Here is a 576716-nt window from a genome sequence, read left to right as displayed (position 1 = left end):
TGTACCTTGGTCTTCCTAGTATTTCCCTTTGATCGGTTTTCTCTTCTGTCATTAATTGCCGAGTTGGACATTCTATCTAAGCTTGGTGATCCAAGGCTGTTGTTGTTAAATTTCGTATTTTGCGTTCTCTCTGCTACATTCCCGACCCACGTGCTTTCTGTTCCGCATATGGCTCCTGGTTGTATAACTTGTTCCTGGAGGTCTCTAGATGGGGTGCTAATTAGTTCCGGTTCCTGACGGTCTCTAATTGGGGAAATATTTGTAGAGATAGTGTCATAAGAGACTAGGTTGTCTTCTAGCTGACTCTGGCATTGTAAAGGCCTAGTATCTCTTAATTGCGTAAATTGATCAGGTTCCTGATGGACTCTAGTAGTTGTGCTAATTATAGTGGTGTTGTTAGGTGGGCTATGGTTGTCTTCTATCCGACTCTGGTGTAGTAATGGATTCGTGTTCTCTATATTTCTTTTTAAGAATGTGAAAATGTTGTCGAACTTTTCCAGTTCGTTGTTGGAAGCTTGGATCATCACTATACCATTCTTGAAGATAGTTATGCAGAGGTCCGCTCTGAATTTAGGTGATGCTCTGGTCAAAAATGTTGTACCATGTGGGATGTTAGTTGTGGATTTTATATAGAGCATCTTTGTAATGGCATCGCGCCATTTCGCCCTTCTTCTGGTGAAGAATATCATATCTTTCGCGGTGACTCCTTTATCCGTGAAAAAGGAAGGGTCAGAGATCAATGTGTCAGGGTTTTTCCTCATGAGGTTATGCTTGAATTTCTTGGCTGCATTCTTTGAAAGATGGGTTGGGTATTTTATGGTATAGGCGTTCCTACTTATTGGTTCCAGGTAGTTGACGTTCATTTTTGTGCTGTGCCTTTGAGTGAAGTAATTCGGGGTTCCCAAGGCCTACACGCTCCGGAGATAACCCACTCACTCTCAAGAACTGTTGGCACGGAAACTGTAAAAGGCAAAGAACAAGTTTATTAAGACCCCATGGGGTGGTGGTACACTCAAACAGCACCCTTCGGTAATGCAAGAGGTATCACACCGAACATCGGTGTGACCCCGTTTATATACAGTTTGGGGCAATAAAAAGATAGGCGGCACAAGTTAAAACACATTTTTAGGGACATATATGGTCATGTTTTGGAATACTGCCAGCTCATTGGAGGGGGCACAACTCCGCTGGTTAGTTTGGTGCACATTCCTGAAGGTTTACGGGTCAGTGGGGACTGCGCATCCGTGGCTTGACCAGTACTAAAAATAGCCTGTTGCTGGGCAGACAAGAGTGGTCAGTGGAACGGACAACGGACTAAAGGGCACGCCGGCCACGAGGCCGCTCATGGTCTAAGATGGCCGCCACAACATTCAAAATGGCGTTATCGTATATAGCCAAGTTAAGGAGGACAACGTGTAGGTTCAGCTAATTGCTAATGCGGCCGGGCCAATTACGACAGACGACCCTTTTAGCGTTTAGCTGAATCTACCTCATAATGAACATAATCAGGATGTTCGTCCTCGATGTCTATTAACATAATTTGTGTCACCTCTTTGTGCAGCATCATTTTGTCATGGGCAAGAGCTCGCCTTGATGGTAAACAAGCTGATAAACACATCGAACATAAGGCTGGGCCACATTGAATACATAGGCATATAAAAAACATTGCTCCCACAAGTATACAAAGAATTGTCAACAGTTTCCAGCCCCAAGTTGCAATCATAGACCAGAACCATCCCGAAAGTGTCCAAGTTCCATTGTCCGGGTGTATTTCAGCAGCTATTTTATGAAGCTTGGAAATAGCATCATACACAGATGGAGAATTGTCCGGAACATATACGCAACAGCTGCTTCCGATAATTCTACATGCCCCCCCACGATCAGCCAAAACAACGTCCAATACCATTCGATTTTGGAGGGTGACAATTCTGGAAATCTGTAGTTCCTCGGTAATATTCCCCAGAGCAATAGCAGTGTCATTCGCAACAGCCTCGACAACACGTGTCAGTCGTCTGATTTTCCGGCTGTTCAGTGCGGCCCCCACAAAGGAGAATAGTCCCAGATTAAAATCCACATACTGTTGTAATGCAGTGTCCGTTTGGTCAATGTCCTCCAGGGCAACAGTTCGTTTAACCCTATTCAAAACGAAATCATGATACAATGTATAATCGTTGTGGTACATCGGGGGAGCAATGAATACAGGGGGTAACACAAACGATACGTAGCACGTGCCCAACCACCCCACTGGAAGCTGATGGTATCCCTTCGTTCCACAAATAAAATATGTATTTCGTGATGCAACAAATGAAATGCCATTCGGGCTATCAAACGTGAGAGTAATGTTACATTCGCTTTTTCCCACTGCAATCGAGCCCTTATTTCTGATACATAAATCGGCTTTTGTAGCAATGACATTTATGACATGAGCACTAGATACATTAACGTTCCGCTGATTGCTGTATACACGTGGGGCAGATACATTGTCAGGCCTATACTCCCCCCATTCGAAACGAGTACCCTCAGCCCGGGGAAACCCATCCTTGTCATGGGAACATACCCTATTCAAACGGAAAAGCACCCCCCCTTTAGTTGGCCATCTCAGAGTAAAAAGGAGGGTGTACCAGGCGTTGCATGACCCATTATGTGAAAACGGGAGTGGAATAAGTGGGGTGCCCCCTCTCTTCTGGTGCCCAGGCAATTCGAGGTATTGGTCATATTATGTGTGTGGTGAAGGATCTGAATGAAGCTGTTATTTAAGTACGTTTGGCGATGGCGCTCTTCATGGAAAGGCAGTGTAAAATGAAAATGTTCAGACGGTGCCGGGGTAGTCGGCAGCAAATGTTCACGTACAGGCACCACAAGTTCGACTACCCAGGCTATAACAGCTATCACCACAATAGTCAAAACAAAGAGAAAGGCACCCAATATTTTCTTATCACGAGATGCCGTTGATGCCATAGTTCAAGAATGTTCGTGCAAAGTCTCAGATGGCACAAATTGTCATAAATTATTCACAAAGTCTCAGATACACGTACGTGTATACCTAAAAAATGAAAAATGCGGTGCTGAACTCCGAGGTAGCCGTTGTTTTCTTCTCCGGGCCAAGACGGGTGTCGCTACTCTGGCAGAACTGATCCCCCCCCCTTGGAATTCCCGGTTTCCGTTTCACAAACCTGGAGCGGTAACCAACCAGTCATTAAAAAAAGGAACAAAAAACCTTCTTATCGTGGACGCAAGTCGTAGCGCTCTCTTCCGGTAGCAGATTGGTCCGGGAAGGCTCCCTCCACTTCGGCCAACGTCACAGCTGGGCTCTTCTCTTTCTCCAAGATCTCCTTATAATCAGTCAACACAGCAGGAGTCACCAGATCCGGAGAGACACGGCGACAATGTGTCGAATGCACCCACCGCTTCCTGTTTGTCACTCGTACTGCGGTACGGGTCGCAAGGAGGACCTGCTCGGGGCCCTTCCACCTGGGCTCTAGACTGCTTGCTCTCTCAAACGAGCGGACCATTACATGGTCACCAGGACGAAGATCATGGCCCTCTCCAGTAGAGTTGTCAGGGAGCGCTTCTCGAACCTGTTGATGAATAGAGAGCAAATCATTTGTTAATCGTGCCAAATAATCATTCATCATAACACAAGGCACATCATGTATTAATCGCGGCTTGGGCACCCCCCAGATATTCATAGGGCGGCCAAACACCACCTCATAGGGCGTAAGGCCAGTTCGTGAGTGGGGTACTGATCTAAGAGATAATAGCGCTAGCGGCAAAGCATCTGGCCACTTCAACGATGTAGACGCCACAATTTTGGCCAGCTTAAGCTTCAGCGTGGCATTGTACCGCTCGACCAAACCTGCTGACTGAGGGTGGAATACAGCGTGGAACTTCTGCTGAATCCCTAACCCCTTCAGTACGTATTCCACAATCTTTCCAACAAAATGGGGCCCATTATCGCTCCACAAAAATTTGCAAACTCCAATGAGAGGAAAGAATTCCTTAAGCAACACCTTAGCCGTTGTCAAAGCCGTATTGTCTTTCGTGGGGTAGGCCTCAACCTATTTGCTAAAAGCACATACCACCACTAGGACGTACTTCAGGTTATTGCAGCGCTCAAGTTGGATGTAATCCATTTGAAGCACCTCAAACGGTGCAGAAGGTGGAACGAACCCTCCTTTCGGAGTATGAGTCCCCTTTCCAGGATTGTGTTGCAAACATACCAGGCAGGTCTGCACTACTCTCTTTGCAGTATTAGCAATCTCGGGATGTTCCCAAACTCGTGTTAAAAGCCGAGTGATTGCAAGAGCTCCGACATGAGCCAGTCCATGTGTCATCTGGACCATCGCCTGTAAGTAAGCCGCAGGCAATTTCCACTTCTCCATGTCTTTGCTTCTCCAACAACCCTCGTCATCTAGTACCCCATCTGCTGCCCAAGCCGCAAGTTCAGATTCTGTGGCTGATTTTTGAATATCCCGTATTTCTGCTCTAGCATCACTCCATCGCTCAGCCTGTGATTGTACCACGTACATGGGGGAGCTAGTTCGGGACATAGCCGTTTGCCTTGCTATGCTGTCTGCAAAGGCATTTCCTTGACCCACTTTATCCGTAATATTTTTATGGGCACTGCACTTCACTATCGCTACTTTCTTAGGGCAAAGCAACGCATTTAGGAGATCACGCACTAGCTCTCCGTGCATAATGTGCTCTCCGTGTGATGTCAGAAACCCGCGTTCCCTCCAAAGCAGCCCGAAGTCATGGGCCACTCCAAAGGCATACCGGCTGTCCGTGTATATGTTCACACATAATCCGGCACTCAATTCGCAGGCTCTTGTTAAAGCTATCAGCTCTGCTGCCTGAGCCGATTTTTGTGGTATCCTAGCTGTTTCTACCACTGTCTTAAGCGTCGTGATCGCATATGCTGCGGAAGTCGTACCATCTGGCAGCCTTAAACACGATCCGTCAACCCACAGTTCCCCATCCACATCTGGAAGTGGCACATCCTGTAAATCGACACGACCCTTTGTCTGTTCCTCGGTCAGGAAAACACAGTCATGATGTTTTTCTTCCTGACCCTCCTCGGCCGGATAGGGCAATAAAGTGGCGGGGTTCAAAGTAGCGCATCTTTTCAGTGTAATATGTGGCGCTAAGAGTGTTAGCTCATATCCTGTTAGCCGTGCACTCGTAAGGTATTGAGTCTTTGTTTGGTTTAACAGGGCATCTACTGCGTGAGGGACTAACACCAACAATTTGTTTGATAACACTATGCCCTCACTCTGCCGTATGGCTACTGCTGTTGCTGCTACCGCTCGAAAACACCCAGGCAACCCTCGTGCTACAGGATCCAAAATGGCAGAGAAGTATGCACATGGTCTCTGCTTATCCCCGTGTAATTGCACTAACACTGACAACGCGCACCCATCATTCTCGTGCACGTACAATGTGAAAAGTTTCGTGTAGTCTGGTGTACCTAACACGGGTGCGGAACAAAGGGCCTGCCTCAACTGCTCAAAAGCTTTCTGACATTCATCTGTCCACTCAAGAGGCATCGGTGTAGCTTTGGACAGTAATGCTAGCAAGGGTTTTATGATATGTGAAAAACCCATGATCCATTGTCTACAAAAGGACGTTAACCCTATGAAGGCACGCACATCTCTCTGCGTGCGGGGGACTGGTGTGTCTAAAATTGCTTGAATTCGATCAGATGTTAATGCACGCCCCTCCTTAGACAACAGATGACCGAGGTAGGTCACCTGGGGTCTGCAATATTGGAGCTTTTTCTTGGAAACCTTGTGATTGTGCTGTGCCAAAAAGGAAAGCAACGCAAGCGTACTCTGTTCACATTGCGCATAGGAGTCAGCGGCAAGCAAAAGGTCATCCACGTACTGGATGAGCGCAATGCCAGACTGCAATTTAAAGGAATCTAGTTGCCGTTTCAATGCCTGGCTGTAGATGCTAGGGCTTTCAGTATATCCTTGGGGAACACGACAAAATCTATACGATTTATTATTGAGTGTAAAACCAAACAGGAATCTGCTATCAGGGTGAACAGGGATGGAAAAGAACGCATTCTTTAAGTCAATAACGCTAAAGGTGGTGGCCGTCGGTGGAACCAGGGTAAGCAAGGTCGTAATATCAGACACCACCGGGTATTGGGGAATGACAATTTTGTTTATCTCACGCAAATCAATAATAAATCGATAGATCTTGCCATCTGAGTCTCTCTTAAGAATCGGTAGAATAGGGCTGTTACAAACATTATAAGGGACCTCCTCCACCACCCCTGCAGAAATCAAATCCTGAACAATATGTGTCAATGCAATTTCACCTTCTCTCGAAATCTTATACTGTGGCACTCGTGGTAGAGGGGCCCCCTCCTTAACAGTAATGTGTATTGGTGGAATACGCATCTCTCCCACATCCGTATCTGAGGTCGCCCACAACGTGTGCGGTAGAGAGGCCAAAGCAGGGATGTCTAGAATGGCATAAAATCTGTCAGGGTCAGGGTAATTGTCATTCAGAATAACCCGCACTCTCTCTGGAGCGCAACGTATTGTCGCTCGAAAATATTTAAGCAAATCAATGCCCAGGATATTGTCTGGGGTATGGGGAGATAACAAAAATTGGCCAAAACTAAAGTATTTGTCAATGCATAGTGCAAGGGGCTTGGACAATGGGCTGGGGGAGGGTGTGCCATCAAACCCTACACACGTAATCATTTCGCCAGACAGGGGAGCCCTCGGAACCAAGTTTTTCGACAGAGCGCTACGAGTAGCCCCTGTGTCGACTAGAAATTGATCAGTAGAACCCAAAATACCCGCTGTTACATATGGACCTTGCTGATCTACCGGCACTTCAACTGATTCCTTACCCCATCCTACGCAATCCTATGCATGCACATAATCCTGGTGTTCCACATTCTCTCCTTCCGAAATCTGATATTGATTCCGTCTATCAAACGTATTCCGTTCGTCCTGGCCACGGCCCCTCTCCTCAACCTGTCTACGATCACCTCCGCCACCTCTCGTTCCCGTATAACCTCCTCTTGACCTTCCACTTCCTCGACCACGCTGACTACGCTGTTCACGAAGTACCGGACAATCTTCGGCCCAATGCCCGAACTCCTTACAATAAGCACACTGATCCTCCGCAATGTCCGTACGACCATACGATGCGTTTCCTCCACCTCGTCTACCTCTATCATTCCCTCTACCCTGTGTTCCCCGAACCTGCGCCAACATCACCTTCGTTTTCAATTCCTTCGCCTTTTTCTCTACACTTTCTTTAGCCTCCACTTCCTGCCGCTCATAATACTGAGCCATAGTTAACAAGGACGCAGGGGTCGCCGTGGCCCAGGAACTCTCACTCGACTTCAATCGCTTTGCAATCTCCGGTAGGAGATTAGCTACATACTTATCTACAAACAAATGCCGACCCGTATCGTCAGTTAAAGATTGACCACTGTAATCATGAAACGCCTCCTCGAAGCGTGTAAAGAAATCTGAGACCGTTTCATCGGGTTTCTGCTTGCACGACGTTAACATAGTCCAATCAATCTTTTTGGAGGGAACGAGCGTTTTTAATTTATTCAAGATAGCTGCCGGAAGGTCTAGAATTAACTGACAAGGCTTACATGCTGGTTCTCTATCCAAATCTGCAGCATTTATGTCTTTCCATGTCCCCCCCAATATCGTTTCATCATTATTTTTACGAATTTGCCTCCACATATCAGGTGGTAAAATTAGTCCAAAAAACAAATCTATATCCACAAGAGTCATCACACAAGACGATATAGCCCCCTCCACCCCCTCATAAAATGCCGCCGGATTCTTCCGAAGATCAGGTAAAGAATTTTTCAATGCCATGACATCTGCTCTATTCCATGGCGTGTATACCCAATTATACACAAAATACCCTTTCGCATCCTTCGACAATTTATCATCATCCGTACCTTCCCCTTTTGGTGGAACATACAAAGGCGCGGCTTCACGCATAGGCATAACATGCAACGCAGAACTCTTATCTGAACCACGGAGAGAACACTCCTTAGCCCGCCCGTTATTCTCCGAATCGGACTCCTTTTGCCTCCGTTTCCGTTCCTCCCGCAATTGGGTTGTCTCATCCCGCAGCTTGATCAATTGCTTGAACAGGTCGTCAACATCTGAAAGATCAAAATCACCTTTAGCTAAATTCTCACGATACACTGACAACACTTTAGGCTCTAGCGTATCAGAAAGTTCACGATATGCGTTTACAACTTCATCCGCCAGACTGGACAGAAAATACATTAATTCAAGATCCGACCACCCTTTCTTTTCTGTTAACAACTGCTCCTGAGTAACACAATGCTTATTCACTTTACGAGCCCAACTGCGTAAATGAGCGGACCTCTCCGCAGTAAACCTGAGAGCCGATACCCCCTTCTGGCTCAACTGATCCTGTCCATCATCCTCGGAATCCGCAGCCGGAGCCGTCGGCGAAACGTACGGAGGCGGTGACCGATCTAACAAAGAAAAATCATCCATTTCATTATTAAGGACAGGATAAAGTGGTCGGCGAATAGGAAATTGACCAGTCGTTTGCAATTTACGTTCCAGTTCCTCCCTTTCTTTCTTCTCCTGAGCCTCCTTTTCCTCAAGCTGTATAGCCTTATCCCGAGCAGCCTTGCGCTGCTCTTTGTCCGCCAAGGCAACCTCACGCTTCATTCGCTCACGCGCCGCTTTCTCCCACATTCGCACGCAATCAAACATATTTTGTCTAGACCTGCGTTGAAACAGACATTGCTCTACAAATTGTATTTTACTCAAATCATAGGACCCGTGAAGAGGCCACTGCAATTCAGGATCGGCCTTAGTGTATTTATGCCATAATTTACTGTACATAATAGGGGGAAGGCCAAATTTTATGTACATCTCCCTATTTGGTGTTCCCTCTGGGGGAGCCGGCTGTGATTCCGCTAACCTAATTGAGGTACCTTCTCCAAGACAACACATTCCTCGGAGTGTGCTAAAAACAGGCATGTTCAAAAAGTATCACGAAAACGTGACACCGGACAAAATGGCACTTACAGTTCTTCGCACGGTTGTGCCGCTCAAAGGAAAAAAACAAAGTTAGAGAAACATCTCTACATGCCTGCCTATGTGAAGTGCACTACACATATAAGTTCAAAGATCACAAATTCACAATGTTAGCTAACTCAAATCGAAGGACGTAGATCGTAGGACTTCGGCAAGCGTCCGAGGACTACCTTACCGATCACAAAGCACAGATTTTCAGTAAGCGTCCGAAGACTACCTTACCGAACACAAACCATAGGACCTCAGTAAGCGTCCGAAGACTACCTTACCGATCACAAAGCTTACCCAAATTCCCAAATGTCCAGATTCCAATTGCCAAGGTCTTGTAAGCCAAATCAGCTAAACGGCACTTTCTCAGCGATGCAGACACTTCGAAAACTCAGTCGGAGACCGGCGCCACCTGGAAGGTCAGATCGGAAGGAAAGGAAAAAACACTGTGGCAGCCAAGACTCGGGTCACTCGTGGCAGCGCGCGCCCATGGCGGGTTTCCAAGCCTTCGTCACGACCTCTCCTTCGGGCATCCGAGTCGCCGATGAGTCCCTTCGTGGTCGCCAATTGAAGTAATTCGGGGTTCCCAAGGCCTACACGCTCCGGAGATAACCCACTCACTCTCAAGAACTGTTGGCACGGAAATTGTAAAAGGCAAAGAACACGTTTATTAAGACCCCATGGGGTGGTGGTACACTCAAACAGCACCCTTCGGTAATGCAAGAGGTATCACACCGAACATCGGTGTGACCCCGTTTATATACAGTTTGGGGCAATAAAAAGATAGGCGGCACAAGTTAAAACACATTTTTAGGGACATATATGGTCATGTTTTGGAATACTGCCAGCTCATTGGAGGGGGCACAACTCCGCTGGTCAGTTTGGTGCACATTCCTGAAGGTTTACGGGTCAGTGGGGACTGCGCATGCGTGGCTTGACCAGTACTAAAAATAGCCTGTTGCTGGGCAGACAAGAGTGGTCAGTGGAACGGACAACGGACTAAAGGGCACGCCGGCCACGAGGCCGCTCATGGTCTAAGATGGCCGCCACAACATTCAAAATGGCGTTATCGTATTTAGCCAAGTTAAGGAGGACAACGTGTAGGTTCAGCTAATTGCTAATGCGGCCGGGCCAATTACGACATGAGTACTAAAATTAGTTGCCCTCTTCCAGGTAGTATAAATAATCTTTTAGCATAAGTGACTAAGGGCCAGATGTAGGTGTCAAAATACCGGTCGTAATTGGCCGAAAATACCGATTTTCGGCCGTTTCCGACCGGTATTTTGACATTGGTATGTAGGGGCACTGAAAACATACAGATTCAGTAATGTTACCGAATCGGTAATTTTACCAAATCGGTAAAATTACCAATTCTTTAAAATTACAGAATCGGTAAATTTTACCGATTCGGTAAATTTACCGATCGGTAAAATTACCGAATCTGTATTTTCCTATGTAGGTAGCACTTCTAACAGTGCTACAGGGCCTTTAGAATTCATTATTTACCATGTAATACAATTGCATGGTAAATAACAAATTCTTGAGTACATGCGCATCTGTGCATGTACACCTGTGCCATGTGGCACACAGACATGCCCTAAGGGCATGTCTGTGTGCCACATGGCGCACAAGCCAGTTACAGGGGTGCAAAAGGGTGTCAAAGTGACACCCGGTCCCCCTTTGCAATTCGGTATTTTTACCGATTCGGTAAATACCAAATCGGTATTTGCTATTGAATCCTATGGGCTTCAAGGCCCATAGGATTCAATAGCAAATACCGATTCGGTATTTGCCGAATCGGTAAATACCGAATCTTACCGATTCGGTATTTTTACCGAATTTTTTACGTACATAGCAATTACCGAATAGTGAATACCGAATCGGTAAAATTCGGTATTTACCATTCGGTAATTTGCTATTACCTACATCTGGGCCCAAATTACAATTATATCTGGTAGTATAATACTCTCTTTAGCATACGTAACTAAATTCTCGTTTCTATATTAGTTCCTCTTCCAGGTAATTTCTTTTGGTGGGGGAATACATACTCTCTCCGATATAAGTAACTATATATTAAATTACTAGGCTTTTATAATATTTGTGTTATCTTTTTAAGATGTCCGCCGTGCTAGTTATCTCTCTTTGGGCTGATGTATTTCTGTCTTTCTAAAGTTTATACTTGTCCTCTTTCACTTGCCATAGTTTGTTTATGTTTTGAGTTAAGCTCCTTTCTCCATGTCTACTATTTAGCACTCCTCTGTCAAATGCTCCTGTTATTTTCCTCCATTTTGGGGTTCATTTTCTATTGTATTTGTAGGCAATTGGTCATACTAGGCAGCAGGAGCTACCATCGATTTTACAAATTCAAGCGTCTTTTTGCGGCTGCCATTTTAAGGTCAGGCACGCCAATTCGTGGGTTCCACTTCACTCTTCGAACTTTGATAGCTCAGTGATCCTCTTAGAATTTAGGTATAACAATTACTATTATTTGTTCTTCTTGGTCAGTGCATGGCATGCTCGAGCTGGGAGCTGGGAGAGCGGGGGCATCACAGATCTGGTTTTGTGCTGGGACTGCAGGGTCATCTCAGATCTTGACAGCAATAATTCCACACACTTGTTGGGGAGGATAAGGTCATAGCAACAGAAAATGAATTACATTTCAAGGCTGGTAAAGGAATCTGAGGATATATTCTTACTCAGCTTGACACAGACCCATGACTATTGGCAAATCAAAGCAGATTTTCATGGGCGCCATCAACTGGATTGATCATCAAGAACATCCTCCTCCTACACGTGGTAAATGATTACGCTGCTGTGTCCTTCACCTTCAGTACTATTTCTTGTAGTAGTAGCCAATGTCAAATTCCACGCAACTAGTAGTTATACTTTCAATACTTTAGCATTTGTTAGGCTACATTATGGCACTGTTCTTGTGTACTGTCACATGCTATAGTATCTATCGTACCGTTCTAATGCTCTGCTCAGGCCAATCAAGGTTTCATTTTCTTTTTTTTCATATGCTGCTACTGCCACTGTGTACCACCACTAGTACCACCGCAATGATGCCATTTCATCCGCCCAGGATTGCCAACCTTAATCGCCATTTGCCATGCAGCCAGCCCTGTGCCTAGCCCTATTTTCAAACACGAATTACAGGTAAGATAAGCGTTTGGGAGGAGGAACAGTAATGGAGTAGTAGGAGAGACGAGAGACTGACGGTAGTACTAGTAAAGTCCTAGAACAATTGAATTCACTAACTCTGTGAGAGGCACTTAGTTTTGTAAACATTTGGGCGATTACTTAGACAATTTGAATCAAGAAGCCACTTAAGTTTCAGGAAAATAAACTTACAGTTAAACCCCCCCCCCCAGTCTCAACTGCAGTAAAAACACGTATGCTATGTTTAAGTTGAAAGTAATAATTATTTATATCCCTAACAAAAATAAGCTATCCCACAAGACCCGCCCCCCCCCCTCCCTAACCCCATAGAATGTCGGTGAAATAAAAAGTCCCCAAAGTCCAAAAAACACAACTCCCAATTCCCACCCCCCAAAAGTCTTTAAAAAAGGGGCAAGGGACAGTCTCTCCTCCTCTAATGCCGCCGGCGGTGTACTTTTTTGGTCAGGTGGTCATGCTCCTTGTGGAGGTTCTTGAGCAGTGTTTTCATTCTCTTCTGCTCCTGCTCAAGGTAGGACACCCTGAAGGTTAGGCGGTGCATGCGTGCCTTTGAAGTGCTGTGAGGGGCAGCTGATTTTTTGGCTGCTTTGCAGTGGCGGGTGGCTGCGGTACACGGCTTCGTACCTCTGGAGGCTTGCGCTGACTGGCTGAACCAGGGAGCGCGGAGGAGGATGCAGCTGTCGCGGTGGATGTTGTGGACGACTGCGTTTCCTCCTCCTCCTGGGCCACCAGCTGCCGATATTCAGCAACAGTCGCCTTCAGCTTCCTTTGCCGGGCCCGTCTAGCCAGCTCCTTCCGTGTCAGGAGCATCTATATGAAGAAAGAAAGACATAGTCTGTAACCAATGCTCTTTAAGATTAACACAAAATAATTCAGCAGAAAGTTGTGTCACAGTAGAACTATGCTCATTATGCTGCAGACATGCAGCTCAAGAGGGCCACCTCGTAGGAGCTGCTATAGTGAGCTCTTGGGTTGGGGATAACAAAAGAGGTTAAAATCCCTGGTAAACCCTCCAGCTATCATCATCATCCAAATACTGAGCAACTGAGGTCGAAATCGAATCAGTCTGAAAAGTGAAAAACTTTTTCACCATGGATTTTCTCCAAAACACTTTCATCCGATATTAGACCTTCCCAGCAATGCCCCCAGACCCATCAACCCAGGCAAAAACAAGTGTAACACCCCCAAACAGCCAAAAATGCAAACCAGGAAAAAGTGACAGAAAAATGTAGGCCTCATTCCCAAATCACTCCAAGCGCGGTCTGCAGCTAGGCCCTAACTCCCCTTCCCCAACATGGATTTTCTTCAAACCACTTGCAACCAAAACTAGGCATGCCCAGCATTGCTTCAATACCCCCCAACCCCGTCCAAAGATCAGGAACCCCCCCAAACAGGCCCCCGAAAACACGAAAGTGAGCAAAAAGTCTGAAAAGTGAAAACTTTTTCACCATGGATTTTCTCCAAAACACTTTTATCCGATATTAGACCTTCCCAGCAATGCCCCCAGACCCGTCAACCCAGGCAAAAACAAGTGTAACACCCCCAAACAGCCCAAAAAAAAAACTGAAAAACTGACACTTAGAAAAATTTAGACCTCATTCCCAACTCACTCCAAGCACGCTCTGCAGCTAGGCCCTAACTCCCCTTCTCGAACATGGATTTTCTTCAACCCACTTGCAATCAAAACTATCCATACCCAGCATTGCTCCAAGACCCCCCAAGATACCCCAAACAACAGGAACTCCCCAAACATGCCCCCGAAAACACAAAAGTGAGCGAAAAGTCTGAAAAGGGAAAAACATTTTCACTATGGATTTTCTTCAAAACACTTTTATCCGATATTAGACCTTCCCAGAAATGCCCCCAGACCCGTCAACCCAGGCGAAATCAAGTGTAACACCCCCAAACAGCCAAAAAGCAAAACCGGAAAAAGTGACAGAAACATTTAGGCCTCATTCCCAAATCACTCCAAGCGCGCTCTGCAGCTAGGCCCTAACTCCCCTTCCGCAACATGGATTTTCTTCAAACCACTTGCAATCAAAACTATCCATACCCAGCATTGCTCCAAGACCCCCCAAACAGCAGGAACCCCCAAACAGGCCCCCGAAAACACAAAAGTGAGCAAAAAGTCTGAAAAGTGAAAAACTTTTTCACCATGGATTTTCTCCAAAACACTTTTATCCGATATTAGACCTTCCCAGCAATGCCCCCAGACCCATCAACCCAGGCGAAAACAAGTGTAACACCCCCAAACAGCCAAAAAGCAAACCCGGAAAAAGTGACAGAAAAATGTAGGCCTCATTCCCAAATCACTCCAAGCGCGGTCTGCAGCTAGGCCCTAACTCCCCTTCCCCAACATGGATTTTCTTCAAACCACTTGCAACCAAAACTAGGCATGCCCAGCATTGCTCCAAGACCCCCCAACCCCCCCAAACATCAGGAACCCCCCCAAACAGGCCCCCGAAATCACAAAAGTGAGCGAAAAGTCTGAAAAGTGAAAAACTTTTTCACCATGGATTTTCTCCAAAACACTTTTATCCGATATTAGACCTTCCCAGCAATGCCCCCAGACCCATCAACCCAGGCAAAAACAAGTGTAACACCCCCAAGCAGCCAAAAAGCAAAACCGGAAAAAGTGACAGAAAAATGTAGGCCTCATTCCCAAATCACTCCAAGCGCGGTCTGCAGCCAGGCCCTAACTCCCCTTCCCCAACATGGATTTTCTTCAAACCACTTGCAACCAAAACTAGGGATCCTCAGCATTGCTCCAAATCCCCCCAACCTCCCCAAACACCAGGAACCCCCCCCAAACAGGCCCCCGAAAACACGAAAGTGAGCGCAAAGTCTGAAAAGTGAAAAACTTTTTCACCATGGATTTTCTCCAAAACACTTTTGTCCGATATTACACCTTCCCAGCAATGCCCCCAGACCCGTCAACCCAGGCAAAAACAAGTGTAACACCCCCAAACAGCCAAAAAGCAAAACCTGAAAAACTGGCACTTAGAAATATTTAGGCCTCATTCCCAAATCACTCCAAGCGCGCTCTGCAGCTAGACCCTAACTCCCCTTCCCCAAAATGGATTTTCTTCAAACTACTTGCAATCAAAACTATCCATACCCAGCATTGCTCCAAGACCCCCCAAGCCCCCCCAAACACCAGGAACCCTCCCAAACAGGCCCCCGACAACACAAAAGTGAGTGAAAAGTCTGAAAAGTGAAAAACTTTTTCACCATGGATTTTCTCCAAAACACTTTTCTCCGGTATTAGACTTTCCCAGCATTGCCCCCAGACCCCTGAACCCACCGCAAAAAGAGTAGAACACCACCAAACAGGCAAAAAGTAAAAATGCAAAAACTCACACTTAGAAAATTTCGGGCCTACCTGGAATTCAGTCCAAATGCGCTCTGCGGCTAGGCCCTAACTCCCCTTTTCCACCATGGATTTTCTGAAAAAGAAATGCAATCAACATTAGACTGTGCCAGCAGTGCTCACAGACCCCAAAACCCACCCCTAAAAACCTAGAAGCCCCCCAAACAGCACCCGAAAGACAGGCAAGTGAGCAAAAACGGAAAAACTTTTTCACCATGGATTTTCTCCAAACCACTTGCGTCTGATATTAGACCTTCCCAGCAATGCCCCCAGACCCATCAACCCACCCACAAAAATGTAGAACACCCCCAAACAGGCAAAAAGCAAAACCGGAAAAAGTGACACTTAGAAAAATGTAGGCCTAGTTCCCAAATCAATCCATGCACGCTTTGCAGCTATGCCCTAACTCCCCTTTCCCACCATGGATTTTCTTCAAACCACTTGCAACCAAAATTAGACCTTCCCACGAGTGCTCCCAGACTCCTCGACCCTGTCACAAAAATCTAAAAGACCCCCAAACAGAAACCCAATAACATGCTATACTGCTACTTTGCTGAGGCCTGCCGTTCAACCTCTAGGAGGCTGTGATTGTTTTCTGTTTTTTTCACCCTTGCAGCATATCTAATTGTATGCGGCAAGCAACATAGGCCCAATTTTACATGAACTGCTGTCTGGACTCTGCATGGCATAACAACACTACACTGGCTCGACCACTCCACCACAACTAGACAAACATGTAGTTCTGCTTCTGCTGTAGTAGTTGTTGTTGACTGGCTTACCTGTTTGCCACTCACAAATTGGACATACTTCTTCCGTAAACTGACGATGATGAGCCATCCATCCCAGCGAGTGACTGTAAAGAAAAAATATTTATTATTTAACTTGGTATATTGGCAAACAGTGAGTCCAAGGACATTTAACATATTGGAAAATGCAACGTGGAGGGCCCTACAGCTGAAGTACAATTTCAATTAAACAAGGTAAAAAAAAAGCATAGTAGACTTTAGTTACTTTAAGTGTGTAAAAGATTACATAATAACAGAAGAGATTAATTTCATGCACAACAAACAAACAGCAATTGCTTGCTTGCATCAGAGCCAGACAGCCATTGATGTCCACTGCCTGCCATCTTCTCATTATTCATTCATTACTTGTTCCACTTTTTGTCCGCATCTTCTTCTGGAAGTGAAGTCCCACAGGGCAGCCTCTCCTGTCAATTTCAGATGTAACTGTGTCAGTCATAATTAATGTGGACTGACTCATTCATTCCAGTCCCACTTGAGGTGACTCATCTACGAATACAAAGTTCTTTATTCATTGTGCGTAATCCAGCCATCTGCTTTGAGGGAAATGGATAGGAGTCTGGAGGAGGAGAATAGAGGAGCATGACTGAGTTCTTGTGCAGACTGCGGCACCTTCAAATCAATAAGGAAAAAGTAAAGACAGTTCTGCTGATGGGCTTGTTGTTGTAATTAGGTTATTAAAGTTTTGTCGTGGTAAAAGTTGCAAAACAAAGAAAGACACACAGGAATAAAAGTGAATAAGGACGAAAAAGAAAGTAAGTCATTTTCAGGGCTCGTGTCAGAGAAGTAGAGCTGGTCCTCCAACTTTGTGAATTGAGACAGGAGTAGGTCAGGTAACAGAGAAGAACTTCTGTCATCTAAGTCGGTGTCCTCTTCTTCCTGCGGGCATTCACGTATTTTGTAATATGGTGGTATGAAGTGCTGATTCATCTTGATCATTGTTAACCTCTCCACATTTTTGGCCTAGAGGCGGCTCCTTTTTAAAGTTACAATGCCACCACCAGCACTGAAAACACGTTCAGAAGACACGCTTGCGAGTGGGCAAGACAAGTAATTTATAGCCAGGTTGGTGATCAGTGGCCATAGAGTCCATTTCCTATACCAATACGCCAATGGGTTCAGATTAACAAAGACCTCTGTTGGGTCATCCAGATAGGCCTGCAACATCGACTCAAGGTTCTCCAGGGTTGCTCCACTTTGCGTACCTTGTTGTGTGGCCTTTGCATATCTGGAACGAGCAAACCCTTGCTGAGTTAGCCAATCCGCTTCCGACAGTATCGTGGCTGGACCTGGTGCAGGTGAGGGTGATGATACGGTTGCTGGTGTCGTTAACGGCTATGAGGGAAAATGACTCCCTTCGGTCACATATTCAGAAGTGGACCTTGACGCCGGATGGCCTGCTGATTCAGTACTACTCAAGCCACTTGCTTCAATTTCCTGCCGCTCTCTTTCGAACCGAGTGGCTGACACAGCTAGCCAATGTTTGTACTTTGTAACATCTGCTTCATCAAAAGGAATGAATGCTTTGCTGGCCACTGCCTTTTTGTACTGTGGATGCAGAATAGTGACACAAATTTAATGTTGTTCTCTATGTATCTTTTGAAGCCTTTCATTGTCAACTAGGCAGCTTAATAAGATCTCCGCCAACTTATATGCGTCTTGCTTCGCAGTATCATCTTTGAACGTTGAACACACCGACTTCAGTTGGTGCTCTAGCATGCGCAACAATGGGATAGCTTTGCCCAAAGTACAGTCCTCCCTGCTGACTTCACGCGTGAAGACATCAAAAGGACGAAGCATGTCTGTCAGGCTTTTAACTAGGTTCCAGTCCTCCACCTCTAGCCTCATGTCTTTATTATTATTCAAACCGAGTTCATAGACATGCTGACTGATTACCATCCACTGCTCAGACAGACGCTCAAGCATGTAGAAGGTTGAGTTCCAACGTGTTACCACCTCTTGCATGAGTCCTTTGACTGGCAGTCTACGTTTATGTTGCATGCGCCTCAGCGCCTTCCGGGCCTTAAAAGAATGGCTGAAATGTGTGCAGATTCTACGGCAGATGGCCAGTAACTTGCTGACTGTATCTTCTTTTTTCAAGAAATCTTGCACAACCAGGTTTATACAGTGCGCCAAACACGTCACGTGAAGTGTGGCTCAATGGTTAGAGCGGCAGACCCTGATGCATAGGTCTAGCCCGGGACCAGGGTTCAATTCCCCCCCTCGGCGGGTCTTGGGCTCAAAATTCCACGGACCTGATAATTCTCGCCTCAGTGCCTATTCCAATCATGGAGTCCCACTCTGCAACTCTGGGCAATAGCTTGCTTAATCTCCACAACGGCCCCCACAACGCAAAGGATGCCTGGCCTCCACCTTGGGGGTGCCCAGGAGTGGACACTTCACAGGGAAAAGCCAGGATGGGTTCCACAGCGGTATTCGTACAAGCGCCTTGAGACCCTTGCGGGTGAGTAGTACGCTATACAAGTATCAATTTACATTTTACACTCTGAAATATTCACCCTGCTGCATGGCCTTAACTACATTGGCACCATTATCCGTGGAAACATAACCAATCATGCGCTTTCTTGGAGACAGCCATTGAAAGACCTTTTTGTTAAACTCATCCAAAATGTTTACTGCAGTATGAGATTTCTCCATGGCAAACATGGCTACTGTTGCATGTTTCCGAGTAGCTTGAAAAATGTTGTCCTGGTCAACACCTGCGCTTATCTTTGCTCTAACCCCTGCAAAAGAGACCCAGTGTGCAGTGATGCACATGTAATCAAGGGCTTGGTAACTGGTCCACATGTCTGTTGTCAGGTGTATAGTGTGAACAGCACTCTTCTGCAAAGCTGCCCCAATCACCTCCAGCACATCTTGATGTAGTGCTGGAACCGCAACTCTGGCAAAATAGGACCGGCTAGGAACCTTCCATTTAGGGCAGACTGTTGTCACAAATTCTAGAAAACCCACCCCTTCCACGAAAGAAAAAGGGAGAAGGTCCAGCGCTAGCATTTTAGCCAGCTTTACATTATACTGATGCGCCGTTGGGTGGTTGCGTTCAAATGGCGCATCCGAACAAAGCATGCTTCTAATGGTGTGTTGGTGCATTTTATGGGATGGTGATGATGATGGCTTCAACTCAGTCAGGCTCATTGGTTTACTTTTTCGCATTGGTGTCTCTCCCAGCCTCTTAGTGTGCCTCACAAATGTTGCAGGGGTAGAGGGTGTGCTGCTGCCAGGGGTACTGGGTGTACCTGAAAAAATGTCTGTCGCTTCTTCAGCCCCCCCCTTGCACGATAGGCCCCTCGGCATCATCATCAGATGCAATATCAGCGGATACATTAGGATTTGTTTTACTTTTGGCTGACTCCTTGATGTTCTTTATGTGCGGCTCCCAAATGAAAGGATGGTGTTTTGAGAGATGACCTCTCTGGCCTACGGTGCCATAGTTGGTACAAAGCTTACCACGACTAACACACATCTTACAAATGGAACAAATGGCCATGTTTCATGCTTTTGGCTAACACTAAAGAAGTCCCAAACTGGGGACTGGAAATGTCTGCTGGTGGTGGCGGTGCAACTTTCACTTTCAATACCAGATGAAGTGGAGGATTGGCGTTGATGTAATTTACTGTGTTGTGCACTCATTACAGCACCACTACTTGAGGTAATGGAGGTCGTGCTGGATAGAGGTCCATGCCAGACCTTCTGACGAGAAAATATGGAAGCTGTAGGTGGTGTTGGTGTACTAGTTAACTGCGTTGGTGGTGGTACCAGTTCCACGCCACCCACATCCCATTCAGCAGCATTTCAGGAAAGGGTAAAAATGTCTGTTTGCTGCATGCCCGCTGTGGCTGGAGTCACGTCTGTGATCACTGGCTCGTCGTCAGATTGTTCAGCAGAATACACCACTTGTTGTTTGTCGTCCTCACCCATAATTAAAAGCTTTGCGGGAACCTTCCTTTTAGACTTAGCTACCTTTGTCGGCTCATGGCGTCCCTCACTCTCAGACTCAGAATGCAATGTTGTTTGTGCTGGGGTCCAATCAACATCAAGGTCATCAGAAAGATGGGGGCTTGAAGAAGAACTTGTAGTATCTCTCCTTGATATTTTTCTTGCTGGGGATCTGGAAGACAATGAATCATCAGGAGGAGCGGCTTCCTCAGATGATACCTCGGCTTGAATGTCGATTTCCTGATGTGCCCCTACTTCTGGAGGAACAAGCATTGTGGGCACTTGTGCTGCTCCATGCATCTCTAGTTGCACCTCTCCATGCAACTCTCCTTGCGCCTCTCCATGCAACTCTCCTTGCGCCTCTCCTTGCGCCTCTCCTTGCACCTCTCCTTGCGCCTCTAGTTGCGCCTCTCCTTGCGCCTCTCCTTGCGCCTCTCCTTGTGCCTCTCCTTGCACATGTACTTGGGCTTCTACTTGCTGCACCTGTGGTTGTTGTTGCGGCTGTGTTTGTTGAACACTCGTCAAATGAGTTACAACCTGTGTTGATTGGATGCTACTTTCTTGCGATGAGCCAACATCACTGGTCGATGGTGATTGAACAAGTAAAGTGGCTGCCTCTGCAGCACTCATGGACTTGGACCAAACTTGGCGTGGTGGTGGCACTGAGCCCAATAAAGCAGAGGTGCTGCTCCCAGCTTGGTCCCCGGCAGACCCCGCTGCTGCTGCAGGCGTAGTTTTTTTTCCCGAAAAAATGTGGCGGTCGGCACACCAGTTTCCTTGGTAAGTGGCGCCACTTGCTTCTTCTGCTCCTTGTTACTGGCAAATTTCTTGCTAGAGAAGCTACGGGTAACTTTTTTTGGGGCGATCTTCTTCAGATGTCAGAACAGCAGGCCGCAGTTGCACGAGTTGCAGAGTTGTCTGTGGCCACACGTGACGTTGTGCTGCACACACCACAGCAGGACTTCTTCCTGGCACTGATGATGAACGATGAGGCTGATTCATCTTTGTGCACCTAAAAGCAAATCAAGCCAGAGGAACATCAGTTAAATAAATGTTGCATGTGTTGCGCTTCAATTAATAGTTTGCAAGTAGGCATTTATTAATACACACCCCCAAAATGGAAAGAAAAAAAATTAAAATTGCTAATTTATTTCTAATAAAAAAAGGATTTTTACATTAATTGAAGAGAGACCACGCAGAGAGGGTTGTTTCATGCACCACTGTGTACCCCTGGGCATAATGGATGAAAGCATAGCAGACTGGGTGCAGCCCTATGGCACAAAGCACACTGCCTGGCTTCAAAATGGCCCCTAGACCACCACCCACATGGCCAGGCCCTGGACCAGGCCTCAAAATGGCCCCAACCCACATGGCCAGGCCCCAACAACACCCCAAAAAGTCGAAAAAAACACACAAAAATCACCACAATCCAATGCCATCCATGCCCTTAATGATGTTTGCATTCAAGACACCCCACAGAAACACTTGGTCCATGCACCACTGAGTACCCCTGGGCATAATGGATGAAAGCATGGCAGACTGGGTGCAGGCCTATGGCACAAAGCACACTGCCTGGCTTCAAAATGGCCCCTAGACCACCACACACATGGCCAGGCCCTGGACCAGGCCTCAAAATGGCCCCCACCCACATGGCCAGGCCTCAATAACCCCCACCAAGAGTCGAAAAAACCACATAAATCACCACAATCCAATGCCACCCTTGCCCTCAATGATGTTTAAATTCAAGACACCACACAGAAAGACTTGGTCCATGCACCACTGAGTACCCCTGGGCATAACGGGTGAAAGCAAGGCAAACTGGGTGCAGGCCTGAGCACACTGCCTGGCTTCAAAATGGACCCTTCACCCCCAGCAGCATGGCCAGGCCCTGCCAGGACCAGGCCTCAAAATGGCACCCACCCACATGGGCAGGCCCCAACAACACCCCCAAAAGTCGATAAACACACAGAAATCACTACAATCCAATGCCATCCATGCCCTCAATGATGTTTAAATTCAAGAGACCCCACAGAAAGACTTGGTCCATGCACCACTGAGTACCCCTGGGCATAATGGTTGAAAGCAAGGCAAACTGGGTGCAGGCCTGAACACACAGCCTGGCTTCAAAATGGACCCTTCACCCCCAGCAACATGGCCAGGCCTCAAAATGGCCCCCACCCATATGGCCAGGCCCCAACAACACCCCCAAAAGTCGAAAAACACACAGAAATCACCACAATCCAATGCCATATATGCCCTCAATGATAATTAAATTCAAGAGACCCCACAGAAAGACTCGGTCCATGCACCACTGAGTATCCCTGGGCAAAATGGATGAAAAAAAGGCAGACTGGGTGCAGGCCTATGGCACAAAGCACACTGCCTGGCTTCAAAATGGCCACTAGACCCCCACCCACATGGCCAGGCCCTGGACCAGGCCTCAAAATGGCCCCAACCACATGGCCAGGCCCTGGGCAAGGCCCCAACAACACCCAAAAAATCAAAATACACACAAAAATTATCCCAATCCAATGCCATCCATGCCCTAAATGATGTTGAAATTCAACAAAACAGTTGTATCATGCACCCATAACTAACCCTGGTCCTACTGGATACTGTGGCTACCCACAATATATTTTATTTTAAAGTTGTGAAAAAGTTTCAAAATTGTAGTTGCAGCAACTGCAGTGCCCCAAACAAACAACACCAACTTACTTGTGAAATTTATAATCCAAAAGTGATCCAAAGTCCAAAAAGTCCTCAAATCCAAATATCTAGCAGCAGCCACAAAAAGTAATGCTTCCAGCTCCAGATCCAAATGAAAAGTGAGCAGGACAGGGACAAAGCACTGGGAGGAGCCTGCTGGACAGGAACAGGAAGTTGGAGACTGTGGGGCACTTCCTTCCTCCCACTCCCCAAAAATGGACTCCTTGCACAAAAAAGTGCAGACAAATGTCAATCTGAAGAGTTATTCTGATAAAAATCATCATTTTCAGAAGGTTTATTCTGCCTGCTGGTGGATTTCTTGTGCAGAATTGCAATTTTTGCAATTTCACGAACGCGAGATGGTTGCTGACCGCTGCATCTGCATGTTCGCAATAACACGAGCCCCCGCAGCCCCCGCGTTGCTGGGGGACCTGCGCTCCAGGGGGCCCCGCCCGGGCCCATAACATGTTGCCGCACAGTATTAGGCTCAGACAAAATGGTGCGCAGTGCGGGCCCCGGCCGGGGTCCCTGCGAGGCTGCGAGTATTTGAAATGGTGCAGGGGCCCCGGCTGGGGCCCCTGTGAGTCTTTGAAATGGTGCGGGTGCAGGCAGTCTTTGAAATGGTGCGGGGGCTCCGGCCGGGGCCCCGTCCCTGCCTGGGAGTCTTCGAAATGGTGCAGGGCCCCGACCGGGGCCCGACTCCTGAGTCTTCCAAAAGGTGCGGGGGGCCACGGCCGGGGCCCAGTGAGAGTCAAGTTTGAAATGGGGGTGGGGGGCGGCCGGGGCCCGTCACCAGAACAATTGCATGGTTACAATTTGCAGATTCTTCAGCAGATGGTAATTTGCGGCAAATGCAGAAAATGCAGTAACTTCAAAATTGCATAATCCCAGTGTCCCTGCTCATAGCTAGGCTTGCACCTGAGACCCCCTGCCTCCTCCGAGGAGAAGCCTACCGTGGAACTAATCTCGGCTCCTCCTACACATGGCTACATTGTGTATTTTGGGAAATCTCTGTATAAAGTACCCTTTGCTATTTTTTCGATTTATGTGCATCTTCTGTATCATGGCTTTCTTATAATGCGTCTGTTCCTCACATGGTTTGTTTTGTTTCTTTTGAATGAGCTTTACTTTTTAGTGTACCACTGTTTTCTGCATTGCTGCTATTTGTAAAGCGGGTTGTTGTGCTCCCATTCCGCTTTACATCAAATTCGAGCTCACTAATAAAAGTCAATATGCTGATCTTCACTACAAAAAAAAAACTACAAAAAACAGCACATATCCCTGTTCACGGTCCAGGAGGATAGGCAGCAGGGGCCAGGGAGTGGTTCAGGCCGAGGTGGGGGGGGAGGGGACCGTCGTCGACTGTTGAGGTAGCGCCTGTTTCACTGCCGCTGTGCTTCCTCTGCTCTCATTGTGTGTTTCCTTAGTTTCCTGCTTGTCTTTATGAGCGCTTGTGGTTTACCATCTCTGCTGCATACATGGCTGTAAATCTTCATTTAGGACAGTGGTGCCCTGTATTTGCTGATAAGCAAAGAGCATGCTTATTACAGACACACCACTAAATTGCCAGGCTTTGGCCTGCCTGCTGTCTACATGCATCTCTTAACCTCTCCTTTTCTTCGTAATATGTTCGAACGTATCAATAGACTTTACTCCCCACTCTACAACGTGACATGACACGTTTATTATCACATGACAATTTGTCATTGCTAGATGGTCGTTCCTTTAACAGGTTTAGGTCCTTACCCTGTTGACTCTTTCATGTGAAGGGGCGTGACCTCAGCAGCTTGTGGAGGCTCTGGAGTTGTTCACTGCTCTGAGGGATACTGCCTGAATTACAGTCCGGGGTCAGGTAGACATCATCAGATGTATATAACACAGTGCAGTTGAGCTTTTGTTTAAAAGATGTTCTGACCCAAAGGAGTGGCTGGTGAAGTAGGACTTAGTAGGAAAGTCTGCTTATCAATGTTGAAGCAAGGGTGATAGATACGGGGTCAGACATTTGGTGAAGAATAGACTGGCCAGAAGTACAGACTGCACCTGTGACAAGTCCAAGAGAAGTAATAATGGGAATTCAAACATTTTCAGAGTAGAGTGGCCTGTGCCTGTGTGAATAAGGTAGTAGGTGTGTATACCATATATCATGCAAGTGACATAGGGACCTTTCTGATCTAGAGTAATCGGGGTATTCAGGGCATAGTCAGCACCTTCCCAAATGACCACAGACAAAACTGACCTCCCGCACCCTGGGCTGCTACTCTGCTCCTCTGCACCTCCTGTTGCTCCTCACTGCTCTTCTTCTGTCCTTTCCACTCTTTGTTTCCCCTGATGGAGACCCCTCACTGTCTTCCCATTACACTCTGCTGCATATTCTGCAAAAGGCACTAGTTGTGAATCAGTATTCTTTTTCTCTCTTGTATAGCCACACCGTGATTAACAACAGTCCCTAACTCGGCTAGTTTCTCAGTTTGCTATCCAATTTTGTCGTCAATTGACTTCTCAATTTTTGGTAACAATTTCTGTACAAAGGCAGCACCTAGAGTTTCTTGATCCATTTCGGTTGGACTGGCAATATCTGAATACTTTTCAAACACATCCTTAAGACTCTCTAGAGAATATGCTGCCAATTCACCCTTATTTTGTTTGCTTTTTTAAATATTGGTCCAACCAGTTTTCACTGGATGCACATCTACCACTGCATTCAACAACACAACTTTTGCTGTACTCAGGGCTCCATTGTTCCTCGGGGCCTATCTCGGACAAGCTGGCTTTTCAACCAATCGGTCTCTCACTTCACTAGGTGCCACTAAATGCAACAATTAAATTACATCAGCCCAGTTCATTCTATACACCTCAAACCTACTCAGCCAATCCTCACGGAACAGGGTAGGGTTTTCTATGATGTTGGGGAACTGTTTTTTCATGCTTATTTGGTAAGAAGGAGTCCACAAGACATGAAGGGCTACTCCCAGGAGCAGGTTCCACCTTCTCTCTGGAAATATTGTCTCCTAGCCAGTCAGTCTGCCGTACTTTTGAGACTATTTAAGGTAATAGTGAGGATGACTTATAGGGATATCTCTGCCGAGTTGGGTAGGAACACACTCTCTGTCTAGAGTTCTCCACAGTGATGGAGTCAGTCTTGTTTAACCATCTGCGCGCTTCTGCCTGGGGGTCTACTGTCAGTCACTTGCACCACAGCGTTAGTTTGCAAGTTACCTCTGTGTGCTCCATCTGCTGGTGATCGTGCAGGTGCTCCTCTATCTTCAGGGGCAGCTGAGGCTGCACACTATTGGCCGGCATTTGGAAAACATTCAATAAATCCTCCATGTGTGGTTTTAATATATTAGCATTGTTCTGTAGCATGACTAGAGCCAGAAGGTTACAGGGCACTTTACAAGCCCCCACGTTACAGTGGCACTGGGATGTAGCCTGTGATCAATAAAGTGGCACTAGCAATGACACTGATATGTAACTGGTGATCAATAAAGTGGTATTAGCAATGTCACTGGGATGTTGCCGGTGATCAATAAAGCGGCATTAACAATGGTACTGGGATGTAACCGGTGATCAATAAAGTGGGCAAGAGCAATGGCACTGGGATGTAACCGGTGATCAATAAAGTGGGTATTAGCAATGCACTGGGATGTAACCAGTGATCAATAAAGTGGGTTTTATCGATGGCGCTGGGATGTAACCGATGACCAATAAAGTGGGTATTAGTAAAAGCACTGAGATGTAACCAGTTATCAATAAGTAGTATTAGCAATGGCACTGGGATATGACCGTTGATCAATAAAGTGGGCATTAGCAATGGAACTGGGATGTAACCGGTTATCAATAAAGTGCCTTAGCAATGGCACTGGGATGTTGCCGGTGATCAATATAGCAGCATTAACAATGGCACTGGGATGTAACCGGTGATCAATAAAGTGGGCAAGAGCAATGGCACTGGGATGTAACTGGTGATCAATAACGTGGGTATGAGGAATGCACTGGGATGTAACTAAGCATGGGCGGAAAATTCGTTCCGCTCGCGGATTTTGCGGATTTTTGGTAAATTCGCAATCCGCGAACGCTCGCGAATTTACCGAAAATCCGCAAATTCGCACGCGGCGGATTTTTTTTCTTGGTGATACAATTTTGCGGCGCGCGGCGTTCACTTACCGTCATTCAGCGTTTGCCGAGTTGTTTTTCTCGATATTTTGCGGGTGCATCGCCATTTTGGATCTTGCTGCGAGATCCCGCGGGAGTTATTCGACCGCGATTACATCATCGCGCTTGCCACCTTGCACAGCGAGAGTTTGTTAACGTGAGTACGCTGTGATCACGTATCGCAAGAGTTCACAATCGGGAATCCGTACATGCGGCGGGCAGCAACAATCTTGCACTCGCGAAAATATAAAATTTGCAATTCTGCACAAGAAATCCACCAGTAAGCAGCATAAACCTTCTGAAATTGATGATTTTTATCAGAATAACTCCTCAAGTTGACATTTGCCTGCACTTTTTTTTGCAAGGAGTCCATTTTCTAGGGGGGGGAGGAAGGAAGTGCCCCACAGTCTCCAACTTCCTGTTCCTGTCCAGCAGGCTCCTCCCAGTGCTTTCTTCATGTGCTGGTCACTTTCATTCGGATTCTTTACCTGGAAGGATTACTTTTTGTGGATGCTGCTGGATATTTGGATTTGAGGCCTTTTTGACTTTCTTTGGATCACTTTTGGATTAGAAATTTCACAAGTAAGTTTGTTTGGGGCATTACAGTTGCTGCAACTACAATTTTGTAATTTTCGATTTTTGGGCTGTTGTTGGGGCCTTTTGCCCAGGGGTACTCAGTGGTGGGTGGACTGAGTCTTTCTGTGGGGTCTCTTTAATAAAAACATAATGGAGGGCCTGGATGGCTTGGGATTGTGCTGATTTTTCTGTGATTTTCGTTTTTTTGGGCTGTTGTTGTTGTGGCCTTTTCACCAGGGGTAGTGAGTGGTGCATGTGCCTAGTCTTTCTGTGGGGTGTCTTGAATTTAAACTTAATGGATGGCATGGGATTGTGCTGATTTTTCTGTGTTTTTCGATTTTTTGGGGTGTTCATGGGGACAGGCCATGTGGGTGGGGGCCATTTTGAGTGCTGCTACAGGCCCTGGCCATGTGCTGGGAGGGAGGGGCCATTTTGAATGCAAGCAGTGTTCTTAGGTCTGCAACCATTTTGCCTAGCTTTCAACCTTTATGCCCAGGGGTAGTGAGTGGCGCATAGGCCTATTATTTCTGTGGGGTGTCTTGAATTTAAACATCATGGAGGGCTTGGGATTGTGCTGATTTTTCTGTGATTTTCGTTTTTTTGGGCTATTGTTGTGGCCTTTTCACCAGGGGTAGTGAGTGGTGCATGTGCCTAGTCTTTCTGTGGGGTGTCTTGAATTTAAACATCATGGATGGCATGGGATTGTGCTGATTTTTCTGTGTTTTTCGATTTTTTGGGGTGTTCATGGGGACAGGCCATGTGGGTGGAGGCCATTTTGAGTGCTGCTACAGGCCCTGGCCATGTGCTGGGAGTGAGGGGGCCATTTTGAATGCAAGCAGTGTTCTTAGGTCTGCAACCATTTTGCCTAGCTTTCAACCTTTATGCCCAGGGGTAGTGAGTGGTGCATAGGCCTAGTCTTTATGTGGGGTGTCTTGAATTTAAACATCATGGAGTGCTTGGGATTGTGCTGATTTTTCTGTGATTTTCGATTTTTTGGGGTGTTCATGGGGACAGGCCATGTGGGTGGAGGCCATTTTGAGTGCTGCTACAAGCCATGTGCTGGGAGGGAGGGGGCCATTTTGAATGCAAGCAGTGTTCTTAGGTCAGCAACCATTTTGCCTAGCTTTCAACCTTTATGCCCAGGGGTAGAGAGTGGTGCATAGGCCTAGTCTTTCTGTGGGGTGTCTTGAATTTAAACATCATGGAGGGCTTGGGATTGCGCTGATTTTTCTGTGATTTTCGTTTTTTTGGGCTGTTGTTGTGGCCTTTTCACCAGGGGTAGTGAGTGGTGCATGTGCCTAGTCTTTCTGTGGGGTGTCTTGAATTTAAACATCATGGATGGCATGGGATTGTGCTGATTTTTCTGTGTTTTTCTATTTTTTTGGGGTGTATAACTGAACTGATGTTCCTCTGTCTTCCATTGCTTTTAGGTGCACAAGACTCAAGAGGACCACCAGTGCCTGGAAGAAGTCCTGCAGCAGTGTGTGTGTGCAGCATAACGTCACGCGATGTCACGTCTGGCCACAGACAACTGCAACTCGTGCAACTACGGCCTGCTGTTCTGACCTGCTCTGAAGAAGATGGCCCCCAAAAAAGTTCCCCGTAGCTCCTCTAGCAAGAAAGTTGCCAGTAAGGAGCAGAAGAAGCAAGCTACCAAGGAGACTGGTGTGCCGCCCGCCACATTTTTTGGGAGTAAAAAAAAAGTACGCCTGCAGCAGCAGCGGGATCTGCTGGGGACCAAGCTGGGAGCAGCACCCCCGCTCCATTGGGCTCAGTGCCACCACCACCACCACGCCAACTTAAGTCCAAGCCCTTGAGTGCTGCATATGCAGCCAGTGTACTTCTTCAATCACCATCGACCAGTGATGTTGGCTCATCGCAAGAAAGTAGCAGCAATATCCCTCAATCAACACAGGTTGTTGTAACTCATCTGACGAGTGTTGAACAACCACAGCCGCAACAACAACCACAGGTGCAAGTACAAGCCCAAGTACATGTGGAAGGAGAGGCAGCGCAAGGAGATGCGCAAGCAGAGGTGCATGGAGGGTCACAAGTGCCCACAATAGTTGTTCCTCCCGAAGTAGGGGCACATCAGGAAATCGACAATCAAGCCGAGGTATCATTTGAGGAAGCCACTCCTCCTGATGATCATTCATTGTCTTCCACATCCCTAGCAAGGAAAAGATCAAGGGTGGTGTCTACATCTTCTGCAAGCCCACCTCCTTCTGATGATATGGATGAAAATTGGGAACCACCACGGCCGTCTGAGAGTGAGGCACACCATGATCTGACAAAGGTAGTTAAGCGTAAAAGGAAGGTCGTCGAAAAACTCATAGTTATGGAGTGTGATGAGGCTCAACAAGAAGTGGCGGATACTGCTGCTGATGAAGGCTCTCACGACGACGACCCAGTCATCATATTTATTTATTTATTTATTTATTTAATGCCATTTGTAGAGCGCGTACAATTACCCTTGGGCGTCTAGGCGCTGAAAGTGCATTGATGTCTCACCAAGATCAGGAAGTGCGGAGCTGTGACTTACTGATTGAATAACCATGTTTTCAGTTTTTTTCTGAACTGAAGAAGTGTGGAACTTGTTTTTATATGGTTAGGTAGGGTGTTCCAAAGTCTGGGGGCCGCAATTGTGAAGCGGCGATCACCCCAGGAAACTGTTCGGCTGCGTTGAACCACTAGTTGGTTGAGAGAGGTGGATCTGAGCGTTCTCGGTGGGTTATAGGGAATCAGCTGCTTTTTAAGGAAACGTGGTCCTTGATCCTGTAATGATTTGTATACCGTACACAAGGCTTTAAATTTGACCCTGTTATGGATGGACAGCCAATGGTAGTTTTTGAGCGTGTCCGAAATGGGTGGAAATTTGGGTTTTTTTGATAGTACGCGAGCGGCAGCGTTCTGCACGGTCTGTAGTTTTTGGGTAACTCTGCTCTGAGCATTGAGCAGCAGACCGTTGCAGTAATCTAGCGATGTCAAAACTAGAGTGGTGATTAATGTTTTAGCTGCTGAGTCTGGTAGATAAGGTGTAATTTTTCTTACCATTCTGAGCTTGAAGTGGGCATTGGCTGCCACCTTGTTTGCATGGGCCATGAAGTTAAGCTGGTCATCGAAAGTAACACCTAGGTTTCTGACTTTGACCGTGGGGCAGGGAGGTGTGCCTAGGGCCGATGGCCACCAGGTTGCCGACCAGACTGGGGAGAGATTACCAAAGATGACCACCTCCGTTTTATCGGAATTAAGCTTCAGGCAATTCCTTGCCATCCACTCGCCGATAGCAATCATCCCACCTTGGAATCTCTCTGCCACCCTCTGACCATCACCCTTTATAGCCAGCACCAGCTGCGTGTCGTCGGCGTATGAGGTTAGGCTCATCCCGTGTGCTTTGATGACACTAGCAAGGTCCGACACATATATATTAAATAGTGTCGGACTTAGGGATGAGCCTTGAGGTACCCCACACGGTAACGACAGGTCAGCCGACTGGAAGGGGCCCAGTGTAACCGCCTGGGTTCTGTTGGCCAGAAAGGAGGCAAGTAGGTCCCTAGCGGTGAGCTGAATGCCCATCCTCTCGACACGGTCGACCAAGATCTTATGGTCAACCGTGTCGTAGGCAGCTGACAAGTCCAGGAGAACTAGTAAAGCAGTTCCTCCTTGATCTCGAATGACTCTTATATCATCAGCTGCCTTGATGAGAGCGGTTTCCGTGCCATGGTGTTTGCGGAAACCGAACTGCGTATCATCCAGCAGATTATTGTTTTCTATATAAGCTGATATCTGCTGGTTCATAGCCTTTTCTATAACCTTTGCTAGGAAAGGGAGACTTGCTATAGGGCGGTAGTTTTTTAATTCACCTTTATCTAACCCAAGTTTTTTGAGCAGAGGTTTGATCAATGTATTTTTGAGTGAATCAGGGTAAGATCCAGATGCCAGAATTGTCTTACAGACGGTGGTGATAATGGGGATAACTGTGTCTGGCACAGTAGCAAGTACGAAAGTTGGCCATGGGTCCAAAGCTGAGCCTGCTTTAATCGTTTTTACTATGCTCTTGACTTGGTCAGTAGTGAGGGGGCTGAAACAGGTCATGTTACTTTTGGGAGTAGTCATGGGGGTGATAGGACTACTACTGGCCTGGTCTAGATTGAAGGCTTGATAGATATTGTTGACCTTTGCAAAAAAGAAATCTGATAGGGCATCACATAGTGTTTGCGATGGGGGTGGGTTAAGATCCGGGGCATTTCCAGCAAGGGTTTTGGCAATGTGATATAACTGTTTGCTAGAGTTTTTAGCAGTTTCTATATGGCGTGTGAAATAGTCTTTTTTTGCTGCTATTATCATAGCTTTGTACGTAGCCAGGGCTTTCTTATATTTTTCCTTATTTTCACTATCATAGGTTCTTCGCCAGTGTCTTTCCCTATTCCTGGTTAATTGTTTTTGGGTTTTTAATTCTGTCGTGTACCACTGCGCTTTAGGCATATTTCTATTTTTTGATATTGATTTGGTGGGTGCCAGCTGAGTCGTGGCTTCGCCCAACCACTTTTGGAATTGGTTGGTTGCGGTCGTGGGATCGTTGGATAGTTCTGGGGTTGTGGTATTGAGAAGCAACGTTAAGTCATTAGGGTTGATGTCCTTCCAAGCTTTGAACGTATCCTTTTTCCCGGGGGCCACTTTTTTTCTCTGCGAACCTTTGATAGTGAGTCTGCTAAAGATAACTGAGTGGTCCGTCCAAGTCATAGGGAGAACTGAGATAATACTCAGTCCTTCCACATTTGTAAAAATTCCATCCAGCGTGTGGCCGGCCTGATGGGTGGGAGTCGTGACCAGTTGTCTGAGGCCCATGGTGTCTAGGTCTGATACGAGTGTTAAGGTATCCCTATCACTGAGAAGCTCTAGATGAAAATTGAAGTCTCCCATTATCATAGTAGAGTCTTCTGTAGCTATGGACTCAGTGATGTTGCTAAGATTTGCAAGGAACGCGGATCTGGTCCCAGGGGGTCTGTAAATCAGTGTTCCCTTAAAAGTATAAGTGGGGGACAGATTTATATCAAAATGCATGGCTTCACATGAGTTAATAGGAATTGGCGAGCACCGGACTTTAAAGTTGTCTCTCGCTATGATGGCTATCCCACCTCCTTTTCCTATAGGCCTGTCCTGCCGATAGGCACTATAACCTGGAGGGACTGCCGTGACATAGTCAGGAGCAGACGCCTCATCTGACCATGTCTCTGGGATATAAAGCACATCTAGATTGAAATCAGTAATGAGATCAGCTATATCCTGGCAGTGTTTGCTCAAGGAGCGCGTGTTAATAAGTGCCATGGAGACGTGTGTGTCAGCCTCTGTAGCTAAGGGTTTGGCGTCCAAAGTAGGGTTGATAAGCACGGACGGAATATTACAGTGTGAGCACTGTGTATGTGATGCCGGCTGCTTGAGGGAAACATCGAGTTTGGTACACAACGAGGCGTAAGGTGGGCAGATCGCCAAGAGTGCGTTACGGGAATAAGAGATGCGAGGGGCAGGGGTTGTGGCCCTGGGCCCGGTCCCGGCGCGGACGGGCGCAGACGGGCTCGCCTTTGGCGCGCCTTCGGCGCGCCGCCGGCGGGCCCGCTGCGCCCGCCCGCTGCGCGGACGGGCGATAGTGTTGTTTTTATTCATGCCCTGGGCGGGGCGGGAGGAGGGTGGGAGGGGCTCAGAGCTCTCGGCCAGCCTTCCCAATGGAAGATGGCGGCCAAGTTAAGTGCAAAGCTTCCCTGCGCCTGGATACAGCGGCGCTGAAGAAGGGAAGTTCGATCCTTGGCGAAATAATCTCGCCTCAGAAAGACAGTACTATTAAAACGCACCTGTTAAAATATATACAAGGAGTAAAAAACAATTCTTGTCTCAATCGTTTATAGCGAGTTTAAATTATAACAGAGGTGCAAGGGAGCACAATCAGACCTCCGGCTTCCGCCTCAGAGGGAAACAACAGCAATTACAGGCGATTGCTAGAGACGCCTTTTAAATACCCTGGGAGGGTGGGAGGGGCTCAGAGCTCTCGGCCAGCCTTCCCAATGGAAGATGGCGGCCAAGTTAAGTGCAAAGCTTCCCTGCGCCTGGATACAGCGGCGCTGAAGAAGGGAAGTTCGATCCTTGGCGAAATAATCTCGCCTCAGAAAGACAGTACTATTAAAAACGCACCTGTTAAAATATATACAAGGAGTAAAAAACAATTCTTGTCTCAATCGTTTATAGCGAGTTTAAATTATAACAGGTCACTGCAGCCCCAGCGGGCATGCAGCAAACAGACATTTTGACCCTAGCCCGAGAAGCTGCTGAGCGTGATGATGATGCCGACGAGGAGGCAATGGAAACACAACAATCATTGGAGTTAACTAGTACACCAACACGTACCGCTTCCATATTTCTTCCTTGCCAGAAAGGACCTCCATCCACCTCGACCTCAATTAGTGGTGGTGAAAGTGCACAACGTACTAAAGTTCGGCAATCCACATCCTCCACTTCATCTGGCATTAGCAGCATGACCCCCATCACCAGTATCGCCGCCTCCTCCGGTCCCCACAGACAATTCAAGTCCCCAGCTTGGGACTTCTTTAGTGTTTGCCCAAAAAGGGAAAACTTCGCCATTTGTACCATTTGTATGGTTGCAGTTAGTTGTGGTAAGTTTGGTACCAACTATGGTACCGGAGGCCAGAGAGGTCATCTTAGGAGACAGCACACTGTCCAATGGTTTGCGCACCTACAGGCGATCAAGGAAGCCCGAATTGCACCTCAAGAAAACGTTGATGACAATTCATCTGATGATGACGAGGAGGAAGAAGACGTGTCAAACACTTCACTTACACCCAGTACCCCTGTCAGCAGCACACCCCATGTGAGTCACACTAAGAGTGTGGGAGAGAGTGAGACACCAATGCGAAAAAGTTCACCAGCGAGCGTAACTGGGTCAAAGAAGTCATCATTATCATCATTCCGTAAATGCTTGGTCCAGGGCAACATTAGAACCATGTTTTGTTCAGACGCGCCATATGAACGCAACCACCCACTGATGCGTCTGTATAACACTAAGCTGGCTAAAATGCTAGCTCTGGACCTTCTCCCTTTTTCTTTTGTAGAAGGGGTTGGTTTTCTAGAATTAGTGGCAGCGCTCTGCCCTAAATGGAAGGTTCCTAGCCGGTTCTATTTTGCCAGAGTTGCTGTTCCAGCACTACATGAAGATGTGCTGGAGGTGATTGGGGCAGCTTTGCAGAAGAGTGCTGTTCACACTATACATCTGACAACAGACATGTGGATCAGTGGCGCAGGCGCTGATTACATGTGCATCACTGCACACTGGGTCTCTTTTTCAGGGGTTAAATCAAAGCTAAACGCAGGTGTTGACCCGGACCAAGTTTTTAAAGCTGCTCGGAAACATGCAACACTAGCCATGTTTGGCTTGGAGAAACGTCACACAGCACAAAACATTTTGGATGAGTTTAACACAAAGGCCTTTCACTGGCTGTCCCCCAAAAAACGCCAGATAAGTTATGTTTCCACAGATAATGGCGCCAATGTAGTTAAGGCCATGAATCTGGGTCACTATTTCAGAGTGCCGTGTTTGGCGCACTGTATAAACCTGGTTATTAAAAAATTCTTGAGTGATGAAGACAATCCAGCGTACGAGGTAGTGGACACCAGCCGAAAAATGTGCAAGCATTTCAGCCATTCTTTTAAGGCCCGGAAGCATCTGAGGAGCCTGCTACATGAACGTCGAATGCCAGTGAAAGCACTCATCCAGGAGGTGGCAACACGTTGGAACTCCACCTTCTACATGCTTGAGCGTCTATATGAGCAGTATACGGTACTCGATCACTATTTCTTAAAACAAGGTACAGCTCAGAAGGACCTGAGGATGGGTGCGGCGCAATGGGACATAGTTAAAAGTCTGACAGACATGCTTCGTTCTTTTGAGGTCTTCACGCGTGCAGTCAGCAAGGAGGACTGTAATTTGGGAAAAGCTATCCCATTGTTGTGCAAGCTGGAGCACCAACTGAAGACGGTGTCGTCTGTGTTTCAAAAAGATGAAAAAAACCAAGACCCTTTTATTTTGGCGGAGCAATTATTAGAGCGCCTACGTGGTGATGAACGTCTTAAAATGATCCACTCAGAACAGCATTACATTTGTGCTACTATTCTGGATCCACGCTACAAAAAGGCGCTGGCAGTCCAAGCATTCTTTCCTTTTGCTGATGAAGATGTTAAAAAGTACAAACGTTGGCTAGCCTTGTCAGCCAAGAGGTTTGAAAGAGAACGGCAGGATATTGAAGGAAAAGGCAGTACATCAGCATCAGCAGGCCATCCCCAGTCAAAAGAATCCACTTCTGTACCTGTGGCTGTGGCACAAGTGACCTCTCAGCCGTTAAAGACACCGGCAACCGGATCATCTGCACCAGACACAACAGCAACATTGGATGCTGAAGAGGATTGGCTAATTTGGATTGGGTATGGTTCTCAAAAGGTCCCAGCAAAAAGTAAGCAAAGTGGAGGAACCTCTGAGGACCTTGAGTCAATGGTGCAGGACTATCTGAATGACTCAACAGAGGTCCATGTTCATGCTAACCCATTGGCGTATTGGCATGGGAAAAAAGAATTGTGGCCACAGCTCTCCAACCTGGCTATAAACTACTTGTCTTGCCCACTCGCAAGCCTGTCTTCTGAATGTGTTTTCAGTGCTGCTGGTGGCATTGTAACTCCCAAATGGAGCCGCCTCTCACCCAAAAATGTGGAGAGGTTAACAATGATCAAGATGAATCAGCACCTCATACCACCAGATTACAAAGTACGAGAAAGCACGCCGCATGAAGACGAGGAGGACAGCAACGTAGATGAGGGCATTTCTTCTCTGTTCGGTGACACTGACCTCACCCTGCCTCATTTCGCAGAGTATGATGACGAACTCTTATTCTTATTCCGTGACACCGAGCCCTGAAAATGAGACAATGAATCAATAACTTTCTTTTTCGTCCTTATTCACTTTTATTCCTGTGTGTCTGTCTTTCTTTGTTTTGCACAGTTAAATTAATTCAAACTTTAATCACCTAATCACAAAAACAAGCCCATCAGCAGAACTGTCTTCACTTGTTTGCTTATTGATTTGAAGGTGCCGCAGTCTGCATTCCTCAGGTTCACAAGTTCAGAAGAACATGATCCTCTATCCTCCTCCTCCAGACTCCTATTTCCCTCAAAGCAGAGAGCTGGATTACGCCCAATGAAGAAAGACTCAGCACTTGTGGGGGTGTTCTACTTCTTTGCGGGTGAGTTGACGGCTCTTAGGACATTGCTGGGAAGCTCTAATACCGGATAAAAGTGGTTTGGACCAAATCGGAGGCGGAAATTTTTGGGTGTTTTTGCTGACTTGCTTGCCTTTCAGGTGCTCTTTGGGGGGGTTCCGGGTGTTTGTGGGTGAGTTTCGGGGTCTGGGAGCACTGCTGGGACAGTCTAATCTTGATTGCATTTGCTTTTCAGGAAATCCGTGGTGGAAAACGGGAGTTATGGCCTAGCTGCACAGCGCGTTTGGACCGAAGGCCGAGAAATATTGTAAGTATGAGATTTTCCTTTTTGGCTGTTTGGGGGTGTTGTGCTTTTTGGCGGGTGGGTCTTGGGGCATTCCTGGGAAGGTCTAATACCGGATAGAAGTGGTTTGGACAAAATCCATGCAGAATTTTTTTTGGCTATTTCTGACATTTTGCTCTATGTAGCATTTTCGGGGGCCTGTTTGGGGGGGTTCCTGGTGTTTGTGGGTGGGTTTCGGGGTCTGGGAGCACTGCTGGCTATGGATACTTTACTTTGCAAGAGGTTTGAAGCAAATCCATGGTGGCAGAGGGGAGTTAGGGCCTAGCTGCAGAGCGCGCGCGGAGTGAAAATGACTAAGTCCCCATTTTTGTACTTTTGCTTTTTGGCTGTTTGGGGGTCTTCTACTAGTTTTCTCCTGGGCTGACGGCTCTGGGGCCATTGCTGGGAAGCTCTAATACCGGATAAAAGTGGTTTGGACCAAATCGGAGGCAGAACTTTTTTGGTGTTTTTGCTGACTTGCTGGCCTTTCAGGTGCTCTTTGGGGGTGTTCCGGGTGTTTGTGGGTGAGTTTCGGGGTCTGGGAGCACTGATGGGACAGTCTAATCTTGATTGCATTTGCTTTTCAGGAAATCTGTGGAGGAAAACGGGAGTTATGGCCTAGCTGCACAGCGCGTTTGGACCGAAGGCCGAGAAATATTGGAAGTATGAGATTTTCCTTTTTGGCTGTTTGGGGGTGTTGTGCTTTTTGGCGGGTGGGTTGGCGGGTCTTGGGGCATTTCTGGGAAGGTCTAATACCGGATAGAAGTGGTTTGGACAAAATCCATGCAGAATTTTTTTGGGCTATTTCTGTTATTTTGCTCTATGTAGCGTTTTCGGGGGCCTGTTTGGGGGGTTCCTGGTGTTTGTGGGTGGGTTTCGGGATCTGGGAGCACTGCTGGCTATGGATACTTTACTTTGCAAGAGGTTTGAAGCAAATCCAGGGTGGCAGAGGGGAGTTAGGGCCTAGCTGCAGAGCGCGCGCGGAGTGATTTTGGAAATTTGCAAGAAAATGACTAAGTCCCCATTTTTGTACTTTTGCTTTTTGGCTGTTTGGGGGTCTTCTACTAGTTTTCTCCTGGGTTGACGGCTCTGGGGCCATTGCTGGGAAGCTCTAATACCGGATAAAAGTGGTTTGGACCAAATCGGAGGCGGAAATTTATTGGTGTTTTTGCTGACTTGCTTGCCTTTCAGGTGCTCTTTGGGGGGGTCCGGGTGTTTGTGGGTGAGTTTCGGGGTCTGGGAGAATTGCTGGGACAGTCTAATCTTGATTGCATTTGCTTTTCAGAAAATCCGTGGTGGAAAACGGGAGTTATGGCCTAGCTGCACAGCGCGTTTGGACCGAAGGCCGAGAAATATTGTAAGTATGAGATTTTCCTTTTTGGCTGTTTGGGGGTGTTGTGCTTTTTGGCGGGTGGGTCGGCGGGCCTTGGGGCATTGCTGGGAAGGTCTAATACCGGATAGAAGTGGTTTGGACAAAATCCATGCAGAATTTATTTTGGCTATTTCTGACATTTTGCTCTATGTAGCGTTCTCGGGGGCCTGTTTGGGGGGGTTCCTGGTGTTTGTGGGTGGGTTTCAGGGTCTGGGAGCACTGCTGGCTATGGATACTTTACTTTGCAAGAGGTTTGAAGCAAATCCAGGGTGGCAGAGGGGAGTTAGGGCCTAGCTGCAGAGCGCGCGTGGAGTGATTTTGGAAATTTGCAAGAAAATGACTAAGTCCCCATTTTTGTACTTTTGCTTTTTGGCTGTTTGGGGGTCTTCTACTAGTCTTCTCCTGGGTTGACGGCTCTAGGGCCATTGCTGGGAAGCTCTAATACCGGATAAAAGTGGTTTGGACCAAATCGGAGGCGGGAATTTATTGGTGTTTTTGCTGACTTGCTTGCCTTTCAGGTGCTCTTTGGGGGGGTTCTGGGTGTTTGTGGGTGAGTTTCGGGGTCTGGGAGAACTGCTGGTACAGTCTAATCTTGATTGCATTTGCTTTTCAGGAAATCCGTGGTGGAAATCGGGAGTTATGGCCTAGCTGCACAGTGCGTTTGGACCGAAGGCCGAGAAATATTGTAAGTATGAGATTTTCCTTTTTGGCAGTTTGGGGGTGTTGTGCTTTTTGGCGGGTGGGTTGGCGGGTCTTGGGGCATTCCTGGGAAGGTCTAATACCGGATAGAAGTGGTTTGGACAAAATCCATGCAGAATTTATTTTGGCTATTTCTGACATTTTGCTCTATGTAGCGTTTTCGGGGGCCTGTTTGGGGGGGTTCCTGGTGTTTTTGGGTGGGTTTCAGGGTCTGGGAGCACTGCTGGCTATGGATACTTTACTTTGCAAGAGGTTTGAAGCAAATCCATGGTGGCAGAGGGGAGGTAGGGCCTAGCTGCAGAGCGCGCGCGGAGCGATTTTGGAAATTTGCAAGAAAATGACTAAGTCCCCATTTTTGTACTTTTGCTTTTTGGCTGTTTGGGGGTCTTCTACTAGTTTTCTCCTGGGTTGACGCCTCTGGGGCCATTGCTGGGAAGCTCTAATACCGGATAAAAGTGGTTTGGACCAAATCAGAGGCGGACATTTTTTGGTGTTTTTGCTGACTTGCTTGCCTTTCAGGTGCTCTTTGGGGGGGTTCCGGGTGTTTGTGGGTGAGTTTCGGGGTCTGGGAGCACTGCTGGGACAGTCTAATCTTGATTGCATTTGCTTTTCAGGAAATCCGTGGTGGAAAACGGGAGTTATGGCCTAGCTGCACAGCGCGTTTGGACCGAAGGCTGAGAAATATTGTAAGTATGAGATTTTCCTTTTTGGCTGTTTGGGGGTGTTGTGCTTTTTGGCGGGTGGGTTGGCGGGTCTTGGGGCATTCCTGGGAAGGTCTAATACCAGATAGAAGTGGTTGGGACAAAATCCATAAGGAAAAGCCTTTTGGCACTTTTTGTAACTTAGGGTTCATTAGGGTTAGCCTGTCAGAGCTCCAAGCATACCTGATATGTAATCGCCTTGACTTGTACTTGCGCGGGAGCAGAGATGATTAGGCTCAGGAACTAGATGCCAGTACCCGAATCCCAAGAGACGATGCCGGCAGGTCTATAAGAACCTCCCTACATCATCCTCCGGGAAGGGGGTGTGGATAAAATAACAAACAGAGAAGAGACTGGTCCGGAAAGTTTCCTCAGACTACTTCCTTCAGGGTGTCTGCGTATTGGAAACCTGTAAGAGGAGCACACCATTAGTTTTTCCTTCCTACGCTACTCTGACTCTAATGTTCTCGGGTTTAATCTTAACTCACTTAATATTTTCCCGGACCTTGCTTCTCTTCTATGAAATGTGGTTTTTCTCATCTAGTTAGTCGTTGCTGCAGGGAAGACAAGGGCGAATGGGTTAGTTCCTTACACATGCTATTCTATGGTCACCCCTGATACTGCCTCGTTCTAGACATACTTACTTGACTAATTACTCGAGGACGCTGCTTCGGGGGTTCTGTAAAGTTGTACTGAATTGGGAAAATGTGGAACAGGACTTTACTCATAGATAGTCTTTACACTCGCAACGACTCAAGGAGGAAGGTTCTGGCAATCCTTATTTTCCGACTTTTTTGCACAAAGTTCAGGAAATGGTTTCTCTTTTCCCTTGCCATTCAATGTTCTAGGAAAAAAGACTTTTCGTTCCTCCTTTCGCTCAAGGTTCAAATAAAGGTTTCTCGATTCTCTTTTACTCAGTGTTCAAGAAAGATCTTTGTCGTTTCTCCTTTCACTCAATGTTCAAGAAAGGGTTTCTCGTTTCTCTTGGTCACATGGAATTTTAGAAGTTCGGATTATACACTTGACAATGTTAACTACGACACTTTGAATATCTTCAGTTTGGCCAAACACTAGTTATACGACACTTAGCTTTCTGTTGTTGACTGACTCTCTTGTTCGCTGAAATCTTCTTCTCCACAGGAATCCACCTTGCTCAGGATACACTTCGACGATTCTTCGGAGATTCACTTGCCGCTGGAAACTTGGACTTGGGAAAGGGCTGTTATTACGCGTTTGAATTAGTACGCCGTAATAACGTTTCCTCAACACTCGCGCTAATCGCAAATGGAGTACTACAACCAGGATACTTTAAACTAAGGATTAGAGGAATTCACCAGAGTACGCACACAGGTTCTTCTTCGCTAACGGTTCAGGTGAAGTGCGTAGTTTCTAGAACTTGCGTCCCGCTCATACTCTCCGCACCAAAACGAGGCTTAAACGACTAGAGCGTCAACCTCACAGCACCACGGCACCGCGGCAGCCATTTTGTCTCTCCAGAGTCGGACCCTCTCCGACCATGATAACTCTGTGTATCTTCGGGCTTCGCTTTGGGTCGAGGTTGAACCACACACCAGCGTATCCACATGACGGGTTCTGACATAGCCCTAGCAGCAGGATTGCATGTGTTTCGGGGTGTTCTAGATTTTTGCAACTGAGTTCTGGGGTCTTACAGCACTCGTGAGAATGTGTAATTTTGGTTGCAAGTCATTTGAAGAAAATCCATGGTGGGAAAGGGTGCATTTGGCATAGTTAAATAAAGCCTTTGCCACTATTCTTAACTTAGGGCTCGTTAGGGTTAGCAGTATTTTTATTGCATGTGTTTGGGTGGGGGCGTTTTCGAGTCTTGGAGCGATGTGGATACTTTTGCTTGCTTGCAAGTGGTTTGAATACAATCCACGGTGGGTAAGGGGGTATTTGGGCCTACTTTTACTTTCAAAGTACGTTTTGTCACCAGTTTTCTGCTAGGCCTCGTTTTTTGAGATCTGATTGGGGGTCTTCTACATTTTTCCGACTGGCTTTAGTAAGGGTCTGGGTGGGAGCACTGCTGGGAAGGTCAAATTTTGTTCTAAAACACAGTTTACAGTACACCTAGCTTGAGGGGAAAGATCCTCTAAATTAATTTGCCCATACTTATTTATCCTTCAAAAGGTGACTCAGACAGAGTACGCACTTTCAAAAATATTGTACTGTCTATTAGGAAAATCAAAGTGTGAATTTTTGCACTACACAGCGTACATACCTTATATTTATTTATCAGTGGTGTTGTAATATATCACTTCCTGTTTTTCGTTCAATAATTACAGGCCGGGTTTCAGTCTGTGCAATGGGGAAAAAAGGATGGAGTCAGGCTTCACATTAGCGAGCCGCAATTCAGCATCCGCCAGGCAGGCAGTGGACAGGGTGTCTTCTGGTCATCAACATTGATGGACGAAGCGTCAGCTGGAATGGAGGAGTGCTGCTAATAAGAGGAATTGTTTGCTGCATGCAACTTACTTACCAAATTCAACAGGACAACTACAACAACATACAGATACAGTATCCATTGTTTTCTTCTATGAGTGTGACTGCATTTCTTGGATCTCTCTCTGCTTCTAAATTGATCCCTACAGCCATTCTATAGGTTTTACTTCGGCTATTTTTTAAACCTAATTTAATGTAAGAAGTGTTTCTCTGAGTGCAGAGATAGGCAAGTGAAAACGCTGCAGCCCTGTACTGTCGCATTCTAGTACTACTTACTTTTCAGTAACAATGCATGCAGTAGTGCATGCACTTCCTTTAGGTCACTTAAAAGATTTATGGTTAGCTTTGTACCCAAAGATTTCTTTATCTTCAATTATTGTTTGTCCATGCTGTGCTTTTTTTTTCTTCTCTCAACAAAACCTACCCAAAAAGAAACCTCCATTCCCATCCATTTTCCAAACCCTAACCCTCTTCCCCCGGGCTGTGTGGTTTTGATTGATGTGTGACTAAATGACATCAATAATTCCACACACTTGCTGGGGAGGATAAGGTCATAGCAACAGGCTGGTGAAGGAATCCGAGGATATATTCTAGACTTACTCAGCTTCAGTACTATTTCTTGTAGTAGTAGCCAATGTCAAAGAAACTCAACGCATTACTAGTTATACTTTCAATACTTTACCATTTGTTAGGCTACATTGTGGCGCTGTTCTAGTGTACTGTCACCTGCTATATTCTCTATCGTACCGTTGTAATGCTACAGTAAGGACAAACCAGGTTTCATTTTCTTTTTTTCCATAGGCATGCAACTGCCACTGTGTCACACCACTAGTACCACCGCAATGAGGACATTTCATCCGCCTAGGATTGCCAACCTTAATCGCCATTTCCCGTGGAGCCAGCCCTGGGCCTAGCCCTACTTTCAAACACAAATTACAGGTAAGATAAGAGTTTGGTGGGAGGTAGTATAATGGAGTATTAGGGGAGACGAGAGATTGACGGTAGTACTACTAAAGTCCTAGGACTCTTCAGGAAAACAAACTTACTGTTAAACCCCCACCCACCAGCCTCAAAAGCAGTAAAAAACAGGTATGGTCAGATAATGTTTCAAAAAGTATATTTTTATAGCCCTAACAAAATAATCTCCCGTAAGACCCTCCCTAACCCCAACGATTGTCCTTCAAAAGTCCAAAAAAATAACCCAACTCCCAATTCCCATCCCCCAAAAGTCTCTAAAAAAGGGGCAAGGGACACTAAGGCAGGGTGCTGTTGACTTTAGCGGCCAGGGCATCATACTCCTTGTGGAGGGTGGCATGGTCGAAGTGGAGGCCCTCCACCAAGTTCTTATAGTTATGGACCTCCTTCTCCAGGTACGACACTCTGAGGTTTAAGCGGCGCTGGCGTGCCTTACAACTCCTGTGGGGGGCAGCTGCTGTCTTTGCTGCTCGGCGGTGGCGGTTGGCTTTGGTAGCCCGGCTCCGTACCGCTGGAGCACTGCGCTGGCTGGCAGCCCGTAGGGGCACGGAGGAGGATGCAGCTGTCCCAGTGGATGTTGTGCCGGTAGACTGCGTGTCCTCCTCCTCCAGGGCCACCAGCCGCCGATATTCAGCGACAGTGGCATCCAGCCTCCGTTGCCGGGCCATTCGAGCCTGCTCCCTCCTTGATGGTCTGTTTGATTTGGAAGGAGCAACTATATGAAGAAAGAAAGACATAGTCTGTAACCAATGCTCCTTAAGATTAACACAAAATGATTGAGCAGAAAGTTGTGTCACAGTACAAGTAGCAAATTGAAAGCACAGTACATAACTATTGAGGACAGTACCTATCCAACCTCCCACTTCTTCATCCTTGCTCTAACATTAGTGGGAGTTTAAGGAACAAATTCTACGAGCACTATGGACTTCCATTACAGTCGACTATGACAGTACACCAGTCTTATTCTTCTTCTTCTCTCTTGTTTCTGAAAATTGGTACGTTATCTTATGCAAGCCGGCATAATGCCAGCGCAGTGAACTTGCACCTGAGAAAAACAGACGCACACCATGATGAGTGAGACAGAGTTGCGTTACTGTACCGGTCCAGTACATGCAGGTGGTGAAGCTCTTACTTTTCTATTACGGGTGGCACTGAGAATACTCTGTTAAAAGGGCTACTGCTTAATAAATTTAGCTTTCACCCTACAGTGCAAATGAGTACTAGAAAAGGAAAATGAAGAAGCTAAATAATCTGATTATCTATCACTTCACATGGGATGTATTTGATGACATATGGGATGACTTTAGGTGCTTTGCTTATTATTGAGTGAACAGTGATACACCCACAAATGAATGACGTACTACCACTAAACTAAAGTTATTAGGAGAGGTAGGGAGTGTCCACCGTAATAACCGGATATATGCTGTGCTTGCAGTTGCAATACAAACTACTGCTACTATTCATGGTAGTATTTGGACAAAATTGCAACTTCTTTTCCTTGCCTTTCCTACACTGGAACGGACGTGCGGGTGCGGTGTTACATGCTCTTCAAAGTAACACTTAGTTCATCCACTGACCGTCTACTCTCTCTAGATACACATATGCTATCTAAGAGTCAGATAGTACCATGATCCAGGCATCCATCCATTCAAAGTATATGCACACATACAGTTTCTGTTTCACCCACCCAGGCTGTTCTCCTTCCACCCATCCTTGCTTCATCATTCACCCAGCCATGCACCATATACCATATTCTTTCCTTCCCAGCCACCTCGGGGACCAAGCAAACACATATCATTCTTCTTTGCCAGTCATCATTACATTTCTCGTCCTTCCACACTTACTTACACCCTTCTTTCGCTTTTCGTTCATCCCATCCATCAAGTTCATCTGATTGGGATTCTTCTCGCCAAAAACTTCACAGCTAAGTCGAAGTACATTTAGAGGAGGCTACTACCTGGTTGATTTATATTACACCCGTGCAGAAAGCACACTCTTCAGTCTTCAATCTCAATAAGTAAGGAATATATAGCTTACCTCTGCCCGCCACCACCGTGGTAACCCTCACAGGCATGTCCGACACTTGCACTGCCTCCTCCCCAGAGTTGTTCCCCTCGTCCAATACCAGCACCTCCGCGCTGGCCCCGCCTCCAGATGTTCCACCTACAAAGTACATTTAAGAATGTTAGAATACACCACTCACTACTATATAATATTTGGTCTAGGAGGAAGAAAGAAATGTGAAAAAAACAGAATACAATGTAATAATTTGTGACTGTCTACTCTAAAGTAAAAATGTCCCTTTTTCCAGGGAAGGCTGTTGTCTTGCTGCACCTTTTTCGCACAACTGATGAATGCTTGCTTTTTATTTTTAACACACACCACTTTTTCTCCTAATAGACAGAAGCTTGACTTCTAAGAACACGAGCAGGATCAAGTTCAAACCAGGTGAGAGCTCGGCTCGACCACAAGAAATGTGTCCAATTAATCGTCAGTACTAAGCACTTTTCCATTTTCAGTTAAACGTTTACTTTTATGACAAACTTGATTTTAATAATGGGTTTACTTTTAATAAAGCTTTTAAACTTAAATAGACTCTGTGGTTTTTGATCCTCCAGACTAGAGTGGATGAGCTAAAGGTTTTGGAATTTTTGCAAGCATGAGTCCGTGCCTCTGTTATCATTGGGGATCAATCATCGGTGACTTTGGGAGCTAAATGACTCTGCCACACTATCTAGTCAGTAAGGAGATTGGGGGTTCAACTACAAAGTCTGTTATCACTGAGGTATGTGGAAAGTCTAACAGCACCTATTATAATTGATAAGCTAAGCAATGCATTATTTAGTGTCCATAGTTCTGTTTGTGCAGATTTGTCCCTGCAACAGTAGTTGAATGGATTGTCCTACTATCCAAACCAAAAGTAAAGTAGTATCTTATTCTTTCTTGGTGGTCATTCACCTTTTTATTGTTGGCAATTGTCAAAGCATAAACATTTAGAAGACTTGAAAAGACATTATGGACAATCCCAGAGGACTGCACTCAGTGCACAGAGCTATTGCTGACTAGAATGGGAGTCCAATGGAATTGCCAAATGTGCAATCTTACTTAGCTACACAGACAGACTAATAAGAATAATCTAGTAATACCACAGGGAGTCATAGTCGAGGCAGGATAAGAATTTAGATCCAGTCTACAAGAAGATCAAAGACGATTTAGAAAAAATCGAATGAGGAACGCTAGGAAAAAATAAGTACTCTATATTAAAATTAAAAATTACTGGGGCCAGCAAAGGAGCCCTCGCCTGACCGATCCTGGCCTGCATCCTGAACAGCACCCTCCTCCTCCTCCTCCTCCTGTGTCCTCTTGCCCCTGGGGGGAGCTGATGTACAACATGAAAGAAAGAAAGACCAGAAAACATGGATGATATTTGTCAACCAAATCAAACATTTCAAAAGAACAATAACAAAATATTTTGGCGAAATAGCAAATAGACAACTATTCCACTGGATATATTGACCGATCTCATGTGGTCTACTACGTTATTAGTATTGCTTGATTTACGGACCGTCGAATTGGAAACTTCTTATGTAACTCACTAAACAAAGTAATAAAAAGGTTTGCCTAGGATTGGCAGGCAGCAGTCCGCAGCACGCGAAGTGACAGACAAAGTCCATCGTGATTGCAGATCAGCGACAACACTAAAGTTTCCTACTACATTAACCAGTCATTAAAATACTCAAACTATCAATCCACCACCACTATTTCTTCTTATCGCCATGTGTATAAGGAAGGACTGGACTTGAGTCTGTAGGGGCTGATTTAGAAGCCCCTTGCGGCTCTTTTGCTCCATTGTTGCGTGACTTTTGTGACGCAGCGGTAGAACAAAAGAGGCGCAATGGTGCGGCGTATATTAACAACGTGACGCATATGGGAGAAGCATCCCGTTGTAAAGCCCTGCGCCATCAGGGGGCGTTCCGGCGCAAGGGAGGGTGTTCTGCGCAGGAACGCATCCTAAAAGTGGCTGAGGGAAATCTACAAGATTTCAATCACTCACTTTAACGACAATGATGCGTGACTCAAACCCTGCGCCTGCTTGACGCAGACGTACGTCTTCACGCAGCATTGGGGAGATAGGGCACCCAAGAGCATTGATGGAGCTGCGCCATCGTTGCGACGCAACTCCAGCAATGCGCCGCCTTTACGGCACAGATGGGTAACGCTTTGGTGACGTTTTGGGCCCATGGTGCGCCGCATTGTAAATACGGCGCACCATGGGTGATGGTGGCGTGACGCACAATTACTGGCGCATCCCTGCTACTTTGCAGGGATGCGCCGGTAATTAAAAATCTGAACCTTAGTGTCTAGCATTACGCAGTTCTTTAAACTACACTCATACTTAATTTCACAGGCCAATGGAATGAACACAAAATCGAAAACAAATAAGCATAGTAGCAACACTACTGAGAAGGAGAGCAGTGCACCTGAAATGCACAGAAGATTTTGAAATATAATTTACCTACAATGTAATGAGCAGCATTATTGCTCTTGGTAAAAAACAAAAATTTGCAATATAATATAACACACAGAGCAGGAGAAAACAGAGTAGTAAAGAAATAGCTACTACTACTCACCAAGCCCGGGGATCTCAAGGCCAAGCAGGTCGAGCAGATCACGTTCACGGTCCAGGACATCCGTCCAGCAGTGGGTGGCCTGGTTGTAGGTGCGCCGGACCCGAGAGTGTTGGTACATGGCCCGGCACACCTTCTCCCACCGCTTCCGGCGCTCCCGGATCCCGTACCCGCCGCTACCGATCCTGCCGCCTGCCATGATGGTCCTGGGGAGGCGGCGCTGAACATAAAAAATTAGTGCGGCCACCTCCTCCGGGCTGAAGATCTCCCGGGGTACGACCTTCTCCCCCCTCAAACGCCCGCACGGGAGCTTAGCACGGGGTGCGGGACCCTTCCCCTTCTCGGGATGCTTCCCGGCTCCCTTCACCATGGTCTGGGCAGAAAGGAAGCTAAATAATAAAGAAAATAGAATAGGGAAGAGAAGAAAAGTAAAGAGTTGAAAAAAGTAGTTTAAAATTAACCAAAAGTAGCAGAAAACACAAAAATATAGAGCAAGAAAAATAGAGAGATAGATAATAAGTAAAATAGATAAAAAAAAACTTCAAACAAGCAAAGGATGGCAGAGATACAGAGAGGATACCAACAGCATGCCCAGAACCATAGCAATGAATGAGAAACAAGATGGCCGCGCCCGTTCACGACCGCGCGGGTAAGTTCGCGCAAGATTTTCCTCGCGAACACCCGCGAAATTGTACTAGCGAGCCGCACACTTTGCGAGATTACACTTCGTGCCCGGAAACGGAAATACGTCATGCAAACAAGATGGCCGCGCCCTTGAACGACCGCGGGGGTAACTTCGCGCCTTGCGCTACAAGCGGCTCGCTAAAACGCACAAAACCTTGCGAACTGACTCGCCGCAAAAAAAAAATCGCATATTCGCACGAATTCACGGCTTCCGAATCCGATCTCGCGCAAGTTCGAGCCCCGCGAATCCAGCAAAATTGCAGAAAAACGAGTTTTGCAAAACTGAAAGCACTCAGCAGGTGCAAGAGTTCAAACTCATCATTAGTAACCATTCCCTGTAGTGCTTCCTGACTGGGGCCCCTCCAGGGTTCAGTTGCTTGTTCCAACAATTGTATGACCCTGCTCTGACCCGCACAGCAGGCTCATAGAATAGCTACAAGTAGGCCACAAAGGTCCTGGAAAAAAAAATTGCACTGCAACAGAAAGCAAATTACTGATAAGGAAGCAGGTGCCAGACCTGGAATTTTAAAACAGTGACACATTAATAAACTAACCCCAAATTAATTCATGTCAGTTGAAGCAGGGCAGGTGTGCTTGCTTTTCCCCCCCATAATCTACAGTGATGATGAACCAGAGGTTGGCATTGAAGTAACAGAGGGTGGCATGGGTGAAACAGAGGGTGGCAGTGGTGAAACAGAGGGTGCTGGGAACCTGTGATGATGAACCAGACGTAGAAACAACATAGTCGCTACCGTTGCGAGCCGACAAGTAAGTTCGCAATTGCGAACTGGTACAAAACCCTCGCGAACTGGCAGAAATCCTTGCGAACACTATAACAACAAAAAAATCTGCAAATTCGCGAGAATTCGCGGATTTTGCGGATTGCGAGTTCGCAAATACGCAAATTCGCGAACGCCAGATTCGCAAAATTCGCCCATGCTTAGATGTAACCAGCTACCAATAAAGTGGGTTTTATCGATGGCACTGGGATGTAACCGGTGAGCAATGAAGTGGTTATTAGTAAAAGCACTGGGATGCAACCAGTTATCAATAAGTAGGTATTAGCAATGGCACTGGGATATGACCCTGCATCTATAAAGTGGGTATTAGCAATGGCACTGGGATGCAACCGGTGAATAATATAGTGGCATTATCAATGGAACTGGGATGTAACCGGTTATCAATAAAGTGGCATTAGCAATGGCACTGATATGTAACTGGTGATCAATAAAGTGGCATTAGCAATGGCACTGGGATGTAACCGGTGATCAATAAAGTGGTATTAGCAATGGCACTGGGATGTAACCAGTGATCAATAAAGTGGCATTAACAATGGCACTGGGATGTAACCGGTGATCAATAAAGTGGGCAATAGCAATGGCACTGGTATGTAACCAGTGATCAATAAAGTGGGTATTAGCAATGCACTGGGATATAATCAGTGATCAATAAAGTGGGTTTTATCGATGGCACTGGGATGTAACCAGTGACCAATAAAGTGGATATTAGCAAAAGCACTGAGATGTAACCATTTATCAATAGGTAGGTATTAGCAATGGCACTTTCATATGACCGATGATCAATAAAGTGGGTATTAGCAATGGCACTGGGATGTAACAGGTAATCAATAAAGTGGCATTATCAATGGAACTGGGATGTAACCGGTTATCAATAAAGTTACTTAGCAATGGCACTGGGATGTAACCGGTGATCAATAAAGTGGCATTAGCAATAGCACTGGGATGCAGCAGGTGATCAATAAAGTGGCATTAGCAATGGTACTGGGATGTAACTGGTGATCAATAACTTGGGTATTAGCATTGGTACTGGGATGTAACTGGTGATCAATAAAATGGGTATTATCAATGGTACTGGGATGTAACTGGTGATCAATAACGTGGGTATTAGCAATGGCACTGGGATGTAACCAGTGATCAATAAAGTGGCACTAGCAATGACACTGATATGTAACTGGTGATCAATAAAGTGGTATTAGCAATGTCACTGGGATGTAACCGGTGATCAATAAAGTGGCATTATCAATGGAACTGGGATGTAACCGGTTATCAATAAAGTTACTTAGCAATGGCACTGGGATGTAACCGGTGATCAATAAAGTGGCATTAGCAATAGCACTGGGATGCAGCAGGTGATCAATAAAGTGGCATTAGCAATGGTACTGGGATGTAACTGGTGATCAATAACTTGGGTATTAGCATTGGTACTGGGATGTAACTGGTGATCAATAAAATGGGTATTATCAATGGTACTGGGATGTAACTGGTGATCAATAACGTGGGTATTAGCAATGGCACTGGGATGTAACCAGTGATCAATAAAGTGGCACTAGCAATGACACTGATATGTAACTGGTGATCAATAAAGTGGTATTAGCAATGTCACTGGGATGTAACCGGTGATCAATAAAGTGGCATTAACAATGGCACTGGGATGTAACCGGTGATCAATAAAGTGGGCAATAGCAATGGCAGTGGGATGTAACCGGTGATCAATAAAGTGGGTATTAGCAATGCACTGGGATGTAACCAGTGATCAATAAAGTGGGTTTTATCGATGGCACTGGGATGTAATCGGTGACCAATAAAGTGGGTATTACTAAAAGCACTGATATGTAACCAGTTATCAATAAGTACGTATTAGCAATGGCATTGGGATGTAACGGGTGATCAATGTAGTGGGTTGTAGCAGTGGCACTGGGATGTAACGGGTGATCAATAACGTGGGTATTAGCAATGGCACTGGGATGTAACCAGTGATCAATAAAGTGGGTATTAGCAATGACACTGATATGTAACTGGTGATCAATAAAGTGGTATTAGCAATGTCACTGGGATGTAACCGGTGATCAATAAAGTGGCATTAACAATGGCACTGGGATGTAACCGGTGATCAATAAAGTGAGCAATAGCAATGGCAGTGGGATGTAACTGGTGATCAATAAAGTGGGTATTAGCAATGCACTGGGATGTAACCAGTGATCAATAAAGTGGGTTTTATCGATGGCACTGGGATGTAATCGGTGACCAATAAAGTGGGTATTAGTAAAAGCACTGATATGTAACCAGTTATCAATAAGTAGTATTAGCAATGGCACTGGGATATGACCGTTGATCAATAAAGTGGGTATTAGCAATGGCACTGGGATGTAATCAGTGATCAATAAAGTGGGTATTAGCAATGGCACTGGGATGCAACAGGTGAATAATAAAGCGGGTATTAGCAATGGCACTGAAATGTATCCGGTGATCAATAAAGTCGGTATTAGCAATGGCACTGGATGTAATCGGTGATCAATATAGTGGGTATTAGCAATGGAACTAGGATGTCACCGGTCATCAATAAAGTGCCTTAGCAATGGCACTGGGATGTAACCGGTGATCAATAAAGTGGCATTAGCAATGGCACTGGGATGCAACCGGTGAATAATATAGTGGCATTATCAATGGAACTGGGATGTAACCGGTTATCAATAAAGTGGCATTAGCAATGGCACTGATATGTAACTGGTGATCAATAAAGTGGCATTAGCAATGGCACTGGGATGTAACCGGTGATCAATAAAGTGGTATTAGCAATGGCACTGGGATGTAACCAGTGATCAATAAAGTGGGTATTAGCAATGCACTGGGATGTAATCAGTGATCAATAAAGTGGGTTTTATCCATGGCACTGGGATGTAACCGGTGACCAATAAAGTGGATATTAGCAAAAGCACTGAGATGTAACCAGTTATCAATAAGTAGGTATTAGCAATGGCACTTTCATATGACCGATGATCAATAAAGTTGTATTAGCAATGGCACTGGGATGTAACCGGTAATTAATAAAGTGGCATTATCAAAGGAACTGGGATGTAACCGGTTATCAATAAAGTTCCTTAGCAATGGTACTGGGATGTAACCGGTGATCAATAAAGTGGCATTAGCAATAGCACTGGGATGTAGCCGTCGATCAATAAAGTGGCATTAGCAATGGTACTGGGATGTAACTGGTGATCAATAACTTGGGTATTAGCATTGGTACTGGGATGTAACTGGTGATCAATAAAATGGGTATTAGCAATGGTACTGGGATGTAACTGGTGATCAATAACGTGGGTATTAGCAATGGCACTGGGATGTAACCAGTGATCAATAAAGTGGCACTAGCAATGACACTGATATGTAACTGGTGATCAATAAAGTGGTATTAGCAATGTCACTGGGATGTAACCGGTGATCAATAAAGTGGCATTAACAATGGCACTGGGATGTAACCGGTGATCAATAAAGTGGGCAATAGCAATGGCAGTGGGATGTAACCGGTGATCAATAAAGTGGGTATTAGCAATGCACTGGGATGTAACCAGTGATCAATAAAGTGGGTTTTATCGATGGCACTGGGATGTAATCGGTGACCAATAAAGTGGGTATTACTAAAAGCACTGATATGTAACCAGTTATCAATAAGTAGTATTAGCAATGGCACTGGGATATGACCGTTGATCAATAAAGTGGGTATTAGCAATGGCACTGGGATGCAACCGGTGAATATTAAAGTGGGTATTAGCAATGGCACTGAAATGTATCCGGTGATCAATAAAGTCGGTATTAGCAATGGCACTGGATGTAATCGGTGATCAATTTAGTGGGTATTAGCAATGGAACTAGAATGTCACCGGTTATCAATAAAGTGCCTTAGCAATGGCACTGGGATGTAACCGGTGATCAATAAAGTGGCATTAGCAATGGCACTGGGAGCAAGATGGAGGCAGCGTAAGCCTGTGTGTGCGGCCGCCACTCCACGCTGGTCACCGAACTCTCAGGTGATCGGCTACCTGACCTGCGGATCCGTGATGCTGGGTTCCCAGGCTCGGACGCATCGAGCTTACAGATGACGGAGATTGCTTCGGGACTCGCCCGGAGCCACGGGACCATTAAAGTGGCATTAGCAATGGAACTGGGATGTAACTGGTGATCAATAATGTGGGTTTTACCAACGGCACTGGGATGTAACCGGTGATCAATAAAGTGGCATTAACAATGGCACTGGGATGTAACCGGTGATCACTGAAGTGTGTATTAGCAATGGCACTGATATGTAACTGGTGATCAATAAAGTGGTATTAGCAATGGCACTGGGATGTAACTGGTGATCTATAAAGTGGGTATTAGCAATGCACAGGGATGTAACCGGTGACCAATGAAGTGGGTATTAGTAAAAGCACTGAGATGTAACTAGTTATCAATAAGTAGTATTAGCAATGGCACTGGGATGTAACCAGTAATCAATAAAGTGGGTATTAGCAATGGCACTGGGATGCAACCGGTGAAAAATAAAGTGGGTATTAGCAATGTCACTGAAATGTATCCGGTGATCAATAAAGTCTGTATTAGCAATGGCACCGGGATGTAACTGTTGATCAATAAAGTGCCATTAGCAACGGCACTTGATGTAATCGGTGATCAATATAGTGGGTAATAGCAACGGAACTGGGATGTAACTGGTTATCAAGAAAGTGTCTTAGCAATGGCACTGGGATGTAACTGGTGATCAATAAAGTGGCATTAGCAATGGCACTGGGATGCAACTGGTTATCAATAAAGTGGGTATTAGCAATGGCACAGGGATGTAGCCTGTGATCAATAAAGTGGCATTAGCAATGGCACTGGGATGTTACCGGTGATCAATAAAGTGGGTAAGAGCAATTTCACTGGGATGTAACCGGTGATCAATAAAGTGGGCAAGAGCAATGGCACTGGGATGTAACCGGTGATCAATAAAGTGGCATTAGCAGTGGCACTGGGATGTAGCCTGTGATCAATAAAGTGGCATTAGCAATGGCACAGGAATGTAAACAGTGATCAATAAACTGGGTTTTATCGATGGCACTGGGGTGCAACCGGTGAATATTAAATTGGGTATTAGCAATGGCACTGGGATATAACTGGTTAATAATAAAGTGGGTATTAGCAATGGCACTGGTATGTAACCGGTGATCAATAAAGTGGCATTAACAATGGCACTGGGATGTAACCGGTGATCAATAAAGTGGGTATTAGCAATGCACTGGGATGTAACCAGCGATCAATAAAGTGGGTTTTATGGATGGCACTGGGATGTAACCGGTGAACAATAAAGTGGTTATTAAAAAAAGCACTGAGATGTAACCAGTTATCAATAAGTAGGTATTAGCAATGGCACTGAGATATGACCCTGCATCAATAAAGTGGGTATTAGCAATGGCACTGGGATGTAACCGGTGATCAATAAAGTGGCATTAACAATGGCACTGGGATGTAACCGGTGGTCAATAAAGTGGTCAATAGCAATGGCACTGGGATGTAACCGGTGATCACTTAAGTGGGTTTTATCGATGGCGCTGGGATGTAACCGGTGACCAATAAAGTGGGTATTAGTAAAAGCACTGAGATGTAACCAGTTATCAATAAGTAGTATTAGCAATGGCACTGGGATATGACCGTTGATCAATAAAGTGGGTATTAGCAATGGAACTGGGATGTAACCGGTTATCAATAAAGTGCCTTAGCAATGGCACTGGGATGTTGCCGGTGATCAATATAGCGGCATTAACAATGGCACTGGGATGTAACCGGTGATCAATAAAGTGGGCAAGAGCAATGGCACTGGGATGTAACCGGTGATCAATAAAGAGGGTATGAGCAATGCACTGGGATGTAACCAGCTACCAATAAAGTGGGTTTTGTCGATGGCACTGGGATGTAACCGGTGAACAATAAAGTGGTTATTAGTAAAAGCACTGGGATGTAACCAGTTATCAATAAGTAGGCATTAGCAATGGCACTGGGATATGACCCTGCATCTATAAAGTGGGTATTAGCAATGGCACTGGGATGCAACCGGTGAATAATATAGTGGCATTATCAATGGAACTGGGATGTAACCGGTTAGCAATAAAGTGGCATTAGCAATGGCACTGATATGTAACTGGTGATCAGTAAAGTGGCATTAGCAATGGCACTGGGATGTAACTGGTGATCAATAAAGTGGTATTAGCAATGGCACTGGGATGTAACCAGTGATCAATAAAGTGGCATTAACAATGGCACTGGGATGTAACCGGTGATCAATAAAGTGGGCAATAGCAATGGCACTGGGATGTAACCAGTGATCAATAAAGTGGGTATTAGCAATGCACTGGGATGTAATCAGTGATCAATAAAGTGGGTTTTATCGATGGCACTGGGATGTAACCGGTGACCAATAAAGTGGATATTAGCAAAAGCAATGAGATGTAACCAGTTATCAATAAGTAGGTATTAGCAATGGCACTTTCATATGACCGATGATCAATAAATTGGGTATTAGCAATGGCACTGGGATGTAACCGGTAATCAATAAAGTGGCATTATCAATGGAACTGGGATGTAACCGGTTATCAATAAAGTTCCTTAGCAATGGCACTGGGATGTAACCGGTGATCAATAAAGTGGCATTAGCAATAGCACTGGGATGTAGCCGGTGATCAATAAAGTGGCATTAGCAATGGTACTGGGATGTAACTGGTGATCAATAACTTGGGTATTAGCGTTGGTACTGGGATGTAACTGGTGATCAATAAAATGGGTATTAGCAATGGCACTGGGATGTAACCAGTGATCAATAAAGTGGGTATTAGCAATGACACTGATATGTAACTGGTGATCAATAAAGTGGTATTAGCAATGTCACTGGGATGTAACCTGTGATCAATAAAGTGGCATTAACAATGGCACTGGGATGTAACCGGTGATCAATAAAGTGGGCAATAGCAATGGCAGTGGGATGTAACCGGTGATCAATAAAGTGGGTATTAGCAATGCACTGGGATGTAACCAGTAATCAATAAAGTGGGTTTTATCGATGGCACTGGGATGTAATCGGTGACCAATAAAGTGGGTATTAGCAATGGCACTGATATGTAACCAGTTATCAATAAGTAGTATTAGCAATGGCACTGGGATATGACCGTTGATCAATAAAGTGAGTATTAGCAATGGCACTGGGATGTAACCAGTGATCAATAAAGTGGGTATTAGCAATGGCACTGGGATGCAACCGGTGAATAATAAAGTGGGTATTAGCAATGGCACTGAAATGTATCCGGTGATCAATAAAGTCGGTATTAGCAATGGCACTGGATGTAATCGGTGATCAATATAGTGGGTATTAGCAATGGAACTAGGATGTCACCGGTTATCAATAAAGTGCCTTAGCAATGGCACTGGGATGTAACCGGTGATCGATAAAGTGGCATTAGCAATGGAACTGGGATGTAACTGGTGATCAATATTGTGGGTTTTAGCAACGGCACTGGGATGTAACCGGTGATCAATAAAGTGGCATTAGCAACGGCACTGATATGTAACTGGTGATCAATAAAGTGGTATTAGCAATGCCACTGGGATGTAACCGGTGATCAATTAAGTGGCATTAACAATGGCACTGGGATGTAACAGGTGATCAATAAAGTGGGCAAAAGCAATGGCACTGGGATGTAACCGTTGATCAATAAAGTGGGTATTAGCAATGCACTGGGATGTAACCAGTGATCAATAACGTGGCGTTAACAATGGCACTGGGATGTAACCGGTGATCAATAAAGTGGGCAATAGCAATGGCACTGGGATGTAACCGGTGATCAATAAAGTGGGGATCAGCAATGTACTGGGATGTAATCAGTAATCAATAAAGTGGGTTTTATCGATGGCACTGGGATGTAACCGGTGACCAATAAAGTGGGTATTAGCAAAAGCACTGATATTTAACCAGTTATCAATAAGTAGGTATTAGCAGTGTCACTGGGATATGACAGATGATCAATAAAATGGGTATTAGCAATGGCACTGGGATGTAACCGGTGATCAATAAAGTGGCATTAGCAATGGTACTGGGATGTAACTGGTGATCACTAAAGTGCCTTAGGAATGGCACTGGGATGTAACCAGTGATCAATAAAGTGGCATTAGCAATAGCACTGGGATGTAGATGCTGATCAATAAAGTGGCATTAGCAATGGTACTGGGATGTAGCTGGTGATCAATAACGTGGGTATTAGCAATGGCACTGGGATGTAACCAGTGATCAAAAAAGTGGTATTAGCAATGGCACTGATATGTAACTGGTGATCAATAAAGTGGTATTAGCAATGGCACTGGGATGTAACCAGTGATCAATAAAGTGGGTATTAGCAATGCACTGGGATGTAACCGGTGACCAATGAAGTGGGTATTAGTAAAAACACTGAGATGTAACCAGTTATCAATAAGTAGTATTAGAAATGGCACTGGGATAGAACAAGTGATCAATAAAGTCGGTATTAGCAATGGCACCGGGATGTAACTGTTGATCAATAAAGTGCCATTAGCAATGGCACTGGATGTAATCGGTGATCAATATAGTGGGTAATAGGAACGGAACTGGGATGTAACCGGTTATCAATAAAGTGCCTTAGCAATGGCACTGGGATGTAACCGGTGATCAATAAAGTGGGATTAGCAATGGCACTGGGATGTAGCCTGTGATCAATAAAGTGGCATTAGCAATGGCACAGGAATGTAACCAGGGATCAATAATGTGGGTTTTATCGATGGCACTGGGATACAACCGGTGAATAATAAAGTGGGTATTAGCAATGGCACTGGTATGTAACCGGTGATCAATAAAGTGGCATTAACAATGGCACTGGGATGTAACCGGTGATCAATAAAGTGGGTATTAGCAATGCACTGGGATGTAACCAGCGATCTATAAAGTGGGTTTTATCGATGGCACTGGGATGTAACCAGTGAACTATAAAGTGGTTATTAGTAAAAGCACTGAGATGTAACCAGTTATCAATAAGTAGGTATTAGCAATGGCACTGGGATATGACCCTGCATCAATAAAGTGGGTATTAGCAATGGCACTGGGATGTAACCAGTGATCAATAAAGTCGGTATTAGCAATGGCACTGAAATGTTCCGGTGATCAATAAAGTCAGTATTAGCAAAGGCACCTTGATGTAACTGTTGATCAATAAAGTGCCATTAGCAATGGAACTGGATGTAATCGGTCATCAATATAGCGGGTATTAGCAATGGAACTGGGATGTAAGCGGTATCAATAAAGTGGCATTAGCAATAGCACTGATATGCAACTGGTGATCAATAAAGTGGTATTAGCAATGGCACTGGGATGTAACCGGTGATCAATAAAGTGGCATTAACAATGGCACTGGGATGTAACCGGTGATCAATAAAGTGTGCAAAAGTAATGGCACTGGGATGTTACTGGTGATCAATAAAGTGGGTATTAGCAATGCACTGGGATGTAACCAGTGATCAATAAAGTGGCATTAACAATGGCACTGGAATGTAACCGCTGATCATTAAAGTGGGCAATAGCAATGGCACTGGGATGTAACCGGTGATCAATAAAGTGGGGATTAGCAATGTACTGGGATGTAATCAGTGATCAATAAAGTGGGTTTTATTGATGGCACTGGGATGTAACCGGTGACCAATAAAGTGGGTATTAGCAAAAGCACTGAGATGCATCCAGTTATCAATAAGTAGGTATTAGCAGTGGCACTGGGATATGACCGATGATCGATAAAGTGGGTATTAGCAATGGCACTGGGATGTAACCGGTGATCAATAAAGTGGCATTATCAATGGAACTGGGAAGTAACCGGTTATCAATAAAGTGCCTTAGCAATGGCACTGGTATGTAACCAGTGATCAATAAAGTGGCATTAGCAATAGCACTGGTATGTAGCCAGTAATCAATAAAGTGGCATTAGCAATGGTACTCGGATGTAGCTGGTGATCGATAACTTGGGTATTTGTAATGGTACTGGGATGTAACTGTTGATCAATAACGTGGGTATTAGCAATGGTACTGGGATGTAACTGGTGATTAATAACGTGGGTATTAGCAATGGCACTGGGATGTAACCAGTTATCAATAAAGTGGTATTAGCAATGGCACTGATATGTAACTGGTGATCAATAAAGTGGTATTAGCAATGGCACTGGGATGTAACCGTTGATCAATAAAGTTTGTGATAGCAATGTACTAGGATGTAACCGGTGACCAATGAAGTGGGTATTAGTAAAAGCACAGAGATGTAACCAGTTATCAATAAGTAGTATTAGCAATGGCACTGAGTTGTAACCAGTGATCAATAAAGTGGGTATTAGCAACGGCACTGGGATGCAAATGGTGAATATTAAAGTGGGTATTAGCAATGGCACTGAAATGTATCCGGTGATCAATAAAGTCGGTATTAGCAATGGCACCGGAATGTAACTGTTGATCAATAAAGTGCCATTAGCAATGGCACTGGATGTAATCGGTTATCAATATAGTGGGTAATAGGAACGGAACTGGGATGTAACCGGTTATCAATAAAGTGCCTTAGCAATGGCACTGGGATGTAACCGGTTAATAATAAAGTGGGTATTAGCAATGGCACTGGGATGTAACCGGTGATCAATAAAGTGGCATTAACAATGGCACTGGGATGTAACCGGTGATCACTGAAGTGTGTATTAGCAATGGCACTGATATGTAACTGGTGATCAATAAAGTGGTATTAGCAATGGCACTGGGATGTAACCGGTGATCAATAAAGTGGGTATTAGCAATGCACAGGGATGTAATCGGTGACCAATGAAGTGGGTATTAGTAAAAGCACTGAGATGTAACCAGTTATCAATTTAGCAATGGCACTGGGATCTAACCAGTGATCAATAAAGTGGGTATTAGAAATGGCACTGGGATGCAACCGGTGAATAATATAGTGGCATTAGCAATGGCACTGGGATGTAACCGGTGATCAATAAAGTGGGCAATAGCAATTGCAGGATGTAACCGGTTATCAATAAAGTGGGTATTAGCAATGCACTGGGATGTAACCAGTGATCAATAAAGTGGGTTTTATCAATGGCACTGGGATGTAACCGGTGACCAATGAAGTGGGTATTAGTGAAAGCACTGAGATGTAACCAATTATCAATAAGTAGTATTAGCAATGGCACTGGGATATGACCGTTGATCAATAAAGTGGGTATTAGCAATGGCACTGGGATGTCACCAGTGATCAATAAAGTTGGTATTAGCAATGGCACTGGGATGTAACCAGTGATAAATAAAGTGGGTATTAGCAATGGCACTGAAATGTATCCAGTGATCAATAAAGTCGGTATTAGCAATGGCACCGGGATGTAACTGTTGATCAATAAAGTGCCATTAGCAATGGCACTGGATGTAATCGGTGATCAATATAGTGGGTAATAACAATGGAACTGGGATGTAACCGGTTATCAATAAAGTGCCTTAGCAATGGCACTGGGATGCAACCGGTAATCAATAAAGTGGCATTAGCAATGGCACTGGGATGTAGCCTGTGATCAATAAAGTGGCATTAGCAATGGCACTGGGATGTAACTTGTGATCAATAACGTGGGAATTAGCAATGGCACTGGGATGTAACCGGTGATCAATAAAGTGGTATTAGGAATGGCACTGGGATGTAACTGGTGATCACTGAAGTGTGTATTAGCAATGGCACTGATATGTAACTGGTGATCAATAAAGTGGTATTAGCAATGGCACTGGGATGTAACCGGTGATCAATAAAGTGGGTATTAGCAATGCACAGGGATGTAACCGGTGACCAATGAAGTGTGTATTAGCAATGGCACTGATATGTAACTGGTGATCAATAAAGTGGTATTAGCAATGGCACTGGGATGTAACCGGTGATCAATAAAGTGGGTATTAGCAATGCACAGGGATGTAACCGGTGACCAATGAAGTGGGTATTAGTAATAGCACTGAGATGTAACCAGTTATCAATTTAGCAATGGCACTGGGATCTAACCAGTGATCAATAAAGTGGGTATTAGAAATGGCACTGGGATGCAACCGGTGAATAATATATTGGCATTAGCAATGGCACTGGGATGTAACCGGTGATCAATAAAGTGGGCAATAGCAATTGCAGGATGTAACCGGTGATCAATAAAGTGGGTATTAGCAATGCACTGGGATGTAACCAGTGATCAATAAAGTGGGTTTTATCAATGGCACTGGGATGTAACCGGTGACCAATGAAGTGGGTATTAGTAAAAGCACTGAGATGTAACCAATTATCAATAAGTAGTATTAGCAATGGCACTGGGATATGGCCGTTGATCAATAAAGTGGGTATTAGCAATGGCACTGGGATGTAACCAGTGATCAATAAAGTTGGTATTAGCAATGGCACTGGGATGTAACCAGTGATAAATAAAGTGGGTATTAGCAATGGCACTGAAATGTATCCAGTGATCAATAAAGTCGGTATTAGCAATGGCACCGGGATGTAACTGTTGATCAATAAAGTGCCATTAGCAATGGCACTGGATGTAATCGGTGATCAATATAGTGGGTAATAACAACGGAACTGGGATGTAACCGGTTATCAATAAAGTGCCTTAGCAATGGCACTGGGATGCAACCGGTAATCAATAAAGTGGCATTAGCAATGGCACTGGGATGTAGCCTGTGATCAATAAAGTGGCATTAGCAATGGCACTGGGATGTAACTTGTGATCAATAACGTGGGAATTAGCAATGGCACTGGGATGTAACCGGTGATCAATAAAGTGGTATTAACAATGGCACTGGGATGTAACCGGTGATCCATAAAGTGGGCAATAGCAATGGCACTGGGATGTAACCAGTGATCAATAAAGTGGCTATTAGCAATGCACTGGGATGTAACCAGTGATCAATAAAGTGGGTTTTATCGATGGCACTGGGATGTAACCGGTGACCAATAAAGTGGTATTAGTAAAAGCACTGAGATGTAACCAGTTATCAATATTTAGGTATTAGCAATGGCACTGGGATATGAGCGTTGATCAATAAAGTGGGTATTAGCAATGGCACTGAAATGTATCCGGTGATCCATGAAGTCAGTATTAGCAAAGGCACCGGTATGTAACTGTTGATCAATAAAGTGCCATTAGCAATGGCACTGGATGTAATCGGTGATCAATATAGTGGGTATTAGCAATGGAACTGGGATGTAACCGGTTATCAATAAAGTGCCTTAGCAATGGCACTGGGATGTAACCGGTGATCAATAAAGTGGCATTAAAAATGGCACTGGGATGTAGACGGTGATCAATAAAGTGGCATTAGCAATGGTACTGGGATGTAACCAGTGATAAATAAAGTGGGTATTAGCAATGCACTGGGATGTAACCAGTGATCAATGAAGTGGGTTTTATCGATGGCACTGGGATGTAACCGGTGACCAATAAAGTCGCATTAACAATGGCACTGGGATGTAGCCGGTGATCAATAAAGTGGCATTAGCAATGGTGCTGGGATGTAACAAGTGATCAATAAAGGGGCATTAGCAATGGCACTAGGATGTAACCGGTGATCAATAAAGGGGAATTAACAATGCCACTGGGATGTAACCAGTGATCAATAAAGTGGGCAATAGCAATGGCACTGGGATGTAACCAGTGATCAAAAAAGTGGGTATTAGCAATGCACTGGGATGTAACCAGTGATCAATAAAGTGGGTGTTATCGATGGCACTGGGATGTAACCGGTGACCAATAAAGTGGGTATTAGCAAAAGCACTGATATGTAACCAGTTATCAATAAGTACATATTAGCAATGGCACTGGGATATGACCGTTGATCAATAAAGTGGGTATTAGCAATGGTACTGGGATGTAACTGGTGAACAATAACGTGGGTATTAGCAATGGCACTGGGATGTCATCTCGGCCCACCTGAAAGACCTGCACTAGCTCCCCGTCAACAAGAGGATCACGTTCAGACTCCTCACCCACGCACACAAGGCTCTCCACGACAAGGGCCCGAAGTACCTCAACAGCCGCCTCACATTCTATACACCCACCCGCCAGCTCCGATCCGCCAGCCTCGCCCTTGCCTCCATCCCATGAATTCGCAAATCCACCATCGGAGGAAGATCCTTCTCCTACCTGGCAGCCAAGTCATGGAACTCCCTCCCCACTTACCTACGGCTGACCCTGGACCATCTCTCCTTCAGGAAACAACTCAAGACCTGGCTGTTTGAGCAGTAGCGTCCCCCCCCCAGCGCCTCGAGACCCTTACGGGTGAGTAGCGCGCTATACAAATTCTGTTGATTGATTGATTGATTGATTGGTGCAGGCCTATCTGGATGACCCAACAGAGGTCTGTCATAATGAGAACCCATTGGCATATTGGTATATGAAAAGGTCTGGATGGCGACTGATCACCAACCTGGCTCTAAATTATTTGTCTTGCCCACTCGCAAGTGTGTCTTCTGAACGTGTTTTCAGTGCTGCAGGTGCCATTGTAACTTCAAAAAGGACCGGCCTTTTGCCCAAAAATGTGGAAAGGTTAACAATAATCAAGATGAATCAGCACTTCATACCACCCGATTACAAAATATGTGAATGCATGCAGGAAGAAGAGGACATCGACTTAGGTGACGCCAACGGAAGTTCTTCTCTGTCACCAGACCTACTCCCGTCTCAATTCATAGACTTTGAGGACGAGCTCTACTTCCCTGACACCAAGGCCTGAAAATTATTACCTTTTTTTCGGTACTTATTCACTTTTATTCCTGTGTGTCTTTCTTTGTTTTGCAACTTTTACCACAACAAAACTCTAATCACCTAATCACAACAAGTCCATCATCAGCACTGTCTTCATCTTATTTCCCTTATTGACTTGAAGGTGCTGCAGTCTGCATTCCTGATGTTCACAAGTCCACAACTCAATCATGCTCCTCTATCCTCCTCCTCCAGACTCCCCCTATCCATTTCCCTCAAGGCAGATGGATGGATTATGGAGAAAAAATAAACTTTGTCTTCGTAGACGAGTCCCCTCAAGTGGGACTGAAATAACTGACTGACTACATGCTTGCTGATTGTTGACAGACTTACTCCTGAAATTTACAGGAGAGGCTGCCCTGAGGGCCCTCACTTTCCGAAGAAGATGTGGACAAAAAGTAGAACAGGTAATGAATAATGAGAAGATGGCATGCAGTGGACAGTAATGGCTGTCTGTCTCTGTTGAAACCAATTGCTGTTTGTTTTTTCTGAACAGCGCAATTTGCCATGTTTTGAATATACCAGTATTGCAGGTTTTTAGGGGTTTCTTTAGGGGTGTTCTAGATTTGCGGTGCTGGGTTGTGGGGTCTGGAAGCACTACTGGCACAGTCTAATTTTGATTGCATTTTCAGGAAATCCATGGTGGAAAAGGGGAGTTATGGCCTAGCTGCAGAGCGCGCTTGCAGTGATGGTCATGCTCCTTGCGGAGGTTCTTGAGCAGGATTCTCAGTTTCTTCTGCTCCTGCTCAAGGTAGGACACCCTGAGGGTTAGGCGGTGCACGCGTGGCTTGCATTTGCCGTGGGGGGCAGCTGATTTTTTGGCTGCTTGGCGGTGGCGGGTGGCTGCGGTACCACTGCTCCGTACCGCTGGAGGCCTGCGGTGACTGGCTGACCCAGGGAGCGCGGAGGAGTATGCAGCTGTCCCTGTGGATGTTGTGGTGGTCTGCGACTGCTCCTGGGCCACCAGCCGCCGATATTCGGCAACAGTCGCCTCCAGTTTCCGTTGCCGGGCCCGTCTAGCCAGCTCCTTCCGTGACAGTTTGGAAGGAGCATCTATATGAAGAAAGAAAAACATAGTCTGTAACCAATGCTCTTTAAGATTAACACAAAATAATTCAGCAGAAAGTTGAGTCACAGTAGAACTAGCAACTTGCAAGCACAGTACATAACATTTGTGGCCTGTATCTATCTAACCATCCACTTCTTCAGCCTTGCTCTAACATTAATGGAAGTTTCAGGAATCAATTCTATGAGCACTATGGACTCACTACATTAGAGTCGACTATGACAGTACACCAGTCTTATTCTTCTTCTTCTCTCTTGTTTGGCGAAATTGGTACATAAACTTCTGGAATCCGGCATAATGCCAGCGCAGTCAACTTGCACCCGAGAAAAACAGACGCACGCCATGATAACACGGGCTTGGGTTACCGTACCAGTCCAGTACATACAGGTGGTGAAGCTCTTACTTTTCTATTACGGGTGGCACTGAGAATACTCTGTTGCAAGGGCTACTGCTTAATTAATTTAACTTTCACCCTACAGTGCCAATGACTACTAGAAAAGGAAAATGAAGACGATAAATAATATGATTATCTATCCCTTCACAGGATATGTATTTGATTACATATGGAATGACTTTAGGTGCTTTATTTTTTATTGCGTGAACACTGATAGGCCACACGTGAATGACAGAGTTGTACTAAAATTATTAACAGGGGTAGTGAGTGGCCCCCGTAATCACCGGATATATGCTTTACTTTCAATACAAAGTACTGCTACTATTCATGGTAGTATTCGGAAATATTACAACTTCTTTTCCTTGCCTTTCCTACACTGGAACGGACGTGCGGGTGCGGTGTTACATGCTCTTCAAAGTAACACTTAGTTCATCCAGTGACCGTCTACTCTCTCTACATACAGATATGCTATCTATGAGTCAGATAGTACCATGATCCAGGCATCCATCCATTCAAAGTAAATGTCAATCATTCTTCTTAATGTCTCAAGTGGCAAACCTTACTTTTTCTCACGGGAAAACAACATTTTTATTTTATTTTGGAAACCGCAAGCCATGCATCCGTGCCTGTATCTGCTACAGTTTTTGGCACAACTGATGAATGCTTGCTTTTTAACATGCACCATTTTTCTCATAACAGACAGAAGCTTCCCTTCTAAGAACAAGAGCAACATCAGATCATCATCACTAGGACGGAGTCAGCAACGATTCAGCACCACAAAGACGATTTGAAGTTATAACCAGGTGAGGGCTCGCCCACAATTAATGTGTGAAATCACTAAGCACTTTTCCATTTTCAATCCACCGTTTATGTTGTATGATGAACTTGATTTTAATAAATGTTTTTACTTTTAATAAAGCTTTAAAACTTACATAGACTCTGTGGTTTTTAGTCATGAGTGAGTGAGCGAAAGTGTTAGCAATTTGCAAGCATGAGTCTGTGGCTCTGACAGTTCTGGACTCTGACTCCGTAGTCTTATGTCTTGGGTTGGATATTCATCATTGGGGATCAATCATCGATGAATTAGGGAGCTAAATGACTCTGTCACACTAGCTAGTCAGTAAGGAGATTGGGGGTTCAAATTTTGTTATGACTGAGGTATGTGGAAAGTCTAACTGCGCCTATTATAATTGATAAACAATGCACTATTTAGTGTCCATAGTTCTGTTTGTGCAGAATTGTCCCTGCAACAATAGTAGTATGGATTGTCCTCCTATCCAATCAAAAAGTAAACTAGTATATTATTCATTCTTGGTGGTCATTGACAGTTTCTTGTTGGGAATTGTCAAAGCATAAACATTTAGAAAACATCAAAAGACATTATAGACAACCCAGAGGACTCACTCAGTGCATAGAGCTATTGATGAATAGGATGGGAGTTTCGTTAAACACCTTTTGCCAACTGTGCAAGCTTAGTTAGCTACACAGACCGACTAATAATAATAATCTAGTAGTACCACAGGGAGTCATAGTAGAGGCAGGATAAGAATTTAGAAACAGTTTACAAGAAGATCAAAGATGATGTAGGAAAAATCGAATGAGGAACGTTAGTATAAAATAGGTACTCTAAAAGGTAGGGAAGTATAATTATTAATATTAACATGAAAACTTACTGGGGCCAGCAGAGGAGCCCTAGCCGGACCGATCCTGGCCTTCCTGGTCCTCGTCCGCCTGCGCCGCTACCTCCTCCTCCTCTGTCCTCTTGCCCCTGGGGGGAGCTGATGTACAACATGAAAGAAAGACCCAAACATGGATGATTGTTGTCAACCAAATCAAACATTTCAAACGAACAATAACAAATTATTTCGGGGAAATAGCACATAGACAACAATTGCACTACATTTATTGACATATCTGGTGTGGTCTACTAGGATATTAGTATTGCTGGATTCGGGGACCGTCGACTTGGAAAGTTATGTAACTCACTAAACCAACTACAAAAAGGTTCGACTGGGACTGGCAGGAAGCACTCCGCAGCACGCGAAGTGATAGACAAAGTCCATCGTGATTGCAGACCAGTGAGAACACTAAAAAGTAAGTTTCCTACTACATAACCAGTCATTAAAATACTCAAACTATCAATCCACCACCACTCTTATTAGTGGCAGGTGTACAAAGGAAGGACTGGACTTGAGTCTCTAGGGGCAGATTTACAAGTCCCTTGCGGCTCTTTTGCTCCGTTGTTGCGTGACTTTTGTGACGCAGCGGCAGTGCAAAAGAGGCGCCATGGTGCGGGGTATATTAGCAATGTGACGCATCTGGGAGATGCAGCACGTTGTAAAACCCTGCGCCATCAGGGGGCATTCCGGCGCAAGTGACAGCGTTCCTGCGCAGGAACGCATCCTAAAAGTGGCTGAGTGAAATCTACAAGATTTCACTCAGTCACTTTTAGGCCAATGCTGCGTCACTCTAAACCCTGCGGCTGCTTGAAGCAGACGTACGGCTTGACGCAGCATTGGGGAGATAGGGCACCCAAGAGCATTGCTGGAGCTGCGTCGTGGTTATGACGCAACTCCAGCAATACGCTGACTTTAGGGCACAGATGCGTGACACTTCTGTGTCGTTTTTGCCCCCTGGTGCGCCGCATTGTAAATGCGGCGCACCATGGGTGGTGGAGGCATTGCGCACAATTACTGGTGCATCCCTGCTAATTTTCAGGGATGCGCCAGTAATTGTAAATCTGCCCCTTGGTGTCTAGCATTACGCAGTTCTGTAAAGTACACTCCTACATAATTACTCAGGCCAATGAAATGAACACAAAAAATCAAAAACAAATAAGCATAGTAGCACCGCCACTGAGCAGGAGAGCAGTGCACCTGAAATGCAATCAGAGAACATTTTGAAACATAATTTACCTACAATGTAATCGGCAGCATTATTGCTCTTCGGAAACAAAAAGAAATTTGCAATATGATAACACATAGAGCAGGAGAAAACAGAGTAGTAGTTAAATAGCTACTACTACTCACCAAGCCCGGAGATCTCGACGCCTAGCAGGTCGAGCAGGTAGCGTTCACGGTCCAGGAGGTCGGACCACCGGTGCGTGGCCTGGTTGTAGGTGCTCCGGACCCGAGAGTGTTGATACATGGCCCGGCACACCTTCTCCCACCGCTTCCGATGCTCCCGAAGCCCGTATTCGCCAGTGACCCTGCCGCCTGCCGCGATGGTCCTGGGGAGCGGCGCTGGACATAAAAAACCAAAGCGGCCACCTCCTCCGCGCTAAAGATCTCCCGGTCTGTGGCGTTCTCCCCCCGCAATCGCCCACATGGGAGCCGGGTACGGGGTGCGGGACCCTTCCCCTTCTCCTTCCCGGCTCCCTTTGCCATGGTCCTGTACAGCAGGAAGGAAAAAAAAAGGAAAGAATAAGGAAAAAGTAAAGTAAACATTTTTTTTAAAAAAAAAGTAGCTTTAAAAGTAACAAAAAGTTGAAAAAAACACAAAATATAGATCTAGAAAAAAAGAGGGATAGATATAGAGTAGAAAAGATAAATGCACAGAACCATAACAATGAATAAAAAACAAGATGGCCGCGCCCATTGAGGACCGCGTGGGTAAGTTCGCGCGATATTTCCCTTGCGAACACGTAATCGCGCGCCACATACGACGCAAGCATGCAACTAGCGGCCGGAAACGGAAACACGTCATGCAAACAAGATGGCCGCGCCCATACACAACCGCATGGGCAACCTCGGGGTCGGTGCGCTGCAAGCGGTCCGCGAATAAGCAAACAAACGCGCGAACACGCAAAAAAAAGAAATCCGCAAATTTGCACGAATTCGTGGATTGCAAGTTCGATTTCGCACGAATTCGCGCCCAGCGAATCTCGCGAAATGGCAGAAAAACGAATTTGGGAAAACTGAAAGCACTTAGCAGGAGCAAAAGTTCAAGCTAAGTTGTAACCATTCCCTGTAGTGCTTCCTGAGGGGCCCCTCCAGAGTTCAGTTGCCTACTTGCAACTATTCTCTGACCCTGCTCTGACCCTCAAAGCAGGGTCAGAGAATAGTTACAAGTATGGCACAATACTCCTGTAAAAAAAATTAAACTGCAACAGGAAGCACTTACAGCTAAGGAAGCAGGTGCCAGACTTGAAGCTCAAATTCAGTGACACATTAACCAGCCCCAAATTAATTCATCTCAGTTGAGGCTGGGAAGGTGTGCTTTCCCCCCATAATCTACAGTGGTGAACCAGAGGATGCTGTGATGAACCAGAGGGTAGCAGTGATGAACCAGAGGGGGACAGTGATGATCTAGAGGGTGGCAGTGGCAAACCAGAGGGTGGCAGTGCTGAACCAGAGGGTGGCAGGGATGAACCAGAGGGTGGCAGTGATGAACCAGAGGGTAGCAGTGATGAACCAGAGGGGGACAGTGATGATCTAGAGGGTGGCAGTGGCAAACCAGAGGGTGGCAGTGATGAACCAGAGGGTGACAGTGGTGAATCAGAGGGTGCTGTGATGAACCAGAGGGTGGCAGTGGTGAGTGCTGAACCAGAGGGTGGCAGCAGGGGTGAACCAGAGGGTGCTGTGATGAACCAGAGGGTGGCATTGGTGAGTGCTGAACCTGAGGGTGGCAGGGGTGAACCAGAGGGTCTCATTGGTGAACCAGAGGGTGTCAGTGGTGAACCAGAGGGTGGCAATGATGAACCAGAGGGTGGCAGCGGTGTACACGAGGGTGGCAGTGATGAACCAGAGGGTGCCACTGGTGAACCAGAGGGTGCTGTGATGAACCAGAGGGTGGCAGTGGTGGGTGCTGAACCAGAGGGTGGCAGCAGGGGTGAACCAGAGGGTGCTGTGATGAACCAGAGGGTGTCAGTGGTAAACCAGAGGGTGGCAGTGATGAACCAGAGGGTGGCACTGGTGAACCAGAGGGTGGCAGTGATGTGTGATGTGATGTGATGTGACGTAGCATTTTTATAGCGCACTACCACTCCAGGGAGCATCTTGGCGCTGAGACTCCTAATATTACCAGCAGATAACCACAACTGGACTGATCATGTTTTTAAAGAGGATCCAGAGGGTGGCAGTGGCAAACCAGAGGGTGGCAGTGATGAACCAGAGGGTGACAGTGGTGAACCAGAGGGTGCTGTGATGAACCAAAGGATGGCAGTGGTGAGTGCTGAACCAGAGAGTGGCAGCAGGGGTGAACCAGAGGGTGCTGTGATTAACCAGAGGGTGGCAGTGGTGAGTGCTGAACCTGAGGGTGGCAGGGGTGAACCAGAGGGTGGCAGTGATGAACCAGAGGGTGGCAGTGGTGAACCAGAGGGTGTCAGTGGTGAACCAGAGGGTGGCAGTGATGACCCAGAGGGTGGCAGTGGTGAACCAGAGGGTGCTGTGATGAACCAGAGGGTGGCAGTAATGAACCAGAGGGTGGCAGTGATGATCCTGAGGGTGGCAGTGGCGAACTAGAGGGTGGCAGTAATGAACCAGAGGGTGGCAGTGATGAACCAGAGGGTGGCAGTGGTGAACCAGAGGGTGCTGTGCCCCTACACAACCGCATGGGTAACTTTGCCGTGCAAGCGGCTTGCGAACACTCATAAAGCCCCGTGAACACGCAAAAATCCCCGCGAACACGCAAAAAAACAAAAATACGCAAATTCGCACGAATTCGCGAATTATGCGAATCGCGAATTTGCTTTCGCACGAATTCGCAAACCGCGATTTCGCAGATTTCGCCCATACTTACTAAAATGCTAGCGCTGGACCTTCTCCCTTTTTCTTTCGTGGAAGGGGTGGGTTTTCTAGAATTTGTGGCAACAGTCTGCCCTAAATGGAAGGTTCCAAGGTGGTGCTATTTTGCCCGAGTTGCAGTTCCAGCACTACATGAAGATGTGCTCGAGTTGATTGGGGCAGCTTTGCAGAAGACTGTTGTTCACACTATCCACCTGACAACAGAAATGTGGACCAGTTGCCAAGCCCTTGAATTCATGTGCATCACTGCACACTGGGTCTCTTTTGCGGGGGTTGCAGAGAAGGGACGTGCAGATGTTGACCATGACACAGTTTTTCAAGCTACTCGGAAATATGCAGCAGTAGCCATGTTTGCCATGGAGAAATCTCATACTACAGAAAACATTTTGAATGAGTTCAAAGTAAGGTCTTTAAATGGCTGCATCCAAGAAAGTGCATGATTGGTTATGTTTCCACGGATAATGGTGGTAATATAGTTAAGGCGATGCAGGAAGGTGAATATTTCAGAGTGCCATGTTTAGCGCACTGTATAAACCTTGTTGTGCAAGATTTCTTGAAAAAAGAAAAGACAGTCAGCAACTTACTGACCGCCTGCCGTAGAATCTGCACACATCTCAGCCATTCTTTTAAGGCCCGGAAGAAGCTGAGGAGCATGCAATGTAAATGCATGTTAGCATGTAAAGATAGAGTTACTTGTTGTTTTACCAAAAGTATGTAAGGAACAAAGTTATAAAGCGTTTCACTGAGTTTTTGTTCAACTCTGCGGAATCCAGCGAAGTGGCACTCCACCAACTATGTCCACCCTTACTCATAAGTTAAGCCTGCCTGCTCGGTTCCAGGCTACCAGTTCAAGTATTCCATTAATTCATCTGTTACATATATATCATCAACGTAGGACAAGGCCTCCTCATCAGAATTTGAAAGTAACTCCATTACTGTGGCAGAAAACAGCCCAGGGCTATTCTTATACCCTTGGAGCTATCAACAGAATTTCCTCTGTGTGTCTAGTGCTGACTATGCTGTCAAATATCTTCTTTCTGGTGCTATATTTTGGCAGAAAAATCAGTTTGAAATATCTAGTGTTGTTTTGCATTTTGTCAGTGCAATGTTGTTCATTAGTGCGGCACTGTGTACATTTTGATCTGCGAATACGCGAGATGTGTTTAGATGTCTGTAATCCAATACTAGATGGTATGAATTGTCTGTTTTCATTATGGGAAAAAAGGGATTATTCATTGATGAGGTGCAATTTTCTATTACACCTTGGTATTCAAGTTGTTCTAGGATTGCGCTAACTTGTTTCTTAGCTTTATGTTTAATTGGATATTGTCTTTGGGGTTGAGGAGTTGTCCTCAATTGGATTTCGTGATGGGGTGACTCATCATCCCATCACACCCGATTGTGGTATAATGCTGGAGTTTGAACTAAAGCCTGCTTCTTGGCGAAACAATGTTTCAATGATTCTGGAGGTTGGAAAAGGCCTGTAATATTACTGTTTCCCCCATTTGGCATTCCATTATGAACTCAGGCGGCCAGTCTTTTTCAGCCAAAATAATATCATGACCGTACATCAAGTTCTCCCAAAAGAGAGCCTTGATATTTCTAGGTATGCCCCCTCCAACTGGAGTGTAATTTCGTATAAACGATGGGGAACACTTACCCTAGTATCTGGTGTTTCCACCATGATATGCTCACTCAGCATTACTGCCAGCCAGATAATCCATCAGGTTCTGGTGAGCTATTGTGACTTCTGCTGCGCTGTCCAGCATTGTCACTGCCCACTCCCCATTCAGAAGCAGAGTCCTCAGTATTCTGGGCATGCCTGATTTTAATTTGGGCTAGCTTCTTCTTTTTGAATTGAGGTTTAAGAGTCTTTGATTTTTCTTCTTTATTAATGATATAATCAGAGGACTGTTATCCCTTCTTCGGATTCACATGCTCTTCCAATCTGCGCTTGGACCATGCACCTCTCTCCAAACGAGGATCAAATGACTCAAAAAAGGAACGAGAGGAACATGTATCAGCATCCTGATACCTCCCAGGCTTTCTAATGTTAATCACGGTTTCTGAGATTATATATTTTTTCAGTGGCTTCCTGCTGGGGAGATCTACCCTGTGATCTTGTCTTGTCTTTATTCTTTTGTTTATTAACCGATTTCTTCTTTGTCGAAGAATCAGGTGCTTGCTTATAATTATCCTTTTCAGAATTACGATTAAGTTGTGGTTTCCCATGTCTGTCAACGAAATTATCTTTATCTAGTCTAGCATAAGATTCTTCAATCATGTTTGGTAATTCTGGCTCCTGCTGTGCAGGAGTAAAATCCCTCAAGGGTTGGTGTATGGCCAATGCTGCTGCCTCCCTTTTTTTGTTGCTCAACATAATGGTAGACACTGCTGTAAAATTGCCCATCAGTTTCATCCAGGGCTGGTGCTACCCTGTACTCAATCTGAAGCTGCTTAAGTACCTCAGGTAAAACAGCTAGGGAAGGGGTACCATGTGTTCTGGTATAATTGGCAGCGAAGACTCTACCTTAAGTTAGACATCTTCCACCGGGGGAGCCATTTCCATCGGCAAGCAAATAGTCAGTATTCTGTGGTTTTCCTGTGTGCCCGTATGGGGAAACACTGCCTCAAGCTGACTTGTTTTTTGTGCTATCAAGAACGGAATTTGCTCCAGACTGGTGGAAATCTTTCCTATAATGGCATTCAGTGTTTGTTGGGCTAATACCAGTAGTAGCCAACTGTGGTTGTGTGGATTGAGTAGTCCATGCAGGATTAACTGTCAGTGTTCACATTATGAAGTGTGTGAAATTTCTGTATATTTTTACCAAACCTTTTTATAGTGTGCGCATCTCTGCTGCAGATAAATAAACTGTATCAGGATGTGGTGTGCATTCAACATAGACTGGTCATGTCTCTCCCTCTTTACTGAGCAGACCATGTCTCACATTTTCTGTTGTCTGTGGGAGGTCCACTTTAAACCAATTAATATGTTCTTGGTAATAAAGAGGAATCTCTATGTCCTCATTTGGAGTGTCTTCCTCCGGTGCTTCATCCTCAATGTAGGTATGAAATAATACTGTTTGAGCATTTGCAACCAGGAATTTAACCCAGGAATAGAACACCTCTGTCCTACATGCTTTGTGTGCCTCAACCACAAAGGTTACGTCTCCACCTGTAGCCGGGAGACCAACATTTTATAGTTTGACAGTAACCGCATGACAACAGTTCTCTGTGATGTTTAGTGTATGGGGACCTTCATCTCTAGACATAATTGAACAAACAAATTGCTGAGAGGGTTAACACAATGAGGAAAATGTTATCCTTCAAGCTTGAACAACCTACAGCCAATACATAGGGTCTACTTACTCAGCCCAGGCGGATTTCCCTGCCACCACAGACGTCTCCGGATTGGAGGTGAGTAGGAGTCTCTGAGAAGGCATGATTGAACTACGCATGCAAACCATAAAATAAAAACCCAACCACGGTTGGCGGCATCATGTCATGTAGTTTACACTAATCCGTAGGATCTGTGCATGTCTGGACAACATAAACTTTGGGTGAGGTGCTTAGACTGATGCCATCCACCCCGTGGTATATCTTGGCCTAGAGACCATCTAGCTCACAGTGTCACCATAAGCCCACCCAATAAGAGAATGGTTTATGGCAACCACTTGAACATGACAACCCCGCCCCTTACGATCGTGGTAACATATCCAGAACCCTTTCACTCAGTCACTCATGCACTCTTGTTCTCAAAGAAATATACAGAGAATACACAATGGGATTTTCTTCAATATATTCATTTAACTAATGTTATTCATGCATGTGCTGCGATAATAGTCAGAAGCAGATGAAAGTGATTACAAACGCCAAAATAGCAAATAGCAGGAATAGTTCCACCATGGTACTAAGAACGATATACATACATATATGCAGGCCTATACAACAATATATTTATTTATTTATTTATTAATGATATTTATAGAGCGCGTGCAATTACCCGTGGGCGTCTCGGCGCTAAAATGCATTGTTGTCTCACCATGATCAGGAAGTATGGAGATGTGAATTACTGATTGAACAGCCACGTTTTCAGTTTTTTTCTAAACTGAAGAAGTGAAGGGCATGTTTTTATGTGACTTGGAAGGGTGTTCCAAAGTCTAGGGGCCGCAATTGAGAAGCGGCGATCACCCCAGGAAGCTGTTCGACTACGTTGAACCACTAGTTGGTTGAGTGAGGTGGATCGGAGGGTTCTCGATGGGTTGTAGGGAATCAGTTGATTTTAAAGGAAACGAGGTCCTTGATCCTGTAGTGTCTTGTAGACTGTGCATAAAGCTTTGAATTTTACCCTGTTGTGGATGGACAACCAGTGGTAGTTTTTCAAGGTATCTGAGATAGGTGCAAATTTGTTTTTTTTTGACAGTACGCGAGCGGCCGCATTCTGCACAGTCTGTAGTTTTTTAGTAACTCTGCTCTGAGCATTGAGCAGCAGACCGTTGCAATAATCTAGTGATGTCAAAACTAGAGTGGTGACTAACGTTTTGGCTGCTGAATGTGATAGATACGGTATAATTTTCCTAAGCTTGAAATGGGCGTTGGCTGCCACCTTATTTGCATGGGCCATGAAATTAAGCTGGTCATCAAAAGTAACACCTAGGTTTCTAACTTTGACCGTGGGGGAGGGAGGTGTACCTAAGGCCGATGGCCACCAAGCTGCAGACCAGACTGGTGAGAGATTACCAAAGATAACCACCTCCGTTTTATCGGAATTAAGCTTCAGGCAATTCCTTGCCATCCACTCGCCGATAGTGATCATCCCGGTTTTGAATCTCTCTGCTACCCTCTGTCCATCACCCTTTATTGCCAGCACCAGCTGGGTGTCGTCAGCGTATGAGGTTAGGCTCATCCCATGTGCTTTGATGACACTAGCAAGGTCCGACACGTATATATTAAATAATGTCGGACTTAGGGATGAGCCTTGGGGAACCCCACACGGTAACGACAGATCAGCCGACTGGAAGGGGCCCAGTGTAACCGCCTGGGTTCTATTGGCCAGAACGGAGGCAAGTAAGTCCCTGGCAGTGAGCTGAATGCCCATCCTCTCGACACGGTCGACCAAGATCTTGTGGTCAACCGTGTCGAAAGCTGCTGAGAGATCCAAGAGAACTAATAAAGCAGTTCCTCCTTGATCGCGGATGACTCTTATGTCATCAGCTGCTTTTATGAGAGCGGTTTCTGTGCCATGATTTTTGCGGAAACCGAACTGCGTATCATCCAGCAAATTGTGTTTTTCTATGTAGGCTGATAGCTGCTGGTTCATAGCCTTTTCTAGAACCTTGGCTAAGAAGGGGAGGCTCGCTATAGGACGATAGTTTTTTAATTTGCCTTTATCTGAGCCCGGCTTTTTGAGCAGGGGTTTAATCAACGTATTTTTTAATGAATCAGGGTAAATTCCAGATGTCAAAACTGTATTACAGACAGCGGTAATGATGGGGATAACTGTGTCTGGTACAGTAGCGAGCACGGAAGTCGGGCATGGGTCCAGAGCTGAGCCAGCTTTAATCGATTTAACTATGCTCTTGATTTGGTCAGTGGTGAGGGGGCTAAAACAGGTCATGGAGCTTTTGGGAATAGTCGTGGGGGTTATAGCACTACTGCTGGTCTGGTCTGAGCTGAAGGCTTGATAGATGTCATTAACCTTTGCAAAAAAGAACTCCGATAAGGCATCACATAGAGCTTGTGAAGGGGGAGGATTAAGGACCCTAATATAGGACTTAGGCATACTCCTGTTGTGTGATCCCTATCCTACCAGCGTCTAAGGTGTGTGTGTGTATAGCCTAGAATACCCCCAAAGGATGATCCAACCCCATTCCCTGGCAGGACAGAATGTACGACCCCATCATGGTCATGAACTGGACACCCCTCACTGCTTGGTGAGGCATCAGCCTGCAGGGACCTCTCAATGCCAGCAGAAGTGTCTCCTCTGGCTAACCCTCAGAAATGCCTATTTATTTATAATAAAAAGCATCCTTGCAATGTATATACAAATTGGCATTACTATGGGCTTGCAGATAGCCCTGTCACCCGTGGATGAAGATAGAATGACATTGTACAGCGAGTACAAAGCCCTTGTACTCGGTGTTCGAGGCATCATGATGATGTTTTGCAAAGTGAAATGTGCAAGCAAAGCAGTTTCAGAGAAATCCAACATTGTCAAGAACGCAAATGCAAAAGGTTAAAATGTTATTGTGCAGAAGAAGGCGACATAGGAAAATGTGCAGTGTTGCTACATGGGCCTAGCTCAGGCACATAACAGGACATTTGTTGTTCCCTGCAGATTCCAGAACATTCCATTAGATAAATATGAGGAAAATTAGTTTTTTAAGTCAAAGTTTGAGGTTTGCAAGGGATTGTGGGTAAAGGAAACTAGTGAGAACCATGAAAGTCACCCCATCCTGGATTCCAAAGGGTGTCTAGATTTAGAAAATGTCAAGGCTTGCTAGTTTTCCCTACATTCCGGATGAGCTAGGGCCCAAAATCCACAGCTACAAAGTTTGTAATAAAATATTCAGTTTTGAGTAGAAACTGTGATGTATCCATGTTGCGTTTTAGACCGTTTCCTGTCATGGAAACTAGGTCTAGTCACACGGGTGAGGTACCATTTTTATCAGAAAACCTAGGGAAATGCTGGGTGGAAGGTAATTTTTGTATCCCCATAGATTCCAGAACTTTCCATCACAGTAATGTGAGAAAAATGTGATTTTTAAGGCAAAGTAGTTGTGTGCAAAGGATTCTGGGTAAAACAACCTAGTGACTATAAGGCAGGTCACCCCATTCTGGATTCCCCAGGTGTCCAGTTTTCAAACATGTACAAGTTTGCTAGGTTTTCCAAGGTACCAGCTGAGCTATGGTCCAAAATCCACAGCTGAATACTATGCAAAAATATGGGTCCCATTTTGAGTGAAAAAATGTGATGTATTCATTTTACGTATTGGGATGATTCGTGTCACATGCACTAGGTCTACACACACCAGTGAGTTGACATTTGTATCAGAAGACTTACAGTAAAGCTGCGTTGTTGTGGCTCCCCGCAGATTTCAGAACTTTCTATTACAGAAATGTGAGAAATATGTGTTTTAGTCAGCTATTGGCTCTGGGTACCTCGAGTTATTGGAAAATCTACAAATCCTATATACATCCCCTCAACCAGAACAGTCTAATAGATGTAATGGGATATTGCTTTTGTGAATCAGCCATTGACTATTTTTTTCTACACATTTAAAATATTGTTTTTATTTCAACACTTAGTCAGTTTGGGAAAAAGTTGAAGGATATACACAAACTACCCCTCGCTGAATTTAGAATTTTCTGTAGTTAACAGAAATGTATAGTGATTGGGATCCATTATGGGTTTAACACCCGTTTTCACCAAAAACTAGAATGAGGTTGAAAGCACAAAAAAAGGAAAACTGGGCTATGTCCCAGTAAAATGCCAAAACTGTGGTAATAAGATTGGTTTTTGGATTCAAGTCAGCCTGTTCCTGAAAGGTGGTAAGATGGTGATTTTAATGCCACACAACTTTTGTAGAGGCCGTTTGGAAGAGAAAAAACAGACTTTCTTCTGCAGCGCTTTCTTATCATTTTACCCACCAAAAAACTAAAAGTTGCTTTATTTTGGCTAATTTCTTGATCCCCTCCAGAGGAATCCACAAACCCTGCATACCTGTAGAATCCCCAGGTTGTTGGCAAAAAAGGATGCCAATTTGGCATAGAGAGCCTATGTGGAAAAAGTTATGGAGGCCTAAGTGTGAAATGTTTTGAAAAGCCAAAAAAAGGCTTAGCACAGGGGGGGAATCCTAGCAGCGAAAGGGTTAATGAATGTGATGACAAGACACCAGCACAGGAGAGAAAACGAAGGCACTGGCAAGCACTTAATAAATGGAAATTCATGTTGCTCAGGCCTGGGTAAATGTTAAGCTAACTTGCATCAAAACGGTTTCCAAACAAGTACAGTTAGCATCAATAAACAAAGTGAAACATCTCAGATATATTTGTGGCGGTTACTTAATGAATGAAGCCACCTTCAGTTGCTAAATTAATACAATGCACATGGATTAATATTATTAGCATATAACGTGCACATAACACACAAATGCATAAGGCACTAAAATTACGATGGACCAATTGGTTATTAGTCCGTCAAATAAACAGACTAAATACACAAATTGCATCAACCTTACGAGATAAACTAGAAAAAAAATCCACATCAGCATATTGATATTACAGGGCATTAGGGAGTCATGGTGTCACAGTGAAGTAAATAAGGATTACTTTAGGCTACTTTCTAAATTTTGCTTGTGAGTTTTAACTTCATTTAGAAATGTTATCACCTTCTCTTCATCTCTGCTGACGGTAAACAAATACATCTGTGTATCGTCAGCAGAGATAAGAGAAGCTGAAAGCAAAGGAGATATCTCCAATGGATGGAGTGTAGAAAGAACAAGAGATTATACCCAAGGAACTTCAACCGGCAAGGGGGGAGACTTTGAGAGTGACGAATATCATAGGACAGAGTAAAGTACAGAAAAAACATAAAATAATTATCATTATACGGGGAAGGAGGAAAAGCAAAAGGAATCAAAGATCATAAAATAGAGATCCCCCTACAGCATTAGTAGACTCCTAGCAAGATGCCAATAATACTATCAAAACTGGCCATATGACTCGGAAATATATAAAATGTTCTTCAGAGTGGCAAATTGAATACTCCTTCAGCCTAATATGATACATCAAAGATGATCATTATTTTTACAATGACCTGAGAAACAGACTCAAACAAGGTTCACTCAAGTAGCAATCCACACTAGTAGTCACCCCATACCGGATTTTCCTTGGTTCTAGTTTTCAAAAATATACAGGTTTGCTAAGTTTCCCTAGTTACCAGCCGAGCTAGTACTTAAAGTCCAAAGCTACATACTGCAAAAAATGGGTCAGTTTTGAGTGGAAAAATTTGATGTAGCCCTGTTGCATTTTGGTGCCTTTCCTGTTGCCGGTAATAGCTCCACACACACAAGGGAGGTACCATCTCCTTATCCTACGTCACCGACAGGCCCTTGGAAACTGACCCCCCTCAAACCATTGCACACGCACCCTCCCCCGAAACTCAGCCACATACTCAAACAACCCACAGCCCAAACATTTCTCTGTCCTCGCCCTTGGAGCCAAGATGCAAAACACCTCCACCTAACCCCTTGACCAGAAGCAACAATGACCTGACTCCTCTCGTCCAATCTATCCCCACTACTAACCCCAATGATGCCACTCAGTCTCACAACTGTCTACTCTCTCCTTCCACTAACTCTAGTCATACACTACCTCAGATGAAGGCATTATGCCCTTGCAGCGCACTTCGCCAATTACTGACCCGAATGGAGCAGAAAATAGACTCCCTAGCGGCAGATATCCTACACCTTCAACAAGACCTCGCCTACCAGATTAAACCACGTTGCTCTCACAATCAAGGTTGCCCCTCAACCTCATCCATGACCCTGCCTGGTACACCTTGGCCCACCAACCCTTTGAGGAAGCAGGCTCATCGACCAAGCCGGACTCTCTGCCCTATCTCAGCACGAGAAGCCATAACAAGGCCCCTCTTGCTATCCCTGTTTTAGTGAGCACAAACAGAATCCCTAGACCTTCCATCTTGCCAAGACCCCCTGCTCTATACACGTCTATACATACAGGACACACCAACACTGAGGCCTCCCGTACACTAGCATGCATGCTCCTCAACTGCAGATCAGCAGTTCAACACGCCACAGACATTGCTGAAGTTTTACTTGCGGGGAAATAGACATCGCAATCCTCACAGAATCATGGCTCAAGGACCATTCTACCCCCATCCTTGACCTTCTCACCCCCCCAAGGCTACAACATCATCAGACACGACAGACAAATCAAAAGGGGTGGCGGCCTAGCTATTATTTACAAAGAAGGAATACAACTTACCAGATTAAAATCCACAGAATACCAAACTCTGGAGTACCTAGGTGTGGAACTTACGATCAAAGGCACCACACCCATCAAATTTCACACCATCTATCATCCTCCCGGTGAACGTGTCATCCTCACTGAAGAGCTTACTGACATAATATCTCACTTCTCCCTAACAGACACAGAAGATGTGTTCCTGGGTGACTTCATTAGTCACTGGAAGAACCCAGAAGACACCACTACACAGGTCCTGTCCACCCTCCTTCTAATAAACAACCTCAAACAACTTTGCAATAGACCAACATACATCAAAGGAGCTACACTGGATACGATCATCACCAAAAATGAGCTGATCTCTCTAAGATCGATTTCTCCCATTGACTGGTCCGATCACCACCTCATATTGTTTAATATTGTCTCACAGGTTAGAAACCAGTCTATGTGTCCCGCCAAACCTAAGCACTGGACCAGGAACTTCAAAGGAGTCCCCATAACCGACCTAGAATCCAGAATGCAGGCCCAGCTACTACCCCAGCATTCCAATATAACAGCTGATGACCTCACAGCCCACTTTAATTCCACAATGACAGAAGTGTTAGATCAAGTAGCTCCTCTCAAACAAAAAAAATTGTGATCTACCAAATCGAAATCCTGGTTCAATGTTGATCTAAATAACGAAAGGAAACAACTCAGACAATCGGAAAGGACTTGGAGGCTAAACCCTTCGACTCTCCACCTAGCGCAACTTAGGTCTACCCAGCTGGCATATAAGAAACACATCTTTAGAGGAAAGGCCTTGTTCTTTCGCACCCAACTAGACCAGGCAAAGAATAGAACTAGAGAATTCTTCAAAATTGTAAAAAGCCAAATGAAAGTCACACCGCCACAAGAAATAATTGCCACCAAGGATCGATGCGAAGAAATTGCCAGCTTCTTCACAGATAAAGTCGCAAAAATTGAGCAATGCTTCATCCAAACCCCTAAGCCTGCCTCCCCCGCAACCGGCCCCCTTTTAACCCCTCCTGACCAAACAGACCAAAATCCTACCACAGACAACCAGCCCTGCTTCCAACAGAAGAATGGCGCTAATTGGTCAAACTTCAAACTCATGTCAGAAATTGAAATCTTCAATATAATTGCCAGCTTAAAGCCATCTTCCCACACTTTGGACTCCCTCCCATCCTCAATAGTAAAAAATCTCAACCACATCATTACCCCTTTCTGGACAAAAATCATTAACTCATCTCTCTCATCAGGTTGTGTCTCCCAGACTCCCTACAACTAGGGCAAATCACCCCCATACTCAAGAGACCAGGGGCCGACCCCAACAAGCTCAACAACCTCGGACCTATCTCCAACCTTCCGTTCCTAGCTAAAACATTAGAGAAATGGGTTCTTCAACAACTCAACAAACATATGGATGACTTCAGCCTGCTGGACACCTTTCAATCGGGTTTCAGTAAAGGTTTTAGCACCGAAACAGCGATGCTCAATATCTCAGATGATATCCACAGAGCCTTAAATGAAGGTGAAGCCTACCTCCTCATCCTTATTGACTTATCAGCGGCATTCGACACAATAAACCATACAGCTTTCTTCCTTCAGCACCGTTCGCAACAAATTAACATCAACTCCTGCCTCTCTGCACCATCACGTGTCAAACTTGGAGTCCCCCAAGGATCGATTCTCTCATCATCCCTCTTCAATCTGTTCATGGAACCCCTTGCAATTATTCTGAAGCAAGCAGGGGTTCAATACCACCTCTACGCCGATGACACCCAAATATACCACAAAATCAAATCACCTAAGGATATCCTACACCTCAATACCACGCTTACCAAGATCCAATCCTGGTTTAACACAAACCATTTAAAGCTGAATCCTGACAAAACGGAATTAATACTGTTCTCTCCGAAAAGAACCACCGACCTATCCAAGCCTGGCTCAAAAATCTTAATTATCTAAACTGCTCCTTTGTCCTACCGGATTCAGTAAAATCTCCAGGCATTACCCTGGATAAGAACCTGTCAATGAAAGACCACATCAAGATCTCTGCAAAAGGTGCGCTGTACTCTCTAAAACACCTCAAGAAAATTAAACCTTTCATTCCCCAAGATGATCTTAATGAAATGAAATGAAATATCGTACTTGTATAGCGCACTGCTACCCCAGCTGTGGTGTCCTGGCGCTGTGCTCATACCGCTGTGGAACCCTTCCTGGCTTTTCCCTGTGAGATGTCCACTCCTGGGCACCCCCAAGGTGAAGCCAGGCATCCCAGCGCTGTGGGGGCCATTGTGGAGATTAAGCAAGCTATTGCCCAGAGTTGCAGCGTGGGACCCATGATTAGATTAGGCACCGAGGCGAGAATTATCAGGTCCGAGGAAATTTAAGCCCAAGACCGCCGAGGCGGGAATTTATCCCTGGTCCCAGGCCAGACCTCTGCATCAGGGTCTGCCTCTCTAACCATTGATTCAACAACAAGGGGTGGTGATGGACAGAGTTTCTGAATTAAGCAGAATACTCTCACCCAGTCAAGAGATAAGGGCTTGATCCAACACCGTTTTTTAGCTCACTGCACCATCCCAGCTCAGAACCTGGCTATATGCAAATTAGTTTGTTCCTGTCCCAGTGCATGATGGGAACAGGGCAAACCAAACTACCAAGCCAATTCTTTCACTGGGAAGGAAACAAGCTTCCGGGGACCGGTTTCTGGCATTACAGCCGTCTTCGGCCCGGCTTGCTTGAATCCTGATGGTGCAATGAGCAAGGGACTCACGTCTGAGTATACCCTTCCACGCTTATGATGGACAAAATAATTAAACAACAAGGGGTGGTGATGGACAGAGTTTCTGAATTAAGCAGAATACTCTCACCCAGTCAAGAGATAAGGGCTTGATCCAACACCGTTTTTTAGCTCACTGCACCATCCCAGCTCAGAACCTGGCTATATGCAAATTAGTGTGTTCCTGTCCCAGTGCATGATGTGAACAGGGCAAACCAAACTACCAAGCCAATTCTTTCACTGGGAAGGAAACAAGCTTCCGGGGACCGGTTTCTGGCATTACAGCCGTCTTCGTCCCGGCTTGCTTGAATCCTGATGGTGCAATGAGCAAGGGACTCACGTCTGAGTATACCCTTCCACGCTTATGGTGGACAAAATAATTAAACAACAAGGGGTGGTGATGGACAGAGTTTCTGAATTAAGCAGAATACTCTCACCCAGTCAAGAGATAAGGGCTTGATCCAACACCGTTTTTTAGCTCACTGGACCATCCCAGCTCAGAACCTGGCTATAGGCAAATTAGTCTGTTCCTGTCCCAGTGCATGATGGGAACAGGGCAAACCAAACTACCAAGCCAATTCTTTCACTGGGAAGGAAACAAGCTTCCGGGGACCGGTTTCTGGCATTACAGCCGTCTTCGGCCCGGCTTGCTTGAATCCTGATGGTGCAATGAGCAAGGGACTCACGTCTGATTATACCCTTCCACGCTTATGGTGGACAAAATAATTAAACAACAAGGGGTGGTGATGGACAGAGTGATGGATTTGGGCCCAGATCTTTGGACTGGGATGAATGTGTGACATTGATCCACATTCGGTCCATCACCTGTTTTGTTTGCAATTTCGCCCTAAGTGCGCTGGGCATGCTCAGACGTGGGTCCCAGGCACTCCACACCACTGGAGTCAAGCTAGCCGGGCTGATGAGAGGTGTTACCTCGAAACCGGTCCGGTCCTCGGATGCTTGATTCCGTTCTGGGAAGGACATGGCTTTTGTAGTTCGGACTGGACTGGTCCCATGGGGCACAGGGTCAGAGCTGATTTGCATATCGCCATTGTCTAACCCAGGGTGGTGTGGAGTGCAAAGAAAAATGATGGATTTGGGCCCAGATCTTTGGACTGGGATGAATGTGTGACATTGATCCACATTCGGTCCATCACCTGTTTTGTTTGCAATTTCGCCCTAAGTGCGCTGGGGATGCTCAGACGTGGGTCCCAGGCACTCCACACCACTGGAGTCAAGCTAGCCGGGCTGATGAGAGGTGTTACCTCAAAACCGGTCCGGTTCTCGGATGCTTGATTCCGTTCTGGGAAGGACATGGCTTTTGTAGTTCGGACTGGACTGTTCCCATGGTGCACAGGGTCAGAGCTGATTTGCATATCGCCATTGTCTAACCCAGGGTGGTGTGGAGTGCAAAAAAACGATGGATTAGGGCCCAGATCTTTGGACTGGGATGAATGTGTGATATTGATCCACATTCGGTCCATCACCTGTTTTGTTTGCAATTTCGCCCTAAGTGCGCTGGGGATGCTCAGACGTGGGTCCCAGGGCACTCCACACCACTGGAGTCAAGCTAGCCGGGCTGATGATAGGTGTTACCTCGAAACCGGTCCGGTCCTTGGATGCTTGATTCCGTTCTGGGAAGGACATGGCTTTTGTAGTTCGGACTGGACTGTTCCCATGGGGCACAGGGTCAGAACTGATTTGCATATCGCCATTGTCTAACCCAGGGTGGTGTGGAGTGCAAAAAAACGATGGATTTGGGCCCAGATCTTTGGACTGGGATGAATGTGTGACATTGATCCACATTCGGTCCATCACCTGTTTTGTTTGCAATTTCGCCCTAAGTGCGCTGGGGATGCTCAGACGTGGGTCCCAGGCACTCCACACCACTGGAGTCAAGCTAGCCGGGCTGATGAGAGGTGTTACCTCGAAACCGGTCCGGTCCTCGGATGCTTGATTCCGTTCTGGGAAGGACATGGCTTTTGTAGTTCGGACTGGACTGTTCCCATGGGGCACAGGGTCAGAGCTGATTTGCATATCGCCATTGTCTAACCCAGGGTGGTGTGGAGTGCAAAAAAACGATGGATTTGGGCCCAGATCTTTGGACTGGGATGAATGTGTGACATTGATCCACATTCGGTCCATCACCTGTTTTGTTTGCAATTTCGGCCTAAGTGCGCTGGGGATGCTCAGACGTGGGTCCCAGGCACTCCACACCACTGGAGTCAAGCTAGCCGGGCTGATGAGAGGTGTTACCTCGAAACCGGTCCGGTCCTCGGATGCTTGATTCCGTTCTAGGAAGGCCATGGCTTTTGTAGTTCGGACTGGACTGTTCCCATGGGGCACAGGGTCAGAGCTGATTTGCATATCGCCATTGTCTAACCCAGGGTGGTGTGGAGTGCAAAAAAACGATGGATTTGGGCCCAGATCTTTGGACTGGGATGAATGTGTGACATTGATCCACATTCGGTCCATCACCTGTTTTGTTTGCAATTTCGCCCTAAGTGCGCTGGGGATGCTCAGACGTGGGTCCCAGGCACTCCACACCACTGGAATCAAGCTAGCCGGGCTGATGAGAGGTGTTACCTCGAAACCGGTCCGGTCCTCGGATGCTTGATTCCGTTCTGGGAAGGACATGGCTTTTGTAGTTCGGACTGGACTGTTCCCATGGGGCACAGGGTCAGAGCTGATTTGCATATCGCCATTGTCTAACCCAGGGTGGTGTGGAGTGCAAAAAAACGATGGATTTGGGCCCAGATCTTTGGACTGAGATGAATGTGTGACATTGATCCACATTCGGTCCATCACCTGTTTTGTTTGCAATTTCGCCCTAAGTGCGCTGGGGATGCTCGGACGTGGGTCCCAGGCACCTCACACCACTGGAGTCAAGCTAGCCGGGCTGATGAGAGGTGTTACCTCGAAACCGGTCCGGTCCCCGGATGCTTGATTCCGTTCTAGGAAGGACATGGCTTTTGTAGTTCGGACTGGACTGTTCCCATGGGGCACAGAGTCAGAGCTGATTTGCATATCGCCATTGTCTAACCCAGGGTGGTGTGGAGTGCAAAAAAACGATGGATTTGGGCCCAGATCTTTGGACTGGGATGAATGTGTGACATTGATCCACATTCGGTCCATCACCTGTTTTGTTTGCAATTTCGCCCTAAGTGCGCTGGGGATGCTCAGACGTGGGTCCCAGGCACTCCACACCACTGGAGTCAAGTTAGCCGGGCTGATGAGAGGTGTTACCTCGAAACCGGTCCGGTCCTCGGATGCTTGATTCCGTTCTGGGAAGGACATGGCTTTTGTAGTTCGGACTGGACTGTTCCCATGGGGCAAAGGGTCAGAGCTGATTTGCATATCGCCATTGTCTAACCCAGGGTGGTGTGGAGTGCAAAAAAACAATGGATTTGGGCCCAGATCTTTGGACTGGGATGAATGTGTGACATTGATCCACATTCGGTCCATCACCTGTTTTGTTTGCAATTTCGCCCTAAGTGCGCTGGGGATGCTCAGACGTGGGTCCCAGGCACTCCACACCACTGGAGTCAAGCTAGCCGGGCTGATGAGAGGTGTTACCTCGAAACCGGTCCGGTCCCCGGATGCTTGATTCCGTTCTGGGAAGGACATGGCTTTTGTAGTTCGGACTGGACTGTTCCCATGGGGCACAGGGTCAGAGCTGATTTGCATATCGCCATTGTCTAACCCAGGGTGGTGTGGAGTGCAAAAAAACGATGGATTTGGGCCCAGATCTTTGGACTGGGATGAATGTGTGACATTGATCCACATTCGGTCCATCACCTGTTTTGTTTGCAATCTCTAACCATTGAGCCACACTTCTCCACAATTGAACAATCCCTAGTCCTTTCTAAACTAGACTACGGGAACGCCATCCTTACAGGTGTACCAAAAGCTCACCTTGCCCCACTAATGTCAGTCCTTAATATGGCAGCTTATCTCATAACTGGTGGAAAAAGATTTGAACACATCACACCTACCCTCAAATCTCTCAGCTGGCTCCCCATGGAAGGCAGATGTATTTACAAACTGGCCTGCATCACTCACAAGGCCCTTCACACCCAATCCCCCAATTACCTGAACAACAAACTGGTTAAAGCAGGAAAATCAAGAACCCTGAGAAGCATCAACTCACTTCTTCTCATCCCCCCGAAACTGAAAAGAAAAGCGACCCAGTGCCGATCCTTCTCTGGCAAAGTTCCCAGGATATGGAACACACTCCCCACTGACCTCAGATGCAACCCCTCATTCCCTTGTTTCAAAAAGGACCTGAAACTACTGCTCCTCAACCAACACTTCCCGGACCAAGTCAACCAACCTTGACATCAATAGACTAATGGTCTCCCCTCTCACTCTGACTTTTTCTAGGAGGGGGGGGTCATCTGACTGTTTCATCCACCTGCGTTCTTCACTCCCCCAATGTATATTTAAGTGTGATGTATTAGTTTATATATTTTATGATTCCCCATGGTCTACGATGTAATGTAACTTCTTCCTCTCTTGTAAAGCGCTCTGATACCCCCGGGTCTAGCTAGCGCTATATAAAACTTTATAAATAAAACTTTATAAATAAATATAAATAAAAAATAAATTTTATCGGGAGACTTAGGAGACTATAGAAACAAATTTTTGTACCACCTTTTGACATTTTACTTAGAGACAGTCCATTTTTCCTATTTTGTGTCTTTCAACCTCCTTCCAGTTTGTGGTGGAAATGGGTGTTAAACTCATAATGGATCTGAAAGAATATACATTTTTGTAAACTAGAGGAAATTTTAAATTCAGCAAGGGGTCATTTGTGTAGTTCCTTCAATTTTTTTCAAAAAAACTAAAACTAAAACTTTAGCGCGCTCACTAGGATTTCTTACCGTTTAGCAGAGCTTTGCATGGGGCGCGACTACGCAAATGCAGCCCACCCCTAGTAAATGGTAATATAACTGGCTCTTTAAAAATCCCAAGAGGCAGCAGGTAGGGTCGCTCTCTATCTCCCCTGCTGTTTGACCTGTATATTGGGCCATTTGCCGAGCGGTGAAGGGAGGATCGAAACATTCGGCCATTTAAGCATGAGGGGTGGGAGAAGAAGGTGGCCCTTTATGCTGATGATAGCTTGGTTCTCTCCTCGGCTCTCTCTACTGCCTTTCCGGCGGTATACAACTGTTACCACGCATTTTTTACCACGCAATACCATAACCACGCATCTTTTACAACGCAAATACTTTTACCACGCACACATTTACAACGCATACTCTTACAACGCATGTACTTTTACAACGCATGTACTTTTACAACGCATTTTGAATGTATTTTATTTGTTATTAGTATTGTTTTTATTTCTTTTTAGAGTACTTTTTAGAGTATTTAATTTAGTTTAATTATAGTTTAATATTTCAGTTAATAGAGTTAAATATAATATCTAGTATAAGTTATGCAAAGTAATATTTTTCAAAGTAATTAAATTATTATTTTTTAGAGTATTAAAAATTAGTAAAAAATAACTATAGTTTATTTTGAAATATTTGAGATTTTTGAGTTTATTAGAATATTTAGCATAAGTATTTTTTTTGTAACAGTGACACATTATGTATTAATTAAAGGTATGCAAAGTAATATTTTTTTGAAAAAAATATATGACTATCTATGTATTCTTATTATGTATTTGATTTACTTCATTAGTTTTACTTCTTTTTATTTAAAATGTATATACTTTGAAAAGTATGTTTTAATAAATGAATACATGTAATAAAAAATATCTCTTAACATAAGGAATGCTAAGTAATATTTTTTAAAAATTATAAGAGTATCTATATATAGTTATTTAATATTTGTATTAATTTTTACATTTATTTATAAAGCAAATAAATCTTTTTATGAACTATTTAAATTTTAATTTAATAACAATAATTATTTAATTTCAAAAATGTATAAAAAATATTATTTATAACATATAAATTTAATATGATTACAAAAAGTATTTAAAAAAATATGATTTCAGAAATTACATTATAGAGTGTTTCGGTTCCCACGGTTTTACATTGATTTCTAAGGGTAAAATTGTACTTCATTTATTTTCATGCTATTGGAAATGCGTTCCGCGATACAGTAAATGAATGAAGAAAAGAAGAAGAAAGAAAAAGAAAAGAAGGGAGATGAAACAAGAAAACAGGTAAGGAGACAAAGTAATTAATATATAAAATATACATTTAAAAAAAAAATAACGAATAAATAAATGTACACAATAAAGAGTTGAAATAATTTTATTTACAATGTGACAAATTAAAAAAATATCATTGAAAAAAAGAAGGTATTTTTATAGATTTATTACATATTTTTACCCGTTTTATTACATTTTTTTATAATATTAAAATAAATAAAGTAATACTTAAATAATTTACAAAAAAGTAGTCCTTTTTTCATCGTTGCAGCAAACTATGACGTCATGACGTAAACGTGAGCGTAAGTGGCCATTTTGAAGATCATCGTAGGAGGAAGCAGCTGGAAGCTGATCTGTGTCCAGGTAGGAAACTTTTTTAAACTTTAATTAATAGAAAAATTCTTTAAAAGGTATATGTTTATTGTAAGGAAAGTATAAGAAGAGGTTGCTCTAAAAGTAAATGATTAAAAGTACGTAGAAATGCATGTCGCTACTCGTATATCTCGAATATGCCTTTGTCGGGTATGTGGGGAAAAAAGATCGATAAGTTAAAATCGTAAATAAAATGTTGTCTTTTAATACAAATAAGTACTTTATGTTTATGTATAATGAAATTTCTGTGAAAGTTTTGGTTAAAAATGCATTTTTGAATGTATCGAAAGATTTAAGAAAAGAAATGATTGAAAAGTATGTGGTTAGTAAATTGTTGAAAAAAGCTTATTAGGAAATGAACGATTGATTTTTCAGTGTATTTTTTGCAAATGGATTGTGTTTTTTACATTGATTGATTATTTGAAAAAAATAGAAAGTGATTACGTAGGTTGTTTGGAATTAGTCGGTTTTTCTGATTTTAGGTTACAAAAGATATATGTTTGCTGATTATTTTGGATATATTTTTGTTTGTACCTGGAAGAGCTTAGATTGGAAATTGGAATTTTTGATGAAAAATATTTGTATACTATATTGTTAATAAAATAGGAAGTATTGGCAAAAACCATTTATTGAATAACCAAGAATATTATTGAATTTAGAAACAGGAAAAGTAAAGAGCAGAAGACTTTAACAATTTTTCAAAAATGCATGTTTAAATCTTTCAATATTTAGAAAATAAGTTTGGAAAAATGTTTTGTTTTTTAAGTGTAGTGGAAAAAATTATATTGGATAAATATGGCAAATTATAATGATTAGCAAAGAGTCATATAAATAGTTGTATCATGGAAAAAAGGTAAGCAGACCCGATTTTTTTTTAGGATAAATTTGAATTTTGAAAAATAATTGCCAATTTAATTTTAGCGAAGATGTAAATTTTGAGCGAAGCAGAAAAGTAATGGGAAGTTGCAATTTAAAAAGAAAGAATGTTAGCAAGATTTTCGAGGTAATCTAGAGCCACAAACAACGTAAACTGTTGTATTAGTGCCAATAGTCGCTCTGACATTTCTTTTGTTTTTTGAGTAATTCGTGAGTTTAGACTACCTGTTAAAGTTTGAGAAATTCTCATTTCCTGAAAACTTTGCTCCTTCTTCAAAGTTTCCAAAAAAGAGTAGAAATTAGGGTGGTGTTTTCCAATTACATGGTTGAAGGAGTTATGCCATCCCTCTATGGCATTATTTGTTTTAGCCTTTCCCTGTAAGCAACTCGAATAACAGTTCCACCACTCCACATGGAAACGTGGCTTCCTCCTGCGACCCGATCTGCTTAGGTGTCCAATCCATGTGTCTTCCATATAATTTAGAATGGGTGCCAATTTTTCCTCATTTGTAATGTAATAATCAGATTCTGTAATGGCAGTGTAGTATTCGTCTACACTTTCGGGAGGGACAAAACAAAGAGCAGTTAATTTTTTTAATTCAACTTGTAGTTTGCTGTTTGATGAATATTCTGTAACTAGGGGTGTTTTTTGGAGATTACGCCAAAATGCCTGGGAAAAATGGAAAAAACACCCCTGAATTTGAGTATCCGTGTACGTTTTGTTGATTACATTGATCATGCTCAATTCAAAATCCATAATTATTTTCCTAGGGCTTTGGTTCGTTTTTGATTTAATAACAGACAAAAATTCTGTGTATGTTGCAGAAGTTTTATCAGGCAGCAAACTATATACTAGGGGGATTACACTATTATTAATTTTAGCATGTATAGTATAAATTTGGGTGAATGGATGAGGTGTGCTTTTAAATGTCCCATCCATCATCCAAATGTCACTACTTTCAAGTTTTACAAGGTTGCGGGGTGTACTAAAAATTAAAATACGTTTCTGAGGGTTTTCATTATCATGCAGAAGGAAAGGTTCATCAGAATAAGAAATTGTAAGTTCGTGAGGTATAACTATGTCAGAAAAGGTATGCGGTGTATTAGTTTGTGTATTACTTGTCTGCTTTTGACGTTGAATAATTCTTCTCAAATTATGGATGGTAGGCATATTACTAGCTATATGAGTAGGGACATGTTGAGCAACCTCTCTTAAAATGGATCCTGTAGAATCATTGGAGGTGCTTGCAATTACTTTCATTTCGTTAACTGTTTCTCTTACATCAACCTCCATTGCAGAGGCAGAGTGGTTATGGTCAGTTGTTCTTACAATAATATCATCAACCGTAACCGCTCTGCCGCTGCAACGGGTTGAAAAGTAATTCACGCACCTCCAATGATTCCTAGATAAACTTATTCTTTCCTTACAATAAATGTAACCTTCATGATTCAGTAGTCGGTTTCCCTTTCTGGACTTAATATATTTCGCACTTGGATGAGTATACATGTTCTAAAGGGAAAAAAAATAGGAAATTTAGTTACTTTATTGTGTTTTAAAAAATGTTGTTTTAAAAAAGAAACAGTTCACTTAATGCAGCACTTTTCAGGAGTTGGAATAGTAAGTAATAACCCAAAACTATCCAACAATTTCCCTAATGCAGCACTTTTCTGAACTAGGAATAGTAATTAATACCCCTACACTATCCAGCACTTTGTCTACTGCAGCACTTACCCGGATTCTGAATAGTAAGTAATACCTCTACACTATCCAGCACTTTCCCTACCGCAGCACTTACCTGGAGTTGGAATAGTAAGTAATACCCCTACACTATCCAGCACTTTCCCTACTGCAGCACTTTTCTGGAGTTGGAATAGTAAGTAATAACACTAAACTATCCAGCACTTTCCCTACTGCAGCACTTACAAGGAGTTGGAATAGTAAGTAATAACCCTAAATTATCCAGCACTCTCCCTACTGCAGCACTTTTTAGGACTTGGAATAGTAATTAATACCCCTACACTATCCTGCACTTTCCCTTCTGCAGCACTTACCTGGACTTGGAATAGTAATTAATACCCCTACACTATCCAGCACTTTCCCTTCGGCAGCACTTACCCGGATTTGAAATAGTAAGTAATAACCCTAAACTATCCAGCACTTTCCCTACTGCAGCATTCTTTAGGACTTGGAATAGTAATTAATACCCGTACACTATCCAGCACTTTCCCTTCTCCAGCACTTACCCGGATTTGGAATAGTAAGTATTAATCCTAAATTATCCAGCACTTTCCCTACTGCAGCTCTTTTTAGGACTTGAAATAGTATTTAATACCCCTACACTATCCTGCACTTTCCCTACTGCAGCACTTACCCGGAGTTGAAATGGTAAGTAATACCCCTACACTATCCTGCACTTTCCCTACTGCAGCACTTATCTGGAGGTGGATTAGTAAGTAAAACCCCTATACTATCCAGCACTTTCCCTACTGCAACACTTACCTGGAGTTGGAATAGTAAGTAATACTCCTACACTATCCTGCACTTTCTCTTTAACAGCACTTTTCAGGATTTAGAATAGTAATTAATACCTCTACACTATCCTGCACTTTCCCTACTGCTGCACTTACTTCGAGTTGGAATGTCTTTCATGTGTCATGGTATATATTTACCTTATAGATTGCTGCTGGTATTTGTGGTCTAATGTTGGTAGCTTGTTTTTCTGTTTGATGGTTTCTTTAGATGTAGAATATTTCTTTCATGAAATATTTTTTTGTATTTCTAAAAAAGAGAAAAATAATTGTCAATGTTTCTTATGATTTTTGTTTGGTGTGAATACATTTTATGATTGTAAATTCTACACTGAAAACATATTTGTCAATGAGTGTGAAAAGAGAATTGACATGTTTACACTATCCAGCACTTTCCCTACTGCAGCACTTTTCTGGAGTTGGAATAGTAAGAAATAACCCTAAACTATCCAGCACTTTCCCTACTGCAGCACTTTTCCGCAGTTGGAATAGTAAGTAATACCCCTACACTATCCAGCACTTTCCCTACTGCAGCACTTACCCGGAGTTGGAATAGTAAGTAATACCCCTAAACTATCCTGCACTTTCTCTACTGCAGCACTTACAAGGAGTTGGAATAGTAAGTAATACACCTACACTATCCAGCAATTTCCCTACTGCAGCACTTTTCTTGAGCTGGAATAGTAAGTAATAACACTAAACTATCCAGCACTTTCTCTACTGCAGCACTTATCTGGAGTTGGAATAGTAAGTAATACCCCTACACTATCCAGCACTTTTCTAACAGCAGCACTTTCAAGGAGTTGGAATAGTAATTAATACCCCTACACTATCCAGCACTTTCCCTACTGCAGTACTTACCTGGAGTTGGAATAGTAAGTAATACCCCTACACTATCCAGCACTTTCTCTATTGCAGCACTTACAAGGATTTGGAATAGTAAGTAATATCCCTACACTATCCAGCACTATCCCTACTGCAGCACTTTTCTGGACTTGGAATAGTAATTATTTCCCCTACACTATCCTGCACTTTCTGTACTGCAGCACTTACCCGGAGGTGGAATAGTAAGTAATACCTCTACACTATCCAGCACTTTCCCTACTGCTGCACTTACCTGGAGTTGGATTGTCTTTCATGTGTCATGGTATTTATTTACCTTATAGATTGCTGCTGGTATTTGTGATCTAATGTTGATTGCTTGTTTTTCTGTTTTAAGGTTTCTTTAGATGTAGAATATTTCTTTCACGAATTATTGTTTTGTATTTCTAAAAAAGAGAAAAATAATTGCTAATGTTTCTTATGCTTTTTCTTTGGTGTGAATACATTTTATGAATGAAAATTTTATACTGAAAACATATTTGTTAAAGAGTGTGAAAAGAGAATTGACATGTTTACACTATCCAGCACTTTCCCTACTTCATCACTTACTCAGAGTTGGCATAGTAAGTTATATCTGTACATTATCTAGCACTTTGTCTACTGCACCACTTACCCAGAGTTGGAATAGTAAGTAATACTCCTACACTATCCAGCACTTTCCCTACTGCAGCACTTTTCTTGATCTGGAATAGTAAGTAATAACCCTAAACTATCCAGCACTTTTCCAACAGCAGCACTTACAAGGAGTTGGAATAGTAAGTAATACCCCTACACTATCTAGCACTTTCCCTACTGCAACACTTACCTGGAGTTGGAATAGTATGTAATACCCCTACACTATCCAGCACTTTCTCTACTGCAACACTTACAAGGATTTGGAATAGTAAGTAATATCCCTACACTATCCAGCACTATCCCTACTGCAGCACTTTTCTGAACTAGGAATAGTAATTAATACCCGTACACTATCCAGCACTTTGTCTACTGCAGCACTTACCCGGATTCTGAATATTAATTAATACCTCTACACTATCCAGCAGTTTCCCTACTGCTGCACTTACCCAGAGTTGGAATAGTAAGTAATACTCCTACACTATCCTGCACTTTCTCTACAGCAGCACTTACCCGGAGTTGGAATAGTAAGTAATAACCGAAAACTATCCAGCACTTTCTCTACTGCAGCACTTTTCCAGAGTTGGAATAGTAAGTAATACCCTTACACTATCCAGCACTTTGTCTACTGCAGCACTTATCCGGATTCTGAATAGTAAGTAATACCTCTACACTATCCAGCACTTTCCCTACTGCAGCACTTACCTGGAGTTGGAATAGTAAGTAATACCTCTACACTATCCAGCACTTTCCCTACTGCAGCACTTTTCTTGAGCTGGAATAGTAAGTAATAACCCTAAACTATCCAGCACTTTCTCTACTGCAACACTTATCTGGAGTTGGAATAGTAAGTAATACGAATAGTAGTAAGTAAGTTGATCAGGACTGCATACATCTGCTGGCTCGGGGGGGACTGCTGATTCCACCTAAGAGCACAAGAGCGCGGCAGCGCGACTCCAATGCTTACGCTTTAAACTATGGTCTGCTGAATACGCGCTCTTTGCAGGGCCATAAGTTGGAGGTCTTTTCATTATTGGAAGACGGGGAGCTAGATGCCCTTGCGCTTACCGAAATATGGTTGGAGGATTGTTCGGCGCCGGACTTAGTGGCGGCCCTACCAGATAATTATCTGGCTCTCCATTTCAATAGGGAGGGAGCTAAGAAAGGAGGGGGAGTAGCTCTTCTCTATCAGGCACGTCTTCGCGCCGAAAGGTTTCTATCCGAAACCCTGGGGGGAGCAAAGGTTATGGGGGTAAAGCTCAGGCGGGGGGCGGTATGTGTGGTGTTTTTGGTGGTATACCGACCGCCGTGGGCTTCGCCAGAATTCCCGGTTCTTTTCACTAGATTGGTTCAGGATCTGCGCTCGAGATATGACAAAATGATTGTGGTCGGGGACTTCAACTACCATTGGGAAAAATCCCCTAAAGAGGGGCAAGCACTACAGATTGAGGAGGCAATTTCCTCCTTGGATTTTACTCAACAGGTGAAGGGACCGGCACACGAGAAGGGACATGTGCTTGATTTAGTCTGGACCACTATGCCAGTCCAGGGCTCTACAGAGTCAAGTCAAGTCAAGTCAGAGAATTTATATAGCGCACTACATACCCAGAGGGTCTCAAGGCGCTTAGGGAGGGGAGGAGGGTTACTTGTCAAATATCCACGTTTTAAGTTGCTTTCTGAATGCTAGGTGGTTTTGGGTGAGGCGAAGGTAAGTGGGGAGAGAGTTCCATGTTTTAGCAGCCAGGTATGAGAAGGATCTGCCTCCCATGGTGGTCTTGTTGATGCGAGGTACAGTGGCGAGTGCTTGGCTGGAAGAACGTAGTTGGCGGGAGGGGGTGTAGAAGGACAGTCGTGAGTTGAGGCATTCTGGTCCGATGTCGTAGAGTGATTTGTGTGCGTGGGTTAGCAGTCGGAAAGTGATCCCCTTATTGACGGGTAGCCAGTGGAGGTCTTTCAGGTGACCAGAGATGTGTTCGTTGCGCGGGATGTTTAATATGATCCTGGCTGAGGCGTTTTGGATTCGTTGGAGTTTCTTCTGGAGTTTAGCGGTAGTGCCTGCGTAGAGGGTGTTTCCGTAGTCCAGTCGGCTCGTGACCAGAGCATGGGTGACTGTTTTTCTGGTTTCGGTGGGGATCCAGCGAAATGTTTTTTTGAGCATGCGAAGAATGTTGAAGCAGGATGAGGATACGGCGCTGACTTGTCTGTTCATTGAGAGTGAAGAATCCAGGATAACGCCTAGGTTCCGTGCGTGGTCTGTCGGGATGGGTGCTTTTCCAAGGGCTTCCGGCCACCAAGAGTCGTCCCATGCAGAGGGGGATGTGCCTAAGATGAGGACTTCTGTTTTATCTGAGTTCAGTTTCAGACGGCTGTGTTTCATCCATTCGGCAACTTCTTTCATTCCTTCGTGTAGGTTAGTTTTGGCGGAGCTGGGGTCATTGGTGAGAGAAAGGATCAGTTGAGTGTCATCCGCGTAAGAGATGATGTTGAGGTTGTGTTGGCGGGCGATGGCCGCGAGGGGGCTCATGTATACGTTGAAGAGGGTGGGACTGAGTGAAGATCCTTGTGGTACGCCACAGATGACTTCAGTGGCCTCGGACTTGAATGGTGGAAGGCGGACTCTCTGGGTTCTTCCGGTGAGGAACGAGGTGATCCATTCAAGTGCTTTTCCTTGTATTCCGATGTTTCTGAGACGATGTAAAAGGGTGCTGTGGCAGACTGTGTCGAAGGCTGCAGAGAGGTCGAGGAGGATGAGGGCGACTGTGTCTCCATTGTCCAGTAGAGTTCGAATGTCGTCTGTTGCTGCGATGAGGGCGGTCTCAGTGCCGTGTTTTGCTCGGAAGCCAGATTGTGAGGAGTCGAGGGATTTGTTGGCTTCGAGGAAAGCGGCGAGCTGGTTGTTGACAGCTTTCTCGATTACTTTGGCCGGGAATGGAAGGAACGAAATGGGGCGGTAATTTTTGAGTTCGGTGGGGTCCGCTGTGGGTTTTTTCAGAAGGGCGGTGAGTTCAGCGTGTTTCCAGCTTTCCGGGAAGGTGGCGGAGTTGAAGGAGCAGTTGATGACGTCTCGGAGGTGCGGTGCTATGACGGAGTCTGCTTTGTTGAAGATGTGGTGAGGACATGGGTCTGTGGGGGATCCTGAGTGGATGGAGTTCATCAGGCGGATGGTGTCCTCAGTGGAGATTGGGTTCCAGTTGTTAAGGGTGTTTGAGGGGGGTGAAGGTCCAGCAGATGGTTGGGTGGGTTGGTCTCCGGGTTGGTTGTCGAAGCTGTTGTGGATGTCTGCAATTTTGTTGTGGAAGAATGAGGCTAGGGAGTCGCAGAGGGCTTGAGAGGGGGTGATGTCGTTGGAGTTGGCCGAGGGATTGGTAAATTCCTTGACGATGTTGAAAAGTTCCTTGCTGTTGTGGGCGTTGTTGTCAAGTCGATGCTTGAATGCTGTTTTCTTGGCCTTTCGGACTTGTTGGTGGTGTGTGCGGGTGGCGTTTTTGAAGGCGTCCTTGGTGCTAGTGGTTGGGTCTTTTTTCCAGGCCTTTTCAAGGGAGCGGCAGAGTTTCTTGGACTTCTTAAGATCATCGCTGAACCATGAGGCCTTCTTGCTGCCAGGTTTGCTTTGACGTTTTTTCAGTGGTGCTAAGGTGTCGGCGGTGTTGGATAACCATAGGGTGAAGTTGGCGGCGGCTTGGTCTGGGTTGGAAGAGTGGGCTGGGGTGTTTAGAAGGAGCGATGAGGAGATCTGGTCGATGGTGATTTTGTTCCAGTTTCTTTGCAGAGTTGGTTGGAGGTGGTTGATGGGTTTTGGCTTGTTGTCGGTGAAGTGAACGCAGCTGTGATCAGTCCAGAGGAGATCCGTAGTGTGGCTGAAGGAGACATGATTGCTGGAGGTGAAGATGGGGTCGAGTGTGTGACCTGCGATGTGGGTGGGGGAAGTGACCAGTTGTTTAAGTCCGAGGTTGGCGAGGTTGTCCAAGAGGGTGGTGGAGTTGCGGTCGTTGATCTTTTCAAGGTGAAAGTTGAGGTCTCCCAGAAGGATGTAGTCTTTGGAGGGGAGCGTGTGTGGAGTGATGAAGTCTGTGATGTCTTCACTGAATTTTGCGCGGGGTCCTGGTGGTCTGTAGAGGAGGGTGCCTCTGAGTGTGGTCTTGGGGTCGATGTGGATCTGGAAGTGAAGGTGTTCGGAGTTGGCGAGGTTGGCGTCAGAGCTGGTTGAGATGCGGATTGATTTTTTATGGACGATAGCGATTCCTCCTCCTGTGTGGCCGGTACGGTCCTTGCGTGTGATCTTATAATCTTCAGGGATGGCAATGGTGATGTCTGGGGCGGAGGAAGCGTTCATCCATGTTTCTGTTAGGAAGGCGACGTCTGGAGAGATGTTGTCTAGTAGATTCCATAGGTCGATGGCGTGCCTGTGGACCGATCGGGTGTAGAGAAGGATGCATTGTAGGTGATTGGGGTCGGGAATCTGTGGTGTGGTCGTAGCGGAGATGTTGTCGGTGCCGATGAATTTGCAGGAGTAGCAAGAGAAAGGTCCATGGGTGTGTCCAGGAGCGGCTTGGACGCAGTTGGGGGCGCGACCGGGGTTAAGGGCTAGGAGGGTGGCGGCATCGTAGGTAATGCGGGAGGGCTGGGCAGTGCGAGGGGCAGGGGGTCTGGCGCTGGGCGCGGTCCAGGCGCGGACGGGCGTAGACGGGCTTACCTTTGGCGCACCTTCGGCGTGTACGTAGCGCGTGGACGCTGCGCGTGGGACCATCTGACATTAATGGACAGAGGAGGGGGCGGAGCGTGGGAGGGTGAGCTGGGAGGCGTTAGCGAAGGGGGATGGACGGTCTGCAGGCACAACAAAATGGTGGGCTTACAATCAAACAACAGGACGCTATGCGAGGGCAAGCTAAATACAAATGCAAGGTTTAAAAGTAGCAGCGCTATACATACAGGTCAGCAACAATTAATAACAAGCCTGAAAGGGACAGCTGCAGTTACAGCGCAATGAACGTAGGATACAATTACTGTAATTGACTACGCAAATGCGGAGCGCTACGCAGGGAGCTGGGAGCTTGTCAGGAATGACTGAAAATGGCTAAATTAAAGAAAATGCAATTCGATATTCAGCGCTACGATACCACAGTGGCGCTTGAAGAGTGGGAGGTGGGCAGGAGCAACCGCTTCACGAGGAGTTCAGCTGGTCACAGGGGCTCCTCAGCAGAGTGGTTTCTAGTCCTTCGTGGGTGGGAGGGTGAGCTGGGAGGCGTTAGCGAAGGGGGAGGGACGGTCTGCAGGCACAACAAAATGGTGGGCTTACAATCAAACAACAGGACGCTATGCGAGGGCAAGCTAAATACAAATGCAAGGTTTAAAAGTAGCAGCGCTATACATACAGGTCAGCAACAATTAATAACAAGCCTGAAAGGGACAGCTGCAGTTACAGCGCAATGAACGTAGGATACAATTACTGTAATTGACTACGCAAATGCGGAGCGCTACGCAGGGAGCTGGGCGCTTGTCAGGAATGACTGAAAATGGCTAAATTAAAGAAAATGCAATTCGATATTCAGCGCTACGATACCACAGTGGCGCTTGAAGAGTGGGAGGTGGGCAGGAGCAACCGCTTCACGAGGAGTTCAGCTGGTCTTGCCTTGCGCCTGGTCTGACCACTCTTTAATAAAGGGCAGAATTTTATTGAATGGCCATTTGTCCAAGCCTGGGGAAGGTTGGAAAATGGCCCGGAAGTGGAGAAACCTTGATGGGGAGAAAATGGTGCATCTCCTGGAACAGTCTCCTTCAGTAAAGGAGCAGGATGCTAATATTGATGCTCTTTGTGGACACCTTCAGCATAAACTGGGGAGAGCCATTGATGTGGTGGCACCCCTTCGTAGGGTGAAGAAGGTGGAGAGAGGAGCTGGGGCCCCTTGGTACAATGACTCCTTACGGGATATGAAACGTGGGGTGAGGAGGAAGGAACGAGCATGGCGGAAAGAGTATGACGCCACTGCCAAGAAAGAATACATTTCATCCTTAGCGACTTACAAACTAGCCATCCAAACTAGGAAGGCTGCTTTCTTTGAGGAAAGAATAGTTGCAGCTAGAAATCCACAGAAGGAAATCTTTCGGGTCCTGGCGGAGCTCAGGATAAACAAAGAGCAAAGCACTGAGTTCATCCAGGAGGACTGCCAGAGGTTCCAGGACTTCTTTGTGAATAAGATCTCCGATATTCTGGGAGATATTGCTGCAACTACACCCCTCGACTGTCCTTGTCCACCTGACCATACTGCCCCGCTGGACACTATACCGTTAGTTGAGTTCTCCCCTATTTCAAAACAGGAACTATTTACGATCACGGACCGAGTCAAATCCGGTTCCCTGGTGGATCCTTGCCCTCCTGATGTGTTCAAGCTGGCATTGCCAGGCATTGAGGAAGAAGTTTTGCATCTGCTGAATACTTCCCTTCACACAGGACAGGTCCCTCTAGCTTTTAAAGAGGCTTGCCTGATTCCTCTACTAAAAAAACCCGGATCGGACACGAAGTGTTTGAAGAACTTCCGACCCATCTCCCAGTTGCCTTTTCTGGCTAAGGTGATTGAGCAGCATGTGTTGGCATTGCTCTCAGGACATCTAGAGAGCAACAACCTGCTGGAGTCCAATCAGGCAGGGTTCCGTGCTAATCATAGCACGGAATTAGTCATGCTATCAATCCTGGATGAATTGAGGAGTCGGGCTGATATAAAAACACTGAGCGCCCTGGTACTACTAGATCTCTCCGCGGCCTTTGATACCGTGTGTCATGAACAACTTTTGTCGCGGTTGAGGTCTTTTGGTATCAGGAGTACAGCACATGCATGGCTTACATCATTCCTGCAGGGCAGGACACAAAGAGTACAGTTGGGGGATTTACTTTCCACCTCTGCTCCCATCACTTGCGGGGTTCCACAGGGCTCTGCCCTGTCACCCCTACTCTTTAATATCTACTTGCAGCCATTAATTGCACTCCTGAATAGGATGGACTGCCTAGTATATAACTACGCCAATGATACCCAGATAATCATCCGGCTGGATGATGGCCCGGGAGCGTCCACCAGGCTGCAGGACATACTCAAAGCCACGGTTAATTGGATGTTCGAGAACTCCTTAAAAATCAACCCGGACAAGACGGAAGTGTTGCCCATTTCCATCACGGGCAACCCCTGGAGCGAGAAATTCTGGCCTGTGGAGCTGGGTGTGCCACCGGAACCGGCGACTGCAGTCAAAAGTCTGGGCCTGTACGTGGATGATAAACTCTCCATGAAAAAACAAGTCACCACGGTACTGGGTACCTGTATAGGCCTGATGCGACAACTGAGGAAGATCTCTGCATTACTCTCATTTTCCACCTTGAGACACGTGGTCTCAGCCACAATCCTGGCTAGGCTGGACTACGGAAACTCCCTGTATATAGGTCTACCCCAGCGGCTGCTGGATAAGCTACAGGGGGTTAGGAATGATGCAGCCAGGCTGATCTATAAGAAACCCAGGACTGCCCACTCTTCCCCTCTGATGCGGGAGCTACATTGGCTCCCGATTCGCCAGAGGGCTGTATTTAAAGGATTGTGTATCGTACATAAGGCGCTGTATGGTAATGCACCAAGATACTTGAAATCCCGCCTATCCCCATATACACCGAGCAGGACTTTGCGCTCGTCGGACGCTACCCTCTTGTCCCAATCCCGTTTCAAACTGGCCACGGTGGGGGGACGTGCTTTTTCCAATACACTCCCAGCTTTGTGGAACAAACTGGCCCCAGAATTAAGGAAGGAATGCAATCTGTTATCCTTTCGAAAAAAGTTAAAAACTGTACTGTTCAAGCAAGCATGGAGCAGCCTCTAGGCGCACTGCTAAGATCAAGTAAATGCCAAACCCCACTACGTAATCTGGACAAACAGCGTTTAGAGACCCCGGTGGTTATAACGCGCTATATAAGTTAAATAAATAAATAAATAAATAATACCCCTACACTATCCAGCACTTTTCCAACAGCAGCACTTACAAGGAGTTGGAATAGTAAGTAATACCCCTACACTATCTAGCACTTTCCCTACTGCAGCACTTACCTGGAGTTGGAATAGTATGTAATACCCCTACACTATCCAGCACTTTCTCTACTGCAGCACTTACAAGGATTTGGAATAGTAAGTAATACCCCTACACTATCCAGCACTTTCCCTACTACAGCACTTTCCTGGAGAGGGAATAGTAAGTTAATACCCTTACACTATCCAGCACTTTCCCTACTAAAGCACTTACCCGGGTTCGGAATAGAAAGTAATACCTCTACACTATCCAGCACTTTCCCTACTGCTGCATTTACCTGGAGTTGGAATGTCTTTCATGTCTCCTCGTATTTATTTACCTTATAGATTGCTGCTGGTATTTGTGGTCTAATATTGATAGGTTCTTTTTCTGTTTGATGGTTTCTTTAGATGTAGAATATTTCTTTCACAAAATATTGTTTTGTATTTCTAAAAAAGAGAAAAATAATTGTTAATGTTTCTTATTCTTTTGGTGTGGTGTAAAAACATTTTATGAATGAAAATTTTACACTGAAAACATATTTGTGAATGAGTGTGAAAAGAGAATTGACATGTTTACACTATCCAGTATTTTCCCTACTGCAGCACTTACTGAGAGTTGGAATAGTAAGTAATACACCTACACTATCCAGCACTTTCCCTACTGCAGCACTTACCTGGACTTGGAATAGAAAGTAATAAATCTAAACTATCCAGCACTTTTCCTATTGCAGCACTTACCTGGAGTTGGAATAGTAATTAATACCCCTACACTATCCAATACTTTCCTTACTGCAGCACTTACCTGGAGTTGGAATACTAAGTAATACCCCTACACTATCCAGCACTATCCCTACTGCAGCACTTACAAGGAGTTGGTATAGTAAGTAATACCCCTACACTATCCAGCACTTTCTTTACTGTAGCACTTTTTTGGACTTGCAATAGTAATTAATACCCCTACACTACCCACCACTTTCGTTACTGCAGCATTTTTCTAGGTTTGGAATAGTAAGTCATATTTAACAATATCCAACTTTTATTGTATTGTACCTTTAAGAATGAACCTTTGATTTCCGATTTTCTTTTTCTTGGCTGGACTTTCTTTCTTCGATTTTAAAGCTGTAATTGAGTTTCAAATAGATGGAAATAAATAATGTAATTTTTAACTATGTAGCTTTTAAGTATTTTCTGTTGTAGATTTTGAACAGATTATTCTATTTATTTATGTGAAAATAAATGAGAATGAAAATATTTTTCACTATTTTTGAGTAAATATTTCCTACATTTATTACATGGCTATATTTGAAAAATTAGACTAGTACATTATTTTGTTGTCATTAGCATATTGCAATGTTTTTAAAATATATATACTAATACCTTTATGGAGATGGCGTTTAAAATCTCGAACTGGGTTACTTTAAGTATTTATTCTTAAGTGATGTTTCCTGATGAAATAGGAAAAAATATGTGTATTAATTTAATTATTTTCGTCTGGTATGTTTTGAATTCTTGTATATAAAGTCTCAAATGTACCTTCAAATTATTGAAGTAGTGTTGGCAGTTTCTTGATATTCAATTTTATGGATATACGTATTTTGCATCAAAGTTTGCTGCTGGTAGACTTTTTAAAACAAATATTTAGAGATGTAATATCAAGGTATTTATCATTAATAATTTATTTTCATTTCATTTAAATAATCCTATTCTTAAATTGCAATATCGTGCTTTACTAAATGTCAGATTATCTTGAAATGTAAAAATGTATCTTTAATTCTAATATGTTTTTTGATAAAAATATTTATTTTCGAAATATATTATATATATTTTTAATTAATTATTAAAGAATTAGTTTAATATGTTGTTAAATATTTAAGCTACTTACTTGTAAACCGTAAAATAATTATCAGGAGTTTGGATTTTGGTTTTCAAATGGTGAAAAGGTCGGAGAGTCAGGTTGAGCGTCTGGTCACTTTGGTAGTTAAGGATCAACTGATGTTAAAATGGTGTCAGTCTCCTATTTATAAGTTTGGGATACTGCTTCAGTTTTTTTTAAGAAAGATAGCGTTTGTATGTACATTTTATGTATGTTTAAATTCTGTGAAAACTTATATTTTAAAACTTAGTTTGAAGTTATGAAAAAAGCGTTTATCGTGCCGTTTTGGCATCCATTTTGTAAGTAGTGTTGTGGTATTATTTGATAGAAATAGTAGTAGGACTATCCTAGGACTATCCTATGTTTGACTGATTGAAAATGGCGATTGTTTCACAGTACGTTTCGTTAAGAATTCGATGGCTTTAAATTATTTAATACAGTTATTTCGATATATGTGTAGTATGTTTTTTTATTGTGGATTCGTTGTGTAATTAATAAGGTCGATTTTTTTAAAAATATGAGTCTTTTTTTTAATACTCGAGTATTAATTTTAATACTCGAGTATTAATTTTAGAAAAAGGTCGGATATTTGGATTTTATGTTGTAGTTTTATTTAAATTTTTTAATACACTTCCCCACCCAATACCCCTATTTTCCCTGCATCCCGTCCCAGGTTTTATTGTACAAAAAAAAAATATATATATATATTTTGCGTTGTAATGGTATGCGTGGTAAATGTTTTCGTTGTAATAGTATTTTTCTATTTCTTGTGCTATATTGCGTTGTGATAGTACTCGTAATAACATGCGTTGTAGTAGTTATTGCGTGGTAAAAAATGCATTGTAAAAGTATGCGTTGTAATATTATGCGTGGTAACGTCATATATCCCTTTCCGGCATTTATAGAGCTTGCGCAGGATTTTGGTCAGATATCTGGATATGAGATCAACGCAGAGAAGACCGAGGTCATGGCATGGAACTTCGGGGTGAGCCAACTTCAGACCAAGTGTGACATGAGGTACCTTGGGGTCAGAATAGTTCAGAAAATGTATAAGATCTCGGAGACCAAACTGGCCAATGTAGCAATGGAGAGTCAGAAGTTCATGAAGTCCTGGGTTCACCTCCCTTTTTTCATCTTTGGTAGGATAAGTCTGTTCAAGATGGTGGTACTCCCTAAAATAACCTTCCTTTTAATACTTTCCCACTACACTTTGATACATTGCTTATAGTTAAGCTTCAGCAGACCATTAATTCATTCATATGAGCTTATAGGGGGACCAGGCTTGCCTGGAAAAAGCTGAGATGTAGAAGGGAGAAGGGAGATCTTTTGTTAACTGGACCTTTCAGTTATCCCATTCAAGGATGCTTTTAAAAAATCCGGAAAGTGAGGGAGTTGGTGCAATGTTTTCGGCAATGTTAAGGGGTTCTAGTTTGTCTCAAGAGAGCTTCTTGTTTAAATTTGGAAAACCTAAATTCTTCAAGAATATCAAGATAAAGGTCCTAGAGGAAATGGCAAGAACATGGGCTGATATCAAACCGTTGATCGGTCTCAACTATTTCTCGAATCTGGCCTCCCTCTGGGACTCTCCCGGTGCACTGGAGTGCCTAAAGGACAGACTAGCACTTCCACTCAGGGCGGCTGAGTTGAAGGTGTGGGGGGACTTGGCTCAAGAGGCCATTGTAACAAAACATGTCGGAAGGGGGTTTATTTAAATTTAAATACATCCAATTGCAGAGTTGGGCCCAAAATTGGAAAATGCCCATTGGCATAGGTAACACCTTAGAGAAACAGCTGTGGTTTGACCTACAGGGAAAAAGGAGGTCTCCACTTTGTACTGGAGCATCGAGGAGTTAATTGACAGGGATTTTAAATTGCCCAAGAAATGTGGGGCGATGCCTAGCAAATGAACCTTGGGAACACCTGTGGCAAACATCCTTTTGTATTTTGTTTGCCACTGTAAAACCAGCATGCCTGAGAAGGAATCATCTTTTTATGGTTCATAGAGCCTAGTTAACACCATGTAGGCTGTCAAAGATGACGGACGACCCCCCAATCAGCTGTAAGAAATGTGGCTTGGAGAGAGTCTCGGACATACACATGTTTGTGTGTGGAGTGCCCAGCTATTGCGGAATTCTGGGAAAAAGTAGGTAAAACCACCTCAGATATTCTAGGCCTTCAAATTCAAATGAATCTGACCTTGATCATGTTCGGATTAGCTAGTGAAGTTACAGGCTCGGCCTTTCCTTTTCTACGCTGTACTGTTGGCCAGGAGGTAAATATGTAAAGATGGGTGGAATGTGCACCTCCTACGCATGCTGAGTGGTTGTCCCCGGTATCCTCAGCATCTAAGTTGGACCTGAGTCGCACCCAGAGTAGGAGAAAGAAAGCTGTAAGGGACTCTCTTTTGAAATGGTCAAATGCTGAGTCTGGTGAGACTGGATGACACTCTTTACTTAAAATCATGGTTCCTATGATGATGCCTCTTTGGTTCTCTCCTGACCGCCTTGGGCACCCCCGCTTTCCCCATTGCCAACATCAACAGTCGCCTGGGTAACCTGCACCATATGGGAGTGTGACCGCGCCCCTTTCCTTTGGGTCAGTGTAGTTTCTCGTCTACTGAGGTACTGGGAGGCAGAGGTGTCTTCAAGCCCGTTCCCCTTTACACCAGCCTATGTTTCTCCAATAACCAGTAACAGTACGGGAGGCTAGCATGCTCACTGTGGTCTGAGGCGAATGAGGAATAAAAAATAAAAAAATGAAAAAATAAAATAGAGAGCACCCTATAGCATTAGTAGACTCCTAGTAAGATGCCCATAATACAATCAAAACTGGCCATATGACTCAGAAATATATAAAACATTCTTCATAGCGGCCAATTGAATACTCCATGAGCTGAATATGATACATCAAAGATGATCATTTTTACAATGTCCTGAGAAACAGACTCAAACAAGGTCCACTCAAGTAGCAAGCCACACTAGTCACCCCATACTGTATTTGCCTAGGTTCTAGTTTTCAAAAATGTTCAGGTTTGCTAAGTTTCCCTAGGTACCGGCTGAGCTTGAACTCAAAATGCAAAGCTACAGACTGCAAAAAATGGGTCAGTTTTGAGAGGAAAAATGTGATGTAGCCATGGTGCGTTTGGGGACATTTCCTGTTGCAGGCACTGGGTCTATCCACACTTATTTATATATTAAAACGGTTAGGTAATTGTATTAACCCTCTTACCGACAGCCCATACCTGGATGATGTGTTTCCAAATGCAGTGGAAGTTGTACATTTGTATTTAAACAAATTGTATGTGTAAATTCATGATGCAGCTTTTATGGTTTTATGAGAATCCGAAATAAAGAATTTGAATAGGATAATAAGACACCTGCAGAGGAGAGAAAAAAGGCACTGGCAAGATATTGAATACAATTAAATTCATATTGTTCAGGCCTGGTTAAACATTAAGCTAACTTGTGTCAAAATGGATTCCAAACAAATAGACTTCTGGCTAATTTCTAAATTTTGAATATGCGACTTTACCTTTTTTAGAAAAGTTATCAGCTTCTCTTCATCTCTGTGCCGACGATAAACAAATACATCTGTGTATCGTCAGCAGAGATAAGAGAAGCTGAAAGCAAAGGAGATATCTCCAAAGAAACGAGTGTAGAAAGAAAAAGAACAAGAATTTAAACCCAAGGAACTTAAACTGGCAAGGAGGTAGAGTTTGAGAGTGAAAAACATCACGGGATAGACTAAGGTACATAAGAAATATAAAAAGAATTAGTATAATGCAGAAAGGAGCAAAAGGAATAACAGAGAATAAAATAGAGAGCACCCTATAGCATTAGTAGACTCCTGGAAAGATGCTCATAATACTATCAAAACTGGCCATATGACTCAGAAATATATAAAACATTCTTCATAGCGGCCAATTGAATACTCCTTGAGCCGAATATGAGACATCAAAGATGAGCATTTTTTACAATGAGCTGAGAAACAGACACAAACAAGGTCCACTCAAGTAGCAAGCCACACTAGTCACCCCAAACTGGATTTTCCTAGGTTTAATGCAGCACACATAGAAACAGCAAAAACGAGCAGAAAAAAAGCAGTACTCCTCTTTTCATCATGTTAAAACCAAATTTTCCCTTGTCTTAATTTTGGGGCTACCACATAAATATTCCACCCTTGTAAATATAGGGCAGTGTCAAAATCAATGGGTGTTGCGGCGGAACACCCAGTGCAACACCCATTGCCGCTTCTTTCACGCTAAGTATATAGTGAAAACGTGCCTTATTTACAAGGCGGGGTTAAGCCACATTAAATGGCTTCACACAGCCTTGTAAATAAGGCAAAGCCCCTATCGACAAAGAAACTTTGTAAAAAGTGACGTTCCTGTGGCAATAGGGACTTGTAAATATGCCCCTTAGTTTCTTTGAAAAAAATTGAAGGTACTACACAAATTACCCTATTGCTGAATTTAAAATGTCCTCTAGTTTAGAGAAATGTATAGTTTTTTGGGTTCCATTATGGGTTTAACACCCATTTCCACCACAAACTGGAAGGAGGTTGAAAGACAAAAAATAGGGAAAATGGACTGTCTCTCAGTAAAATGTCAAAACTGTGGTACAAAAGTTTGTTTTTGGAGTCAAGTCTGCCTCATTCTTAAAGCTGGTAAGACGGTGATTTTAGTACCACACAACCTTTGTTCATGCCATTTGCAGGAGAAAAAACGGACACTTTTTTCTGCAGCGCTTTTTTACCATTTTACCCCAAAAAAAATGTTTTGCTTATTTAGGCTTATTTCTCAGTCCCCTCCAGAGGAATCTACAAACCCTGCTAACCTGTAGAATCCCCAGGATGTTGGCCAAAAAGGACACCAATTCTGCATGGATAGCCTGAGTGAAAAAAAGTTCCGCAGGCCTAAGCGTGAACAATCCTAAAAAGCCAAATTAAGGCTCAGCACTGAGGGGGAGGGGGGAAGGCTGAGCAGCAAAACGGTTAATGAATGGGATAATAAGACACCTGTAGAGAAGAGAGAAAAAAAGGCACTAGCAAGATATTTAATACAATTAAATTCATATTACTGAGGCCTGGTTAAACATTAAGCTAACTTGTATCAAAATGGATTCCAATAAAATACAATTAACATCAATAAACAAAGTGATACATTTTAGATATATATGTGGCTCTCACTTAAGAAAAATGAAGCCACCTAATGTTGATAAATTAATATATGGATTAATATTATTAGTGTATAATATGTATATAACGCACAAGTGCATAAGGCACTAAAATTACTCTGGACCAATTTGTAGTTTGTCTGTCTAAGAAACACACTGAATACACAATTTGCATCAACCTCACTAGATAAACTAGTAAAAAATCATCCACATCAACATGTTGATATTAGAGGACTTTAAGGTGTCATTTTGCTCGCAGTTAGGTAAATGAGGATTACTTCAGGCTAATTTCTAAATTTTGAATGTGAGACTTTACCTTTTTTAGAAAAGTTATCAGCTTCTCTTCATCTCTGTACTGACGATACACAAATACATCTTTGTATCGTCAGCAGAGATAAGAGAAGCTGAAGGCAAAGGAGATATCTCCAAAGGATCGAGTGTAGAAAGAAAAAGAACAAGAAGTTAAACCCAATGAACTTAAACTGGCAAGGAGGTAGAGTTTGAGAGTAAAAAACATCATGGGATAGACTAAGGTATATAAGAAACATAAAAATAATTAGTATATTGTGGGGAAGAACGAAAAGCAAAGGAATAACAGATATTAAAATAGAGAGCACCCTTCTGTGGTAAATAAAGTTTACCTATGCGGAATTTCTATGCGGTAAAGTTCAATAAGAATAACTCAATCAGAAAAAAGAGGCAGAGTCCGTGGCATCTGAGTTTCTAAGGGTTTTATTCCATAAAATGGAATTGGTTCGAACCAGGTATCGTGTTCCATCACCACGAGGGTTCAGGAAGGGATAGACAATGCTTTATTAACAGAGTACAATATATATAGTAAATGCATATAATGGTGATGGATACAGAAGGCGTAACAGCTGAAAAGAAACGAGATAAGAACACATGTGCGTAACAGAAGGCGTGCACGAGGGCGTACACGGAGGTGTGTGCTAGAAACGTCACAGAAAAGTGTAACAGGTGGGTGGATCCATAGAAGAATCCTGCAGTGTCAGCAGAAATATTGGCAGAGATGCGCGCGCAGCAGCATGACGTGTGATTGACGTGGAACTGGAGGGTGAAGGGGACTTGACATTTAGCTCCAAAAAAGGAGACAGAAGTCTGGCGTGTCAGAACAACCTAAACCCAAATCATATCTGATATCTTGTGTTTGAGGAACTGTATTATCTAGAAGGAAAGGTCTCTCGGGCAGAGGCTATTCTATACTGACTGCTAGTGCGTGCATATGTGACTACGTGTCTACGTGTAATGCGAGGGGGCCATGGGCCTACCATGGTAACGGGAGCAATGAATTACTTGCACGGAGACAGAAAGGCCGGGCCCTTTGCTCTGCAGCTGGGGAGGTGTTTACCTAAATCTCTAGACAGGAATGTATTTTCGAGGAGCGGAGCAGATAACTTGAAGGCTGAACTGTCTTGGCAGGCAAGCAGGCCGAGCCGGGCACCGCTCGCCGCACAGGGAGTAAGGCAAGGGTCATGGATGCAGATCCAGGCTGCAGCTTTCAGAGGCAGAAGGCAGAAGGGGCTCGATGGCAGAAATCAGGGCCTAGCTCGCCAGAGCCAGGAAAACGTGAAAGTGCACCATGTAAAGACGGTGGCACGGAATACTTAGGAGCTGAATAATCGATCCATTCATGGTGGATCTGAAAGAGGACATGTTAACGTTGGACACAAATGTATTTGCGTCTTCATAGCTGGTTGTGGAGGGAACATACATGTACTTGAAGCACGTACATGGAGCCGTTGGGGTCTGCGTTAGGGGACACAATTGACCATAAAAATTCATATTACCTCATTCCCTCCTTGTCCCCTACGGACCCTTCATGATATATCAATTCTCATTAATCCATCAATCTGTTCATATAACATCATTTGTTCTTCCTTTTTCAGGCGGGATTTAGAACGTGGACTTGAATGGGGAATACATGATGTGGCACACAAGCCGCAAATCGCTGGCCCACATTGCAGACATAGACAACAACTGAATACTATGAGAAGGGCTATTCCTAGGAAGGATAGGACTTTCCATCCCCAGGCTGATAACACGCTCCAGAGCCAACCGGACCAAGTCCAGGTGCCTGGATTCTGGTGTATCTGACTTGCAATCTTGTGGAGACGGGTTATGGCTTTATATACTGATGGTGCGTTTTCTGGAATGAAAACACAGCAACTCGATCCGATGACTCTACAAGCTCCGCCCCTATCGGCCAGGATGACGTCAAGAACAAGACGATTTTGAAGAACAACAAGTCTCATAGCAGACTGTTCCTCTGTTAAGTTGCCTAGGGCGGAAGTAGTTTCATTCACTACTGCTTCAAGGGTTCTGGTCAATTTACGTATCAGTTTACTATTAAAGACAGTACCTAAATAGGGAAAGAAACCTTTATTAAAGTCTGTGTATTGCTCCCATGCTGTTTCAGTATAATCGACAATCGGGAGATCGCTCTTGAATCTACTGTGTACTAGATGGGAGTCCCTATGATAATCAGGGGGGGCTAGGAAAACGGGTGGCAGAAGGAATGCAATGTAACAAGTACCATCCCAATCTAGAGGTAAGCGTATATATGCTGTGTGACCACAAATGAAATAGGAATGACGGGAAGCTTTGAATGTAGATTTGCCTTTATCACTGAATTCGATCACAGTAGTACACTTACTATGACCTAGGTGTACTGAACCATTCTTTCTGACACATAATTCACCTTTGACTGGTAATACTGACATAACGGGTAAGTCTGGTTTTGTATCGGACTGGACGTTCAGAATCATGAGGTTAAGTGTAAAATTACCTAATCCATATACTTCGTTTTCTAGATCGGTCCCTGTCCTTTGGGGAAGACCCTCCTTGTCAAGGAAACATACTTTATGCAAAACTGTGTTCAGATTTCCCCATACCCAATTGCCTTGGTAAACTATGGAATCAGAATCTAAAGAATTTATTAAACTAAACCATGCACCACAGGAACCATTGTGTGTGAACGGATACGGAAAGAGGGGCAGAACTCCCTTGTACTTCTGATAGGGAGGGAGTCGGCCACATATCCAACAATTGGTAGCGTTGCTGGTCTGATGGGAATGATGTAACATACTGATAAAGGTATTATTGCGCAGCGCAAGTCGGTAAGATAACTCGTACGGGGGTAATTCACTGAAAGTGTGCTCGACAGTGTCATTTGAAGAAGAATGTGCACGTGTGAAAATAGGAAAGTATATGTGTAGCAATATACTTGCAGCAATAATCATAAGACTCAGAAAAAACATAATCAATAATGTCACAATGCAGTGACTACGGAGAGATTTACAATATTCACGTTTCTTGAGCTGTTTCTGTCTATCTCTCTCTCTATTGGGGTCTAGCTGGTACATGTCAGGAACTTGTCTAACCGATTCACCTAGGGGAGGACTTAAACAATTAAACTGTCTGACTTGCTAGACCTCAACTTCATGCGAAATTCTTGAGAAGGAGTTTTCTCTACCAGGGGGAGTTTAGTATCAGTCTCTGGAAGGGGGCAGGGCTGGGAATCTGGCTTTGGCGGCAGTCCATAATGTCTTTTTACATGACTCGAGTGGAGCCAGCCCTTACGGCCCTCCACCTTGATTGCTGTCCTTGTGGTTAGTAAAACAAGCTTCGGCTCCTGCCAGCGGGGCTCCAGCGGACTTCTCCTGTCGAAGTTCCTGATATATACCAGATCCCCAGGGACGATCTCGTGTGGCTTCACCTCGGTGTTGTCGGGAAAGGCTGCAGCGACCTGTGAACGACATGATTGTAGTGCAGACATCAAGGAAGCAAGGTAATCTGTCAGCATATTACAGTCAACATCTGTAATTTTACGAGGCAGAGGCGTCCCCCACATATTCGGTGGCCTGCCAAAGACCACCTCGTACGGGGATAGCCCTGTTCGAGAGTGTGCTATCATTCTCATGTAAAAGAGTGCAACTGGTAAAGCTACTATCCAGTCAACGCCTTTCTCTCTACATATCTTGGCGAGACGTATTTTCAGGGTCTGATTATGTCTCTCTACGAGACCTGCTGCTTCGGGATGTCGGACACAGTGGAACTTCCACTGATAACCTAGCAGGAGTGATACCTGCTTCATAAGCTCGGACGAGAATGGCTGACCATTATCTGAGTACACGACACGAGGCAAACCATACCTGGGGAAAAATTCACGTACCAGCTGCTTGGCAGTGGTCGGAGCAGTGTAATCTGGGACTGGATATGCTTCTGTCCAACGGGAAAGTGCACATACAACTACGAGGACATATTTGAATCCTCGACAACGTTCCATCTGGATATAATCCATCTGGAGGACTTCAAAAGGGTGATCGGGAGGATGAAATCCACCTTGCTCTACGGGAATGCCTTTACCTGGATTGAACTGACAACAGATCATGCAAGTACGCACTTTCTGTTTTGCTGCTGCTCGTAAATGTTTATTGAACCAAAGGTTTTGAATACTGTCTAACATGGCCTTTTCTCCTAAATGTGCAGGACTATGTACTGTGTTAATGATAACTTGAACCATAGAGTCGGGGAGAAACCATGTGGATTTTCCCTTCGTCATCCATCCCTGTTCTGTCTGGATCCCTCCTAGTTCAGTCCATCTCTTGATTTCGTCTGGTGTAGCATGTGTCTGTATGTCAATTACATCTAGGGCGGGATCCTTAACTGTCATGCAATGTGTTGGTGTCGGAACTATTGTCTTTGTCAAGTCAGTTGTGTGAGTCTGAGTCTGAGCTGTATACTTGGCTGTTCGGTCTGCCAGGTCGTTACCCTGGGAAATGGTATCTGTAACCTTCGTATGTGCTTTGCATTTCATGATAGCTATGGCTGTAGGCAAATGTATTGCTTCTAACAAAGCTTGAATGAGGGGACCGTGCTGGATCTTGGCACCGTGAGAAGTTAAAAAACCTCTTTCTTGCCAGAGGACTCCGAAGTCGTGTACAACTACGAAGGCATAACGGGAATCTGTGTATATGTTAACTTTCTTATTCTTGGCTCGAATACAGGCTTGAGTCAGAGCGATGAGCTCTGCTGCTTGGGCTGACAGGGTGTCAATACGATGTTTTTCTATGACTTCAGTTTCTGTCGTTACTGCATATGCGGCCACTAACTCTCCTGTACTTGTTCTCATACATGAACCATCCACATAAAGTGTCAGGTCTGGATCTGGTAATGCGGTGTCTGTCAAGTCTTGTCTGGGTTTCGTCGTAATGGTAATGACTTCAACACAATCATGTGCCAAAGGGTCTGTCTCACTTAGTGGCAAAAGTGTAGCTGGATTCAATGTATTGCAACGTCTGATTTCTATGTGTGGCTGGAACAATGTCAATTCATAACCTGTCAGTCGTGCTATAGTCAAGTGCTGAGTCTGTGTACGGTTTAAAAGAACCTCCACGGAATGTGGAACTTGTACTGTCAATTGATGTCCTAACACTATGGAATCGCTTTGTCTAATTGCTAGAGCTGTCGCTGCTACTGATTTCAAGCACACAGGCAGAGCCTGGGCTACTGGATCTAATGTACTAGAAAAATAAGCACACGGTTTGTGTGAACCTGCTTGATCCTGGGTGAGTACTGACAATGCAGTACCTTCGCGTTCTGTGACAAAGAGTGTAAAAGGTTTGCTGTAACATGGCGTTGCTAAAACTGGTGCTTGACATAAGGCTTTCTTTAAGTCGTCAAAAGCATGTGTATGTTCCTGAGTCCAAGGGAGGACAGTCGATGTCGCTGCCTCCTGAGTTGTCAACTGTATGAGTGGCTTGGCTAGAAATGCATACTGAGGGATCCATTGTCTGCAGTAAGAAGTGAGGCCTATAAAGGCCCGTACCTCCTTTTGTGTCTTGGGTTGTGACATATTTACAATTAACTGGATACGGTCAAGTGTTAGCTGTCTCCCCCTCTTGGACAGCAAGTGCCCAAAGTACACCACTTGCTGGGCACAGAATTGCAGCTTCGAAGGAGACACCTTGTGTCCCTTGTCAGCCAAGAAATACAAAACTGTCAGTGATGCTTGTTCACATTCTGGTTCACTTCGGGCGGTGATCAATAGATCATCGACATACTGAAGTAGGGCAGTGTTAGCAGGCATGTGAATACTGTCAAGTTGTCTTTTCAATGCTTGGCTATAGATGCTGGGGCTTTCTGTGAATCCTTGAGGTGCGCGTGCAAATTTGAAGCTACGGCCATTTAAACAGAATCCGAAAAGGTATTGGCTTTCCGGATCAATAGGGACGCTAAAGAAGGCGTTCTTCAGATCAATTACAGTAAAGAACGTTGCTTCGGAATCAATAGCTGTCAATACGGACGAAATATCTGGGACCACGGGATATTGTGGTACAATGCATTTATTCAATTCTCGTAAATCGATCACTAATCGATAAACTGGAGGTGCATTTGGATCAGTGCGTTTAAGAATCGGAATGATAGGGGAATTACATAGATTTGAGTCGGTTTCTACAACCACTCCTTGTGCAATGAGCTCGTCAATGATTTTCAGTAAAGCCACTACAGCATCTGGAGGTAACTTGTATTGTCGGATTCGTGGCAAAACAACACCTTGCTTGAGTGTAACTCGATATGGTGTAATATGCATACAACCTACATCAGTGGGGCCTTGTGCCCATAAATGTGCAGGAACATTCTGTAATCTAGGATCAATATCTCTCAACACATAGTGACCCTTAAAGTCACGCAGAAACAGTCTTACTCCTTCCGGAGAACAGCAAATTACAGCTCCTAGAGCTTTCAGTGTCTTGATACCTAACAAGTTTTCTGGACATGATTTCGTGAGCAACAAATCTGTAGTACGTGACAATAGACCTACTGCAAGGGGAACTGGCTGTGATACTTCGTTAACAATAGGTTTTCCTGAAAATCCAAGGGAAACATTCTGTGAGCCTGAGAGGGGTGCCCCTGGAACCTCGTCGTGACTGATTGTCGTTCTGCTTGCCCCTGTGTCAATCAAAAACTTTCTATCTTTCCCTAATACCTGACTATGTACATAAGGACCCTCTTGATCTACAGGAACCTCAATAAGAGGCAAGCCAACCTCCCTCTCTAGGCTGTTTCATGTGTATCGCTGATAATCGGGATAATCAGTTTGTGCATATTGGTACATCTGCTGCGTTGCATGTTGCGTTGCAGCAATCGGTTGTGGCTGTGGGACCGCTACGGTCTGTACTGTCTGATGTGGAGCATGCATAGGCTGTACATTCTGTGGAACATGTTGTTGGGCCTGGTCCTGTCTAGGTTGACGCGGTCTCTCTTTAGTTTTACCTGGGGATATATTATGTTTCAAAACTGCACAATCGTTTACATAGTGACCTGGCTGTTTACAATAGTTGCATGTCCCTTTAACAGGAGCTGCTGAATTATTGGACTGTATCATGCCCTTTTTCTGACCGTCAGCTGGAACTGACTGAGCAACTAGCATTTTCATTTTCGTGTCTTTCATACGTCTTTGTTCGTGATCATGTTCTTCTCTAATTCTGTTCTGGTTGTACTGTAACATTTGCAACATTTGGGAAGGCGTGTTTGCTTGCCATGTGCTCTCGACTTTCAGTACACGATTCTTAACTTGGGGCAGGGAATTCTCGACCAATTTAGATACAAAAAGGTGTGGGTATGACTCTCTACTTGCTTTCAGGCCACTATTAATAATAAAACATTTCTCAAATCGGGAATAAAAATCACTAGTGTCTTCATCAGGTTTCTGTTTGCAGGCTGAGATTGCATCCCAGTCCTCCTTTTTAGTTGCTAACAAACGTGGTAAAACCTGTACTAACAATCCTGGTAATGCTTTAGTTTTATCCCCAAGACCCAACCCTGTGGTTCGAGCAGTTTCTTCATTTTCTAATGCAGCCCAATCAATCTTTGTGTCTCCCACCTCCCATTCTTTTTCTTTGAGTTTCTCGTAAATACCGGCAGGCAATAACACTTTCAGTATTTTCATAATGTCGGGATAGGTGTAATCTCCCATGAGTAACATGTCTTTTATTTCACGGTGGAAACCTGCAGGGTCTTTATCATGACTGGGCACTATTTTCTTCATTTCCAATAATTCCATTTTAGTTATAGGCGTGTATACATACACACGTGTAAGGGTGTTATCATCATTCCTGACTGGATGTACTTCTCGCAAAGGATTCTGTCTGTCTATGTAAAACATTTTCCTTTCTGGGGGTGGAGCTGAAACAAACTGTGGATTCAGGAAAGCACTATATCTGTGCCGATGTTCCAAAATTACTTTAATTAAATCGGTACCTAGGCCTCTCCATTTATTCATGAGTAACTCTATTAGTACATCTTGTAGGGGACCTGGATCAGAATGTTGGCTTTTATACAACGTAAGGAGGTGTTGTATCATGTACATACCAGCTAGTCGCTGTTCGTCTGGGGAAAGATTCAAAAAGGTTTGCGCTACTGCGTCATCATTATATTTATCGGAATTGTCAGCCCATTGTACTGCTGACCTGGCTAATTCTTGTTCATCCATGGAATTGAGTACATGGTACCCCATTCGTTCTTGAAGTATTTTATCGGTAGCCTGAAATAGATGTTCAGGACTCCTCGGGTTTGACATAGCAGAGTGAAAAAGTCTCTTGCTTTCCGGGCGTAACGTTTTATTAAAGGGTCTACCCTTTCCTACATATGCTATTGTTCTTGTATGTTCTGGCTCCTCCTCCTCTGAGGATTCATTCTTGTCAGCATCTTCTTCACTTACAACTTTCTGTCTTTCATGAAATACTGTTATTTCCTTACGGATTTTTCTGTACATGTGCTCTATACTTTTCTGTCTATCATGTTTTCCGTCTGCAATATTCTGACCCCATGTAGTTAGTACCTCCATCTCGTCTTTATTTACACCAGGCTGGTCTCGTTCTCTTATGAAACAGTTTATGAGGAATCTTAATATTAAACCTTGAGTGTCTACTTTCTGGTGTGCCATGGCCTCGTGAATACATTCCTGACCCTCCCCAGTCTGAACAAAATGATATATCCTGTCTAGATAGTCTGCCATTCCTGGAAATAGAACTAAAAAGTTTGCAGCACATCTTATACGTATTGAGGCTAGTATCATGCAACCGTCTTGGCCTGGTATTGGATCATATCTACAGTCTGTAAGATATTCTTTAAGTTTTTCAGTTGTGACCGCTTTCGGAGTACGTTGCATTGCTAATTCTCTGACAGTTAATCGCTGTACTGGTGGCGGAGTACGGTAACCTCCTGTAGCACCTCCTGTACTGGAGGCCTGAGCATGAACTGGCTGTAGGGTCGGTACTTGCTGTAACTGCGTTGGGGCCTGGACCGCGCCAGGCCCAAAAGGATTACCGGGGGGAATAACAGGTAAGGATGCAGGAAGCGGACCGGGAGGGGTAAGCTGTTGCGGACCTGGGGGCTGATCATCAGGGGGCGGGTTACCATCAGCAGGTGGTACACGGGCATGTACATTGGTGTATGCGGGGGCTACATCGTCTAAATAGGAAGAAAGGAAAATCTCTGCTGCGGTCTTGTGACGTAATTTAGTCGGAACCAATGGAGGGGGCAGATTTTTCGGTGTTTCCGGGGTCGCCTTGGGCAAGCCCTCGGCCAGGACCGGATACAATCCTGTCATAATAGCATTACTACGTCTATCGTGTTATTCCATTCTAACTCGTTCTCCTTCTTCTAGTAGTTCCTTTTCTTTAGCTTTTTCAGAATCCTCTCTACTTTTCTCTGCTTTTCTGAGTGCTTTCTCTGTGCGTCTGTGTGATTCTTTACGCCATAGCTCAATGGCATCTTTCTGTGACTGTCTGGCTTTCTTTTTCCATAATGCTTCTTCTACTCTCATGATGCACTCGGCATCCCATGTCCCTGTAACGGGCCATCTCTGATTCTCTGCTAAATCCTTAGTGTAATCCACACACAAGTCGAGATATAATACGGCATCTAGGCCGTGCTTGTGGTACATGAAATAGCCGGGAGTGTCCCTGGGTGGGATGGGAACAGCTTCCTCGAGTATCCCTTTTCTAGTTCCTATCTGTCTTAATTTAGAGAATAACGGCATTCTGAACCTTGATACTTGATACTTGATACTTACTCGGACTTGAACACAACTAATACAGTAAACACAGTAATGAAGATCAAACAATCACTCATACCACGACATTAAAACACATTAAAACATTTCGGAACGGACAATAACTTGATAACTTGATACTTGATATACTGCTAAACAGTACAGATACACTGCTAAACAGTGCAGACCGGGTCTGCGTACCCAAACCCGTCTTGACCGGACACAAATTAATGCACCCGTCTAGATGCGTCCCCAGCAACGGTACTCACCGGGAAGCACGGAACGGAAGGCCTCGGAAACTCGACACTGGACTGGACCGGACTCGACTCGACTCGACTCGTGACGTAGGTACTTCGGAACTGGTGGGCCTCTGAACACCTCGGACCTTGCTCTCTCGGCTGGGCTCTGGTCGGGATCCTCCGCACTCCTCACCGCCTCGTCTGGGTGTCGATCGCAGCCTCAGTCACCTCCGTTGGCCTGAGGGAGATACAGGAAATCCTGCGGGTACGCGTAAACGTCCGTCACGGCTGTGGCAGGGGGCTAGGCCTGCAACGCACCGCCCGCGCGTAAGGTGGGGGAGGGGTCCCTATTCGGGCGCCAAATTAAGTGGTAAATAAAGTTTACCTATGCGGAATTTCTATGCGGTAAAGTTCAATAAGAATAACTCAATCAGAAATAAGAGGCAGAGTCCGTGGCATCTGAGTTTCTAAGGGTTTTATTCCATAAAATGGAATTGGTTCGAACCAGGTATCGTGTTCCATCACCACGAGGGTTCAGGAAGGGATAGACAATGCTTTATTAACAGAGTACAATATATATAGTAAATGCATATAATGGTGATGGATACAGAAGGCGTAACAGCTGAAAAGAAACGAGATAAGAACACATGTGCGTAACAGAAGGCGTGCACGAGGGCGTACACGGAGGTGTGTGCTAGAAACGTCACAGAAAAGTGTAACAGGTGGGTGGATCCATAGAAGAATCCTGCAGTGTCAGCAGAAATATTGGCAGAGATGCGCGCGCAGCAGCATGACGTGTGATTGACGTGGAACTGGAGGGTGAAGGGGACTTGACATTTAGCTCCAAAAGAGGAGACAGAAGTCTGGCGTGTCAGAACAACCTAAACCCAAATCATATCTGATATCTTGTGTTTGAGGAACTGTATTATGTAGAAGGAAAGGTCTCTCGGGCAGAGGCTATTCTATACTGACTGCTAGTCCGTGCATATGTGACTACGTGTCTACGTGTAATGCGAGGGGGCCATGGGCCTACCATGGTAACAGGAGCAATGAATTACTTGCACGGAGACAGAAAGGCCGGGCCCTTTGCTCTGCAGCTGGGGAGGTGTTTACCTAAATCTCTAGACAGGAATGTATTTTCGAGGAGCGGAGCAGATAACTTGAAGGCTGAACTGTCTTGGCAGGCAAGCAGGCCGAGCCGGGCACCGCTCGCCGCACAGGGAGTAAGGCAAGGGTCATGGATGCAGATCCAGGCTGCAGCTTTCAGAGGCAGAAGGCAGAAGGGGCTCGATGGCAGAAATCAGGGCCTAGCTCGCCAGAGCCAGGAAAACGTGAAAGTGCACCATGTAAAGACAGTGGCACGGCATACTTAGGAACTGAATAATCGATCCATTCATGGTGGATCTGAAAGAGGACATGTTAACGTTGGAAGCAAATGTATTTGCGTCTTCATAGCTGGTTGTGGAGGGAACATACATGTACTTGAAGCACGTACACGGAGCCGTTGGGGTCTACGTTAGGGGACACAATTGACCATAAAAATTCATATTACCTCACTTCAGCATTAGTAGACTCCTAGAAAGATGCCCATAATACTATCAAAACTGGCCATATGACTCAGAAATATATAAAACATTCTTCATAGTGGCCAATTTAAGTACGCCTTGAGCCAAATATGATACACCAAAGATGATCATTTTTACAATGTCCTGAGAAACATTGCAAACAAGGTCCACTCAAGTAGCAAGCCACACTAGTCACCCCATACTGGATTTTCCTTGGTTCTAGTTTTCAGAAATGTACAGGTTTGCTAAGTTTCCCTTCGCACCCACTGAGCTAGGACTCAAAATGCTATTCAATATCCCCCCCAATCTTTCTAAAAATGCTTCTAAAACCTTCAAACACAACCTTCTCAGAAACAACCCCAAAACACGGTTCCTGGAGCCCTCCATCAACGCTAAGAAAGGTGTAATAATCAATGACCATATTTTCTTCACTAGAAAAATGTCCAAATGGCGAACTGCCTTCTCCAAGTTATTAACCATCCATGACAAGAAAAATATTACCTACGTAACCAGGATTAAGACACCTGCACGAAACCTTAGAGCCAACCTAAATATAACTTCCGACAAAAATGGCACTGTTCTTATTCAAGCAGCCAACCAGGACCTAGGATTATTCGAAAAATACTTTCCCACGCTAAAAACCCTCACCAACACCTCACCCAATGTCCCTCAGGACCTAACCATTCCCTCTACCATTATTTCTCCAGATTCTTACCGACCCTCACCCTCGAAAAAATTAATAACAACTCACCTCCATTAGAAGTCTCTGCACAGAACCTCTATGTTTCATACGTCTTTATTTGAATATTTCATCATAAAAGACAACCTTAAAAACCGTAAACACAATCATCATCCTTAAACACATCATACCCTGGTGATAAAGGTTAAAAGCCATTCTGGCATTACATGAAATACTTGAGCATAAAACTAGATGATTACATAGCAATTCATATCACTCCAAAACCACAGAAGAAAACAGTAAATAAAAATGTGTGTAGTTTTGGTGGCAGACAAGAGCATATATAACATCGGAGTTAATAACTAATATTTAACCTCTGTCTATGTTCTTAGTTCTAATAATCCATGACCAGCCCAGAAATGTTGCTACTGCGATTACCACAGGTTCCGTTGTATCAACCCTCATAATCCGCAGAGCCTCCAGCCCCACCCGCGTTCCCATGTTTTTGCAAATTGGTTTAAGCCTATTAATCCGGGGGGCTAAGTATGCTGGGCATGCAAAGAATAAATGACCAAATGACTCCTTCTGGTCCTTACACCAGGGGCAGAACTCATTCTCCTGACCTTTCCATTTTTTTGTGAACGTTCTTACTGGAAGCGACCCAACCCTAAACTGGTGATAGAGCTTTCTATCCCCACTCTTAGTGATGATATTCCAGTATTCTTCTAGCGATGGTTCGAGTTTATGTTCCAGGAACCTACCAGATAAAGATGAAGTATTTATCTGGTCAATATGGTGTTGCCTTATGGTAGACCAGTATAAAGCTTTAAATACCTTTTTAGAGGGAAAAACATTATGAACTGGGTCAGTCCACAGATGGCTCAGACCCTATGTTCTCTAAATGCATTCTTACTTTTTTGAACCAGAGAATATTCCCCAAGCCCAACACTGGTCTGACATCCATAATTTCGTTAGCTAAAAGTGCCAGTTCAGGAGTGGACCAAATTCTCCACCACAGGGCCACTGGTTTAAAGCGTGCCACATCATCGATTGCATGACAGCCTATATCCAGTAACAAAGGCTTCAAGGTGCTGGAATGAGGAAGGCCTACTAGTTTTCTTAAAATTTTTATTTTGGATTCTCACGATTGGCGATAGATCCGCAAAAGCCCAGAGGCCCGCACCGTACAAGATCGCTGAACTGATCTTGGCATTATACATTTTCAACGCAGGACCTATCCTTTTCGTAAGTGAGGTTCTCTGTTCTTTAATTAGACACCCTGTTAACTGTGCAAACTTAAGGGAAAGAATGTCAAGCTGGGGTTTCCAGCTGAGCCTATTTTCTAACACAACCCCTAAGTATGTCATGACTTTTACCTGTTCCAAATTGGAATCATTCATAGTAACATGACCAAACAGAGGTTTATTTTTTTGTTAAAACCATAAATTTTGTTTTGGTAACATTGACCTGGAGGTCATTAATTTGACAAAATTCCTCAAATTTGTTTAGGGCAGTTTGAAGACCCTTCTGGGTTTATGATAATATCAGCGTGTCATCCGCAAAGATAAGTAGCGGAAACTTAGTGCCGCCTAGGGCAGGTGCATCTGTTGGAAATCCTGCAAAGTACTGCACGACCCTGTTAATGAACAACAAAAACAGGGTCGGTGCAAGTACACACCCTTGGTGTACACCACGGGACACCGGGAATCTCTCCGTAACCTTCCCTTGTTTGCCCCATCTAACCTGTGCAAAGTTTGCTTCATATAGCCTCATTACCATTTCAAGTAGTTCATGTGGCATCCCCATAGTTCCTAATGCTTCCCATAACTTTGCTCTTGGAACTAAATCGAAAGCAGACTTTAGGTCAACGAAGGCTGCATAGATGGTACCTCCACCCAGAGTAACAACCTTCCAATAAATTAATAGAAACCTAAAGACCTGTTCAATCGTGCTAACACAAGCTCTAAAACATGCTTGTAATGGGGATAAAACTTCCTCTGATTACATCCAAATTTGGATATTAGCTAGCACCATCCTAGCAACAATTGTTTGGATAGCGTCTATTAAGCTAATAGGGCGGTAGTTCCCCGGGACAGAACAATCCCCCTTTTTGAATATGGGCAAGATCTCAGCTCCATGCCAAGAATCCTTGATGGATGCCCCCTTTGCAATGGCGTTAGCTAAAAAGGTAATATATGGTACCCAATTGGTCAAATCATATTTGAAAAGGTCTGCCGGAATGCAGTCCATTCCTGGTGCTTTTCCGCCTTGGGCTTTCCTTAGGGCATCCTCTACATCTTTCCTGACAAACACTAAGGGTTGACAGGGAGTCAAAGGCCTTGGTAAAAAGTGCAGGATCAGTATATGTTAATACTTCCAGTCCCCTAAACTGAGACTCGAAGTGATCGACACAATGCTCCACAGACACGTGGTTTGCTGGTACTTGTTGTTCAGCTTTATTTCGCCATTTGACTATATAACAGAACTTAGTCAGGTTTTTCAGACTACTAGCCTCATATAACTCCTGCCAGTGCTGCTCATCCCAATCCTTTTTGGCCTGCCTTTGGATTTTACGATAGGCAAGCCTTGCCATCCTGATGCCCTTGGAGTTTCGTGCCTTTATAGCTGACACCAAGGAACCAGAGGCAACCCGGCAAGATTTATTGTACCATGAATTTCCTGGGGTTTTAGATTGTGGCTTCGTGGGAATGCCACTTTTGGAGAAGTACAATTTTAACTCCCTAAATAGCTGTTCAAGGAGAGCGGTTGACTTCTCAATGATTTCTTCCTGATTGGACAGTGCCTGAAGCGCTCCCAACGTACAGGAAACCTCATGGGAGATCTACTCTAGGGTTAAGGGGTCATCAACTACCCTAGCCCATCGGACCCTGCGCATATCATTAGAAAGCAGAGCTTCCGCGGTGGCTATCTCCGTAGCTTTTTCCCTCTTTGGGCCACCTCCAATATTTAAGCTCATTATAAGCGGGTTGTGGTCACTCTCTGGATGAGCAGAAATTATCATATCCTCAAGAGAGAACTAATACTCCACCTTTATGAGAATATAATCAATACGGCTTGAGTTGGTGCTGTTGTCAAATGTTACCCTTCCAGTTTTGTCCGAATTTGAACGCCCATTTACTGCCCGCAAACCCCACTCAAGGCAGAAGCCCAACCACTGAAGGGCAGCATCTGTCCACTTCTTTAGAGGATTTAAATTGAGGTGGGGGATGTTCCATAGGGCGTCTTCCTCTGCAAAGATATCATCCCCCTCAATCTTTAAGGGCTCGAATGTGCAATTAAAGTCCCCTGCCAAGATCACATATCTATCCAGCCCAACAGAATTAAAAAGAGAGTCCAGCTCGTTTGTAATTCCCGAGCTCCGACCTCCCGGCTGGCCTCTAACATAGATATTAACAATAAGAAGCTCCGATTGATTTGGCCGTATCAGCTTTAAAGCAAGTATATCAGGGCTTTCCACCATTACTTCAATAGATCGATAATTAAGAGACTGCCTAACCCAAATGGTTAGGCCTCCAGAAGGTCTACCTTTTTTCCCTCCTATCGCTGGCTTATAAAAGTTTAAAAACCCATTGCAGTGGATAGGGTCTACTGCCCAGCTCTCCTGAAAAATCAGGATATCGTGAGCTTCCACGAAATCAAACCACTCTACTGAGGAAAATGAAATTTTACATGATTTATATGTCCCCTACGTATACCCCCACGTTTAGTGTATGTGCATGTCACCTATGCATTTTCCCTTAGTGGCCTGAATAACGAGGCCTCTGCATTTACGTCCTGCATTAGGATGTCAGTTACCAAGTCTTTCATGAAAGAAATGTTAACTCTGCAATGAGGCCCATGGTCCATGTGTTTTGCATTGTGCACGTTTAATAAATATCACGAAGAAACCTTTTGTGGCTCAGTTGAGCCAGGACCCGAATTAAGGTTTTTCATGGCTCCTGACACTCTGAGAGTTACAGCTACGTATCCCTGACCTCTCGCATACTCTTGGCTCAGCCGAGAGGCCCCGCACATGGTGCCAAGACAGTATTTTGCAAAAACAGTTATCTGCTTGTTATGCAGAATCACGTTCCTGCCTGGCAAAGAAAGTAAACAGAACCCATCTGCAGAGATAAAACCCAGCCTTTCTGTCTCAGTTTAAGTGATTTACAGAGCTCACATCCATAGAAAGCCCAAAGCCCTCCCGTAATGCACGAAGAAATATATGCCCACACTGGCTCTTGGTGATGAGTGACCTTATGCTCCAGATAAAACATCTCCGGACCTAAGATATCAGATATTACTAGATGTACAAGTCGTCCTGACACTGAAGGCTTCTCTACTAGACCGAAAGTCAGCTCCCCCCAGTCACACGTCAATTACACGTCATGACCAAGTTGCACACAAGTAGGGCAAAGTTCCAGCTGGCCATGCCACCCCCCTCCATGTATCCACCCACCTATGACTCACCTATGACTCCTCAAGTGTACGCCCTCATGTACGCCCACATGCTCTTATCTCTTTCTCTTGCTCCGCCTGGAGTCCTCCTCCTTTTTCTCTATGTAAGAGATTAATGTATAAATATTGTACTCTGTGAATAAACTTCAGATGACGACCCTTCCTGAACCTTAGTGGTGATGGAACCCGATTCTCCCTTAATTGCAGTTATTGAAATAAAGCCCTTTTGAATCGGACACCACGGACTCTGCCTCTCATTTAATGCATGAACTTTTGTTTAAGTATAGAAATTATGACAGGGTAATATTTTATTTACCACAGTACTATAGAGATTTTGCTCATTAACCCTGCAATGTTCCAGGAAACAATTTTGAGCAGATTGTATTTATCCATTTTGTTAGGCTGGTTTTGTACACTGACCATCGATTTAATCCCAATTTCCCCACTAACCGCAATTTGGGCCCCACTAACTGGGGACCTTATTGGCAACCCATCTTGTCTCAGTCCATCAGTCCCTCCTACCATTTTCTTCTCAAGATTAGTCACATAAGAATACGCTGGGATTACCCTGGGGGGAAGGCAACCACCCTACCCACTCCCTGGGCAATCTCTGTTAGAATTCCGCTCTCCGCTCTCCCTAATGGGAGTGTTCTGTACCTATCGAGCCAGTGAGTGACCTTATTCTTCAGTTCCCTATGAGATTCCAATTTTCCTTCACCAATCCCAGGAACTCTTGCCAAGATTACCATGTAAGGTACAGACTCTGGCGGAAGGTTAATACGAGGCAACCGCTGTTTGTCACCCTCAATGCCCTGTTGGGATCTCCCATGAGTCCGCCTCTCTCCTGTCTGAGCGTGTGATACATTCTGGCTTCTAGCCTCCTTACCCACCCCTTTATCACCCTCCCTTACACTACCTCGAGGTTCGAACTGTTCGGGGTGCTTCTCGGCGCAGGGAATAGTATTTTGATTTTTAGCCCTCCCAATTAATTCTGGCTCAGGGTCCTTACCAAGGGTCCTAGACCCCGAGGCCTGGCAATCTGGGACCTTAGGGAGGGAACTCTCTATACCTTTCACAACCTTATCCATCATACTAGAATTTGCTAATACTCACTTTTCGAGTTTCTCCAATTTTGCGTTCATTAATTTGGTTCTCTCCAATAGGGGTAGCATCACAGGTTTTTCCATTTCCACTAGGAACCCCTCCTTATCTGACAGGCATGGGCGAATTTTGCGAATTTGCAATTTGCGAATTTGCGAATTTGCGATCCGCAAAAGCCGCGAATTTGCGGATTCGCAGATTTTGCGGATTTAGTGGGTAATGGCCGGGTGGGAAAACAGTACACATCGCTAGTGTGAGGGGCAGGGCCAAACGGGCGAGGCTTATATGCGAGTTCACATGCCTCTTGTGTGCATAAAAGGACAGGCACGGATCAGAGAAGCTCGTGGTCACAGGAACTGCACAGGGATTGAGCTTGTGAAAGTCAATATGCAAGGGCCTCCATCAAGCATCATAGCTATTTTCCGACGATAGATATGGGGAGAGCGCACACCTACCCAGCCTCGACAAAACACACATTTTTGGGGGTGCTGATTAACTTTGCCATCACACCAAAGAGCGCCGTGGTCCCTCGAGTGACCTGTCCATCAAGTGGGTAAAGGGCGCGAAGACGGTGCACACCACTAGTGTGCGGGGAGGGGCCAAACGGACGGGGCTTATATGCGAGTCCACATGCCTCTTGTGTGTATAAAAGGACAGGCATGGAGCAGAGAAGCTCGTGGTCACAGGAACTGCACAGGGATTGAGCTTGTGAAAGTCAATATGCAAGGGCCTCCATCAAGCATCATAGCTATTTTCTGACGACAGATATGGGGAGAGTGCACACCTACCCAGCCTCGACAAAACACACATTTTTGGGGGTGCTGATTAACTTTGCCATCACACCAAAGAGCGCCGGAGTCCCTCGAGTGACCTGTCCATCAAGTGGGTAAAGGGCGCGAAGACGGTGCACACCACTAGTGTGCGGGGAGGGACCAAACGGACGGGGCTTATATGCGAGTCCACATGCCTCTTGTGTGTATAAAAGGACAGGCACGGAGCAGAGAAGCTCGTGGTCACAGGAACTGCACAGGGATTGAGCTTGTGAAAGTCAATATGCAAGGGCCTCCATCAAGCATCATAGCTATTTTCCGACGATAGATATGGGGAGAGCGCACACCTACCCAGCCTCGACAAAGCACACATTTTTGGGGGTGCTGATTAACTTTGCCATTACACCAAAGAGCGCACGGATCAGAGAAGCTCGTGGTTTCAGGAACTGCACAGGGATTGAGCTCGTGAAAGTCAATTATGCAAAGGCCTCCCTCCATCAAGCATCAAAACTAATTTTCGAAGATAGATATGGGGAGTCACACATCATCCTGCAACTATTTTAGGATGGCGCCGGCAAGCTGCCAGCGCCATCCTAAAATAGTTACTAAATTAGCTTCATCAGGGCACTAATAGATAAAATAAAGCAGGTGCTCGAGCACCTGCTTTATTTTATCTATTAGTGCTTCCTGTTGAAGCTAACTTGGTAACTATTTTAGGATGGCGCTGGCAGCTTGCCGGCGCCATCCTAAAATAGTCAAAAGTTCAACAAGCTTGAACTGTTGCCCCCCAAATCCGCCGCTCGCGGATCTCGCGGATTTTCAGTAAATTCGCGGGAGTTCGCGGATCGCGGATTTACCGAAAATCCGCGAAATCCGCGAGCGGAACGGATTTTCCGCTCATCCCTAATTGACATTTCAATTTAGTGTAGGGTACTAGTAGCTAGGGCAGGGAGGTGGTTATCAACTAATGGGACGGGGTTTGCTCTAACTGTTTTTGCCACTTTCGCTGAAATACCCTTTTGGGGGCCCCCTCCTCTCTTTCTTTTCCCTGCTAACTGCTTAGCAGTAGAGTCTTTACTAAGTAGTATTTCAGGAGTTGGGTTCGTGCTGGGGAGGCTGTGTTGAAATGGTGATATGGAATCCCTTCGCCTAGCTCCACTAGAAGTAAGACTGCCAGTGGTTGCATTTAATGGGGAGCCTGACACTAAGTCATCAGATCCTACCAACAATAGATTGGGTCTCGGGTTCGGAACTCCTGGAAGTTCATTAGATCTTATTTGTTCCGGAGTAACCACAGTACCAATAGTACCCAGTGACGAGCGCTTCCCTGAAAGAAGGACTAAAGACAGACGTTTCTCTGTTAAGGCAAACTCTTTTTCCAGAACCACAGCAGCCCTGGTGATAAACTGGTCAATCGTCCCAGTAACTAAACCCCCTGTAGTTGAAAGAGTTACTTTTCGTCCTTTCCCAGAGCATAACGCCATTTAGATAGATGCTCTGGCGACCCCTGCTAAAATACCAGTGAGGGACACAAAATATTTAAACAAGATTTTGAACAATAACATAAAAAGTCTCACGACCCAGATCCAAAGTTTTAGGGGGGTGGCCCAGCCCGGCCTCAATCGGCCTTGGACGGCCCCAGATGGTCCCGCCCTGGTCCCGGGCTTCTCCGGGCGGGCACCCGCGCACATACTGTGCAGCGGGAGTCAAAGTTAGATAAATACCGTCGGGCAGGGGGCGGGAAGAGGACCACAGCTGAACGGTGTAGCCGAGCTGCTGGTCCTCGCAGTCCCAACCCGTCGGGCCTCTCAGCACGGCAAAAATCCAATCCGAAGGTGAACGAGCCCAATAAAATGTTTATCAGTTCCAGGAAGGCTGAATGTTTAAAAGCAACCTCTGCGAGCGGCACCCCTACACAGAACCATCACTAGAAGTAACAACAATGCCCCATCCTTCATGCCCAATCTCTGACAATCCTCAGTCCCACATACTACTGTGAGATGCTCCGTCTGTGAGAAGTTGGCCTGGTATATGATGCTCACTAGTTCTAGTGATCACCTTGTACCATGCCAAGCAACCCTTATGATGATTGGTTGTAAGTCAACCTTATAGACCAGCTATCCTAGTAGCGTGGACAAAGCAGTCTTAGGCTAAACTCTGTAAAGGCATGTGAAGCACGCTGTTTTACCATACACAATCCCTTTGAATACCAGATGAAAGGACACCACACAGATATATATTGAAAATATATATATATTTATTACTACAAGTATCCCCTATACTCTTTATGAGCACAGAAGCACAAGCGTTAAAACAAAACACAGTTTAAATACACAAAAGATGCACAATATGGATGAGTCCTAGGGGCCACCTAAACCATATACTAAAATAGTGGTATAAGAACCACCTAGCTGAAAGGAAATAGGCCTAGGGCCTGAGGAATCGCTGGAGCTGTTCGGGACTAACAGTGATGAAGTCGGGAAAGGCCCGCGGGACTCGGGTGCAGTGCGGAAAGTGCACGCATATACCAATGTTAAGTCAATGGTGCGTAAAAGTTACAAAGTTAGTTATTACGGAACCTTCCGAGAGACCTAGAGGGATGAAACTTTAGACACGGACACTCGAGGTGTGTACCAGTGTGGAAACACTGGCGTTGCTGAGTTACCTCACCCACAGGAAGCGGGTGCATAGGGTCGAAGTAGTATCGGGTTTCGTCACGCAGGTCGATGGTACTTGGAGCTGAAGATGCTGCAGGCGGCTCGATGTGAAGAGTTCCGGTGGATCCAAGGATGGATCTGAAGTGGTAAAGACCTGAAAGCAGAGGGGACAATGTTCAGAGTCACTAGCCAGTGACTACCGTGGAACCAGGATGGAACCAGGCGATGTTGGTGCAAACAGGCGATGAGGTGTAGCTTCTCTCTGCAGCCACGTGGACACGAAAAGGTTGAGGACGTCCAGGCGTCGGTCACGAGCTGACCCACAAAGGCTCTAGCTGATGGCGGTGTCGGCAACTTGATCGGAGCAAACAGGCCTTGGCTAATGCAAGCCACGCAGGAATCAAAAAAGGCTTATCATTCGGACCAGCAAGGTCAGAGCGGGTGCTCCCTTTTACAGGAGCGAGGGCAAGTCTGGTGCAACCAGACCCGCAGTGTAGATTGTAGGTTTCGTTGCCAAGATGGCCACTGACCACGTGGCAATTGGCCGGGGTGGCACGATGCAAAAGGCCCCCACGCTGATCGTGAAGATGCTGGGGGTATGATCTTCGGTGCAAGGGCTGCTCGGTTGTGGGGCTTCTTAAACCAAAAAGCACAGCATCGAGGGTGCCTCAGGTGCTGCGCAGTCAGCTTCTCGGGGGTCTTTTGAGAGGTCCGTTCCCACGTCTCTCGGTGTCTCCACGGGTCCCTTCTTAGCAGGGACTGTGGATCAGGCTGTGCGAAGTCTGGGAGTCTGGGTCTCGTCAGGCTCTGGGCTCCGGCTCCGGCGGGAGGCAGCGGCAAAGCAGACGTCGAGTTGCTGGATGGTGCCTGTGTTCACAGGTTGGCCACTCCTAGGCCACAAGGGAGATGCTCTTCAGTCTTCTGTGCAGCAGAATGTCAAAGTCCAGTCGTCTTCTTAGTTTCAAGTTGATTCAGGATGATCTGAGGTGCTATGGCACTGCTCCCACTCTTATTCACAATCTGAGGGGTGGATCACCTGCTAGGTCCCTCCTCTGGGTGGGACCAGGAAGGGGGGTGGTTACACCCCCTTTCCTTTGTCCAGCTCCTCGCCAGGCCTGGGTCTGGAAAGTCCCAGGACCGGTTTGGACTGGCTTATGCACGAGGACACCTTGTGTGCCCCGGGCATGTCTGATTCTATTCAGCCCTGTCCTACCCAATACACAAAATCCTGTCTGGGGTGGTGCTTGTAGGAAGGTGGATATCCGACTATGGTTACCCCCAAACTTTTTGCCTGGTGTTTAGCTGGTTTTTGACTTAGTTGGCCTGGGATCCAGCTATTCAGGGCCCCAGGCTGATTGCTCTCTCCTTAAAATGGACTCCATGTACCTTAGGTGCATAACACAATTGGAATTGGTTCACCTTATAGGCCCCTGTAACAGTGTACCATAGGTACCCAGGGCATAGGTGTAGCCAAGGCCTACCAGGGGCTGCAGCATGTATTGTGCCACCCCTGGCCTGGCCTCCATATTTGACACAACTGGCTGATCACTCAGCTGGGGTAAGTCGGTGTAACCACCTCTTACTTAGGTACAGTATGTCTGTGCCTAACCCTAAACTGGACACATATGTTCCTATCAGCCACTCCTATGGAAGGCCTCATCAATCCTGGAGGCAGAGTGCTTGGAAATATGTGAGATGGTGCTCTAGCATGAGCTGAGCCTGTCTGCAGCTGTCGGGAACAACTCCCTAAGCTGTTCCGGGATATTGCCATACCATATACTCTTAAGTGCATTATAATCCTCGCGGTTATTTGCTATCTTTGGTTTGGCTTTATCAAAACATGTCGAGTAAGGTGTCATACGAATTGGAATACTATCCCCTCGCCAATTCTGGCGACGGGGATAGCATTCCACCCTTCTAGAGGGACACGACATGTGTGTAGCCTTAACCCCGGTTAAAGTTAAACAGAGCCTCAGCATCACAAAATGGATGCTGCCACCACAGACACGAGTCTGGCCTCCTGCTGCTGACCGAAACTCGGCAGATGGTGGCCTGGACAAAGGGTTTCCTGCCTTGGGAGGTGCGAGCACCACCCCAGACAGGATTTTTTGTATTGGGTAGGACAGGGCTGAATAGAATCAGACATGCCCGGGGCACACAAGGTGTCCCCGTGCATAGGCCAGTCCAAACCGGTCCTGGGACTTTCCAGACCCAGGCCTGGCGCGGAACTGGACAAAGGAAGGGGGTGTAACCGCCCCCCTTCCTGGTTCCTCCCAGAGGAGAGACCTAGTAGGTGATCCACCCCTCAGATTGGGAATAAGAGTGGGAGCAGTGCCATTGCACAGCAGATCATCCTGAATCAACTTTACACGAAGAAGAAGACTGGACTTCGACATTCTGCTGCACAGAAGACTGAAGAGAATCTCCCTTGTGGCCTAGGAGTGGCCACCCTGTGAACACAGGTACCAACCAGCAACTCGACGTCTGCTTTGCCGCCGCCTCCCGCCGGAGCCCGAGTGCAGAGCCTGACAAGACCCAGCTTCTCAGATTTCTCACAGCCCGATCCACAGTCCCTGCAAAGAAGGGACCCGTGGAGGCACTGAGAGACGTGGGAGCGGACATCTTGAAAGACCCCCGAGACGCTGACTGCGCAACACCCGAGGCACCCTCGACTCTGTGCTTTGGGGTTTAAGACGCCCCACAACCGAGCAACATTTGCACCAAAGATCAGCCCTCCAGCATCTCCACAATCTGCGTGGGGCCCTTTTGCTCTGTGCCACTCGACTCGCCATCCCGGCCGCTTGTCACATGATCAGCGGCCATCTTGGTGACGAAACCTACAATTTACACTATGGGTCTGGTTGCTCCAGACCTGCCCTCGCTCCTGTAGAAAGGAGTACCCGCTCTGAACTTGATGGTCCGAGTAATAAGCCGTTTTTACTTTCCCCGTGGCTTGCATTAGCCAAGGCTTGTTCGCTTCAATCGAGTTGTCGACACCGCCATCAGCTAGAGCCTTTGAGGGACAGCTCGTGATCGACTCCTGGACGTCCTTGACCTCTTCGTGTCCACGTGGCTGCAGAGAGAAGCAACACCTCATCACCTGTTTGCACCCGACTTTGCCTGGTTCCAATCTGGTTCCACGGTGGTCACTGGTCAGTGACTTTGAACATTGTCCCCACTGCTTGCAGGTCTTCACCACTTCAGATCCACCCTTGGATCCACCGGACACTTCTCCTTCACATCGCCTGCAGCATCTTCAGCTTCAAGCGCCAAGAACCTGCGTGTCAAAACCCGACGCCACTTCGACCCTGTGCACCCACTTCCTGTGGGTGAGGTAACATTGCAAAGCCGGTGTCCCTACACTGGTACACACCTCTAGGGTCTGTGTCTTAAGTTTTGTTCCTCTAGGTTCAGCGGAATTGCCCTTAAACTAACTTTGTACTTTTTACGCACCATAGACTTTGCATTGGAAAGTGCGTGCACTTTGAACACTGCACCCGAGTCCCGTGGGCCTTTCCCGACTTAGTCATTGCCAGTCTCGAATAGCTCCAGCGATTCCCAAGGCCTTAGGCCTGTTCCCTTTCGTATTGGTATCTCTTATACCACTTTCTTAGTATATGGTTTAGGTGGCCCCTAGGGCTCATCCATATTGTGCAACTTTTGTGTATTTTAAACTGTCTTGTGATTTAACGCTTGTGCTTCTGTGCTCATAAAGAGTCCAGGGGATTTTATAGTTAATAAATCAATATATATTTTCAATATATATCTGTGTGGTGTCCCTTTCATTTGGTATTCAAGGGGGTTGTGTATGGTATAACAGCTGGCTTCACATGCCTTTCAGAGTTTAGCCTAAGACTGCTTTGTCCACGTTACCACTAGGATAACTGGTCTACAAGGTTGAATTACAACCATCATCATAAGGGTTGCTTGGCATGGTACAAAGTGATCACTAAGAATTAGTGAGCATTATATACCAGGCCAACTTTTCACAGTGCTCGCACCTCCCAAGGCAGGAAACCCTTTGTCCAAGCCTCCCTCGCTGGAAGGACTCCCAGCAGCAGGAGGTCAGACTTGTGTCTGTGGTGGCAGCATCCATTTTGTGATGCTGAGGCTCTGGGTAACTTTAACCGGGGTTAAGGCTATGTACATGTCGTGTCCCTCTAGAAGGGTGGAATGCTATCCCCGTTGACAGAACTGTCGAGGGGATAGTATTCCAAATCGTATGACACCTTACTCGCCATGTTTTGATAAAGCCAAACCAAAGTTAGCAAATAACCGCGAGGATTATAATGCACTTAAGAGTATATGGTATGGCAATATCCCGGAACAGCTAAGGGAATGGTTCCCGACAGCTGCAGATAGGCTCAGCTCATGCTACAGCACCATATCACATATTTCCCAGCACTCTGCCTCCAGGATTGATGAGGCCTTCCATAGGAGTGGCTAATAGGAACATATGTGTCCAGTTTAGGTTAGGTATAGATATACTACACCTAAGCAAGAGATGATTACACCAACTTGCCCCAGCTGAGTGATCAGCCAGTTGTGTCAAATATGGAGGCCAGGACAGGGGTGGCACAATACATGCTGCAGCCCCTGGTAGGCCTTGGATACACCTATGCCCTGGGTACCTGGGGTACACTGTTACGGGGCCAATAAGGTGAACCAGTTCCAATTGTGTATGTACCTACGGTACATGGAGTCCATTTTAAGGAGAGAGCAATTAGCCTGGGACCCTGAATAGCAGGATCCCAGGCCAACTATGTCAAAAACCAGCTAAACACCAGGCAAAAAGTTTGGGGGTAACCATAGTCAGATATCCACCTTCCTACAACTACTACCACCGCTAACACCATATCCCCCGCCCCACTCCACAACCCTTCCACGACCGCCCGAGATATTCACCACAACAAGTCTATCCTAGTGAATTGTTTAAAAAGCCCCCATACAGAGCACTCCCCATTCATTTTATACTATATCTTCCCCAACCACTCTTACCTACCACATTGCCGTCACAGGCAGCTAACCCCCAGCAATATTTTCCTCAGCCCCAGCCCTCTTGGCATGCCAAACCAGCCTCCCCCTCTTACCAATCTGAACTAGACTCTCTCAAAACACAGACGAAACTTAAAACCTGGAACCTATAAAACGTTATCATAGAAATCAGAAACATCTTACAACTTGCAGAAAACTCCCAATCTCAATTCAATCATATTCAAAACTCTCTAGCTGCAGCCAACAACATGATAAACACTATCCCACAGTCCTTGATGAATAGACTCTTACGTACACGCAATCACCCCAACTATCGATCGTACTTAGAAATCCCAAACCTTACTTAGTCTCTATGAAACCCGTACTTACCACATCCCAGACATGGAAGAATTCCCTATTGTCCCAGTTCCCATCAACCCATACAGATCTTCCTTACTGAATCACAGAACCATAAACCAGAATAACCTCCAAACTATTACCCCTACCTCCAAAATTCTTCAAACCTTCTCCAGAGAATGACTCAAACCAGATCTCCTGTCTCCTACTAAACTGCAGCTCAGCCATAAAACACGCCTCCGACATTGCCGATCTCATTTTGAACCTGAAAAGGGATGTAACCTTCCTCATGGAAACTTGGCTCACAGAACCATCCTCGCCATGCCCAGACCTTCTAGTCCCTCCTAACTGCAATATCATAAGGCTAGACAGAAATCACAAAAATGGCGGAGGCATCGCCTGCATGCATCGATACAACATCACTATCTCGAAGTTCCATTCCGAACCCTTGGATTCTTGTGAATACCTCGGGATCCACTTAAAATCCTCAGATAACAACTCCCACAAACTACATATACTCTACCATCACCCGGGTAAGAACGCTGTTTTCACAGACCAACTCATGGAAATCATTACAACTAACTCGACCAATGACATATTCCTTGGTGACTTTAATCTCCACTGTGAAGACCCCCTGGACAAGCAGGTCAACGTTATCAAAATCGTCCTAACAGACCAGTCCCTGATCCAAGCCTTCTCAAATTCAGCTCACTCCAAAGGTGCTACTCTTGACCGGATCATTACCAAAGAAAAAACGATTGAAGCTATTTCGATCACCCCTTGTGATTGTTCAGACCATCACATTATTTCCTTCCAAATTCACTTCGCAAGAAATAAAACTTATTTGCAACTACCCTAGCCTTAATATTGGATAAGAGATAAGAAAAAACTAAACTGGAACATCCTTGCTAGTCATTGTAAGAAAGTTCTCACTACTCCTAATAATATGTCAGACGTCAATGACTTTACTGCTCACTACAATTCCACGATGACCAAAGTCTTTGACCTTGTAGCTTCACCAAAACTCAAAAGAATACTGGACAAAAACCCATGGTTCAATGGAGCCCTGAATGAAGAGAGACGTAAACTAATATTGACTGAACATAAATGTAGACAACATCCTTCCCCCCTCCAACTCAAACTACTTAGGAAATCTAGAACATCCTACAACAAAAATATTCTACAATCAGAAAAAGACTTCTTCAGATCAGAACTAGACAATGACAAAAACAGAACGAAGAAACTCTTCAAAATACTAAAACAGCAATCCAACATATTGGCTAAAACTGGTCTCCTTACTTCGAATTCACAGTTCAGTCGTGAAGAATTTTCTTCATTTTTCACAGCAAAAACCAACTCTCTCCAACTTGAACTTAGGGGTCGATTACGATGGCGGACGGAAGGACGTCCGCCGGCCTTGAGTGCACAGAAAATGCCTTTTTTCCGTCCGCCAGCCACTGACAGTCCGTCCTCCAAATTAGGATGGGAAGCACTGCCAAATTTCAGTACGCCGGGGAAGAACAAGCACAACACACCCGACCCCGGGGTGGACGTAACCAATCCCGAAAGACCGCCGTACGGAATGACGTCTTGACCGTCCTCGAGATTACGAATGCAGAAAAGACACAGCAAATCGCAGCGGAAAAACCACCAGCCTGAACACGGCGGAAACACCTCAGCGGAGAATCAAATCATTGTACAGATACCCACCACAGGCAGCTCGCCGTCATGGACCCAGCTCTGAACGCATTTCCGATCCTCTTCGTGCTCCACCACCAACAAGTCATGGAAGTTCGCCGACGACGACGCAGGACGGCCAACTCACCAATCGCTGTCTGAAGGGGAGTACCTGCCTGAGCCGTGACGTGGGGAGGGGGAGGTGCATGTTGTGGAAACAGCATTTACGGTAGCACCAATATATCAACAATGCTAAGAGACAACCAGTAATGACACAGAGAAACCACCACACAGGAGTAACTAGCTTTATTAAACAAAATAGGGATATACTCCTAGAGTAGCCAGAAGCACAGGCACTGGATAGGACAGAGCAGGTACATCTGATGCAGCATGAGAGGGGCACAGGACATTAACATTCCATGGCATCAAACAGGTACATCTGAGGCAGCACATGAGAGGGGCACAGAGCATCAACAGTCCATGGTACAGAACAGAGCAGGTCCATCTGAGGCAGCACACGCGAGGGGCACAGAGCATCAACAGTCCATGGTACAGAACAGAGCAGGTCCATCTGAGGCAGCACATCAGAGGGGCACAGAGCATCAACAGTCCATGGTACAGAACAGGTACATCTGAGGCAGCACATGATAGGGGCTGAATGCATCAACAGTCCATGGTACAGAACAGGTACATCTGAGGCAGCACATGAGAGGGGCACAGAGCATCAACAGTCCATGGTACAGAACAGAGCAGGTCCATCTGAGGCAGCACACGCGAGGGGCACAGAGCATCAACAGTCCATGGTACTGAACAGGTACATCTGAGGCAGCACATGAGAGGGGCACAGAGCATCAACAGTCCATGGTACAGACCAGGTACATCTGAGGCAGCACATGAGAGGGGCACAGAGCATCAACAGTCCATGGTATAGAACAGAGCAGGTCCATCTGAGGCAGCACACGCGAGGGGCACATAGCATCAACAGTCCATGGTACAGAACAGGTACATCTGAGGCAGCACACGAGAGGGGCACAGAGCATCAACAGTCCACGGTACAGAACAGGTACTTCTGCGGCAGCACATGAGAGGGGCACAGAGCATCAACAGTCCATTGTACAGAACAGAGCAGGTCCATCTGAGGCAGCACATGCGAGGGGCACAGAGCATCAACAGTCCATGGTACAGAACAGAGCAGGTACATCTGAGGCAGCACCTGAGAGGGGCACAGAGCATCAACAGTCCATGGTACAGAACAGAGCAGGTCCATCTGAGGCAGCACACAAGAGGGGCACAGAGCATCAACAGTCCATGGTACAGAACAGGTACATCTGAGGCAGCACATGAGAGGGGCACAGAGCATCAACAGTCCATGGTACAGAACAGGTACATCTGAGGCAGCACATGAGAGGGGCATAGAGCATCAATAGTCCATGGTACAGAACAGGTACATCTGAGGCAGCACATGAGAGGGGCACAGAGCATCAACAATCCATGGTACAGAACAGGTCCATCTGAGGTAGCACACGAGAGGGGCACAGAGCATCAACAGTCCATGGTACAGAACAGGAACATCTGAGGCAGCACATGGGAGGGGTACAGAGCATCAACAGGCCATGGTACACAACAGAGCAGGTCCATCTGAGGCAGCACACGAGAGGGGCACAGAGCATCAACAGTCCACAGTACAGAACAGAGCAGGTTCATCTGAGGCAGCACATGAGAGGGGCACAGAGCATCAACAGACCATGGTACAGAACAGGTACATCTGAGGCAGCACAGGAGAGGGGCACAGAGCATCAACAGTCCATGGTACAGACCAGGTACATCTGAGGCAGCACAGGAGAGGGACACAGAGCATCAACAGTCCATGGTACAGAACAGGTACATCTGAGGCAGCACACGCGAGGGGCACAGAGCATCAACAGTCCATGGTACAGAACAGAGCAGGTACATCTGAGGCAGCACATGAGAGTCGCACAGAGCATCAACAGGCCAAGGTACAGAGCAGGTACATCTGAGGCAGCACAAGGACGTGTGTCCTGCACAACATCCCATGGACAAGAACAATGCAAGGGTGGTCACAATGTACATTCCAGACACCAACTACAATCACATATCAGTGAAGTGAACTGCACCTCACAGCACAGAACCAGGTGGACTGTGTGACCTAGGAGCTCCGGACACAGTGGCAGGACCTGATACAGGATTGGATGAGATATCCACAGTACTACTGACTGACACATGAGCCATATACCCAGACACACTGGCAGCACCTGATACAGGAGTGTGAGACACAGCCACAGATCTACTGACTGACACATGAGCCATAGACCCAGACACACTGGCAGCACCAGATACAGGAGTGTGAGACACAGCCACTGATCTACTGACTGACACATGAGCCATAGACCTATACACACTGCCAGGACATGTCCCTGTACAGTGTTCAACAAATAACATTCCAGCATCTGATACATGAGAGTGGCGGACACACACAGTGCCAGTACCTGAAACAGGAGAGGGCACAACTGGCACAGTGCTACTACATGAGGCATGACAGCGAACAACAGACACAGTGCCACTATCTGACACATGAGAGTGAAATGCAGCTGACCCACTAGGACCACTGAAATGATGAGCCACGGGGCTGTATGGGCCCGGAGTATGGCACAACAGCAGCAGTTGTCGGAGTTCTCAGCAGCAGCAAGTGGAGGTGATGGGTGCAGGCCGCAGTGGCTGGAAGCAGTGGATGTTTGCTGCTAAAATCCACACATATATAGGGCCCAGAGCTGATATCAGTGGCACACGTCTGCACCAACTGGTTTTCCCGGACAACCTCATTCAAAATTGTCCAATGACTGGCCCTGCTGTGGCGGTGTACGGCTTCCGCTACTTTTGAAATCGCTTACGCGTCCTGCGTAACCTGTTCCCATTGAATACATGTGCACGGGCCATCACGGGTACACACCGTCAACCGCATGTGCGCGCTACCGTGACGGTGCATCATTTGAAAAACATCACTCACTGGCGTCGCAATGGCAGTGCATGCATTCCGCGGGGCGGGGCGGGGCGGGGCAGGCAAACACATACATTTGAATGTGCAAGTGGAAGTGGCAGTTGGTACCACCTTACAGACACATTGATGCACCCACCGTAGACCGCCTGGTGCGGGCGGTCACCTACCGCGGGGTGTGGGTGGTGGGTGACCGCCCTGTGTATCGATGGTGGGCTGGCATGGATGGCCATGTCCGGTCAGCCACCGCCCGCACCAGGCGGTGGCTGACCGGACAAGGCCTTCCATGCCAGCCCACCATCGATACACAGGGCAGTCACCCATCGCCCGCACCCCACGGTAGGTGACCACCCGCACCAGGTGGTGGCTGACCGGACATGGGCATCCATGCCAGCCCACCATCGATACACAGGGCAGTCACCTACTGCCCGCACCCCACGGTAGGTGACTGCCCGCACCAGGCGGTGGCTGACCGGACATGGCCATCCATGTCAGCCCACCATCGATACACAGGGTGATCACCCACTGCCCGCACCCGTGGTAGGTGACCGCCTGCACCAGGCGGTGGCTGACCAGACATGGCCATCCATGCCAGCCCACCATCGATACACAGGGCGGTCACCCACTGCCCCACCCCGCAGTAGGTGACCGCCCCCACCAGGCGGTGGTTGACGGGACCTGGCCATCCATGCCAGCCCACCATCGATACACAGGGCGGTCACCGACCGCCCGCACCCCGTGGTAGGTGACCGCCCGCACCTGGCGGTCTACGGTGTGTGCATCAATGTGTCTGTAGGAGGGGGTACCAACTGCCACTTCCACTTGCACATTCAAATGTTTTTGTTTGCCTGCCCCGCCTCCGCGGAATGCTTGCACCGCCATTGCAACGCCAGTGAGTGATGTTTTTTAAATGATGCACTGTCGCGGTACCGTGCACATGCGGTTTCCAGGGTGTGACCGTGATGGACCTTGAGAATGCAGCAGATGTAACGCACAATTGCATTACCATGTTTGCACACAGGATGTTGTTTGTCGGTGTGCATTGTGTGTGTAGTTGGCTCTAGTGGCTCATATCCATGTGACGTCACACATTCAATCAGTGTCTGCAAATCGTATCATTTGGATTGTGTTGTTCAAGATGTGATAGTATGGCACAGTTGTGCGGTGTTGGAATATTGACATCTGCTACCATCTACTCCCACACAGGAGGGCTCCAAATGTGCATCTTCCATACAATGTGTTGAGGACATGGATGCAGAGGAGGTGATCCGCAAATTCCGCCTTGACCGCCGGACATTGCTGGAACTTGTAGCAAAATTGGAACAACATCTGCAGCCACGCAGGACATATCCCAGAACTATTACACCCACTGCAAAGGTGATGGCAGAACTTCACTTCTTCGCAACAGGCTCGTTCCAGTACACAATTGGTCATGTCGGGGGATGTCCCAATCCATGTTCAGCATGGTGCTGCGTGATGTGCTGAACGCCATGATGCGTTACAGGGATGATTACAAACATTTCCCACGACCGTAAGAGCTGGCTGCTGTGAAAGGGGACTTCTATGCCCACGTAGTGGGGGCCATTGATGGCACACATATTGGTCTGATTCCACCCCAGGATCGTGAACCCATATATCGCAATCGGAAGCACTTCCATTCACTCAATGTGCAAGTGGTGTGCCAGGCTGACAACATCATCTCCCATGTGTGTGCCAGGTTTCCCGGGTCCGCACATGACTCCCACATCCTGCGGAGCAGCATTGTCCCCCAACTGATGGCTAATCTACGTCAAGAACGTGCGTGGCTTGTAGGTGAGTGTGCTGTGCTGACTACTGTGTTGTATGTGTGCCATGCTGTTCACGACAGTCCTGGTGATAATGTTTTTTCTGTCACCACCCTACCTAGGCGACTGCGTACCCGAACCAACCGTGGCTGCTGAGACCCTTACGGAATCCTACTACCCAAGGTGAAATGCGCTATAATGAGGCACATGGGAGGACACGTCGTGTGATTGAACGTACATTTGGACTGCTGAAGTCCAGTTTTAGATGCCTGGATAAGACCAGAGGGGCCCTGCCATACTCACCAGGCAAAGTATGCAAAATAGTGATTGCCTGCTGCATGCTCCACAACCTGGCCTTGCGCAAGAATATTGTACTGATCTTGGACCCTGAAGAACAACAGGTTGCTCCACATCCCATCCCACCCATGTCCAGTGATGAGGATAGTGGCGAGGAAGAAGGTGTCAGCTCATTGATCACTACTTTCCATGAAGGTGAGTGAGTGCCTCTTGTGCTGCTGTCCAATGCGTGACGTATGTCTGCTGGAGATGGTTGGATGTGGTTTGTGATTGCTGCCTGTCATGGCATGTTTGCAAATGTGTGTGGGACATGGTTTACCAGCATTGAACCCTGATGTGTGTCCTGTGATCCACTAACTTTGTGATGCATGTGGTTTGTGGGCTGTTGCTGTACGTTGATTTGTGATGGTTGTGGATCTGTTTCATGACCTGTGCTTCTTGTTCTCTGATTGTGCCTAGGGTCACTCACACCGATCTAGGAATGAAACCAACACTGATCCCGGCACATGCTGATCACATCAACTGAGACATACCTGTGTATAAACATGGAGATCACACAGCCTTGAGTCTTTTAGTGCATTTTATTTACATGGTGCTGATTAGTGTTTGTGCATAATCCAAAAAAGGTAGGGGGGAAAGTGAGTCGAAGGTCATGGCAGATGAAAACAACGTGGGGACACCACATTTGGTGGTGTCCACCTAGTCCAACAGACCTGTGCCAATGCATGGCAATGTGGGACACGATAGTTAGCAGGGTAAAGGCCAGGGTGAAGGTAGGGTGGAGTCATTAGTTTGCTGGCCCATCAGGTCCACCATTTGGCCCATACGAGCATCCATGGACCTCAACAGCTGGCGGGTCTGTTCAGAGTCCTGGTGTGCCCTATCCGCCGTAGCCTGCGTCCGGTCATAGCAGGCGTCCACCCTGGCGATGGCTGCAAGGGTCTCAGTGCAGGATGGGCTGGCTCTTGTCTCCGGACTCCCCTTGCACCTCCACTCCTGGTTGTGTGCTGTGGCCTCACCGTTGTCTCTCCACGTCCACTCTCCCTGATGGTCTGAGAAGTAGAGGGCCCATCATCGTCCGATGGCTCATGGAGGGTGTCACTGACAGGAGTGGTGGTGCTGGTGGTGGTGGTGGTGGTGCTGGTGGTGGTGGCGGTAGCTGCACAGCTCACAATGGGAGTTGTTGCTGGAGTTACAGTGGCCAAGGTGGTGGAGGCATGGATGGGCTGGGAGCCAGATGTCCCTGGCAGTGTGCTGGGCCCAGCATTGTCCTCTGCACCTGAGCTGTCCTGAGATTCCCCTCTTGAGGGACTTGCCTGTGAGGGGGGCGACTGGTGCTGGCGGGTGCTGGTTTCGCCAGTCAAGTTGCAATCACCTGAGGGACAAGAATGTAGGAATCAATGCTGTGGACATGACAGGTTTGTAGTTGTTACATTACATCTATGAAGCAAATCAGTTCATGGTTGTTGGTGTCATCATATTAGTGTTGTACACTGTAGTGGACACTTCGTTGGTGTGGAGGTGGGTGGACAATACTTGGATGTGTATAGTCCTGTCCTGCTATTGGATGGTGCCACTGTGAAGATGCCTACCTACCTGTGAGTTTGGAGGGGAAGATGCACTGGTCACCAAATGGTGCATGGACTCCATATTGCTCTGGGATGAGACATGTGGGACTGGTGGGAGTTGTAGTGTTGGACCCACCCACCCCCTACCTGGAGACATGTGGGACTGGTGGGAGTTTAGTGCTGGACCCACCCACCCCAAACCCCCCCTCCCTGGAGACATGTGGGACTGGTGGGAGTTGTAGTGCTGGACCCACCCACCCCCTCCCTGGAGACAAGTGGGACTGGTGGGAGTTGTAGTGTTGGACCCACCCACCCCAAACCCCCTCTCCCTGGAGGCATGTGGGACTGGTGGGAGTTGTAGTGCTGGACCCACCCCAACCCCCCCCTCCCTGGAGACATGTGGGACTGGTGGGAGTTGTAGTGCTGGACCCACCCACCCCCTCCCTGGAGACAAGTGGGACTGGTGGGAGTTGTAGTGTTGGACCCACCCACCCCAAACCCCCTCTCCCTGGAGGCATGTGGGACTGGTGGGAGTTGTAGTGCTGGACCCACCCACCCCAAACCCCCCTCCCTGGAGACATATGGAACTGGTGGGAGTTGTAGTGCTGGACCCACCCACCCCAAACCCCCCCTCCCTGGAGAGATGTGGGACTGGTGGGAGTTGTAGTGCTGGACCTACCCACCCCCTCCCTGGAGACATGTGGGACTGGTGGGAGTTGTAGTGCTGGATCCACCCCAACCCCCCCTCCCTGGAGACATGTGGGACAGGAGGGAGTTGTAGTGCTGGACCCACCCACCCCAAACCCCCCCCTCCCTGGAGAGATGTGGGACTGGTGGGAGTTGTAGTGCTGGACCTACCCACCCCCTCCCTGGAGACATGTGGGACTGGTGGGAGTTGTAGTGCTGGATCCACCCCAACCCCCCCCCCCTCCCTGGAGACATGTGGGACAGGAGGGAGTTGTAGTGCTGGACCCACCCACCCCCTCCCTGGAGACATGTGGGACTGGTGGGAGTTGTAGTGCTGGACCCATCCACCCCCTCCCTGGAGACATGTGGGACTGGTGGGAGTTGTAGTGCTGGACCCACCCACCCCCTCCCTGGAGACATGTTGGACTGATGGGAGTTGTAGTGTTCGCTGCTTGACCACATGCAAGCCTGAGGACTTATGAGGCTTCAAATGTGTTTGGTCATGGTGGGTGCATTTGTGCCCTGGCCTTCACATTTGTGTGACTGTGTGGTCCACATGCATGGATTGTGGCCTGGGAGATGTCTTTTGGCAGTTGAGCATGGCAGACAATTACAGTGTGATAGTGGTCATTGGTTTGTACTTACCAGCCTCCAGTCCCTCTTCGATTCCTTCCAGGCTCTCTGGGTGCAGTATGCCGAGCACCTACTCCTCCCATTAGGCGTATGGTATGGGTTCCGGGGGAGTGCCGCCTCCAGTGTGGTGTGCCCACAGGTGGTTCTTCGCCCTGATGCCCTTCACCCTTGCCTTGAGGTCGTGCCACCGCCTCTGGATCTCGTGTTTGGTGCGTGGCATGGCCCCTGATGCATTCACTCTGCTAACTATCCTGTCCCACATGGTGTTTTTGGTTGCAATGGTCTGCTCGACTAGGGTACCGAACAAATGTTGTTCCACACGGATGATTTCATCCACCATGACCTTCAACTCACTCTCTGTGAATTTGGGATTTTTCTTGGGTGCCATGGTGTGTGATGTGCAAGGTGTGGGTGGTGTGGGGTGTGCAGGTATGTGGTATGTGAGGATGGTGTTGTGGGGGTTGGTGTGGTGGGTGTGTTGTTGTGGAGGTTGTATGTGTGTTTGTGTTTCTCTGTTGTTTCTGGTGCTCTGTCTCTATGTTGATGCTGTGCTGATATGCATTGGATTGTGGTGATGGGAGGGATTCCTTTTATGCTCTGTGTGATGGTTGTGTAACGATGGTTTGTGGCAGTCAGTTGTTCCGTGGGTGTGGTTGCTTGGGTGCACTTGTTTGTGCTGGGGGTGTGTCATTGGAGCGTCTAGTTGTTGGAGGTGGGTGTTCCAGGTGGGTGAATGTCTTTTTTTTTTGTTCACTATTTACTTCCGTCCGCCATTTTTATGTTGGTTTGACGGCAAGGGTGATGTTCGTTTGGTCCTTCCGCAGCCAAGCTCCGTTTGTCGATGCTTTGTTTCCGCAGCGGTCGTGGAAGGTGGTGAGTTCCGTTTGGATGGCGGGGTGATCCTAATCGTGCGTACGGACACTCCGCAGGTGTTGTGGTGGTTGGGACTGTTTCTGCGGCCTTTGCGTCTGCGGCGGATGCAGTTTATGTAGTTCCGACCGCTGGCTGCGGACTTTGTGGTGATCCGTCCACCGCAGTCGGTGTGTGTTGCCATAAATATCCTAATCGCACAAGCGGTTTCTCCGCAGTGCGATCGGGAGCAATTTTTTCCGCGACCATGGCGGACGGTACCCGTTTCCGCCCGCCATCATAATGACCCCCTTAGTGTGGCAGAAATTAACTCAGCTTCCCTATTGATTGCCCAAGGTAAATATCCTAATCAACCTGTTCTACCTTTGCCTAAAAATAATTTTCACTGGCCCACCTTCAAACTCTACGATCCCAGTGACATCACTAAAACATTTGCTACTATCAAAACCCAATAAACACTTTAATAACCCTGTCCCCTCAAACTGCATACCCCACATCCATCACATCATCTCCCCTCTCTGGACCAAAATCATAACTGCCTCGCTAGTGCAAGGTCACATCCCAGGCTGCCTAAAAATTGGATGTCACCCCTAGCCTAAACAAAACGACAGCAAATGCCTCTGAAATGCCTCTGACCCTAATAACTTCAAACGCCAAAGTCCTGGAAAAATGTGTTCAGCAACAACTGAAATAACACAACATGGACTTCAAACTAGAAAACGACTGCCAATCGGGCGGATCACTGACTAAATATCAAGGGACAAAATATAGACTACCCAAAATATAGATTCCAAAATATCGACAGACAAAATATCGAATTCCTATCTACAAACAGGTAAGTACCAAAATATCGAACCCAAAATATCGTTTAAATATATATACTTTGTAAAAATATTGAATTTCTTAAAAATAATGTAAAAGTAAAAAAATATTAAAAATAAATAGCTGAAATATACTTAAAAATACTTAAATTACCTTAAAATTATTAAATAATACATTTAACTTATAAAAAAAACATACAATCATATATGTTAAAACATATACATATATTACCATAATATTAATAAAAAATACACACTATTATTACCGTAGGATAGCGGGAGTGTAAAAATTACTATTCCCACTCCTGGAAGTGCAACAGTAGGGAAAGCGTTGGATAGCGTAGGGGTAAAAATTACTATTCCCACCCCAGTGAGTGCAACAGTAGGGAAAGCGTTGGATAGCGTAGGGGTAAAAATTAATATTCCCACTCCAGAGAGTGCAACAGTAGGGAAAGCGTTGGATAGCATAGGGGTAAAAATTACTATTCCCACTCCAGAAAGTGCAACGGTAGGGAAAGCGTTGGGTAGCGTAGTAGTAAAAATTACTATTCCCACTCCATGAGAGTGCCACAGTAGGGAAAGCGTTTGATAGCGTATGGGTAAAAATTACTATTCCCACTCCAGAGAGTGCAACAGTAGAGAAAGCGTTGGATAGCGTAGGGGTAAAAATTACTATTCCCACTCCAGTGAGTGCAACAGTAAGGAAAGCGTTGGATAGCGTAGGGGTAAAAATTACTATTCCCACTCCAGAGAGTGCAACAGTAGGGAAGGGGTAGGATAGCGTAGGGGTAAAAATTACTATTCCCACTCCAGAGAGTGCAACAGTAGGGAAAGCGTTGGATAGCGTAGGGGTAAAAATTACTACTCCCACTCCAGAGAGTGCAACAGTAGGGAAAGCGTTGGATAGCGTAGGGGTAAAAATTACTATTCCCACTCCAGAGAGTGCAACAGTAGGGAATACGTTGGATAGCGTAGGGGTAAAAATTACTATTCCCACTCCAGGGAGTGCAACAGTAGGGAAAGCGGTGGACAGCATAGGGGTAAATTGTACTATTCCCACTCTACTGAAAATAAATTCATATAATTCACATAACTATCAATTAATCAATTAATCAAAATTAATTACCGATTAAGAATTAATTAATTACGAATTAAAAATGAATTAACCATTTATGCAAAATAAATACCAATAAATCGACAAAATTTGAAGAAAACCGACGGAAAGCTCCAGAACAGACATTGGGAACTGCGGAGCCATATTTAAACAGTTGCGATGAACATCATCACATTAACCGCACGACAATAGCACAAAGGATACATACGTGCACTGAAGCCACAGAGGGCTGGTACACTGCTGACGAGATCATAGCCATCATCGGAAAGGGAAAAAGAAATGGAGCGCCGGGCCCGAATGGCATCCCACAAATTGCCTTTAAGGATTCACCAGACCTTTGGGCACAACATCTCGAAGAGCTCTTTACAGACGTTCAAAGGTATAATCGCATCCCAGAAAGCTGGAAAGGCTCTATCATCACCCCAATACACAAAGGAGGAGACAGGGCAAACCCTTTAAATTACCGCCTAATAACACTCCAGGACATCGAAGCCAAATACTTTGCCTCTCTCCTTTTAAAAGATCTGGTAAATTGGGCAGACGATAAAGCAATAATTCCAATAAATCAAACTGGCTTTAGAGCTGGTATCGGAACTACGTCTAATATACTAACAATAACAATGATAGCGGAAAAATGCCAGCGCTCGAAGCAGGACCTGAATCTCTGTTTTATCGACCTGAAGGCGGCCTTCGATAGCGTTGACCGCAAGCTATTATGGGCGAAGCTGAAAGCCTGGGCCATTCCCGAGAAAGTACTGAGGGGGCTACTCCTATTCTACACAGATACTTGGACACAAATCAAGTTAGGGGATGGATCACATCTATCAAGAAAAGTATACACATCGATTGGCTTAAAACAGGGCTGCGTCTTAGCACCACAGCTTTTTAATCTATTCATATCAGACCTGTCAGGAACTTTAAACATTTGTAATGCGCATGCACCAAAACTTGGCAACCGTCATCTTACCCATCTGGCTTATGCTGATGACATCGTTCTTTTGAGCCAAACAAAAGTGGGCCTGTCCAGGTTACTGTCAGTAACATCACAATTTCTGAAGGCAAATAACCTTACTCTGAATTTATCTAAGACAAAAACTATGTCAATAACCAATCATCGTACTGTGAAACTTAACATATCATTTGAGGGAAAATCACTTGAAAGAGTCACAGACTATAAATACTTAGGATACTATCTCGATGACAAGCTCACCCTGAACGCCCAAAAAAACTATATGAAGCAGAGAGCCGGAGCACTAATTTTTGCACTTAGCTCATTGGCAAAAAAGCTGCAAGGCCCCTCACTGAAACCTCTACTAACAGTAATGGCAACCAAAGTACTTCCAACACTATCCTACGCAAGCATAGCTATACAGGGCAAGGATGATATTACTTTAAACAGCCTTACTGCAAAAATCTACAAGAAGGTCTTGCAACTTCCACGCTCATCTTCTCCTGCCCAGACGCGTTTAGAATTTGGCCTGATGAACGAGACACTCGGAAGACTCTACACAAGTATTAAAGTATGGTATAGAATTAAATTGAACTCTACAAATAACACCTTGGACAGCTTGTTATGGCAGGAATTACAAAATCAACAAAATTCTGCCGCAAACAAATATCTGACAGGCGCTTTGGAGCAAACATGCATGGTAACCTTGTGGGAAAAAAATCTACCATTCACGTCCTTTAAACAGGTCCTTAAAAAAGCGGCCAAATTCCATTCATTAATCACGGATAAAGCCATCTTTGCAGCCCGATCCCACGCTTGGACCGTGATTAACAGCTATAACAATCTCATCCCGGCTACCTACCTTGCATCAACATACTCTGTGTTTATAAAAAAAAGGCTGATGGCAGTGAGATTCGGTAATCCACCAACTGTGGCTGATGGACCTGTCTGGAAACGCTCAGAAGCAAATACCTGCCGACTATGTGGCACTATAAAAGAAGATATAATCCACATTATATGCCACTGCAAATCACTGACCCAGGAGCGAACACTTTTTCTAAAGAACATTTTTAAGGCCAAAGGTCTACGCACCTGTAGATCTGCAATTATTGGCGCCTTAGACTCAACCGACCCAATAATTAATTGCAAATTTATAAAATTCTTGATAGCCTTTGAAAAGCGGCTGAAAGCTCTTGATATTTTAAAATAAGATGCTCAGTTTTATTAACTATTTTAAAGACAAACAATTGGACACAGCTCCTACCAGCATCATTTTAACTTTTGCAATTTAAACTGTACGATGCAGAAATTTAATTGATTTCACTGTAATGTTAAAATGTCTTCCATGTTTATTTTTGTTATGGTTTTAATTAACTAAACAATAAAGTTTTTACCACTTTTTACCAATACCAATAAATAAATTAACATATTTAATTAATTATAATTAAATTACTTCCCAACCTATTCCCCTAAAAACCCACAACACGCTACAGAAAATAAATTAATATTATTCACATAATTATCAATTAATCAATTAATAAAAATTAATTATCAATTAAGAATTAATTAATTACCAATTAAAAATTAATTAACAATTTATTCAAAATAAATACCAATAAATAACTGTATATATTTATTTAGTTATAATTAAATTACTTCCCACCCTATTCCCCTATAAACCCACAACCCGCTACAGAAAATAAACTAATATTATTCAAATAATTATCAATGAATACAAATTAATTATCAATTAAGAATTAATTAATTACCAATTGAAAATTAATTAACAATGTATTCAAAATAAATACCAATACATTAATTAACATATTTAATTAATTATGATCAAATTACTTCCCACCCTATTCCCCTACAAACTCACAACCCACTACAGAATTAAATTACGCAAAAATTAAATAACATAAAATTAATTACTTCAAATAAATTACAAAAAATATACACTTTTCACACATATACTAACATACAAAACAAAATTCGATATTATTAAAAATTCAATATTTTTAATAACCTATATTATGTACTTCAATATTTTGACTTTCTATATTTTCAAAATCGATATTACATTACTTACCTTAAAAACGATATTTTTGATGTCTATATTCTGTCCTTTCGATATTTTGTCCTTTCTATATTTTGGAATCAATATTTTGACCATTTACCAATCGGGCTTCAGACACAGGCGTAACACAGAAACAGCTATTCTGCATATAGTTAATGATGCCCTCCTTGCTCTGGACCGTAATGAAACACGTCTACTAGTCTAGCTCGACCTCTCATCAGCCTTCGACACGGTCAATCATGACAAGATTCTAAGAAGACTGGAAAATAGGATGGGCTTTTCCGGCACAGTCCTTCAATGGTTCAAATCTTTTCTGGAAACAGAACGCAAGCGTTCATGGTGAAAAAAAATCTCTCTGCCGCTTCTCCCAATCTACTAGGAATACCTCAAGGCTCAACCTTATCCCCAGCGTTATTCAACGTTTACGTAGAACCACTAACTGATCTACTACAGCAGGCGAACATCTCCTATCACATGTACGCAGACAACACTCAACTCTACATCAAGATAATGTCCATTGAAGAGATAAAGATAATGAATCAAGCTCTTGAAAAGACCGTCAACTGGCTAATCACCAACTTCCTTAAGCTAAACACGCAAAAGCCGAAATGTCACCTAATCTCTCCTCCTAAAAACTCTCTGAAGATAAAGGAATGGACCAAGATGATCATAGCCCTAAATTGCACGCTGATTCTGGTGGACTCGGCCAAATTGCTGGGAATTACACTGGATAAAAACCATAACATGCAAACACACATCAACCTGTTGGCTAAAAATGCCAGTTTTCACTTCAGCTATCTCAGAAAAATTAAACCATTCATCGAGAGCCCTGACCTCAAAATGGCAGTTCAAGCTTTAGTCATATCGAGGTTGGAATACAGTTGTACTACTCTCTCGGGCTTCCAAAAATCTCATCAGCCCCTCTAAAAGTCTGTCTCAATGCAGCAGCAAGACTCTTACCAGGATCTAGGAAATTTGACCATATATCTCCACATCTCAAGGCGCTCAACTGGCTACCCTACGAAGCCAGAATCCACCTGAAGATGACTGCATTACTCATAAAGCTCTCCACCACAACATATTCCTCCCTTAACTCTGCACATGCCTCACCATTTGGTGACCTACTAGCACACCAGCATTTTCAAGGACTTACAAGGCACGGTACCCGTACACTTCCTCAAATTTGTTTCCAAATTCCTCCATATTGACATCTATGCCTCTCTGACTTATTAGAATGCTAACTTGCTCCTACTGCCTTGTATAAACCATCTCTATCACCGTTTCTGCTACCTGTGTCGAGTACCTTGTATCGAGAATCATCAAGCTTCCACAGGAGCCGATGCTTAATCCTCTATTCCCAAACTAAGATACCAAGATCATATAGATCCTATAGAGCTAAGAGGGGGGAAAGGGGAGTGGGATGAAAAGAGAAAAACGCCACGTCTTGCTTCACTGGACAGTCTGCTGGTATTCTCGTATTTAGCAACTAGTTTTATTCTTACTCTGCTTCTTGCCTAAACTTTTAAAAATGTGTTGATATGCTCTCGGATCTTGTTGGCAAAAGTTGTATTCTTACTCTGATTTTGTAAAGCGCTCTGATACCCGATTCTGGGTCTTGTTTGAGCTACAGAAAATTCTAAAATAAATAAATAATAAAAAATTCATAGGTATCCTTGATACCTGTTTTTTCACTTTTATATTTTACCATATGAATTGCTCTATACTCAGAACACAATGAAAAACCATTGCAAGGTGCAGCTCATAAATGAACTCAGGGTACCTCGAGTTCTTGGAAAGCCCACAAACCCTATATATATCTCCACAACCAGAGTGGTCTAGCTGATGTAATGGGATATTGGTTTTGTCTATCGGCCATCATGACCAGAGGTTACAAATGAAAATGTTGACCCAAATGAATATTTTTTTATGTACAACAGAATGCCACAGCATGGTGTTATGCAAAACTTGCTAACGCCATGCCCCACCATTCTGAAAATGCAGGTATGTACGGTATTTACAAAGATATGGTGATCCCCTGCGTTTCCTCTCGCGCTGGCTCTAAATTAAGCTGCCTTGTGCCAACGCAGGCCCTGTTGCACTATAGTGCAGGGGTGCCTGCATTGCGGTGAATGATTGTTTATGAGCAGGAAGGTGTCCCTTCCTGCACATAAACAATCACTAATGGTGTTTTCTAACTCCTTTGTTTGCTGCTTTGTGCAGCACATATAGAAGTTGCAAATCGTCATTGTTTTTAATGATCGGTTATGAGCAGGAAGGGACACCTTACTGCACATAAACAACCATTAATGGCGTTTTGCTGTTTCTATATGTGCTGCACAATGCAGCACACATAGAAACAGCAAAAAGCGAGGAGAAGTAAAGTTTATCTTCTCTTTTCGTCATTTTAAGACCAGGTTTTCCCTTGTCTTAATTTTGGGGCTAACATATATTTACGCCAATATAGGGCAGCGTCAAAATCAATGTGTGTTGCTACGGAACACCCATTGCCCACCCCTTTCATGCTAAGCATAGAGTGAAAAGGTGCCTTATTTACAAGGCGGGGTTAAGCCACATTAAATGGCTTAACGCCGCCTTGTAAATAAGGCAAAGCCCTTATCGCCACAGAAACGTTGTAAAAAGTGATGTTCCTGTGGCAATAGGGGCTTGTGAATATGCCCCTTAGTTTCTATGAAAAAATTGAAGGAACTACACAAATGACCTCTTGCTGAATCTAAAATTTCCTCTAGTTTACAAAAATGTGTAGTGTTTGGGATCCATCATGGGTTTAACACCCAATTCCACCACAAACTGTTAGCAGGTTTGAAAAAATGGACTGGCTCTCAGTAAAATGTCAAAACTGAGGTAAAATAGTTTGTTTTTGGATTCAAGTCTGCCTCATCCTCAAAGCTGGTAAGATGGTGATTTTAGAAGCACCCAACTTTGGTTCACGCCATTTGCAAGAGAAAAAAAACACTTTTTTCTGCAGCGCTTTTTTACCATTTCTTCCCCCAAAAAATGTTTTGCTCTATTTCGGCTTATTTCTCGGTCCCCTCCAGAGGAATCTACAAACCCTGCTAATCTTTAGAATCCCCAGGATGTTGACAAAAAAGGAGCCGATTTGGCACGGATAGCCTGTGTGAAAAGAAGTTATGGAGGCCTAAGCTTGAAGTATCCTAAAAAGACAAATTAAGGCTCAGCACTGAGGGGGAGGAGGGAAGGCCTAGCAGCAAAACGGTTAATGAATGGAATAATAAGACACCTGCAGAGGAGAGAAAAAAAGGCACTGGCAAGATATTTAATCCATTTAAACTCATATTACTCAGGCCTGGTTAAACATTAAGCTAAGTTGTATCACAATGGATTCCAAACAAGTGCAATTAGCATCAATAAACAAAGAGATACATTTCAGATATATATGTGGCCCTTACTTAAGATAAATGAAGCCACCTAATGTTGATAAATTTATACATGGATTAATATTATTAGTGTATAATATGTATATAATGCACAAGTGCATAAGGCACTTTAATTAAGCCGGACAAATTTGTAGTTTGTCTGTCTAAGAAATACACTGAATACACAATTTGCATCAACCTCACTAGATAAACTAGTAAAAAAATCATCCACGTCAACATGTTGATATTAGACGACTTTAAGGTGTCATTGTGTTCGCAGTTAAGTAAATGAGGATAACTTTAGGCTAATTTCTAAATTTTGAATGTGAGATTTTACCTAATTTAGAAAAGTTATCAGCTTTTCTTTATCTCTGTGCTGACGATACACAAATACATCTGTGCATCGTCAGCAGAGATAAGAGAAGCTGATAGCAAAGGAAATATATCCAATGAATCGAGTGTAGAAAGAAAAATAACAAGAAGATAAACCCAAGGAACTTGGGGCCATATTATCAAGAAAGTGCAATACATTAACACCGCTTTTATCGGAAGGAAACTGCCGCTAAGGCGACAAAAATGGGCTTTATAATAATATGCCCTTGTGAATTCCCATATTCCCTTGTGAATTCCCATAGAAGCCCAGGTTCTAGTGTTAACCTGGGCTTCTATGGGAATTCACAAGGGTATATTATCAAGCCTATTATCGCAGCTTTAGTGGCAGTTTGCTGATGATAAAAGCGTCGATAATGCATCTCCCTTTCTTGATAATATGGCCCTTAAACTGGCAAGGAGGTACACTTTGATAGTGAAAAACATTATGGGATAGACTAAAGTACATAAGAAACATAAAAATAATTAGTATAATGCGGGGAAGTAGGAAAAGCAAAAGGAATAACAGATAATAAAATAGAGAGCACCCTACAACGTTAGTAGACTCCTGGAAAGATGCCCATAATACTATCAAACCTGTCCATATGACTCAGAAATATATAAAACATTCTTCATTTTTTTTATTTTATTTTTTTTATTGAAGTTCTTGGGGTCATTGAAACAAAACATGCCAACATAAACTGCAGGATATAGACACATGACAGGATTTACAAATACTTTTTGAGCTTAAAACTATTGTCCTAATTTAATCAAAATAAAATCTCCAAGTTTTATCAAACTTTCTCACCCCTCTTATTTGTTGTGCATATAGTAATTCACTCTTTCTAACTCTCTTCATCTTTTGAAGCCATTCCGGGAACAAGGGAACCTGTGTTGAATGCCGATTCTGTAATATCAATGATCTTGCCACTGCCATTGCTATATATATACTTTTTACAAGATGGTCTACTAATTCAAGGTCAGGATCAAAGCCATACAATATTAATTTAACATTGTATTTGATCGTAATCTTAAAATAAGTTTGAAGATAGAAAAACACCTCATTCCAAAATAGCTTAATTTTACAACAGTGTGCAATTATATGAGACCAATTGGCAGGAGCGGCTTGCAAACATCTTAAACAGTTAGCTGAAGTATTAATATGCATTTTGGAGATAACAACGGAGTACGATGTAATAACCATTTACTAAAAAATAACATTCTACATCAATTTGCACCTCTCAATATACAAAAATTTAATTTATTGATAGTCTTCCAGGTGTTGATGGATAATAGATCGTTGTCTTGTTCCTGACATTTTTTAATTACTTTTATGCTCAAGTCTTCAGCCCTGCTCTGTGCTAAGCACCGTTTCCATTCCCCGGGTTTTCTAGCTCTTATAGTCAAGAAAAGATCGTTCCATGGCTGAGTAGGGGGGCTAATGTATCTTGGGTCCAATTGCGTCAAGGTTTTATAAATCAAACTATAAGAACTTATTAACAAAAAAATTTCCGGGATTAACCGTGCTATCTCTCTCTGAGATATCCATGTTCCATCCCTTAAAAAATCTGATAATATATTGAACCCAGCGCGTTCCCAATTCCAAATTATTTCTAATCCCATTTTAATCCCTGTTAGGGCGAAAACATTCATTAAAGGGGTTGTTAAATTAATCTGGGGGAGATAATATCTTTTAAACATGGCGTCCGGCCTTTAAAAAAACCAGTTCATGATCTTATATCGAACAAGTTTAGGTGATTTGGGTACCTGACAGGGGGAGGGAATTTGAGCCTCATTACTGATTCGATCAAAAAAAAATTACTAAATAAATCCTGCCTATGAAATCTATTTTTAAATCTCTATAAATATTTTGCAAAGTATGCATTGAAGTAGTCTTTAAGATTTGGTAGCGAGAGACCGTCCTGATCTGCATAAAGTGTACCTATTAAGTTACGAGGAGTTTTTTTACGCCACACAAAACCTGAAAACAACAATTCTACTTTTCAGAAAAAAATGCGGGGCAAAAAGCAGGGAATGGTGGAAAATAGTAAAATTAAAAAGTGGAAGTACGGACATTTTAATCAGTGCAACTCGGCCTAAGATGGATAATGGCAGTGGGTTCCACCTAGCAAACATAGAGCGCACTTTCTGAAGAAGAGGGTCAAAGTTAAGTATATATATAAATCTAGTACTGAGGCAGAGAACAGGACCCTCAAATATCGTTTGAGCCTTGAATTAATACAACCGCTTGAATCTGGATGCAATTCTGGCTCTCCGCCCCCACAGACCAAAATTTCAGTCTTTTTTTTATTAATACGATATCCCCCTAAGGCCTCATATTCTTCAAAAATCTGTAAAGCATAAGTTTGAAATTGCAGATCTGGTTTAATTAATAACATAATGTCATCAGCGTATAATTTGATTTTGGCCATAGAAATAATGGGGGGGGGCAACATTTGCACAATTCCGAATAGCGATGGCTAGTGGCTCAATAAAAAAAGCAAAAAGAATAGGAGACAGAGGGCATCCCTGCCGCGTGCCTCGTTTAACTAAAACTGAACCCACCATAACAGAATTAATGATCACATTGGCTTTGGCGCCGGTGTATAAATTCTGAATTAAATTAATAATTTGTCGCAGTATTCTAAAGTGCTCTAAAATAATAAACAGTGTTGCCCAAACCACCAAATCAAAAGCTTTTTCTGCATCTAATAATAAAATTAAAGCAGAAACCCCTCATGTAGCAAAATAATCTAACGCCTCAGTCAAATAATGTGTGTTTGTAATTAATTGGAGACCCGCAATAAAACCGCCTTGGTCCGGATGAATTAAATCAGCAGCAATAGTATTGAAATGAATTGACAGTAATTTTGTAGTGATTTTGTAATCTGAGTTTAATAATGTGATAGGTCTGTACGAATTGGGATCTTTTTATTCATTCCCCTTCTTCAGAAAGCTCACCACCATACCTTCACGAAAAGACTCTGGAACTTGCCCACCATCGAGCATAGAATTTAACAATTGCAAAAATAAATCAGAAAAAGAACTGAAAAAATCCTTAAAAAATTCAGCTGGGAGCCCGTCCGGGCCACAGGCCTTGCCATTTGGAAGGTCTTTAACTACCAACTCCAATTCTTCCTTAGAGAATGGACTAATCATTGTCTCTTGATCTATTTGTGAGAGAAAAGGCATTGGATATCTACCCAAAAAATTGGATAGCTTTTGATGATCTATAACGTGATGTTTGCTATAGATTTTTTGATAGTGAGACAGCATAATGGAGCCAACTTCCCCTGGCTGTGACATCTCGCTATGTGTGATAGGGCATTTTAAAGAACGGATCTGATTTGCAGCTGCATGCTATTTAACCTGCCAGGCTAAGAATTTACCAGTAAACTTAAATTCCTCATAGATTTTTTGAGATTGTCTGCGAAAAATGTCTTCACTTTGTGCGAATAGATTAGAGCTAAATTCTCGTTTAGATTCATTTAATTGCTTTTGGATAATACTAGAGGGATTAGATTGCCTTTGCAAAGTTGGAGCCTGAATTTTTTGTTGTAATAAATTCCTAGATTCCCTGGCGGCCGACCAATCAGCTGCATCCTTACTTATCACTGTACCTCGAATAAAGGCTTTCAAAGAGTTCCAAATATTATGAAGAGGAGTTGTACCAGAATTACGAGCTATAAAATCTGTAATCTCCAGTTTAGGTGAAGTGACCCAGTTTTCATTCTGTAATTGTGTCTTATTAAATATCCATTTCTTAGGAACTCTCATCTCTTCTCCCAATTTGAACTCAATGACTAAGATCGCATGATCCGAAAAACCATTGTGGAAAACCTGCTGATAAGAAAAATCTAACTGCCTTGAGGCTAAAAAAAAATCGATTCGGGAGGAGGACTTAAACCTACCCGACCAGCAGGTGAAGTGTTTTTTTTGTGGATTTTGTAGACGTCAAGGGTCACACAGATCAAGTATTTTCATATTATTAGAGATTCATCTTCGAGATTTAGTTTTAAGTTGTTTTTTTGAGGACGTAGTAGAATCTAATTTTGTATTCATAAGAATATTGAGATCCCCACCGATGATGATATCCCCTCCCACCATTAACAATGATTGAAACAAATCCTCATAGGGCTGAGGGTTATCGTCCACTGGAGCATAGAAGCAAACAAAGGTAATCGGCCTATGTCTATTCTTCGCTAGACATGTAGCCCAACACCACCTGCCTGAGCCACCTTCTTCCGATTGTATAATTTCAGCCTTCAAATTCTTATTTATGAAGAGTGCCACCCCCTATTGGGACATTGTAGAGGACGAAAACCCCCGGAATGAGGCCCATATCTTAAACATTAAACACTCATCCATTTTGGCTGCAGAAATATGGGTCTCTTGTAGCATTATTACCGCAGGATTTTCAGTTTTGATCCATGACTCAATTGCTCGCATTGTGTTCCTATTATTTAGACCGTTAACATTCAAAGAAATTATTTTAAGGCCCTTACTAAAAGACATTTGAAAATATAATCATTCAAGACACACATTTCAACCATTATACACAGATTCTGTCCGAGCAGTTTTTCTCTTACTACTAATATATAATAACAAAAGCCTTCAATTCTACAAGGAAACACACCGCCACCAATGACTTCAATGTTTTTTTCTTTTTCCACCCCCACCACCCGTGTCTCCCACCCCACCCTCCTACTCCTTACCCCATGGCCCTTCTCTACTCCTTTTACTCCCCCCCACGCTGGCCACAAGGTCCTAACCCCTAACATAGAGGTTCCTGGTTATTGCACCCCTTTACCCTCTGTGTCCTCCCCTTAACCCCTCCCCTCCTCTATTCACAAGCACTTGTAAGATCTATTCGTAATTTCCTAGGAAAGAAAAAAGCCCAGATTAATCAAAAGAAAAAAAAGGCAAACAGAGCGAGAATAAGATAATTTCAAAAAACAAGTAAGTCTTTCCGAACGGAAATATAGTAACCAGATAAAGGTAAGTCGAATCATTAGGGTCTTCCTAATCTTGTGAGATTCGGTTAAGTAGATCCTGTGCTTTATTCACATCTGACAACATATAAAATTATGTGCCCTTAGCCAGAACTTTAAGTTTAGATTGTTGGGCAATCATGGCTTGGGCCCCTTTGGCCTTGAATAGGTGCAACATTTTAACAAACTCCTTCCTCCTCCGGGCTGCAGCAGCAGACATATCTGAAAAGATTCGGCATTTCGTAGTGGCATTAGCAGCAAATTATCTTTGTTTAAAGGCTTTAGACAGAATTGTCTCTTTAAGTCGAACATCGGAAAAGTTAAGCAAAATAGTCCGGAGAAGTGTGGAGTTAAGGAACGGCTGAGCTGGGACCCGATGAGCTCGGGTGATCGTTAAGTCCCCTTTAAACTCATGAATTACTTCATGCCGAAGAAAAGAGGTTACCCAATGCATCATGTCAGACCCCTCAATTTTTTCCGGGACTCCTACAATTCTAAGATTTGATCTTCAATTATAGTTTTCCAAATCATCCTGTTTAGTCTCTAGCAGCCTGATTCATCAATCATATTTGCGCTCGCAAAGGCCCAGATTCTGAGAATCTGGCCCTTTGCGAGTGCAATTTTTGCATTTGGGATTCATCATCCCAAATGCAAAAATCGCTATTTAGAAACTCGCAAATTTGCGAGGAATAGCATTTAAGGAATCTCTATTAGAGATTCCTTAAATGCTATTCTTGAAACATTTTAAAATTGCGAATTTGCAAATTTCAGCCGCTATTTACCGCGAGGTCAAACCTCGTGGTAAATAGCGAAAACTTAGAAAAATGCTTTTAAAAGCATTTTTCTAAGTTGCATGTTACACACACACATGTCCTTAGGACATGTGTGTGCGCAACACCTGTTGAAATGTGTATTTAAGGGGTGCTACAGGGTGTCCTTTGGACCCCCTGGCACCCTTCAAATCGCTATCTTATTTGCGATTAGCAAATTGCTAATCGCAAATAAGGAATACTCCTCATTCATTCCTATGGGCCTTTTGGCCCATAGGAATGAATGGGGAGTTATTCCTTATTTGCGATTAACAATTTGCTAATCGCAAATAAGGAATCTGTAGGAATCACATTTAATTTTGCGATTCCTACATGAATCCCGTTTTGCGAGTCTGTAATAGCGATTCCTTATGAATCGCTATTTCAGACTCGCAAAACGGGTCTTTCATGAATCTGGCCGTAGTTCTTTTGATGTTTTAGAAATGATTTGGACCTCTTTCTTGACTTCAACCATTTGGTCTTCCAGACCCGAAATTCTAGTCTCTGCCTCTTGTACAAGGGCAGGAAAAGAGGACACAGAATCCTCAATTTTATCCAAGCGTTGATGAATAGCTGCGAGCTCGGCTCTTTGAAATTACTTCATTTCTCTCACCTCGTCCAAAATCAGATTTAACATATCTTTAACAGATATCTGAAATTCCCCAGTCGTCTCAGTGTCCATCGCTAAAATTGGACTATGTAGATCGATGGCATCCAAAGATCCGAGATCAACTTGTGAATCTGTTGGATTTACTGGAACGTCTGTTTCTTTCACCAAAGATATTATGCTTTTGTCGTGAGAAGGTAAGAGAAAGTAGATTGCCCACACTGATCACACTGATCTGCCGATATAGCCTTCGAATTGTCCATAGCCCCCTCAGATGCCACTTGCACTTGCACAAAATTATTTCCTAAATTAGGCTGTATAAGCATCACAGGCAAGTCCATCCTCATCCCCAGAGCTCTCAGAGATATCATCAGGGTTCTCCTCCTTGCCTATCTCCATACCTGCCCGTCTAGCTGCGTCTGCCTCCGCTTGCTGACGACGTATTCTCGCCTTAGTACATGCAGTTAGTAGTTTCCCCATCGTGTAACTATTTGAAATCATAGTCCTAAAGAGGCCCCAAAAAATGCAGTCCACAATCGAAGTATGGCAATAACCGGCAATTTCCAGCGAAAAAATAACGTGTCCAATGCAAACTCACCAAGGAGTGTTTAGGCGATTTCAGGTTTTTGGAGACAGGCACTTGAGAGCCCCAGCCAGGAAAAAGTCCTCCAGCTACAAAGCACCAGACCCTCAGACAGTATCCGCACCTACCGAGCTTGCTGCAAGGAATCCTACAGCTTGAAGTCCCTCCCGCTCTGCGACCGCTGCCAGCTGTCCAAGGGCTGCGCCGGCAGGGAGGGACTCACACCGAAGCAGTGAAGCAGCGAGGACCAAAGCAGGCGACAAAAGGCAAAGCACGCAGCAATCGATCCAGATCCAGACCAATCAAAAAGAACTCACCAATGGGTGTTTAACGCATTTAAAGTTGTCAGACGAGAGGCTTTTGGAGGCTTGGAAACACGTAGTTAAAGAGCCCTGCGGGAATCAGTCATCTCACAAGCGCACGGGAATCTCCAGCTGCAGATACCGGGCATCATAAAACATTCTTCATAGTGGTCAACTGAATACTCCTTGAGCCAAATATGATACATCAAAGATGATCATTTTTACAATGACCTGAGAAACAGACACAAACAAGGTCCACTCAAGTAGCAAGACACACTAGTCACCCCATATTGTATTTTCCTAGGTTCTAGTTTTTAAAAATGTACAGGTTTGCTTAGTTTCTTTAGGTACCCGCTGAGCTAGGACTCAAAATGCAAAGAAACACACTGCAAAAAATGGGTACGTTTTGAGTGGAAAAATTTGATGTAGCCATGTTGCGTTTTGGGACATTTCCTGTTGTAGGCACTGGGTCTACCGACACAAGTGAGGTACCATTTGTATCAGAAGACTTAAGGGACTGCTGGGTGGAAGGTAGTCTGTGCCCCCCACAGGTTCCAGAACTTTGCATTACAATAATGTAAGTTAAATGTGTTTTGCAGTCAAAGTTTGACGTTTGTAAGGGATTCTGGGTAAAACAAACTAGTGAGAACCACGCAAGTCAACCCATTCTGGATTCCTCCAGGTTCTAATGTTCAAAATTGTACAGTCTTTCCAGGTCTCCCTAGGTGTTGTCTGAGCTAGGGCCCAAAATCCACAGCTAGGCACTTTGCAAAAGAAGGTATGGTTTCAGTGAAAACATTTGATGTCTTCATGTTGCGTTTTAGTGCCTTTCCTGTTGCGGGTAGTAGCTCAACACACAGAAGGGAGGTACCATTTTTATCAGGACACTTAGGAGGATATAGAATAGGAGAACAGGTGTTATACCTATACTTTTTCTGTGTGTTTCTGCCTTCTGAATGTAGCCAGTGTGTAAGAAAGAAGACATTTTGAGAAATGACCTCTACTGACATGCTAGTATGGAACCCATAAATTGGGAGATGTGGAAATAAACACTGCCCTTAAACTCCATAACTTGTGCCCATTTTGGAAATGCTCAGCGAGAGGGGCATCTTCTCCAACCACTCTTACCTACCACACTGCCGTCACAGGCAGCGTACCCCTCAGCAATACTTTCCCCAGCCTCAGCCCTCTCGGGACGCCAAACCGGCCTTTCCCCTCTTACCAATCTGAACTAGACTCTCCCAAAACACAGACGAAACTTAAAACCTGGAACCTATAAAACGTTATCATAGAAATCAGAAACATCTTACAACTTGTAGAAAACTCCCTATCTAAATTCAATCATATTCAAAACTCTCTAGCTGCAGCCAACAACATGATAAACACTATCCCACAGTCATCGATGAATAGACTCTTACGTACACGCAATCACTCCAACTATCTAACGGACTTGGAAATCCAAACCTTACTAAGTCTCTATGAAACCCCTACTTACCCCATCCCAGATAAGGAAGAATTCCCTATTGTTCCAGTCCCCATCAACCCATACAGATCTTCCTTACCAAATCACAGAACCATAAGCCTGAATTACTTCCAAACTATTACCCCTACCTCCAAAATGCACAAACCTTCTCTGGAGAATGACTCAAACCAGATCTCCTGTCTCCTACTAAACTGCCGCTCACCTGTATACATCGATCTGACATCACTATCTTGAAGTTCCACTTAATATCCTCAGATAGCAACTCCCACAAACTACATATACTCTACCATCACCCTGGAAATCATTATAACTAACTCGACCCCTCGTTCCAATGACATATTCCTTGTTGACTTCAATCTCCACTGGGAAGACCCCCTGGACAAGCAGGTCAACGTCATCAAAATCTTCCTAACAGACCAGTCCCTGATCCAAGCCATCTCAAAGCCCACTCACTCCAAAGGTGCTACTCTTGACCGGATCATTGACAAAGAAAAAACTATTGAAGCTATCTCGATCACCCCTTGTGAATGGTCAGACCATCACAATATCTCCTTCCAAATTCACTCCGCCAGAAAGAAAACTCATTCGCAACTACCCAAGCCTAAACATTGGATAAGAGATACGAAAAACCCCAACTGGAACATCCTTGCTAGTCATTGTGAGAAAGTTCTCACTCCTCCTAATAATATGTCAGACATCAATGACCTTACTGCTCACTAGAATTCCACGATGACCAAAGTCTTTGACCTTGTAGCTTCACCAAAACTCAAAAGAATACCGGACAAAAACTTATGGTTTATCGGAGCCCTGAATGAAGAGAGACATAAACTAATATTGACTGAAAGTAAATGGAGACAACATCCCTCCCCCCTCCAACTCAAACTATTTAGGAAATCTAGAAACTTCTACAACAAAAATACTCTACAATCAAAAAGACTTCTTCAGATCAGAACTAGACAATGCCAAAAACAGACCAAAGAATCTCTTCGAAATACTACAACAACAATCCAACATATTGGCTAAAACCGCTCTCCTAACTTCGAATTCACAGTTCAGTAGTGAAGAATTTTCTTAATTTTTCACAGCAAAAACTAACTCCTTCCAACTTGAACTTAGTTCAGCAGCAATTAACTCCGCTTTCTTATTGATTGCCCAAGTTAAATATTCTAATCAACCTGTTCTACCTTTGCTTAAAAATAATTCTCACTGGTCCACCTTAAAACTCTATGATCCCAGTGACATCACTAAAACCTTACCAACTATCAAACCCAATAACCACTTTAATAAGTACTTTGTGAAGTAGTGTGGCTCACTGGTTAGAGGCGGCAGACCCGAGAGCAGAGGACGGCCCGGGACCAGGGTTCGATTCCTGGCGCGGCAGGTTTCTGGACCAGGGTCAGCGGACTCGATAATTCTCTCGCCTCGGTGCCCACTCTGATCAGCGATCACACTCGGCAACTCTGGGCATTAGCTTGCCTCATCTTCACTAACGGCCCCACCAGACCGCCGGGGATGGCTGGTCTCACCCTGGAGATACCCATTACGGGACCATCTCTCAGGGAAGCCAGGAAGGGTTTCGCAGCGGTCGAAGCGCCTTGGGACCCTACGGGTAAGTAGTGCGCTATATAAATGCCTATACATACATACATACATACAATAACCCTGTCCCCTCAAACTGCCTACCCCGCATCCACCACATCGTCTCCCCCTCTGGACCAAAATCATTAACGCCTCACTAGTGCAAGGTCACATCCCAGGCTAGCTAAAAATTGGATAAGTCACCCATTTCCTAAAAAAACTAACAGCAAACCACTCCAACACTAATAACTTCCGACCTATTACCAACATTCCCATGCTAGCAAAAGTCCTGGAAAAATGTGTTCAGCAACAACTGAACCAACACATCATGGACTTCAAACTACTGAACGACTGCCAATCGGGCTTCAGACCCGGGCATAACACAGAAACAGCGATTCTGCATATAGTTAATGATGCCCTCCTTGCTTTGGACCGTAATGAAACATGTTTACTAATCCTGCTCGACCTCTCATCAGCCACGGTCAATCATGACAAAATTCTAGGAAGACTGGAAAATAGGATGGGCTTTTCCGATACAGTCCTTCAATGGTTCAAATCTTTTCTGGAAACAGAACGCAAGCGTTCGTAGTGAACAAAATTCTCTATGCCACTTCTGCCAATCTACTAGGAATACCTCAAGGCTCAACCTTATCCCCAGCTTTATTCAACCTTTACGTAGAACCACTAACTGATCTACTACAGCAGGCGAACATCTCTTATCACATGTATGCGGACGACACTCAACTCTACATCAAGATCATGTCCATTGAAGAGATAAAGATAATGAATCAAGCTTTTGAAAAGACCGTCAACTGGCAAACGACCAACTTCCTCAAACTAAAAGTGCAAAAAACTGAATTTCTCTTAATCTCTCCTCCTAATAACTCTCTGAAGATAAAGAAATGGACCAAGATGGACATGGCTCTAAATTGCACGCTGATTCTGGTGGACTCTGCGAAATTGCTGGGAATTACAGTGGATAAAAACTTTAACATGCAAACACACATCAACCTGTTGGCTAAAAATGCCCGTTTTCACCTCAGCTATCTCAGAAAAATTTAACAATTCATCGAGAGCCCTGACCTCAAAATGGCAGATCAAGCTTTAGTCATATCGAGGTTGGAATACGGTTGTACTACTCTCTCTGGGCTCCCCAAAACCTCAACAGCCCCTCTAAAAGTGTGTCTCATACAGCAGCAAGACTCTTGACAGGATCTTGGAAATTCAACCATATATCTCCACACCTCAAGGTGCTCAACTGGCTAACCTAGGAAGCCAGAATCCACCTTAAGATGGCCTGCATTACTCATAAAGCTCTTACCCACAACACCCCAGAACCTTTCCCAGAAACTCACTTTATCTGGAGGAAACAGGCACTCTAGGAGCTCAGATAACCTACTCTTGAAACTCTCTCATTTCAGTAAGAAAAAAACGCCCGACAGAGCGTTCTCTGGAGCGGCACCAAGAATTTGGAAATCTCTACCTCCGTGCATCAGAAAAATCTTGTCTACACCTTTATTCAAAAGGGAAGCAAAATCCTTCCTGATGAGCCAATTCCCCCCTCAACTCTGCACGTGCCTCACCATTTGGTGCCCTACTAGCACACCAGCCTTTTCTTGGACTTACAAGGCACGGCACCCATACACTTCCTCAAACTTGTTTCCAAATTCCTCCATATTGGACATCTACGGCTCTCTGACTTATTCGTATGCTAACTTGCTCCTCCTGCTATGTATAGACCATCTCTATCACCGTTTCTGCTCCCTGCCGAAACTTGTTAAAAATGTCTAGATACTATATCTGCTATGTTCAGCAACTAGTTTTATTCTTACTCTGCTTCTTGCCTAAACTTTAAAAAATGTTTTCAAATGCTCTCGGATTTTGTTGGCAAAAGTTGTATTCTTACTCTGATTTTGTAAAGCGCTCTGATACCCGATTCTGGGTCTTTTTCGCGCTGCAGAAAACTAAAAAATAAATGAATAATAAATACTACATAGGTATCCTTGATACCTGTTTTTTCACTTTTATATTTTACCATATGAATTGCTCTATACTCCGCACACAATGAAAAACCATTGCAAGGTGCAGCTCCGTTATGGACTCTGGGTACCTCGAGTTCTTGGAAAGCCAACAGACCCTAAATATCTCCACAACCAGAGTGGTCTAGCTGAAGTAATGGGATATTGGTTTTGTAAATGGGCCATCATGACAAGAGGTTACAAATGAAAACGTTGTCACAAATGAATATTTATATTTTTTATTTCAACCCTTAGGGGCATATGTACAACAGAATGACACAGCATGGTATTAAGCAAAACTTGCTAACGCCAGGCGCCACCATTCTGAAAATGCAGGTATGCACCGTATTTACAAGGATATGGTGAACCCCTGCGTTTCCTCTTGCGCTGGTGCTAAATTAAGCTGCCTAGTGCTAATGTAGGCACCGTTGCACCTTAAGTGCAGGGGTGCCTGCTTTGGGGTGAATGATTGTTTATTTGCAGTAAGGTGTCCCTTCCTGCACATAAACAATCACAAATGATGTTTTCTAACTCCTTTCTGTGCTGCATGGTGCAGCACATATAGAAGTTTCAAATCTTCATATTTTTTAATGATTGTTTATGTGCAGGAAGGGACACCTTACTGCACATAAACAATAATTCATGGTGTTTTATATGTTCTGCACATTGCAGCACACATAGAAACAGCAAAAAACAAGTAGAAATAAAGCATTTCTCCTCTTTTAGTCAAGTTAAGACCAGGTTTTCCCTTGTCTTAATTTTGGGGTTACCACATATTTACGCCATCTTTGTAAATATAGGGCAGCGTCAAAATCAATGGGTGTTGCGGCAGAACACCCACCGCAACACTTATTGCCCACGCAGGTTGGGATCCAAATATGTAAAAAAGATACCTCACCACTGACATCCTTGTCCTTGCGCTGCTTACCAGCTAAAAGGATATTACCTTATTAAGAAGTACTCTACCACACTGCCCTCCCCATACTTGGATTGAATTACCCGCAAAATAGATTATCCTCCTTACTCCCATATACTCCCCTTTTGAGGGAGTTTCATCAGTGCATTATACGTCGTTGGACTTGGTGTTGGTGCCCAACTACACTTATATCAATGGGAGAAACGTGGCCTCTCTAATTGCATGTCCCCAAGGAATTTGAAAGTGGTATATCCGACAAGGTCCTGAGGAAGGTGGTTGCCCAACAGCTTTTAACCCACCGAAACGCGCGTCGGCCTAGTGCGGAGTCTCATGCATTGCATTGGGGACTCTTCTTTACCGTGTACAGATATAGTATGATTGTTGTTGTGAGACTGGAAGAAGTGGTATGACTGGAAGTATATATGGTTGTGTTTGAGTTTAACCAGGGGTATGTGGTGAGATATGTTTTCTTATGTAAATATTGAAATAATCATGATTAAAAAAGAAATATACCAATGATTGTTTGTACTATGAGATTGCATCTTTTATCTATGTGCTTGAAAAGCATAATATGACAAAAGAGAAAAAAATAATTTTGGTAAGAATTTAATGAAATATTTTGATAAACTATATAAAAAAGACTTTGAGGTGACCTTTTCTTGTCACTGGTGTACTTTCTGAAATAGATTAGAAAAGTATGTGAACAACGTCGCACAGTAAATGTATGATGGTCTATGAGGGAAATATTGTTACTGTTGTTGCGGCAGAACACCCACCACAACACTTATTGCCCACCCCTGTCACACTAAGTATAGAGTGAAAAGGTGCCTAATTTACAAGGCCGAGTTAAGCCACATTAAATGGCTTAACACCGCTTTGTAAATAAGGCAAAGGCCCTATCGCCACAGAAAAATCGTAAAAAGTGACTTCCTGTGGCAATAGGGGCTTGTAAATATGCCCCTTAGTGTCTTTGAAAAAAAATTAAGGAACTACACAAATGACCCCTTGCTGAATTTAAAATTTCCTCTAGTTTAGAGAAATGTGTAGTTTTTGGGATCCATTATGGGGTTAACACACATTTCCACCACAAACTGAAAGGAGGTTGAAAGACAAAAAATAGGGAAAGTGGACTCTCTCTCAGTAAAATGTCAAAACTGTGGTACAAAAGTTTGTTTTTGGATTCAAGCCTGCCTCATCCTGAAAGCTGGTAAGATGGTGATTTTAGTACCACACAACCTTGGTTCATGCCATTTGCAAGAGAAAAAAAAACCACTTTTTTCTGCAGCACTTTGTTTATCATTTTACCCCCAACACAATGTTTTGCTTTATTTCAGCTTATTTCTCAGTCCCCTTCAGAGGAATCTACAAACCCAGCTAACCTGTAGAATCCCGAGGATGTTGGCAAAAAGGACGCCAATTCGGCATGGATAGCCTGAGTGAAAAAAAGTTATGGAGGCCTAAGCGTGAACTATCCTGAAGAGCCAAATTAAGGCTCAGCACTGAGGGGAAGGAGGGAAGGCATAGCAGCAAAACGGTTAATTAATGGGATAATAAGACACCTGCAGAGGAGAGAAAAAAAGCATTGGCAAGATATTTAATACAATTACATATATAATAATCAGGCCTGGTTAAACATTAAGCTAACTTGAATCAAAATGGATTTCAAACAAGTACAATTAGCATCAATAAACAAAGTGATACATTTCAGATATATATGTGGCCCATACTTAAGATAAATGAAGCCACCTAATGTTGATAAATTAATACATGAATTAATATTATTAGTGTGTAATATGTATATAACACACATAAGGCACAAAAATTACTCTGGACCAATTTGTAGTTTGTCTGTCTAAGAAACACATTGAATATGGACCATATATGAATGGTGGAGAAGTGTGGCTCAGGGGTTAGAGGCGGCAGACCCAGAAGCTGAGATCGGTCCTGGACCAGGGTTCAATTCCCTGCCTCGGCGGGTCTTGGGCTAAAAATTCCATGGACTCGATAATTCTCGCTCCGGTGCCTTCTCGACTCATGGGTTCACACTCTGCGACTCTGGGCAATAGCTTGCTTAATCTCCACAACAGCCCCTTGCGGCGGGATGCCTGACTTTCACCTTGTGGATACCCGCTGGGGCTATCACACAGGGGAATATCAGGACGGGTTCCCTAAGCAAGTGCCGGGACACCCACTGCGGCTAGCTGTGCGCTATATAAGCTCAACTACATTTACATTTACAATACAACATTTGCATCAACCTCACTAGATAAACTAGTAAAAAATCATCCACGTCAACATGTTGATATTAGAGGGCTTTAAGGGGTAATTGTGTTCGCAGTTAAGTAAATGAGGATTACTTCAGGCTAATTTCTAAATTATGAATGTGAGACTTTACCTTTTTTAGAAAAGTTATCAGCTTCTCTTCATCTCTGTACTGACGATACACAAATACATCTGTGTATCATCAACAGAGATAAGAGAAGCTGAAAGCAAAGGAGATATCTCCAATAAATCGAGTGTAGAAAGAGAATGAACAAGAAGTTAAACCCAAGGAACTTAAACTGGCAAGAAGGTAGACTTTGAGAGTGAAAAACATCATGGGATAGACTAAGGTACATAAGAAACATAAAAATAATTAGTATAATGCGGGGAGGGAGGAAAAGCAAAAGGAATAACAGATAAAAAAATAGAGAGCATCCTACAACGTTAGTAGACTGTTAGAAAGATGCCCATAATAATATCAAAACTGGCCATATGACTCAGAAATATATAAAACATTCTTCCTAGTTGCCAATTGAATACTCCTTGAGCCGAATATGATACACCAAAGATGATAATTTTTACAATGTCCTGAGAAACAGACACAAACAAGATTCACTCAAGTAGCAAGCCACACTAGTCACCCCAAACTGGATTTTCCTAGGTTCTAGTTTAAAAAACAGGTTTACTAAGTTTCCCTAGGTACCAGCTGAGCTTGGACTCAAAATGCAAAGAAACACACTGCGAAAAATGGGTCCGTTTTGAGTGGAAAAAATGTGATGTAGCCATGGTGCGTTTTGGGACATTTCCCGTTGCAGGCACTGGGTCTAACCACACAAGTGAGGTACGTTTTGTATCAGAAGACTTAAGGGACTGCTGGGTGGAAGGTAGTCTGTGCCCCCCACTGGTTCCAGAACTTTCTATTACAATAATGTGTTAAATGTGTATTTTAGTCAAAGTTTGACGTTTGTAAGGGATTTTGGGCAGAATAAACTGATGAAAGCCACGCAAATCAATCTATTCTGGATTCCTCCAGGTGTCTAATGTTCAATATTGTACTGTTTTTCCAGGTTTCCCTAGGTGTCGGCTGAGCTAGGGCCCGAAATCCTCAGCTAGGCACTTTGTAAAAGAAGGTATGGTTTTAAGGTAAAAATGTGATGTGTTTCTCTCCTCTGCAGGTGTCTTATTATTCCATTCATTAACCATGTTGCTCCTAGACCTTCCCTCCTCCCCCTCAGTGACAATACAAACACTCATCTCCAGTCAACTGAACTGGGTTTAATCCATCACCGTTCTTTAGCTCACTCCGCCACCCCAGTTCAGACATGGCCATATGCAAATCAGTCTGACCCTGTGCCTCATGGGAACAGTCCAGCCCGAACTGCCAAGCCATGTCTTCCCTGGACAGGAATCAAGCTTCCCAGGACCGGTTTCGGATTCATAATCCTCATCAGCCAGGCTATCTTGAATCCAGTGACCAAATGAGCAAGGGACTCACGTCTGAGCATACCCTGCCAACTTAGGGCGGACAAAGCGAAAAAAAAGGGTATGATGGACGGAGCGTTTGAGCAAATCAAACACTCACCCCCAGTCAACTGATCTGGGTTTAATCCATCACCATTCTTTAGCTCACTCAGCCACCCCAGTTCAGACATGGCCATATGCAAATCAGTCTGACCCTGTGTCTCATGGGAACAGTCCAGCCCGAACTGCCAAGCCATGTCTTCCCTGGACCGGAAACAAGCATCCTGGGACTGGTTTCGGATTCATAATCATCATCAGCCAGGCTATCTTGAATCCAGTGGCCAAGTAAGCAAGGGACTCACGTCTGAGCATACCCTGCCAACTTAGGGCGAACAAAGCGAAACAAAAGGGGATGATGGACGGAGTGTTTGAGCAAATCAAACACTCACCCCCAGTCAACTGATCTGGGTTTAATCCATCACCATTCTTTAGCTCACTCAGCCACCCCAGTTCAGACATGGCCATATGCAAATCAGTCTGATCTTGTGCCTCATGGGATCAGTCCAGCCCGAACTGCCAAGCCATGTCTTCCCTGGACCGGAAACAAACAGTGCTTTTTTACCATTTTACCCCCCAAAAAATGTTTTGCTCTATTTCGGCTTATTTCCCAGTCCACTCCAGAGGAATCTACAATTCCTGCTAACCTGTAGAATCCCCAGGATGTTGGCAAAAAAGGACGCCAATTTGGCATGAGAAGCCTATGTGAAAAAACGTTACGCAGAACTAAGCGAGAACTATCCTGAAAAGACAAATTAAGGCTCAGCACTGAGGGGGAGGAGGGAAGGTCTAGCAGCAACATGGTAAAATAATATTGTTAGTGTATAATATGTATATAACGCAAAAGTGCATAAGGTAGTAAAATTATGCTGGACCAATTTGTAGTTAGTCTGTCTAAGAAATACACTGAATGCACAATTTGCATCAACCTTACTAGTTAACTAGTAAAAAATCATGCACATCAACATGTTGATATTAGAGGGCTTTAAGGTGTCATGATGTTCGCAGTTAAGTAAATGAGGACTACTTCTGGCTAATTTCTAAATTTTGAATTTGAGATTTTGCCTAATTTAGGAAAGTTATCAGCTTTTCTTTATCTCTGTGCTGATGATACACAAGAGGAGCTGAAAGCAGAGGGGATGTCTCTAAATAGATCGAGTGTAGAAAGAAAAAAAACAAGAAGAAAAACCCAAGGAACTTGGGGCCATATTATCAAGAAAGGGCAATACATTATCGCCGCTTTTATCATCAGGAAACTGCCGCTAAAGTGGTGATAATGGGCTTGATAATATGCCCTTGTAAATTCCCATAGAAGCCCAGGTTCTAGTGTTAACTTGGGATTCTATGGGAATTCACAAGGGCATATTATCAAGCCCATTATCACCACTTTAGCAGCAGTTTCCCGATGATGAAAGCGGCGATAATGCATCGCACTTTCTTGATAATATGGCCCTTAAACTCGCAAGGAGGTAGACTTTGATAGTGAAAAACATTATGGGATAGACTAGCCACCTGATTCATGAAGTAAAATTGCGCCAGCAATCGCTGCGAAAATGCAATTGCGGGCGCAATTTCCGTAATCGGCATTCAACATCAAAAATGCGAACTCGCAAACACATAATAGCGAATTCGCTATTATATTCGCAGAATCCCGGTAGGAGAGCATTAGCGAATCGGAAAATGCGACAAACCACGGATTCTGCGAAATAAATAGCGATTTCGCTATACAATCGCAATCGGTATTCAAGAAAAATCGCTAATAGCGAAAAACCCAAAAATCGCAGTTAGCGCCGCGCAAATTAAGGACAACTTAAAGCAGGTGGTAACCATAAAAGCCATGCAAAAATTACATTTAAAAAACCGTTGGCCAATCACCAACAGGTTCAGGCCTGACCAATCACACATAAGGACAATCATCATCAGCAGCATAAGGAGTTCCACAATGCCAGGAATGTACATGGTGGTGAGGCGTCAAAGGCTACAGCGATTAGCACGGAGGAGACGCAGGATCCTGGACAGGATTTTCCGCCAGCGGGTCACCTTGCTGGGCTAAACCAGAGAGCAGATATATGCAAAATACAGGCTGAATGGGGAAATGATAATGCAGCTAATACAGGACCTTGACCCCCTGATGCAGCACCCAACAAGCCGTACCAATGCGGTGCCTACACATGTGCAGGTATTGTGTAGCCTGCACCTCCTGGCCTCCAGGAGTTTCCAGGGGATAGTAGCGGCTGCTGGGGGGATATCCCAGCCCACCATGTCACGCTGCCTCCACACTTTTGTTGACACCATGCTCACCCAGCTACACCGTCACATCAAATTCCCCGCCAGCCAACAGGAATTGGACATGACCAAGCTACAATTCTACAATGTAGCCCATTTTCCACATGTACTCGGATGCATAGACTGTACCCACGTTGCCATCTGCCCACCAGCTGCCACGGAGTATATGTTCCGCAATAGAAAGTCCTACCACTCCCTCAACATCCAGATGGTCTGCAATGCTAAGACATACATCACTGACATTGTCGCACAGTACCCAGGGAGTAGCCATGACTCCTTCATATTCCGGCACAGCGGCCTCCACACACGACTGGTCAGGGGAGAGTTTGGAGAAGGACACCTACTTGGTAAGTACACTTTGTCGACAATGTCACATTGCTAAGAAGTAACAGCGCAGCACAAGCAATCACCATCTGCTCCTCTCATTCAGGTGACAGTGGCTACGCCCTCCGTGAATACCTCCTGACCCCATACCTCAACCCTGCTACACCCCAGCAACGGCGCTACAATATTGCACACATACAGACAAGGAATTGCATAGAAAGGACATTTGGCCTGCTCAAGAGCAGGTTCCGCATACTGCACAAGACAGGTGGGGCCATGTATTACAGACCTGCAGTGTGCTGCCGCATTGTGGCTGTCTGCGCAATACTACATAACATAGCAACAAAGCGCCGGATACCTGTTGACATCTCTGGCAGTGAATCCGAAGGGGACAACCGGCCACCTGCACATGCGCGCCATGCACGCGGGGAGAACCCAGCTGAAGGACACAGACGTCGCAACCACATCACAGTGAACAGTTTCTAGTGCACCCTCTTGCCTCACCCCACAAATCAATAATGCATGCTAAATGTAATAATGACACAACGCTAATGTGTGTAGCAAAATAAATGTATTTGTTTAAATCACAAAAAAGGTACCAGTTCAACTATCTTCCACTAACAGTATTACAGCATACTGCAGTGTCAAAGGACAGGGCAGGCTTAAAGTCAGCCTGTGCCTGTTATTGTCTAATGTACTCAAGTGCGCCTCCTGCGTGTTCCGCCCAAGCGCCTCTGAGGCGCATCGTCTTCCGGGGCTTCTGGACCTGGCGTGGGCCTGGTGCTGCGGCTGAGTGGCGGGATTTGTGAGGCAGAGTGGCTGCTGATGCTGGATGCCCCCTCACTAACATCATCACCCCCAACAGTGGCAGGTATGGCAGGAGGGTGTAGTGCCGTAACCGCCGTGGTCAGGTGCTCCAGGACCCTGGTCATGTCCTCACAGCACTGGACAAGTTGGTGCTGCTGTGATAGTGACCGCCGCGACAACTGTGAAGTTAAATTGGCAGCAACATAATTTGACCTGCTGTAGGAGGCCAGCCGGCTCATGAGCTGATGGTGGCGGCGGCGTGCTGCACTGCGCTGTGTGGTCATCGCAGCAGTGTTGGCCTCCATGGCTGCAGTCATGCGGGCCATTCCCTCACCCACACCTGCCATGGCTGCAGTCATGTTGTCCATGCGGTCCCCCATACCTGCCATGGCCGCCGTCATGCGGTCCATGCAGTCAGCGACTCCGGCCACATTGCACCCAATCTTGTGGAGCTGGAGCTGAATGGCACCTTGCTGCCGTGCCTGGCGCTGATGGATTCTCAACATGCGTCTTTCGACGCTCATACGCGCCAGCCCCTGTCCATTGCCCCTCCTGCTTGCTGCAGTGGTGTGCTGGCGAGACCTGCCACGCCTGCTCTGCTGGCCTGACACTGTGGCTGGCCGCTGTGTCGCAACTGTCGCGGGCCCAGATGTTGTAGCAACAGCTGCTGGTGGTGTCACAGCAGGCGTTGCTGGTGTGGCAGGGACTGGAGGCACACTAGTCGCTGGCCTGGCTGCGGCTCTAGGTGGTGCGGCAGTTGCAGGGGGCACAATAGTCCCTGGACTGGCTGCGGCTCTAGGTGGTGCGCCAGTTGCAGGGGGCACAATAGTCGCTGGACTGGCTGCGGCTCTAGGTATTGCGCCAGTTGCAGGGGGCACAATAGTCGCTGGCCTGGCTGCGGCTGTAGGTGGTGCACCAGTCGCAGGGGGAACACTGCTGGTGGACCTGGCTGCTGGTGTTGTTGCAGCGGCAGGGGCTGGTGCCTGGGTTGGTGGTGGCACCTCCTACTCCTGGACCTCCTCATCAATTTGCAGCCTTTCACTGTCACTGCTTTCAGCGCCACCTGTGAGGGTAAGTGGATGATCATTAGTTGCATGTATCTGGCAGACGTGCAGTTGCTACATGCATGCTGGGTGACATTCCCAGAATGGCTGTGGCTTTGCGTACTTTGGAACCTGTCTGGCTGCATTGTGGTACTACTACATTGTGGCCACACTACATCTCCCACAATGCTTCAGGGCATTCCCTGATGTGCAACAATGGCATGACTATGGGACATTAGGGGAGCCTATTTGGGCATGGACATTCATAGGGGACAGGGTCGCAGTCGCATGCCACTTACCTTGGGTGTCTTGGGTGGTGCGGGATGAGTCGAGACGTGTGAAGCCAATGCACGCCTCCCTCTCAAGGGTGTCCTCCACCTGGTCCTCCATGGCTGTGTTGGGAGGGACTGTAGGTCCGCCACCTCCAGTGCCCGACGATTCTCCAAGGCGCTCCACCACCTTCTCTTTGGCACGACCTCGGAGGTCGTACCATCGTTTTTTCAGCTCCTCTAGTGACCTATCGGCCACTCCCACGGAGTTGACAGTGGAGGCAATCCCCTGCCAGATCCTCCGTTTTTCTTGCTCCGGGACCATCCTGGAGTCTTTACCAAAGAGTTTGTCGTGGTTGGCCACCACCCCTTCAATCAAATGTTTGAGCTCCTGCTCAGAAAATTTGAGCTTCCTTTTCCGCCCTGTGGTGTTGCTGGGGCCAGGAACAGGTTCCTCTGACATGGCAGCAATGTAGTAGATGTGTACAAATCACCAGAATAGCAGCAGCTCTCCCACTTGCTCCCTCAAGGTCTGCCTCACTGTGGTGAATGGGGGTGGGAACTGGCTGCTTCCTGGTTGTGATGTCATCACTGTGCTCAAAATGCGACTTCCCGATGTCGCGATTTTACGATCTCATATAGCGATATCGCAAATAGCCGGAAATAGCGATTTTTCTGCGATTATCGGTAATCGCAAACAGAATTTGCGCCCGCGTGCGAATCGCATTTTTTTATCGCTAATCTTCATGAATTCAGATTTGCGATTTCTCAATAGCGATTCGCATTTTTTCGCTATTACAGAATCGCAAATCCCGTTTTTCATGAATCAGGCGGTTAGGTACATAAGAAACATAAAAATAATTAGTATAATGCGGGGAAGGAGGAAAAGCAAAGAAATAACAGATAATCAAATAGAGAGCACCCTGCAACGATAGTAGACTCCTAGTAAGGTGCCCATAATACTATCAGAACTGGACATATGACTCAGAAATATATAAAACATTCTTCTCTAGTGGCCAAATGAATACTCCTTGAGCCGAATATGGTACATAAAAGATGATCATTTTTACAATGACCTGAGAAACAGACACAAAACACTGCAAAAAATGGGTGAGTTTTGAGTGGAAAAATTTGATGTAGCCATGTTGAGTTTTGGGACATTTCCTGTTGCAGGCACTGGGTCTACCCACACAAGTGAGGTACCTTTTGTATCAGAAGACTTAAGGGACTACTGGGTGGATGGTAGTCTGTGCCCCCCACAGGTTCCAGAACTTTGCATTACAATAATGTAAGTTAAATGTGTTTTACAATCAAAGTTTGACGTTTGTAAGGGATTCTGGGTTAAACAAACTAGTGACAACCACGCAAATCAATCCATTCTGGATTCCTCCAGGTGTCTAATGCTCAAAATTGTAACGTTTTTCCAGGTCTCCCTAGGTGTTGGCTGAGTTAGGGGCCAAAATCTACAACTAGGCACTTTGCAAAAGAAGGTATGGTTTCAGGGAAAACATTTGATGTCTTCATGTTGCGTTTTGGTGCCTTTCCAGTTGCGGGTAGTAGCTCGACACACACAAGGGAGGTACCATTTTTATCAGGAGACTTAGGGGAATATAGAATATGAGAACAGGTGTTATTACCTATACTTTTTCTGTGTGTTTCTGCCTTCTGAATGTAGCCAGTGTGTAAGAAAAAAGACATTTTGAGAAATGCCCTCTACTGACATGCTAGTATGGAACCCATAAATTGGGAGATGTGCAAATAACCACTGCCCCTAAACTCCATAACTTGTGTCCATTTCGGAAATGCTCAGCGAGAGGGGCACCGCTGCTGCCAAGATCCACAGACACCGGGAGAACAGACTGCCTCGCTTATAGAGTGTTTTCAAATACAGGAGGGGCGCGTGGAGGATGTGGATGATTGCTTGGACCTGCGGCGAGCCCCCTTGCTCCTTTCGCAGTCTTGAGCGGTCTTCACGGCCGCGCACTCTGTCGCTGTGCCTGGAGGGCTCTCTGCACTGCTGCTGAGTATCCGCTCTTGATCCTGCACAGCTGCCGAGTCGGGAGATTGCGTTGGCTCCTTCGGACATTCAGCAACAGTATAAGCTCTCCAGACTGGAGCCACTGCAGCTACGAGGAGCTCTCTCAAGCACGTAACAACAATACATTAAAAAAATGGAAGGGTCTCTCAAGTGACAACAAATACAAAACAGGAGACTCGATTCCCTCCTAGTGGGTTGCCTACAAACAGGCAGCCATTCCATGGCTTGGGTTATTTTTCTCCTTTTTCCCAGGACACAGGAGCCCAAATCCCACTACAGTAAAAAGTAACAAAGGACTTCTTCTTTGTGCCTACAAAGGCTTGCAATACCTCCATCAGCCACAATGTGTAAAAACAGCAGCCATCTTGTAAATGCTCTGCCTTTCTACCTCTTCTGCCAACTTAGACTAAATAAACTCTCTGTGCAGCCCCCATCTCAATCGTCTCCTCTAATTTATCACCAAACATATTCCCTCCCCACTGGTCTGCTCTACTCCCTCTCTTCTCCCCTGGAAACACTTCACCCCAGCGACTCCTCAAAAGGAGTAAGAACCGGTCCTTCCACCTAGATCAAGCAATTTCACATTATGGCTGGACCACACATTATACCTGCAGGAAACAACGCATATGCTATTCAATACCCCCCAATCTTTCTAAAAATGCTTTAAAACCCTTAAAAAACAGCCTTCACAGAAATAACTAAAGAAAACACAGTTCCTGGACCCCTCCATCAACACTAAGAAACATGTAATAATCAATGACCATATTTTCTTCACTAGAAAAATGGCCAAATGGTGAACTGCCTTCTCCAAGTTATTAACCATCCATGACAAGAAAAATATTCCCTACGGAACCAGGATTATTATGACACCTGCACAAAACCTTAGAGCCAACCTAAATATAACTTCCTACAAAAATGGAACTGTTCTTATTCAAGCAGCCAACAAGGACCTAGGATTATTCCGAAAAATACTTTCCCATCCTAAAAACCCTCACCAACACCTCACCCAATGTCCCCCAGGACCCAACCATTACCTCTACCCATATTTTTCTAGATTCTTACCAATGCTCACCTTCACCTAGATCCCTCGAAAGAATTAATAACAACTCACCTTCATTAGAAGTCTCTGTACGAACACCCCTACACAGAACCATCACTAGAAGTAACAACAACGCTCCGCCCTTAACACCCCATCTCTTACCATCCTCAGTCACACATCCTACCACCACAGCTATCACCATATCCCCCTCCCCACTCCACAACACTTCCACGACCGCCGGAGATTTGATCACTACAACTCTATCCTAGCAAATTGTAAAAATCCCCCATACTGAGCACCCCCATTAATTTTATACTACATCTTCTCCAACCACTCTTACCTACCACACTGCCATCACAGGCAGCAAACCCCACAGCAATACTTTCCCCAGCCCTCTCAGAATGCCAAACCAGCCTTCCCCCTCTTACTAATCTGAACTAGACTCTCTCAAAACACAGACAAACCGGAACGTACAAAATGTTATCATAGAAATCAGAAACATCTTACAACTTACAGAAAACTCCCTATCTAAATTCAATCATATTCAAAACTCTCTAGCTGCAGCCAACAACATGATAAACAATATCCCACAGTCATTGATGAATAAACTCTTACGTACACAAAATCACCCCAACTATCTAACGGACTTGGAAATCCAAACCTTACTAAGTCTCTATGAAACCCCTACTTACCCCATCCCAGATATGGAAGAATTCCCTATTGTCCCAAACCCCATCAACCCATACAGATCTTCCTTACCGAATCACAGAACCATGAACCCGAATAACCTCCAAACTATTACCCCTCCCTCCAAAATGCACAAACCTTCTCTAGAGAATGACAAAAACCAGATCTCCTGTCTCCTACTAAACTGCCGCTCAGCCCAAAAACACGCCTCTGACTTTGTCGACCTCATTTTAAATCAGAAAATGGAGGTAACCTTCCTCATGGAAACCTGGCTCACAGAATCCTGCTCGCCATGCGTAGACCTTCTAGTCCCTCCTAACTGCAATATCATAAGTCTAGACAGAAATCCCAAAATAGGCGGAGGCATCGCCTGCATACATCGATCCGACATCACTATCTCGAAGTTCCATTTCGAACCCTTGGAGTCTTGTGAATAACTCGGGATCCACTATAAATCCTCAGATAACAACTCCCACAAACTACATACACTCCACTATTCCTTGGTGACTTCAATCTCCACTGGGAAGACCCCCTGGACAAGCAGGTCAACGTTATCAAAATCTTCCTAACAGACCATTCCCTGATCCAAGCCATCTCAAAGACCACTCACTCCAAAGGTGCTACTCTTGACATGATCATTGCCAAAGAAAAAACAATTGAAGCTATCTCGATCACCCCTTGTGAATGTTCAGACCATCACAATATTTCTTTCCAAATTCACTCCGCCAGAAAGAAAACTCATTCACAACTACCCAAGCGTAAATATTGGATAAGAGATAAGAAAAACCTCAACTGGAACATCCTTGCTAGTCATTGTGAGAAAGTTCTCACCCCTCCTAATAATATGTCACACTTCAATGACCTTACTGCTCACTAGAATTCCACGATGACCAAAGTCTTTGACCTTGTAGCTTCACCAAAACTCAAAAGAATACCGGACAAAAACCCATGGTTCATCGGAGCCCTGAATGAAGAGAGACATAAACTAATATTGACTGAAAGTAAATGGAGACAACATCCCTCCTCTTCCAACTTAAACTACTTAGGAAATCTAGAAACTCCTACAACAAAAATATTCTACATTCAAAAAAAGACTTCTTCAGATCAGAACTAGACAATGCCAAAACAGACCGAAGAAACTCTTTGAAACAACAATCCAACCTATTGGCTAAAACCGCTCTCCTAACTTAGAATTCACAGTTCAGTAGTGAAGAATGTTCTTAATTTTTCACAGCAAAAACCAACTCCCTCCAACTCGAACTTAGTTCGGCAGCAATTAACTCAGCTTCCTTATTGATCGCTCACGTTGAATACCCTAATCAACCTGTTCTACCTTTGCTTCAAAATAATTCTCACTGGTCCACCTTCAAACTCTACGATCCAAGTGACATCACTAAAACCTTAGCAACTATCAAACCCGATAACCACTTTAATAACCCTGTCCCCTCAAACTGCCTACCCCACATCCACCACATCATCTCCCCCCTCTGGACCAAAATCATTAACGCCTCACTAGTGCAAGGTCACATCCCAGGCTGCCTAAAAATTAGATAAGTCACCCATATCCTAAAAAAACAACATCAAACCGCTCCAACACTAATAACTACCGACCTATTACCAACATTCCCATGCTAGCCAAAGTCCTGGAAAAATGTGTTCATCAACAACTGAACCAACACATCATGGACTTCAAGCTACTGATCGACTGCCAATCGGGCTTCAGACCAGGACATAACACAGAAATTGTGATTCTTAATATAGTCGATGATGCCCTCATTGCTCTGGACCGTAATGAAACCTGTCTACTAGTCCTGCTCGACCTCTCATCAGCCACGGTCAATCATGAAAAAATTCCAAGAATTCTGGAAAATAGGATGGGCTTTTCCGACACAGTCCTTCAATGGTTCAAATCTTTTCTGGAAACAGAACGCAGGAGTTCATGGTGAACAAAATTCTCTCTGCCACTTCTGCCAATCTACTAGGAGTACCTCAAGGCTCAACCTTATCCCCAGCGTTATCCAACCTTTACATAAAACCACTAACTGATCTACTACAGCAGGCGAACATCTTCTATCACATGTATGCGGACGACACTGAACTCTACATCAAGATCATGTCCATTGAAGAGATTAAGATAATGAATCAAGCTTTTGAAAAGACCGTCAACTGGCAAACGACCAACTTCCTCAAACTAAACAGGCAAAAAACTGAGGGGCATATTACCAAGGGGGGCAATAGACAATTACCGCCGATTTATCGGCCAGTTTTGGCCGCTAAGCGGCGATAATTCTATCACCCCATTAGCAAGCTGTCACTAACTTATGTTAACGACAGCTTTTAGGCGATAGCGAGCGGTTTGGGGCCCGCTTTCCATGTCAGCGATGTTTATGCAAAATGGGCTTACCCAACCCGTTAGCGACTGAAAGCAGTCGATAACATCGCTATCGCCTATTAACAAGGCAGGCATAGCATTGGAAATATTCACGCTAAGCGCGAAAATCTCCAAAAACTAACGCCTTCTCAGACCAGTTCTTAGCCATGTTATCCAATGGGAGGTGGATAACATGGCTAAGAACATTTTGTTGCTAATGCGTGAATATCGCTGTATTCTCAGCGATATTCACGCTATCGTCGGAAAATTTATCGCTTTGGAGATAAACCTTGCTAATAGCAAGTTATCTCAGCAATAATTTCCGGCGATGCTTAGCGATAAAACATTCGTTGCTAAGCCTAGTTAGCGATAAATATCGCTAATCGTTGGTAATATGCCCCTGAATTTCTCTTAATCTCTCCTCCTAAAAACTCTCTGAAGATAAAGGAATGGACCAAGATGATCATGGCCCTAAATTGCACGCTGAGTCTGGTGGACACCGCCAAATTACTGGGAATTACACTGGATAAAAACCTTAACATGCAAACACACATCAACCTGTTGGCTAAAATGCCCATTTTCACCTCAGCTATCTCAGAAAAATGAAACCATTCATTGAGAGCCCTGACCTCAAACCGGCAGATCAAGCTTTAGTCATATCGAGGTTGGAATACGGTTGTACTATTCTCTCTGGGCTCCCCAAAACCTCAACAGCCCCTCTAAAAGTGTGTCTCAATGCAGCAGCAAGACTCTTAACAGGATCTTGAAATTTGACCATATATCTCCACACCTCAAGGCACTCAACTGGCTACCCTACGAAGCCAGAATCCACCTGAAGATGGCCTGCATTACTCATAAAGCTCTCCCCCACAACACCCCAGAACCTTTCCCAGAAACTCACTTTATCTGGAGGAAATAGACAGTCTAGGAGCTCAGACAACCTACTCTTGAAACTCTCTCGTTTCAGTAGGAAAAAACATCCGACAGAGCGTTCTCTGGAGCGGCACCAAGAATTTGGAAATCTCTACCTCCGTGCATCAGAAAAATCTTGTCTGCACCTATATTCAAAAGGGAAGCAAAATCCTTCCTGATGAGCAAATTCCTCCCTCAACTCTGCACATGCCTCACCATTTGGTGCCCTACTAGCACACCAGCCTTTTCACGGACTTACAAGGCACGGTACCCGTACACTTCCTCAAACTTGTTTCCAAATTCCTCCATATTGGACATCTACACCTCTTTGACTTATTCGTATGCTAACTTGCTCCTCCTGCTATGTATAGACCATCTCTATCACCGTTTCTGCTCCCTGCCGAAACTTGTTAAAAATGTCTAGATACTATATCTGCTATGTTCAGCAACTAGTTTTATTCTTACTCTGCTTCTTGCCTACACTTTTAAAAATGTTTTGATATGCTCTTGGATCTTGTTGGCAAAAGTTGTATTCTTACTCTGATTTTGTAAGCGCTCTGATACCCGATTCTGGGTCTTGTTCGCGCTACAGAAAACTCAAAAATAAATAAATAATAAATAATACATAGGTATTCTTGATACCTGTTTTTCACTTTTATATTTTACCATATGAATTGCTCTATACTCAGTACACAATGAAAAACCATTGCAAGGTGCAGCTCCGTTATGGACTCTGGGTACCTCGAGTTTTTGGAAAGCCCGCACAGCCTACATATCTCCACAACCAGAATGGTCTAGCTAAAGTAATAGGATATTGGTTTTTGTAAATCGGCCATCATGACAAGAGGTTACAAATGAAAACGTTCTCACAAATGAATATTTATTTATTTATTTATTTCAACACTTAGGGGCGTATGTACAACAGAATGACCCAGCATGGTGATAAGCAAAATTTGCTAATGCAGGGATGCACCGTATTTACAAATATGTGGTGTATCCCTGCGTTTCCTCTTGCGCTGGTGCTAAATTAAGCTGCCTAGTGCCAACGCAGGCACCCTTGCACCTCAATTGCAAGGGAGCCTGCATAGCGGTGAATGATTGTTTATGTGCAGGAAGGTGTCCCTTCCTGCACATAAACAATCACAAATGGTGATTTCTAACTCCTTTCTGTGCTGCATTGTGCAGCACATATAGAAGTTGCAAATCGTCATATTTTTTAATGATTGTTTATGAGCAGGAAGTGACACCTTACTTCACATAAACAATCATTCATGGCGTTTTATATGTGCTGCACAACGCGGCGCACATAGAAACAGCAAAAACAAAGAGAAGTAAAGCATTTCTCCTCGTTTCGTCATGTTAAGACCAGGTTTTCCCTTGTCTTAATTTTGCGGCTACTGCATGTTTACGCCACCCTTGTAAATATAGAGCAGCGTCAAAATCAATAGGTGTTGCGGCACACACCCACTACAACACTTATTGCCCACCCCTTTAACGCTTAGAGTGAAAAGGTGCCAAATTTACAAGGCGGAGTTAAGCCACATTAATTGGCTTAACGCCACTTTGTAAATAAGGCAAAGCCCCAATCGCCACAGAAAAGTCGTAAAAAGTGACTTCCTGTGGCAATAGGTGCTTGTGAATATGCCCCTTCGTTTCTTTGAAAAAAATTGAAGGTACTACATAAATGAACCCTTCCTGAATTTCGAATTTTCTCTAGTTTACAAAAATGAATAGTTTTTGGGATCCATTATAGGGTTAACACGCATTTTCACCAGAAACTGGACGGAGGTTGAAAGACAAAAAATAGGAAAAATGGACTGTCTCTCAGTAAAATGTCAAAACTGTGGTTAAAGTCAAGTCTGCCTCATTCTCAAAGCTGGTAAGATGGTGATTTTAGTAAAGCACAACTTTGGTTCACACCATTTGCAGGAGAAAAAACGGACACTTTTTTCTGCAGCGCTTTTTTACCATTTTACCCCCAAAAAAATGTTTTGCTTATTTAGGCTTATTTCTCAGTCCCCTCCAGAGGAATCTACAAACCCAGCTAACCTGTAGAATCCCCAGGATGTTGGCAAAAAAGGAGCCAATTTGGAATGGATAGCCTGAGTGAAAAAAAGTTCCGCAGGCCTAAGCGTGAACATTCCTAAAAAGCCAAATTAAGGCTCAGCACTGAGGGGGAGGGGGGAAGGCTGAGCAGCAAAACGGTTAATGAATGGGATAATAAGACACCTGCAGAGAAGAGAGAAAAAAAGGCACTAGCAAGATATTTAATACAATTAAATTCATATTACTCAGGCCTGGTTAAACATTAAGCTAACATGCATCAAAATGGATTCCAAACAAGTGCAATTAGCATCAATAAACAAAGTGATACATTTCAGATATATATGTGGCCCTTACTTAAGATAAATGAAGCCACCTAATGTTGATAAATTAATACATGGATTAATATTGTTAGTGTATATTATGTATATAACACACAAATGCATAAGGCACTAAAATTACGCTGGACCAATTTGTAGTTAGTCTGTCTAAGAAATACACTGAATACACAATTTGCATCAACCTTACTAGATAACTAGTAAAAAATCATCCACATCCACATTTTGATATTAGAGGGCTTTAAGGAGTCATACTGTTAGCAGTTAAGTAAATGAGGATTACTTCAGGCTAATTTCTAAATTTTAAATATGAGACTTTACCTTTTTTAGAAAAGTTATCAGCTTCTCTTCATCTCTGTGCTGACGATACACAAATACATCTGTGCATCGTCAGCAGAGATAAGAGAAGCTGACAGCAACGGAGATATCTCCAATGGAACAACTGTAGAAAGAAAAAGAACAAGAAGTTAAACCCAAGAAACTTAAACTGGCAAGGAGGTAGAGTTTGAGAGTGAAAAACATCACGGGATAGACTAAGGTACATAAGAAATATTAAAATAATTAGTATAATGCGGGAAGGAGGAAAAGCAAAGGAATAAAAGATAATAAAATAGAGAGCACCCTACCGCATAAGTAGACTCCTAGTAAGGTGCCCATAATGCAATCAAAACTGGCCATATGACTCAGAAATATATAAAACATTCTTCAAAGTAACCAATTGAATACTCCTTGAGCCGAATATGAGACATCAAAGATGATCATTTTTACAATGAACTGAGAAACAGACACAAACAAGGTTCACTCAAGTAGCAAGACACACTAGTCACCCTATCCTAGATTCCACTAGATGTTGAGTTTTCAACAATGTACAAGTTTGCCAGGTTTCCCTAGGTGCCGGCTGAGAAAGGGCCCAAAATTCACAGCAACAAACGGGTCTGTTTTGAGTGGAAAAATATGCATGCTGCATGTTAGGCTGCTTCCTGTTACAAGCACTAGGTCGGCCCATACAATTGAGGTGCCATTTGTATCAGAAGACTTGGGGCACTGCTGTGCGGAAGGTACTTTGTGGCTACCCGCAGATTGCAGAACTTTCCATTGAAGAAATCTGAGAGAAGTATGGTTTTTTGTCAAAGTTTGAGGTTTTCAAGGGATGCTGGCTATAACAACCCTCCTGCCAAATCATCGGACCCAAACCAAGCAGCCACTAACCTCACACAATGGATCACCCACAGCGCTGATGAATTAGCACCCCTGAAAAACCATCAAATCAAGCAAGGTATCAAAAAAGCCCCCTGCTTCAATGATGATCTTAAGAAATCCAAGAAGATCTGTTGCACCCTCGAGAAAGCCTGCCGAATAAAACCCAACCACTGACAGTCTGGCCACCTTCAAGAACGCCACCCGCAAACACCACCAGCTGATCCGATCCACCAAGAAATCAGCATTCAAGGATCGACTCGACAACAATGCCCACAACAGCAAGGAACTATTCAACATCGTCAAAGAGTTTACCAACCCCACCGCCGGCACCAATGACCTCACTCCCTCCCAAGACCTCTGGGACTCTCTAGCCTCGTTCTTCCACAACAAAATCGCTGACATACATAACAGCTTTGGAGACCAGTCCATCCCACCCACCTCCGAACTTAAACACCCCTCCAACAACCTTTGCGCCTGGAACCCAATCACCACTGAAGACACCATCCGCCTGATGAACTCCATCCACTCCGGATCGCCAACCGACCCTTGTCCCCACCACATTTTCAACAAAGCAGACTCCATTATCGCACCCCATCTCCAAGACGTCATCAACTGCTCCTTCAACTCTGCTACCTTCCCGGAAAGCTGAAAACATGCCGAACTCAGCGCCCTCCTGAAGAAACCCACAGCAGACCCAACGGAACTTAAGAACTACCGCCCCATTTCGCTACTCCCATTCCCTGCCAAAATCATTGATAAAGCCGTCAACAATCAGCTTGCCGCCTTCCTGGAATCCAACAAATCCCTCGACCCTTCACAATCCGGCTTCCGAGCCAAACACAGCACCGAGACCGCCCTCATCACAGCAACAGATGACATTCGAACTCTACTGGACAACGGAGAAACAGCTGCCCTCATCCTACTTGACCTCTCCGCAGCCTTCGACACAGTCTGCCATAGCACCCTTATACAACGCCTCAGCAACGTCGGAATACAAGGAAAAGCTGGACTGGATCATCTTGTTCCTCGCCCGAAGAACATAGAGAGTCCGCCTCCCCCCTTTTAGATCAGAGGCCACCGAAGTCATCTGCGGCGTACCACAAGGATCATCACTCAGTCCCAACGTATACATGAGTCCCCTCGCATCCATCGCGCGCCAACACAACCTCAACATCATCTCCTACGCTGACGACACACAGCTGATCTTCTCCCTCACCAAAGACCCAAACACCGCCAAAACCAACCTACACGAAGGGATGAAAGAAGTAGCCGAGTGGATGAAGAACAGCCGTTTAAAACTGAACTCGGACAAAACGGAAGTCCTCATCTTAGGATCATCCCCCTCCACCTGGGACGATACATGGTGGCCACCGGCCCTGGAAACCGCACCCATACCAACGGACCACACACGTAACCTGGGCTTCATCCTGGACTCCTCCCTCTCGATGACCAGACAAGTCAACGCCGTCTCATCATCATGCTTCAACATCCTACGTATGCTCAAAAAAATCTTCCGTTGGATCCCCACCGAAACAAGAAAGACGGTCACCCATGCACTGGTCACAAGCCGACTGAACTACGGAAAAACCCTTTACGCCGGAACCACAACCAAACTAAAGAAAAAAGTCCAACGCATCCAAAACGCCTCAGCCAGACTCATCCTAGACATCCCCGCCAAGCTCACATTTCCGGTCACCTGAAAGACCTCCACTGGCTCCCCGTCAACAAGAGAATAACGTTCCGTCTCCTCACCCACGCACACAAAGCCCTCTACGACCTAGGACCCGAATACCTCAACACGCCAACTACGTTTGTCCAATCAAGCCCTTGCCGCAATTCCACGCATCCAAAAATCCACCATGGGGGGAAGATCCTTCTCCTACTTAGCGGCCAAAACCTGGAATTCTCTCCCCACCCACCTCTGCCTTACACAGAACCACCTCTCCTTCAGAAAACACCTAAAAACTTGGATATTCGATAAATAAAATACCCCCCCTCCCTCAAGCGCCTTGAGACCCTCTGGGTGAGTAGTGCGCTATACAAATTTTAAACTTGACTTGACTTGACTATCCAGGATTTCCCCAGGTGCCTAATTTTCAAAACATTTACAGGTTCGCTAAGTTTCCTAGTTGCCAAAGGTTTCCTTGACACCTATTTGTCATTCTTTATATTTTACCATAAAATATGTTCTATACCCAGTACACAATGCAAAACCATTGCAAGGAGCAGCTCAGTTACTTGCTCTGGGTACCTCTAGTTATTGGCAAACTCACAAAGCATATATATATATCACAGCAACCAGAAACGGTCAAACAGATTTAATGGTATATTGCTTTTGTAAATCAGCCATTGTAACAAGAAATTACAAATGAAATTGTTGTAACAATGACTGTTCCTCCTACTAATTTAGACCAGACTCTTAATGAAAGATCAAATACGTGTCCGCAGTGATTTTTTCTTTGATTATCTTCTTTTATTTCAAGTTGCATAAAAAATCATTAAAGATTAGCAGAGACAGCCGACGCGTTTCGTCCAATCAAATGTCCTTCTTCAGGGCTGTGGATTTCACAAAGATATACACACATATATAAATATACACCAATTGGCACAGACAAATACTATTTGAAATAAACAACAACAATAAAAAAAATTACAACCATTAAGACAGGGACACTATGTACAGGTACCAAAGGAAATTTACCAAATATATACAAAGACATTGGATCAAACTGACATTTACATTTACATCAAACACACTGCACCTAAGTCAAGAGTGTGCATGGTTTAACAAACACTACAATTAAAAAATATCTATATTAAGCTGAGCTAGTATTTACATTGATTTCCCGCCTTCCTTTGTCAAGAGAATATAACATTTAACAAACACTACAATTAAAAGTATCTAAGTATACAACAGTTATTTACAACAAGGGGGAGAGGGATGGTATTTAAATATGAGCTTGTCTTAATATTTAAGTTCTAAACTAATTGTGGTATATTTAGAAGTTTATTAATTGTAGTGTTTGTAAAATCACTTACCGTGGCTTAACGCTGCCTTGTAAATAAGGCCCCCTTGCACGCTATGCTTAGCGTGAAAGGGTGGGCAGTGAGTGTTGTGGTGGGAGTTCCACAGCAACACCCATTGATTTTGATGCTGCCCCCTATGTACAAGGGCAGCATACATAGGAGGCAGTGCCAAAATTAAGATCAGGTAAAACCCGGTCTTAAGTTGGTCCTTCCTCTACATAAACAATCTTTAAAAAAATGCCTTTTTGTGACTTTCATGTGTGCTGCCTTAAGCAGCACACATGAAAGTGACAAAATGGCATTTCAGGATTGTTTATGTGCAGGAAGGGACACCTTCTTACACATAAACAATCCCCCCCTACACGCAGACACCCTTGCACTATGGTGCAAGTGTGCCTGCGTTGGCGCTACACTGCTAAGCGTAGTGCCATTGCAGGGGGAAACGCAAGGCTGCACCATATTGTTGCAAATATGGTGCAGCCTTGTGTTTCAGAAGTAAGGCTGTCGCAGGGATTCTGCTCCTACACAGAAATGTGCATAGAGATTTGGAACCTCAGTGAATTAGGGTGTGCCAAAACTCACCTTAGTATCCAAAATCCCCTACCAGACTAGCAATTAGTGTCTCATTGGTTCTTCCATACTCACAATGATTAGACAACCCAGAACATGAACTTAGTACACCTCATATAACGTGGAACACATGAACACTCTTTCGTTATACTAACAAACCAGTCCAGAATGAGGAGTAAATGAAGACACGTGCAAGTTTGAAATATTTATTTCTAATGCCCTGTTCTCAGGCACAGTATCTTAGCTAATACAAGCAAACATATTATAAGCAACAAGGTTATCAGCATAGTTACTATTCCATAAAATACAAAGGGTGAAAGCATGTTAAAATGCTAAAGGGAAGAAGTCTAAATAACACCTCAGTCTTACCCTCCCTTGCTAGTATATTATATTATATCTACAGAAGGTCTCTTTGGGTTTTAGAATGGCGGCCCCATACATCTGGTATTAGTAGAAAGGGATCACATCATCTTCTACACCAACTCTCTGCATGTGAATATTCATCAAGTGTGTTTGCATTCTCTGCGCAGTGCATTATTAAACGCGCCAAAAGCCAGAGTTGGCCACAGCTGCCTATGTGTTATGTCTAGGACGTGCGCTGATCAGACCGAACAACAACCACTGTGTTGAAATAACCTTGAAGGCCTCGGCACTCACTGTTCAGACTTAGCTTACCAAGCAATGCTGATACTATAGGAAAACATATTATTCTCGTGTGAAGCAAAATATTCTACTAGGCTCAAAGCATTAATAACAATATGAAGCAGCAGAAAGGTAAAATGGCGTTTAAACTTCCAGTAAGCTCATGCTAACTTAACACAGTGTGAAGGCAAAGCCAAACTCCATGAAACCCTCCGTTGATCCGAGCACGGATAAGATAAGATAAGGGGCAAATTTAGAAATGCAGAGTTCAAGAACAGTAGTCCGAACACAAGTCTCCAATTTGTTCCTGGAAGGATAGAGATAAATAACTGAGAAGAAAAAATCTCAGAGTTTGTCATCAGTTCAATTGTTAAAAAATAAAAAATAAATGTAGCCTTCGGACATAGTAAAATCAATAGGTCTGGGCCCCAAATAAAATTTGATGAAAAAATTATAAAAAATATCCGATGTCCAATAACTGGCGTTGGTCATGGAAGAGAGGCAGAAGATGTATCTCATCCTAATAAGGAATATGCAAAATTTGCAGCAACGGCCTTCAACAGGAAGTCACTGTTCTCATCTGAAAATAATTTGGCCATCCAATTCAACAAAGGGAAATAACATACAAGTGCGGGTGTTAGCCACGTGAAGGACGAATGTTTCACGAGCAGATGTGAGGGCAACTTCCTTTTGGGACAATGTAGTTCTTATGCGACTCATCTTGTTGAACTCTGCTTTCATGGTAGGAAGGAATCTTGGGCCAGATGGAAACATCAAGTCTCCCATGCGGAGGAGGATACATTACATTTTTACAGCAAACCACCCTTTCACTGACGGTAACGACATAATCAATTCCCGCTACTAACCCACAACAATCTTCATTATTTAAAAGTAAATAACTCCCGCTTGCCAGTAATGTGAATGTGGGTACGATAGCAGGCACAGGTGTACCTTTCAAAATACAAGCTAAATTCGGCTCGTTCTGATTACAGGAGCCGTGTAATGGGATATGTCTACGCATCAACAAGTGATCCGGTGTTTCAGTACAATCCTCACCATTCAAATAAACTTCCTTTCCCTCCCTAAGGCATCTATAGGTAAATGGAAGCGACCAAGCTTCATGGAGATAAGCACTACCAAGAGTCTCATATCTACCAATGGCAAAGTACTTCATACACCCCTCGAACTTGAATGGAGGAAACAGGAGAGTTATTAACCCATGGATGAGCCACGTTGCAGTATTGGCTTCTGCCACAGAAAATGGTAAAGGTTCCAACCTCTCAATGTGTAACATAGAAAAAGATGCATCTTTCATTGAAAGTAAACTCTGCTTGTCAGTCAAATTAAACGGGACAAACAAGGATGACGTATTCATGCAATGCCAGGGCACTTTTCCTGCCTTTAGGGTCTGCAGTGTCCATGCAAACTGCATAATGGAACGCAATTGACTTTGACCATGGTACAAAACAGGCACTTCATCCTGCACAATATCAACAACAGATGACACAATATTATCTAACGTGTAAATGCGGGAATAAAGCGTGTTGATGCTATTGTCTACAACTGCTAGCACCTTTTCTAAATTGGCTTGATCTATAGCTCTAATGCGGGTAGCCGCCTCAATCTGGGACGTTTTCCAAACTTTGTTGTACATAGCATATATCCATCTTTTAGATCTGCCATTAGCCGGCCCTTAATAAAATCATTCAGATCAACTTCGTCAGTCAGTTTAGACAAATGCAGTTTAACTGATGCCAAGGTAGAATGTTTGAGCTAATTCTGACACAATTTGCCTACAGAATAGGTAGTCACAGAATGGCCACTCTCAAAACGGGAATCCACCCTGACCTGTGTAAAGCCATGAGCCAAACCCAGAAAACGATGCTGGCAAGAGTCAGCACTTCTGTGCCAGAGCAGCCAGCCTTTTGGATCCAAACTGGATATGTTAAAGGAAGAATTTAGCAACAGAGTTTGTAACTCTCTGACCGAAAATTTAGTGGCATTATTCCAACAGGAATATTCTTCTAATTCATAAAAAGACGGAGCATTTAATTTTTTAGTGGTAGCCAATCCAAAGCAAGTTGTCTGTGAAATTGTAGAATTCAAAAACAACATATGGTTCGGGATGAGGCATGCACGGTGCAAAGCCTCAGTGCCTTGCACTTGCCAGCTTTTAGAACCCCTAACAGATTTAAGGTCAATGGTATCCTTCCACAACTCGTAGCCCCCAACAGCCAATTGGTCTAGAAAGGACTTCGAATACAGTAATATAGTATTGGTAAGTCTAACTTTGGATATTGACTTTTCAGGCATTTTAAAATAAAATGCATTTGAATTTGACTGATTAAAATCGGTAAAGTGAACCTTTTCAAAAAGGAAGCAGAACTGCCTTGTATAGGAGCTGGACAATGTTCCCATTGCGTATAATTGACAGTGTTCCTCCTGATATTAGCTTTATGGAGGTATTGATTGCCAAAATGTTGGTAACAATACAAATCATCGTAATTAGCAGATTCTAAATACAAATCTTCAGCATCAAAGACAGCATAATATTTCAAATCAGAAAACAAGGCTACTACGGCCTGAACATCCCAATCATCAGAACGTATATTTTGTTTAATTTGATTTGATTTGATTTGATTTGATTTGGACTTGTAGAGCGCATGGCTGCCCTGGAGCGTCCCAGCGCTAATCCTAATCTGAACCTGGTGAACTCAAGCAAAGCAAGGTTAGAGGGTGGTAGGGAACAAAAAGGTTTTAAGTGCTCTTCTGAATTTCAAGTGATCCGGTTCCATTCGGAGTTCTCTAGGGAGAGCATTCCATTTGTTTGACACATTCAGAGAGAACCGTCGGCCTCCTGTTCGTGCTTTCCTCACTCGTGGGACAATGGCCAGATTTTCTCCATCCGAGCGAAGGGCCCTGGTCGACTTGTAAGGTCGGATCAAACCTCTCAAGGCTGGAGGGCCTTTACCTTGCAGGGTCTTATGTGCAATACAAAGAGACTTGAAAGAGACCCGCTCTTGGATGGGGAGCCAGTGCAGGGCATTCAGCAATGGTTTGGCTGAGGCCCGTCTCGGCGCCCCCATCAGCAACCTGGCTGCGGCATTCTGAGCTCGCTGAAGAGTCTTGATGGTAGCAAGAGGGGCTGCGAGGAAAAGGGAGTTACCATAATCCAGTTTGGACAAGATCAAGCCCTGGATTAACAGCTTTCTAGATTGAAACGGAAGGAGAGGGAGTACCTTCCGGGCTGCCCGGAGCAAGCCGAAGCAGCCTCCAACCACTTTCTGCGCATGGGTCTTGAAGGTCAGTTGGGGTTCGAACCAAATCCCGAGGCTTTTTATTTGCTGCTTAGGGGGGGGAAGATCTCCCATACAGGCAGGCCACATCTCAGGGGGCAGAGAGGTGAATTGGTTGCCTAGGAGCATGATCTCCGTCTTAGATCCATTTAGTTTAAGTTTTGAACTGGACATCCAGGAGGAAATGGCTGTAAGACAATCTGGGAGATCAACCGAGCTGCCCTCATGTTGCGACAGCGAGATGACAAGCTGCGTGTCGTCAGCATAACTTATAGCTTTAACCCCGAATGGGGCTATCACCTTCTCCAGCGGGGCCATGTAGACATTAAACAGTGTGGGGCTGAGGGAGGAGCCCTGCGGCACCCCACACTGAAGAGGGAAGGGCTCTGACATGGACCCATTTTCCCAGATCCTGAAGGATCTCTCCTCCAAGTAGGACTGCAACCATTTGAGGGCTGATCCTGAAATGCCCAGCAAGGCCAGGCGTTGGGCCAGGACAGCATGATCCACAGTATCGAATGCAGCACTCAGATCCAGGAGGATCAGAGCTACTGATCCCCCTGAATCCAAGATGCATCTTACCTCTTCAGTCACCGCCAAAAGGGCGGTGTCTGTGCCCTGACCCGGACAAAAACCAGTCTGAGAGTCACTGAGGAGATGGTTAACCTCTAGGTACTCGGAGATCTGCTTATTCACCACTTTTTCGGCCACTTTGCTTAGTCCAGGTAGAAGCGAGATCGGGCGGAAGTTGGCCAGATCGGAGGTGTCTAGTCCTGGTTTCTTTAAAAGTGTTTTGACTCTGGCCTGTTTCCAGCTCGGGGGCACTATGCCCGAAGATAGCGACGAGTTGAGTAACTCCGTGGCTACCGGGGCAATGATGTTTAAAGTTTGTTTAAGAATGTGCATCGGGACTGGGTCTGAGGGAGAGCCGCTTTTAATAGTGGAAAAGATATTACAAAAATCTTCTTTGGATATGGGGCTGAAAGCCTCTAGTTGGGGACAGGTAGGGTCAGGGGGAGGGATCTCGACAAGTTCAGTGATGGAGGTTTGAGGGAGGCTATCTAGGATTTTCCGAATTTTGGTGTCGAAAAATTCTGCTAACTGATTGCATCTCAGTACTGGGTCATTCTGGACCAAAGGGGGGTCTGGGACTTTAAAAAGCATGTTCACAATTTTGAATGTTTCTCTGGAGGAATTAGAAGAGAGACGAATTTTTTCTTCAAAAAAGGCTGCTTTAGATTTTTGTCGTCCTAGTTTGTAGAGTTTAAGGGCAGCTTTGTATGCGGTTTTGTGAATAGGTGCCCAGTCTTTGCGCCAGGCACGCTCGGCTCTTTTGCACTCTTTCCTGAGTTCTCTTAGTTCAGGCGAGAACCAGGGAGATTTGAACGTATTGCTCTTTTTTGTACAGAGTTTAAGAGGCAGAACCGAATCCAAGGAATTAGTGAGCCAGTCTCGAAAATTTATGTCTGCCTGAAGAACATCGGATTCTGTGGGGGGAGCAGATTTTTCGAGAGCAGTTGACAAATTGTCTACTGACAGCCTTGGCCATGGCCTTTGAAGCGTACGGGAACAAGGGATCTTGATTCCTCCTTGATGGAGTTCCCATGAAAAAGGAACTAGGAAGTGGTCTGACCATAATATGGGCAAGGGTGGTTTGGCTTTAATCTGGGGGATGTTAGAAAAAATCGGGTCTAACAGGTGACCTTTATTATGGGTGGCTTCCTTATTTGTCAGTTCAAGATCAAAGGAGCTAAGGTTAGTAATCAGTTCAGCCCCAGAGTTATCCTTGGGATCGTCGAAGTGTATATTCAAGTCGCCCAGGATCAAAAAATTCGGGGCCTGAGAGGCAGCTGATAGGGAGATTTCTAACAGGGAGTCAGGGAAGTGTTTTAGACTCCCCGGGGGTCTATAGATGAGAAGACCTGACAGGGAGTGGGTGGGTGAGAGCTGAATGTTAAAACTAGCACTTTCTGCATCTAAAATTCCACCCTCCTTCAATCTACAGGTCAGAGACTCCCGATGGATTATGGCAAGTCCCCCCCCATACCTTTGTCTCTGTTCAGACATTGGATATTGAAACCGCTGGGGAGCGCCGATACAATATCGAAGTCTGAGTGAGGGGATAACCATGTCTCCGTCAAGAAGAGTAGGTCGAGCTTACTGTCTTCTAACAGCAGGTGGATCTCGACCGCATGCTTCGGAAGCGATCTGCAGTTCAGCAGAGCCATCTGCAGAGTTCTACCCAACTGCTTACCGATTGACTCCCCACTGTGAGGGGCCGGACAGACAGGGCATCGGCAAAAGGGAGGGCTAGAACCCACCCAGTGCGGGCATCCAGAATTGCCCATGAGTTGAATTGACAGTAGATCCTCCTTAGAGTACCTTATGGGTCCAGGGGGAAACACGAGCATAGTGGCTGGCCCTAGGCCCGGTCTGGCCCGGACGGGCCCAGACGGGCTTGCCTCTGGCGCGCCTCCGGCGCGCCATCGGCGCGCCCGCTGCGCCCGCCCGCTGCGCGGACGGAAGTCAGGCTTCATAAGTAACGCCCGGGCTGTGATTCGCCCGAGCGCTAGAGCGCTGACCGCGTTCTTTCAGTTGCAAATGGCGGCCAAAGTCGTCGCCCTTTGCAAAACCGTTATTCAACCGAGAGGACCCTAAAATCGTCCCCCGGTTTGTGCAAATAGCAAACTGGAAGCGCCCAGCTGTAACAAACAGCAGGAAAGCGTCACACAATTGAGCAGGTAAATTACGGAGCTAACACAATTTTACATTAAAAGGCAATAATATTTAAAAGGGTGAAAACAGAATAAAACAGAATAAAGTGCCTAGCTCCCGGCTTCCGCCTCAGGAGCGCTAGAGTTCACAGGTGCAAAATAGCAAGGAGAGTGGCAGACAGCCTGCTGCTCTTATACGCCTGGGCTGTGATTCGCCCGAGCGCTAGAGCGCTGACCGCGTTCTTTCAGTTGCAAATGGCGGCCAAAGTCGTCGCCCTTTGCAAAACCGTTATTCAACCGAGAGGACCCTAAAATCGTCCCCCGGTTTGTGCAAATAGCAAACTGGAAGCGCCCAGCTGTAACAAACAGCAGGAAAGCGTCACACAATTGAGCAGGTAAATTACGGAGCTAACACAATTTTACATTAAAAGGCAATAATATTTAAAAGGGTAAAAACAGAATAAAACAGAATAAAGTGCCTAGCTCCCGGCTTCCGCCTCAGGAGTGCTAGAGTTCACAGGTGCAAAATAGCAAGGAGAGTGGCAGACAGCCTGCTGCTCTTATACGCCCGGGCTGTGATTCGCCCGAGCGCTAGAGCGCTGACCGCGTTCTTTCAGTTGCAAATGGCGGCCAAAGTCGTCGCCCTTTGCAATCCCCCATAGAAACTCGAAGCACATTAGGGACATTTATAACCTCAGTGGGCCCATGGATTTGAAATCGAACAGCATCCCATACAATCCCGTCTAAGATAGGCCAAGCAGTGATATTAACAAAGGCCAAGTCTCTCTTCAATCTGTGTGATGAGGAATGGGGAGCCAATGTTCCATTGATATGTCCGATGCATGTTCTCTCCTTGACACAGTGTCCATTCACGAGTCGGAAAAAATACACTACAAAGCCAATTGACATAAAAAGGTAAATTGAAAAAAGCACCAGCCAAATGTAGGTCCAAGGGGGAATCAAAAAATGTTTTTTAAACAGTCTTGCCAAAACAGAAATTTTTGAATGTTTCTTTGATGTGTGTGAATCAGTGTCAAATGAAAATCTGGATTCTGTAGCCAAGGGAGTTTGCAAATCAGGCATCGATAAGTCAGTTGGGTAAGTGTAGTCTGTTTCATCAAGTTGAGTACCAGGCAGTGTACTCAATAAAGGACTTGAAATGGCAGGCATCTTGAGGGCAACATCAGGCACGGGATTGGAAGCCAGGGCCAAAACAGAATTTCTCAAAATCGAAGGACATGAGACTGCCGGTGTCATACTAAGAAGAATCGGCCATGCTGTGTATCTTGACATTGTCAATGGAGATGTACCTGTCTTCCTTACGACCTGGAAGTGGTGGTAAAATGACTGTTCTAGTGCCCTTCACACCAAGCACTGAAACCAGAGCTCGATAAGAGGGACCAAATTCATTCTTGTTTTCGATCTTCTCTCGAACCAGTTCTCCAACCTAGAGTAGCCAGCCAACTACCGGGATCTGCAACGCATCATCCGAAGTGGAGGGCAAATGTTCCTTTGCAAGACTGTCTCTCGTCTCTTGTAGATTCTGTAAAACATTGCAATGTTCATCTACAACAAAGGAGGCAGCAACAGCCGCATGGTCTAGACCATCAAGGTCCGGTACAAACATCTTGATACTAAAGAGCATCTCGTATGGGTCCACCCACCCAGAGACCTTCTAGGGAGATTATTAAGAGCATGCTGCATGCTATTGAGGTGGGCCAGCCAGTTCCTGCCAGTGCCTATAACTCTAGCTGTCAAAGACTGCTTTAAATCTCGGTTCATTCGTTCCACAACACTATTACCCTCAGGTCTGTATTGAGACGAAAACTTGACTTGGACCCCCAACGGAGTCATGGCATCCTTATATGCCTTAGAGGTGAAAGCCAGACCCTGATCCGAATGGAAGGTACCACAGGCAAAAATACTTACAAAGACATGCAAGTCTCTTATGACAGTTCGTGAATCAGCGCTGCGGTGCGGCCACACCCACACAAAGCGTGTGCATGAATCAACTGCTACTAAGATGTACTTACGCAGTATCAGAAGAAGAAGGACCGCAGTGATCTAAATAAACACAACCAAGTGGTTTATTAGAAATGTACAACTATGTCTGGGGCGGACGCGTAGCATTCGAAGGCTTAATCTGCTGACAAATGTCACATTGAAGGACATAATCACGCGTCTGTTTGTACAGCCCCCGCCACCAGAAACATTGTTGTAACTGAGCTACAGTAGCCGAAACGCCCGCATGCGCAGACGCAACACACTCGTGGGCTGCTGTAATCAGTGTGGGCCTTCGGTCCGCGTTGGAAGTTAACCTCTCACCAACGTCAGCTATTTTCACATAAGGAACTTTATCAGGACTTAAGTGGTATGAATACTTCAAAGGGAATCCCTTAGGATATTTACTTTCCTTCTCAGCTGCAGCAACAGCTGCCAAGATATCATCATCGATCTTACTTTTGGAACGTGTAACTGCTGCAACCAAATATGTCGATACTGCTGATTTTGCAGCCTCATGTGCCAAAGAATTGACAACAGCGTGAACTCCCACGCACTGATGACCGAGAGTATGAATTACAAACACGAGTGGCAACTGCTCTTTAAGCTCAGCCACTCGGACCCAGATCATTTTATGTTTTATTGTGCTAACCTTGGAATCACGAAAATCATTCTGAATCCAAAAGAACAGGTTTTCGTTGTAAGACTGGACACAGTAGTAAGAATCACTCACAATAAGAGTTGTCACACTAGGATCAGCGTACTCCAATGCAAGCATCAGAGCACGAAGCTCTGCTAATTGTGCGGTGCAGTCCCCTAAAGTCTGCGTGTGCACGACTCTGGACTTGAACTCATCATTCACCATGGCACCTGCCACAATCACGCAAGCGGAAACGTGTGCGTGTTTAGACCCATGCGCAACCTGCGCTGATCCATCAGTGTATATGATAAAATGGAAATCCTCCAAAGGCCGCATAGCCAGAGGAGTAGGATGAACAAATTCATACTGCAAAAAATTCTACGACTGTAAGGAGGCATCAAAAATAAACGTAGCATCCGGAGACGTCAATGATGCTGGCCATTGTATCCACCGTGGGTGCAAAGATTTAGAATTTGGTACACTGGAATTCGTCACCGCCTTAGTGCAGGATACAGGGTAACAACCAACATGCGTTTTCCCTGTGACAGTGCACGCGCCTTCAGAATCGCCATTTGCACTGCTGTCAAAACTTTTTCCAGAGAGGAAAACCGCATTTCAGCCGAAGTGTACAAGTGTGACTAGTAAGCAATAGGTACTGTGTCTCCTTTGTTAAAAGTAAGGTACGTGAAACCCACCACCCCAGGGATGATTCTTATCACCAGGTTGGTGTGGTTATCACGAGTCAGTAAGAATTTAGATTCTAGAAGATCAGCCTGCAAAGATTGCAAAATGGCTGAATGTTCTGGCAGCCAGCAAGATTTGGTAAAAGTAGGTTGTATCAAAGCATACAAAGGCTTGATACGCGGGCATATTCGGGAATATAAGTACGCCCGAAATTAAAAAATCCCAGCAAGGACTGTAATTTTTTCAGAGTTGTAGGAGCGCGCAATTGTGCGCATTTCTCCAAGAAGTGGGGAGGCAATCCTCGACCTTCATTGTTTAGGTCATAGCCCAGAAACAACACTGTGTATTCTGCAATGTGAGACTTTGCAAAGTTAAATTTATAACCAAAGTCCGCAAAGTTACAAATGATGCTGTTAACGTGACACAGATACGCCCAAAGCTCATCGTCTGTGAGATAATTTGTCATCCACATACGAACACGCATCCGTGTCTACTCTCTCCAAGAGAGAGACAATACGGGCAGCAAACACGCCTGGACTATTCTTATAGCCCATCGCTAGGCGTTTAAATTGGCGCTGTTGCCGCCACAGGTAAAACTGGTCCATTGGGAACTTAGACCATCCAAATTGTGGGCAAAAAAAACTTTGGAAATGTCAAGTGTGGTTTTAAACCGTTTTAGCACAAGACCATCCACAAGAGCAGAGCCGTGGTTATTCTGTACTGCACTGGTACGGCACTGCGAGTTCAAATGCTGGTAATCTAATACCAAACGGTACGAGCCGTCTGGCTTGGTCACAGTAAAAAGAGGGTTATTCATCGGTGACACACAAGTTTCAATAGCACCCTGATATTCCAATTGTTCAAGGATTTCCGCAACGGAAGCCTTAGCTTCATGTCAGATGGGATATTAAGGTTGAGGCTGGGGCATAGACCGTAAAGAAATCTCGTGGTGTGGGGAAAATTTGTCCCAACCACAATGTGTACGGTATAGAGCCGGCGCAAGGGCCTTAGCCCACTCTTCTGCAAAATTCAGCGCATGCTCCTTCGAGACTGTGTGCGTGAAACTAGGGAGGGTTATCTCCTCCCCTCTCGGAGCTGCAAGAACAAAAGGTGGGCGTCAGTCAGCCTTCTCTAACAAAATGTCATAGGTAGTTGTAAGATTTTCCCAAAATACCCTTTTTATGGTACGTTGTATGTCACCTTCAATTAAAAGGACTATTTCATAAAGTCTATCAGGGGGAGCTAGTCTAGTATCAGCTGTCTGCACAACAACGTATTGATCAGTCATTGTCACCTTCAGTAGTCGACGCAGGGCTTCTCGCACTATGGTAATCTCCATCGCGCTGTCCAACAATATCAGCGCCCATGTCTGATTCCGAAGCTGCGATCTCACTATCTGTGGCATATCTCTCTGTTAAAGCTGCAATTTTATTTTTCTGAAACTAGGGTCTTTTCGGTGTCGAATCGTCCTGCTTGCCTTTACTGTCTTCGGGCGGGGCTGGTCGCGTCCCTGCTGGCCACACCGACCTCTGCCGCCTCCTCCACCACCGGTCGATGAGGCCGATGAATCCTGAAAAGAATGAGGAGAGCGTTGTTCAGAAACCTGAAAACGATCAGGTGATAAACACGTTCTGTAGGCGCAGGCACTGGTGATGCAGGACGTGACTCCTGCTGCTGCTGTTGTTTTTTTACCGTGTTTTTTTTTCCGGCCAATTTTGCTTTTTAGCCTTGGGCTGTTTGTCTGTTTCTGACTTCGGCCTTTGGGGTTGCTTTTTCTACTTAACAGAGAATGGCTTGACACCTAAACTATTGCGGCCCACGGTCTTATAAGCCGCCATAATAATTCTTGGCAACTGTCGGGGTTTATCGGCATCGGTAACCGCCAGCAAAGCATCAGACACCTGAAAGCTTACCGCATCTCCCTTGACATTAGCAAGTACGAGATCAGACACTACGTCAAAACTGCAGCATAAACGCATACCCAATTCAACCGCTGCCTCAGATCCGTGTTCATCTTGAACATGTTTAATGACCGTTGGAAGGACAGTCATTGACGGAATGCCGAAGCACCTCGTATACACTGTCGCAAAAATCTTACCCCCAAGACTCACAGTCATCAGCCTCTGCTTCCAACTGGTCAAACTTCTTGGCAAGTCAGAAAGGAAAGTCATCCTAATTCTGGGGACGCTTGCCCATTACTGCGTTTACCATCACAGGACTAAGCTTCATTCTGCCCAGTCCGGTCGGAAGCGCCGCAGCACCCGGGGCCCCGCCCGGGAGGTTGCGGGTAATGTACTGTACTAACGACCTAATAACGCTAATAGCGACTCTATGTAGTCATCTTATATCTGCAAGGGGACACGCTCCTGCTGGAGGATGCGGTGTAAATCCAGCCAAAACAGGCCAAGTAGCGCCTGGAATGGACGGAGGACCTAATCTCGGAGTCAATAAAGTGTGGGGTAGGGCGCCAATAAACCAAACTCAGTGCTGTCAAGCATTAATCGGAACTTCCTGTGTCCGATACGGAACGTATTCCTGTGGCACGGCAGTAGGAGTGTACGTGTCAAACACATTAGTATTCGCGTTCACAGCTGGGAAGGTCACCCATGAGTAGAAAATCTCACAACGGTAAGCTACTTCCGCACTCACAACCATGATAACAGCCATGCCATCCACGGGGACGTTATAAGTCTGCAAATGATTGCGCACCGCAATGCGACTATGCTGCGGAATGTCAACGCCAGCCATAATGACACAGAAAGTAAGTGGTACAAAGAAAATCTAAGTAACACAACTGGGTAGTAATTCACGGAAACCGTTTCAAAAGATTCAAGCTTGAAAAGACCTGTGTAACTATAGGTAGGTTTGTCCGACACCACTGTCTTCCGGAAACAATAGTGAAGGGTATTAAGGACTGATATAAGCACTAATCAAGTGTCATGTAATAAGACCACCAATGATTGGGCGCCATGTCGCAGGGATTCTGCTCCTACACAGAACTGTGCATAGAGACTTGGAACCTCAGTGAATTAGGGTGTGCCAAAACTCACCTTAGTATCCAAAATCCCCTACCAGACTAGCAATCAGTGTCTCATTAGTTCTTCCTTACTCCAATGATTAGACAACCCAGAACATGAACTTAGTACACCTCAGGGAACGTGGAACACATGAACACTCTTTCGTTATACTAACAAACCAGTCCAGAACGAGGAGTAAATGAAGACATGTGCAAGTTTGAAATATTTATTTCTAATGCCGCATTCTCAGGCGCAGTATCTTAGCTAATACAGGCAAACATATTATAAGCAACAAGGTTATCAGCATAGTTACTATTCCATAAAATACAAAGAATGAAAATATGTTAAAATGCTAAAGGGAAGAAGTCTAAATAACACCTCAGTCTTACCCTCCCATGCTAGTATATTATATTATATCTACAGAAGGTCCTCTTTGGGTTTTAGAAGGGCGGCCCCATACCTCTGGTATTAGTAGAAAGGGATCACATCATCTTCTACACCAACTCTCTGCATGTGAATATTCATCAAGTGTGTTTGCATTCTCTGCGCAGTGCATTATTAAACGCGCCAAAAGCCAGAGTTGGCCACAGCTGCCTATGTGTTATGTCTAGGACGTGCGCTGATCAGACCGAACAACAACCACTGTGTTGAAATAACCTTGAAGGCCTCGGCACTCACTGTTCAGACATAAAGTTACCAAACAAAGCTGATCCTATAGGAAAACATATTATTCTCATGTGAAGCAAAATATTCTACTAGGCTCAAAGCATTAATAACAATATGTGCTGTGTGCAGAAGCAGCAGAAAGGTAAAATGGCGTTTAAACCTCTAATAAGCTCATACTAACTTAACACAGTGTGAAGGCAAAGCCTAACTCCATGACAAGGCATTGAGCCATGACGGCTAACGCCTCTCTCTGCAACTTCCTTGTACATATCCCCCTTGCTTTGAGGCAATCTAGACCCTCTATTTCTCCTACTTTGTTTATTTCTACTGTGGCACTCATGCTCTCTGTCAGTTCTCTACAAGTTTAGCTGAGACACCTCACTTTATTTCTGTCGCACTTGGGGCATATTTACAACAGAATGGAAAAGCATGGAGTTAAGCAACCATTGCCAATGCTACGCTTCTCCATTCTGTAAATGCAGGGATGCACAGTATTCACAAGAATGCGGCGCACCCCTGCATTTCCCCTAGTGCTGGTGCTGAGTTCAGCTGCCTAGCACCAACGCAGATATTCTTGCATTATAGTGCAAGGGTGTCTGTATTGGAGGAAATGATTGTTTATGTACCGGAAGGTCCCTCTTCCGGCACATAAAAAATCACTCATGGCATTTTGAAACTTCTGTGCGTGCTGCTTAATGCAGCACACATAGAAGTTGCAAAAAGGCAATTTCTTTTATTGTTTTTGTGCAGGAAGGGTCACCTTCCTGCACATACATAATCAATGGCAATTTGCTGTTTCAATGTGCGCTGCACAACGCAGCACACATGAAAAAAGCAAAAATGAGGAGAAAGAGAGCATTTCTCCTCGTTGAGCCAGGGTAAGACCGGGTTTTCCTTGGTCTTAATTTTGTCTCTGCCTCCTAATTAGTCCACCCTTTTAAATAGGGGGCAGTGTCTAAATCAATGGGTTGTGAGGTGAGTACAGCGTGAAAGGGTGCCTTATTTGCGCTGCCTTGTAAAGAAGGCGAAGCCCCAATCGCCATCACACCGTAAAGAACTGCCCCTGTTATATGCGTTGTTACTTAGAGCCTGTGAGCACTAAGGGGCATATTATAAAGACATATATAATTATCGCCGCTTTAGCAGCAGAAAACAGCAGCTAAAGCGGCGACAATGGGCTTGATAATATGCTCTATGGAATTCCAATTGAAGCTCATGTTAGATGTACATTCTTTCTTTAAGCTGGAGCCCTGGAGACAGAGCTCTGTTGTAAACATGGCAGTGCATTCTTTCTTGAAGCGGCAGCACTCAAGATCAGTGTGCGTGGTTTACAGAGCTCTGTTGTACACAGAGCTGTACATTCTTTCTTTAGGCTGCAGCTTTGGAGACCAGTGCTCGTGGTTTACAGAGCTGTGTTGTAAACAGGGCTGTAAATGTTTCTCTTATCTTGCCACATTTGCTGTGCATTCAAAGACCAAGGTCTGTTTCGGCTGCAGCTGCTTCTTCCTCCCTCCTGCTTTGGAAATGCTCAACTTGGCGTCACTGTCCCTGCCTTCCTATGGCTGCTGCTGCCTTCTGTCTCAGAGCTCAACAAGCATTGGCAATGCAATAGGTCTAGCATTTGCAAGAGTTTGAGCTATTGGCATTGTAAATGACAAAACCTTTTATTTATGTGTTTTGAAAACCTGCCAATGGTGCGTAAACATGCATTTGCACTTATAGTTGTTGCTTACAAGAAGCAAGGCTGGCAGAAACTGCCCCTCTTTTACTGCCAGCCTTGCTTCTCATAAGCAAGGACTATAAGTACAAAGTGTGTGTTTACACTCCGCTTGCAGGTTTTCAAAACACACAAATAAAAGGCATTGTCATTTACAATGCCAATAGCTCAAACTCTCGCAAATGCGAGACCTATTGCATTACAAATGCTTGTTTCTCTATTTCCAGCACCTTCCCATGCACAAATATCTCTTTTTTCCTCTCTCCCTCTATGCCTCTCTTGGTCTCTCCCACCTACCTCCCTCTTATGCATCAAGTATTTCTAAAAAGTTCTCTCCACCAACGCCTCGGCTGTAACACGACATGCACCCTTGCGTGTCCGAGTCTGCTCTTCTCCCCAGGTGCACCCGACTACCAGGAGCTCTTCACCAATGCCTCTGCTGAACCCTTGTGCGTTCAAGACTCACTTCTCAGGTTGGTGCACACGAGGACCCGGCGCTCTTCACCAGCGCCTCCGCTGCACCACAACACACACCCTGCGCGTCCCAGTATCACCTCTTCTCCCAGTGCACACGACCACCAGGCACTCTTCAGCGTGGCCTCCATTACACCATGACAAGCACACTGCGCATCCGAGACTCGATTTACTTCTGTGTGCCCACGATCACCAGGCACAACCTCCGAGGGTCTCTACCTGCAGAAGCATGCCCACACCGCGTTGCTTGGGACTTCTCCGGAAACTTTTATGTTCCTCCCAGTGTCACCTTTTTCCCTTTGATACTGGGGGTCTGGATCCTTAATCACTCAGCTGGAGATGGGTCAATTGTTTTATAGCAGCAGCCCAGGCCTCTTCATCTCTTGGTGCCTCTCCTCCCCCTGCTCCAGATGCAGAGCAGCCTGGTGCCGTCTCAACCCCTCCCTGTGGTCAAGACCTCTCCCAGCTCTCAGATCCAGACAAACAATCCACATTCAACAGAGGCACACAGAAATACTTAAAGCACAAAACTCAGCCACTTTCTAAAAGAGTGGCTTCTGAAGACAAAGTGTCAAAACCACCTTTGTAGTAAAATGTGTTATGACACTGTGAGTTCAGACATACCAAATTTCACCTCTCGATGTTAATATTATGGGAAACTAGGCTAACAAACACAATACCCAGCCTCCACCATTCTGTCCTATTCTGTCCTATTGGCAGGATGGCCTTTCACCAGTGAAAAAGAAAATGGAGTGTTTTCACTGTCAGGAAATAGTACAAACCTCAGTACTTGTCCTGCCTTTTACCTACACTGCACCCTGCCACAGGAGTTACCCTGGTCCTACCACAGGGGTGTGTCATTTGTATGCAAAAGGGAATGTAAGGCCTGACAGGTGGTTGCACTTATCAGGACAACATGCTAACTTAGCACAATGCGTACAGGCCCTACACTGAAGGCCTGAATTCCCTTCTCTGTGCACCTTTGCATTACTAACCCTGTTACACACAATGCACATTACTAGGGACTTTACTAGTAAGGCAAGCGTACCAATCATGGCCAACCAATTACCATTACAACTTGAACAGGGAACACTTGTACTTTGACACTGATCAGCAGGGGCAAAGTACCCACAGCACCTAAATTGGCTACTCTATGTCAGGAAAACCGTCCAGGGGAAAAGCAAAAGGTTTCAGAGAACTTTGGCCAAATGGCCAAGTCCTTCAATGTGTGAATAATTACTAACATTCACACAGTGCCTAGGCTAATGACTAAACATTTGTCATTAGGAAGTTTATTTTGTTTTTCCTTTATTAAACCAGCGTGGGATCCAATATTCAAATTGGTGGACTTTCCCTTGCGTAAAACATGTCATTACATATTGACAATACGTCAGGATTGTGCAGGAAAAATACAAACAAACATAACAAAAACATAAAAATACGTAATAAATCACCCGGAGTTAGAATATCGTCAGTGTGTGCCTTAGTATAGGGGTTCAACCATGTGCAGTAACCAGATAACTAGGTTATTCCTATACGGGTGCACACATAGAGTAGCCCAACTATGGGCGTGGTGGTAATCTATTAATCGTGGTAATCATGACAAAAAGTAGCCAAAAGCGCGTAATCGCTCCCGGTACAGAGCGCAATATAGACTTGTGGACTTACCCCTAGAAAAGTAGGTCTGAGCTGACTCGGGCGTGTAACGGAGCACTTCGTTGCTCTACACTGTAACAGAATTGAATACGCCGAGTGTAGGATCATTAACTGTATCGGCCATCTTGGTAGTGGATATTATTGGTATCTCCAAAATGGACAGAGCTTATGTACGGCAAAGTACGTGTACGCCGGAATTCGTTAATAAATTGTAGTAAGCTAAATTATAAGTTGCTCCTGAAGACATGGTCATGTGGAAAACCAGATGTTTGGCTTGCAAAGACAGCATGGTGATTGCATCTGTGCAGATCTAGAACTAGGACCTGCTAACAATGCAGCTGTTCTCAGCCTCAACGGAGCTAAGTATTCTTTTGTCAGAAAATGACCAGAAATGGCTGATATAATTACGTATTAGGGCCACTCGTTCCACCCCTTGTGTTTAGTCTATTCACCTTGCTCAGAAGTGTGTGGATTGTGTGTAGGTGAGACAGGTGGCATAGTAATATGAGCAAGCATGTGATGTGTGTGGTATGCGTGCAATTCCAAATCTGGTGTTTATTAAGCTAAGGCAGTGGTACTGCAATTATTGCATATGAGGACATCATAACAAGGACAGGACCCATCACAGATATATATTTGATAGTTATCCTGGTTGGTTCAACTCCGCCCATGGTATATCATAATTTAGACCCCTGGTAAGTGTAGAAAGTTTAAAGGCCCAGTTTTGTTCTTTCCTAAACAAGGCCTCTTTTGATTTTTGGGGGTGGGCTTCCAGTATGGTCCAGTGTAGGTCATTGGTAGTATGATTGTGTTCGGAAAAGTGAGCACACATTTTTGTGTTCGTCTTCTTGCATCTTATATTGCTCCTATCCTCGGTGATGCTGGTTTTTACAGGACGGGTAGTCATGCCTACATATTGAAGCTGACATGAGCATGTGATCAAATTAGATTCGGGTGTGAAGGTGGTTACACATGTAATATGCTCAGTTTTGGTCTTTGGGTGTGTTTCAAGTTGTGCTTCTCTATTGGCATTGCGGGCTCTCTTCTGAGCAGGTTTTATTTGGTAACTGGGTATTGCTGTTTAACCAAATGGTTGGTTAATTCGGATGTAAAATCCTCCAAATTGCTACAGTCGTGTCTAATCTGCAGGAACTGTCCATAGGAGAGGTTTTCCCGGAGGTCTTTTGGATGGAAGCTGCTGAATAGAAGGGAACTGTGACTGTCTGTACGTTTCTTAAAAGTTTTGGTCTCCAATCTGTTGGAGTTACGACTGATTATTAGATCCAGGAATGGTAGTTCTTGGTATTGTCAGATGTATTGGCCATGAACCGGAGATAGGGATTCAAGTCACTGACCCAGGAGACAAAGGTGGGTATGAGATCTAGGCCACCTTTCCTTAACACCAGTACATCGTCAATGTAGCGACATAGGTGATGCTGTCCTTATAAGGGTTGGTATTGTTCAGCACGTGTTTCGCCTCGAGGCGGCCTGATATATTTCGAAACAGAGGCTGCCCGGACCGGCAGCCCCAGATGAGCTGAGCCACCGGCCCGAGCTCGCAGTGCCCATTGACGGAGTTCTGGCTCAAGTCCCAAGTCGCTGAAGGAGGAGAGGAGCACGGGGTCGCGCCCCCCCCCCCCCCAGGTAATGTGGATCAACACCTGGGGTGGGGTGTGGGCTCGGAGGGACAATCCCTCGGCCTCTCGCTTCTGTAAGCAGCTAGAGCCTTTTGCTTCAGTTCGGATATAGGCCCATGCTGGCCCAAGGAGGGGCATTACTGTGGCCGGAGTGAGTAGCGGAACCTTTGTGTCATCATTGATCTGTGTTGGGGGCAACGGTTAACAAAGTACCTAAGCGGTCATATTCTACATTGCATTATTGCTGCTGATGAACTATCGACCTGTCGTATGACGCCTGACATTATTGAACTAGATGGTTGGTGCGCTACGCACTGCGTTATTATCCTATTGCAGAGTACATGATTGCAGCGTGACGCATTGCTTTATTTCCCTCATTGCACAAGGCATGCTGGTAGAGACACGCATTGCATTATTCTTCATTGCACTGTACATGATTGCCGCATGTCGCATTGTTTTATTTCTTCACTGCAGGGCATGCCGGTTGTGATACACATTGCATAATTCCTTTTATTTCAAAGTATATAACTGTGATGCTACGCATTGCATTATTTCTCTGTTGCACAGTACAGGAACCTATTGTTACGCATTGCAGTATTTCTTTCATTTTGCAACATGAGTGATTTTAGCAAAACGACGAGACTAACCTTTTGGAAAAGGTTAGAAGTCAGCTTACCTGTTGGTTAGAACCGGTGGTTGGAACCTACCAATCCACCGGAAGTAATACTACCCATTATTGTATGTTGGTTTTAGTATTGTGTGGTCATATCGTATATCTTTCTATATAAAGTTTATATTCGTTTCATGAAACTCGTGTGGAGTCCATTCGTGGTGTCATCATTGGGCTGCTGTGAGTGTGGTTGCACGTACTGTACACTTGTGCCTTGTAGATAGGCCTGGCTGCTTGTGCAAAGCTACTAAGGGGGTGAGCAGGGCTATCTCAGACAGGGTTGTATGATGATACAACACATAATTTTACAACGCATGTGTCAAGGACCTCAATGCTCTTCGGGATCCGGGCGATGCTCAAAGGGTCCACCTCCAGACCTCCCCAAGCTTGGTTCAATCAAGCACCCAAAGCTTAGAGGCGGGCTAGCGAGGGAAAATGTAAATGGCCGGGATGGTGCGGCCTGGGAGGTGCCAATCTGGAAAACAAAGGAGAACCCGTTATAAGTACTCTAGGACACCTCTCTATCCTTAGTATTCTTTTACTTCCGTTTACCCGTACCTTGCTCCCGTCACCTGACGCTCTCCTCCTGCGTGAAGCCCCTGAGAGTCTCCTACAAAAACACAAGCATAACATTACTCCCCGTATATCTCCTGTCAAGTGCCTCTCAGTCCTTAGATCCCTTCCTTGTACCTACCAGTAACACACACCACGAAGGCACTATGGAAACCATAAGGTAGCGCCCTAATCAAGTCCTCTTGGCAAACAATCGATATAGCACCACACCCATTCTTCTGTTAAGTCACAGAAGCGAGGACAAGTATCCCAGGGTATAGCACCAGAGCCCGGAAATGAAGATAAAACTAGGAAAAAGAAATCAAGGAGGCTCCTAGGAGAGCTGAGCATAATCGCCTACCGCCAACACCTCCGGAGTCAACAGCGTGCTGGGCTCCTCTGGAGGTAGAGAGCAGACTCCTCTTTAGACACCGAAACACTCCTCCTCGGGACAACTCCCCCACAACGATTCCTCCCAGAGTACGGGATGAAAGCTGGCGTCGGTGTCTTCGCGACTAATTCAGCAAAGCCCCACAGCGCCACTTAAGCGTATCAGCCAACGCGCTTCTCAGATCTCGAAGCCCGTTCAGAAGGTGGCTATGTCTTCGCGAATAGCAAACAATGCGAAGCATCACAGCACACCGGAAGCAAGTCCGCCAACTCGCTCCTCCTCAACGGCAGTATCGGATTCCGACCCCGAAAAGGGTCACAGCAAACAGAAGTCTGTGTCTTCGCGATTAACTCAGCGAAGCACCACGGTTCCTACAAAACTAACGGGCAGCCGCTCCGTTATCGAATCCAGGATACACAAAATCCAATACAACCCGACCTCCGGGTTCAGAGTGAATATATAGTTCCCGCCTCCATGCCGCCAAGACTTCTGGGACATGTAGTACCAACACTAGGCAGGCGCAGTTAACCGGGTTTCAGAACCTGACAGCATGCCTTTACAACTCATTTTTCACATCGCAACATCCTTTACTACATTTTAAGAAACTACCTTTACAACGCATTCCATTACATCGCATACTACCTTTACAATCTATACCAATACTTTGCATTTATGGTAAGTAATGTATAGTATAGGGGTAAAAATTACTATTCTAACTCCAGGGGGTGCAACAGTAGGGGAAAAAGTTGGATGGTGTAAGGGTATTATGCGTTGTAATGATATGCATTGTAATGGTATGCAATGTAATGACTGCGTTGTAATGACATGCATTGTAATGGTATGTGTTGTAGTGTCATGCAATGTAATGGTTGCGTTGTAATGGCATGCGATGTAAGGGATGTTGCGATGTGATGACTGCGTTGTAACCGTAGTGCGATGTAAAAGTTGCGTTGTGATGGTTGTTTACCCTCAGACAGTGTCCTTACTTAGCCTAATGTTGAAACGAGGGGGCCGAGTCTCGCACGTGGTTACAGCGGTGCGGGAAGGACCTCCGCATCCAACACACTGCCTTAGCATTTGGCATTGCACGCACACCACGCACATCACGTGCTTGCTGATATTATTATGCCACCTGTCTCACCTACACACAATCCTCCCACTCCTAAGCAGGGCGAATAGATTAAATACAAGGGGTGGAAAAAGTGGCCCTAATATGTAATTATACCAGCCATTTCTGGTCATTTTCTGACCTAAGAATACTTAGCTCCATTGAGGCTGAGAACAGATGCGTTAATAGCATGTCCTAGTTCTAGATCTGCACAGGTGCAATCACTATGCTGTCTTTGCAAGCCAAACATCTGGTTTTCCACATAAGCATGTCTTCAGGAGCAACTTATAATTTAGCTTACTAATATATTTTAACGAGTCCTGGCGTGCGTCGCTGTATATAAGCTCTGTCCATTTTGGAGGTATCAATATTATCCTTTTACCAAGATGGCTGAAGCAGTTAATGGTCTAGTACCATCATGCACGAGCGTCAGAACAAGTAACACTATATAAACCATGTCCCCTGAAGTATTCCTTACGGGGACTAGAGCCAGGGTTGGATCAGAGCTAGTTGCCGTGACACCCTTTGTGAGTATACCTGTTTTTTCCGGACAAGCCCCTTGACCGCAATCAACTTTACTGGTAAGAAATACGCTGCACCACTAGTAATGATCATACGCTCTGCGTATTCAATTCTGTTACAGGGCAGAGCAACAAAGTGCTCTGTCACACGCCCCCGTCAGCTCAGACCTACTTTTCTAGGAATGAGTCCATAAGTCTATATTGCGCTCTGTACCGGGGTGCAATTACGCGCTTTTTGCTACTTTTGTTATGATTACCATGATGAATGGATTACCACCATGCCCATAGTTGGGCTACTCTATTACCCTCATTTATGAGCCCTTGCGTCACTTTTACGCCTCTGGTGCGTCACTTTTTGTGACGCACCAGTGGCGTAAAAAATGAGCCTTGTTGCGTCATATTTACAAAGTGACACATCTAGGTAGATGCGTCACTTTGTAAACCCCTGCGCCACATTATACCTGCGCCAGGTATAATGTATGCAAGGGGGGGCGTTTTGACGCAAGGAAGTGTCGTAGAAGTGACGCAGTGAAATCTCATCGATTTCACTGCGTCACTTTTAGGACACCGTTGCCTCAAAATCCTGCGCCTGCCTCACAGCAGGCGTAAGACTGACGCAGGCCCTTTCACATGGGGCTTTCCCCATGTGAAAGGATGCATTGCTGGAGTTGCGTCACTTTTGTGACACACTCCAGCAATGCGTCACTTTTGCGCTTACAGATACGTCAGAAATACTGACGTATCTGTAACTCCTTGCGACATGATGCGTCATACATTAAATATGACGCATCAGGAATGTCGCAGGGAATGCGCACTGAGAAGTGACGCATCGCTGCTTTCACGCAGCGATGAGTCATTTCTCATAAATGAGGCCCTATGTGTGTACCCATATAGGAATAACCTAGTTATCTGGTTACTGCACATGTTTTAACTCCTATACTAAGGCACACACTGACGATATTCTAACTCTGGGTGAGTTATTACATAATTGTATGTTTTTGTTACATTTGTTTGTATGTTTCCTGCACAATCCCGACGAATTGCCACTATGTAGTGGCATGTTTTACCCAAGGGAAAGTCCACCAATTTGAGTATGGACCTCCGCACTATGGTGACACCAACGACCCATAGCACCCGTGCGGTCAAATCATACTGGATCCGACACTGGTATAATAAAGGACAAACAAAATAAACTTCCTAATAACGAATGTTTAGTCATTTGCATAGGCATTGTGCGAATGTTAGTAATTATTCATGCGTCATAGGCACTTTGATAACTAGACACTTGCTGTCTTGCTCACCTTGGCGAAACACACTCCCAATCGCTCAGAATGCAATTACATCATTATGACCTTTGTATAAGAATCTCCTTAACTAGATCTACGGTTGTTCTTATTTTTATTTCCTTTTACCCTCCCTTGTTTTACAGGTCTCAGATTAATGGGCCAAATTGGACCCGGTTTCCCAACTGCAAAGCTGGTGACCATCACATCACACGAATCTTCGACCCAGCATTGCGGAAGTGCTAGAGTATAATAATGAATTCCTCAAATATGGACCTGATGAATTGCCACCAGACCCGTCAGGGGCTACTACTGGCATGAAGCATGTCTACCATATGCACCATACAAGCCCTGTAGGATCATTACATCCAGCCTGGGCTAACAACTTTTAGTTAGGCTAGTGCCCCCTAGGAATAAAAGTATCAGAAAGGGTTGCTCTAGACCTATTTTAATCTTCACACTCACTGCACTATCCAGCCTACACACCCGTACTCACAATATGGCCTCATCAACAAAAGATCTCTACCAAAGAGCCCCTTTGTGGGTGCCCTTCGGGCATTGCAGTACCGGCCCGACGAGGAGCAGGCCCAATGATGAAGCATGACATCCTTCGGGGTGTGTGAGGGCACTTTTTTAGAAAGACCTGAACCTTCCCTCGCTTCTAGGAACTGCATACCCCCCTTTTTCTAATATATTGCTTAGAAGTCTGTATGCAGGACATGTTAAAAAGCCCCTGGTTCCTCTTGTTTAAAAAAAACTGTTATCTTGACTCTGAGCATCTCTCCATCTCACACAAACTGCAGCAGCAACAAGATTGTATCTGATCATTAGCACCTCCCTCCCTCCTCTACTGTGTGCAGTGTGTCCAGCTGCATCAGCACTTTCTAGGCCATTTTCTGTGTCTGTATTAGGTACAAACCACCTATCTTCATGCTCTTCACTTCAGAGAGTCCTGTGGGTTTGTTGAGGATCAAATGGCGTCAACCAGTGCCCAGAGGAGGGGTGAACCTGCGCCCACAGGTAATTCTGATCCAGTCTGTCAAGGCCGTCCTTCGAGAAGGTATTGTGATACAGTATGATGGGGTCAGCTTCCAGCTAGAGGTGGTTATCATACCATCTGGCAGGAAATACTTCTTAGAGCGGTAACCCTTACATAGTATGACACAGGAACACAGCATCTAGAGGGTCACACTTGCCACAGCGGTAATGCTTAAACGGTATGACACAGCCACGCTGCACCTAGAGGGTCCCACTTCCTACAGCAGTAATACTTGCACAGTATGACACAGCCACACTTCACCTAGAGGGTCACACTTCCTAGAGCGGTAATCCTTGCACAGTCTGACACAGCAACGCGGCATCTAGAAGGTCACACTTGCCACAGCGGTAATCTTTGCACAGTATGACACAGGCACGCTGCACCTAGAAGGTCACACTTCCTACAGCGGTAATCCGTACAGAGTATGACACAGTATTGTTCCACCTAGAGGGTCACACTTGCCACAGCGGTAATCCTTAAACAGTATGACACAGCCAGCTGCACCTAGAGGGTCACACTTCCTACAGCAGTAATACTTGCACAGTATGACATAGCCACACTTCACCTAGAGGGTCACACTTCCTAGAGCAGTAATCCTTGCACAGTATGACACAGCCACGCTGCACCTAGAGGGTCACACTTCCTACAGCGGTAATACTTGCACAGTATGACACAGACACGCTGCGCCTAGAGGGTGACACCTCTCACAGCAGTAATACTTGCACAGCATGACACAGACACGCTGCACCTAGAGGGTCACACTTCCGAGAGCGGTAATCTGTACAGAGTATGACACAGTAACAGACTGGCATGGCCAACCTTCCTGCCAAGGTAATCCTCACACAGTGCAAGAGAATTATTCGGCACCTAGGGGTAGTACCCCACTGCCTGGCAGGGGACACTTCCAATGCGGGTAATCATTCTAGAGTATGAGAGAGACTCACGCTGTACCTAGGAGTAATTATCATACAGCCTTGTAGGATTACACTTCCCTAAGCGGTAATGCTCATGCAGTACGAGAGACACACACGCTGCACCTAGGGGTAATTATCATATGGTCTGGCAGGGGCACACTTTCACCGGCAGTCGTCCTTACACAGAATGAGAGAGTCACGCTACACTTAGGGGTATTGAGCTTACTCTCTGGCAGGGGCACACTTTCACCGGCAGTCGTCCTTACACAGAATGAGAGAGTCACACTGCACTTATGGGTATTGAGCTTACTGTCTGACGGGGTCACACTTCTTACTGTGGTAATCCTTACACAGAATGAGAGAGTCACACTGCACTTAGGGGTATTGAGCTTACTCTCTGGCAGAGCCACACTTTCACCGGCGGTCGTCCTTACACAGTATCAGAGAGTCATAGTGCACTTAGGGGTATTGAGCTTACTGTCTGGCAGGGTCATACTTCTTACGGTGGTAATCCTTACACAGAAAGAGAGAGTCAGGCAGCACCAGTGGGTAAATATCACATGGTCTGATATGGCCACACACCCTACTTTAGCAATCCTTAAACAATATGAGAGAGTCGCATTGCATCTTGGAGTAAATATCATAGTACCTGGCAGGACCACACCTTTCTATTGCTGTAATCCTTATAGAGTATGAGAGAGCCGTGCAGCAACTATGGGTATTTATCATATGGACTGGCAGGGCCACACTTCCTATGGCAGTAATCATTCTAGAGTATGAGAGAGAGCCACGCTGCACCTAGGAGTAATTATCATACAGCCTTGTAGGATTACACTTCCCTAGGTGGTAATGTTTATGCAGTATGAGAGACACACATGCTGCACCTAGGGGTAATTATCATTTGGTCTGATAGGGTCACACCTTCACCGGCGGGAATCCTTGCACAGAATGAGAGAGTCAGGCAGAAGCTGGATGAAATTATCATATGGTCTGATAAGTCCACACGTCCTATTGTAGTAGTCAGTACACAATATGAGAGAGTCACACTACACCTTGGAGTAAATATCATCCGACCTGGTAGGGCCACACCTTCCTATCGCAGTAATCCTTACACAGTATGAGAGGGTCATGCTGCACCTAGACGGCCACAGTTCCTACGGCGGTAATCCTTACACACTACGAGATGGTCATGCTGCACCTAGACGGTCACACTTCCTATGATGGTAATCCCTACCCACTACGAGAGGGTCATGCTGCACCTAGACGGCCACATTTCCTATGGTGGTAATCCTTACACACTATGAGAGGGTCATTCTTATAGTCACTGTCCAGTGTTGCCACACCCTCAGAGTCACTGACGGGGCTTGACTCTTGCTTATAGTCATTGTCCAGTGTTACCACGAGCTGAGAGTCAATGACTGGGCTCGGTATACACTTATAGTCGCTGTCCAGTGTTGCCACATGCTGTGTGTTACTGATGGGGCTTGGTACCAGGTGCGGTTGGTACAGGTAAGACCAGTCGGGCTTGAGAGTCACAAACAAGGGGAAAATCAAATTAAAAAATAAATAAAACCACTTACCTTGTGCTCGCCTCATTGCCGAGCAAGGTAAGTGGTTTTCTTTTTTTTTAAATTTAATTTTCCCTATTCTGACGTCTGTCGAGTCCTCTCTGCCCCACTCCACCCGTGCTTCTCCCCAGTGCCCCACAGCCCCACCGGTCTTACCTGCACAGTCCGCTTGGTACGCACGCTTATAGTCACTGTCCAGTGCTACCCCATGCAAAGAGTCACTGATAGGACTTGACTCATGCTTATAGTCACTGTCCAGTGTTTCCACACGCTAAGAGTCACTGACGGGACTTGACTCATGCTTATAGTCACTGTCCAGTGTTGCCACACCCTGAGAGTCACTGACGGGACTTGACTCATGCTTATAGTCACTGTCCAGTGTTTCCACACGCTAAGAGTCACTGACGGGACTTGACTCATGCTTATAGTCACTGTCCAGTGTTGCCACACCCTGGGAGTCACTGACGGGACTTGACTCATGCTTATAGTCACTCTCCAGTGTTGCCACACCCTGAGAGTCACTGACGGGACTTGACTCATGCTTATAGTCTCTGTCCAGTGTTGCCACACCCTGAGAGTCACTGACGGGGCTTGACTCATGCTTATAGTCACTGTCCAGTGTTGCCACACCCTGAGAGTCACTGACGGGACTTGACTCATGCTTATAGTCACTGTCCAGTGTTGCCACACCCTGAGAGTCACTGACGGGACTTGACTCATGCTTATAGTCACTGTCCAGTGTTGCCACATGCTGAGTGTTACTGATGGGGCTTGGTACCAGGCGCGGTTGGTACAGGTAAGACAAAAGGGGCTTGAGAGTCACAAACAACGGAATAGGGAAATTTAAATTAAAAAATAAATAAACCACTTACCTTCCACTCACCTCAGTGATGCGGCAAGCGCAAGCTTAGTGTTTTTTTAATGACATTTTTCCTATTCTGTCCGTCGACTTTCCCCTGCCTGCTGCGCCCGTGCCCTACCCCTGCGCCTCACCGGTCCTACCTGCACTGGCCATACTTGCTTGGTACACACACTTATAGTCACTGTCTGGTGTTACCGCCTGCTCAGTGTCTTTGACTGGGCTTGAATGATGCTTATAGTCACTGTCCAGTGTTGCCACACAATGAGAGTCACTGACTGGGCTCGACTCATGCTTATAGTCGCTAGCTGGGCTCGGTATACCTGGTTATACCAAGCTGAAGCCTTTCTTGCATGCCCGGAGTTCGCCACCCAACAGCCATGTTTGTATGTATGTATGTATTGCGATTTATATAGCGCACGTATCACCCGAAGGCATCAAGGCGCTTGCTTAGGGAACCCGTCCTGGTATTCCCCTGTGAGATACCCCAGCAGGGTATCCGCAAGGTGAAAGTCAGGCATCCCGCCGCGAGGGGCCGTTGTGGATATTAAGCAAGCTATTGCCCAGAGTCGCAGAGTGTGAACTCGTGAATCGAGTAGGCACCGGAGCGAGAATTGTCGAGTCCATGGACTCAAGAGCCCGCCGAGCCGGGAATTGAACCCTGGTTGCGGGCTGACCTCTCTGCAATCATATATTAACTATTAGTAAAAAGAAACTCATAGTTTGTGAATATCAAAAAAATAGTACACTTAGATAATAGTATAAGATTATCTTTGTGATTCAGGCCCTAAGAGCTTGGAACAAATAGTCAGTGTCTCTCTTTGACAAACACTTTATTTATTTATTTATTTATTTTATTTACAGGTTTGTATCGCGCTGGCTTCGACTCCCAAAGGAGTATCTCCGCGCCTTTGGCTCCTACCACATAGGTTTAGGGGAAGAACTATATGTGCAGCTATTCTAGTCTAGTGTTGGAATAAGAAGGTCTTCAACATCTTTCTAAAAGGGAAGTGTTCTGCACATAACCTGAGAGATATAGGGAGACTATTCCAAAGGGAGGGTCCTGCTACAGAAAGAGCTTTAGCTCCAAGTCTGGCCTTCTTTGCTCTAGGTACACACAGAAGGCCTTGTTCACTTGACCTGAGAGTCCGGGAGGGTATGTAAGGGATGAATTTGGTGGCCAGGTATGCAGGGCCCATCCCGTTAATGATTTTATGTATGGTACAACATACTTTAAACTTGGCCCTCTGTTTGACAGATAACCAATGTAACTTTGTCAGCAGAGGTTTGGAAGGCGTACGTGGAGGAGCGTTCAGAACCAAGCGGGCAGCCGTGTTCTGGACCAACTGAAGTCTTTTTGTGACTCCCTCGTTGACAGACAGGAGCAGGCCATTGCAATAGTCCAATTGACTTAGGACTAGCGCCTGTACCAGTGTCTTCCTGGCTGTGTCTGGTAGTAAGGGTAAGATTTTACGCAGCATGCCAATCACATGGAAGCAGGCTCCCACCACCTGGTTGCCATGTTGTTTGAGAGTAAGTTCTTGATCTAGTCTGACTCCCAAGTTCTTAACTATTAGTTTGGGTTTAGGTACTGGTCCAAGGTCTTGTGGCCACCAGTCTGGAGTCCAAAGTAGTTTTGCCTCACCAAACAACATGACTTCTGTCTTCCCAACATTGCATTGCAAGTAATTGGAAGACATCCAGCGGGCTACTGCTTTCATGCCCTGGGAGAAGGAGTTCCTCACCTCGGGGGTAAAGATCTTAAAGGGGAAGAGGAGTTGCGTATCATCCGCGTAAGATATCGGGATGAATCCGTAAGTTCTCATGATGTTAGCCAGGGGTGCCACATATATGTTAAAAAGCGTGGGGCTCAAGCATGAGCCCTGTGGCACCCCCTTGGAGATTTCAACTTCCTCTGACCGATACGTACCCATGGTTACTTGCTGGGTGCGGTTTGCTAGAAAACTCCTTAACCACGCCAGAGCTTCGTGCTTCAGGCCGATGTTGGCCAGTCTAGCATTAAGGATGGAATGAGATACGGTGTCAAACGCCGCAGACAGATCCAACAGCACCAGGATAGCGGAGAGGCCCCTATCCTGGTACATGTGAAGATCGTCTGCGACTGACATCAAGGCGGTCTCGGTACTGTGTCGAGGCCTGAAACCCGACTGTGATTGGTCCAGCACTCCTGCGGATTCAATGTACTCGGACAAGTTTCTGTTTACGTATTTTTCAGTAATTTTGCCCAGAAACGGGAGCAGAGATATGGGTCTGAGGTTGGCTAGCTCATTCCAGGGAATTGCTGTGTTTTTCCTGAGCGGTTTGACTAGAGCCTTCTTCCATCTTTTCGGGACCTGTCCTGTGCTCAGCGAAAGGTTAATCAACCTCTGGATAGTAGGACCCAGATCCGTTGCCAGAATGGGTATAATCGGTGCAGGGACAATGTCCATCGGGCAGCCACTCTTTATCTGGGAGATGAGTGCTAGTACTTCCTCAATCTGAATAGGAGGAAATACAGAGAGGGAATGCATGACCGGAGGTTGTAATTCTGTATTTAAAGTAGGGTCATTAACATTCCTACTAGTTTGATTGGAGTGTATGATCATTAAAGGTTACTCATGGCGCACACAAGGAGGGTCGAACCTGTCAGGCTGAGGGCCTCATTTACAAGATTTTGCCGTAAGGCAGTGACGCAAGCCTTCTTGCTGTGCTGTCCCACGGCAAAAGAAAAAGGCAGGAATGCATAGTATCTATTAGCCACTGTGCATTGTTGTCCTTTTGATCTGCACTGGTGCACATTGGGCTGCCATGCACCAACGCAGGCACCATCACAGGGATGATTGTTTTTGTACAGGAAAGGACAACTTCCTGCACAAAAACAATCATGAGAGGCTTATCCCACTTTGGATGTGTGCTGTAGAATGCAGCAAATATATAGAAAAGGGAAAAACAAACGCAAATAAAGGTATTTCTTCTTGATGCGCCTCCCTTACGGCTCCCAGGAGAGACCTCGGCTTTTGACGCATTCTCAGGTTTACGAGATCTCATGAATCTGGGAGTGTGTCACATATCATGGATGTTACATGGGAACAGACACAGTAACACCCATGGCACGCCGCCCTCTCTCAGGGTGATGCAACGCAGCGACATGCGCTGCGTCGCCTCAGTCCATATCTACAAGGCCATATAATACCACACAGGGTGGGCTTATGTGGTCTTGGAGATATGGCCCTTAGTCTGCACCGCAAGACCCTCACTGAGAGTGACGTTCCCGCAGCACAGGGGCCTTGGAAATGAGGCCCAGAGTCTCTGACCAGCCCCGGGAAGCCAAACACTTGATATATCACATATTAAGAGTCCCTGGCCGGCCCTGGGAGCGGACATACACCAGATATAGCACATACTGAGAGTCCCTGCCTAGCACTGGGTGCGGACATGCACCAGATATAGCACACACTGAGAGTCCCTCAAAACCATCAAAAAATATAACAAGCATTAGCAAAGACAAAAGGCCAGGCTTGCATTAGAGCCCCTACTTAAACATTAAAGAAAAGTCTACAATTATGGGGGAAAAACAAAAAGCCTGATGATGTATACAATAAATCAGAGAGAGAATTCAGCGCACCACAGGATGTAAAATAGTCCTTTATGCATGGTGCCAGAACCCTATTCCGAGGGCAACGGGGAAAGCATGAGTTACTGACCGCACCATGCTGGGTGAGGCCTTTAACACCTGATATCCAGGACGCGGAGTACTCTGGGCTCTGAGTAACTGAGCTAAGTACCACTTCAACACTTGACTCTCAGTCAGGGTCGGCTCTAGGGGGTGCGACTCGTGCCGCTGCACCGGGTTTTGACTTCAGGGGCGCCGTGTTTGCAGGTATATTATAGTTTTAAAGGGACCTGCTGCAGCGTTTCTTGCTTCCAGCAATTTCCAGACAGCAATAAAAATGTCAAGATAACTCCAGTGATTAATGTTCTTCGTGGAGTCGGATTGGAGGTTTGTCTAATGGGAGTTTTGACTCATCATAATGTAGCGCAGAGGGTTAATATGCCTGCTGCAAAGAACGTGTATCATGAAGATCACAAAGTATATATAATGTAACTAGGTCACTGCTTTTGTCAGATAGATCCTTTTGTTACTAGCAGTGTATATGTTAAAATCCTGAAAAGTGAGCGAACAATTGTCATCAAAGAGCTGCATGCAAACTGCACGGTAGAGATTAGAGCGTTATGACTTTTCCCCCAGGCTTTCAATTATTATAATGTTTCAAAAAGGGTTCATTTTGGCAAAAAAAACCAAAAAAAAAGATTCTTATTACTAAATATAAACCCCACCCATGGTGGAAGGTTTTAAATTCTCAGGGCCTCATTTATGAGGTTTTGCCGTTGGGCAGCGCCGCAGGCCTTGTTGCAGCGCTTCCCTACGGCAAAAGAAAAGGGCAGGAATGCGCCGTATCCATAAGATACGGCGCATTCCTGTCCTTTTACTGTGCGCCGGGGCACAATGGGCTGCCTGCGCCAGCGCAGGGTATACACCTGTTACAACGCATTTGTTACTCCGCACTAACATTACAACGCGACTTTTACAACGCATACCATTACAACGCATTGCGCTGGGGGGGCGCTCTAGGATAGGGAATAAGTATAATTTACTATCCAACACCTTCCCTAGGGTCCACGGGGACTGGAGTTAGAATAGTAAATTATACTTACCACTATCCAGCACCTCAAAGCGCTATGCGTTGTAATGGTATGCGTTGTAATGGTCGCGTTGTAATAGTAGGTAGTTGTAACGGTATGCGTTGTAACATGGTACATCCCCAGCGCAGACACCTTTGCACCATGGTGCAAGGGTGCCGGCCTTGCAGGGATGATTATATTTGTACCGGAAGGGAAACCTTTCTGTACAATAATTCTCACAAAGGGCTTTTCCTCTTTCTATGTGTGCTGCAGAATTTACCACACATACAAAAAGGAAAAAAGAGGAGAAATAAAGATATTTCTCCCTGTTGCGCCTCCCCTCTGCCTACCCTTGGGAGGCGTAAGCTTTTGGCACTGCCTCAGATTCACGATTTCTCGTAAATCTGGGGCAGTGTCAAAAGGCCTTGAATGTTACTGGGAACGCCCCCAGCAACACCCATTGCAGCCCCTTTAACGCAGAACACTGCGTTAAAGGGGCTGATATTTATCAGGCAGCATTGAGCCAAAAAAAGTGGCTTAGTGCTGCCTGATGAATATCATGCAGGCTTCTGCGCCACGGAACGTCACAAAACGTGACATCCCGATGGCGCAAGGAGCCTAGTAAATGAGGCCCTGAGTTTGTGCTTCTCCAGACCAAGGGGCAGATCTACAAGAAAGTGCTGCAGCGTGGCACCGCAAGCTCTTTGGCTGCGCCACGCTGCAGCACTTTCAGAGCACAGAAATGCAACATATTTACAGGAATATGTCACATTCCTGTGCTCTCCCCTGTGCTGGCGCACAAACAGATGCCAAGCGCTGGCACAGGCACACTTGCATCATGGTGCAAGGATGCCTGCGCCATGGGCAGATTGTTTTGTGCAGGAAGGGGCACCAAACAATCACCAAAGGCGTTTTCCTCTTTCAATGCATGCCGTAGAATGCAGGACGCATTGAAAGAGGGAAAGCGAGAAATGAAAACATTTCTCCTTGTTGCGTCTCGCTACGCCACCTCTAGGGTGGTGTAGCATACAGACGCATCTCCAGATTTACAATTACTCGTAAATCTTGAGATGTGTCTTGTTCCATGGGTGTTGCATGGAAACACCCACAGCAACACCCATGGAACGCCCTTTCAATGCACAGTGCTGCGTGTGAAGGGACCGTATATACAAGGAGGGGAAAAGGTCACACAGCCTGGCTTTTCCTGTCCTTGTAAATATGGAGGAGCCCCCTGTGCCACCAGTACGTGCCACCAGTACGTCACAAAAAGTGACATACTGGTGGCGCTGGGGACTTGCTAATATGCCCCCAAGTACTTTTAAACTCTACTATCTATCAGTATGGATGACGTGTGTATTGTAAGAAGGTTCCGCAGGCATGCAGGTTCTTCAGTAGATCTTTATTAACATATAAGTAATAGCAGTACAGCAACAACACGATAGTACGTCCTCCGTCCTCCCTTCCAGTAACTGACTCCCCAGCATTCGCCCTTGCATACATTCCACGCATTCCACACGAGCACATGCACACACGCGCATACAGACACACACACGCACACAACACGAGACACACACGCGCGCAACACCAACACGATACCACACACCCTCCTCCTCAGAGAATCTAAGCACCCACACAGAATCAACCTAATCTATAATCAGCAAACCGGGCAGGCAACTTCCTTACTCTATCACTACGTCGGAGACACCCATCATCAACGCCGGAATGAGAAGAAGCAGGCCTAACATCACCAACGTCCTCAACACCATCACCAGGATCACAATCAGTACTACAACTACCAGTACCACCACTGTTTGCATCACCAGATAACTCCAAATCTTTTGCAAAACCAAAATCATCACCCAGAAAATAACCACTACAAGATCCACGATCATGATGTGCACCAGCCACACCACCCCTCTCATTACAAAAACTCAATTGACGAAAATTCCATCTTTTACCATCTTCTAATTCAACAGCACTACCAAAAACCTTAACCACTTTTAAAGGTTTGGACCATACACTTTCACCCTTCAACACTTTCCTGGGGTTCTTCACCCTGACCAACTGACCAATCCGTACTAAAGGCCAAGCTGGTTTATTACCATGGTACCGCTGGTTGCGATCTTGATATTTCTTAACCTCGGTTCTGATTTCTTTATCAATATTTCCAGTGTCGCATTGCATTTTATCATTCCTTTTCCTCAACCACCAAGGCACCAACCCAGAGAAGGGTTTCCTGCCCCTCAAGATCTCGAAGGGCGTTCTCCCTGTAGCTGAATGGGGGGTAACACGATAAGCAGTCAGTCTTTCTTGCAAGGCTTTCCTCCAAGGCAACCCTGCACTTAAAGCCAACTCAATTGCTTCCTTGACCACTCTGTTGAAGCGTTCAACTTGGCCGTTGCCTTCTGGGTGATATAATGAAGATCTAACATGTTTGATACCCATCACATGTAAAAATTCTTCCATCTTCTGTGACACAAATTGGGGACCATTGTCAGAAACTAATATTTCAGGAACACCCTCTCTAGAAAATACGTCCTCTAAAAACTCAATAACCACATCCGATGACATCCCACTTACCATCCTTACCTCGGGCCATTTAGAATAATAATCCACTAGTACAATGGCATAACATTCCGTAGATGATAAAGCAGAAAATGGCCCCATAAAATCAATAGCTACTTTTTGCCACGGATACTCAGGTAATTCAACCATGGTTAATGGTACATGTAATGGTTAAACTACTTTATCGCTAGTACAACAGACCTTGCAATCTCTTACTAGTCGGTCCACCATAGAATCTAACCCTGGCCACCAAAACCACTCCTTGACCCTTCTCTTCGAACTAGACATACCACCATGTCCTAAGTGGCTTCTCTCAGCAATAACTTTTCTTAAGCCCACAGGGGGAACGATCCTGTCGCCCCTTAGGATAATATCATTGACTATACACAATTCATCTTTAATTTTGGAAAATGCAACACATTCACCACGTAAACTGGACTCCCTTGGCCAACCCTCAACGATAAAACGTTTAATCTCCTTCAGGACTATGTCTTTCTCCATCTCATTCATCCATGATGTCTCCGAGATACCGCTAATGGCACCCTGCATCCCAACAAGAAATACATCCTTAGTGGTGAATGCTACTTCACAATCAGTATTGGTTATAACCTCCTTGGAATCCGCATTGGGTAATCTGGATAATCCATCAGCAACTACATTATCTTTACCCGGGATATACTCTATGCTAAAATTAAACATCTGCAACTTTGAAGCTAATCGAGCTAACCTTGGGGTTAAGTTTTTTCCTCCCTCAGGTCTTAAAATATTCACCAATGGTTTGTGATCCGTACAAATTCTAAATTTCCTCCCCCAGACATACATTCGAAATCTTTCAGCTGCCCATGAAGCCGCCAATAATTCTTTCTCAATCACGGAATAGTTCCGCTCCGCTTGGGTCAAGGTGCGTGAAGCATATGCCACTACCCATTTTTCAGATTTAACTCGCTGAGAAAATACAGCACCAATTCCATAACCAGATGCATCCACAGACAATACACATTCAGCCGTTGGCACAAAGGGTTTCAGACAAGGAGTGGTAACTATCTCCTTCTTCACTTCCTCAAAACATGTCTTTTGTTGCTCACCCCATGTAAATACTGCACCTCTTTTTAATAACAATCTCAAAGGTTCAACCTTTGAGGCATAGTTTTCAATAAAACGTGAATAAAACTCAGTGAGTCCAAGAAATGACATCAATTTCTCTTTGCTATTGGGCTCCGGAACAGCTAAGATAGCATCAACATGACTGATTTTAGGTCGGATCCCATCTTTAGATATCACATGTCCTAAATATTCAACTTCAGATTTTCCAAAAACACATTTCTCATCTTTTATGGTCAAACCACTCTTTCTCAACGCATCCAGAACCTCAAATAAACTTTTATTGTGACATTCTTTGTCTTTCCCATATATTAAAATGTCATCTTGAAAGACCTTGGCATTTTCAATGCCTTGTAAAACTCTGCACATTTCCCTTTGGAAGACAGCCGAAGCACTGGCGAGACCAAATGGCATTCGTTTGTATCTGAACATTCCTTCTGTAGTTATGAAGGCAGTGCAATGTCTAGAATCATCATCTAATACAATCTGATGGTACGCGCTGGTTAAGTCAATCTTGGAAAACCAAGATGAGCCACCAACAGATGATGTAAGCTCCTGCAAATTAGGAAGAGGGAATGTGTCCACCCAAATAGCTTCATTTAAACATCTTAGGTCTACACACAGTCGTAAATCGCCATTGGATTTAAGCGAAATCACGACTGGCGAAACCCAATCTGAACTTTCCACAGGTTCAACAATGCCATCGCTACATAGTTTCTTAAGTATCTCACCTAATTTTTCCCTATAACTGATGGGAACATGCCTCCTACACCTTGTAGTCCTCTGGCTTAGGTAACATTCATATACACTGATTGGCACACATATGATTGACTGTCTCTGTGTAATGTGTGTTTGATGTACAGTGCTCTGACACCCTACACTGGTAGGAGTGGCGCTAAAAACCTTATTAAATGTATCCGAGCGAGAGAGTGGTTATGGAGACTAGAGAGGCAATGTTAAAGGGTGATAGTCGGGGAATCCGTGGCATATATGGTCATTCAGGGGTGCCAACAAACAGGATTGCACAAGGCGCCACCAGTGCTAAAGCCGGCCCTGCTCTCAGGGATAGAGTGGGTCGAGCAGTCCAAGGGGCGGAGGTAAGTGGACTCAAAATTCATCAAGTAACCCGAATAAAGGATTTTCTTGTCAAATACTCGTTTTTATGTAAAAGGATGATTTATCTATAAACACAACGTACAATACAACACACTATGAATAATATAGACACTCTTCTTAAGGTAGGCGTGCTGCAGTTACCTGGTTCAGCTTCAAGTTCAACTTCCCCTTCTAAGGATGGTGGTTATTCCCCATTCAAGTATAGCCATCTCCACGCGCAGCCTCGATAGAGGTCTTCAAAGTTCTACAATGGCTTCGGCAGAAAGTAATATGTCCACGCGCCGGAGTACGTAAGTCAAAGCAATTGACTTACGTACTCCGTGGGGGCAGCAATTAAGAGCCCGCCGGGGGCCCCTGTAAGGCCCAGCAAGGAACTCCAGGCTGCGGGTGAAGCAACAGACTTCCGAAGCGCTACTCCGGTCCCCCAGGAAGGCTCTTTCTCCACACGGAGGCATCTCTTGGTGCTTCCAGACTCAGGCGCTCCCAGACTAAGGCGCTCCCAGACTAAGGCGCTCCCAGACTCAGGTAATCCCAGGCTCAAGTGCTCCCAGACTCATGTGCTCCCGGACTCAGGCGCTCCCAGACTCAGGTGCTCCCAGACTCAGGTTCTCCCAGGCTCACGTGCTGCCGGACTCAGGTGCTCCCAGACTCAGGCGCTCCCAGACTCAGGCGCTCCCAGACTCAGGGGCTCCCAGACTCAGGTGCTCCCAGACTCAGGCGCTCCCAGACTCAGGGGCTCCAAGATTCAGGTGCTCCCAGACTCAGATTGATTTGATTTGAGTTATCCATTTCTAAAGCGCACGAATGCCCGGAGGCGTCTTGGCGCTATGATTTGTCCATTGTCCTGAGCAGGTCTGTGGTTAGCGCAATTTATACACCGAATAGCCATGTTTTAATTTTCTTTCTAAATATTTCCAATGTTGGGCTGTTTTTTATATCCAGTGGTAGTAGATTCCAGGTCCGTGCTGCGTGAACTAGGAAACTTCTTCCTCCCCAGTTTGATCGCTTAAACTTGGGTATCGCTATCAGATTTTGTTGTCCAGATCTGAGTAGCCTAGAAGGTTGGTAATGTTTTAGGTGCATTTTCAGGAAGTGTGGTCCTTTACCCTGCAATGCCTTGTATGTCAGGCATAATGACTTAAACTTGACTCTTTTAGCCACTGGAAGCGATCCCAGACTCAGGCGCTCCCATACTCAGGTGCTCCCAGACCCAGGCAATCCCAGATTTAGGCAAATAAAATGTCACTCCACCTCACCTATAACTGTGCAGTTACAGCTGCAGGATGTCCAAGAGCAACAACCCCCGTCCTACGTCACACCACCCGTCCTGGCATACAGGGGGTCATAGCAGCACATACAGGGAAACGACCCTCTTCCTCGACCACACCACCCATCCTGGCATACAGGGGGTAATCACAGCACCTTCAGGGCAGTGACCCTCTTCCTGGGTCACATCACCCATCCTGGAATACAGGGGTCATCACAGCACATACAGGGTAACGACCCCCTTCCTGGACCACACCACCCATCCTGGCATACAGGGGGTCATCGCAGCACATACAGGGCAATGACCCTCTTCTTGGAACATACCACACGTCCTGGCATACAGGGGGTCATCGCAGCACGTACAGAGCAACGACCCTCTTCTTGGACCACACCACCCGTCCTGGCATACAGGGGGTCATCGCAGCACATACAGGGCAACGACCCTCTTCTTGGACCACACCACCTGCTCTGGCATACAGGGGGTCATTGCAGCACATACAGGGTAACGACCCTCTTCCTGGACCCACCACCCGTCCTGGCATACAGGGGGTCATCACAGCACATATAGGGCAACGACCCTCTTCTTGGACCACACTACCCATCGTGGCATACAGGGTGTCATCGCAGCACATACAGGGCAACAACCCTCTTCTTGGACCACACCACCTGTCCTGGCAAGGTGTCATCGCAGCACATATAGGGCAATGATTGCCTTCTTGGACCATACCACCCTTCCTGGCATATAGGGGGTCATCGCAGCACATACAGGGCAGGCAGCAACCCTCTTCCTGGACCACACCACCCGTCCTGGCATACAGGGGGTAATCGTAGCACCTACAGGGCAGGCAGCGACCCTCTTCCTGGACCACACCACCCGTCCTGGCATACAGGGGGTCATCGTAGCACCTACAGAGCATGCAGCGACCCTCTTCCTGGACCACACCACCCGTCCTGCCATACAGGGGGTCATTGCAGCACATACAGGGCAAATACCCTCTTCCTGGACCATACCACCTGTCCTGGCATACAGGGGGTCATCACGGCACATACAGGGCAACGACCCTCTTCTTGGACCACACCACCTGTCCTGGCATACAGGGGGTCATCTCAGCACATACAGGGCAAAGACCCTCAGTCTTCAGCTCAATCCCCTCCTGGCATAGGGAGATCACTGGCAGCACAGATGAGGCAACGGCCCTCTTTGGGTAACAGCGTTGCAAAGGGCAGCACCCTTCTCATCACAATGTGGGACCAGAGCGGAAACCCTTACTCTTTGCAGCCGTCACCTCAGGGTGTCCTGGCACCAAGAAATGCGACATAATGCAGCACAAGCTGCTGTGTTGCATTACATTTCTTTACCAAGCAATGCAAGGCTTCGGAAACCGCCCTTTGTGCGGCTTTGTAAATATTACTGAAGCCTTTGCGTTGTTCTTGCATCACTTTGCAGCACAAGGGCGATGCAAAGGCTTGATAAATATGGGCCTTGGTGTCTTTGTCTTGATGTTTTTGCTCCAGTGGTTGCCCGCTCTGAATTGTTCAGTCCTGCCTTTGAAGCTCTTTCTGCGAGGCAGCCTTGGAGGGAAGGAAGGGGGTTGATTGCTTGTTAGACAAGCAGATAGAATAAAATGACTCAATACTGATGAAGCAGACTCCCTGGAGCCAGGTCAGAAGGAGGTTGCTGCATGCATGATCAATGCAGACATCTCCGTGCACCCTTTGAAGGTCGGTGCCCTGGGCGTGGGCCCAGCTCTCCCATGCCAAAAGCCGGTCCCATCGGTCATGATCCCCGGGGTCTATTGCGTGTTTAATGAGTGCGGATGATAAACCTCTCGGACCTGGAGCCCCATCAAGCCTGCTGTTTTATGACCTCATTAACCTTGTTGCGGGTGGTCCACTAGACCAAACCATTGGTTGTGGATGGGGATACTTTGACTCTTCATTTAGCGCTGGGATAGATGCCCCATTGGTTGGCGACACATTATTGCCCTGATGAAGGAAGTGGCGCTGGTCAGGAAATAATTGAATGTCCAAGACCTCTTGTCATTTCTTGAACTAGCGATTTTATGAAGTTCAACCCATTGCTTATCCTCCGCCCCTTCTTTGGTGACACAAACCGTCTTCTTCTACCATTCTCTTATTTCTGAAAAATATTCAGGATGACCAGGTCAGCTCCTATGATGGTTTTCATTGCTCTCTTGATCTCTCAGTGCTTTGAAGTACCCATCAGAGCCCTCCCCACACCCTGTGTAGCCAGAAATGACCCGCTTTGCTGTTTGAGTAAAACCTGAACCCTGCGCTTCATCACACCTGCCCAGACTGATGGAGAGGTTAGAATAAGAGGTAACATCAAAGGCTGATGAAGAGTTCAGAATAAGAGGTGTCATCACAGGCTGAAAAGGTCAGAATAAGAGGTATCATCACAGACTGAAGAGGTCAGAATAAGAGGTATCATCACAGGCTGATGGAGAGGTCAGAATAAGAGGTATCATCACAGGCTGAAAAGGTCAGAATAAGAGGTATCATCACAGACTGAAGAGGTCAGAATAAGCGGTATCATCACAGACTGAAGAGGTCAGAATAAGCGGTATCATCACAGGCTGAAGAGGTCAGAATAAGAGGTATCATCACAGACTGAAGAGGTCAGAATAAGCGGTATCATCACAGACTGAAGAGGTCAGAATAAGAGGTATCATCACAGACTGAAGAGGTCAGAATAAGAGGTATCATCACAGGCTGAAGAGGTCAGAATAAGAGGTATCATCACAGGCTGAAGAGGTCAGAATAAGAGGTATCATCACAGACTGAAGAGGTCAGAATAAGCGGTATCATCACAGGCTGAAGAGGTCAGAATAAGCGGTATCATCACAGGCTGAAGAGGTCAGAATAAGCGGTATCATCACAGGCTTATGAAGAGGTCAGAATTTTTTATTTTTATTTTATGTAGTTTGTAGAGCGCGCAGCTACCCCCGAAGGGGTGTCCCGGCGCTAAAATTCAGGGGTTGCCAAGGGAGAGGGGGAGTGAGAAAGGGAAAGTGGATAGACTAGAGTCCGGAGAAGAGCCAGGTTTTAAGTTTGGCTCGGAAGATAGTTTCGGAGGGACAGAACCTCAGCTCGAGCGGAAGGGAGTTCCACAGTCTGGCAGCAATGACACTGAAACCTCTGCCACCGGTTCTAGAAAGTCTGAACCGGGGAGAGATCAGGAGGCGGAGGTCATTGGATCTCAGGGATCTGGTGGAGCAGGATATTGAGACCCGTTTTTTCAAATAGGGAGGTCCGTAGTTGTTTACGGCTCGGTAAGTAAGAGTGAGGACCTTAAATTGAATACGGCTAGCCACTGGGAGCCAATGGAGTTCTCTCCGGTAGGCAGAGATGGATTGACGGTACGGGATATTACCGATCAGTCTGGCTGCAGCATTCTGGACAATCTGCAGCCGGCCTATCAGGTACTGGGGAGCCCCAGCATAGAGACTATTAGCATAGTCCAAGTGGGACGTGATGAGAGCCTGGGTCACAGTGCGACGGGAGTCCAGGGGGAGATAGGGTAGAATTTTTTTTATCATGCGTAGTTTCATAAAGCAAGCGGAAGTAACTTTATTAATCTGGGTTTTGCATGACAAGGAATCATCAAATTGGAAACCAAGATTCCGCGCCGATTGGACAGGGGACGGGGCAGGATCAAGCGCAGTGGGCCACCACCAAGCAGAGGGGATGGGGGTTTTCTGATTGAAAAACAGAACCTCAGTTTTATCTGCATTCAGTCTGAGGTGGTTCGCAGTCATCCAGCCACTGATGTTATTGAGGCATTGGCGGAACTTGAGGAATGCGGAGTCCGAGTGGTCCCTGAAGGAAAACACCAGCTGTGTGTCGTCAGCGTAAGAGACCACCCTCACTCCGTAGGACTCCACAACGTCAGCCAAGGGGGCCAGGTAGACATTGAAGAACAGGGGGCTGAGGGCGGAGCCCTGCGGCACCCCACATGATAGAGGTTTTTTCTCTGACCTAAAAGGGCGTAGCAGTACCCTTTGACTTCTGTGTGAGAGGAAGGACTCGATCCAGCCGAGGGCAGTGCCACCAATGCCAATCTGCTTTAGTCGATCGAGGAGGATGGGGTGAGAGACCGTGTCGAATGCTGCGGACAGGTCGAGGAGAACCAGCATGGCCTCCTCGCCCCTGTCCACGCATTCTCGGATGGTTTCAGAAACTTCCAGCAGGGCCGTCTCCGTGCTGAATCCGGCTCTGAAACCGGACTGGGAACCGTGTAGCAGAGAGTGATCTTCCAAGTATTCCGTAAGTTGGAGCTGTACGGCTTTTTCCAGGACCTTGGCGGGTTTGGGAAGGAGGGAAATAGGACGGTAGTTAGTAAAGACAGCGGGGTCTGCGTCGGCCTTTTTCAGAATGGGGATCACCAGAGCCTCCTTCCAGGTGGTAGGGAAGAAGCCATGGTGAAGGGAGGCATTCCAGACGGAGAGGAAAGGGCAGGCAAGTGAAGGTGCCAGTTCTCCCATGATTTTCGCGGGAACAGGATCAGAGGGGGCACCCGATTTACAGCAAGTGAGTAATCTGATGGCCTCGTCCTGGTTGAGTTTGTTGAATGAGTGGAAGGACGGAGACTCTGGGGGACTGGTGAAGGAAGACTGTGTGACCAGCTCGGTGGGGAAGGAGACACAGAGTTTATTGATTTTTTCCAGAAAAAAATCTGAGAGTCCCTCACAGAGATCCTGACTAGCGGTGTTCTGGGGGGCCCTGGCCGGAGGGTTAATAAAGTCTTTAACGATGCTGAAGAGCGTTTTCGAAGAATTTTTAGCTTTATTAATTTGAGCGGCAAAGTGGTCTTTCATCGCGCTTTTTTTAAGTTTAAGGAATTGTTTTAGGGCCGTTTTATAGAGGTGTTTGGCTTCAAGATCGTAGTTAATTCTCCACTTGCGTTCAAGAGCCTTACATCTGCTTTTCTCCTCCCGCAGGGGAGTGGAGAACCAGGGAGCAGAGGGTCGCGACCTAGAGGAGGAGATGGTTACCTGGGGGGCAATAGAATCAATTGCTTTTAGGAGAGTGGAGTTCAACCTAGAAACATTTTCATCGATGTCCGGGGAGAGGTGCTCCGACTGAAAGTGGAATATAGGGTCTAGGGTAGCGCAAGTAACCTTATGCCACTTTCTTCCCAGCTCCTTCCTAGGGGCCATTGGGACAGATTTGCGTCCCAAGGTGAGAGAGAATGGGATGAGGTAGTGGTCAGTCCAGGTAAGAGGGAGAGGCTGAAGGACAGTGATGAGTGAAGAATTAGCGAAAACAAGGTCCAGCGTGTGGCCTGCCACATGAGTGGGACCTACAACAAGTTGTTTGAGATTGAGGCTCTCCATAGTATCTACCAGGTTGGTAGCCTTAGTACATAGCGGGTTGTCTATGTGGAGATTAAAGTCGCCCAGGACAATAAAGTTTTGGTGTTTAATCGATAGGTCAGCCACTAGGTGAACCAGGGCAGTGAGGGAGGGGGCGGTGACGGGGGGGGGATAATAGACTAATATGCAGGTCAAGATAACTGACGCAGAGTCAGAGACAGAGAAGTACATGGCTTCGATTGTGCCTATGTCAGCAAGTTTAGTAAAAGTCAGCTGGAAAGAGGATTTAAATATGATGGCTAGACCACCTCCAGACTTACCTCCAGCCCGATTCAGGCATTTGATGTCATAGCCTGGGGGGATAGCCAGGTAGATATCCGGCGAGGAAGAGTCAGTGATCCAGGACTCGGTTAGAAAGAGCAAATCCCATTCGTCAGATGAGATGGACATCCAGATGTCATTGGCATGGCAGGGAAGAGATCGACAATTAACCAACCCTGCTCGCAGGGTGTAGTGATTGGAGGATGATAGTTGTGGAGGGGGGCAGGGGGAGAGGCGAGGTTGGCAGGGCGGGAGGGAAAAGTTGCATTGTGAGCAGTGGTAAGAAGCGGATTCCAGGTGATTGGGTATGCAGCGAAGGCTGTTCGGGCATAGGCACGTATTGAGTGAGTGAAGTTGGGCAGTAGTCCAGCGGATGCGGGCAGGGCTGGTGGGTAAGGCAGGGGGACTGGCCCTGGGCCCGGTCCAGGCCCGGACGGGCCCAGACGGGCTTGCCTTTGGCGCGCCTTCGGCGCGCTGACGGCGCGCCCGCTGCGCCCGTCCGCTGCGCTTCCTGGCGAGACACATCTTTTATGTCCGTGTGAGAGGGAGCATGGGGGGTGTGGCCAGCTGAGGTGGGCGTGTCCGCCGTGGCGCCTCGCCCTCAGTGATGGCGACAGGTAGCGTTCGTTGCAGCGCTAGGAGCGCTGTTTAAGGTGCACAGGGAAGTGTAGTTAAAAGCAGAGTATTACACAGCAAAGTTTTTAAAAGAAATAGGTTCACTCCCGGCTTCCGCCTCAGGAGACTCCCGAATTAAAGTGACGCGCTTTTCCAGCTGCGCGCACTTTATAGTGTCAGGGGGGGGCGTGGCCAGCTGAGGTGGGCGTGTCCGCCGTGGCGCCTCGCCCTCAGTGATGGCGACAGGTAGCGTTCGTTGCAGCGCTAGGAGCGCTGTTTAGGTGCACAGGGAAGTGTAGTTAAAAGCAGAGTATTACACAGCAAAGTTTTTAAAAGAAATAGGTTCACTCCCGGCTTCCGCCTCAGGAGACTCCCGAATTAAAGTGACGCGCTTTTCCAGCTGCGCGCACTTTATAGTGTCAGGGGGGGCGTGGCCAGCTGAGGTGGGCGTGTCCGCCGTGGCGCCTCGCCCTCAGTGATGGCGACAGGTAGCGTTCGTTGCAGCGCTAGGAGCGCTGTTTAGGTGCACAGGGAAGTGTAGTTAAAAGCAGAGTATTACACAGCAAAGTTTTTAAAAGAAATAGGTTCACTCCCGGCTTCCGCCTCAGGAGACTCCCGAATTAAAGTGACGCGCTTTTCCAGCTGCGCGCACTTTATAGTGTCAGGGGGGGGCGTGGCCAGCTGAGGTGGGCGTGTCCGCCGTGGCGCCTCGCCCTCAGTGATGGCGACAGGTAGCGTTCGTTGCAGCGCTAGGAGCGCTGTTTAGGTGCACAGGGAAGTGTAGTTAAAAGCAGAGTATTACACAGCAAAGTTTTTAAAAGAAATAGGTTCACTCCCGGCTTCCGCCTCAGGAGACTCCCGAATTAAAGTGACGCGCTTTTCCAGCTGCGCGCACTTTATAGTGTCAGGGGGGGGCGTGGCCAGCTGAGGTGGGCGTGTCCGCCGTGGCGCCTCGCCCTCAGTGATGGCGACAGGTAGCGTTCGTTGCAGCGCTAGGAGCGCTGTTTAGGTGCACAGGGAAGTGTAGTTAAAAGCAGAGTATTACACAGCAAAGTTTTTAAAAGAAATAGGTTCACTCCCGGCTTCCGCCTCAGGAGACTCCCGAATTAAAGTGACGCGCTTTTCCAGCTGCGCGCACTTTATAGTGTCAGGGGGGGGCGTGGCCAGCTGAGGTGGGCGTGTCCGCCGTGGCGCCTCGCCCTCAGTGATGGCGACAGGTAGCGTTCGTTGCAGCGCTAGGAGCGCTGTTTAGGAGCACAGGGAAGTGTAGTTAAAAGCAGAATATTACACAGCAAAGTTTTTAAAAGAAATAGGTTCACTCCCGGCTTCCGCCTCAGGAGACTCCCGAATTAAAGTGACGCGCTTTTCCAGCTGCGCGCACTTTATAGTGTCAGGGGGGGGCGTGGCCAGCTGAGGTGGGCGTGTCCGCCGTGGCGCCTCGCCCTCAGTGATGGCGACAGGTAGCGTTCGTTGCAGCGCTAGGAGCGCTGTTTAGGTGCACAGGGAAGTGTAGTTAAAAGCAGAGTATTACACAGCAAAGTTTTTAAAAGAAATAGGTTCACTCCCGGCTTCCGCCTCAGGAGACTCCCGAATTAAAGTGACGCGCTTTTCCAGCTGCGCGCACTTTATAGTGTCAGGGGGGGGCGTGGCCAGCTGAGGTGGGCGTGTCCGCCGTGGCGCCTCGCCCTCAGTGATGGCGACAGGTAGCGTTCGTTGCAGCGCTAGGAGCGCTGTTTAGGTGCACAGGGAAGTGTAGTTAAAAGCAGAGTATTACACAGCAAAGTTTTTAAAAGAAATAGGTTCACTCCCGGCTTCCGCCTCAGGAGACTCCCGAATTAAAGTGACGCGCTTTTCCAGCTGCGCGCACTTTATAGTGTCAGGGGGGGGCGTGGCCAGCTGAGGTGGGCGTGTCCGCCGTGGCGCCTCGCCCTCAGTGATGGCGACAGGTAGCGTTCGTTGCAGCGCTAGGAGCACACAGACTGAAGAGGTCAGAATAAGCGGTATCATCACAGGCTTATGAAGAGGTCAGAATAAGAGGTATCATCACAGGCTGAAAAGGTCAGAATAAGAGGTATCATCACAGGCTTATGAAGAGGTCAGAATAAGAGGTATCATCACAGGCTGAAGAGGTCAGAATAAGAGGTATCATCACAGGCTGAAGAGGTCAGAATAAGTGGTATCATCACAGGCTGATGGAGAGGTCAGAATAAGTCGTATCATCACAGGCTGAAGAGGTAAGAATAAGTGGTATCATCACAGGCTGAAGGAGAGGTTAGAAGAGGTATCATTTCTGGCTGGTGGAGAGGTATCATCACAGGCTGAGGGAGAGGTCAGAATAAGAGGTATCATCACAGGCTGATGAAGAGGTCAGAATAAGAGGTATCATCACAGGCTGATGAAGAGGTCAGAATAAGCGATATCATCACAGGCTGATGGAGAGGTCAGAATAAGAGGTATCATCAACGGCTGAAGGTGAGGTCAGAATAAGAGGTATCGTCACACGCTGAAGAGGTCAGAATAAGACGTATAAATACAGGCTGAAGAGGTCAGAATAAGAGGTATCATCACAGGCTGAAGAGGTCAGAATAAGAGGTTTCATCACAGGCTGATGAAGATGTCGGAATAAGAGGTATCATCACAGGCTGATGGAGAGGTCAGAGTAAGCGGTATCATCACAGGCTAAAGAGGTCAGAATAAGAGGTTTTATCAAAGGCTGATGGAGAGGTCTGAATAAGAGGTATCATCACAGGCTGATGGAAAGGTCAGAATAAGAGGTTTCATCACAGGCTGATGGAGAGGTCAGAATAAGAGGTATCATCACAGGCTGCTGAAGAGGTCAGAATAAGAGGTATCATCACAGGCTGAGGGACAGGTCAGAATAAGAGGAATCATCACAGGCTGATGAAGAGGTCGGAATAAGAGGTATCATCACAGGCTGATGGAGAGGTCAGAATAAGAGGTATCATCACAGGCTGATGAAGAGGTCAGAATAAGCGATATCATCTTAGGCTGATGGAGAGGTCAGAATAGGAGGTTTCATCACTGTCACGTGCACTCAACGCCTCCTTGAACTGCGTACTTTTGGTGGATGGAACCTATTGAGTCAAGTTACTTGGTATTTCCTATTCAAATTAAGATGCCCCTTAACTCTTTCCAGCCAGGAACATCCTTCAAAAGCACAGAACCGGGGAATCTCCCCACGAATACGCCAGAAACACCCAATTGTAGCATTTGAGGATGGTGATCATTCCGTAACCTCAAACTTATGATGAAGCTTCTTAAAAAGTTAAAGCACTGTGCAGATGGAAGACTGTGATCAAACTCTGCAATCCCTGTGCGGACAGTAGGGGTGATTCTCAGAGGACAATCGGCGGGGAAATGACCATTTAAGGCGTGTAGACCCATGACACAGGGAACATTTAAACATTGGGTGCCTCCTTCCTTAGATGTTAACGCCGGCAATGGTGCATTTGTGTTAATACCACGTTGACCATCTTGGGGCCCCAAATACGTCTCTGCGGCGACCTTGATACAAAGTTGGAGCTGAAATCCTCAAAGAAGAAAATACGCCTCTGGATATTGACTTCATCCTAATTTATTGTATCAATTCATTTTGCAGGAGCAGAATCCTTAAATGCATAACGCTGGTCAGTGCACGTTAATCAGAATAAGCATCCTACATGGTAAACTCTTTTCTTCATCAGATTAATATTTAACACCTGGAGTAAAGTTCACTCTATATTCAAATGTGTTGACAAAATGAATCTGTTTAGCTGATAAATAAATGAATAATCTCCCTGGTGACCTTGCCTTCTTTGGTGACTTTGCCGCTGGATATAAGTGAACCGTACAACCTGGTGAAAGAAAAACTTCTAAACGCCGGGACCAGATTTACTGATACTTGGCGCCAGGCATGTGTTCTATTTTTTACTTTTGTAACACAAACCCAACCCCAAGGGGTAAATTCACAAGAACGTGTGATAGCCAGTGCTTAATTTGAAAAATATGAAGTCCAGGTGCTCAAATATTGGTGGGAGGCCACACCCACTTTCACCTGGCTCCACCCACTTCCCCCACTGGCGCCACCCACTCTCTATTGCCTCCGCCCACATCCTCAACTGGCGCTGATGAAAGGCAGATGTAATACCCGATCTGAATTTCATCAAGGGAGCCGTCCTCCAAGTAAGGTTTTGATAGGAGGTTCCCCGCCCTGTGAACATTTTTAAAAAGATCAAATTAAAAGTGCATTTAAAGCACAATTTGGGAATGAATTAGCTAAAATGAGTAGTCCATTGAAAAGGGACATGTTAAACATTCCAGTGCTCTATGTGCCGATTTAGGGAAAGGACAATACTCACGTGCATTATAATGCCTCGCCCTGCATAATGGTGGCAAGATATAGTGGTGGCCAGTGTTCGGATATCAGCATCACTGTCAAATTGAGCTAGCCACATGCTGTATAATGGTGGCCATCATTGAGACACTGAGGGCATCCTTGAACTGATGATGCCACCCTGATTACCGTTTGTAATATATGTTGGGCATCCATAGTATTAATGGTGTCAAGACCTGACACAAAGGTGGCGTCCACGCAATGGTACCCACTATTGGCCTATTGTGTTGTCCTGGGCATTATGGTGGCCATCTCTGGCATTTGTTGGTAATACCTATGCTTGTCGGAAACAATGTGTCCTGTGGGGGAGTAGTACATATGCGTACTCAATTAAATTGCATGCAATTTGGAAGTCGAATATACATATTTACCAACAAGAAAACTGTACTTTATGGCACAGTTGTGTTTCTCAGACAATACAAAAAATGTGTTTGGAGGAAGTGTGTGTGTGTGTACATTTAAAGCCATCCACCTGAGCTGGGGAGACTTAGATCTGGTGTTACTTCATTGATTTAAACCCACTCAACAGAGAAGTACTAGAAACATAGGGGCATATTACCAAGCAATAGCGATAATTATCGCTATTGCTTGGTTAGAGACAAAAATTTACCGCCGAGCTGCAGCGATTTTTATCGCACATAAACCTTGGTATTACCAAGGTTTATCGCAAATGCGATAAAAATCGGCCGCAATGCATGAATATTGCTGAAACGTAAGCGATATTCATGCATTACTGAGCTAATGCTCTTAGCCATGTTATCCACCTCCCATTGGATAACATGGCTAAGAACTGCTCAGGGCAGGTGTTAGGTTTTGGAGATATTCGCGCTTAGCGCGAATATCTCCAAAAGTTGGTAATAGGAGATAGCGATGTTAGCGACTGTTTCCAGTCGCTAACATCTTGGCACGCCCACTTTGCATGTCTTTAGTGATAAATATCACTGACATGCAAAGCGGGGCCCAAGATGGTCGCTATCTCCTACTAGCTGTCACTAACTGGTGTTAGCGACAGCTAGGTAATAGGGAGATAATTTTATCTCCGTTTTCTTGGCTTTTAAAGCCAAAAAAGCGGAGATAAACCCCCTTGATAATATGCCCCATAATCCTTTCTACACACTATCCAAGACAGGCTGGAGCTACAGGTCAGGTAGTTATCCTCATAGGAACAGTAGATATCGTATCTACTTGAACCCAAAACAAAACAAGGGAAGACAACACATGTCTTCACACTGCCCTCACACACTTTGCAGTGTCATGCTTCATCCTTGGGCCACATCATACATCCAGGTGCAGACCAACACTCTGGACCGAGCGCAATGAAGAAGGAACGAAGAACAGTGGTGAGGGTAGACAAAGAAGGGAAAACGCGATTCAACACTCACAAGACACACACAACGTGAAACAACTTAAGACAAAAAAATGGATGCCACAGAGCACTTGCTGCTGGGACAGGTATTAGTTTTGTTTTTGTTTTTGTAAAGGGAATGCACAGATTCAAACATACTCTATGCAAGAGTTGTAAAGCGTCCTCCAGCACGGACTTACACAACTTTAACGAACAAACAATGAAGATTGTCTACTGTGTCCCCGTTTTCATTGGAGAGCGCAGTATCTTTTTTACCCCGAGCTGCGAAGCTAACAAATAGTTCTGATGCGCAGCGTAATTCCCGTTCTCGTGGTAAACGTCAACCGAGCTGTTTTCAGGATGAGGGTCCCCTGCGAGCTGGGTTGGGGGTATGGGCTGAAGAGAGGCGCGTTTTACTAACGTCAGCATTGTGTAACTGTTCACCGTGGGCATTTAAACAACCCCCACTACAATGGCTCTAACCCCATCGCAAAATAAAGTATGTTTTGGCCATTCATTTGCAGTGTTTTGTGTACCTAAGAAGCACATCCAAGAGGGGCTCCTGCACCAGCAGGAACCGCCGTCTATGCACAGGAAGGCTGCACAGGCCCGAGCGTCTCTGCTGCCCTGGTGCCACTGCACACACAGGGCAAAGCACAGGAAGGCTGCACAGGCCCGAGCGTCCCTGCTGGCCTGGTGCCACTGCACACACAGGGCAAAGCACAGGAAGGCTGCACATGCCCGAGCGTCACTGCTGGCCTGGTGCCACTGCACACACAGGGCAAAGCACAGGAAGGCTGCACAGGCCCGAGCGTCACTGCTGGCCGGGTGCCACTGCACACACAGGGCAAAGCACAGGAAGGCTGCACAGGCCCGAGCGTCTCTGCTGGCCTGGTGCCACTGCACACACAGGGAAAAGCACAGGAAGGCTGCACATGCCCGAGCGTCACTGCTGGCCTGGTGGCACAGCACACACAGGGCAAAGCACAGGAAGGCTGCACAGGCCCGAGCGTCTCTGCTGGCCTGGTGCCACTGCACACACAGGGCAAAGCACAGGAAGGCTGCACAGGCTCGAGCGTCTCTGCTGGCCTGGTGCCACTGCACACACAGGGCAAAGCACAGGAAGGCTGCACAGGCCCGAGCGTCACTGCTGGCCTGGTGCCACTGCACACACAGGGCAAAGCACAGGAAGGCTGCACAGGCCCGAGCGTCTCTGCTGACCTGATGCCACTGCACACACAGGGCAAAGCACAGGAAGGCTGCACAGGCCCGAGTGTCTCTGCTGGCCTGGTGCCACTGCACACACAGGGCAAAGCACAGGAAGGCTGCACAGGCCCGAGCGTCACTGCTGGCCTGGTGCCACTGCACACACAGGGCAAAGCACAGGAAGGGTGCACAGGCCCGAGCGTCTCTGCTGGCCTGGTGCCACTGCACACACAGGGCAAAACACAGGATGGGATGATGATTTACAGAAAGATTATCACACCTTCTTTATCCCGCTGGTGCTTTGTCTTTGATGGATTTCATTTCTTTTGAGCAGTGGCAGCATGTACGTCAGAGTCAGACACTCTATAGTAGACAGAAAGGGGTTAAAATAATTCAAGCAAGGGCAAACCAGAATGTGCATTGGATAGTTTCCCAAAGTAACACAAAGCTGTACAATGCGCTGCTTCACGGTATAGTCCGGCAAGGGGGTGTTCCATTGGTGGAGTATGGGCGTTCACATGGGTTTTGATGAAAATCCCCCTCACAAACCTTAGTAGTCAGTGATTTCGGATAAAACCCTGAACGCAGGTGCAACGAGAAGTGTTGTAATTTCTCCTCATTTTTCTATTTTGCCTGCATGCATGGCAAATTGCACGTCACATTTACAAAGCATCTAACATTTTAAAGGGTAGTTTTTGTACCACAAGGTCCCTTTCTAGTACAAAAACAATTCCTTACAAATGGCATAACAGGATAACAGCGCCATATGTTAGTTAATATGGAGCTGTTCTGCTGTCTCCCTGTCAGGCAACATAGCACAGAAACGTTAGTTGCTGCCCCTGCGTTGTGTTACTTTTGAGAAAATCTTGGCTAGGTGGCCTATTTTTAGAGTTTGGTGAATATATCACAAATGTGGTAGATATTCCGTCCTTTATTACATATGGGATAAAGTACCCCTTGCCGTATAGCATAATGATATTGCAAGTCACTGAGGGGTTTCCATGACCATATAGAGTTATGAGGCTGAATGCCAAGTCCCTTTATAAGGTTATTGAACTCTGAGGTGGTTTACAATATCTTTACCATGTATGACAGGGGGTACTTTATACCTTATAATGCATGGACACATGTTCGCCTTTTCCGCACATCACTTAAATCCTTGGTGCTTAGCTTTTTCATATGAAAGCGAGAGCATTTTTGCAAACATTAATAATAAAAAAAACACTCTCATGCAAAATTAAACACATCAAGAAAGCTGTTAGATATTTTTTGCAAAAAAGATATGTTAGAAATGGATCCCTGGCTGGCCAGGGCTTGCGCCAAAGTCAGTCAGAGACCACCACTCCTAAGTCAGGGCAAGGGAGTTACACGCCAAGATAACCCCTGCTCACCCTCTAGGTAACGCGGCGCGAGCAGCAAGGCTAAACTTGGAGGCGATGTGAGTTAAGTATTTGCGCACGCACCCCAGCAACAACACCCAAGACCCACCACAAAGGAAACTCCACACAAGGTTATATATAAAAATAGCCTTTGTATTACACCAAAACAAATTAGATAAAAACACACACTTTACAATTAAGCATGGGCGGAAAATCCGTTTCGCTCGCGGATTTTGCGGATTTTCGGTAAATTCGCAATCCGCGAGATTCGCGAATCTCCCGCAAAATCCGCAAATCCGCGAGCAGCAGATTTTATGGCTTGCTCGCACTGTTCGCGTGAGTTCGCGGCTTCCCAGTACAAGTTCGCGCCCCGTGAATAAGCGCTAAATTGCAGAAATACGATCTTAGCAAAACTGAAACTACTTACCAGGTTCAAAAGTTCAGGCTCATCATTAGTAGCCATTTCCTGTAGTGCTTCCTGAGGGGCCCCTCCAGAGTTCAGTTGCCTACTTGCAACTATTATGTGACCCTGCTCTGAACCTCAGAATAGTTACACATATGCCACAAAGGTCCTGAATTACAGCTAAGGGAGACAAGCAGGAGCCAGGCTGGAAGTTCAAATCCATTAATCAGCCCCTAATTCATTATTGTCAGTTGGGGCAGGGCAGGTGTTGTAACTAATTCTGCAACAATGAAAGCACTTAGCAAGTGCAAAAGATCACTAATCAGGAAGCACTAAGGAAGCAGGTGCCAGCTAAAAAAATATTCTGTGACACATTAATCAGCCCCAAATTAATTCAGGTCACTTGAGGCAGGGAAGGTGTGCTTTGCTTTGCCACAATAATGTAGACTGACTGGACAACCAGAGGGTGCTGTGATGAAACAGAGGGTGGCATGGGTGGGCCAAAGGTGGCATGAGTAGTCAGAGAGTGGCAGTGGTGACAGAGAGTGGCAGTGATGAAGAAGAGTGTCCCAAACAGGCTGGACACGTAGAAACAACAAGTTCGCAAAACTTGCGACCCGACAGGTAAGTTCGCGTTTGCGAAATTGTACAAAACCCTCGCGAACTGGCAGAAACCCGCGCGAACACAAAAAAAAAAAAAACGCAAATTCGCGAGAATTTGCGGATTTTGCGAATTGCGAGTTTGCAAATCCGCAAAATTCGCGAACGCGAGATTTGCAAAATTCGCCCATGCTTATTTACAATGTGCCAACAGGCACGGGCAGAATTTACAAGGGATATGTACAAGACAGTGCCACATGGACCACTGTCAGGAATCAGCACTTTTAGAACTTAGAATACAATACTTGTAGGCCTAGAACTTAGAACATAGAGCCTAACGGACAGTACCTTCCGTCCTGGTCGCAGGGATAATGCGAGTGACCTCCTTAGTAAACTTGAGCGGGCGGCCGGCTAGCTACAAGCGTTTCTCTGGGGCGACCAATGTGTGCGGCTCAAAAGAGGAGGGGAAGGCAGGATGCGGACGACCCAGGGGGAGCAGCGCTGCTCGAGGCTTGGACGGGCTGCCGTGCACGAGCTGCCGAGGGGAGTGAGCGAGGCACGCTTCAGCGAGGCCCCAGGAGCTCAGGGAGATCAGACAAGTCCCAGCAATTTGTCAGGGAAGGCACAATAGAGTCCACTGGTCCTGGGACTCTGGTCAGGGGGCGAGCTCAGTATCAAGCCCTTGGAATATCACTTAGAACATAACGGAAAATCACTGTAGCACAAAACAAGTAACTACTGGTAATCATGTAAGTACCACCTACGCAATCCTAACCACCTTAGGAACAGGTCACGCAGGGAACCAGGACCTCACTAGCACCACCTGTACTAGCAGGAACAACCACCTAAGTATCACCATACAAGTAGGGGCATAGGCACATTACACATGATGCATCATTATACATTCAGCGGTGTAGGGGGGGAAAACACATGATGCAGAACCTACGTTCAGCAGTGTAAGGAACAAGGCACATGATGCATCTACAAAACATTCAGAGGTGCAGCAAAGAACACTTCGCATAATCACATTAACACAGAACTTACATCAAAAGTCCAGGGTCCAGGTTGCGCCACTGCGCCAAAACCTAAATGTAGCAGCTGCCCACTACTTGCTGGGCAGCTGAGGGACAGAACAGGGGGCCTAAACGCTGCAGCTGGCACTAAGTGCTGCGCAGCTGGGGAAAGGCCAGGGATAAAGACGGAGTGCGCCTCACTCCTAAAGTCCAGAGTACATGTCCCTAAAAGAGAAAGACCTAAACGGTGCAGCTGCCCACTACTTGCTGGGCAGCTGAAGGACAGAACAGGGGGCCTAAACGCTGCAGCTGCCACTAAGTGCTGCGCAGCTGGGGAAAGGCCAGGGATGAAGGAGTGCGTCTCACTCCTAAGTTCAAAGTACATGTCCCTAGAAAGGCAAAACCTAAAATGGTGCAGCTGCCCACTAATTGCTGGGCAGCTGGAAAACAAATCTGCGACAGGGGCTCTCACTAGCCCCTCTGGAAGCAAAACTGCGCAATAGGTTGGAGCCCTCTGGCTCTGAAAACAAATATGCCCCGGGTTGGAGCCATCTAGGCTCAAGAAACACTACTGCCCAGCGTGGGGGAGCCCTCTGGCTCCTGTAAGAAATCAATGTCCCCATCGTTGGAGTCACGTGGCTCAAAATACATAATTACCCCCGGGAGCCTCGGGCTCTAAAATAAAATGCCCCCGGGACGTTGGAGTCCCCCCTCCGGGGACACGTGAACAACTGGGCACTGGGGAGCCTCTCAGGGCTGGTCCAACAATGGAGGGGGTAGGCGGAGTCCCTCTCGGGGGACTCGGCATCACTTGAGGCCCCACGGGCCTCTCAGCACAACAAGTGACTCACTCTGGAGGGGAGGGGCGGGCACCGGCAATGTGCCCCGGCGCCCCTCCTCTCCTGTAATGCACTCACCGGGTCTGGCGGTGCTCGGCGACGGCTCTCTCTCCGGGGCGGCGGGGCTCTCCTTTGGACACGGAGCCCCGCCTGCCCCTTCCGCCGCTTCTCTCCTTGCTTTCCGGGGCGGCCCCGGGGCTCTCCCTCACTCCTGGGAGCCCCGGGCCGCAGGGATTTGGCCGGCTTTCTTCCTCCTTTTTCCTCCCTCCCCGCGTCAGGCACTGTAGTGCCTGGCTTCCTGTTTTGCGGCACTCGGGCCGCGACGGTGAAAACTGGGGGCATAAACGAGGGGTGGGCACCCTCAAAGTCTAAAATAAATATAAAAGCGAGGTGGCACTCGTAAAATAAGTAAATAAACGGGGTGGCACCCGTTAGGCACCCGTTATTAAAAATATAAGAGTGCACACGAAGCACTTGGGCAGACAAAGGGCAGGAGCGCTTCCCTCAGAGGGAAAACGACAGCGGTCTGCCCAGGACTAGAAATCAAGAGCTCACAAGGCGATAGGGGCAACCCCAGCCCTGGGGCAAGGGCACAGGCACAGCAGAAGGTCCTGGGCATCAGGAGGAGCATGCAGGGCCCAGGGGCCAGCGCACAGGGCAGGAGACAGCCCCCATGGCGGTCCCTCCTGGGCCCCACCAGCAGCAGCCCCCTCCTATCAGGATCCTGGAAGAGAACAACATCTGTGGGGACTCAGCCCCATTTTTATACACCACATTCCTTTGTTCCGGCACAGGGTGAGGGGAGAAACCAGTCGCAGCTGGTTGGTGAGCACTCTTGATGTGCTCAATCACCCTTTTCATTGACTGGCAGGGCTAGGGTCATCAGTCGCACCACAGGAGGTGGAGCCAGCATTGTCTGGGGAAAACCCAGCCTCATTCAGGACACAGGTGCACTCCTCCCCAGCCATCAGCATGCTAATCTCCCACTCACCACCGGGCAGGCACATCCAGCCTTCCTGGAGCCAGGCTCACCAGCCAGCTCCAGCCAATCACACGCCAGGCATATTTTACACTAATATGCCAACTCCTAGAAGTGGCATTTCCCCACTAGACACATACACGCCGCACATACCATTGCGCAGCATTCACTCTCACGAGTTCGCACATACCAAATTTGAGCATGCATGCCTCACGCATCAGGAACTACCAGGGACACAGACATTCCCATGCATTCCTATGAGAGGGCAGGCCAATCTCACTCCACGCACTCAGGGAGCGCACGCACTTTACACTGCGCCACAGTGTCAAAGTGCGCAAAGACCAGAAATCACTATAATTATTTATTAACACCAGGCAAAAAGTTCAGGGGTGAACCTGCCAGAAGGGCCAAGTCCAACAAGATATTATAATTAGTTTAATACATGTTATTTTAAAAAAAATGGAGCAGTAGGGATCTCTGACACAGAAAACAATATTGTTGACTAAATAGTTGTGTCAAAAATATAGTTTATTACCATATTGTGCTGCTATACTTTAATATAAAATATCTTTTACATTATATTGTTTTTTTAAATAAAAGTAGGTAGTTATAGTTAGGACCTAGGGGCATATTTACAATAAAGTGGCCAAGAATGCTGACAACATGCTTTGTCACTTTGAAACACAGGGCTGCACCATATTTACTAGATTATGGTGCAGCTCTGTGTTTCCTCCACCCCTGGCGCTAACTTCAGCTGGCTAGCGCCAATGCAGGCGCCCTTGCACCATAGTGCAAGGGTTCCTATGTTGAGGGAAGATTGTTTATGTGCAGGAAGGTCCCTGCCATTTTGTAACTTCTCTGTGTGCTGCTTAATGCAACACACATAGAAATAGCAAAACAGCATTTTTTTAGATGATTGTTAATGTGAAGAAAGGGGGACCATCCTGCACATAAACAATCAAAGGAGCTAAAACAGCTAAAACGAGTACAAATAAAGCATTTCTCATTATTTCGGTTATTTAAGACCAGGCTTTCCCTGATCTCATTTTTGGCGCTGCCTCTTATTTACGCCACCCTTGTAAATAGGGGGTAGTGTCAAAATCAATGTGCCAGCGACCTGATATCTGTGCCAGCGACCTGAATTCTGCCCTGCTAGCTGTGCCAGCGACCTGCATTGTGCCTGGTATTGTTGCCTGCAATGATTTCAATTGTGCCAGCTATTTGTGCCTGCGACCGCATTCTGTTTTTCCCTTGATTGTGCCAGTGATTGTTTTTTGTGCCCACGACCTCCTCTGTGCCAGTGATCTCGCCCAGCATTGTTGTTGTTCCCTTAACCCGTCCACGCCGCTGCTCCCCCGTGGCCCCACCCCCGCTCCCTCCAGCTCCTACTGGCCCTACCCACTCGCCACCCCGCTCCCGCCTCCCAGCTGCTCCTCCCTCCCACAAACAAACTTTAGGCTGATAACACGAGACAAGGAGCTGTGACCATCCTGACTCCGGTCAGAACTGGTCGCTCCACTCGCAGCTCGCCCCAGCCATTTGTGCCAGCGACCTGCACCCTGACCTGCTTTCTGTGCCAGCGACCTGATATCTGTGCCAGCGACCTGCATTCTGCCCTGCTATCTGTGCCAGCGACCTGCATTGTGCCTGGTATCGTTGCCTGCATTGATTTCAATTGTGCCAGCTATTTGTGCCTGCGACCGCATTCGGTTTTTCCCTTGATTTTGCCAGTGATTGTTTTTTGTGCCCACGACCTCCTCTGTGCCAGTGATCTTGCCCAGCATTGTTGTTGTTCCCTTAACCCGTCCACACCGCTGCTCCCCCGCGGCCCCACCCCTGCTCCCTCCAGCTCCTACTGACCCTACCCACTCGCCACCCCGCTCCCGCCTCCCAGCTGCTCCTCCCTCCCACAAACAAACTTTAGGCTGATAACGCGAGACAAGGAGCTGTGACCATCCTGACTCCGGTCAGAACTGGTCGCTCCACTCGCAGCTCGCCCCTGCCATCTGTGCCAGCGACCTGCACCCTGCACCCTGACCTGCTTTCTGTGCCAGCGACCTGATATCTGTGCCAGCGACCTGCATTCTGCCCTGCTATCTGTGCCAGCGACCTGCATTGTGCCTGGTATCGTTGCCTGCATTGATTTCAATTGTGCCAGCTATTTGTGCCTGCGACCGCATTCTGTTTTTCCCTTGATTGTGCCAGTTATTGTTTTTTGTGCCCACGACCCTCTCTGTGCCAGTGATCTCGCCCAGCATTGTTGTTGTTCCCTTAACCCGTCCACACCGCTGCACCCCCGCGGCCCCACCCACACTCCCTCCAGCTCCTACTGACCTTATCCACTCGCCACCCCGCTCCCGCCTCCCAGCTGCTCCTCCCTCGCTCTGCCCCCTCCACTATCCACTTAAGTCAGTGCAACATACGCGCAGCGTTCACGCACAGCGGGCGCGCCCTATGCGCGCCGAAGGCGCCCCAAAGGTAAGCCCGTCTGCACCCGTCCGTGCCTGGACCGCACCCAGCGCCAGACCACCTGCCCCCCAAAATCCACTCCACCCGCCTAACGTACGACGCCGTAACCCTCTCTGCACTCAATACCGGCCGTCTGCCCGACTGTCACCAAGCCGCCCCAGGACGCACCCATGGACCCTTCACCTGCCAATCCTGCAAGTTCGATTGCTTTAAGACCCACTCTATAGCCACAAATGCCAAACAGAGATCCGACAACAACCACCTGAAGTGCATCCTGCTCAACACCCGTTCGATCCACAGACACACCATTGAATTATGGAACCTACTTGACAACACCACGCCGGACATCGCCTTTCTAACAGAAACCTGAATGAACGCCTCATCAGCGCCCGACATCGCCATAGACATCCCGGACGGCTAAAAGATCATCCGAAAGGACCGCATCAACCAGACAGGAGGAGGCATCGCCATTGTCCACAAGAAAACCATCCACATCACGACCAGCTCCGACGACACCCTCACAGACGCCGAACACCTCCACTTCCAGATACACACATACCCCAAAACCACACTTAGAGGCACCCTCATCTACAGACCACCAGGACCCTGCACACAATTCTGCGAAGACATAACTGACTTCATCAGACCAGGCCCCCTCCCCTCCAAGGACTACATTCTCCTAGGGGACCTCAACTTCCACCTGGAAAAGAACAACAACAATACCATCACCCTTCTGGACAACCTCTCCAATCTCGGACTCAAACAACTGGTGAATACCCCCACCCACTACGCCGGGCACACGCTCGACCCGATCTTCTCCTCCAGCAAGCGCGTCTCCTTCAATCACGCCACAGGACTCCACTGGACGGACCACAGCTGCGTACATTTCAACTTCAGAAAGACCACGACCCACCACCACCCACAACAAGTCCCCCGCAGAAACTGGAACAAACTCACCACCGACCAGCTCACCACAGCGCTAAGCCAAAGCCCTCTCGCCAAATCATCTGACCCAAATCAAGCAGCCATCAATCTCGCACAATGGATCACCCACTGCGCCGACGAATTAGCTCCCCTGATAAAGCAACACAACAAGCCAGGTAGCAAAAAAGCCTCTTGGTTCAATGACGACCTCAAGAACTCCAATAAGAACTGCCGCACCCTTGAGAAAGCCTGGCGAAGAAACCCAACCACAGACAAGGAGGCCACCCGCAAACCCCACCAGCTGATACGATCCACCAAGAAATCAGCATTCAAGGAGTGACTCGACAACAACGCCCACAACAGCAAGGAACTCTTCAACATCGTCAAAGAGCTTACCAATCCCAGCGCCGACACCAACGACATCACTCCCTCTCAAGGCCTCTGCGACTCTCTAGCCTCATTCTTCCACAGTAAAATCGCTGACATACACAACAGCTTCGGCGACCACTCCACCCCCCCTACCACTGAACTGAAGCCCCCCACCGCCACCCTTGACGCCTGGAACCCGATCAGCACCGAAGACACCATCCGCTTGATGAACTCCATTCTAAGCATGGGCGAATTTTGCGAATCTCGCGTTCGCGAATTTTGCGGATTTGCGAACTTGCAATCCGCAAAATCCGCGAATTCTCGCGAATTTGCGGATTTTTTTTTGTTTGTGTTCCCGCGGGTTTCTGCCAGTTCGCGAGGGTTTTGTACAATTTCGCAAACGCGAACTTACCTGTCGGGTCGCAAGTTTTGCGAACTTGTTGTTTCTACGTGTCCAGCCTGTTTGGGACACTCTTCTTCATCACTGCCACTCTCTGTCACCACTGCCACTCTCTGACTACTCATACCACCCTCTGGCTCACCCATGCCACCCTCTGTTTCATCACAGCACCCTCTGGTGTACATTATTGTGGCAAAGCAAAGCACACCTTCCCTGCCTCAAGTGACCTGAATTAATTTGGGGCTGATTAATGTGTCACAGAATATTTTTTTAGCTGGCACCTGCTTCCTTAGTGCTTCCTGATTAGTGATCTTTTGCACTTGCTAAGTGCTTTCATTGTTGCAAAATTAGTTACAACACCTGCCCTGCCCCACCTGACAATAGTGAATTAGGGGCTGATTAATGTGTCACTGGATTTGAACTTCCAGCCTGGCTCCTGCTTGTCTGCCTTAGCTGTAATTCAGGACCTTTGTGTAACTATTCTGAGGGTCAGAGCAGGGTCACATAATAGTTGCAAGTAGGCAACTGAACTCTGGAGGGGCCCCTCAGGAAGCACTACAGGAAATGGCTACTAATGATGAGCTTGAACTTTTGAACCTGGTAAGTAGTTTCAGTTTTGCTAAGATCGTATTTCTGCAATTTAGCGCTTATTCGCGGGGCGCGAAGTTGAACTGGGAAGCCGCGAACTCACGCGAACAGTGCGAGCAAGCCATAAAATCCGCTGCTCGCGGATTTGCGGATTTTGCGGGAAATTCGCGAATCTCGCGGATTGCGAATTTACCAAAAATCCGCAAAATCCGTGAGCGTAACGGATTTTCCGCCCATGCTTACTCCATTCACTCCGGATCACCAACCGACCCATGCCCCCACCACATCTTCAACAAGGCCGACTTCATCATCGCACGTCACCTCCGGAATATCATCAACTGCTCCCTCAACACCGCTACCTTCCCAGAAAGCTAGAAACATGCCAAACTCAGTGCCCTCCTGAAGAAACCTACAGCAGACCCCACTGAACTTAAGAACTACCGCCCCATCTCGCTCCTCCCTTTCCCTGCCAAAGTCATAGAGAAGGCCGTCAACAATCAGCTCGCCGCCTTCCTCGAGTCCAACGGCTCCCTCAACCCCTCACAGTCCGGTTTCCGAGCCAAACACAGAACCGAGACCTCCCTTATCGCAGCAACAGACGACATCCGATCACTGCTCAACAATGGGGAAACAGTTGCCCTCATCCTCCTGGACCTCTCCACAGCGTTTGACACGGTTTATGTCATGACACTGTGTTTCCCAAGCCCATGGTAAGCTTAGAACACCCTTCCAGGAAACCCACCCCTGTCCCGTGCACCCAGCACTCCTGTACCTAGAAAGGAAAGAAGGGATTAGTAAGTCAAAGAAACTGTAAAGTATAATGATGGTTGTCTTATTAAAACTGAAGCTCTCATATTTCATGATCGGTTCTGAAACTGTTATGTAGCCCTTATGTTTCATGATCGGTTTAGAACTGTCTAAGTAGAACTGTCTAAATAGTATTCTGTGTTGGCAATTGAAAAAGAAAGAGACGCGCTTTTAAAATGAACACGCATCTTTTTGGTGCAAGGAAAAAAAGACGCGCTTTTAAATCTACACGCATCTTTTTGGTGCGCAGTAAAGAATGATGCATGCTCCGTTCTCGGAGCGCTCGGCGGATTTGGGCGTGGCACGCAACCGATCTCCGACGTCCCAAGGTGTGGCTAGGCTATAAAAGCCACACCCAGGGTTCCAGAAGGCGCTTGGTCTTCGGAGCATCCTGGAAGCAACACCTGCCTCGGAAGAGCTCGCGTACTTCGTCAAGGCCCAGGGACTGAGTCAGCCATCTGCTATTTATCATCGGACAGCCCAGAAACTAAAGCTAAGTACAATTTCTCGTCAAGGCGCCCAACGCTAGCATCTTCAAGACTTTTTGGACATTTTGTAAAAAGATACTTGATGGATATTTCTGATTAACCCTTGTAAACCGAGTCAAAGACTAAATCAGACATGAGTGATTTTAATGTTTGAAATATTTGCAATGTTTTTACTTTGATGTATGGAAAGTGTTTAGTCTTCACAGAATTTTCTGAAGTTTCAGCCGGGATAACAAAAGCTTTAGTAGTGAAATGAAACTACTAAACCTTAATGGAGAAGTCGTGATAAAACCTACAAGCTGGGAAAAGAAGTGAGTAGGATTAATTCAAGGTTGTTTTACAGGGAAAGAGAGTTTTAAAGAAAAGTGCAAATAAGAGTGTTGTTTCTTCCATAGAATCTTTAAAACAAGTCTGGGGGCGGACAAGTCAACCACCTTCAACTGAAAACATCTCAACCCTTGAGCACACATCACGACGACGACTTCCTGGACGCGAAGACCTATCAAGTAGTTCGCAGGTAGGAGACTGCTTTCGAAAAGTCTAGAAAAGAGTTAGAGAAGTGGGATAGGAGGTTAGAATAAATAGGACATCTGTTTAAAACAACTCTCTGGTATATTTTCAGGTCGACTACTAATCAACAAGTAGCGTCAGATCCGGCCTCTCTCCCTGACTGCTACCCAACATCCTAGTGTATTGTTAAGGATCACTGGCTGAAAAGGTAGGGTTTTGGGGGATTGGTTCATAGCGTCTCTGCAAAACCGACCAAGCACCTTACAGGTAAGGCTGGAGCTCAGCTCAGGTAAGAGTGATTGATCATATCTGACAGAAGACCAAGCCCACGGTGAAGTTTTGCCCAGGCGCTATGGATGAATCCCACCAATTCACGTTGCAGGATTTAGCTGCAGTACTATTAGAAATGAGGGCAGACAACGCAGAATTAAGGAAGGATTTAACTGCAGTTCAGAATAGGTTACAAGCACCGAGTCCTCAGACCTGGACTTTTACTTCAGATAAAAAATCTTTTTTAAAACCACCAACCTTTCAACCCACTATGCATACGCTGTATAGTGGAGATACTACATCTGCTACGTCAGGTAGTCCTCAAATTCAGGTGGTTACTCCTGTGTCAGTACCTTTAGCACCACCCGAGAGGTTTTATGGGGATAGCAACAAGTTCACTATCTTTTTAAACCAGTGTCAATTGCATTTTGTGGCGAAACCTACAGCATTTCCCGATGACTCCTCTAAAGTGGCATTTATCTTGTCATATCTGGGTGGAGATGCTGCCTTATGGTCTGTACCCTATGTAGAAAGGAATGACCCCATGTTAACTGATTTTAGGAGATTCAAAAGGGCAATGAAGAAATTGTTTGCCAAACATGTATTTGTGCAATCTGCGGATCATGAGTTGCTAAACTTAAGGCAAGGGTCTTCAGATCTTCTGCATTATATTTCAATCTTTAACCGGCTGGTTATTGAAGCAGAGTGGCCTGAGGAGAAACGTGTATCACTGTTTTATCGTGGTTTGCGCGATGATCTAAAAGATATGGTAACACAAATTTTAGATCCACCTACAGATTGTGAGGAGTTCATAGATCTGGTTGTAAAATTAAATCACAGGATTTCAGAAAGAAAGGGTGAGAGGGGGAAATCAGATTTTAGAATGATGGTCTTCAAAGAAAAAGGGAATGTAAGAACCGAATCTTCTCCTTCTAAACTCGATCCAGTAGAGCCAATGCAAATAGGCACGATTAGAGGACCCCTCACTAAAGATGAGAGAGAGAAGCGCCGAAAACTGAACCAGTGTATGTACTGTGGGAAAACCGGGCATTTCATAAAAGATTGTCCAACACGTCCTGTAAGGCCTAAAACCAGGAATTCAGAAGTTGCTACTGTGCAACAGTCGGAAAACTAGCTCTCTCGGTAGATACAGAGGTCGATCTATCGAGTCCATCCATCACTTTGGCCTCCTTAACTCCAACTGCTTCTCATTGCCACCTCAGTATGCGTATTCTTCTTCAGTCTCAACTGAATAAAGAACGATCCTGGTCCATAGATGCCTTAATTGATTCCGGGGCAACTGGAAATTTTATTGACACAAAATTATTTCAGAAGTTAGGTCTAGAACAAATAGTCAAGGACTCACCAGAAGTAGTCAGGGCAGTGGACGGAAAGGAACTCACTTCAGGCTTATACAGTACCATACCGAGATTCTAAAAATGACTTGTGCAGAGAAACACATAGAAGAAATAACTTTCGACATAATTGATGCTCCTCAATTTGGTTTGATTTTGGGGATTCCCTGGTTAGTTTTACACAACCCATATATAGATTGGACAAACAGGAGTATTTTATTTAAATCTGATTACTGTCATGCTAAGTGTTTCAAACAATTCCCAGGTTCAGAATTGTTAATCCAAGGATATGACTTTCCTAAAAAATCCAAAAGTGTTCTAGTGGTTGAAGGGGTCCCAGAAGAATATCAGGATTTGGTGGATGTTTTTGACAAAAAAAAGGCAGAAACTTTACCTCCGCACAGAGACTTTGATTGTCAGATAGATCTAGTCCCCGGGGCTTCCTTGCCCTGTAGTCGAATTTACGCTTTAACTGAGAAAGAAAACGAACACCTACGCAATTATCTGGATGAATACTTGGCCAATGGGTTTATCCGACATTCTAAGTCTCCGGTCTCTTCTCCTCTCTTCTTTATCCCGAAGAAGGGAGGAGAATTGCGAACCTGCATCGACTATCGTGCCGTTAACAATGTTACAGTTAAGAATCGATATCCCTTACCTTTGATTCCGACTTTACTCGATCAGATCAAAGATGCCACCATTTATACTAAACTGGATCTACGAGGAGCATACCATTTGGTGCGAGTTCGAGAGGGCGACGAATGGAAAACGGCCTTCAGAACTAAATTCGGTTTATATGAATACCAGGTAATGCCCTTCGGACTCTGCAATGCTCCAGCAGCGTTCCAGTTTTTTATAAATGAGGTCTTGAGAGATTTTTGGGATATTTGTTGTATTGTATACATTGATGACATCCTAATTTACTCAAAAAACCATTCTGAGCATGTAAAGCAAGTACGAGCCATTCTTCAACAGCTTTTACAAAATTCCTTGTTTGTCAAACTTGAAAAAAGTTTGTTCCATGTGACCACAGTGGACTTCCTGGGGTACATTCTTAGTCCGGCTGGAATTGAAATGGACCCAAAAAAGGTTACTGCAATAATCGAATGGCCCAGTCCCTCTTCTGTAAAGCAGATACAGAGTTTTCTAGGTTTTGCGAATTTTTATAGGCGTTTTATTAAGGACTTTTCCCTAAAAGTTACGCCTATCACAAAATTGCTACGCAAGAATACAAAATTTGAATGGACCTCAGAAAGTGAACAAGCTTTTCAGGATTTAAAAGAACAGTTTGTGACAGCCCCAGTTCTAAAACATCCTGACCCCTCCCAGCCATTTATAGTAGAAGCTGATGCTTCACAATTTGCAATAGGAGGGATCCTGTCTCAGAGAAGTACAAAGACTGGGCAGTTACACCCCATTGCATATTATTCCAGAAAACTAACCCCTCCTGAACAGAACTATGCAATTGCAGACCGAGAACTATTGGCCATAAAAGCTGTGTTCAAAGAATGGCGACACTACTTGCTAGGGGCTCGACATCCAGTAACCATATACACAGATCACAGGAACCTACAAACACTTAGATCCGCTAAAGCTTTGACTACTCGCCAGCTACGTTGGACATTGTTTTTTAATGATTATGATTTCATCATAACTTATCGACCAGGTAAAGACAATAACAAGGCTGATGCCTTGTCTAGAATAGGTTTAAGTGATGATCTAAACATACAGAAAGAAAAGTTACATCCAATAATTTCTGAGGATAGGTTTCTGATTGGTCTTGTCAACTCTGATGTTCTGCCTGACATTGAGAAAGCTTTACAAACACATACTAAAGAAGAATGGAATAAGCTTTACCCTTTGTTGCAATGGAAAAATAATATGCTATTTATGAATGACCAAGTGTTTGTTCCCAATGAAATATTACAGGAAAAAGTAATGCAGAATTATCATGATTCTATGTTGACAATCCACCCAGGGGTTACTAAGATGTATCAGCTCATAAAAAGACACCTTTGGTGGCAGAACATGTTAATGGACGTTCAGAGATATGTGCAAACATGCGCAGTTTGTAGTAGGAACAAAGCAGTTCATAAATCTCCATCTGGATTACTTATGCCTTTGCCAGTTCCTCCCCAGCCTTAGCATACTGTGTCTTTAGATTTCATTGTAGAATTGCCTCGCACCACTTCCGGGTTTACCACCATTCTCACAGTAGTAGATCACTTCTCTAGATATGCTCATTTCATCCCATTAAAGAGGCTTCCTACTGCTTGGGAATTAGCACACATTTTTGTCACACATATTGTAAGGTTACATGGAATTCCATCTGTGGTGTTATCAGATAGAGGTTCACAGTTTGTGTCACATTTTTGGCAAGGCCTGGGGAAATCTCTGAAAATGGAAATACGCATGTCATCCAGTTACCATCCGCAAACTGATGGTCTAACTGAACGCACAAATCAGACAGTGGAACAGTTCCTGCGGTGTTTACTAACCACTCATGATCAAGAATGGTCAGATATCATTTGGGCCGCTGAATTCGCTTATAACAACTCAAACCATTCTTCAACCGGTATGTCACCCTTTTTCTGTGCTCATGGTTTCCACCCAAAAGATATGCTAGGCATAGATAGAAAGGTCTCTGATACACCAGCAGTCACTGATTTTGTAGATAATCTGGTTTCTATCCAACAAGAAGCTCAGCAGCAACTGGTACATGCAAAAGAAGTTCAGAAGAAATTTGCTGATAAACATCGGACTAAACAGCCCGAATATTCAGTGGGTGACGATGTATGGTTAGCCACAAAGAATCTAAGACTAAAAGATCATAAGACATTTCGTCCTCGATTCATTGGTCCTTTCCCAATAGAAAAAATTGTCAATCCAGTTAGTATGAAGTTGAAACTACCTAGTTCATATCGTATCCATCCAGTCTTTCATGTTTCATTACTGAAACCTTATGATCCTGACACTCGAAAACTTGTTCATCCTCCTGCAATTGAGGTAGAGGGTGATTTGGAATACGAGGTAAAAGCAGTTTTAGACTCCAAAAGGAGAAAAGGCAAATTGTATTACTTGGTGGACTGGAAGGGCTATGGTCCTGAAGATCGCTCTTGGGAGCCCTTAGAGAACTTAAAAAACTCTCCCAAAATCTTGAAAACATTTCATAATCGATTCCCAGACAAACCAAAGCCAATTCCAATGGTTTTAGGGGGGATTCTACGGGGAGGGTACTGTCATGACACTGTGTTTCCCAAGCCCATGGTAAGCTTAGAACACCCTTCCAGGAAACCCACCCCTGTCCCGTGCACCCAGCACTCCTGTACCTAGAAAGGAAAGAAGGGATTAGTAAGTCAAAGAAACTGTAAAGTATAATGATGGTTGTCTTATTAAAACTGAAGCTCTCATATTTCATGATCGGTTCTGAAACTGTTATGTAGCCCTTATGTTTCATGATCGGTTTAGAACTGTCTAAGTAGAACTGTCTAAATAGTATTCTGTGTTGGCAATTGAAAAAGAAAGAGACGCGCTTTTAAAATGAACACGCATCTTTTTGGTGCAAGGAAAAAAAGACGCGCTTTTAAATCTACACGCATCTTTTTGGTGCGCAGTAAAGAATGATGCATGCTCCGTTCTCGGAGCGCTCGGCGGATTTGGGCGTGGCACGCAACCGATCTCCGACGTCCCAAGGTGTGGCTAGGCTATAAAAGCCACACCCAGGGTTCCAGAAGGCGCTTGGTCTTCGGAGCATCCTGGAAGCAACACCTGCCTCGGAAGAGCTCGCGTACTTCGTCAAGGCCCAGGGACTGAGTCAGCCATCTGCTATTTATCATCGGACAGCCCAGAAACTAAAGCTAAGTACAATTTCTCGTCAAGGCGCCCAACGCTAGCATCTTCAAGACTTTTTGGACATTTTGTAAAAAGATACTTGATGGATATTTCTGATTAACCCTTGTAAACCGAGTCAAAGACTAATTCAGACATGAGTGATTTTAATGTTTGAAATATTTGCAATGTTTTTACTTTGATGTATGGAAAGTGTTTAGTCTTCACAGAATTTTCTGAAGTTTCAGCCGGGATAACAAAAGCTTTAGTAGTGAACTGAAACTACTAAACCTTAATGGAGAAGTCGTGATAAAACCTACAAGCTGGGAAAAGAAGTGAGTAGGATTAATTCAAGGTTGTTTTACAGGGAAAGAGAGTTTTAAAGAAAAGTGCAAATAAGAGTGTTGTTTCTTCCATAGAATCTTTAAAACAAGTCTGGGGGCGGACAAGTCAACCACCTTCAACTGAAAACATCTCAACCCTTGAGCACACATCACGACGACGACTTCCTGGACGCGAAGACCTATCAAGTAGTTCGCAGGTAGGAGACTGCTTTCGAAAAGTCTAGAAAAGAGTTAGAGAAGTGGGATAGGAGGTTAGAATAAATAGGACATCTGTTTAAAACAACTCTCTGGTATATTTTCAGGTCGACTACTAATCAACAAGTAGCGTCAGATCCGGCCTCTCTCCCTGACTGCTACCCAACATCCTAGTGTATTGTTAAGGATCACTGGCTGAAAAGGTAGGGTTTTGGGGGATTGGTTCATAGCGTCTCTGCAAAACCGACCAAGCACCTTACAGGTAAGGCTGGAGCTCAGCTCAGGTAAGAGTGCTTGATCATATCTGACAGTTTATCATAGCACCCTTGTACAACACCTCAACAACATCGGAATACAAGGAAAAGCATTGGATTGGATAATATCGTTCCTCCCCGTAAGAACCCAGAGAGTCCGCCTTCCCCCTTTCAGATAAGAGGCCACCGAAGTAATCTGCGGCGTTCCCCAAGGCTCCTCGCTCAGCCCCACTCTCTTCAACGTCTACATGAGCCCCCTTGCATCCATCGCAGGCCAACACAACCTCAACATCATCTCCTACGCTGACGACACACAGTTGATCCTCTCCCTCAACAAAGACCCAAACACCGCCAAAACCAACCTACGCGAAGGGATGAAAGACGTAGCCGAATGGATGAAGAACAGCCGCTTAAAACTAAATTTGGACAAGACGGAAGTCCTCATCCTCGGATCTTCACCCTCCGCTTGGGACGACTCATGGTGGCCACCAGCCCTAGGCAGCTCACCCAAACCAACGGACCATGCTCGCAACCTGGGATTCATTCTAGACTCCTCCCTCTCGATGACCAAACAAGTCAACCCCATCTCATCATCATGCTTTAACATCCTACGCATGCTCAGAAAGATTTTCCGATGGATCCCCACCGAAACAAGAAAGACGGTCACTCAAGCACTTGTCACAAGCCGACTAGACTACGGAAACACCCTATACGCTGGAACCACAGCCAAAGTACAGAAAAAAACTCCAACGCATTTAGAACGGCTCCGCCGACTCATCCTAGACATACCTCGCCATAACTACATTTCCGGTCACCTGAGAGGCCTTCATTGGCTCCCCTCCAACAAGAGAATAACGTTCCGTCTTCTCACCCACGCACACAAAGCCCTCTACGACCTAGGACCCAAATACCTCAACACGCGCCTGTCCTTATACACCCCCACCCGCCAACTACGATCGTCCAATCAAGCCCTCGCCACGATTCCACGCATCCGTAAAACCACCATGGGAGGAAGATCTTTCTCCTACCTGGCGGCCAAAACCAGGAACTCTCTCCCCACCCACCTTCTCCTTACACAGAACCACCTCTCCTTCAGAAAACAACTCAAAACTTGGCTATTTGATAAGTAACAACCCCCCCCCCCCCCTCAAGCGCCTTGAGACCCTCCGGGTGAGTAGTGCGCTATACAAATTTTAACTTGACTTGACTTGACTTGGCGAGTGTGGCGGGCACATCATAATGTGCACGGCGGGACCCCCGCACATATCACGGGAGGTCCTGTTTCCCGCAAGGATGGCGAGCGGACAAAGCGAACATAGCTACTCCTGAGGCGGAAGCCGGGAGATGACAAACGCACTTTTTTAAAAACTTATTTCTTGTGTCACTGATTGATTTAAAACTGCATTTTAACCTGCGCACTCACCCTTCAGGCATCTCCTCCTGGGTTGAAGTACGCTAAACAGCGAACCTTTCGCTGCAACGAGGCCGCCAGTAAAGTCAATTCTGCCGCCATTACCGGCGAGGAATCAGAGGCCACGCCCACTTGCAGGCCACGCCCACCCGCCCGAGTATATAAACGCTGCCGACAGCGCTTCTAGTCACAACATAGCTACTCCTGAGGCGGAAGCCGGGAGATGACAAACGCACTTTTTTAAAAACTTATTTCTTGTGTCACTGATTGATTTAAAACTGCATTTTAACCTGCGCACTCACCCTTCAGGCATCTCCTCCTGGGTTGAAGTACGCTAAACAGCGAACCTTTCGCTGCAACGAGGCCGCCAGTAAAGTCAATTCTGCCGCCATTACCGGCGAGGAATCAGAGGCCACGCCCACTTGCAGGCCACGCCCAACCTCCCCCTCTACCTCCCTTAAGGATGTGCATTCATCGGACGCGCAGCGGACGGGCGCAGCGGGCGCGCCGTTTGGGCGCCGAAGGCGCGCCTAAGGCAAGTCCGTCTTCGCCCGTCCTCGCCAAGTCATCGCCTCTCGCCACCCCCCCTGGCTCGCCCAGACCTTGTCAACGCATACGCTATGACGGTAAGGAACTCCTACTTCTGAACCCCTACCAAAAATGCCCTAACACCACTGGCATCCTAGGTCTTACGCATTTACAATGCACCCACTGCCACTTCTCCACCGACGCACCCACCAGGGTACGGTGTGACCTCCCTAATACTACAATATCGCCACTGAGGATATTCCAACTCAACTGCAGATCCCTCGTTAAACACCACTCGGAGGTAAACACGCTCCTTCAGGAAGAAAACCCCGACGTACTATTTCTATGCGAAACATGGCTCCAAGATAGCCTGACCACCATCCCCAATCTATCACTCCCAGAGGAGTTTAATCTGGTCACCATCAACCGTGATTCTCGCGGTGGCGGCATTGCCATCATTTATAAAAAACAACTGACCTGCTCCTTTGTTAAGGAACCTCTCCAAGACTGTGAATGCGCCCAATTTAAAATTAGTGTGACCCCCCAATTTACGCTATCTGGCCTATACATCTATCGCCCTCCAGGCCAGGCCACAAAATTCATTAACGCCCTTCTTGAAACGGCGACAACGCTCACCACTAAGTTCGCCAACCTCACTATCCTAGGTGACCTGAACTTACACTTTGATGCGACAGGCGACAATACCATCATTAATCTTCTTGCTGACCTCTCGGCTCTGCAACTCAATTCCCTCGTCCACACCTCTACCCATATTGCTGGACACACCCTAGATCCGATCTTTTCTAACATACCAGAGGCAGCTGTAGAAACCCCCATCCCTCTGGGATGGACGGACCACCACCTAGTTAAAATGAGTGTCCCGGCACCCCAACGTCAAAGCAAAACTGAATCCTTTCAGAGTCTAAAAAGACCGTGGCACAAACTTTCCCTACCTGCCTTACACGAAACCCTTGGTGAGTTCCAACACGAAGCCAACCAAGATATAGACTCGACCTATTCTTCATTCACCAACTGGATCAGTAACGGCCTCGACACTCTCATCCCGGCCAGACCGACGAAAGGACGCAATACACCCTCCAACCCATGGTTCGACGACACCCTTAGGACTATGCGCAAGGAGTGTAAAAAGGCCGAGCGCATATGGAGGAAGCAATATGATAACCAGGACAAGGCTGTGTATTTATCCAAGCTCAAGACCTATCATAAAGCTATTAGATCTGCCCGTGCTTCCTTCTATTCCAACAAAATTAACTCCAATACAAACCCATCCAAAATCATTTTTAAACTAGTGAAAGAGCTCCAAAGCCCTAGGGCGCCCCCCCCCAAAATTTCCTCCCACGAGCAATGTGAACAGCTTGCAACCTATTTCATCGAAAAAGTTCAGAAAATTTATGCAACTTTTCCACAGACTGTTCCTCTCAAGGAAGTACCCCTGACCAGGACCCCTAACATCTTACCTCTGTCCCAAATCCCTGCCATCACCGTTGCAGACCTGACCAAACTTGGCAAGAAAGTGAAGTCTGGCTCTCCAGCTGATCCCATGAGCCCTTCTCATTTCATGTCTTCGATGGACTTCCTTTCATCCCCCATGCTGAACATCCTCAACCTCTCCTTCTCCACAGGACTCGTACCCATCGCTTGGAAACAAGCATGGGTATCACCGATAATTAAAAAACCTACCCTTGACCCCACCAAACCAGAAAACTTTCGGCCTATATCCCTTCTCCCATGGATGTCCAAAATTACCGAAACCCATGTAAACGAGTCTCTTTCTAAACACCTGGACAGCCACGGAATCCTGGACCCTTCCCAAAATGGCTTCCGTCCAGGCCATAGTACGGAGTCTGCCCTACTAGCCACCACGGAGCATCTCCGGATGATTTTGGATGCCGGTCATAGTGCGGCGCTGATCCTCCTCGATCTCAGCGCAGCCTTTGACACGGTTTCCCACGACATCCTGCTGAAACGTCTGGAGACGACCGGTGTGACTGGCCTCGCACTTGCATGGTTCCGATCCTTTCTCAAGGATAGATCCTTCAAGGTGTCAGCCCCCCCTTACCTCTCTAAACCTCACCCCATCGCTCAGGGGGTCCCCCAGGGTTCAGCGCTGAGCCCCTCCCTCTTTAACCTATACGTCCAGCCACTCACGGACGTGGCTAGAGAATGGGGGCTCACGCTTGTATCTTACGCGGACGACACCCAGCTGGTTGTCACCCTCTCGGAAAGCCCATCCCTCGTGGCATCCAACTTCAAAGAGGGTATGTCTGCGGTGGCTCGCTGGATGACGGACAACTACCTCCAACTCAACGCCGTAAAAACCGAGGTGCTCCTCCTGGGCCGCAACACCAGCCTCTGGAACGAGCACTGGTGGCCGTCATCCTTAGGCGACACCCCACTCCCTAAAAACTGTGTGAAAAATCTGGGAGTCTGGGTCGATGCCAACCTTAGTTTCCAGTCCCACACTAAAAAGGTGGCAGCCACTTGCATAGGCCTTTTAAGAAACCTCCGGCCCATACTTGGGCTCTTCGATGCCAAGGCTCGCCAGCTCATCATCCAGGCCACCATTTTATCACGCCTGGACTACGCTAATGTTCTCCTGCTGGGAGCTAATAAAGCGGAAACAGCCAGGTTCCAACGCATTCAAAATGCGGCAGCCAGAACGCTGGTTGGCCTCCCACGGAGGTGCTCAGCCAGAGCCACCATCCGTAAGCTCCACTGGCTACCGGTGGACCATAGAATCCAATTCAAGGCCTTAGTCATGATCTTTAAGATCGTGAAAATGGGAAGCCCCCCGTTGCTTCGAAGCCTTGTCCAACCTTACGCTCCTGGTCGTGCTCTCCGCTCTGCCAACCAACTCCTTCTGTCAATCCCTAGGTTTCGTCTCTGCCGAACTGGAGGCCGCTCGTTTGGTGTCCTCGGCCCCAAACTGTGGAACGATCTCCCCCTCAGCATTCGCACTATCGACTCCCTCCCTGTTTTCCGTAAAGCAATCAAGACTCACCTCTTCCCCGCCGCCTAGTTTTCCCCCCCCCTCAGATCAGTTTGCCTGTTCTTAGCGCCGGGACACCCCTTTGCCGGGGTAGCTGATGCGCTTCACCAAATCTAGACATAGACATAGACATAGACATGAAGCCCAAAATGTTCAAAACTAGTTTGCCACTCACTTCAACTGCTGTTTTGAAAATTTTGGGGTGGGAGGGATCTAAAGGTCCCAAAACACATTTTCCCCATGCAGTTTCTCAAATGACATTTACACATGACGACAGCCAGAACCGTTGAACTGAATATCACCAAATTTGGCAGAAAGCTAGATCTTAGTGCAGAAAGATCTCTTTTTGTAATTTGGTGTAAATCCATTCAGTAGTGTTGGAGTTATTAAAGAAATCCTGGTATTTTCTCACTCTCGTTTTGAGAATGCCTCACACTGACCTGAGCAATGGTTGTCTTTTTTCATCAAAGAGACATTGATATTTGTTTTTTAGCTTTGTGACAAGCTTTAATATTTCATCAACATCAAAAGGTCTGTTCGATAGTACCTCTGAATAAAGTTTGAAGTAAGGAAAGTAATATATATATATATATATATATATATATATATATATATATATATATATATATATATATATATCTTCCGAAAGATTCAGGAGTCTACAGCTTGTTACTGCATGCTAAATCTAGGAGAAATACTTTCCTAGCTTGGGTACTACTGGATATTCAGACTAAAGACTCAACCTCACATTATTTTATTCTTTTTTTCAATATCATTGAACTGGATCTTGCACAAAACAGTAACATTCAACTTACTTGATCACTCATGCTTTCATATCCAAACTCAAACACATCATTCATCTATCACACAGTGAGAATGTAATGTCAACTTCAGTCAACAAATATTCCTCAACCACTATGGCAGACACCGAGAATCGTCCATCATCAGCAATGGATATTATAATTAAGAATTGTTAGACATTAAAAATTCAACTTCTGTGGTAAATAATGGAGTATCTGCTACAACCATGCAAGTACAATCTTTAAAGGGAGAATTTAACAATTTCAATCGCACATGCAAATAATTGATGAGGGCCTCACTGAAGTTAAAACACGCCTTGATAAAACTCCCAATCACAGTCAAGATATCTGGTATCTTCAACAAAAAAACTATCGATCTAGAAGACCACAGTAGAAGGGACAATGTCAGTAATATTGGTCTTCCTGAACATTTGGAAAAAGAAGACATCATACAATTTTTATTTAACGTACTCCCACATTGATGAATATTACCTTCTTCTCTCCTCAACTTGAATTACAATGTGCTCACCAAGTATGCTCAAGAAACTCTACTCGCACTACTCAACCTCATCACATCGTGGCTTGCTGCATACACCTTCAATATGCACAACAAATTATCACAGACGCACAGAAACATGGACCATACACATATGACAAAGTGCAAATTATATTTACTGCGGATTTTACAGCTCTCACTAACCTCAAGAAGAAATACTTCTTAGCACTCCATCTTAGACTGAAGAAAAGATATGTTAAATATGGACTCCTGGATATGGACTCTGAAAACTGGCAACCATGATTATAACTTACCAGGGAAAAAACAAGCAATATTTTGACCAACACCTACTAGAATAATTTCTAAATGAACTAGATAACAATGAATCTGATATGGAACATAAGGCTTCTTCTTCATCATCTGCACGTGACCTAAACAATACTTTTACCCCAGACGATCAACCTCACTGACCTTGTCAGTGTGATAGAGCGCGCAGGTCACCCGGCCAACAATTATTACCATCAGCACACTTGGGCCCATATTTTTTATTTACTATAGTTAGTTAATCGGGTAATCTACACTCTACTACCAGCAATTCAGTTTTCTTTGATTTACGTCCAATGTACCTGACTTACCAATCCGCGTCACAGGTACCTAAGATCACAATGGATCAAGGAGCTAGCTGTGAAATAAGTAGACAACACAAATACCATATGCAATTGAATAATGTTTGTACTTTTATAATAACCACAGACTCAGGACATTTTTAACACCTTTATCTAATCATCATCATCATCAAGTGACGTGAGCCAAAGATTTACACAGATCAAACTATCTATAACGAGAATTATAAATATTGTATAGCTATGAGGGTAAGAATCATTTAGAAATCGGAAATCAAAGGGGGGGAAAATTAAGGAACATGCTATTTTAGATCAACAGATCTTTCACAAGTTCTCTAAAGGCGGGTAGAGAAAGGGAACATACTAATCAAAGCAGACTTTCGAAATCACTAACGGTTCAAAGGAAATGAAACTTATGCAATTTTATTTATCCAGATGTGCTTATACTCTATAGGGAGGGTAAGATTGGAACAAACTATATATGCAAAATGATTTAGCATTTGACTAAAGGTAGGAAAAAATGGAACATGCTAATAGACAAAATACATGAAAAATCTTTTATAGAACAGGAAAAATCATATACAAGTATGCTTTATTCAAAAGATTAGGAGAGAAAGTTTAGATAAAACGAACACCCACATGGATTTATATTTACCTAGGATAGGGTGAAGACTAACCCTGGCCACGGGTCAGCTTGGAAAAGACGGGAAAGGACTCTCAAGGACTTAGGTTGCCAGTAGGCGAGCAGGTACAGCTCATGGACAGTCAGGACAGGATAACCCCAGGATTTGGATCAGGACCGGGTCATCAAGGGTACGACCAACACCTGCAGCTTTGGTTGCAACGCCTGCGCTACTCCCTCTCTGCAAGCATCTGCCAATAACCCCGATTGGGTTCTCGAATCTCCCAGCAAAGTGCTTCGCCAGCACTTAAGGTTCCCCAAAACCCCGACTGGGTCTGTGGAAAAATACGGACAGAGTGCTCCGCAGCTCTCTGTATCAGTCACCTATAGAGTTTGTTGGGTCAGTGACAGGTCAGCTATTCGGACAAGTAGGACAATTTCTCTAGCTAAACCTAGGCTAGTTATACTGTTTTTCGGGTCAGTGTACCACCCATCAATGTTGCAAGTGTAAGAATTCTCAAATTTTCTTGGACAAGGGAAAGGTTAAGTCATCACACCACCTGAATTTTAGACTTTCTCAGGCTTAATATTCATTTTCGTACCCACCCCTTACATTCTGGTTTCCCATGACACAAAAATCTACCGCGAACAATAGAGTATACATTAGTAAATACAATTGTAACAGTTTTAGGTACAAGTCAGCTTCGTCTTGCTGGGTTACAGGTCGATTCCCAGGAACGTCTTGACTTTGGCTGCCAGCTGGCTGAGTTCCACTGCAGCATGGGTTCTTTTCCCTCATCACATGACAAGTACCATACGGGCTCTTTAAGATGGAGTAACAAGCGCCTCCCAGGCCCAAAGAATACGATACATGAAAAGCAAGCGGAAACAATTTAGAAATACAGAAAAAATGCTTACACTGTACACCATGAATGGCTGTACTACACCCCTTACTTTATAATAACTATAGCATTAGGATAAGTGCAGAACAAACAGCTTTGCAAAAGCGGTAATGCAAGCTCGGAGCATATGAGAAAACAAAGCAGCCATCTTTAGCTGTATTGCGCATGAGAAACAAGTTCCCACCAAAACTGCGAGTGCGTCACATCACATGGTTATGACCGACGCATGCGCAGACTAAAAACCCGCGAAGCAGCGGCCATTTTAGAGGCAAGCGTATTATGTTTTAGTAAACACATAAGCAAGCTTCACTGGGACACCCCGTGTAGTGTAAAATGTACAAGATTAGTAACACAAACAGATTGATTTAGTCTATTACGGTTATTTGAGGTTCTTGATACAAGCAATCGCTTAACGTGCGAATACTTGCTCCATCAAGTGTGCATTGCCCTCCCCGTCGTGCAGCTCCACTTGTTAGCTCTCTGTGCTCCAGGTTCAGTGTTCGAGGCCCTCCTCCACCCACAGGATCCTGCCTGCACCTCATCCCTGGTGGCCTAGTGGGGAGCCTGTCTCTTGTTTCTGTGCTGCTGTTTCTGTTTTGTTGTTTTCCTTTATAGCCTTTTCTCTCTTTTTATTTGCTGTTTCTTTTTTCTGTTCTCTTTTATTTTCTGTTCTGTTTTTATTCTCAGTTCTTTCTCATAGCCTTATTTCTCTCTGGTATTTTTGCTCTGGTTCACTTTTTTCCCCTTTTCCTTCTCTGTGTGCCCCTTCCCTCCCTCACTGCTGCTCACTGCCTGCGGCCCGTCCCCTTCCAGCACTGATTCCCGCCTCCTGCACCCTTGCTGATCAACCCCCAGGAATCCCAAACACCACTTAATGGTGACTGCTGCAAGGCCATGCAGCAGGTGCACCACCAAAGGCAAGCTTATCTTCAACTGTCTGTGTCTGGACCGCACTCAGCGCCGCAGACCCTGGTCCTCACGCCTCCCAGTGCTTTGATGTCAGCACTTTCCACGCACTCAGCACTGGACATTCCATCGCCTGCTACCTCGAAGGACACCCAAGGACCATTCTCCTGCAACAACTGCACCTTCTCCTGACTCGGGCAAACTAGACCCAGCACCCGTATGGCACACAAAAAGAGGACCCGACCACCTCAGTTGCATCCTACTCAACACAGGCTCCGCAACAGAAATGCCATGGAGATTTGAGACCTGCTCGACTCCAACTCCCCCAACATCACCTTTTTAACAAAAAACTGGATGAACCCCATCCCATCCCTGAACATCTCAACTGCCATTCCTGATGGCTACAAAATCATCCACAAGGGCCGCTTCAACCCAATCGCCGGGAGGAAGCATCGCTATCGTACACAAAAACACCATCCACCTCATAACTAGCTCAGATGACCCCCATCAACATGGAACATGCTCACTTCCAGATTCAGACCAACCCAAATGCCACCCTCTGCGGCCCCCTCATCTACAGACCTTCCGGACCCTCCCCCCACTTCAGCCAAATCCATAGCTGACTTTATTGCTCACCACACTCCCACCTCTACGGACAACGTCCTCCTCAGTGACCTTAATTTCCATCTGGACAACCTCGATGACCACAACACATCTTTCCTACTTGAGACCTTTGCCACCATCAGACTGAAACAACTCACTCAGTAGGACACATGCTTGATCCCATCTTGTCCGCAGCCTATCACATCTACACCTCTGAACTACATTGGACAGACCACCACTGCATTCACTTCTCCTTCAGCAAACATACCAAACACCACTGCGCCGACCTCCATCCATTCAGAAACAGGAACAAAATCTCTGAAGACCAACTTGCCACCTCCCTCAGCAAAGTCCAATGAACACGAACATCAATGCTTCAGCACACAACCCCGCCGTTGGATCTCCGACTGTGCCAAAACTCTGGCTCCCCATTAGAAAACCCGTCCATCAAGCAGCACCCCTGGAAATGCAGTTGGTTCTCCCCCACACCCTAAGAGCCCAAGTGCACCTGCAGATGGCTTGAAAGAAAATGGAGGAGCAGCAAGACCGCAGCAGACCATGCAGCCCTCATGCAGGCCTCAAGACCGCTGTCACCACACACCGCCAACTTATCAGAACCACCAAGAACACATCAATGCCAATGCACACAACATCAAATAACTCTTCACCGTGAGCCAAAGCCTGCACGGACACTACAGACATACCCCTTACCAAGATCTCCCCAACAACCACACCACCTTTATCCACCATAAGATCTTAGATTTCTATGCCAGATTTGGAATCCTGGACTCACCCACCCCAACCACAACCACTGCACCTGAATGTTTCAGATCCTAGTCATTACTGCTCAACTGGACCACCCTCACCGTTGACGACACCCTAAGGATCATGAAAACCATACACTCTGGGGCCCCTTCAGACCCATGCCCCCACCACATTTTCAACTGAGCAGGCGCTGCCTTCACCCCCGGGCTCTGCTGCACCATCAACTGCTCCATTGAATCTGCCACCTTCCCCAAAGACTGCAGACATGTAGAGATCGACTCCCTGCTGAAGAAACCCTCGGCCGACCCGACGGACCTCTATAACTACAGACCCATCTCTGTTCCCTTTCCCAGCCAAAGTCACCAAAAGGCAATCAACTCCCAACTCACAGAATTCATCGAAATAAACCACACCCTGGACCCCTCCCAATCTGGCTTCAGGAGCAATCACAGCACCGAGACTGCACTCCTCGCTGCAACTGACGACATCCGCACACTCCTTGACCGCAGCCTTCATCCTCCTGGACCTTTCTGGCGCCTTCAACACCATTTCCTACCACACCCTCTGCACATGACAAAACAGCGCCGGCATCCGCAACAAAGAGCTAGAATGGATCCACTACTTGCTCATCGGCCGAACCCAGAGAGTCAGACTCCCACTGTTCTTCTCAAATCCTACAGAGATAAGCTTCAGATACCCTTGGGCTCCTCCCTGAGCCCCATCCTTTGCAACACCTACATGGCTCCGCTTGCAGGCTTTGTCAAAACCACAGACTCAACATTGTCTCCTAGGCCAACGACCCACAGCTGATTCCCTCACCGATGAACCTACAGCTGCTAAGAGCAACTTTCACAACAGGATGAAGCCTGTAGCTGCCTGGATGAAGGAGGGCTGCCTCAAACTCAACTCCAACAAAACTGAAGTCCTCATTCTCATCTCCACCCCCTCCTTTTGGGACGACTCCTCGTGGCCAGCAGCTCTCAGACACCCCACACCCACCAACCACGCACGTAGCCTCAGCATCATCCTCGACTCCTCGCTGTCTGTGAACTGCAATATCCATGCTGCATCATCCTCTTGCTTTCACATGCTCTACCTCCTCAGAAAGATCTTCAAATAAACTCCCAATGAGTCTAGAAGAACGGTCTCACAGTTGCTCGCCAGCAACAAGCGGAAGTACGGCAACTAACTCTATGCCAACATGACCTAAAAACTCCGAAAGAAATTGCAGCGCATTCAGAACGCCTCTGCCAGACTTATCCTGAACACTTCCTGCCAAAGCCACATATCCGGCCACTTGCAAGACCTCCACTGGCTTCGAATCAACAAAAGAATCAGTTCACTGACAAAATATCGACCCTCAAAATATCTCCATACTAAAATATTGTGACCACAAAATTGTCACCCTATACTTGGGGGGAAAATACTGATGTCATTAATATAGTTGTATTAAATATCGATTTTAAAATATATCTAAATTAAAATAATACATGAATAATAAATGTTAAATATATTAAATAGTAACATTAATTTAAAGGAGTTAAAAAATATTTAATATGTAACTTAACAAATATAGAAATAAACTTAATTTTAAAAAGTTCAACACAGATTTAATAGTATATATAATAATTGATGTATACATTCACAGATATCTACTTATAAAAGTTGTTAAACTAATAATTTTAATTTATATTATAATTTAAAAATAATAAAAAACCTATATATATATATATATATTCAGCTCGAGTCCCTGCAGTTTTCCAGAGTATCCCAGAGTACCCCTTGGTAACTTTCAGGAAATCAAGATCCCTGAAAGACATGTTAGTCCAAAGTCATCTAAAGAAAATTGAAAGGAAAACCAATACCTTGACAGATCTAAAGGGCTTCCACCCATGTCATCATTGCAAAGCCTGTGCACACAGTAAGAGGGTAAAAACCTATGAGATTCCGAACACTGGGATACTGAAAACAATCAATAAATACCTCACATGCAATACATCATACGCAGTATACTGTCTCAAATGCCCGTGTAGACTTATGTACATCGGGAGCACCATTAAACCCCTGAAATTGAGAATTTTAGAACACTTGAGAGCAATCGACAAGAATGACCAGTCATATCCTGTTGCCCGACACTTCCAGCAAAAACACTCAAGCAACAGACACCAATTACAATATTTCGGGTTAGATCATATACCGGAAAATCCCAGGGGTGGTGACAGACTGCATAGTTTGAGGAGATTAGAATCTCGATACATTATTGACTTAATGACCAAACACCCAAATGGTTTAAATGCGGGAGAGGAATTAGCTTCCCATATAGGCCAGTAAAAAGTAGTTGTTACTGTGAAATGCATAATCTATGAAGAACCAAGAAATGTCAATTAATTCGCTTTTGCGTATGAATGTAGCAGAACACTAAAAGCGATAAAAACTAACATGAGACACATTATACCTAGTTGTGTGCCAGGAAGCAATAATAATGTCGTGTGGAGAATAAGAACTTGTATAGTCTGTAAAGGAAAATTAGATGTCAACTGTAATTTCATGCATTAGTATTTTGTTTTCGTTTAAACTTTGCTCTTTTGTAGAACTTCCACAGTGTGAATTTTGAAATTATGAAATGATATTGATAATTATGGTCTGGTAATGGGACGGAACAAAAAATGAATCAAGGGTGACTTGCCGATCCACGGCGAAATGTTTTTTAATCGTCACTTGTTGTGCTTGGGTACAATGGTTTGTAATTTACCGACAAAGTGATTTAATAGTGTGATATGATGCCACTTCAATATGGCTGATGGGCTGCCAGTAAAATGCAATCACTATGCCAATACACGGCGAGATATTGTGAAACACAAAAATGAATTTTGCGCAACCACTGTTTTATTTAAATCACGAATGTCAATAATATGCTTGAAATCTATGCCAGCACTTACTGGGGCTTAATGAAGCAGGATAGCCCTTACATTGTACACCAACTCACTATGTGTCGTACACTGTCAACAACTTCCAATATGGTGTAATGATATGTAGTCCCTTGTTTGTTTCGCCCACTGATCACGAGTGAACGCTGTTAAAAACATGGCGCCCGCCATCAATGTTTGTAACATTGAGGAAGGCGGAGCGCCGAAACGCGTCTGTTGCAAACGTAAAATAAACTAACCGAAAACGACCCCCGGAGTGCGTGGTTTCTTTCCTTTGTGGAAGTTGGTGGAAACCGTGAGCTGAATATATATATATATATATATATATATATATATATATATATATATATATATATATATATATATATATATATATATATATATATATTACCTACTGGCGGTCGCCAGTAGGTAGTTATAGTTAGGATTTTTTTCAATGCAAAATCTCAAAATTCTATTGTGAATAACTTTTGCGCCGGTTGACGAATCTGCCTGAAAATTTCCTCAAATTTGCCTCGCGAAGCTCCGGTCCTTCCTTGAAAGTTTGGGGGGGATTCACCAAGCGGGGGCCGAGATAAAAGGGGGTTCCCAAAACGTGTTTTCCCCATGTTAATTTCCATAGGGCGGTCGACCTCACTTTTAGCACGAACGGCCGAATGGATTTCCACCAAACTTGGCAAAATTGTAGGGACTGGTACCCCGATGTGCCTTTGCTATGTCTCAAGATATATGCTCCATTGGTTTTTACGAAAATTAACTTTGAAAAAATATATATTGGGCTACATTGGGCTATATATATGTTAGAGCCTAAATGTAGCTCAATGTAGCCCAATGTAGCCCAAAGATGGCCACCAGAGACAAAAAAAAAACAAATGTAGCCCAAATATCAGCCCAAATAGAGCCAGTGTTCTAAAGAATATTGCTTTTATAAGTATGGTACATAGGGCCCCATTAGGATGGCGGGCGGATTGCCCCGGCTGGCGGTAGCCACCGCCAGCCTGGCGGGGGAAATCCGCCCGCCATCCTTCCCTGTATTCCCCCCCGCCATATTAGAATGCCTTTCCGTGGCGGCAATGCCGCCACGGAAAGGCATGCGGTGTTCACTCTGGGGGCCCCCTGTGGGCCCCCAGAGTGAAGGCCAAAGGGGGGGGGGCACATGGGGGGTACCTGTGGTACCCCCCTGCATTTACATAATCAAAGCGGTAGGCACCGCGCTGTGCCTGCCGCTTTGATTATGTAAATGATGCACAGCATTTTTAGTATTGTGGCGGGCGGAGCACAGAGCTCCGCCCGCCACAATACTAAAAATACAGGATGTGCCCGCCACAGTGGCGGGCACATCCTAATGCTGCGTGCGGGACCCCCGCCCTTAGGGCGGGCGGTCCCGATTTCCGATAGGATGGCGGGCGGGCAAAGCCCGCCCGCCAACCTAATGGGGCCCTCAATGTCTTGCTTTCCAGAGAGATTACCGGTGCGCGGACCCAGAGCAGCCCAAATTTAAAAAAAATAAATAAATAAATAAAAAAAATATTATTATAAAAAAATAATACTAATTAATACTCACACAAAACAGCAAATTAAAAAAAATCGTAGGTTACAAACTCGATATAGAAAGGAATTAGCTTTTAAAAAACCTATGAAATTCACTGAAAAAACCATAGGGTAATCTGTAATCTGTAATCTGTAATCTGTGTAATCGCCATTGCTGTTGTTTATTTACACTGCCTCAGTTTCGTTTTCTACCCCGACCACCATCTTGCGCTATCGTTTCCCTTGGCCCGCCTCCCAGCCGCCCCTCCCACCTACGAACATATAGCTCACCTCGCCTCACCTTCCGCTGTGACCGTCTGGACTTCTGCCTATACGGTCGCTCCCTCGCATCCTATCTCCGCTCAGAGTGCCTTCCCTGAAGCGCTTGAGCCACTCTCCAGTCCTGCACCTCCAGAAGCGCTTGACCCTGCTACCAGCGCATGGTATCGTAGCGCGCTACATTAATATCATTCTGTCACTCATTGTTGTCAGCTTTCATAGCGCGTCACTGTAGCGCCGCACCTCATCTGTTGCTCATAGTGCGATTGCCCCAAAACACTGTTTGAGCCTGCTTTTGTGCCTGTAATCTGTGTAATCGCCATTGCTGTTGTTTATTTACACTGCCTCAGTTTCGTTTTCTACCCCGACCACCATCTTGCGCTATCGTTTCCCTTGGCCCGCCTCCCAGCCGCCCCTCCCACCCACGAACATATAGCTCACCTCGCCTCACCTTCCGCTGTGACCGTCTGGACTTCTGCCTATACGGTCGCTCCCTCGCTTCCTACCTCCGCTCAGAGTGCCTTCCCTGAAGCGCTTGAGCCACTCTCCAGTCCTGCACCTCCAGAAGCGCTTGACCCTGCTACCAGCGCATGGTATCGTAGCGCGCTGCATTAATATCATTCTGTCACTCATTGTTGTAAGCTTTCATAGCGCGTCACTGTAGCGCCGCACCTCATCTGTTGCTCATAGCGCGATTGCCCCAAAACACTGTTTGAGCCTGCTTTTGTGCCTGTAATCTGTGTAATCGCCATTGCTGTTGTTTATTTACACTGCCTCAGTTTCGTTTTCTACCCCGACCACCATCTTGCGCTATCGTTTCCCTTGGCCTGCCTCCCAGCCGCCCCTCCCACGCTCCGCCCCCTCCACCATCCATTTATGGCCAATGCCCCCACGCGCAGCGTCCACGCGCTACGGACACGCCGAAGGTGCGCCAAAGGTAAGCCCGTCTACGCCCGTCCGCTCCTGGACTGCGCCCAGCGCCAGACCCCCTGCCCCTCGCGCTACCCAGCCCCCCGCATTACCTACGATGCCGCCACCCTCCTAGCCCTTAACCCCGGTCGCGCCCCCACCTGCGTCCAAGCCGCCCCTGGACAGACCCATGGACCTTTCTCCTGCTACTCCTGCAAATTCAGCGGCACCGGCAACACCTCCGCTACGACCACTCCACTGACTCCCGACCCCAACCACCTACAATGCATCCTTCTCAACACCCGTTCGGTCCACAGGCACGCCATTGACCTATGGAATCTACTAGACACCATTTCTCCAGACATCGCCTTCCTAACGGAAACATGGATGAATGCTTCCTCCGCACCAGACATCACCATTGCCATCCCTGAAGACTATAAGATCACTCGCAAAGACCGTACCAGCCACACAGGAGGAGGAATCGCTATCGTCCATAAGAAATCAATCCGCATCTCAACCAGCTCAGACGCCATCCTCGCCAACTCCGAACACCTTCACTTCCAGATCCACATCGACCCCAAAACCACACTCAGAGGCACCCTCCTCTACAGACCACCAGGACCCCGCGCAAAATTCAGTGAAGACATCACGGACTTCGTCACTCCACACGCGCTCCCCTCCAAAGAATACATCCTTCTGGGAGACCTCAACTTTCACCTTGAAAAGATCAACGACCGCAACACCACCACCCTCCTGGACAACCTCGCCAACCACGGACTTAAACAATTGGTCACTTCCCCCACCCACATCGCAGGTCACACACTCGACCCCATCTTCACCTCCAGCAATCATGTCTCCTTCAGCCACACTACGGATCTCCTCTGGACTGACCACAGCTGCGTTCACTTCACCTACAACAAGCCCAAACCCACCAACCACCCCCAACCAACTCTGCAAAGAAACTGGAACAAAATCACCACCGACCAGATCTCCTCATCGCTCCTTCTAAACACCCCAGCCCACTCCTCGGACCCAAACCTAGCGGCCGCCAACTTCACCCTATGGCTATCCAACACCGCCGACACCTTAGCACCACTGAAAAAACGTCAAAGCAAACCTGGCAACAAGAAGGCCTCAAGGTTCAACGATGATCTTAAGAAGTCCAATAAACTCTGCCGCACCCTTGAAAAAGCTTGGAAAAAAGACCCAACCACCAGCACCAAGGACCCCCTCAAAAACGCCACCCGCACTCACCACCAACTAATCCGAAAGGCCAAGAAAACAGCATTTAAGGATCGACTTGACAACAACGCCCACAACAGCAAGGAACTTTTCAACATCGTCAAGGAGTTTTCCAATCCCTCGGCCAACTCCAACGACATCACCCCCTCTCAAGCCCTCTGCGACTCCCTAGCCTCATTCTTCCACAACAAGATTGCAGACATCCACAACAGCTTCGACAACCAACCCGGAGCCCAACCCACCCAACCACATGCTGAACACTCTTCCCCCGCGAACACCCTTAACGACTGGAACCCAATCTCCACTGAGGACACCATCCGCCTGATGAACTCCATCCACTCAGGATCCCCCACAGACCCTTGTCCTCACCACATCTTCAACAAAGCAGACTCCGTCATAGCACCGCACCTCCGAGACGTTATCAACTGCTCCTTCAACTCCGCCACCTTTCCGGAAAACTGGAAACATGCTGAACTCACCACCCTTCTGAAAAAACCCACAGCGGACCCCACCGAACTCAAAAATTACCGCCCCATCTCGCTCCTTCCATTCCCGGCCAAAGTCATCGAGAAAGCTGTCAACAACCAGCTCGCCGCCTTCCTCGAAGCCAACAAATCCCTCGACTCCTCACAGTCTGGCTTCCGAGCTAAACACAGCACTGAGACCGCCCTCATCGCAGCAACAGACGATATTCGAACTCTACTGGACAATGGAGACACAGTCGCCCTCATCCTCCTCGACCTCTCTGCAGCCTTCGACACAGTTTGCCACAGTACCCTTTTACAACGCCTCAATAACATCGGAATACAAGGAAAAGCACTTGAATGGATCACCTCGTTCCTCACCGGAAGAACCCAGAGAGTCCGCCTTCCACCATTCTTAGTCCGAGGCCACCGAAGTCATCTGTGGCGTACCACAAAGATCCTCTCTCGGCCCCACCCTCTTCAACGTATACATGAGCCCCCTCGCGACCATCGCCCGCCAACACAACCTCAACATCATCTCTTACGCAGATGACACTCAACTGATCCTCTCTCTCACCAAGGACCCCAGCACCGCCAAAACTAACCTACACGAAGGAATGAAAGAAGTTGCTGAATGGATGAAACACAGCCGTCTGAAACTGAACTCAGATAAAACAGAAGTCCTCATCCTAGGCACATCCCCCTCCGCAAGGGACGACTCTTGGTGGCCGGAAGCCCTTGGAAAAGCACCCATCCAGACAGACCATGCACGGAACCTAGGCGTTATCCTGGATTCTTCACTTTCAATGAACAGACAAGTCAGCACCGTATCCTCATCCTGCTTCAACATTCTTCGCATGCTCAAAAAAACATTTCGCTGGATCCCCACCGAAACCAGGAAAACAGTCACCCATGCTCTGGTCACGAGCCGACTGGACTACGGAAACACCCTCTACGCAGGCACTACCGCCAAACTCCAAAAGAAACTCCAACGAATCCAAAACGCCTCAGCCAGAATCATATTAGACATCCCACGCAACGAACACATCTCTGGTCACCTGAAAGACCTCCACTGGCTACCCGTCAATAAGAGAATCACTTTCCGACTGCTAACCCACGCACACAAATCACTCTACGACATCGGTCCAGAATGCCTCAACTCAAGACTGTCCTTCTACACCCCCTCCCGCCAACTACGCTCTTCCAGCCAAGCCCTCGCCACTGTACCTCGCATCAACAAGACCACCATGGGAGGCAGATCCTTCTCTCTCCCTGGCTGCTAAAACATGGAACTCACTCCCCACTCACCTTCGCCTTACCCAGAACCACCTAGCTTTCAGAAAGCAACTTAAAACGTGGATATTTGACAAGTAATCCTCCTCCCCCTCCTTAGCGCCTTGAGACCCTCTGGGTATGTAGTGCGCTATATAAATTCTCTGACTTGACTTGACTTGACATAGGTTTCACACCTGTTATAGTTAGGAATTAGCATTTAGAAAACCTATTAAATTCACTGAAAAAACCATAGGTTTCACACCAGTTATAGTTACCTGGAAATTTTACTGACATAAAACCATTGAAATTCGCACGTTATAGTTAGTTGGACTCACTATAACTTGCGCGCCTGCAATGCACTGCTGATGATGTCACATATTACATCACTCATGACATGGTCAGTGACATCACTCATGACATCATTGATGACACCATCCTTGTGACAGAGTGACAGACCTCCTTTCAGTGTAGTGTAACCCTTAAAATACATATTCAAAAATAGAAACTAACATTTTCAAAAACATGGAGATACCCTTACCAGTTACAACAACCAATTCAGTAATTCCGCCATCTATATACACATCCACTCATTCACCAACAGTTCTATATAGTCACTCATACATATACTCACTCATCATATGTAGTGATACACCTATACATCCTGTTACACACCGACAGTCATCCAAAAGTTACTCACACACATACTCACACATGCAAATAAACTATTGAACATCCATTTATTTGCATATACAGCTATACACACACTACCACCTTACTTCTAAGGAAACTTACACATACTTACTCTCTTAAACAATCACCTATAGAAACACATACTTATTTAAACAGGAACTCTTACAATCTCTCACTCTCACATTTACTCACTTATATACATCAATACTCCATATACTAGATTAAAACATATGTAGTTACTGATAAAGACACTAGTGAGACAGTCATTCACTCACTAACACACACATATACACACTCATCCACCCATACAGTCCTGCACATAAGCTGTCTTCAAAACACATACAAACAGTGAGTCAGTCATTGATGCATCTATGTGCTAAGTAAAACCCCCACCAAACCATACAGACATGCATACTGATACTAAAAAAAACATCTAATAACCCATATACACACACATGTAGCTACTCACCAACCCATGCAGCCACTTATACACAAAGTGAAACACTAATACAAACATTTAAATATTTAAACAATACTCGCTAATATATGAATTCACTAAGATACACTTAATAAGCCAGTTAATCAATCAATTTTTTTTTTTAAAACATCCATTTAGACACTTATTTAAACATTTATTCTTCCATCCACCTTTACAAATACATATATAAAACATATTTATTTTTCAGAAAGACACACATTCACTGGATGGTGTCATCAGTGATGTCATGAGTGATGTCACTGACCATGTCATGAGTGATGTAATATGTGACATCATCAGCAGTGCATTGCAGGCGCGCAAGTTATAGTGAGTCCAACTAACTATAACATGGGAATTTCAATGGTTTTTTGTCAGTAAATTTCCAGGTAACTATAACTGGTGTGAAACCTATGTTTTTTTCAGTGAAGTTAATAGGTTTTTTAAATGCTAATTCCAAACTATAACTGGTGTGAAACCTATGGTTTTTTCAGTGAATATATATATATATATATATATATATCTCCAAGTTAACGCACTCCTTCCGAGGATCCCACGTCCTTGGAGGGGTGGCTCAATGCCGACGGAGAAAAACGGTGAAGTCTATCCGCCCGATTCATGAACCGAAATTGCGCTCGCAAGGGGCCGGATTCTGAGAATCCGGCCCTTTGCGAGAGCGATTTTTGCATTTGGGATTCAGCATCCCAAATGCAAAAATCGCTAATTGCGATGTCGCAAATGTGCGAGGAATTACATTTAAGGAATCTCTATTAGAGATTCCTTAAATGCAATTCAACATCCAATTTAAAAATGCGAATTCGCAATTTCTTGCCGCAATTTACCGCGAGGTCAGACCTCGCGGTAAATTGCGAAAACTCAGAAAAATGCATTTAAATGCATTTTTCTGAGTTGCATGTTACACACACACATGTCCTTTGGACATGTGTGTGTGCAACACCTGTGTGAAATTTCATTTGAGGGGTGCTACAGGGTGTCCTGTGGACACCCATGGCACCCTTCAAATCGCAATCTTATTTGCGATTAGCTAATTGCTAATCGCAAATAAGGAATACTCCCCATTCATTCCTATGGGCCTTTTGGCCCATAGGAATGAATGGCGAGTTATTCCTTATTTGCGATTAGCAATTTGCTAATCGCAAATAAGGAATCAGTAGGAATCGCATTTTATTATGCGATTCCTACATGATTACCGTTTTGCGAGTCCTTAATAGCGAATCGCTATGATGCGCTATTAGGGGCTCGCAAAACGGCCCGTTGATGAATCAGGCTGATAGTCTTCCGAATGGCGTTCCAATTGAGCGCTCGCACCACAAAATAAACACCAAGGCCTCAACTTTTGCCAACATCCAAAGGTTTTTTGTATTCATAAACCTATTGTGACGCGTTTCGCCCCCTAAAGGGCTTGTTCACATGACTCGATCACAACTGTTTATCTATTATATGCATAATATTACAGTAAAGTTAACTTGCATGGAAAGAGTTCTGATTGTGATGGACCAGGAAATGAGCGCCATCTTAAGTTGGTTATTTACAACATGAAGCATATTGTTACAATGCATACAATTTATGTACATATATATACACAGACTACATGCCTCATACTGCATGGTCTCCTAAAATACAAAACAGAATAGTAGCGTCCTCACATATAAATAAGTATCCCCCCGGTAATCCATTGTATTTTTAATAGTAATAGTAATAGGGACATATATATATATGTAACTAACATAAAATCGTTTTTTTTAAACTGTTCTAATTAAATAAAAAAATTAAACAACTTAAAATTCTTTAACCTGAGTAAAAATTATTTTACATATCAAATATATTAATTCAAAATATTATAATTTCAAACAAAGAAAAATATAATAATATAAAGTTTTGGAAAGCGAGGAGTAAAATGTACTATTCCCACTCGAGTCAGTACAACAGTAGGGTAAGTATTGGATTGCGGAGGAATGCAATTTACTATTCCCACTCCAATAGGTGCAACGGAAGGGCAGGTGTAGAATAGGGGAGGGGTAATATTTACTATTTCCACTCCAAGAAGTATAACAGTATAGGGAAAGTGTTGGATAGCGGAGGGGTAAAATTTACTATGCCAACTCCAGTCAGTACAACAGTAGGGAAAATGTTGGATAGCGGAGGGGTAAAATGTACTATGCCCACTCCAGTCAGTACAACAGTAGGGAAAATGTTGGATAGCGGAGGGGTAAAATTTAATATTTACACTTCAGTCAGTTTAACAATCAAAACAAACAACATATCTGCAACAAAATAAAATAATGTTATAAACAAAAGTGTTGAAAAATAAAATAAAAATATATTTATTATTTAAAAAAATAAAAACATATTACAATGTTAAATACATATCAAACATACCTCCAAATATAATTATAAATAAAATACAAAAATAATTTTCATACAAATATTTTTATTTGGGAATTATTTATTAAAAAAAATGATGTATTACATACATTTAGTTTAGTTACTTCTCACCATGTAACACCACAAAACTCACAACCTGCAGATTAAAAACATATTTACACTATTAATATAAATATCCATCAACACATTTTCATTATTAAATATTATTTTTAAGTAATTACAATTAAAGTACTTCCCACAGTATTCCCCCGCAAAACACACAACACACTCATTAAATTTTAACAAAAATGTAACATAATTAATTATTAAATTAATAATTAATATACATTTTAAAAAGTATTAATTGCTTTATATTAATTTACTTCTACAACCCACATCTCAAAAGTAAAAACAGTCTAAAAATAAATACATTAATCACACAATTAACATAGTTATGTATCAATTAAACAAATATTATTAATTAAAAAACAAATTATAATTCATTAAAATGAATTCTTTTCCCAAACTTTACCCCTATAATCCCCACAATCCGCACCTAAAATTAAACTTAAAAAACAATTTATTACACAATTAAAATTAATTATCAACTAAATAACTCATAGTATTTACCAACTAATTATAAATTAATTAATATTCATTTACACCCCGCCCTTCATGCCTATAAACCCAAAACCACCACTAAAAAATACACAATTAATTATTTATACATTAATCACTTAACAACTAATTATTACTTAATTAAAAATGACTTACTTCCCACCCTTTAACCCAATAAAACTCACAACCCACACATACAATTTCCCAAATATAACAAAAGCCCAATTAAGACAATTAAATATCAATTAAATAAATAAAAAATAATCACTAATTTATTATAATTAAATTACTTCTCAACCTATTCCCCAATAAACCAGCAACCTATAAACACACAACCCGCTATGAAACAAAAAATAACATTTAATTAAATAAAATTTCATAACTACTAAAAATCTAACACATATTAAAAAACATAAAAAATACTATATTATAATTCTAATTAAAAAACGATATTTTAAACAACCATATTTTTGCAAATGATGTTAAGACTTCTATATTTTAAAAATCAATATTACGTACTTAAAATCTATATTCTCGGCATAGATATTCTTGCTGACAATATTTTCATCTCACAGTTTTTTATACTCGATATTTTGGCTCAGGGATATTTTTATTCGATATTCTGTCTAAATACCAAAAGACAACGGAAGAGTGCAGCCAAACAATGGACAGGGAAAGGAAAGCCAACACTAGGAAACACTCTTGTTTAAAAAGAACCCTCACACACCAATCTAGTTGGTGACATGCTCCATCATTGGGTCCCCACCAGAGAGGCCTAGTACCTCTCTGGTGTGCTATGACACCGGGTTACAGCGGAGCTGGTTTTTGGTGGTTTGTGTATGTGATTGTGAAAAATAGTGAGTTTAAAAGATGTCTTCGGTTTATTCCGAAAAAAGTTTATTGGTGGAAAACCAGGCACCAGTAAAAACAAGTGAGTTGGATGAGATCTATCTGGCTAACTTGACCAGACACATCCAATTTGTCATAGTGTGCTAAAAAGTGGTCGACATGTTTCTGCTTCAAAGTGCTATTTGCAAAGCTTTCATCAGGACCAACCCACCACGGCGGTATGCGCACACTAAGGCGCACCCTAAACTGTGGGGCATATATCGAACAAACTCACGGTTTATCTGATCAGACCTTCAGGATTTCAGAAAGCCGTTGAGGATCTGTAAGAATAATCAGGCATGAAAACAAACACAACAATTTGCAGAGATTATTCAGTTGTTCGTGTGTTTGAGCAACTTCTTTGTTTTGGCCCCTCATGCTGTTGTCGTTGTGCTCTCCATAATGTTGTACATACTGCCAGAAACCTCATCTACGGACTATATGTCAGTGGTGACTAAACACTAACACGATGTGCCAACCAGGTGCATGCTAAATGTGCTCATTCACCTTAAGGCTGTAAAAGACAGTGGTGCGCTTCTTTACCATGCACGCTAATCGCCGGCATTGTATGGATTCAATTAGTTAAGACAAAGAACATGACTCTACTGTCAGGACGTGAGAGTAGTAGGAACTCATGTTCACAGTATTTGATGGTGATTGTGGAGGCAAGCATTATAACAAGATTAAAAACATGGTAAACCGAGGGCTAGCGTGAAGTAAAAGTAGACTTCACAACATGGGTCCCGGTGGGGGGCGCTTGACATCAAGTCATACCCTGTAAATAATGAAGGAAAAGTGAGTACGAAGTGCACTCACTCTGGCGAACAAAGCAGCCACATCAAAGGGACCCATGCTACTTATTTCTCTGAAGGTCTGCGCCCGCTCGGCACCCGGGGACCGTATCGCTTGGCACATATACCGTAAGGCAATTCAGGTTAGTGGGGCGTGAGCGTATGACACACAGGGTCACGTGATGGTGTAGCGGATGGAAACTAGACCGCTCATCTCACTGACTGTATCTGATTGATCACAACATAGTTCTATGCGCAAGCACGTAACAGGAGCGCTAACTAATGTCTAAAGTCAGCGGTAATGTATGTGAAACACTAACCTCACTATTCTCGTGTGTTGTACAAGTGAAACATTAGGCGCAAAAGGTCGTGAATGCACAGTCATCTCCCAGTGACCTCTCATTAATTAAGTGGCTGACAAAACTCAAACCGCAGACAAAGATAGGCAAATGCCGATAGCTCAGCAAAAGTGGTGCAATTTCACTAAGTTGACTTTTAAAGAAATTGGAAACCTGGGGGCATATTAGCAAGAACCTTGTTAAAATTATCGCCGTTTTAGAGGCAGGAAAATGCCGCTAAAACGGCGATAATGGGCTTGCTAATGTGCGTTATAGAATTCCAATAGAAGCCCAGGGTAGATGTCCTGCTAAAATGGTGATAATTTTAACGAGGTTCTTGCTAATATGCCCCCTGGTGTTTAGGTGAAAAGTCCTCTTTATAATATCATTCTAATGTGTACTATGGAGGAGAGAAACGTTACGACAGGATTGTCACTACTGAAACAATAGGCCGAAAACCACCCCTGGGACAGACTCCTAGGAACAATGAGTAGTGTTGTGATGTAAACAATAGAAACCCAGCTCTGTTATTCTACAAAAGGGGTTTTAAGGGTTTCGTGTATGGTGAAACGCTAAATTAAGGGGGCAAGAAAGAAAAGTACGGATCCCCTGTGGTTCACTGGATAGTTAGCGTCTCATGACTGAGCCCCTGGGAATATTGTTATTTAACCCCTGCAGATGTGTTGAAAGTCTGTAAATCGCTGGGAGATTAATGTGTGTTCACGACATTTTCAATCAATCAATCAATCATATAATTTGTAAAGCGCACTACTCACCCGTGAGGGTCTCAAGGCGCTGGGGTGGGGAATGCTGCTACTGCTCAAAAAGCCAGGTCTTGAGGAGTTTTCTGAAGGTCAGCAGGTCTTGGGTCTGCCGTAGGTGGATGGGAAGGGTGTTCCAGGTCTTGGCGGCGAGGTGGGAGAACGATCTGCCACCTGAGGTCGCTCTTCGGAAGCCGGGGACTGTAGAGAGGGTGAAGTTGGCAGAGCGGAGCTGGTGGGTGGGGGTGTGTAAGCTGAGTCGTCTGTTGAGGTACGTTGGTCCGGTGTTGTGGAGTGCCTTGTGTGCGTGGGTGAGGAGCTTGAAGGTTATCCTCTTGTTGACCGGGAGTCAGTGCAGGTCTCACAGGTGGGTTGTGATGTGGCTGCGGCGAGGGATGTCGAGGATCAGGCGAGCAGAGGCGTTCTGGATGCGTTGGAGCCGTATCAGGAGTTTGGCTGAGGCTCCTGCGTAGAGGGCGTTTCCATAGTCCAACCTGCTTCTGACAAGGGCCTGGGTGACTGTTCTTCTCGTTTCAGTGGGGATCCACTTGTAGATCCTACGGAGCATGCGGCGGCAGTTGAAGCAGGAGGAGGAGACGGTGTTGAACTGTTCAGTCAAGGAGAGGGTGGAGTCGAGGATGGCCCCTAGGTTGCGTGCGTGGTCGGTGGGTGTTTTGGATGCGGTTCCCAGTGTGGTCGGCCACCAGGAGTCGTCCCAGGCCAAAGGGTTGGATCCGAGGATGAGGACCTCCGTCTTGTCCGAGTTCAGCTTCAGTTGACTGTTCCTCATCCATTCAGCAACAGCTTTCATTCCTTCGCGAAGATTGTTTTTTCCGGTGTGGGGGTCCTTGGTGAGGGAGAGTATCAGCTGGGTGTCATCGGCGTAGGAGAGGATGTTGAGGTCGTGCCGACGGGCGACATGGGCGAGCGGTGCCATGTAGATGTTAAGCAAAGTTGGGCTGAGGGATGAGCCCTGGGGTACGCTGCAGATGATCTCTGTGGCTTCGGAGTGGAAGGGGGGAAGGCGTACGCACTGTGTTCTGCCGGAGAGGAAGGAGGTGGTCCAGTCCAGGGCCTTCTCTTGGATCCCAGCATTGTGGAGGCGTGTTCGTAGTGTGTGGTTCAGACAGTGTCAAAGGCGGATGACAGGTTCAGGAGGTTGAGGGCCGCCGTTTCTCTGTTGTCCAGCAGGGACTTGATGTCATTGGTGGCGGCAATGAGGGCAGTCTCGGTGCTGTGGTTGCTGCGGAACCCGGACTGGGAAGGGTCCAGGATGTTGTTCTCCTCGAGGTAGCGGGTCAGTTGTTCATTGACGGTCTTCTCGATGACCTTTGCCGGGAACGGGAGCAGGAAGATGGGTCGGAAGTTCTTGAGGTCCTTGGGGTCCGCCTTCGGTTTCTTGAGTAAGGCGTTGATCTTGGCGTGCTACCAGCTCTTCGGGAAGGTTGCTGTCTCGAAGGAGGTGTTGATGACTTTCCCGGAGATGGGGTGTGATCGATGTGCTGGCTTTGTTGAAGATGTGGTGTGGGCATGGACCTGACAGAGATCAAGAGTGGATGGTGTTCATGATCTTGATGGTGTCATCCTTGTTTATGTTGGTCCAGTAGAGCAGGCTGTTGGTGCGGATGGTGGTCGTGGGGGCGGAGTTCTCAGTGGTTGTCGGGGCGGTCGTGGCGTTGAAACTGTCATGGATGTCTGTGATCTTGCTGTGGAAGAAGTTGGCCAGCGAGTCACACAGCTCTTGTGAGGGTCGGACGTCGTTGGTGTTGGGGCTGGGGTTGGAGAGTTCCTTCATGATGTTGAAGAGCTCTTTGCTGTTGTGTGCGTTGTTGTCTAGGAGGTCTTTGAAGGAGGCCCTTTTGGCGGATCTGATGAGGTGATGGTGTCTGCAGGTGGCACTCTTGTGGGCGGCGTGGCTGTCCGATGTTAGTTCACGGAGCCAGATCTTCTCCAGCTTTCGACAGGTTTGCTTGGAGTCCCGGAGGTCTTCAGTGAACCAGCTGGCTTTCTTGTTGGTATGATTGTTGGAGGGTTTCTTGATCGGGGCGAGGGTGTTGGCGCAGTCGTTGATCCACTGTCTGAGGTTGCGGGCGGCGGTGTCGGGGTCGGTATGTCCGACGGGTGGGCTCTGGGCGAGGGTGGTGGTTAGCTGTTCTACAGTGACTTTGCTCCAGCAGCGGTGAGGCATCTGTTGGGTGCGGTGGTGCGCAGTGGGTTTCTTGAAGGTGAAGTGGATGCAGCGGTGGTCGGTCCAGTAGAGTTCGGTGGTGTGGTTGAAGGAGACATGGGAGCTTGCGGAGAAGATGGGGTCAAGCGTGTGACCAGTGGAGTGGGTGGGTGTTGTGACAAGTTGTCTGAGTCCGAGGTTGGCTAGGTTGTCGATTAGGGTGGTGGAGTTGGTGTCGTCATTGTTCTCGAGGTGGAAGTTCAGGTCCCCAAGGAGGATGTAGTCCGTGGAGGCGAGGGCGTGTGTGCTGACGAAGTCGGCGATGGAGTCGCTGATCTGTGGTCGGGGTCTGGGTGGTCTATAGATGAGGGTTCCTCTGAGGGTGGTGTTAGGGTAGGTGTGGATCTGGAAGTGCAGGTGTTCGGCGGTGCTGAGGGTGTCATCGGTGTTGGTCGAGTCTCTGAGAGTGTTCCTGTGGATGATGGCAATTCCTCCTCCTGCTCTGTTGGTGCGGTCCTTGCGGGTGATCCTGTAGCCTTCCGGGATGGCTATGGCTATGTCGAGTGCTGAGGCGGCGTTCAGCCAGGTCTCCGTCAGGAAGGCAACGTCTGAGGACATTGAGTTGAGTAGGTCCCAGAGTTCAACGGCATGTTTTTGGGCTGAGCGGGTGTTGAGAAGGATGCATCTGAGGTGGTTGGGTTCTTTCCTGGTCGGCAGCATGGTGGGGTAGATGCTTGTGAAGCTGCAGTTCCGGCAGGTGAAATCTCTGTGGGTGCGCTTCGGGGCCGCCAGGAAGCAGGTGTGTGATTGTCCAGTGTTGAGTGTGTGGAGGGTTCTTGCATCTTAGCGGTGTCGGGCGTCGTGGCGTTCGTGGTGTCCAGGGGAACTGGCGCTGGGCACTGTCCAGGCACGGACGGGCACAGATGGGCTTGCCTTAGGTGGACCAGCGGTCGCGTATGGGCTTCCATATGAGGGGATGTGGGAGGGAGGAGCAGCTGAGAGGTGGGAGCGGGGCAGCGAATGGGATTGTAGGTGGGCAGGGCCACAGGGACGCAGCAGTGGGAAAATGGGCGGGGGCCACGATAGAACTGTGCACAGGAAGGAAAACTAGTTTAGGCAAAAAAACAAGTACAGGCACAGAGGAATAAAAACAAGTCTGGGAAAGAAAGCAAGTTAGGCACAGGGGAATCAAAACAGGTCTGGGCAAGAAAGCAAGTACAGGCACAGGGGAATCAAAACAAGTCTTGGCAAGAAAGCAAGTACAGGCACAGGGGAATAAAAACAAGTCTGGGAAAGAAAGCAAGTGCAGGCACAGGGGAATAAAAACAATTCTGGGCAAGAAAGCAAGTTAGACACATGGGAAAAATACAAGATTAGGCAAAAACAATGCAGGCAGAGCTGTGCAGCAGCGTGGGGAGCGACCTGCCTGCGACCATAGGTCATTGTGCCTTAAAGTGTCACTTGTACAACACACGAGAATAGTGGGAATTAGTTAGCGCTCCTGTTACGCGCTTGCACATAGAACTATGTAGTGATCAATCAGATACAGTCTATGAGGAGAGCGGTCTAGTTTCTGTCCGCTAGACCACCATATTTATTAGGGGGACCAAGAGTGACTCCTTCATTTCCCTCTCTCTCTTGTTGTTATAACTTAAATACCGAAAGAATCACTTTCAAGCTCCTCACATATGCCTACAAAGCCCTCCTCAATATCAGACCAAAATACCTCAACCACCAACTCTCCTACACACCAACCAGACATCTCCGCTCCACCCATCTGGCCCTGGCCACTATCCCAGAGGGTATGCAGCGTTTAGAACGCAAGCATTACAACGGAATACCTTTAGAACGCGGTCGTAACAACGAAAGTTGTTACCACGCATTGCACTGGGGGGCGCTCAAGGATAGTAAATGATTTAATTTACTATCCCAACACCTTCCCTACTATCCACGGGGACTGGTGTTGGAATAGTAAATTAAATTGTTCAATTTTGCGCCCCCCCAGCGCAATGCGTGGTAACAACTTTCGTTGTTACGAACGCGTTGTAAAGGTATGCGTTATAAATGTATGCGTTCTAACGTAATACATCCTCCCAGAGATCTGCAAGACCTCGGCTGGAGGAAGATCCTTTTCCTTCCTCGCTGCGAAGACCTCGAACTCCCTACCTCTGCATCTCCGGCAATCACTGTCTCAGCTTCAATTCAGGAAGGGCCTCAACATCTAGCTCTTTGAATGAACTGCATGTCCTTCCATGAGACCCTGAGGGGTGATTAGTTGCTCTCTACAAGAACACTGATTGATTGATTGATTGATTGATTGATTGATTGATTGATCGATCAGCGGACATGAGAAACTGTTAATCAAACCTGTTTTATTTATTGGTGCTCTGCTCAATATTATATTCCCTCCTTATAGCACTCAACTTAGATAATGCAAGGGGTAATTGGACTTAATCCTTTTGTTTAGGGCTGACAAATTCACCTCTCCCTCACTCTGCGTTGTCTCATACACACATTCTCCCAGCTAAAAGGTTTAGTATAGTGTATACTGTTATCTAATCACTTTGAGGCCAATTATGATGTAGGTCGGAAACAGCTCCGACCGACTCGGGTTCTGACAGTCCGACTGACCAATTACGATGTCTCTGAACACTCTTCGGTCGGACTCTTGTTGACTTCAATGGAAGCCTGTGTTCCGAATGACAACACAGTCTCCCATTGAAAAAAGGGGTGGTTGGGGAAAACACTGCCCCCTGTGGTGGGCATCCCATGGTACCTGCCACACTGTGCATGGTTGGATGAGGTCCCTGGGGTACCCCATGGGCCCCAACCGGAGGCCTACAGGTGAAGGGGGGCCTGCTGCAGGCCCCCAAAGTCAGATTCTAACAGCTGTTTCATGTCTGGCAGGCTGATTCGGAATAGCTGTCAGAATCTGACATCGAAATTGCTCAGTCGGAAACGCGTCTATAGAGTTATTCGAGTCGGCTCTGAATGACTCCTGGTCTCCGAATACTGATCGGAACAGATTCGGACAGCCAGAACGGTTTTCTTGCATTGTAATCGCTCGGTCGGAAAGTTTTACGATTCGGTCGGAACCATAGGTTCCAACACGGATTTGGAGAATCCAACTGTTGGTGGGAGCCTTTCCGACTGACATCGTAACTTTGCCCCTTTGTGTTGGACATATTCCTAATTTCCCTTTCCTTCCCATTATTTCTTCATCCTTTACTTATTATTTTTAACACATAATTGGATTATTTTTTCCTTACTTTTCTCTGCTACCTGCAAATTACATGCATTTTTCTCCTATGAAACTGCTAAAGATCACATCTTTAAATGTACATGTACACATTTTATCAAGAAGAAAAAAATACTTACTTATAATGGGCATAACAAGCCATATGTTGCACTACCACAAGAAATATACATTAGTTTACAAGAAAGTGATAAATTAAAACGAGACTGGGTTGGCATGTTATACAAGCAAGCATCACTCCTAATACGTGGCCCCGTGATTCTACACCACAAAGGAAATGTGGTGTCACCATTCTCTTTAATGAACACTTACCCTACAAGATACTTAAAAAATGGAAACGCCTAGAAGGAAGAAACTCTATATTCGCAATACTTTTCTAATAGTGGGATCAATATATGCCCAACAGCTTCAAAAACTATCTTTATTTTCCAACTTAGGGGGTCGTTAGGATGTTGGGCGGACCGCCAACGCCCGCATGGCGGTGGTGAACTGCCCGACATCCGTCCCCGCCCGCCACCCATTTCCCCCCGCCATATTACTATGGCCGGGGGGACCACGGCGGATGGAAAGACCGTCCACCGCTTTTCCACCCGGTCGACAAGTCGACCGGGCGGAAAAGAGTATAATATGGTGGCAGTGTCTGCTAGACACCGCCTTCCATATTATGATGGGGGCCGACACATGCCTTTCCATTGCGGTGTTGCATCTACGGAAAGGCATGCAGGAATCTCTTACAGGGGCACGTTGCGGGCCCCCGGGGACTTCGGGGGGTGGGGGTTGCACATGGGAGGGTCTGCATTTCAATGTACAACGTGGCAGGCACCGCGCGGGGCCTGTCACGTTATGCATTGAAATGCATGACGTGCATTTTTAGCATCGCGGAGGGAGGTGCTTTCAGCACACTAATTTAAATAGAAGAAGGTTCCTTGAGGAATTGTTTACAGTATCTCAATAATTTCTAATAAGTCTTATACAAGAACTTTACTTAAGAAGAGAACAAAAGAAGCATGGTATCTTTCAAAATCTTTATATTATTTAGACAACGATCCCTTTGTGTTTTTACACATGATTCTCAAAAATTCAAAATATAGGCAACACAAATAACACTACAATTTCCTAAATATTTTCTGTAGTGTAGTACACCGTTGGTACAATATGTAATATACAAATATATACATAGAGTGCTCCTATACATGTAGTCAGCTAATCCATCTATACATTATATACAAATCCTTGTTTGGACAGGTATAAACCAAACGGTGTATGTGCGTCGACGTTTCGGTCTCTATAGTATGTATTTCACCGAGACCATCCTCAGGACTAAGCGTTGCACATGGAATCTACAAAAACATATACAATATATACAGTCAGTATAACCAGACCAGCTACTAATGTCCAATATTTGATCGTCTGCTTACATTAAAATACCAACACCACACCCAAAGTGTCCAAAAATCTTATGTACATATATACAACCTTACATTCCTTAGCACCTCATGCCGAGATTCTTTATACTCACTAGGCAGGTTGTCTTCCTAAGCCTCAATCCGCTATCACTTTAAGGGTACTATAGACCACTCCTAGGTAAACAATACATAGGTTCAGAATATAATCCTTCACCTCATATAGTCAAATGCGGTAAAAACCGTACTGGGGCTTACCTCCGCCGTATTTGAACTTGACACTCGAAGGTCGCTATATATTAATTATGGGCACCGGGTCATACCTCGGGTTTTTCCAATGTCAGCCTACCAAACAAACTGTAGGGAAAATGGACGTGTGAATTCCGATTACTAAAACCATTCACGACTAACAAACAAATTATTTAAATCCGTCCTAGATATAGGCAGGGGACCTACTTGGTGAGCTGCACAAACGTGGCCGTGTGATTCCAGTCTCCGTCGGCGTCTGAAGAAAACAGCAGCGACTATACACAATGTCGCGTTTAGGCGCATGCGCATTGAGCAGCGCTCATGATAATATTCACAGCGGCCATCTTAGCGTGGAGTATAGTATGCTGAAAGGCCTGTATTAAAAGAGATCGTTCTTCCTATATTGTGCGGAATATACGATTTACGGCTAAAAGTCCCCAAAAACAGTGTCAACAAGTGAAGGACAAAAATAACAAGTAAGAAATCAAAGTGAATAATAGAAAAATTACGCAAGTGAATATCACGACCGGGACCAGTCAAAGAACACCCACAACTCGCTCAAATCACAGAATTACTACGGATTGCTAAATATACGTTCAGGTAATCAACCTTACATCCTTACAGGGTTGCCAAATTATGCCATTCAACGCATTGGTTCAAACCACATTCCACTGTTTTCCCGGTCCAAATCCATCTATTCTCTTTTAATGTAAGTAGACGATCCACATTGGTCCTTCTTTTCGAACCTTTGACCACCTCCACAACATACCATTGCATATCTTTCGGGCCATGGGATTGTTGTGTGTAATGTTCCACTAGTGGGGCTGTTAATACTTTGCACCTAATGCGAGACTGATGTTGGGTTATTCTTTTCCTCACTTCTTGGGTAGTCTTGCCTATGTACAACAGTTTGCACGGGCATTCTATACAGTAGATGACATTTTTGGTTAGGCAATTGGAGTGGTGTTTAAACACAATTTGTTTTCCATTCATTACACAGGATTTAGTTGGAGTGGTAGTATCGCATGCGGCGCATTGTCCACATGGATAATGTCCTACAATGGGTGGAAGCCCCCATTGGTTTAGTAAAGTAACAGGTTTAGGTTCCCTGTAAGTCTTTACCAAATGGTCACGGAGATTTCTAGCTCGTTTGAACGCGAACCTGGGGGGACTCATTTGGGGCTCGACTTTTTGTATCAAATGCCAATTTTTTGAAATAATTTTTTTAATCTGATTAGATTCCGTGCCGAAAGTAGTTATACAGGCAATAGTGTTGTCAGATTCATCTTTCGTCTTATTTTCATCAAGTAATGCAGTGCGGTCATAATACCACGCACGTTTAAGTGCTCGTTTCACTAATCTGTATGGATATTGCCTAGCACTCAACTTTTGTTGGAGAATCTTAGCTTCCCTGAAATAATCCTCCCTCTTGGTGCAATTACGCTTAATACGCAAGAACTGTCCAAAAGGGAGGTTATCTCTTAGATTTCTTGGGTGGTGGCTTGAGTATTTGAGCAAGGTGTTGCGTGCTGTGGGCTTGGTGTAAAGATCTACTACCAAAGAACCGTTGTCATGTCTGATATTAAGATCCAAAAAGTGTATGGATTGGTTACTGTATTCAATTGTAAAATGTAAGTGAGGATTTTGTTCATTTAGCCAAGCATGGAAAGATAAAAGGTGATCTTCTGGACCTTCCCAAATTAAACAGACATCGTCTATATATCTTAGGTATTTTTTAACCTGTTTATCAAAGGGGTTGTTGTTAAAGATTACTTTATCCTCAAAATCAGCTACATATAAATTAGCTATATCTGGGGCGAAAATCGCCCCCATGGCCACCCCCTTACGTTGACCATAAAAGTCTTCATTGAATATAAAGTAGTTTCGTTCTAATGCTACCTTGGCGCACTTGATCACAAAATCCACTGGAACTTGCACGGGGCGAACTTGATTCTGCAGTACTTTATCAATGATATGTAGAGCTTCGTTTTGTGGGATATTAGAGTATAAACTCTCAATATCCATTGTCGGCACGGAATCTAATCAGATTAAAAAAATTATTTCAAAAAATTGGCATTTGATACAAAAAGTCGAGCCCCAAATGAGTCCCCCCAGGTTCGCGTTCAAACGAGCTAGAAATCTCCGTGACCATTTGGTAAAGACTTACAGGGAACCTAAACCTGTTACTTTACTAAACCAATGGGGGCTTCCACCCATTGTAGGACATTATCCATGTGGACAATGCGCCGCATGCGATACTACCACTCCAACTAAATCCTGTGTAATGAATGGAAAACAAATTGTGTTTAAACACCACTCCAATTGCCTAACCAAAAATGTCATCTACTGTATAGAATGCCCGTGCAAACTGTTGTACATAGGCAAGACTACCCAAGAAGTGAGGAAAAGAATAACCCAACATCAGTCTCGCATTAGGTGCAAAGTATTAACAGCCCCACTAGTGGAACATTACACACAACAATCCCATGGCCCGAAAGATATGCAATGGTATGTTGTGGAGGTGGTCAAAGGTTCGAAAAGAAGGACCAATGTGGATCGTCTACTTACATTAAAAGAGAATAGATGGATTTGGACCGGGAAAACAGTGGAATGTGGTTTGAACCAATGCGTTGAATGGCATAATTTGGCAACCCTGTAAGGATGTAAGGTTGATTACCTGAACGTATATTTAGCAATCCGTAGTAATTCTGTGATTTGAGCGAGTTGTGGGTGTTCTTTGACTGGTCCCGGTCGTGATATTCACTTGCGTAATTTTTCTATTATTCACTTTGATTTCTTACTTGTTATTTTTGTCCTTCACTTGTTGACACTGTTTTTGGGGACTTTTAGCCGTAAATCGTATATTCCGCACAATATAGGAAGAACGATCTCTTTTAATACAGGCCTTTCAGCATACTATACTCCACGCTAAGATGGCCGCTGTGAATATTATCATGAGCGCTGCTCAATGCGCATGCGCCTAAACGCGACATTGTGTATAGTCGCTGCTGTTTTCTTCAGACGCCGACGGAGACTGGAATCACACGGCCACGTTTGTGCAGCTCACCAAGTAGGTCCCCTGCCTATATCTAGGACGGATTTAAATAATTTGTTTGTTAGTCGTGAATGGTTTTAGTAATCGGAATTCACACGTCCATTTTCCCTACAGTTTGTTTGGTAGGCTGACATTGGAAAAACCCGAGGTATGACCCGGTGCCCATAATTAATATATAGCGACCTTCGAGTGTCAAGTTCAAATACGGCGGAGGTAAGCCCCAGTACGGTTTTTACCGCATTTGACTATATGAGGGGAAGGATTATATTCTGAACCTATGTATTGTTTACCTAGGAGTGGTCTATAGTACCCTTAAAGTGATAGCGGATTGAGGCTTAGGAAGACAACCTGCCTAGTGAGTATAAAGAATCTCGGCATGAGGTGCTAAGGAATGTAAGGTTGTATATATGTACATAAGATTTTTGGACACTTTGGGTGTGGTGTTGGTATTTTAATGTAAGCAGACGATCAAATATTGGACATTAGTAGCTGGTCTGGTTATACTGACTGTATATATTGTATATGTTTTTGTAGATTCCATGTGCAACGCTTAGTCCTGAGGATGGTCTCGGTGAAATACATACTATAGAGACCGAAACGTCGACGCACATACACCGTTTGGTTTATACCTGTCCAAACAAGGATTTGTATATAATGTATAGATGGATTAGCTGACTACATGTATAGGAGCACTCTATGTATATATTTGTATATTACATATTGTACCAACGGTGTACTACACTACAGAAAATATTTAGGAAATTGTAGTGTTATTTGTGTTGCCTATATTTTGAATTTTTGAGAATCATGTGTAAAAACACAAAGGGATCGTTGTCTAAATAATATAAAGATTTTGAAAGATACCATGCTTCTTTTGTTCTCTTCTTAAGTAAAGTTCTTGTATAAGACTTATTAGAAATTATTGAGATACTGTAAACAATTCCTCAAGGAACCTTCTTCTATTTAATTTAAGTTACCCAGTTCCTAGGGGACTATTGGGTTGTCCTATTTCTAGTCATTGTATTAGCGCAGATGAGTCTGCAAGGACCCTTCTTTGAAAGTGGTTGTTTCTATTTGTATAGTTAGATTGTCTGCTTATATATATAGATTTTTCGTGCACCAATAATTTTTCTATATATTCATTTGTATGTACAGAATTTTTTCACTGTGTATGTAATATGCTGTAAAATATTCTATGTCTATTCTGGGTTCAGGTTTCTTGCACCATAACATTGTTTAGTAAATTTTAAATACCAAAATATAAATGTCTGAACAGGAAACAATCACATACACTGATGAGTATATAGCTAAAGTAGCGAGTGGACCGTCATTACTAGGACCTCAGAATTCCAATAACAGCTCGCACACTGTACAACAAACAACAGCTCGCAACAACTTAGAGAGACTACGTAAAAAACTTATTAGGACAGAACTACATGCCAAATTCCTGACAGATTGTTTGAACAACAATATCATTCCCGTTGGCCTACAAGTGCGTAATATTCCGGCTATATTTATAGACGATGAAGATTTCAAAATAGGATTTAGCTTCGTATCCAATAAATGTTCACGTAGTTGGATGGTTCTAGGGATAGAAACGGCTTTCAAACATATAGAGAAATTGAAACAAGAAATATCAGATTTAGAAAAACAGATCAGAGAAGATCAAACCACTACTGATGCTGAAGAATTTCTCAAAAAACTAGAAGCACAAATAGCTGATTTCCTGAAAACCAACATATTAAAGAAAACTGACAAACTACAGAAGGATTTGAAGTATTACTCTAAGGAACGCACTTACCCATATTTAAAAAAAGATTTTTTTCAGCAGGGCCAGGGACAATCACACTGGGCACCAAAGCAGATTACTTTTTCTGATACAGCATCGTCGAGTTCAGACGAGGGCAGTAATCGAGGACAGAATTACAATCAAGGGTCTGGAAGAGGGCAAGGACGTGGTCATTTTTTACCGAGGGGCCAAACGCCATCGAGGGGACGAACTCGTACAACCCGGAGGGGGTGGTACAGAAACCAATACACCCCAGGATTCCGACAAACGAGGAACAATTATTACGAATGGTAGATGAAATAGACACTCTACCTGGTACAATGGCAGACAATCCCTCGCTAGAAGTAGTCCCTATCTTTAATTTATCCAAACACGAGTTGAGCAGACAGGAACTAGAACTCCTTAGCTATGGGTTGTCCTTTGTTCCTACAAGCCGTAATGATCATTTTAACACCCAAATGGAGATCCATAGATTTTTTAGGACACTTCGGCTTAGACATTACTTCAACAAGAATCCTACCCAAAATCTGCCCCGTAATGTCACAGGTCTTCGATGTCCCTCGACATTTTATCCAAACAATAGTCTTATGCCCAAAGAACTACTGACCTTTGAAAATGTAGTCCTTATTGAACTGGATCAACTATTCAAAGGGAAAAGGAAATATGTGAAATATAATTTCACTAGAGAACAACATTTAACTCTTGATGCCCTTGCCAAACGTGAAGATATTTATATCAAACCGGCAGACAAAGGAGGGAGTATAATAGTGCAGGACAAACTTGAGTATGACAGAGAGGCCATGTCACAACTGAATAATAGCCTATACTACACCAAATTGAGGGGTGACCCAACTGAAAGAATAAGAACAGAAATATTAACTATCACCAAAGAGGGTCTGGATGGTATGTGGTTAAGTCAAAAAGAGTTTGATTACTTGAACAAAAAAGATTTCACTATTCCTGCATTTTATACACTCCCAAAGATCCATAAGAGCACAGAACAACCCCCGGGGAGACCTATTGTGGCGGGGTGTGGATCTATTTTGCAACCCCTTGCGGAGTATGTGGATCATTTCATAAAACCCTTTGTGGCATTGACCAAATCATATACCAAGGATAGCATTAGTGTGATCAATGCATTAGAAGAAGAAGCTTTTGACCCAAATAATAACATCCTAGTGACAATGGATATTGAGAGTTTATACTCTAATATCCCACAAAACGAAGCTCTACATATCATTGATAAAGTACTGCAGAATCAAGTTCGCCCCGTGCAAGTTCCAGTGGATTTTGTGATCAAGTGCGCCAAGGTAGCATTAGAACGAAACTACTTTATATTCAATGAAGACTTTTATGGTCAACGTAAGGGGGTGGCCATGGGGGCGATTTTCGCCCCAGATATAGCTAATTTATATGTAGCTGATTTTGAGGATAAAGTAATCTTTAACAACAACCCCTTTGATAAACAGGTTAAAAAATACCTAAGATATATAGACGATGTCTGTTTAATTTGGGAAGGTCCAGAAGATCACCTTTTATCTTTCCATGCTTGGCTAAATGAACAAAATCCTCACTTACATTTTACAATTGAATACAGTAACCAATCCATACACTTTTTGGATCTTAATATCAGACATGACAACGGTTCTTTGGTAGTAGATCTTTACACCAAGCCCACAGCACGCAACACCTTGCTCAAATACTCAAGCCACCACCCAAGAAATCTAAGAGATAACCTCCCTTTTGGACAGTTCTTGCGTATTAAGCGTAATTGCACCAAGAGGGAGGATTATTTCAGGGAAGCTAAGATTCTCCAACAAAAGTTGAGTGCTAGGCAATATCCATACAGATTAGTGAAACGAGCACTTAAACGTGCGTGGTATTATGACCGCACTGCATTACTTGATGAAAATAAGACGAAAGATGAATCTGACAACACTATTGCCTGTATAACTACTTTCGGCACGGAATCTAATCAGATTAAAAAAATTATTTCAAAAAATTGGCATTTGATACAAAAAGTCGAGCCCCAAATGAGTCCCCCCAGGTTCGCGTTCAAACGAGCTAGAAATCTCCGTGACCATTTGGTAAAGACTTACAGGGAACCTAAACCTGTTACTTTACTAAACCAATGGGGGCTTCCACCCATTGTAGGACATTATCCATGTGGACAATGCGCCGCATGCGATACTACCACTCCAACTAAATCCTGTGTAATGAATGGAAAACAAATTGTGTTTAAACACCACTCCAATTGCCTAACCAAAAATGTCATCTACTGTATAGAATGCCCGTGCAAACTGTTGTACATAGGCAAGACTACCCAAGAAGTGAGGAAAAGAATAACCCAACATCAGTCTCGCATTAGGTGCAAAGTATTAACAGCCCCACTAGTGGAACATTACACACAACAATCCCATGGCCCGAAAGATATGCAATGGTATGTTGTGGAGGTGGTCAAAGGTTCGAAAAGAAGGACCAATGTGGATCGTCTACTTACATTAAAAGAGAATAGATGGATTTGGACCGGGAAAACAGTGGAATGTGGTTTGAACCAATGCGTTGAATGGCATAATTTGGCAACCCTGTAAGGATGTAAGGTTGATTACCTGAACGTATATTTAGCAATCCGTAGTAATTCTGTGATTTGAGCGAGTTGTGGGTGTTCTTTGACTGGTCCCGGTCGTGATATTCACTTGCGTAATTTTTCTATTATTCACTTTGATTTCTTACTTGTTATTTTTGTCCTTCACTTGTTGACACTGTTTTTGGGGACTTTTAGCCGTAAATCGTATATTCCGCACAATATAGGAAGAACGATCTCTTTTAATACAGGCCTTTCAGCATACTATACTCCACGCTAAGATGGCCGCTGTGAATATTATCATGAGCGCTGCTCAATGCGCATGCGCCTAAACGCGACATTGTGTATAGTCGCTGCTGTTTTCTTCAGACGCCGACGGAGACTGGAATCACACGGCCACGTTTGTGCAGCTCACCAAGTAGGTCCCCTGCCTATATCTAGGACGGATTTAAATAATTTGTTTGTTAGTCGTGAATGGTTTTAGTAATCGGAATTCACACGTCCATTTTCCCTACAGTTTGTTTGGTAGGCTGACATTGGAAAAACCCGAGGTATGACCCGGTGCCCATAATTAATATATAGCGACCTTCGAGTGTCAAGTTCAAATACGGCGGAGGTAAGCCCCAGTACGGTTTTTACCGCATTTGACTATATGAGGGGAAGGATTATATTCTGAACCTATGTATTGTTTACCTAGGAGTGGTCTATAGTACCCTTAAAGTGATAGCGGATTGAGGCTTAGGAAGACAACCTGCCTAGTGAGTATAAAGAATCTCGGCATGAGGTGCTAAGGAATGTAAGGTTGTATATATGTACATAAGATTTTTGGACACTTTGGGTGTGGTGTTGGTATTTTAATGTAAGCAGACGATCAAATATTGGACATTAGTAGCTGGTCTGGTTATACTGACTGTATATATTGTATATGTTTTTGTAGATTCCATGTGCAACGCTTAGTCCTGAGGATGGTCTCGGTGAAATACATACTATAGAGACCGAAACGTCGACGCACATACACCGTTTGGTTTATACCTGTCCAAACAAGGATTTGTATATAATGTATAGATGGATTAGCTGACTACATGTATAGGAGCACTCTATGTATATATTTGTATATTACATATTGTACCAACGGTGTACTACACTACAGAAAATATTTAGGAAATTGTAGTGTTATTTGTGTTGCCTATATTTTGAATTTTTGAGAATCATGTGTAAAAACACAAAGGGATCGTTGTCTAAATAATATAAAGATTTTGAAAGATACCATGCTTCTTTTGTTCTCTTCTTAAGTAAAGTTCTTGTATAAGACTTATTAGAAATTATTGAGATACTGTAAACAATTCCTCAAGGAACCTTCTTCTATTTAATTTAAGTTACCCAGTTCCTAGGGGACTATTGGGTTGTCCTATTTCTAGTCATCATTCAGCACACTAATGACATACAAGAACCAACTGTTTCTTAGTTTGTCCCCCAGTTTTACAATTGGTAACAGATGTAAATATTGTCCCTTGTAGCGTACACAATCTCGATCTCACAGATATTCACTTTGATATAGGTCTATCCCAATCCTGAAGCCCAGTTGAAGACTTTTCCTCCTATAAGACAAATCAAGAAACACTTAAATTGTGTTTACATGTTGAACAATTTTTAAAAGACAATCAACATTCAGCCCCTGATGCTCATACACTTTGGGGCACGGGGAAAGCGGTAAGAAGAGGCTTGATAATGAAAGACACAACACTTCATAAAATACAAACAAACAACATTCAGCCCCTGATGCTCATACACTTTGGGGCACGGGGAAAGCGGTAAGAAGAGGCTTGATAATGAAAGACACAACACTTCATAAAATACAAACAAACAACATTCAGCCCCTGATGCTCATACACTTTGGGGCACGGGGAAAGCGATAAGAAGAGGCTTGATAATGAAAGACACAACACTTCATAAAATACAAACAAACAACATTCAGCCCCTGATGCTCATACACTTTGGGGCACAGAGAAAGCGGTAAGAAGAGGCTTGATAATGAAAGACACAACACTTCATAAAATACAAACAAACAACATTAGAATTGGTTTTGAAAAAAATAAATCTCTAACCTTACGATGAATATCAGCTTTATTTCGACAGCTCATGTCATAAAGCAAACAACAAACAGGCGTGAAGCTGATCTGCACAGCTTTGGGGCTCTTCAGTGTTTGGCAGAAATCAGCCCCTCATACAGTGTCCACAAAAGTCAACCGGTGCAGATGTTGAGGAAAGCAGAATTAAATTGGTAACATTTGTGCCTTGGAAGGTGCCACCTGTCCTGATCAGTTCAAAGCAGCAGTTCATCATGCAAAGCGGTATTACAATAAAAGGTTTAAATTCATAAAAATCAAGATTATACCAAAATACAAAACAATTAAAAAGATAACAATCAAGGTATTACAATGGTTAAAAAAAAGTGGGGTGCTGGCTAGCATTTATCTGGTGTATCCCCATAAAGGCCCTTGTGTAGTGTGGCTGTGAGGTCGTACTCAGCTGCTAAAGCAGTGGAAGGCTAGTGCATCACCTCGACTAGTGAGAGTGTTTCAATTGGGACTAGTGCTTAGTATCCAGGGCCAGTTATGTGCTTGGGACCATCACACTACATGCTGTGATTCTTCTCTCTTAGTCCTTTTCCCCGTAACCCACATGGGCCCCATGAACTTAGCTACTGTGCAGGCAAAAAGAGGTCCGGTGTCTGATTTGAGGATACACAAGGCATCCCAGTAGCTCTGTGTGCCCATTTGCTGACAAGTGGGTTTTATCCGTTTGGATCTTGGGCGCACATAGGCTGGGCATGTGAACAGCACGTGGGCAACAGACTCCACTGGCGCCTTGTATCCTGGCCAGTTGCTGGGGTTCAGTTCCTTGGTATGCCACTTAGCTGATACTTCGTTGACAGGTACGGTTCCCAGATGAAATTGTATATAGAGCTTCCTATACAAGGGAACCTGGATTAGGTTGAGATAAGGTTCCAAAAGTCTGACCTGTTTGTGCATTTGAAACTCTATGGTGAGTTTCCCCTGGTCAGGCCTGGTGGAGTTTTGTTAGTCGACCCACTCCTAGTAGTATCGCTTTACTGTATCTTTTTGTAGCAGGGGTGAGACTGGATGTTCCCACACTTCTCAGAGCCCTACGTCTGATGCAAGCTTCCTTACATTTTTGATCCACCCTACCTTATTACAGGTATCCAAGCGGGCTACTCTGTCAGGGCTTCGGCATATGACCGGAGCCTTGGGGTCCTCGGAATTCTGGCCCAAAACAACAAGGGACGGAGCTTGATGAAGTCTTTTATGGGGCGTTGTCCTATATCTAGCAAAAGAGGGGAGAGTGGGCTGCTTTGGGGCAAGATCACTAGATTCCTAAGGAATTTATTCTCTGATCTGCTGAGTTTGGATGTATTGTTCTGCACCTTACAAGGCTGAGCTAACTGCTTTTAGGTTGTAAACCTGCAACAGGTCTGCCATGGGAGGAGCGGTGTTCTTTCCCTAATACCCCTGTGCCGCGCTTGTGGGTCAGTGCCATCTTTGTGAGGTGGGACTTCCAAGACATTTTATCGGAGAGTCTAACTCCTAAGTAGTCAAAGGTGTCAACTCGTTCCAGGGGGTCCCTCCTAAGGTTGGTTTACCCTGATAAGACGTGTGAGGGTTGAAAGCCAAGTATTTGGTTTTTGAGGTGTTTATTACCAAGCCCCTGGTGTCGCAAAAGAGTTTAAATCTAATAATTAGTAGCTGATGCCCCGCCAGTGTTTTGGACACCAGCAGGTAAAAAGGTTACTACCTTTTCCCCACCTAGTGATGGGGCGTCAGTAGGCTCCTGTGATGAGAAAGTCACCACGCCATTCATATACAGGGAGAAAAGCGTGGGGGCCAGGACGCAGGCTTGGTGAACTCCCCTGCTGACTGGGATACAGTCTGTGAGTTGGCCCTGCAAATCCCATCTTATCTGTGCAAAGGTGTCTTCATGCAGATGGATGACCAAGTTAAGCATAAGTGGTGGGATACCTATGTCTGCAAGCACGTTCCATAGCGTCTGCCTGGGAACTAGGTTGCAGGCGGGCTTTAGATCAATAAAGGCTAAATATAGACTGCCCTGGCCAATCACTACAATTTTCCAATATAGGAGCAGGAGGCGAAATACCTGGTTGATGGTCCCTGTTTTTGCCCTAAAACCAGCTTCATGTTGTGAAAGAATAGCGCTGTCTTCCGCCTATTCCTGGATCTTAGAGAGGAGAGCTCAGCAAGAAACCTTTTGCAGCACATCTATCAAACTAATAGGCCTATAGTTGCAGGGATCTCCTCTGTCCCATTTTTTAATATGTGGACTACCTCTGCCTCCTTCCAGGACCCAGAAACTGAGGTACCACTCTCAATGGCATTGGAGAGAAGTAGTACATAGCGAGCCCAGTTGTTAGTATCAGAGAGAAAGAGATCCCCGGGATACCATCTTGCCCTGGGGTTTTGGATGGTACTATTTGATCAACGTAGCCCTTAATCTCGTCCACATTGAAGAAATTGCTTCTCGAGGGCTGAATGGGGCTTACATCAGTCTCTTTTGGGAGCGGGTTTGCAGTTTCTGAATAGAGCTTGTGAAAGTGGTTGTGCCCGACGTTCGCTGTAATTTGGTTTGGGTGGGATTCGGCCCCTGCTGCATCGACCCAAGTGAATAAGGTCCAAATGACTTTAAAATCTTTGTTGGCACAAGCTTCCTTGAGTTGCTGCCAGCGGGACTCGTCCCAAGCTCTTTTCGATTGAGGCAGGGTTATCTTATATTGCCTTCTAGAGGCTCTAATTAAGTTACTGTCTTTTGATTTAATTGCCACTCCCAAATTTTAGCTTTCGATTCTGCATTCCCTTGTATACCAAGAAGCTGCTCCCCCATTTAGTTTACTGTCCCTTCAGTTGCTTCCAGTCATGGTAAAATAGGAACTTATTTAATAGAAAAGGCGGGAGTGGAGTAAATCCACTTCGGCCATTCCTCCTGCACTTTGAACAAGGGACTGTATTTCGAGCGGTTCTACCACCAGATCTGCATGAATTCCTTAATCTTGTCTTCATGTAGGGCAACCTTCCGCCATTTCAGTCTGCGGCAATCGATAGATGGAAAAACTTCCTTGGGAATACTCAAGGGTTGGGTTCCGTTGGGGATGCTGCCCCAAAGTAGCTTCATACTTAGGCAGAGTGGATTGTGGTCACCGTCGGTAGTTATCCTGTCAGAACTAAGCACCTCAGTTTCCAAGTTGCACAGGTGTAGAACGCAGCAATTTACCCCCACTCCCTTCAGAACAATTCCGCAAATTCTTATTTTTTAATTTCTTGCGAATATGCTCCAACGGGGGAAAGGGGTTGGGGATAGAGAAGAGACTGCCAAGGAATTGTGGTCTTCATCTCAAGGGTTGTAGCTCTGCTTTTCGTTTTATCCCTTGATTAACCTGAAAACTGTAATCACATTAATACTAATTAATTCTGTAGTATTCCTGAAACATTCATATTTATATTTACGTAATCCCTACATATCCTACCCACTGTTTTCTTGACCTTTGCCCCACTTCTATTAAGTTTTCTTGCAAAGAATAACTTATCACATGCTATACTTTTCTTATACTCTAAATGTTCTTTTTCTTGCAGAGGAAGTACTTGCGGATCAAGGAAACAGACAACTCGAACAGCAGCAAGCAGAAACATCTTCAGGTAAGTGTGAGTCTTTCTCTTCTTCGAGCAATTAATAACATTTAGAACATTGCACTCTGAGAGAATATCTGTGAATAACTAACTGTTCTCAAACTAGTCGAGCCTTATCTCTTAAGCGCGGCAGTGATTTGAGAGAAAAGGTTCCTAGCTCTTTTGACCTGAATGTCTGACTAAATATTGAAATCAAAAATATCGACATACAAAAATATCGGGACAAAAATATCGAAGTCAAAAATATCGGAATCCTATCCCTAACAAGGTAAGTACAAAAATATCGAAAAAATAATATCGTAGTACAAAAATATCGAAATTAAAAATATCGTTTTTTTAAATGTATTAATAATAATGTTAAAATAATTATAAAATACATATAATGTTACAAATATTAAATAAAAATATTAAAACATGATTAAAAAATTAAAACTAATACATATACATTTAAAATAAATTAAAAACGTAATAATTTAATGTAATTTTATATTTTGTAATTTCATTTAATTGATTTAATTTAAATTTATTTAATTTTTACCCTGTACGACTGTACCCCAAAAACCCAAAACTGACCCAGAACCCTAAAAATACCCCTTTACCCAAATACTGAAAACTGACACTGAACCCTAAAAATACCCCTTTACCCATGAACTGAAAACTGACCCAGAACCCTAAAAATACCCCTTTACCCATGAACTGAAAACTGACCCTGAACCCTAAAAATACCCCTTTACCCACAAACTGAAAACTGACCCTGAACCCTAAAAATACCCCTTTACCCATGAACTGAAAACTGACCCAGAACCCTAAAAATACCCCTTTACCCAAAAACTGAAAACTGACCCTGAACCCTAAAAATACCCCATTACCCAAAAACTGAAAACTGACCCTGAACCCTAAAAATACCCCTTTACCCATGAACTGAAAACTGACCCTGAACCCTAAAAATACCCCTTTACCCAAAAACTGAAAACTGACCCTGAACCCTAAAAATACCCCTTTACCCATGAACTGAAAACTGACCCTGAACCCTAAAAATACCCCTTTACCCATGAACTGAAAACTGACCCTGAACCCTAAAAATACCCCTGTACCCATGAACTGAAAACTGACCCTGAACCCTAAAAATACCCCTGTACCCAAAATTAATTAATATTATTTAATTACCAATTAATTATTAATTAACAATAACAATAAAGTAAATATATTTGCACATTTGCTGTAATTAATTTAATTTAATAATTAATATTATTTTGCACAATTAATTAATTAAGAATAACAATAAATTATATATATAAAAATTACTTTAATTAATTTAATTAAATAATTAATAATAATTCATTACCAACAAATTAATATTTATAAATATGAAAAAAAAATATAATAATTAATTAACTAATTAATAGAAATTAATTACCAATTAATTATTTAAAATATGTACAAACATATATCAATTAATTAATTATTATTAAATTACTTCCCACCCTATTCCCCTATAAACCCATAACCCGCTACAGAACATATTTATCAATTAATAAATTAATTAAAAATTATTTAAAATTAATTCTCAATTAATTAATTAATAATTCCTACCAATTAATAATTAATTTAACATAATTAAATTACTTCCCACCCTATTCCCCTATAAACCCACAACCCGCTACAGTAGTAAAAGACAATATTTAATAAAATAACATTAAAAATAAATAATAAAACATAATAAATACAATATAATATACACTAAATTTATTTAAAAATTGATATTAGTAACATCAAAGTTATTAATTTCGATATTATTAACATCGATATTTACAACTTCGATATTACTGATATCATACCAATATCGATATTTAGACTGTCGATATTACTTACCTTTGATATTTTTGTATATCGATATTTAAACTTCGATATTTTTGCATATCGATATTTAAAAATCGATATTTTGTCTGTGTACCTTTTGACCTAATTCCATTCAAGGAACGCAGAACACTCGTTTAATAAGCGTTCTTCGTTTCAACAAGTAACTCTAATTAGCTCAGAAACAATGTTGCGAAGGAGTAGGTAACATTCATCCGATCCATCAGTATAACGTATGTGCAAGCCCAGGAAACGGACACTATCAAGGATACTTGGGCATGCGCAGATAGTTATCAATAATATTATTATTTACAGAAGAAACAATAAATGACGAATTACGTTGCGCCTACCCTGACTAACTAACCAACGAGAATTTCACAAAACCGTCTACACACGGACAACCTTCAGGTGAAGTGCGCCGATTAGAACTCGGACGTGCTTCACATTGTAAATGGCTTCAAGGAAGAACAACTAGTGCGCTAAAGGAAGAACCAAGTTGGCAGACATCTTGGTTTTCTAATGTCACCAACTTGATCTCCATTTTCCACTAGGGCAAAGGTATCTATATCGTTTAGACACCATTCCTCCCAGTGTACCAGCCACAATTAGATTATTAATGGGAACTTTCTTAGAGGCTCTGACAGTACCTCATCTCAAGGAAGTTTCCATCAGTCGTGGTTTATTTTGGAACTTTTTGTGAAAAGTCTCAATTAAATGTGGAGCATGAACGTCTGTGTGTTTCTCCCAGGACCTTTCATCTGGGTCTTAAACCTTCCAATCAATCAAGTAAAAAAGATCACCTCTACCTTTCTTAGAGTCAAGAATTATTATTATTATTTGTGTGTTTTGTATAGCGTGCAGCTACCCCAAAGGGGTGTCCCGGCGCTCCTGCTCAGATACTAGAGCTTGTCCAAGAGTGGTTAACAAAAGAGGAAAGTTTTCAACGCTTTGCGGAAAGGCAACTCATCCTCAATCATTCGGATGGAGATGGGAAGATTGTTCCACTGTGAGGAAGCACATACCTGAAAAGTTTTCCCCGTAGATCGGGCTTTTTTAAATCTGGGGGTGGACAATAGATATTTCAAATTGGATCGGAGGTGTCTGGCATTACTATAGGGGCGGAGGCAGGAAGAGAGATAGACGGATCCCTTTCCCTTGATTGCTCGATGAGCCAGGGTGAGTGCTTTAAACTCTGCCCTTTTGTGGACTGGCAGCCAGTGTTATTTCCGTTGATGGGGCGATATGTGCTCTCGAAGAGAAATACCACAAATCAGCTGGACTGCCGCGTTTTGAACTATCTGTAACCTATAACATAAGCCAGATGAGAGAGCCAGGTAAAGACCATTAGCATAGTCAAGGTGAGATGTTATTAGTGCCTGCACAATGGTTTTCCTGGTGTTACTGGGCATGTAGTTGATGGATTTTTTAATCCTCCTTATTTTTGAAAAACAGGCAGCAGAAACGGTCTGAACCTGTTTGTCAAAGGACAGATTGGAGTCCCATCTAACCCCCAGATTTCTTACGGAATCTTTTGGGGGAGGGGGCCACACTCAGATCTAATGGCCACCAGAGGTTCGACTCCAAAGGAGAGGGTTAATGAGAGAACCTCAGTCTTACATGCGTTCAGTCTGAGAAAGTTATTGTCCATCCAACTGGCGATGTTACGGAGGCAGTCTTTCAGAGGATCAAAGGTGGTCGGAATGGGGTCATCAAAGGAGAACAGAAGCTGAATATCGTCAGCATAAGAGGTGACCTTAATTCACGTCTGAGAGATGAGCTCGGCCAGAGGAGAAAAATAAACATTAAACAAAAGGGGGCTAAGGGAAGAGCCCTGGGGACGCTACATTTGAGCTTGCGGCTCTCAGATGTGAAGGGGGGTGTAAACACAGCCAGTGTTCGATTGGATAGAAAGGAAGACAGCCAATCCAGAACCCTACCCTGAATGCCTTTTGACCGGAGACGGTCCAGCAGGACGGGGTGAGAGACGGTGTCGAATGCTGCGGAAAGATCCAGCAGCACCAACACCGCTCTTGAGCCCCCGTCCAGCGTCCATCGTACGGAGTAAGCCATCTCTATCAGGGCCGACTCGGTGCTGTGGCCAGGACGGAATCCATGTTGAGAGTCATGGAATTAACCATGGGTTTCTAGAAAGCCTGCCAGTTGCTGGTACACCATTTTTTCGAGAATCTTGGCAGGGAGAAGGGAAATAGGCCTATATTTGGCCGGGTTATCGGGGTCTGCGCCAACTTTTTTAGGAATAGGGACAAGTTGAGCATGTTTCCATGATTCCGGGTAAATGCCAGTCCTGAGAGAGTCATTCCAGATGTTATTAAGGAAGGGATTAAGAAGAGGGGCCAGTACTTCGTATTGTTTGGCCGGCCATGGGTCGCTAGGTGAGCCTGACCTGCATTTAAGAAGCTCTGCGAGGGAGCGTTCTAGAGTGATCTCCTCGACTTCTGAAAGGACTGGAGCTGACGAAGGATAGATCATGGGTTTTTCGTCAGTGTCTTGACCAAGACTGCGAGGAAAGGAATCGTAAATGAATGCAATTTTTTCCTCAAAGTAGTCAGAGAGACGAGTACAGAGGGATTGAGACACCGGGGATTGACGTTTAAGGGCCCCCGGGGTCAGTGAAAGTTCTTACTGTTTTAAAGATTTCCCCTGGTGTAGCCATGTGCCATATTGATTTTCTCCGCCAGGAAACATCGTTTGTGGTTGATAATCTGTTTCTGATATTCCTTCAGGGCTGCTTTATATTTAGTTTTACTGTCTGCAGAGTAGGAGTGCCTCCAGCGTCGCTCCAGAAGTTTCCACTCCGATTTACACTTACGGAGTTCATGAGAGTACCAAGGTGAGGAGGGTGCTGATCGAAAAGTTTTGATAGGCCTGAGGGGGCAATGGTGTCAATAGCGGAAGAAATCCAATTGTTAAAATTGGTCAAATGGGAATCTAAGTCTGAGGCATCCAGAGGGGCCACAGCAGAAAGATGATCGGCTAGGCCATCCGGGGAGACCTTACTCCAGTTCCGGCCAACCTCCTTGGCCTGTAACCTAGGTCTGTCCTGATGAGACAGAAGAATATTAAAAGGGATAAAATAGTGATAAGACCGGATCACCGGGCTGGGTGTACTGATGGAGATTTCCTCAAGGTTGGAACAGATAAGGTCCAGTATGTGTCCAGCCTTATGGGTGGGAGAGGAGACCAGCTGGATTAGTCCGCCATCACTCAGAGTAGAAATGAAGTTGTTACTAGTAGAGTCAGACATATTCTCCACATGGGGATTAAAGTCTCCTAACAGAGTAAAATTCGCATAGTGAGAACTGGCCTGGAGCACATAATCTAAGAAAGCAGGAAGGCAGGATATGCTGGACTTTGGGGGACGATATACTAATAAACAAGAGCAAGGGTAAACAGACATAATATCGATTCCAAAATATCGATTGGACAAAATATCGAGTAAAAAATATAGACTGGACAAAATATAGACTAGACAAAATATAGACAACAAAAACTATCGAGTAATATCGACTAGAATAGCCAAAATATCGAATCAAAAATATAGACTAGACATAATATAGACTAGATAAAATATAGACAACAAAAATATCGAAAATAAGGTAAGTTATTAATATTTAATAATATTTGTGTAATATAAATCTGTAGCGGGTTTTGGGTTTATAGGGGAATAGGGTGGGAAGTAATTTAATTATAAATAATTAATTATGTAAATTTATTTTAATTGTTAATTAAATAATAATTGGTAATTAATTAAAATATAATTGTTAATTAATTTAAAATGAATAATTGATAAATAAATAATTTTTAGTAATTGATTTTCTGTAGCGGGTTGTGTGTTTACAGGAGAATAGGTTGGGAAGTAATTTAATTATAATTAATTAATTATGTAAATTTAATCTAATTGTTAATTAAATATTAATTGGTAATTAATTTAAATATAATTGGTAATTAATTAAAAATAAATAATTGATAAATAATTAAATGTTTGTAATTTATTTTCTGTAGCGGGTTGTGTGTTTATAGGGGAATAGGGTGGGAAGTAATTTAATTTTAAATAAATTAATATGTAAATTATTAATATTTTTAAATTTATTATTAATTGGTAAATAATTAAAATTTAATTGGTAATTAATTTAAAATAATTAATTGGGAATAGTAATTTTCACCCCTACGCTATCCAACTCTTTCCCTACTGTTGCACCCACTGGAGTTGGAATAGTAATTTTTACCACTACGCAATCCAACGCTTTCCCTACTGTAGCACCCACTGGAGTGGGAATAGTAATTTTTACCCCTACGCTATCCAATGCTTTCCCTACTGTAGCACCCACTGGAGTGGGAATAGTAATTTTTACCCCTACGCTATCCAACGCTTTCCCTACTGTTGCACCCACTGGAGTGGGAATAGTAAATTTTACCCCTATGCTATCCAACGCTTTCCCTACTGTTGCACCCACTGGAGTGGGAATAGTAAATTTTACCCCTATGCTATCCAACGCTTTCCCTACTCTTGTACCCACTGAAGTGGGAATAGTAATTTTTACCCCTACCATCTCTTAAATGTAGCACCCACTGGAGTGGTTACATTAAATTTAAACCTTTTGCTATGCTATGGTAAATATATTCTATATGTTTTAATAATAACATGTATTTAAATATGTATATATATGTATTATTATTATTAATTTTTAAAGTTACATTAATTATGTAATAATGTTACATTTATTTAATAATTTTAACAATATTTATATTAAATATATTTAATATTATAATAGTTTTCACTTATTTTAAATACATAAAAAAACGATATTTTGACAGTCTATATTTTTAACACTCGATATTTTAAACTCAATATTTTTGTACTTACCTTAGTGAAGATAGAAAGTCGATATTATGTCCCTCGATATTTTGGCATCGATATTATGCCAACTCGATATTTTGGCAGTAGATATTATTTCAGTGATCCCAGAGCAAATAATGTTGTTGGCCAGTTTTATACAGAAAGGCAGCGCCTCTATAGATTCAAAAGGTTGAGATGGTCCACTGAGATCTATAGATTATGGCAACACCTCCACCATGTTTATTACTTTGCCGATTGGCGCATAGGATGTTGTAACCCAAGGGAATAGCCAGACACAAAGCTGGGTTGGTTTAATCTCCCAGCCAGGTTTCAGTTAGAAAAAGGAGGTCCCAGTTATGGTCCCTGAGAGTCTGAGCGATGTCTACGGAGCATTTCACCAAAGAGCGGCAATTTGTAAGACCCACCTTAAGAGTAAAAGACTTGGGATTAAAGCGGGGCCTGGCTGGGAGCTGTAATAATGAGCATTGAAATTCAGAGCTGCCTGCTTCCGGTCTAGAACTACAGGGCATGCAAGGGTAGGTGGACGTGGAAAGGTCCGATGGAATAGAGTGCAAAAAAGCACATTTATAAGATCTTAAGGATAAGAGCATCTGCCTACTGTACCGGATGGGAGTTGGGATACCAAAACCGGCAGCGTCTCTAGTCAAGGCCGCGTCATGGTCGCGGACGGGCGCAGACGGGCTTGCCTTTGGCGTGCCGCCGGCGCGCCCGCTGCGCACGTCCGCTGCGTGGCCGGATGGGGTCATCCATAGATAGCGAAAGAGGGTGGGAGGGAACATGCAGCTAAACCGCTACCCTACCACTACCCCCAAGATGGCGGCAATAGCTGTATCCAAGAAACCCTGTAACTACCTAAATCAGCTGCGGGGGGTGGGCAGCAAGAGTGCAGGGAAGTAGTGTGCAATTTTAAAATCAAGGCAAAACAAATTAAAACACTATTTCGCAATTTGTAAAGTTTTTAAAAAGATCTCTTCCCTTCCGGCTTTCCGCCTCAAGACGGAAGTGAGAGCAAGGTGCGGCGCGATTGAAACGCATCCTTTTAACGCGTCAGAGGGCGGGAGGGAACTGGCAGCTAAACCGCTACCCTACCACTACCCCCAAGATGGCGGCAATAGCTGTATCCAAGAAACCCCGTGGCAGCACCTACATTGGCTGCAGGGGGGGGGGCAGCAAGAGTGCAGGGAAGTAGTGTGCAATTTTAAAATCAAGGCAAAACAAATTAAAACAATATTCCGCAATTTGTAAAGTTTTTAAAAAGATCTCTTCCCTCCCGGCTTTCCGCCTCAAGAGGGAAGTTCTTCAAACTTCATATTCAACTCCACCTTCAACATCCAACGGGTCAGGAGGAGTAGATAACCTTAATTCTGGGAAAAACTTTTTTTAACAAAGAGACATGAAAGACTGGGTGGAGTTTCAAAGGCTTAGGAAGAGTCAAACGAAATGTTACAGGGTTGATCATTCTTTCAATGGAAAAGGGACATAAAAAACGTAGTTGAAATGTATGGTCTCCCTTTAATTCCCAATTTCTTTGTACTCAACCACACCTGATCTCCCACTTGAAGTTCTGGATCCCTTTGTCCCTTTTTATCAGCGTAATGCTTAAAACGCTCTATGGCAATCTTTACATTTTTTCATCTACTTGATGGATCTCAGTTATGTGTTCAGCTATATCTTGGACTGCTGGTACCTCTACATCCTTACAATTGATTAGGGAAGTCCAATGTCTGCCTGAATTTAAATAAAATGGTGTAAAACCAGTAGACACATTATTAGCATTATTATGGGCAAATTCAGCAGTCCATAGATAGTCTGGCCAGTCACCTTCTTCCTTTAGCAAGAAGAGTCTGAGGTATTGCTCCAGTTCTTGATTAGTGCATTCTGTTTGCCCATCGGTTTCTGGATGGAAACTAGTGGAGTAACAGGTTTCAATGTGTAAACTCTTTGCATAGGCTCTCCAAAATTTGAAAACAAATTGGGAACACCTGCCTGAGATTAAAACTTTTGGAATGTTGTTTAAGTGTTGAACTAGTTTTTTCCTGTGGGAATTCCTTTAAAGGGTACGAAATGTGTCATTTTGCTAAAGATGTCTACGAAGACTAAGATTGTACTATTGCCTTGGCTTGAAGGAAGATCCACTATGAGATCTAGGGAAACTAAGTGCCAAGGTTATGGAGGTGTGGGAAGAGGTTGAAACAAATTCTTGAGAGACAGACATTCCGATTTTCTATGAGCGAAGGTCGAGCATCCAATCACATTTCGTCTTATCTCCTGGTTCATGTGTGGCCACCAGAAGTTTCTTTTAATGAGATTTCCAGTCTTCTGAACTCCTTTATGACCAGCTAGGAGGCTGTTGTGACTTTCATATAAGACTTGGTTTTGCAGCTCTTTCGTAGGTACTTACAAGGCCTTCTCATGACAAGGTAATACATTTCAAATTTCTCTTATTGGATTTTCATCAGCCTACTGTCTCATTTCTACTTTTCCTAATGAACAAAGCACCTCTTCTTCAAAGTTTTCCTTAGGAATTGCTCCCACTAACTTTTCCTCTGGGATTATTTTCTGATCTTCTATTTCCATCTTTTGATTCTCGGTGCCTATCCTGGACAGGCCATCAGCTATGCCCTATTTTTTTTCCAGGTCTGAAGGTGATAAGAACGTGTTAACATAACATAACATAACAAAATCATAGTCGGCCAAATACAAGGACCATCTAAGGTGTCTAGGAGTGAGTGTTCGTGCCGATTTTAGAAACTTCAAGTTTCTATGGTCTGTGAAGGCAGTCACGGTTTGTTGCGCTCCCATCAAATAGTGTCTCCACTCTTTGAACGCATCCTTAATGGCTAGTAGTTCATCATCTGTAATAGTGTAATTAGCTTCAGCTGGACTCAGTTTTCTGCAGCGGTAGGCCACCGGATGTAACTGCCCAGTTTCCTTATGGCTTTGGGAAAGGACTCCTTCGATCGCCAACTCTGAAGCATCAGTCTCACGATAAAAGGTTGCTGTTGGGTCTGCATGCAAAAGGTCGAGGTGAAACTTTCTTTCAGGGAGCGAAAGGCTTCTTCGGCTTCTTCTGACCATTCAAAGATCTCTCCTTTCCTTAACAGTCTAGTGAGAGGTAGGATTTTCAGAGAGAATGTCCTGCAGAAATTTGCACATCCAATGAAGCTCTGAACTTCTTTCACGGTGGTCGGTGATTTCTATTCTTTGACTTCCTAAATCTTGTGTTTATCCACAGAGATTCCGGAAGGTGATAGAATAAATCCCAGGAATTTGAAAGTTGCCTCATTAAATGAACATTTTTCCAACTTGGCGTATAAGGCATTTTCACTCAACCTTTGGAGTACAGCTCTCACGAGTTTTTGATGTTCTTCTTGGAATCTGAGTAGATCAAAATGTCATCAATATATATGATCGCGCATTTATCAATGAATTCATTCAGTATGTCATTTATAAAATGCTGGAATGCTGCTGGCGCACTACAAAGGCCATAATGCATTACTTGATACTCGAACAAGCCGTACTTGGTTCGGAAGGCAGTCTTTCATTTGTCACCCTTACAAATTCTGATCAGGTGGTATGCCCCTATCAAGTCCAGTCTGGTGTATATTTTGGCTTCCTTAACTTAGTCTATAACTACGAAGATGAGAGGTAATGGGTATCTATTCTTGATTGTGGCCCTATTAATCGCTCTGTAGTCAATGCACAATCTTAATTTGCGCCCCCCTTCTTGGGCACGAAAAAAAGTGGCGAGGATACTGGACACTGTGATGGTCTGATGAATCCATTTTCCTGGTATCTTTTTAGATATTCTTTCAAGTGTTCGTTCTCCTTCTCCGGCAGTGCTTAGATACGACTGTAAGGCATGTTGGTTCCGGGATCTAGTTCAATTTTGCAGTCATAGGACCGATGCAGTGGGAGTTTTTCTGCATCTACTTTGTTGAACCACATCTGCAAAATCCTCATATTCCTTTGGGATTTCTTTGGTCTGTATTACACAAACAGAAACTCAATTTTCACAGAGTAGGGTTGTGGCATTTGAATTTTGTTGGCATTCCTCATGACCAAAATAATGTTCCTTGCAGTACTCTGAGTTTAATTTAACAGTTCTTGTGTTCCAATTAATAGCCGGATTATGGTTGGTCAACCAAGTAAGCCCTAGGATGAGTTGGAACTGTGGTGCGTTTATCAAATTAAACTGTCAAATTTCTTGATGACCATCTGAAGTTCTTAGCTGCATGGGCTCTGTTTGACTAGTGATGGGTCCAGAAGATAAATTTTTTCATCGACAGCTCAAACTGCCTCACTTTTTTCTTTTTTGATAGCAACCAATCCAATAGATCTAGCAAACTTAAGATCGCAGAAGTTGCCAGTGGCTCCTGAATCAATCATCACTGAGATTCCTTCTAAGGTGGTATTTCGAAATGTCAGGATCATGGATAGGATTAAATGAGAAGAGACTTGTAACATATTGGCCAACAAATGATTCTTAGGAGTTGATTCCTCAGTTACACATGCCAATTCATCTCCACTTACTGCTGCAAGTTTTCCTTCAACTGCGTTTTGGGTTCCTTGGGACAAGTTTTCACGAAATGCCCACTTCCTCCACAATAAAGGCACAGTTTGTGTTATCTTCTTCTGTCCTTTTCTTCTTTTGTCAAGGGACATCGGATAGCACCAATTTGCATGGGTTCTGGGCCAGTTGAACCTTCTGTAGGTCTACTTGCATTGGATCTTACCCTGTCAAACGGGGTACACTCTGTTGTAATTCCTTCCTTTTTTCAGCTTTTCTTTCACTTTGACTATAGTCAATCTCCAGAACTACGCCCACCAAGGCCGAGATCTCAGTTGGACGATTGGGGATCTGCGCCAAGGCATCCTTCAGTTTGTCTCTTAAACCTCGATAAAAAACTGCAGCTCTCTTATATTCCGCCCATTCTGTTTCAACTACTATTTTATTATACTGAGTTAGGTAATTAACTAGTTCTCGATTTCCTTGCCTAAGCTCCAATAATTCATTATCTGTAGTCTGTGAAGCTTTTCTCCTGTTAAAGATCCATAGAAACTCGTTCTTTAATTCCTCAAGATCATATAATATTTGGTTGTCTTTTGTTACCAAGGGCATGGACCAAGAGGCAGTGTCACCACTGAGATAAGACAAGATGAATGCAACACAGGACTGTGCGTCAGGAAATATGGTCGGGCGGAACATAAAATGTAGTGAACCTTGCGTCAGAAAAATCGGAGTCTTTTGAGGGTCGCCACAGAAATGCTCAGGAGGTGCTAGCAGGATTACTGGAGAGAGAGAGTGTATTACTTGAGTGGCCGGAAAGGTCATTGGACTACAAGGGGATCCTACATCTGGTGAAGTTTGTGTCTTAAAACCCCCTTCAGTACCCATTCCACTCATATGATTAGCTAACTCAGAAGTTTCTCTCCTAGAAGTGATTATTTCTAATCTTAGGGTTTTATTTTCCTCTCTCACGGCTTCCAAGTCCTTTTGAATACTTCCCAGGATTTCTCCCAAGTTTATTAAGTCAAAACCTTCCGCCATTCTACTTGGGTGAAATTGCGACTTGGGCACTAGGAGCAGAACACAGTTATTTGCCCCCACTCCCTGCAGAACAATTCCGCAAATACTTTCTTTTTAATTACTTGCGAATATGCTCCAACGGGGTAAAGGGGTTGGGGATAGAGCAGAGACTGCCAAGGAATCGTGCACTTCGTCTCAAGGGTTGTAGCTCTGCTTTTCGTTTTATCCTTTGATTAACCTGAAAACTGTGATCACATTATTACTAATTAATTCTGTAATCTTCCTGAATCATTCATATTTATAATTGCTTAATCTCGGCATATCCTACCCACTGTTTTCTTGACCATTGCTCCTCTTCTATTAAGTTTTCTTGTAAAGAATAACTTATCACATGCTATACTTTTCTCATACTCTAAATGTTCTTTTTATTTCAGAGGAAGTACTTGCGGTTCCAGGAAACAGACAACTCCAACAGCAGCAAGCAGAAACTTCTGCAAGTATGTGTGGCTCTTTCAATTCTTTGAGCAATTAATAACACTTAGAACAATGCACTCTGAGAGAATAACTGTGAATAACTAACTGTACTCAAATTAGTCGAGCCTTATCTCTTAAGCGTGAAGCAACTTTGAGAGAAAAGTTTCCTAGCTCTTTTGACCTAATTACAGTCAACAAACGCAGCGCGCTCATTTAACAAGCTTTCTTCATTTCAACAAGTAACTCTAATCAGCTCAGAAACAATGTTGAGAAGAATTAAGCAACGTTCATCCGACCAATTTGTATAACGTAAGCGCAAGCCCAGGAAACGAACACTATCAAGGATACTTGGGCATGCGCAGATAGTTATCAGGAATATTATTATTTACCGAAGGAACAATAAACGAAAAACTAGGTTGCGCCTACCCTGACTAACTAACCAATGAGTATTTCACAGAAACGTCTACTCATGGCCAACCTTCAGGTGAAGTGCGCCGATTATAACTTGAATCGTCTTCACATTCCAAATGGCTTCAAGGAAGAACAACTAGTGAGCTAAAGGTAGGACCAAGTTTGCGGACATCTTGGTTTTCCAATGTCACCAATTTGATCTCCATTTTCCACTAGGCCAAAGGTATCTATATCGTTTTGACACCTTTCCTCCCAGTGTGTAAGCCACAAGTAGATTATTGATGGGAACTTTCTTAGAGGCTCTGACAGATCCCCACATTCATGTCGACCTCAGTTCTACATAACCTCATATCTAGGAGAATGTAGTCGATGCGATATGGGCTACTTATTCTAATGAAAGTGTTAGCGCCTAGGTTGTCTGATTGCGTTCTTCTGTTTGCAGCTCTTAGCCCATGTTCAAGGTTGAGGGTGTTTATCTGGAGCGCCAGCTGCGTCCATTTCTTTATTGGTGGGAGATCTAGGGGAGGAACAGCCCACTTCAGGTCACCTTGGCATGTCCCCATAATGTTCTCTTTTTCAAGGGGTTTGAATGTGGTGTTGAATTCACCTGCTATTATTAATAACCCTGGGCGAAGCACTACGCTACGTTTGCGTAGTTTGCAAAGTTTGTGCTACTTCGCACTATGCAAATTGCACGTAGCACAGTGCAAACACGCGTAGCGGTCATTTTTTGCTTGCTCGCAGTCCTCAACGTCAAGTTGGCGACAGCGAGTAAGCAAAATGTAAATGTAAAATGTAAATTGATACTTGTATAGCGCACTACTCACCCGCAAGGGTCTCAAGGCGCTTGTAAGAATACCGCTGTGGAACCCATCCTGGCTTTCCATGTGAGGCGTCCCCTCCTGGGCACCCCCAAGGTGGAGGCCAGGCATCCTTAGCAATGTGGGGGCCGTTGTGGTGATTAAGCAAGGTATTGCCCAGAGTTGCAGAGTGGGACTCCATGATTGGAATAGGCACCGAGGCGAGAATTATCAGGTCCATGGAATTTTTAGACCAAGACCCGCCGAGGCGGGGAATTGAACCATGGTCCCGGGCTAGACCTCTGCATCAGGGTCTGCCGCTCTAACCATTGAGCCACACTTCTCCCCCCGGCTAGACTTTCTCCTCGTTCGCGATCAACAGCATCAAGTTGCCGATCCCTATTGTTATTCACTGCTCCAAAACCTTGTGCGTCTTGCCCCCTGCCTGTCACCCTCTCATAGTTTGGTAACTGGGTGTCCCTTTGGCCCGCACTCACAATGGGTTTTACGAAGCGGGTGGGGGTGTCCTTAGCCTGTTGAACCCTGCTAGCCGCCCTCTCATGAATTGGTAATTGAGTGTCCTCTGAAACCGCACTCACAATGGATTTTATGCAGTGGGTAGGGGTATTTGTTGCCTTTTGATGGACCTTCCCCAAGAGTCAGTCAATGCCCCCTAGGTTTGAGCTGCAAGAGAACCTATCAGTTGTGGAAGGAAAATTTGTTCTTGGTTGAACTGAGGGGATGTGGCATTTGAGTTGAATGACCGATGAGTCTGGGGGAAGTTTCGGGCAGATGCAGAACTCTAAAGCTAAAAGGTTTTCTGCTAGTTCTTCCCCTGTGAGGGTTAGTTTGATGCAATCTGTAAGCTGACCAGGGACTGGGCACCTTCTTGCCCTTAAAATGTCATCTCGGATCCCAAAATGCCAGCCCCTGACCTGGCAGATCCAGTGGATCGCTTTATTTGTCAGTGAATCTTCTCTCTCAAACCTTTCCCTCCCTACAAGTTTGGGAACATTTAATATGTACATTTTCCAGGCAGTCAGCAGTGTGGGGGGGTCTAGTGATGGTGTCTGCATCCTGCCTTGGCTCGTGCCCCCCCCGATGTGCGGTGCTACTTGTTTCCCCAAAGTAGTTCCCTGCCATAAGTGTAATATAATACTTTATTTGATTTGTTAAAATCATAAAAGGGTGGATCTTACCACCATGTGATAAACATCAACATCTTTGAGTCAGCATAAAAACTACATAAAAACTACATAAAATTACACAAGCCCCCTTGTCCTTAGTGACTTTGCACAGATATACATGAAAAAAAAGAAACAGGGGTTACACTTTGTAAGGGAGTGGCTGTCTCATTAAAATATGGGGGCCAACACATGACTGTTATGACAGGGGATGCGACGAACATAGGGGTTTATATTTGATTAGATGTAACTGTCCCCTCTTGTCTCAAATAGAGTGCATTGCAGTGTATTAACATATCAGAGAGGGGAAGTGGGGAGGAGGGTATCTATTGAGAAAGTGAAGGAGAATCCAGGTCCAGCCGAGGGGGGGGCCCATGTGTCTCAGTTCGTCTTTTGCTGCTGCCTTTTTTTCAAGCTCTTGGGCAGCAAATGCCAGGAATTTTATCGTTTTGCAGGAAAGTAGTATCGAAGACCCGCTGAGGCATTTTATCACAGCCGCCCTGCAGGTCCTGACTTGTGTTTCTCTTAGGAGTGGTTTCAGGAGGATCTTCCTTAGATTTTGTAAGGCCGGGCAAATACATAATAGATGCAATAAAGACTCTTCACCCTTGTCACTGAGGCGACAATCTAGAGTTGACCAGGTCCGTAACCATTTAGGGGTAAGGTCTTTGCTCGGGAACCACCCCAACCTCAGTAGACTTAGGGCTAGATGTAGGTAAATTGGATTTACCGATGCATAAATACCGAATGTTACCGATTCGGTATTTGTGATTCGGTAAATCCAATGTAGGTAAAAAATCAGTAAAAAATACCAAATCTGTAGGATTCGGTATTTACCGAATCAGTATTTACCGATTCGGTAATTGCCATTGATTCCTATGGGCCTTGAGGCATGTATGTGGGCCACGTGTATGTATGTGTGTCATATGTCACATGGCACAGGTATACATGCACAGATGTGCATGTACACAGGAATTAATTATTTACCATGAAATAGTATTTCATGGTAAATAACGAATTCTTAAGGGCCTGTGGCACTATTTTAAGTGCCACCTACATCTAGATTTACCGATTCGGTAAATTTACCGATTCAGTATTTTACAGAATCTGTAAATTTACTGAATCAGTAAATTTACAGAATCGTTAAAATTTGGGCCCCCTACATCTCAAAAACCAAATACCGGTCGGTAACAGCCAAAATGCGCCATTACTGACCGGTATTTGCCTTCCTACATCTGGCCGTCAGTTTCCTCTTGTAGTGATCCCTGAAACATTCTTGCAAATAAGGTTGTTGTTTGAGTTGGTTGTATGTTGGCATCACGATCCAGGCGTGACTTTTATCAGACACTGAGCCTTTGTCTATTTGCAACGATGCTTGTTTAATGGCTTTGTTGGTAATTTGTTTGAAGCAGTGTAGGACATTGGTGAATGCCAAGCTTCTTACAGGTTTAGCGATAGAAGCGCTTGCCTAAGAGACCTGCATGTGGAGTTGGTCTGCCTGGCCTGTTTTTCGACTTCTTCCCAGCAGAGGTGGGCAAGTGTGTTGTCTTCAGAATCCCTCATGCGCCAATAGTATTTGGCCAGGGCCCCTTGTCTAGCCGGGATCTGATTTATTAACCCGTATTCCAGGCGTATTTGTGCTTGGGAAATATGTTGCGGAATTGAGAAGAGATTTTTAAATAATCTTGATTGAGCAAGGCTTAGCACTGTAGAGTCCTTGGTAGCCATCATTTCGGAGCCATATGTGAGCGAAGGCAGACATTTTGCTGCTTCAGCCTTTAGCAAGTGACCGGTTGAACTTCCACTTAGATGTTTTTGAATGGTTTTGAAAGCAAATAGGAGTTGTTTTGATTATGAGTTCCCAAGGTCTAAATTATGTTTGTACTTATTTGACGGTCTAGTAGGATTCCCAAATATTTGAATTCATCCACCTGTGTTAAAGTACAGGAATTTATCCTCCAAACAAATTTTGGTCGTTTTTTTCGAGAGCTGAAGAAGCATAGGACGTTGGATTTTTTTAGGTTTATTGTTAATTGTGCGTTGTAGATGTACAGCGCAAGTTGAGAAATCAGCCGTTGTAAGCCAAGTTGAGTTTGTGAGAGAAGCGCCATATCATCCGCATATTGCAGACTCGCTATGGGTGTATTGTACATAGGTCTCACTCTAGGTCAGCGGTATAGATGTTGAATAGGCTGGGGGCCAGCACGCATCCTTGCTTTAGCCTATCAAATGTTAGAAATTTCTTTGTTAGGCATCAACGGTCCCCTTTTTTTATTTGGACCCAGGATTGCGAGTATAAATTGATAATTGCTCCCAATAAGTTGGGAGGGGCGCCCCATGCTTTCATTTTGACCCATAGTTTAGATCTTGGAACTTTATCAAAAGCAGCTTTCAAGTCTAGAAAACATGTATATAGAATGGTAGAGTTGTCGATTGCTTTTTTAGCTAGGAGAGTTAGTGCTGATAGGTTTGTTAGGGTGCCCATGCCACCCCGGAAACCTGTTTGTGTCAATGAAATCAAACTTTTACTGCTGACCCAAGTCTCCAGATCTGCCAATAGATTGGATGCGTAAATCTTGGCCTCAACGTCTATTAGGGCTATTAACCTGTAGTTGTTAGGGTCTGAGCGAGTCCCTGATTTATGAATCTGTTGTTGAATACTACCCCTCCAACAGTCAGGAATATTCCCGGTCCTTAAGCTGTTACGGAACAAGGGGGATAAGTGACTAGACCAAAACGTGGGATCTTGCCGAAATAGAGCGTTGGGTAGGCCATTTGGCCCGGGGGCCCCATCTGCTCTCAGCTGGTTTATAGTCCGCAAAACCTGCTTTGGTGTAATCTGATCTTTTTCTCCTGTATGCTCCAGAACTGGAGACTTGCAGCTTGTTTTGGTTTGAAAAGACTTTACTGGGTTTGAGGCTAAAGCTTCCACCAGTACCCGACTATGGGTGCAGGATGAGTCTTTTTACATGGTGGGTTTCCATGCTTCTGCGTTTTTTCTCGAACTGAGAGTTAAATTGAACTCTGTTGGGGTCACAGGTGTGTTATCTATGAGCTTATCCGGTGTGAAATTGTATGTTAAGTCAATGTGTGCGCCCCAAATTTGATCTGTCATATCCGAGTTGAACTGTCGCTGTTTGCCATTAAGCATGAGATTTATTTTTGCACAGTTTGGAATTCCACAGCTTACTAGCATGAAGTATGGTAGACTCTAGGCTTTGGTCTCGCATTTTAGCTCCTTTTTTAAATTTTCACTTGATTTGAGGGTTTGTTGTGATAATTGGTGGTCCTTTTTTCGTAATGACCTGAGGTATGAGTTGAGTTGCTTTTTTAATAAACGCATTTTTGCCGTGTACCATTTCCCTCCTCCGTTTCTTGTTGTCTTGTGTCCTCTGCGCTTGATTTGGTATTTTTTGTTGATGTTAACTACGAAGGACTCCCAGGCCTTTACTATATCTTTGGGTTCTTCTGATGGTGGAAGCAGTAAGCGACATGTCTCTATTAAATTAGAAATGTTGTCTTCATTCCAATTTAATCTTTGTAAGTTGAAAAGTTGAGTGTTCATTGTTTGAGGATGCCCTTGCTCAGACTCTTGCCATGAAGTTTGTTGGAGGATTAATTTTGGGGTCCTAATTTCCAGCCAACACTTAGATTGTAAAGTTAGTAGTGGGCTGGGATTGAGAGTGCCTATATGAAGGGGGAACCCTTTTTGGCATGCAGGTCGAGTGTGGAAATGGGGGAGCTTGGCAGGGTCGGCTAGGTAATCTTGGGGCAGGCTCAGCGAAGGGAAGAGATCGTGGGCCATTGTCCAATAGTTGTTTCACTAGCCCTGTGAGGTCATAGAGGTCATAACCCCCATTTCAGCCCTTAGGACACTAATGAGCTGGGAGGTACACTGGTCCCAGTGGGGGAGGTGTGGTGCTGGTTTGTGTAACGCCTCTGGTGGGTGGTGAAGGGTATCATCCTTCGGTCGTCTGTTGAGTCTGATAGGGGAGTAAAGCTGGTTTGAAGCGCTGGGGCGGGCTGGCTCGGGAGTGGATGTCAGAGAGGGGAGCGTGGACTCTGACAGTGTGTGTTGCGACTCCCTTTTCACTGGAGGGTGCAACCTTGTTGTTGGGTATTTTCCCCCTCACTTATTGTAGTTCGGTCCAACAATGAGCTGTGGCTGGGTTGTGGGTACACTGATTTGGCTAGGTGGCTACCGATACTACCAATGCTTGCAAATGGGGCAGTAGAAGGCAGTAAGCCAAAGGAATCAAGGGGTGTCCAGCAGTCATTACACAGCAAGTTGCATAAAGGCGCGGTGGTGAGTAAAGGCGTGGCTTCAGAATGACTGGTCTGCGGGACTTTAGACCAAAGCCGAGTTAGGACGAAGGAAGAGTGACAGCACCTCGTGCAGCAGGGGCTGAGCCAGGGGGTCTCCAAAGGCCAAGAAGTGAGAGGCAATAGCTGCAGGGCACGAGATGCACTCTGGGACTTGTGGTCCCACCATAACTCTGCAAGTCACGAGATGCATCCTGGGACTCGTGGTCCCACCATAACTCTGCAAGTCACGAGATGCATCCTGGGACTCGTGGTCCCACCATAACTCTGCAAGTCACGAGATGCATCCTTGTGGTCCAACCATAACTCTGCAAGTCACAAGATGCACCATGGGACTCGTGGTCCCACCATAACTCTGCAGGTCACGAGATGCAACCTGGGACTTGTGGTCCCACCAGGGTTTGAGCAGGCTTGTCTGCACACAGTCTAGCAGAGCGACGGTTGTACCCTGGACAAGGGTCCCACTAGGGTCAGGGGAGACAGGGGAAAATGAGATTAGAGCCCCCCGCAAAGCATGGCCCCTACAATTCCAGCGTCGAGGCTCGTTCTTATTAGAGGTTGGGTGACAGTAGTTCTCAAGGACACAATATCAGAGGGTTGACCCAGCCCAGCCTCTTCCAGGCGATAAAGGGTGCGGATGGGCCGCCCTTTGCCAGGGCGCGTCCCACACAGCAGGGCCTTTGGCGTGCTTATATGCGCCTCCAGGCGCGGGAGCGATTATGCGGCTGGTGCGGTGGAGCCTGGGAGCTGTGGTCCTTTCACTGGCTTGGTAATTGTGCGTCTCTTACAGCTACTTACTCCCAACTAGAGTCTCCAGAAATATTGAAAAAGTTACATAATGCTCTCTTAACAATCTTTATACTTCTTATGCAGACAAATGTTTATTCCATATTCATCAGTGACACTATGAACGCAGGAAAAAAGCTGGGAAGGCTACTAGCTTATTAATGACCCCAACAAGAATCATCTAGAGTGATAGCTGTTAAATGCAGTGGCTTTAAATCCCCACACTTCCATCTCCATTGTGGCACTAGACAAGGGTGTCTATTATCTCAGGTATTATTTCTTTCGACTTTAGAACTGCTACCTATTGCCATGCAGCAAAACATGGATTTTAAAGGCATTGAGACCGCTGCTGGATAACTAAAGCCTCTTACTATGCGGATAATACGCTTTTGACTCTTTCACAGCAAAAATCATCGGCAACCTCTTTGATTTCACAATTAACCATTTTTTTCAAATTTTTTCAGTTTACAAAATTAATTAGTCTAAATGTGAAGCATTACCAATGACCCCCACTACCACTAAAGCCTCTATTGGAGATGTTACCTTTAAATGGTTACATTTCAAATAAAATATTTAGGGAAACTCCCAAACCCTGGCATAAAAAATATGATGATAGATAAACTCAATCCCATCATTGGCCAGGTTGAAAGATATTTTCACATTTGGACACTTCTCAATTTATTACTTTGGGGTAAAGTACAAATGATAAAAATGAACATAATCCCCACATTTATTCATATGTTTGGTATGATACCACTATCCACTCCGTGATTCCTTTTCACAACAATCTCTTCTACTATTTCTGGATTCATTTGAGGAGGTGATGGCCCCCCTTGAGTAGCCCAAAGTTATAATCCCCCTCACTAAAAGGTTGTTTACGTCTTCCTCACTTACAATATTACTCGATTGCACAACGATTAGCTCTTTATACTTATATGCTCTCAGCGCATAGGAACTGTAGGAAGGTGGATATCTGACTATGGTTACCCCCAAACTTTTTGCCTGGTGTTTAGCTGGTTTTTGACTTAGTTGGCCTGGGATCCTGCTATTCAGGGCCCCAGGCCGATTGCTCTGTCCTTAAAATGGACTCCATGTACCTTAGGTGCATAACACAATTGGAATTGGTTCACCTTATAGGCCCCTGTAACAGTGTACCATAGGTACCCAGGGCATAGGTGTAGCCAAGGCCTGCCAGGGGCTGCAGCATGTATTGTGCCACCCCTGGCCTGGCCTCCATATTTGACACAACTGGCTGATCACTCAGCTGGGGTAAGTTGGTGTAATCACCTCTTACTTAGGTACAGTATGTCTGTGCCTAACCCTAAACTGGACACATATGTTCCTATCAGCCACTCCTATGGAAGGCCTCATCAATCCTGGAGGCAGAGTGCTTGGAAATATGTGAGATGGTGCTCTGGCATGAGCTGAGCCTGTCTGCAGCTGTCGGGAACAACTCCCTAAGCCGTTCCGGGATATTGCCATACCATATACTCTTAAGTGCATTATAATCCTCGCGGTTAAATGCTAACTTTGGTTTGGCTTTATCAAAACATGTCGAGTAAGGTGTCATACGAATTGGAATACTATCCCCTCGCCAATTCTGGCGACGGGGATAGCATTCCACCCTTCTAGAGGGACACGACATGTGCGTAGCCTTAACCCCGGTTAAAGTTAAACAGAGCCTCAGCTTCACAAAATGGACGCTGCCACCACAGACACAAGTCTGGCCTCCTGCTGCTGACCGAAACTCGGCAGATGGTGGCCTGGACAAAGGGTTTCCTGCCTTGGGAGGTGCGAGCACCACCCCAGACAGGATTTTGTGTATTAGGTAGGACAGGGCTGAAAAGAATCAGACATGCCCGGGGCACACAAGGTGTCCCCGTGCATAGGCCAGTCCAAACCGGTTCTGGGGCCTTCCAGCCCCAGTCCTGGCGCGGAGCTGGACAAAGGAAAGGGGGTGTAACCGCCCCCCTTCCTGGTTCCACCCAGAGGAGGGACCTAGTAGGTGATCCACCCCCAGTTTGGGAATAAGAGGGGGAGCAGTGCCATTGCACAGCAGATCATCCCGAAATCAACTTTAAACAAGAAGAAGACTGGACTTCGACATTCTGCTGCACAGAAGACTGAAGAAGAATCTCCCTTGTGGCCAAGGAGTGACCACCCTGTGAACACAGGTACCAACCAGCAACTCTTCAGATCCACCCTTGGATCCACCGGAACTCTTCTCATCGAGCCGCCTGCAGCATCTTCAGCTCCAAGCACCATCGACCAGCGTGACGAAACCCGACACATCTTCGACCCTGTGCACCCGCTTCCTGTGGGTGAGGTAACTCAGCTCCGCCGGTGCTCCTGCACTGGTACACATCCCAAGGGCCTGTGTTTTAAGTTTCAGCTCCGTAGGTCACTCGGAAGGTTCCTAACTTTCTAACTTTGTGCTTTTTACGCACCATAGACTTTGTATTGAGAAGTGCGTGCACTTTGAACACTGCACTTTCCCGACTTAGTTAACTCCAGTCTCGAATAGCTCCAGCGATTCCCAAGGCCCTAGGCCTCTTCACTTTCCTTTAGGTATCTCTTATACCACTTACTTAGTATATGGTTTAGGTGGCCCCTAGGGCTCATCCATATTGTGCAACTTTTGTGTATTTTAAACTGTCTTGTGATTTTACGCTTGTGCTTCTGTGCTCATAAAGAGTCCAGGGGATTTTAATAGTTAATAAATCAATATATATTTTCAATATATATCTGTGTGGTGTCCCTTTCAGTTGGTATTCAAGGGGGTTGTGTATGGTATAACAGCTGGCTTCACATGCCTTTCAGAGTTTAGCCTAAGACTGCTTTGTCCACGTTACCACTAGGATAACTGGTCTACAAGGTTGAATTACAACCATCATCATAAGGGTTGCTTGGCATGGTACAAAGTGATCACTAGAATTAGTGAGCATTATATACCAGGCCAACTTCTCACATTGGTGAGCAGCGGATTGGGATCTGAGCTTGCTGTTGTTTTACCATTACAATCTTTGAGATTATCATTTGAAAGATCATACAGGTACCTGCTAGGTACATATAAAACAAGACTAGTATACTTAAGTTCTACTGAACTTAGTTGTTGTAGAGCAAAGGGAGTAGCACACCCTAGCTACAACTACTAGATAGGTTTAGTAGGTAAACACCAGTGTAGGTAGATTGCAACACATCCACCCACACTAGAGCAATGTCTGGAGCAGAGGGGTCCAGTGGACTTACTCCTGTTGAGAGTGACCCTCCAAGGGCACCATCCAAATTTGCTATTTTTTCCTTTAAGGAATTAAGACAGCTTTGTGTCTTAAGGGGTCTGAAGACAGGGCCTTCCCCTACTACCGACCACCTAAGAGAGCTCTTAGACCAGTCTGAGACTCTAAAGCCCTCTAAGGCAAACCCCACAGGGGATGCTGAAGGAGGCCATCCTTCAGAGGATGACACTGTAGACACCCCTGCCCCTATCATCCTGGTAGATGAGGAAGCCTCCACCACTGGAGCTCCTCAGGTAGATGTAGAGGAAGAAGAAGAGGAGGAGGAGGTGGAAAGCAGTGAGTCAGATGATGACAGAAATAGTCAGGTGCTGGTCAGTAGACTGAACCAGGCTAACTTAAGCTTACTTGGGAATGAATCAGGTAACAACCCATTCAGACCCCCAGGTGGACTTAACCAGAAGCCTAGGAGGAGAAGGACTCACTCAGGTGACTCTGACAACTCCCATGCTTCTAGAGGCTCTCATGGTCACTCCAGAAGGGGGATGACTAGCCCTCAGAGAAGGGAACATGAGGCCAAATTGAGAGAATCTCAAATTAGAGAGGCTGAATTGAGAGTCCAGAGACAAGAGTTAGAAATTGCCCTGGCCCAAGAGAAACTTGCTAGAGCAAGACAGCCTAGAGAGAGTGGATTAGGATCCACTGGTGGCAGCAATATCCAGAAGGATAAAGACAGGTCCTTTGATACAAGAAACCTGAGTAAGATTGTGCCCCCCTACAAAGCTGGGGATGATATCCACAAATGGATGACTGCACTTGAGAGAGCCTGCATGGTACAGCAGATCCCTCAGGAGCAGTGGGCAGCAATCTTGTGGCTCTCCTTTGAAGGTAGAGGCAGAGACAGACTCCTCACAGTTAGTGATGAGGATTCTAGAAACTACATGGTCCTGAAGAGTGCTCTGATTGATGGGTTAGGCTTAACCACTGAACAGTACAGGTTAATGTTCAGAGATACCCAGAAGACACAGACTCAGGACTGGTCTGAATTTGTTGAGTGTGCCACTAAGGCTCTGGAGGGCTGGTTGCTGGGAAGTAAGGTTACTGACTATACAGGATTGTATAATTTAATTATGAGAGAGCAAATCTTAAGTAATTGTCAAAATCAGCTTCTACATCAGCACCTGGTTGACTCTGATCTGACCTCCCCACAAGAATTGGGTAGGAGGGCAGACAAATGGGTCAGAACCAGGATCAGGCCTAAGAACCAGGGTGGTGACCAAAAGAAAGAGACTACCAAGCCTCAAGAGAAGGGTGGGGATAAAAGTAAGGAAAAGACTTCCCCAGGGCCCCAAAACTCCAAGAATGGGGGTGGGTCCCCAGACACTTCTACATCCCAGAAAAAGCCTTATTGTCATACCTGTAAACAGGTGGGGCATTACAAAACAGATAGCTGTTGTCCCAAGAATGGCAATAAGGAGAATATACCTCCAGGTAAGGCTCCAACACCTCCTGTCACTGTTAGCAGTGGTCCCCCAGGTGGTGGGAGCACCCCCAAGAATTTGGGTGGGTTTACTTTTGGAGGACAGGTGGGCTCTGGCCTATCCAGGTCCCCTAACTCAGATACTCTTGTCTATGAGACTGGCATGGGGTTTGCCAATTTCACAGCTTGCCCAAACACTTTGAGCAAGTATAGACAGGAGCCCCTCATCAATGGTTTGAAAGTTGAGGCCTTCAGAGACACAGGGGCTAGCATCACCATGGTGGCTGAATGTCTAGTCCCCTCAAGGCAACTTTTACCTGATGCCAGATATCAGGTGACAAACATTGATGGCATAGAAACCAATCATCCCATGGCAGTAGTCAATCTTAGCTGGGGAGGTGTCACTGGCCCAAAGAGAGTGGCATTGTCAGCAAACTTGCCTGTAGATTGCCTACTGGGTAATGATTTGGAAATCTCAGCCTGGGCTGAGGTTGAACAGCAAACCCATTCTAGAATGGTAAATCTCCATGGAAAGGTTAGTGGGGCTGTAATGGCTACAGCCCCAATTCAAGATGTCCTTCCTGAAAAGGTTGGGAGGGCTGAGCAAACCTCAGCCCCATCTTTAGATAACTTCCCTCCTGGAAAGAGTAGCAGGGCTGTACTGGTAACAGCCCATACCCAAACTGAGTCTCCTCCTGAAAAGGTTGGAGGGGCTGTGATGGCCACAGCCCAAACTCAAACAGATACATGGGTAGTGAAGCCTGAAATGATGGATCACTCCACCCAAACTGAGAGCATGGAGGAGGAAGAGAAATCTCCCCCTCACCAGACTTTAGGAAAGGATCAGCCTCCTCAGGGAACTGATCTTACCCCTGATGAAGGAACTGTCCCAGAGGTTGTTAGGCCTGGCCTGACAGAGCCTCTGATGGCAGTGGACCCTTCTCAGGTGGGACCCAGTCTGGAGCAGGTAACCTGCCCCTCTCTACCTTGCCTTACTCAGCCCAGGGCTGCAGAGGACAAGAAGGACAGTGAGACCCAAAGGGCCCCCTGTCAAATAAAGCACCCCCATCAGCAGATTAGGGGCACCAAAACTAGTAGCCCTAGTGAGGTGCAAGCTTTAAAAACTCCTGAGGGATCCCCCTTAAAAGTAGTTAGGGACCTCCCCCAGATGGATATTGTTGGGCACAGCCAAACCTGGGACCCTAAGGGCCCAAACCTGAACTGTCCCTCCAGTAAGCCAAACAGAGGGACTCAGCCTCCAGCTTTAGGTAGCCAGAGGTTGACCCTGAGAGCACAGTGCAACTCAGTCAAAGAAAGAAAGGCACACATGGTGGAGAGTGATTGGAGGAAGCTGAGCCCTACAGAGGAGACTCACTTCAGTACTCCATCTCAACACCAGCCTTTGACTTTGCAAAGACACACCACAGGTAGAGATTCCCTATGGTGGAGACCCTCAGATACCCTTAGGGTGAGGGATTGCTTAGTGGACCATGAGACAGGGGGTTACCAAGCCAGAGCTGGTACTTCCTTATATGGCCACTTAGGCAATATAGGCTTACCTGGTCAAGGATAGCCTTATCTCCTTTCGTTTGGGGAGGGGTTATGTAGGAAGGTGGATATCTGACTATGGTTACCCCCAAACTTTTTGCCTGGTGTTTAGCTGGTTTTTGACTTAGTTGGCCTGGGATCCTGCTATTCAGGGCCCCAGGCCGATTGCTCTCTCCTTAAAATGGACTCCATGTACCTTAGGTGCATAACACAATTGGAATTGGTTCACCTTATAGGCCCCTGTAACAGTGTACCATAGGTACCCAGGGCATAGGTGTAGCCAAGGCCTGCCAGGGGCTGCAGCATGTATTGTGCCACCCCTGGCCTGGCCTCCATATTTGACACAACTGGCTGATCACTCAGCTGGGGTAAGTTGGTGTAATCACCTCTTACTTAGGTACAGTATGTCTGTGCCTAACCCTAAACTGGACACATATGTTCCTATCAGCCACTCCTATGGAAGGCCTCATCAATCCTGGAGGCAGAGTGCTTGGAAATATGTGAGATGGTGCTCTGGCATGAGCTGAGCCTGTCTGCAGCTGTCGGGAACAACTCCCTAAGCCGTTCCGGGATATTGCCATACCATATACTCTTAAGTGCATTATAATCCTCGCGGTTAAATGCTATCTTTGGTTTGGCTTTATCAAAACATGTCGAGTAAGGTGTCATACGAATTGGAATACTATCCCCTCGCCAATTCTGGCGACGGGGATAGCATTCCACCCTTCTAGAGGGACACGACATGTGCGTAGCCTTAACCCCGGTTAAAGTTAAACAGAGCCTCAGCTTCACAAAATGGACGCTGCCACCACAGACACAAGTCTGGCCTCCTGCTGCTGACCGAAACTCGGCAGATGGTGGCCTGGACAAAGGGTTTCCTGCCTTGGGAGGTGCGAGCACCACCCCAGACAGGATTTTGTGTATTAGGTAGGACAGGGCTGAAAAGAATCAGACATGCCCGGGGCACACAAGGTGTCCCCGTGCATAGGCCAGTCCAAACCGGTTCTGGGGCCTTCCAGCCCCAGTCCTGGCGCGGAGCTGGACAAAGGAAAGGGGGTGTAACCGCCCCCCTTCCTGGTTCCACCCAGAGGAGGGACCTAGTAGGTGATCCACCCCCAGTTTGGGAATAAGAGGGGGAGCAGTGCCATTGCACAGCAGATCATCCCGAAATCAACTTTAAACAAGAAGAAGACTGGACTTCGACATTCTGCTGCACAGAAGACTGAAGAAGAATCTCCCTTGTGGCCAAGGAGTGACCACCCTGTGAACACAGGTACCAACCAGCAACTCGACGTCTGCTTTGCCGCCGCCTCCCGCCGGAGACCGAGCCCAGAGCCCGACAAGAACCAGACTCCCAGACCTCTCAGAGCCCGATCCACAGTCCCTGCGAAGAAGGGACCCGTGGAGGCACCGAGTGACGTGGGACCGGACCTCTTGAAAGACACTCGAAAAGCTGACTGCGCAGCTTCTGAGGCATCCTCGACGTTGTGCTTTGGGGATTGAGAACCCCCACCACCGAGCAGCCCTTGCACCGAAGATCAGCCCTCCAGCATCTCCACGATCTGCGTGGGGCCCTTTTGCATTGTGCCACTCGACGCGCCATCCCGGCCACTAGCCACGCGGCCAGCGGCCATCTTGGTGACGAACCCGAAGATTTAAACAGCAGGTCTGGTTGCTCCAGACCTACCCAAGCTCCTGTGAAAAGGAGCCCTCGCTCTGACCTTGCTGGTCCGAGTGAACAGCATCTTTCAACTTCTGCGTGGCTTGCATTTGCCAAGGCCTGTTTGCTCCGATCAGGTCGCCGACACGGCCAACAGCGAGAAGCCTACGTGGGACAGCTCGTGATCGACTCCTGGACGTCCTCGACCCCGGGTATCCACGTGGCTGCAGAAAGAAGCTACCCGACAACGCCTGTTTGCACCCGACATCGCCTGGTTCCACTCTGGTTCCACGGTAGTCACTGGCTAGTGACTTTGAACACTGTCCCCTCTGCTTTCAGGTCTTCAACTCTTCAGATCCACCCTTGGATCCACCGGAACTCTTCTCATCGAGCCGCCTGCAGCATCTTCAGCTCCAAGCACCATCGACCAGCGTGACGAAACCCGACACATCTTCGACCCTGTGCACCCGCTTCCTGTGGGTGAGGTAACTCAGCTCCGCCGGTGCTCCTGCACTGGTACACATCCCAAGGGCCTGTGTTTTAAGTTTCAGCTCCGTAGGTCACTCGGAAGGTTCCTAACTTTCTAACTTTGTGCTTTTTACGCACCATAGACTTTGTATTGAGAAGTGCGTGCACTTTGAACACTGCACCCGAGTCCCGTGGGCCTTTCCCGACTTAGTTAACTCCAGTCTCGAATAGCTCCAGCGATTCCCAAGGCCCTAGGCCTCTTCACTTTCCTTTAGGTATCTCTTATACCACTTACTTAGTATATGGTTTAGGTGGCCCCTAGGGCTCATCCATATTGTGCAACTTTTGTGTATTTTAAACTGTCTTGTGATTTTACGCTTGTGCTTCTGTGCTCATAAAGAGTCCAGGGGATTTTAATAGTTAATAAATCAATATATATTTTCAATATATATCTGTGTGGTGTCCCTTTCATTTGGTATTCAAGGGGGTTGTGTATGGTATAACAGCTGGCTTCACATGCCTTTCAGAGTTTAGCCTAAGACTGCTTTGTCCACGTTACCACTAGGATAACTGGTCTACAAGGTTGAATTACAACCATCATCATAAGGGTTGCTTGGCATGGTACAAAGTGATCACTAGAATTAGTGAGCATTATATACCAGGCCAACTTCTCACAGGAACGCTCCACTTTGCGTTAACTTCGAACAGTCTTTACTGAAATTTTATACTCTGTTTGCAATTTATTACACTAAATGCCCCCAATTTACGAATTCTTCTAATCTCATTATTTATTCTTCTCAGTTAGTATGGCAGAAGGAACACAACCTTACAAAAATACATGTCTGACTACATTGTCGAGCCCCCTTACGGAATAATGCAGATATCAATCAATCAATCAATCAATCAAGGAATTGTAGAGCGCGCTACTCACCCGTGAGGGTCTCAAGGCGCTGGGCTCCGGTACAAGGGGAAAGAACTGAACGGGCATATTTGGGCTAAAAACAAAAAAAATCTGACATATTTACACAACAATACCCTTTAAACTAACAAGAAATTTACCATGCAAAAAGGGGCACTTTCCTACACTCTACAGTCCTGGAATACACTGAAAGCCTCTGGCCAGTGTTGTCTAACTGCCTGTCAGTGTCCCATCTTGGCATAAACTGAGAGCCAACAAACTAATTAAGGGTCTCACTGGTTAGTCGTGGTGCACACTGGGAGTCACTGGCCATGAATGGTGAACACTGATATATACTCAACAGATGTGGAATGCACTGAAAGCCACCGGCCAGTGTTGTCTAACTGCCTGTCAGTGTCCCATCTTGGCATACACTGAAAGCCAAATACCTAATTAAGGCCTTCACTGAGACTCACAGGCTGGTCCTGGTGCACACTGGGAGTCACTGGCCATGAATGATGCTCACTGATATTGACTGACTAGTCATGGATACAATGGAACTAACCTGCTAGCGTTGTCACACGCCGTTAATCAGTGCCCCATCTTGGCATACGCTGAGTCAAAACCATAGTATATGTTGATACTCAGAAGCTGGATATGCCGGGTATACACAGAGAATCAGTGCCTGGGTTTGGCACAGAGAGTCACTGGCCAGACTGCAAAAGCTCTGAGAGGCACTGGTCAGTTTTGACATGCATTGCAAGTTGATAACTAGACCTGTCACACATAAGGAATTGGTGTCTAGGTCAGCACACACTGATAGCCAGTAATAACCTTTGGGATACACGGGAATCTGTGGCGGTCTTGGTAGAATCTGAAAGTCATTGACCAATGCTGGCTGAGATGGGGGGCACTGGTTACCCCTGCACAAACTAATATTCTATGAACAGTCGTGTCAAATGCTCAATTAGTGCCTTATGCTGGTACACACTCACAGTCATTGACTGAGCCTGGCACACACACAGAGGCACTTACTGGACCAATCAGACATTAAGAGTCACGACCTAGTCCTGACACACACTCAACCACACTAGCTCGGGCTGGCTCACACATCTTCACTGGCCCTTCATTATAAATTCCCCTATGAGGTCGAACATCAGGTATTGAACGGCAAATAACCAGAGTAATAAATAATCATGTATTATTTTATTTGCAGTTCGCTCAGAGCTCCGTCGAGTGAGGAGACAAGCTATAATCCTGGGAGTGATGACAGCCGTGAGCACCTTCATAACCATCGTTCTTTACCGTCTGGGTAAGCAGCAGTGAGCAGATCTTCCCACACCTGATCAGCAGGCACAAGGACTGGATGAAGGGACGTGGAACATGACTGGTTTGAGAATGGTAATGCAATGTGTGATGCAACGTATGTACAAAATGGCTGCATTGTTATATGTACAATCACAGGAGGTAGCACAATGACCTGTCTGATGAATATTAATTAGGAAGTTCACAATTTGCGACCTCTATCATTAGCTGTGAATACAGCGGCAAAGACCTGCTAGGAGCGGCAGACCTCCAATCTTGTATTTGCATTTATTCTATCATTAGCTGTGAATACAGGGGTGAAGGTCTGATAGGAGCAGCAGACCTCCATTCTTGTATTTACATTTATTCTATCATTAGCTGGGAATACAGGGGCGAAGGCCTGCTAGGAGCAGCAGACCTCCATTCTTGTATTTACATTTATTCTACCATTAGCTGTGAATACAGGGACGAAGGCCTGCCAGGAGCGGCAGACCTCCATTCTTGTATTTGCAATTATTCTATCATTAGCTGTGAATACTGGGACGAAGGCCTGCTAGGAGCAGCAGACCTCTGTTCTTGTATTTACCTTTATTATATCATTAGCTGTGGATACTGGGATGAAGGCCTGCTAGGAGCAGCAGACCTCCATTCTTGTATTTGCAATTATTCTATCATTACCTGTGAATACAGTGGCGAAGGCCTGCTAGGAGCAGCAGACCTCCATTCTTGTATTTGCATTTATTCTATAATTAGCTGTGAATGCTCAGGTGAAGGCCTGCTAGGAGAAGCAGACTGCGATTCTTGTATTTAAATTTATTCTATCATTAGCTGTGAATGCTCAGGTGAAGGCCTGCTAGGAGCGGCAGACCTCCATTCTTGTATTTGCATTTATTCTATCATTAGCGGTGAATACAGGGGTGAAGTCCTGCTAGGAGCAGCAGACCTCCATTCTTCTATTCATATTTATTCTATCATTAGCTGTGTATAGAGGGGCGAAGGCCTGCTAGGAGTGGCAGATCTCCATTCTTGTATTTACATTTATTCTATCATTAGCTGTGAATACAGGGGCGAAGGCCTGCTAGGAGAGGCAGACCTCCAATCTGGTATTTACATTTATTCTATAATTAGCTGTGAATACAGGGGCCAAGGCCTGCTAGGAGAGGCAGACCTCCATTCTTGTATTTACATTTATTCTATCATTAGCTGTGAATACAGGGGCCAAGGCCTGCTAGGAGACGCAGACCTCCAATCTGGTATTTACATTTATTCTATAATTAGCTGTGAATACAGGGGCCAAGGCCTGCTAGGAGAGGCAGACCTCCATTCTTGTATTTGCATTTATTCTATCATTAGCTGTGAATACAGGGGCCAAGGCCTGCTAGGAGAGGCAGACCTCCAATCTGGTATTTACATTTATTCTATAATTAGCTGTGAATACAGGGGCCAAGGCCTGCTAGGTGAGGCAGACCTCCATTCTTGTATTTGCATTTATTCTATCATTAGCTGTGAATACAGCGGTAAAGGCCTGCTAGGAGCAGCAGACCTTCATTCTTGTATTTGCATTTATTCTATCATTAGCTGTGAATACAGCGGTGAAGGCCTGCTAGGAGCAGCAGACCTCCATTCTTGTATTTACATTTATTCTATCATTAGCTGTGAATACAGGGGTGAAGGCCTGCTAGGAGCAGCAGACCTCCATTCTTGTATTTGCATTTATTCTATCATTAGCTGTGAATGCTCAGGTGAAGCCCTGCTAGGAGCAGCAGACCTCCATTCTTGTATTTACATGTATTCTATCATTAGCTGCGAATACAGGGGCGAAGGCCTGCTAGGAGCAGCTGACCTCCATTCTTGTATTTACATTTATTATATCATTAGCTGTGAATACTGGGGCGAAGGCCTGCTAGGAGCAGCAGACCTCCATTTTTGTATTTATATTTATTCTATCATTAGCTGTGAAATCTCAGGTGAAGCCCTGCTAGGAGCAGCAGACCTCCATTCTTGTATTTGCATTTATTCTATCATTAGCTGTGAATGCTCAGGTGAAGGCCTGCTAGGAGCGGCAGACCTCCATTCTTGTATTTGCATTTATTCTATCATTAGCTGTGAATGCTCAGGTGAAGGCCTGCTAGGAGCGGCAGACCTCCATTCTTGTATTTACATTTATTCTATCATTAGCTGTGAATACAGGGGCGAAGGACTGCTAGGAGCAGCAGACCTCCATTCTTGTATTTGCATTTATTCTATCATTAGCTGTGAATACTGGGACGAAGGCCAGCTAGGAGCAGCAGACCTCCATTCTTGTATTTGCATTCATTCTATCATTATCTGTGAATGCTCAGGTGAAGGCCTGCTAGGAGCGGCAGACCTCCGTTCTTGTATTTATATTTATTCTATCATTAGCTGTGAATGCTCAGGTGAAGGCCTGCTAGGAGCGGCAGACCTCCATTCTTGTATTTACATTTATTCTATCATTAGCTGTGAATACTGGGACGAAGGCCAGCTAGGAGCAGCAGACCTCCATTCTTGTATTTGCATTCATTCTATCATTAGCTGTGAATGCTCAGGTGAAGGCCTGCTAGGAGCGGCAGACCTCTGTTCTTGTATTTATATTTATTCTATCATTAGCTGTGAATGCTCAGGTGAAGGCCTGCTAGGAGCGGCAGACCTCCATTCTTGTATTTGCATTTATTCTATAATTAGCTGTCAATACTGGGGCGAAGGCCTGCTAGGAGCGGCAGACCTCCATTCTTGTATTTACATTTATTCTACCATTAGCTGTGAATACTGGGACGAAGGCCTGCTGGAGCAGCAGACCTCCATTCTGGTATTTACATTTATTCTATTATTAGCTGTGAATACAGCGGTGAAGGCCTGCTAGGAGCAGCAGACCTCCATTCTTGTATTTGCATTTATTCTATAATTAGCTGTGAATACTGGGGCGAAGGCCTGCTAGGAGCAGTAGACCTCTATTCTTGTATTTGCATTTATTCTAACATTAGATGTGAATGCTCAGGTGAAGGCCTGCTAGGAGCGGCAGACCTCCATTTTGTATTTACATTTATTCTATCATTAGCTGTGAATACAGGGGTAAAGGCCTGCTGGGAACGGCAGACCTCCATTCTTGTATTTACATTTATTCTATCATTAGCTGTGAATGCTCAGGTGAAGGCCTGCTAGGAGCGGCAGACCTCCATTCTTGTATTTACATGTATTCTATCATTAGCTGTGAATACAGGGGCAAAGGCCTGCTAGGAGCGGCAGACCTCCATTTTGTATTTACATTTATTCTATCATTAGCTGTGAATACAGGGGTAAAGGCCTGCTGGGAACGGCAGACCTCCATTCTTGTATTTACATTTATTCTATCATTAGCTGTGAATGCTCAGGTGAAGGCCTGCTAGGAGCGGCAGACCTCCATTCTTGTATTTACATGTATTCTATCATTAGCTGTGAATACAGGGGCAAAGGCCTGCTAGGAGCGGCAGACCTCCATTTTGTATTTACATTTATTCTATCATTAGCTGTGAATACAGGGGTAAAGGCCTGCTGGGAACGGCAGACCTCCATTCTTGTATTTACATTTATTCTATCATTAGCTGTGAATGCTCAGGTGAAGGCCTGCTAGGAGCGGCAGACCTCCATTCTTGTATTTACATTTATTCTATCATTAGCTGTGAATGCTCAGGTGAAGGCCTGCTAGGAGCGGCAGACCTCTATTCTTGTATTTGCATTTATTCTATCATTAGCTGTGAATGCTCAGGTGAAGCCCTGCTAGGAGCGGCAGACCTCCATTCTTGTATTTGCATTTATTCTAGGATTTTAGCTGTGAATACAGGGGCGAAGGCCTGCTAGGAGCTGCAGACCTCCATTCTTGTATTTACATTTATTCTGTCATTAGCTGTGAATACAGGGGCAAAGGCCTGCTAGGAGCGGCAGACCTCCATTCTTGTATTTACATTTATTCTATCATTAGCTGTGAATACTGGGTCTAAGGCCTGCTAGGAGAGGCAGACCTCCATTCTTGTATTTACATTTATTCTATCATTAGCTGTGAATACAGGGGCGAAGGCCTGGTAGGAGCAGCAGACCTCCATTCTTGTATTCACATTTATTCTATCATTAGCTGTGAATACAGGGGCAAGGCCTGCTAGGAGAGGCAGACCTCCATTCTTGTATTTGCATTTATTCTATCATTAGCTGTGAATACAGCGGTGAAGGCCTGCTAGGAGCAGCAGACCTCCATTCTTGTATTTACATTTATTCTATCATTAGCTGTGAATGCTCAGGTGAAGCCCTGCTAGGAGCAGCAGACCTCCATTCTTGTATTTACATTTATTCTATCATTAGCTGTGAATACAGGGGTGAAGGCCTGCTAGGAGAGGCAGACCTCCATTCTTGTATTTACATTTATTCTATCATTAGCTGTGAATGCTCAGGTGAAGGCCTGCTAGAAGCGGCAGACCTCCATTCTTGTATTTACATTTATTCTATCATTAGCTGTGAATGCTCAGGTGAAGGCCTGCTAGGAGTGGCAGACCTCCATTCTTGTATTTGCATTTATTCTATCATTAGCTGTAAATGCTCAGGTGAAGCCCTGCTAGGAGCAGCAGACCTCCATTATTGTATTTACATTTATTCTATCATTAGCTGTGAATACTGGGACTAAGGCCTGTTAGGAACAGCAGACCTCCATTCTTGTATTTACATTTATTCTATCATTAGCTGTGAATGCTCAGGCGAAGGCCTGCTAGGAGCTGCAGACCTCCATTCTTGTATTTGCATTTATTCTATAATTATCTGTGAATGCTCAGGTGAAGGCCTGCTAGGAGAAGCAGACCTCCAATCTTGTATTTGCATTTATTCTATCATTAGCTGTGAATGCTCAGGTGAAGGCCTGCTAGGAGAAGCAGACCTCCATTCTTGTGTTTACATTTATTCTATCATTAGCTGTCAATACTGGGACGAAGGCCTGTGGGAGCAGCAGACCTCCATTCTTTTATTTACATTTATTTCATCATTAGCTGTGAAGACAGGGGTGAAGGCCTGCTAGGAGCAGCAGACCTCCATTCTTGTATTTGCATTTATTCTATCATTAGCTGTGAATACTCGGACGAAGGCCTGCTAGGAGCGGCAGACCTCCATTCTTGTATTTGCATTTATTCTGTCATTAGCTGTGAATACAGGGGCGAAGGCCTGCTAGGAGCAGCAGACCTCCATTCTTGTATTTGCAATTATTCTATCATTAGCTGTGAATACAGGGGCAAAGGCCTGCTAGGAGCAGCAGACCTCCATTCTTGTATTTACATTTATTCTATCATTAGCTGTGAATACAGGGGCAAGGCCTGCTAGGAGAGGCAGACCTCCATTCTTGTATTTATATTTATTCTATAATTAGCTGTGAATACAGGGGCCAAGGCCTGCTAGGAGAGGCAGACCTCCATTCTTGTATTTGTATTTATTCTATCATTAGCTGTGAATACAGGGGTGAAGGCCTGCTAGGAACAGCAGACCTCCATTCTTGTATTTACATTCATTCTATCATTAGCTGTGAATGCTCAGGTGAACCCCTGCTAGGAGCAGCAGACCTCCATTCTTGTATTTGCATTTATTCTATCATTAGCTGTGAATACAGGGGCGAAGGCCTGCTAGGAGCAGCAGACCTCCATTCTTGTATTTGCATTTATTCTATCATTAGCTGTGAATACAGGGGCGAAGGCCTGCTAGGAGCAGCAGACCTCCATTCTTGTATTTACATTTCTTCTATCATTGGCTGTGAATACAGGGGCGAAGGCCTGCTAGGAACGGCAGACCTCCATTCTTGTTTTTATATTAAATCTATCATTAGCTGTGAATACTGGGACTAAGGCCTGCTAGGAACGGCAGACCTCCATTCTTGTATTTACATTTATTCTATAATTAGCTGTGAATGCTCAGGTGAAGGCCTGCTAGGAGAAGCAGACCTCCATTCTTGTATTTACATTTATTCTATCATTAGCTGTGAATACAAGGGCGAAGGCCTGCTAGGAGCAGCAGACCTCCATTCTTGTATTTACATTTATTCTATAATTAGCTGTGAATGCTCAGGTGAAGGCCTGCTAGGAGAAGCAGACCTCCATTCTTGTATTTACATTTATTCTATCATTAGCTGTGAATGCTCAGGTGAAGGCCTGCTAGGAGCGGCAGACCTCCATTCTTGTATTTACATGTATTCTATCATTAGCAGTGAATACAGAGGCGAAGTCCTGCTAGGAGCAGCAGACCTCCATTCTTCTATTCATATTTATTCTATCATTAGCTGTGTATAGAGGGGCGAAGGCCTGCTAGGAGCGGCAGACCTCCATTCTTGTATTTGCATTTATTCTATCATTAGCTGTGAATACAGGGACGAAGCCCTGCTAGGAGCAGCAGACCTCCATTCTTGTATTTGCATTTATTCTATCATTAGCTGTGAAGAAAGGGGTGAAGGCCTGCTCGGAGCAGCATACCTCCATTCTTGTATTTACATTTATTCTATCATTAGCTGTGAATACAGGGGCGAAGGCCTGGAAGGAGCAGCAGACCTCCATTCTTGTATTTGCATTTATTCTGTCATTAGCTGTGAATACAGGGACAAAGGCCTGCTAGGAGCAGCAGACCTCCATTCTTGTATTTGCATTTATTCTATCATTAGCTGTGAATACAGGGGCAAAGGCCTGCTAGGAGCAGCAGACCTCCATTCTTGTATTTGCATTTATTCTATCATTAGCTGTGAATACAGGGACGAAGGCCTGCTGGAGCAGCAGACCTCCATTCTTGTTTTTATATTTATTCTATCATTAGCTGTGAATACTCGGACGAAGGCCTGCTAGGAGCAGCAGACCTCCATTCTTGTATTTGCATTTATTCTATCATTAGCTGTGAATACAGGGGCCAAGGCCTGCTAGGAGAGGCAGACCTCCAATCTGGTATTTACATTTATTCTATAATTAGCTGTGAATGGATCACTGAAATAATATCGAGGGACAAAATATCGACTTGCAAAAATATGGGGACATAATATCGACAGTCATAATATCGAGTTTGTATCTACAAACAGGTAAGTACAAAAATATCGAGTACAAAATATCGTTTACAATAATATAGTTGTAAAAAATATCGACTTTATTAAAAACAGTGTTAAATTAAATTAATATTCAAATTTAATTACTAAAATATACTTAAAAATCCTAAATTATCTTATAATAATTAAATAATAAATGAAAATAATAAAAAAAATGTACAATCTTATTTGTTAAAACATATATATATAGTAACATACTAAAATTAAATAAGATACTATTATATTACCGTACGATACCAGAAGTGTAAAAAATACTATTCCCACTCCAAAGAGTGCAAGCGTAGGGAAAGCGTTGGATAGCGTAGGGGTTAAAATTACTATTCCCACTCCAGTGGGTGCAACCGTAGGGAAAACTGACCCTGAACCCAAAGAATACCCCTTTATCCAAGAACTGAAAACTGACCCTTAACCCTAAAAATACCCCTTTACCCAAAAACCCAAAACTGACCCTGAACCCTAAAAATACCCCTTTACCCAAAAACTGAAAACTGACCCTGAACCCAAAAAATAACCCTTTACCCAAGAACTGAAAACTGACCCTGAACCCTAAAAATACCCCTTTACCCAAAAACTGAAAACTGACCCTGAACCCTAAAAATACCCCTTTACCCAAAAACTGAAAACTGACCCTGAACCCTAAAAAAAGCCCTTTCCCCAAAAACGCAAAACTGACCCTGAACCCTAAAAATACCCCTTTACCCAAAAACTGAAAACTGACCCTGAACCCTAAAAATACCCCTTTTACCAAAAAAAAAAACTGACCCTGAACCCTAAAAATACTCATTTACCCAAAATTAATTAATATTATTTAATCACCAATGAATTATTAATTAACAATAACAAAAAAGTAAATATATTAGCACATTAGCTGTAATTAATTTAATTTAATAATTAATATTATTTTTCCCAATTAATTAATTAACAATAAGTAAAAATTATATATATAAATAAATTACTCTAATTAATGTAATTAACTAATTAATATTATTTAATTACCATTTAATTACTAATTAAAAATATGTACAAAATCATATTAATTAATTAACTAATTAATATTAATTAATTACCAATTAATTATTCATTAAAAATATTTACAAACATATATTAATTATTAATTATTATTAAATTACTCCCCACCCTTATCCCCTATTAACCCAACATCCCGCTCCTAAACATTAACTACAATTTATATTACTATTAATAAAAATTTAAAAAAAATGTAACCTTTTTTCTACATATTATCTATATTTTTTACTTTGACTATTTATCAATATTTTGTCTTGTCAATTTTTTTGAGTCGATATTTTTGTACTCGATATTTTTTTATCATTATTTTATTCGATATTTTGACCAACGATATTTTTGTTATCAATATTTTATTGTTGTCGATATTTTTAACTCGATATTTTGTCCATTCGATATTTAGGAGTCAATATTTTGTCTGTGCACCAGCTGTGAATACAGGGGCCAAGGCCTGCTAGAAGAGGCAGACCTCCATTCTTGTATTTGCATTTATTCTATCATTAGCTGTGAATACAGCGGTGAAGGCCTGCTAGGAGCAGCAGACCTCTATTCTTGTATTTGCATTTATTCTATCATTAGCTGTGAATGCTCAGGTGAAGGCCTGCTAGGAGCGGCAGACCTTCATTCTTGTATTTGCATTTATTCTATCATTAGCTGTGAATGCTCAGGTGAAGCCCTGCTAGGAGCAGCAGACCTCCATTCTTGTATTTACATTTATTCTATCATTAGCTGTGAATACTGGGACTAAGGCCTGCTAGGTGAAGTAGTGTGGCTCACTGGTTAGAGGCGGCAGACCCGAGAGCAGAGGACGGCCAGGGACCAGGGTTCGATTCCCGGCGCGGCAGGTTTCTGGACCAGGGTCAGCGGACTCGATAATTCTCTCGCCTCGGTGCCCACTCTGATCAGCGATCACACTCGGCAACTCTGGGCATTAGCTTGCCTTATCTTCACTAACGGCCCCCCAGACCGCCGGGGATGCCTGGTCTCACCCTGGAGATACCCATTAAGGGACCATCTCTCAGGGAAGCCAGGAAGGGTTTTGCAACGGTCGAAGCGCCTTGGGACCCTACGGGTAAGTAGTGCGCTATATAAATGCCTATACATACATACATACTAGGAGAGGCAGACCTCCATTCTTGTATTTACATTTATTCTATCATTAGCTGTGAATACAGGGGCGAAGGCCTGCTAGGAGCAGCAGACCTCCATTCTTGTATTTACATTTATTCTATCATTAGCTGTGAATGCTCAGGTGAAGGCCTGCTAGGAGCGGCAGACCTCCAATCTTGTATTTGCATTTATTCTATCATTAGCTGTGAATGCTCAGGTGAAGGCCTGCTAGGAGCAGCAGACCTCCATTCTTGTATTTACATTTAATCTATAATTAGCTGTGAATACAGAGGCAAAGGCCTGCTAGGTGAAGCAGACCTCCATTCTTGTATTTACATTTATTTTATCATTAGCTGTGAATACAAAGGCGAAGGCCTGCTAGGAGCGGCAGACCTCCATTCTTGTATTTGCATTCATTCTATCATTAGCTGTGAATGCTCAGGTGAAGGCCTGCTAGGAGCGGCAGACCTCCATTCTTGTATTTGAATTTATTCTATCATTTTTGCTGTGAATGCTCAGGAAACGGGCTGCTAGGAGCAGCAGACCTCCATTCTTGTATTTGCATTCATTCTATCATTAGCTGTGAATGCTCAGGTGAAGGCCTGCTAGGAGCGGCAGACCACCATTCTTGTATTTATATTTATTCTATCATTAGCTGTGAATACAGGGGCAAAGGCCTGCTAGGAGCAGCAGACCTACATTCTTGTATTTGAATTTATTCTATCATTTTAGCTGTGAATGCTCAGGAAACGGGCTGCTAGGAGCAGCAGACCTCCATTCTTGTATTTGCATTTATTTAATCATTATCTGTGAATATAGGGGTGAAGGTCTGATAGGAGCAGCAGACCTCCATTCTTGTATTTACATTTATTCTATCATTAGCTGTGAATACAGGGGTGAAGGTCTGATAGGAGCAGCAGACCTCCATTCTTGTATTTACATTTATTCTACCATTAGCTGTGAATACTGGGTCGAAGGCCTGCTAGTAGCAGCAGACCTCCATTCTTGTATTTACATTTATTCTATCAGTAGCTGTGAATACTGGGACGAAGGCCTGCTGGAGCAGCAGACCTCCATTCTTGTATTTACATTTATTCTATTATTAGCTGTAAATACAGGCTTGAAGGCCTGCTAGGAGCGGCAGACCTCCATTCTTGTATTTGCATTTATTCTAACATTAGCTGTGAATGCTCAGGTGAAGCCCTGCTAGGAGCGGCAGACCTCCATTCTTGTATTTACATTTATTCTATCATTAGCTGTGAATACAGGGGCAAAGACCTGCTAGGAGCGGCAGACCTCCATTCTTGTATTTACATTTATTCTATCATTAGCTGTGAATACAGGGGCAAAGGCATGTTAGGGGTGGCAGACCTCCATTCTTGTATTTGCATTTATTCTATCATTAGCTGTGAATACAGGGGCAAAGACCTGTTAGGGGCGGCAGACCTCTATTCTTGTATTTGCATTAATTCTATCATTAGATTAGAATACAGGGGCGAAGGCCTGCTAGGAGCTGCAGACCTTCATTCTTGTATTTACATTTATTCTACCATTAGCTGTGAATACTGGGTCGAAGGCCTGCTAGTAGCAGCAGACCTCCATTCTTGTATTTACATTTATTCTATCAGTAGCTGTGAATACTGGGACGAAGGCCTGCTGGAGCAGCAGACCTCCATTCTTGTATTTACATTTATTCTATTATTAGCTGTAAATACAGGCTTGAAGGCCTGCTAGGAGCGGCAGGCCTCCATTCTTGTATTTGCATTTATTCTAACATTAGCTGTGAATGCTCAGGTGAAGCCCTGCTAGGAGCGGCAGACCTCCATTCTTGTATTTACATTTATTCTATCATTAGCTGTGAATACAGGGGCAAAGGCATGTTAGGGGTGGCAGACCTCCATTCTTGTATTTGCATTTATTCTATCATTAGCTGTGAATACAGGGGCAAAGACCTGTTAGGGGCGGCAGACCTCTATTCTTGTATTTGCATTAATTCTATCATTAGATTAGAATACAGGGGCGAAGGCCTGCTAGGAGCTGCAGACCTTCATTCTTGTATTTACATTTATTCTATCATTAGCTGTGAATACTCGGACGAAGGCCTGCTAGGAGCAGCAGACCTCCATTCTTGTATTTACATTTATTCTATCTTTAGCTGTGAATACAGGGGCCAAAGCCTGCTAGGAGAGGCAGACCTCCATTCTTGTATTTACATTTATTCTATCATTAGCTGTGAAAGCTCAGGTGAAGGCCTGCTAGGAGCAGCAGACCTCCATTCTTGTACTTACATTTATTCTATCATTAGCTGTGAATGCTCAGGTGAAGCCCTGCTAGGAGCAGCAGACCTCCATTCTTGTATTTACATTTATTCTATCATTAGCTGTGAATACAGGGGCGAAGGCCTGCTAGGAGCAGAAGACCTCCATTCTTGTATTTACATTTATTCAATCATTAGCTGTGAATACTGGGACTAAGGCCTGCTAGGAGCGGCAGACCTCCATTCTTGTATTTACATTTATTCTATCATTAGCTGTGAATACAGGGGCGAAGGCCTGCTAGGAACAGCAGACCTCCATTCGTGTATTTGCATTTATTCAATCATTAGCTGTGAATGCTCAGGTGTAGGCCTTCAAAGGGCAGCAGACCTCCATTCTTGTATTTATATTAATTCTATCATTAGCTGTGAATACAGGGGCGAAGGCCTGCTAGGAGCAGCAGACCTCCATTCTTGTATTTACATTTATTCAATCATTAGCTGGGAGTGCAGGGGCGAAGGCTTGCTAGAAGCAGCAGACCTCCATTCTTGTATTTACATTTATTCTATCATTAGCTGTGAATGCTCAGGTGAAGCCCTGCTAGGAGCAACAGACCTCCATTCTTGTATTTACATTTATTCTATCATTAGCTCTGAATACAGGGGCAAAGGCCTGCTAGGAGCGGCAGACCTCCATTCTTGTATTTACATTTTATTCTATCATTAGCTGTGAATGCTCAGGTGAAGCCCTGCTAAGAGCAGCAGACTTCCATTCTTGTATTTACATTTATTCTATCATTAGCTGTGAATGCTCAGGTGAAGCCCTGCTAGGAGCAGCAGACCTCCATTCTTGTATTTACATTTATTCTATCATTAGCTCTGAATACAGGGGCGAAGGCCTGCTAGGAGCGGCAGACCTCCATTCTTGTATTTACATTTATTCTATCATTAGCTGTGAATACAGGGGCGAAGGCTTGCTAGAAGCAGCAGACCTCAACTTGCAAATATACTAACTGCAATTTTTAATATGTCATTAGAGCAAGCTAAAGTCCCCACTAGATGGAAAAATGCCCAAGTCAAGCCTATTCTTAAAAAACCTTAGGCAGGTTTCAACTTACCAGCTAGTTATCGTCCCATCTCATTGTTACCTTATTTTGGGAAGGTGTTAGAACATCTAGTCAACAAACGCCTCACTGCTCATCTTGAAAATCATCGTCTCTTGTGAGGAAATAGAAATTTTTAGGTAATCAATGTGTCCCCCAATCGCACCCTATCCATGCACCCATGTTCAATGTATGTCGTGTAATTTCTTTTCCGTGCATGCCACGAAGACGCATATGCATTTGCGTCCAACGTTAACATGTCAGTTATCCAGTCCTCCAAGAAAACCACGTTAATTTGGCTTTTAGGCCTATGGTGCCAACGTCTTTACATGGTGCACTTTTAAATAACGCGAAGCACACGTTTTCCACGTTTTCTGGCTCAGTCGAGCCAGGCCCTTAATTGAGGCTCCGAGTCTCTTCTGTCTCTGAAACTATAGTTTCCCCTGACCTCTACCTTACTTCCTGCCCAGCGAAGCGGTGCCTGGCTCAGCCTGGCCTGCCTGCCAAGACAGTATTTTGCCTACAGTTATCTGCTCAGCCTCCTCGAAAACACATTCCAGTCTAGTGAAATAGGTAAACATATTCCCGGCTGCAGAGCAAAGGGCCCAGCCTTCCTGTCCTCCTTGCAAGTGATTTACAGAACCCTTTACCATGGTAGGCCCATGGCCCCGCGCATTGCACCAAGACACGTATGCACGCACTAGCATTCAGTATTGAACGGCCTCTGCTCGAGAGACCTTTTACTTCAGACAATACATCCTCCAAACATAAGATACCAGATATGCTATAGGTACAGGTCGTTCTGACATCCCAGACACCAGACTCTTCTACTAGAGCTAAAGTCAAGCCCCCAGCTCTTCCCAGTTACACGTCTATACCACGTCATGCTCAGTTGCGCACGCACCCATGCCAAAGGTTTCTGCTGACCCTGCAGAATTTCTCTATGCATCCACCCACTTATGACACTTCTGTGACGTTTCCAATACACGCCTACGTGTACGCCCTCTTACACGCCTCCTGTTACGCACATGTGTTCTTATCTCTCTCTTTTCACTTGTTACGCCTACTATATTCATTTCAATTATACTGTTTTACTATATATAATGTGTGATGTTAATAAAATGTTGAATGTCCCTTCCTGAACCTTAGTGGTGATGGAACTCGATGTCCCGGTTCTCGAGAACCCTAATTAAAGCCCGTATGACTCAGATACCACGGACTCTGCCTCTCATTTATTGAGCTATCCTTTATTGTCATTTAATGTATAGAAAAATAGTCCGGTAATTTTATTTACCACATAAATCTGGCGCCCGAATAGGGATCCCTCCCCTTCATCACGCGCCGGTGATGTACGCAGGCCCCTGACCCTTCTACAGCTGTGACGGAATCCTGTGCACACCTGTGGGTTTTCCTGCTATCTCCCTCAGGCCCACGGAGGAGACAGAGACTGCGGTCCGGCATCCAGACGAGGCGGTGAGGAATGCGGAGAGTCCCGACCAGAGCCCCAAGCCGAGAAGGCAAGGTCCCGAGGTATCCGGAAGCCCACCTGTTCCGAAGCGCATGAGTAGTAGCAGCATAGACGTCGTAGCAGTCCAGTCCAGTCCAGTCCAGTTTCCGAGGCCTTCAGTTTTGCTTCCCGGTGAGTACCGTTGTTGGGAACGCATCTAGACGGGTTCATTAATTTGTGCCCGGTCAAGACGGGTCTGGGTACACAGACCTGGTCCAGACGTGTTTACTTAGGTGAATACGGTAAGACGTGTCTCTTCATGGGACCGGTATTGTCTGTACTGTTTTAGCAGTGCATCTAGTAATCCAGTATTCTAGTATTGTTTCTCGAGATTTTCAGAATTTGTGTTTTTATGTACCAGGTAATATCAGTCTGAAATATTTTAATGTGTTTAATGTCGTGGTATGAATGATTGTTTGCTATTCATTACTGTGTTTATTGTGTTCACGTTCAAGTCAGTTCAAAAATGCTGCTGTTCTCGAAATTACGTCAGATAGGAACTAGGAAAGGGACACTCGAAGAAGCAGTTCCCGTCCCGCCTAGGGACACTCCAGGACATTTTATGTACCACAAACATGGCTTAGATGCCATACTGTACTTAGACTTGTGGGTTGATTATACTAGGGATCTGGAAGAGAAGTATAGATGGCCTGTCTCAGGGACATGGGATGCTGAATGCATCATGAGAGTAGAAGAAGCACTATGGAAAAAGAAAGCCAGACAATCCCAGAAAGATGCTATAGAATTGTGGCGTAAAGAAGCGCATAGAAGAACAGAGAAAGAAATCAGAAAAGCAGAGAAAAGTAGAGAAGAATCTGAAAAAGCTAAAGAAAGAGAACTACTAGAAGAAGGTGAACGAGTTAGAGCAGAGCAATTAGACAGACAAAGAAATGCCCTTATTACAGGCATGTATCCTGTTCTCGCCGAGGGCCTGCCCAAGGCGACCCCGGAAGTATCCCGTAACCTGCCGCCGCCACTGGTCCCGACTAAATTACGTCATAAACAGACCGCTGCGGAAATTTTCCTTTCTTCTTATTTAGATGACACTGTCCCAGAATATGCAAACAGAAATCCTCCTCCAAATGCTCATCCTCCCTACCCTGTTCACGTTCCTGTTGATGACACGACCCCTCCTCCCACTGTCTCATCTGCTACTGTTCCGGCCACTGGTCCTACCAATCCTTTTAATGCGCCTGCAACTCAGGGCCCACCTGTATTACCTGCATCTACTTTACCGCCTACACTGCCACCAGTGACAGCACAGCCAGTAATAGTTGACGATCCCCTTCCAGGGGGAGCAGTAGGAGGTCTCCCTATCACCCCGCCTCAAATAAAGCGAACCACACTCAGAGAAGCAGCATTACAACGCACACCAAAAGTAGCTACATAAGCAGCCCTTAGACAGTACATTACAGACTGTAAATATGATCGGTACCAGGTGAAGACGGGATGATATTATTTTCATTACGTATACGACGTGTTACAAACTATTTGACTATTTTACCAGAAATGACTAAACATTTAGACAACATATATCACTTTATTAGAACAGGGGAGAGACCAGAAAGTATTCACGAGGCCATGGCACACAGAAAGGTGGAGACTCAAGGTATGATCCTACAGTTTTTGATAAATTGTCTGATTAGGGAACAAGACCAGCCAGGTAAAGACAAAGAAGAAATGAAACTTCTGATTAAATGGAGTGACAACATAGCTGATGGAAAACATAGTAAACAAGGTTGTATAGAAGCCATGTACAGAAAGATTCGTAAAGAAATTCTAGACATACACGAAAGGGAAAAAGCAGCGAGAGAATCCGAGAGAGCCGATGATGACGTCTCAGAAGACGATGATACAGAAACAGAAACACAAGGCAGGATAGCGTACGTAGGAAGGGCGAGACCCTTTGACAGACCCTTTGACAAACCCATACGTCTAGAAAACCAGAAACGTTTCCTTTCTCCCATACCAGAACAATGTTCTCTTGAACATTTATTCCAAGCCACTGATAAAATACTGAAAGAACGAATAGGTTACAGTGAACTTAGTACCATGCCTGAACAGGAACTGGCCCGGTCAGCAGTCCAATGGGCTGGCAATACTAGTGTATATAAAGATGACATAGTAGCGCAAACATTTTTGAGTCTTTCCCCAGACGAACAGCGACTAGCTGGTATGTACATGATCCAACACCTCATTACACTGTATGAAAGTCAGCATTCTGATCCAGGTCCCCTATATAATATATTAGAAGAATTACTCCTAAAAAGATGGAGAGGCCTAGGTACCGATTTAATTAATATCATTCTAGAACAACGCCATAAATACAGAACTTTCCTGACTCCACATTTCGTTCCTGTTCCACCCCCAGTAAGAAAACAATTTTACATAGACAGACAGAATCCCTTACGAGAAGTTCATCCCGTCCGGACCACAGGAGGTGAGCTAGAACGAGTATTCGTATACACCCCCTTGACTAAAATGGAATTATTGGAAATGAAAAAATTAGTGCCGTGTCATGATAAAGATCCAGCAGGGCTCCACCGTGAATTAAAAGACATGCTACTCATGGGGGATTATACGTATCCCGATATTCTTAAAAAGTTAAAGGTATTGTTGCCAGCCGGCATTTACGAAAAACTTAAAGAAAAAGAATGGGAGGTGGGAGATAAAAAGATTATTTGGGCAGAATTAGAAACTGAAGAAGATGGGCGAGTCCCAGGTACAGGTCTTGGGGAAAAAGCTAAAGCATTACCAGGATTATTAGTACAGGTCTTGCCGAGAATATTGACAATTAAAAAGGAAGACTGGGATGCAATCTCAGCCTACAAACAGAAACAAGATGAAGACACTAGTGATTTTTATTCCAGATTCGAGAAATGTTTCATTATTAATAGCGGCCTGAAAACAAGCAGTGAATCTTATCCACATCTTTTTGTGACCAAACTAGTCGAGAATTCCTTACGACAGGTTAAAAACAGAGTACTAAAAGTTGAAAGTACATGGCAAGCTAATACCCCTTCCCAAATGCTACAAATGTTACAGTACCACCAGAATCGAATCAGAGAAGAACACGAACATGAACAGAGACGTATGAAAGACACGAAAATGAAGGTGAAGGCCTGCTAGGAGCAGCAGACCTCCATTCTTATATTTACATTCATTCTATCATTAGCTGTGAATGCTCAGGTGAACCCCTGCTAGGACCAGCAGACCTCCATTCTTGTATTTACATTTATTCTATCATTAGCTGTGAATACTGGGACTAAGGCCTGCTAGGAGCGGCAGACCTCCATTCTTGTATTTACATTCATTCTATCATTAGCTGTGAATGCTTAGGTGAAGGCCTGCTAGGAGCGGCAGACCTCCATTCTTGTATTTGCATTTATTATATCATTAGCTGTGAATGCTCAGGTGAAGGCCTGCTAGGAGCAGCAGACCTCCATTCTCGTATTTACATTTATTCTATAATTAGCTGTGAATGCTCAGGTGAAGGCCTGCTAGGAGAAGCAGACCTCCATTCTTGTATTTACATTTATTCTATCATTAGCTGTGAATACAAGGGTGAAGGCCTGCTAGGAGCAGCAGACCTCCATTCTTGTATTTACATTTATTCTATAATTAGCTGTGAATGCTCAGGTGAAGGCCTGCTAGGAGAAGCAGACCTCCATTCTTGTATTTACATTTATTCTATCATTAGCTGTGAATGCTCAGGTGAAGGCCTGCTAGGAGAAGCAGACCTCCATTCTTGTATTTACATTTATTCTATCATTAGCTGTGAATGCTCAGGTGAAGGCCTGCTAGGAGCGGCAGACCTCCATTCTTGTATTTACATGTATTCTATCATTAGCGGTGAATACAGGGGCGAAGTCCTGCTAGGAGCAGCAGACCTCCATTCTTCTATTCATATTTATTATATCATTAGCTGTGTATAGAGGGGCGAAGGCCTGCTAGGAGCGGCAGACCTCCATTCTTGTATTTGCATTTATTCTATCATTAGCTGTGAATACAGGGGTGACGGCCTGCTAGGAGCGGCAGACCTCCATTCTTGTATTTACATTTATTCTATCATTAGCTGTGAATGCTCAGGTGAAGGCCTGCTAGGAGCGGCAGACCTCCATTCTTGTATTTGCATTTATTCTATCATTAGCTGTGAATGCTCAGGTGAAGCCCTGCTAGGAGCAGCAGACCTCCATTCTTGTATTTACATTTATTCTATCATTAGCTGTGAATACAGGAGCGAAGGCCTGCTAGGAGCTGCAGACCTCCATTCTTGTTTTTACATGTATTCTATCATTAGCTGTGAATGCTCAGGTGAAGGCCTGCTAGGAGCAGCAGACCTCCATTCTTGTATTTACATTTATTCTATCATTAGCTGTGAATACAGAGGCAAAGGCCTTGAAGGAGCAGCAGACCTCCATTCTTGTATTTACATTTATTTTATCATTAGCTGTGAATACAGGGACGAAGGCCTGCTAGGAGCAGCAGACCTCCATTCTTGTATTTACATTTATTCTATCATTAGCTGTGAATGCAGGGACGAAAGCCTGCTAGGAGCAGCAGACCCCCATTCTTTTATTTACATTTATTCTATCATTAGCTGTGAATACAGGGGCGAAGGCCTGCTAGGAACAGCAGACCCCCATTCTTTTATTTACATTTATTCTATCATTAGCTGTGAATACAGGGGTGAAGGCCTGCTAGGAGCAGCAGACCTCCATTCTTGTATTTACATTTATTCTATAATTAGCTGTGAATACAGGGACGAAGGCCTGCTAGGAGCAGCAGACCTCCATTCTTGCATTTGCATTTATTCTATCATTAGCTGTGAATACAGCGGTGAAGGCCTGCTAGGAGCAGCAGACCTTCATTCTTGTATTTGCATTTATTCTATCATTAGCTGTGAATACAGCAGTGAAGGCCTGCTAGGAGCAGCAGACCTCCATTCTTGTATTTACATTTATTCTATCATTAGCTGCGAATACTGGGACTAAGGCCTGTTAGGAGCGTCAGACCTCCATTCTTGTATTTACATTTATTCTATCATTAGCTGTGAATACAGGAGCGAAGGCCTGCTAGGAGCTGCAGACCTCCATTCTTGTTTTTACATGTATTCTATCATTAGCTGTGAATGCTCAGGTGAAGGCCTGCTAGGAGCAGCAGACCTCCATTCTTGTATTTACATTTATTCTATCATTAGCTGTGAATACAGAGGCAAAGGCCTTGAAGGAGCAGCAGACCTCCATTCTTGTATTTACATTTATTTTATCATTAGCTGTGAATACAGGGACCAAGGCCTGCTAGGAGCAGCAGACCTCCATTCTTGTATTTACATTTATTCTATCATTAGCTGTGAATACAGGGGCGAAGGCCTGCTAGGAGCAGCAGACCTCCATTCTTGTATTTACATTTATTCTATCATTAGCTGTGAATACAGGGGCAAGGCCTGCTAGGAGAGGCAGACCTCCATTCTTGTATTTGCATTTATTCTATCATTAGCTGTGAATACAGCGGTGAAGGCCTGCTAGGAGCAGCAGACCTCCATTCTTGTATTTACATTTATTCTATCATTAGCTGTGAATGCTCAGGTGAAGCCCTTCTAGGAGCAGCAGACCTCCATTCTTGTATTTACATTTATTCTATCATTAGCTGTGAATAATGGGACTAAGGCCTGCTAGGAGCGGCAGACCTCCATTCTTGTATTTACATTTATTCTATCATTAGCTGTGAATACAGGGGTGAAGGCCTGCTAGGAGCAGCAGACCTCCATTCTTGTATTTACATTTATTCTATCATTAGCTGTGAATACAGGGGCGAAGGCCTGCTAGGAGCAGCAGACCTCCATTCTTGTATTTACATTTATTCTATCATTAGCTGTGAATACAGGGGCAAGGCCTGCTAGGAGAGGCAGACCTCCATTCTTGTATTTGCATTTATTCTATCATTAGCTGTGAATACAGCGGTGAAGGCCTGCTAGGAGCAGCAGACCTCCATTCTTGTATTTACATTTATTCTATCATTAGCTGTGAATGCTCAGGTGAAGCCCTTCTAGGAGCAGCAGACCTCCATTCTTGTATTTACATTTATTCTATCATTAGCTGTGAATAATGGGACTAAGGCCTGCTAGGAGCGGCAGACCTCCATTCTTGTATTTACATTTATTCTATCATTAGCTGTGAATACAGGGGTGAAGGCCTGCTAGCAGCAGCAGACCTCCATTCTTGTATTCGCATTTATTCTATCATTAGCTGTGAATGCTCAGGTGAAGGCCTGCTAGAAGCGGCAGACCTCCATTCTTGTATTTGCATTTATTCTATAATTAGCTGTGAATGCTCAGGTGAAGGCCTGCTAGGAGAAGCAGACCTCCAATCTTGTATTTGCATTTATTCTATCATTAGCTGTGAATGCTCAGGTGAAGGCCTGCTAGGAGCAGCAGACCTCCATTCTTGTATTTACATTTATTCTATCATTAGCTGTCAATACTGGGACGAAGGCCTGCGGGAGCAGCAGACCTCCTTTCCTTTATTTACATTTATTCTATCATTAGCTGTGAAGACAGGGGTGAAGGCCTGCTAGGAGCAGCAGACCTCCATTCTTGTATTTGCATTTATTCTATCATTAGCTGTGAATGCTCAGGTGAAGGCCTGCTAGGAGAAGCAGACCTTCATTCTTGTATTTACATTTATTTTATCATTAGCTGTGAATACTGGGACGAAGGCCTGCTAGGAGCAGCAGACCTTCATTCTTGTATTTACATTTATTCTATCATTAGCTGTGAATACTCGGACGAAGGCCTGCTAGGAGCAGCAGACCTCCATTCTTGTATTTGCAATTATTCTATCATTAGCTGTGAATACAGGGGCGAAGGCCTGCTAGGAGCAGCAGACCTCCATTCTTGTATTTACATTTATTCTATCATTAGCTGTGAATACAGGGGCAAGGCCTGCTAGGAGAGGCAGACCTCCATTCTTGTATTTATATTTATTCTATAATTAGCTGTGAATACAGGGGCCAAGGCCTGCTAGGAGAGGCAAACCTCCATTCTTGTATTTGTATTTATTCTATCATTAGCTGTGAATACAGGGGTGAAGGCCTGCTAGGAACAGCAGACCTCCATTCTTGTATTTACATTCATTCTATCATTAGCTGTGAATGCTCAGGTGAACCCCTGCTAGGAGCAGCAGACCTCTATTCTTGTATTTACATTTATTCTTTCATTACCTGTGAATACAGGGGCGAAGGCCTGCTAGGAGCAGCAGACCTCCATTCTTGTATTTACATTCATTCTATCATTAGCTGTGAATGCATAGGTGAAGTCCTGCTAGGAGCGTCAGACCTCCATTCTTGTATTTGCATTTATTCTATCATTAGCTGTGAATGCTCAGGTGAAGGCCTGCTAGGAGCGGCAGACCTCCATTCTTGTATTTACATTTATTCTATCATTAGCTGTGAATGCTCAGGTGAAGGCCTGCTAGGAGCGGCAGACCTCCATTCTTGTATTTACATTTATTCTATCATTAGCTGTGAATAAAGGGGCGAAGGACTGCTAGGAGCAGCAGACCTCCATTCTTGTATTTGCATTCATTCTATCATTAGCTGTGAATGCTCAGGTGAAGGCCTGCTAGGAGCGGCAGACCCCTGTTCTTGTATTTACCTTTATTATATCATTAGCTTTGAATACTGGGATGAAGCCCTGCTAGGAGCAGCAGACCTCCATTCTTGTATTTACATTTCTTCTATCATTGGCTGTGAATACAGGGGCGAAGGCCTGCTAGGAACGGCAGACCTCCATTCTTGTTTTTATATTAAATCTATCATTAGCTGTGAATACTGGGACTAAGGCCTGCTAGGAACGGCAGACCTCCATTCTTGTATTTACATTTATTCTATAATTAGCTGTGAATGCTCAGGTGAAGGCCTGCTAGGAGAAGCAGACCTCCATTCTTGTATTTACATTTATTCTATCATTAGCTGTGAATACAAGGGCGAAGGCCTGCTAGGAGCAGCAGACCTCCATTCTTGTATTTACATTTATTCTATAATTAGCTGTGAATGCTCAGGTGAAGGCCTGCTAGGAGAAGCAGACCTCCATTCTTGTATTTACATTTATTCTATCATTAGCTGTGAATGCTCAGGTGAAGGCCTGCTAGGAGCGGCAGATCTCCATTCTTGTATTTACATGTATTCTATCATTAGCGGTGAATACAGGGGCGAAGTCCTGCTAGGAGCAGCAGACCTCCATTCTTCTATTCATATTTATTCTATCATTAGCTGTGAATACAGGGGCAAAGGCCTGCTGGAGCAGCAGACCTCCATTCTTGTATTTGCATTTATTCTATCATTAGCTGTGAATACAGGGACGAAGCCTTGCTAGGAGCAGCAGACCACCATTCTTGTATTTGCATTTATTCTATCATTAGCTGTGAATACTCGGACGAAGGCCTGCTAGGAGCAGCAGACCTCCATTCTTGTATTTGCATTTATTCTATCATTAGCAGTGAATACAGGGACGAAGCCCTGCTAGGAGCGGCAGACCTCCATTTTTGTATTTATATTTATTCTATCATTAGCTGTGAATACAGGGGCCAAGGCCTGCTAGGAGAGGCAGACCTCCAATCTGGTATTTACATTTATTCTATAATTAGCTGTGAATGGATCACTGAAATAATATCGAGGGACAAAATATCGACTTGCAAAAATATGTGGACAAAATATCGACAGTCAAAATATCGAGTTTGTATCTACAAACAGGTAAGTACAAAAATATCGAGTACAAAATATCGTTTACAATAATATTGTTGTAAAAAATATCGACTTTATTAAAAACAGTGTTAAATTAAATAAATATTCAAATTTAATTACTAAAATATACTTAAAAATACTTAAATTATCTTATAATAATCAAATAATAAATGAAAATAATAAAAAAAATGTACAATCTTATTTGTTAAAACATATATATAGTAACATACTAAAATTAAATAAGATACTATTATATTACCGTACGATACCAGAAGTGTAAAAAATACTATTCCCACTCCAAAGAGTGCAAGCGTAGGCAAAGCGTTGGATAGCGTAGGGGTTAAAATTACTATTTCCACTCCAGTGGGTGCAACAGTAGGGAAAACTGACCCTGAACCCAAAGAATACCCCTTTACCCAAAAACTGAAAACTGACACTGAACCCAAAAAATAACCCTTTACCCAAGAACTGAAAACTGACCCTGAATCCTAAAAATACCCCTTTACCCAAAAACTGAAAACTGACCCTGAACCCTAAAAATACCCCTTTACCCAAAAACTGAAAACTGACCCTGAACCCTAAAAAAACCCTTTTACCCAAAAACGAAAAACTGACCCTGAACCCTAAAAATACCCCTTTACCCAAAAACTGAAAACTGACCCTGAACCCTAAAAATACCCCTTTAACCAAAAAAACAAAACTGACCCTGAACCCTAAAAATACTCATTTACCCAAAATTAATTAATATTATGTAATCACCAATGAATTATTAATTAACAATAACAATAAACTAAATATATTAGCACATTAGCTGTAATTATTTTAATTTAATAATTAATATTATTTTTCCCAATTAATTAATTAACAATAAGTAAAAATTATATATATAAATAAATTACTCTAATTAATGTATTTAACTAATTAATATTATTTAATTACCAATTAATTACTAATTAAAAATATGTACAAAATCATATTAATTAATTAACTAATTAATATTAATTAATTACCAATTAATTATTAATTAAAAATATTTACAAACATATATTAATTATTAATTATTATTAAATTACTCCCCACCCTTATCCTTTTTGAACCCAACATCCCACTCCTAAACATTAACTACAATTTATATTACTATTAATAAAAAAAAAAATTAACCTTTTTTCTACATATTATCTATATTTTTTACTTTGACTATTTATCAATATTTTGTCTTGTCAATTTTTTTGAGTCGATATTTTTGTACTCGATATTTTTTTATCATTATTTTATTCGATATTTTGACCAACGATATTTTTGTTATCGATATTTTATTGTTGTCGATATTTTTAACTCGATATTTTGTCCATTCGATATTTAGGAGTCAATATTTTGTCTGTGCACCAGCTGTGAATACAGGGGCCAAGGCCTGCTAGAAGAGGCAGACCTCCATTCTTGTATTTGCATTTATTCTATCATTAGCTGTGAATACAGCGGTAAAGGCCTGCTAGGAGCAGCAGACCTTCATTCTTGTATTTACATTTATTCTATCATTAGCTGTGAATACAGCGGTGAAGGCCTGCTAGGAGCAGCAGACCTTCATTCTTGTATTTGCATTTATTCTATCATTAGCTGTGAATACAGCGGTGAAGGCCTGCTAGGAGCAGCAGACCCCCATTCTTGTATTTGCATTTATTCTATCATTAGCTGTGAATGCTCAGGTGAAGGCCTGCTAGGAGAAGCAGACCTCCATTCTTGTATTTACATTTATTCTATCATTAGCTGTGAATACTGGGACTAAGGCCTGCTAGGTGAAGTAGTGTGGCTCACTGGTTAGAGGCGGCAGACCCGAGAGCAGAGGACGGCCCGGGACCAGGGTTCAATTCCCGGCGCGGCAGGTTTCTGGACCAGGGTCAGCGGACTCGATAATTCTCTCGCCTCGGTGCCCACTCTGATCAGCGATCACACTCGGCAACTCTGGGCATTAGATTGCCTTATCTTCACTAACGGCCCCACCAGACCGCCGGGGATGCCTGGTCTCACCCTGGAGATACCCATTAAGGGACCATCTCTCAGGGAAGCCAGGAAGGGTTTCGCAACGGTCGAAGCGCCTTGGGACCCTACGGGTAAGTAGTGCGCTATATAAATGCCTATACATACACACATACATACATACTAGGAGAGGCAGACCTCCATTCTTGTATTTACATTTATTCTATCATTAGCTGTGAATACAGGGGCGAAGGCCTGCTAGGAGCAGCAGACCTCCATTCTTGTATTTACATTTATTCTATCATTAGCTGTGAATGCTCTGGTGAAGGCCTGCTAGGAGCGGCAGACCTTCAATCTTGTATTTGCATTTATTCTATCATTAGCTGTGAATGCTCAGGTGAAGGCCTGCTAGGAGCGGCAGACCTCCATTCTTGTATTTGCATTTATACTATCATTAGCTGTGAATGCTCAGGTGAAGCCCTGCTAGGAGCAGCAGACCTCCATTCTTGTATTTACATTTATTCTATCATTAGCTGTGAATACTGGGACTAAGGCCTGCTAGGAAAGGCAGACCTCCATTCTTGCATTTACATTTATTCTATCATTAGCTGTGAATACAGGGGCGAAGGCCTGCTAGGAGCAGCAGACATCCATTCTTGTATTTGCATATATTCTATAATTAGCTGTGAATACAGGGGTGAAGGCCTGCTAGGGGCAGCAGACCTCCATTCTTGTATTTACATTTATTCTATCATTAGCTGTGAATACTGGCACGAAGGCCTGCTAGGAGCGGCAGACCTCCATTCTTGTATTTACATTTAATCTATAATTAGCTGTGAATACAGGGGTGAAGGCCTGCTAGGAGCAGCAGACCTCCATTCTTGTATTAGCATTCATTCTATCATTAGCTGTGAATGCTCAGGTGAAGGTCTGCTCGGAGCGGCAGACCTCCATTCTTGTATTTGCATTTATTTTATCATTAGCTGTGAATACAAAGGCGAAGGCCTGGAAGGAGCTGCAGACCTCCATTCTTGTATTTGCATTCATTCTATCATTAGCTGTGAATACAGAGGCGAAGGCCTGCTAGGTGAAGCAGACCTCCATTCTTGTATTTACATTTATTTTATCATTAGCTGTGAATACAAAGGCGAAGGCCTGAAAGGAGCAGCAGACCTCCATTCTTGTATTTGCATTCATTCTATCATTAGCTGTGAATGCTCAGGTGAAGGCCTGCTAGGAGCGGCAGACCTCCATTCTTGTATTTGAATTTATTCTATCATTTTTGCTGTGAATGCTCAGGAAACGGGCTGCTAGGAGCAGCAGACCTCCATTCTTGTATTTGCATTTATTTAATCATTATCTGTGAATATAGGGGTGAAGGTCTGATAGGAGCAGCAGACCTTCATTCTTGTATTTACATTTATTCTATCATTAGCTGTGAATACAGGGGTGAAGGTCTGATAGGAGCAGCAGACCTCCATTCTTGTATTTACATTTATTCTACCATTAGCTGTGAATACTGGGACGAAGGCCTGCTGGAGCAGCAGACCTCCATTCTTGTATTTGCATTTATTCTATCATTAGCTGTGAATGCTCTGGTGAAGGCCTGCTAGGAGCGGCAGACCTCCAATCTAGTATTTGCATTTATTCTATCATTAGCTGTGAATACAGGGGTGCAGGTCCGATAGGAGCAGCAGACCTCCATTCTTGTATTTACATTTATTCTACCATTAGCTGTGAATACTGGGTCGAAGGCCTGCTAGTAGCAGCAGACCTCCATTCTTTTATTTACATTTATTCTATCAGTAGCTGTGAATACTGGGACGAAGGCCTGCTGGAGCAGCAGACCTCCATTCTTGTATTTACATTTATTCTATCATTAGCTGTGTATACAGGGGCAAAGACCTGCTAGGAGCGGCAGACCTCCATTCTTGTATTTACATTTATTCTATCATTAGCTGTGAATACAGGGGTAAAGGCATGTTAGGGGCGGCAGACCTCCATTCTTGTATTTGCATTAATTCTATCATTAGATTAGAATACAGGGGCGAAGGCCTGCTAGGAGCTGCAGACCTTCATTCTTGTATTTACATTTATTCTATCATTAGCTGTGAATACAGGGGTGAAGGCCTGCTAGGAGAGGCAGACCTCCATTCTTGTATTTACATGTATTCTATCATTAGCTGTGAATGCTCAGGTGAAGGCCTGCTAGGAGCAGCAGACCTCCATTCTTGTACTTACATTTATTCTATCATTAGCTGTGAATGCTCAGGTGAAGCCCTGCTAGGAGCAGCAGACCTCCATTCTTGTATTTACATTTATTCTATCATTAGCTGTGAATACAGGGGCGAAGGCCTGCTAGGAGCAGCAGACCTCCATTCTTGTATTTACATTTATTCTATCATTAGCTGTGAATACTGGGACTAAGGCCTGCTAGGAGCGGCAGACCTCCATTCTTGTATTTACATTTATTCTATCATTAGCTGTGAATACAGGGGCGAAGGCCTGCTAGGAACAGCAGACCTCTATTCGTGTATTTGCATTTATTCAATCATTAGCTGTGAATGCTCAGGTGTAGGCCTTCAAAGGGCAGCAGACCTCCATTCTTGTATGTATATTAATTCTATCATTAGCTGTGAATACAGGGGCGAAGGCCTGCTAGGAGCAGCAGACCTCCATTCTTGTATTTACATTTATTCAATCATTAGCTGGGAGTGCAGGGGCGAAGGCTTGCTAGAAGCAGCAGACCTCCATTCTTGTATTTGCATTTATTCAATCATTAGCTGTGAATGCTCAGGTGAAGCCCTGCTAGGAGCAGCAGACTTCCATTCTTGTATTTACATTTATTCTTTCATTAGCTGTGAATGCTCAGGTGAAGCCCTGCTAGGAGCAACAGACCTCCATTCTTGTATTTACATTTATTCTATCATTAGCTCTGAATACAGGGGCAAAGGCCTGCTAGGAGCGGCAGACCTCCATTCTTGTATTTACATTTTATTCAATCATTAGCTGGGAGTGCAGGGGCGAAGGCTTGCTAGAAGCAGCAGACCTCCATTCTTGTATTTGCATTTATTCAATCATTAGCTGTGAATGCTCAGGTGAAGCCCTGCTAGGAGCAGCAGACTTCCATTCTTGTATTTACATTTATTCTTTCATTAGCTGTGAATGCTCAGGTGAAGCCCTGCTAGGAGCAGCAGACTTCCATTCTTGTATTTACATTTATTCTATCATTAGCTGTGAATGCTCAGGTGAAGCCCTGCTAGGAGCTGCAGACCTCCATTCTTGTATTTACATTTATTCTATCATTAACTCTGAATACAGGGGCGAAGGCCTGCTAGGAGCGGCAGACCTCCATTCTTGTATTTACATTTATTCTATCATTAGCTGTGAATACAGGGGCGAAGGCTTGCTAGAAGCAGCAGACCTCAACTTGCAAATATACTAACTGCAATTTTTAATATGTCATTAGAGCAAGCTAAAATCCCCACTAGATGGAAAAATGCCCAAGTCAAGCCTATTCTTAAAAAACCTTAGGCAGGTCCCAACTTACCAGCTAGTTATCGTCCCATCTCATTGTTACCTTATTTTGGGAAGGTGTTAGAACATCTAGTCAACAAACGCCTCACTGCTCATCTTGAAATTCATCGTCTCTTGTGAGGAAATAGAAATTTTTAGGTAATCAATGTGTCCCCCAATCGCACCCTATCCATGCACCCATGTTCCATGTATGTCGTGTAATTTGTTTTCCGTGCATGCCACGAAGACGCATATGCATTTGCGTCCAACGTTAACATGTCAGTTATCCAGTCCTCCAAGAAAACCACGTTAATTTGGCTTTTAGGCCTATGGTGCCAACGTCTTTACATGGTGCACTTTTAAATAACGCGAAGCACACGTTTTCCACGTTTTCTGGCTCAGTCGAGCCAGGCCCTTAATTGAGGCTCCGAGTCTCTTCTGTCTCTGAAACTACAGTTTAGGTATGCATCCCTGACCTCTACCTTACTTCCTGCCCAGCGAAGCGGTGCCCGGCTCAGCCTGGCCTGCCTGCCAAGACAGTATTTTGCCTACAGTTATCTGCTCAGCCTCCTCGAAAACACATTCCAGTCTAGTGAAATAGGTAAACATATTCCCGGCTGCAGAGCAAAGGGCCCGGCCTTCCTGTCCTCCTTGCAAGTGATTTACAGAACCCGTTACCATGGTAGGCCCATGGCCCCGCGCTTTGCACCAAGACACGTATGCACGCACTAGCATTCAGTATTGAACGGCCTCTGCTCGAGAGACCTTTTACTTCAGACAATACATCCTCCAAACATAAGATACCAGATATGCTATAGGTACAGGTCGTTCTGACATCCCAGACACCAGACTCTTCTACTAGAGCTAAAGTCAAGCCCCCAGCTCTCCCCAGTTACACGTCTATACCACGTCATGCTCAGTTGCGCACGCACCCATGCCAAAGGTTTCTGCTGACCCTGCAGAATTTCTCTATGCATCCACCCACTTATGACACTTCTGTGACGTTTCCAATACACGCCTACGTGTACGCCCTCTTACACGCCTCCTGTTACGCACATGTGTTCTTATCTCTCTCTTTTCACTTGTTACGCCTACTGTATTCATTTCAATTATACTGTTTTACTATATATAATGTGTGATGTTAATAAAATGTTGAATGTCCCTTCCTTAACCTTAGTGGTGATGGAACTCGATGTCCCGGTTCTCGAGAACCCTAATTAAAGCCCGTATGACTCAGATACCACGGACTCTGCCTCTCATTTATTGAGCTATCCTTTATTGTCATTTAATGTATAGAAAAATAGTCCGGTAATTTTATTTACCACATACATCTGGCGCCCGGATAGGGACCCCTCCCCTTCATCACGCGCCGGTGATGTACGCAGGCCCCTGACCCTTCTACAGCTGTGACGGAATCCTGTGCACACCTGCGGGTTTTCCTGCTATCTCCCTCAGGCCCACGGAGGAGACAGAGACTGCGGTCCGGCATCCAGACGAGGCGGTGAGGAATGCGGAGAGTCCCGACCAGAGCCCCAAGCCGAGAGAGCAAGGTCCGAGGTATCCGGAAGCCCACCTGTTCCGAAGCGCATGCGTAGTAGCAGCATAGATGTCGTAGCAGTCCAGTCCAGTCCAGTCCAGTTTCCGAGGCCTTCAGTTTTGCTTCCCGGTGAGTACCGTTGTTGGGAACGCATCTAGACGGGTTCATTAATTTGTGCCCGGTCAAGACGGGTCTGGGTACACAGACCTGGTCCAGACGTGTTTACTTAGGTGAATACGGTAAGACGTGTCTCTTCATGGGACCGGTATTGTCTGTACTGTTTTAGCAGTGCATCTAGTAATCCAGTATTCTAGTATTGTTTCTCGAGATTTTCAGAATTTGTGTTTTTATGTACCAGGTAATATCAGTCTGAAATGTTTTAATGTGTTTAATGTCGTGGTATGAATGATTGTTTGCTATTCATTACTGTGTTTATTGTGTTCACGTTCAAGTCAGTTCAAAAATGCCGCTGTTCTCGAAATTACGTCAGATAGGAACTAGGAAAGGGATACTCGAAGAAGCAGTTCCCGTCCCGCCTAGGGACACTCCAGGACATTTTATGTACCACAAACATGGCTTAGATGCCATACTGTACTTAGACTTGTGGGTTGATTATACTAGGGATCTGGAAGAGAAGTATAGATGGCCTGTCTCAGGGACATGGGATGCTGAATGCATCATGAGAGTAGAAGAAGCACTATGGAAAAAGAAAGCCAGACAATCCCAGAAAGATGCTATAGAAAAGTGGCGTAAAGAAGCGCATAGAAGAACAGAGAAAGAAATCAGAAAAGCAGAGAAAAGTAGAGAAGAATCTGAAAAAGCTAAAGAAAGAGAACTACTAGAAGAAGGTGAACGAGTCAGAATAGAGCAACAAGACAGACAAAGAAATGCCCTTATTACAGGCATGTATCCTGTTCTCGCCGAGGGCCTGCCCAAGGCGACCCCGGAAGTATCCCGTAACCTGCCGCCGCCACTGGTCCCGACTAAATTACGTCATAAACAGACCGCTGCGGAAATTTTCCTTTCTTCTTATTTAGATGACACTGTCCCAGAATATGCAAACAGAAATCCTCCTCCAAATGCTCATCCTCCCAGCCCCGTTCACGTTCCTGTTGATGACACGACCCCTCCTCCCACTGTCTCATCTGCTACTGTTCCGGCCACTGGTCCTACCAATCCTTTTAATGCGCCTGCAACTCAGGGCCCACCTGTATTACCTGCATCTACTTTACCGCCTACACTGCCACCAGTGACAGCACAGCCAGTAATAGTTGACGATCCCCTTCCAGGGGGAGCAGTAGGAGGTCTCCCTATCACCCCGCCTCAAATAAAGCGAACCACACTCAGAGAAGCAGCATTACAACGCACACCAAAAGTAGCTACATACGCAGCCCTTAGACAGTACATTACAGACTGTAAATATGATCGGTACCAGGTGAAGACGAGATGATATTATATTCATTACGTATACGACGTGTTACAAACTATTTGACTATTTTACCAGAAATGACTAAACATTTAGACAACATATATCACTTTATTAGAACAGGGGAGAGACCAGAAAGTATTCACGAGGCCATGGCACACAGAAAGGTGGAGACTCAAGGTATGATCCTACAGTTTTTAATAAATTGTCTGATTAGGGAACAAGACCAGCCAGGTAAAGACAAAGAAGAAATGAAACTTCTGATTAAATGGAGTGACAACATAGCTGATGAAAAACATAGTAAACAAGGTTGTATAGAAGCCATGTACAGAAAGATTCGTAAAGAAATTCTAGACATACACGAAAGGGAAAAAGCAGCGAGAGAAGCCGAGAGAGCCGATGATGACGTCTCAGAAGACGATGATACAGAAACAGAAACACAAGGCAGGATAGCGTACGTAGGAAGGGCGAGACCTTTTGACAGACCCTTTGACAAACCCATACGTCTAGAAAACCAAAAACGTTTTCTTTCTCCCATACCAGAACAATGTTCTCTTGAACATTTATTCCAAGCCACTGATAAAATACTGAAAGAACGAATAGGTTACAGTGAACTTAGTACCATGCCTGAACAGGAACTGGCCCGGTCAGCAGTCCAATGGGCTGGCAATACTAGTGTATATAAAGATGACATAGTAGCGCAAACATTTTTGAGTCTTTCCCCAGACGAACAGCGACTAGCTGGTATGTACATGATCCAACACCTCATTACACTGTATGAAAGTCAGCATTCTGATCCAGGTCCCCTATATAATATATTAGAAGAATTACTCCTAAAAAGATGGAGAGGCCTAGGTACCGATTTAATTAATATCATTCTAGAACAACGCCATAAATACAGAACTTTCCTGACTCCACATTTCGTTCCTGTTCCACCCCCAGTAAGAAAACCATTTTACATAGACAGACAGAATCCCTTACGAGAAGTTCATCCCGTCCGGACCACAGGAGGTGAGCTAGAACGAGTATTCGTATACACCCCCTTGACTAAAATGAAATTATTGGAAATGAAAAAATTAGTGCTGTGTCATGAGAAAGATCCAGCAGGGTTCCACCGTGAATTAAAAGACATGCTACTCATGGGGGATTATACGTATCCCGATATTCTTAAAAAGTTAAAGGTATTGTTGCCAGCCGGCATTTACGAAAAACTTAAAGAAAAAGAATGGGAGGTGGGAGATAAAAAGATTATTTGGGCAGAATTAGAAACTGAAGAAGATGGGCGAGTCCCAGGTACAGGTCTTGGGGAAAAAGCTAAAGCATTACCAGGATTATTAGTACAGGTCTTGCCGAGAATATTGACAATTAAAAAGGAAGACTGGGATGCAATCTCAGCCTACAAACAGAAACAAGATGAAGACACTAGTGATTTTTATTCCAGATTCGAGAAATGTTTCATTATTAATAGCGGCCTGAAAACAAGCAGTGAATCTTATCCACATCTTTTTGTGACCAAACTAGTCGAGAATTCCTTACCACAGGTTAAAAACAGAGTACTAAAAGTTGAAAGTACATGGCAAGCTAATACCCCTTCCCAAATGCTACAAATGTTACAGTACCACCAGAATCGAATCAGAGAAGAACACGAACATGAACAGAGACGTATGAAAGACACGAAAATGAAAGTACTAGTTGCCCAGTCCGTCCCAGCAGATGGTCAGAAGAGGGGTACGACACAGACTAGTCATCCTGCAGCTCCTGTTAAAGGGAATTGCAACTACTGTAAACAGCCAGGTCACTATATAAACGAATGTACCGTTCTAAAATACAATATTGCTACAGGCAGGACGAAAGAAAGACCGCGTCCACCTAGACCAGAACATGTTCCGCAGAATATTCCACAGAACACGCAACCTCCACCGAATGCACAACAGACAGTAGCTGTACCCCAGCCCCAACCCATCGCTGCCACGCAACATGTTACACAGCAAATATATCAGTATGCAGAGTCAGATTACCCCGATTATCAGCAGTATTCATGAAACAGCCTAGAGAGGGAGGTTGGCTTGCCCCTTATTGAGGTTCCTGTAGATCAAGAGGGTCCCTATGTACATAGTCAGGTATTAGGGAAAGACAGAAAATTTTTGATTGACACAGGGGCGAGCAGAACTACCATCAGTCATGACGAGGTTCCAGGGGCACCCCTCTCAGGCTCACAGAATGTTTCCCTTGGATTTTCAGGAAAGCCTATTGTTAACGAAGTGTCAAAGCCAGTTTCCCTAGAAGTTGGTCCATTGTCTCGTACTACAGACTTGTTACTTACGAAATCATGTCCTGAAAACTTGCTTGGTATAAAAACGTTGAAAGCACTAGGAGCAGTGATATGTTGTTCTCCGGAAGGAGTGAGATTGTTTTTACGTGATTTTAAAGGACATTATGTGTTGAGAGATTTTGATCCAAGATTGCAGAATGTACCGCAGCATTTATGGGCACAAGGTCCAACTGATGTAGGTTGTATGCACATTACACCATATCGTGTCACTCTCAAACAAGGTGTTGTACTGCCCCGAATCCGACAATACAAGTTGCCACCTGAGGCTGTAGCAGCCTTACTGAAAATTATTGACGAGCTAATTGCACAAGGAGTGGTTGTTGAAACTGACTCCAATGTATGTAATTCTCCAATCATCCCGATTCTTAAACGAACTGACCCGAATGCACCACCAGTCTACAGATTGGTGATCGACCTTCGAGAGATAAATAAATGCATAATACCCCAGTACCCAGTGGTCCCAGATATATCCTCCCTATTGACTGCCATTGATTCCGAAGCAGCGTTCTTCACTGTTATCGATCTCAAGAACGCCTTCTTTAGTGTCCCCATTCATCCGGAAAGCCAGTACCTTTTCGGATTCTGTTTAAATGGCCGAAGCTTCAAATTTGCACGTGCACCTCAAGGGTTCACATAAAGTCCTAGTATTTACAGCCAAGCACTAAAACGACAACTAGACTGTATTCACATGCCTACTGACACTGCCCTACTCCAATATGTTGACGATCTGTTAATCACAGCACGGACCGAACATGACTGCGAACGCGCATCACTGACAGTCTTGTATTTTCTGGCCGAAAAGGGGCATAAAGTGTCCCCTTCAAAGCTACAATTCTGTGCCCAGCAAGTGGTATACCTTGGACACTTGCTGTCCAAGAAGGGTAGACAGTTGACACCTGATCGTATTCAGTTAATTGCACATCTGCCACAACCCAAGACACAAAAGGAAGTACATGCCTTCATTGGCCTCACTTCGTACTGCAGACAATGGATTCCTCAGTATGCATATCTAGCCAAGCCACTCATACAGTTGACAACACAGGAGGCAGCGACTTCGACTGTCCTCCCTTGGACTCAGGAACATACACTAGCTTTTGATGAATTGAAGAAAGCTCTATGTCAAGCACCAGTTTTAGCGACACCATGTTACAGTAAACCTTTTACACTTTTTGTCACAGAACGCGATGGCACAGCATTATCTGTTCTCACACAAGATCAAGCAGGGAAACACAAGCCTTGCGCTTATTTTTCTAGTACATTGGATCCAGTAGCCCAGGCTCTGCCTGCGTGCCTAAAATCAGTTGCAGCAACAGCTCTAGCTATCAGACAAAGCGACTCAATAGTGTTAGGACATCCTCTGACAGTACAAGTTCCACACTCCGTGGAAGTCCTCCTAAACCGAACCCAGACTTAGCACTTGACCATAGCACGACTGACAGGTTATGAACTGACACTGTTCCAACCACACATAGAAATCAGACGTTGCAACATACTCAACCCTGCCACACTGTTACCCTCGATTACAGCAGATCCAGCACCACATGACTGCGTGGAAGTCATTAATACCGTGACAAAGCCCAGACAAGACTTGACAGACATTGCGTTGCCCGACCCAGACCTGACACTTTATGTGGATGGTTCATGTATGAGAACAAGTACAGGAGAGTTAGTGGCCGCATATGCAGTGACCACTGAAACTGAAGTCATAGAAACACATTGTATTGACACACTGTCTGCTCAAGCAGCAGAGCTCATCGCTCTGACCCAAGCCTGTATACGAGCCAAGAACAAGAAAGTAAACATATACACAGATTCACAGTACGCATTCGGAGTCGTTCACGACTTCGGTGTTCTCTGGCAAGAAAGAGGTTTTTTAACTTCTCACGGCGCCAAGATACAACATGGTCCCCTCATTCAAGCCCTGTTAGAAGCAATACATTTGCCTACAGCCACAGCCATCATGAAGTGCAAAGCACATACTAAAGTCACTGACACTATTTCCCAGGGTAACGACCTGGCAGATCGAACAGCTAAACTCACAGCTCAGACTCAAACAGACATTCCGACTGACGCGACAAAGACTGAAGTAACTTCACTGACACATTGTATGACAGTTAAGGATCCCACACTAGATGTACTCGACATACAGACACATGCAACCCCAGATGAAATCAAGAAATGGACTGAACAAGGAGGGATCCAGACAGATCAGGGATGGATGACGAAGGGAAGAGCCACATGGTTCCTCCCCGACTCTATGGTTCAAGTTATCATTAATACAGCACATAGTCCAGCACACTTAGGAGAAAAAGCCATGTTAGACAGCATTCAGAATCTTTGGTTCAACAAGCATTTACGTGCAGCAGCAAAACAGAAAGTGCGTACCTGCATGATCTGTTGTCAGTTCAATCCAGGCAAAGGTATCCCCGTGGAACAAGGTGGATTTCATCCTCCTGACCATCCTTTTGAAGTCCTCCAGATGGATTATATCCAGATGGACAGATGCCGAGGATTCAAGTATGTCCTCATAGTTGTATGTGCCCTTTCCCGATGGACAGAAGCATACCCAGTCCCAGATTACACTGCTGTAACCACTGCCAAACAGCTGGTCCGTGAATTCTTCCCGCGATACGGCTTGCCCCGTGTCGTGTACTCTGATAATTGACAGCCATTCTCGTCCGAGCTCATGAAACAGGTATCACTCCTGTTAGGATACCAGTGGAAATTCCACTGCGTACGACACCCCGAAGCCGCTGGTCTCGTTGAGAGACATAATCAAACCCTGAAAACACGGTTAGCGAAGGTCTGTGCAGAAAAAGGAGTAGATTGGATGGTAGCCTTGCCGGTTGCCCTCTTTTACATGTGTATGGTAGCCCATTCCAGAACCGGACTGTCCCCGTATGAAGTAGTCTTCGGACGTCCCCCAAATATGTGGGGTACGCCTATGCCTCGCAAAATCACAGATGTTGAAAGTACTATGCTGACAGATTACCTGGCTTCCTTGATGTCTGCACTACTATCTTGTCGTTCACAGGTCGCGGCTGCCTTCCCGGACAACACCCAGGTGAAACCGCATGAAATCATTCCAGGAGACCTGGTGTTGGTCCCCAACTTTGACCGATCAAGCCCTCTGGAGCCCAGGTGGAAGGAACCCAAACTGGTGTTAATGACCACGAGGACCGCTGTGAAGATCGAAGGCAGGAATGGGTGGCTACACTCCAGCCACGTTAAAAGATTTCATGGACTGTGTCCAAAGACTTTTCCCAAGGACTGCCCCGCTACAGACTCTAAACTCCCCCTGTTAGAGAAAACTCCACAACAGGAGTACCGAGCCAAGTTGAGGTCTAGTAAGTCAGACAGCGTTTAATTGTTTAAGTCCCCCTCGGGTAAAGCGGTTAGACAGGTTTCTGACATGTATAAGATAGACCCAAGTAGTCAGAGAGATAGGCGAATTGAAAAGAGAGAAAAATATTGCAAAAACCTGCACAGCAGATGCGTCATTACTTTAATTCTTATGTTTCTTCTGAGTTTTACGATCATATGCATAAGTTTAATGCTACATGTTTTCTTTCCTCTTGGTTCACATGCACATACTTCCTCTAATGACACTGTAGAGCACACTTTCAGTGACCTGCCCCCTCATGAGCTGTCCTATCGATTAGCAATGCGCAACAATACTTTTATCCGTATGGTACACCATTCTCACCAGACCAGCAATGCCACAAATTGCTGGGTATGTGGCCGACTCCCTCCCTATCAGAAATACAAGGGAGCTCTGCCCCTCTTTCCTTATCCGTTTACACATAATGGTTCGTGCGGTGCATGGTTTACTTTAATGTCCTCCCTAGACAGTAGGTCCAAAGATTCCCAAGGCAATTGGATATGGGGGAACCTTAATACAGTTATGAATAAAATATGTTTCCCAGACAAGGAAGGTCTTCCCCAAAGGACAGGAACCGATCTAGAAAATGAAGTATATGGACTAGGTAATTTTACACTTAACTTCATGATTCTGAACGTTCAATCCGAGACTAATTCGGACTTGCCGTTTATTACCGTTTTGCCAGTGAAAGGCGAATTATGCGTCAGAAAGAATGGTTCAGTACATCTAGGACACAGTGATTGTAATACTGTGGTCGAATTCAGTGATAAAGGAAAGTCTACTTTCAAAGCTTCCCGCCATTCTTATTTTATATGTGGTCAGACAGCTTATGTACGTCTGCCATTAGATTGGGATGGAACGTGTTATATCGCGTTCCTATTGCCACCTGTTTTCCTAGCCCCACCTGATTATAATCGAAATCCACATCTTGTGCATGTACGACATAGAAGGGAGATCAAGACCCCGATTGTCGACCAGACTGAAACAACATGGGAACAATATACAGATTTCAATAAAGGATTCTTTTTCTTTGTAGGTCCTGTCCAAAACAGTAAACTGATACGCAAATTAACCAGAACTTTGGAAGCAGTAGTGAATGAGACTACTTCTGCTTTAGGTAACCTGACCGAAGAGCAGTCTGCTATGAGACTTGTTGTTCTTCAAAACCGCCTTGTCCTTGACGTCATCCTGGCTGATAGGGGCGGGGCTTGTAGAGTCATCGGATCCAGTTGTTGCATTTTCATTCCTAATAACGCACTGTCAGTATATAAAGCGATAACAAGGCTCCATGAGATAGCTCACCTGATACACCAGAATCCTGGCACCTGGACTTGGTCCGGTTGGCTATGGAGTGTGATATCCGCCTGGGGATGGAAAGTATTGTCATTCCTAGGAATAATACTGCTCATAGTATTCAGTTGTTGTCTCTGTCTGCAATGTGGGCCAGCGATTTGCGGCTTGTGCGCCACAGCTTGTATTCCCCGTCCAAGTGCACGTTCCCCCTCCCGAATGAAAAAAGATGAACAAATGATGCTATACGAACAGATAGATAGTCTCATGAAAATAGACATATCCTAAAGGGTGTAGTAGGGGCCAAGGAGGGAATGAGGAAATAGACATTTTTAGGTAATCAATGTGTCCCCCACTCGCACCCTATCCATGCACCCATGTTCCATGTATGTCGTGTAATTTCTTTTCCGTGCATGCCACGAAGACGCATATGCATTTGCGTCCAACGTTAACATGTCAGTTATCCAGTCCTCCAAGAAAACCACGTTAATTTGGCTTTTAGGCCTATGGTGCCAACGTCTTTACATGGTGCACTTTTAAATAACGCGAAGCACACGTTTTCCACGTTTTCTGGCTCAGTCGAGCCAGGCCCTTAATTGAGGCTCCGAGTCTCTTCTGTCTCTGAAACTACAGTTTAGGTATGCATCCCTGACCTCTACCTTACTTCCTGCCCAGCGAAGCGGTGCCCGGCTCAGCCTGGCCTGCCTGCCAAGACAGTATTTTGCCTACAGTTATCTGCTCAGCCTCCTCGAAAACACATTCCAGTCTAGTGAAATAGGTAAACATATTCCCGGCTGCAGAGCAAAGGGCCCGGCCTTCCTGCCTCCTTGCAAGTGATTTACAGAACCCGTTACCATGGTAGGCCCATGGCCCCGCGCATTGCACCAAGACACGTATGCACGCACTAGCATTCAGTATTGAACGGCCTCTGCTCGAGAGACCTTTTACTTCAGACAATACATCCTCCAAACATAAGATACCAGATATGCTATAGGTACAGGTCGTTCTGACATCCCAGACACCAGACTCTTCTACTAGAGCTAAAGTCAAGCCCCCAGCTCTCCCCAGTTACACGTCTATACCACGTCATGCTCAGTTGCGCACGCACCCATGCCAAAGGTTTCTGCTGACCCTGCAGAATTTCTCTATGCATCCACCCACTTATGACACTTCTGTGACGTTTCCAATACACGCCTACGTGTACGCCCTCTTACACGCCCCCTGTTACGCACATGTGTTCTTATCTCTCTCTTTTCACTTGTTACGCCTACTGTATTCATTTCAATTATACTGTTTTACTATATATAATGTGTGATGTTAATAAAATGTTGAATGTCCCTTCCTGAACCTTAGTGGTGATGGAACTCGATGTCCCGGTTCTCGAGAACCCTAATTAAAGCCCGTATGACTCAGATACCACGGACTCTGCCTCTCATTTATTGAGCTATCCTTTATTGTCATTTAATGTATAGAAAAATAGTCCGGTATTTTATTTACCACACTTGGACGCCTCTCAATCGGGTTTCCGTGCAGCAGACCTCCATTCGTGTATTTGCATTTATTCAATCATCAGCTGTGAATGCTCAGGTGAAGGCCCGCTAGGAGCGGCAGACCTCCATTCTTGTATTTATATTTATTCTATCATTAGCTGTGAATGCTCAGGTGAAGGCCTGCTAGGAGACGCAGACCTCCATTCTTGTATTTGCATTTATTCTATCATTAGCTGTGAATGCTTAGGTGAAGGCCTGCTAGGAGCGGCAGACCTCCATTCTTGTATTTACATTTATTCTATCATTAGCTGTGAATACAGGGGCGAAGGCCTGATAGGAGCAGCAGACCTCCATTCTTGTATTTACATTTATTCTATCATTAGCTGTGAATACAGAGGAAAAGGCCAAGAAGGAGCAGCAGACCTCCATTCTTGTATTTACATTTATTATATCATTAGCTGTGAATACAGAGGCGAAGGCCTGCGGGAGCAGCAGACCTCCATTCTTGTATTTACATTTATTCTATCATTAGCTGGGAATATTGGGACGAAGGCCTGCTAGGAGCAGCAGACCTCCATTCTTGTATTTACATTTATTCTATCATTAGCTGTGAATACAGGGACGAAGGCCTGGAAGGAGCAGCAGACCTCCATTCTTGTATTTGCATTTATTCTATCATTAGCTGTGAATACAGGGGTGAAGGCCTGGAAGGAGCAGCAGACCTCCATTCTTGTATTTGCATTTATTCTATCATTTTAGCTGTGAATGCTCAGGCGAAGGCCTGCTAGGAGCAGCAGGCCTCCATTCTTGTATTTACATTTATTCTATCATTAGCTGTGAATACAGGGGTGAAGGTCTGATAGGAGCAGCAGACCTCCATGCTTGTATTTACATTTATTCTGTCATTAGCTGTGAATACAGGGGTGAAGGCCTGCTAGGAGCAGCGGACCTCCATTCTTGTATTTACATATATTCTATCATTAGCTGTGAATACTGGGGCCAAGGCCTGCTAGGAGAGGCAGACCTTCATTCTTGTATTTACATTTATTTTATCATTAGCTGTGAATACAGGGATGAAGGCCTGGAAGGAGCGGCAGACCTCCATTCTTGTATTTGCATTTATTCTATCATTAGCTGTGAATACAGGGGCGAAGGCCTGGAAGGAGCAGCAGACCTCCATTCTTGTATTTGCATTTATTCTATCATTAGCTGTGAATACTGGGAAGAAGGCCTGCTAGGAGCAGCAGACCTCCATTCTTGTATTTACATTTATTCTATCATTAGCTGGGAATACAGGGGCGAAGGCCTGGAAGGAGCAGCAGACCTCCATTCTTGTATTTACATTTATTCTATCATTAGCTGTGAATAAAGGGGTGAAGGCCTGCTAGGAGCAGCAGACCTCCATTCTTGTATTTGCATTTATTCTATCATTAGCTGTGAATGCTCAGGTGAAGGCCTGCTAGGAGACGCAGACCTCCATTCTTGTATTTGCATTTATTCTATCATTAGCTGTGAATGCTTAGGTGAAGGCCTGCTAGGAGCGGCAGACCTCCATTCTTGTATTTACATTTATTCTATCATTAGCTGTGAATACAGGGGCAAAGGCCTGCTAGGAGTTGCAGACCTCCATTCTTGTATTTACATTTATTCTATCATTAGCTGTGAATACAGAGGCGAAGGCCTGCGGGAGCAGCAGACCTCCATTCTTGTATTTACATGTATTGCATCATTAGCTGTGAATACAGGGACGAAGGCCTGGAAGGAATGGCAGACCTCCATTCTTGTATTTGCATTTATTTTATCATTAGCTGTGAATACAGGGACGAAGGCCTGCTAGGAGCAGCAGACCTCCATTCTTGTATTTACATTTATTATATCATTAGCTGTGAATACAGAGGCGAAGGCCTGCGGGAGCAGCAGACCTCCATTCTTGTATTTACATGTATTGCATCATTAGCTGGGAATACAGGGGCGAAGGCCTGGAAGGAGCAGCAGACCTACATTCTTGTATTTACATTTATTCTATCATCAGCTGTGAATACAGGGACACAGGCCTGCTAGAGCAGCAGACCTCCATTCTTGTATTTACATTTATTCTATCATCAGCTGTGAATACAGGGACGAAGGCCTGCTAGAGCAGCAGACCTCCATTCTTGTATTTGCATTCATTCTATCATTAGCTGTGAATACTGGGACGAAGGCCTGCTAGGAGCAGCAGACCTCCATTCTTGTATTTGCATTTATTCTATCATTTTAGCTGTGAATGCTCAGGTGAAGGCCTGCTAGGAGCAGCAGACCTCCATTCTTGCATTTACATTTATTCTATCATTAGCTGTGAATACAGGGGTGAAGGTCTGATAGGAGCAGCAGACCTCCATGCTTGTATTTACATTTATTCTGTCATTAGCTGTGAATACAGGGGTGAAGGCCTGCTAGGAGCAGCGGACCTCCATTCTTGTATTTACATATATTCTATCATTAGCTGTGAATACTGGGGCCAAGGCCTGCTAGGAGAGGCAGACCTTCATTCTTGTATTTACATTTATTTTATCATTAGCTGTGAATACAGGGATGAAGGCCTGGAAGGAGCGGCAGACCTCCATTCTTGTATTTGCATTTATTCTATCATTAGCTGTGAATACTGGGAAGAAGGCCTGCTAGGAGCAGCAGACCTCCATTCTTGTATTTACATTTATTCTATCATTAGCTGGGAATACAGGGGCGAAGGCCTGGAAGGAGCAGCAGACCTCCATTCTTGTATTTACATTTATTCTATCATTAGCTGTGAATAAAGGGGTGAAGGCCTGCTAGGAGCAGCAGACCTCCATTCTTGTATTTGCATTTATTCTATCATTAGCTGTGAATGCTCAGGTGAAGGCCTGCTAGGAGACGCAGACCTCCATTCTTGTATTTGCATTTATTCTATCATTAGCTGTGAATGCTTAGGTGAAGGCCTGCTAGGAGCGGCAGACCTCCATTCTTGTATTTACATTTATTCTATCATTAGCTGTGAATACATGGGCAAAGGCCTGCTAGGAGTTGCAGACCTCCATTCTTGTATTTACATTTATTCTATCATTAGCTGTGAATACAGAGGCGAAGGCCTGCGGGAGCAGCAGACCTCCATTCTTGTATTTACATGTATTGCATCATTAGCTGTGAATACAGGGACGAAGGCCTGGAAGGAATGGCAGACCTCCATTCTTGTATTTGCATTTATTTTATCATTAGCTGTGAATACAGGGACGAAGGCCTGCTAGGAGCAGCAGACCTCCATTCTTGTATTTACATTTATTATATCATTAGCTGTGAATACAGAGGCGAAGGCCTGCGGGAGCAGCAGACCTCCATTCTTGTATTTACATGTATTGCATCATTAGCTGTGAATACAGGGGCGAAGGCCTGGAAGGAGCAGCAGACCTCCATTCTTGTATTTACATTTATTCTATCGTTAGCTGTGAATACAGGGGCGAAGGCCTGGAAGGAGCAGCAGACCTCCATTCTTGTATTTACATTTATTCTATCGTTAGCTGTGAATACAGGGGCGAAGGCCTGGAAGGAGCAGCAGACCTCCATTCTTGTATTTACATTTATTCTATCGTTAGCTGTGAATACAGGGGCGAAGGCCTGGAAGGAGCAGCAGACCTCCATTCTTGTATTTACATTTATTCTATCATTAGCTGTGAATACTGGGACGAAGGCCTGCTAGGAGCAGCAGACCTCCATTCTTGTATTTGCATTTATTCTATCATTTTAGCTGTGAATGCTCAGGTGAAGGCCTGCTAGGAGCAGCAGACCTCCATTCTTGCATTTACATTTATTCTATCATTAGCTGTGAATACAGGGGTGAAGGTCTGATAGGAGCAGCAGACCTCCATTCTTGTATTTACATTTATTCTGTCATTAGCTGGGAATACAGGGGTGAAGGCCTGCTAGGAGCAGCAGACCTCCATTCTTGTATTTACATATATTCCATCATTAGCTGTGAATACTGGGGCCAAGGCCTGCTAGGAGAGGCAGATCTTCATTCTTGTATTTACATTTATTATATCATTAGCTGTGAATACTGGGACGAAGGCCTGCTAGGAGAGGCAGACCTCCATTCTTGTATTTGCATTTATTCTATCATTAGCTGTGAATACAGGGACCAAGGCCTGCTAGGAGCAGCAGACCTCCATTCTTGTATTTACATTTATTCTATCATTGGCTGTGAATACAGGGGCGAAGGCCGGCTAGGAGCAGAAGACCTCCATTCTTGTATTTACATTTATTCTATCATTAGCTGTGAATGCTCAGGTGAAGGCCTGCTAGGAGCAGCAGACCTCCATTCTTGCATTTACATTCATTCTATCATTAGCTGTGAATACAGGGGCGAAGGCCTGCTAGGTGAAGCAGACCTCCATTCTTGTATTTAAATTTATTCTATCATTAGCTGTGAATACAGGGGGGTGGCCTGCTAGGAGCAGCAGACCTCCATTCTTGTTTTGCATTTATTCTATCATTAGCTGTGAATACTGGGGCGAAGGCCTGCTAGGAGCAGCAGACCTCTATTCTTGTATTTACATTTATTCTGTCATTAGCTGTGAATACAGGGGCAAAGGCCTGCTAGGAGCTGCAGACCTCCATTCTTGTATTTACATTTATTCTGTCATTAGCTGTGAATACAGGGGCAAAGGCCTGCTATGAGCGGCAGACCTCCATTCTTGTGTTTACATTTATTCTATCATTAGCTGTGAATAAAGGGGTGAAGGCCTGCTAGGAGCAGCAGACCTCCATTCTTGTATTTGCATTTATTCTATCATTAGCTGTGAATGCTCAGGTGAAGGCCTGCTAGGAGCGGCAGACCTCCATTCTTGTATTTGCATTTATTCTATTATTAGCTGTGAATGCTCAGGTGAAGCCCTGCTAGGAGCAGCAGACCTGCATTCTTGTATTTACATTTATTCTATCATTAGCTGTGAATACAGGGGTGAAGGCCTGCTAGGAGCGGCAGACCTCCATTCTTGTATTTACATTCATTCTATCATTAGCTGTGAATACAGGGGCGAAGGCTTGCTAGGTAAAGCAGACCTCCATTCTTGTGTTTACATTTATTCTATCATTAGCTGTGAATAAAGGGGTGAAGGCCTGCTAGGAGCAGCAGACCTCCATTCTTGTATTTGCATTTATTCTATCATTAGCTGTGAATGCTCAGGTGAAGGCCTGCTAGGAGCGGCAGACCTCCATTCTTGTATTTGCATTTATTCTATTATTAGCTGTGAATGCTCAGGTGAAGCCCTGCTAGGAGCAGCAGACCTGCATTCTTGTATTTACATTTATTCTATCATTAGCTGTGAATACAGCGGTGAAGGCCTGCTAGGAACAGCAGACCTCCATTAGTGTATTTGCATTTATTCTATCATTAGCTGTGAATACAGGGGCGAAGGCCTGGAAGGAGCAGCAGACCTCCATTCTTGTATTTACATTCATTCTATCATTAGCTGTGAATGCATAGGTGAAGTCCTGCTAGGAGCGTCAGACCTCCATTCTTGTATTTGCATTCATTCTATCATTAGCTGTGAATGCTCAGGTGAAGGCCTGCTAGGAGCGGCAGACCTCCATTCTTGTATTTACATTTATTCTATCATTAGCTGTGAATGCTCAGGTGAAGGCCTGCTAGGAGCGGCAGACCTCCATTCTTGTATTTACATTTATTCTATCATTAGCTGTGAATGCTCAGGTGAAGCCCTGCTAGGAGAAGCAGACCTCCATTCTTGTATTTACATTTATTCTATCATTAGCTGTGAATACAGGGGCGAAGGCCTGCTAAGAGCAGCAGACCTCCATTTTTGTATTTGCATTTATTCTATAATTAGCTGTGAATGCTCAGGTGAAGGCCTGCTAGGAGTGGCAGACCTCCATTCTTGTATTTACATTTATTTTATCATTAGCTGTGAATACAGAGGCGAAGGCCTGGAAGGAGCAGCAGACCTCCATTCTTGTATTTGCATTTATTCTATCATTAGCTGTGAATGCTCAGGTGAAGGCCTGCTAGGAGCGGCAGACCTCCATTCTTGTATTTACATTTATTCTATCATTAGATGTGAATTCTCAGGTGAAGGCCTGCTAGGAGCGGCAGACCTCCATTCTTGTATTTATAGTTATTCTATCATTAGCTGTGAATACAGGGGCAAAGGCCTGCTAGGAGCAGCAGACCTCCATTCTTGTATTTACATTTATTCTATCACTAGCTGTGAATACTGGCACGAAGGCCTGCTGGGAGCAGCAGACCTCAATTCTAGTATTTGCAGTTATTCTATCATTAGCTGTGAGTGCAGGGGCCAAGGCCTGCTAGGAGCGGCAGACCTCCATTCTTGTATTTACATTTATTCAATCATTAGCTGTGAGTGCAGGGGAGAAGGCCTGCTCGGAGCAGCAGACCTCCATTCTTGTATTTACATGTATTCTATCATTAGCTGTGAATACAGGGGTGAAGGTCTGAAGGGAGCAGCAGACCTCCATTCTTGAAATTTACATTTATTCTGTCATTAGCTGTGAATACAGGGGTGAAGGCCTGCTAGTAGCAGCAGACCTCCATTCTTGCATTTACATTTATTCTATCATTAGCTGTGAATACTGGGGCTAAGGCCTGCTAGGAGCAGCAGACCTCCATTCTTGTATTTACATTTATTCTATCACTAGCTGTGAATACTGGCACGAAGGCCTGCTGGGAGCAGCAGACCTCAATTCTAGTATTTGCAGTTATTCTATCATTAGCTGTGAGTGCAGGGGCCAAGGCCTGCAAGGAGCGGCAGACCTCCATTCTTGTATTTACATTTATTCTATCATTAGCTGTGAATACAGGGGCGAAGGCTTGCTAGAAGCAGCAGACCTCAACTTGCAAATATACTAACTGCAATTTTTAATATGTCATTAGAGCAAGCTAAAGTCCCCACTAGATGGAAAAATGCCCAAGTCAAGCCTATTCTTAAAAAACCTTAGGCAGGTTTCAACTTACCAGCTAGTTATCGTCCCATCTCATTGTTACCCTATTTTGGGAAGGTGTTAGAACATCTAGTCAACAAACGCCTCACTGCTCATCTTGAAAATCATCGTCTCTTGAACGCCTCTCAATCGGGTTTCCGTGCCTCTCATAACATGGAAACTGCGGTTGTTGAGATCACTGATAACATCAGGCTCGCACTGGATCAGCAATGTTGGTTCTCTTGGATCTGTCTGCGACCTTTGATGCATCTCCCATAGTATTCTGAAACATCGACTATGGGAGTTGGGAATCAGAGGGAAGGCCCTAGTGTGGCTTGAAAATTATTTATCTGACCTTCCTACTACCATCCTTGTAGACTCTATAGCCTCGTGCAGTCGGCCAGTCAGTGTAGGTGTCCCCCAGGGTTCTATTCTTAGTCCCATGCTGTTTAATCTTTATTTTACACCATTAGCTGGTATCATTAGATAATATGACTTTGAAACAGTATTGTATGCTGACGACACCCAATTGCTTGTCACCTTTGGTCCAGACTATGCGGACACAAAATCTCGTTTCAAAAACTGTATGGTCCATGTGAACGATTGGATGGACAGAAATAAATTACAAATGAATGGTGGCAAGACCGAGATCATCTTGTTTGGCAGAGCAGAGGAATACTGGGCACAAGACTGGTGGCCCCTGGTACTAGGCCCATGTCCTTCCCCTAAGCAAGCAGTACGCAACCTTGGAGTAACCATCGATAATACATTGTCCATGAAAAACCATGTCAACCAGGTACTTAGTGTCTGCTATGGAATCATGCATAATCCCCGTAGAATTTTCAAGTGGCTACCCATTAAAGTAAGGAAACCTCTGGTGCAAGGTCTAATCATCAGCAGACTGGATTATGGGAATGCTTTGCTGGTGGCACTTAATGAGGATTTGCTTTCCAAGCTTCAGATTCTTCAGAACACTGCTGCCAGACTGTTAGAAGGGGCGATCCCCGGGGAGGCCAGAATATGTAACTGACCACCCGATGACCCACCTCTCCTAGGAACACTGCCGAGCATTGTCGGGAGACCCTTCAGGGGAAGAGTCTCAAATCTAAGATCGCATGCACTGCGCTAGCACCACTCCACAAAGGGAGACCACACTGTAGGTTTTCAGCAGCACGTATTCTTTATATCTCAAGTAAATGGATCTTTAAGATCCGCAGGATTCTTATGTACAAGTAGAACAATGGCTCAAAGAGTCTCGGTCGGGATTTGGGTAGCGGGACACTCTTAATGTTCAAAATAGATGCAGGTGGGTATCCGGCACACAGCTCTCAATCCTTGAGCTGGGGGATACGAGTAGATCTGGGGTCCAGCCGGACCAGGATAGTCTCTGAGCCGCGACCACATCCGCAGGGCTCGAGCAAGGATGTAACAGTTCTTACGGTTGTAGGGGAGCCGCGATCGAATCAACAGGGCTCAGGTGTTCTCAAGGTTGCAAGGGAGCCGCGACCACGTCTGCACGGCTCAGATGGTTTCGGGCAGAAGTCCTTCTCTGCCGGGTAGGAGCTGCGACGAGGTCAGCAGGGCTCAGATGGCGCAGGACAGAAGTCCTTCTCTGCCGGGTAGGAGCCGCGACGATGTCAGCAGGGCTCAGATGGTTTTGGGCAGAAGTCCTTCTCTGCCGGGTAGGAGCCGCGACGATGTCAGCAGGGCTCAGATGGTTTTGGGCAGAAGTCCTTCTCTGCCGGGTAGGAGCCGCGACGATGTCAGCAGGGCTCTCTTGGTTCCAGGATTCAACTAACCTCATCATCCCAGAGCACCCCTTGATATATGACTACTCCTCTTTGATGTCCGGAGTCCTCCCAGGCAGAGGCCTTAGCACCTGGGGGCCGCTTGTTGGGGGGTTCCTCTCACTCGGCCATTTTCATCCTTTCAAGTTGGGTCTCGGGGGACCCCAGACACACCGCAGGCTTGGAGCCAGCCCTCAGGGAGGCCGGATGGGCGATCGAAACCCATCTCTCGAGGGGAGGTGGGAGGTGTGATTGAACTGCTCCTCCCTCTCTTGCTCATGGGGAACGCTCTACCCCCCAGCCGGGTATGGCGCGTCTAGGGCCGAGGTCGGGCTGGGGCCGGGGGCGGCCATCTCAGGTGCAGGGGAATGGGCACCAAAGGCCTTTTGGGGGCCTATAGTAATTGGGTGCGTCCGGTACCTGGCAGATGGAGGGTGAGGACGGGGAAGTCCAGTGTCCTGTGTGTGGATCACGGAGAGTATGGTCGGGTAGGCCGTGATAAGCAGGGGCCTGGTGTGGTGCACGGGTCAGGGAGGACCACGCCACGAGGCCGGGTCTAACACGTGTCCCCCCCAGCTGAAAGTCGGGGAGAACTACCCATCGTCTTGGGGGTTCTCTTTGCTGAGGCGGAAGAATCTGGAGAGGCCGTCAGCGTTGGCGTGGTCAGTACCAGGGCAATGTTCTACTGTGACGTCCATCCCCTGGAGGGAGATCGACCATCGCAGCAGTTTGGGGTTTTCTCCTCTCATCTGCATGAGCCACTGTAAGGGTCGATGATCTGTTTGCTCTCGGAAGTGGGTTCCGAACAGGTAGGGTCCTAGTTTCTTGAGGGCCCAGACTACGGCGAACGCTTCACGTTCGATGGTGCTCCATCTCTGTTCTCGGGGCAGTAACCTTCTGCTGATGAATGCTACGGGCTGATCTATGCCTTTGTCATGGAGCTGTGACAGTACGGCCCCAATGCCATGCTCGGAAGCGTCGGTTTGGATTACAAACTCTTTTGAGTAGTCGGGGGCTTGGAGCACGGGGGCAGTGCACGTGGCGGTTTTTAAGGCGCCGAACACCTCTTGGCAGGAGGGGGTCCACTGCACTCTCTTGGGCTGTTTCTTGGAGGTTAATTCTGTGAGGGGACCCACTAGGCTGCCATAACTTTTTATGAACCTCCGTTAGTAACCGGTGAGGCCCAGGAAGGCTCGGACTTCGGTTTGTGTGGTGGGTGGTTCCCAGGCCAAGATGGCATCGATCTTAGGCTGGAGAGGGGCAACCTGCCCGCTTCTGACTTGGTGCCCTAGGTAGACCACGGACTCCTGCCCAATCTGGCACTTGCTAGCCTTCACTGTCAAGCCTGCTTGGCGCAGGGCCAGCAACGCCCTCCGGAGGTGCCGGAGGTGCTCGCTCCATTGTGAACTGAACACCGCGATATCGTCCAGATATGCAGCGCTGAACTCTTCCAGCCCGGCCAGGACTCGATTTACTAGTCTTTGAAGGTGGCCGGGGCATTTTTCATCCCGAATGGCATCACTCGGAAGCGATAGTGCCCATCCGTGGTGGAGAAGGTGGACCGCTCCTTGGCTCCCTCTGTGAGCGCAATTTGCCAGTAGCCGCAGGTCAGGTCGAAGGTACTTAGGTAGTGAGAAGACCCTAGGCGGTCAATGAGCTTATCTGCGCGGGGGTGAGCGTCTGCTCGGGTGACTGCGTTGAGCCCCCGATAGTCCACACAGAACCTTAGTTCGGGGGCGACACCAGGGGCAGCAGCTTTTGGGACCAGTACCACCGGGCTGGCCCAGGGACTGTCGGAAGGTTCCATCACCCCCAGGGTGAGCATTTTTGAGACTTCGGCCTGGATGCAGGTCCGGACTCGGTCGGGTAAGCGGTAGGCTCGGTGTCGCACCGGCAGGCTGTCGCCGGTGTCCACGTCATGGACACACCAGTCGGTGACCTTGGGGACCAGAGAAAAAAAGTCTGAGAACTGCCCCAAGAGCTGGCGGCAGTCTTCACGTTGCTGGCGAGTGAGGGAGGGAGAGAGGCTCACTCCCTCTACGGAGCCATCTTTCTCCTTGGCACACAGGAGGACCGGGAGACGCTCTGTTTCCTCTTCCGCCCTGTCGTCTGTGGCCAGGAGCAAACTCAACTCCGTCCGCACGAAGTGAGGCTTGAGGCGGTTCACGTGGAGGACCCGAAGGGGGTTCCGAGGGGACTGGACGTCCACCAAGTATGTCACTTGGCTCTTCCGCTCCACGACTTTGAAAGGTCCGGTCCATTTATCTTGGAGGGCGCAGGGTTTCACCGGGGACATCATCACCCAGACCTGCTGGCCCGGTTGAAACTCGACCAGAGTGGCATTCTGGTCTTACCAGCGCTTCATCTCCTCCTGGCTTGCCTCGAGGTTGGCCTCGGCCAGCGCTCGGAACTTCTGAATCTGGTTTCGGAGGGCGAGGATGTATCTAAACACATCCTGGGGTGGTTCTCGGGGTGCCGTCTCCCACCCTTCCTTGACCATACTGAGGGGCCGCCGGACGGGATGTCTGTAGAGCAATTCAAATGGGCTGAACCCCAGGGATTTTTGGGGGACTTCCCGGTAGGCGAACAGGAGGCATGGGAGGAGGACGTCCCACTTCTGCCGGAGGGGCTCTTCTAGACCCATGATCATCTCCTTCAAAGTCCGGTTAAACCGCTCTACTAGGCCATTTCCTTGGGGATGGTACGGGGTGGTGAATTTGTAGGACACTTCACATTGTTGCCACAGGGACATCATATATTTGGAGATGAAATTCGTGCTGCGGTCGCTCACGACCTCTCAGGGGAAACCGACTCGTGAAAAGAGCCCCATCAACGCCCAGCCCAACACGGGGGCCGTTACTGTGCGGAGGGGACTGGCCTTGGGGTATCGTGTGGCATGATCCACCAGGACTGAGATGAATCGGTGACCTTTGGAGGTTCTGGGGTCTAGGGGCCCCACAATGTCGATCCTGACCCGCTCGAAGGGGGTACTGACAATGGGGAAGGGCTGGAGGGGAGCCTTGCGTGTCCCTCCACTCTTCCCACTAGACTGGCACGTGGGACAGGACTTGCAGTGGGCCTCTACGTTCACTCGTATCTTTAGCCAATAAAACTGTGTAACTAAGCGGTGATAGGTTTTGTCCTGGCCCAAGTGTCCTGCCAGGGGTACGTCGTGGGCCAGGCCCAGGAGGAAGTCTCAGAAGCGTAGGGGTACCACCAGCACCCACGCTGACCCTAGTTCGGCAGACTTCTGCTCGCTGTACAGAAGGTCATTCTCCCAATAGACTAAATGGGTTCCGGACTGGTCGCCCACAGCTTGGGCTTCGGCCTGCTGCCGGGGTCCGACCAGGGAAGGGCATGTGGCTTGCTCCCGGCAGAACTCCTCTTGGGAGGGGCCCCCTTCATGACGCCATTGTGCCAGCTCGGGCAGATCACCTAGCTCAGTGACCTGTGCGGGATCGGGATGCAAGATCTCGTTGTCGGTGACGGTTTCTCCTCCTGGAGAGAGGTCGTTGGGCTCGGTTCGGTCAGCCCTGTCTTCGTCTGCGGGGGTGTGGCTGGGAGGTTTGACTTTGACTTCCCCGAGGGGGGGCAGTCGGGCAGACATGGATCACGTGGTGGCGCACACCCATTCGGGTAGGCCCATCATGCTCAGGTGGGTTTTCCGCTCAACTTGTCCCCACGGGGAACTTTCTAAGTTGTTGCCCAGGAGACAGTCCACAGGTTGTGAGGGGATCACTGAAATAATATCGACTGACAAAATATCGACTTGCCAAAATATCGTGGACAAAATATCGACAGTCAAAATATCGAGTTTGTATCTACAAACAGGTAAGTACAAAAATATCGAGTACAAAATATCGTTAACAAAAATATAGATGTAAAAAATATCGACTTTATTAAAAACAGTGTTAAATTAAATTAATATTAAATTTTAATTACTAAAATATACTTAAAACAACTTAAATTAAATTATAATAATTAAATAATAAATGAAAATAATAAAAATAATTTTTTTAAATCTTATTTGTTGACCCTGAACCCTAAAAATACCCCTTTACCCAAAAACCCAAAACTGACCCTGAACCCTAAAAATACCCCTTTACCCAAAAACTGAAAACTGACCCTGAACCCTAAAAATACCCCTTTACCCAAAAACTGAAAACTGACCCTGAACCCTAAAAATACCCCTTTACCCATGAACTGAAAACTGACCCTGAACCCTAAAAATACCCCTTTACTCATGAACTGAAAACTGACCCTGAACCCTAAAAATACCCCTTTACCCATGAACTGAAAACTGACCCTGAACCCTAAAAATACCCCTTTACCCATGAACTGAAAACTGACCCTGAACCCTAAAAATACCCCTTTACCCATGAACTGAAAACTGACCCTGAACCCTAAAAATACCCCTTTACCCATGAACTGAAAACTGACCCTGAACCCTAAAAATGCTCCTTTACCCAAAATGTATCAATATTATTTAATTACCAATTAATTATTAATTAACAATAACAATAAAGTAAATATATTAGAACATTAGGTGTAATTATTTTAATAATTAATATTATTTTTTCAAAATTCATTACTTAAAAATAACACAAAATTATATATATTAAAAATGTACTCTAATTAATGTAATTAACTAATTACAATTAATTAATTAACAATTATTTACTAATACAAAATATATTCAAAATTATATTAATTAATTAACTAATTAATATTAATTAATTATCAATTAATTATTAATTAAAAATATTAACAAACATATATTAATTAATTAATTATTATTAAATTACTTCCCACCCTATTCCCCTATAAACCCACAACCCGCTACAGAATTACATTACGCAATTATTATCAAAACAAAATTCATGTAATAAAATATTTTATAACATTAATACACACTATTCACACATATTATTACATAAAAATACACTATAAAATATTATATATTATTAAAAAATCGATATTTTTGCTATCTATATTTTATACAGTCGATATTACTTCACTTACCTGAAAAACGATATTTTTGTAGTCGATATTATGTCCAGTCGATATTTTGTCCAGTCTATATTTAAAACTCGATATTATGTCCAGTCGATATTTTGGAGTCGATATTTTGTCTCTATACCTTTGTGAGGTTCGGACAGCTACGCGTAACTTGCCTATCACTTCCCCCCATTCGAACGGTACCAAGGCCATTTTACACAAGCTCTCTGTATTGTAGGCGGATATTATGGGGCAAAAGACATTCGGGATGATTTGGTCCTCTTTGATTAGGTGTCTGAGGACACCTGTGATGCTCGCTTCGGTGTCCCGAAGGGCCTCCACTCGGTGGCCATTAACCGTCACTAGCTGCCGGTACTTCTTGGTGTTAGCGGGTAGGGGGGCTCCGGGAACCATCTCTCAGTCTCCTAGGGAGACTAGGATCATGGCAGCAGGTTCCCACTCTTCAGTGTCCTCATTCTCCTCCCCTAGGTCTACGTTGGCCATCTGTCTGGCTGGGGTAGCTGTCGTGGTGGGTCGCTGGGCCTTGGGACACTGGGGGTCACTGGCATAATGCCCGGTCTGTTGGCAACAGAAACATGTGATGGTGACTCGGTGCCCGTGTCTACCTGGGGGAACGGCACTGGCTGGCGGGGGTGCTGGAAAGTTCAGGGCTTGGCTTCTTGGGGGACTACACTGGGGACCTGACTGGAATTCCCTCTGTCTTCCTTGGTTTTCCCCCCTCTCTGGCGGGGAGGTCCCTGACTGTTTCGGGAGTAGTCTCCTACGGGGCCCCGGGGGACCCGGGTGTTCACCCAGCGATCTGCTTCGACGGCCAGCTTCCTCGGATCTGCGAGCTTGCTGTCAAGCAGATGCTGGCGTAGTTAAACAAAACAGTTTGAGGACAAGTGTTCCCATGCATTGAGGTTGGTTAGTTCTTCAAAGGTGGTAACTTTGCTGCCCTTGATCCACCCTTCTAATGCTCGACTGTAAAAAATCACATACTCCACCCACGTGGTGCCAGGGAGCTTCTTGCAGTCTCGGAACCGCTGGCGATACATTTCGGGGGTGAGCCCGTATCTCGTTAGGAGGGCCTCTTTCATGTGGCTGTAGGAGGTCTGCACTGAGGACGGCAGGTCGAGCAGGGTGTCTCTCCCCTGGCTCAGGAATCGACCCTACAACCCAGCCCCCCAATCCTTCTGTGGGACTCGGTGGGAAGTCATGGCGACTTTGTTGGCCTTGAACCACTGCTGGATATCGTCGGTTTTATAGTATTCTTTCACCACATCCTTGGGGATGTGGACTTTTGGCTCTACCGGGGGAACGGTCTCTCCGTTCCTCGGGGGCCGGCCTTCTTCGCTTCTTGCCTTCAGTTCAATCTCCTTCAAGCCGCGCTCATGCTCTAGCTGAAGTCTCTTGCCTTCATGTTCTTGTTGGAGGTTCTTCTCCTCCAACTCCCATTGCACTCGTAGCTGTTCTACCGCTAGCTTCTTTTCTGCTAATTTTAGTTCGCCCTCGATTTTTAGTTTGGCCATTTCAAGTTCGTGATTGCGGCTTCGCTCTCTGTCCGCTAGCTCTTCCGGGGAGAGGCCCCCATCTGGTGCGTTGCTTCGTACCTGGGCGCTGCTGCTTCCCTTTTGGACGAGTCCGGGTTCGGCCGGCTGCTCCTCTACTCCTCCTGTTTGGGGAAGGGGTGCTCCGGACTCCACCCAGGCTTGTAGGGATTTTTGCATATCTTCTTTCGTTTTTAGGCCTGTGGTAGCGATTTTCCGTTCTTTGCAAAATTCCTTCAATTCTTTGTGCGTGTACTCTTCCAGCTGTTCCGCACGGAACGTAGTCCTCGCATCGGTTCCAGTGGGACTCATGGTGTTTCCTTCTGCCATCTTTGTTCGGGAGTGCGTCCGACGCTCACTGTACGATCTCTATATTGTGGTCTCGGATCCCATCGCTTGCCACCAATGTTAGAAGGGGCGATCCCCGGGGAGGCCAGAATATGCACCTGACCACCCTATGACCCACCTGTCCTAGGAACACTGCAGAGCATTGTCGGGAGACCCTTCAGGGGAAGAGTCTCAAATCTAGGATCGCACGCACTGCGCTAGCACCACTCGACAAAGGGAGATCACACTGTAGGTTTTCAGGAGCACGTATTCTTTATATCTCAAGTAAATGGATCTTTATGATCCGCAGGATTCTTATGTACAAGTAGAGCAAGGGCTCAAAGAGTCTCGGTCGGGATTTGGGTAGCGGGACACTCTTAATGTTCAAGATAGATGCAGGTGGGTATCCGGTGCACAGCTCTCAATCCTCGAGCTGGGGGATACGAGTAGATCTGGGGTCCAGCCGGACCAGGATAGTCTCTGAGCCGTGACCACGTCTGCAGGGCTCGAGCAAGGATGTAACAGTTCTTACGGTCGTAGGGGAGCCGCGATCGAATCAGAAGGGCTCAGGTGTTCCCAAGGTTGCAAGGGAGCCGCGACCAGGTCTGCAGGGCTCAGATGGTTTCGGGCAGAAGTCCTTCTCTGTCGGGTAGGAGCCGCGACGAGATCAGCAGGGCTCAGATGGCGCCGGACATAAGTCCTTCTCTGCCGGGTAGGAGCCGCGACGATGTCAGCAGGGCTCAGATGGTTTTGGGCAGAAGTCCTTCTCTGCCGGGTAGGAGCCGCGACGATGTCAGCAGGGCTCTCTTAGTTCCAGGATTAAACTAACTTGATCGTCCCAGAGCACCCCTTGATATATGACTGCTCCTCTTTGATGTCCGGAGTCCTCCCAGGCAGAGGCCTTAGCACCTGGGGGCCGCTTGTTGGGGTTCCTCCCACTCGGCCCCTTTCATCCTTTCAAGTTGGGTCTGGAGGGATCCCAGAAACGCCGCAGGCTTGGAGCCAGCCCTCAGGGAGGCCGGATGGGCGATCGAAACCCATCTCTCGAGGGGAGGTGGGAGGTGTGATCGAACTGCTCCTCCCTCTCTTGCTCACGGGGAACGCTCTACCCCCCAGCCGGGTATGGCGCGTCTAGGGCAGAGGTCGGGCTGAGGGCGGCCATTTTAGGTGCAGGGGAATGGGCACCGGAGGCCTTTGGGGGCCTATAGGGTTTGGGTGCGTCCGGTACCGGGCAGATGGAGGGTGAGGATGGGGACGTCCAGTGTCGTGTGTGTGGATCATGGAGGGAATGGTCGGGTAGGCCGTGATAAGCAAGGGCCTGGTGTGGTGCACGGGTCTGGGAGGACCACGCCACGAGGCCGGGTCTAACAAGGACTCATTCTCAATCTCCCTTCCAGTTCCCCTTCTGCCCCTACCCTTAAAACTTCTGGTGCGGCAAAGAGGCCATTTTAGAATCCTATGCCTCACACACAGGACCTTGTATGATACCGGCCCAAGATACCTAGCTAAAACACTTCAATGGTACATGCCTGGAAGATCTTTAAGTTCAGGTACCAAATTGTACCTTGTTCGCCCACGTATTCAAACCTCTCGAAATGGTGGGCGATCATTCCCTTATTTGGCCCCTATGCTCTGGAACAAGCTACCTTCACACCTCCCATCCATAGTCGATTATAGATGCTTCCGAACAGAATTAAAAACTTGGCTCTTTCCCTTGTAAGTTTGCTTTCGTTGTCCTTGCTGTTATCCTTTTGCTGCTGTTTGTTGCTCAGCACCATGAGACCTCCCCGGTGATATGTGCGCTTAACAAGAACATTTGACATTAACATTGACAGGCCTGGAAGGAGCAGCAGACCTCCCTTCTTGTATTTGCATTGTGAAACTTTTTACATCAAAAGGGACTGATGCAGCTTTAAAAGAAATCATATTTGAGAAGATATCGGTGAGAACAAGCAGTGGTCCCCTTGACTATTGCCTGTTACCCCTGTGATCGACTGACGTGACTTTCAAAGGGCAGGTGGTCCCCTCAGAACCCTTTCTCCTTAGCAAGGTAGTTTCCACCTCCTTTAAGGTTTTGGTAACTGGTCAATTGTTTGTGACGGCAGTTATGATGAGAAACTATTGTGTGTACAATACCAAATCACAATTAGGAAGAAATATACATTTTACAACCCTTTCTAATTGTGATTTAATATAGGTCTCAAAACCTATGCTTTCCCAACAATTTTAGTACCTCGTAAATGGACGTTTTGGGTGGCAAACCCTGTGATTTTGTGAATTGTAGTGTTTTTGATTGTAAAATGGCTTTGTATATTTCACCCTAAATTGGGCTTCTAAACCATAGACTTGCAATAGCGCCCATCTGCTTTCTTATTTATGTCCGTGTATGTATAGAGCGCTGACATAGCTGAAAGGTAACAGAGCATTTTATAGGTTCAAATGCAAAGATACAGTCATCGTGTGATTGGAGAGTCAGCTGTTTATTAATAACAAATGCACACTGTACTGCGTTACGATCTAAAGTTATTTAAGGAGGGGGATATTTAGCGCTTTCTTAAATTGAAGCGGAATTGAGCAGTTCTAGTTGTTATGGGATTGTTATTCCGTATCCTAGATGCATTGATGGAGAAGGCCTGATGCCTTGTGTTGATTGTTCCACCTCTTTGTCTTCAGTCTGATAGTGTCCTTGCTGTAGGTCCACAGGAGATGGTGGTTCCTAGCTAGACCTGCAGGGGCGCCGGTCGTTAAGGCTTTGTAGATGATACAGCTGGTTTTGACGATGCTACAGGCTGTGAAGTGCACTCAGTGGAGACCCATCAGGGTGCGGGTCATTGGTCATAGTTCTTCAGGTCCATCATTAGCCGTCCTGCTGCATTGCTGTATGAAGAATGCTCTGAAGGAAGAGCTTGTGGATCTGAGCATTGCTACCAAGCAGAAGAATGGGAGGTCTAAAGTTGCTTCCTAGGCGGCCTCACTCAGTAGAAAAAGCTGCTCACGGGCCATCTTAGCTTTCTTGGCAATGTGCTCCTTGAAGATGAGACCTGTGTCTAGAGTGAACTGGCTTCAGCTGAAAATTTGTGTTTAAATCCATCCAGGTTCTTTGTCTTTGAGGCAGCTATGGCTAGTTGTTGGATGTTGTTCTTGGGGAACAGCAGGATGTCTATTTTGGTCAGATTAAACTTCAGGTAGGTGCTGTACATCCTTGTCTGGATGAGGTACAAGAAGCACGTTAAGAATTGGATGTCTGTCCCAGGTGTGACCTTAAAATACAGCTGTGAGTCATGAGTGTAGTGGTGATCTTTCATGTTATCTGTGAGTAGAGCCACAGGGGGGTCAATGTTGGGACTGAAGAGGATGCAGGACAATATGAAACTCTGAGGCTCTCCACAGGTGAGCCCCATCTTTGGGGATCAGCAGGTGCCGATGTGAATGAACTCATGTCAGTTGGAAAGGTAAGTGGAGAACCAGTGAAGGGCGTCTCCATGGAAACCCATTTGAGACAAAACAGAGCCAATGAGGATGGGGTGGACAAGACTGTTGAAGGCAGCTGAGAGGTTCAGTAATATCAGGAGGCCGGGGTCATCTGTTTGGAATCAGAAGGATGCGGTCTGTGATATGTAGGTTAGTTGGGTCATCTGTTTGGAATCAGAAGGATGCGGTCTGTGATATGTAGGTTAGTTGGGTCATCTGTTTGGAATCAGAAGGATGCGGTCTGTGATATGTAGGTTAGTTTTGTCATCTGTTTGGGAATCAGAAGCATGCGGTCTGTGATATGAGGGTTAGTTGGGTCATCTGTTTGGGAATCAGAAGGATGCGGTCTGTGATATGTAGGTTAGTTGGGTCATCTGTTTGGGAATCAGAAGGATACTGTCTGTGATATGTAGGTTAGTTGGGTCATCTGTTTGGGAATCAGAAGGATACTGTCTGTGATATGTAGGTTAGTTGGGTCATCTGTTTGGGAATCAGAAGGATGCGGTCTGTGATATGTAGGTTAGTTGGGTCATCTGTTTGGGAATCAGAAGGATACTGACTGTGATATGTAGGTTAGTTGGGTCATCTGTTTGGGAATCAGAAGGATGCGGTCTGTGATATGTAGGTTAGTTGGGTCATCTGTTTGGGAATCAGAAGGATACTGTCTGTGATATGTAGGTTAGTTGGGTCATCTGTTTCGGAATCAGAAGGATACTGTCTGTGATATGTAGGTTAGTTGGGTCATCTGTTTGGGAATCAGAAGGATGCGGTCTGTGATATGTAGGTTAGTTGGGTCATCTGTTTGGGAATCAGAAGGATGCGGTCTGTGATATGTAGGTTAGTTGGGTCATCTGTTTGGGAATCAGAAGGATGCGGTCTGTGATATGAGGGTTAGTTGGGTCATCTGTTTGGGAATCAGAAGGATACTGTCTGTGATATGTAGGTTAGTTGGGTCATCTGTTTGGGAATCAGAAGGATACTGTCTGTGATATGTAGGTTAGTTGGGTCATCTGTTTGGGAATCAGAAGGATGCGGTCTGTGATATGTAGGTTAGTTGGGTCATCTGTTTGGGAATCAGAAGGATACTGTCTTTGATATGTAGGTTAGTTGGGTCATCTGTTTGGGAATCAGAAGGATGCGGTCTATGATATGTAGATTAGTTGGGTCATCTGTTTTGGTAATCAGAAGGATGCGGTCTGTGATATGGAGGTTAGTTGGGTCATCTGTTTTGGTAATCAGAAGGATGCTGTCTATGATATGTAGGGTAGTTGTCTCCACACTGCAGCATGACCTGAAGCCAGATTGATAGTCATGCAGAAGATGGTTGGTGTTGATCTTGAAGTGCTTGTTGTTATTACTGGAAAGCAGTGTAGACCTATGTTGGTCTTGCTGAAGAGTACCTTTGCTTCATTGCTCCTCGTACAGTCTCACAGCTGTTTATTCTTCCAGTCTGTATCATCCACTCTGTCTCTCCTGGTCCTTCTGTCTTGCAGTAGAGCGAGAAATATTCTACAATCCCAAAGCACGGAGCTCTGATGATGTCCATCCTTATGCAGAGAGCTGTCTTCGTGTACAATATGGCGTTCAAAATGATGACCAGTCACTCCAGACTTCTGTAGCCTCTCTTCTGAAATCCACTCAATGCCTCCGTCCAGCTGAAAAGAATCATCTTCTATTTCAAAAAGGTATGTGATTGTTGAGTATGTGTAATATGCGTGCATAACAAGAGAGGGATGTCAGTGTGCACGAGAGATGAGTGTCTTTTGAAGGTGTGAGGAGAAATCAGTAGAGCCGTGGATTCATGGTAAGTTGAGTACACACACAGCACTAGAACCAATCTGATATGCAGACGTATCATAATAAGATATTACTTTATATTACAAAAACTATAGAAATTCACTGAAAAAATTAAAGGTTAAATTGGAGTAATACATAGGTCTTCTAATGATATCAAAAACAAATGTTTAAAATAAAAAACACTGAAATTCACCAGATGCACTTACCTGACATAAGTATATCTTGCACTTCTGTGATGCACTGTGTATAATCACACACATCACATCAATGTTGACATCTCATATCTATGGCGGGGCAAGTTATACGTATGCCCTGCGTGGACTCGATCAGTGTAATCAAGATGTCATCCTCAGTCAGCCTGATCTGAAGAATGGTTTGCAGGAGCCACAGAGTTATCTAAGTAAGGACAGTTAGAAGATCTCACCCTTGACTCTGCCGTTGATTGAGATGTGAAAGAAAGGTCCGTATCATGTATGAAACCTTGATATGTGGAAGGAAGGTCTGTATCATGTAAGAAACCTTGATATGTGAAAGGAAGGTCTGTATCATGTATGAAACCTTAATATGTGAAAAGAAGGTATGTGTCATGTATGAAACCTTGAAAGAAAGGTCTCTATCCTGTATGAAACCTTGATATGTGAAAGGAAGGTCTGTATCATGTATGAAACCTTGATATGTGAAAGGAAGGTTTGTATCATGTATGAGACCTTGATATGTGAACGAAAGGTCTGTACCATGTATGAAACATTGATATGTGAAAGAAAGGTCTGTATCCTGTATGAAACCTTGATATGTGAAAGGAAGGTCTGTATCATGTATGAAACCTTGATATGTGAAAGGAAGGTCTGTATCATGTATGAAACATTGATATGTGAAAGAAAGGTCTGTATCCTGTATGAAATCTTGATATGTGAAAGAAAGGTCTGTATCATGTATAAAACGGATCACTGAAATAATATCGAGGGACAAAATATCGACTTGCCAAAATATCGTGGACAAAATATCGACAGTCAAAATATCTTCAAACAGTCTTCAAAGTATCTACAAACAGGTAAGTACAAAAATATCGAGTACAAAATATCGTTTACAATAATATAGATGTAAAAAATATCGACTTTATTAAAAACAGTGTTAAATTAAATTAATATTAAATTTTAATTACTAAAATATACTTAAAAATACTTAAATTAAATTATAATAATTAAATAATAAATGAAAATAATAAAAATAATTTTTTACAATCTTATTTGTTGACCCTGAACCCTAAAATATACCCCTTTACCCAAAAACCCAAAACTGACCCTGAACCCTAAAAATACCCCTTTACCCAAAAACTGAAAACTGACCCTGAACCCTAAAAATGCCCCTTTACCCAAAAACTAAAAACTGACCCTGAACCCTAAAAATACCCCTTTACCCTAAAACTGAAAACTGACCCAAAACCCTAAAAATTCCCCTTTACCCAAAAACTAAAAACTGACCCTGAACCCTAAAAATACTCCTTTACCCAAAATTTATCAATATTATTTAATTACCAAATAATTATTAATTAACAATAACAATAAAGTAAATATATTAGCACATTAGCTGTAATTATTTTAATAATTATTATTATTTTTTCCCCAATTAATTACTTAACAATAACACAAAATTATATATATTAAAATGTACTCTAATTAATGTAATTAACTAATTACAATTAATTAATTACCAATTAATTACTAATATAAAATATGTACAAAATTATATTAATTAATTAACTAATTATTATTAATTAATTATCAATTAATTATTAATTATAAATATTTACAAACATATATTAATTAATTAATTATTATTAAATTACTTCCCACCCTATTCCCCTGTAAACCCACAACCCGCTACAGAATTACATTACGCAATTATTATAAAAACAAAATTCATTTAATAAAATATTTTATAACATTAATACACACTTTTCACACATATTATTACATAAAAATACACTATAAAATATTATATATTATTAAAAATTCGATATTTTTGCTATCTATATTTTATACAGTCGATATTACTTCACTTACCTGAAAAACTATATTTTTGTAGTCGATATTATGTCCAGTCGATATTTTGTCCAGTCTATATTTAAAACTCGATATTATGTCCAGTCGATATTTTGGAGTCGATATTTTGTCTGTGCACTGTATAAAACCTTGATTTCTCATTTTCTCTGCTGTGTTTGGGGTAGAACCCCGGATTTGTAGACTAAATAAATGGGGTTGCGATGTGAATCACCAACATCATGGTTTCTGAGCTCATTCAAACAGAAAAGGTTTTCTTCATCCAGCCGTGATTTATGTGCATATTGTAGGGTAGGCAGTAGCTGCTCTGTACTCAATATTTTAATTCAGATAGCAAATTCATAAGCCATTTTTAATAACTTGGCAATTGTTTCTTGAATCTGCTAAAAAGTTGTAAGACGCTTCCCATATGCGGACCCCGGACCAGATTTATTGATATTTCCCAAACACAGCTTGACAGCCCGGTGCGCTGCGTGAAAGGGAGAAGGCAGGAGTGCGGCATTTATGCCAAAACCTAATGCATTCCTGCTCTCTGCCTGCACTGCTCACAATCAATCAATCAATCCATCATAGCATTTGTAAAGCGCGCTACTCACCCGTGAGGGTCTTAAGGTGCTGGGGGGAGGGAGGTGCTGCTACTGCTTGAACAGCCAGGTCTTGAGGTGTCTCCTGAAGGTGAGGTGGTCCTAGGTCAGTCGAAGTTGGACGGGGAGGGAGTTCCAGGACTTGGCGGCCAGGTAGGAGAACGATCTTCTTCCGGTGGTTGGTTCCACGAATCCGTGGGATGGTGGCGAGGGCGAGGCTGGCGGAGTGGAGCTGGCGGGACGGAGTGTAGAACGTGAGGCATTTGTTGAGGTAGTCTGGCCTATGTCGTGGAGAGCCTTGTGTGTGTGGGTGAGGAGCCTGACCGTGATTCTCTTGCTGACTGAAAGCTAGTGCAGCTCTCAGGTGGGCAGATATGTGGCTGTGGCGAGGGATGTCGAGGATGTGGCGACCGGAGGTGTTCTGTATGCGCTGGAGTCTTCTCTGAAGTTTTGCTGTGGTTCCTGCGTAGAGGGCGTTCCCGTAGTCCAACTGGATGGTGACGAGGGCTTGGGTGACGGTTTTTCTTGTTTCGGTGGGGATCCATCTGAATATCTTTCAGAGCATGTGCAGGGTGTTGAAGCATGAGGATAAGATGGTGTTGACTTGTTTGGTGAGTGTGAGCGTGGAGTCCAAGATGAATCCCAGGTTGCGTGCATGATCCGTGGGTGTCGGTGCAGTGCCAGGGCAGTGGGCCATCAGAATTTGTTCCAGGCGGATGGGGATGGTCCCAGGATGAGGACTTCCGTCTTGTCCGAGTTCAGTTTCAGGCAGCTGACCTTCATCCAGTTTGCGTTGTCCCTAATTTCTTCCTGGAGGTTTATCTTCGCGGTGGCTGGGTCTTTGGTGAGGGAGAGGATCAGCTGGGTGTCGTCGGCGTAGGAGATGATGTTGAGGTTGTGTGCGCATACGATGGCGGTGAGGGGGCTCATGTAGACATTGAAGAGAGTCGGGCTGAGTGAGGAGCCTTGGGGTACGCCGCAGATGATCTCGGTGGACGCGGAGTGGAAGGGATTGGAGGCGGACTCTCTGGATTCTGCCGGAGAGGAATGATGTGATCCAGTCCAGGGGTCATCCTTGGATCCCTGTGTTGTGGAGGCGAGATCTTAAGGTGCAGTGGCAGACGGTGTCGAAGGCGGCTGAGAGGTCAAGGAGGATGAGGGCGGCTGTTTCCCCATTGTCAAGCAGGGTCCTGATGTCGTCGGTGGCTGCGATGAGGGCGGTCTTGGTGCTGTGGTTGGCGCGGAATCCGGACTGGGATGGGTCGAGGGAGCCATTTGCCTCGAGGAAGGCTTTCAGTTGTTTGTTGACGGTCTTCTCGATGACTTTCGCTGGAGAGGGAAGAAGGGAGCTGAGCCGGAAGTTTTTGAGGTCCTTGGGTCCGCTGTGGGTTTCTTCAGTAGAGCGTTGATCTCTGCGTGTTTTCAGCTCTTTGGGAAGGTGGCGGTCGAGAAGGAGTTGTAGATGATGTTCCGGTGGTGGGGTGCGATGACGGCGTCTGCTTTGTTGAAGATGTGATGGGGGCATGGATCGGATGGTGAGCCGGAGTGGATGGTGTTCATGACGTGGGTGGTGTCTTCAATGCTGATTGGGTTCCAGGTGTTGAGGGTGGCGGTGGGGGGTGATGGTTCTGTGGCTGATGGCAGAGTCTGGGCGCCGAAGCTGTCGTGTATGTCAGTGATCTTGCGGTGAAAGAAGGTGGCGAGTGCGTCGCAGAGGTCTTGCGATGGTGGGATGTCATTGGAGTTGGCGCTCGGGTTGGAGAGTTCTTCCACGATGCTGAAGAGCTCCTTGCTGTTGTGTACATTGTTGTTTAGGCGCTCCTTGAAAGAAGTCCTCTTGGTGGTGCGGATCAGTTGGTGGTGTATGCGGGTGGCGTTCTTGAGAGCTGCATGGTTTTCTGCCGTCTGTTCGTGGTGCCAGGTCTTCTCGAGGGTTTGGCAGGATTTCTTAGAGTCCTTGAGTTTGTCGGTGAACCAGGTGGCTATTCTGTTGTCGGGCTTGCTAGGAGGGTTCTTCAGTGGTGCGGGGGTGTTGGCGCAGTTGCTGATCCACTGTGTGAGGTTGCGTGCGGCGGCATTGGGGTCAGTGGGATATATGCCATTACAACGCATGCTTTTACCACGCATGCCTTTACGACGCAGTTTTTACAACGAAAACCTTTACAACGCATAGCGCTTTGGGGTGCTGGATAGTGAATAGTTTAATTTACTATTCCAACTCCAGTCCCCGTGGACACTAGGGAAGGTGTTGGATAATAAATTAAACTTATTCCCTATCCTAGAGCGCCCCCCAGCGCAATGCGTTGTAATGGTTTGCGTTGTAAAAGTTGCGTCGTAAAGGCACTGCGTGGTAAAAGTTGCATTGTAAAGGATGTTTCCGGGGTCAGTGGTGTTGGATGGCGGGTTCTGGCTTAGTGACGTTGTGAGCTGGTCGGTGGTGATTTTTCTCCAGCTTCTGCGGGGGATCTGCTGCAGGTGGAGGTGGGATGTAGTCTTCTTGAAGGTGAAGTGGATGCAGCTGTGGTCGGTGCAGTGGAGGCCGGTGGTGTGGCTATAGGGGACGTGGTTGCTGGCGGAGAAGATGGGGTCGAGTGTGTGTCCGGCGTAATGGGTGGGGGTGGTCACCAGTTGTTTTAGTCCAAGGTTGGCTAGGTTGTCGAACAGGGTGGTGGTGTTGTTATCGTTCAAGTTCTCCAGGTGGAAGTTCAGATCCCCTAGGAGGATGTAGTCTGCGGAGGCGAGGGCGTGCGGGCTGATGAAGTCAGCGATGGCTTCGCTGAATTGTGTACGTGGGCCCGGGGGTCTGTAGATGAGGGTTCCTCTGAGGATGGACTTTGGGTCATGGTGGATCGGGAAAGGGTAGGTGTTCGGGGGTGGTGAGGGTTTCCTTGGTGTTGGTTGGGACGCTGATGGTGTTCCTGTGGATGATGGTGATTTCTCCTCCGGTTTTGTTGGTGCGGTCTTTCCGGGTGATCTTGTAGCCTTCCAGAATGGCTATGGCGATGTTGGGGGCTGAGGAGGCATTCATCCAGGTCTCCGTGAGGAAGGCGATGTCCAGGGCTGTAGTGTCGAGGAGGTCCCGGAGTTCGACGGCGTTCTTGTGGATGGAGCGGGTGTTGAGCAGGATGCACTTGAGGTGGTTGTTGTTGCCTGATGCTGAGGGTGGGGTGAAGGTCCGGAGGCAGGTGAAGTTGCATTCTCGGCAGGAGAATGGTCCGTGTGTGCGCTTCGGGGTGGCTCGGTAGCAGGTGGATGATCGGCCGGTGTTGAGGGCATGGAGCGTGGCGGTGTCGTATTTCAGTCGGGTTTCTTGGCTCCCGCGGGGGCCAGGGGTTCTGGCGCTGGACGCGGTCCAGGCGCGGACGGGCGCAGACAGGCTTGCCTTAGGCTGACCTTCAGTGCGCCAGTGGCGCGGCCGCACAGCGGCCTGCATTATGAGGGATGAGGGAGGGAGGAACAGCTGGGAGGGGGGGAGCGGGGATGAATCGGGTCACGGGGGGCGGGCTGTAAGGGACACAGCGGTGGGAAACGCGGGGCAGCCGGGGGGCAGAGCGGTACAGAACAACGGTGGCGAAAAACAAGCAATGGGCACAGAAGGCAAACAAAAACACAGTGGCAACTACGAACGAGCACAGAATGCAGACAAAAACAGTGTCAAACACAGGCAGCAGATAACGGAGACAGGGGCAAACTAAAGGGCAGAGACTATGAAGAAGGACAAGTACAGACAGTAACAGATAAAAACAAACAAAAATGATAAACAGCAGGGAAGACACACGAAATACTTACAGGCCCACCACTGGGCCACCAGGGATGAGGCGCAGGCAGGAGCCTGCGGGTGGAGGAGGGCCTCGAACTTGCAGCAGCAGTGAGGAACGGGGACACAGCGCCAGCAGGGTGTGCTAACGCGGTGGGGGACCTGCCCGGCTTGAACCAGGGACTTGGGTCACTCTGCTACTTTGCGACAATGCAGGCACTCTTACGCTATTGTACAAGGGCTCATGCGTGGTAGGCAGGATTGTTTTGGGCAGGAAGGAACACCTTCGGTATTTACCCCAAATATTTTGTAATCCCGATTTTTCAGATTATATTTTCATGGACAGCCCTTGAGAAAGTCCTATTTTCTCTTCATGGCCATTCAATAGGGGTTTTCCAAATCTAACTATATTAATTTGCCATTTGTAGATTTACTTTCATGGTTAATGCTTTATTGTCTTGATGATAACCGTCTAATTCTATAGAGGTCGAAACCCCGTCAACACCACTGAGGTGTCATATCTCAAATCAAAGGCAGGCATGCCACGGCCAAGCCCATCACCGAGAGAGGTTTGTTAAAATACCTTCCAGCCTCATGATCCAGGGCCTGGGATTATGTCTCAAACAAAAGGAACAAATGATGGGCAGAATGCTGAACAATGCAAACTTTCACCTCCAGTCACAAAGATCTGGGTTTAATCCATTGTTTTTTTGCTCACCAAGCCACCCCAGTTTGGACCTAGCCTTATGCAAATAGGTCTTGACTGTGTTCCTTATGGGAATAGTCCATCCTGAACTGCCAAGCCAGATCCTCCCTGGACTCGAAACAAGCATCCTGGGAACGGTATTGGGGCATCACCCCCATCAGCCAGGTTAGCTTGAATCCAGTGGTACAGTGAGCACATGACCCATGTCTGGGCATTCCCTTCCCACTTAGGACGATACAAACAAAAGGAACAAATGATGGACGAAAGGTAAGCATTCATCCCCAGTCACAAAGATCTGACTTTTTAATCCATCATTCTTTTGCTCACCATACAACCCCATTTTGGACCCGGCCATGTGCAAATCAGTCTTGACCCTTCTCCTCATGGAAACAGTCCAGCTTGAACTTACAAGCCAGGTCCTTCCTGGACCGGAACCAAGCATCCTAGGACCGGTATTGGGGCATCACCCATCATCAGTCAGGCTAGCTTAAATCCAGTGGCGCAGTGAGCACAGGACCCATGTCTGGGCATTCCCTTCCGACTGAAGTAAATGACTCAATTAGGGTCACTCGGGTCACTCGCGACCACCTCTCATCCTTCCACACAAATGAAGAGTCAGTCAGACAGTAGAGAAAACAAACCAAGTTATTTATTAGAATAAAGCTCGAGCGGAGTCCAGTCTGACCAGCCTCCTAGGATTGCTGTAGAGGAACTGACAAAAGCAAGCATAAAGTTACATTATGTACATTCCAGAACCAATAAAGACACGCCCATTATGGAATTTTCTAAACAGATGCTGTAATACAGTGGAGTACAAAGCATAAGTTTCGATACCGAGGAAGGGCACACATTATCCACTACTCAAGGTCACTCGGCTTGTTCCCACTACTAGACAAGTGGGAGAAGGCCTTTATCTAACGGGAAAGAACATTGTATTCATGAAAGAAGCAAAGCTCGGCCATGGAGAAATGAAACCTACCAAGGTCGTTTTCTTGAAAACAGCTAAGGAGTACTTTTGATCGCGATACAAAATGGTGTCTAAAATACAAAATGGTGCAGCGAATACTAACTTATATGAACAAAATCATTTCTATTCTAACAGACCCCCAGTTAGCATGAGCTAAAACAGTTTGTGTTTAGAACAAAAAGCGAACAAATGTGAAGAACAGGAACACATGAATACATTTTTATGCACATTCCATATTGTCTGCATTAGGAAGGGAATCTGTAAGAAGGGAAGAGTTTTCGAAAAAGCCCTCATCAATCTGGATGATGTTGTCTACCTCCTTTTGCATCATAATTGCAGCATTGGTTTCATGGATCGATATTTTCCTTTTGGGAGTCAAAACAGTAGCACAATAGGAGCACCGCAGAGGCAGACATTGATTGAGGACACAGCAGAACACCAATATCGCAACAAGATAAATCACCTTCTCTAAAATCCAGCCCCAGCCTCCAAAAAGGAACCAATTCCAATTCCCGCTCTCCATTCCCGTGACATTTTCACAGATATCTCAAATGTGGTGGGTAATATTCTTTTGAATATTTGTTATCCCAACTACACATTGGTCGCCAATTACAGCGCATGCACCACCACTCTTGGCCAAAATAAAATCAACTGCATACCTGGTCTGTTCGGAATAGATCTGCATGCGTTCTAACTGAGTGGTGATGTCACGCAAAGCTGCCACAGTGGTGTTGGATAATATTTGCAACTTACATCCAAAATATTCTCGAGCCTTTTCACCTCTAACCATCGCTATTCCTAATGTGAAAATTGAAGACCAGATATAGCGAAATGTAATACCATTGCTATAGTTATTTATCTCTATATCTGTCACTCCTTCACAGAACTCTTTTGCGAGAGTCCTTTTCACCCATTTCACCCTATGTTGGGCACGTCTGCAAGGCACACCCAAAGGTAATACCATTCCAAGGACCACATCTTCTGTACCATTATGAACATTGGAGTAAGTACCATTCGACAAAAAGAAAAATCCCGGTTGTGCATAATCTGGCCTTTTATAATTCACAGAAGAGTATCAAGAATTCCTCCCGATGGTACTTGAATCTTTCAGATGTACCAAAGGGAATGTCTGCTTATATAAGACCATCCCTGAACAATTTATATACAACGCAGTGTCAGTACTATTATCAATAGGACAAAAGACAGGGTAATAACCAGCTTTCCGGGAGACTGTCACTTCTTTGTAATGCCAACCCACCAATGTTATATTCTGTTCTTCCATATAGAAATTATCTCAATACGTAATATTATCACAGCCTGGGTAACCCTCCCCAGTTGGTTTGGGATGATACAGACACGGACCTAAATACCCAAAGCCAAACTCCCCTTTAACCTCAACAAAACCTAGTGGTTCAGTGTATGTATAGTTGACCAAAGACAAAGGATAAGTAGTCCATAGACTAGTGACAGAATCAGTAGGGTAACAAGCTGTTCCATTACCCAAAAATCTCTTATGTGCTTCGAAAAATATATTACTCAGAACCATTCTCTTGCCTCTTTTTGGGGAAAAACTCTTACCATTTTCATGGGGAGGGGGTACTCTAACACTCACAAAACCCCACCGAGAATGATCATCAACAGAATAGCTAAAATAACACACATGATCTTTCTTTTTTGGGTCCATGCTATTTACAAGAATCATTGGCTGCTCTTCATCAGATATTTTCCTACCGAAGGGATGGATAATATTTGGAGCAAGAGAAATGTAATGGGGCTAATCACAAGAAAACAGGAAATGGGCAAGGGTTCCCAGCGTCCGTCAGAGCCTCATGGGTGGGGCTATTTAACACTTTTTCATGGGGCTGCGGGATTCCACATCGCTCTGGATAGTGCACCTCTCTCTAGGGAAGAACACCAAACTTATCCTGTTGTGTGTCTGAACAATGCACCAGTCCCTAAACTACCGCTGGTACCACAGGCAAGGTACACCCTATTCTTTATCCTCGCAGTCCATCCCTACTAATCTGACTTCTCCTTTGGTGCACTGTTACTCCGTCGGGGATGCAAATTGAACCTAGCCAACCAGGCACAGAGGGATCAACAAAAAGGGGCTCAAACTCAGAAGGGCAAATTGTCTTGGGCTCAAGCACCGATGGGCCAGTAGAAAGGGGCTCCTGGATCGCCTTAGTCTAAGGGAGCACTGCCTCATTCAACACTGCGTTATTTTCTCCCTCTGTTTGTGCCCATGTCAACCAGGCATCCGAGAAGGTAAAAAAGAGGGGCACTTTCTCAAACTCAGAGTCGCTGACTCTGTCACTCATCCACTTGTTGTAGGGCAACGGTAGGGGTGCCTTTTTACAATGATGGGTGTGAATCCGGTGTTTTTAACCGGACACCTTCACAGCGCTCCTGGTGGCAAGGAGCACCTGGACGGGTCTTCTCTGTGAGAAGTTGGCCTGGTATGTGGTGTGCACTAATTAAAGTCGGCACCTTGCACCAGTCCAACCGACCCTTATTGATGATAGGGTAAAGACAACCTTTGAAGAAAGCTATCCTAGTGGTAGTTATGGAGAGCAGCCTTCAGGCTAAGTCGTGAAGAAATGTAAAGCCGCTTGTTTTACCAGTCTTTAATCTCTTGAATGACCAAATTAAAGGAGATCCACTGCAGGTATATATATAACATATATGTATTTATTTCTAAACAGTCTCTACTAATCTATTTATGAGATTAGAGGTCAAAGCACACAATTTACACTCACTAGATACACAGTACTAAGCACAATACGCGATAGTCCCCGGGGGGGGGGCTGCACCATATGCTAAGTAAGTGGTATAAGAACCACGACTTGACTAGACATATTGCCTAGAGCACGTAGACTCGCTGGGACCCCACGGAACCACCCAAGGTTGTGACACAGGAGACCCATGGGGGACACGTGCAGTGTAAGAACACAACCGCGAGCCCTGTACAATGCTATGCGAAAGTTGTGGTTGGAAAATTAAAGAATAAGGACACTTAGGAGCGGACTCTAAGCAAACCCTTTGGAACTAGGACAGTTCTACGGCCTGCACCCTTGACAGTTCTGGAGTTATCTTGTTACCTAACCCAGAGGAGCCGGGTGCTAAGTGGTCAAGTGGTTTCCGAAACGCTCGTCGATTTCAATGGCATTGTGCAAAGAAGTGCTGCTGCTGGGAAGAGGAGAAGTGTCCGGTGTGATCCTAGCCTGGATCGTAGATGGGAAGAACCTGAAAGCAGAGAGGACAGAGTCTATGTCACTTGCCAGTCACCAGGGGCACAATAGGCGAATTCCCACCGATGTTGGGTGCTTCAGGTACTAAGAGGAGAAGCTTGACTCTGCAGCCACGGGGACAAAGAGATGACGACGAAGACCAGGATCCGGATACGAGCTGTCCCACGAAGGATGTCAAGCGCTGAGGTGTCGGTGCTCGGATTAAACACAACAAACCTTGGCAACAGCAACCCATGCAGGAAGAGTAAAGATGCTTTTGTGCGGACAATCAAGGTCTTGGAGACTCCCCAAGCAATGGAGAGTCGGGGCACGTCTGGAACAACCAGGGAAGCCCACTGCAGTGTAAGTATTCCTTCTCAGGAACCCACAGGTAAACAGACCAGGAATTGCGAAGGGACCTTGAGTGGAAACAGAAAGGGCTGGCTCACGGAACACTAGTGGAGTGTCGGCCGGCAATCTTCAATAGAATTTCTGCTCAGGGTCAGGGCTACAAGTAACCCAAAGATCAGCCTCAGAGGTTGCCTCAAAACTGATGCTACTGCAAATCGTTGCGGTGCCCAGGGGTTCGGGTTGCACAGTCTCGGAGAGGGATATGGGCCTTAGACTTCTTGTGGGCACTGATCGACCTCAGAGACCACAGGAACCCACCTCCTGTACTGCAAAGTTCTTCAGAGTCCTCAGGAGCTTCAGAGATGCAGACTGGTCAGATGCATCTTTGGTGCCTGCCAAGCAGGGCAGTAACTTCTTTACTCCAAGGGAGATTCTTCAGTCATCTAGCGCAGTGTAGATCGTCAAAGTACTTGGTTTCTGTAGCAGAGTTTCCTCCAGGTAATATCTAAAGTTCTGTATTCAGGGGTTCCTATTTTATACCGAAGGAAGGGGTGGGACAAACTCTGGGGACCCACCTATAGGAGGGTCAGGACAGAGGGGTGGTTACACCCATGTCCTTTGTCCAGTTTCGTGCCAGAGCAGGGGCTGGTAGCGCCTATAACCGTTTTTTCACTCTTTTTGTCTATTTCCCTCTCTATTTTCCTCTCTCCCTTTCTTGATTCATCCATCTCCATCTCCATCTCTTTCACTCTTCCTCCTCCTTCTCACTATCTCTATCTCAGGCTTTCTTTATCCATTTCCTTCACTGTCTCTGGCTTCCTTTTTTTACATTCTGTCTCTGGTTCTCCGCCACTCTTTTTCTCCCAGCAGTTTCTTCTACTTCTCTCTTCTTTTTTCTATTTCTCTCAGTCATTGTTTTTCTATCCTTTTCCTCCCACCTTGTGCCTATGGACAATACACGGGATTCAAAAAACACATTAGGGCTGATTTACAAAAGTGTTTATGAGTAATAGGATTTATAATGGAATAATACTACAAGAGTAATATTTTACATACTTTCTTTTTCCTTACCTATTTTTCACTATTACTCACACTCTCTTCCACTTCCCCTCTATCTCTCCATTGCTTGATCTATTTCTGCCTGTACCCCTCTTTCTCTTTCTCTTGCTTCCTCTTTCTATTTCAACTGTTTCTTTCTCTTCATCTGCATTTCACTCATTCCCTCTTCTCTCTCTCTCTGTTCCCTTTATCTTGCTCCGTGTCTTTCATGCTCTTCCAGTCTTCCTCTCAACTCGTTGTCTCTTTCTCTGTCTCTGTCTGTCTCTCTCTCTCTATTCAGCTTCTCCCTCTGGCTCTCTTGTCCTCACCTTTCTTTTACTCTCTTACCTTTTTCCCTTTATCTCTCTTTGCCTGTAGCTCTCTTTCTTCTGAGTCCTCTTATTTAATCTCTGTCTCTCTCTTTAAATCAGTCCCTCTTCTTTTTCCCCCACAGCAGTGACCCAGTGTGACCAACATCACAAACAAGGAGGAGCCGTTGAACAGGAGTACACCTGTGCAAGACACAAGCCCGGAACTGAAGATTCCTCTTTCTGGATCGGTGTATTGCCCTACCTGAGAGAGACATTATGTCTCCACTCTGGTAAGTGAACTTAATTTAAAAGTTTGAAGCTTATTTGTTGATTTTAAAAAATACAGTACCAAAAATTAAACTTTAAGCACATTAACAGGAGTTAGGTTAAAATATATTTTCTTGCCAGGCCTCCTGTCTTTTATATATCAAAAAACCCATTGAAATGCAAGAAGCATCTGAACAAAAGAGCTCAGAGAAATTTGAGCTAGGTGGAAAAGAAAAAAATTAATATAGAAATGGAAACAATCCAGCCTAACACAAAACAGATAACCATCCCCGGACCAGGTATTGAGTGGGAACGGAGGGTGTTAGTTCTTTTCCTGGAACATCGTGGGCCTGGCAAGTAAGATTGATAATTCTGGATGGTTGGCACTTGTGAAAAGTTTTGATATGATACGTCTCCAGGAAACTTGGGCCATCGAGAACAATTCCATCGTTCACAGTAACACTCTCAGAGTCTCGACCAACACAGACCGCACCCTCAGCACTGCCGAACACCTGCACTTCCAGATCCACATCGACCTCAACACCACCCTCAGAGGACCCCTCATCTACAGAGCCCCCGGACCCCGACCACAGTTCAGCGACTCCATCGCTGACTTTGTCAGCACACACGCCCTCGCCTCCATGGACTACATTCTCCTCGGAGACCTGAACTTCCACCTCGAGAACAACAACAACACCAACTCCATCACCCTGATTGACAACCTAGCCAACCTCGGACTCAGACAACTCGTCACAACACCCACCAACTCTGCCGGTCACACGCTTGACCCCATCTTCTCCGCAAACCCCCATGTCTCCTTCAACCACACCATCGAACTCCACTGGACCGACCATCGCTGCATCCACTTCACCTTCAAGAAACCCACCACGCACCACCGCACCCAACAGATGCCTCGACGCTGCTCGATCTAAGTCACCGACGACTAGCTAACCGCCACCCTTGCCCAGAGCCCACCCGCCGACCCCACCGACCCCGACACCGCTGCCTGCAACCTCGTGCAGTGGATAAACGACTGCGCCAACACCCTCGCCCCGATCAAGAAACCCTCCAATAGTCACACCAACAAAAAAGCCAGCAGTTTCACTGAAGACCACCGGGCCTCCAAGCAAACCTGATTAAAGCTGGAGAAGTTCTGGCTCCATGAACGAACACCGGACAGCCACGCAGCCCACAGGGACGCCACCCGCAGACACCATCACCTCATCAGATCTGCCAAAAGGACCTCCTTCAAAGACCGCCTAGACAACAACGCGCACAACAGCAAAGAGCTCTACAACATCATGAAGGAACTCTTCAACCCCAGCTCCAACACCAACGGCATCCCACCCTCGCAAGACCTGTGCGACTCGCTGGCCACCTTCTTCCACCGCAAGATCGCAGACATCCATGACAGCTGCAACGCCACGACCACCCCGACAACCACTGAGACCTCCGCCCCCACGACCACCATCCGCACCAACCGCCTGCTCTCCTGGACCAACATCAACGACGACAACACCATCAAGATCATGAACACCATCCACTTCGGATCTCTGTCAGACCCATGCCCACACCACATCTTCAACAAAGCCAGCACAGCCATCGCACCCCATCTCCGGAAAGTCATCAACACCTCCTTTGAGACAGCAACCTTCCCGGAGAGCTGGAAGCATGCCGAAATCAAAGCCTTACTCAAGAAACCCAAGGCGGACCCCAAGGACCTCAAGAACTTCCGGCCCATCTCCCTGCTTCCGTTCCCGGCAAAGGTCATCGAGAAGACCTTCAATGAACAACTGACCCGCTACCTCGAGGAGAACAACATCCTGGACCCTTCCCAGTCCAGGTTCCGCAGCAACCACAGCACCGAGAGTGCCCTCATCGCCGCTACCGATGACATCAAGTCCCTGCTGGACAACGGAGAAATGGCGGCCGTCATCCTCCTGGACCTGTCAGCCACCTTCGACACGGTGTGCCATCACACACTACGAACACCAATCAATCAATCAAAACATTTATAGAGCGCGCTACTCACCCGTGAGGGTATCAAGGCGCTAAGGGGAGGGGTGCTGTCACTGCTCGAATAGCCAGGTCTTGAGGTGTTTTCTGAAGGTGAGGTGGTCCTGGGTCATTCGTAGGTGTGTGGGGAGTGAGCTCCAAGTCTTGGCGGCCAGGTAGGAGAACAATCTTCCTTCGGGGGTGGTTCTGTGGATCCATGGGACGGCTTCGAGGGCGAGGCCGGCTCATCGGAGCTGGCGGGTGGGAGAGTAGAGCGAGAGTTGTTTGTTGTGGTATTCGGGTCCTTTGTCGTGGAGCTCCTTGTGTGCGTGGGTGAGGAGCCTGAATGTGATCCTCTTGCTGACGGGGAGCCAGTGCAGGTTTCTCAGGTGGGCGGATATGTGGCTGTGGCGGGGGATGTCGAGGATGAGTCGGGCGGAAGCGTTCTTTATGCGCTGGAGTCGTTTCTGAAGTTTGGCTGTGGTTCCTGCGTATAGGGCGTTTCCGTAGTCCAGTTGACTGGTGATGAGGGCCTGGGTGATGGTTTTTCTGGTTTCGGTGGGGATCCATTGGAAGATTTTTTGGACCATGCGTAGGGTGTTGAAGCAGGATGATGAGACGGCGTTGACTTGCTTGGTCATCGAGAGGGAGGAGTCCAGGATGAATCCCAGGTTACGTGCGTGGTCAGTGGGAGTAGGTATGGAGCCCAGTGCTGTGGGCCACCAGGAGTCGTCCCTGGCGGAGGGGGAATGTCCGAGGATGAGGATCTCCGTCTTGTCTGAGTTCAGCTTCAGGCGACTGAGCTTCATCCATTCTGCAACGTCTTTCATTCCTTCCTGGAGGTTGGTTTTGGCGGTGGCTGGGTCCTTGGTGAGGGAGAGTATCAGTTGGGTGTTGTCAGCATGATGTTGATGTTGTGTTTGCGTGCAATGGCAGCGAGGGGGCTCATGTAGATATTGAAGAGTGTTGTGCTGAGCGAGGAGCCTTGGGGTACCCCGCAGATGATCTTGGTGGCCATTGAGCAGAAGGGAGGAAGGCGGACTCTCTGGGTTCTGTCGGAGAGGAAGGAGGTGATCCATTCCAGGGCCTTTCCTTGGATCCCGGTGTGGAAGAGGCGGGTTATCAGGGTGCGGTGGCAGACGGTGTCAAAAGCTGCTGAGAGGTCTAGGAGAATGAGGGCGATTGTTTCTCGTTGTCCATCAGGGTCCTGATGTCGTCGGTGGCTGCGATGAGGGCGGTCTCTGTGCTGTGGTTGGCTCGAAATCCGGACTTTGATGGGTCGAGTGAGTTGTTTGTCTCGAAGAAAGCAGTCAGCTGTTTGCTGACGGTTTTCTCGATGACTTTAGCCGGGAAGGGAAGAAGAGAGATGGGGCGGAAGTTCTTGAGGTCTTTAGGGTCTGGTGTGGGTTTTTTCAGAAGGGCGTTGATTTCGGCGTGCTTTCAGCTTTCAGGGAAGGTGGCTGACGTGAAGAAGTATCGGCTTTGTTGAAGATGTGATGGGGGCATCGGTCCGAGGGGGATCCTGAGTGGATGGTGTTCATGACGTGCGTGGTGTCTTCAGTACTGATGGGGGTCCAAGCGCTGATGGTGGTGGTGGGGGTCATTGGTTGGGTGGCTGGGGTCGGAGAATAGGTCCAAAGCTGTTGTGTATATCTGCAATCTTACGGTGGAAGAATGTGGCGAGGGAGTTGCAGAGGTCTTGTGACGATGTGATGTCGGTGTTGCTGGCGCTGGGGTTGGAGAGCTCTTTAACGATGCTGAAGAGTTCCTTGCGGATGTATGACGGTACAACGCATACCGTCCCAACGCATCCCTTTACCACGCATCCCTTACAACGCACGACTTGCGTTGGGGGTGCGGATTTCGAATAGTTTAATTTACTATTCTAACACCAGTCCCCGTGGACCCTAGGGAAGGTGTTGGGATAGTAAATTAACTACTTTTAATCCTTTAGCGCCCTCCAGCGCAAGTCGTGGTAACGACTTGCGTTGTAAGGGATGCGTGCTAAAGGTACTGCATTCTGAAAACATCGTGGTAAACGATGTTTACCGTTCCTTGCTGTTGTGGGTGTTGTTGTCTAGTCACTCTTTGAATGATGTCCTTTTGGTGGTGCGGATCAGCTGGTGGTGTTTGCGGGTGGCGTTTTTGAGGGCTGTCATGTTTCCTGTGGTCCGATCGTGGCGCCAGGTTTTTTCGAGGGACCGGCAGGATTTCTATGATTCTTTGAGGGCGTCTGTGAACCATGAGGTTTTTCTGTTGTCGGTCTTGCCTGAGGGGTTCTTCAGTGGAGCGAGGTCTTCGGTGCAATTAGTGATCCTTTGAGCTAGGTTGTTGACTGCGTCGTTGGGGTCAGAGGTGTCGGCTGGCGGGTTCTGGCTCAGTGATGAGAGGAGCTGGTCTGTGGTGATTTTGCTCCAGCATCTGCGTGGGATTTGTTGTGTGCGACGGTGGGGTGTATTCTTTTTGAAGGTGAAGTGGATGCATCTGTGGCCGGTCCAGTGTAGTTCTGTGGAGTGGCTGAAGGCAACGTAGTTGCTGGCGGAGAAGATGGGGTCGAGCTTGTGGCCGGCGAGGTGGGTGGGTGTGTCCACCAGTTGCCTGAGTCCGAGGTTGGCCAGGTTGTCGAGCTGAGTGGTGGTGTTGTTGTCGTTGTTTTTCTCCAGGTGGAAGTTCAGGTCCCCTAGGAGGATGTATTCTGGTGAGGCTAGGGTATGCGCGCTGATGAAGTCGGCAATATTTTCGCTGAATTGATTGCGCGGGCCTGGGGGTCTGTAGATGAGTGTTCCTCTTAGGGTGGTCTTGGGGTTGGTGTGAATTTGGAAATGTAGGTGTTCTGCGGCGGAGAGTGTGTCTTCGGCATTGGTCGTGATGTTGGTGTCGTATTTCAGGCGGGGGCCAGGGGTTTTGGCCCTGGGTGCAGTCCAGGCGTGGACAGGCGCAGACGGGCTTGCCTTAGGCACGCCTTTAGCGAGCAGTGGCCTGTATTATGTAGGGGTCGAGGGAGGGAGGAGCAGCTGGGAGGGGGAGCGGGGACCAATCAGGGGTCAGGGGGCGGGGCCGCAGGGGACGCAGCAGCGGGGACGAAGGAGCAACATCGGGCAAAAAACTACAGTGGGACGGGCACAGGACGCGAAAGGGAAATACAATAAATACAATAGACGCAGCAGGGCACAGAACGCAAAAGGAAATATAATAAATCAGTACAATCAGCAGTAGATACAGAAAGAGATAGAAGGAGGCAATGCTTATGATCACTGGACCACCAGGGATCGAACCGGCGGCAGCAGCAGCGAGGCACAGGGGCACAAGGACACAGCACTAGCAGGGTGTGGTAGCGCGGTGGGGGGGCGACCTGGCCTGAAACCAGGGTCAAGGGTCGCTCCACAACACGCCTCCACAACGCCGGGATTCAAGAGAAGGCCCTGGACTGGACCACCTCCTTCCTCACCGAGCGTCCGCATTCCTCCCTTCCGCTCTGAAGCCACTGAGATCATCTGCGGCGTACCCCGGGGCTCTTCTCTCAGCCCAACTCTGTTTAACATCTACATGGCACCGCTAGCCCACATCGCCCGTCGGCACGACCTCAACATCATCTCCTACGCCGATGACACCCAGCTGATCCTCTCCCTCACCAAGGACCCCCACACCGCCAAAACCAACCTTCACGATGGAATGAAGGCCTCTGCTGAATGGATAAGGAACAGCCGACTGAAGCTGAACTCGGACAAGACAGATGTCCTCATCCTCGGATCCACCCCTTCGGCCTGGGACGACTCCTGGTGGCCGACCACACTGGGAACCGACCCAACACCCACCGACCACTCACGCAACCTATGGGTCATCCTCTACTCCACCCTCTTCATGACTAAACAGGTCAAGGCCGTCTCCTCCTCCTGCTTTAGCACCCTCTGCATGCCCCGCAGGATCTGCAAGTGTATCCCCACTGAAACAAGAACGGTCCCCCAGGCCCTCGCCAACAGCAGGTTGGACTATGGAAATGCCCTCTACGCAGGAGCCTCGGCCAAACTCCTGAGATGGCTCCAACGCATCCAGAATGCTTCTGCACGCCTTATCCTCGACATCCCTTGCCGCAGCCACATCACACCCCACCTGAGATACCTGCACTGGCTCCCGGTCAACAAGAGATTAACCTTCAAGCTCCTCACCCACGCACACAAGGCACTCCACAACACCGGACCAACGTACCTCAACAGACGACTCAGCTTCTACACCCCCACCCGCCAGCTCCGCTCTGCCAACCTTGCCCTTGCCAAAGTCCACCGCTTTCGAAGTACGACCTCCGGCAGCAGATCGTTCTCCCACCTCGCCACCAAGACCTGGAACACCCTCCCCATCCACCTACGGCAGACCCAAGACCTGCTGACCTTCCAAAAACTCCTCAAGACCTGGCTTTTCGAGCAGTAGCAGCATTCCCCAACCCAGCGCCTTGAGACCCTCACGAGTGATTAGTGCGATTTACAAATGATATGATTGTTTGATTGATTGACCACCTGGATGGCTACAAAACCATTTTCATCCCAGCAATTCCATCCCTGTCAGAGAGCTAAGGGAGGCTCACAACCTTTGTCTCATTAGCTGTCCTTGACATCTCTGTTACTGCACTTTATGACTCATCCAATGGACATATGATGTTGCTGTTTAGTCGAAACAACAGAACGAGATTGCCAATACTGATACTCTATTTTGGGACAATTAATTCTCAACCAAAAAAGGACTCCTGCTCAAATTTGGGAAATGCTACTTAATAGCTATTTTTTATTTTGCAAAACGGATTTAGGAAGGTATATTTATTTTAACTTTCAACTCATAAAGTCAAAGCGCAATACAGTTTATATACACTCCCTTCATAGGCAGGATAGACTTTTACACAGAGGAGGTGGCATTGCCATTCTTGTAAAATCCCCCTCTCTCTGTGTGATCAAACCTATACCGCTACCCCTATCTTGTTTGGAAGCACTCTATTTTTGTATTGCCCCATCTCCTTCAATCTCCTTCTATGGGATCCTTATCTATAGACCCCCTGGCCCTAGGGCCAGCTTTCCCTCTGAACTTATGACCATCCTTGAACCTTATATTGGAAAAACAGCCTTTACCATCTTGGGTGATTTTAACTTTCACCTAGATGAGACCAACTCAAAGGACACGATCTCTCTTGTTGAAACCCTAAAAGCATGTGACTTCATCCAGCATGTAAAAAGTTCCACTCATAAGGCAGGACATATTCTTGATGGACTATTCTCTAATGATGACAGGCTTTCCATCGGCTCTCCAATACAGGTGGTCTGGTCTGATCACTTTGCTGTGCCATTTGAACTTTGCATCCCCGTCACCTGCCCCACTAATCAGACAACCCCTCCTTTTATTCTCAGGAGAAACCTAAGGAATATCTCTGATGAGACTCTTGCCCCTTTGATCTCCACTCCGAAACTTTTAGCTGTCAGTGATGCTGCTGAGGCAGCCCAAACTCTGACTGACTCCATCTCTAACGCAGTGGAACATCTTGCTCCCTCATCCTTGTGCTATGTAGCACGCCTTAAACCTACGGCACCTTGGTTCTCCGACCAGCTGAAACTGATGAGACGGGGCTGCAGGAGTAGTGAGAGAAAATGGAGGAAATCCTGGGACGCAAAGGACAGAGAGGCTCATAAATCTGCATTACGGGCCTACAAACAACAAGTGATAATGGAGAAACAGGAATATTTTTCAAATTTGACCAGCTCTCTCTCTTCTTCCAGGGAGCTCTTCAAAATTGCTGACTCCTTATGCTCCCTGCAACTCCCCGATCCCGTAGTCAGCTCCCAACAACTCTGCAATGATATTTCTGATCTCTTTCACAACAAAATACACGATATACACGTTTCTCTTGAAGCCCACTGTCTTGCTCTTGATCAAAACACTCCTCCTTTCATATCCAATCTTGATTCACTTGGCAAGGATCCCCCCTGCCTACTCACAACTTTTCCCTCCCTATCCCTTGAATCTCTGAACTCACTTCTGGATAGGACTAAATCGGCCTCCCCCCTTGATCAGATACCACTTAAAAAACTGAAAGAGTGCAGAAATTGCCTTCTTCCTCCCTTGCTTGAGGTCCTAAATAAGGCTATTACTCAAGGTTCTTTTCCTCCGATTTGGAAGAAGGCAATTGTGAAACCTCTGCTTAAGAAGCCGACTCTGGATCCGGCCATGTTGAAAAATTTCAGGCCGATTTCCCTCCTTCCAGCGCCCGCGAAGATGCTTGAGACACATCTGAACTTCCATCTGTCTGCCTTCCTCGATTCTTCTGAATACCTGGATAACACCCAACACGGTTTCAGAAAACACCACAGCATAGAGTCCGCCCTTACCTATGTGGTCGATAACATCCGTTGCAAGGTGGACTCTGGCCAAACCACGGTTCTGGTTCTGTTGGACCTCACGGCCGCGTTCGACACCCTGTCCCCCGCCATTTTGTCATCTCGGCTGAGGGAAGCTGGTGTCACTGGACCGGCCCTGAGCCTCCTAAACTCCTTTTTGACCGAAAGGGAACAGAGAGTGATGCTTGGGAACCACCTCTCCCCTGCCAAGTCTTTGCAATGTGGGGTGCCACAAGGGTTGGCCTTAAGCCCAACCCTATTTAACATCTATGTGGCCCCCCTTGCAAGACTAATTAAATCTCAGGGGATGGAGGTGGTATCCTACGCAGATGATACCCAGATTATGGTCTCTCTTGCTCACACCTCAGTTAGTACATCTGCCGCTAGTTTTAGGGTATGCATGCAGTGTGTGGCAGACTGGATGACTATAAACTCCCTTAAACTAAATGGCGAAAAAACCGAGGTGTTGATGTTTGGGAAGAACCAAAATCTATGGTCGAGCGAGTGGTGGCCCACCTCCCTTGGCATCTGCCCCACTCCCTCCCTATCTGCCAGAAATCTTGGAGTGGTATTTGACACCTCGCTCTCTATGTCCCTGCAAGTTAACAGGACCGTGGCCACTTGCTGTGGTGTGATCCGGGTACTCAATAAAATCCGTGGGTACCTCTCCCCCCAGGCGCGTAAACAGGTTTCAGTCGCCCTGGTAGGCTCGAGGCTGGATTACTGCAACTCCCTGTATATGGAAGCCAACAAAGGTCTGATCCACCGTCTGCAGATTCTTCAGAACGCTGCAGCGCGTTTTGTTTTGGATCTTCCTAAAGCCTCCTCTGCCACCTCGGCCAGGAAGGAGCTTCATTGGCTTCCGGAACAGCACAGAATCGCCTTCAAAATTCTCTGTCTTACCCACAGAGCATTGATGGATGGTCCTGCTAGTGCTATTGGTTCCCTTCTTCTGCGTTATGTCCCCACAAGAAGCCTTCGCTGTGCGGGACTTTGTCAACTAGTTGTCCCCCGTGTTAAACTTGCCAGATGGGGAGCCAGAGCCTTCTCCGTGGTCGCTCCGCAGCTGTGGAACTCCATCCCCACGGAAATAAAAACTCTCCCTTCCATCGAGTCTTTTAAAAAGGCTCTAAAAACCTGTTTCTTTAAGAAGGCCTACTTATGATAGAATAGGACCTGGTAGGATGCAAGCTTCTGTATTTGATCTAGGCGCCTTGACGCCCACTGGGCTAAGTATGCGCGTTACAAGAAACCCCTCATTCATTCATTCATTCCTCAGGACGTGATGCACTTTTTAATGTTTTGTACTTTTTATGCTCTTCCTAGACAGTTATTTATCATTCCTATTCTTTAAAAAACGGGTTTTAGAAGGGTGAGACCAGTTGTTATCTTTTTACAACTTCTTTCTAGTGATACCGTTTTGTATACTCTTAACTTTTTACGGGTTGCCGTCAGACTCAGGTCAAGTGGTAATTAACATCTGTATCGTAAATCATGTAGTTTTACTCTGTGTTTTGATTACCTGGAATTTATTATATTTGTCAATTTGTAACCTAAATAATGGTATATTGAAGTTTGTATGATTTTTCTGGTTTATCTTTAAAGCCAAATAAACTTTATTGATGCTGAAACAGATAACATGGCATAAAAAAAACCATGAATATCAAATGGTGGAAACCCGTAAACCTCTGCCTCGGAGATGTACAACACATGTCCAAGAGGGTTGGACCCATGCCATAGGCTAACTACATGAGATATTTTTACATACACTCAAACCATTATACCGTAGGCTAACTACACGAGATACCTTTACATACACTCAAACCATTATACCATAGGATAACTACACAAGATACCTTTACATACACTCAAACCATTATACCATAGGATAACTAGAGGATTGAGGCTACTGACCCTGGTCACAGGCATGTTCTTCTCCCGCAGCTCATCACCATCGTCGCTGCTGTTTAGCTCTTAACTCCTCCCTCGAGGGGTTTGAGGCCACTGCCTGCCTGCTTCTTCTTGCCCCCGAGTTGTGACTGTGCTCTGGGTATTCCTTTTCTCCTGCTGTGACTTTTGCTGCGTTTACTGTCATTTTTACTGTATTGTTGTTCCTGATGTATTTTGTTTTGTGTCCTCTGTTCTTTTTCTCACACTCTGCTGCTCCCCCTGTGGCCCCTCCCCTGCTCTCGCTCGTTCCTGCCTCCCAGCTTCATCCCTTCCCCTCCCCTATTTACTAGCGGCCGCTGCGGGAAAGCGTAAGTGAGGCCGCTGACCCAGGTCACCGGCACGCTCTTCCCGTGCAGCTCATCACCATCATCGCTGCTGTTGAGCATTTGACTCCTCCCTCGAGGGGTTCGAGGCCACTGCCTGCCTGCTTCTTCTTGCCCGTGAGTTGTGACTGTGCTCTGGGTATTCCTGTGTGTCCTGCTGTGACTTGTGTTGCGTTTACTGCTGTTTTTACTGTATTGTTGCTCTTGCTGTATTTTGTTTTGTGCCCTATGTTCATTTTTTTCGCATGCCGCTGCTGCCCCTGCGGTCCCTCCCCCTGCTCTCGCTCATTTCCATCTCTCAGCTTCCTTCCTCCTCCTACCTATTTAATGATGGCCACTGCGCAGTCCCATTGCTAAGGCAAGCCTGCCTGCGCCCGTCCGCGTCCCGACCGTGGCCAGCGCCAGGACCCTGGATCTTCAAGGCCCCACCGATATGATTCCGCAGCCTTCCACTCACTGAATCCCGGAAGACAAACCAACTGTGAAAGATCTTCACCGAACACCACCCATGGATAGTTCTCCTGCAGACTCTACCAGAGATCCTTCACCATCGACAACGCTCGCCCAACCGACGAAGGCCCTCTGGATGCACTCCTCGCCCAAGCCTTGACATGCATTCTGCTCAACATGCGCTCCCTACACCGACATGCCATAGAGATCTGGGACCTGATCGACACCCTCTAGCCCGACGTCACCTTCTTCACTGAAAACTGGAACAATGCCACCTCCGGCCCGATATCGCCACTGCCATCCCCGATGGCTATTATTATTATTATTTATTATTATTTATTTTTGTAGAGCGCGTAGTCACCCTGAAGTATCCCAGCGCTAGGAACCCTATCTCTTCAGTTCAGCGGGCCGAGGGCAAAGCGAAAGGGTGGGGGGGCAAAAGATCAGTGTTATGGGTAAGCATGAATCATTGGGGAAAAAGATGAGTCTTGAGCCGCTTCCTGAAGCGAAGGTATTGTGGTTCGAGTCGCAGGTCGCGGGGGAGCGAGTTCCAAAGGCGTGCAGTTTGGACTGCGAAACGTCTTCCTCCTGAGTGGGCTTTCTTGAATCTGGGGGTGGTGATGAAATTTTCTGTGTCTGAACGGAGGGATCTTGTGGATTTATAGGGTGTGATGAGTTTACTGAGAACAGGGGGGCCTTGATTTTGTAGTAGTTTGTGGGCTAGGCACAAGGCCTTGAATTTGACCCGCTCCCTTATGGGAAGCCAGTGGAGGAGTTTTAGAGCAGGTTTAGCGGAGGTTCTGGCAGGGGTATTTGTGATAATCCGGGCCGCAGTATTCTGGATTCTCTGAAGCTTGTTAAGGGTCGCTTCAGGAGCGCCTAGATAGATCACATTGCTATAATCAAGCCTCGAAAGTATTAGGCCTTGAATTAGCAATTTTTGGGAGTTGAAGGGCAAGAGGGGCAAGACTTTCCTCAGAGATTTCAGGAGCCCGAAGCAGGTCCCGGCTACTTTCTTTGCCTGCACAGTGAATGAGAGGTCAGTGTCGAGCCACACACCCAGACTTTTTACCTCTTCTTTTGGATCAGGGGGAGGGCCCAGACAAGCTGGCCAGATGTTCGGGGAGAGTGTGAGCCCTTTCGGGCAGAGGAGCAGAACTTCAGTTTTCGTCCCTGTGAGAAGTTGGCCTGGTATATAATGCTCACTAATTTTTAGTGATCACTTTGTACCATGCCAAGCAACCCTTATGATGATGGTTGTAATTCAACCTTGTAGACCAGTTATCCTAGTGGTAACGTGGACAAAGCAGTCTTAGGCTAAACTCTGAAAGGCATGTGAAGCCAGCTGTTATACCATACACAACCCCCTTGAATACCAAATGAAAGGGACACCACACAGATATATATTGAAAATATATATTGATTTATTAACTATTAAAATCCCCTGGACTCTTTATGAGCACAGAAGCACAAGCGTTAAATCACAAGACAGTTTAAAATACACAAAAGTTGCACAATATGGATGAGCCCTAGGGGCCACCTAAACCATATACTAAGAAAGTGGTATAAGAGATACCAAGAGGAAAGTGAAGAGGCCTAGGGCCTTGGGAATCGCTGGAGCTATTCGAGACTGGCAATGACTAAGTCGGGAAAGGCCCACGGGACTCGGGTGCAGTGTTCAAAGTGCACGCACTTCTCAATACAAAGTCTATGGTGCTTAAAAAGTACAAAGTTAGTTTAAGGGCACTTCCGCTGAACCTAGAGGAACAAAACTTAAGACACAGACCCTAGAGGTGTGTACCAGTGTAGGGACACCGGCTTTGCAATGTTACCTCACCCACAGGAAGTGGGTGCACAGGGTCGAAGTGGCGTTGGGTTTTGACACGCAGGTTCTTGGCGCTTGAAGCTGAAGATGCTGCAGGCGATGTGAAGGAGAAGTGTCCGGTGGATCCAAGGGTGGATCTGAAGTGGTGAAGACCTGAAAGCAGAGGGGACAATGTTCAAAGTCACTGACCAGTGACCACCGTGGAACCAGATTGGAACCAGGCAAAGTCGGGTGCAAACAGGTGATGAGGTGTTGCTTCTCTCTGCAGCCACGTGAACACGAAGAGGTCAAGGACGTCCAGGAGTCGATCACGAGCTGTCCCTCGAAGGCTCTAGCTGATGGCGGTGTCGGCAACTCGATTGAAGCAAACAAGCCTTGGCTAATGCAAGCCACGGGGAAAGTGAAAAAGGCTTATTACTCGGACCAGCAAGGTCAGAGCGGGTACTCCTTTCTACAGGAGCGAGGGCAGGTCTGGAGCAACCAGACCCACAGTGTAACTTGTAGGTTTCGTCGCCAAGATGGCCGCTGACGACGTAACAAGCGGCCGGGATGGCGAGTCGAGTGGCACAAAGCAAAAGGGCCCCACGCAAATCGTGGAGATGCTGGAGGGCTGATCTTTGGTGCAAATGCTACTCGGTTGTGGGGCTTTTCAAACCTCAAAGCACAGAGTCGAGGGTGCCTCGGGTGCTGCGCAGTCAGCGTCTCGGCGGTCTTTCAAGATGGCCGCTCCCACGTCTCTCGGTGCCTCCACGGGTCCCTTCTTTGCAGGGACTGTGGATCGGGCTGTGAGAAGTCTGGGAAGCTGGGTCTTGTCAGGCTCTGGGCTCGGGCTCCGGCGGGAGGCGGCGGCAAAGCAGACGTCGAGGTGCTGGGTGATGCCTGTGTTCACAGGGTGGCCCCTCCTAGGCCACTAGGGAGATTCTCTTCAGTCTTCTGTGCAGCAGAATGTCGAAGTCCAGTCTTCTTCTTGTTTAAAGTTGATTTAAGGATGATCTGCTGTGCAATGGCACTGCTCCCCCTCTTATTCCAATCTGAGGGGTGGATCTCCTGCTAGGTCCCTCCCCTATGGGTGGGACCAGGAAGGGGGGTGGTTACACCCCCTCTCCTTTGTCCAGCTCCTCGCCAGGACTGGGGCTGGAAAGCCCCAGAACCGGTTTGGGCTGGCTTATGCACAGGGACACCTTGTGTGCCCCAGGCATGTCTCAATCTATTCAGCCCTGTCCTACCCAATACACAAAACCCTGTCTGGGGTGGTGCTCGCACCTCCCCAGGCAGGAAACCCTTTGTCCAGGCCCTCCTCGCTGGAAGGACTCCCAGCAGCAGGAGGTCAGACATGTGTCTGTGGTGGCAGCATCCATTTTGTGATGCTGAGGCTCTGTTTAACTTTAACCGGGGTTAAGGCTACACACATGTCGTGTCCCTCTAGAAGGGTGGAATGCTATCCCCATCGCCAGAACTGGCGAGGGGATAGTATTCCAATTCGTATGACACCTTACTCGACATGTTTTGATAAAGCCAAACCAAAGATAGCATATAACCGCGAGGATTATAATGCACTTAAGAGTATATGGTATGGCAATATCCCAGAACAGCTTAGGGATTGGTTCCCGACAGCTGCAGACAGGCTCAGCTCATGCTAGAGCACCATCTCACATGTAACCATGCACTCTGCCCCCAGGATTGCAGGGGCCTTCCATAGGAATGGCTTACAGGTTAACATGTGTCCAGTTTACGGTTAGATATAGGGATACTATATCTAAATAAGAGGTGATTACATCAACTTACCCCAGCTGAGTGATCAGCCAGTTGTGTCAAATCTGGAGGCCAGGCCAGGGGTGGCACAGGACGTGCTGCAGCCCCTGGTAGGCCTTGGATGCACCTATGCCCTGGGTACCTAGGGTACACTGTTACAGGGGCCTATAAGGTGAACCAGTTCCAATTATGTTATGCACCTAGGGTACATGGAGTCCATTTTAAGGAGAGAGCAATCAGCCTGGGGCCCTGAATAGCAGGATCCCAGGCCAACTAAGTCAAAAACCAGCTAAACACCAGGCAAAAAGTTTGGGGGTAACCATAGTCAGATATCCACCTTCCTACATAACCCCCCCCCAAACGAAAGGAGATAAGGCTATCCTTGACCAGGTAAGCCTATATTGCCTAAGTGGCCATATAAGGAAGTACCAGCTCTGGCTTGGTAACCCCCTGTCTCATGGTCCACTAAGCAATCCCTCACCCTAAGGGTATCTGAGGGTCTCCACCATAGGGAATCTCTACCTGTGGTGTGTCTTTGCAAAGTCAAAGGCTGGTGTTGAGATGGAGTACTGAAGTGAGTTTCCTCTGTAGGGCTCAGCTTCCTCCAATCACTCTCCACCATGTGTGCCTTTCTTTCTCTGACTGAGTTGCACTGTGCTCTCAGGGTCAACCTCTGGCTACCTAAAGCTGGAGGCTGGGTCCCTCTGTTTGGCTTACTGAAGGGACAGTTCAGGTTTGGGCCCTTAGGGTCCCAGGTTTGGCTGTGCCCAACAATATCCATCTGGGGGAGGTCCCTAACTACTTTTAAGGGGGATCCCTCAGGAGTTTTTAAAGTTTGCACCTCACTAGGGCTACTAGTTTCGGTGCCCCTAATCTGTGGATGGGGGCGCTTTATTTGACAGGGGGCCCTTTGGGTCTCACTGTCCTTCTTGTCCTCTGCAGCCCTGGGCTGAGTAAGGCAAGGTAGAGAGGGGCAGGTTACCTGCTCCAGACTGGGTCCCACCTGAGAAGGGTCCACTGCCATCAGAGGCTCTGTCAGGCCAGGCCTAACAACCTCTGGGACAGTTCCTTCATCAGGGGTAAGATCAGTTCCCTGAGGAGGCTGATCCTTTCCTAAAGTCTGGTGGGAGGGAGATTTCTCTTCCTCCTCCATGCTCTCAGTTTGGGTGGAGTGATCCATCATTTCAGGCTTCACTACCCATGTATCTGTTTGAGTTTGGGCTGTGGCCATCACAGCCCCTCCAACCTTTTCAGGAGGAGACTCAGTTTGGGTATGGGCTGTTACTAGTACAGCCCTGCTACTCTTTCCAGGAGGGAAGTTATCTAAAGATGGGGCTGAGGTTTGCTCAGCCCTCCCAACCTTTTCAGGAAGGACATCTTGAATTGGGGCTGTAGCCATTACAGCCCCACTAACCTTTCCATGGAGATTTACCATTCTAGAATGGGTTTGCTGTTCAACCTCAGCCCAGGCTGAGATTTCCAAATCATTACCCAGTAGGCAATCTACAGGCAAGTTTGCTGACACTGCCACTCTCTTTGGGCCAGTGACACCTCCCCAGCTAAGATTGACTACTGCCATGGGATGATTGGTTTCTATGCCATCAATGTTTGTCACCTGATATCTGGCATCAGGTAAAAGTTGCCTTGAGGGGACTAGACATTCAGCCACCATGGTGATGCTAGCCCCTGTGTCTCTGAAGGCCTCCACTTTCAAGCCATTGATGAGGGGCTCCTGTCTATACTTGCTCAAAGTGTTTGGGCAAGCTGTGAAATTGGCAAACCCCATGCCAGTCTTATAGACAAGAGTATCTGAGTTAGGGGACCTGGATAGGCCAGAGTCCACCTGTCCTCCAAAAGTAAACCCACCCAAATTCTTGGGGGTGCTCCCACCACCTGGGGGACCACTGCTAACAGTGACAGGAGGTGTTGGAGCCTTACCTGGAGGTATATTCTCCTTATTGCCATTCTTGGGACAACAGCTATCTGTTTTGTAATGCCCCACCTGTTTACAGGTATGACAATAAGGCTTTTTCTGGGATGTAGAAGTGTCTTGGGACCCACCCCCATTCTTGGAGTTTTGGGGCCCTGGGGAAGTCTTTTCCTTACTTTTATCCCCACCCTTCTCTTGAGGCTTGGTAGTCTCTTTCTTTTGGTCACCACCTTGGTTCTTAGGCCTGATCCTGGTTCTGACCCATTTGTCTGCCCTCCTACCCAATTCTTGTGGGGAGGTCAGATCAGAGTCAACCAGGTGCTGATGTAGAAGCTGATTTTGACAATTACTTAAGATTTGCTCTCTCATAATTAAATTATACAATCCTGTATAGTCATTAACCTTACTTCCCAGCAACCAGCCCTCCAGAGCCTTAGTGGCACACTCAACAAATTCAGACCAGTCCTGAGTCTGTGTCTTCTGGTTATCTCTGAACATTAACCTGTACTGTTCAGTGGTTAAGCCTAACCCATCAATCAGAGCACTCTTCAGGACCAGGTAGTTTCTAGAATCCCCATCACTAACTGTGAGGAGTCTGTCTCGGCCTCTACCTTCAAAGGAGAGCCACAAGATTGCTGCCCACTGCTCTTGAGGGATCTGCTGTACTCTGCAGGCTCTCTCCATTGCAGTCATCCATTTATGGATATCATCCCCAGCTTTGTAGGGGGGCACAATCTTACTCAGGTTTCTGTTATCAAAAGACCTGTCTTTATCCTTGTGGATATTGCTGCCACCAGTGGGTTCTATTACCCCACTCTCTCTAGGCTGTCTTGCTCTAGCAAGTTTCTCCTTGGCCAGGGCAACCTCTAACTCTTGCCTCTGGATCCTAAGCTCAGCCTCTCTCATCTTGGCCTCATGTTCCCTTCTCTGAGGGCTAGTCATCTCCCTTCTGGAGTGACCATGAGAACCTCTAGAAGCATGGGAGTTGTTAGAGTCACCTGAGTGAGTCCTTCTCCTCCTAGGCTTCTGGTTAAGTCCACCTGGGGGTCTGAATGGGTTGTTACCTGATTCATTCCCAAGTAAGCTTAAGTTAGCCTGGTTCAGTCTACTGACCAGCACCTGACTATCTCTGTCATCATCTGACTCACTGCTTTCCACCTCCTCCTCTTCCTCCTCTTCCTCTACATCTACCTGAGGAGCTCCAGTGGTGGAGGCTTCCTCATCTACCAGGATGATAGGGGCAGGGGTGTCTACAGTGTCATCCTCTGAAGGATGGCCTCCTTCAGCATCCCCTGTGGGGTTTGCCTTAGAGGGCTTTAGAGTCTCAGACTGGTCTAAGAGCTCTCTTAGGTGGTCTGTCGTAGGGGAAGGCCCTGTCTTCAGACCCCTTAAGACACAAAGCTGTCTTAATTCCTTAAAGGAAAAAATAGCAAATTTGGATGGTGCCCTTGGAGGGTCACTCTCAACAGGAGTAAGTCCACTGGACCCCTCTGCTCCAGACATTGCTCTAGTGTGGGTGGATGTGTTGCAATCTACCTACACTGGTGTTTACCTACTAAACCTATCTAGTAGTTGTAGCTAGGGTGTGCTACTCCCTTTGCTCTACAACAACTAAGTTCAGTAGAACTTAAGTATACTAGTCTTGTTTTATATGTACCTAGCAGGTACCTGTATGATCTTTCAAATGATAATCTCAAAGATTGTAATGGTAAAACAACAGCAAGCTCAGATCCCAATCCGCTGCTCACCAATGTGAGAAGTTGGCCTGGTATATAATGCTCACTAATTTTTAGTGATCACTTTGTACCATGCCAAGCAACCCTTATGATGATGGTTGTAATTCAACCTTGTAGACCAGTTATCCTAGTGGTAACGTGGACAAAGCAGTCTTAGGCTAAACTCTGAAAGGCATGTGAAGCCAGCTGTTATACCATACACAACCCCCTTGAATACCAAATGAAAGGGACACCACACAGATATATATTGAAAATATATATTGATTTATTAACTATTAAAATCCCCTGGACTCTTTATGAGCACAGAAGCACAAGCGTTAAATCACAAGACAGTTTAAAATACACAAAAGTTGCACAATATGGATGAGCCCTAGGGGCCACCTAAACCATATACTAAGAAAGTGGTATAAGAGATACCAATAGGAAAGTGAAGAGGCCTAGGGCCTTGGGAATCGCTGGAGCTATTCGAGACTGGCAATGACTAAGTCGGGAAAGGCCCACGGGACTCGGGTGCAGTGTTCAAAGTGCACGCACTTCTCAATACAAAGTCTATGGTGCTTAAAAAGTACAAAGTTAGTTTAAGGGCACTTCCGCTGAACCTAGAGGAACAAAACTTAAGACACAGACCCTAGAGGTGTGTACCAGTGTAGGGACACCGGCTTTGCAATGTTACCTCACCCACAGGAAGTGGGTGCACAGGGTCGAAGTGGCGTTGGGTTTTGACACGCAGGTTCTTGGCGCTTGAAGCTGAAGATGCTGCAGGCGATGTGAAGGAGAAGTGTCCGGTGGATCCAAGGGTGGATCTGAAGTGGTGAAGACCTGAAAGCAGAGGGGACAATGTTCAAAGTCACTGACCAGTGACCACCGTGGAACCAGATTGGAACCAGGCAAAGTCGGGTGCAAACAGGTGATGAGGTGTTGCTTCTCTCTGCAGCCACGTGAACACGAAGAGGTCAAGGACGTCCAGGAGTCGATCACGAGCTGTCCCTCAAAGGCTCTAGCTGATGGCGGTGTCGGCAACTCGATTGAAGCAAACAAGCCTTGGCTAATGCAAGCCACGGGGAAAGTGAAAAAGGCTTATTACTCGGACCAGCAAGGTCAGAGCGGGTACTCCTTTCTACAGGAGCGAGGGCAGGTCTGGAGCAACCAGACCCACAGTGTAACTTGTAGGTTTCGTCGCCAAGATGGCCGCTGACGACGTAACAAGCGGCCGGGATGGCGAGTCGAGTGGCACAAAGCAAAAGGGCCCCACGCAAATCGTGGAGATGCTGGAGGGCTGATCTTTGGTGCAAATGCTACTCGGTTGTGGGGCTTTTCAAACCTCAAAGCACAGAGTCGAGGGTGCCTCGGGTGCTGCGCAGTCAGCGTCTCGGGGGTCTTTCAAGATGGCCGCTCCCACGTCTCTCGGTGCCTCCACGGGTCCCTTCTTTGCAGGGACTGTGGATCGGGCTGTGAGAAGTCTGGGAAGCTGGGTCTTGTCAGGCTCTGGGCTCGGGCTCCGGCGGGAGGCGGCGGCAAAGCAGACGTCGAGGTGCTGGGTGATGCCTGTGTTCACAGGGTGGCCCCTCCTAGGCCACTAGGGAGATTCTCTTCAGTCTTCTGTGCAGCAGAATGTCGAAGTCCAGTCTTCTTCTTGTTTAAAGTTGATTTAAGGATGATCTGCTGTGCAATGGCACTGCTCCCCCTCTTATTCCAATCTGAGGGGTGGATCTCCTGCTAGGTCCCTCCCCTATGGGTGGGACCAGGAAGGGGGGTGGTTACACCCCCTCTCCTTTGTCCAGCTCCTCGCCAGGACTGGGGCTGGAAAGCCCCAGAACCGGTTTGGGCTGGCTTATGCACAGGGACACCTTGTGTGCCCCAGGCATGTCTCAATCTATTCAGCCCTGTCCTACCCAATACACAAAACCCTGTCTGGGGTGGTGCTCGCACCTCCCCAGGCAGGAAACCCTTTGTCCAGGCCCTCCTCGCTGGAAGGACTCCCAGCAGCAGGAGGTCAGACATGTGTCTGTGGTGGCAGCATCCATTTTGTGATGCTGAGGCTCTGTTTAACTTTAACCGGGGTTAAGGCTACACACATGTCGTGTCCCTCTAGAAGGGTGGAATGCTATCCCCATCGCCAGAACTGGCGAGGGGATAGTATTCCAATTCGTATGACACCTTACTCGACATGTTTTGATAAAGCCAAACCAAAGATAGCATATAACCGCGAGGATTATAATGCACTTAAGAGTATATGGTATGGCAATATCCCAGAACAGCTTAGGGATTGGTTCCCGACAGCTGCAGACAGGCTCAGCTCATGCTAGAGCACCATCTCACATGTAACCATGCACTCTGCCCCCAGGATTGCAGGGGCCTTCCATAGGAATGGCTTACAGGTTAACATGTGTCCAGTTTACGGTTAGATATAGGGATACTATATCTAAATAAGAGGTGATTACACCAACTTACCCCAGCTGAGTGATCAGCCAGTTGTGTCAAATCTGGAGGCCAGGCCAGGGGTGGCACAGGACGTGCTGCATCCCCTGGTAGGCCTTGGATGCACCTATGCCCTGGGTACCTAGGGTACACTGTTACAGGGGCCTATAAGGTGAACCAGTTCCAATTATGTTATGCACCTAGGGTACATGGAGTCCATTTTAAGGAGAGAGCAATCAGCCTGGGGCCCTGAATAGCAGGATCCCAGGCCAACTAAGTCAAAAACCAGCTAAACACCAGGCAAAAAGTTTGGGGGTAACCATAGTCAGATATCCACCTTCCTACAGTCCCGTTTAGTTTTAGGGCTGAATTGTTCATCCAACAGTGGACCTGCGTAAGGCAGTTAAATAGGTCTGCTGATTGTTGTCTGGGGTGAGACAGAGACACCACTAGTTGTGTGTCGTCAGCATAGCTGACGACGCTCACTCCGAATGGGGTGATGACCTCCTCCAATGTGGACATATAGATATTAAATAATGTGGGGCTCAGGGAGGAGCCCTGAGGCCCACCACATTGGAGGGGAATTTCGGAGGAGCAGGCGTTCTTCTCCCAGATCTGATAGGTCCGTTGAGCTAGAAAGGATGAGAGCCAGGATAGGGCCGAGCCTTCCACACCAACTCTCTTAAGTCTTTTGATGAGCAGTTGGTGGTTGACGGTATCGAATGCCGCACTTAGGTCGAGGAGGATCACTGCCACTGATCCTCCTCCGTCCAATAGTGCTCTGGCTTCCTCTCCCGCTGCCAGGAGGGCGATGTCAGTGCCCTGCCCTGGACGAAAGCCCGTTTGGGAACTTTTTAGCTTATTGTTAACCTCCAGGAACTGAGAGAGTTTCCTATTAACCAGTTTTTCAGCAATCTTGCTGACTCCTGGGAGTAGGGAGATGGGCCTGTAATTAGCCAGATTTTCGGGGTCGAGGGAAGGTTTCTTTAATAGAGCTTTTACGACGGCCGTCTTCCAGCTTGGGGGTACAACTCCCTGTTGGAGTGAGTCGTTGATCAGATAAGTCAGAGGGGGAATAATCGTGGGGGCTACCTCCTTGAGGATCCGGAGTGGGGCGGGGTCTCTGGGCGATCCGCTCTTTATGGATTGTAGCGTGTTTCCTACTTCTTCAGTTGTAACTTGACCCCAAGAAGAGAGACAGGTAGGTGTTAGGGAGTACGGGAGATCGTTTTCTTCACACAGATTCGTGAGGGGGATTGAATCAAGAATTGTTTGAATTTTATCATGGAAGAAATTAGCCAATTGTTGGCATTTTTCCTGATCAGCTTTAGGATCAGTGAGGTGTCTCGGTCCCGGTTCTGGGGTTTTCAGAAGCTCTTTAAGGATGGTGTAGGATTCCTTACTGGAGCATCCCGCTTTCTCTATTCTCTCCTGGAAGAAAGCGCTTTTAGTTTTTCGAATAGCGGTTTTATAGATTAAGAGGGAGGTAGAATAGATGTCTTTGTTAGTTTCCGATTTGTTTTTTCTCCACGAGCGTTCCGTTCTCTTGCACTCTTGGCGCAGGGCTTTAAGCTCTGGGGTGTACCATAGAGCTTAAAGTATCTTGTGTTTTTAATACCTGTTGTGCAGTGGAAACCCTGGCATTTCTGCGATAGCGCTCAGCAGCAGACAGCTGTTGTTGTTGCCCTAGTCCCGCGTCTTGCCGCCACTTCCTGGTTGAGGGACCCGCCAGACACGCCCACCGCGGCTGGCCATGCCCCCCCCTCCCAGGCTCATATAAAAGCGCGCTGATCGAGCATCGCCACCCATTACACGGAGAACTCCTGAGGCGGAAAGCCGGGAGCAACGATCTTTTTAAAACTTGTCTTTTAAACAGCGTATCTTGTGTTTTTAATACCTGTTGTGCAGTGGAAACCCTGGCATTTCTGCGATAGCGCTCAGCAGCAGACAGCTGTTGTTGTTGCCCTAGTCCGCGTCCTGCCGCCACTTCCTGGTTGAGGGACCCGCCAGACACGCCCACCGCGGCTGGCCACGCCCCCCCCCTCCCAGGCTCATATAAAAGCGCGCTGATCGAGCGTCGCCACCCATTACACGGAGAACTCCTGAGGCGGAAAGCCGGGAGCAACGATCTTTTTAAAACTTGTCTTTTAAACAGCGTATCTTGTGTTTTTAATACCTGTTGTGCAGTGGAAACCCTGGCATTTCTGCGATAGCGCTCAGCAGCAGACAGCTGTTGTTGTTGCCCTAGTCCCGCGTCTTGCCGCCATTTCCTGGTTGAGGGACCCGCCAGACACGCCCACCGCGGCTGGCCACGCCCCCCCCTCCCACGCAGTCACTCTCTATTTATTATGTGCCTCGGCAGGAAGCGCAGCGGACGAGCGCAGCGGGCGCGACGAATGCGCGCCGAAGGCGCGCATAAGGCAAGCTCGTCTGCGCTCGTCCGCGCCTCGGCAGCGCCCGGAGCGCTACCCGCGGCCCCGATCTCCCCGTCCACCATTAGCTCTCCGCACTTGACGCGTGAGGCTCTACTCCTCCTTAGAGACTTCGCTCATGAAGGTCAACTGTCCTTCCAGGACACCGCCTATCCGCTGCACGATTTTGCGCGCAAAGGCTTATTCACAGGTGGCCTGCTGAATGTCAGGTCCCTGCCCAAACACGCTCACGAAATCGCCCAGCTCATAGATAATCACCATCTTGATGCTTTATTCCTGACGGAAACATGGACCCACTCTGACTGCAATATAGAACTGGATTGGGCCTGCCTACAAGACTTAAAAATCCTGCATCTCCCTCGACCTAAGGGTCGGGGCGGTGGAGTCGGTTTAATCTATAGAGCTTCTTGGTCAGTAAAAACTATTGTTATGGACCCAGTGGTCGGGACCGAAATACTTGGCCTCTCGATTGATTGTCATCTTGGAACGACTTTTACGGCTGTGATTTGCTACCACCCGCCGGGAGCTTTCAATTCCCCTCAGCAGCAGTCGCTCCTCACCACCCTTACTAATATGGCTACCTCTCACAACAACCTGATTGTCTTGGGCGATTTCAACCTTTGGCCCAACGGCAGCCTAGATTCTGCCCTTAACAATCTCCTACTCTCCTGTGAAGGAATGGGACTCTCCCAGTTAGTGAACAAACCCACACACTCAGCGGAGCCCCAGCTCGATTTAATCTTCTCCTCCCCCCAGCTAGCACTTCTGAGCGATATTTTGCCGATGTGCTGGACTGACCATGCACTCATCAAATTTCATATAGCAGGCTGCAGGTCTTGCAGACCGGCACCCCGCCACGGCCTTGAACCCCCGTACAGAGACTGGAAGGCTCTGGACAAACTCAGACTGAATGGCCCAGTATTTGAAGTGGAAGACAGTTTTTCCATTACTCAACCAGTAGAGGCTAACTATCTATCCCTCTGCACAAGGATTTCCAATATCTCGGAACACAAGGGCAAACCACAGAGACGAGTACCGGCCCCATGGTTCGACGACTCTTTAAGAGCTCTCAAACTAGCATGTAGACAAGCAGAGAGAAAATGGAGGCAAGGTTATTCTGACACCCACAAAACTCTTTGGAAAGAAAACCTCCGGGAGTACAAAACTGCCATCGCCCAAAATAAGGCTAAACATTACTGCTCCATCATTACCAACGCCACCAACAGCTCAAAAAGTATTTTTCAGATACTCAAAAACCTAACCAATCCAGACTGTGTCATCTCTACACAGCCTCCCACCCAAGCCCTCTGCGACAATCTTGCAGTGTTTTTCATTAATAAAATAAACACCATTATTCAAAACCTGAAAACACCTCCCTCTTCGGGAACTTCCAACACGCAGGGACCGGACACCAGCTCTCAAAACTTGTCGTCTCCAGGCTCTGTCCTTTTGGCTAGACTACGGGAATTTCCCCCAATCCCGGCCTCCGAGTTTGAAAGACTGGCGCTTGGTATCACCTCGGGTTCTCCACTCGACCCCCTGCCTCCAAAAGTTTGGAAAGATTTTGGAAATTAACTTTTTGGCACCATGCGCCTAATATGTAACCAGTCTTTGCACAGTGGCTTTGTCCAAACCCCGTGGAAACAGGCGTTAATCACTCCTCTCTTGAAGAAACCCTCCCTGAGCCCAGATTGTCTTTCAAACTACCGACCCATCTCCCTGCTGCCTTTCCCAGCGAAAGTCGCCGAACGATGGGTCAGTTCGTGCCTGTCCGCCCACCTAGAACAGAACAAACTTCTTGACGATCACCAGTTCGGGTTCCGTCCTGCCCACGGCACCGAAACAGCAGTCTTAACAGCCATGGAGGATCTTCGTATGCGTGCAGACAGGGGCCAGCCAGTGGCGCTGATACTGCTGGACCTGTCTGCCGCATTTGATACGGTCAACCATGGTACGCTGCTGCAGAGACTTGGTGAAGTGGGAGTGGAGGGCACTGCACTGCTCTGGTTTCACTCCTACCTTCGGGACAGAAGACAGGCTGTCTCCCTTCCCCCATTCCAATCCACCTTTGCTCCAGTACCCCAGGGAGTCCCTCAGGGCTCCTCCATCAGCCCCATTCTTTTTAACGTGTACCTCATCCCGCTAGTCAAGCTAATTCAATCCTTTGGGATCAAAACAATAAATTACGCTGATGACACGCAGCTCATGCTCTCTTGGGAAGGTGAAGATGCCATTCCTTTTTCCACCTTCCACGACTGCCTAAGAGAGACGGCTGGATGGCTACACAGAAACTCCCTCCAGTTTAACTCCTCCAAAACGGAGGTCCTGTTCTGTTCAGGCACCAAGATACCTCACCAGTTTCCGAATGAATTCTGGCCCCCAGAGATTAGAGACAAACCTCTGCCAGTTGCCTCGGTTCGCAACCTGGGAGCCATGCTTGACAACAAATTAAGTATGGAAACCCAGGTAACGAAAACTGTGGGGATCTGCACAGCCCTGCTTCGCTCACTGCGGAAAATCATGCCACTTCTCCCGGCACAAGCCCGGGCGTCGATAGTCAGGTGTACGATACTTAGTCGCCTTGACTATTGTAACGCCCTGCTCCTGGAGTCTCCAGTCACGTTGATGGATCGACTACAGCGAATTCAATCTGCCGCCGCCAAGCTGGCTCTTGGCTGGACAAGGAGGGCTTCGGCCACAGCAGCTCTGGCCGAGCTACATTGGCTACCCTTAAAACAACGTGTGGCTTTCAAGTCCCTCTGCATTGTCTTTAAGGCTCTGCACGGACTTGGACCCAAACCTCTGCAAGCCCTGTTTCGGTGGTACACTCCTGCCAGAGATCTACGCTCATCCTCGGCCTGTCTGGTAAAGGTACCCAGATTCAATAAAACCAGAACAGGGGGCAGATCCTTCAGGGTTGCAGCGGCCAAGTTGTGGAACAGCCTGCCCACTGACATACGTCAGATTTCACAGCTTCTTCCATTCAGGAGACGTATCAAGACCTGGCTTTTCCCCCAATAATTGCCTGTCTGACTGTTTTCCCGGTTATCCGTCAGCAGAGTATTCTCCAGCGCCAGGAAGCCTGCAAGGTATCAGTCGCGCTTTATAAATACTCAAAATAAAATAATAAATAGTCTTTTGGGATGTTTAAAGGTCGCAGTTTTGGGGAGAAGTGTATCTAGAGAAGAGGTAATCCACTCATTAAACTGCTTGTCAGCCGTGGCAGGATTGGTGGAGAGCTCTGGGATGGAGTCTGCAAGGGCGGCGGCCCATTCCCCAGGTGTGAGTTTACGCCACCGTCTGTCGGTTACCTGAATTTTAGTTGTTAGGGGGTTCATGGTGAATATTTCCCAGGAGATAGGGACCAGAAAATGGTCCGTCCATGGAAGGGTCACGGGTTACAAGATCCAGAGAAAGGACCACCCCCACCGCCCAGGAGGGGGTCTTGCCATCCCACACAAGACCTCCCTCCGACTCTCCACCTTCAGCATGAGAGACCCCCACTCCAACACAGAACACTTCCACTTCCAGATCCAGACCAGCCCCAGGACCACGCTACGTGGCACCCTTGTCTACAGACCCCCGGGACCTCGCACCCAGTCCGCAACTACTATCCCCGAGCTCGTCACACCCCACGCCATCACCTCCATGGACTACATCCTACTCGGGGCCCTACATTTCCACTTCGACAACCGCAGATACCCTGACTCCACCACACTCCTTGCCAACCTCGGACTGAAGCAGCTCGTCAACACGCACAGTGCTGGACACACCCTCGACCCCATCTATGCAGGAGGTACAAATATCCGCTTCAGCCACACCACCCAGCCCCTTTGGATGGACCACCACTGCGTACACTTCACCTTCAAAACCACCACTGCGCCCTAGCCCACCCCGCGCCCACCACAAAGGAACTAGAGCAAGGTCACAGAGGAGCTCCTCCACACCTCCCTCCTCCAAGACCCCCCAAGTGCCACGACCAACACCAACCACTCAGCCAAAGAATTTCACCACTGGATCTTCTGCTGAGCCGAAAAGCTTGCACCCCTCCGTCACCCCACCAAGCAGCGCCCCCTAAAAGCCGCCTGGTACACCACAGAACTACAAGAAGCCAGGCGCTCTTGCAGAGGCCTAGAGAAAACCTGGTGAAACCAGAAAACCACGCAAGCACTGAGCAACCACAGGAGCGCCTTGAAAGAATACCACCAGCGCATGAGAGACACCAATCGGACCTTCATACACGACAAAGTCCACACCAACGTAACCAATGCCAAAGAACTGTTCAACGTCATTCAGCATTTCACCAAACCTCCCAGGGAAGCCACGGACGTCACACCTTCCCAGGATCTCTGGGAACAAGCTCAGCTCCTACTTCCATTGGAAGATCAAGGCCCTCTATGCCAACTTCAGCGAACTGACACCGGACACCCCCCTCCCCCCCCCCAGCGCCGCCGATAAGCCAACCATCATGACCTGGAACCCCGCCATAGTCGAACACATCACAGCGACCATGAAGAAAACCCACTCAGGAGTCCCAACAGAACTGTGCCTACCGCACATCTTCCACAGGGCCACTGCCACCATCGCACCCGAACTAAGACAGATCATCAACGCCTCCTTCAGATTCGGCACCTTCCTCTGGCTGCCACGGCCGGGGGTTGGGTCCCTTTGGTTGGAACACTGGAGGGAGAGGGTAGGTTTTGAACCATGTGGTCCCTGGTTTGCCCTTGCCTAATAGAGTCCATCTGGGGAAGGTCCCTGCCCAAGGGTAAAGGGGATCCCTCAGTGTGTTGAGGAATTTTCACCTGGCTAGGGCTACTAGACTGGGTGCCCCAATCTGTGGATGAGGGGGTTCCTCTGGACAGTGGGCCCAGTGGGGTCCATTGACCTCCCTGGCCTCTGCAGCCCTGGGCTGACAGAGGGAGGGTAGAGAGGGGCAGGTTACCTGCTTCAGACTGGGTACACCCTTGGAAGGGTCCCCAGGACAGGCCTGACCACCCCTGGGGCAGTTCCTAAACAAGGGATAGGATCAGTTTCCTGAGGAAGCTGACCCTTACCTATAGTCTGGGGGGGAGAAGACTTTTCTTTAACCCTTGTGCTCTCTGGTGGAGAGGAGTGGGCCATTCATTCAGGCTCCACCACTCCAAATTGTCCCTGGGTTTGGGCTGAGGCCCTAACAGCCCCACCAACTTTCTCAGGGAGGCCTAACATTCTTAAATGGGCCTGGTATTCAACTTCAGCCCAGGCTGAAATTTCCAGATCATTGCCCAACAGGCAATCTACAGGTCAGTTTGGGGACACTACCACTCTCTTTGGGCCAGTGACCCCTCCCTAGCTGAGATTGACTATGGCCATGGGATGATCTGTCCTGATACCATCAATGTTGGTCACCTGGTGCTTAAACTCAGGTAAAAGCTGTTTAGGGGGACTAGTTTACCTGTCACAATGGTAACACTAACCCCTGTGTCCATGAATGCCAACGCTTTCTGACCTTTTATTAGTGGCTCCTGTCTGTACTTGCTTAAATAATTAGAACTGATAGTAAAAGTGGCAAATCCCATGCCACCATCACAGACTTAGGAGGCCTGTGAGGGGGGTCCTTTCTAAACCAGGGTCCACCTCAGCTCCCCATGAGAACTCACCTAACTTTTTGGGTGCACTACTATCACCTGGGGGATTACTACTTGTAGTACCAGGAGTAGTGGTAGTATTGCTAGGAGGAACGTTGGGCCCGATTCACAGAATGAACTTAAGACTTAATCCTAAACTTACTACTATTTTGGTATTCACAGAATGCACTTACTACTTTTGGCATTCACAGAATGAACTTACTACTTTTGGTATTCACAGAAGTTAGGATTTTGTCTTAAGTTTGTCTTAAGACAAACTTAAGACAGACTTAAGACAAAATCCTAACTTCTGTGAATCCCAAAAGTAGTAAGTTCATTCTGTGAATACCAAAAGTAGTAAGTGCATTCTGTGAATACCAAAATAGTAGTAAGTTTAGGATTGAGTCTTAAGTTCATTCTGTGAATCGGGCCCAATGAACTTAGGGCAAATGGGGTAATTTTTCCAGTGGCCAGGTTTCTTAAGGCATGGCAATAAGGTTTCTTTTCAGGAGAGGAAAGAGTTTGGGGCTCTCCCCCAGAAGAGGACTTTTGGGGCCCTGTAGTGGATTTATCTTTTGATTTATCCCCTCCATTCTCTTGGGTCTTGGTAGAATCTTTCTTCTGGTCACCATCCTGATTCTTTGGCCTTACCCTGGTTCTGACCCATCTGTCTGCCTTCGTTCCCAATTCTAGGGGAGCGGTCAGATCAGATTCCACCAGGTACTGGTGTAAAAGCTGGTTTTGACAATTATTAAGGATCTGCTCTATCATAATCAAATAGTACCTCCAGAGCCTTAATAGCACAATCTACAAAGTAAACCCAGTCTTGAGCCTGTGCCTTTGGGGTATCTCTGAACTTAGTCCTTCATTGCTCAGTGGTTAAGCCAAACCCATCAATCAGTGGACTCTTCAAGACTTTGTAGTTATCAGCATCCTCTTCTCTAACAATGAGGACCTTGTCTCTACCTTTGTCTGCAAAGGAGAGCCACTAGATTGCTGCCCACTGCTCCTGAGGGACCCTCTGTAATTTACAGGCCCTCCCCATTGCAGTTATCCATTTGTGGATGTCATCACCACTAAGCATGGGCGAATTTTGCGAATTCGCGATCCGTGAATTTGCGGATTTGCGATCCGCAAAATTCGCGAATTTGTGCGAATTTGCAGATTTTTGTTTTTTGTGTGTTCGCGGGGTTTTTTGCGTGTTCGCGGGGCTTTTTGCATCTTCGCGAGCCGCTTGCATAGCGAAGTTACCCGTGCAGTCGTTTATGGGAGAGGGAGAGAGAGATAGAGAGATAGATAGATAGATAGATAGATAGATAGATAGATAGATAGATAGATAGATAGATAGATAGATAGATAGATAGATAGATAGATAGAAAGAGAGAGAAAGAGAGGGAAAGAGAGACGGAGAGAGAGAACGAGAGAAAGAAAGAGAAGCCGGATCTCTGAAGGGCCAGATTCCTGAGTTGCCCCTACAGAACATACAGCTTTTTATTTTTAGCAAAATGCATATGAAAATTGTGCTGTAAAGGTCTCTTTTAGTTTAACCCCTCCTGACAACTCAAACTGGGTGTATTTGCCATCCTCTCCCTTCTTCCTGTTTTTTATATCTGTAAGTGCTTCCTGATGAGGTTTAATTCCTTGGACAGGTGCCTCGTTGCCTACTTGTAACTATTCCTTGACCCTGCTTCAAGGGTCAGAGCAGGGTCAGAGAATAGTTGCAAGTAGGCAACGAGGCGCCAGGAATCAATTAGCAGCAGGTGTCCAAGTTGAAGTTAATTTGTTTGTAACCCTTTTGTAAAAGGTTACAAAGAAATTCGGTTCAACTTTTGCACCTGCTGCTGTAACCCTTGCTTGGCTCAACATTCGTCCCCGCTGATTCGCGGATTTTACCGCGATTTCGCGAGATTCCGCAAATTCGCCCGCGAAACGGATTTTACGCCCACCCTTAATCACCACTCTGGTAGGGAGGGACAATCTTGTTCCGGTTCCTATGGTCATGAGTAGGTTCTCTACCTCTAGGGACACTGTTGCTGCCACGATGGGGCTCTAGTGTGAGAAGTTGGCCTGGCATATGCTGTCCACTATTCTAGTGGGCACCTTGCACCTGTTCAAACAACCCTTATTGATGGTAGGTTTAAGACAAACTTTATAGAAAGCTATCCTAGTGGTAGCTGTGGAGAGCAGCCTTCGGGCTAAGTCTTGAAGAAATGTAAAGCAGCTTGTTTTACCAGTCTATAATCTCATGTATGATCAAATGAAAGGAGACCCACCCCAGGCCTATATAAAATATATATGTATTTGTTCTAAACACAACCCTCTAGTCTCTTTATGAGGCTAGAAGTAAAAGTGCAATACAAGAACTTAAGTAGCACACAGTAAATTAGCACAGTATACGTTTTGCCCTAGGGGCCTCACAGACCATATACTATGAAAGTGGTATAAGAACCGCTGTGAACATAGAGACAAGGCCTAGGGTCTGTAGAACCGATGGGGCAACCAGGAACCACCCAAGGTAGGGACGCAGGAGACCCACGGGGGACGCGTGCAGTGTTTAAACACAGCCGCGAATCACCATTGACTTCTATGGAGAAAGTTACAGTTAGGTTTTTAAAAATAAGAACACTTGGGAGTGGACTACAAAAAAACACCTTCAGTACTGGACACTTCGAGAGTCAAGACCCATGGGAGCACTGAAGTACTTGTGTTACCTGACCCAGGGAAGCCGGGTGCATAGGTGTCTTTTCGTGTCGGGTTTCGTCCTCGTTTCCTATGGAGAGCTGCGAAGAAGTACTGCAGGCGACCAGGTGAAAAGTGTCCGGATGGATCCAAGGGTGGATCAGAGATCTGAAGAACCTGAAAGCAGAGGGGACAGAGTGTGGGTCACTAGCCAGTGACCGGGAAGGCGACAAGAAGATGCCAGCCGATGTTGGGTGATTACAGGTGATGTAGGTGAAGCTTAACCAGGAGCTGGATTTGCGCTGTCCCATATTGGATGTCGAGTGCTGCAGCGTCGGTATCCCGATTGGACCCAACAAGCCTTGGCAACAGCAACCCATGCAACATGCAAAGATTGGCTTTGAGGCAGACCAGCAAGGTCTAAGGGACTCACCCTTTGGAGGGGAGGCAGGGCACGTCTGGAGCATCCAGGGAAGCCCAAGAAACAAAAGAGTTTCCTTTGTGGGGACCCATCAGTCGACGGACCAGGGATCGTGAAGGTGCCTCGAGCAGGAATGCAGGAAGCAGGCCTAAGGGACACTCACGGTGTGTAGGCCCTTAAGCTTTGGTGCAAGAGGTGCTCAGGGCTTGTACTACAAGTAGCCCAATGCACAACTTCAGAAAAGCTCAGGAAGTTGATGCACTAGCAAATGTGCTGGATATCCATGAGTTCCGGTCCCACGTCTCTCGTGACGGCTGCAGGTCTCAGCTCTGCTGAGATCTCGTGTCTGCCTCAGGGATGTCTTGAAGTCCATGTCCTGTGTCACAGATTCTTCGGGATCTGGTGGGAGCCTCGAAAATGCAGACCGGCAAGATGCTTCTTTGGTGCCTGTTTGAGCAGGGGAATCACTCCTTGACCCCGAGGGAGATTTCTTTAGTCTTCTAGTCAAAATAGAATGTCGAAGGTCCAAGATATATGTTGCAGAGTTTCGTCCAGGGTAATCTAAAGTCCTAAAGACTGGGTTCCTATACTTATACTAAGTTTAGGGGTTGGACTAACTCTAAGGTCCCTCCGCAGGGGGGTGGTTACACCCCTTCCCCTCTTTCCAGTTTCATGACAGAGCAGGGCCTGAGCGCTCCTGCAACTGGTTTGAATTGGGGTATGCACATGGACACCTTGTGTGCCCCAGGCAGTGTCTGAAAAGCATTCTGTGAATGCACCCACCCTGCCCCAATACACTAAAGCCGGTCTGGTGAGGTGCTGGCACCTCCTTGGACAAGAAATCTATTGTTCAGGGCTCCCCTGCTGGAGTTTCGTCCAGCAGCAGGAGGTCTGTCTTGTGTCTGTGGCAACAGCATCCATTTTGTGATGCTGGGGCTCTGTCTAACTTTTACCGGGTAGACAAGTGTGTACATGTCTTCTCCCTCTGGAAGGGTGGAATGCTACCCCTGCCACCTGAACTGGCGGGGGGTGGGGGTAGTATTCCAAAGTGTTTGACACCAAATACGGCATAAAACAAGTGGTAGAAATTTAAGGTTTATTTTCTGTCTTTTCACCCTTACCATTCATTTCTATTTTGTACCAAACACGACATGTTTTGATGCAGCCATTCCAATGTTGGCATTAACCGCAAGGTTATAATGCACTTAAGAGTATACGGTATGGCTGTATCATAGAACAGCTATAAGGAAGGGTTTCTGAAAGCTGCAAGTTTCTTAAAACTACGCATTCTTAATTCTTAACTAGCGTGTGTTTGGTGACAGTGCAGTGTGGATGCTGGAGTGTGTTTGATGACAGCGCAGTGTGAATGCTGGAATGTGTTTAGTAACAACGCAGTGTAGATGCTGGAGTGTATTTGGTGACAGCGCAGTAAGGATGCTGGAGTGTATTTGGTGACAGCGCAGCGAGGATGCTGGCGTGTATTTAGTAACAGCGCAGTGTAGATGCTGAAGTGTATTTGGTAACAGCGCAGTGTGGATGCTGGGGTGTATTTGGTGACAGTGCAGTGTGGATGCTGGAGTGTATTTGGTGACAGCGCAGTGTGAAGGCTGGGGTCTGTTTGGTGACAGCGCAGTGCGGATGCTGGAGTGTATTTGGTGACAGCGCAGTGTGGGTGCTGGTGTGTATTTGGTGACAGCGCAGTGTGGGTGCAGGTGTGTATTTGGTGACAGCGCAGTGTGGGTGCTGGTGTGTATTTGGTGACAGCGCAGTGTGGGTGCAGGTGTGTATTTGGTGACAGCGCAGTGTGGGTGCAGGTGTGTATTTGGTGACAGCACAGTGTGGGTGCAGGTGTGTATTTGGTGACAGCGCAGTGTGGGTGCTGGAGTGTATTTGGTGACAGCGCAGTGCGGATGCTGGAGTGTATTTGGTGACAGCGCAGTGTGGGTGCTGGTGTGTATTTGGTGACAGCGCAGTGTGGGTGCAGGTGTGTATTTGGTGACAGCGCAGTGCGGATGCTGGAGTGTATTTGGTGACAGCGCAGTGTGGGTGCTGGTGTGTATTTGGTGACAGCGCAGTGTGGGTGCAGGTGTGTATTTGGTGACAGCCCAGTGCGGATGCTGGAGTGTATTTGGTGACAGCGCAGTGTGGGTGCTGGTGTGTATTTGGTGACAGCGCAGTGTGGGAGCAGGTGTGTATTTGGTGACAGCGCAGTGCGGATGCTGGAGTGTATTTGGTGACAGCGCAGTGTGGGTGCTGGTGTGTATTTGGTGACAGCGCAGTGTGGGTGCAGGTGTGTATTTGGTGACAGCGCAGTGTGGGTGCTGGTGTGTATTTGGTGACAGCGCAGTGTGGGTGCAGGTGTGTATTTGGTGACAGCGCAGTGTGGGTGCAGGTGTGTATTTGGTGACAGCGCAGTGTGGGTGCTGGTGTGTATTTGGTGACAGCGCAGTGTGGGTGCAGGTGTGTATTTGGTGACAGCTCAGTGTGGGTGCAGGTGTGTATTTGGTGACAGCGAAGTGTGGATGCTGGAGTGTGTTTGGTGACAGCGCAGTGTGGATGCTGGTGTGTGTTTGGTGACAGCGCAGTGTGGATGCTGGAGTGTGTTTGGTGACAGCGCAGTGTGGATGCTGGAGTGTGTTTGGTGACAGCGCAGTGTGGATGCTGGAGTGTGTTTGGTGACAGCGCAGTGTGGGTGCAGGTGTGTATTTGGTGACAGCGCAGTGTGGGTGCAGGTGTGTATTTGGTGACAGCACAGTGTGGGTGCAGGTGTGTATTTGGTGACAGCGCAGTGTGGGTGCTGGAGTGTATTTGGTGACAGCGCAGTGCGGATGCTGGAGTGTATTTGGTGACAGCGCAGTGTGGGTGCTGGTGTGTTTTTGGTGACAGCGCAGTGTGGGTGCAGGTGTGTATTTGGTGACAGCGCAGTGCGGATGCTGGAGTGTATTTGGTGACAGCGCAGTGTGGGTGCTGGTGTGTATTTGGTGACAGCGCAGTGTGGGTGCAGGTGTGTATTTGGTGACAGCGCAGTGCGGATGCTGGAGTGTATTTGGTGACAGCGTAGTGTGGGTGCTGGTGTGTATTTGGTGACAGCGCAGTGTGGGTGCAGGTGTGTATTTGGTGACAGCGCAGTGTGGATGCTGGAGTGTATTTGGTGACAGCGCAGTGTGGGTGCTGGTGTGTATTTGGTGACAGCGCAGTGTGGGTGCAGGTGTGTATTTGGTGACAGCGCAGTGTGGGTGCTGGTGTGTATTTGGTGACAGCGCAGTGTGGGTGCAGGTGTGTATTTGGTGACAGCGCAGTGTGGGTGCTGGTGTGTATTTGGTGACAGCGCAGTGTGGGTGCAGGTGTGTATTTGGTGACAGCTCAGTGTGGGTGCAGGTGTGTATTTGGTGACAGCGAAGTGTGGATGCTGGAGTGTGTTTGGTGACAGCGCAGTGTGGATGCTGGTGTGTGTTTGGTGACAGCGCAGTGTGGATGCTGGAGTGTGTTTGGTGACAGCGTAGTGTGGATGCTGGAGTGTGTTTGGTGACAGCGCAGTGTGGATGCTGGAGTGTGTTTGGTGACAGTGCAGTGTGGATGCTGGAGTGTGTTTGGTGACAGCACAGTGTGGATGCTGGAGCGTATTTGGTGACAGCACAGTGTGGATGTTTGTGTGTATTTGGTAACAGCACAGTGTGGATGCTGGCATGTTTTTATTCTACTCAAGCTCACAGGGAGTGTGGTAATGGGTCTCATGGGTGGTATTTCGTGGGCAGGATCCCGGCTCCCCCCGTCTCCTCCTCCTGTGCTCCTCGGCACATGTTGTCCGCTCCCTCTGACTCGTCTCTCTTTCTCTCTCCACAGATTGCTCCGGACGGACGGACATCGAGGCGGAGGTCGCGCTCTTGGTCGATGGTGATTTCGTTCTATCTGATGGTTTCCGCCCCCTCCTGGAGTCCTCCTTGGGGGCGCTCGTGGGGGGCTTCCACGTGTCCCCGGGCTCTCTGCGGCTCCACCTGGTCGTGTGCAGCTCTGATCCTCAGTCACTAGGCCTCTTGAAGCGCTCCCTCTGGCTCCGTCGCCTCAGGGACCCCCGGTCCCCGTGGACCGTCCATGTGCTTCCCAATGTCAGTACCCTGGAGGCTGCCCTCACCGAGGTCAGACGGGGGTTGCTGTCCGAGGGCGGGGGGGCCCGGGCCCACCTGCCCCGGGTCCTCCTGGTCCTCACCCCTGGTTGGTTGATAGACTCCGATGCTGCGGGTCCGGCCCAGGAGCTCCGGGGGACCGGGGTGGAGGTCTTTGTTCTTGGTGTGCTGTGGGATGCGATAGCCTGGATGGATGAGCTGAAGGCCCTCGCCAGCCCCCCGGCTGCGGCCCACCTGTTCATGATGGAGGGGTATGGAGACCTCCAGCGCCTCCTGCCGGAGCTGACAGGGTCCATCTGCCTCAGGATCCAGCACAAGATGAAAAGCATCAAACACAGCCTGATGGGACCCAAGGAGGAGGAGGCTGAGGCAGGAGAACCTTAGACCACAGAGGCCTCCCTGGGCCCTGCCTGTCACTCCCCCCACAGCAGAAATCCACCCTTGGACTTCCGGCAGAGAGGAGAGGAGACAGATGGGGCAGATCACACAATGGAGGCAGCTGCCCCTGCCGCCCTGCATTTAGGAAACAATGTATGCGTGTGTTTTAAAGGGGGCTTTAGAGTCTATTTAAAATTCCAGGGAGTTTAGAGAACGTTAAAGCGCTTAGGATTAGAATTAAGAATGGAAATCTGTCGAAGACTAAACTTATCTTCTAGATCAGAGAATTGTCCCTCCCCCTCATCCCATCTCTCATTGAGGCTGAAACATGAGATTTGACTAAATATTCTGAACCTCATTTACAAACCTTTGACGCGTGGCAGCTGCATCACCGCACATCACGAGAAAAGGGCAAGAAGTGCATTCCTGTCCTTCTCCCCTGCGCCAGCGCACAAAGAGCAGCCGTGCACCAGCGCAGACACCCTTGCCTCGTGATGGTGCATTCCTGTCCTCCCCTGCGCCAGCACACAAACAGCAGCCGTGCACCAGCGCAGACACCCTTGCCTCGTGATGGTGCATTCCTGTCCTTCTCCCCTACAGCAGTGCACAAACAGCAGCCGTGCGCCAACGCAGACACCCTTGCATCATGATGGTGCATTCCTGTCCTTCTCCCCTGCGCCAGCGCACAAACAGCAGCAGTGCACCAACGCAGACACCCTCGCACCATGATGGTGCATTCCTGTCCTTCTCCCCTGCGCCAGCGCACAAACAGCAGCAGTGCACCAACGCAGACACCCTCATGCCGTGATGGTGCATTCCTGTCCTTCTCCCCTGCGCCAGCGCACAAACAGCAGCTGTGCACCAACGCAGACACCCTTGCATCATGATGGTGCATTCCTGTCCTTCTCCCCTGCGCCAGCGCACAAACAGCAGCAGTGCACCAACGCAGACACCCTTGCATCATGATGGTGCATTCCTGTCCTTCTCCCCTGCGCCAGCGCACAAACAGCAGCAGTGCACCAACGCAGACACCCTTGCATCATGATGGTGCATTCCTGTCCTTCTCCCCTGCGCCAGCACACAAACAGCAGCCGTGCACCAACGCAGACACCCTTGCATCATGATGGTGCATTCATGTCCTTCTCCCCTGCGCCAGCGCACAAACAGCAGCCGTGCACCAGCGCAGACACCCTTGCCCCGTGATGGTGCATTCCTGTCCTTCTCCCTGTGCCAGCGCACAAACAGCAGCCGTGCGCCAACGCAGACACCCTTGCATCATGATGGTGCATTCCTGTCCTTCTCTCCTGCGGCGGCGCACAAACAGCAGCCGTGCACCAACGCAGACACCCTTGCATCATGATGCTGCATTCCTGTCCTTCTCCGCTATGGTGGCGCACAAACAGCAGCCGTGGACCAACGCAGACACCCTTGCCCCGTGATGGTGCATTCCTGTCCTTCTCCCCTACGCCAGCACACAAACAGCAGCCGTGCACCAGCGCAGACACCCTTGCCCCGTGATGGTGCATTCCTGTCCTTCTCCCCTACGCCAGCACACAAACAGCAGCCGTGCACCAGCGCAGACACCTTTGCATCATGATGGTGCATTCCTGTCCTTCTCCCCTGCACCAGCGCACAAACAGCAGCCGTGCACGAGCGCAGACACCCTTGCCCCGTGATGGTGCATTCATGTCCTTCGTCCCTGCGCCAGCGCACAAACAGCAGTCATTTTCCAATACAGACACCCTTGCGCTATGATGGTGAATTTCTGTCCTTCTCCCCTGCGGCGGCGCACAAACAGCAGCCGTGCGCCAAGGCATACACCCTTGCCTCGTGATGGTGCGTTCCTGTCCTTCTCCCCAGCGGCAGCGCACAAACAGCAGCCGCGCACCAGCGCAGACACCCTTGCCCCGTGATGGTGCGTTCTTGTCCTTCTCCCCAGCGGCAGCGCACAAACAGCAGCCGTGCACCAGCGCAGACACCCTTGCATCATGATGGTGCATTCCTGTCCTTCTCCCCTGCGCCAGCGCACAAACAGCAGCAGTGCACCAACGCAGACACCCTCGCACCATGATGGTGCATTCCTGTCCTTCTCCCCTGCGCCAGCGCACAAACAGCAGCAGTGCACCAACGCAGACACCCTCATGCCGTGATGGTGCATTCCTGTCCTTCTCCCCTGCGCCAGCGCACAAACAGCAGCTGTGCACCAACGCAGACACCCTTGCATCATGATGGTGCATTCCTGTCCTTCTCCCCTGCGCCAGCGCACAAACAGCAGCAGTGCACCAACGCAGACACCCTTGCATCATGATGGTGCATTCCTGTCCTTCTCCCCTGCGCCAGCGCACAAACAGCAGCAGTGCACCAACGCAGACACCCTTGCATCATGATGGTGCATTCCTGTCCTTCTCCCCTGCGCCAGCACACAAACAGCAGCCGTGCACCAACGCAGACACCCTTGCATCATGATGGTGCATTCATGTCCTTCTCCCCTGCGCCAGCGCACAAACAGCAGCCGTGCACCAGCGCAGACACCCTTGCCCCGTGATGGTGCATTCCTGTCCTTCTCCCTGTGCCAGCGCACAAACAGCAGCCGTGCGCCAACGCAGACACCCTTGCATCATGATGGTGCATTCCTGTCCTTCTCCCCTGCGGCGGCGCACAAACAGCAGCCGTGCACCAACGCAGACACCCTTGCATCATGATGCTGCATTCCTGTCCTTCTCCGCTATGGTGGCGCACAAACAGCAGCCGTGGACCAACGCAGACACCCTTGCCCCGTGATGGTGCATTCCTGTCCTTCTCCCCTACGCCAGCACACAAACAGCAGCCGTGCACCAGCGCAGACACCCTTGCCCCGTGATGGTGCATTCCTGTCCTTCTCCCCTACGCCAGCACACAAACAGCAGCCGTGCACCAGCGCAGACACCTTTGCATCATGATGGTGCATTCCTGTCCTTCTCCCCTGCACCAGCGCACAAACAGCAGCCGTGCACGAGCGCAGACACCCTTGCCCCGTGATGGTGCATTCATGTCCTTCGTCCCTGCGCCAGCGCACAAACAGCAGTCATTTTCCAATACAGACACCCTTGCGCTATGATGGTGAATTTCTGTCCTTCTCCCCTGCGGCGGCGCACAAACAGCAGCCGTGCGCCAAGGCATACACCCTTGCCTCGTGATGGTGCGTTCCTGTCCTTCTCCCCAGCGGCAGCGCACAAACAGCAGCCGCGCACCAGCGCAGACACCCTTGCCCCGTGATGGTGCGTTCTTGTCCTTCTCCCCAGCGGCAGCGCACAAACAGCAGCCGTGCACCAGCGCAGACACCTTTGCATCATGATGGTGCATTCCTGTCCTTCTCCCCTGCACCAGCGCACAAACAGCAGCCGTGCACGAGCGCAGACACCCTTGCCCCGTGATGGTGCATTCATGTCCTTCGTCCCTGCGCCAGCGCACAAACAGCAGTCATTTTCCAATACAGACACCCTTGCGCTATGATGGTGAATTTCTGTCCTTCTCCCCTGCGGCGGCGCACAAACAGCAGCCGTGCGCCAAGGCATACACCCTTGCCTCGTGATGGTGCGTTCCTGTCCTTCTCCCCAGCGGCAGCGGACAAACAGCAGCCGCGCACCAGCGCAGACACCCTTGCCCCGTGATGGTGCGTTCTTGTCCTTCTCCCCAGCGGCAGCGCACAAACAGCAGCCGTGCACCAACGCAGACACCCTTGCGTCATGTTGCAAGGGCTGCCTGTGTTGTGGGGATGATTGTTTATGTTCGAGAAGGGGCACCGTCCTGCAGAAAAACAATCAGTAATCACATTTTCCTCTTTCTTTGTGTGCTGCAGAATGCAGAACACAGAAAGTGAAATAAACGAGGAGAAATAAAAGTATTTCTCCTCGTTGCACCACTCCTACACCTCGCGCCTATTAGGAATCTGACGCATTCCCAGGTGCACGATCCCTCGTAAACCTGGGAATGCTTCCGATTCCCCCTGTGTTGCGTGGAAACTCCCACAGCAACATCCATGGAACACCTCTTTCACGCAGCGTTGTACATGAAAGAGGAACATAGTTACAAAGCCATGAACAGCCTCGTAAAGCAGCTTTGCTGACCTTGTAAATAGGCTGCTGCACATGACGCCACCGGAGCTTTAAAAAAGTAATGTTCTGGCGGCGCAAAAGTGCCGCGAGGGCCTGGTAAAGGAGGCCCTCTGTTTGGCAAAGTCTTCCTGTATTCATTACACCAAACATCAGCCACCTGATCCCGCAGCCGGTAGATCTCATTTGACCCTTCCTGGTTTCTTGGTAAAACTTGATTTTATTGAAGAGAATGAGTTACAGCGTTTCACTAACTTCTTTACCCAACTAGCCAGTGGTAAACCAGAGATGGGTTTCTGCTCACAGACGAATAAGCGAAACATATTCAGGACAACCTAACTCGTCTCCCTGCCTCAGTCTGGCCCCTATCAGTGCCTGCCCAATCTGGACCAGAATCTTCTGAATTCTTTCTCCTCATTGTTTGCTGCAGATGCTGCCCCTCTCCTTGTACCAAACTCCCTGAGATATTTGAATATGATGAAATGACCCAATTCAGGATTTTAAGTGTGTTTGAAAAATGGGCTGATCTGAGGGCGCAACGCTTTTACCATGCTGTTATGGATTCTTTCCAGGATTGGTGGGATGTTCCACTTCCTATTTTAGCAGAGCTTGTTTTGCTGCCATTTTGATAGTCCTTCTGTCATTGATAATGTATTGTAATCCACATAATATTTCTGTTCTCGATGCATTTCATTGTTTATGTCTAAACGCGCCTGAGGCGATGATCCTCTAGCTGAAGTGTATTTAATAAAGAATTAAGCAAAATATTGAAGTGTCCATGTTTAGTATAAAGTAGGGATGCATGTTGTTATTTGAGGTTATTACACCTAATGTGTGTGTTCTTTATGTGGTTCCCCCACAGGTAACGACCCGGAAATGTCCTGCTTTTCTCTGGTGTTATAGAAAAGAGGGGTCCCAGAACATGAGGAGAAATTCGAGAAATTATACAAAAACACTCTATTTTGCTTATTTGGAAAACACAATGTTGTTTATTCACATCGTGTTAAAGGCATCTTAATGTGCATTTTCATTGAAATACTTTACAAAGTTGGGTGCCCACAAAGGAGGGAAAGGGGGTGGGGGTAAAGTGGTTAGGATTAGTGCAGTTTGGAGATGTGACAAGGTCAAGCATACCCTATTTTTATGCAAAACGCAGTTAATAGTGGCTTCACAGGGGAGCCAGGCGAGAATACATCATATTTTTCATTTTTCCGTTGCCATCCCTTAATAAACAGTGTTGCGAATCACACTTGTGTCAGGTGGCGGTGGGATGATGGTCTACGTTTCGACCTGGGGTGGTAGGGGTGCTATCCCTTACAGAGCGGGTCTTCTTCAGGACAAAGGGGAGTGGTGGGCAGAATTCCTAAAAGGAACAAGTTTTAAACCATGATTAAATATGTCCCAAAGGGATAATAAACGCACAAGAGGGTATATCTAAAGGCTTATTGGTGTGCCCTTGTTATTAACATAGGCGAAAAACCATTCTATATTTAGGCAAAAGCCAACTAATTTACAACCAGTCTCATATACAAACAAAGGGGACTCACATGTGCGCGAAGCGAAGGGGTTGAGATGACTCTAACGCTGTAGACTTTCGGGGGATCGGGCCTCGTCTAAAAAATACACAATACAAAAGGCTTGTTTTAACATGGGGGTACCCATGAGAGATATGAAAGTATTACCCACAGGTATACAGACTACTGGATTACCTGTCTTCAAAGGTTCAGGCTAGGTATGGATGCGGTCAGGCGTACCGAATGGGCTGTGTAGAGAAAGGGGGGGGCGATAATTAGATTTAAGAAAATTTAAGATGAGCCGCATGGTTAAACGTTCCAAAAGGGACGAGCGGGCCGAACGGTTTACCTGAGCAAGGGATCCTCTCTCGCCGCTCCAAACTGCCGGTGGTCTGCAGCTGTAGCGAGCGACCGGTTGCAGAAGCCGAAAATAACTTTCGGGCTGAGTACGTCACATGTCATGCGTGAATCGTCAGAAGAAAGGGAGATAAGACTGGCGGTCAGGTTGCCATGGTGACCATCAAGCCGATTTTGCCCAACAGATTGTTTAATACACATGGATAGTTACTGTGTAGTCGCCACATACGTATAAGAGGGTGACTACTGATGTGCACAAATTTGCAGATAAAAGCGTATGTACTCCCGTATGGGTGATTATCGTTGTTACCACGCATTGGCCACACATAATATTAGTGCTGACAGTAAGATTGGGAAAAGTGCTAATTTAATGTATTTTTTACGCGTAACTACCGCGTAGGGTGTTAAAAGTGTAGTTACAAGAGGCCAGTAATGTGGTCCGCCTTCCTTACTCATGTCTTGAGTTACCGTGTAGCTGCCACACAGGGTGCTAGAAACGATAGTTAACGCACAATGTTCATGGTTTACCACACCATGACAGGTCTGTTAATCTTTACTTAAATATTAAAAAAGAGAAAAGACGTGTACCTACTGCGCAGGGTGGTAAAGACAGTCTGGAGTTTGATGAGCAGAGTGGATAAAAGAGTGTGTGATTCAGAAGAGGTGGTTTAAAGATGGACATTCATAGTACTGCCAATTGAGCGAAACTACTATCCATTTGGTTAAGCCCATTATTGATGGAGTCGAAAAAGGTTATCCACTTGAGTTCACGTGTGTTGAGCAGAGGGCCAATGTTGCCGCCCCTTGGTCCCAATGACACTCGTTCAAGGACAATCCACTTAAAACTGTCTTGTGTGTGTCCTTTCATTTTAAAATGTTCCAGAAGTGGTGCGCCTATGACTTTGCATCTGATGCGACTGCTGTGTTGTAAAATCCTTTCTTTTGCCTTTTTCTCTGGTGACAGCTCTGTCAGGCATTGTGGACCTTGGCTGTGCCCCTACATAGGAACCTCTCAGGCGGAAATAGTAGCATACAATGGGGACCCGCTGGTCCTCCCAAAGCAGAGGCTTAAGAATAGACAACCGCAGTGTTGGCCCAGTCTTGGGCTCTGACCTCTGACTTGATAGTCGCTGTACAACATATCTAGGAATCTATTCTGAATCTGCTGATATTTTTTTTGTTATGCAGATTTGTGTAGTGCACTAATCACCATTGAGGGTATCCAGGTGCTTGTGCAGGTGTGTGAGTGCCTGGTCCCCGTGGACCACATTATTCGAAGAGCCACGACTTCAGCCTCTTGCAGAACTCAAGAAGTGAGGAGCTGCCCTGATATGTTGAGGGAGGTCTCAAGAAGTGAGGAGAGGCCCTAATGTGTTGAGGGAGGTCTCAAGAAGTGAGGAGAGGCCCTGATGTGTTGAAGGAGGTCTCAAGAAGTGAGGAGAGGCCCGATGTGTTGAGGGAGGTCTCAAGAAGTGAGGAGAGGGCCTGATGTGTTGATTGATGACTCAAGAAGTGAGGAGAGGGCCTGATGTGTTGAGGGAGGTCTCAAGAAGTGAGGAGCGGCTCTGAAGTGTTGTGGGAGGTCTCAAGAAGTGAAGAGAGGGCTTGATGTGTTGAGGGAGGTCTCAAGAAGTGAGGAGCAGTCCTGATGTGTTGAGGGAGGTCTCAAGAAGTCAGGAGAGGCTCTGATGTGTTGAGAAGGTCTCAAGAAGTGAGGAGCTGCCCTGATGTGTTGAGGGAGGTCTCAAGAAGTGAGGAGCAGCCCTGATGTGTTTAGGGAGGTTTCAAGAAGTGAGGAGAGGGCCTGATATGTTGAGGGAGGTCTCAAGAAGTGAGGAGCAGCCCTGATGTGTTGAGGGAGGTCTCAAGAAGTGAGGAGAGGGCCTGATGTGTTGAGGGAGGTCTCAAGAAGTGAGGAGAGGCCCTGGTGTGTTGAGGGAAATCTCAAGAAGTGAGGAGCGGCCCTGATGTGTTGAGGAAGGTCTCAAGAAGTGAGGAGAGGCCCTGATGTGTTGAGGGAAGTCTTAAGAAGTGAGAAGCGGCCCTGATGTGTTGAAGGAGGTCTCAAGAAATGAAGAGCTGTCCCTGATGTATTGAGGGAGGTCTCAGGAAGTGAGGAGCGGCTCTGATGTGTTGATGGAGGTCTCAAGAAGTGAGGAGAGGGCTTGATGTGTTGAGGGAAATCTCAAGAAGTAAGGAGCGGCCCTGATGTGTTGAAGGAAGTCTTAAGAAGTGAGAAGCGGCCCTGATGTATTGAAGGAGGTCTCAAGAAATGAAGAGCTGTCCCTGATGTATTGAGGGAGGTCTCAGGAAGTGAGGAGCGGCTCTGATGTGTTGAGGGAGGTCTCAAGAAGTGAGGAGAGGGCTTGATGTGTTGAGGGAAATCTCAAAAAGTAAGGAGCGGCCCTGATGTGTTGAGGAAGGTCTCGAAAAGTGAGGAGAGGCCCTGATGTGTTGAGGGAAATCTCAAGAAGTGAGGAGTGGCCCTGATGTGTTGAGGAAGGTCTCGAAAAGTGAGGAGAGGCCCTGATGTGTTGAGGGAGGTCTCAAGAAGTGAGGAGAGGGCCTGATGTGTTGACAGAGGTCTCAAGAAGTGAGGGACAGGCCCTGATGTGTTGAGGGAGGTCTCAAGAAGTGAGGAGAGGGAGGTCTCAAGAAGAGAGGAGAGGGCCTGTTGTGTTGAGGGAGGTCTCAAGAAGTGAGGAGCAACCCTGATGTGTTGAGGGAGGTCTCAAGGAGTGAGGAGCAGCCCTGATGTGTTGAGGGAGGTCTCAAGAAGTGAGAAGTGGTCCTGATGTGTTGAGGGTGGTCTCAAGAAGTGAGAAGCGGCCCTGATGTGTTGAAGGAGAAGTGTGGCTCACTGGTTAGAGCAGGCAGACCCTGAAGCAGAGGTCAGACCCGGGACCAGGGTTCGATTCCCGACGCGGCAGGGTCTTGAGCTCAAATGTCCATGGACTCCATAATTCTCGCTTCGGTGCCTGACCTAATCATGGGTTCACACTCTGCAACTCTGGGCATTAAGCATGCTTAATCTCCACAACGGCCCCCCGCGGCGGGATGCCTGGCTTTCACCTTGGGGATGCCCGTTAGGGGCTATCTCACAGGGAAAAGCCAGGACGGGTTCCCAAGGCAAGCGCCGAGATGCCTCCGGGTAGTCGAGCGCTATATAAGAACATACAAAAAAAAAAAAAAAAAAGGAGGTCTCAAGAAGTGAAGAGCAGTCCCTGATACACTGACAGAGCTTTCTTGTTGTTGTGATTGGTGGCGGAGGTCTTGAGTGGGGCGAGGGTGTTGGTGCAGTCGTTAATCCACTGTTTGAGGTTGATGGCAGCGGTGTCGGGGTAGGTGGGTTCGACGGGTGGTCCCAGGGCAAGGGTGGCGGTCAGTTAGTCCTCGGTGACCTTGCACCAGCAGAAGCGTGGCATCTGCTGTGTGCGGGGGGTGTGATGGGTTTCCTGAAGGTGAAGTGGACGCATCTGTGGTCTGTCCAGTGGTGTTTGGTGGTGTTGTTGAAGGAGCCCTGTGGACTTGCAGAGAAGATGGGGTCCTGTGTGTGTCCAGCGGTGTGGGTGTTGTCACGAGTTGTTTAAATTTGAGGTTGGCGAGGTTGTCGATCAGGGCGGTGGAGTTTGCGTTGTTGTTGTTCTCAGGGTGGAAGTTCAGGTCCCCAAGGAGGATGGAATCTGTGTAGCCAAGGGCATGCGTGCTGGTGAGGTCAGCGATGGAGTTGATGAATTGTGGTCGGGGTCCAGGTGGTCTGTAGATGAGTGTTCCTCTGAGGGTGGTGTTGGGGTCGGTGTGGATCTGTAAGTGCATGTGCTTGGCGGTGGGGAGGGTGTCGTTGGTGTTGGTTGTGACTCTGAGAGTGTTCAGGTGGATGATGGCGATTCCTCCTCCCACTCCGTTGGTGCGGTGTCTGCGGGAGATCTTATAGCCTTCTGGGATGGCTATGGTGATGTCTTGTGCCGAGGTGGGGTTCAGCCTGGTCGCCATCAACAACACCAGCCAGCCCAACTACAGCAACAACCTCTACACAGGAAACAGAAACAAACTCCAGGAGTACTTGCGCACATCCAGGCTGCATGCACACACCTCATCCCGAACATCCCCTGCTACTGCCACATGACCGTCCACCTGAGAAACCCACAATAGTCCCACAGTCAACTGCAGGATCACCTTCGTACTCCTCAGCCACACTCAGTAGATACTCCACAGGCCGTGGCCAAAAAACAAATATGGACGTCTACAATCCAACAGCCCGTTGCCCACAGTCCGTCCTGCCACTATTGGCCTGGGCAACATTAATCACATCCACAGTACAACTGCATGCGGCAGATAGTTCTCATACCTCAAAAAACAGATCCTGGTACTCTCTCCGTGGACACCTGCGTATTAGCCATGATCTCTACACTTCCAAGTGACTCTTCTGTAACTGTCTGTCATTGCAGTATTGCAAGCCAACACCCCCTTCAGCAGATAGTAACCATCACGGGTGAGTATTGCCATCCATGTATGTAGTTGATGATATATTGTGACCTATGTGTGTCCGCAACCGGACTCAAATCCCAGTGTATGTATGGCTAGAGTTTGTTCAACACTCTGGCATATTTCGACATGTCCCCACACATATGTTTTTGACTCTGGGTACAAAACTTCAACATCAATGCGTATTGTGTTTGTTATATTTATTTTTGGATCTTGTGCTGGAAACGTGAGTAGGTGCTGTACAAAAAGGAGGGGAATCCAAAGTTCACAGCGGGAGATGTGATGCCTTACAGTTTGAGTCAACAGAGTCCAGGCCACAGTGCTTGGCATCATTGGGCACACATGGACTTGCGACCAGCAAGTCCATGTGGGAGAGTCAAAAAGGTGATGCTGTTGCACACAAAGGCAAGATGCCAGACCAGGTGACCTGGGAGTTGTGCATGGCCCACTGCCTCGCATTGTCTTTTGTGTGGACAACCCACCTTCCTTGTGGGACCCTCATGTGCAGGCCTTGACGATGCCTGGGACGCTCCGTCAGACAACTCTTCCTCCTCCTCCCTCCCTGTGCATGGTGTTGGTCTTTGCCTAGATGTTTCTGGCCTGGTGACACAGGGAGGGTGCTGCATGTTGACCGCGATCTGACGGAGTGAATGTCTTATGATATCCCTATGCACCGTCAAGAGCTCAGCCAGTCTTGCCTCTATCCGTCCTTTGGTGTAGTTGTTGACTGGCATGTAGCTCGGCCTGCTGTTTTTTTATTTCGTTGAGGGCCTCCACTACCTGGCTGAACTCCCTGGTGTCCCGCCGGTATTCCTCCAAGATGTTTCTGAGTTCGGACATACTGGGCCCTGCAGCTGGCTGGTAAGGTTCTTGCCTCTGCCTTGCCCCACTCCCACCACCCTTGCCCACACGAGCCTGGCCTGCAGTTGTGGGCACATCGGATCGACGGGACCCATCAGTGATGGCGGTGGTGGTGTCGTCTGCCACCTCCTGGGGGCCCGGCGAACCTTGTCCCTCATTGTCAGACTGGCTCAGTTGTGGACCATGTGCAGGGCTCCGAGCTATCTGCTGGGATGTGGCGGGAATGGGTGCGGTGGTTGGCACAGATGTATCTGATCCAGCTGTTGCATGGGTTTGTAATCCAGAGGTGCCAGGTTGGTTTGGGTCATCCATGGTGTGTTGAGAGGCGTCGCTGTTGGTGGGATCAGGGTCCTGCTGAGCCTGAGACCGTGATCCATCTCCCCCCTGGTTGGGGGTAGTTTCCACACATTGCCCTGTGGGTGTGAGAGACAGACAATGTCATTGCCCTATCATGCAACATCCACTTTTCATATCCATTGTCGTTAGCACTGTTCCACCTGCTTTGGATTGTTCTCATAGTTCACTTGTATATGGGTGTTAGAAATGGGATCCCTGGCTGGCCAGGGCTTGCGCCAAAGTCAGTCAGAGACCACCATTCCCACGTCAGGGCAAAGGAGTTACACGCCAAGATAACCCCTGCTCACCCCCTTGGTAACGTGAGACGAGCAGTAAGGCTAAACTCGGAAGCAATGTGAGTTAAGTGTTTGCGCACGCACCCCCAGCAACAACACCCAAGGCCCACCACAAAGGAAACTCCACACAAGGTTATGTATAAAAAAAACCTTTGTATTACACCAAACACATTAGATAAAAACACACACTTTACAATGTGCCAACAGGCACGGGCAGAATTTACAGGGGATATGTACAAGACAGGGCCACCTGGACCACTGTCAGGAATCAGCACTTTTAGAAATAACACTTTTAGACCATAGAACATGTAATCGAGTGATCTCCTCAGTAGGCCTGAGAGGGCGGTGGCGACCAGCGCGCTACAAGCATTTGGTTGGGGCGACCAAGGTGTGGGCTCACAGGAGGAGGGGGCAGGGTGAGGGAGGCCCAGCAAAGCGGACGCGGCTCAGAGGAGAGTGGCGCGGCTCGAGGCATGAAGGCGGCCCAGGCACAAGCTGCCGAGGTGCAGGATGCGAGCGGCCCAGGCGGAGCAGATCACGGCTTCACAAGGAGCGGTGCGGCTCTTGGCGGGGGCGGCTAGGCACGAGCTGCAGGGGAGTAAGCGAGGCACAGTTCAGATGAGGCCCCAGCGGCCCAAGGAGATCAGACAAGTCCCAGCAATTTGTCAGGGAAGGCACAATAGAGTCCACTGGTCCTGGGACTCTGGTCAGGGGGCAAGCTCAGTATCAAGCCCTTGGAGATAGTTAAACACCAAATAATCATGTAGCACACAACCAGTAAGCACTGGTAAGAGGTAAGTACCACCTACGCAACCCTAACCACCTTAGGAGAATGTCCCGCAGGGAACCCGGACCTCACTAAAAACACCTGTACTAGGAGAAAACAACCACCTAAGTATCACCATACATTTAGGGGTATAGGCATGGGAACAAAACACATGAGGCATACACCACACATTCAGAGGTGTAAGAATAAGGCACATGATGCATCAAAAACACATTCAGAGGTGCAGCAAAGAACAATTAGCAGAAATTACATTAGCACAGAACTTACATCAAAGTCCAGGTTGCGCCACTGCACCAAAACCTAAACGTACCAGCTGCCCACTACTTGCTGGGCAGCTGAGGGACAAGACAAGGCCTAAACGCTGCAGCTGCCACTAAGTGCTGCGCAGCTGAGGAAGGCCAGGGTAGGGATGAAGGAGTGCGCCTCACTCCCAAGTCCAAAGTACATGTGTCCCTAAAAGAAAGAAACCTAAACGGTGCAGCTGCCCACTACTTGCTGGGCAGCTGGAAAGCAAACTGCGACAGGGGCCCTCACTGCCCCTTTTAGAACATATTTGCGCCAAACTGAGCCATCTGGCTCCTGAAACAACTAATTATGTCCCCTCAACAACCCGGCATGGGCCTCCATGGCCCTCAGGACAAAAGGGGCTACATTTTAGAGTCACGGGCTCTAGAAATTATGTATGACCCCTAGCACTGGGGCACTCAAATAGACATGAGCATCGTTGGAGCCCTTGGGCTCGGAGAATAACTGGGGGGCTTGATACTGCCCCGGGTCCCACTCAGGAAAGGAAATGCCCCAATCGTTGGAGCCATCCGAGGCTCGGGGAAGTCATTAATAAAACGGTGGGGTGGCCCACTGGCATCCGGGGCCGCCCTATATGCACCCCTGACGCTGTGCCCTACACAGGCACTAACACACGCCCGGAGCCCCCCAGGACACTCACCGGGTCGGGCTTGATTGAGGGCGGCGACCTCTCCTCTCCTCACTCCCTCGGGGCGGTAGCAGTGGGCGGGGCTCTCTTGCTCTGGGGAGCCTTGTCGGGTCCTGTTGCACCGTGCTCCTTCTGAGGGCAACTCATCGATGTTGCAGGACTCCCTTCGCTCATGGGAGCCCTATAGGGCCACCATACTCTTTATCTCCCTGCATGGGAGATTCCTCTGTGCACAGCTTCTCCTTTTGGCAGCGCGGGTGGGCTCGGGGCTTCCTCCCGTCACATGGAAGTCCCTCCCGCCATCAGGCGCCATGCTGCCTGACTTCCGGGTCGCGTCTGGCAGCGGCCCGGAGGTCTTTTCAGGCACTCGGGCTCCGGCGGCGAATTGGCGGCAGAAACGAGGAGTAGGCACCCTCGAGTTGGGAACATAATTGCGGGCATATTTTAAGGGAAAAAAACGCCATAAGGGGTAGGCCCCCTTCAAATTTGGTTCTAAAGCAGCGTGGGCTCCTGCTCAAGTGAAAAAGGTAAATACGGGCGCAGTGGCCATCAAGCAGGGTAGGCAGCTGCTTAAGATAAGCAAAAATACACGGGCCAGATGCAGGGAAAGCGCCCCAGGCACTTAAGGTACAGCAATCCAGCCCCTAAAGGGCAAAACAGTGCCAAAGAGTCATCCCAGCAAGCAGCAGGGTCCCAGAAAGAAGTCCTCCAGGCATTCAGGGGCTTGGCAGGGCCCAGGGAGGCAAGCTTTCCCCTGGGCCCCAGCAGCAGCACGCCCCTGGCAGATTCAAGTTGGGAACAAGAACATTTTGTAAGGAGACACAGCCCCTTTTCATACAGTGAATTCCTTTGTCTGAAGGTGCAGGGTGGGGGAGAAACCAGTCGCAGCTGGTTTTGGAATACTTTGTTTTCCCCAGCCACCCTTTCCATTCACCAGTCAGGCTAGGGTCATCAGTCGCACCACAGAGGGCAGAGCCAGCATTGTGTGGGGAAAGCCCAGCCCTATTCAGAACCCAGGTGCACTCCTCCCCAGCCATCATCATGCTAATCTCCACACTCACCACCGGGCAGACCCATCCAGACTCCTGGAGCCAGGCTCACCAGCCAGCTCCAGCCAATTACGTGCCAGCACACTAACTGCACACGCACACCCATGTCTAGAAGTGGCACTTCCACACTAGACACATTCATGCCGCACATATCATTGCGCAGCATTCAATCACACGAGTCCACACATACCAAACTCGAGCCTGCTTACCTCACGCATCAGGAACTACCAGGGACACAGACATTCCCTATGCATTCCTATGGGAGGGCAGGCCGACCTTACTCCACGCACTCAGAGTGCGCACGCACTTTCCACTGGGACACAGTGAAAGTGCGCAGAAACCAAAAATCACGACCACCAATTCACATTCAAAAAGCAAAAGTTTAGGGGTGAACCTGCCAGAAGGGCCAAGTCCAACACAACCCCCTTCCAGCCAAAACGCAGGGTAGGCCAATCACCATTGTGATGGACTTCCCTGCTTTGGGCGATAGAACACGGACGCAGGCCCGCACTGCAGGGACACCTTCCGGTTCTACGCCCTGTTCCACAAGACAAGCACATACTTAAAAAAAAAAAAACAGGCCCAACCAGGCTACCCCACTGGTACTCCTTAGTTGTCCACGGCTAGGACCAGGCCCTAGGCCACCCAGATACCACTGGTCCTTGCCAATCCACAGAGTGGGGGGTGGTAACCCCTGGCATACAATAGCCATTCTCCACTCCCTTTCTCAGGGTAGTTCCAAACTACCACTGATCCTTCAACCTAGGGTACGCACCCTCAGGCTGACCAGAGGTCACGGGCAAGAAGGCTCCACCCTGCCTCTACTTCTGGGGTTGCGCACTCTCCCAGGAGAAGCACCCTCCAGAACACAACTCTCCCACCAGTTCGGGAACCCTCTCCCTCCACTGGTCTACCACCTGGGATCCAAATTCACCGGATGCACAGGGGTCAGACTTCCTCTGACCCCCTTTTTAGAGTTCTGCACCCTCCCACGATAGAACAGGGTCCCTCCACTTAAGGTGGGCCCTACCTACTCTCAGGGTAGTACCATAACACTCAGCCAAGAATCCTAAAGATCCCTGCTAGGCCTGTACCACCCCTTCTGGGGAAACACAGGGTCTCTTCACTTAAGATGAGCCCCACCTGTGTTCACAGGTGTACCCCTAGAAGACAAACCGGCCAGGACACTGGCTACAGTCGCCCTGCCGTCCAGATCCGGAAACACCGGCTACTGGCTCCCCAACGGAGGGAGGTACCCTTTGGTCAGATGCCTGGCGCACCAGGACTTCTACAAGATGAAAACAAAAATCTAAGACTTCCTCTCCTCCTTCAGCAGTAAGGCAACCACTGCAGGTCAATCCCCCATACAGCTTACCCGGTTCCTCCTCTTCAGGCAGAAGTTCCTTCTTGTAACTTCAGGACACTACGTACAGTTGCCCTGACATCCAGATCCGGAAACACCGGCTACTGGCTCCCCAACCGAGGGACGTACCCTTTGGTCAGATGCCTGGCACACCAGGACTTCCTTGAGGGTGACACATAACTAATGCGTCATGTACAAGTCTGCCTGACACTCAGGACAGAAGTGGCATCACCATGGTCACTGCTTGGCGACACAACCCTTCTGGCTGGCCCCTGACCCACTGGTTCTTCCACTGGGGAACCGATCCCCCTTGCATCCCTCTATCTGGACTTCTGCACCCTCCCAACTGGAGCGGTACTGCCAGATAATAGAAATACTAGAGCCCTGTTTACAGGCGCTCCACGTTCTCTCCACACTGGGAGATCCCCGTCTAGGGATGCTCCATTAGGACATGCTAGGCTCCCTCACCTGGTGTTCCTAAAAAAAACACCCAGACTACGAAGACCGGGCTTGTGCTCCTCTGAGCCACTTCCACCACCGGGCTGGAAGACCAGAACTTTCCTTAGGGTCACTCCCCAACAAATAACATAATGGCACAGGGGCAGGGGAAACTCCCTTGAGCTTCAGGCCCACTCATGAAATCCAACACATATCCAATTATTCATCAAGCTCCCCATCCTGAGAACTCACACCATTCATCCACACACGCCCCCCACAGACTGGTAAGGCAGTTTTTACCACCCCTGATTTCCTAACCTGACCACACGTGACACAGGTACCATTACTCCAGGACAGGGACAGGGGACACATGCACTGGACACATTTATGCTGCCACCACTGGATCCCACCCTTCTGGTGAATCCAGAAAACACACTGCACTTAGGGGGATGATCTACCCTCCCGAGCTAGGGACACCTAACTCACAGTGCACAAGAAACACATTTCCACAAAAATGACATTTTTAGCAAACTCAAAACATTAATCCCCAAAATGTGATTTATCTAAAATGCAGAGTTTTGTGGTGCAGCCAGCTGCTACTGTGGTACAGTGCAAACACAAATCCGGATCCCTTCCGCTGCCAGCCAATGTTAGAAATGGGATCCCTGGCTGGCCAGGGCTTGCGCCAAAGTCAGTCAGAGACCACCATTCCCACGTCAGGGCAAGGGAGTTACACGCCAAGATAACCCCTGCTCACCCCCTTGGTAACGTGACACGAGCAGTAAGGCTAAACTCGGAGGCAATGTGAGTTAAGTGTTTACGCACGCACCCCCAGCAACAACACCCAAGGCCCACCACAAAGGAAACTCCACACAAGGTTATGTATAAAAATAGCCTTTGTATTACATCAAAACATTAGATAAAAACACACACTTTACAATGTGCCAACAGGCACGGGCAGAATTTACAGGGGATATGCACAAGACTGGGCCATCTGGACCACTGTCAGGAATCAGCACTTTTAGAAATAACACTTTTAGACCATAGAACATGTAATCGAGTGATCTCCTCAGTAGGCCTGAGAGGGCGGTGGCGACCCGCACGCTACAATCGTTTGGTTGGGGCGACCAAGGTGTGGGCTCAGAGGAGGAGGGGGCAGGGTGCAGGCGGCCCAGCGAAGCGGACGCGGCTCAGAGGAGAGCGGCGCGGCTCGAGGCATGAGGGGGGCCCAGGCACAAGCTGCCGAGGTGCAGGATGCGAGCGACCTAGGCGGAGCATAGCACGGCTTCACAAGGAGCGGTGCGGCTCTTGGCGGGGGCGGCTAGGCACGAGCTGCAGGGGAGTGAGCGAGGCACACTTCAGGCGAGGCCCCAGAGGCCCAAGGAGATCAGACAAGTCCCAGCAATTTGTCAGGGAAGGCACAATAGAGTACACTGGTCCTGGGACTCTGGTCAGGGGGCAAGCTCAGTATCAAGCCCTTGGAGATAGTTAAACACCAAATAATCATGTAGCACACAACCAGTAAGCACTGGTAAGAGGTAAGTACCACCTACGCAACCCTAACCACCTTAGGAGAATGTCCTGCAGGGAATCCGGACCTCACTAGAAACACCTGTACTAGGAGAAAACAACTACAACCTTCAACACCGCTACCTTCCCGGAGAGCTGGAAGCACGCAGAACTCAGCGCCCTATTGAAGAAGCCATCAGCCGACCCCACCGACCTCAAGAACTACCGACCCATCTCGCTGCTCCAGTTCCCCGCAAAAGTCATTGAGAAGACCGTCAACAAACAGCTGGCCGCCTTCCTCGAGACGAACGGATCCCTCGACCTCTCGCAGTCTGGCTTCCGAGCCAACCACAGCACCGAGACCGCCCTGATCGCAGCAACCGATGACATCCGAGCCCTGCTCGACAACGGAGAAACGGCGGCCCTCATCCTCCTAGACCTCTCCGCGGCCTTCGACACAGTCTGCCACCGCACCCTAATACAGCGCCTCAGCAACGTCGGAATCCAGGAGAAGGCACTGGAGTGGATCTTCTCCTTCCTCGCCGGAAGGACACAGAGAGTCCCCCTCCCCCCGTTCAGATCAGAAGCCACCGAAGTCCTCTGCGGCGTTCCTCAAGGCTCCTCGCTCAGCCCAACGCTCTTCAATGTCTACATGAGTCCCCTCGCAGCCATCGCACGCCAGCACAACCTCAACATCATCTCCTACGCCGACGACACCCAGCTGATCCTCTCCCTCACCAACGACCCCGCCACCGCCAGAGCCAACCTACACGAAGGGATGAAAGAGGTAGCCGAATGGATGAAGAACAGCCGCCTGAAACTGAACTCTGATAAGACGGAAGTCCTCATCTTGGGATCCTCACCCTCCGCCTGGGACGACTCCTGGTGGCCCCCCGCCCTAGGCAGCGCACCCAAACTAACGGACCACGCACGCAACCTGGGCTTCATGCTGGGCTCCTCCCTCTCCATGACCAGACAAATCAACGCCGTCTCCTCATCGTGCTTCAATACCCTACGAATGCTACGCAAGATCTTCCGGTGGATCCCCACCGAGACCTGGAAGACGGTCACCCAGGCACTCGTCACCAGCCGACTGGACTACGGCAACTCCCTCTACGCCGGAACCACCGCCAAACTCCAGAAGAGACTCCAGCTGATCCAGAACGCCTCAGCACGACTCATCCTGGACATCCCCCGCCGCAGCCACATCTCCGGACACCTGAGAGACCTGCACTGGCTCCCGGTCAACAAGCGAATCACCTTCCGTCTCCTCACCCACGCACACAAAGCCCTGCACAACCAAGGCCCAGGATACCTCAACAGCCGCCTCAACTTCTACGCCCCCAAACGCCAGCTTCGATCGACCAGCCACGCCCTCGCTGCCGTCCCCCGCATACGAAGAGCCACCACAGGGGGAAGGTCCTTCTCCCACCTCGCCGCCAAGACCTGGAACTCCCTCCCGACCCACATCCGCCTGACCCAGGACCACCTCGCCTTCAGGAAGCAGCTCAAGACCTGGCTGTTCGAGCAGTAGCGGACCCCTCCTCCCCTAGCGCCTTGAGACCCCCCCCGGGTGAGTAGTGCGCTATACAAATGCTCTGATTGATTGATTAGAAACACCTGTACTAGGAGAAAACAACCACCTAAGTATCCCCATACATTTAGGGGTATAGGCATGGGAACAAAACAAATGATGCATAAACCACACATTCAGAGGTGTAAGAACAAGGCACATGATGCATCAAAAACACATTCAGAGGTGCAGCAAAGAACAATTAGCAGAAATTACATTAGCACAGAACTTACATCAACGTCCAGGTTGCGCCACTGCACCAAAACCTAAACGTAGCAGCTGCCCACTACTTGCTGGGCAGCTGAGGGACAAGACAGGGCCGAAACTCTGCAGCTGGCACTAAGTGCTGCGCAGCTGAGGAAGGTCAGGGTAGGGATGAAGGAGTGCGACTCACTCCTAAGTCCAAAGTACATGTCTCTAAAAGAAAGAAACCTAAACGGTGCAGCTGCCCACTACTTGCTGGGCAGCTGGAAAGCAAACTGCGACAGGGGCCCTCACTGCCCCTTTTAGAACATATTTGCACCAAACTGAGCCATCTGGCTCCTGAAACAACTAATTATGTCCCCTCAACAACCCGGCATGGGCCTCCATGGCCCTCAGGACAAAAGGGGCTAAATGTTAGAGTCACAGGCTCTAGAAATTATGTATGACCCCTAGCACTGGGGCCCTCAAATAGACATGAGCATCGTTGGAGCCCTCGGGCTCGGGGAATAACTGGGGGGCTTGATACTGACCCGGGTCCCACTCAGGAAAGGAAATGCTCCAATCGTTGGAGCCATCTGAGGCTCGGGGAAGTCATTAATTAAACGTTGGGGCGGCCCACTGCCATCCGGGGCTGCCCTATATGCACCCCTGACGCTGTGCCCTACACAGGCACCAACACACGCCTGGAGCCCCCAGGACACTCACCGGGTCGGGCTTGATTGAGGGCGGCGATCTCTCCTCTCCTCACTCCCTCGGGGCGGTAGCAGCGGGCGGGGCTCTCTTGCTCTGGGGAGCCTCGTCGGGTCCTGTTGCACTGTGCTCCTTCTGATGGCAACTCCTCGATGTTGCAGGGCTCCCTCCGCTCATGGGAGCCCTGCAGGGCCACATACTCTTTCTCTCCCTGCATGGGAGATTCCTCTGTGCACAGCTTCTCCTTTCGGCAGCGCAGGCAGGCTCGGGGCTTCCTCCCGTCACCCGGAAGTCCCGCCCGCCGTCAGGCGCCATGCTGCCTGACTTCCGGGTTGCGTCTGGCAGCGGCCTGGAGGTCTTTTCAGGCACTCGGGCTCCGGCGGCGAATTGGCGGCAGAAACGAGGGGTAGGCACCCTCGAGTTGGAAATATTAATGCGGGCATATTTTAAGGGAAAAAAAACGCCATAAGGGGTAGGCCCCCTTCAAATTTGGCTCTAAAGCAGCGTGGGCTCCTGCTCAAGTGAATAAGGTAAATACGGGAGCAGTGGCCATCAAGCAGGGTAGGCAGCTGCTTAAGATAAGCAAAAATACACGGGCCAGATGCAGGGAAAGCGCCCCAGGCACTTAAGGTACAGCAATCCAGCCCCTAAAGGGCAAAATAGCACCAATGAGTCATCCCAGCAAGCAGCAGGGTCCCAGAAAGAAGTCCTCCAGGCATCCAGGGGCTGGGCAGGGCCCAGGGAGGCAAGCTTTCCCCTGGGCCCCAGCAGCAGCACGCCCCTGGCAGATTCAAGTTGGGAACAAGAACATTTTGTAAGGAGACACAGCCCATTTTTATACGGTGAATTCCTTTGTCTGAAGGTGCAGGGTGGGGGAGAAACCAGTCGCAGCTGGTTTTGGAGTACTTTGTTTTCCCCAGCCACCCTTTCCATTCACCAGGCAGGCTAGGGTCATCAGTTGCACCACAGGGGGCGGAGCCAGCATTGTGTGGGGAAAGCACAGCCCTATTCAGGACCCAGGTGCACTCCTCCCCAGCCATCAGCATGCTAATCTCCACACTCACCACTGGGCAGACCCATCCAGACTCCTGGAGCCAGGCTCACCAGCCAGCTCCAGACAATCACGTGCCAGCACACTAACTGCACACGCACACCCATGTCTAGAAGTGGCACTTCCACACTAGACACATTCATGCCGCACATATCATTGCGCAGCATTCAATCACACGAGTCCGCACATACCAAACTCGAGCCTGCACACCTCACGCATCAGGAACTACCAGGGACACAGACATTCCCCATGCATTCCTATGGGAGGGCAGGCCAACCTTACTCCACGCACTCAGAGTGCGCAAGCACTTTCCACTGGGACACAGTGAAAGTGCACAGAAACCAAAAATAACTACCACCAATTCACATTTAAAAGCAAAAAGTTTAGGGGTGAACCTGCCAGAAGGGCCAAGTCCAACAATGAGTATGTTGTGGGATCAGATTGACATGTGCTCAGGGGTCATTGACATGTGAGGGACTGTTTACGATGACTGGCACAGACATTGCTGTGGCTTGTGTTGCCGGCACAACTCAGATCCAGCTGTACTCTGTGTGGCCCTATCTGCACAATGCAGCGTCAATCCTTATGCCTGGTTCAAGCATGCACAGGGTTTTAATGCAGCATGTTTATGAAAGTGACTGAGTGAAATCTTTCTGAATTCACTCAGCAACTTTTGAGAGGTGTTGCTGTGCCCTGACAGCCACCCACTACCAACCCCCCTGGACCAGTACACCTACTTCTGACACAGGGCTTTGGAACGTGGCACTTCTCCCAGATGCATCACCTTGTCAATACCCAGGTCCATGGCGCAACTTAAGTGTATCCACAGCGTCACAAAGCTGTAGCAAGAGCATTGTGTGAGGGCACAAGGGATTTGTGATTCAGCACTGTACATTTTTTTCTTGGATGCGTCATCAGATCAGTATTTGTTTTGTTCTGTTACATGATGATTGTGACAGTGGTGCACTCCATAGCCTGTCCCCAGAGGCTATGTTTCTGTAAGGAGTGTGTGTGACAAGCCATGCTGGTAGTTTGAGTCTGATTTGCAAGTGGGCGTCCCTCGTGGTGTGTCTGTCCCCCCATGAGGCATGCTGCCATGATAGTGGTTGTGAGTTCCTATGCAGGATATCTGACCTTGTCCTGGTGTTAGTGTTTGCACTGGTCACAGGAGGGCCTTGTGCTGCCTACACCAGGGCCCAGTGTTAGCTATCAAGTCAAGTCAAAAACTTTATTCGGAAACATGTAAATCATGTCCATAAAAGTACATACATACAATACATGTTAAAAGAGAAAATACACTTAACAATCGCAATCCGCTAAAAATACAGTATGATACATATAACAAATCAAATAACACACTTTAAAAAGTTTCCAATGAATAAATTACTTTAAAAGTTGTTTGCTTAAAAATTCATGCTTTTCCTAGAGCTAATGGCCCTGAGTAAATAACTAGCCGTATAAAAACAGATGTCAGGGTGATGCAAATTAAAAAGTAATTTCATTGCCGCTTTGATGGTTCTTGCTCCAAATTTAATAAATAAAGGTTTTAAAAAGAATTTACGATATTCACTGTACAGGTTACATATAAGTAGAAAGTGCTCTGTGCTTTGTTCTGAAATCTTGTCGCACCGACATGGACCTATAGGGCGCATCTTAATCTCAGGAAATGCAACCAATAGGTGGACCGTACCCATCCTCATCCTGGTAAGGACAAACCGATGTTGCCCTTTGGTCACCTGGGGGAGGTAGGGGTGTAGGCCCACAAATTCATTCAGTTGGTTGTAACGTATACAGGTGGAAAGTTTGAGATCATCCGTGGCTCGTCTTTCTGTACAATGATTTAAAAAGATTGATTTTAGACTCTCTGTTAGCTATCTTGTCAGTACTTTCACACTCCCTGTGCATTGAGCATGGTGCATGGGTGTGTACCTGGGCCATATGGGATGAGTGCACCCTCCTACCCGACACCTTGCACCCTCTCACCCTCCACCTTGCAGCCTTCTGGCACTCCCCTTGCACACACCACCATACTGTCTGGTCACTGCTGGGGGTCTTCTGCACCCACCCCCATACTGTCTGGGCACTGCTGGGTATCATATCCACCCATCCCTATACTGTCTGGCCACAGCTGGGAGTCCTCTGCACTCACCCCCATACTGTAGGCCTATGCTGGGAGTCCTCTGCACCCACCCCCATACTGTAGGCCTATGCTGGGAGTCCTCTGCACCCACCCCCATACTGTCTGGGCACTGCTGGGAGTCCTCTGCACCCACCCCATACCGTCTGGGCACTGCTGGGTGTCATATCCACCCCCATACTGTCTGGCCACTACTGGGAGTCATCTGCACCCACCCCCATACTGTAGGCCTGTGCTGGGAGTCCTCTGCACCCACCCCCATACTGTAGGCCTATGCTGGGAGTCCTCTTCACCCACCCCATACTGTCTGGGCACTGGTGGGAGTCCTCTGCACCCTCCCCATACTGTCTGGGAGCTGCTGGGAGTCCTCTGCACCCACCCCCATACTGTAGGCCTATGCAGGGAGTCCTCTGCACCCACCCCCATACTGTAGACCTATCCTGGGAGTCCTCTGCACCCACCCCATACTGTCTGGGCACTGCTGGGTGTCATTTCCAACCACCCCCATACTGTTGGGCACTGCTGGATGTCATATCCACCCACCCCCATACTGTGGGGCACTGCTGGGTGTCATATCCACCCACCCACATACTGTCAGGGCACTGCTGGGCGTCATGTCCATCCACCCCCATACTGTCTGGGCACTGCTGGGAGTCCACCCAGGTAATTTGAGTTGTTTGTATGCTCACCAGGCTCCACGACTCCTGGAATTCCATGTACTCCCACCGGTGGTAGCAGGGCCATGACCTTCTCCTCCCAGGGATGGTACTGTAATGGTCTGCGGGGACCACCACCACCGGTCTGCTGGCTCTGGGCGTAGTCCTCGTCCATCTTGCGTTTGACCATCCTCCGCAGATCATACCACCTGGCCTGGCAATCCCTCCTGGTGCGCCTGATGGGTGCAACAGCATTGACCCTATTGACGATCCTCTTCCACAGCCGGGTTTTGTCAGCTATGCTGGTCTGTCTGACCAATGCGCCAAACAGCTGTGGCTCAACTCTGATGACTTCATCTGTAAGGATCTCCATCTCCGGGTTAGTGAACTTTGGATTCTTTGGTGTGGTCATGGTGTGGGGTGTATGTGATTGGGGGGTGATGGTGTGCATGGATGAGGGTCTGATTGTGAAGGGGGTGGTGTGGGTCTGAATGTGATGGGGGTATGTGTGAAGGTGTATGGGTGCAGTTATTGGTGTGCTGTCAGTGTCTATGAGCAAATAGGTATGTTGCAAAGGATGATGGGTTGTATGTGTGGGTCCTTTTATTGGTCCATTTGTGGGTGTGGCTTATTTGGACATTTTGGTGAGTGTGTTGTAAGGGGTGGGTGTGGCATGGGCCCTCTGTTTGCCTGTTTGGATGTGGCCAGGACATTGTTTTCCAATGGTGTGTACACAGGAGACATGTTTTGTGGTTTTGTGCGACTCGTTTGCACCTTCCTTGTGGTGGTTTTGGGGTTCGCATGCGCTTTATTAGGGGGGGCGTTCGGTTCGTATTTGTTGTTGCGGCTGGCTCATACGGGCTCATACGGGACGTTTTCGGAGGGTTCGCATACGCTTTATTAAGGGGTGTGCAGTTCGTATTTGTTGGTGTGACTTGGTCATACGCGATGTGTTCCGTGCGAATCATGCTTCATGCGCGACTACGTTTACATGTACAAATCGTGTACTCGGTCCCCGGTCTGGATCGTACTTGTTGGGTCGTACAGCATGTTTACAAATCGTACGGTTTGAGTTCCAACGCCTTTTCGTACGGGTCTTCGCTTATGTTTCGTACAGTTCGCTAATAATCGGACGTATTTTTGGAACACGGATCGTACTACGCAAATCGGACGGATTTCTAGGATTCGTACAGAAACGGCTACGAATACGAATCGTCGGACGGTTTTCTTTCCCGAATCAGAATCGACCACCAAGTCTAATCTGGTGGTAAGCCGATTTCAAATCCACTGTGCTAAAAACTTTAGCCCCTTTAAGTAACATTAATATGTCAGCAATTTTGGGTAATGGGTAGCGGTCTACCACGACACTTGTTCAATTCCCTGAGATCAATGCAGAGACGAAGAGAACCGTCCGATTTCTTGGCGGCTACAATCGGAGCAACCCATTGTAAATGTAAATTGATACCATTGGGTTGCCTCTTCCTCTTCTATGATGCCCTCCTTAACGATTCATTCTAACTCTGCTTTGACTTGATCCCTAACCGCAATAGGAACATTACGAACTTTACAATAAACAGGTGTAGCATTCTCTTTTAGCCTAATGTGATGACAATAGTTTTTCAAACATCCCAATTTTTCAGTAAAGACTTTTGGAACATTTTCTTTTAACTTGTTACAAAAGTCTCTACTAGAATTTTGACTTACTGTGGAAATGACTCTTGTATCAGCTATCAATGGTTCTTTCAATATAATGGGGGGGGGGCTTGGGGTCTAACATCACTCCTAAATCTCTTTGATCAAACCAACTTAAAATGCTATCACCTTTCTGTGATATATAGATTTTTGTGATGGTCATTCTTCCTTTGTAATTGATCATTCCCCCAAAATAACCCACAAGCTTGATTGGCTCCCTACCATAGGCAAATGGTCTGATGCCAGGGCGAAACACTTTGCTTTTCTCCAACAAATTCTTAAGCTAAAATTCTTTCACCACAATGGTGATTTTAGCACCAGAATCTAATAGTACTTTTGTAGATTGACCATCAACCAAAATTTCATCTGTGGGGCAGTTTTTTCCTTCTGGACTGTGTATTGCTTGCACTAGAATTTGACCACAATCAACTTCCTCACCTTATGTCATTTACCTCATCAAAATCATAAAGTATTTTGTTTACTTTTCCCTTGTAGTTCTTTCCCTTGCAAGCAACAGAAAAGTGTCCTTTTCTTTTACATTTACCACGTGTCGCTTTCCACCCAGGACACTGTCAATTGTTAGCAAAATGCCCCATCTTCCCACACCGAAAACATTTTACTTGAGAAAAATCAAATTTACCTACCGGTTTCTCATTAGGTACCTTGTTAAATGAAGTCTCTTTTTTGATACCTTTTCGACTACCGACATCTTTACGCTAGTGTGTGGTTTTGACTACATTAACAGAGTCTTTCTCTTTACTTTCCCCATTCTTTTTTATAACCTCCACACATTTAATAGAATGTTCAATTATTTTCACTATTGTAATAACATCATCCAATCCAGGCTCATCTTTCTGCCACAACTCCGCCCTAACACGTTCTATATTACATCCCAGCATAAACTGGTCCCTTATTCTTTCATCAACGGATGCACCAAATTTGCAAGTGGATGCCAGTTTCCTTAGTGAAGTTATATAATTCTCAATGCTCTCTTCATCTAGTTGTGTTGTGCGACCAAAGTGGTATCTTTCTAAGATGGTACAGATTTTTGGGAAGTAATGTTTATCAAGCTTGGCTATACACACTTCATACTCATTTAAACTTCCATCATCAAGTTCTGGAAGGTGATCAAACACCTCCTGACCCTCTGAACCTAGGCAGTGTAACTATAACGCAGTCTTGCTTTCTGCATATAAGCTAGATCCGCACACTCTTGCATACCTCTCGAATACCTTCCGCCATTTTTGCCATCTGATGGGAGGATCTCCAGGAGAGGACAAAAAATTACGGAGGTGCAGTTACATTTTGCATCTTATTTTCTCTATACAATAAAATAGTATAATAATAAAAAAACAAATAAAAGTATGAATGAAAAGACACGAATTGTGACAATATCACTTGCACCTACTAGCAAATGTGTAAGGTTGAATAAATATATAAACCAGTGTTGAGTGCAACTATCTTAAGGATGAGTTTTGTAAATGCAGGAAATCCATGTAACCATAGAAGAAGTATTCCAATAAATGATGGATAAAAGGATAGTAGTTGAAGTGTGCGTGTCACTGCTGCACGCAAATTGCTGTTTGAATTAAAATGTCTTTTTTCAGCAGTGGAAAACAAAATTATTCCTTAATCTTGAGATGTGTGGCATAGGTATACTATTTAAATGTTATTCTTTTATAATGTTAAGTACTTATGTCTCTCAGTGTGTGTGTGTCACTGTTGTCATGCAAAATGAAGGTGAAGTTAATCTCAAAGTACATTTTATTCCTCACTGTGCGATAAAGTAATGTCCGCAAAACGTACCTTGTATCTTCCTTCTTAGGGTAGAAAAAGAATCCATTTTTCGGATAACCCAATGAAACGTTGCTGTCAAAATTCAGGCCGTTACTGCAATTAAATGACAATTACCACCTCTCCCGATGTATGATGTAAACATCGGCTTCAAAATGGCTGACACGTTGCCTTCAGGATGTTGAGACGTATTTCGTCGTGATTGTGATGACGTGATGCGTGTTACCCAAAATCATTTTTGCTACTTCCCCTGCAGCGAACGACGTCTTGAATGGAACGCTTCGCTACACTCGAAAAAGACGCTAAAGTCTCAACAGCGGGTGACGATTGAAAGGAATGTTCGATCGTGGTGAGTTTCAACAGCGGATGACAATTTGAGAAATCCTCGAGCGCGGTGATTTTAAAAAATGCTCGCACCACGTTAACAATGATTCCTTCTTTGAAGAAAGAAAAGGCCCCATGCACCATAGGAACGTCACTTTTTGTGACGTGCCATGGCGCAGAAGCATGCGTGATATTTATCAGGCGGCACTAAGCCACTTTTTTTGGCTTAATTCTGCCTGATAAATATCAGTCCCTTTAACGCAGTGTTCTGCGTTAAAAGGGGCGTGCAATGGGTGTTGCTGGGGGCATTTTCAGCAACATCCATGGCCTTTTGACACTGCCCCAGATTTACGAGAAAACGTAAATCTGAGGTAGTGCCAAAAGCTTACACCAACCCAGGGGGAGGCGTAAGGGAGGCGCAACAGGGAAAAATATCTTTAATTCTCCTCGTTTTTCCTTTTTCTATGTGTGCTGCATTCTGCAGCACACATAGAAAGAGGAAAAGCCTCTTGCGACTATTTTTGTTCAGAGAGGTTTCCTTTCATGTACAAAAATTATCATCCCCGCAATGCAGGCACCTGTGCACCATTGTGCAAAGGTGCCTGAGTTGGCACAGGCAGCCCATTGTGCGCTGGTGCAGGAGAAAAGGACAGGAATGCACAGTATCTTATAGACACGGCCCATTCCTGTCCTTTTCTTTTGCCATACGCCAGCGCAACAGGAAGGCCTACTGCGCTGCCCTACGGCAAAACATCACCAATGAGGCTCTTAGTATTTCTAACAACCTTTAAACTACAATCCCGAATCAAACTCCAGGCAAATTCAATTCATAAAGTTATATCTTCCAAATTAAACTTCAGGCAAATGCAATCCAGAAAGTCGTATCTTTTCAAGTTAACAAATTCATTTTCACACGAATCAGACCAATTGAAGTCAACCCCTTTGCACAACAAATTCCTTATGTTACCAGTTTTTTCTGCAAAACCTTCCACAAATTTGCTATAGTACTCGGTCATCCCAAGAACTTTCATTACTTCTTCTTTATTTGTGGGAGAGGCTAAGTTCTGTATGGTCTCAATCAATTCACGTTTAGGTTCCTCACCATTACCTGATATAGTGTGTCCTTAACAGTCAATAGAAGATTTCTTAAATGTACACTTCTCTAAACTTACCGTGAAGTTATGTTGACTGAATCTTTCTCGTACCTGTTTAAGTCTTTATCATGTTCCACATCATCAAGAGCAAAAATCAGGACATCATTCTGATAAATTTTAACTCCTGGTAAACCTTGCAAAACTTTCTCAAGAGCTCTCTGAAAGACCGAGGCTGCTGATACTAGGCCAAAGGCGATCTAAGAAATCTATATGTTCCAAAAGGATTAATGAAGGCAGTGAGATCTCTAGAACCTTCCACTAGTTCTATCTGATGATAGGCATATTTTAGGTCTACTGCGGAGAAAACCTTAGCATCCTTTAATAACATAAGCATTTCAGAGATTTTCCTAAGTGGGTATTTGTCCACAATGACTTGTTTGTTGAGAAAGCGCAAGTCTATCCATAAGCGCAAGCTTCCATCCGACTTGCGAGCTGCCACGACCGGGGCCAAGCACTGTGTGCCTTCTACCTCTTCGATAATGCCTTCCTCCTTTAATTTGTCCAGTTGGTACTTCATTTCTTCACGTACAGAAAAAGGTACACTGCGAACCTTACATGCAACTGGTTCAGCTCCAGGTACTAGTTTAATTTCATGTGTGTAGTCACTAAGACAACCCAACTTATTATTAAAAACACTGGGAAATAAACTTTTAAGAGATTCATTGTGCGTGGTATCATCCTCATTCCCAGTGATTTCATTCACACTACACCTCTCTTTCAACAAAATGGGTGGATTACTGTTGGGATCCAACATGACACCTAGGTCTTTCTGGTGGAACCAGCTTTAGATACTATCTCCTCTATGAGAAACATAAACTTTCCCAGAGACTAACCTGCCTTTATATTCTAGCAAACCCTGGAAATAACCCATGATTTTGATTGGTTCTCCACCATAAGCAAAGGGTTTGATATCAGCTTTCAACATTTTAACTTTACTCTGTTAAAGATGAGTATAAACATGTTTAGAAACAATTGTTATCTTAGCCCCAGAATCAAATAGGACATGAGTAGGCATCCCTTTCACAAGAATCTCATCTAAAGGACCTTTCTTATCATTGTCCGATACTTGTGACACAATTTGTCCACAGTCAAATTCTGATTCAGAATCGCTTTCTGAAATTACCTGTTGAGAAACAGAACTTACTTTCACCTTATTTTTTTTGCATGACAGGCTGAGGTGAAATGACTAATTTTTTTATAATTACTGCACATAGTTTTCAAAGCAGGATATTTCTTGTCATTAGCCAAATTACCAACATTCCCGCAACGCAAACATTTGGGTTGGAAATTGAATTTGTTAGAAGAACGTGAACTACTGCTTACAGGTTTGAAATTCTTTTTAGAACCTTTCCCATCGGAAGAAACCTTTACCTCATGTACAGTTTCTCCTTTCTTTTCATGTTAAGTAATAATCTCCACACACTTGTGTGAGGGCCCAATCAGTTTCGCAATTTTAATGACCTCTTCTAAAGAGTGATCATCCGTTTGCCAGATGTCATCTCTGACTTTTTGTACATTGCAACCCAGCATGAACTGCAGAGCATCAATTCAAAAGCTTTATTCAGTTTGTTATAACAACGATAAAAGCAGACATTAAAACAAACATAATCACAGCCTCCGTAACATTCTCAAAATAGGTAATACACCGGGTCCTGACGGGGTGCCAGCTGACTTGTATGGCCATTTCCCCCAATTTTGGGCTGGTATTTTATGTAACGTATTTAATGCTATAATTGTTGGCAGGGTCCCTGGTTCTTGGCTGACCTCAGTCATTGTGCCGGTGTTCAAAAAGGGGGACAGAGGGGACCCAACCTGTTACCGCCCCATCTCCCTGATAGACTCATCCGTGAAAATCTTGGGGAGGGTCGTGTTAGGGAGACTTAGGGAGTGGTTAGACGGCAGGGGGGTCCTGTCTGACTTCCAATATGGTTTTAGGAGTAACAGAAGTACTCTGGATCAGTGCTTAAATCTCCAGCTCTTGATTGGCAAGTACACGGTAGCCAAGGAGGGGTCCTTATTTCTGGGATTTATGGACCTCTCTTTGGCATTTGACTTAGTCAATCGGTCAAAACTGTGGACCATCTTAATAGAAATTGGTGTTGATCCTGCATTAGTAAACTTCCTAGCGGTTCTCCACTCTGATCTATCCGCAACAGTTAGAGTAAATCAAGAAGGAAGGGTCACAAGCCATTTTAGCTCTAGGAGGGGCGTGAGACAGGGCTGCATTCTGGCCCCCCTACTATTTACCCTGTATATTAATGCTTTGGGGTGGTGCCTTATGCAAGTGACCAAGGATGTGCCGCATATAAGGGACTCTTTGATACCGGTCCTCCTCTATGCGGACGACGCGGTACTTCTTGCAAGGACGGGAAATGGTCTGCAAAGACTATTGGACTCCTTTGGTGAGTTCATGGAGTCCCTGGGTTTAAAAGTCAACATCAAAAAATCACATGTCAGGGTGGTAGGTAAACATTGTGGACCGCGAACAAAGAAAATTTTTCTCTGTAACAATAAGGCTATTTCCAGGGTCCCAATGTTTACATACCTAGGGGTTTTATTTGACCAAAGGGGGTCATGGAGACCTCAACAGCTCCAAAAAAGTAATGCGCTCACTAGGTCATCCTCTGCTGTGTTGGCATTTGCAAAAAAATTAGGAGCGAAACCAATTAAGGCTCTTCTTAACATCTACAAATCCAAATGTCTTGCTATAGCGTCATATGGCTCTTTTATTTGGGGATACACCGCCCACACTAAAATCCAATCATGTGAAAATAAGTTCTTAAGATCATTGCTGGGTCTTCCACATTCCTCTCCTACTTACTCAGTGCATACTGAGCTGGGAGTAGGATATGTGACGGACCAGCTCAGATTGGCACCTCTCATTTGCTGGGCTAAGACTTGGCTTAATCAGGAAATATCATTAAACCACCAAATCCTGACGGACTGTATTGCATTAGACAGGGCTATTTCTATCCCTTGGTTGTCGTATCTTAAAACAATGTTTACGCAACTAGGACGCCCTGAGATCTATACCACTCCCAACTGTATTACTAAAGAGGACATTGGGTGGATAAAGGTACACTTCCTGAACATGCTCAGTATGGAAAGAGAGGAGCAGGAGCTTAAGAAAGTTTCTGTAATGGCAAACTTTTTACTATCAACATCGCCATCAACTGAACCTTATCTGATTATTGTGAATCGCCCCTTTCATAGACAGCTCCTAACGAGGTTTCGTTTTGGTATGATATATTTAACTCTGGGTGATTTTCCATCCTGGGGCAAGCCAGAAGCCTGTAACCCTTGTAAATGTGACAACTTTTCAAATCAGGATACGCTACATTTTGTCATGTTTTGTGACTTTTATAAAGAAATGAGAGACAAATACTTGTTACCATTGTTGAAAGAGGCTGGCCTTATACAAGTCAGACCAGCTCTCTTATACTTACAAATGTTAAGCTGTCCTCGGGTCATGTTTTGTGTTGCGAGCTTTCTGGTGGCTGCTGTTCGGAAAAATAAATCTTTAGTCTTCCCTTGTCTTCCTGGCACTTAGCACTTTGGATATAAATATGACGAGAGCAGGCTTCCCAGTTGTTTTAAGTGATGAAATGTATATTATGTCCCTAGGAATTATCTGTAGTGTAAATAATATTTTAGTTTGATTTTTAATGAAAGTGTGTTTTTATGTAAACGGACATCTGAACGTATTGTGATCTATGTACATCCTACTTACACTGTATTTAACTATGTGTATATATTTGTATATTTGTATTTATGTATATATGTTCATGATTGTCTTTTTATGATTTTTAATAATCGAAATAAAATGCTTTGACTGACTGACTGACTGACTGAGGTAATACTTAGCATGGGCAGCTATTTGTACAATACAGCCATTATACATATGTGGAAAATGTGCAACATAACAGTATCCACAACTATACGATTTATATAAAATATCATAAATGTATACACAACATCCAGTCTAAAAAGAAAAAGTGACTTGTGCTAGAGTGTTTTATGCAATAAAGTGGCTGGTGCTTACAATATACGTAACAAACAGTGGTCACCCTGGTATATTAAGTCTTGCCTAATATATAAATTACGCAATGAGATACCGTCTGTAAGTTGTGTTCATATCATACAGATATAACCAAAAGTGACAAGTCCTAACATTGTACGTTATGTGCAAATTACGCTATAAAGTGTCACATGCCAACTAGATTTCCTTTTTGTGCAAATTATGCAAAAAGTGCAGATGCCTTAGAAACTAAATTCATTGTACCATATCATATTGTAAACAAACTTTAGAAAATAATAGATTTCCTAGCAGCAATGCATTTTAAAATATAAGATGCCACATAAAAGCAAACATCTTGGCTTTCCAGAGTAGATACTAGCCTCATAGCATTTTTAGTGGATCGAACATGATATTTTAAAAACAAAGGTTTCAGATAAAATTTCCTTAAAAAATAATAAAATTTGCAAAACATTAAAAAATGGCAGCAACTTTGCTTAGACATATTATCACATGGGCATACAGAGCTGGTACTTCTTTTCATAATCGGGAAGGCCACGAGAGGATGAACAATCCCTAGCCTTAGACATGTCAGGACAAAGCAATGAGAGGTTTTTGTTACATCAGCCAAGTATGCCTGAAAGCCAGCTTTAAGATTTAATTGCTGGTAAAATACAAGGGTAGGTTGTTGCCCAATTCATCTCCCTCGTGTCTCCCTTTTGTAGGCTAAAAAGGTTTCTTTAAGCTCTTTTTTTGCAATTAAGACTGCATACTCTTGTTCTGTAAAGATTTTGCAATTACACAAAAGACTAAACCAGTAGTGAATAAAGCTTAACTAGGGGATACGTGAACAATGGTCAAGCTTCAGGCAATCTTTAATAATACGTTGTGTAAATACGGTTTCCTCTTTCGACCAAATAGAGCGCCATAGTAAAAGGGGTCGTAATGCTGCTAAATCTGAGATATAGTTAAGTCCCACTTCCTGGTGTATTAAATCTGTAGAGGCCGATGGTGGAACACTCAACAAGCGTTTAAGAAAGGTGTTTTCGTCTTGTTGTAGTGACTTTTCAAAGTGGTGGCCCCAGATTCCTGCACCATAAAGTGCAGAAGAAACACACCTGGCATTATAAATGGCCACCATATCTTTGACTCTTCGGGCTCCCACTTTTGCTGAGAATCTGAATATACCATTTGTGTTCCTACTCATTTTGTGTCGTATATTATCATATTCGCATAACCATTTCCCGTTTCCTGCAAATGTTACTTCAAGATAGCAAAATGATTTAACCAAGTGCATTTTTGTTCTCTCCAGGAAAAAAGCCTTACTGGATTTGAGTGTTTTTTTCCCACATGTCATAACAAATGTCTTGGATTTATTAATTAAAAGTTTCCTGCCATTAATGAACAGTATAAAATTATTGATAAGACGCTGAAGGCCAATTGGGGTACGTGATAGTAAAACCGCATCATCTGCATATAATAAAATTGGGACAGCCTGGCCATCGATCAGGGGGGCATCCGCGGGTATCTGTTTTAGTGTTGCGCCAACTTGGTTAATAAATAATGAAAACAAAAATGGAGCCAGGATGCAGCCCTGCCGGATGCCCCTTTTAACGTTAAAGAGGGGGTACATTCGCCTGCGGGCCCATAGTGCACTTTGCTAGATAATCTCTTGTAGACTCTTGCAAAAAAATATACAATTTCTTTTGGGGCACCAGTATCCAATAGTATATGCCACAGTATGAATGGTCCACAAGATCAAAAGCGCTGCTAAGGTCTGCGAAACATAAAAACAAATTACCCCCTTTCGCTAATGTATATTTGCTGGTAAGAGGATCAAGGTTGACACATTGTTCCAAAGTGCCTAAACCCTTCCTAAACCCGTATTGTGCTTGTGAGAGGATTTTGTTGTCTAAGGCTTATGTTTCGAGCCTTTTCAACATAATCCTGCTCATTACCTTAATGGACGAATCCAGCAACGATATGGGTCGGTAGTTACAGGCTTCCGATTTAGAGCCTTTTTTAAAAAGGGGAATAATTAGTGACTGGCCTCAAGATGGTGGAAAATGGCCTCCTACAGCGGCATAAAAAATCCTAACTAAAATCGAGGCCCATAAATCCATTTCGGACGTAATGCCTTTTTTGATGATCCGCGAGATGCAACAATAAAAAGAAATTTTCAAAAAAAATAAAAATAAATCCATTTCGCTCTTATATAGATCAATAGGCACCCCATCAGGCCCCGGGGCCTTACCCCCTTTACTGACCACTAGCCCTTCATAAACTTCTTCGATATTTATCAGTAGGGGTAAGATGGGCCAAGTAGAGTCGGAAAACAAATTAGTGTCAATCCTATCTGGGTTAAAAATATTTGTATAATGTTCGATCCAGGCATTGCAATTTACATGTGAGGTTAGTTCTGGTCGACGGTTATCCTTTAAAAAGGGACAATTAATTATCTCCCAGAACAGTTTGCTGTTATTAGTTGCTGCTGCTAGACTGAGTTTATCCCATGCTTCACCTTGCAGTTCTCTTTTACGGGCCTCAATAATTTGTTTATAATTGAAACGTAATTCTTGTATATGCGCTTTTTTACATGGCTTAGTTCCTAATGCTAACTTCAAACTGTGTAAGGCCTGAGTGCATCGAACCATCCAGCATATACTTGTTTTTTGGCACTATGGTTCTTAGTAAAAAGCCCTTCTATAGTCTTGTTAATCCTAAGAAAATTAGAAATCAGGTACATTGAGTTTACATCTTCGCTAAGACAGTGATCTATTTCCTGCCTGCATTTGACTAATACTTCCTTTTGTATTTTTTGTGGATCAACACCTGCCCATTTTAACGTCATGCCATTTGATATCAGTAATACAGTTGGGGTTATTTAGTTGTCTATTCCCCCGACATAGCAGTGATAACGAAATACTATTATGATCACTGACAACCTGTTCTGTAATCCATAAGTTAGCATAGTCACTATTGCACAAAATTAAAACATGATCAATAGTAGTAGCGGCATTCCTGCCAGTAAAAGTTGGGCATTTGATATTGCCCCGAGTCATGGTGCAATTCAAAAGTTCAAGGTCATACTTTGCTATTATGGAATTTAATGCTATGCCATATTCGCCTTAGGGAAAATGCATAAAGTCAACATTATCCTCTGTGGTATGACCCTTTGTAAAGCCACATATTTTGGTGTGGGCCAGTGGACACACTTGGATGTTAAAGTCACCAACCCAGAGGATACTAGCTTGTCTATTTGGCACTGCCAATGCCCTATGAATTTCTATTTCCAAATTATAAATTGGGCACCCCCTATTATTATTAAAGATGTTATTATAATAGTTGACTAGAAGAAAATCTTTACCCCTATGAAATCGAAGTCTCATTAACTGACAATGAGAGTCTATTGTTATACAACTTACAATTTTACATTCCACTAGTTTATTTGAAACAAGAATCAGGAGACCACTCTTTGCCCTTCCTGACGTAGAGTCGGTGGCATTAATCCAATTTGAAGAATATCCTTCAACAAAAATTGGATCTCTATGCCAGGTCTCCTGCAGACAGATTATGTCATAATTTGAGGTAATAAAATCTTTCCAAAATTTCGTATTTAATTTCCTGTTAAGACTTGCTATACTCCATGTCATAATTGTATATCCTTTGTTTACATTGGCTATGGCAGGCTTACTAGTTGGATGCAAAATGTTTTGACTCATTAGTTGTAGACACTAACGTTACATCACTAGGCAGTATCTGGGTTTCTAATAGCCCCCCTGAGTTTGGTTGTGGCAGTGTACTAACTGGAATTGTAACCAATTTGGAGCTGCTATAATCTTGATATCCAATAGGTAGAAAAGATGACGGTCTAACCTCTGGTATTACTCTTTGGGTTTCAATAGCCCAACTCCCTATTAAATTGGGCTTCTGTGATGTTCCCTCAACTGACATAAGTCAGATATTATTTTCCATAGAACTTAATGCCTGGTATCTGTTAAATAAAGGAACATTTGTGCAGGGTGGTGGCAGTGCTGATAATAGTGCCTGTTTGTTGGAATTAAAGTTGTAAATTGGGCTACCCTGATTAATGTTCATCATTAGGTGTCTCTAAAAGTATCCTAATGGCAAGAGAGTCATGTTATACTCCCATTGGGATGGCGGAGGAGCATTTACTAGAGTATTCCGCTCCCAACCCGGGGATTTAAAGTTGATAATAATACAATCTCCCTCAAATGTTTTCTTAAGAGGGCCAATCCAACCCACCCGTTGTGTTAACAGTACCTGATTTGCCCCCGTCATTGGAAAGCCATAATTATTGGACAGCCAGTGTAAGGTTTTGTTTTTAAGTGCAGCATGATTTTCCCTTTGTTCTTTCCCTAATTTAGGCACATTCACTAAGACTGCCACATAGGCCTCGCTTTCAGGGGGCAAATCAATAGATAGGGGTGCTTTATTTGTATTAGAGGGGTATTAGAGGGCGTAAGGTCTAAATTGCCTACTCTAAGTGTATCTAATACAGGGAGATTACTGGCCCCTACATTTAGTTTCTCCCTCTGGTCCTTGCCACAATTGGCAATGGCAACATGCTTAGCTTTATTCTGTGTAAAGTTTTCCTTTAATGCTTCGTTATGATTTAAATTCCCTTTAGGTACCCTCCCAGTATGTAGATTAATTAAGTTAGGTATTGGTAGATTGCTGCCACTATCAATGTTCAAGTCAGGACCCTCTCCACTAGCATCTGCCCCCAAATTGCCCTTCTCAATCCTTGCATAGATTTTCTCAAGGCTTCCACTTAGTTTATGGGAATGTCTGACTAATTATCGACAGACAGAATATCGATATACAAAAATATTGCAACACAAATATCGAGGGACAAAATATCGGGATGCTATCTTTAAAAAGGTAAGTACCAAAATATCGGAAAAAATATATCGAATGTAAAAAATATCGTTTTTGGGAAAATATTGTTATATTTTAATTAAATAAAAATATTATATTAACAAAATAATAATTATGAATGTAATGAACATGTTTACAAATATAATATATTATAAAATATTAACAATTAATGTAAAAAAAATAATTATTAATAAATGTATAATACATAGTATATTTTTCTTTTATAATAACTCTAAATTAATTATTTAAATAACTTATAAATATATAAAAATATAATAATAAAAATATACATTTATATACATACAATAGTAATATAAATTACAATTAATAACAACATAAAAGTACTAAAAAATACATACATGAAATATATATAAATAATTTTAGAAACATAATTTAATTTTATAAATAACAATTAATAACAACATAAAAGTAATAATAATAAAATTATTAACATAGATAGCGTATGAGTACAAATTACTATTCCAACTCCAGAGAGCGCAACAGTAGGGAAAGTGTTGGATAGCATAGGGGTTAAAATTACTATTCCCACTCCAGAGAGTGCAACAGTAGGGAAAGTGTTGGATAGCGTAGGGGTTAAAAATACTATTCCCACTCCAGAGAGTGCAACAGTAGAGAAAGTGTTGGATAGCGTAGGGGTAAAAATTACTATTCCCACTCCAGAGAGTGCAACAGTAGGGAAAGTGGTGGATAGCGTAGGGGTAAAAATTACTATTCCCCCTCCAAAGAGTGCAACAGTAGGGAAAGTGGTGGATAGCGTAGGGGTAAAAATTACTATTCCCCCTCCAAAGAGTGCAACAGTAGGGAAAGTGTTGGATAGCGTAGGGGTTAAAATTACTATTCCCACTCCAGAGAGTGCAACAGTAGGGAAAGTGTTGGATAGCCTAGGGGTAAAAATTACTATTCCAACTCCGGAGAGTGCAACGGTAGGGAAAGTGTTGGATAGCGTAGGGGTTAAAAATACTATTCCCACTCCAGAGAGTGCAACAGTAGAGAAAGTGTTGGATAGCGTAGGGGTAAAAATTACTATTTCCACTCCAGAGAGTGCAACAGTAGGGAAAGTGGTGGATAGCGTAGGGGTAAAAATTACTATTCCCACTCCAAAGAGTGCAACAGTAGGGAAAGTGGTGGATAGCGTAGGGGTTAAAATTACTATTCCCACTCCAGAGAGTGCAACAGTAGGGAAAGTGTTGGATAGCATAGGGGTAAAAATTACTATTCCAACTCCAGAGAGTGCAACAGTAGGGAAAGTGTTGGATAGCATAGGGGTAAAAATTACTATTCCAACTCCAGAGAGTGCAACAGTAGGGAAAGTGTTGGATAGCATAGGGGTAAAAATTACTATTCCAACTCCAGAGAGTGCAACAGTAGGGAAAGTGTTGGATAGCGTAGGGGTTAAAAATACAGTAGAGAAAGTGTTGGATAGCGTAGGGGTAAAAATTACTATTCCCACTCCAGAGAGTGCAACAGTAGGGAAAGTGGTGGATAGCGTAGGGGTAAAAATTACTATTCCCACTCCAGAGAGTGCAACAGTAGGGAAAGTGTTGGATAGCGTAGGGGTAAAAATTACTATTCCCACTCCAAAGAGTGCAACAGTAGGGAAAGTGTTGGATAGTGTAGGGGTAAAAATTACTATTCCCACTCCAGAGAGTGCAACAGTATGGAAAGTGTTGGATAGCGTAGGGGTAAAAATTACTATTCCAACTCCAGAGAGTGCAACAGTAGGCAAAGTGTTGGATAGCGTAGGGGCAAAAATTACTATTACCACTCCAGAGAGTGCAACAGTAGGGAAAGTGTTGGATAGCGTAGGGGTAAAAATGACTATTCCCACTCCAGAGAGTGCAACAGTAGGGAAAGTGTTGGATAGCATAGGGATAAAAATTACTATTCCCACTCCAGAGAGTGCAACAGTAGGGAAAGTGTAGGATAGCGTAGGGGTAAAAATTACTATTCCCACTCCAGAGAGTGCAATAGTAGGGAAAGTGTTGGATAGCGTAGGGGTAAAAATTACTATTCCTACTCCAGAGAGTGCAACAGTAGGGAAAGTGTTGGATAGCGTAGGGGTAAAAATTACTATTACCACTCCAGAGAGTGCAACAGTAGGGAAAGTGTTGGATAGCGTAGGAGTTAAAATAACATACTTATAAATAAAAAATAACATTTATTAATCAAAAATTAAACTATTACATAAATAATTACAAATTAATTAAAAATATTTACCAATTAATAAAAATTATTTAATATTTCCTACAAATTAATACTTAATTTAACATAATTAAATTACTTCCCACCCTATTCCCCTATAAACTCACAACCCAATACAGAACATATTTATCAATTAATCAATATTTATCGATTAATCAATTAATTAAAATTAATGACCAATTAATTATAATTATTTAATAACTCCTACTAATTAATACTTATTTTAAAATAATTAAATTACTTCCCACCCTATTCCCCTATAAACCGACAACTCGCTACATAACATATTTACCAATTAATCTATTAATTAAAAATTATTACCAACTAATTAAAATTAATTACCAATTAATTAAATTTAATTATTAATTCCTACTAATTAATACTTATTTTAACATAATTAAATTTCTTCCCACCCTATTCCCCTATAAACCCACAACCCGCTACATAACATATTTATCAATTAATCTATTAATTAAAAATTATTACCAATTAATTAAAATTAATTACCAATTATTTAAAATTAATTATTCATTCCTACTAATTAATACTTATTTTAACATAATTAAATTACTTCCCACCCTATTCCCCTATAAACCCACAACCCGCTACTGAACTAAAATGCTAAATTTAATTAAATTACATAAATAAATACTTAAAAACATATTATATACATTATAATATACAAAAAATGATTAGAAAATCGATATTAGTACCATCGAAATTATTTACATCGATATTACTACACATCGATATATTTAACTTCGATATTACTGATATCGATATTAAATAGTGGCGATATTACTTACCTTCGATATTGTGTTACATCGATATTTAAACTTCTTTATAATTGTATATCGATATTTAAATTTCGATATTATGTCTGTGTACCAGTTTATGGACCTCTTTGGCTATATTGTCTATCCTGTCATGGAGTGGCCTAAGTAATACAATTAGTTTGTCAAAGATAGCTTCTAAAGATATAGTATTCAGAACAGCATTTGAAGCTTGGTTTGTATTTGTATTTGCTATGCCCCCCCGTGTAGGATATTTCTTATCTTTCTTAGCCTTAATATTTCCCTGACCAGTTGTTTTCTTTTTATGTCCGGTAACTTTAGGTGGAGGAGTGGGGGATACATTGAGTGGGGTAACCGGTATAGATAATGTGAGTGTGTTAGAAATGCGGGAAGGCTCATCAATAGTATCATTTCCATCAACAACGTGACCGGTTACATCTTCCACAATTAGGGGTGATTCAGTGATAATGACTCCTTCTTCATTGGCCAAGGTGGATTCTTCTCTACATTTATCACCAGGCACAATGCTGGACCCCATAGACAAGCGTCTCTCCATGCGATTAATTTCCTCTGACAGAGCAATAACTGCTTTTACTAGGAAAGTGTCTATGGTAGTGCATGTCTTGTCCAACAGAGGTTTATTTGCCCGCATCCTTGCTATTTTAGAGTATGGCCAGTAAATTGTCCGCAACTTGGGGGGAAAGTTTCAAGCAAATACTCCTACAAGTTATTTATAGAGTACAAGGTCAGGTTTTACCTTTACAGTTTTGCACGGATAAGAAAAAAGAACAGTACCTTTCGGGGGTTCTAAATTGCAAAATCCAGTTTGTTATAGGCGAAATGGGGTGGCCCAGCCCAGCCTCTTCCGGCCTCTGATGGCCTAAGACGGTCCCGCCCTTGTCCCCGGCTTCTCCCGCGCGCATCCCACGACGCGGGAGTTCTGCGCAGATTATTTGCACCTCCTGGCGCTGCCTCTGTATTGCTGAATGTGCACCGCCGCTGGGGCTGCCAGGAACTGGAGTCCCGTGTTGGCGTGATAGCTGCAAGGCTTACTGACTCCTGGCGGTGGCGGCAAGTTTTGCTGGTGTGCTGGTGGTACCGCAAACAACAAACGGACCCCCAGGTAGATCCTAGCAGGGCTCCCAAATTTACAAGAAGATCCTAATGTTTGCAGTATGTAATTTTCCACAGTTTTACCTTCGTTTTGGGTCCTATGACCAAAATGATATCTTTTCAAGAACGGTACTAACTTTTGATAAATACTGTCTGTCTAATTTTAAAATACAAATTTCATACTCAGTCAATGTTTGGTCCTCAACATCAGGAAGGTGATCAAAAAAATCCTGACCTTTGGACCCTAAACAATGTAGTAAGAGAGCAGTTCTTTGTTTAGCACTTAAATTGGTACCACACACCCTGGCGTACCATTCAAACACCTTTTTCCACTTTTGCCACCTTATTGGCAGATCTCCTGGTGTTGAAAGGAAGAAAGGTTGTGTGGCAACATTCTGCATTTGTACAAAGTTTTAAATTTAATATGTTATACTATGATACCCAAAACGTTATAATGTAAGATGTTCCTGGAAGGTACACTTCTTCTGGAGAAGTGTGGCTCAATGGTTAGAGCGGCTGACCCTGATGCAGAGGTCTGGCCCAGGACCAGGGTTCAATTCCTGCCTCGGCGGCTCATGGACTCAATTTCCCCAGACCTGATAATTCTCGTCTCGGTGCCTACTCTAATCATGGGTCCCACGCTGCAACTCTGGGCAATAGCTTGCTTAATCTCCACAACGGCCCCAACAGCGCTTGGATGCCTGGCCTCAGCTTGGGGGAGCCCAGGAGTGGACATTTCACAGGAAAGCCAGGAAGAGTTCCACAGCGGTATGAATACAGCGCTACAAGACCTCTGGGTAGAAGTGCGCTACATAAATACATTTACATTTACATTTACTTCTAATCATCAACTTAAAGTGCTTGAGTGAAAATTAACATATAATATAATAGAGTCTTGTAAAGAAATAGTTATTTTGAGAAACACTGTTAGGATTAATGTTACACTATACTTAATAAAGAATAATATGCCAAAAAGTACATAATGAATAACGAATACCACACTTAAGTCCTCATTGTGAGTCCAAGTTCAAATAACGTTGTGGTTAAAATACAAACATGGAGATAGCAAACCAAATGTAACGATCATCTGACTGGAGTTACAGATCCTTAGACACTGAAGAAATTTGTTGAGGAAAAACAAAAATGAATCCGTAGAAAAAGTAAAGTTTGCATAAACCAACTGGTACGCTGACCTGCAAAGGTTGTAGCATGTGTGATAAAAAACTTTAAGTGACGATCGTCTGACCGAAGACCCCGGGGCATATTACAAAGCAATAGCGATAATTATCGCTATTGCTTAGTTAGAGACAAAAATTTATCGCTGACCTGCGGCGATTTTTATCGCAGATAAACCTTGGTATTACCAAGGTTTATCGCAAATTCGATAAAAAACGGCCGCAATGCATGAATATCGCTGAAAGGTCAGCGATATTCATGCATTATCGAGCTAATGCTCTTAGCCATGTTATCCACCTCCCATTGGATAACATGGCTAAGAACTGCTCAGGGCAGGTGTTAGCTTTTGGAGATATTCGCGCTTAGCACGAATATCTCCAAAAGTTGGTAATAGGAGATAGCGATGTTAGCGACTGTTTCCAGTCGCTAACATCTTGGCACGCCCACTTTGCGTGTCATTAGTGATAAATTTCTCTGACATGCAAAGTGGGGCCCAAGATGGTCGCTATCTCCTACTAGCTGTCGCTAACTGGTGTTAGCGACAGCTAGGTAATAGGGTGATAATTTTATCTCTGCTTTCTTGGCTTTTAAAGCCAAAAAAGCGGAGATAAACCCCCTTGGTAATATGCCCCCCAGTCCCTCAGGCAGTGAAGAAACATGTTGGCGAAGCAGATCCGTAGGACACATGAAATAGTTATAAAACAACTAGTACGCTGACCAACACTGGTTGATACGTTGTTGCAAGAAATAAAGATTAGCGTAAAACAAAATGGCAGCTAGGTAGCGTTGCTTCGCACACACAAAGACGTGAGTCAACGTAATTACAAAGGACGCCTGAGAGGATGCCACGAGAGCACAAGCATCCTCCACCGCTCTGAAGATGACGTCTGAATGAGTTCATGGTAACAACGAAAATCCAAGAATGCTTATCTTTAAAGTTTCAAAAGAGGTTATGGTAATGACAAGGGAAATCTTTGACAAGTCTATAAGTAAAAAAAATGATTCCACTTTGAAGACTGCAAAGGGTATTTTCAGCATGGAAACAAATGTATGCTTCGCAACTCACGCACAACTTGCTTGAGCAATATTCCGAAATGTATACAACACAATTAACGAAGCCCACTTCTAACTTCAAAGGGACTAATCGTACTCAGTAAACAGTCTCACATTAGGAAGTATAGTAATACACTCTGCACAATGGGACATTAAAATGAAAATCGAGAGTCCTTGACTTTCAGCACTTTATACCACTTAAGCCATGCATGAACTTGGTGAGGAAAAACAAATTGAATCTCCGTTAAATAAAAGTGATGTTGAAACTTAAAAAGGAGGAACCCATCTCTCAATGCAGGAAAGACAGACAGTCATGTGTGAGAGGAAAGTCAATGATAATATAAAACCATGACATTTTGTATCCTTACAAAATAGTTACAGCCCACATCGAAGCCTCCCAACCCTTAGGCAGCATCAAAGGAGAGTTTGTAAGAGTGAGGCATGTGGTGATGCGCATGGTATTGAAAAAAAACTCATGTGAAACCTGTCAGTCTCCTTATTAATCAAACAGTCAAAGAAAGGGGTATCAGGGGTCTTCCTTCTTCTTTCTCCTTTAAACAAATTCTTGATGTTGAGACAAATCCTTATTGATGAATATCTGGATACGCCAGGTAGGTTTCAGACCATCGTCGCCAGTGTAAAATCAAGAGAAATGCTCATATTGTATGAACAAGATTAAGTTTATTCCAGAGTAAGTATAAGTCCCATCCATCAGCTAGCTTCAGCCAGGTGCAACTGACTTGCTAGCAACATCTCAGCATTCCATTGCCATGGAGCTAATCAAACCATAACATGAGCATGCAAAGGAAATAAGTTAATGAGCACTATGTTACGCCGCCTCAACCATCCCAGGTGATCCAAAAGACAATCCCACGCAATCACCAGCCGGATCTTTGTTGCCCCTCCCTACCCATTTCCCTCTCCTCGCCATCTTAAAGTTGTTCAATAGATGGCCAGTTAGTCCTGATCTCAATCCCAACCAGTTTAGAGTTTTATTTCTCAGAGAAATCCAGTTCTCCTTACTGTTTGGGGTTAGGGTAGGGACGTTTGTCAAAACTACCTCATAAGGGGCTGCTGCTGGTGGGAGGTGCTGGCGGTCTGATATATGTTCTGCTTGCTCTCTAACGCTAGTGTCTAGTGCTGGGCCAGTGTCACCCATTCCCCTGGCTCTGTCTCCAGGAGGGGTCCTGTCTCATTTTGCCCCCATCACCTTTTTACTGCTAGTGTGGCTATGGGGTAATAACTTAAGGCGTGATGGTACAGTGTCCTCTATAGGACTTTTAGCTAATGCTTCAGTGGCGTTTTCTGGAGGGGGGTTGGGGTGTGTGTATCCCAAATTCGTCTTCAAAAGTTCCAGACACAAGCTAGTTTTTGTCTCTACTTTCAATAACCTAGATTGTATTGACCCTAGAGTTTTATTCATGTGTTGGTCCAGAGTTTTAAGTGCCTCCGCCAGGGTGTCCAATTTACTAATAATTGGATTGTAGTTAGGGTCTGGGAAAGTTTTAGCTGAGGCAGTTTCAGTTTGGGCCAGACCCTGCGATTAAGTAGGCCCCTTCTTGTTCCGCTTTGTCTTACTACCAGGATGGATGGCTGTACCCTGAGATTGAGGTTTTTTAACGCGTTTGGGTGGCGGTGAGATGGACACAGTAAGAAATAAATTGTATGCAACTGTTTCCCCTATTTGTTCCCTCCTCTTTGTTCTCCCTGCTAGGATCTTTCCCTCTGTCGTACATCCAGTGATTACAGGGTCGTTGACCAGGGCCTGAGCTGTCGTGACCTGGACTGCTTCCCCTAGAGATTCTTCTATCGTTCTGCTTTTCGATGGCCCTCATTGCTCCTGTAATATGTTTTAATAACGACATTTATGATTTTTCAGGGAATGTGGTTTTCCTAGCGTGGCTGTATGCTTTCTTTTACCCGTGTCAAAATTCCTTATTTTGGGGTAGATTATAATTTGGATTTAACAATAGAATCTGCCCAGCTGGTTTACAACCGCCCCTTTACTGCAACAGATCAAGTGAAAAGTAGTGAAAGAGAACAGGAAATAATGATAAAACAGAATATCTGTACATATGTATGTATATCTGTCCTTATCACTCATTCCCTCATCATCCGTCACTTTGTTTAGGGTACCGCTCAATAGAAAGTACGTTTAAGTCTACAGTCTTTTGAGCACAATGCCACAGTTTATCTGCTAGTTCATGAAAGATGTCCCCGATAGTCCACTGTTCGTTGGGCATCCCCGCCCCGCCTCTTCCTGTCACCGACGGACACGTGACAGGCCTGCCCTTGGCTCCGGCGCAGCCCGCATGCGTCTGGTGCTGCGGTGTCCCGCTGCTGGTCCTATGCGCCTCCTGGCGCTCTTAAAGACGATATTGGCAGTGCGGCCCGCAAAGCACACTGGGGACCGAAGTTCTAGTCCCTTGTCTGGCCTCTGGGTCAGCTTGGTGGTATGGCTGGTGGTATCAGTGGTCACGGGCTCATGCTGCTGGTCTTATGCGCCTCCTGGTGCTCTGAAAGACGACGTTGGTGGCGCGACCCGCGAAGCACGCTGAGAGCTGAAGTCTTAGTCCATTGTCTGGCCTCTAGGTCGGCTTGGTGGTATGGCTGGCGGTCTCAGTGGTCACGGGCTCCCACTGCTGGTCTTATGCACCTCCTGGCGCTCTGAAAGACAACATTGGTGGTGCAACCTGCGAAGCACGCTGGGGGCTGAAGTCTTAGTCCCTTGGCTGGCCTCTGGGTCGGCTTGGTGGTATGGCTGGCGGTATCAGTCTATATAAGTGGCTACAGTAAGCTTTTTGTATCCTGATACCACTAAAAAGCACATAACAGATCAAAAGAAAACAAGCACCTTGGAGAAATACCGCAATAAAAGATATAAAACTTCAAAGTAGAAAGCTGCAACGTGCCTGGATCAAAACAAAAACCAAACAAGAAAAACTTCACCTGCAGAAAATTAACAGATTATACAAGTCAGCTATCAAAAAAGCAAAGAAAATGTACCATTCAGACAGAATTCAGAATGCTAAATGTGCAAATAAAGAAGTCTATAAAATACTCAATGAATTTTGTTAACTGAATTGTCTAGAAGAAACTCATCCCGTTACTCAAGATTTCACAGACAAACTGGCAAATAATTACATGGACAAAGCAGACATTTTGCACTCATACTTAAAACAGAGACAAAGCACCTGCACTAAACCTTTTACAAAACAACAATCCAAGAATACTCTAACTCAACCTCTCCGTTCCTTCCGACACATTTCACACAGTGACTTTTTGGACCTGGTCAAAGGAAGCAGGCCTGCCGGCAGCCCTTCTGACCTGTGTCTGCCGCAAACCCCAGACCCAAGACACTTGGGAGCAACACCCTGCTCTTCCCCAGCAGCTCTGCTGTGCCGTGCTCGGCCTCTGACCCCTCTAGGCAGGGTTCGAGATTCGCTGCTGCCCGGTACCACGCTTTGCCCTTGACACGCTGGTATTGCTATTTTCTTCCTCTTGTTGTCCTTTAATTGTGCCATTGTATTTTTCTACTTTTCGAATCTATTATTGTGTTTATTCTGTTGTCCTGCATTGTGCCCCTGTATATTTTATTTTTATTTCCATTTCTGTGTTAATCTCTTTTTTCCCTTATTGTGCCGTTAGCCACTAGCATCCCCCCGTTTCCGCCTAAATCCTCTGACTCCGACCGTCCCAGCCTCCAGATGCACGTCCCGCTCTTCTACTCTACTTAATGGCGACAGCTGAGGCATAGCGCAAACAAGCCCCCGAGACCCTCGGTCTGAGATCTGAGGTACCATTTTTATTGGAAAACTTTGGGTGGTATTTTGTGGACCCACGCAGGTCACACAGATTCGAAAACTTTCCATCACAGAAATTTCTGGAAAATGTGTTTTTATTTTCAAACTTTGAGGTTTGCAAGGGATTCTGGGTAACAGAACCTGGTGAGAGCCACACAAGGGGGAACAGCGTTTACAACGCAACTTTTACAACGCGGTGCCTTTTCGACGCAACCATTACAACGCAACTTTTACAACGAATTGCGCTGGGGGGCGCTCTAGGATAGGGAATAGTTTTAATTTACTATCCAACACCTTCCCTACTATCCACGGGGACTGGAGTTGGAATAGTAAATTAAACTATTCACTATCCAGCGCCCCACAACGCAAGTCGTTGTAACGACTTGCGTTGTAAAACTTGCGTCGAAAAGGCATCCGTTGTAATAGCATGCGTAGAAACGACATACATCCCTACACAAGTCAACCTGTATAGGTTTGCTAAATTTCCTTAGGTGCCAGCAGAGCTAGGGTTCAAAATCTACAGCTAGGCACTTTGTACTGTTTTCACTGTAAAAATGAGGAGTGTCCACATTGCGTTTTGGGCCTTTTCCTGTTGCGGGTACTAGGCCTACCCACACAAGTGAGGAACCATTGTTATCGGGAGACTTTAGGGAACACAGAATTGTAGAGCAACTGTTATTACCTATTGACTTCTGATGCCTTTCTGCCTTACAAATGTAATACAATGTGTAAAAAAGAAGTCACTTTGAAAAAGGTCCTATAATTCACCTGCTAATATGGGTATCTACAATTTCAGAGATGTGCAATAAGCTACTGTTTCCAAGCTCTATGGGCCTTATTTATGAGGCCCCTTGCGCCATCGGAACATCACTTTTTGTGACGTTCCGTGGTGCAGAAGCCTGGGTGATATTTATCAGGCAGCACTAGGCCACTTTTTTTGGCTCAATGCTGCCTGATAAATATCAGCCCCTTTAACGCAGTGTTCTGCATTAAAAGGGGCTGCAATGGGTGTTGCTGGGGGCGTTCCCAGCAACATCCATGGATTGTTGACACTGCCCCAGATTTACGAGAAATAGTGAATCTGAGGCAGTGCCAAAAGCTAACGCCTCCCCCGGGGAGGCGTAAGGGAGGCGCAACGGGGAGAAATATCTTTATTTCTCCTTGTTTTTCCTTTTTCTATGTGTGCTTCATTCTGCGGCACACGTAGAAAGAGAAAGAGCCTCTTGTGATTATTTTTGTATAGAAAGGTTTCCCTTCCTGTACAGAAATAATCATCCCCGCAACGCAGGCACCCTTGCACCATGGTGCAAAGGTGCCTGCGCTGGTGCTGGCAGCCCATTGTGCGCCGGCGCAGGGGAAAAGGACAGGAATGTGCCATATCTTATAGATACTTGTAACAACAAAGGGAGTTTGGCCCATGCGGACGGAAGTGGGGTAAGGGCCCAAATTACTGTGTAAGAAGAAGGAACCCACACTTCGATAATTTCACACCATTAAACTTAAGGCTGAAAAAAGATAAACAAAGTTTAATATGTTTATCTGGGCGATTAGTTGCGCCGTTTTATTTTTCAATTTTGTCAAAAAGTAAAAAGTCACTTCGGTCTAGAGAAATCACAGTGTCTTGAACGTACTCGCCACAAGCGTACGACAAAAAACTTAAATCAAACAGTGCATCAAAACACAATAATTTAACGCAACATACAACATGAATTGTGAAAACATACTACTAATGAAAATTACAGTGTGTAAAAAACATGTGACAATATTTCACAAAAGAAGGGGAAAAATGATATATAACCATATATTTTGACATGACATGATCAGAAAATTGTTAAATTTGACCAATAAGGAGTCTATTGATGGATCTCCAAAAAAGAACAAAACGACCGCTTGGCGAGTACGTTCAAGACACTGTGATTTCTCTAGACCGAAGTGACTTTTTACTTTTTGACAAAATTGAAAAATAAAACGGCGCAACTAATCGCCCAGATAAACATATTAAACTTTGTTTATCTTTTTTCAGCCTTAAGTTTAATGGTGTGAAATTATCGAAGTGTGGGTTCCTTCTTCTTACACAATATCTTATAGATACGGCACATTCCTGCCCTTTTCGTTTGCCGTAGGGAAGCACAGCAGGAAGGCTGCGCTTCCTTACGGCAAAACCTCATAAACGAGGTCCTATATTTTGTTCCCATTTTGTAAATGCATAGGTGTCCCTGATACCTATTTTTCACTCTTTATATTTTATCAAATGAACTGCTATGTGCCTGGTACACAATGAAGAAGCATTGCAAGATGCAGCTCAGTTATTGGCTCTGGGTTCGTCGGGTTCTTGGTGAAACTTCAAGTCCTATCTAGCCCCACAACCAGAGAGGTCCAGCAGATGTAACAATATATTGCTTTCAAACATCCTTCATACTTAGAAGAAGTTACAGGTGAAAACGTTGACACAAATGGCTGTTTTCTTCAACTCATTTTCAATTTTTCTTATTTTCAACTGTTAGTTCCTATAAACAAACCCTTGAAGGATCTACACAAATGATCCCTTAATAAATTCAGAATTGTACTACTTTTCAGAAATATATAGCTGTCCTTGATCCATTATTGCTTTTACACCCATTTCTACCACTAACTGGAAGGAGGTTGAAAGGACAAAAAGTAGCAAAAAAAGGCTATGTTCCAGTAAAACGCCAAAATTGTGTAAAAATCTTGGATTTCTGACAAAGGTCTGCCTGTCCCTGAAAGCTAAGAAGACGGTGATTTCAGAACCGCAAACCCTTTGTTGATGCCATTGCAGGGAAAAAACAGATGCTTTCTTCTGCAGCACTTTTTCCATATCCACCTCCCCCAAAACAAAAACAAATGTATCTGTATTTTGGCTAATTTCTGAGTCCCCTCCAGGGGAATCCACAGGACCTGGGTACCTTTAAAATCCTCAGGGTGTTGGAAAAAAAGGACGCAAATTTGGCGTGGATACCTTATGTGGACAAAAAGTTCCAGGGGTCTAAGCGTGAACTACCCCAAATAGCCAAAAAAAGGCTTAGCACGGAGAAGGCATAGCAGAGAAGGGGTTAATGAGTTTTTGTTTCTCCGTATTCTAATTGCGTAATTATTTCAATCAACTTCTATTTTCAAACAAAAAAAACATTTTCTAGGTTAGTGCTACTAATGGGATACTAAAGAACCCTAGTAGATTGTCGTTTGTACCCGTAAGTAGGGTCAAACGCTAGTCAACATGTTTCGCACCCCTGGTGGTCAGAAGGATCCATGGCGCTTCTTCAGGACAAAAATTATAATTGGTGAAACTTCCTACACCACAATTTGTGTCGATACAGGGCCCTAAATGTGATACCTACTTGTCTTGGTGTTGGCTGTCCAACCTGTTGGGAGAGGAAATAATATAGAAAACAGAATAATCATGTTTCTGGCATAGGAACTTATTAACAAGAATGAATGTCCCTTCTCGTGGACCAGAATGTATGTCTGGAGCTGAAATGGCTGCCAGACGTATATAAGTAAGAATAAGAGAGAAGCACATACAACATGAAAGAAGGTAGATCGAGAAGGCATTGTGCAACGTGCATTTAAAGATATCTCATTAGGGTGTTACATACATGAGTGGTATCAGCCTTATCTTGTAAGGATGGTGCCACTGTCCAGCTGAGACATATTGCCCAGTGAAAGAAACATTGTGCAGAATAAAATCAAGTACATCTTATTTTGTACTTGTGTGTGATAAAAAATGAGGTATCAGCCTTATTTTGTAAAGTTGGTACCACTGTGCCACCGATGCAGCCCAGTGGAGTGTAAACTATTTGTGAAGGTCACATGCCACTGTAAGATGCGCAAACATATCAAACAAGCAATTCTGGCATAGTAAAAACAACTCATAAGTGTGGCGTTGGCAAAAAGGGAATGTATGTATTGAAGCTAGTGTTTGAAAGTGGACTTATTTAGTTGAGAATATTTTGGTCACATGATTGTCTTCACTACGTTTATTTTATGTATCTGTCCATCTAGCATTAATTACTAAATTTATGATTAATATTTCATTCCCAGAATGCCGTGGAACATCGATTAACAAATTCTGTTATTAATCATTTGCTACTTCACACCAGAGAATTACTGGATTTCGCATCCAGCCATTCAGAGTACTTGCATAAGAGTGGAATAAAGACTTTAACACCTTGGCTGCTATGGGTTTTCCCCTCCTGTGCTTGTTGGTGAGCTTTCCCATTGTTCATGACGAGCTCAGCTCGTCATCAGCACAGCTCAACCGTGCCTCATGACTAGCTGAGCTCGTCATGAGCATCGAAGGGGTGAAGAGTTCCAGCCAGGGCTCCGTGCTCTCGGTGTGTTACTGATAGGGCTCCTTGGTACAAATGTAGGGTCTCGGGAGTGAACACCCCGTCACCCGCAGGGCTTCATCTTCAATGTAGGCGCAGTCTCCGAAGTCTGTAATTGAACATCTGGAAAGAGAAAGAAAACATCTGGAGTCAGAGAGTGTGAGGCAGAGAGAGGAATCACTGCAGCTGGAGAGAGACAGAGGCATTAATGAAGATATAGAGGAGGGAGGCAGTGCCTGGACTGAGATCTGATCCAGAGGGAATGAGTGTGAGGCAGAGACAGGATTTATCGCAGCTGGTGTGAGACATTGAGGGGCAGATTTACAAGCCCCATGCGCCAATTTTGCGCCACCGTTGGGTCACTTCTGTGATGCAGCGGCGGCGTAAAGTGAGCACCATGCTGTGATGGATTTACAACGTGACGCATCTAGGGAGATGGGTCATGTTGTAAAGCCCTGCGCCACATGAAAGCTGCATCAGGTGGGTGTTCCGGCGCAGGAACGCCTCACTAAGTCACTTTTTTCCGACGCCGCTGCATCAAAACCTTGCGCCTGCTTGAAGCAGGTGCAAGGCTTGACACACCACGTTGTGTATGGGCAGGCCACGAGCATTGCTGGAGTTGCATCACATTTGCGACATGACTCCAGCAATGCGCCACCCTTCCGACGGGAGATGCATCACGCATCTGTTTATCCTTGCACCATGGTGTGCCGCATTATAAATGCGACGCATACGTGGTGGCGCAACGGTAAACTTGCATGACACGGCTTATCTGCCGCATCTCTGCTGATTTGCAGGGATGCGCCAGTCGTCATAAATCTGCCCCTGAAACCTTAATGAAAATATACAGGGCAGGAGTCAGTGCCTGGACTCAGATCTGATCCAGAGGGAGCATCCGTGAGGCAGAGAGGAGTCACCGCAGCAGGTGTGAGACACTGAGAAATTAATGAAGGATTTTGTCTAATTCCCAAATGTTCCATTACTGGTAACCCCGGGAATGATCCAAAATGCTGCAGCTTCCCAGGTGAGGCGTAACGAGGAGAAATATCTTATCTTCCCCTCTTTACTTCCTCTGCATTCTGCAGCACACACAGAAACAGGAATTTGCCTCCGGGGGTTGTTTTGGTACAGGAAGGAGTCACCAAAACAATCTTACTTACAACCAGGCACCCTTGCACCATGGTGCATGGGCTTCTGCATTGGCACACGGCAACGGATTGTGGCCAGCAGTGGGGAATGACAGGAGCGCGCCGTATTATGGTAAGTACGGCGTATTCCTGCCCCTTCACTATCACGCAGTCCAGCACAGCTCAGAAATGGGACTTGCGGCACTGCGTGGCATCCTAATAAATATGTCCCCAAGACTACAGCGCACGTGGTCAGCTCTCCTTCCTCATAAGAGATGATTTTCCTTTTGAACTATTATCAGTCAGTCAGACTTTGAATTGCACTGTGTGTGTATTAAATGATAGATAACTTTTCTGGCTATCAAATATTGCTTTCACAGATGCACATCTAGACTAAGAGACATTTATGTGGCTCTCACAACATTTAATCTTAAAATTCTGTCCAAAGAATTGGAAAAAGTGACTGAAACTTTAGTTTGCATCCTTCCTGAAAAACACATGCAAACATTGCTATAATCACACACTATCTCTGTGGGGACTTGAATATCCTGACACACCATCACTGTATGGACTTGACCATGATAATCTATGCACACGAGTTTCAGTATGAAGGACATTGTCTGGTCCTTTAATTGCAGTAAATAGACTTTTTGCGTTATTGTCGGCTATTTTATAAGCTAATATCTTGCCCACTTGTTCACTGTACTCATATTGAGCAGATGGATATTTATTAAAATCAGCAGCCGCTCTTTCCTCAAGCATCCCTGCTATGGACTCCCTTGCTTCCATCAGCTTAATATAAACTTGAGACTAACCACCGTCCTGTTGCCTAATGGCCATCGCAAGAGATTGCTCTAAGTTAGTTAACGCTATGCATGCCGCTTTAATAGAAGCCTCGCTGGTTTAATTTTTGAATAATATAAATTGCTGTGTAATTTCCCTTATGAATGCCTTCATGGAATCCCAAACCATACAGAATGAAGTAGTATTGATATTAAAATGTATAAATTCCGCCAACAATTTTCCCAAATACGGGGACTGGGGGGCGGAGTCAAGGAACATGGCGGCGGCAGGTTAGCGGCTGTCGCGGAGCTCTCCACCAGGGCGTAGGAGCAGAGAAGACCCGACAGAGCTCAGCGGTAAGAATTGATGGCCGGAGGCTTGACCTTCCCTATGCCTCGAAAGTGAGCAGTTTTTCCCTCTTTGTTGTCCTGAGGAGAGCCGAGGCGGTGGAGGCAGCAAGGCAGCAGGGCGGTGTAGAAGAATACAGAAAACACGGAGGTCGGCGCTAGGACCACGGGGCTGAGAAATGGTCACAACGAGCATCAGCTGGAAGGATGTTGAAGGAGGAAGTACGCGGGACCCGAAAAGCAAGGCACTGAAAGCGGCAAGAGTCGATCTCGGAGCTACAAAGGAGAAGCCTGTTACATGCGAAGGAGTAAAGATAAGTGGTGAAACACGAAAGGGGGGAGCGTGGAAGTGGGGCAGATGTTTGTACATAAGAAGCACTTTTTTACTACAAGATCATACAGATATAGATCTCGAAGCGGAGATACAGAGAGTGCATAGGGACCCCTTCAGGATGCACCAAGATCGCAAGGGGCCTAGTAAAATACTGGTTTACTTTCAGACTTTTTCTGTTAAAGAGCTGATATTGAGCAAAGCTTTAGCTAGTGCCTCTCTCCATTACAGAGCCAGCCCATACCAAATCAGGTCTGACATAGGAGGAAGAACGGCTCAGAGGCAATGGGAATTGGGGTCAAGAATGCCAGAGTTGAGATCTTTTGGAGCAAAAGTACAGATGAAATTCCCAGCCCTGCTCAAGGTCATGTGGAACAATAAAACATATACTTGTAATCAGCCGGAGGAGGTAGATGATTTGTTAAAGAGGATGAGGGAGTAGACAAGGCTAGGGGGTTGACTTCTTGTTCTAGATTCTAAAATAACTAAAGATTTAGCCATCCTTTGGAATAACTAAAAAAAAAAATAAAAAAAAAATATATATTTACACTTGTATATATTCTGTATATAGATGGTGTCTGAAAGGCATGAGATAATTCCGAGGCGTAGGATAACAATTAAAATAAGATATTAATTAATTAAATGACATATCATGGTATACTAAGAGACACTAAGTGCTGTTAATTTAATAAAAAAATTTAAAAAAACACACTTTCAAATAGTTTTTGGAACAATTAAAATAAGATATTAATTAATTAAATGACATATCATGGTATACTAAGAGACACTAAGTGCTGTTAATTTAATAAAAATTTAAAAAAAACACACTTTCAAATAGTTTTTGGGGTTTGCACATTAGGTATGATTAGGTATGATTAATTGCATATAAAAAGAAGGAAGATGAGGTAAAGGTCTGAGATTAGGGAAGCATTAAAATTGCATGTAGGTATTGATGAATTAACTTGTGTTGCTATCACTAGATGTTGTCACGGGGTAAGGGACTAGAGCTATAGAGAGGGCTCGATGGGTGGAGAGCTCCACAAGGGCAGGACAAATGCCTAAGATGAAGGGGGGGTTCCTTGGGGAGGGGGGCGTGGGGGGGAGAAGGGGAGGGGGAGGGTGGAAAAAAAGAAAAAAGTCCTCACTTAAATATAGAAACTCTGAAACAATTATCCACATACATAGACAAACACAGAAACATAAACTCACAACTAGCTATTCTAGGTAATAGAATTGCGCTGAACAGGGGGAGCAAAAAATGGTTATGGCTACTAACCCCTATATAAACAGCAAAATCATATCTTGGAATCTTAACGGAATAGGACATCGAAGGAAACAGCAGAGGGTATGTGATTTCTTAAAAAAGCTTGAAGCCAGTATATACCTACTCCAGGAGGCCCATATTGAGGAAAATGAGTGTAAGAAGGTCTTTGAGAAAAGGCATTGGGTACAGGATATCTTATGCTCCAGGCAAAAGGGAACAAATAAAGGAGTTGCTATAATTATTAGAGCAAACAGGAATATTAGAGTTCAGAGGTGGGATACAGACCAGACAGGGAGATGGTTGGTAGCGGAGCTCTTAGTTGCAGGTACACCTTACAATGTAGCAGTCTATTATGGTCCTAATGAGGACAATGAAACTTTCTTGGTTAAACTCGAGAGAGTTTTAATCTCCAGTAGGGCTCCTCTGATTATAGGGGGAGACTTCAATCTTGTCTTAGACACTCAATTAGATCGTACTGAGGAAATATGAATTTTTTTGATCAATTGTGTCCCCTATCTTAGACCCCAACGACTCCGTGTACGTGCTACAAGTACATGTATGTTCCCTCCACTTCCAGCTATGAAGACGCAAATGCATTTGCGTCCAACGTTAACATGTCCTCTTTCAGATCCACCATGAATGGGTCGAATATTCCGTTCCTAAGTATGCCTTGCCAACGTCTTTATGTGGTGTACTTTACACGTTTTTCAGCTCTGGCGAAGTAGGCCCTGAATTCTGCCATCGAGCCTTTCCCTGCCTTCTGCCTCTGAATGTTTCAGCCGGAGCCTGCATCTGTATCCGTGACCTTTGTCTTACTCCCTGCGCGGCTAACGGTGCTTGGCTCGGCCTGTTGCCTGCCAAGACTGTATTCAGCCTTCAAGTTATCTGCTCCGCTCCTCGAAAAATACATTCCTGTCTAGTAGTTCAAGTAAACATCCTTCCAGCTGCAGAGCAAAGGGCCCGGCCTCACTGTCTCCGTGCAAGTAATTCATAGCTCCTGTTACCATGGTAGGCCCATGCCCCCTCGCATCTCATGCAGACACGTAGACGCTTATACACGCACTCACAGTTAGTATAGAATAGCTTCTGCCCGAGAGACCTTTCCTTCCAGATAATACAGTTCCTTAAACACGAGATATTAGATACGATTTGGGATTAGGTTGATCTGACATCCCAGACTTCTGTCTCCTCATGTAGGGCTAAATGTCAAGTCCCCTTCACCCTCCAGTTACACGTCAATCACACGTCATGCTGCCTGCGCGCGCATCTCTGCCATGTATTTCTGCTGACACTGCAGGATTCTCTTATGGAGCCACCCACTTGTGACATCTCCTTAATGACGTTTCTAGTACACGCCTTCATGCACGCCTATTGTAACGCCTTTTTCATTACGTATGTGTACCCTTATCTCTCCTCTCAGCTGTTACGCCTTCTGCATCTGTCTTTACTGTAATGCATTGACTATATATACAATTAACTGTCAATAAAGTATTGTCTGTCAGTCCCTTCCCGAACCTACGTGGTGACGGAATGGTATGCTACCTTGGTTCGAACCAATACCAATTCCTTTTTAAGGAATAAAACCCCTTTATAAACCTCAAATATCACGGATTTTGCCTCTTCTTTTTGACTGAGTTATTCTTATTGAACTTTACCGCATAAATTAAGTATAGGTAATTTAAATTTACCACATAATTGGCGCCCGAATAGGGACCCCTCCCCCACCCCACGCGCCGGAGGTGCGTTGCAGGCCTAGCCCCCTGCCACAGCCGGACGGACAACTACGCGTAACCGCAGGATTTCCTGTATCTCCCTCAGGCCAACGGAGGTGACTGAGGCTGCGATCAACACCCAGACGAGGCGGTGAGGAGTGCGGAGGATCCCGACCAGAGCCGAGCTGAGAGAGCAAGATCCGAGGTATACAGAGGCCCAGCAGGTTCCGAAGTTCCGAAGTATCTGCGTCACGAGTCGAGTCCAGTCCGGTGCAGTCCAGTCCAGTTTCCGAGGCCTTCCGTTCCGTGCTTCCCGGTGAGTACCATTGCTGGGGACGCATCTAGACGTGCGCATTAATTTGTGCCGGTCAAGACGGGTTTGGGTACACAGACCTGGTCTGCACTGTTTAGCAGTGTATCTGTACTGTTTAGCAGTACATCCAGTCTGCACTGTTTAGCGGTGTATCTGTACTGTTTAGCAGTACATCCAGTATCATGTAGTTAGCTAGTTTTATTCTAATCATTGTTGTTCGTTTTAAAATGTTTTAATGTGTTTTCAAAATGTTGTGGTATGAGTGATTGTTCGATATTCATTATTGTGATTATTGTGTTAATTGTGTTCATATCTAAATAAGGATCAAGTAGCCTGAGTTTTAAGATGCCGTTATTCTCCAAATTAAGACAGATAAAAACTAGAAAAGGGATACTCGAGGAAGCCGTTCCAATTCCACCTAGGGACACTCCAGGGTACTTTATGTACCACAAACATGGCCTAGATGCCGTTTTATATCTCGATTTATGGGTGGACTACACCAAGGATCTAGCAGAGAATCAGAGATGGCCCGCTGCTGGGACATGGGATGCAGATTGCATCATGAGAGTAGAAGAAGCATTATGGAAAAAGAAAGCCAGACAGTCACAGAAAGATGCCATTGAATTATGGCGTAAAGAATCGCATAGGCGTACAGAAAAGGCACACAGAAAAGAAGAGAAAAGTAGAGAGGATTCAGACATGGCCCGAGAAAACGTATTAGTTGAGGAAGGTATCCGAGTAAAAATAGAACAAGTAGATAGACAACGAAACACCCTTATGAATGGTATGTATCCTCTTCTGGCCGAGGGTTTACCTAAGGCCACCCCGGAAGTACCAAAAGATCTGCCACCTCCTATGCTCCCGACTAAAATGCATCATAAAACCGCAAAGGATATTTTCCTTTCTTCCTATCTAGACGATGTAGCCCCCGAATATGTTAATACCGCACCGCCCCGCACACCCCCTACTGGCGGCGCTCGACCCCGAGATAGTCAACCCCCACCTCCGCGACAAGCTACTCCTCCTCCCGTTCCAACCCTTCCGGCTGTCCTTCCACCTCTTCCTGCACCTATTCCTCCTACTTTACACCCAACGAATCCCTTCGGATCCGGCGCCTCAGGAGGCGCGTCAGGAGGGGCGATAGGTTTCCAAACCCCACCACCAACACATCGATGGACTTATAGGGATCTAGCACAACAACGTACACCTCAAGCAGCCGATTTTGACATATATAAAGAACGTCTTGCAGATTGTAGATATGATCCAGTACCCGGTAAAAAGAATGACGATAGAATGATGCTCGCATCAGTACGATTGCGACGAGTTACAAACTTTTTATTGACACTACCTGGAATGGTTGATCATCTAGATAGAATATATCATTTTGTCCAAACAGGGGTAGGCCCTGAAAGTATTGGCGAGGCCATGGCTTACCAAAAAGTTGATACTCAAGGCAAGATATTACGTTTTTTTATAAACTGCCTAATAAGAGAAGTGGATAGGCCGGGTGCAAACCCGGAAGAAATAAAAGCACTTCATAGATGGGGTCAGAATATAGCAGACGGGAATCATGATAAACAGGCTTGTATAGAAAATATGTACCGAAGGATCAGAAATGCAGTAATAAAGATACATGAAAGAAGACAGCCAGCACCAGAAATAGATTCAGACAAACTTGAATCCTCGGGAGAGGAGGACGCACCAGAAGAGACAGCAGGACAAGCACAATTACCAGTTAGAGAAATGATAGCTTATGTAGGTAAAGGAAGATCCTATAATAATTCAATGCGTCCAGTACGTCCAGAAAGTAAAAGAATTTTTCAGGAAGCCATGTCTAATCCGAGAACGCCTGAACACTTATTCCAAGCCACTGATAACAGACTTCGAGAACGAATGGGGTACCATGTACTCGATTCTATGGACGAACAAGAATTAGCTAGGTCAGCAGTACAATGGGCTGACAATCCTGAGAAATATAGTGATGATGCGTTAGCACACACATTTTTGAATATGACACCAAGCGAACAGCGTTTAGCTGGTATGTGCATGATACAACACCTACTCATATTGTATAGAAGCCAACACTCCGATCCAGGTCCCCTGCCTGATATATTAGCAGAACTACTCATGAATAAATGGAGAGGTCTAGGTACCGATCTAATTAAAGTAATTCTAGAACATCGGCACAGATATAGTGCCTTCCTGTGTCCACAGCCAGATTCAGCACACTCCATGGAAAGAAAAATGTATTACATAGACAGACAGAATCCGTTACGAGAAGTGCACCCAGTTAAGAATGATGAAAATACGCTCAGACGCGTGTTTGTGTACACACCCATAACTAAAATAGAATTATTGGAAATGAAAAAATTAGTGCCCAGCCATGACAAAGATCCAGCAGGTTTTCATCGCGAAATAAAAGACATGTTACTCATGGGTGATTACACTTATCCTGACCTTATGAAAATATTGAAAGTACTACTGCCTGCTGGTATTTACGAAAAACTCTAAGAAAAAGAATGGGAAGTGGGAAATGCAAAGATTGATTGGGCTGCATTAGAAAACGAAGAAAATACCCGAATTCCAGGCCTAGGGCTTGGAGACAAAGTTAAAGCGTTACCAGGATTGTTAGTACAAGTATTGCCACGTTTATTAAGTACGAAAAAGGAAGACTGGGGTGCAATCTCAGCCTGTAAACAAAAACCCGATGAGGACACTAGCGATTTTTATTCCCGATTTGAAAAATGTTTTGGTATTAACAGCGGCCTGAAAGCAAGTAGCGAATCATATCCACATCTTTTTGTAACAAAATTAGTCGAGAATTCACTGCCCCAGGTTAAGAACAGAGTACTAAAAGTCGAGAGTACTTGGCAAGCTAATACCCCTTCACAAATGTTGCAAATGTTACAGTACCACCAGAATAGAATTAGAGAAGAACAAGAACACGAACAAAGACGTATGAAAGACACGAAAATGAAAATGTTAGTTGCTCAGTCAGTTCCAGCTGACGGTCACAAAAAGGGTGCGACCCAGCCCAGTAATTCGACGGCTCCTGTTAAAGGGGTATGTAACTATTGTAAACAGCCAGGTCATTATATAAACGATTGCGCAGTTCTGAAACACAATATCTCCACGGGTAAGACCAAGGAGAGACCACGTCCACCTAGACAAGATCAAGCCCAACAACAAGTACCCCAGAATATACAGCATATACCGCCTATGCCAGCTTCACAACAGACCGTAGCAGTACCACAGCCACAGCCTATTGCCGCAACACAAAACACCACACAACAGATGTACCAGTATGCACAAAATGACTACCCCGATTACCAGCGATACACATGAAACAGCCTAGAGAGGGAGGTTGGCTTGCCTCTTATTGAGGTTCCTGTAGATCAAGAGGGTCCTTATGTACACAGTCAAGTATTAGGGAAAGACAGAAAGTTTTTAATTGATACAGGGGCAAGCAGAACAACGATTAGTCACGATGAGGTTCCAGGGGCACCCCTCTCAGGCTCACAGAATGTTTCCCTTGGATTTTCAGGAAAGCCTATTATTAACGAAGTATCACAACCTCTTCCTCTTGCAGTTGGTCCTCTGACACGGACTACAGATTTATTGCTTACAAAATCATGCCCAGAAAACTTGCTAGGTATAAAGACACTGAAAGCTCTAGGAGCTATAATATGCTGTTCTCCGGAAGGAGTACGATTATTCTTGCGAGATTTTAAAGGTCACTATGTATTGAGAGACATGGATCACCGATTACAGGATGTCCCTGCACATTTGTGGGCACAAGGCCCCACTGATGTAGGTTGTATGCACATTACACCATATCGAGTCACAGTCAAAGCAGGAGTGGTATTACCACGAATTCGGCAATACAAGTTACCCCCAGATGCTGTAGTGGCTTTACTGAAAATCATTGACGAGCTCATTGCACAAGGAGTGGTCGTGGAAACAGACTCCAATGTATGTAATTCTCCTATTATTCCAGTTCTTAAACGCACTGATCCAAATGCACCACCAGTTTATCGATTAGTTATTGATCTGCGCGAATTGAATAAATGCATTGTACCACAGTACCCCGTGGTTCCAGATATCTCTTCATTACTGACAGCTATTGATTCAGAAGCAACGTTCTTTACTGTAATTGACCTCAAGAACGCCTTCTTTAGCGTCCCAATCGATCCGGAAAGCCAATACTTGTTCGGATTCTGTTTAAATGGACGAAGGTTCAAATTTGCACGCGCACCTCAAGGATTCACAGAAAGCCCCAGCATCTATAGCCAAGCACTGAAAAGACAACTCGACAGTATCCACATGCCTGTTAACACCGCCCTACTTCAGTATGTCGATGATCTGCTGATCACCGCCCGAAGCGAACCCGAATGTGAAAAAGCATCACTGACGGTTTTAAATTTTCTGGCCGACAAGGGGCACAAGGTATCCCCTTCGAAGCTGCAATTCTGTGTTCAGCAAGTTGTGTACCTTGGTCACTTGCTGTCCAAAGGGGGGAGACAGCTCACACCTGATCGCATCCAGTTAATTGTAAACATGTCACCACCCAAGACACAAAAGGAGGTGCGGGCCTTTATAGGCCTCACTTCGTACTGCAGACAATGGATTCCCCAATATGCATTTCTAGCAAAACCACTCATTCAGTTGACAACCCAGGAGCAAGCGACATCGACTGTCCTCCCTTGGACTCAAGAACATACACAAGCTTTTGAAGACTTAAAGAAAGCCTTATGTCAAGCGCCTGTTTTAGCAACACCATGTTACAGTAAGCCTTTTACACTTTTTGTCACAGAACGCGAAGGTACTGCCTTGTCAGTACTCACTCAGGAACAAGCAGGTTCACACAAACCGTGTGCTTACTTTTCTAGCACATTAGATCCAGTAGCCCAGGCTCTGCCTGCGTGCTTGAAATCTGTTGCAGCGACAGCTTTAGCAATCAGGCAAAGCGATTCCATAGTGTTAGGACATCAATTGACAGTGCAAGTTCCACATTCCGTGGAAGTTCTTTTAAACCGTACACAGACCCAACACTTGACTATAGCAAGACTGACAGGTTATGAATTGACATTGTTTCAGCCACACATAGAAATCAGACGCTGTAGTACATTAAATCCTGCCACACTTTTGCCATTAAGTGGCGTAGACCCATTGGCACATGATTGTATTGAAGTCATTACTATTACGACGAAACCCAGACAAGACTTGACAGACGTCCCATTACCAGATCCAGACCTGACACTTTATGTGGATGGTTCATGTATGAGAACAAGTACAGGTGAATTAGTGGCCGCCTACGCAGTCACGACAGACACCGAAATTATTGAAACCAATTGTATCGACACCCTGTCAGCTCAAGCAGCAGAGCTCATCGCTCTGACACAAGCCTGCATTCAAGCCAAAAATAAGAAAGTTAACATATACACAGATTCACGTTATGCATTCAGAGTCGTTCACGACTTCGGAGTCCTCTGGCGAGAGAGAGGTTACTTAACTTCTGACGGTGCCAACATCCAACACGGTCCCCTCATTCAAGCTCTGTTAGATGCAATACATCTGCCTACTAAAATATCTATCATGAAGTGTAAAGCACATACAAAAGTCCCCGATATCATCTCCCAGGGTAACGACCTGGCAGATCGAACAGCTAAGCAAACTGCTCAGAATCAAACTCATGTAACTGACGTGACAAAGACAATAGTTCCGACATCGACACATTGCATGACAGTCAGGGATCCCGCACATGATGTAATTGACATACAGACACATGCTACACCAGATGAAATCAAGAAATGGACTGAACTAGGAGGGATCCAAACAGATCAGGGATGGATGACGAAGGGAAAATCTACATGGTTTCTCCCTGACTCTATGGTTCAAGTCATCATTAACACGATACATAGTCCAGCACACCTAGGAGAAAAAGCCATGCTAGACAGTATTCAACACATATGGTTTAATAAAAACTTACGAGCAGCAGCCAAACAGAAAGGGCGTACTTGCATGATTTGTTGTCAGTTCAATCCAGGTAAAAGCATTCCCGTAGAGCAAGGTGGATTTCAGCCTCCTGATCACCCTTTTGAAGTCCTCCAGATGGATTATATCCAGATGGAACGTTGTCGAGGATTCAAATATGTCCTCGTAGTCGTATGTGCACTTTCCCGATGGACAGAAGCATATCCAGTCCCAGATTACACTGCTCCGACCACTGCCAAGCAGCTGGTTCGTGAATTCTTCCCACGGTATGGTTTGCCCCGTATCGTGCACTCAGATAACGGTCAGCCATTCTCAACCGAACACATTACACTCCTGTTAGGCTATCAATGGAAATTCCATTGTGTCCGGCATCCCGAGGCAGCAGGTCTCGTGGAGCGCCATAATCAGACTCTGAAAATCCGACTTTAAAAAATCTGCAGAGAGAAAGGCGTTGACTGGATAGTAGCTTTGCCAGTTGCGCTCTTCTACATGAGAATGATTGCGCATTCTCGAACAGGGCTATCCCCGTATGAGGTGGTCTTCGGTAGGCCACCAAATATGTGGGGGATGCCCATACCTCGTAAAATAACAGATGTTGACTGTATTATGCTGACAGATTACCTTGCTTCCTTGATGTCTGCACTACAATCTTGTCGTTCACAGGTAGCTGCAGCCTTTCCCGACAACACCGAGGTGAAGCCCCATGAAGTGGTCCCTGGGGATTTTGTTTTTGTACGTAATTTCGACCGGAGAAGTCCGCTGGAACCCCGCTGGCAAACCCCGAAATTGGTTCTTCTGACGACAAGGACTGCCGTGAAGATTGAGGGCAGGAAAGGGTGGCTGCACTCGAGCCACATTAAAAAGTTTCATGGACTTCCTTCTGACTTGAACTCTCAGCCCTGCCCTCCTCCACAGACTGAGTCAAAACTCCCCCTGGTTGAGAAAACCGCATCTCAAGAATATAGATTGAAACTACGGTCTAGCAAGTCAGACAGTTTAATTGTTTAAGTCCTCCCCTAGGTGAATCGGTTAAATTAGTTTCTGACATGTATCCCCTAGACCGAGATAGAGAGAGAGATAGACAGAGACAGCTCAAGAAACGTGCATATTGTAAATCACTTCGTAGTCACTGTATAGTGACATTATTGATTATGTTTTTTCTAAGTCTTCTGATTATTGCTGCAAGTATATTACTGCATATCTATTACCCTATTTTCAAGCGTGCACATTCTGCTTTCAAGGTTACTGCCGAACATTCTTTTAGCGAATTACCTCCGCATGAATTGTCTTACAGACTTGCGCTGCGCAACAACACATTCATTAGTATGTTACATCACTCCCATTTGACCAACAACGCTACAAATTGTTGGATATGTGGCCGACTCCCTCCCTTCCAGAAATACAAGGGAGTTCTGCCCCTTTTTCCGTACCCGTTCACACACAATGGCTCATGTGGTGCATGGTTTAGACTGATTAATTCTTTAGATTCTGATACTATAGTTTATGAAGGAAATTGGGTTTGGGGAAACCTGAACTTAGTTTTGCTTAAAGCCTGCTACCCTAACAAGGAGGGACTTCCCACAAGGACAGGAGCCGATCTCGAAAATGAAGTATATGGATTAGGTAACTTTACCATTAACCTCATGATTTTGAATGTTGAATCCGAAGCTGCACCAGTTTTGCCTGCTATGTCAGTATTACCAGTCACAGGTGAATTATGTGTTAGGAAAAATGGTTCAGTACACTTAGGTCATAGTAAATGTACTACTGTGGTCGAATTCAGTGATCAAGGCAAGTCTACATTCAGAGCTACTCGTCATTCCTACTTCATTTGTGGTCATACCGCATATATACGCTTACCTCTAGATTGGGATGGTACCTGTTACATTGCATTCCTTCTGCCACCTGTTTTCCTAGCCCCTCCTGATTATCATAGAAATACTAATCTAGTAAACCATAGACTCCGAAGAGATCTCCCGATTGTCGATTACACTGAAACGGCATGGGAGCAATACACAGACTTCAATAAAGGTTTCTTTCCCTACTTAGGTGCTGTCTTTAATAGTAAACTGATACGCAAATTAACTAGAACCCTCGAAGCAGTAGTGAATGAGACTACTTCTGCCTTAGGCAACTTAACAGAGGAACAGTCTGCGATGCGGGTTGTTGTTCTTCAAAATCGTCTCGTCCTTGATGTCATCCTGGCCGATAGGGGCGGAGCCTGTAAGGTCATCGGGTCAAGCTGCTGTGTTTTCATTCCAGAAAACGCGCCATCAGTATACAAAGCTATAACCCGTCTTCATAAGATTGCAAGTTTGATACACCAGAATCCAGGCACCTGGACTTGGTCCGGTTGGTTCTGGACCATGTTGACCGCCTGGGGATGGAAGGTCCTATCCTTCCTAGGCATTGCCCTTCTCGTAGTATTCAGTTGCTGCCTATGTCTGCAATGTGGGCCAGCGATTTGCGGCCTGTGTGCCACATCATGTATTCCACATTCAAGTTCCCATTCAAAACGCCATAAGAAGAAAGAAGAGCAAATGATGTTACGCGAACAGATTGATCGATTCATGAGGATCGATATATCATGAAGGGTCCGTAGGGGACAAGGAGGGAATGAGGAAATATGAATTTTTATGATCAATTGTGTCCCCTATCTTAGACCCCAACGACTCCGTGTACGTGCTACAAGTACATGTATGTTCCCTCCACTTCCAGCTATGAAGACGCAAATACATTTGCGTCCAACGTTAACATGTCCTCTTTCAGATCCACCATGAATGGGTCGAATATTCCGTTCCTAAGTATGCCTTGCCAACGTCTTTATGTGGTGTACTTTACACGTTTTTCAGCTCTGGCGGAGTAGGCCCTGAATTCTGCCATCGAGCCTTTCCCTGCCTTCTGCCTCTGAATGTTTCAGCCGGGGCCTGCATCTGTATCCGTGACCTTTGTCTTACTCCCTGCGCGGCTAACGGTGCTTGGCTCGGCCTGTTGCCTGCCAAGACTGTATTCAGCCTTCAAGTTATCTGCTCCGCTCCTCGAAAAATACATTCCTGTCTAGTAGTTCAAGTAAACATCCTTCCAGCTGCAGAGCAAAGGGCCCGGCCTCACTGTCTCCGTGCAAGTAATTCATAGCTCCTGTTACCATGGTAGGCCCATGCCCCCTCGCATCTCATGCAGACACGTAGACGCTTATACACGCACTCACAGTTAGTATAGAATAGCCTCTGCCCGAGAGACCTTTCCTTCCAGATAATACAGTTCCTTAAACACGAGATATTAGATACGATTTGGGATTAGGTTGATCTGACATCCCAGACTTCTGTCTCCTCATGTAGGGCTAAATGTCAAGTCTCCTTCACCCTCCAGTTACACGTCAATCACACGTCATGCTGCCTGCGCGCGCATCTCTGCCATGTATTTCTGCTGACACTGCAGGATTCTCTTATGGATCCACCCACTTGTGACATCTCCTTAATGACGTTTCTAGTACACGCCTTCATGCACGCCTATTGTAACGCCTTTTTCATTACGTATGTGTACCCTTATCTCTCCTCTCAGCTGTTACGCCTTCTGCATCTGTCTTTACTGTAATGCATTGACTATATATACGATTAACTGTCAATAAAGTATTGTCTGTCAGTCCCTTCCCGAACCTACGTGGTGACGGAATGGTATGCTACCTTGGTTCGAACCAATACCAATTCCTTTTTAAGGAATAAAACCCCTTTATAAACCTCAAATATCACGGATTTTGCCTCTTCTTTTTGACTGAGTTATTCTTATTGAACTTTACCGCATAAATTAAGTATAGGTAATTTAAATTTACCACAGTACTTCAAGAGCAAAATATACTTCGCCGAAGAAATCCCTTGCTGCTCTGAAAAATATAATGAAAGAACACAATTTGTTGGATGCATGGAGAACAAAAAATGGTGATCTCAGAGAATATTCTTTTTATAGTAAAAAATACAAGCAATTTTCGAGAATTGACTTATTCTTGGTAGATCACCTTTTGGAACCAGCCCTGACCCTGGTCACTCACATCCCTGTAGGCCTTTCGGACCACTCAGTAGTATAGCTTAATATCAACAATTCAAACGCTTCCACTGAACGCAGATGGACTCTGGACAGGACAATTCTCTTAGATGTTAATATGAAAGCTAAAATCTGTAATAGCATAAGGGAGTATTTCTCAGTTAATGTGGAGTCTGCACTAGAACAGATAGTGTGGGAGTCATTTAAGGCCTTCCTCAGAGGTGTATTGGGATCCCAAATGAGACTAAGAAGAAAAGAGATTAAAGACACAGAATTTAAAGATCTTGATTCTATTAAGAAGAAAGAGCTGGAGCTTCAACACGCAGCTCTGGAGGGAAGGGAGAGGATCCCAGAACTAGAAAAAGAACTCTTTGAGCTGCAGCTGAGTCTTAAAGTTAGTGCTGATAAACAGATTCACGACAGATGGGAAGTTAGCAAGCTAAAAAACTTTGAATACGGAGAAAAATGTGGGGCACTTTTGGCGTAGAAAGCAAGAGCAGACAGGACTAGAAACAACATTGACTCCCTGATTCAAAGGGCCTCTGGAAATCAGTTATTTAAGGAAGATGAAATTAGGGAGGAAGCCAAAGGATTTATGGAGGAGCTATATCAAGAAAACATCAAGACTGGAACAGAAGACCTAGAGAATCGGTGGAACCAAAGGGCACTACCAGAATTAAATGAAGAGGATAAGAAGACACTGTCAAGAGACATTACAGAGGGGGAAATAAGAGCTCAACTAAAGAAAATGAGTAGGAATAAAGCACCGGGCCCTGATGGTCTGCCGACAGAGATCTATAAAGATTATGAGAACAAGATCACCCCACATTTATTGACTCTTTTTAATAACATCTATCAGCAAAAAGGTGGTATCCCACCATCTTGGTTCGAGGCCACCATTACCCTAATCGCAAAGCCAAACAAAGATCCAAAGAATATAGAATCATATAGACCCATATCTCTTTTAAACTCGGACCTTAAAATATTTTCTGGAATTTTGGCTGAAAGACTATCTAAAGTTATTAAAACTGTTATTCACCCTGATCAAAGGGGCTTTATTCCAGGACGACAACTTAATGAGTTGACCTTTCAGGTTATAGGCGCAATAGATTATGCTCTATATAAGGGATTGCCACTTACTATCGTGGCAATTGATGCCGGGAAAGCTTTCGACCAAGTCAACTGGGTATTTCTGTGGGACACCCTAACAAGGTTTGGTTTTCCACCATCTTTTATCCAGGCTGTTAAAAACCTATACGGACATCCTCGAGCTAAGGTTTTAGTTATTGGAGCCTTGTCAGACTGGTTCGAGATATCGAGAGGGACGAGGCAGGGCTGTCCCCTGTCTCCTCTCCTTTTCGATCTATATATTGAGCCCTTTGTCACGGTGATTAGAGCTGACCCCACAATTTCCTCTTTTAATATGGGTGGGCTGGAACTTAAAACTGCGTTATATGCTGACGATCTGTTATTATATACCACAAACCCATTAGAAGCGATCCCAAAGTTATTCACTCTTGCAGAAGAATACGGCGCAGTTTCAGGATATGGCATCAACAAAAATAAAACAGATATAATGAGCTGGAATAGCCCTATCCCCATTCCTGATGTAAAGACTAAGATTAGATACTTGGGTATACATATTTCTAAAGATCTATTAGACTTACCTAAAGTGTCTTGGCAGGTTGTGGTGAAAGATATTAGTAAACTCCTTCAAAGATGGTTTAATCTTCCTCTTAGTATTTACGGAAGAGTTAATTTAATTAAAATGGTAATATTACCAAAAGTGACTTTTTTATTCAACAGTATTCCACTAACATTCCACAATAAAGATATTTTAAATCTTCAGGGGAAAATAAGCTCATTTATTTGGGCATCTAAGTCTCCAAGAATTGCCGGGAAGAAGCTAAGGACAGGGCTAAAAATAGGAGGACTGGCTCTCCCTGATTTGTTTAACTACTGCTATGCATTTCACTTAAAAAATTCTAGACTCCTGGCCAATCAATTAGATGCATCATCACATGGTCGTTTGTTTCAAGCGCTTCTATCTGACCTACCTCAGGGCCTTGAATTTTTCTTGTTTAAATTCGGTGCCCAAAAATTCTACAAAAAAGTTTGCCTCAAAATCTTACTAACTGCCCTAAAAGTTTGGCAAACGGCATATAAAATTTGGAAGATTCCATACTATAATTTTTTGGCACCAATTTGGGACTCCCCCGGAACACCAGAATGTTTATTAGATAGACTCTCACTCCCCCTGAGGGAGGCGGGTTTAAATCGATGCGGAGATCTCCTGGTGAATCAAAAACTAATGGATTGGGTATCCTTATCTAATATAACAGGAGGATCTCTAGCTAGGTTTAAATACTATCAGTTATCATCATGGTGGGGGAGCCAAAACTGGATGTCAGAAATTGAAGTCTGTGACTTTTTTGACTTGGCAAACAGACAAGTAGGTTGGAAGGGCGAGATCTCAGCGTGGTATAACGCACTAATTAGGGCAAATGATAGTCAAGAGGCAGAGATCTCGAAACTCTGGGGAGATATAATAGGAGAAGATCCTGAGAAACAACTAGAGGTATGGTTAGACTCTTTTGCAATCTCTCAGAAAACAATAAAACCCGCTAATCTCAGGCGAAATCATCTTTTTACGGCATACAGGGTATACTGGACCCCCTCCAAGCTTTCAAAAATGTCTGGAACACTACATGTATGCCCTAGATGTAAACATGCAGAGGCAGATGATATACATATTTTTGTAGAATGTAGTGAGATTAAAAATTATTGGTTAGAAGTCTGCACCTTCTTGGGGGAGGCATTGGTTAGAACAATCATAGGTAGCCCTAGGTTGATTCTGATGGGTTTGTTGGAAGAGTATGATCTGACAGATAATATTACCCAGTTTATATTCTATGTGATTGTCATTGCTAGAAGAGAGGTATGCAAAGAATGGAAATCCCCAACCCCTCCTAGGTTTGCAGATTGCTTAAAGAACATCATGGCTATCAGTAAAACAGACCTTAAATGTGGTGGAGAGGAGGCGGAAAAGATCTGGGCACCGTTGCTTAAATGGTCGGACAGTTAGACACTAAAACGTCCAATGATTAAGCCAGGGGTTTGCGGTCTGGTCCTCCCCAGGACAAGGCACAGGAACATCGAACAGGGGAGTTGGACTAGTAGAAAACCTACCTCTGGGAGACTTTTGGAAGGCCATACATATAACCAAATATTCCAGGGCGCACAGTAATGGTTTTTGTGTTGGCAGAGTTGAGAGTTTCCATCTGGAGTCTTTCTATCTGGTGGTATATGAGGACAAAAAAAAAAAAATGTTCCCAAATACAAAATGTACTCGTTATCCTACAACAAGTGGAGTGGGAATGAAAAAAGCACCTTGAATTAGTAACTGGTAATAGTTGAATAGATAGCAGAATGGGATTATGATCTGACGTAATTTTAGGACATATCTGCATCTTAGCAGTACGCAATACAGTATCGTTAACCCAGGCCATATCTATCCTTGAGTACTGTCGGTGTGGATGGGAATAATATGTAAACCCTGAAAGATTTGGATGTGAACCCTCCATGCATCCATCTTATGTAAACGTGCTTGCTCCAAAAATTGATGCCCGTACTTTCGGCATTCTTAAAGTTGCCCGCCGGGTGGTAGAGTCAATAGTTTGATTCATAACGCAGTTAAAATCCCCCATGATTATCAAAACCCCTTGCAAATCAAGTCAAGTTAGCATAAGTGACTCAAACCTCTCAGGGTCATCCACATTAGGTCCATAGACAGCAACTACAACATATTTAATTCCAGAAATCTCAAGTTGAGCAATATCCCATCTCCCTCTAGGGCAGAGTTAACCCAGGCATATCTATCCTTGGTCGCCGGGTGGTAGAGTCAATAGTTTGATTCATAACGCAGTTAAAATCCCCCATGATTATCAAAGCCCCTTGCAAATCAAGTGAAGTTAGCATACGTGACTCAAGCCTCTCGGGGTCACCCACATTAGGTCCATAGACAGCAACTACAACATATTTAATTCCAGAAATCTCAAGTTGAGCAGGAGCCCCTCCCCCAAGGGTCTGCTAAAACTTGACAAGTTTATATGCAAGGGTCTTACTGGCTAAAATTGCAACGCCCCTAATCGATAATTCCTGGCATGAACACGCAACTATATTATATCAAAGCTGTTTAAGCAATGCCTGATCTTTATATGCTAGATGAGTTTCAGTTAGAAATATGAGATGAGGTTAATACATTTTTAACCCCTCACGTACAAGTTGACGTTTACGTTCGGCATTTAGCCCAGAAACATTTCAGCATAGACATTTGATTATCCCCATATTATGGCTAAGAATACATCATAACCCATAAATTCTCCAACAACAGCACTGATTAGCAACCCTCCCTCAAAACCTAGAAATATTAATTCAAAACCCCCCTTGCTTTTACCCTGTACCATCACCCCTACACCACCCCCACCCTTCCACCCGCCCTCCCAACCCCCTTCCTGTGTCTACAGAAAGGAATCACGCCTCTCATTGCTGTCGAAAATAGACAGCCCTAGAGGAAGATCACCCACTGAGTGCAACCTAGCCGTTCATCCAACCTGATTAAGAAAGAAAGAAAAAGAGAAAGTATACAGAAGATAGAAAATCATTGTAAACCGAAAAAAAGGAAACATGGAGACCACCATTACATAAAACAAGAATACGCACAGAGAGAAAAAAGAGGAGAAAAAAAGGAGAAGTTGTAAACTCCAGTTATTTATTTCACTATTCATATCTTGTTCTGAAGATCTTTACGCTCCATCAGATCCTGTAATAATCGAGCAGGTCTCCTTTTATTTAGATAGAGAAGAACTTACATCGTGATTAGACGAAGATGTTGCCAATCTCTCTTTAGAGATTTCTCCACAAGACATTTTGATGGCCTTAGCTTCACTTCCTACTGGCAAAGCCTCGGGCGAAGATCAGATACCTGTAGAATTTTATAAAATATTTAGGAAAATGGGGGCATGTTAACAAGGGCTTTATCCCTGCTTTTTGGGCTTTAAAAGACAAAACAGCGGAGATAAAGCTTTTGCCTTATTAACAAGAGGGTGCTAACATGCATAATCACATGTTAGCACCCTTTTCCCTAGGCCTCCCTTTGCATCCCTAATGAGATGCAAAGGGAGGCTACACCTAAATAACATGAGAAATGTCAATAATCAACATTTCTCCAATTAACAAGCTGCACGCTAAACAGCATAGCGATAAGAAAAGTAGCCCTAACTTCGGTTATCACTACTTTCCTTACACCTGCTTCCAGTCTGACTTAGACATTATATGCAATAAAAAGGTGGATATGATGGCTAAGTATGCCCTGCCCTATCAAGAAGCTATCACCAAACGTTGTGCAATTATCGCTGGATTTCCAGAGATAATCGCACTTTTGTCAGCTTGCGCTTGGAATTGTATCGCTTTTGAGATAAGCGTTGCTGATAGCACGCTATCTAAGCGATTCAATCCAGCTTTAGCCAGCAATAATTATCCTTGCGCTAAGAGCGCTGAGCGATAATTATCGCCGGCCCTTACTGATATACCCTATATTAACTCCACTGTTTGCTAAGGGTATTTCAGAGATAGGTGATTCTGACATTGTAACACAACAATGGAGGAGTGCCCCCTGTAGGCAAATCAGAGAAAGTCTCTGTGCCACAAGCTTAAGGCTTAATCAAGCAATTGTGCCCAACCTTTACTTAGGACATTGGATATCCTTTTTGAAGACCCCTCACTCACCAACCTGGTTGGTGACATGCTTCATCATTGGGGTCCCAACCCGCTGGCCGAATGCCAACAGGGTGTGCTACGACACCTGACTACAGTGGAGCGGGTATTTTTCTTTTATATGTGCAGTGATAAAAAAGGTGAAAGTGATTTAAAAAGGGGCCAGAACTACTCACTACAAGACTTTATTCCTGAGTGACTGGGCACCCTAATAAAAGAGCTGTGACACCTATGTCTAATTATGTAGACTTCGGTGTACAAGACGTGTTGTGTTGTTTAAAAATAGCGACGTGTGCTATGTCATTTTAAAATTAAGGTCATAGGACTACATGTTTCAACCTCTTGTGATTGTGGTTTTTCGTCAGGACCAAATAGACAAGAAATAAAAGACCTGGGTGGTACGCACACGCTAAGGTGCGTCCAACCCTCGGTCAGTGTAAATTGGGAAACACAAAACTGTGTCCCTATTCAAAATGTATTCTTCTCCCCACTCTGGAAGAAAAAACTCATAGAGCGGTACGTGTCCGCTTCATGGGCGTCCGTGTTCCAAAGGCGACGCTCGCGTAATTTGCGGCTTCTGCTCCTCGAACTGGAAACCTACTTGGTTCCATAGACGGTACGCCCCGTGGGATTCTGACATTGTACCACTAACTTGGGATGCTTCCAATATAGTCTTTTTTTTGAAGGAGGGAAAACCACCTGAAGAATGTGGTCTAATCGTCCGATATGGCTAACAATACTGATGCTAACATTTTAGTTAACTGTCTCGCTCCCTTGAAGTCTAAGTTGGTTTCTAGCCAACAGCACGGATTCATAGCGGGTCGAGATACTTCGGCTCATACTAATACTGCCATAATGGCATTCAATCTAGCTCAACAAACTGGCGTTAATCTGGGTATGATACTGCTGGATGCATGTAAAGACTTTGATAGCGTGGCATGGGGCTGTCTTTAGCTTACTCTCACTGCATTTGGCATAACTAGCCGATTTTTAGCATGGGTAAAAGCGCTTTATGGTACACCACAGGTTAAACTAAGCTATGCTGGCTCACAGTCTAGGCTTTTTTGTATAAATAGGGGAACACCTAATATCTCAAACCTTTCAATCAAGTTCTACTTGCTAATAAGAATATTTTACCAGTGACACTTGACCCCACCAGGTAGGTCGCTCCCCCTCCGTACAACACGGCCTGTGTGTCCCTGCCCCAGCTGTCACTGCTGAGGAAATTCAAGGCCCTCCACCACCCGCAGGCTACCACCTGCGCCTCATCCATAGTGGCCAGTGGTAGGCCGTAGGTTTGTTCATCTTCCGCTTTACTGTTTTATTGTATTGCCTGTATTTCATTGTTGTGTCTGTGACTGCTGTTGTTCTGTCTTCCCCCGCTGCCTGTTCTTGGTCCATGCCCGTTTTCCTCCCTCTGTTCCCCTCACTGTCCCCGTGTCTCTCAGCCCAGTTTTTCCTTCTGTACCCCTCGCTGCCCCAGAGTCTCTGCCCGGTTTTTCCATCTGTACCCCTCGCTGCCCCTGTGACTCTCAGCCCGGTTTTCTCTTCTGTTCCCCTCACTGCCCCCGTGCCTCTCTGCCCATTTATGCCTTCTGTTTCTCAGCTGCCCCTGTATTCTTGTGCCCTTTTTGCCTTCTGTGCCACTCGTTTTTTTCCCTGTCTTTCTATGCCCTCTTGCCTTCTGTGACACTCGTTTTCCTTCGTTTTTTGTGCCTTTTTGCCTTATGTTCCATTCATCACCCCTCACCGCCCTCGCCGCTGCGTCCCCTTTGGCCCGCCCCCTGACTGTCCACTCGCTGCCGCCGCCTCCCGCCTCCCAGCCGCTCCTCCCTCCCACCTCCCCATATATGCCCGCTGCTGCGCAGCCGCAACGCTGTCGCGCAGAAGGTACGCCTAAGGCAAGCCTGTCTTCGCCCGCCAGTGCCTGGACCGCGCCCAGCTCCAGAAACCCTGGCCCCCGCACCCGCCACGACAACCGCAGCCACTACGCCACCATCACTCTTCACGCTCTCAACTCCGGGCGGCCCCCCGAAACGCACTCATGGTCCCATCACCTGCCGGAACTGCAGCTACACCAGCCCCAAAGCCGATGAACCACCCAAAAAAAAGACCCCAACCACCTCCGATGCATACTACTGAACACCCGCTCTGCACACAAACACACTATCGAGCTCTGGGACCTGCTCATCACAACATCCCTGGACGTCGCCTTCCTGACCGAGACCTGGTTGAACGACTCCTCCGCCCCCGACATCGCCATTGCCATCCCAGACGGCTACAAGATCACCCACAGGGACCGCACCAACTGAGTCGGAGGAGGAATCGCCATCGTCCACAAGAACAGCAACAGGGTCTCGACTAGCACCGATGACGCACTCAGAACTGCCGAACACATGCACTTCTAGATCCACACGGACCCTATCTCCACCCTCAGAGGCACCCTCCTCTACTGACCCCCTGAACCCTGTCCCCAGTTCCGTGACTCCATCACCAACTTCATCAGCACGCACGCCCTAACCTCCAACGACTACATCCTCCTCGGAGGCCTGAACTTTTACCTTGAGAACAACAACAACAACAACTCCACAACCCTGATCGATAACCTCGCCAACCTCAGACTGAAGCAACTCGTCACAATGTCCACCCACTCCGCCGGTCACATGCTGACCCCATCTTCTCCTCAAGCTCGCACGTCTCTCTCAGCCACACCACCAAACTCCTCTGGAACAACCACCTCTGCATCCACTTCACCTTCCAGAAACCCACCACACACCACCGCACCCAACAGATCCCCCGCTGCTGCTGGAGCGACATCACAAACTCCACCTACATGCAAACCTCACTCTCAGCACATCCACTGAACCCTCCAACCCTGCGTAGAAATTGGAACAAACTCACCATCGACCAGATCTCATCATCGCTCCTTCAAAACCCTCCTGTCCACTCTTCAAACCCCGACCAAGAAGCCATTAACTTCACCCAATGGCTATCCAACAGCGCCGACACCCTAGCACCGTTGAAAAAACGTCTAATCAAACTAGGCAACAAAAACGCCTCCTGGTTCAACGATGATCTTAAGAAATCCAAGAAACTCTGTCGCTCCCTCAAGAAGGCCTGGAAAAAAGACCCAAACACCAACACCAGGGACGCCTTCAAAAACGCCACCCGCATACATCACCAACTAATCCGGTCCGGTCCGGTCCGGGTGAACGCGCCTGCAGTAGAGGTGGTGACAGATTCACTTCAAAGTTTGAAACAACAATAAGTTCTTCTCTGGCATTGGAGCTTGCATCACTATGTAGGGAACTGGCAAGGATCGAGGCCCTGGGTCGGAAGCTGGGATAGGTGTCAGTCCCTGAGTCAGGGTGGACTCCTTGAATCGTTGGGGTGCAGAGGCACACGAGAGGGGGCCAGCCGGATGCCACATACCTGCAACATAGTTTTTCTGAAAGCTTTATCTTGTTGCAGAGTCACTGATGGACCTGGGAATTCGAGTTGAATTGGAATCAGTTGAGGGATCGGCTGCAAGGCAGGTAACTGAGACCGGGCGGCACCCCAAGGCAGGCGGCCGAGACTGGGCGGCACCCTAAGGCAGGTGACTGAGACCTGGTGGCAGCCTAAGGCAGGCAGCTGAGACTGGGCGGCACCCTAAGGCAGGTGACTGAGACCTGGTGGCAACCTAAGGCAGGTGGCTGAGACTGGGCGGCACCCTAAGGCAGGTGACTGAGACCGGGTGGCACCCTAAGGCAGGCGGCTGAGACCGGGCGGCACCCTAAGGCAGGCGGCTGAGACCGGGCGGCACCCTAAGGCAGGCGGCTGAGACCGGGTGGCACCCTAAGGCAGGTGGCTAAGACCGGGCGGCACCCTAAGGCAGGTGGCTAAGACCGGGCGGCACCCTAAGGCAGGCGGCTGAGACCGGGCGGCACCCTAAGGCAGGCGGCTGAGACCGGGTGGCACCCTAAGGCAGGTGGCTAAGACCGGGCGGCACCCTAAGGCAGGCGTCTGAGACCGGGCGGCACCCTAAGGCAGGCGGCTGAGACCGGGCGGCACCCTAAGGCAGGCGGCTGAGACCGGGTGGCACCCTAAGGCAGGTGGCTAAGACCGGGCGGCACCCTAAGGCAGGCGGCTGAGACCGGGCGGCACCCTAAGGCAGGTGGCTGAGACCGGGTGGCTCCCTAATGTCAGCCTGATTTCCCTTGACAAGACTGGTGAGAAGTAAGGGATACCCATTTTGACTTAAAGTATTTCTTTTTCTACTTTGACTTACCTGACGATTTGGAGTGGGCAGCGGACCTCTCTCGAGAGAGAGTGACCTCATGAGCGAGAAAGTATTGATATCCGCAATTTCGAGAGACCTGCCCTTACACTCTCGGCAGTGTTTGGCAACAGGCTGTTGCTTGATTTTGAGTCGCGTGAAGAGCCGAGACACCAGAGGCAGACCTTGCATGTGTTTATCACCAACATGTGCTTGTGGTAGTCTTTACCAGGTATTTTAGGGGGAAACATTTCCCTTGAACATTGGAAATTTTGTGGAAAATAGTCTTCTGCCCCTAAAAGAAAAACTATGGCATGCGCTTGGGATCCATACTGGAAGGTGCAAAAAGAAAGGAACTGATATTGATGCCCAGGAGTGCAGATGTATGTGGCCCTCTGTCACTTCAGGGTGGGACGGACGCTGATCTGCAAAATGCCATCCACCGGCGTGCAAGGGAGTGCTGAGAAATATCTCCAGGTCCAGTGTGGTACCCACGGATATTCACAAGGTGAGGATCCTGCGGTTAGAAGCATTCATCAGAAATGCTGTATTCTTACTCTATAAGCAATAATTCAATTTGGCATCAAAGATTAATGGAGCTCTTTTATGCATGGGATTTAACTTCAAGTAATTAACGTATCCCTCCTGGTCACTTAAAGATAATGCACAAAACTAAAAATGTTCAAGATCATAGATACAAATGTCCAATCCCCTGCTGGGCACATGTGAACCATGCTCATGATGCACCCTCTGGAATGATGATTTCACCTCTCACCTCTTTCCATGCCCTGTCTCCATCAACCTTCATTTTACTGCATCTTTCTTTCCTTTTGATATGAAACCTGGGAACCCTAACTGGGATTCGCTCAGGTGTCCACGTTTGTTTTATCTTCTAAACACAGCTGTGTCTATTATTAGAAAATACATTTTTTTTTTACTTCTCTTTGAGGTTGATGTTTATTTGTTCAAATGGATTAACTCCCCCCTCGCTGCATTACTTTATAAGAATATTCCATGACCTTATAGAGGATTGAGCTGGATGTCGAGTTCATTCATAAAGACCAAAGTGACTTGAAATGCTTTTATAATGTACATCATGGGGTACTTTATTCCTTCTAATACATACCTACACTATCACCCTTCTCACAAAAATCTTAATTTCTTTGTATGTTGCTCTTTCACATGGAGGAGATAGATTCTTTGTAAACATGAAGAATAAAATTAGAATCTCTGATGCAAAATTAAAAAAAATCAAAAGTAATTATATATTTGTTGAAAATAAATATTAGAACCAGCTAATGCAAGTCAAATTGTAAACAATGCTGACGCTCAGAATGTGTATAAACATAGAGATAGTACGCTCAAAACCCTCCACGTCGGGAAAGGAAACAGCACTCCGGCGGTGACAAATAAACAGCGAATGTATTTTTTGCAGCAAACAAAACGTTTCGGCAGAAGCCTTCGTCAGTGTTTCAACCATTTACACATAGTTCCGGTTTAAATAAAGTCATGTGTGCAAGAATGGACATCAACAAGGGACCAGCCCTTCCAGTACCAAAATGAGCACCATCTGGGAATGGGTTCTTAACTTAGGAACTAATGCAGAATAGTACCATGAATTGGTAAGCATACATACAAAATGGGCAAAAGGACAATTAAATGTATATATATAAACATGATAGAGATAGTGTATTTCTTCGAATTACCTAAAGTGGAAAGATCAACATGTAGAGATGGGCTTTTATACAAGGACTGCAGGTTCCTATATGGGTTTTGATTGTTTATGCTTTCTGAATTATGCGTCTATAATCGTGTTACAGTCTTGAGGACTATACCCTGGTACAGTCTGAAGCACTATATCTGGGTCCAGCTGCAGTACATGGTCTCTGCTGTCTTGTCAGCTGCAGAGACAGTATGTGATCTCTGAAGTATTGCCGTCTGCAGAGATAGAACATGATCTCTGTTATCTAGCCGTCTGCAGAGATAGAACATGATCTCTGTTATCTAGCTGGCTGCAGAGATAGTACATGATCTCTCCTGTATAGCCGGCTGCAGATTTATTGGATGTATGAAGTTACAACGCATACTATTACAACGCATGCTTTTACAATGAAAGTTTTTACAATGCAAACCATTACAACAAAAATATTAAATGCATTAAAACTGCCATTACAACATAAGACAATACTACGCATGCCTTTACAACCCAAAAATACAATAAAAATAATTTTGTAAAATACCTCCTGGCACGGGATGCAGGGAAAATAGGGGTTTTGGGTGGGGAAGTGTATTAAAATGTCATGTCTCCTTCCTTGTGTCTCACGCTGCTCTTCTACTCACTTTCCTTCCATGTGTCTCATGCTGCTCTTCTCCTCACTCTCCTTCCTCGTGCCTCACCCTGCTCTCCTCCTCACTTTCCTTCCTTCAGCCTCACGCTTCTCTTCATTTTCCTTCCTTGTGCCCTGCGCTGCTTTTTCATCACTCTCCGTCCTTGTGCCTCACGCTGCTCTTCTCTTCAATCTCCTTCCTTCTGCCCACACCCTGCTCTTCATTTTCCTTCCTTCTGCCTCACGCTTCTCTTCATTTTCCTTCCTTCTGCCTCACGCTGCTCTTCTCCTCACTCTCCTTCCTTGTTCCTCACGCTGCTCTTCTCTTCACTCTCCCTCCTTGTGCCTCACTCTGCTTTTCTTCTCACTCTCCATCTTTGTGCCTCACGCTGCTCTTCTCTTCAATCTCCTTCCTTCTGCCTCACGCTTCTCTTTATTTTCCTTCCTTCTGCCTCACACTGCTCTTCTCCTCACTCTCCGTCCTTTAGCCTCACGCTGCTCTTATCCTCACTCTCATTCCTTGTGCCTCACACGCCTCTTCTCCTCACTCTCATACTTTGTGTCTCACGCTGCTCTTCTCCTTACTCTCCTTCCTTGTGCCTCATCCTGCTCTTCTCCTCACTCTCCGTCCTTGTGCCTCACGCTGCTCTTCTCCTCGTGCTCCTTCTTTGTGCCTCACCCTGCTCTTCTCCTCACTCTCCTTCCGTGTGCCTTACGCTGTTCTTCTCCTCACTCTCCTTCCTTCTGCCTCAGGCTTCTCTTCATTTTCCTTCCTTCTGCCTCACGCTGCTCTTCTCCTCACTCTCCTTCCTTGTGTCTCACGCTGCTCTTCTCTTCACTCTCGCTCCTTGTGCCTCACGCTGCTCTCCTCCTCACTCTCCTTCCTGGTGCCTCACGCTGCTCTCCTCCTCACTCTCCTACCTGGTGCCTCACGCTGCTCTCCTCCACACTCTTCTTCCTTCTGCCTCAAGCTGCTCTTCTCCTCACACTCCTTCTTTGTGCCTCACGCTGCTCTCCTTCTCACTCTCCTTCCTTCTGCCTCATGCTGCTCTTCTCTTCACTCTCCTTCCTTGTCCCACACGCTGCTCTTCTCCTCATTATCCTTCCTTGAGCCTCACGCTGCTCTTCTCCTCAAACTCCATCTTTGTGCCTCACGCTGCTCTTCTCCTCACTCTCCTTCCCTGTGCCTCATGCTGCTCTTCTCCTCCCTCCTTCCTTGTGCCTCACACTGCTCTTCTCCTCACTCTCCTTCCTTGTGCCTCACGCTGCTCTTCTCCTCATGCTCCTTCCTTGTGCCTCATGCTGCTCTTCTCCTCACTCTCTGTCCTTTAGCCTCACACTGCTCTTCTCCTCACTCTCCTTCCTTGTGCCTCATGCTGCACTTCTCCTCACTCTCCTTCCTTGTGCCTCATGCTGCTCTTCTCCTCACTCTCCTTCCTCGTGCCTCACCCTGCTCTCCTTCTCACTTTCCTTCCTTCTGCCTCATGCTTCTCTTCATTTTCCTTCCTTCTGCCTCACACTGCTCTTCTCTTCAATCTCCGTCTTTGTGCCTCATGCTGCTCTTCTCCGCACTCTCCTTCCTTGTGCCTCATGCTGCTCTTCTCCCCACTCTCCTTCCTCGTGCCTCACCCTGCTCTTCATTTTCTTTCCTTCTGCCTCACGCTTCTCTTCATTTTCCTTCCTTCTGCCTCATGATGCTCTTTTCCTCACGCTCATTCTTTGTGCCTCACGCTGCTCTTCTTTTCACTCTCCGTCTTTTTGCCTCACGCTGCTCTTCTTCTCACTCTCCACCCCTTAGCCTCACTCTTATCTTGTCCTCACTTTCCCTCTTTTTGCCTCACGCTGATCTTCTCCTCACTCTCTGTCCTTGTGCCTCATGCTGCTCTTCTCCTCACTCTCCTTCCTTGTGCCTCACGCTGCTCTTCTCCTCACTCTCCTTCCTTGTGCCTCACGCTTCTCTTCTCCTTACTCTCCTTCCTCGTGCCTCTTGCTGTTCTTCTCCTCCCTCTCCTTCTGTGTGCCTTAAGCTGTTCTTCTTCTCACTCTCCATCCTTGTGCCTCACCCTGCTCTCCTCCTCACTCTCCTTCCTTCTGCCTCAAGCTTCTCTTCATTTTCCTTCCTTCTGCCTCACGCTGCTCTTCTCCTTACTCTCCTGCCTTGTGTCTCACGCTGCTCTTCTCTTCACTCTCCCTCCTTGTGCCTCAAGCTACTCTCCTCCTAACTCTCCATCCTGGTGCCTCACGCTGCTCTCCTCCTCACTCTCCTTCCTTCAGCCTCACGCTGCTCTTCTCCTCACGCTCCTTCTTTGTGCCTCACGCTGCTCTCCTCTTCACTCTCCTTCCTTCTGCCTCATGCTGCTCTTCTCTTCACTCTCCTTCCTTGTCCCTCACGCTGCTCTTCTCCTCACTCTCCTTCCTTGAGCCTCAGGTTGCTCTTCTCCTCACTCTCTTTCCTTGTGCCTTGTGCCTCACGCTGCTCTTCTCCTCACGCTCCTTCTTTGTGCCTCACGCTGCTCTTCTCCTCACTCTCCTTCCTTGTGCCTCACGCTGCTCTTCTCCTCATGCTCTTTCCTTGTGCCTCACGCTGCTCTTCTCCTCATGTTCCTTCTTTGTGCCTCACGCTGCTCTACTCCTCCCTCCTTCCTTGTGCCTCACGCTGCTCTTCTCCTCACACTCCTTATTTGTGCCTCACGCTGCTCTTCTCCTCACTCTCCTTCCTTGAGCCTCACGCTGCTCTTCTCCTAAGTCTCCTTCCTTGTCCCTCACACTGCTATTCCCCTCACTCTCCCTCCTTGTGCCTCACGCTGGTCTTCTCCTCACTCTCCTTCCTTGTGCCTCATGCTGCTCTTCTCCTCACTCTCCTTTCTTGTGACTCATGCTGCTCTCCTCCTCACTCTCCTTCCTTGAGCCTCACGTTGCTCTTCTCCTCACTCTCTTTCCTTGTCCCTTGTGCCTCACGCTGCTCTTCTCCTCACGCTCCTTCTTTGTGCCTCACGCTGCTCTTCTCCTCACTCTCCTTCCTTGTGCCTCACGCTGCTCTTCTCCTCACGCTCCTTCTTTGTGCCTTATGCTGCTCTCCTCCTCACTCTCCTTCCTTCTGCCTCACGCTGCTCTTCTCTTCACTCTCCTTCCTTGTCCCTCACTCTGCTCTTCTCCTCACTCTCCTTCCTTGAGCCTCACGTTGCTCTTCTCCTCACTCTCTTTCCTTGTGCCTTGTGCCTCACGCTGCTCTTCTCCTCACACTCCTTCTTTGTGCCTCACGCTGCTCTTCTTCTCACTCTCCTTCCTTGTGCCTCACGCTGCTCTTCTCCTCATGCTCCTTCCTTGTGCCTCACGCTGCTCTTCTCCTCATGCTCCTTCTTTGTGCCTCATGCTGCTCTACTCCTCCCTCCTTCCTTGGGCCTCACGCTGCTCTTCTCCTCACTCTCCTTCCCTGTACCTCATGCTGCTCTTCTCCTCACACTCCTTATTTGTGCCTCACGCTGCTCTTCTCCTCACTCTCCTTTCTTGAGCCTCACGCTGCTCTTCTCCTAACTCTCCTTCCTTGCCCCTCACACTGCTCTTCCCCTCACTCTCCGTCCTTGTGCCTCACGCTGCTCTTATCCTCACTCTCCGTCCTTTAGCCTCACGCTGCTCTTCTCCTCACTCTCCTTCCTTGTGTCTCACACTGGTCTTTTACTCACTATCCTTCCTTGTGCTTCACGCTGCTCTTCTCCTCACTCTCCTTCCTTGTGCCTCATGATGCTCTTTTCCTCACGCTCCTTCTTTGTGCCTCACGCTGCTCTTCTCCTCACTCTCATTCTTTGTGCCTCACGCTGCTCTTCTTCTCACTCTCCGTCCTTTTGCCTCACGCTGCTCTTCTTCTCACTCTCCGCCCCTTAGCCTCACTCTTATCTTCTCCTCACTTTCCCTATTTTTGCCTCACGCTGATCTTCTCCTCACTCTCTGTCCTTGTGTCTCATGCTGCTCTTCTCCTCACTCTCCTTCCTTGTGCCTCACGCTGCTCTACTCCTCACTCTCCTTCCTTGTGCCTCACGCTGCTCTTCTCCTCACTCTCCTTCCTTGTGCCTCACGCTGCTCTTCTCCTCACTCTCCTTCCCTGTGCCTCATGCTGCTCTTCTCCTCCCTCCTTCCTTGTGCCTCACACTGCTCTTCTCCTCACTCTCCTTCCTTGTGCCTCACGCTGCTCTTCTCCTCATGCTCCTTCCTTGTGCCTCATGCTGCTCTTCTCCTCACTCTCTGTCCTTTAGCCTCACACTGCTCTTCTCCTCACTCTCCTTCCTTGTGCCTCATGCTGCACTTCTCCTCACTCTCCTTCCTTGTGCCTCATGCTGCTCTTCTCCTCACTCTCCTTCCTCGTGCCTCACCCTGCTCTCCTTCTCACTTTCCTTCCTTCTGCCTCATGCTTCTCTTCATTTTCCTTCCTTCTGCCTCACACTGCTCTTCTCTTCAATCTCCGTCTTTGTGCCTCATGCTGCTCTTCTCCGCACTCTCCTTCCTTGTGCCTCATGCTGCTCTTCTCCCCACTCTCCTTCCTCGTGCCTCACCCTGCTCTTCATTTTCTTTCCTTCTGCCTCACGCTTCTCTTCATTTTCCTTCCTTCTGCCTCATGATGCTCTTTTCCTCACGCTCATTCTTTGTGCCTCACGCTGCTCTTCTTTTCACTCTCCGTCTTTTTGCCTCACGCTGCTCTTCTTCTCACTCTCCACCCCTTAGCCTCACTCTTATCTTGTCCTCACTTTCCCTCTTTTTGCCTCACGCTGATCTTCTCCTCACTCTCTGTCCTTGTGCCTCATGCTGCTCTTCTCCTCACTCTCCTTCCTTGTGCCTCACGCTGCTCTTCTCCTCACTCTCCTTCCTTGTGCCTCACGCTTCTCTTCTCCTTACTCTCCTTCCTCGTGCCTCTTGCTGTTCTTCTCCTCCCTCTCCTTCTGTGTGCCTTAAGCTGTTCTTCTTCTCACTCTCCATCCTTGTGCCTCACCCTGCTCTCCTCCTCACTCTCCTTCCTTCTGCCTCAAGCTTCTCTTCATTTTCCTTCCTTCTGCCTCACGCTGCTCTTCTCCTTACTCTCCTGCCTTGTGTCTCACGCTGCTCTTCTCTTCACTCTCCCTCCTTGTGCCTCAAGCTACTCTCCTCCTAACTCTCCATCCTGGTGCCTCACGCTGCTCTCCTCCTCACTCTCCTTCCTTCAGCCTCACGCTGCTCTTCTCCTCACGCTCCTTCTTTGTGCCTCACGCTGCTCTCCTCTTCACTCTCCTTCCTTCTGCCTCATGCTGCTCTTCTCTTCACTCTCCTTCCTTGTCCCTCACGCTGCTCTTCTCCTCACTCTCCTTCCTTGAGCCTCAGGTTGCTCTTCTCCTCACTCTCTTTCCTTGTGCCTTGTGCCTCACGCTGCTCTTCTCCTCACGCTCCTTCTTTGTGCCTCACGCTGCTCTTCTCCTCACTCTCCTTCCTTGTGCCTCACGCTGCTCTTCTCCTCATGCTCTTTCCTTGTGCCTCACGCTGCTCTTCTCCTCATGTTCCTTCTTTGTGCCTCACGCTGCTCTACTCCTCCCTCCTTCCTTGTGCCTCACGCTGCTCTTCTCCTCACACTCCTTATTTGTGCCTCACGCTGCTCTTCTCCTCACTCTCCTTCCTTGAGCCTCACGCTGCTCTTCTCCTAAGTCTCCTTCCTTGTCCCTCACACTGCTATTCCCCTCACTCTCCCTCCTTGTGCCTCACGCTGGTCTTCTCCTCACTCTCCTTCCTTGTGCCTCATGCTGCTCTTCTCCTCACTCTCCTTTCTTGTGACTCATGCTGCTCTCCTCCTCACTCTCCTTCCTTGAGCCTCACGTTGCTCTTCTCCTCACTCTCTTTCCTTGTCCCTTGTGCCTCACGCTGCTCTTCTCCTCACGCTCCTTCTTTGTGCCTCACGCTGCTCTTCTCCTCACTCTCCTTCCTTGTGCCTCACGCTGCTCTTCTCCTCACGCTCCTTCTTTGTGCCTTATGCTGCTCTCCTCCTCACTCTCCTTCCTTCTGCCTCACGCTGCTCTTCTCTTCACTCTCCTTCCTTGTCCCTCACTCTGCTCTTCTCCTCACTCTCCTTCCTTGAGCCTCACGTTGCTCTTCTCCTCACTCTCTTTCCTTGTGCCTTGTGCCTCACGCTGCTCTTCTCCTCACACTCCTTCTTTGTGCCTCACGCTGCTCTTCTTCTCACTCTCCTTCCTTGTGCCTCACGCTGCTCTTCTCCTCATGCTCCTTCCTTGTGCCTCACGCTGCTCTTCTCCTCATGCTCCTTCTTTGTGCCTCATGCTGCTCTACTCCTCCCTCCTTCCTTGGGCCTCACGCTGCTCTTCTCCTCACTCTCCTTCCCTGTACCTCATGCTGCTCTTCTCCTCACACTCCTTATTTGTGCCTCACGCTGCTCTTCTCCTCACTCTCCTTTCTTGAGCCTCACGCTGCTCTTCTCCTAACTCTCCTTCCTTGCCCCTCACACTGCTCTTCCCCTCACTCTCCGTCCTTGTGCCTCACGCTGCTCTTATCCTCACTCTCCGTCCTTTAGCCTCACGCTGCTCTTCTCCTCACTCTCCTTCCTTGTGTCTCACACTGGTCTTTTACTCACTATCCTTCCTTGTGCTTCACGCTGCTCTTCTCCTCACTCTCCTTCCTTGTGCCTCATGATGCTCTTTTCCTCACGCTCCTTCTTTGTGCCTCACGCTGCTCTTCTCCTCACTCTCATTCTTTGTGCCTCACGCTGCTCTTCTTCTCACTCTCCGTCCTTTTGCCTCACGCTGCTCTTCTTCTCACTCTCCGCCCCTTAGCCTCACTCTTATCTTCTCCTCACTTTCCCTATTTTTGCCTCACGCTGATCTTCTCCTCACTCTCTGTCCTTGTGTCTCATGCTGCTCTTCTCCTCACTCTCCTTCCTTGTGCCTCACGCTGCTCTACTCCTCACTCTCCTTCCTTGTGCCTCACGCTGCTCTTCTCCTCACTCTCCTTCCTTGTGCCTCACGCTGCTCTTCTCCTCACTCTCCTTCCTTGTGCCTCACGCTTCTCTTCTCCTCACTCTCCTTCCTTCTGCCTCACGCTGTTCTTCTTCTCACTCTCCATCCTTGTGCCTCACCCTGCTCTCCTCCTCACTCTCCTTCCTTCTGACTCAAGCTTCTCTTCATTTTCCTTCCTTCTGCCTCATGCTGCTCTTCTCCTTACTCTCCTGCCTTGTGTCTCACGCTGCTCTTCTCTTCACTCTCCCTCCTTGTGCCTCACGCTACTCTCCTCCTAACTCTCCTTCCGGGTGCCTCACGCTGCTCTTCTCCTCACGCTCCTTCTTTGTGCCTCACGCTGCTCTCCTCTTCACTCTCCTTCCTTCTGCCTCACGCTGCTCTTCTCTTCACTCTCCTTCCTTGTCCCTCACGCTGCTCTTCTCCTCATTCTCCTTCCTTGAGCCTCACGTTGCTCTTCTCCTCACTCTCTTTCCTTGTGCCTTGTGCCTCATGCTGCTATTCTCCTCACGCTCCTTCTTTGTGCCTCATGCTGCTCTTCTCCTCACTCTCCTTCCTTGTGCCTCACGCTGCTCTACTCCTCCCTCCTTCCTTGTGCCTCATGCTGCTCTTCTCCTCACTCTCCTTCCCTGTACCTCATGCTGCTCTTCTCCTCACACTCCTTATTTGTGCCTCACTCTGCTCTTCTCCTCACTCTCCTTCCTTGAGCCTCACGCTGCTCTTCTCCTAACTCTCCTTCCTTGTTCCTCACGCTGCTCTTCTCCACACTCTCCTTCCTTGTGCCTCATGCTGCTCTTCCCCTCACTCTCCGTCCTTGTGGCTCACGCTGCTCTTATCCTCAATCTCCGTCCTTTAGCCTCACGCTGCTCTTCTCCTCACTCTCCTTCCTTGTGTCTCACGCTGGTCTTCTTCTCACTATCCTTCCTTGTGCTTCACGCTGCTCTTCTCCTCACTCCCCTTCCTTGTGCCTCATGCTGCTCTTCTCCTCACTCTCCTTTCTTGTGACTCATGCTGCTCTCCTCCTCACTCTCCTTCCTTGAGCCTCACGTTGCTCTTCTCCTCACTCTCTTTCCTTGTGCCTTGTGCCTCACGCTGCTCTTCTCCTCACGCTCCTTCTTTGTGCCTCACGCTGCTCTTCTCCTCACTCTCCTTCCTTGTGCCTCACGCTGCTCTTCTCCTCACGCTCCTTCTTTGTGCCTCACGCTGCTCTTCTCTTCTTTCTCCTTCCTTGTCCCTCACGCTGCTCTTCTCCTCACTCTCCTCCCTTGAGCCTCACGTTGCTCTTCTCCTCACTCTCTTTCCTTGTGCCTTGTGCCTCACGCTGCTCTTCTCCTCACACTCCTTCTTTGTGCCTCACGCTGCTCTTCTCCTCAGTCTCCTTCCTTGTGCCTCACGCTGCTCTTCTCCTCATGCTCCTTCCTTGTGCCTCATGCTGCTCTTCTCCTCATGCTCCTTCTTTGTGCCTCATGCTGCTCTACTCCTCCCTCCTTCCTTGTGCCTCACGCTGCTCTTCTCCTCACTCTCCTTCCCTGTACCTCATGCTGCTCTTCTCCTCACACTCCTTATTTGTGCCTCACGCTGCTCTTCTCCTCACTCTCCTTCCTTGAGCCTCACGCTGCTCTTCTCCTAACTCTCCTTCCTTGCCCCTCACACTGCTCTTCCCCTCACTCTCCGTCCTTGTGCCTCACGCTGCTCTCCTCCTAACTCTCCATCCTGGTGCCTCACGCTGCTCTCCTCCTCACTCTCCTTCCTTCAGGCTCACGCTGCTCTTCTCCTCACGCTCCTTCTTTGTGCCTCACGCTGCTCTCCTCTTCACTCTCCTTCCTTCTGCCTCATGCTGCTCTTCTCTTCACTCTCCTTCCTTGTCCCTCACGCTGCTCTTCTCCTCACTCTCCTTCCTTGAGCCTCAGGTTGCTCTTCTCCTCACTCTCTTTCCTTGTGCCTTGTGCCTCACGCTGCTCTTCTCCTCACTCTACTTCCTTGAGCCTCACGTTGCTCTTCTCCTCACTCTCTTTCCTTGTGCCTTGTGCCTCACGCTGCTCTTCTCCTCACGCTCCTTCTTTGTGCCTCACGCTGCTCTTCTCCTCACTCTCCTTCCTTGTGCCTCACGCTGCTCTTCTCCTCATGCTCCTTCCTTGCGCCTCACGCTGCTCTTCTCCTCATGTTCCTTCTTTGTGCCTCACGCTGCTCTACTCCTCCCTCCTTCCTTGTGCCTCATGCTGCTCTTCTCCTCACACTCCTTATTTGTGCCTCATGCTGCTCTTCTCCTCACTCTCCTTCCTTGAGCCTCACGCTGCTCTTCTCCTAACTCTCCTTCCTTGTCCCTCATGCTGCTATTACCCTCACTCACCGTCCTTGTGCCTCACGCTGCTCTTATCCTCACTCTCCGTCCTTTAGCCTCACGCTGCTCTTCTCCTCACTCTCCTTCCTTGTGTCTCACGCTGGTCTTCTACTCACTATCCTTCCTTGTGCTTCACGCTGCTCTTTTCCTCACTCTCCTTCCTTGTGCCTCATGCTGCTCTTCTCCTCACTCTTCTTTCTTGTGACTCATGCTGCTCTCCTCCTCACTCTCCTTCCTTGAGCCTCACGTTGCTCTTCTCCTCACTCTCTTTCCTTGTGCCTCACGCTGCTCTTCTCCTCACGCTCCTTCTTTGTGCCTCACGCTGCTCTTCTCCTCACTCTCCTTCCTTGTGCCTCACGCTGCTCTTCTCTTCACGCTCCTTCTTTGTGCCTTACGCTGCTCTCCTCCTCAATCTCCTTCCTTCTGCCTCACGCTGCTCTTCTCTTCACTCTCCTTCCTTGTCCCTCACGCTGCTCTTCTCCTCACTCTCCTTCCTTGAGCCTCACGTTGCTCTTCTCCTCACTCTCTTTCCTTGTGCCTTGTGCCTCACGCTGCTCTTCTCCTCACACTCCTTCTTTGTGCCTCACGCTGCTCTTCTTCTCACTCTCCTTCATTGTGCCTCACGCTGCTCTTCTCCTCATGCTCCTTCCTTGTGCCTCACGCTGCTCTTCTCCTCATGCTCCTTCTTTGTGCCTCATGCTGCTCTACTCCTCCCTCCTTCCTTGGGCCTCACGCTGCTCTTCTCCTCACTCTCCTTCCCTGTACCTCATGCTGCTCTTTTCCTCACACTCCTTATTTGTGCCTCACGCTGCTCTTCTCCTCACTCTCCTTCCTTGAGCCTCACGCTGCTCTTCTCCTAACTCTCCTTCCTTGCCCCTCACACTGCTCTTCCCCTCACTCTCCGTCCTTGTGCCTCACACTGCTCTTATCCTCACTCTCCGTCCTTTAGCCTCACGCTGCTCTTCTCCTCACTCTCAGTCCTTGTGCCTCACACTGCTCTTCCCCTCACTCTCCGTCCTTGTGCCTCATGCTGCTCTTATCCTCACTCTCCGTCCTTTAGCCTCACGCTGCTCTTCTCCTCACTCTCAGTCCTTGTGCCTCACGCTGCTCTTCTCCTCACTCTCCGTCCTTGTGCCTCACGCTTCTCTTCTCCTCACTCTCCTTCCTTCTGCCTCACGCTGTTCTTCTTCTCACTCTCCATACTTGTGCCTCACCCTGCTCTCCTCCTCACTCTCCTTCCTTCTGACTCAAGCTTCTCTTCATTTTCCTTCCTTCTGCCTCATGCTGCTCTTCTCCTTACTCTCCTGCCTTGTGTCTCACGCTGCTCTTCTCTTCACTCTCCCTCCTTGTGCCTCACGCTACTCTCCTCCTAACTCTCCCTCCGGGTGCCTCACGCTGCTCTTCTCCTCACGCTCCTTCTTTGTGCCTCACGCTGCTCTCCTCTTCACTCTCCTTCCTTCTGCCTCACGCTGCTCTTCTCTTCACTCTCCTTCCTTGTCCCTCACGCTGCTCTTCTCCTCATTCTCCTTCCTTGAGCCTCACGTTGCTCTTCTCCTCACTCTCTTTCCTTGTGCCTTGTGCCTCATGCTGCTATTCTCCTCACGCTCCTACTTTGTGCCTCACGCTGCTCTTCTCCTCACTCTCCTTCCTTGTGCCTCACGCTGCTCTTCTCCTCACTCTCCTTCCTTGTGCCTCACGCTGCTCTTCTCCTCATGCTCCTTCCTTGCGCCTCACGCTGCTCTTCTCCTCATGTTCCTTCTTTGTGCCTCACGCTGCTCTACTCCTCCCTCCTTTCTTGTGCCTCACGCTGCTCTTCTCCTCACACTCCTTATTTGTGCCTCATGCTGCTCTTCTCCTCACTCTCCTTCCTTGAACCTCACGCTGCTCTTCTCCTAACTCTCCTTCCTTGTCCCTCACACTGCTATTACCCTCACTCTCCGTCCTTGTGCCTCACGCTGCTCTTATCCTCACTCTCCGTCCTTTAGCCTCACGCTGCTCTTCTCCTCACTCTCCTTCCTTGTGTCTCACGCTGGTCTTCTACTCACTATCCTTCCTTGTGCTTCACGCTGCTCTTCTCCTCACTCTCCTTCCTTGTGCCTCATGCTGCTCTTCTCCTCACTCTCCTTTCTTGTGACTCATGCTGCTCTCCTCCTCACTCTCCTTCCTTGAGCCTCACGTTGCTCTTCTCCTCACTCTCCTTTCTTGTGCCTCACGCTGCTCTTCTCCTCACTCTCCTTCCTTGTGCCTCACACTGCTCTTCTCTTCACGCTCCTACTTTGTGCCTTACGTTGCTCTCCTCCTCAATCTCCTTCATTCTGCCTCACGCTGCTCTTCTCTTCACTCTCCTTCCTTGTCCCTCACGCTGCTCTTCTCCTCACTCTCTTTCCTTGTGCCTTGTGCCTCACGCTGCTCTTCTCCTCACACTCCTTCTTTGTGCCTCACGCTGCTCTTCTTCTCACTCTCCTTCATTGTGCCTCACGTTGCTCTTCTCCTCATGCTCCTTCCTTGTGCCTCACGCTGCTCTTCTCCTCATGCTCCTTCTTTGTGCCTCATGCTGCTCTACTCCTCCCTCCTTCCTTGTGCCTCAGGCTGCTCTTCTCCTCACTCTCCTTCCCTGTACCTCATGCTGCTCTTCTCCTCACACTCCTTATTTGTGCCTCACGCTGCTCTTCTCCTCACTCTCCTTCCTTGAGCCTCACGCTGCTCTTCTCCTAACTCTCCTTCCTTGCCCCTCACACTGCTCTTCCCCTCACTCTTCGTCCTTGTGCCTCACGCTGCTCTCCTCCTAACTCTCCATCCTGGTGCCTCACGCTGCTCTCCTCCTCACTCTCCTTCCTTCAGGCTCACGCTGCTCTTCTCCTCACGCTCCTTCTTTGTGCCTCACGCTGCTCTCCTCTTCACTCTCCTTCCTTGTCCCTCACGCTGCTCTGCTCCTCACTCTACTTCCTTGAGCCTCACGTTGCTCTTCTCCTCACTCTCTTTCCTTGTGCCTTGTGCCTCATGCTGCTCTTCTCCTTACGCTCCTTCTTTGTGCCTCACGCTGCTCTTCTCCTCACTCTCCTTCCTTGTGCCTCACGCTGCTCTTCTCCTCATGCTCCTTCCTTGCGCCTCACGCTGCTCTTCTCCTCATGTTCCTTCTTTGTGCCTCACGCTGCTCTACTCCTCCCTCCTTCCTTGTGCCTCATGCTGCTCTTCTCCTCACACTCCTTATTTGTGTCTCACGCTGGTCTTCTCCTCACTCTCCTTCCTTGTGCCTCATGCTGCTCTTCTCCTCACTCTCCTTTCTTGTGACTCATGCTGCTCTTATCCTCACTCTCCGTCCTTTAGCCTCACGCTGCTCTTCTCCTCACTCTCCTTCCTTGTGTCTCACGCTGGTCTTCTACTCACTATCCTTCCTTGTGCTTCACGCTGCTCTTCTCCTCACTCTCCTTCCTTGTGCCTCATGCTGCTCTTCTCCTCACTCTTCTTTCTTGTGACTCATGCTGCTCTCCTCCTCACTCTCCTTCCTTGAGCCTCACGTTGCTCTTCTCCTCACTCTCTTTCCTTGTGCCTCACGCTGCTCTTCTCCTCACGCTCCTTCTTTGTGCCTCACGCTGCTCTTCTCCTCACTCTCCTTCCTTGTGCCTCACGCTGCTCTTCTCTTCACGCTCCTTCTTTGTGCCTTACGCTGCTCTCCTCCTTAATCTCCTTCCTTCTGCCTCACGCTGCTCTTCTCTTCACTCTCCTTCCTTGTCCCTCACGCTGCTCTTCTCCTCACTCTCCTTCCTTGAGCCTCACGTTGCTCTTCTCCTCACTCTCTTTCCTTGTGCCTTGTGCCTCACGCTGCTCTTCTCCTCACACTCCTTCTTTGTGCCTCACGCTGCTCTTCTCCTCATGCTCCTTCCTTGTGCCTCACGCTGCTCTTCTCCTCATGCTCCTTCCTTGTGCCTCACGCTGCTCTTCTCCTCATGCTCCTTCTTTGTGCCTCATGCTGCTCTACTCCTCCCTCCTTCCTTGGGCCTCACGCTGCTCTTCTCCTCACTCTCCTTCCCTGTACCTCATGCTGCTCTTCTCCTCACACTCCTTATTTGTGCCTCACGCTGCTCTTCTCCTCACTCTCCTTCCTTGAGCCTCACGCTGCTCTTCTCCTAACTCTCCTTCCTTGCCCCTCACACTGCTCTTCCCCTCACTCTCCGTCCTTGTGCCTCACGCTGCTCTTATCCTCACTCTCCGTCCTTTAGCCTCACGCTGCTCTTCTCCTCCCTCTCCTTCCTTGTGTCTCACGCTGGTCTTTTACTCACTATCCTTCCTTGTGCTTCACGCTGCTCTTCTCCTCACTCTCCTTCCTTGTGCCTCATGATGCTCTACTCCTCCCTCCTTCCTTGGGCCTCACGCTGCTCTTCTCCTCACTCTCCTTCCCTGTACCTCATGCTGCTCTTTTCCTCACACTCCTTATTTGTGCCTCACGCTGCTCTTCTCCTCACTCTCCTTCCTTGTGCCTCATGCTGCTCTTCTCCTCACTCTTCTTTCTTGTGACTCATGCTGCTCTCCTCCTCACTCTCCTTCCTTGAGCCTCACGTTGATCTTCTCCTCACTCTCTTTCCTTGTGCCTCACGCTGCTCTTCTCCTCACGCTCCTTCTTTGTGCCTCACGCTGCTCTTCTCCTCACTCTCCTTCCTTGTGCCTCACGCTGCTCTTCTCTTCACGCTCCTTCTTTGTGCCTTACGCTGCTCTCCTCCTCAATCTCCTTCCTTCTGCCTCACGCTGCTCTTCTCTTCACTCTCCTTCCTTGTCCCTCACGCTGCTCTTCTCCTCACTCTCCTTCCTTGAGCCTCACGTTGCTTTTCTACTCACTCTCTTTCCTTGTGCCTTGTGCCTCACGCTGCTCTTCTCCTCACACTCCTTCTTTGTGCCTCACGCTGCTCTTCTTCTCACTCTCCTTCATTGTGCCTCACGCTGCTCTTCTCCTCATGCTCCTTCCTTGTGCCTCACGCTGCTCTTCTCCTCATGCTCCTTCTTTGTGCCTCATGCTGCTCTACTCCTCCCTCCTTCCTTGGGCCTCACGCTGCTCTTCTCTTCACTCTCCTTCCCTGTACCTCATGCTGCTCTTCTCCTCACACTCCTTATTTGTGCCTCACGCTGCTCTTCTCCTCACTCTCCTTCCTTGAGCCTCACGCTGCTCTTCTCCTAACTCTCCTTCCTTGCCCCTCACACTGCTCTTCCCCTCACTCTCCGTCCTTGTGCCTCACGCTGCTCTTATCCTCACTCTCCGTCCTTTAGCCTCACGCTGCTCTTCTCCTCACTCTCCTTCCTTGTGTCTCACGGTGGTCTTTTACTCACTATCCTTCCTTGTGCTTCACGCTGCTCTTCTCCTCACTCTCCTTCCTTGTGCCTCATGATGCTCTACTCCTCCCTCCTTCCTTGGGCCTCACGCTGCTCTTCTCCTCACTCTCCTTCCCTGTACCTCATGCTGCTCTTTTCCTCACACTCCTTATTTGTGCCTCACGCTGCTCTTCTCCTCACTCTCCTTCCTTGAGCCTCACGCTGCTCTTCTCCTAACTCTCCTTCCTTGCCCCTCACACTGCTCTTCCCCTCACTCTCCGTCCTTGTGCCTCACACTGCTCTTATCCTCACTCTCCGTCCTTTAGCCTCACGCTGCTCTTCTCCTCACTTTCAGTCCTTGTGCCTCACACTGCTCTTCCCCTCACTCTCCGTCCTTGTGCCTCATGCTGCTCTTATCCTCACTCTCCATCCTTTAGCCTCACGCTGCTCTTCTCCTCACTCTCAGTCCTTGTGCCTCACGCTGCTCTTCTCCTCACTCTCCGTCCTTGTGCCTCACGCTACTCTTCTCCTCACTCTCCTTCCTTCTGCCTCACGCTGTTCTTCTTCTCACTCTCCATCCTTGTGCCTCACCCTGCTCTCCTCCTCACTCTCCTTCCTTCTGACTCAAGCTTCTCTTCATTTTCCTTCCTTCTGCCTCATGCTGCTCTTCTCCTTACTCTCCTGCCTTGTGTCTCACGCTGCTCTTCTCTTCACTCTCCCTCCTTGTGCCTCACGCAACTCTCCTCCTAACTCTCCTTCCGGGTGCCTCACGCTGCTCTTCTCCTCACGCTCCTTCTTTGTGCCTCACGCTGCTCTCCTCTTCACTCTCCTTCCTTCTGCCTCACGCTGCTCTTCTCTTCACTCTCCTTCCTTGTCCCTCACGCTGCTCTTCTCCTCATTCTCCTTCCTTGAGCCTCACGTTGCTCTTCTCCTCACTCTCTTTCCTTGTGCCTTGTGCCTCATGCTGCTATTCTCCTCACGCTCCTACTTTGTGCCTCACGCTGCTCTTCTCCTCACTCTCCTTCCTTGTGCCTCACGCTGCTCTTCTCCTCACTCTCCTGCCTTGTGCCTCACGCTGCTCTTCTCCTCATGCTCCTTCCTTGCGCCTCACGCTGCTCTTCTCCTCATGTTCCTTCTTTGTGCCTCACGCTGCTCTACTCCTCCCTCCTTCCTTGTGCCTCACGCTGCTCTTCTCCTCACACTCCTTATTTGTGCCTCATGCTGCTCTTCTCCTCACTCTCCTTCCTTGAGCCTCACGCTGCTCTTCTCCTAACTCTCCTTCCTTGTCCCTCACACTGCTATTACCCTCACTCTCCGTCCTTGTGCCTCACGCTGCTCTTATCCTCACTCTCCGTCCTTTAGCCTCACGCTGCTCTTCTCCTCACTCTCCTTCCTTGTGTCTCACGCTGGTCTTCTACTCACTATCCTTCCTTGTGCTTCACGCTGCTCTTCTCCTCACTCTCCATCCTTGTGCCTCATGCTGCTCTTCTCCTCACTCTCCTTTCTTGTGACTCATGCTGCTCTCCTCCTCACTCTCCTTCCTTGAGCCTCACGTTGCTCTTCTCCTCACTCTCCTTTCTTGTGCCTCACGCTGCTCTTCTCCTCACTCTCCTTCCTTGTGCCTCACACTGCTCTTCTCTTCACGCTCCTTCTTTGTGCCTTACGCTGCTCTCCTCCTCAATCTCCTTCCTTCTGCCTCACGCTACTCTTCTCTTCACTCTCCTTCCTTGTCCCTCACGCTGCTCTTCTCCTCACTCTCCTTCCTTGAGCCTCACGTTGCTCTTCTCCTCACTCTCTTTCCTTGTGCCTTGTGCCTCACGCTGCTCTTCTCCTCACACTCCTTCTTTGTGCCTCACGCTGCTCTTCTTCTCACTCTCCTTCATTGTGCCTCACGTTGCTCTTCTTCTCATGCTCCTTCCTTGTGCCTCACGCTGCTCTTCTCCTCATGCTCCTTCTTTGTGCCTCATGCTGCTCTACTCCTCCCTCCTTCCTTGGGCCTCACGCTGCTCTTCTCCTCACTCTCCTTCCCTGTACCTCATGCTGCTCTTCTCCTCACACTCCTTATTTGTGCCTCACGCTGCTCTTCTCCTCACTCTCCTTCCTTGAGCCTCACGCTGCTCTTCTCCTAACTCTCCTTCCTTGCCCCTCACACTGCTCTTCCCCTCACTCTCCGTCCTTGTGCCTCACGCTGCTCTTATCCTCACTCTCCGTCCGTTAGCCTCACGCTGCTCTTCTCCTCACTCTCCTTCCTTGTGTCTCACGCTGGTCTTTTACTCACTATCCTTCCTTGTGCTTCACGCTGCTCTTCTCCTCACTCTCCTTCCTTGTGCCTCATGATGCTCTACTCCTCCCTCCTTCCTTGGGCCTCACGCTGCTCTTCTCCTCACTCTCCTTCCCTGTACCTCATGCTGCTCTTCTCCTCACACTCCTTATTTGTGCCTCACGCTGCTCTTCTCCTCACTCTCCTTCCTTGAGCCTCACGCTGCTCTTCTCCTAACTCTCCTTCCTTGCCCCTCACACTGCTCTTCCCCTCACTCTCCGTCCTTGTGCCTCACACTGCTCTTATCCTCACTCTCCGTCCTTTAGCCTCACGCTGCTCTTCTCCTCACTCTCAGTCCTTGTGCCTCACACTGCTCTTCCCCTCACTCTCCGTCCTTGTGCCTCATGCTGCTCTTATCCTCACTCTCCGTCCTTTAGCCTCACGCTGCTCTTCTCCTCACTCTCCTTCCTTGTGTCTCACGCTGGTCTTTTACTCACTATCCTTCCTTGTGCTTCACACTGCTCTTTTCCTCACGCTCCTTCTTTGTGCCTCACGCTGCTCTTCTCCTCACTCTCATTCTTTGTGCCTCACGCTGCTCTTCTTCTCACTCTCCGTCCTTTTGCCTCACACTGCTCTTCTTCTCACTCTCCGCCCCTTAGCCTCACTCTTATCTTCTCCTCACTTTCCCTCTTTTTGCCTCACGCTGATCTTCTTCTCACTCTCTGTCCTTGTGTCTCATGCTGCTCTTCTCCTCACTCTCCTTCCTTGTGCCTCACGCTGCTCTTCTCCTCACTCTCCTTCCTTGTGCCTCACGCTTCTCTGCTCCTCACTCTCCTTCCTTCTGCCTCACGCTGTTCTTCTTCTCACTCTCCATCCTTGTGCCTCACCCTGCTCTCCTCCTCACTCTACTTCCTTCTGACTCAAGCTTCTCTTCATTTTCCTTCCTTCTGCCTCACGCTGCTCTTCTCCTTACTCTCCTGCCTTGTGTCTCACGCTGCTCTTCTCTTCACTCTCCCTCCTTGTGCCTCACGCTACTCTCCTCCTAACTCTCCTTCCTGGTGCCTCACGCTGCTCTTCTCCTCACTCTCCTTCTTTGTGCCTCACGCTGCTCTCCTCTTCACTCTCCTTCATTCTGCCTCACGCTGCTCTTCTCTTCACTCTCCTTCCTTGTCCCTCACGCTGCTCTTCTCCTCATGCTCCTTCCTTGTGCCTCACGCTGCTCTTCTCCTCACTCTCCTTCCCTGTACCTCATGCTGCTCTTCTCCTCACACTCCTTATTTGTGCCTCACGCTGCTCTTCTCCTCATGCTCCTTACTTTTGCCTCACGCTGCTCTTCTCCTCACTCTCCTTCCCTGTACCTCATGCTGCTCTTCTCCTCACACTCCTTATTTGTGCCTCACGCTGCTCTTCTCCTCACTCTCCTTCCTTGTGCCTCACGCTGCTCTTCTCCTCACTCTCCTTCCTTGAGCCTCACGCTGCTCTTCTCCTAACTCTCCTTCCTTGTTCCTCATGCTGCTCTTCTCCACACTCCCCTTCCTTGTGCCTCATGCTGCTCTTCCCCTCACTCTCCGTCCTTGTGGCTCACGCTGCTCTTATCCTCAATCTCCTTCCTTCTGCCTCACGCTGCTCTTCTCTTCACTCTCCTTCCTTGTCCCTCACGCTGCTCTTCTCCTCACTCTACTTCCTTGAGCCTCACGTTGCTCTTCTCCTCACTCTCTTTCCTTGTGCCTTGTGCCTCACGCTGCTCTTCTCCTCACGCTCCTTCTTTGTGCCTCACGCTGCTCTTCTCCTCACTCTCCTTCCTTGTGCCTCACGCTGCTCTTCTCCTCATGCTCCTTCCTTGCGCCTCACGCTGCTCTTCTCCTCATGTTCCTTCTTTGTGCCTCACGCTGCTCTACTCCTCCCTCCTTCCTTGTGCCTCATGCTGCTCTTCTCCTCACACTCCTTATTTGTGCCTCATGCTGCTCTTCTCCTCACTCTCCTTCCTTGAGCCTCACGCTGCTCTTCTCCTAACTCTCCTTCCTTGTCCCTCACGCTGCTATTACCCTCACTCACCGTCCTTGTGCCTCACGCTGCTCTTATCCTCACTCTCCGTCCTTTAGCCTCACGCTGCTCTTCTCCTCACTCTCCTTCCTTGTGTCTCACGCTGGTCTTCTACTCACTATCCTTCCTTGTGCTTCACGCTGCTCTTCTCCTCACTCCCCTTCCTTGTGCCTCACGCTGCTCTTCTCCTCACTCTCCTTTCTTGTGACTCATGCTGCTCTCCTCCTCACTCTCCTTCCTTGAACCTCACGTTGCTCTTCTCCTCACTCTCTTTCCTTGTGCCTTGGGCCTCACGCTGCTCTTCTCCTCACGCTCCTTCTTTGTGCCTCACGCTGCTCTTCTCCTCAATCTCCTTCCTTGTGCCTCATGCTGCTCTTCTCCTCATGCTCCTTCCTTGTGCCTCACGCTGCTCTTCTCCTCATGCTCCTTCTTTGTGCCTCATGCTGCTCTACTCCTCCCTCCTTCCTTGTGCCTCACGCTGCTCTTCTCCTCACTCTCCTTCCCTGTACCTCATGCTGCTCTTCTCCTCACTCTCCTTCCTTGTGCCTCATGCTGCTCTTCTCCTCATGCTCCTTCCTTGTGCCTCACGCTGCTCTTCTCCTCATGCTCCTTCTTTGTGCCTCATGCTGCTCTACTCCTCCCTCCTTCCTTGTGCCTCACACTGCTCTTCTCCTCACTCTCCTTCCTTGAGCCTCACGCTGCTCTTCTCCTAACTCTCCTTCCTTGCCCCTCACACTGCTCTTCCCCTCACTCTCCGTCCTTGTGCCTCACACTGCTCTTATCCTCACTATCCTTCCTTGTGCTTCACGCTGCTCTTCTCCTCACTCTCCTTCCTTGTGACTCATGCTGCTCTCCTCCTCACTTTCCTTTCTTCTGCCTCACGCTTCTCTTAATTTTCCTTCCTTCTGCCTCATGCTGCTCTTCTCATGCTCCTTCTTTGTGCCTCACGCTGATCTTCTCTTCAATCTCTATCATTTAGCCTCACGCTGCTCTTCTCCTCACTCTCCTTCCTTGTATCTCACGCTGCTCTTCTCCTCTCTTTCTGTCATTTAGCCTCACGCTGCTCTTCTCCTCACTCCCCTTTCTTGTGTCTCATGCTGCTCTTCTCCTCACACTCCTTCCTTGTGCCTCAGGCTGCTCTTCTCCTCTCTCCCTCCTTGTCCCTCACGCTGCTCTTCTCCTCACTCTCCTTCCTTGTGCCTCACGCTGCTCTTCTCCTCACTCTCCGTCCTTGTGCCTCACGCTGCTCTTCTCCTCACTCTCTGTCGTTTAGCCTCACCCTGCTCTTCTCCTCACTCTCCTTCCTTCTGCCTCATGCTTCTCTTCATTTTCCTTCTGCCTCACACTGCTCTCCTCACTCTCCTTCCTTGTGCCTCACGCTGCTCTTCTCACTCTCCCTCCTTGTGCCTCACGCTGCTCTTCTCCTCTCTCCTTCCTTGTGCCTCACGCTGCTCTTCACCTCTTCACTCTTTTCTTATGCTTTATGCTGCTCCACAACGAACAATCCCAATCCAACCCACACAATTCCCCTACACACCACATGTATAGACTCCATCACACATGGGTAAAAGACATGGCCATTTACAACGCCAATTGCTCAAAATCAGATGAATGCAACACCGATTGCATTTCAAATGCTTGTTATCGTCTCGACCCTTATGTTTGCCAAAGGCCTGGAGTTGAGCAGATAAATGCTGCTTCCCTTGACAGCCAGTGGCCTCTGCCCTGAGCTCTCCCTTTAGAGCTCTACACTGTGGACTCTTCAAAGGAGTTGTGTGAACCCCAAGGCCAGGGTGTGGCCCCTTCACCAGTGGGTCAAGAAACAAGGGGCCTCGACTGAGGGCAGGATGGTTTTAATGATATATAGAGGGTCAAAGAGAAAGAAAGCAGTTGCCAAATATTTCTTACGTATCCCAAAATACAAATTAATTACACAAACCTGAGATAAGAAATAATCTTCAATAAAATACCAGAATTCAATTTCCAATAACACAACTGAAATAGGTTCATCTGAGCCAGTATCTTCCAAAGAATACAAGCCAATAATAAGAAAGAGGAACAACAAATAAGAGGAATATAACAAAGTAGAGGCGAAGACGAAGAGGGGCGTAGAAGAATAGATCTTAAAAGAAAGGGCACTTGTTCTAAAACCGAATCAAGGGGCATATTATCAAGCGTCGGTGTTAAAATTATCGCCGGTTTATCAGGAGTTTCCTGTCGAAAAAAGAGGGATAATTTTAACACCAGTCCCTGATAATATGCCCTCAAGAACGTTAAAATAATGAATACCGATCATTTCACGAATAATTCCGATAGTGATACAGCACGTTGATGAACTAATCTGGAAGTGCGTGATATGTCCTGGAACTGCTGTGCAGAGTGGGGGTTCAGGAACCTCAACAGGCAGGAAGAACCAATGGAAGAGACGATGAGTGCCCTGTCCAGGAGGGGGCGCTCTACCATGGAAGGTAGTGTCATTCCAGACACTACCTTCCTCCCCTATTCCCGCTGTAGACTGTCTAGTAGTCCGTTCTACTTCATTTGGGGTTCCCCTGACTTGTGTACTTATTTATCGCCCCCCTCAGTCCACTCCCCAATTCCTTACTTCCATTGAGGACCTTTTGGCCACCTTAGTAGTGAACAATTCGGCAGTCCTGGTCCTCAGGGATCTAAACTATTGGCCGAATGACCCGGCTGAGGACGCCAGATCTAAGGAGTTCACAGCCCTGCTTGTTAGTCTCAACTTCCTTCCCCAGCTTGCTACACCAACTCACATCCAAGGCATCAGCTTGACCAAATATGGACCCTCAATATCCCAACCAACTCTCCTACCACCTCGCCTTGCCCCTGGTCAGATCACTCCCTTATTTCCTTTGCACTGAACCTTGGACGGCCGCCTAAACCTCCTTTGCCCAAAAACATCTGGGTTAGAAAGTGGGACAAGGCTGACCTTCCCGATGTCTGCTCTTCCCTTGCGGCATCTAGCCCTGAGCTTAGTGATCTATCCCTCCGCACCCAGCTCACAGCCATCAACAACTGGCTGCTAAAGGCATGCAACAGCATTGTTCCCCTTAAGAGAGTGGCTATTAAACGCGCCCACGCTGCCAACAGATGGTTCACTCCTCTCCTCAGGGACAAGAAGTTGGCGGCGCGCAGAGCAGAACGAGCATGGCGACGCACCTACTGTCCCCTTCTTAAAACAAAGTACTGCCTGGTACTCAATGAATATAAAAGGGACATACTAAAAGCAAAAACTGAGTACTTCTCTGGTAGAATTCTGGCAGCGGAAAATCAATCTAAGGAAATATTCGCCACGGTACACGAGCTCGCTGCCTCCGACAGGGTGATTTCTAAAATCCCTCCGTCTCAATCACTCTGTAATTCCCTTAACTCCTTCTTTATTGAGAAGGTAGCTCTCATTAAGGCCAACATCCCTCCCTCACTCCCGACACCGTCCACCGCTCACCCGCTCCCCGCTGCTCCACTTCTCACTCAGCTTCCCCCTTTGACACGAGAAACCCTCCTCCCCTTACTGGCTCGGGTAAAATCGGGTTCACCCCAGGACATCGGCCCGGCTTTTGCCCTGAAAGAGATCTTTTCCAGCTGTTACTCCCCTCCACTCACATTAATTAACCACTCCCTTAAAACTGGCATCGTCCCAACCGCTCATAAATCAGCAGTTATCATTCCAATCCTGAAAAAGGCAGGTGCCGATCCATCTCTGCCCGCTAACTATCGTCCCATCTCCCTTCTCCCTTACTTGGCGAAGGTCTCAGAGGCTCATGTTACCGGGACTCTGAGCTCCTTTGTGGAGTCTACTGGCTGCCTTTCCTCTTGTCAGGCAGGCTTTCGCCCGCTGCACTCAACCGAGAAGGTGGTAGTTTCGGTGATGGACAAACTGAGGGAGGGCATTGACATCTGCCTCCCCCAGGCCCTGGTCCTCTTAGATCTGTCCGCCGCGTTCGACACAGTGGATCATGACATTGTTGACCCGTGCCGAGGCGGCGGGCATTGGGGGCACGGCCCATGCCTGGCTCCGGTCCTTTCTAACGGACAGGGAGCAGGCTGTCCATCTGGCCGACTTTGCTGCCCCTCCTCGTAGAGTGACATGCGGCGTTCCCCAGGGCTCCTCTTTGTCTCCCCTGCTATTTAATCTATACATCTCACCCCTTATTTTTTCTTTACAGCAGATGGAGGTCTCGGTGTTCAATTACCCCGATGACCTCCAACTTATTTTTAACCTCTCCCACTCTCCCTCCTCTGCCCAGAATTTCCATAGGGTGATGCTCTTCATCCAAGATTGGACGAACTGCAACCACCTCAAACTAAATCCCGACAAAACCGAACTGGTTTTGACTGGGAGTGGTTGCAGCCCCTGGTCCCCGTCTTTTTGGCCCGACTCACTTGGTCCCCCTCCCCTCCCGGTTCCGAAGGTCAAAACCCTGGGCATCTTTATCAATTCCCAGCTCTCTCTTCATACGCAGGTTCACTCAGTGGTGTCCTACTGTTTCTTTTCCCTTCGCACCATTCGTAAGGTTTCCCGTTTTTTTTCTGTTCCCGCCCTTAAGCTTATCCTCATGGCCATGGTGCTATCACGCCTTGACTATGGGAATGTGGTCTATAATGGCGCCCCAGACTACCTGATCCACCGCCTTCAACAGATACAAAACCAGGCTGCCCGCCTGATTCACGGACTCCCTAAATTTCACCACGTCACCCCTCTGTTGCAATCTCTGCACTGGTTACCGGTGAAGGAGAGGGCTCTCTTCAAGTTGGGCTGCATGACTTATCAGGCTAGGTCAGGGACTGCCCCTGTCTTCCTTTGTGATGCCATATCACCTTACCTTCCGGCCAGAGAGCTCCGCTCCTCTCACCAGGCCCTCTTGACAATTCCCCGCTTTAGGAAGAAGAGGTCCGGGGGGACGAGATTCGCGGTCCTAGCTCCATCATTTTGGAACTCTCTCCCTTTTGCCCTCAGAGCTTCTACTTCCTATGTGGAATTCCGTAAACATCTCAAGACCTTCCTGTTCTCCAGATCCCTAGCAGTCTAGCCTCCGCCTCTGTTTCCACTGGTTCACCGCTACCTAGCGCCATGAAACCGTCCCGGTATAAGCGCGCTCTATAAATATGTTAAAATTCAGAATTCAAATTCAAAAATACTGCTCGGGGTGGAGCATTGAAACCTGACAGACCCCATTAATGTTTCCAAAACTCATCATTTGGACAAGAACGGACGACTGCCTGAAAGCACCTATAAGCGTCCAGAAAACCAGCAGTTGTAAAACCTTCATTTTATAAAGAGATACATGGACCTGACCTGACCTGACCTGGTCAGAGCCGGTCGCTCCTCCCGCCGCGTGGCCCAACCCGAGTGTGCCCGGGACCCGCTTGCCGCCGCCGCAGCCGCTGATAAGTTTGTATCTGCCCCTGAATTGTGCTTGTAATTGTTCATTTACATCGTCAACTGTTGTACTCCTGTTCCCCTGTGCCCCTGTTCTCGCTCCCAGTGTTGCACCAGTATCGTTTCTGCCCCCTGCCCCCTGACCTCAGTATTGTGCCTGTATTTGTTTTGTTATCGTTTGCATCGTTGTGCCCCTGATCGTTCTGTTCCTCCACCGCCGTTTTCTGCCGCTGCTCCCCCGCGGCCCCACCCCGCTCCCTCCAGCATCACCACTCCCCTCCCCACTCGCCATCGCGCTCCCGCCTCCCAGCTGCTCCTCCCTCCCACTGAACAGAAAAGGTGGTGTCCGCGAGGTGGGGAGCTGTGACCTGACCTGACCTGGTCAGAGCCGGTCGCTCTTCCCGCCGCATGGCCCACCCCGAGTGTGCCCGGGACCTGCTTGCCGCCGCTGCCAAGTTTGTATCTGCCCCCTGAATTGTGCCTGTAATTGTTCATTTACATTGTCAACTGTTGTACCCCTGTTCCCCTGTGCCCCTGTTCTTGCTCCCAGTGTTGCGCCAGTATTGTTTCTGCCCCCTGCCCCCTGACCTCAGTATTGTGCCTGTATTTGTTTTGTTATCGTTTGCATCGTTGTGCCCCTGATCGTTCTGTGCCACCACCTGCCGTTTTCTGCCGCTGCTCCCCCGCGACCCCACCCCCTCTCCCTCCAGCATCACCGCTCCCCTCCCCACTCGCAACCCCGCTCCCGCCTCCCAGCTGCTCCTCCCTCCCACTGAACACAAAAGGTGGTGTCCGCGAGGCGAGGAGCTGTGACCTGACCTGACCTGGTCAGAGCCGGACGCTCCTCCCGCCGCGTGGCCCACCCCGAGTGTGCCCGGGACCCGCTTGCCGCCGCCGCTGCCGCTGCCAAGTTTGTATCGGCCCCCTGAATTGTGCCTGTAATTGTTCATTTACATCGTCAGCTGTTGTACCCCTGTTCCCCTGTGCCCCTGTTCTCGCTCCCAGTGTTGCACCAGTATTGTTTCTGCCCCCTGCCTCCTGACCTCAGTATTGTGGCATTATTTGTTTTGTTATCGTTTGCATCGTTGTGCCCCTGATCGTTCTGTGCCTCTACCGCCGTTTTCTGGCGCTGCTCCCCCGCAGCCCCACCCCCGCTCCCTCCAGCATCACCGCTCCCCTTCCCACTCACCACCCCGCTCCCGCCTCCCAGTTGCTCCTCCCTCGCTCCGCCCCCCACTCTCCATTTATGGCAGAGTCCGCACGTACGCGCAGTGGGCGCGCCAATGGTGCACCGAAGGCGCGCCAAAGGCAAGCCCGTCTACACCTGTCCGCGCCTGGACCGCGCCCAGCGCCAGACCCCCTGGCCCCCGCAGATGCCATTCCACCCGCCGGACATACGATGCTGCCACCCTCAGCGCACTCAACACCGGCCGACTCCCGGGCTGCCACTGAGCCGCCCCAGGACGCAACCACGGACCCATCACCTGCCGATCCTGCAAGTCCTCCTGCATCCGGACCTGCACTGCTCCCGCCCCCGCCAAGCCGAGCACCAACAACAACCACCTGAAGTGCATTCTGCTCAACACCCACTCCGTCCACAGACACGCCGTGGAACTATGGAACCTGCTCGACACCACATCTCCGGACGTCGCCTTCCTCACAGAAACCTGGATGAACGCCTCCTCAGCGCTCGACATCGCCATAGCCATCCCTGATGGATACAAGATCACCCGAAGGGACCGCGTAAACCAGATAGGAGGAGGCATCGATATCGTCCACAAGAACACCATCCGCATCACGACCAGCACCGACGACACCCTCACAGCCGCCGAACACCTTCACTTCCAGATACACACCGACCCCAAGACCACACTCAGAGGCACCCTCATCTACCGACCCCCAGGACCCCGCACACAATTCAGCGAAGACATCGCAGACTTCATCAGCTCACACGCCCTCCCCTCCGCTGACTACATTCTCCTAGGGGACCTCAACTTCCACCTGGAGAACAACAACGACAACAACACCACCACCCTGCTGGACAACCTAGCCAACCTCAGACTCAAGCAACTGGTGAACACCCCCACCCACTACACCTGACACACGCTCGACCCAATCTTCTCCTCCAGCAAGTACATCTCCTTCAGCCACTCCACCGGACTACACTGGACAGACCACAGCTGCATCCACTTCAGCTTCAGAAAGACCACGAGTCACCACCACCCGCAACAGGTTCCCCGCAGGAGCTGGAACAAGATCACCACCGACCAGCTCACCACTTCACTGAACCAGAACCCTCCGGCCAGATCAACGGACCCCAACCAAGCAGCCAACAACCTCACACAGTGGATCACCAACTGCGCTGACGACCTCGCACCCCTGAAAAACCATCCCAACAGGCCCGGAAGCAAGAAAACTTCCTGGTTCAACGTCGACCTCAAGAACTCCAAGAAGAAATGCCATACCCTCGAGAAAGCATGGCGAAAAAATCCGACCACAGACAACATGACCGCCCTCAAGCACGTCACCCGCAAACACCACCAGCTAATCCACACCACCAAGAAGTCAGCATTCAAGGATCGACTAGACAACAACGCACACAACAGCAAGGAACTCTTCAGCATCGTCAAAGAGCTCTCCAACCCCAGCGCCGGTATCAACGACATCACTCCCTCACAAGACCTCTGAGACTCACTCGCCTCGTTCTTCCACAGCAAGATCGTCGACATACACAACAGCTTCGGCGAACAGACCACGCACCCAACCACAGAACCAACGCCCCCCACCACCACCCTCCGCGCCTGGACCCCTGTCAACACCGAAGACACCATCCACACGATGAACACCATCCACTCCGGATCACCAACTGATCCATGCCCCCACCACGGCTTCAACAAGGCCTACTCCGTCATCGCACCCCAACTCTGGGACATCATCAACTGCTTCTTAAACACTGCCACCTTCCCGGAAAGCTGGAAGCATGCCGAACTCAGCGCGCTCTTGAAGAAACCTTCAGCAGACCCCACTGACCTCAAGAACTACCGCCCCATTTCACTCCTCCCGTTCCCCACCAAAGTCATCGAGAAGACCGTCAACAGTCAGCTTGCCACCTTCCTCGAGACGAACGGATCCCTCGACCACTCACAGTCCGGCTTCCGAGCCAACCACAGCACCGAGACCGCCCTCATCGCAGCCACCGACGACATCCGAACCCTGCTCGACAACGGGGAAACAGCGGCCGTCATCCTCCTGGACCTCTCCGCAGCGTTCGATACTGTCTGCCACCGCACCATAGTACAACGCCTCAGCAACGTCGGTATCCAAGAGAAGGCACTGAAGGGGATCATCTCGTTCCTCGCCGGAAGAACCCAGAGAGTCCGCCTCCCCCCGTTCAGATCCGAGGCCACCGAAGTCATCTGCGGCGTACCACAAGGATCATCACTCAGCCCCACCCTCTTCAACGTCTACATGAGCCCCCTGGCAGCCATCGCACGCCAACACAACCTCAACATCATCTCCTACGCCGATGACACCAGCTGATCCTCTCCCTCACCAACGACCCTGCCACCTCCTGAACCAACCTACACGAAGGGATAAAGAAGTAGCCGAGTGGAAGAAGAACAGCCGCCTGAAAATGAACTCAGACAAGACGGAAGTCATCATCCTTGGATCATCACACTCTGCCTGGGACGACTCCTGGTGGCCCCCGGCCCTAGGCAGCGCACCCAAACCAACGGACCATGCACGCAACCTGGGCTTCATCTTGGACTCCTCCCTCTCGATGACCAGACAAGTCAACACCGTCTCATCATTGGTGTTACACGCCGGATTGGAAACAGAATCGGATACACGCTTCTGGTCGTAGAACCCGAGATACTAAGGATGGTTCCACAGTGTGAAGGCTGATATTGGCAGGCGTTATTCACCAAAATATATTAATGAAGACAGTGTTTTGGGAACAGTTGATACCGATTTAAGGAGAATTAAAAATAAAGGTCTCTGACATGATCGTGACTGTATGGCACTAAAAGTGTGAATAATTAAGGCCCTGAAGAAGTCATTGGGTAATTCCCCCTGACGAAACACGTGTTGGCGTTTGGCTGTTGTGTACTGTATCAAGATTGTACTGCTGTATCTACACGTCTTCATGAACACCTATGGACTGAGAATAAAATAAGGATTTTTTCACATTTTGTATGCACCGATATGGACAATTTTTTGTGAATAGATTTTATCTGTAATACTCACAGATACATGTACTTTGTGCTCAGGGAATCCATTTGTGTTTTTTCTACCATCTCATCATTGTGTTTTAACATCCTACGCATGCTCCGAAAGATTTTCCGATGGATCCCCACCACAACCAGGAAGACGGTCACCCAAGCACTCGTCACCAGCCGACTGGACTACGGAAACACCCTCTACACCGGAACCACAACCAAACTGCAGAAAAGACTCCAACGCATCCAGAACGCCTCCGCACGACTCATCTTGGACATCCCCCGACACAGCCACATCTCCGGACACCTGAGAGACCTGCACTGGCTCCCCGTCAGCAAGAGAATCACGTTCCGTCTCCTCACCCACGCACACAAGGTCCTCCACGACTTGGGCCCGAGGTACCTCAACAACCGCCTCACCTTCTACACTCCAACCCGCCAACTGCGATCGACCAACCACGTCCTCGCCGCGGTTCCACGCATTCGAAGAGCCACCATGGGAGGAAGATCCTTCTCCTACCTGGCAGCCAAGACTTGGAACTCCCTCCCCATCCACCTCCGTTGTACCCAAGATCACCTCTCCTTCAGGAAGCAACTCAAGACCTAGCTGTTCGAGCAGTAGCGGAACCCCCTCCCCCAAGCGCCTTGAGACCCTCTGGGTGAGTAGCGCGCTATACAAATTTCTTGATTGATTGATTGATGGGTTTAAAACAATATTTTATTAAACAAAAGCAGGGTTCCTGCGGTGCTGCCAGAGTGGAGGAAATGGGGGTGAACCACAGACCTTATTTGTCTCAATTAGATGCAGACCAAACTCCCTCTGCATCAGATCTTGAAAGATGAACTTTACCCTCTTCTGGGAAGACGAAAATATATAGATAAGGAGAGTTTGCTGCCATAAATGCCATTAACCCTATTAGGAGACATCTCTCCCCAGACCTTTGTGGAGTTGCAAGTGCTACTAAACCAGAGCATAAAGCGCCTTTACATGTGTCATACTGGGCTTCACAGCTCTTCAGAAGAGCATCCTTTAGAAATAATTCTCCTCCACCTGCTGTGCTTCAGACACCCCTTCTGCACAGCTCTAATTCCTAAACACTGTTGCAGCAAACAGGACTCTTTAAAGAGGTCAAGAGGGGGTCAGGCTCAGACCTCCACAGAAGGGACTGAGCGAAGTGTCAGAAAAGTGTCAGCATCAGAGGCAAACAGAAAACATGGGTTTGCGTCATGAAGAGGACTTCTCTTTCAGAAAATGGGGCAAAGATAGGTGTCTCCAGGCCCTGCCCAGTTAAATCACAGCTCATAGGAGTATTAGGGACAATTCCCCAATCCGGAAAAAGTCCAAAAGCTGAAAGATATTCGATGAAATTCAGAAAATTCACACCTCCTTTGGGTTAAGGTTTTTTAAGGCTCTCCAGGGAGTTGCTCACCTTCATTCCATTACACAAAAACCTAGAAAGTAAACAATCTATAAAAAAACACTACATACATTGTAACAGGTAACATCCTCAGTTGACAGAAATAACTCTTCCCTCACCTAAGTTGGAAGCTCAAAACCGATCCGGGCAGGTAGGACTCAGCTCTCAATGCCAAGAGCTTGACACACCTGTTCTCATCAGCATCCAAGAAAGAAGCCAGCCCTGTCCTTTATTCAAAGGAGGCCAGCATGGCTGGCATCGAGGGACCCTCAGAGCTCGAGTAGCTCTAAAGGCCAAAGTGAGCAGGGCTTCAACCCGTGGGAAAAAGGGGAAAAGACCTACATTGGAACCATCAGACCCAAACAGCCCCTTGAGGTGACTGATCAAGAGCTGCTGAACCCCAATCAACTTTAGAGCTCCTTCCTGGAGGTAATTGTTGGACTTGGCGCTCTTGGCAGGGTCGTCCCTGAACTTTTTGCCTTCCTCCAATAGTCTCTCTGACCTGTTTTTGTTGGTTTAATGACTCTGGGCACTTTACCACTGAAAACCAGTGCTAAAGTGCATATGCTCTCCCTACTGTAAAGTGTATTGGATTCTATGATTGGCTTATTTGGTTTACTGTCAGTCCCCAGTAAAGTGCACCAGTGCCAGGGCTTGTGAATACCAATGCTGCTAGTGGGCCTGCAGCGCTGGTTGCGCCACCCACAGAAGCAGCCTTTTAAAATGTGTCTAGGGTCTGCCATTGCAGAACCTGCATGCAGTCTGGTACTGTCATGCTGGCTGGGCAATTGCACACACTTGCCAGCTTCTACACCTTGCCTTTTCTTCATGAGAGTCACCTTTATGGTAGGCCCTAGGGCAGATTGCATTGTAAGTGTAAGGTAGGACAAGCCCTGATGTGTGTGGCATGTCCTAATAGTGAATTACAGCCAATTTCGTTTTTCACTATTGTAAGGCTACCTGTTCTCATAGGCCAAGATGGGCTGCTGGAATCATTACACCCTATAATCCCAGCAAGCTCAGTGAACATGGTAGAAGGTCAAGTTTAGTATGCCTGAACTCAGAATAATAAAATACTTCTTTTAGTAAAGTTTGTTTTATTATCCTGTGTTTGCAAATGCTACTTTTAGAAAGTTAGCATTTGCTTGCCTAACCATTTCAGCCCGCCTCTGCCAGGATGTGTATCTGCTGTCTTGGTTGTGTGAGTGACAGGGCTGGGGGATGACAGGTAGTGATTGCAAGGATTACACCTAGGTGGGTGGGGGGAGTGCCCATGGACTCTGAATAGGGCTGTGCTCTGCCACCACAATGCTGGCTCCACCTCCTGGAGAGCGACTGATGACTCAGCCCGACACCTGGCCCAGGAAGAGGGAAGACTGTCAACAAGGTACTCCTGGATGTACTTGTCATCTGAATGCTGGCTCCACCTCCTGTGGAGTGTCTGCTGTCCCTGCCCTGCTCTCTGGAAGCCGAAACCTGATGCTGCCAAAACAAAGTGCTCACAGACTGAAAGAACCTATGCAAAGGCCCCCCTGGCCTGGCGAAAGAAAAGAAATACTGTATGAAAGAAGGAGCCCTGCTCCCAAAAGATCAGATCCCGTCAGCCCTCAGAAGAACCTCTGCTGGAGGAGAAAGGACCTTGCTGCTAAGAAGACCAGAAGAAACCTGCAAGCCCCCCCTTCGCCTTGTTCCTGCAAACCTGAGGCCTCTGACGATCTCCAAGGGCCTGTAGCTGAGCTGGCCCCCTGACCATTGGACTCTGCCTGTTTCTCTTTTGACTCACTGCTGGGCCCCCCTCTGGAGTGCCTCACTTTCCCCTTTTGCAGCTTGTGCCTGGCCCCCTCCTTGAGCCAGCCACCTCTCCCTCCAGGAGCCGTGACCTGCTCGGCCGGCCCGCCCCGCACCCTGCACCCACGGCAGCTTGTGCCTGGCCCCGCCTTGAGCCCGCCACTGCTCCCTCCAGGAGCCGTGACCTGCTCAGCCGGCCCTCCCCGCACCCTGCACCCTCGGCAGCTTGTGCCTGGCCTCCGCCTTGAGCCCGCCCCGCTCCCTCCAGGAGCCGTGACCCGCTTGGCCGGCCCGCCCCGCACCCTGCCCACTGCTCTCCTCTGAGCCACACTCTAAAAAGAGCCCCCACCGCTGGAAAAGACAGACTGAGCACACACAGAGGCTTCTGACATCGCCTCTCCCAGCCTGCTCCTCATTTCAGCCCCCACCGCAGGAACCCCCTGCGGAGATTGCACCGAGACGTCGCTCATGTTATGTTATGTTATGTTATTTTTACTTATACCGCGCACAGCTGCTCCAGCGAAGGGGCGTCTCGGCGCTTTGACAAGGCAGACACAACACAACACCGATAGAACAAAGAGACTACAGGAACAGCAAGAGGCTAAGCAAATAAGAAGGTCTTGATAGCATGTCTAAACTGAAGGAGGTCATCAATGGCCCGAATTTGAAGAGGAAGAGAATTCCACCAATTCGCCGCTAGCACTCGAAAAGAGCGGCCACCAGTTCTGCTCAACCTGAAGCGCGGAACCACAGCCAGATTCTGACCCAGGGATCTGAGGGTTCGCGGGGTACATACGGTGTCAGCAGATTCTCCAGAATTTGGGGAGACGTACCCTTGAGGATTTTGAACGCAAGGCAGAGAACCTTAAATTTGATCCTCTGATTTACAGGGAGCCGGTGGAGTGAGTGCAAAGATTTGGAGACCGAGCACCGCCTAGGTAAACCTATCACCACTCTGGCTGCAGCATTTTGAACTCGCTGCAGCCGGATAAGTTCTGACTGATTGATCCCAGCCAGGATCGAGCTGGCATAATCCAGCCGGGACAACACTGATGCTTGAACCACCAGTTGTCTGGTGGAGGCATCAAAAAATTTGAAAATAGGTCTAAGTCCTCTGATAATGCCATAGCAAGAGGCCGCCACCTTCTTGGTGTGACAGATGAAACTGAGTGTCGGGTCAAGCCAGACCCCAAGATTTTTTATCTCCGATACTGGAGAGGGGGTCACACCTAGTTCAGAAGGCCACCACTTGTCACCCCACAGCCCGCTTGCTTGCCGACCACCATAACCTCAGTCTTCTTGGTATTTAACTGGAGACAGTTGGAATTCATCCAGTTGGCCACTGCCCGTAAACCGTCACGAAACCTGGGAACCTCCAGATCAGAGTCCCCACTCAACGTGACCGCCAGCTGCGTATCATCTGCGTATGAGACCATCGTCAAGCCCCATTGCTTGACGACCGCAGCCAGCGGCCTCACGTAGAGATTGAATAGAGTGGGACTCAACTATGAACCCTGTGGGACCCCCAGGTCCAGCGGATCGGATTTAGACTTGCCGGGTGGAATCGCAACCTGGAAAGACCTTTCCGCAAGAAAGGATCGATACCAGCATAGGGCAGAGCCCTTGACACCTACTTCCTCAAGTCGCTGAAGCAAAATCCTGTGCGAGACCGCGTCGAATGCGGCACTGAGATCTAATAACAATAGTGCCGCCGTCCGACCAGCATCAAGCACAGAACGCAGATGTTCAACCATAGAAAGTAGGGCCGTCTCCGTGCTGTGGCCCGCACGGAACCCATTCTGGGTAGGGTCAAGAATGTTTGCCCTAGTAAGATGGTCTGCAAGAATGCCGTTCATATGGGCCTCAGCGACTTTCGTAGCCAAAGGGAGAAAAGAAATGGGGCGGTAGTTCTCGGGTTTAAGGGGGTCAAGGGTAGCCTTCTTCAAAATAGGTGTAACTATAGCCTGCTTCCACCTAATGGGAACCACACCTGAGGAAAGTGACAGATTGATCAGAGACAGCATCGGAGTGCGGCAAAGAGACAACATATTCTTAAGCTGAGCCGGTTTCAGCGGATCTGCAGGAGACCCTGACTTAATTCTAAGGCTCAAGGAATCAAAGGCCTCCCTAGTCAGGGAAGGCAGGATAGTAAGCCACTCACTGTCTCCCAAGATGCATCTGACCCGCTCTGGATGTGGAGAGCCCATCGAGAAGGTTCGATAGATGGCTTGAACCTTCTCGAGAAAAAAGGAGGCCAGACCCTCACAGTGGGAGTCAGAGCAAATTTTGGCCGCCGTTGTCCTCTTAGCCATAAGATCCTTTAACACCTTGAATATGAGTTTCAAAGGGTTGAGGCTATTCTGAAACTCTTGGGCATAAAAGGCTGCTCATGTTCTACACACCGCCCTGTGGTAGATTTTAGTTTTAGCAAGGTAGAAAGCCTTTAGTTCAGGATCAAACGATTTCCTCCATAGCCTTTCAGCCTGTCTGCAGGCTCTATTAAGCGACGCTAAAGTACTGTCATACCAAGGGCTGGGCTCCTTCGAACGACACTTGGACCATACCAAAGGGATCAAAGAATCGAGGGCACGGGAGATCCACTCGCAGAAGGAATCATATCCGCGATCAACATCCGTGAAGAGGCCCAATGGTGCCTCCTCCAGCAAATGGTAGAAGTCCTCCAATTTCAGTTTGTTCCAGTGGCGTTTGAAAACTAATCTGTCCTGAAAAATAAAAGGAGGTTCAGATATGGCGTATATTATTTTCAACAGCCTATGGTCTGTCCAGACCATCTGGGTAGGACAGACTGCTCTGATTCCCTCTAAATGGGTAAAGAAAGGGTCAAGGATATGGCCATCTCTATGAGTGGGGGAAGTGACCAGCTGGGAGAACTGCAAGGCCTCCAAATCAGCCAAAAGGCTCCTTACAGGGGGAGAGGACGGGCAATCAAAGTGAAGATTACGGTCTCCGAGAACATTAAAATTAGCACATCCTAGTGCCTCCGTGCAAATTAAATCCAGAAGAGCAGCCCTAAAAGCAGAGTCGCATCCCGGAGGACGATATATTAATAGGCCAGAAAGGGTAAAGTGATGGCTGAACGAGATTTTGAAGAGGGCACTCTCACATCCTGGGATTTTTAAGGCCTTCCATTCACATGGATAGCACAGCTTACTGGCCATTGCGATTCCACCCCCCCTCGTAGCACGATTAAGAGTGAAGATAGAATAATCTGGGGGAACGGCCAGGTTAAGTATGGAGGAATCCGAGTCCTGCAACCAGGTTTCGGTCAAGAAGAGCACATCAGGTGACTCATTTTTAAGAAGATCAAATATCTCCTGATGGTGTTTTACCAGTGATCTGACTTTCAGATTTAAAAAGGTCAGATCACATATGTAGGAGAGTAGGGTCTGCAATCCTATGATCACCCAGATTTTTTTGCTTTTGTTTCACTGGTTTACGACTTTCTTTGGCTGTGGGCCTGCTAATCAGACCCACAGCCTGGCTGTTCTCTTTCTAAATTACGATATGTACCCTAGGTGCATTTACCAATTGGTACTGGGCCACCTTATCAGACCCTGTAACTCAGGGCATAGGTGTACCCAGGGCCGCCAGGGGCTGCAGCATGTATTATGCCACCCCTGGCTGGCCTCCTAAATTTGACACAACTGGTTGCATGACAGCTGGGGCGAAGTCGTGTAATCACCCTTTGCTTTAGATATAGTAGCTCTATATCTAACCATACAATGGACACCCGAGTCCCTATCAGTCACTCCTATGGCAGGCCTTGAAAATCCTGGAGGCAGAGTGCATGGGCTCACGTGAACTGTGTTCTGGCCCGAGCCGAGCCGGTTGCAGCTTGCGGGGAAAAGACCCAATGGCTGTTCCATGATAACGCGTACCACATCGGTAACTTCGGTGTCGCGTTATCAAGACATGTCGAGTAAGGTGTCATACGAATCGGGATGCTGCCCTCTCACCAACTCTGGCGACGAGGTTAGCATTCCGCCCTTCTAGAGGGACACGACATGTACGTAACTGTGAACCCCGGTTAAAGTTAACGAAAGCCTCAGCTCCACAAAATGGATGCTGCCACCACAGACACAAGTCTGACCTCCTGCTGCTGGGAGTCCTTCCAGCGAGGAGCGCTTGGACAAAGGGTTTCCTGTCGAGGGCGGTGTTCGCACCGTCCCAGACAGGGTTTGTGTGTTCTGGGTAGGTAGGGCTTTTGCGAGAAGGTGACTGCGGAGTGGCACCCCGGTGCTCACTACGCATCTGCCGGTTAGAACCAGTTCCAGGGGCGACAGCCCTGGCCTGGGGAAAGTCCGGCAGGGGAGAGGGGTGTAACTACCCCCCTTCCTGGTCCCACCCTTAGGGCAGGACCTAGTCATGTACCCACCCCTTTCTTTAGGATAAAGGCCGGAGCGGGGACCCTTCCAAATTAGATCATCTTTGAATCAAGAATACTTTCTACGAAAGGACTTCAAGACTCTTCTCAAGATTTCTCCCTTGTGGCTAAGGAGTAGTCACCCTGCATCAGCGGGCACCATCTAAGAACTCTGCGGTTTGCTGTAAGTCCTTCCTCAAGGAATCCGACGGCCCAGCTCGACGAGAACCGGCTTCCCTGGCACCTCTGACCTCTACCCACGTCATCAGCTCAGCTGTGATCTGTGGGTGCGACGAGACCTCGAGGGACCGGCCATCATCAGAACCTGCACGCTCTTAAAAACCAGCACGACCATCGAGGTAACTCTCTGGTGAGTGCTCTGGGGTCCGAGAAGCCCCGACCCTGAGCCGCTCCAGCACCGAAGTGCAGTCTCCCAGCATCTCCACGATCTGCGTGGGGCCCTTCTGCTCGCTGCTCAGCACGTTGTCTGGTCACTAGCCGCTGGCTTGTGTCCTTCTGTGACGACACCCGAGAATCATCACTGCCGGTCTGGTTGCTCCAGACTGGCCCTTGCTTCCATCTTTTCGAGAAGCACCCCGGACCCTCCTGGTCCACTCAAGACGCCGACAGCGACATCCGTCGTGGGACAGCTCGCACCTCCACCGTGGTCGCCGACAACGCCTCCTGGTCCGTGAGACTGCAGAGCCTAGCGTCGCCCACTCACCTGGTCGAGGTGACGGCCAACCGGTGCCTTCCTGGTACCCTCTGACTACTGGCTAGTAGTACGAACTTGGTCCCCTCTGCTTTCAGGTTTCATCAATCTCCGATCCAGGCTTGGATCTCTACGAACTATTCAGCACTGGTCGCCGGCCAGCAACTCCTTTTCTTCCGGCTCCTGGCTCGTCAGCGAAGACCCCGACGCCTGTAAGACTTGTGCAGCCGCAGCCCTCGTGGCTAGGTAACTCGGCATTTCAGTGCCTGCATAGCCTCCTTACTCTAGGGTCCCGAGTCCCTCGCTTCCGACTTGCCTTAACCTTTCCGTGTCCTCGGACACTTGTTTTAAACTGTGCACTTGAAGTATTTGCTAAAGAGATTTGGTTTGTGCTTAGTACCCTGTCCTCATAAAGAGTTCAGGGCTGTTGTGATTCTTAATAAATATATTGTTTATTTTCATAACACTTGTGTGGTGTCCTTTCACTGGGTGTTCAAGGGGTACATGTGTGGTAAACAGCTGGCTTAACACGCCCTCTCGAGTCTTTAGCCTTAGACTGCTCGTATCCACGCTACTAGGATAGCTGGTCTATAGGTTGACTTACAACCAAACACCATAAGGGTCGTTGGAACGTGTTGGACAGGCCACATGAAGGGCCGCTCTCCCCCGGCCCAACCCGGCCCGAGCCCGGTCACACAGGTACCACACACCCCCATTGCACGTCCTCCGTCCCCTCAGGGACCCCTGCCTTCGAACATATCGACCTCGTGGACCCGATCCACTGCTGGCCCGCGCGCCCATCCTGGGCGCCATCTTGGACACTCCACCACGAGGCCGCCTGGCCCCCGATCGACCTCAACCCTGGGCCTGGCCAGGCCTCAGACATCCCGGCACCACCATCCACCCAGGAGGTGAGCGGGCTACTTGGCAAGTCAATGGGAGAAAGAGGTGTCGATGGCTCTCCCCGCCAAGTGCCGCTCGCCCATCGCCTCCCCGGGCGCTGGCCCCACCCCCCTGCTGGGTGTCTGGACTCCCCCATCCCGGACCTCCCGACCTCCAAGTGCGAGGGTCCGGACATCAAAGAACACCAGCCCTATAACTGGGGCAGCTCCAGAGCAGGAAGGCAGTTGTATCTTGGAGTCGAGAGACGTAAAGAAGAACTCATCCTTGACGGACTACTGGCGCTGCCGTAGCTCTGCCTTGTGCACCATCGCCCTGCCTGCTGGTGCTGCCGCAACCTTCGTAACCTTCGTATCCTTCATCGTCGTCGGGACCTGCTGGCGTGGCCGCGGACCGTTTGCAACCATCTTCTTCATCGGGACCTGCTGGCTCCGCCGCGGACCGTCGCTTCCTTCGTCCATCTCGGGACCTGCTGGCTCCGCCGCGGCCCGATCATCTGGAACGCCGAGCTCGAGGATTGAGAGCTATTTCCATCTTTTGGTAACCAAGACTGTCCCGCTACCCTTTCCCCAAACCAGAGACCAGAATCGAGGGGACCCCTGAGTCCAGACCTCCTTGTACCATTTTATCGTACTTTAAGAATCGCCTATAAAACCTTGTTGAACCTTACCCTTGTGTGGTGTCCGTCTGTGGGGGGGGAAGTTACTTGTCTGTACGATCACTGGAGTCGGCTCTCCCTGGAGACCGCTCCCCTTATCCTCGGCCGACCCTCCCGGTCCGTCTAACATTGGTGGCCAGCGGCGCGATCCGAATCACCGCATAATCGTACAGACAGTAGCTCACCCCACGACGAAATCAAGATGACAACTAAAGAAAGCGGATCCACCGAGAAATTCCAGATGGAGAAATTAGACGAGTACAACCATCCTGAACTAAAACAATTTTGCATCGAACTAGGTATCGCTACCACCGGACTAAGTACCAAAGACGATTTCAAGCATGCCCTAGAGTCTTGGGCAGAGACCGGGGTCGCCGGAACCCCCGATCGAAGCATCGCAGCAAAAACCACCATGGCTCCTGAAGAGCAAAGAACGGGTCTCTCGCAAGACGAGATCCAGGAACGAGAAAGAACCCGACTACACGAGCTAGAAATGGCTCGGCTCAAAATGGACGTTGAACTTAAGTTGGCCGAACAGAAAATAAACTTAGAGCACCTGCGTCTCCGAGAAGAAAGAGAGGAGAAACAGAGACAAAGGGAGCTCGAGGAAAAGAAACTGGCATATGAACACGAGCAACGACTAGCTGAGATTGATTTACGCAAGCAGAATAAAGAAATAGGGGTGTTCGAGCAACCCCACACCCCAGGGACAACGGAGAAAAAGGTACACATCCCCAAGGACGTCGTTCGAGAATACTTCCGAGAGGACGACATCCAGCAATGGTTTAAAGCCTACGAAATCGCTATGACTGCACACCGGATCGATAGAAACGACTGGGGAGCCGGCCTATGGGGGAGATTCCTCAATGAGGGCCGCGACACCCTGCTACAGCTCCCGGACCACCAGATGACCTCCTATGACCATATGAAAGCTGCCCTCCTCACCCGCTATGGCCTCACACCCGAAATGTACCGTCAGAGGTTCCGAGACTGCACCCGCATCCCGGGTACAACTTGGGTGGACTATGTAACCTACTTTAGCCGAGCCTTCGAGGGCTGGGTCAAAGGAAGCAAGGTTACAACCTACGAACAACTGTTCAATCTCATGGTATGGGAGCACCTATCGAACAATTGCTTTATTGAACTCCGCCAGCACCTCCTCGACAGCAAGTTAACCGATCCCCGGCAGCTCGCAGCCGAAGCTGACCGGTGGGAAATCACCAGAGTGGGCCGGAATGGGTCCTACGAACAGAACCGGAACAACAATGGTCAGCACCGTCCCCGAGGAGGAGGAGGAGGACAAGGACGCGGAAGAGACAACGCTCCGGTCGCCCCCGCGGTCAGCACCACCCCCCCGGCCAACCGGGGCAGCGCCCCGGCGCGACCGGGACACCGAGCCAATGTTACGTGCCATCGATGCCAACGAGTCGGCCACTATGCCAACGATCCAAATTGCCCACAGTACCAGAGCCCAAGACCCCGCCAGGTGGCTGCTGCTGCCCTGGGGGAAGAACAGATCTCCGAGGAACAAGAAGAATATGAGCAAGAGCATCAGGAATGGGAGCCAGCCGCCATGGCTCTAGCCTGCTTAGGGGGGAAAGACATGGTCCCGCGGGTCCCCCTACCCGCTAACACCCAGAAGTACAGCCAATGGGTGAGCATCAATGGACGCCGGGCTGAAGCCCTTCGTGACACTGGGGCCAGTGTAACAGCCGTCCGCTGTCACCTGGTGACCCCGGAACAGTATCTACCGAACATTCTCTGCCCTGTACGTTCAGCAGATAACTCGGAAAGTCTATGTCGGATGGCCTGCGTCCCTTTCGAATGGGGGGGGGTCTCCGGCATGTTGAAAGTCACGGTCCGAGACGATGCCCCCGTAGACTGCCTCCTGGGGAATGACCTTGAAAGCTCCCCGTGGGCCGCCGTAGAACGAAGAGAACACCTGGGGATGTTAGGCGTCCCGGACTGGGCGTGCGTCACCACCCGGTCCATGGCCGCCCGTGCCAGCCCCCGCCCAGAGGAACCCGAATGGCCGGCGCCACCGCCTCCGGTCGCCCCAGCCGAAACCACCGACCGTGACGTCCCCCCAGAACAAGCTCAACCTCCAGACCTCACTAACCTCGACCAGTGGCCTCAAGAGGGGGGGCCCACGCAAGAACAATTTCGCCAAGAACAGAAGACCTGTCCCTCCCTCGAGGGACTCCGCCAGCAAGCGCTCGCCCAAGGCGCAGGGGATACCTCCGGCACTCACTGGGTCTACTGGGACAATGACCTGCTGTACAGTGAGCAAAGAATCGCGGAGCTGGGGGCCAGCCGAGTACTGGTGGTGCCCCTCCGTTTTAGAGACTTTCTGCTAAACCTGGCCCACGATGTCCCCCTGGCGGGACACCTGGGTCAAGATAAAACCTACAGTCGTCTGGTGACCCACTTCTTCTGGCCCAAAATGAGGAACGATGTACACCAACATTGCCGATCTTGCCCCACGTGCCAAGCCAGTGGAAAGAGCGGCCGCAAACTAAAAGCCCCCCTGCAACCTTTTCCCGTGGTCACCACCCCGTTCGAGAGGGTCGGGATAGACATCGTGGGGCCCCTGGACCCGCGCACAAAACAAGGTCATCGATTCATCCTGGTGCTAGTGGACCACGCCACCCGCTACCCCGAGGCTGTTCCCCTGCGGACTGTGACAGCCCCGGTAGTCGGCCGGGCTCTAATGGGGATCTTCTCCCGTGTGGGCTTCCCCCGAGAGGTCGTCAGCGACAGAGGCACGAACTTTATTTCTAAATATATGAAGTCCCTCTGGCAACAGTGCGGGGTTACCTACCGATTCACGACCCCCTATCACCCTCAAGGAAACGGACTCGTTGAGCGGTTCAACCGCACGCTCAAAGGGATGATCGGGGGGTTGGAAGAACCCCTCCGTCGCCAGTGGGATGTACTACTGCCGTGCCTCCTCTTCGCATATCGAGAGGTTCCCCAGAAGTCCCTGGGCTTCAGCCCGTTTGAACTGCTATATGGACATCCAGTGCGGGGGCCGCTCAGCCTAGTCAAAGAGGGCTGGGAGATGCCCCCTCTAAAGAACCCACCAGATGTCTTCCGGTACCTCCTAACACTCCGCAACCAGACCCGGCGGTTCAGAGAGCTGGCAAAAGCCAACCTAGAGGCCAGTCAAGAGGACATGAAAAAGTGGTATGACCGGAATGCCTCCTCCATCGAATTTGAACCTGGGCAACAGGTATGGGTGATGTCCCCCACCGAACCCTGCGCCCTGCAAGACAAGTGGACGGGGCCCTTCAAAGTAGTCGAGCGCAAGGGTCCTGCCACCTATCTCATCGACATGGAATCTTCCCGGAACCCCCTCCGGGTCCTCCACGCTAACAGACTGAAACCCCACTTTGTGCGCTCCGAACTCGGCCTCCTGATGGCCACCGACAATGGGGTTGAAGTAGACTCCGAGCCCCTCCCTGACCTCCTACGGACTCAGGAGAAAGACGGCTCCGTGGATGGGGTCCGACTCTCGGAGGCCCTCACCCGAGAGCAGCACCAGGAGTGTCGAGTCCTCCTGTCACAGTTCGCCAACCTGTTCTCCCTCACCCCAGGGGTCACTTCGTGGTGTGTGCACGATGTGGACACAGGGGACAATCCCCCTATCCGCCACCGGGCCTACCGCGTGCCAGATCGGGTACGGGCCTGCATCCAGGAAGAGGTAGCCAAAATGCTCACACTCGGGGTCATCGAGCCCTCAGACAGCCCCTGGGCCAGTCCTGTGGTACTGGTCCCCAAAGCGGCCGCCCCTGGCACCCCACCGGAACTCCGGTTCTGCGTCGACTACCGGGGCTTGAATGCGGTCACCAGAACAGACGCACATCCCATCCCCCGGGCGGATGAACTAATCGACCGCATGGGAGCTGCCCGCTACCTCAGCATTTTCGACCTGACGGCGGGCTACTGGCAAATCGGCCTCACACCCCGGGCCCAAGAACGTTCTGCCTTTTCCACCCCCGATGGGCATTACCATTTCAAGGTCATGCCCTTCGGCATGAAAAATGCCCCAGCAACATTTCAGCGGCTCGTCAATCAGGTCCTGGCGGGGCTCGAAGGGTTCAGTGCCGCCTACCTAGACGACATCGCTGTATACAGCCACCATTGGTCCGAGCACCTCCACCACCTCCGAGCAGTGCTACAAGCCCTTCAGCGAGCTGGCCTCACGATCAAGGCCAGCAAATGTCAAATTGGGCAAGGATCTGTGACCTACCTCGGGCACCAGGTGGGAAGCGGCCTGGTGGCCCCTCTGCAGCTCAAAATTGCCGCCATCCAGTCCTGGCAGCCACCCATCACCCAGACCGAGGTACGAGCCTTCCTGGGCCTCACAGGCTATTACCGAAGGTTCGTGAAAGACTATGGTACTATCGTGGGGCCCCTCACAGAACTCACGTCAAAAAATCAACCCAAAAAAGTCAACTGGACCCCGGAGTGCCAAACAGCATTCGAACAATTGAAAGCCGCCATGTGTTCCGCCCCGGTGCTCCAGGCCCCCGACTACAACCGGGAGTTCGTCGTCCAGACGGATGCCTCCGACCATGGCATTGGGGCAGTCCTGTCTCAAGTGAACACCGAAGGCCTTGATCAGCCAGTGGCCTTCATCAGCAGGCGCCTCCTACCACGGGAACAACGCTGGAGCACCATAGAGAGGGAGGCCTTCGCTGTGGTATGGGCCCTCAAGAAGCTCCGGCCCTACCTCTTTGGCACACACTTTCGGGTGCAGACCGATCACCGACCCCTGCAGTGGCTGATGCAGATGCGGGGGGAAAACCCGAAGTTACTACGTTGGTCCATCTCCCTACAAGGGATGGACTTCACCGTTGAACACCGGCCTGGGCCGGATCACGCCAACGCAGATGGCCTGTCCCGGTTCTTCCGCCTCGACGAGGAGAGTCCCCAAGAGGATGGGTAACTCTCCCCGCCTTCAGCTGGGGGGGACGCATGTTGGACAGGCCACATGAAGGGCCGCTCTCCCCCGGCCCGAGCCCGGTCACACAGGTACCACACACCCCCATTGCACGTCCTCCGTCCCCTCAGGGACCCCTGCCTTCGAACATATCGACCTCGTGGACCCGATCCACTGCTGGCCCGCGCGCCCATCCTGGGCGCCATCTTGGACACTCCACCACGAGGCCGCCTGGCCCCCGATCGACCTCAACCCTGGGCCTGGCCAGGCCTCAGACATCCCGGCACCACCATCCACCCAGGAGGTGAGCGGGCTACTTGGCAAGTCAATGGGAGAAAGAGGTGTCGATGGCTCTCCCCGCCAAGTGCCGCTCGCCCATCGCCTCCCCGGGCGCTGGCCCCACCCCCCTGCTGGGTGTCTGGACTCCCCCATCCCGGACCTCCCGACCTCCAAGTGCGAGGGTCCGGACATCAAAGAACACCAGCCCTATAACTGGGGCAGCTCCAGAGCAGGAAGGCAGTTGTATCTTGGAGTCGAGAGACGTAAAGAAGAACTCATCCTTGACGGACTACTGGCGCTGCCGTAGCTCTGCCTTGTGCACCATCGCCCTGCCTGCTGGTGCTGCCGCAACCTTCGTAACCTTCGTATCCTTCATCGTCGTCGGGACCTGCTGGCGTGGCCGCGGACCGTTTGCAACCATCTTCTTCATCGGGACCTGCTGGCTCCGCCGCGGACCGTCGCTTCCTTCGTCCATCTCGGGACCTGCTGGCTCCGCCGCGGCCCGATCATCTGGAACGCCGAGCTCGAGGATTGAGAGCTATTTCCATCTTTTGGTAACCAAGACTGTCCCGCTACCCTTTCCCCAAACCAGAGACCAGAATCGAGGGGACCCCTGAGTCCAGACCTCCTTGTACCATTTTATCGTACTTTAAGAATCGCCTATAAAACCTTGTTGAACCTTACCCTTGTGTGGTGTCCGTCTGTGGGGGGGGAAGTTACTTGTCTGTACGATCACTGGAGTCGGCTCTCCCTGGAGACCGCTCCCCTTATCCTCGGCCGACCCTCCCGGTCCGTCTAACAGAACGATACATAGCGGTCGCTAGAATAGCGAACGTTGCATATCGGGCCAACTTCTCACATTGGTGAGCAGCGGTTGGGATTTGAGCTTGCTGTTGTTTTACCACACGTATCCTAAGAATATCTTGTTGAAAGATCGCGCAAGTACTGTCAGTACATATAACTAAAGCTTAGAATACTCTGAGTTCTACTGAACCAGCTGTTGTAGCTCCTCAAGGCTTAGCACACCATGGCTACAACTCTTAGCAAGGGATCAGTAGGAAAACACATAGTGTAGGTAGGTGCATCACTTACACCACACTAGAAACAGTATGTCGGGCCAAGGAGGAAACTCTGAGTCTCCCCTTGTGTCAGTTGACCCTCTACAGGTCATCCCTTCAGGATATACTGTGCTGAGCTTCAAGGAGTTAAGACGATTGTGTCACTCCCGGAAGATTCAGC

At 46.3% G+C, this 576716-nt stretch overlaps 1 protein-coding gene across 1 annotated transcript; it reads left to right on the top strand.

Moving 5' to 3' along the window:
• Positions 1-217828: 217828 nt before the first annotated feature.
• LOC147725754 (von Willebrand factor A domain-containing protein 2-like) lies at positions 217829-451460 on the top strand. Its single transcript, XM_086964585.1, has 7 exons — positions 217829-217898; positions 309621-309683; positions 322375-322437; positions 340422-340517; positions 400888-401079; positions 414339-414485; positions 450200-451460. The coding sequence occupies exons 1-7, from the start codon at positions 217853-217855 to the stop codon at positions 450862-450864; spliced, it is 1272 nt and encodes a 423-aa protein (XP_086820711.1). The 5' UTR covers positions 217829-217852; the 3' UTR covers positions 450865-451460.
• The last annotated feature ends 125256 nt before the right edge of the window (positions 451461-576716 follow it).

This window comes from Lissotriton vulgaris, chromosome 3_2, assembly GCF_964263255.1.
Source record: "Lissotriton vulgaris chromosome 3_2, aLisVul1.2, whole genome shotgun sequence".
NCBI classification, from domain to species: domain Eukaryota; kingdom Metazoa; phylum Chordata; class Amphibia; order Caudata; family Salamandridae; genus Lissotriton; species Lissotriton vulgaris.
The sequence above is the reverse complement of the archived record's forward strand: the minus strand, read 5'-3'. Positions and strand labels throughout refer to the sequence as shown.

Excerpts from the sequence above, each read along its gene's own strand:
- LOC147725754 (XM_086964585.1), top strand. The coding sequence starts at position 217,853 with ATGGCGTCAACCAGTGCCCAGAGGAGGGGTGAACCTGCGCCCACAG. Across the intron at positions 322,438-340,421 it reads GCAAGCAGAAACTTCTGCAA|TTCGCTCAGAGCTCCGTCGA; the intron begins GTATGTGTGGCT and ends TTTTATTTGCAG. Across the intron at positions 340,518-400,887 it reads CATCGTTCTTTACCGTCTGG|TAGAGCGAGAAATATTCTAC; the intron begins GTAAGCAGCAGT and ends TCTGTCTTGCAG.